Source organism: Schistocerca nitens, chromosome 1, assembly GCF_023898315.1.
Source record: "Schistocerca nitens isolate TAMUIC-IGC-003100 chromosome 1, iqSchNite1.1, whole genome shotgun sequence".
NCBI lineage: Eukaryota > Metazoa > Arthropoda > Insecta > Orthoptera > Acrididae > Schistocerca > Schistocerca nitens.
The window spans coordinates 956,990,139-957,566,854 of NC_064614.1; the positions used below are offsets into that span (position 1 = coordinate 956,990,139).

The 576,716-nt window shown below is 42.8% G+C and overlaps 2 protein-coding genes, 1 non-coding gene and 1 pseudogene across 3 annotated transcripts; 2 read left to right on the forward strand and 2 right to left on the reverse strand.

The window, feature by feature from the left end:
- Positions 1 to 44,457: 44,457 nt before the first annotated feature.
- On the reverse strand, positions 44,458 to 44,532 carry Trnas-cga (transfer RNA serine (anticodon CGA)). The gene has a single exon. It is a non-coding gene; the product is annotated as a tRNA-Ser (tRNA).
- A 49,673-nt stretch (positions 44,533 to 94,205) lies between these two features.
- LOC126194748 (syndecan) lies at positions 94,206 to 367,562 on the forward strand. The gene is made up of 5 exons (XM_049933021.1): positions 94,206 to 94,445; positions 360,516 to 360,681; positions 361,706 to 361,779; positions 364,120 to 364,309; positions 365,840 to 367,562. The coding sequence occupies exons 1-5, from the start codon at positions 94,389 to 94,391 to the stop codon at positions 366,007 to 366,009; spliced, it is 657 nt and encodes a 218-aa protein (XP_049788978.1). The 5' UTR covers positions 94,206 to 94,388; the 3' UTR covers positions 366,010 to 367,562.
- Positions 122,366 to 122,483, forward strand: LOC126211830 (5S ribosomal RNA; annotated as a pseudogene).
- A 76,657-nt stretch (positions 367,563 to 444,219) lies between the features above and the next one.
- LOC126194753 (probable ATP-dependent RNA helicase DDX47) lies at positions 444,220 to 510,677 on the reverse strand. The gene is made up of 9 exons (XM_049933034.1): positions 510,496 to 510,677; positions 509,882 to 509,975; positions 490,623 to 490,787; positions 479,137 to 479,303; positions 478,830 to 479,066; positions 477,896 to 478,119; positions 461,877 to 462,009; positions 444,585 to 444,713; positions 444,220 to 444,501 (listed from the first exon to the last, which is right to left on the reverse strand). The coding sequence occupies exons 1-9, from the start codon at positions 510,586 to 510,588 to the stop codon at positions 444,364 to 444,366; spliced, it is 1,380 nt and encodes a 459-aa protein (XP_049788991.1). The 5' UTR covers positions 510,589 to 510,677; the 3' UTR covers positions 444,220 to 444,363.
- Between the last annotated feature and the right edge of the window lie 66,039 nt (positions 510,678 to 576,716).

The window sequence follows — 576,716 nt, forward strand, 5'->3', positions numbered from 1 at the left end:
CACATTTAGGGTGCGGGTGTACACTACTCTCTCTCGTACTTTCTCCCAAGAAAACGGGGTACCCCAGGGCTCCGTGCTGAGAGTTGTACTGTTTGCCATTGCCATCAATCCAATTATGGATTGTCTCCTTCCTGATGTCTCGGGCTCCCTCTTTGTGGACGATTTTGCGATCTACTACAGCTCTCAACGGACCAGCTTTCTTGAACGACGTCTTAAAGGTTCTGTCGATCGCCTCTACTCTTGGAGCATCGAAACCGGCTTCCGTTTTTCTCCCAGTAAGACCGTTTGTGTTAATTTTTGGCGACGTAAGGAGTTTCTTCCACCCTCCTTACATCTAGGACCTGTCAACCTTCCGTTTTCGGACGTCGCTAAATTCTTGGGTCTTATGTTTGACAGAAAACTATCTTTCGGCTCGCTGTCTGCGATCCCTTAACACCCTCCGTGTCCTGAATGGTACCTCCTGGGGAGCGGACCGAGTGGCTCTTCTCCGCCTCTATCGCGCCTTAGTGCGCTCGAAATTGGACTATGGAAGCATAGTTTACTCCTCTGCTCGGCCTTCTATTCTTCGTCGTCTCGACTCTATCCACCACCGTGGATTACGTTTAGTGTCTGGAGCTTTTTACACCAGCCCTGTGGAAAGCCTTTATGCTGAGACTGCTGAACCTCCGCTGTCCAATCGGCGAGCAGTCCTTCTGAGTCGTTATGCTAGCCATCTGTCTTCCATGCCTGCTAATCCAGCCCATGACCTTTTTTTCGACGCCTCCTTTGATGTAGGGTATGCAGGCCGCTCCTCCTCCCTACTACCACCGGGAGTCCGCTTCCGTCAACTGCTCCATTCTCTTTCCTTCCGCTTTCCTAAAACCTTCTTGACAACTTGGGGTACAGCACCGCCTTGGCTCCGTCCCCGGATCTGCCTGCTCCGTGACCTTTGTCAATTTCCCAAGGATGGTACCCCTTCACTTGTTTATCGTCGGGCATTTGCTGCTGTATGTGCACAAATGAAGGAAGCCACATTTATTTACACTGATGGCTCGAAAACATCGTTAGGTGTAGGGAGTGCCTATATTGTTGGCGACACCCCAAATCAATTTCGGCTTCCCGACCAGTGTTCGGTTTATACTGCGGAGCTTTACGCTGTTCTCCAGGCTGTCCACTACATCCGCCGCCATCAGCGGATACAGTACGTTATCTGCTCAGATTCTCTCAGCTCTCTCCTCAGTCTCCAAGCTCTGTACCCTGTCCACCCTCTGGTCCACCGGATTCAAGACTGACTGCGCTTGCTCCACCTGGGGGGCGTCTCGGTGGCGTTCCTCTGGCTCCCGGGACACGTTGGTATCTGTGGAAATGAGGCGGCCGATATAGCGGCCAAGGCTGCAGACTCTCTTCTTCGGCCAGCTATTCAATCGATTCCCTTCACCGATCTACGGAGCGTTTTATGTCGTCGAGTTGTTCTTTTATGGCACGCACGTTGGTCGACACTTCCCCATAATAAATTGCGGGACGTGAAAGCTCTTCCTTGTGCTTTGACCTCTTCCTCCCGAACGCGTCGTCGGGAGGAGGTAATTTTAACTAGACTCCGGATAGGGCACTGTCTTTTTAGCAATCGACATCTTTTAAGTGGTGATCCTCCCCCACTCTGTCCCCACTGCTCTCAGCTGTGGACGGTAAGACACCTTTTACGTGAGTGCCCCTATTTTAATCCGTTACGCTCCCGTCTACAGCTATCGCCTGATATATCGTCGATTTTAGCAGATGACACGCGCTCAGCCGATCGCGTACTCGAGTTTATTAGTGCCAGTGAAATGACATCAGTCATTTGAAGCTTTTTTTGGGGACAACCAACCCCTTTCTGTAGTGGATTTTTAAGCCTTCCTTCTGCTTTTAGTTTCTCCAATTTTATGACTTTCGTTCCCATTTCTGCTGGTTTCCATTTTCGGTTCTTACTGTTTGCTAATTCACGGACCGGGCGCTAATGACCATTAGCAGTTTTGCGCCCTAAAACAAAAAAAAAGCTACTATAGGTTGAACAGAACATATTTCGATTATTTATATGAACTATATTTTAATAAATTACGGGAAAAAGAGCGTTGTACACTTGAAATTTAGGTACTATACCTCAGTCTGCCGCAAATTCGCCTGTAAAAATGTAGATTGCTGATAATGTTTTTCACCATATTTAATGAAATTACTTTTGACTAATCGCAATTGTAATCCACCATTATTGAGTCTGTTGCGCTTAAATCGCATGTTGGTTACCAAACATCCACGAGGAGTTTCTGAGAACTGTACCTCAACGTGTAGTGATGGGTAATTTTCAGCGCATTCATCGACATTACGTTATTTCGTAGTTCATTTACGTATATTGATGTGGTAGGATAACGATGTAAGTAAAAGGGAAGTAGCACCGTAACCGTTAATATACTGGTAGCAGTGTTTTTAACTGTGTTTTGTTACTGGCGAGGTTCCCAGAGTTTGTCAATACCTGCAGTGGACGGAGTTAAGTACGAAAAGCTTTTAGGCTTAACAGAACTGTTGCGAGCCCAGGCCATTAGTCGGTGCCTGTCTGGCGCTTTGGAGCCTCATTCCTGTGTTCTCTATGTACTCCGCCGAGCTGCCAGCCAAATGTCCCCGACGTTAAGTTTCATATTAACTACAAAATAGTGCTTGTGGTAAAAGCATATTATAACTCCAGCGCGCGGCTATTTTTCTGAAAGGCGAATATCTAAATTCACAGACGCCATAACGGTTGGCGAGGATGCCACCAAGGTGTGCAAGAACTGCGTAAGGAGCGTATCATCAGCGCACGTAGCGCGCCGGTCAAAGTTTTTACCGAACAGCATCCTGTTGTGGCCCAAGACCAATAGTGGAGTCTTCAGGCGCAGTGAGCAGCTGACACGACGGCGGGTCAGCTCTCGTCTCTGGGACCAGATCACTCACGTATGACGATCAGTGTATTACGCCGATCGACGTCCATGCCAGTAGAAATAACACGAAAGCCTCGAATTAGATGATGACCAGTAAACTTCTAAAGCCCGTCGCTCTGTTTAAATACTAAGAGCTTCCCATGAAATGGTACGATAATTTATCATATTGGGTTGAATTAGGCCTCGGGAATCCCCTACCATATATTGACCACTTCCAACTAGCCAACGGCTCCATGACATGGATACGACTCCTCTGCCTACCGATGGTGTGAACGGTCTTTAAACCGCAACATTCGTCTAGAAAATCGGAACATGACTAAGCAGGACTATTGTACGCCACGAGCGGGTACGGACCTTCAAATGCATATAGGCTTTCTATGTTGCAAAAGCAACCTTTTGCAAAGGACTAAAAACTCAAGACCTGAGAAGCCTTGAACACTTTCGAACACCACCTGCTCCCCTCAGAGGGCACACCACTCGCCTCCTATGTCCGCCAGGGCTGGCAACCGACTCCTCGACTAAACTATTTCGCGAGCTTCAAGCAGATCGTCAGCATTGTTTTACCTTCCAGTCGTTTACACGAATCAGCCTCTTTAGCGATATGCTGCTATTTTCATTTGTCCTTTTGTCCCCGCTAATAGAACTCTTCTTTTACGATATCATTTTTGGGCCGTGCCTGTATGTTCAAGTAGCTACTGTGTGCACAAGAGACAGTGGCCGAGAGAGGGGTGTGTTCCCAAGCTTGGAGATAACGGGCTGGTCTTTCCCTAATCCTCCTAAACAGGTTGTGGCCGGAGGCAACATTGCTGGCGTACAGGTTTTTAATTTTCCAGGATGGCTGCTGTTTTCCCGACACCGCTGCAGAGAAACTTATAGGAGCTCTATTAGTGGCAAAAGGAAGTGGCTATTGAAAATGCATACATCCTACTGCCTGGAATGCCTAAAGGTCGAATAATTTCGTGCAGCGCTTTGGGAACTCGGGAATTGGCGGAGTCGGCCGAGGCGCTTCGGAGACTGTACAAGGCAAGTTTTGTGCCTTCTTGGGTGGTGGTAGCGTCGCGGAGTGCACATTATGTCCACATAAAGTAAAAGGAACGTTAATACTTGTGGTTTGCGCCACCATGTCAAGTACCTCGAAAATTTTGTACAGAATACTAACACACATTTACGTGGTCTTCTTTCGCAATCCATAAAATGCCGAGGCGACATCTGTCTTAACCCAAGTGCGTCACAGACATTTTTGAGTTGGTGGAGGCTGTTGGGGCCACAGTTCTCCTCCCTAGATCGCCAAGTACACGTACAAGTGAGGCAGACGCAACATGTTTCACGTAATTCTGTAGGAAGAAATCTATACGTAGTTACAGCCAAATTTAGCGGTGGTCACTTCGTTGGTCAGTCACGTCATATCCATCGCTGTGGAAATGTTCGCTCCAGGAAGCCGCGACCAAGTAACTGCAGCGTGGCTGTGCTCCATCCTGCCGGAAGATCACATTTAACTGATGGGGGAAGTATCACATTTAGCTGAAGGGGAAGTAGCTGAGGCACAGCAGATTGCTCAAGCACGCTCAGATAAACGGTTACTGTTTGCTCGACGAAGGAAAATGATCCAACTATTCTGTCTCTCATCAGAGCACGCCACACGTTCAACTTTCCGCTGTCTTACATGTTCCGGAAAACTGTGGAGGTTTTCTGAAACTCAGATGCGAATATTGTGCCGATTAAGCTTCCCGCATGTGTGGAAGTTGCATCGACAGAGAGAACGAGATTTTCTAGATACATGGGTTTTGCCCGATCCGGTCCAACATCTCAGTAGCAAATCCGTGGTGAACTTGTCAGTCGTTTCGCTTCAGTGGTTGCACGATTTAAACTTAAGGCGAAGTCTTCTATGCAGCGCCTTGTGAGCTGCTTAACGAGGGATTTTTAACTCTCGTAATGAAGATAATAAATTCCGTTTTGCTCCAATGGAAGACTAAAGTGTGGAGGTCTTGGGTGCGTCCTTATCCTTTTTTACTCTAGACTTGGGTTCCACCGTAGCTTACAGAAGAGATGCGAGAAACCGGTTGGTGACGGTTTAGTGACTGACTGATCTTCGTTCTCCAGTGCAGTAATCGGATTTGTGAATTTTCAAATAGTATTTCGATTGCTACATCGCACTGACTAGTGGTGTAGAAGTAGTCACTAATTTAATCGTGTGTCGCGGAACAAAGCAAGGCTGGTGACACTTATTAGCTTGATAGCACAGCTGCAGCAACACATCGAAAGAATCCGGGTCCAGCACCAGTCGTTTCTGAGGAAGTATACGAAGCAGTACGTACCCTCCAAGGCGCTAAAAGTGCGTGGATTCTCGCCACGGCCGTAGACGAGGAGGGCTATGCAATGGGCGGCTTTTCGTAAAATACGTAGTAGTGATAGCGACTTGTGGACTTGGAAATTTGTTGGAAGGATTCTGGGATACGGTGCGTATCTGTAAAGGAAATAACGTCCTAGACACCTAGTACGACCAGTTGTTAGGAATTGCCTAAGCGTTTGGAGCCCTTATCAAAATAGATCTGACAACAGTCATGAACAGCCTCGATAAACTCAAAAGGCATGTTTCGTTTAAATAGCTACTTCGTTACGCACTGCTGGCCACTTACGATCTCTAGCTCATTTTCAAATGCACAAATGCCTCTTAGTCCTTAGATACTAAGTCACGTGCCATTACATGCGTGATTCATTCGAGGAGATGATACGTAATTTCGTTGGAAACCACGCCACGATTTTTGTGGCAATCGAAGAATACTATGAAGTATGTATCCAAGGTTTTCGGGTGTCCAGCCGGATCCGATCGTCGAACCTTGGATACAGCACATTCGCCCGGAAAGCCTCAGATCACATACTGTGAAGTATATTGATCTTCCATTTCTATAACTTTTTTTCACGTCTGTTAGCTGCGTTATCATTTGTGTGGATCCTGTTGTAAGATTTAAATTTTGTCTCTGATTGTTATTGTGGTCGTGAGAAAACATGATGGAAATTGGCATTAACATGTCATTTCGATGACATTGGCACACGTCATTCGTTCACAATTCGTTGTGCTTCTGGAAAAGGAAATGCAATATAAATGTAAAACTTTTACATTACCACATTAATCTTGAGATGATTTGCAAATTTTTGCAGTGCGGTTTGCCCCATACTGGGGAACGTTATTTCTGAACTCTGGTTTTTCCTCCAACGGTGATTGACGGGACACACTGCTACAAGGAAAGTCCCCAGTTCCTCGCAACAGACTTCAAATCCCAGGAGAGAATTTCAGCAGCTTGGTAGGACATCCTGAACATAATACCCTAGCAGCGGTCAGATATACTGCTGGTGGTCCTTCGCCCAGGCTCTTAGAACATAATGAGACAAAATTTATGCAAATGATTGTCTTGCTTTTGTAAGCATCACTTCACAACATGAGTGGCGACGATCGCGTTTATTGTCTGCCAGCTACGCAAAGAAAATTAACCGTAGTCTGAACAACGAATGCAAAACATCGAGCTAATTAACAAAGTGATCGAGACTGAATGGCGATATTCGCTTAAATCCTGCTAATAGACTGGAGTTCCATTCACCGTACTGAGCAACTCGATACTGGCATTCGAGGAAGTTACTGAAACGGCGATATAAAGGCAGTAGGCGATCACATCACAATTGATGCTGCACGAAATTTATACTGCCTGCCCCTTTTTTAAAAGCTTTCCATAAGTGGTGGTAGAGTTATTGCTAGCTGAAAGTACAGGGCTACACATTTTTTCTGAAGTTGGTAAAACTGTTTTTAAAGTCACTTGATTTTATTGCTTATTTCATTCCGTCATTACTTTCATGCTTCCACAGATGGTGGGCTCGTAAATATTGTTTAACCGTCGAATCCAAATTAATGAGAGCGGATTAATTTGCAATACACTTAGCACATTAAAACGAAATATCACGATGTAAAATACGATATTTTACTTGAAATAATTTTTATTATGATTGGAAGCGCTCGGAATATAATACTAAGCGAATTTATTGGGTCTGGTAAAAGACAAGACTGGTAAACCACGTACATTTCAACGAAATAGCAGAAGATTTTGCTAAATGGAATGAATGTTGGTAAGCCCTATTTTCCTAAGGGTTTCATTTAAGGAGATGCGACTAAGTTAATAATTATGAAGACCAGATGTAACGTAACCTCACGGCCACTTAGCGTGCTGCTGCAAGAAAGCGCAATTCTTTCGACCAGAAACTCTCATTTAAGGGATGCTAATCGCCTGATGAAGGTTCAACCGTCGAGATGCGTGGCGCATGAAATAAAATTCTTATGTCTGACGTAGAATTGTAAGTTTTTTGTAGCAGTATTATTTTGACAGGTGTCTTCAGTAGTAGTTTGGTAAAAATGGATAAGCGTCGAAGATTTATTGAGGGAAGGTTATGAGGATTCTGCTCCAGCGTTAAAGACCATTTATTAAATGGAAATGAGAGGAACGACGCAGATTTTGTGCTTTCAGGATGCCCGAGTCAGGTTCTTGCAAGGAGATGATCGGCCGCGTAGAGTGAATTAGTGTTTAGAAGAAGTCAGGCGGTTGGATGTCGCCTTTATGAATATTGCGCGATAAAACCTCTGATGAATGGCGTTACGAAGTGAATTTTGGAATAGTTGAACAGTATGAACAACATTTAACCGTCGTTACGTGACAAAAAGTGGGTCCGTCATTATAATCCGGAGACAGAACTTCAGTCAGAACAGTGCTTTGTCGAATGAGAAACAGCGAAAAAAAGAAAAAATCCAAAAAGTTTGGTCAGCGTAGAAATTGATGGAACCTGTATGTCGATATTTGAAGGCTATCATGATGATAATGTCTTTGAAACACTAAAAAATGCAGTTGCCGACACATTGGCCTCTGCGATGGAAACCATTCTCCAAATGTAAACTTACGTCCTTTGTTTTCCCTAATGTCAAGAACTGACTCGGAGGAAAGAAATTTTCGTTGAATTACGTGCTGTAAATGAGGATTACAATTGAAGCAATTGTATCTTCTTTGATGATAAAGAAAAATTGAGCCTCGGAGGACCACACAGATAAAATCCCATAGAGGTTATGTTGACAAAGAGTTTGAATTTTCGTAAAATAGTTATTGCCTATATATTTCACCAATCTTGCCAATGCACGCTCTGCTGCAGAAAAAACAACTCAAAAAGGAAATGAACGTTACATTTTAGCGTACCATAGACGACGAGGTTACTAGAGGTGAATGCAACAGGTGTGGAACTCTTTCATCGTTGTTCGCTCTCGCTGTCCACGGTCGTCTTTCGTGCTTACGTAAGCACTCAACGGTTCTCCTCATTGACATCGAGCACTGGCGAGCAGAATTAGTCATTGCCTATTTGTTTCTGGTTCCCATAAACAGAAAAGGACCGAACGGAGTGTGCGCGCCAGTCGATTGTTATATAATTGTTCTTTTTTGTGAGCCCGTACAAAGTACACAGGCAGCTGGGGATGGAACGAGCTAAAGCGTCCTTTTGTTTACGGATAACTTGGAGAGCTGTCCTGGAGTAATCGTTGTTTTGTCGTATTGTGAGCCCGTTCATTTCACCCACGCCCTGCTTGTTAAGACATGTTGGAAAACCATATACCTGTCTCGCAGTCAGCAGTACAATTTCGATAGGAGCGGTGTGGCGGACAAACATTTTCCTACAAGAGCAGCGCGTGGGTGGACGTCGGAAATGAACGCAGTTCCCGGAACTACCTCACCGGACAGTGATAGACTTGCACCCTGAGCACGTACTTCTTTAAGTTCTCAAATCTTCAACTGGTTTGACGCCGTTCTCCTGCTACGCTTCCCATCTTGTGCTAGCCTTCTCTTTTTATCCTTCCATCCATCTACTTAACACATCTTCGATAGTATATTTTTCCATATTCTAAGTTTTGTTTATCATTGCAAATTTGTTTCCTCTACAACTCATTTCAGTGTAAAGTAAGCTGTTCACGTACATCTTACCCGACGTTGCCCAAAAACCTCGCTTCTTCCAGTACGCTCTTTACTGTGATTTCGTGTATTATCTATCCTTCCCAGTGCTTTATCTGTCCCTTGATGTTCAATGCTTCTGCAGCACCATATTAAAAAATTTTCCACACAGCGCTTGTTCTTCTGTGGTTTTCGTGTGGCGCATGTTGGATTCCAGTATAACGCAGTACCCCTAAAGAAGGTTTCTGAAACGTTTTCCTCCAATTCTTTGGCTAAATTTGCTGATAATATAACACTTGTATTCGAATCACGCTGTGTTTCCATTTGGTAGAATGCTTCTCATTTTTTTCAGCCGTTGCTTATAGTACTATAGCGTGACTGAGATGACTGTAAGAAATAGTATATTGATGCTATACTCGTGTACAATGTCGTTCAAACGAAAGTACCATTGTTATGCTCGTAATATTTTGTTCAGCTGGAGAGCAGGCGTCTGTGACAATGCTATTGGATTGCTGTGAAAGGTTTGTCTTGGAATAATGCTGACGGTGATAAACGTTTGTGTGATTTTATGATAGTGGCTACGCTCAACAGCTAGATCAGTGTTTGGGAAAGGACGAATTCGCCGAGCATCTGGACAGAGGGAGAAATGTTCGCCGGGAAACACATGTTAAGCTAATAAACGATGCGGAAGTAATGGGCGAGCTAAAACAGGCGCCGTGTTATTGTGAAATAGAGGGGGTGGGCTAGGGAGGGGGATAGGGAGGGAGGGGAGGGGCGGTGGCAGCGCTGAGGCCGCTGTCTGGCGGTCTGCCAATCCGCGCCCGCCCCCGCAATTACGGGGGCGGCGCCTGGCTGCCGGTCACCGGGGGCGGCGCTGACTGACCAGCCGGGCTAGTACGATGGAAAGCTGCGGTTCCAGTAGCCAGTCCAGAATGCACGAGACAAACCCAGCGTGGCACGGACCACCCTTTAAATTAGGGTCTTTATGTTACTTTCGCGTGGAGCTTGTAAGGTGCCTCTTACATGAGGAAGACATTTTTACCAGTTTTAATAAATTGTCTCTCATTGATGTATTCACGATAGTTAGGAAATGCTGTAGTCCGTAGCCGGCCATGAGTCGGAGAGCATTTCCCACGCTGGCTGGCCAGGTGACGAAGAGATCATATGTCGCGCGTAGTGGGGTGGGGCTCGGCGCTGGACCGTAGCAACAAGCGTCAGCCTGGGAAATATACATGACGGGAAGTACCGCCATCTTGGCGCCAAAGTCACCGATTTTGTCTATTTATATTTAATAATTAAAGTCATTTATGACAACATGAATACTAGGAGAAGCCTCTAGATGTGTATAAAGCTATTTATCATAATTTTGCCTCGTTAAAATTCACACCCGTTCATTAACAAACGCATATCTTAGTAAGTACGAACTTGATCGGAAATCCACGAACTGTGACGAAACTAGTAAGAGATACGGACTGCGCGCCAAAGTCGGCAGTAGGCGTTAAGAGCTCCTCGTGTCTTGTTTGATGGTAGCCATGCTCTCGGTTAAGAGTAGTTTGTGACATGAGTGTTTCATTATTGATCTAGTAGGAATAAAAGTGATATTACGGCAGTCTGAATGTTAATTTCGAGTAAATAGATACCCCAAAGTTGATCGACAGCAATTTCAGATAATTAGCTTCCACCGACAGAGACATCCAATGCGCCAATGAAGAATCTGCACGGGACGACATTTACGAGAGCTGCACCGCGCACAGGTAGGAGGAAATCCGACGACACGACCCACGAAGGCGGATCAAGGAAGGTCCGACTTACACTCGCAAATTCCGGGTGGAAATGCTGACCAGTCATACTGTACGTCACATATACCACCCTCTACGGACTCGCGGCTATGCTGAGTAATAACAGTATCAGTTTAGAAGCGAGGGTATCTTGCAAGCTTCACGTGTTACTGTTCACAAGGGTCGTCTAAAAGACTCCTTGACTTGTATCAGAAAACAGAGAAACGAGAGGACACGAACAAAACCTCTTTAGTCGATTCCTGAATAATCTCCATTGGCCACAACAAACCTCTGACAAAGCTATAAACGACAGGGTATCTTTCATTTGAATTACTTTCTCTTTACTTCTACCCATAGTCGTGCAGTATTTCAGAAACATGTTTTGCCTCCACAATTGTTGGTACAGATCGTCGTTTGTTGCATTAAACGTATAATTTAAGTTTGTTTACGTCTGACTTTCAAGACATAAGTTGCTAAGTTCTCGCAAGTACTCTCTGCAGCTTAGACCATAGAGTAGTGTTGCCATAATTCGTCTGACAAAACGGGACATTTCTCTTAAACTGACTAAATATGGACGTTATTTGGGAAGCAGAAACCGGGACACTTTCCTCAGAATTCTTTCAGACGCTCCATTCGTGCTGTGTATATAGAGAAGTAATTGAAATGTTGACGTACGAATGTCTCCAAGTTAACACTCGTCACTTCGGCGGCTGCCTTTACGGCATCCTACGCGTGTGGGGCATCCCATTCCTACAAGACTTCGTTCACCTCTTTTGAGTTTAGCGAGCACATTCTTTGCACCAGACAGTTGTACTCCTCCAAAATTAGTGTTGGACATTGGCACAGCAAAAGGTTACGTACTTCCTTTTATCAATTTTATTGTCCTCTAAGGCAGTGATGCGAAACGTGCTAATTACAGAAGCAGTTTCATTTGGCAGGAAAGTTAATTTAAGTAATCTCAGTCGAACGCCATTTTTCGGTATAAAATCCTGAACAATTAATGGAAATATTTTCTTGGCTTTGTGATTACTAGCGTCTATAGCTGTACGAAAATAACGGACTGCTAATACTGATTCCACAGTTGCTGTTGATTTCGTTCTGCCCAACGGCAAATTTTTCGTGCTCCGCAATAATTAAAAAGTTGAAAATACGATAGCATGTAGCCAATCGCACCGCTGTCACTAATTTGCGCTGTTTAAACGATTTTGAAACAAAATAAATCAAATTTTTTTATGTGCTTGCAGAGTAAACGTTAGATCTATTCTTAACGTTAGCTAAATGAACCTTGATATCTGCTTTTCCCCATAATATAAATTACACGTTCTACTTTGTAGTCATTCATCCCTCGTTTTATGAAGAACTATTCTTCTAAAAAATTTTCCTGGAATTAACACTTCCTCTTCGGCATTTTGAGATCACATGAAACAATGGAACACTTTATAACAAATTAACAGGAGTACGATTCTCACAGAGAAACCAGAGAATCACTTTGCTCCAAAGCTCAGTCTAAACTGGGGTAAAGGATCATAACGGAAACTCCGATGAACTACTCAGCAATAATACGCGTTAAGCGACTCAGTCAGCTGCGATAGTAAAAACCTCGCTTATTTAGCATAACAGCCTGACTTGAAATATAGTCCCACTCAAGAATTTAGAGAAAAAAAGATGTTATGAGAATGTTTCCCCTGAAATAAAAAATCCGGTACTATCTGCCGTACCTGAAATATTCTTCGCGACACAGATGTCTTTAAGGTGTAACCGCGACATGTGGCAACCCTACGGTAGATACAAACTTAGATGCCGCGCACGGACCTGTGTCCGCCGTGTAACGTGACCCAGGCCAAAAACTCGAGTCTCTGTCATTACGCCGGCATTTGCAGCTTCTTCTCATTTACAGCTAAAATCAATCATTGGTTGAACGAACTGTAGTATTAGACTTGTGGTAGTACAGTTACCCTAATTTCTCCGACATTCCGAATATTAATGCGCCGGTTATCGTTTTTACATTTCTCCAGGTGAAACGGCAACAAACAGTTTGAAACATATTGCCAGTTTTTTCCTGTTTACAAGTGATGGAATTAAAGTTTTTCAGTGTACTCCGGTATTTGTTGTTCTGCTAGTCATTCAGTTCACCGTACCAAAAGAGAAGACGACAAAACACAAGTTTAACAGAAAGCATTTATTTATAATCACGTATGCTGTGGAATTCTCAATCACTGCTTTCGGATTGCTGCCATCATAAGGTCTATTACAAATATAAAAAAACAGGAAAACAATCACGTGACACAAAATCAGTACAACTGACTTTAGGCTAAATATATAGCAAATCGAGGAGTAATTAAAAAGGTAATATCCTACCAGCGTCCGCCCCTGGCGGCGGAGTGGTGAGCGCGACGGAATGTCATACCTAACGGCCCGGGTTCGATTTCCGGCTGGGTCGGAGATTTTCTCCGCTCAGGGACCGGGTGTTGTCTTGTCCTTATTATCGCCATTTCATCCCCATCGACACGCAAGTTACCGAAGTGGCGTCAGCTCGAAAGACTTGCACCAGGTGAACGGTCTACCCGACGGGGGCCCCTAGCCACACGGCATTTTCATTTTTATACCATCCACATACAGGATGATTTTTTTTTACCGTGTACAAACTCTAACGCTTGATCGATGAGAGGATACGAAACAAGAAGTCTAATGAACTTACGTCCGCAAATGGTTTCCATGCTAAAGACCATTTATTCAATCATACTTTGTTACAGAGACTGCGGTCTGATACGGGCATGCAGCCGCAGTTACAGCATGCATGGTTTCGTCCTAGAGGATGGAAATGTTCCTCATACGTCATACCCTAGCGCCCTCTCCTGCCATAGCCATTGACAATGTTGTGTCCGATTCTCGTCTCTTGCTGAGTCACCTGGTAATCGATGAGATGCAGCGTTGTACATAGTGGTTACGTATTCGAATCGAGAGGTTGCCGCTATGGTGTCTACTTACGGAAAGGCAAATGGCTACGGGTGACGGGCAGTGAGGTTGTATCAGGAGACCTATCCTCGCCGACAACCACCACAGCATTCAATGTTTGCAACGGTGTTTCGCCGTTTGACTGAGACAGGGTCGCTTCAGGAAGCGGGAAATCATGAAGGACGTACCCAAAATGGTTAAAATGGCTCTGAGCACTATGGGACTTAACTTCTAAGGTCATCAGTCCCCTAGAACTTACGTTAGTTAGGTTTAAGTATTTCTAAGGACATCACACACATCCATGACCGAGGCAGGATTCGAACCTGCGACCGTAGCGGTCGCGCGGTTTCAGATTGAAGCGCCTACAACCGCTCGGCCAGCCCGGCCGGAGACGTACCCGAAATGTTCGGACATTTATTTATTTCTCAAGTAAAAATCTGCTGCCTATTATTATATAGCAGGTCGTACACTGTGTGGCTTGATATATCATACAAATTGTTTTATTACTAGTACTTTTGTTGAAAATTTTACGAAAGGATAAATTAAAAAAAATAATACATATATTATTATTTCGTAAGTCATGTGTGGGATAGTATTTCTAACTACAAATGCATGTACACAATTTAAATTAAACTTGTTGCTAACTTAGGTAATGATCATAAACTAGCTGCATAATAGGTTGTGGATATATTTTAAATTATATTTAAAAGTGTATTTAATGGAAGGAACAAGAGATGGAAATTTGACTTAGATATGATGTGACTGTTCTTCCCTTTGTACTTTCTGCTTTTATAGTTTAGTTTGTTACGTATGTTGTCTTGACAGTGGTAATACTTAATGTATTCATTAGTTAGGTTATAATGTGTTTCCGAACGTTTGAAGAGCAGACGTGGAGGAAACTTTGATTAGCGCGGTGGAAGGCGACGGCTGTGTGAGTAATAGTAGTTGGCCCACCAGTACAAGGTAAGCCAGTTGACCGTGTGGAACGTTCTACATAACAGTTGTTACTGCCATTATCCGTTACAGCGTGTGTAGGGGTTACTAGCGACACACTTTCCACATCGGGAACAGTTTTGTCACAGGTTTCTTCACCACACAACCAAGATTCCGTGATTGTGTCATCCATCCTATTCACAGATGAACCCACCTTTACGCGGAGTGGTATCTTTGACTTCCGTAGCAGTCATCTGTGAGATAGTATGCAGAACCCCATGGGATGGTGACAGCGAATCATCAGCATCGATGCAGCCGGAATGTGTGGGCCGGGATAATTGTCGACAGTATTTCAGGACCAGTCTTCCTTCCACGTCGCCTAACAGTCCGGAACCATTGGCGATTCTTGTGGATGATTTTACCTCCCCTGCTGGAAGAAGTGCCACTGATGATTCGAAGGGTTATGTGGCTGCTACATGTTGGTGCTCCAGCCTACTTCGCCATTAATCTCCGGACACATCACACTCGTGTTTTCCCTCGTCGATGGATCGGACGAGAGGGTCCAGTTGCATGGCCCGCTCGTTCACCGGATCTTAACCTGTTCGATGTCTGGTTATGGAGTCATCTAAAAAGTAATGTGTATGCAGTGCCCATTTCAGATGTGGAGACACTGGAGCAGCGTATTCATGCTGCCTTTCGGATGCAGCCTGGCCGATGTGAACGTGTGAGGCAGAATACGCTACGGCGCGCTATTTTTAGCACATAATGGAACTGTGGCCGCAAGGTACAGCACGTATTAGGTCGCAGTCTCTTTCACAATGTATGACTGAATAAATGGTCTCTAGAGTGGAAACAATGCACTTCCGGATATAAGTTAATTGGACCTTTGTTGTTCCGTGTCCTCTCATCACCTCACATGGTGGTTATACCACTCTTTTATACCACACACACACACACACACACACACACACACACACACACACACACACACACACACACACACACACAAGTACTCTGATAAAAGTACAGTACTGTCGTCAATAGGTGCACTTACGTATATAACAGATGCTGTAGTAATGGCCGGGGGAATTTTTGTTACATTAGTGTTTTTTTACTATTTGTAACAGATCTGATGATGGCTGTAATCCGAAAGCGGTCATTATGGATTGAGTAGCATATTTGATCAAGGTGGACAATTATAAAGATAATACCAAACTTGATTGGGGCTGGTTTACAGACTTCACACCCTCAGTTAATGAAGGATTTAGTTTTCTGACGAATCCCCAAGAATAAGCGTGAAACTTTTTATTTCGCTTTTAAAATAAATGATACCGTTTCTATACATAATGTTCGTATTTTACACAAAATAAGCGTTTTAGAAGTTTGGCCTCATTCAGTGCAGGTTCAGAAACATTATCAAAATAAGAAGCATAATACAGCAGAAAACGTTGAGTATAGAGAGAACTGTTGTAGTGAGGTGGATATTAATATCCTGTCGTCTCAAGACCGTCGTCAGTTACAGTGTTTCAGGTCTGAGGACCAACATATTTTTACGAGAGACAGACATTTTGACCCTTATCATTAAGTTCATGTTACTTAGAAACATATAAAAAAGGCTTTCAAACAGAAGACTATTAGCGTCTGCTTGGTAACAGTATCATTCCATAGGTTCTGCATGTGAATTCACTAACTTAGTTTGGGTTTTTTAAAACTACTTCAGCTCTGGAAGGACTTTCTTTCACATACCTTTCGGTGCAACTGTACGCTGCACCAGGGTTTCATAGCCGTAGTAAAGAAACAGTTACTGGCATACTACAATTAAGAGAAGCTGAAAGCATTCCAGAAGTTTATCGCTTCAGTATGTCATACGCGATGTATAACTGCAGTCTGGAGGCAGCCACCACAGAACTTTGGTCACCGCGACTACAGAAAAGCTGTTTCAAGCATTCAATTCGTACTAAAAGCACGTAAAAAATGTGAGAAATTCACGTCTCTCTGTGAATGTCAAAAATCTGTTCTTCATTGTAATTGAGTGTCTTAAGACCAAAATTCGATGTCGGTAAACGGACCTACGATTGTTTATAGTGTTTAAAGTTAAAAACCGCACCTAAGATGCACAAGCAGCATGGCTCTGAGCACTGTGGGACTTCAGAGCTGAGGTCATCAGTCCCCTAGAACTTAGAACTACTTAAACCTGACTAACGTAAGGACGTTACCCACATCCATGCCCGAGGCAGGAATCGAACCTGCGACCGTAGCGGTCGCGCGGTTCCAGACTGAAGCTCCTAGAACCGCTCGGCCACAACGGCCGGCGCACAAGAAGCATGCTACAGCCTGGTGAAGAATAGATGGTGTCTCGTATAAGATACACTAGGATTCGGGTCTCTATCCACCCTCTCCTATTTCCCAGTCACATCACCATTTCTTTCAGATATTGCACATTTATTTATTTACTCGTATGGTCAGGGCCTCCCGTCGGGCAGACCTTTCGCCGTGTGCCGGTCTTTCAATTTAACGCCACTTCGTCGACCTGCAGTCAATGAGGATGATGATGAAGAAGAAAAGACAACACAACACCCAGTCCCTGGGCGGAGAAAATTCCCCGACCCAGCCGGGAATCAAACCCGGGCCCAGAGGATTGACAATCCGTCACGCTGACCATTCAGCTACCGGGGGCGGACAGATATTGCACATGAAGACCTATCGACGACTGTCCAGTATGGGCTGTGATATTTGATATTTAAACACTGCTGGCTCTGTGCGATACATGTATAGAGTGATTTAACTGCCCCTACCGCTGGGTTTATGCAACCTGCAATATCTTCACATACGACACGCGAGTTTTCAGCTTCTCTTTCTCTCTCTCTCTCTCTCTCTCTCTACGCCCAAAATATTTGGCTTACAGGACAGATGAATAGGATCTTTTTGTAGGGTATTTAATGTAGTTAAATTTTATACCGGGATACGTTTTCGCTCGAGGTCATAGTTTTCGGATTATTTTCGAAAAAGGTACAAAAGTGAACTTCTACCCCTTTATCTTGGGTAACTCGAATGCCGTGGCCTGTAGCGAAAACGTATCCCAGTGCAAAATTTAACAACGTTAAATTTCCTAGAAAAAGGTCATGTTCATTTTTACTATGGGACTAATAGTTTGTGCATAGCAAACAAGCGAATATTAAAATCTCAGCGTGGTTTCTGAAGGCGTGCGGGTTGCTTAGAAGGGACAGGTAGGGGCAGCTGTATGTTTAAATTCAGCAACTCCCATGAGCGCAGGTGGCTTGTTCGCGGCTTGCCTTGTGCCGTTACTTCCCGCTGCCCCGGCGGACGACAACCACCCCTCTGACAGGCGGTGGCTGACACCCGACACCGCAGCGCCGCGCCGGCAGTTCGGGTTTCGTCGCGGTCGGCTGCGGTCCACCTGCCCGCAGAGGTCTCCTCTGGCTCACACCACCGACACGAGCGAATTCCTTAAGCAGGTTTCACACCTGTAACCAGGGGACAAGCGGCTGACGTGGCCTCGCGAAAGGGCGTTAAGTCCATCGCTCGCTTACGCATGACGACGAATAGGTGACACTGACGCTGTGTTGTATCATTCGGTCGTTATTTCCGGAGCCTCTCACGCAGTTCCCGGAGAGCACCTTCGTGTACGCCGAAGGCTCTAGTAATGATCATGGTATGGGTTTGCGCCTTTGTTGTGATCGTAGAGGTTTTTAGATGTAGCAATTGCACCAATGGTTGGTACTTCACTCCAGAGCTGTTCGACGGTTATCGGGCCACTGTGTGTTTCTGTGAGACATGGAATCTCGAAATGTTTAGAGTGCTCTGATGTCCCTGGCGTTCTCCAGGTAGGGTTGCCGGGTACAGAAGTAGAAGAGCCGGACTCGGTGCTATGTTTAGCCGAACATTTTTACCCTAAGAACCGGAGTACAAATCTTAAAGAGAAATAGTCATTTCGGTAATTTCAGTAGTTTCTTATTAGTGAATTGCAGTGGCTCCAGATTAACCTTAAACGTGCTTTAACTAAAAAGAAAGTAAACAATATTACTATTTGTCAGTTAACGTAACAACTAACTGTTCCGTTCTAGGCACTTCAGTCCGGAACCGGGTGACTGCTACGGTCGCAGGTTCGAATCCTGCCTCGGGCATGGATGTGTGTGATGTCCTTAGGTTAGATAGGTTTAAGTAGTTCTAAGTTCTAGGGGACTGATTACCTCAGATGTTAAGTCCCGTAGTGCTCAGAGCCATTTTTTTAACTGTTCCGTCTTCTTCCTAAGAAAATCTTATATCGAAATAAACTAAATTTTCGTCATTAAACAAAATAAACAGTAATCTATTCTTCTTGGACGAAAAGCGGAAACATACGGAACAACTTCCGTCATTTAAATTACATCTATAAAGAAATAACAGCGGTCTAGTTAAGTATTAATCCATTTTATCAAGAACGTTATTTTTTCTTGGAAATCATTTCGTGGAACTTTTGACAGGATAATTCTAAATTCTGAACCAACAACATCGTCTCTGCCATTGTGTCGGTTTGCACTCCATTGCAGTCCTTTATCCATTGTATGTGTATGAAGAACGGCACAATTTTTCGCATTGGCATAAAAGGCCTGAAATTGCAAATTAATCTTCTGCGAATTTCAATAATTCCGAATAAAATTCTTCATAATGATGTGATTTAAAATAAGCTGCACTCCTTTCATGAGCCAGAAGCTTTCTGAGGGCTTTTTGTAGAATGGTACTGGTTGTTATATCTATGTATCCCTATGGTCCGGCTGTTCAAAAAGTCTCTCCGCAGCGCCGTATGATTGTTAGCCGCGCGTGCGTTACTTCCCTTCAACTGCACTCTCTCAACATTCCACTGTTTCCTTTATCTCGACCAACGTCAGTATTATCGTTGTTTTGTGTAGTTACGTGTTGACGTGATCGTTTGAGTTTAGTTCCTTTATATGTTTGTTTGTTTCGTTTTTCTCACTGTTAAAATGTTAACCATTAAAGAACGTGTGTTTTTAGTCAAACAAATGTTCAAAGCTGGCGGTAAATACAGAGTTTTGGTTCGTCAAACATTTAATTCGGTTTTCTCGGAGACAACACCCCCACATCGCGATACTGTGCGAGATTTGATCAACAAATTTCGAAGTGCGGGTTCAGTGACAGATGCAGCGAGAAGTGGTCGTCCGAACAAGTCAGAAAGAAAACTCGCCCAGGAAATCGATGTCATTGTCGCAACGGCCCACACAGCTGTGAGATAAAATTAGAATTTTTTCCTATACAAAGTGACAGTCGTGCAAGAACACAAAAATACTGATCATGGGAACAGACTGCATTATTGTCAGTGGTTCAAAATTTCGTTCAACGAAGTGGAAGGGATATTTTTAACGAAACGTTTTTCACTGACGAGTCATGGTTTCACAACCGTTGTCCATTATCGAAGTAATTTACGTTTGTTAAAGTTTATGAAGTAGAGCCGAGTTAATAATCTAAAGACGACTGCTGCTCCTGCTGCGAGAAAGCTATTACATAGATATCCTCACGTGCCACTAGAGTTAAATCTGACGGACCTGTAGAATTATACTTGAAGTTAAAACAATAGTGATGATTGTCGGTCGTCCTGCGAGAAGGAAAAAGGAAGTTTTTCTAGATATGACTTTTAATCAATATTGTATTAAAAATAATTAGTGAAATGTAAAAATGTAGACTTCACGCAGACGAACAGCTAGCCACGCTTGACAAGGCTGTGCATGGCCTACTGCCTCCTCTGCAGAGAAGAGGAGAGGCTGCTGGGCTAAGTGTGGTGTTGGGCGCGCGGCCAAAGCAAACATTGCGGCGACTGGGGCTGAGAAGAGCCCGCTGCTTGTAGGCGAGAGTGGAGCCTCGCTGGAGAGGCACAGGCGACTGGGCGCGGCCACACGTGTTTGTAACTGCAGAGTCCGGCCAGCGCAGAAATCATGTTGCTCCGGTATTCGCAAGGCAAGTTCGAGGCACAGGCGACATGAGAGGCCGTCTGGGGCGCCAGAGCCGTCCAAATGGAGCAATTTTTAAGACACAAAGGAATTACAGACATTGGCTGCAAATGTGCGTTGACGTGAATCAATGGGAAAAGTTGAAAATTTGTGCCGGACTGGGATTCGAACCAGGGTTTCCTGCTTACTAGGCAGTTGCTCCGACCACTAAGCTATCCGGACACAGTGGTTATCACCACAGCACGGCCTATGCCTCGGGCACGGATGTGTGTGATGTCTTTAGGTTAGTTAGGTTTAAGTAGTTCTAGCGGACTGATGACCTCAGATGTTAAGTCCCATAGTGCTTATAGCCATTTGAACCATTTGAATTTGCACGGCCTACTCTACCACGCCTCTCATCAAACCAAATTTCTCACCTTACCCACACTTCACGTATGTAGAGCCATTTGCCCGTTATTCTAATATCTCGCGACAGGAGCAGGAGACCCGTGTTCGAATCCCGAACCGGCAGAAATTTTTCAGCTTCCACCATTGATTTACGTCGACGCACATTCACAGCCAATGTATTCATTTGTGTCTTACTTCATGGTGGCTACTGGATCGAAAATGGTGTCTGTTCTTATCGTATATGTCCGAAATCACACACACGACATATATGGAACAGAGTGGAAAAGAAAATTGAGGGTCTATTAGATGACGATCAGTTTGGCAATGATATAGGTAAAGGGAGTTCCGACATTGCACGTTTGGTAACTGAAGCAAGCGTTAGGAAAAATCAGAACGTCTTCAGACGATTTGGCGGCATAAAAAGAGGTCGGCGGTGTAAAATAGTGCAAGATGTCAGAAAAGTAACAGTGGAGGACTACCAACAAAGTGCGGTGAATAGAAAGGATATAAGGCAGGATTGTAAATCCACTCTAAGACAAAAAAAATCAACGTGCCACCAAGGAAATATCAGACCAAAACGGAAATAGATAGATGTGATGCGCATTAGAAACAAATGATTACAATTTAAAAGAAAAATAATGGAGGAAGACAGTAATGCGTTTGTCCACGTCAGGCATTAATGCAAGTAGTTATGCGGCTTAGCATTGGCTGACAGAGTTGATGGATGCCCTCCTGAGGCATATCGTGCCACATTATGTCCAACTAGCGCGTTAGATTATCAAAAATCCTACACATAATGCGCTAAAAGTTCTCATTTCGGGAGCGATCCGGTGACCTTGTTGGCAAAAGTAGGGTTTGACAAGCGCGAACACAAGCAGTAGGAAGTCTCGATGTGTGCAGGGGTAGGCATTATCGTGCTGAAATGTAATTCCAGAATGGTTGCCATGTAGGGGGGGGGGGGGGGGGGGATGGCGTAGAATACCGTTGACGTACCGCTGAGCTGTAAGAGTGTCGCGGATGACAACCAAACGGTGCCTGCTACGAAACTAAGTGGCATCCGACACAGTGAATCCCGTGTGTCGGGCCACATGGTGGGGAAACAGTCAAGTTGCTACCACACTGATGTCCTGGCCGTCTGCAGACCCGTCTCCACTGGTCGTGTGTTCTGTTCAAAGCGGGACCATTCTACTCTGCTCAATGAGATTCCAGGCCGGAAAAGTGTCCGGAGACTCCGCAGACAGCAGACTTTCGCCCGCCGTACGGCTTGACGAAGATGGGATCCGTTCCTTGTCTCGCCCTTGATGGCAAGCCATTCTGGGCTTAAACTAGAGCAAGATAATGCCCGGCCGCACACAGCTAGTTCCTACTGCTTCTCTTCGTGCTTGGCCACCTTGGCCAGCAAGGTCACCGGATCTCTCCCCAATTGAGAACTTTTGGTGCATTGTGGGCAGGAATTTTGTCGATCTGACTCGTCAATTGGGCAATATTTGGCACAGTATCCCTCAGGCAGCCATCCAACAACTCTTGTCAACCAATGCCAAACCGCATAACTGCTTACATAAGGCCTGGCGTGGACTAACGCGTTATTGACGTATTAAACTTGTGAAGCTCTTTCTCTTGAATAAACAATCGATTTTTTCTGAAAATATAATTATTTATTTATTTGTCTGTCTGTACATGTACATCAAATCTACCCATTCCCGTCCAATCGAATAATTCCTTCGTGGTGCGTTGTAATTTTTAATTTTTTTTCTTAGAGCATAATTCGTGATATTTCCGCCACATTCCAAAGCTGCTCACGGACACCCACAATATCTAGTATGATACAAGAAAAAAATAAGTTAAATATATTTCAATTTTTTCAATTTTAATCTGTTCATACTAGAATGTCGTGTTCCCAGTTTGGCACAGCTTGGCCACAGGAAACACGAAAGCGGTCGAAGACGTCCCTCTTCTGGTCGGCCCCTGATCGTTGTCAGGAGGAGGCTAGTTTTTGATTACGCAAAGGCTTCTATTATTTGGAAAAGAACAAACCGGATCTCTTTACGTAATCAGTATGAATTTTATAGTTACCTAAGGGACCGTTAACAATGAACAAATGAAATCATTAATAAATGGGGCAGCTATGAGTTGTATAGAAGACAAGGAGCGGCCTTCTGTCTACGACCAGGATGCTACAGTATTCTCTGCTGTAGTTAAGGCTGTTTAACATTAATCAAAATAATATGACATGGAGGTTAAAAAAAATAAACGAAAACAATAGAATGAGAAATCTGGTAAACACTAAATATATTCAAACAATTCTCACAAGAAATTAGCGCTTATTTATAAACAGTATTACTTACATAAGTAATTTTCTAACTGGGTGGTGCGATCAGATTTCAGCCTGCCCTGTGCTAGCTTCTTGGTTCACGTTTTTGTGACAAATTACACTCATTACTTTTCTCCTACCTTCGAGACAATTCTTGCACCGTTCAACACCTTCACAACAATAACTTGCCGGTTTACAGTATCGAACATAAATTACTTGAATTTTATTAATTAATAACTGTTGTCTGCACGCTGGCAAGACCGCTCACTTTTATGGCTTAAAGACGACCTTTACGCTTTCGCATTACAAGCAGAAGTATAACAAAATCTGAAGATCTACAAAGGTTTTTACTGTCACCTTTTATGTAGACCGAAGCGGAACTTTCAGTTCAGATTCTGTTAAAATGGTTCTTTGACTGCGCAATCGATGTATTAGCGTCCGCGCTAGATGCGCATCTTTACAGTTACGTACATTATATAAAACAAATGTCTTTCCAAGAATAGGTCTCATCTCATACGTTGATCATTTAATATACAGCTAGGTGAATGCCTTTCCAAGGGTACTCACAGCTTTCATACGACGGAAATCCCAATAATGTTACAAATACTACACTCAATAATCAATGACACTCTGAAGAGTCGCTAAGCGACTTGAAAGGGTTCTTGGTACAATAAAAACTGAGCAATCACTAAAGGTTACGGGATGCACTTACTTCTGAAAACCTTTATTCGTCTTGGTCGCAATGTTCGCCACCGAAAATGGACAGAAGGTGTAATACTTCCATTTCTTGGTAACAAAAATTTCGATATACGCCTTTCGTAATATTTCCTAGCAGTCCGTCAGTAGGCGTACCATCGAAGGTGCCTCTTTTGTTTACCGCCCGTAGCATCACGGAGTGAACGCCGGCTAGTTACTTGCTGGTGTAGCCTGGCGCCTGCCTGGAAGCAAACGCTGCCGAAGTACGAGTGTGCACGCCGCCGCCGGCTATCTATGTGGCGCATCAGCCGGCGAGGCCGGCCCGCGGCTGCACACATCGATCCCCATGGCCCCTGCCAGCCAAACCACAGGCCGCTGCGCTGCGCGGTCTCGCCCACGTGGCTGTACCAACCTACGCTGGTGACGCTGTGATACCCAGAGGCACAGCTAGCGCGGCATCAGTCGCCTGTATGAAGACCGAGACTGTGAGCAGTTCCGCCGACAGTAACACACAAACGTCACGATACAGGACAGGGCTCCCCTGCGCCTGCAGCCTTGGCCATTACATTTAGCACAGTGACCTCCTGCTCTGAAAACGTTACAAAGCATCACGCGCGCCACAGAAAATGAATCTGACGGTAAGGTCAGATCAGGGTAAGGGGGAAGTCAATTACGTCAGCAGCTCTCTTCGGAATCGGAACCCTAGCCCACCGCCCTTGGTGAGACGCGGTGGCCACCTCCCCCCCCCTCCCCCCCTCGCGGTTCACCCCAAAATCAGGTAAAAAGACGTAAAAATTTATTTTTGTGTTCTAAGCATTAAAATACTAGTAAAACATTTTTGTAAGGTGTATTAATCAGTGTTTTAAAACGTTATTGGTCCGCAGCTCGTGGTCTCGCGGTAGCGTTCTCATTTCCCAAGCACGGGGTCCCGGGTTCGATTCCCGGCGGGGTCAGGGATTTTCACCTGCCTCGAGATGCGGGTCAGGGATTTTCACCTGCCTCGAGGTGACTGGGTGTTCTTGTGTCGTCTTCATCTTCATCATTCATCCCCATTACGGTCGGATGAAGGCAATGGCAAACCACCTCCACTAGAACCTTGCCTAGTACGGTGGTCCGGGTCTCCCGCATCGTTCCCCTACGATCTCTCAAGGAGTATGGGACTTCATCATCATTAACACGTTATTAAAAACACTTCATTTTAAATTTGACGGATCCCAAAATGTTTACATTTTATTGCTATATTATGTTCATTACATGTCGCTGAACCTTTACTTACTTTGCAGATGAAAGACAACGTTGTCTGTTCCTTTCTTTGAACCGTTTTAGGTAGCTTTTCAGTCTCTTGATTAGTATGATCACTAAGCGAATTCTCGTCGGTGAACTTCAGCTTAGCTTCCTTCCACAAATGATGAACTTACTGCTCGCACTTGCGTTTCGACTTACCGGTTTGCCGCTTAACTTACACTTTGTAATACTTCTGATACAAATTAATGCTGAACCAATATTATCTGCTTTATATTCGTCGCAGAGAACGCTCCTGACTCACGGATACGCAGTGATTTCAACCGGCGCGGCAGAGGACACACCAAATGAAATGTAACACTTACGCGGAACTTATTTCAAATTGGCGAATCCCAGGCATGCACACGTGTAAAGCATTCAGTTCCGTTCGGAGAGGCCGTAAAGATGGATAGCAAATGTAATACCGTCTATGTTCGTGATTAGCAATATAATTAAAAAACTGACGTGAGATTAACATTGTCCCCCGTACCTGTTAAATGAGATTTTGCCGGATTCCTCCCGCCCTCGCCCCCGTTTCCAGTTCACGTAATTAATGGACGTCGCCTAAGGAGACGACGATTGCAGCCAAATTTTCCAACTAACCAAAGGTCGGAAATGCACAGCTGTGGAGCTGCCAACATAAAACGGCAGCCAGTCAGTGGCAAGCGCTTGACAATGTCGGCATTTGACCAACTCGCGCCTGCTAGTACTTGTTATGTTGCTTAAGACCGTAGTTACGGCTTAGAGAAGTTCAAAGTAGTGGTTTAAGATGAACTTTCAGTTTGTGTAGTGTTTGATAGTGTATGAAGATCAGGAATGAAATTTTGTTGTAGATCGGTAACAGTAAGCTAACATACTGGTGAAAAAGGAAACTGTATGAAATTTTAATCGCTCATGTTTTCTCAAATCACATGTTTTTACTGCAGTAAACCCTCCGATTTTATGCCCTCAACCCATGTGCGTCGGTACCAGAGTGCTAAACCTCCAAACGTTTCATCCAAAGCTCTGGGGTTTCATCGCCAGTTAGGCTTGGAATTTTCATCTTCCACATGACGAGTTGCACCTCGATTCGGCGTGGACATTAAGCTGTTGGTCCTTCGATAATTGGCAGGGTAAGTCAGTTCAAATGTCAGAGTAAGATACGGGAATACCACCTCCAATAGGAGCGTCCCCAGTAAAATGTGTATCTTTAAATCATTCTTACCGGCTTAACATAGTTGCAAAAATGGCATTGAGAGTAAGTTATTGGCACACCCTCTCGATATTTTCTGACGTGTCGAGAACTATTGTTGTGGCCTCGAAACTTCTTGCGCCAGCTCTTCCCGGGTGTTGATTTCCAGGCTCTTGTCCGTGCCGTTTTATGGCCGCTGGCCAACGGTGGTGTTCTCGCCCTATGGTTGTTTGGCACATTCTGTTAGATTCGACCGGCCCGTACCTTGATGTAACCTTACCCTTTTTTTTTTTTTGTATAACCATGTATTACTGTCTTCACAATTTGAAGGCCTCTGCGATTTCGTTAAGAAAAAATACACGATTCCGCTTTCGCTTCGTTTATTTGAAAGTAGTAAACTAAGAGTACATTTGTAGTTTCACAGAATAAAAAGAACATAGAACAATGGGAACAGGAGAATAATGAAACAATTGTATGATACGTGCATAAGTGTTATTATTATTATTATTATTATTATTAATAATATAATAATAATAATAATAATTTTTCATTATTCTTCTGTTCCAGTTGTTCCATGTTTGTTTATGCTGTGAACCTACAAATGTACTCTGGAAGTTAGCTACTTTAAAATAAACGAAGCGAAAGCGGACAGCCAATAAAATATTGCTATAAAGTCTGAACAGTCCTCTAACAACTCGGGAACATGTTGTCTCTTAAAACAGTTAAACACGTACTACAGAACAAAAATTGGCATGACCAGGACTCAAACCCAGAACTCCTGGTACGATAAACTAAAGCTCTTCCGACATCTCCACGGGAGCTGCACACGACAGACGTTCACAGTAGTGGTTTTTCTGTGCTCCGTTGGTCGTGCCTTACTTATTACCTACCGTTACGCAAGTTTTCCTGGACGACAACACATACCTCAAACTGTATCAAAGTTTTGGTTGACACACTGTCGACTCACAACGTTTTGTACTGATCTGAGTGACTGATATCTGCAGGTTTGGGTGTACCTAACCTAACTTAGCGTAACCTGAGGTCTGAAGTCAAGACAGGTACTTACGTTTAAGGCAAACTAAATATCTTCGACCTCGACCTAAAATTTCTGCTGAATGTTTTGCAAAAATAACTCTTGTTACAACCTGAAGATTTTGAATAGTTACTCAGAGGAAATGTTGTGTGACATAGACAATGCAAACACGAGAACTTTGTGAGAGAGAATTAAATAAATACGTCATCGTGCATAAGCAAGTAAGTCATCCTGGGCTGAGTATACCTCTTCGTGCGTGTATTCCGTCGCGTGAATTTCAGTTTGAAATAGTAGTGTGACCCATGTTTCCAAGCCATCCATCCCCCCCCCCCCCTTCCACAAAACAGTGTGTTAACTGTAAGACGGCAGAGTTGTGTGAGGAGTGCGGGGAGAGGAGGAAGCAAACATTGGCTGGCGAGGGTAGGGCAGCCGTTCGGGAACGGGGGGGGGGGGGGGGGAGGAGAGACAAGGCACGCCTACCAGCTGCAGTGCTGGCACTACAAATTGCGCGTCATGCTTAGACGAAAGGCTTGGAAGTAAAACTCGCTTTAAATGTTGTTCGTAAACGAAACTGAAATCGTCATGTACATATATATATAATGTATGTTTGTCTGCTATGCGCTCACAAACCATTCATCCGATTGCAATGAAACTGTTTGAATCTTCCAATGCTACGCATGCTTTGTCCTGTGTATGTAGCAGTTCTCACTGAAGATTTGTAAATGGGGTGAAGCAATTTTTTCTGCTCCCTTTCCATTTCGCAGCATTGTCACACGCAATATAATTTTGCGAGCATCGCTACGTAATACTGGTTTCCTTCTAACCGGAGGCCTACTGGTAGGGGCTCCCGAGATGGGCCAGCAACTGCCTCTTCACTCATTTTGATAATGTTCAGCACAACTGCACAATAAAAACACGCAGAACAGTACAGCGCAAAACAATAACGAAGCAGACGACAATGGCTACCTTGCACAACACAGTCAGCTACTTAATGTTGGCAGCAGTCGAAACTGCGTGCCTACCGAAGCCTCCCGACGTTTACAGACTTCTGCCGATTCAGGACTAGGGAGAGGTCTGCCATCTAAAAGTTTACACACTGTACAGCCTTCAAAGTGTCGCCATGATGCTATACAGGGTGTTTCAGAAGTTACGATGAGTATTCAGGGATATGATAGGAATGATCATTCAAAACAGAAAAGTCAGGTAATCATGGGCTCTAAAACGCATACCTTAAGAGCTATGAGAAGTCCTTGATCTTCGATACCGGGAAACAAATCTGTTGTACTGCAAGCTCTTTGCTTTCCATATTTTGGGAAGCTGTGGTATGGGTAAAACAAGACAAAAAGTCCAGTATACATATGCTCTAAAGCGCACACCTTAAAAGTTATGAGCACGTGCGCATTAGAAGAGTTGTATCTGAAAATAGTGAAGATGAACACTAGCTCACAGCTCTTCAGGTATGCTTTTTAGAACACATGTTTACTGGACTTCCTTTGTTCTTGTTTTGGTCCATGCCACCACTTCGCAAAATATGGAAAGCAAAGAAGTTGTATTAGAAGAGATTGGTTTCACAGCATCGAAGATCAAGAATTGCTCATAGCATTTAAGATAGGCGTTTCAGGGCACAGGTTTACTTGACTTCTTTATTTCTAATGATTCTTCCTGTCATATCCGCGAATATTGACCATCACGTCTGAAACACCTTGTATTTATCTGAATCTCTAAATTGTTTAACTTCTGGTCATCAGTGTGGTACTGACGATATTGTGCCATTAAGATACTGCACAAATTTAAATATAACCACGAAATGGGAGTATACTAACGAAAGTTGGCATTTGCGATCAGCGACTCCCTGTCGTCAGCCGCTACGTAGGCCACCCGCGGGGCGGCGGGTGCTACTGGCAGTCGACGGTGCTGCCTCTTTCGCCGGAGGCCGCAATTAGGCGCCACCACTGCCGTGAACTGGCCCGGGCCCGATGCATTAAAGTCGTCCATTATTCATCGCCGCTAATCACAGCGCCTGCCGCGCCGCGCCGTGCCGAAACTTTTACGCGCTGCGCCGGGAAAAAACTGGATAAAAAAATCCTCCGTCACGCAAGAAGTGGCGGGATGTGTGTAAATGCCGCCGGGGCGGGCAGTTTTCAATTTAAAGCAACCTGCTCCCCGGAACGCCCTGATCAGGAAATTTGAATATTGATGGCCGTATCCCGTGGGGAGGGAGCAGTGTAGAGTCAGGGAAGCAGTGGTAGGAGACCCAGCGGTAAATCACCACACTTTTATTGGACCGCCTGCGTCCAGCACGCGTCACGGGTTTTTGTGGCCAATAGAATTGTAGGAACGGTAATCGTAACGTTTAATAACCTAGAAAAATGTTACGTAATTAATTTTTTTTTGTTTGTTTGTAAGTACATGTCTGCATTCCCGATACGCACTGCAATCTCGTTCCAGAGTACCACAGTACGCCACTAGAGGAGTCAAACCAAAGGAGCGCAGTCCATTGATAAAATACACACGCTATTTCACAATTCATGTTACACTCTTCTGGAGGTTTTAGAGATACTTAGTACATAAAGTTTTACATAGGAACGCTTTTCCAGAAATGTCATCCAACGACGCTACAGAGTTTCAAAATTATAGGCACTGGCGGCAGTAAATGTATGTGTAAACAGAGTAATTCCGTTCTGATGTTACAGCTTTCCTAGGATGACAGAGAAGGATAAATGCATCAGTTTGAGCAAGAGTCCCTGTACCGGAAACGAACGAGTCGAAATTGTATCCAATAACCGTTCTGATAACTCTCGCAGAGGATCACCTGTGCTGGTACTTGTTGTTGTTGTTGTTGTTGTTGTTGAGGTTTCAGGGTAGACCACTTTGAGAAGTGTTAGTGTGGACTAAAACAAGGAAAAAATGCCCAGTAAATATTGGCTCTAAAATCCATACTCCAGAAGCTATGACCACTTGGTCATCATCGCTACTGTCACACACATCTATTGAAAAAGTGCTCATAGCTTTTAAGACATCCATTCTACAACTCATGTTTACTGGACATTTTTTCTTGTCTTGGTCCATACTACCACCTCCGAAAGTTCTACCACCTCCGAAAGTTCCCTACCGTACAGTCTTAACAATAATAGTACCAGGACATTTATCCCACTGTCAGTGTGTCAGAACGGTTCTTCTCCATCATACTAGAAAGTTTCCAACATCATCACGGACTCATACTGTATGTACATGTATTTACAGCGCCGGCGCCTGTTCCTTTTGATGCCCTGTAGCGTCGTAGGATGAAGTTTCCGGACACGAGTTCCTATGTCAAGCTTGATCTACCAAGTCCCCTCCTCAGGTCCTAGAAGTGTGTAACGTGTATTGTGAAACTTCCTGTAGATGGACAGTGACATTCTGTTTCGGCTCCACCAGTGGCGCACTCTGGTACTTTAGCGTGGATTCTTAACTGTGTACGAGAACTGCAGACAGACAAAGAATTAATTACGTAACTCTCTCTCTCTCTTTTTTTATGAGGCGATGATTAAAACATCCACTACCCCCTGTACTTTAAGTCGTTTATAAACTACTGCTTTCGCAGCAAAAATGATCAGACTTTAGTGTCTCCAATGAACGCAGCTTGCAGTATGCGCACTTTGGAACTAATACTTAACAGAACGTTCTACGGTGCAGTGTATCCAAGTACGGATTTGGGATGCATTGCCGTGTTCTTACGGTAAATTTCTAGTGCTGGCGACTGCCTTTTGCGAGGGTAGGGATCAGAGTATGCGTTGTTGACGTAAATGGCTCTAAGCACTATGGGACTTAATATCTGAGGTCACCAGTCCCCTAGAACTTAGAACTACTTAAACCTATCTAACCTAAGGACATGACTCACATCCATGCCCGAGACAGGATTCGAACCTGCGACCGTAGCAGCAGCGCGGTTTCAGACTGAAGCGCCTAGAACCGCTCGGCCACAGGAGCCTGCGTTAACGTAGAGGTCATTAGTTTAATCACCAGCTGATGGGGAAAGAACTAGTGATGATGTTAGGAAAACTCTTCAAAATGCGAGTTCAGTGTGTCGACCATTGCACCATCTCGCACGATCCTGCTTCCCGGAAAAACGTAGCGACGTATAAATCGCCACGTCAAAAAAAAAAAGGCTAGTGGTAGGTGAAAGCAGACTAACTAGGTAGCTTTCCTGTCTAACAGATATTATTTAGCTGCTTCCAAGGTTGTTGGTTGTACTGCCGGATTCAGTCGTCGAAGATCCGCGATGTTTCGACGAATAATCGCTCCGCCGCCGTCAGATGGTGTTGATCTCAGCCTTCAACAACTGGATCCGGCAGTAGACCAGAGAACCTTGGAGGCAGCATATAAGCTGGGAAAGCCTCAGATCACATGTCATTTCGCTGCTTATTCGATGTATGATTGGATAGTCTAGATGAGTCAGATTATTACATGCGCATGTTAATGTTGGCTTTATGGATTAGTATGGGACGTATGAAATGAAAGTGAGTATCTAGCGACATCACACATTCTTACGAATTGTACCAACGGGCACACTGTTAATTATGATACACCCCACCTGACGGAACGGTCATTGTCAACTCCACACTTCAAAAGATATTACGGTGACCTTTTGATCTGAACTGGGGCGTTTGGTATTGAAATTGTAAGCTACCCCTGTTTGACGCCCTAATTTTTCGCGCTAAAAGCACACATTGGCTCAGACATGTGAATGTGGGAATTAGACTTCCCCAAGTGTTCCATTCTCATAGCACGAACCTGCATTGTTTATGCTTGCTTTTGTTATAAAATGAGAAATAATTAGGATTTTTTAAAAGCAGGTTGGTGTTATTCAGGATTCCAGTACAGCATATTATTCCCCACTCTTTTGACTATAGCACTATATTCAACATAATCTCCATTCAATGCGACGGCAGTACGTTGCCTTTCTGGGAGAGCCTGTATGCCCGCATGGTACCATGCTACCGGTCGACTTGGAGCATGAATAACCTTCCCGTCTTGGATCTTCATATTTTCGCGGTGCAAATACTGATCCATAAAATTTCGGGCGTGCAGCCGCATAAATTTGACTTCTTCTAATATTTCGGCTGCATAGCGTCCAGCCGTCTTCAGAGTGAGCCGAAGTGACTGACGCTCCAGCACTTGCTCCGTCCTTTTAAAGCTGTGGACCGTACCACTGCGGGTGCTGCCACAGATACACAAGGCGCCAGAGACTTCAATCGGCGGCAAAGACATATGCCATACGCATCGAAATAGATCGATGGCTGCGCAGTCGATCCACACGGTGATATCGATGTATCACTGCGAGCTGCACCGTCACGACGTCTTTGTGATCTTATTACAGAAATTGCCGGATTCCCAAGATTTGTCCAAGCTGAAGCCGCTATCTCTATTAATTAAATGCGTCGCCAAGCGAATTTCAATTGCTTCCTTCACTACTGAGTCCCAGAAGGATGAAGTCGAGGCTAAAGTTTTGACGTTATCGTACACCATAGGGTGCCCTGTGTCGATACAGTGTTCGGCCACCGCAGACTTATTAGGTTGTAAGAGCCGGGTGTACCTGCGGTGCTCTGTGCATCTCTCCGGGATAGTACATGTCGTCTGTCCGATGTATGAACGGCAGCACTCACAGGGTATCCTGTAAACCCCAGGCTTCCGAAGCACCAAATCATCTTTAACGGATTCCAGGAGTGCTGCTGTCTTGGGTGGAGGGCAAAAAATCACTTTCACTTCATGCTTACTGATAGACTGCCCACTTATGGCAGAAAAGCCATCGATTTAAAGCTTTTCTTGTCTTCTTCTGATTTTCTTATACCCACAGTTCGTTTCATTTGTAGCGCCTTATGTATCTGCTGTTGTGAGTACCCGTTGGCTTCAGAACCTCTTCTCAGGTGTAAAAGCTCGTCCTCCAGACTGCTCTCATCATCAGTGATATGTGCTCTGTGTACTAGAGTTCTGAGTACACTCATCGTCTGTGAAGAATGGTGGCAGCTATTTTTGCGTAAATATGAATCCGTATGGGTCGGTTTTCGATAAACCGCGTGTCCCAAGGTGCCATCATCTTTACGTCGTACCAGCACTTCCAAAAATAGAAGGCATCCATCTTTTTCGATTTCCATCGTGAACTGAATTTTTCTGTGGATGGAGGTCAGATGAATAAAAACTCATTTTAACTTGTCTTCACCATGGGGCCATACCACAAATGTGTCGTCAACATACCTCCAAAACACTGTGGGCTTCAAGCTTGCAGATTCCAGCGCCTTCTCCTCTAAGTCCTCCATAAAAAAGTTGAGCCACCAAAAGGCGACAAAGGACTACCCATGGCGACACCGTCAGTCAGTTCATAAAATTCGTTATTGAATAAAAAATATGTCGAGGTCAAGTGCTGGAGCGTCAGTCACCTGGGTTCGCCCTGAAGATGGCTGGAAGGTATTGAGCCGAAATATTGTACGAAGAAGTCAAATTTATGCTGCTGCACGCCCGAAATTTTATGGATCAACATCCCCGTCTTTCACGTACTGCATCCTGCGGCGTCGATCCTTCAGGACCAAACAGATACAAGTCGGAAGATGTGGCATGGAGGTGGTAGGGTGGATGAGGAAGAACGGTGGAGTTTGGTGAGGTTCTCTCGGGTGCGCAGCCCTGTGTGAGACCTCGCGTTGTCGTGGGGAAGGAAAAGTTCATTTGCATTTTTGTGGAGACCGACACGCTGAAGTCGTTCCTTCGGTTTCCTCAAGGCTACACAATACACTTCAGGGTTGATCGTTGCACTATGAGCACGCATATCAAACAGGACAACCCCTGCAGAGTCACAGAAGACTGTCGCCATGGCATTACCGGCTGAGGGTTCGGTTCCGAACTTTATCTTCGGAGGAGAGGTGGTGTGGCGCCGCTCCGTGGATTGCTGTTTGTTTCCAGCTCGAAGTGGTGAACCCGTGTTTCATCGCCTGTGATTATGTTCGACAAAAATTGTCACAATCAGTCAACAACGGCTCTTTACAGTGCATAAATTTAAAGAGAATAAGAAGTTAAACATGTGCTGTTAGCAATGTGAAATGAAGATAACTTCAGCTATCTTGAAGACGTTTGCTGCACAGTCCTAGTACAAAAATTCAAATGTGTGTGGAATCTTATGGGACTTAACTGCTAAGGTCATCAGTCCCTAAGCTTACACACTACTTAACCTAAATTACCCTAAGGACAAACACACCCATGCCCGAGGGAGGACTCGAACCTCCGCCGGGACCAGACGCACAGTCCAGGACTGCAGCGCCTTAGGCCGCACGGCTAATCCCGCGCGGCAGTCCTAGTACAGAACACTTCATCTGAACGTCATTGTCTGGCGAACTGGTTCCCCCCTAACTGCACGACTAGAAGCTGCTTTTATTGCGTCAATAAAAGCAACTACATCCCTGCATTTGCTACACCTAATTGTCTGACGTGATATTATTTGCAAATACAGCACTAAGACAAAAATTTCAATGTAAATGTGTGTCGTAACTGCTATGCCAGTTAGCTCGTAAGTGCCATCCGGCGAAGACTTCCTTAATCCTTCCGTCCGATCGACGCCGCTCCGCTTTCTCTCGAGGGATTGGAGAATTCCACTGCAGCTTCTTCAGTGGTTTTCTCTCTTCTTTGCTAACGTGGCCAGGTGAAGCCATTTTGTGGGAAGCTGTCCAGCGTGACAAAGCGGATTCGGCCCCATGTTTGCGCCTCCGGAGTGCTAGTCCGTATTTTTCCCCCTTTTTATTTCCCCCTTTTTATTCCCTCCCTCCCTTCCTTGGGCGCCAGCTCTGCCAGCTTTCGAAGATTACTGGCGTTCAGAGCAGCTTTTCTTGCACGACAGGGAGGAGCTGAAGGCTGGCCAGTGGCGACACAGCTGTGAAGTACTGTGTGTATTTCCCACACACCCAGTCAAATCTTAAGCAGTTCGTATATAGCGTGAAAGAGGCTAAAGGAACATTTACTAGGCAGTAGTATTGTAGGTTATAGCCTGTTAAGTCTTACTGATGTACCAGTAAAGCAACAATCTACCAAGCAGCGGAGAAGCAGTGTTTCAAATCTGGTGAAACCGTTGAAAAAATTTACTGACTATTCTGTCTTTCAACCAAACAATGTACTACGTTTCTATAATTTTTCTGTGACTTACCATTTTTTAAAGTTATTTTGCCGCGCTCATCATTATACAAATATTCTTTTTACCGAGTAAAGTTCAGCACACCTGTCAGAGTATTCTTCACCCGCGACTGTAACTTAGAATAATGGCAAATGGCTCTGAGCACTATGGGACTTAACTTCTGTGGTCATTAGTCCCCTAGAACTTAGAACTAGTTAAACCTAACTAACCTAAGGACATCACACACATCCATGCCCGAGGCAGGATTCGAACCTGCGACCGTAGCGGTCACGCGGTTCCAGACTGCAGCGCCTAGAACCGCACGGCCACTTCGGCCTGCTAACTTAGAATAATACTTATCGGCTCCCTTAATGGCATTGCACTTGATTTCCCATATATTGCTAGAAACAAAAAACATGGAAATTACTTGTTAAGGTTATCAGGAGAGTTTCTCAGTAATATACTCCTACTTCATTATTTCGAATATTTGCTTCTGCACTCCTCACAAAGCTTATAGGTGACAGCATAGGTGGGGGTGGGGGGATCACTCATGGGAAAATTCCGGTAGTTGTGGGTGTTAGAGCTGTACCTTTTTTAGATTGAAGTCAGCTGACAGGTATTCCTGCTTAAGGGAAGTCTCTCTAACAAAGAAACCACTTTCGACAAAGCTTAGGTATCCGATTAATGAGGGAATTAGTATATTTCATCAAAACATACAAGGCATTAGAGATAAAGTTAGTGAACTACTTATAGATGTCGACTCTGAAATTATTGGTATATCTGAACACTTCTTAAATAAGGAGATAATTCAGAGGCTTCCTTTACCAGGATACAGGTTGGCTGGCAGCTTTTCTAGGAGCTCTTTGCGGTGTGGAGGAGTAGCAATGTATGTGAAAAACGGTATCCCATTTGAGTCAATTGATGTTTCAAAGTACTGCACTGAAAAGGTGTTTGAATGTTGTGCAGGTGTGGTTAAATGTAGTGGATCTAAACTTACTGTTGTTATTTATAGATCCCCAGACTCCGATTTCACAATATTTTTGCTAAAGCTAGAGTAGGTTCTTGGTTCACTTTATAGGAAATACAAAAAGTTAGTTATATGTGGTGACTTCAATATAAATTGTATAAGTGATTGTGCAAGGAAAAGGATGCTGGTAGACCTCCTTAATTCATATAATCTTATGCAAACCGTATTCTTTCCAACGAGAGTGCAAGGGAACAGTAGAACAACCATAGACAATATTTTTGTTCATTCGTCATTACTAGAAGGGCATTCTGTTAGCAAAATGGTGAATGGCCTTTCAGATCATTCTGCACAAATTTTAAGTCTAAAAGATTTTTGTGCTGCAACACATGTTAAATATAGTTACCAACTTTTTAGGAAAGCTGATCCAGTTGCTGTAGAGACTTCTGTAAACCTTATCAAGGAACAAGAGTGGCAAGATGTTTATAGTGCTGATACAGTAGACGATAAATATAATGCTTTCCTCAATACTTTTCTCGTGCTCTTTGAAAGTTGCTTTCCGTTAGAACGTTCAAAACAGGGTACTAGCACAAACAGGCAGCCTGGATGGCTGACTAAAGGTATAAGAATATCTTGTAGAACAAAGTGGCAATTATATCAAAACGTTAGAAACAGTCACAATCTATTTGCAGTAGCCCATTACAAACAGTATTGTAAGGTGCTTAAGAAAGTTATTAGGAAAGCAAAAAGTATGTGGTATGCAGGTAGAATAGCTAAGTCTCAGGATAAAATTAAAACCATATGGTCAGTCGTAAAGGAAGTGGCTGGTCTGCAGAGACAGGTCGAGGATATAGAATCATTGCGTAGTGGGAATGTCCGTGTTACTGATAAGTCGCATATATGTACAGTATTTAATAATCACGTTCTGAATATAGCAGGTGAACTAAATAGAAACCTAGTCCCATCAGGGAATCATATAGCGCTCGTAGAAAAAAGTGTTCCGAGACTGTTACCTGAAATGCTCCTCCATGATACTGACAAGAGGGAGATTGAGTTAATAATTAAATCACTAAAGACCAAGAACTCTCATGGATATGACGGGGTATCTAGCAGAATACTGAAGTATTGTTCCATGTATGTTAGCCCAATACTTAGCCATATCTGTAACTTTTCCTTTAGGAGTGGTCGGTTTCCTGACCAATTAAAGTACTCGGTAGTGAAGCCACTTTATAAAAAGGGAGACAGGGATAATGTTGATAATTATAGACCTATTTCTATGCCATCGGTGTTTGCTAAAGTTATCGAGAGGGTTGTATATACAATGTTACTGGAGCATTTAAATTCACATAATTTGCTGTCAAATGTACAGTTTGGTTTTAGAAATGGCTTAACAACGTTGGGTGTTTTCTTTGATTTAACGAAGGCTTTTGTTGTGTTGACCACAAAATATTACTGCAGAAGTTGGAACATTATGGAGTAAGGGGAGTAGCTTACAATTGGTTCGCCTCTTACTTTAAGAACAGAAAGCAGAAGGTAATTCTCCGAAGTATTGAGAGTGGTAATGATGTTCAGTCCCAATGGGGCACTGTTAAATGGGGCGTTCCCCAAGAATCGGTGCTGGGGCCACTGCTGTTTCTTATTTATATAAATGATATGCCTTCTAGTATTACAGGTGATTCAAAAATATTTGTGTTTGCTGATGACACCAGCTTGGTAGTGAAGGATCTTGTGTGTAAATTGAAACATTATCAAATAATGTAGTTCATGAAATAAGTTCGTGGCTTGTGGAAAATAATTTCATGCTAAGTCACAGTAAGACTCAGTTTTTACAGTTTCTAACTCACAATTCAACAAGAATTGATATTTTAATCGGACAGAATGGGCATGTTATAAGCGGGACGGAACAGTTCAAGTTCGTAGGCGTACGGATAGATAGTAAGCTGTTGTGGAAAGCCCATGTTCAGGATCTTGTTCAGAAACTAAATGCCGCTTTATTTACCATTAGAACAGTATCTGAAATAAGTGACATTTCAACACGAAAAGTAGTCTACTTCGCATATTTTCATACGCTTATGTCATATGATATTATTTTTTGGGGTAATTCTTCTGATTCAAAAAGGGTATTTTTGGCTCAAAAACGGACTGTTCGAGCTATGTGTGGTGTAAGTTCGATAACCTCTTGTCGACCCCTACTCAATAGTCTGGGAATTCTGACATTGCCCTCACAGTATATATTTTCTTTAATGTCGTTTGCTGTTAGCAATATTAGCTTATTCCCAAGATTTAGCAGCTTTCACTCAGTTAATACTAGGCAGAAATCAAATCTGCATGTGGAATTCACTTCCTTGACTCTTCTGCAGAAAGGAGTGCAGTATTCTGCTGCATCCATTTTCAATAAGCTACCACAAGAACTCAAAAATATTAGCAGTTGCCCAAACTCTTTTAAGTCTAAACTGAAGAGTTTCCTGATGGCTCACTCCTTCTATTCTGTCGAGGAGCTCCTGGAAAAGCTAAAAAATTAAGCAAATTCCAGTGTTACATTCTTGATTTTCTTTATTTAAACTAACGACGTGACACCTGAATATGTTTCTTATATTTCATTTTATCTGTTTCTACAATCGTGTTATAATTTCATGTATTGACTCGTTCCATGACCATGGAGACTTCTCCTTAATGTGGTCCCACGGAACAATAAATAAATAAATAAATAAATCATGTGCACTGTGTTCTTAAAGGGTCACCTAGTACATGGAAACACAGGATGTCTTCATTCTTACAGAATTTTTGCACCCTCAAACGCATTGGCTTCCAAGTACAGAACAATGTCTTCCTTCCAGCTGTCATTGAATGTGTGTAAATGGAAGATAATACATATAAAAAATAAAATTATCTGATCACATGATTAGCGGTGAATATCTGCAGCGCGTCACATCGTATAATATGGAAGGATGATACTAATAAGGTATATGAACTGGACGAAGACGTAAAATCATTTTGGGTCTTAGGTCGCTTCTCTATGAAATCCTAAAACAACTAAACTACCGACTTTCAACCGAGTGGGCAGCGGTCCCCTTCACGGTCACTACTGCTGGATTCTGGTGGTGGTCTCCCCCCACATACTGTCTTATTTCGGTTGTGAGGTGACTATCGATGTCACATTCTGCGATGCCATCGGAGAAATTAAGACTGCTGCGGACGGGTGGTTATACGGTGGGCTACTGCCTGTACTACTGTGGCGGGTGACTGGGAGGCAATAGCGAATCGTCAGCTTGTACTCAGGGGGTAGTGTTTTCGCACAAAGAAACGTTGCTGCTGCACGGCAGTTGCTTGTTTACACTGTTGAACCCGGGACATACGTCCTCCTCGGTAGCTGCGTGGTCAGCACGGCGGACTGCGAACCTAGGAGACCCGGCTTCGGCTCCCTGCAGGGTCGGAAATTTTCTCCGCTAGGGGACTAGGTGTTTCGTTGTCCTTAATGTTCGTATCGTCGTAATTGGCAAGAAAATTTTCTCCAGCAATCTGTCGTATCGTCTTTCCACTAGTAACGTGGTTCAATGGGCACGAACCTAAAGCCAATAAAGTGAAGTAATTTTTTTTTTTTAAATTGGGAATTTATAGGTGCTGGCTGGCCCGCGGCCCGATGGACAGGGATCGCTGGCAGTCAGTCATCTCTGTTCATTCTGTTACGGCGGTTAGTATTTATGTACCAACTCCTACTTTTCATTGTTGCATTCGCGGCTGCCGAGCAAGCAAACGAGGTCTTTGAAAATAAATACTGGCCACAGGCCTGTTTGTGTATTGCCCCAGTAGCACAGGCAACAGACTACCGGAGAACTACTCCACCGTAGTAATCTTCACTTCGAACTGTTGAATGGCGCTCCAAAATATGACACCGGTTGCCACCTGACAACCGATATAAGACAGTAAATAGGGGAAGATCATTACCAGAATCCAGCACTAGTGGCCCTCGATATGGCCGCTGCAGAGTCGGCCGAAACGACAGCATTTTAGTTTTGTGTTTCATAGTGACGCGATCTAGTATCCAAAATTATGTTATTCAAATTTGACATTGGCAGTGAGAGCCAACGAATCAGTGGTAGGGAAGGTGAGTGGAAGACCTAGGTTTGTTGTAGCATTTCTGGGGAAGTGCAGGACATTGGTAAAACAGTTCTAGACTGCTGCTCCTGCGTGGGTTGTCCTTGTCGAGTAGACACGATAACAGGCATCGAATGGGTACAGAGAGGCGCTGCTAGGACCGTGAAGGTAACACATGCTCTAGATGTGAAGTGGGAATCTTCTGAAGAAAACCTATTTGGTAAATTTAGAGAACCGCTATTCGAGAGAAACCGTGATAATTCTACTGTGTTGATCATGTGTCTCGCGTAGTGATCATGAAAATGAGGTAAGAGATCAGGGCACGTATGGAGGCGTCATTTCTCCACCACTCAATACGCCAGTGTTATGTGACAGAGAATCTTCAACATTGGTGGGAAGTACCCTCTACCACGCAACGGGCAGTGGCTTTAAGCGTGTACTGGGTATCCCATTTATCTTGACCAACCCAAGTAACTGCTTCTCTAGAAGCAAAATTAAAAAAAAATGTATAAAACAAATGTTGCTTCTGTAGCAGAAGGACTTTAACCAGCATTATCACCTTTTGTATCTTTGTTCGTTACGAAGAACTGAGTCTTTTATTAAATGGAAAAATACGCACCAGTCATTGAGTCTATTGTCAGTAGCCCAAAATTCGTGAGAGTACAGTGTGAAAAACTATGAATGACTGTGCTGATAAACCTGTTACCTTATTTGATTTTCAAACAGCTGAGCAAAACTGAACGTACTCACACATTTCTCTCTTTACTTATTCTGATCATCACTAAACTGACACAATATTTTTAGCGCAACGCAATCTGACTTTCAATAATCCCTACAATAGAATGGCCGTGACTAACAGTAACCTATACCTTTCATGAATCACTTACCTTACAAAAATCTTAGTTACTCGAACTACTGCAATACAGCGAGCGCCAATACTACCAGCTAAATAAAAGATTCTAACTACTGAAGGCACTAACTACTGATAGGCATAGTTAGCAAATGAATGATTTTAATAGAGAACAAACAATGTATTTACCTTAATAATGTTCAAAAGTCATCATATATATAGCAATTCATGATATCCAGTATTACATATTTATTCTTTCTGATGGACACACGTCCAGATCGTCCGCTCTCAAAATTCTGCCATCTCTCTCCCCGCATCCACCACTGCTGGCGGCTCATCTCCAACTGCGCAACGCTACGCGCTGTTCACATCCAACTGCCCAACACTACAATAGCAAATATTCCAACAATGCAAATCAGCCACCGACTGCACACAGCACAGACAGTGATTTTCATACAGAGCGCTGCGTGGCGTTACCAACATAAAAACCTAAACAGCCCACTTACAAGTGTACACCAATGAAGAGACTGTAGAAATCCTAAATATCTGTGGGAAATCGAAGTTTGCAGTTATCATGTGTTTTCAATTGTTTACTCTAAACTGCGCAAAGTGGACGCGTTACGTCGACTCGCTTACCTGAACTGTGTGCTAGTTAGCACAGGTGAGTCAAAGTCTGTTTTGTGTTAACGTTTCGAATAATGCCATGCTAACGTGAACAGTACTCTGTGATAAGCTTTTAAACAATTCTTGAGGAGAGGCGCAGGATTAACGAACAAAAAATATAAAGAACTACTTAAAAAGGACGTACTGCTGTTCTTATCTTCGTAACAAAGCTACAAACAAGACATTCATGCCCGTTAATTCCTCCCTGGTAGCTAAACAACATTTGATCAGTACATTATTTTGCCTCTGGACAAAAAAGTTTTTGGGTTGGTTATGATAAATGGGACACATTCTACTTACAAGGGAACCTCCCCGTCGCACCCCCCTCAGATTTAGTTATAAGTTGGCGCAGTGGATAGGCCTTGAAAAACTGAACACAGATAAATCGAGAAAACAGGAAGAAGTTGTGTGGAACTATGAAAAAATAAGCAAAATATACAAGTTGAGTAGTCCATGAGCAAGATAAGCAACATCAAGGATAACGTAGGAACACGAGTGCCGTGGTCCCGTGGTTAGCGTGAGCAGCTGCGGAACGAGAGGTCCTTGGTTCAAGTTTTCCCTCGAGTAAAAAGTTAAATTCTTTATTTTCAGACAATTATCAAAGTTCGCTCTCCAAAATTCCAGGACATGTTCTGATTTGCTTGGACTTATGCAGGATTTGACAGTCTACACACGTAAAAATATGAAAACGTTAAAAACATATGTTTTGACAGAGCACAGGGAAAACTGTGCGACTGTGAAACTGTTGCATTCATTTGTTGCAGTTTGTGTGACAAACTCTTATGTTTTCATCACTTTTTGGGAGTGATTATCACATCCACAAGAAAATCGGGCAAGATAGAAGAATCTTTTTACCCATTCGCCAAGTGTACAAGTTTGGTGCGTCGGCAACATATTCCTGTCATGTGACGCACATGCCGTCACCAGTGTCGTATAGAATATATCGCACGTGTTTTCCTGTGGAGGAATCGGTTGACCTATGACCTTGCTATCAAATGTTTTCGTTTCCCATTGGAGAGGCACGTCCTTTCGTATACTAATCGCACGGTTTTGCGGTGTGGTCGCAAAACACAGACACTAAACTTATTACAGTGAACAGAGACGTCAATGAACGAATGGACAGATCATAACTTTGCGAAAATTTAAAAAATTTAAACTTTTCACCCGAGGGAAGACTTGGACCGAGGACCTCTCGTTCCGCAGCTGCTCAAGCTAACCACGGGACCACGGCGCTCTTGAGCCTACGCTCTCCTTGATGTTGCCTATCTTGCGCACGAACTACTCAGTTTGTATATTTTGCTTATTTTTTTTTTCATAGTTCCACACAATTTCTTCCTGTTTTCTCGATTGATCTGTGTTCAGTTTTTTAAGGCCTATCCACTGTGCCAACTTATAACTAAATCTGAGGAGAGTGCGATGGGGAGGTTCCCTTGTTAGATGCAAATAGACATGTAGGTACAGTTTGTGTTCAAGTACTTAGTAGCCCGAGGAAGCTAAATAGTTAGAGCGAACCGACTGTCACAGAATTGCCAATGTGGAGGGCGCTCTGTGGCCGCCACTTCTCCGACTACCCACTGGTGGGAACTATTCGTGACGTGGTGGGCAGCCGCCGTGAGCCAGCTGCGTGGGAGAGTGACGGGCAGCCGCGCCGTTGTGGGCTCTCTCGGTCCGTTATTCATTTTCGGCGGGCGGAAATGACGCCACCTGTTGATCAGGGTGGCGGGTCCTGCCCGCGCAGGGCGCTAATGCTACGACAGCTCGACACGGCGCCGTGATGGACGAGCACCGCGCAGGGGGTGCTCACCCCACCCCACCCCCCAACACTCACCCCACCCGGCGCTCATTATTTCCGTGCCATTAATGCGCAGTCGAAATGGAAGAGATCTGCCGCCGGCACCAGATTTAGCGTTGCATGTGCCTCTCATTCTGCTCCTAGCGAGTGTATTGCGCCCTAACGTGGCTATGGAGCCAATAGTCAGGGGTGACTGTTGCGGAGTGAGCTGGTGTTCTAGATCAACACCTTCGCGTCATTTTATGTGCGATGTCTTCAAGCCTATCACGGTACCGGAGAGGTCACGGGATGCAATTGTTGTAATATTATATCATTCCCATATTATTCACAAGCCATCACCTGTCTACCAGATTCGGAAGAGACAGGATTCTCTCTCTCTCTCTCTCTCTCTCTCTCTCTCTCTCTCTCTCTCTCTCTCTCTCTCTCTCCCCCCCCCCCCCCCCCGCTTCTTTTGCAGTGTCAGAGGCCATATGGAAGAAGTTGTTATAATCCAGGGACAACTAGTGTCCGACTTCTGTGATCTTAAGCAAATGGTGAAACTGTCTGGTAGATTAAAACTTTTTGCCGGACCGAGACTCGAACTCGGGACCTTTGCCTTTCGCGGGCAAGTGCTCTACCAACTGAGCTACCCAAGCACGACTCACGCCCCGTCCTCACAGCTTTACTTCTGCCACTACCTTGTCTTTAAGCAAATGGTAGTTCCTACACCTTAATAACAAAACAAAACAAAGGAAGCAGGTTACAGTACACTTGTTCGCCCACTGCTTGAATATTGCTCACCAGTGTGCGATCCGTAGCAGATAGGGTTGATAGAAGAGAGAGAGAAGATCCAACGGAGAGCAGCGCGCTTCTTTACAGGATCATTTAGTAATCGCGAAAGCGTTACGGAAACGATAGATAAACTCCAGTGGAAGACTCTGCAGGAGAGACGCTCAGTAGCTCGGTACGGGATTTTGTTGAAGATTCGAGAGCATACCTTCACCGAGGAGTCAAGCAGTATATTGTTCCCTCCTACGCATATCTCGCGAAGAGACCATGAGGATACAATCAGAGCGATTAGAGGCCACACAGAGGCATACCGATAATCTTTCTTTCCACGAACAATACGAGAGTGGAATAGAAGGGAGAACCGATAGAGGTACTCAAAGTACCCTCCGCCACACACCGTCAGGTGGCTTGCGGAGTATGGATGTAGATGTAGATAACATCTGGTGTGATAAAATTGAGAGAGATTGAGACATCAACAAAAGTAATCACTCATTCCGCTCGCCATCCATCAGTGTTACTTGAAGTAAAGAAGGCGTCGCCAGGTTGTCTAATTTGCTCTATTCTCCCTTCTTTGAAGCCAGCAAAACAGATCAACCTGGAGAGGCACTCTTGATGCCTTGTTTTCAGATCTTTACTTCAATCTCTTTTATCTTACAGTGCTTGTTCTTTAATTTTACTCTTCTGCTTACTTTTGCGTGTTTTTAAATGAATGGCAATTTGTCATGTACCAGCCTCCGTGAACTGGCTGTCATAACTGTACATTCTCTGGTCCGCTTTCTAATTAGAACAATGACTTCAAGTACATTATAAGCGACGCGAGAGACGGCCGCAGCTTGTGTTATCAAAACAGCAATAGTGCTGCTGCTCGTCACGAGCATCGGCGCATTGCTAGTGAGGTCTCTCTGTTACTCCGTTAACACATTTGGAGGGAACCGAATCATTCGTCGATCTTTCCAAAATGTGTGGCCAGCGAGAGAATGAGATTTCAACCGATGTGATTTCTGGCTGTACGGTTACCTGAAGGACAGGGTTCGTCAACGGGACGCTAACACTCGTTAGAGGTTGAAGACTAGCATAGCGAGCGAGGTAGCCAACATCCCACCTGAGATCCTTCGGGCAGCAATAGAGCAATGTATAGTGCGGTTCCACGCTATAGTGGATTTAGATTGGATGTAAGCTAGAAACGGCTGGTCCCGGCGGAGGTTAGAGTCCTCCCTCGGGCGTGTGTGTGTGTGTGTGTGTGTGTGTGTGTGTGTGTGTGTGTCCTTAGGATAATTTATGTTAAGCAGTGTGTAAGCTGAGGGACTGATGACCTTGGCAGTTAAGTCCCATAAGATTTCACACACATTTGAACATTTTTAAGCTAGAAAGTAAATATAACAGTTCCACTCAGGTTTCGGTGATAACTTATTCTGCAGTCCGGTCCACACGCCTCATGTCTTACAAAATGTATAATGAAATCACAATCACTCATAATAGTTAGCTTATGGTATCGAACCAAACCTAATACCAAAAAGGATTACAAAACGGATTATCTGCAACAGAATGCTCGCTCAAATACTCCACGCTTCGATCCCTTTGTACGTTCAGTTCTCGGTTCCGACTGGGGCATTATGCCACAGAGATTTTAGTTAATTCAGAAATCACAGTTCACCCATAAAAATTGGAATTCCGCATATTCGTCTTTCTCACTCGCCCACGATTACTGTGCGGCACTCCCCAGTCACCTTTGACTCATAGTTTCGCAAAATTATCACATTTAGTCAGAGCTCCTCATAGACTCATCCGAACGTGATCAAGGCTGAGCTCCGAAATTTCCTCAGACTGTAGAAAACAAGTTATCTTAGTTCACAAGGCACACACGGAAGAACTGTCCTCTGGTTGGCTGATGCACACTACAGCTAATCCGATACTAGCATTAAACTGCTCAAAACTGCCTCTTTTACATTGGACCAATGACGGGGCAATTCATAAAAAAAGTAAAACCCACAAATATCAAAATAACTCAGTCTTTAAATGACCGATTTCTCGTAAAATGATGGTGGACATATTGAACATTTCCTGTAAAGAACATCATATTTGCTTTGTCTTACTTTCTTATGCTAATTATTGCTACTCTGATCAGATGAAGCGCCATCTGTCCGCCATTTTTTGAACTTTTGTATTTTTTTGGTTCTAATAACCCCCCCCCCCCCCCCACACACACACACACAGACAGACAGAGAGAGAGAGAGAGAGAGAGAGAGAGAGAGAGAGAGAGTTCTCACTCTAACATATACTCGTTAACAGACATGACATGCCCGCCCGGTTAGCCGTGCGGTGTAACGCACGGCTTTCCGGACTGGGAAGGAGCGCCTGGTCCCCGGCACGAATCCACCCGGCGGACTTGTGTCGAGGTCCGGGTAGCTGGCTAGTCTGTGGATGGTTTTTAGGCGATTTTTCATCTGCCTCGGCGAATGCGGGCTGGTTCCCCTTTTTCCGCCTCAGCTACACTGTATCGGCGATTGCTGCGCAAACAAGTTCTCCACGTACGCGTACACCACCATTACTCTACCACGCAAACATAGGGGTTGTACTGGTGTGAGGCGTTCCCTGAGGGAGTCCACCAGCGGCCGAACCGCACAATAACCCTGGGTTCGGTGTGGGGCGGTGGAGGTGTGAAGTGGACTGCGGTAGTCGTCGTGGGGTTGTGGACCACTGCGGCTGCGGCGGGGACGGAGCCTCTCCGTCGTTTCTAGACCCCCGGTTAACATACAATACAAACAGACATGACAGTATTTTTTTTATTTCTTTCCATTAACGCCGCCATCCACACTGATAATTAAACGTATTAAGCCAACAATAATTGATAGAAGGCGTAATATTCACAGAAGATACAGTTTTGTACCCAGAATATATGGTGTTAACTATGTATGATTTAAGTCCGTAAGATGTTGACATCTTTCGAGCACAGCCGAAACTACTTAGAACTGCTGCTGTATCAGAGTGCACAACTGTCTCGAATGGAGCTGTTTGCTTGCTGCTGGTCCGACTTACATAGGCGCGGTAGAAGATGCTGCGCCAGAGTTTCTTGCGATGGTTTCTTCCTTATTTCTCACGTCCTTACAAAAGTTTCCACGTAGTTCCATTGTTCTGCGATCACTAGTTTTTCATGGGGTCCCTCCGAGTTTAATTATGATCCCCCCCTGTAATTCGTCAGCGGAGCAGTACGCTGGTGGGCGTTACCGTGAAAGAGGACGGTGGCGCTGGAACACCACCCACGCAGTTTGTTTTGAACAACGGGGCACGGTGAGTGGAGGATCTGACAGTAAGCCGCTGCATTCGTGGTCTCTCCTCTAGGTAAAAAGTCCTTTCGACTCCAAACATTGTGGCCATAATCTTTTTGGTGCAAATAATTTGTTCGGCTCTTTTTGATTTGTTGTGGATCATCGAACGATGCTGCTGCATTCACTGGCACTTTGTCTCTGGACTTACGTGTGAACACAGGTCTCGTCATCATTAGCAGCGTTGTTCGAAAACTCCTCGGTTCTCTGTAGCGAAGAGGAACGTCAGTGCATCTTCCATTTCCTCGCTCAAAAGTCGAGGAAGCTATCTAGCAGACACTTGAAGTTAGTCCAAATCGCCACTAAAAGTTTGGTAAAGAACAGGTCGTGGAACTTACGGCAAGCATAAGCTCAGTTCGCCAATAAGGAAAACATGTATCCTGTTGAACTTGTTTCTTAATCCTTGATCTGAGTTCCTGTCATAACTTGAGGTCAACGTGATAGTTTACTGTAAATATTGGTTCTTATGCCATTAAACATGATGCACCGTTTTCTAACTGAAGTGTCATTCTTCACATTTCCGTAAACTTCAGAAATTTGTGAATTTCTATAGGGCGAACTTCTTTTGCGTTCAGAAGCCGCATTACACTACGAACCTTTAACTTGACGGGATCGTTAATTTTTTTTTTCTTTCATCGGACAAATACACAGTAAACGACCGATCCTGCTATCTGTCAGTATGATACTGGTATCAACAAAGATTTGGAATGTCGATGCAGAGATTGATTCTTTCATTTAAAGTGAAACTAGTATTACGGAAGGTATCCCTTGGTTTCTTAAAATGTTTTAATGGCAATATGGTGCTGGATATTCGTTCACCAAGGAGACAGTATGTTGGTTCCACCACCCACCCCCATTCAAGGCGACACTGCGAATAAAACTAATTCTGACCTAAAACTGATCATTTAAATCACTCCGAATTCAAGTCGCTTACTCCTGGTAAGACAGTGTGTTCTACTTTCCGTTCAAATAACTGTACTTTCAACGTGGTAGAGCGCTAGTTCGTCGAAACGTTGAATCTGTTAATAAGATCTACACAAGTGGTTACCAAACTCGTACTTTATTTGCGGTAGGCAGGTCACCAGCTTCTACCCTGATCTCGAACGTATTTCCGTTTTTCAGAAAATGATTTCTGCTTGCATTGCACTCTTTGTACGCGGCATCTTTATGAAATGGGCGAGGAAGCCGTAAAATACGGAATCTGTTGCAAGAGAAACATACAAGAAACGAATCAACTATAACACGCCTGAGTACCGTTGCTACAACTGCATCCCAACAAATAATCAAATCGAATTCGGCATTTTGTCTATTAAAAATTGTTTTAAAATTATAAACTGTGTTCCCGCGTCCGGGTTCCCGGGTTCGATTCCCGGCGGGGTCAGAGATTTTCTCTGCCTCGTGATGACTGAGTGTTGTGTGATGTCCTTAGGTTAGTTAGGTTTAAGTAGTTCTAAGTTCTAGGGGACTGATGACCATAGATGTTAAGTCCCATAGTGCTCAGAGCGATTTGAACCATTTTTATAAACTGTGTTGGACAATGAATTTTCTGCAGCTATTTCTGAACAACTAGAAAACAAAATGCCTTTCAGTAGAACGAAAGAGAGTAGCATGAAAAGAAAGACATATTATGTAGTTAGAGATGTGTCGAAAAATATTAAGTCAGCAACGACGAAGGAGAGGGTATCCCTTTATGGCAGTAGATATCGCTTTGTTTATGCGTGTTCAGGTATTTGGAGATACATTGGTATACAATATTAGCAACTGTTCCACAACAAAACACAGAACAAAATTATGATGTCATTGTTGGCTCATGACCCAGATTTGCCGTGTCATCTTTGTAGTTCGTATCTGTAATAGCATCCATAGCAAACAACTGCTAGCGAATAACTGCCCATAGGTATGCTGTTCTCAGTGCGTCTGAAATTGAAAACTTGTATGTCTTCGGCCAAATATCTCGAAAGCGAGTTCCGAACGTGTCTTCTCTGGCGCCTCACACAGGAAGTTTTCCTACTCATACAGCTGTTGGCTGGTGATGCGGAGTGTGTGGCAAGCGCCACGCTATCGACCCAGCGTCAGCGCTGTAACCTTTGGTGGCCCCAGTAAACTTGAGGGGGGGAAGAAGCGAGCAGATTGTGTAAGTTCCATGTTTTCTTAGTTCATATTCCTGATTCAGTGAAAGTCCCATATCGATCAGGCGGTTTTGACTCATTTTGTTTGCGCGCGTTGCAGGATTGTTGCGACACGTATCGCGGGCATTGAGACGACTGGCTGCCGTTCTGTGAATTTACTCGGGGAAGAATGCCGTCGACATTTATCACTTTAATGAGGCATATGCGGCATGTTTAGTTTCAAACGTTCCAATGTCCATGTTACCGCATGGTACGTCGACAAAGGCCAAAATATGTAAAGCTCTCAAACGGATTTATTTTTGAACGGGACTTTTAACTCATAAAAGTATACTTGCGTTAGCGTGTCACCGTGAAGTGTGTACCAGAGGATACTTCTTATTGTACCCTGTCTTACGTTTTTTTGCTGTCCTCTTCACGGATGGACAATGCAGGGTGCAAAGTGCAGTGTGTTATTGGCTTGATTCGTGATCTCCAAACTGTTTATTTAACGGGCTTAACGGTATTCATAGCACGTGTCCTAAAAATCGGTTCTTGAAGCCTCCTCTGTAGGCGCGCCCGCAGTCAAAGAAGCCTTTGATCAAATAAATCCCCTGTCAGTCATACATAATATACGTCTCATACAGTTGACACTATGGACCACACAAAGGTTTATTATTCTCTACACACGTGAATGCTCTGACAAGACACCGTAAGCAGCAATTCACGGCTGCTTTCTGACGTCGCTGTGGTGTATGGAAGGGCGTCGTCGTTGAGTGATTGTGTGATGATTCAAGATTACATTGACAAAATTTATGGTTGGTGTTGAGAATGGGAGTTTGCTCTAAATGTAGAAAAATATAATGATGCGAATGAGTAGGAAAAACAATCCTGTAACGTTTGAATACGGAAGTAGTAGAGCGCTGCTTGACATAGTCACGTTAATTAAACATCAAGGCGTAACGTTGGAAAGCGATATTAAATGGAACTCGGTTTGGCAGTATGGACCGGGGAGTGGGTTCTCTTGGTTTCATTAGAAGAATTTTGGGTAGATGAAGCTCATCTGTAAAGGAAACGGTGTACAGAAAATCTGGTGCGACTTATTCCCGAGTACTGCTCGAGTGTTCGGTGTCCCCAGCAGGCAGGATTAAACCAAAACTTCGAAGTAGTTAAGATGCGTGCATCTAATTTGTTACCGGTAGGTTCGATCAGCACGCAGATTTTACGGACATGCTTCGTGAACTCTAAGTGGGAATATCTGGAGGGAAGAAAATGTTATTTGCACGAGGCAATATTAAGGAAAGTTGGAGAACAGGCATTTGAGGCCTACTGCCCACCATTATTACCTAACTAAACTTTAGATTGAAAAAGAATTTTGTTTGAACAGTTTCATTTTTAAACTAATGGAACATAAGTGATATTCAATTGTTGTTGGTGCTGTATGAAGCCACGAACTAATGAGTCAGTTACCCAGCTGGTATTGCTCATTTCTAATAACCTCTCTTACGGAATGATGATGCAGTTCTCAGTACATTGTTTAGTGATACATACAACTCCTCCTCACAAAGCAAAGCTAACTGCCCATATTGAGGATAGATACTTGATAAAAAATATTTTCTCCGCATCAAAAAAAATGGTTCAAATGGCTCTGAGCACTATGGGACTCAACTGCTGTGGTTATCAGTCCCCTAGAACTTAGAACTACTTACACCTAACTAACCTAAGGACATCACACACAGCCATGCCCGAGGCAGGATTCGAACCTGCGACCGTAGCAGTCGCGCGGTTCCGGACTGCGCGCCTAGAACCGCGAGACCACCGCGGCCGGCTCTCCGCATCACTCCTCTGCCTAATGACACTGGATTCACCTGCATCCACATCCCTGTTCAAAACGAACTAAATTAAAATGTGTTCACTGTACTTGGACCTACTGTTCGTAAATCATTTCATTACTGAACTGGCAGATATTGTAAGACTTCAGGCTGCCTGTGCGTTGTGTCCTGTCGCTTCTACATAATAATAGTAATAATAACGCAGTGCAGGTCCTACAGCAGTGTGGTAGTCATTACATACAAACTGTTGTGCTGTGCTCTTTGTAAATTTGTTTACTGTTGCGCATTCAATACTGAAGTAATTTTCGGTCTATTACTGGAACTACTTACAACTCGTAGAAGACAATTTCGTGAGTATTTAAACATATGTGATATGTGGCTCTCAATTTTCGTGTCATAGATATGTGGTACAAAGTATGTGTGTAGTGGATGCAGTATGTGAGAAAGATGGATACCACAGGTTCGGAACCACTGTTATAGACAAATCATTTTCCCAGTATTCTACCAATGTTTCGAAGCTTGCCATATGATTCACCTACAAAGAAACGTATCGGATTCGTCTCCTCCTCCTCCTCCTCATCCTCCTCCTCCTCCTCCTCCTCCTCTTCTTCGCCTTTCCTGGGAACTGTCAGATGGGTTCAAGCAATGTTAGTGGCAGTAGGTGTTCGCCGGCCATTTCTGACGTCCTCCCTGCACCGGGACGGAATCAGTCTACCACAATCTGACTTGCGTGTGGAGCACATCTATCACAACTGTTTGCGCAACATGTATCTGAGATAGGACGTGGAAACTAGCGCTATATTTACTTAGTTAGATGCAGAAAACGGCCTAAAACATAATCTAGGCTTAGCGCTCCATCAACCATAGTTTAATCCTTCGGACGAATTTGATCAGGGGCCGAATCCCGGTAGCTTCGGGTTAGTGCAATGTATGTGTCTGTTCCATTACATATCTTCAAACTTTTTTACTCGCAAACACTTTCATGATTCAACTGATTTACCACAAGTTCATATTTCCTCCCATTAAAAGCTAGTTCGTAGTCTTTTAGTATTAGACCGATGATTAATCGTGATGAACATGGCGATTTTATATATTACTGCAAAGTACGTTGGTTATGCTAAGGGACATGATTGTAACGACTTCGCGATTTAAAATCCGCTGTTCCAAAATTCATGAAGGAAAATCGAGAACAGGAACGAAAATTAGAATATCCAGAATGGATTACAGACCTCCCATTTTCAGTGAACTTGACTGTACACCGCCCACAGCAGGACACTGCAAGGTGAAAAATCAACTTATTTCTGGGTTGATGGGGATGCATTTGAAAGGAAAGTCGCATTGTGGAAGCGATAAATTCTGGTACCGTCCATTTCACTAAGTTCACTGGCGTTAAAGAAAACGTGAAGTTCGAAGAATTCATTGGCGATTAGAAAGAATTAAAACGATAGTTCCTTAACGTTTTGAGGACACTGCCAGTCTCACAAGTTTCCCAACTTTTCGAGATCCTTTGCCGTTTCAGTTTAAAGAGTGTGCGAGTAACACTGATTGATCAGCAGTGTAACTCCCGAGTAAAACACAAATTACTTTACGTTAAAACTGACCAGGAGGTCTACGTTCTTTTCCTCGGCAGGAGTATGCGAATCTCCGTAATGAGGCTGCAAACGTGGTAAAATATTTCGATCACCATATGTGTGTGAAGGGCTTTTTTTGGTTATGAAACTAAATAAGTCAGGATTATGCGGCAACCTGGGTCCGAAAAAACGTGAAATTGTCTGCGCAAGTCTACAGTTTGTGCCAGTCTTCAGTGCACCGAAAATAATAAAATGATACGGAAATTTAGTTTTGTTTGTGATCTGTCTCATGGAAAGAAACGAAATCTGAAACAAGGCGGTATGCAGTCAGACTGCGTTACTATCTGTATGCGGTGCGTCCGCAGTTCCCCCTTTTCCACCTCCTCGCACTCGCAAGGGGACCGCGCCTGTTCATCCATCACCAATTTCGTCCGATGTTACGGTATATGCCGGCCTTGGCCAGGAATGAAAGTGACAGAAGTGGGACTCCAGATGGCCTATTGTTTAGCAGTGGCGTAGCGTGGTTGTAAAGGTTGGGAGACTCTGCAGTCATTATAGGGAGACAAAATAGTACAATAAACAATAATTTAAACAAATGAAACAAAATTCATCAAATAAAATAACAGCTACTACCACTACCACCGCCACTGATGATAATAATAAACCCCGTGGAGGCCCGGGAAAAGAATAGGCCTCCGGTATGTTCTGCCAGTCGTAAAAGGCGACGAAAAGAACAAACCACTAATAGGGCTAACCCCCCTTTTAGTGTGATTACTTGGTTCAGGACAGAACTAAAGAAGCCTCGGACAAGCGCCGTCATGGTCGGGGACGGCGCTTGAACCCTATGCCCGCCCACAATGGTAATGACACTGCTAGCCAACTGGAAAATGATTTAAATCCAAATAGAGGTGTTTTGCAGGATATGCTTCCTGCAACCACCCTAGAAGGAAAACAAAGACAGAGGATGAGATGGTCACATGAAGTTAATCGACACCTCATGTTCTGTTATTACCAAGCAACAAACCTAGGAACCAACACAACTGGATACAGATCACAAGTATACACAACATTTATTACCAGATACCCAGAATTAAAATTTTTAACAGAACAACGTCTAGCTGATCAGATTCGTGTAATAATAAAAAATAACAGGATACCCCAGTCAGAATTAGAAAACATCAAACAACAAGTACAACAAATACTGGAACAAAATAATGTGCAATTAGAAGAAGAAGAAAATACAGTAATGGACTCAAACATCCCAGAGCAAACAAACAAAGAACAACACGCATCAATTAAACAATCAGAGGAAAATGAAATTTTAAGACAGCCACCAGCACAAGCACAAATAGAACACGAAGTGACACACATGTTAGATATAGAAGAAAAATTTCAGTTGACATATATAGAATACAAAGACACAAATACAGACATTACACCATTCTTGCATAGACCACCAAATAGCCCACAAGTCGAAACAACAATAAAAACTATCAACACAATCATACACAACAAAATAAATGAATACACAACTATGGAAGAGTTACAACTACTGGTTTATGTAGGAGCACTCACTACACTAAATATACACACTAGGCAGATATCAGAACCAACCAACACACAGAAGAAACCCACAAAACCAGCATGGCAACACAGGCTACAGATCAAAATAGAAAAACTGAGAAAAGACATCGGACAGTTAAAACAATTTATAAGAAATGAAATATCAGACAAAAAACGAAAAAGGTTAGGTAAAATCTCACAACAAGAAGGAATAGAGCAATTAGATGAAAAGAAGCAAAAATTACAAGCTTTGGCGAAACGACTTAGAAGATACAAAAAAAGTGAAAATAGAAGGAAACAAAACCAAACATTCAACACAAACCAAAAGAAATTTTACCAAACAATAGATAACACACACATAAAAATAGACAATCCACCAAACATAAGAGACATGGAACACTTCTGGAGCAGCATATGGTCAAACCCGGTACAACATAACAGGCATGCACGGTGGATACAAGCAGAAACAGATACATACAAGATGATACCACAAATGCCTGAAGTGATAATTTTGCAACATGAAGTCACCCGAGCAATTAATTCTACGCACAATTGGAAAGCCCCTGGAAATGATAAAATAGCAAATTTCTGGCTAAAGAAGTTCACCTCAACACATTCACATCTAACTAAATTATTTAACAGTTACATTGCAGACCCATACACATTCCCTGATACACTTACACATGGAATAACTTATCTGAAACCTAAAGATCAAGCAGACACAGCAAACCCAGCTAAATATCGCCCCATAACATGCCTGCCAACAATATACAAAATATTAACTTCAATCATTAAACAGAAATTGACACATACAACACAGAACAAAATTATAAATGAAGAACAAAAAGGCTGTTGCAAAGGAGCACGAGGATGTAAAGAGCAACTGATAATAGATGCAGAGGTGACATATCAAGCTAAAACTAAACAAAGGTCGCTACACTACGCATACATTGATTACCAAAAAGCTTTTGATAGTGTACCCCACTCATGGTTACTACAGATATTGGAAATATACAAAATAGATCCTGAATTGATACAGTTCCTAAACATAGTAATGAAAAATTGGAAAACCACACTTAATATCCAAACAAATTCAAATAATATCACATCACAGCCAATACAGATTAAGCGTGGAATATACCAAGGAGACTCATTAAGTCCTTTCTGGTTCTGCCTTGCTCTGAACCCACTATCCAACATGCTAAATAATACAAATTATGGATACAATATTACTGGAACATACCCACACAAAATCACACATTTGCTATACATGGATGATCTAAAACTACTGGCAGCAACAAATCAACAACTCAACCAATTACTAAAGATAACAGAAGTATTCAGCAATGATATAAGTATGGCTTTTGGAACAGACAAATGTAAGAAAAATAGTCAAGGGAAAACACACTAAACAAGAAGATTACATATTGGATAACCATAGCGACTGCATAGAAGCGATGGAAAAAACGGATGCCTGTAAATATCTAGGATACAGACAAAAAATAGGAATAGATAATACAAATATTAAAGAAGAACTAAAAGAAAAATATAGACAAAGACTAACAAAAATACTGAAAACAGAATTGACAGCAAGAAACAAGACAAAAGCTATAAATACATATGCCATACCAATATTGACCTACTCATTTGGAGTAGTGAAATGGAGTAACACAGACCTAGAAGCACTCAATACACTTACACGATCACAATGCCACAAATATAGAATACATCACATACATTCAGCAATAGAAAGATTCACATTAAGCAGAAAGGAAGGAGGAAGGGGATTTATCGATATAAAAAACCTACATTATGGACAGGTAGACAATTTAAGAAAATTCTTTATAGAACGAGCAGAAACTAGCAAAATACACAAAGCAATCACTCATATAAATACATCGGCTACACCACTACAATTTCATAACCACTTCTACAACCCTTTAGACCACATAACATCAACAGGTACGAAGAAAGTAAATTGGAAAAAGAAAACACTTCATGGCAAGCACACGTATCATCTAACACAGCCACACATCGATCAAGACGCATCCAACACATGGCTAAGAAAAGGCAATATATACAGTGAGACAGAAGGATTCATGATTGCAATACAGGATCAAACAATAAACACCAGGTATTACAGCAAGCATATTATTAAAGATCCCAATACCACAACAGATAAATGCAGACTTTGTAAACAACAAATAGAAACAGTAGATCACATCACAAGCGGATGTACAATACTAGCAAATACAGAATACCCCAGAAGACATGACAATGTCGCAAAAATAATACATCAACAGCTTGCCTTACAACATAAACTTTTAAAACAACTAGTTCCTACATACAAGTATGCACCACAAAATGTACTGGAGAATGATGAATACAAATTATACTGGAACAGAACCATTATAACAGATAAAACAACGCCACATAACAAACCTGACATCATACTCACCAATAAAAAGAAGAAAGTAACACAACTAATCGAAATATCCATACCCAATACAACAAATATACAAAAGAAAACAGGAGAAAAAATTGAAAAATACATCCAACTGGCTGAGGAAGTCAAAGACATGTGGCATCAGGATAAAGTTGACATCATACCAATTATACTATCAACTACAGGAGTCATACCACACAATATCCACCAGTACATCAATGCAATACAGCTACATCCAAACATATATATACAACTACAGAAATCCGTAATTATTGATACATGTTCAATTACCCGAAAGTTCCTAAATGCAATATAACACATACCGTACAGTTAATAGGAAGTGACGCTTGATCAAGGTCCGCGTCACTTTCCATTCTCAACCAGACTTAACGTCTGAGAAAGTAAACAAATAATAATAATAATAATAATAGCTAACCTGTTCAAGAAACGATGGCAAATTTGTAGAATTCCAGCAGCAAGAGGAGAAGCACTTACATTTTCTTGCACACAAGTGCAATGCGCCTGTCTTTTCTTTCCACGAATAAGCCTATAACTCGGTCTACAAAGATCTGATCAATGGATAGCTATCAAAGTAGTGTCTCTTCTATTGCTAATGTGCTCAAACAAGACAACCGGATGTTGGACATTGAATTCCTTAAATAATTCTTCACTCGTTTAAGAGCACTCATGCTTCGTTTACTGCTTGCTGTAGTTGCGGATAGGGTCAAAAACAAACGCAGGAACCTCGTTGTTTCTTCATAAACGGACTCCAAATCATTGTTGACAATGTACTTTAAGAGGATTCTTGGAGATACGTGTTTTTTCTCATCAGCGTTTATGTTACACAGTTCATTTTCAAGTTGTTCTTGTTTGAAAAAAGGGTACTGTTCTAATAATTGAAGCAATTTCAACTTTGGGAGTTCTTTTTGATAGTTCGGGAAACAATTTTCGTTCAAAAGTTCAACAAACTGAATTTGGCGAAAGTCTTCAAACCTTCTTTCCATCTGAACAATTTGCAAATCCAGTATCTCGTAAGTTAGTGGCCTGAGAGATGTCTTTTGACTGTCACAGAATGATAAGTTGCCATTCAAACACAAGCTGCATTTAATGCATTCATCAACGAATGTTTCCGTTCTTAACTGTCGTAAGTTTCTCAAAACCTTATTTCGTCGTGGCAAGCAGTTATACTGACAGATTTTGACTGAAAAACATTGGAGAGATGATCAAAGCACCCTCGGTAGAAGCAAAGCAAGTAGACGACGTAGGATCATCCATCCGTCGTTTCATTCCCACAGCACAGCGCGAAGATTCTGGATCCCACTGAGAGTCTGTATCATCAAATATATAATTGAAAACACTATATAGCCCTGAGAAATGACTAGCTGTTCTTGAAACTGCCTTGGAACCAAAGTTCCAGCTAGTGTTGCTTGCATGTGGCAGTTTAAATCCTTTCCCAGTTAGCAAAACAGTTCGTTTTGATGATCTGCTGAACAATGAATGGAATGCAGTAATATCACTTACAAACATGCGTAGTTGTGGTATGATTTTGGAGGCGTGTAACGGTACCGAACTCAGTTGGTGTGCGTAACAATGAATAAACAGCGCATACGGACAGAACTTCTTCACCAGTTATTGTAGTCCTCTTTCTCTGCCCGCCATTACTGAAGCGCCATCATATGTTTGATTAACCACTTTTCCTTCCACACTCCATTCTTTCAATACTGCATGAATAATGTTTGACAAACCTTCAGTAGTTTTATCTCCAGAAACATCGTAAAATCCAACGAATCTCCCCTCAAATTTGTCTGCCATACAGTACCTGAATATGATACTCATTTGACTCTTGCGTGACACGTCTAATTTTTCATCAGCCTGAATCTAAATGAAGTTGCAGTTCTGAATTTCAGATTTTATTTTCTTATTAACTACCAGAGTTATCATTTCTGTTACATCATTCAGTATATCTGGAGAAATTCCTAAGGTTGAAGATGATGACAGATGGATGGTCTCGGATTAACTGCTCTCCTTGAGCAAGTAAATCCAACAATTCCAGATAGTTAACTTTGTTGCTGGAGGATTCGTCTTCTCGATGGTCGCGAAAGGCTAGTTCTTGTTTACAAAGAAATACAATTGCCTGAATAAGACGAGCCAATACCCTCCTGCTGGATGCAACTTGTTTGTTGTATTTTATTGCTGTCAGACGAGTGGCTTCAGAAAGGGCGTGCTCAATTCTACTTTTGCCCAGTAACTGAAATGATTCTTTGTTCTGCAGGTGACGTTTTGATATCCGATGCTTTTGTGCTTTCTTGTCACCGTACTTTATTGTACAAATGCCCTCATTGCTTCATTCCTTTTCACCACCGAAAAGGAAAAATATATAACAATATAATCTGTTATTAACTGCATTCGCAGTCAGCCTAGCATACTTTACGTACCAGGCTGTCTGAAGAGTGCTTTTTTTGTTTGGCTTCACTTGAAACTACAGTGACAAGGGGAGACCGCCAATTGTGAAATTCAGATTCGATTCATACTGCGCATAATAAAAGCTCATTGCCAGAGGTGTAATGTGGCAAAGCACCAAGATGCACTTCTCAGCCGTTGTCGAGAAAATCGACAGTTAAAAGAAACCGTTGCGGTGAAATACTCTCTACGATTAATAATTTTTTACAGCGTCGCGGCGCAGCGGTAAGCGCTCTGGTTCGTAATCCGAAGGTCGCCGGATCGAATCTCGCGCCATGCAACTTTTTTTAGTATTTGTTTTTTGTAATTCATATATATATATATATATATATATATTCCCGGCAATCAGTTGCAAAAATTATGCATATAATAAGTTGTTGAAAGTCGTTTGTCGTGGAAAAACTGGCGACTTCGAACATCATTATGTTTTCCGCAAACAAAGTTCTATTTCACAAATGTTATTGTCTTCATAATGTTAACCACGTATAGTTAACGGAAGACGTAGAAACGAATACGTATAGCGTAAGTCAAACGTTCGAATTAGAATAGGGACCCCACGAACACAAATTTGCTGTGGCAGATATGAAATATAAACTACGTTACTCGCTCGTTACACTTGAAGGACAGATGTTGAATGGGCCGAAACGAGCCGCCGCATAACAGCGTAGTTACCTGCTAACTTCGAAAGAAGGCAGATACGGTCCCTAGCGCAACTTATAACATCGTCGAAAATCAGTGCGGCCGGGAGAGCTTTGGTACACCCTGTTAAAAAAACGGAAAAATGGAGGCGGTACAATTGGAGAGCGATCCGCCTTCACCAACATGCATAAGCAATTCATTAATATTTGAATTACAAAAAAACTAATAATAAAAAAATTGCATGGCGCGAGATTCGATCCGGCGACCTTCGGATTTCGAACCCGAGCGCTTACCGCTGCGCCACGACGCTATAGAAAATTATTAATAGTAGAGAGTATTTCACCGCAACGGTTTCTTTTAACTGTCGATTTTCTCGACAACGGCTGAGAAGTGCATCTTGGTGCTTTGCCACGTTACACCTCTGGCCATGAGCTTTTATTATGCGCAGTATGAATCGAATCTGAATTTCACAATTGGCGGCCTCCCCTTGTGAGCGTGGCAGTAGGTCGTTTGTCCTTCAATTCGTACTTTGCTTCGTGCGTTAATGTAGAAAAAGGCGTTTTTAATGAAAATTCTGTAAGGTTGGCGACACAACGAAAATATGCACAAAAATCTCACAAGAATGGCTATGAACACAAACCGCGCGACTGTTCACTTCCGTGTTAAAAGCCTGCATAGAAGCGGCAGAGACTAGTCTAGATACCTGCTAGCAAGTGCAGCGCACCGGCCTTCGTGGAAGAGGGGAAGTGGAGGGGAGCCGAGAATGCAACTAACACAGCCAGGTAAGGGTAGGGAGGCAGAGACTGAGAGCAGTCGAGTCTCAAGCAGGCAGGTACACCAATACTCAGGGTGCGGCGGCGTGGGCTACTAAACTGATGTCTTCGCACATTTAGTGCTCTTAGTAGAAAGTTGTTTATATTTTTGTTATGAATTACTGTTGCATCTTTTTTAAGCAGGAATACGGTGGAGACAAAGTCTCAAAGTCTCCCCTCACGCTACGCCACTGGTGTTTAGATAAAATGGCCTTTTTGACTGGAATCGGGAGAGGCGTGAGCCATTTAGTTTCTAGGCAGCGGTTGGCACAGCGGTAAGAGTACAGAATGGTAATCCGAGGGTCGTGGGTTCGAGTCTCAATAGAGAAACCTATACATATATTTTTTTTGTTCTCAGTTTGTACGTTACTTACACAGCAAATAAACCGAATTGATGCTTGCTTTGCCTTTTTTCATGGCTTCTATGAAAATCTTAATAAAACGAGTATAGTGAACAATATGTAGGTTTTAGATACAGTGGAAGTAATGAAAAAATTGAAAACAGAAATGAAGTTTCTGTACAGGGACTCGAACCCACGATCGCTCAGATTACAGTTCTGTACTATTACCATTGCACAAAACGCTACCTGGAAACTAGACTACCATAATGGCTCATTCCTCATCCGACTTGCGCAGAAAATGCTTTTTACCCCTATACGCTTAGCATCTGGAACTCCCCATTCAAACACTTTCATTACCAGCCAAGCACTGCGTATAGCATAACTTCTGACGAAATCGGTGATGAGCGGGTGCGGCTCGGTTGCCAGGCGGTCGGGCGTGGAAGTTGGGTAAGTGTGCAGACGGGCGACAGAGCTATGGCACACGAGTCGAGAATCGTGCTCTTGTGGCCAGTTTTTGGCCTTCCCTGATGTACATGTACTGAGAAAGAAAAATCTTGATATGACTGTCGGAGAAACAAGGTTTCATTGTACTTGAAATATGTAACGAGATGCAGGGTATCAAGAATGTGCCGTCCGCAGCTCGTGGCCTCGCGGTTGCGTTCTCAGTTCCCGAGCACGGGGTCCCGGGTTCGATTCCCGGCGGAGTCAGGGATTTTCACCTGCCTCGAGATGACTGGGTGTTTGTGTTGTCCTCATCATTTTCATCATCATCATCTAGGAAAGTGGCGGAATTGGGCTGAACAAAGGTTGGGGAATTGTACGGACGCTGATAACCGCGCAGTTGAGTGCCCCACAAACCAGTCATCATCATAATCATCATCATAATCATCATCATAATCATCATCATAATCATCATCATAATCATCATCATAATCATCATCATAATCATCATCATAATCATCATCATAATCATCATCATAATCATCATCCAGAGTGTGCCGAGATACCAAATTTTCAGGCATTACCTCTCACCCCGTGCAACGCAGTGGCCGACCGCATTCGCTTGGCGACAGAGAGCAGCAGCGTTTGTGGGGAGTTGTCAGTGCTAACAGACAAGCACCACTGTGTAAAATACCACAGAAATCAATCGTGGACGTACGACAAACACGAGCGTTTGGACAGTGCATCGAAATTTGGCGTTAATGGGCTGTTGATGGTCTATGGCAACAGACGACCGACGCGAGTGCCTTTGATAACAGCACAACATCGTCTGCAACGCCTCTCCTGGGCTCGTGACCGTATCGGTTGGACACTAAGAGTGGAGAACCGTGGCCTTCTCAAATGAGTCCCGATTTCAGTCGGTAAGACCTGGTGGGTTTCGAGTATGGCGCAGACCCATGAAGCCATGTTCTCAAGTTTCCAACAAGACACTTTGGAAGCTAATGATAATTAAATCACGACCCTACGCTGTCTACAGGCGTTGATACACATCAACGGGGACAGTTGAAAATGTGTGTCCCGACCGGGACTCGAACTCGGGATCTCCTGCTTACATGGCAGACGCTCTATCCATCTTAGCCATCGAGGTAACCGTGGATGGAGCGACTGCAGTGTCTTTATCCTTTGCACACTCCCCGTGAGACCCACATTCCCAACTTAATGTCCACACACTACATTCGTAGTGCTCCTGCCCATTACACTCAGTACTCGCGGCAGACAATCTTACCGAGTCCCGTAAGAGTTCGGGCAATACGTGTTCATCCGCACAGGAGGAGGTCAGTGGCCGGTAAGCCTGAACTATATATGAAGATGGTATGAGGTCTTTCGGACATGTCCGGAAGAACAGATACCATCTTCATATACTTTGGAAGCTGATGGCGACCCCATAATGGTTTTGGCTGTGTTTACATGGAACGGACTGGGTCCTCTGGTTCAACTGAACGGATCATTGACCGGAAATGGTTATGTTAGGCTACTTGGAGACCTTTTGCTGTCGTTAATGGGGTTTATGTTCCCAAAGAACGATGGAATTTTTATGTACGACACCGCGCCATATAAGCGGGCCACAATTGTTGGCGACTGATTTGAAGAACATTCTGGACAGTTCGAGCGAATGATTTTGCCACTTATATTGCCGACATGAATCCCATCGAACATACGTGGGACACAGTCGAGAGGTCAGACCGTACACAAAATCCTGCACTAGCAACACTTTCGGTCGGCTGCCGACGCATCATGGCTCAGTATTTCTGCAGGGACTTCCAACGACTTGAGTCCATGCCACGTCGTGTTGCTGCAGTACACCAGGCAAACGGATGTCGGACACGATATTACGAGCTATTCCATGGCTTTTGTCACGTAAGTGTATATACATGGTGTAACGGGTACAAGTGGAAATATTTCTATTGGTGACTGAGGACGCGGTGTTCTGAACAACATTACATCAGTATTTGTCATTCCATCGTCATCATCATTAGTGTTCCGCCAAAAGTCAGGTTTTCACGTGGTAGTTCTCCAGGCTGTCCGGTCTTCTGCCATCTTCTTCGGGTCTGCATTATTTCCTCTTCCTTTTATGTAGTCTATCATCTTGTATCTCCTTCTTCCTCTTGTCTTCTCCCACAAACCAATCCTTCCAAAGCATCTGCTAGCAAACACTCCCTTCTCAATGAATGTCCCAATTCTTTTTCCTTTCTCTTACAACCTTCAGCAGACATCTTCTCTCCCCAACCCTTTCCAATACTCTTTCATTACTCACTCTTTCCATCCAGCTTATTCTCTCCATTCTGCTCCAGATCCACATCTCAGATGTTTCTAAACTTTTTTCATCCTATCGTTTCTGCCCCATATAGTGCCACACTCCAGACAAAACATTTGCCAAGCCTTTTCCTTAGTCCTTTACCTAATTTGCCACATAATAGTCTCCTCTTTCTGTTGAATGCCTCCTTCGCTATGGCATTTCGAGTTTTCACCTCCTGGTGACATCTCAAGTCTTCAGTTATTGTGCTTCCAAGATATTTAAATGGTTCAAATGGCTTTGAGCACCATGGGACTTGACATCTGAGGTCATCAGTCCCCTAGAACTTAGAACTACTTACACCTAACTAACCTAGGGATATCGCACACATCCATGCCCGAGGCAGGATTCGAACCTGCGGCCGTAGCGTCGCGCGGTTCCAGATTGTAGCGCCTGGAACCGCTCGGCCACTCCGGCCGGCCAAGATATTTAAATACATTTACTTGGCTAATGGAAGATTGTCCTATTTTCATATTGGACAGTCTGCGTCTTGTACTGATGACCATACTCTTTGTTTTTGCTGTGTTTATTTGCGTCCCATACTCCACACAAGCTGGGTTCAGATCTTTCAGCATGTCATTCACTGTCCGCTCACTTACTGCCACTAATACCATGTCATCAGCAAATCTTATACATTCTATTCTCTTTCCACCAACACACATTCCTTATTTCCCATCTAAGCTTTTCGCAATAATCTCTTCAAGGTATACGTTAAACAACAGCGGGGAAAGGCAACAACCTTGTCTAACACCTCGTCCAATGCTGCTTCCTTCTGACATTTAATTTCCAATGCTTATCCTTACTTTCTGGTGTAAATATAGATTCTGTCATTTGCAGACTAATAATTATAGCTATTAGAAGTATTATGTTTTTTGGTTAGTTAGTACCTCCAAATACGTGGGGCAATGAGATTTTCACTCTGCAGCGGAGTGTGCGTTGATATGAAACTTCCTGTCAGATTAAAACTGTGTGCCGGGCCGAGACTCGAGCTCGGGACCTTTGCCTTTCGTGGGCAAGTGCTCTACCAACTGAGCTACCCAAGCACGACTCACGCCCCGTCCTCACAGCCTCACTTCTGCCAGTACCTCGTCTCCTACCTTCCAAACTTCACAGAAGCTCTCCTCCGAACCTGGTTCGCAGGAGAGCTTCTGTAAAGTTTGGAAGGTAGGAGGCGAGGTACTGGCAGAAGTAAAGCTGTGAGGACCGGGCGTGAGTCGTGCTTGGGTAGCTCAGTTCGTAGAGCACTTGCCCGCGAAAGGCAAAGGTCCCGAGTTCGAGTCTCGGCCCGGCACACAGTTTTAATCTGACAGAAAGTTTCACGTGGGGCAATGCTTATTTGCCCCCGGGCAGCATATCAGGTGGAAGCATGGAGTCAAAACGTTTAGTATACGGACGTACAGAATACATCAGGTCGTAAATTTTGTGATGTTTGTTGTACATAATTAGATATCTCATATAAAAATATCTGCACATGCAACAGTTAAACCCTCTATTGTTGTATATTTACACACAGGACAATAGCAACGCTTCAGTCTGTCCACAGGGCGTAGTCATTTGAGAACTTTGTGTACAGAGTGTGATGTTCCGCTGGCCTGCTTTTATGGTGGCATCTCCTCTGCGGCATGTGAACGCGGCCTCCTTGTTGTTTATGGTGGCGCGCCTTTCGGGACGGCCCGGTCAGAGAGACGGCCCGCTGTCACGCACGCTCTCCCCAACTTTCCGCGCAGAACAGCCCAGCTCTGCCCGCCGGCCGGCCGGCCGCTCAGCTATTGAATAATGCAGCAGGCGGCCGGCGGCCAGGCCCCTGGTCTAGCAGCGAGGCAAAACTTCCAGAATAATTCATCCCGGTACCACGGTACGGCAAGGGAGCGGCGATTATTCAGCCACCTAGTCTTCAGCGTGCGAACCCCAAATACCCCACTTGTACGTTCGCTGTCGGCCTAGTAGTCGATGGAACTAACTGTGACTCTATTTTACATGGGGCCCGTCTCTGCAGCTAAATCAAAGACATTCTTAGTGTTTCCCAAGCGCATTTAGCGAATTTCACTTCTGTAGTTCAGTTTTTTAAAGTTAGGAACAACTTCGGACTCGCTGTTTGAGAGACTTCCCCAACGTAATAGCTGCCTCAGTGGCTTACGGGCGTCGTCTTCGATAATGTTGTGGAAGCTGCACAGTATTTAAACGAGACAGCTGCTCGTCATCTTAAAGTGCTTACTGACGTGTTGCTGCAGCGGCTCGTCGATATATGCCTTGGCTCGCTTGTAATGCGCAGGCACCGAGGTGTGGGACTATGGATGTCGACGTACTCTACGATTCGTCTAGGATGACAGAATCGGCCACTGTCTTTGCATGCGTGACGCGGGAAAAGCGCGGCCGTAAGTCGCGGCCCAGCGCGCGCGAGGGCAGTCGGTTGGTGGATAGTTCAAGTGTCCCTGACTCTCAGTTCAAGTGTCCTGGCTCCGTGTTCACTCGTTGAATTCGTTCGTATTCTGCCGACGATGCCTTGTGCCGCGAGTGCTGATTCCCATGCCTTGCTAAGTTGAAATCCCAGTCTCTGGTAAACAGGTCGGTAGTTATACGTATTTCTACTGCTTCTTTAATGGAGTCCCATTACGTGCAAGTAGACGAAAGTCTGGTACCGCGCGCCGCGGAATTTGAATCCGCGCCAGACGCCATGGACGTCGAAGACCCTTAGAGGTCTCTACACCATCGCGCCGCAAGTTGTGGCGGCGCTCGCCTCCTGGCTCGCTTTTAGTGTGGGGGCGCCACCGTCGAACACGTGGTCCCAGCGGCCAATAGCGGCGCCCCCGAGAGCGTACCTAAGCGCCGGCCACTCGCTCAGCCAGTCAGTCTAATCTCGCTTACGTCTGTTTACACCTCGCTTGTGCTAGACTGCTTTCTTCCTGGTTCGTGTACGAGTTTGTTTCCTTGTGACTCTGTTGTTCGGTCTTGTCGTATTCGTTCTGTCCTACGTTGGTCGTGTCCGTCCTTTCCGTTGTGTTGTTGTTCGCGGGCCTCTCAGAGGGTCCCGCCGCGCCTTCCGTCAGTGCTACCCCGCGACCGTCCTGGTCGCCGTTACAACAGAAAGGATCTCTGTCTCTTCGTAGTTCATGCTATTTCCTGTGTCAGGACAATGTTCAGCAACAGCAGACTTCTCTGGCTAATCTAATCTGGTGTGGCTCCGAGGGTCATTGTATGTATCTCTTCAGTGCGACACCTGTGGCACGGGACGTTATACTGTGTATTCTTGGCCTCGTTAGACCTAGCCGTCTGGAATAGAACGCAGCATCGTTTGCACTCAAGATGTTGTTTGAATAGCCTGTCGATCTTAAACGACTCGCCACCAACGATAGGTAGGAAATAACATCTTCGTGGAGCTCTCCGTTTCTTCTGGCTGTTCCTGAGGTTTTATGCGTGCTGGTTGAAATGTATTTCAAATGTTTATCAGCGGGCCCGTTCTGGACAAGCACAGAGCGACGATGGCTAAGCTTTGCTGACAAGCTCCCTGGGTCTCAGATAAATCAAGCCCTATTGACTAGAGTCTGTAATACACCACTGCGATAGGATGGATGACTGCAGCTCATGGATATATGTCAGAGTGAGTTGGTGTACAGAACACATTGTGACCTAAGTAACCGCAGGAACGGTCGTCTTTTCTACGATCCATGATATTGAAAAACGTGAGGTTCTCATTTTTCTCCGGGGAGCAAATGCTCGGATGGAGCGAGTTACGGTGTTAATAGCGCTGCTGTCCCATGTGGCCATACCCTAAAAAAGTTGTCCACATATCTTGGGAATCATTCAGGCTTCAAAATAACCGACTGAAATGCTTTGTCCTCGAAGTCTGTCATAAAAAGGATAGTTATTATGGGAGACAAAGGGCTGCCGGTGGCCAGTCCGCCGCCTCAGCTGAGTGATCAGCGCGTTTGACTGCCATGGAGCGGGCCCGGGTTCGATTCCCGGGTCGGAGACTTTCTCCGTTCGGGGACTGGATGCTATATTGTCATCGTTTCATCATCATCGCCACGCAAGTTGCCCAATGTAGCGTCTACTGAAAGGACTTGTAACTCGGCGGCTGAACTTCCGCTAGTGGGAACTCCCGGCCATCATTACCATACGATCATTTCATTTCAATTTTTTCAAAACTTGTTGGCCTTCCGTTGCATTGGCATTTGTTTTTTTGCACGCCAACGCGGTCAGTCCCTCATTCGTCTCGATGCCTCTTTGATCCTAACAGCCTCGCCCTCATAGCTGTCAATTAGAGTTGCGCTCTACCAAAACTACAGTTCGGTAGTTTTGACACATTACAAAAATGCTCTAGTAAAAGGTAGGATTACCGGTATTATTGGTTGAGGAAAAAATAAATGAACGTGTAAGAGAAAAAGTGGGAGCCGCCATATCTCTCTCTCTCTCTCTCTCTCTCTCTCTCTCTCTCTCTCTCTCTCTCTCTCTCTCTCTCTCTCTCCCTCCCCGCCCCCCGCCTCCCACTTGATAAGATCCTATAAATTGCATTTTACAAGTAATAAAAAAATTGTTTGATCGCGTAATTATTATACAAGTCGTATGTAACCCCAAAACAGTTGCTTTTGATGTAAGCACAGTTCACAAGCGCAATTTTGTACTCGCTACAACGTTAATCATTATGATCAATGGCAACAGTTTCTTATTATTATTATTATTATTATTATTATTATTATTGATAAATGCAAAAGTTGTTTATGGATAACAGGTTCGACGAAATATTAAAGCAATGTTTGATATATTTGTCTTGTTGAGGAAATTGCGTTTTCACTTTACAAATCAATTTTCGAATAAAACCAGTATTAAATTTAAAAAATCTCGATTTTCCTATAAATAACCCCTATTTAGTTTAAAGTAACAGCCAGGAGGGTGACTATCTAGAACAAAAATGTTTCGTAGGTTACCTTGCCCTTCATATATCCTCACTCAGTTTGTAACGGTTCTCCGCTTCCTTCCTTTTTATTATTTTTTTACGGGAATCTAGCAAGACTCTGGTCGCATACGAAAAGAAAGCGATCGTTAAGAGGCAACACCCAATAGGTATGCAACACATCCAACGGACAAGTTACGTGGATACGATTTTAATTGACCGCAGCTACAAGGAAAACTACCGTATTCATTGCTTAGTTAAGTACTATATGGTAGCCTACGATAGCTTTACATCTGCATTGGCAATGTACAATCGAGCAGTGGGCTATCACGGTGATGCAATAGACTGTAAAGCCGGCCCGATTCGAGTTTTTTGAGTGTCGAGCGACCGCTAGGAACTCAACACGTAGCGCTTGTTCTCAATGTCGGTGTGCCTTACCTCATTTTGCATTATCCATGTGAGGATCTTCCGCGCGCTGATGGCTTAACGGGGCGTAAGATCGATCGTTAGCGAATGGGAGATGAAAGTGTAACAATTGAACAAAGAGTTCAGAAAAGATTGCTGCTACGGAAGATATTTTTCGTACTCAAACGTCAGACAATTTGCTGACGACTGATATGTTCCGCATAACTGGAAAACGTACTCTGAATGAACTACAAAGTGAATGATGAATAAACGTACTTATTGTATCTCTCATTTCTCTCCCAAAGGAACAAATTTCCTAGCCGCTTCACTGTGAAGACATGCGGAGAGACAAAAGTGGCATGCAGTTGTTACGTTGATTATCCCAAAATTAAAATGTCTTAATCATAGTGGTTTGCGATTCTGGTACTAAACCATTTTTATTACCTAACTGCGTGGTTGATCTTCACGACGTACTGTACCCGACTCCTTAACTCAACCTTATTTCGTTGATGCGACCATCAGTACGTAGAGATGCGTTTTGCGACATTTCAGGCAACATCGCCCGCAGCTAACCTTCCTCGAGACATTCGGCTGAAGATAAAGAGCGGACGTAAAAGATCGCCCAAAGCGAGGGAAAACAAATGTTGGCAGTGTAATTAAGAGTCGGTTGCCTGGCGACGAACTAAGTCCGACTGGAGCGCCCGTTAATCCTGTGAGACGTGCACGTCAGCCGCTGGTGGCTGCTGGTTGCCGGCCTTTGGACATTGTTCGTGGGACAAGCGCCTCCCACCGCCCGTCTGGCGCTTGCGTCGCAGACACCAAATAGGAGCAGGTCTCTGTCGAGATTAATTTTCTCCACCTTTATACGCGTAGCATCTGCTTTCAGAAATACATCTTATCCTCTACTTCCTATGGCAAAAATAGTACGAAGGTATTCTGTGGTCTTTAGCTTAATCAGTATTTATATTTTAGTTAGTATAGTAATTGATGACTTACTATTGTTGCACAGCGCCTCCGGGCACTGGCGCCTAGTGTGATCTGGAATTCTGGCCTGGTGATGGTTACAACCGAAACCGCTTGCCTCCAGTACAACGTAAATAAACTACCATTTAGACTATTAATTCTTAGTCTTAAAGTCTGTATCAATTAATCTATGCATTATATATTTTTGTAAATTATCATGCGGAACACGTAGGCCGTTTCCACATTCCTCGGGACATCTATAAAAAAGAGAGAGAGAGAGAGAGAGAGAGAGAGAGAGAGAAATGCACACGTCTTGGGGAATTCATTGTGCTTGCAGATGGACAAAGGTGTATTTCTTTGTACTCAGATGATTCAGGCTGGAAGATAGAACGAATTGGGGTGATTCAGTTAACAGTAACGGTGGCCGCATATCCGGTATAACATTACTGTGTTACAAAGCTGCAACCATTTCCATTCCTCGACATTCCGTTCGCGATTGTTACACGGGAAGAACAATTGTCTACAACTCTCTGTAAAATGGCCTAACGCTCACGGTAATCTTAACCGTTAGACAAAATATAAATCGGCAAAATATAAATTGGGGAATTAGTACCTTTCTCGACTCGTATTCGAACACGGGTGCTCAGAAGTTTGAGAGTAATCCTCTCAACAATCCACCACGCTTTTTGTAGCTCATTCCCACATGAGTGTTGTAATAAACCGTGTCAGGTTGGGAGTTCCAATGTTAGGCGGGTGATGGAGCCCCTTAGGAATATGGTAGCCAAGGACGGGAAGAAAGCCAATGTGCACTCCGTGTGCATACCGGTGGGAGTCATTCCAGACGTGGAAAGGGTCCTTCCGGATGCCAAGAAGGGTAAAGGGTGCAGCCAACTGCAGGTGGTAGCTCATGTCGGCACTAATGACGTGTGTCGCTATGGATCGGAAGAGATTATCTCTGGTTTCCGGCGGCTATCTGAGTTAGTGAAGACTGCCAGTCTTTCTAGCGAGATGAAGGCAGAGCTCACCATCCGCAGCATTGTCGACAGGACCGATTGCGAACCTTTGGTAGAGAGCCGAGTGGAGGGTCTGAATCAGGCTCAGACGGTTCTGCGACCGTGTAGGCTGCAGATTCCTCGACTTGCGCCATAGAGTCGTGGTGGGGTTTCGGGTCCGCAAAATAGGTCAGGTGTCGACTAGACACAGGACGCGGCTACACGGGTAGCAGGGGCTGTGTGGTGTGGACTGGGCGGTTTTTTAGGTTAGACAGTCTCGGGAAAATTGAAAAACGGCTCGTCTCAAAGGGTACAGGGCAAAGAAACGACAAGAATCGACCAAGCAACAGTCGGTATTGTAGTTGTAAATTGTCGTAGCTGTATTGGAAAAGTACCAGAGCTTCAAGCGCTGATAGATAGCACTGGAGCTGAACATAGGAACAGAAAGCTGGCTAAAGCCGGAGATAAATTCTGCCGAAATTTTTTACAGAGGCGCAAACAGTGTTCAGAAAGGATAGATTAAATAAAGTAGGTGGTGGTGTGTTTGTGTCTGTTGGTAGTAGTTTATCTTTTAGTGAAGTTGAAATATATAGTTCCTGCGAATTACAGTGGGTAGAGGTTATACTCAACAGCAGTACCAAAATAATAATTGGCTCATTTTACCGACACGCGGGCTGAGATGAAATAAAGCTGAACGGCTTCCAACAAAACTTGAATCTCATTACAAATAAGTACCCCACTCATACAGTTATAATTGGTGGGGACTTCAATCTACCCTCGATTTGTTGGCGAAAATACATGTTCAAAGCCAGTGGTAGACAGAAAACATCTTCCGAAATTGTACTAAATGCTTTCTCTGAGGATTACTTCGGACAATTAGTTAATGGTCCCAAACGAATTGTAAATGGTTGAGAAGACACACTTGACCTCTTAGCCACAAATAATCCTGATCCAACAGAGAGCGTCATGACGGATACAGGGATTAGTGAATACAAGGTCATTGTAGCAAGGCTCGAAATGATATCAACCAAAACCACTAAAAATAAACGCAAAATATATCTTTAAAACAGCAGATAAAAATTCGCTTGATACCTTCCTAAGAGAGTGAGTCTCCATTCCTTCCAAGCTAATTATGTAAGTGTAGACCAGATATGGCTCAAATTCAGAGATACAGTATCGACAGCAATAGATAGATTCATACCGCATAAGTTAATAAGAGACGGGGCTGATCCACCATGGTACACACAACGTCAGAACACTGTTGCAGAAGCAACGAAAAAAGCATGCCGAATTCAGAAGAACGCAAAATACCCAAGACTTGCTAAGTTTCACGGAAGCTCGAAATTTAGTGCGGACGTCAGTGCGAGATGCTTTTAATAGTTTCCACAATGAAACATAGTCTCAAAATATGGTAGAAAACCCAAAGAGATTCTGGTCGTATGTAAAGTACACCAGTGGGAAAAGAAAAAAAAAAGTCAATACAGTCACTGCGCGATAGCGATGGAAATGTTACCGATGATGGTGCCACTAAAGCGGAGATACTAAATACAGTTTTCCGTAATTCCTTCACGAAAGAAGGTGAAGTAAACATTCCAGAATTCGAAACCAGAACAGCTGTTAGCATGAGTGACATAAAAGTAGATATCTTAGGTGTTGCGAAACAACTCAAATTACTAAAAGTCCATCATACTCTGTAGAGATGATCATTCGGTGTAGTGCAGAACCGCGATTCATTGCTGGCCGAAATGAAACTCAATTCACCTGCAATCCATGCTTCCCGATTACAGCACCACTCCAAACGCAGACATGTGTGTTGTGGCGTAAACGGCAGTCTACGCACAGGACAGTAATTCCCAAGTCACAATACTGCTAGTTTCTGACAAACGGTACGGGATGACGCAGAATGTTGCAAGGAGTCCATTGCTTATTCTCGGGTGGCGGGCGCAGCTGTGAAGCAGTTAAAACGTACTTGTTGCCCAATATGGCGATCCTCCTTTGTAGTGGTTGCACGTGGTCGACCGGAACCTTGTAAACGAGTAGGGTTGCCCTCACATTCTTAGTAGTCCAGTACCAGGCCACTGTCGCATATGAATACTCCACAATTCTCGGTATTACAAGATTTGGCCACCCTGCCAAGTGGGGACCCACAGTGAGGTCCGTTTCAAACTGTCAGGTGCTGATAACGCGGTCTCTCACGGATACTCGCCGCTTCCGTATCCTTCAGTGATCGCTGAACAACACAAGCTGCTCACTCCCGTTACATACCGTACCGGGCCTGATAACAGTATTTAATGTGGACAACACTATTACACTCCGGTGTTCGCTCTACACAGAAAACTGTTGTTCTGATCCTTCACTTTACCCGCCGATGGTGTTTACATCTACGAAGTTAAGTGGACATCAGACCATTTAACTCGGTGCTTCACTTTTTTCTGCCAGGTCGTGCATTTCATGTCACAAGTCTCTTTCTTGTACATCGCCTCGTAGTTCCATCCTTGGAATTTTTTGACTGTAATAGATGTATGTCAACTGCTTTCTTATTTCTCTTTCCAAAAGTTGTATGCGTGTCTTCTCTAGTTTTTTTTCCCGCAGCATCAATATTTTCCTTCACTTTACCCGCCGATGGTGTTTACATCTACGAAGTTAAGTGGACATCAGACCATTTAACTCGGTGCTTCACTTTTTTCTGCCAGGTCGTGCATTTCATGTCACAAGTCTCTTTCTTGTACATCGCCTCGTAGTTCCATCCTTGGAATTTTTTGACTGTAATAGATGTATGTCAACTGCTTTCTTATTTCTCTTTCCAAAAGTTGTATGCGTGTCTTCTCTAGTTTTTTTTCCCGCAGCATCAATATTTTGTCTCATTACTGCGATTGTAGGTAGTAGAGAGCGCTGATCATCCTCGGGAGGTACTGGCCCTCTACCAAATTAACTAATTTGCGAACATGACTTTTCGCGGTTACATTCAAGAATAAATGCTTCAGCGAGTTCTTGCCTCGCCATATTTATCGGTCTCGAGATTAGACGACTTTAACCTGTACACCGGCTACACCTTTAGAGTTCATCAGTCACACACATCGACGTAATCTTTGGTGTCATAAGAAAATTCCATGACATAAACCCGACAAATAAAGGGCTTGCTGAAACATCTTCTGATGACGACAGAGGAAGTCGTCGAAAGCTCTAGACTGATAAATCTGACTTGGCAATAAATCTGTGAAGCATCTATTCAAACTAATTTCCGGCTGTCGTCGAAACACTTAATCTCGCTAAATCCCTGTGTCAACGAACACTAGCGCTATTCTAAATTCGAGCACCATATTTAGTCGAAATGCTAAGACTGCAGTACGTCACGAGAGGTCTGTTTCGAAATTTGGCTGTTAATTCTAGCACAATACCACTAGCCCTTGCAACATACGGACTAATGGTGAACTCTTTTTTTTTAATACTCTATAAATTGTACTATAATGTAGATTTGTTTGCCACTCGTAAATCTTTTGAGATGAGCACCCACAAAAGCCATGAGAGTGTTATAAGGTGCAAGGGAAGCACAGAGTGCATAATTCGTTTTCAAAAGAGAATGCATTCTCGTGATATGCTCTGCGAGAATTGTTAATGGTAACAGAATAGAGTATGAGCGATTTATTTGTTGTTCCTAATTCGCAAGCCTGAAAATAATAAACCATATTTACCTCAAAATAACAATACCTTCTGACAACTGTTGTGACAGCGGAATAAAAAATGGTTCAAATGGCTCTGAGCCCTAAGGGACTTAACTTCTGAGGTCATCATTCCCCTAGAACTTAGAACTACTTAAATCTAACTAACCTAAGGACGTCACATACATCCATGCCCGAGGCAGGATTCGAACCTGCGACCGTAGCGGTCGCGCGGTTCCAGACTGTAGCGCCTAGAACCGCTTGGCCACTTCGGCCGGCGACAGTAGAATAAAACGGAACATTAATGCAGTTGCGGGCACAGAGACAAAAGTTATGAGAAAGTGATTATCAGTTCGCATACCTGACGCCTAAGGATTCAATGGCAAAATGAGCTCAATGTACTCTGCAAGAATTCGAAGCTGTAGCATCTACAAGACACCCTCCTTACGACAAATCAAAATTAATGAATAGGCTAACGTCCAGTTTTTTTTGTATTGTTCCTATGTGTTAATACTCGTTTTATGGGCATTTAATATGGCATTATGAGGATAAACATGATACGTGGAAGAAGCAGCAACTTGAATACACTAGGTATGGCTGCGTTTACAATCCAAAGGTCACAAGAACCGAGATAACGCGAGGAGCCGAATACGAGATGAGATGATGTAGGCATGACCAGTCGTAAGACACTTTCGAGAATTCCCCAGATCGGTGCAAATATTCAATTGTATATGAATTCCTAAGGGATCAAACTGCTGAGGTCATCGGTTCCTAGACTTATGAACTACTTACGTTAACTTATTCTAAGAACAAAACACACACACACACACACACACACACACACACACACTCGTGCCTCCGCTGGAAGGGACCGCGCAATCCGAGACATGGCGCCTCTAACCCCGCGGCCATTCCGCGAGGCACCGTTGTAAACAGTTATACCTGTGAAACTTCCTGGCAGATTAAAACTGTGTGCCGGACCGAGACGGTTCCGAGTTCGAGTCTCGGTCCGGCACACAGTTTTAATCTGCCAGGAAGTTTCATATCAGCGCACACTCCGCTGCAGAGTGAAAATCTCATTCTGGAAGTTATAGTTGTAATACCGTCGCATTGGTCTCATTCTGGGTTTGGGTGCATTGTGCAGCAGTCGGAAAGAGCGTTTCTTGGAAACAGAGGCGCATGCTCATAGTCGAAAAAGAGCCCTGCGTAACGTTGGAAATACACGTAGACATTGCTGAAGTGATAAAAATAGGATTGCGGAGATACATAATATTATTCAAAATATTTGAAAGGTGGATCAAAGTCAAATATCTAAAGGACTCTTTCACATGGCTGACAAAACGGATCTACAAGGCTGCTTATAAGAAGTTGGGGAAATTTTTCGGTCATGTAATGAGGAATTCAGATTTGTGACGAAGCGTAGACTGGTCTTTTCTTGGTATATATCATACCAACATTTTTCTGGAATAATTCTTGACTGCTACTCGTGCAAACCGCAATATTTAGCGTGAGCTCAACGAGAGATAAGATCATATGTCTCGAATTTTAAAGCTGAACTTATCGAACCATTTATTTTCTCCTCCTTGAGTCATTATTTGTGTTGCAGTCTCGCTTCTCTCGCTGTCTCGCTATCTTCCTTCCATCTCTTCCTCTCCTTTCACTCTTCCTGCCGTCTTCTTTTATCGTTTGCATTTGTGCTTTAATGAAACTCGTGTAAATTGCCGTAAAAATTTACTTTTAGTTGTGTAGAATTACATTAGTGTTGGAAGCAAATTAACATATTAGTATTGTTATTAGCCTTAAGTTTCTCCAAAATCTGGTTCCCTGTGCGTGGTTTGGTATCTGACGTCGTAAAAATGACGAACAGAGGTGTGCGGGTTAGCGTACCAGTCATGACTTTTGCAGCGTTTATCAAACCGGAATTGTGTGGTCTCATTTGTGATCTGCTGTTCTGTAGTAGTTGTGTTGGTATACATTTGATTTATTGTGTTTACGTCGCCGGCGAGTTGTGACACAGTTTCCCCTTTGTGTTTCAGGTAAGTGTCGCCGCTCGCTGCATTTGGGCTGGTGGGTGGCTGACGCGCGGCCATTAGGTACGTACCCGGCCGCTCTGCAACGTGCGTGCCCGCCCTTTATCGGACCAGAGTACGTGACCAGCCGGCTGTACAGGCGGCTGGCTTGTGTGCAGCCCCCAATATCGGGCGCAGGGCCAACTGTTATTACATGGCGAGGGAAGGGCCCGGACTGGGCTGCTGGCTGCTGGTCCATACGTCCCCGCTTCCCTGCCCGCCCCTCACCACCCCTCCCCAATAGCCGTCTCACCCTGCCCCTCGTTCCCCTACTGCTGTACGTGGTTTGATACGACGACAGTGTCTTATCGTCTGCCTCCGTGACTGAGGGACGAAGGATCGAATTAAATGTGTCTTCTTGTTGTGCATACGTGTATTGAACAAGGATTGTTGGAATGGCCTACAGCCGCCAAACGCGAGACGAACTAACTAACTAACGTTGACGTGGTGCTCTACCAGTTCCCTACATCTAAATCTACGTAGATACTCCGTAAGCCACTATATGATGCGTGGCTGAGGTTACCCTGTACGACTAATAGTCCCTTTCCTTTCCTGCCCCACTCGTAAATAGAGCTAGGGAAAAACGGCGATCTATATGCTTTCGTTTGAGCCCTAATTTCTCGAAACTTATCTTCGTGGTCCTTACGCCCTGTGTATGTTGGTGGCAGTAGAATCGTTCGGCAGTCAGCTTCAAATGCTGGTTCTCTAAATTTTCTCAGGAATGTTTCTCGAAAAGGACGTCGCCTCCCCCTCCAGCGATTTCCATGAGAGTTTCTGAAACACAACCGTAAGACTTGCATATAGTAGTTTTGTGGTGTCACTTCCTGCTATTTTTCGTTCAGGAGCCGTTTTGTCACGAGAAACACAAATAACCTCTGCGATATTTCGGCAACGTGTTACGTAATGTAGAATCAGTAGGAAGCAAGAACGCTCCCTACGTCACAAGCAGAAAGCAAGACGCCATATTGTATTTGTCATGTTCAGTAGAAGCTCATATTAGGTGTGTTTTGCTCTATGAATAGAAGCTATTTCTAAACGCCAGCTCATGGAATGACTCCAAAACGAAACGTCGTTGGTACGATTTGCAGTAATACATTGACGGGAAGCGTCGTATTGGTACTTAAAGAATTTTCGTATTTAGTTACTTTCGCGTTGCAACTCGCGTATTAAGAGAGTAGGCCGTTTTAAGGCAACGACACAGTGAAGACTCGTGAAAACATGCCGTTCTTGTTATAATTAAATGTCAGTAATACTTCGGCGATTATAGTTAAGCCTTTAGAAAGTATAACAAAGTATGAGGTCGCTGGAAGTACAGTTTCAGCACAGCATAGTCGGTCGAGGCATTGTTACATAACTAAGGGGGCATAGATGGAGGGTTCATGTCCTGCTGCATATGATTGTTTCTTTGCACCTTCACGTTTTCTAAAAGGTTGTGGGAGTATCCTATGAAATTATTAGAAATAATTTCTGTAATATTTGATGTTATGTAAACACAATTGCACACTGTTGTTCGAATTCGTAAACTTTCAGAAGCTGGCATGTTTCTTATATATTTGTCTTATTACACATTCACGGATACTGAAGTTTTTATTTATGTATACCACAGACACGACAATATGACTAGCAAACGGTCAAGAAAGGAAATGTGTGTTATAATAGAGCTAAAGAAGTAATGGTTTACGAGCCAAATAAAGCCCACAGCTGCCGCTGGAGAGCGCTGAGACCGCGAAGTCACGTTAACCAGCTCGTGCCGCCTGCCGACGGCGTTGCCTCTCAAGACGTTGGACATCCCGGCTGTGCCCAGGTCAACGTTAGCTGCCTCCTCTTGTGTGTCGATCGCTTAACGGAGTTAAAGGAACCAATCGTATATACTGCGTCTCTTTCTGTTTTTAGGCCTCTCTTCCGCAGTCGCAGTTTTAAAAGTATTCCTTTATAAGTGAACCGAATGACGTGAAATAAGTCATAAATTTGTGATAGTTCTTGTATATTTGATGTTTGTTTGTTCGATTTGGTGAACTTTCATAAGCTGAAAACTTGGCGAAGAGTGTAATCTTCGTATTCTTCTTTTTCTCGTTTTCTTCGAGGGATAGGGGCAGAGCGTGGTGACAAGGCTGTATACAAATTACCCAATTAAAATTATCCAATTAATAAGCACTTTAGAACAAATAAAATCGTGTTTATAATAAGATAACATGAACAGTGAGTCTCTTAATCGTGATTATAAAGTTGGCTTCGTAAGATACTGGTACGAAAGTGGGCATCCATGAAGCCCTTTTGCCTAGTGATTGTCAAAGTCTCTTGTATACTAAAATTTACCACAAATAGTAAGTTTTAGCGCAAAATCGGCATGCAATGCTAGAAACCGGTTAAAAATCTGTTCTAACAATATCTGAATCGTCCCTGTAAGATTACAATGTCTCGAGAAAAAGGGATGTCGACTTCAGAAACAATATATGTGGTGTAGGAATATATACTGTGCAGTCTCTTTCGACTGTAACACAAGTCTTACGTAGACGAGATGCGCCGGTGTTGCGGACATGGTGCCGGCCGCTGCGACCGGAACCGCGCTGCTGCTACGGTCGCAGGTTCCAATCCTATGGTCACTACTAATGGGCTCATTCGCAAATAGATATACATTAAAATCATACAGTTGAGGGACCTTCAAATAATACTTTCAAATTTCGCGGCTACGCGTATGCTGCCACAGTAGAGCAGTCATATCTTGGGAACTACACAGTCTAGAAGGCTGTGAATGGCTTTGTTTTGTGCCTACTGCTACGTCTCAGAAGTTGGCATTACGAATAAACAAATCAGTCTTTTGTTTCTGATACTAGTTTTCGTTGAAAGTAGTGTGATTATCTGCTATTTTTGTAGTAAGCTAACTTCTATTGCTTTTTATACGTAAATAAAATGACTAAGCGTAAAAGTAGCTGTGACAATTTAGAGAAGATGAAAAGAGCTGTGTGAAGCACTTTCTTTCATCGAATATCAACTGATGAAGAGCCATGGCATGCTTTGTGTCCACCTCCACCACACACATGGTGTAAATATAGGCAAGTTGAATTTTCTGGCACCCTGCATGAATTTGCACATAAACATCGTCTTACTTTGTCAGTAATGGAGCCAATCAAACCTATTTACAGAGATTTGGCAAATCCTGAGATACTAAAGAGTTTACATGGGAAGACCTAGAATGTGAATGAGTCCTTCAATAATGTTGTGTGGTGCCGTGTGCCTAAAAATGTATTTGTTGTCCTTATGACTCTAAAGTTAAGTGTCTGATGCTGTAATAACTTTTAATGGTGGAAACTATGAAAGACTTACGGGGTCTGGAGATGTGGGGGTAGGAATTGGACAGAACACAGCCAAAGGACTGCAAGAACTGGACGAGCCTCGTCTACGTGAAGCAGAATTAGCTGCTCAGCAAATGAGAAAAGAAGCAAGAAAGAATTGGAGAAGGCAAGCACTGGGCTGTTTTGACACTGAAGAAGACACAGGCACGACACATGACAATTCTAGTGCATAAAAGGCGCAGAAATGTAAGTCTGTATAAGAATTTGTAATAAAAAAAGTTTTAAACCTCAGTAACTGTGAACTACATTTTTTGCAATAAATGACCCATTTCCTAAAAAAAATACTGATGGTATTTTCACAGCATGCCAAATGTGATAATTAAAATACCCGGAGTTTTTTGTTTTTATGTTCATTTGTTTACAGAATTCTGTCAAAAAATTGAGTGTTAGAAGAAAAAAAACATATCATGCCCTGCAATACAGTTTTAGTACTAATTCTAGTTTAGTGTATCTAGAACGGTGCATTCAATAATTATGGGAAACTGTAAGTTGGTGTGTTAAAAGTTTCCAAGATAATGGCTCACAAAATACGATAATTTAACATTGGCGGCGTAGGACATACAATGTCCCCTTAAGTTCTATTGCAGCCATTACATGTTGCTTTCCCAGTACGAAGTATGAATAAGTTTTGCGTCAGTAATTTATTCCATCGAAATGGTTCGTTCTGATATGGTTCTTTCGCCGAAGCCCTGCGGACTTGACGAGAAATTCTCCGCTACTGGTAACCCGTGCCACGGCACCACCGCTCCAAGAACTGCCTAATCGTGGCTGCTTACGACCGACTCATAGTGGGGGTAGGGTCTGTGCGCATGGCGGTCGCCTGGAATGCCGTTCACCAGTCTGTCGCTTCGGAGTGGTGTTGTACTTAAGAACGGATCCACGTTTAAAATTGTCTTCTAGCATATTGTCTCGGCATTACACATGTTTGACAACGAGAAGAAATAGTAGTTAGTGTGTACAATAAATAAATGTTCGCGACTTGGTTGTACAACTATTACACAGTTCTTACTCTGTATATATATTCCCCGCTTGTAAAACGTTGTTGCGTCTTGCTCACTCAAAATTGTTTCGGTAGAATGTTAATACTGCCAGTGAACTTCCTTCCTGAAAACATAGAAAAGTAAGGTGGTTTACAGTGACTGAACGTTGATCAGTGATTTTTCGTTCGCAAGCAGCTATGCAATATAGTATTGGATACCTTAAAAGTGTTTTTTATGTTCTGTTTCACTCCCACCTCTGACTTTTGGTTGTTTAATTTAACCTGCGCACGACGCATTTCTAAAGAGAATTGCCATTGTGAACTCTTAACATTGCAGCGCGTCAGCAATCGTGAATAATTTAATGATTATAAAGAAACCGCCTCGATCGAGGCGGATTCTTTATAATCATTAAATTGACATTGTCATGTTCGTTTTCACTATTTTTATCATCTTAAATTCAATTAACGCAGAGTAAAAATATTAGCAGCGAAAGAGTTTACAGTGTAATTACTCAAAATGCATTGTCTACCCTATATTTGAAATGGGTGGGAGATGAACTACAGGTAGAACATCATTTTTAGGATTTGTGATACCCGATTATCTGAATACTGAATCGGTTCTCATTTCTCCGAGGTACTGAGTAACGCTTTACGGACACTTACGGGGAGTTGGAACACCCTATCCCGACAATGTTAAATGTAGTGACTTGGCTTCCCTGTATTTCAGGAACCACTGTAGCCATTGACATGAAACTTTTACAGGACATTAAACTGTATGTTCTGCGTCTACTGAACTGCAAAAATTGCATTTCAGCCACTGTTTTCGGAAATACAATTTTTTAATTACACGGTTAAAATTTTGTGTACTTTTGTACGTTACCCTAAATACTTTTAATTATGCATAACATGTATGTTCTTCTTTTAGTTCAGTAGACTTATGATATGTATGTTATTACTCCCTGAAAATTAGAATACTCTACTCGAAGCGGTTTCTGAGATTTAGGGAAAAATGCAGCAGAAAATGTAAATTTTCAGAAATGGCTTCTAAAGTTTCAAAAGACTGTAACTCACTTAATATACGCTTAATTTTTTTTTATTTTTAGTCACTCGGAAGCGCACTGCAACATACTGTGTATAATCCTCTTGATATTTTTCCAAGTTTTCTCTTCTTTCTGGACTCCTTAGTGGCCAACTGTGCTGCATACCCTGCTTTATCAATGCGAATCTTCTCCATCCGTTCAAGTTCTCTGATGCAGTTTGCTCCAGGATTAATTCCCATATGCTGTAGCACTTTCACCCTATCAATGTTTCCATCATTAAAAGCAATAACAGCATCACTGACCCCCCCCCCCCACTTTAGTGTCTTCATTCCAACAAAAACATTTTTTGGTAAGCGAGTCCATATAAGATTATTGGAAGACTCATTGGAATTTTGAGTCTGACCATGCAGACACTTCTTCAGTAATTCAGGATTTTTCAGGTCTCTGTAAATAGGTTTTATGATATCCATGACTGCTGCTGGGATGGAATGTTTATGACTGTATGAACTGTTTGAGCACTGGGAATTGCGGTAATTGTTCCATGAATCAGGTCCAGGAGGGCTTACTGGTTTTTCATCGGTTGACAGTCTCTGGAAGAAGGTAGCCCATACTCTGCTTCATTTCCAACAAATAATCAGTATTATTTCTAATGGCCATTCCGTAATACTGCTGTAGTTCATCAATCATTTTGTCTGTCAGCCTGCCTCTTAAGGTTTTACCATAAGAAAGTTTCTTGTCTCTCAAACTTTGTTTCAACTTCCTCAGTCTGGTGCCCATCCTCCTCTGGACATGACCAACACTGTTAACCTTTATAACACAGCAATCTATAGCCTTCTATATAAAAAAAATTACCGATTTTATTAGATCTTGAAGTAATGCACGTAAAAATTTTAACGTTTCCAACTGGTGTAGATTGTATGAAAAAAAAAAAAATAGTCCCATCTGAGTTTATAAGTGATATAGATATAATCATTTTATTTGGAAAACTGCAAATTTTATAATGAGATGAAAATCCTAAAATGTGAAAAAAATTCCCGTTCTAACTGCCCTTAAGTTACAGAAACCGACGAAATAGTTATTCCCCCGATAAGAAAATACCTTCGTCCCCGAAACCACACAACTGAAGTTTACTGTGATCCCGATGTGCGGCTACAACGATAAACTTGGCATGTGGTCAGTTGCAGCAGAACTCTACAGATAGCACACGTTATCTGTAGTTAATCAAACCGAACTTCTTAAGAACGTCCATGTGTTAATTAAATGCAGAAAACATCGTAAATGACTTGTTTCTGCTACGGCAATTGCGTAGAATTTAAATCAATGGTGGTTAAATGCGCGTACTTCGCAAATTAACACGTTAGATACGAAAACAATGTACCACAGATTTAAATATCGCTGTTAGTAGGCGAATATCATCTTTAAGGAATGTGAAACAGTTGTCTAAACGACAGAATAAAACTGTGCACCGGACCGGTATTCGAACTTCGTATCTCGTACAGTTTTACTCTACCAGGATCCGGCCGCTGTGGCCGAGTGGTTCTAGGCGCTTCAGTCCGGAACCGCGCTGCTGCTACGGTCGCAGGTTTGAATCCTGCCTCGGGCATGGATGTGTGTGATGTTCTTAGGTTAGTTAGGTTTAAGTAGTTATAAGTTCTAGGGGACTGATGACCTCAGATGTGCTCAGAGCCATTTTAACAAATTTTGAAAAGGAATTTATCGTAAAATTAAACAGGAGTGTGTATAACAAAACTTTGTATTCTTTAGTATTCGAATTCACTGATGCTTCTGGGTGGCTGTTTCTCTCTTGATTTTGAACTGAATGCGTGATTCCTTCTAGTGGAGAATAGCAATGGGAAACTACGAAGGACCCGTTGTATTTGGTGTAGGAACTGTTAAGCGAAGTACGTTTTCCACTCCACTGGTTGGGTCTCGCAATCGTGATAGTAGTTGGATTACCATAGGGCTTGTTTGCTGATCATGCTGTGGTGTACGGGGAGGTGGCGAAGATTGGCGTCTATAGGATGATAAAAGATGACTTAGACAAAAGTTCTTGTTGGCTCTAAATGTGGAAAAATGTAAGTTAATGCGGATGACTGGGAAATAGCTTTAGCAGTGTTCTGTTTCACACAAGACTTCGGTTTGTTGGGAGAATTTTAGGGAAATGTGGTTCATCTGTAAAGGAGACCACGTATAGGACGCTAGTGGGGCTCGTTCTTGAGAAATGCTCGAGTGTTAGAGATCCGCAGGAGGATCTATTGAAGGAAGATATCGAAGCAATCCAGAAGCGGGCTGCTAGATTTGTTAACGATAGTTTCGAACTACATCCAAGTGTTACGGAGGTGTTTCGGGAACTCTAATCGGAATGCATGGAGGGAGGACGATGTTAGTTTGGAGGAACACTGTTGAGTAAATTTAGACAACCGGCATTTGAACCTGACTGCAAAACAATCGTACTGCCGCCGACGTACTTTCCGCGTGAGGATCACGAAGATGAGAAACGAGAAATTAGGGCTCATACGGAGGCGTGTGGACAGTCGTTTTTCCCTCGCTCAGTCTGCGGGTGGAACAGGAAAACAAATTATTAGTGGTCGCACAGGGTACCCTCCGCGACGCAACTTACGGTGGCTTCAGAAGTATGTAGACGTTAACTATTGGCTTTCAAATAGTCAAGTTGAACCCTGTCTGTCGGGTTAAAGGTCGGCGGGCGACCCTTATGTAAACAGATTTAGTGTGTACAGTAGTGCAGCCAGTTAACCCGGGTCCGCCAATAAACCTTTCAGACTACATCTGCGGACTAATACTTGCCGTAATTTGTCTCGCGCTCTGCTTGTCGCCAAAAAGGCGGGACCAGTTGGCTAATGCTGATAAGGAGCTCTATGGGTTTGTTACGTCAGTTCCGGCCGTTTCATGTTGAGGAGCCATTTCGTCACGTGAAACGCAAAATAAATGCTGCGATATTTCGGCAACGTGTCACGTAAAGTAGAATCAATACGAAGCAAGAACGCTCTCTGCTTTATAAGCAGAACTTGCGAGAGGCAAGTTCGTATTTAGCTGTTTTCGTCTTGAAATTCGTGTGGTAGGAAAGTACACCGTTCTGAGGCAATGGCACATACGAAGACGCATCAAAAACGTATCGTTCTTGGTAGGATTTAGAGTATTAGAATTAAATAGTAGTTAATAAAATATCTGCGAGTAAAGTCTCCAGAAGGCCGTAACATAAAATACCAGGTCGCTCATTGTAGAACTACAGCGTAGTGTAATTGGTAGGAGCTTGCAGCGAAGTGTAATTGGTAGGGGCTCGACATTACGAAACAGTGGGTGTAACACGCCCGGGGGTACAACTCTTTAACTGGTTGTCGCTTCTCGTTTCGTGACCGCGCGCCCTGTCCAAACCACGTACCTGATGATCCCGTGGCGGTCGTACTTTTTTGCTCCACACTGCTGCTGGCTTGCCTTAGGGCGGCCACTCAACGTTAAGCACAACATTGTCTGCGTCTAGTATGAACATCTATATTCTGAGACGATGAGAGATCACAGCTTGCACAGTTTATATTCTAAGTCATAACTGCTTATCCCAATTAACATTCTTGATGATTATCTGTCCACAATGTCACTTGGAGGAGTGTACGCGTAACCGAACAGGGCGCGGATGATTGTCAATGATGCGGAAGCCGAATGATCGAACGAAAGTTCTTACGCTCGTCACGCATACACAGATATTTGGTACCAGTCCTCCTTGACATTAGTAATGACATAACACTGTTCATAGAGGGAATTTTTCAGTTCCCGGTTCTCACTTGTTCGAGCGAGCGCGTAACCGTCGCGAGCGCGTCTGATTTTTGATGATGCGGAACGCGATGACGGAACGCACGTTCTCACGCTCACTAGAAGACACTGGCACTTGAATGCTCTCTTTCGTGGTAAACTATAATGGTGATCGACATTAGTTCATTCTGAGAGTCCAAACACGGCGCGGATGATTGATGTACGGTGCGACACACAAGGAGAGGATACACAAATACGTTATCGGCGGCATCGCTCATTGTTAATTACATCATTACGCACTTCACTGTAATACCACTTGTAGCAACACTTCAACTTCAATAACAACAATGTCTCTCACATGCAGAGCTACCCACAAGACAACAGTTCCTTGTCCCGTGCTCGAATCTGCAAAACGCGCTGCCCGCAATGATACTCCTCAACCGACCCAGCGATATGACAGTACGCTTACATGGGTAGCGGGTTCGCGTCCCGCTGTATCCAGATTCTTTCCCACTTTCGCGCTTTCTAAAAGATTGTGGGGCTTTCTTATTAAATAAATAGAAATAAGCTCTGTGGTATTACATGTTGCGTAAATATACATGTAAGTGCGGTCTCTGTTAGGAATGAATTTGTTCGATTTTATTAACTTGTAGAAGCTGATTTCCGTATTTTCCCTTTTTCATTGGGTGTTCGTGGATACTCAAGATTTTATTGATGCATACTACAGACAGAACATGAGTAACACACAGACTAGGGAGAAAATCGTGAGTTTGAATCGAGCTAACATAGGAATTTTACGCGCCTCCATTTTTGTACGCAAATTGGGTGGTTATCGAGCCAAACAAAGCCGACAATTGCCGATTGAGAGCGCATATTAGCGTTAACCATCTTGTGTCGCGTGCCGACGGCACTGTCTCTGGTGAAGTCGCATATCCTGTTCGCGTCCACTTGAACGGTAGCTGTCTCGTCCTCTGTGAGGACGACTTTCAGCTGTGATTATGGTGCGGCGGTTGTGTCGACGCAAGACTCGTGGCAGTACGCGTGCACCCAGTCATAGGCACTCAATTTGTAATGAAATATAGTGCAAGTTTCCAGTGGCGTGTCCGTAGTCGGCCGACTGCACGGACACCAGAACGGTGGGCGATTTGACTGCTTAGCACACGGCTGCATTCACTTCCATCAGAGAAGTGCAGGTTGACAGGCGCACGGGTACCGCCGTGCGGTTTGTGTCCACACGGCCGCGGCACTACGATCGAATCTTTAGATTCTGACCGCAGCCACAAGTGTGGTTTCGCGCGACGCTACGCAAGCTTCGAGAACAGACGAAAGGGCGATTTCAACCGGGCAGACGTAAGTACCCTTTGTACACTTCTGAGAATGATAGAAAGAAGAAACGCAAGACGGTGCACTCTGCTGGAACTAGAGCAGCAGATGTGGACGAGATGGGTGAGTCATCAGTCAGTGTCGACAGATGTGCTCTGGGCGCACTCGCATCGTTGACCGTTTCCCGACGGCTGCCACACGATATGTGCATATACGTTCAGTTCTCAAGACGCTACAACTCACTATCTAAAAACTTGCACATTTACAGGCTCTCGTCATTACGTTACAATACCTTAGATACTTCGTTGAATGCTATTCCAATTTGAAACAGCATTAGTTTCTTACAGCATGTATGTTTTGCCAACGCAAGATCGCGTGTGACTAATAGGACAGTTACTTAACGGTTGGTGAAATACTTTCATATTCAAACAAATCAGAGATCTACTTGGTGGCATCATATAATAAATTGTAAACGTAGGACTGCATGTAAGTGAAGGCAAGGCAACGTAAATACATGCATCAGTTAGTGACCGAGCAAGGCAAGTCTCCCTTGCCTGTAGTGAAATAATTTCTCAAATCAGTGGAGAAATGAAGAAATCCAGCAACGTGATTCACCGAACGCAAAAATTGCATTTCACTGTAAAGGAGGCTATACAAGTATTATGTTTTTGGTTTGCAAAGTGCAGTGAGATCGTCATGAAAACGAAAAAAAAAGTGGCTAAGTGTAATTTATGGCTCCGAAACATGAACAGTGAGGTTAATAGAAATAAACATGATATCTTCGAAAGGAATGCAGTGAGAAGCATCCTTGAAACAGTTAGAAGTGGAGAAGAATGGAAACAGCGAACAAACACCAGTTAAAGAACGGATAATTAAAAGCGTCGTGAAAACTAACAAGGGAAACTCCCCCAACGCACCCCTCTTCAGGTTTAGTGGTAAGATCACCAAGTGGATAGCTCGTGAAAAACTGTACACCGATCAAGCATGAAAACGGGAATGAGACATACTGAACTGTGGAAAAAAAGAAGAAAACTCGAAACAGTGAACGGTACAAGCTCAAGATGTGCAACATCGAGCGAACGCGAACAACTGCGGCGTCGTGATTATGTGCTCAGCGCGTTGGACTCCGGAGCAGGAAGTCCGTGTTCAAATCTCCCTGGCGTCCAATATTTTTTTCATAAAATTATGAACTGAACTGTCTGTCCGGTCCTTGACGTGTCTATTTGCTGTATTCAAATCGGTGTTTGTGTCGTGGTTTAATGTCCGTTTCCAACAGCGAGATGTAAGGAAGGGACCTACAGACATACGTACCTCCTCTTTCTTCTACGCAAGTCCCACACATTATGGATCTTGCGTTCCGTTTCGGAAGTTGTGACTCTTGAATTGCTTTGTTGTAACATAGTTCACATCCGATTATTTGATGTTTTCATTTCTGTGAGACGTCTAAGAGACATATCACCTACTCTCACTATTCATCACATCAACTTGCGATGGTAATATATTTTTACCACATGACTCATGTTGTAAAATCAGTGTGCGCTATGAGACTGGAGAAGGAGAACAGACACGTCGGTGACCGGATGGAAGTTCATAATATTGTGAAAAATATGGGGCATGAGCGAGATTTGAACACGAATCTCCGCTTCCCAGTCAAACACGGTGACCACACATCACAACGTCGTGATTCTTGCAGTGCGCTCGATGTTATCACACATATTGAACTTGAACCGTTCATTTTTTCTAGCTTTGCTTCTTTTCCAACAGTTCAGTACACCTTCTTCTTGTTTTTCGTGCTTGATCTGTGTCCAGTTTTTGGCGGGATATCCACTGGACCATTGCACCACTAAATCTGAGAGGTGGGGGCGGAGGTGAGATAGACAGTTTACCTTGTAAGCAGATGAAGAAGACATGTTATATGGGATGTCTAAGAAAGGCAGTATCAAAGCAGTGACAGAGAAAAGAATGGCATACGTATCCGACTGTCAGGCGCAGAATCCATGAGTTGATGAATTTGGAAAGAATTGAAAACTTAGCAGGGTGTTGCATGTGACTAGAAGCACGAGGAAGTCGATAGGTGTATCTGAAGACAAATTTTTCAGCCAGCGCGCGTTCTGTAGGGGGGGACTGATTTCTGGATAACAATGTTGTTGTGCTGCTCCTATAGCCTATGACTCAGGGATGACAGGGAGGTTTGTGCCACTTCCGTATGTAATCCGCAAGTCGGGTTAACACCCGTACACTGGTTTTCACGCTAGTCTAGCAGTAACCAAATTTGGCTGACAATGAGCATCGCAACCGTCATCCTAAACATAGAAACTGTTAATATCAATGCTGCTCGCCATATAGCGGTGATACTGAGTCGCAGATACGCGACATTGTTACATTCCATCCTGGATTTTCCATTGTTGAAACTATAAGATCAAAAATTAACATGATTAGCTGACAGTTCGCGTATGCGACTTTCCACCTCATCTTGCGTAGAAGTGGGGGCACTACAGAAGTGCGCCCATCATATGTGCACCCTAGCACAACAGGAGTGTCATCAAAGAAGAAACCGAGAGAACTGCCTTTTGTGTAAATATTAGTCGAATGTTGCTGTTATAACGGTTGTAGGCCACTCCACTGGATATAGCAAGATCAGTATCATCCCGGCCTACATAGATGACTGCTTTATCAGATTTTAGAACAATACGGACATTGCTGATGCGCTGATCAACACACCATTCGTGCAAACTGGTGATCTACACGCTGTGATTAAAATGATCCGGACGCCTGTCAGTCGATATTAATAAGGGACGTGTCCAGCCTTCGCCTTTATGACGGTTTGAACTTTGCTGGGGACAGTCTCAATGAAGTGTCTGAATGCATGTCGATAAATGACAGTCCATACTTCCTCAAGAGCAGGTAGTGGTGTTGATTGGTACGGTCTAGAGCGAGGCCGACGTTCTAACCCGTCCCAGTGGCGTTCTGGTCGGATCGCTGGACAGACCGATCCATTTCAGAAATGTTACAGTCCACAAACCATTCACTCACTGTCTTATGACAGGGTGCATTGTCATGCTGATGCGTTCATATCCTTCCGCATTTAACTTTTTCATAAGCGCAATGATGGGGACATACCCCAATCACGAAAAACATTCCCATACCGTAACACTACCTCCCCCGTACTTCACTGGTGGCGCTACACATGACGGCAGGTAACGTTTTCTAAGTATTGACCAAACTCAAACCCTTCCATCGGATTGCCACAGCGTATAGCGAGATTCGTCTCTCCAAATCACACTTATACAGTCCTCCACAAATCACTCTTTTTACAGTCATCCACTGTCCATGGCATCGCTATTTATACCACATCAAGCGTCGCGTAACGTTGACTACAGAAATGTATGGTTTGTGAGCAGCTGCTGTACCATTATTCCTGATTTTTTGCAACTCTCTACGCTCAGTCATTGTGCTGTGTGGGCTGCTGGTGACACTTTGGAACTCAAGAGTGATTCCTTCCGCGGATTCCGTGCGATTTTTTACAACCAGCCCCCTTAATCCTTCACAGTTCCCGTCCGTCATTTCACGAGGTCTGCTTGGTGTTGCTTTAGCCATGTTTGTTCCTTCGCGTTTCCATTTCGCAATCACATCACCAACAAAAAAATTGTTCAAATGTCTCTGAGCACTATGCGACTTAACATCTGAGGTCATCATTCGCCTAGAACTTAGAACTACTTAAACCTAACTAACCTAAGGACCTCACACACATCCATGCCCGAGGCAGATTCGAACCTGCGACCGTAGCGGTCTCGCGGTTCCCAACTGTAGCACCAAGAACCCCACGGCCACTCCGGCCGGCATCACCAACAGTCGACTTGGGCGGCTTTAGGAGGACTATAAGGACAGTGATGGATTTGTTACTCAGGTGACATCCAGTGATTAGTTCACGTTCAAAGTCACCTCATGTGACCGACCCATTCTGCTGTTATTTCCTTCCCCGCCTCCTTTTATACTCGTAACATCTAGTATTCATTTCCGCATAACGTACAGCTGGCCAGATACTTGGTCAGATAGTGTATATGATTTCTGGTTTTCCTTCTAATGAATAGCGTCACTGATACTGTTTCTAAGCCTGCAAGAAAATGATAGGGGGAACAAATGACGTGAATCAGCGTTATTTCTTCCATGACTAGGATTCGAAGCGGCTTAGCTTAGAGTCGGAGGTTCGGCCTGGTGTACTGTTGCCTACAAGGCAATACGTGGGACTTGTAATCACCATGTTGCCAAGCCGTCCTGCCGTTATTGCCAGTAGGTGAGTCATGATGAAGCCATTGCATCTTTATTCAAGCAGCTTGTCGCAAGGGCTGAATTGATCCCGTTCCAGACTCCCTACATCGGGTCTTTCCGCACCTAAAGCAGCCACGCTAACCGTTAGACTACGGAGACGAATAAATCCAAACGCCCGGAGGACGTCGATCAGTTCATGCGGACGAGGATGTACACCTCAGTTCTCCTTTATACACTACCGACCATTAAAATTGCTACACCACGAAGATGACGTGCTACAGACGCGAAATTTAACCGACAGGAAGAAGATGCTGTGATATGCAAATGATTAGCTTTTCAGAGCATTCACACAAGGTTGGCACCGGTGGCGACACCTACAACGTGCTGACGTGAGGAAAGTTTCCAACCGATTTCTCATACGCAAACAGCAGTTGACCGGCGTTGCGTGGAGAAACGTTGTTGTGATGCCTCGTGTAAGGAGGAGAAATGCGTACCATCACGTTTCCGACTTTGATAAATGTCCGATTGTAGCCTATCGCGATTACGGTTTATCGTATCGCGACATTGCTGCTTGCGTTGGTCGAGATCCAATGACTGTTAGCAGAAAATGGAATCGGTGGGTTCAGGAGCGTAATACGGAACGCCGTGCTGGATCCCAACGGCCTCGTATCACTACCAATCGAGGTGACAGGCATCTTATCTGCATGGCTGTAACGGATCGTGCAGTCACGTCTCGATCCCTGAGTCAACAGATGGGACGTTTGCAAGACAACAACGATCTGCAACACTTCGACGACGTTTGCAGCAGTTTGGAGTATCAGCTCGGAGACCATGGCTGCGGTTAACCTTGACGCTGCATCACAGACAGGAGCGCCTGCGATGGTGTACTCGACGACGAACGTGGGTGCACGAATGGCAAAACGTCAATTTTTCGGATGAATCCAGGCTCTGTTTACAGCATCGCGATGGTCGCATCCGTGTTTGGCGACATCGCGGTGAACGCACATAGGAAGCGTGTATTCGTCATCGCCATACTGGCGTATCACCCGGCGTGATGGTATGGGGTGCCATTGGTTACACGTCTCGGTCACCTCTTGTTCGCATTGACGGCACTTTGAACAGTGGACGTTGAATTTTAGATGTGTTACGACCCGTAGCTGTACCCTTCATTCGATCCCTGCGAAACCCTACATTTCAGTAGGATAATCCGCGACCGCATGTTGCAGTTCCTGTACGGGCCTTTCCGGATACAGAAAATGTCCGAATGCAACCCTGGCCAGCACATTCTCCAGGTCTTTCGCCAGTTGTAAACGTTTGGTCAATGGTGGCCGAGCAACTGGCTCGTCACAATACGCCAGTAACTACTATTGATGAACTGTGGTATCGTGTTGAGGCTATATGGGCAGCTGTACCTGTACACGACATAAAAGCTCTGTTTGACTCAATGCCCAGGCGTATCTAGGTCGTTATTACGGCCAGAGGTGGTTGTTCTGGGTTTTGATTTCTCAGGATCTATGCACCCAAATTGCGTGAAAATGTAATCACATGTCAGTTCTAGTATAATATATTTGTCCAATGAATACCCGTTTATCATCTGCATTTCTTCTTGGTGTAGCAGTTTTAATGGCCAGTAGTGAATGATTGCCCTGGCTCGTCCGGATAGCCACAAGTGCTCGTGACGTGCCAGTGATGCAGATTAGTATTACAGAGGCATCTCCTGTTGGGAGCGGACGGCCTGCCGACCGGACTGTGGAGCCGGAGCAGAGTCGCGGCCGTGGACACGTCAGCTGGCGGTGACGTATCGACCGCCTAGGTGGGGGGTGTCCGTGACGGCGGGATGACGGACGGGACAGCTGCGGCCCGGGTCAGCTGCGCAGCTGTGGCCCGTGGCCGCTAGGCGCGGCCGCGCTTCCCGGAGCTGCGCTACGCAGAACGTTATCTGGCAGGGGAGGGCCCTTCCTTTCCATGCTTGCGCTTCTTTCCGCGAGTGCGCGAGCGCCGATATCGCGCGCTTCCTGCCGACCGCGACCCCGGCCCCGGCCTGCCCGCTGAGGTCGTAACCAGTAGGCAGTAGCCGTCCAACCAGTCAGTGAGTGCGTCCCGCAGCCGCCAGCCGCCAGCGCCGCCGTCATGCTCGTCCGCTCCAAAGCCGTCCTCGCCGTCTGCTTGCTCGTCGCGCTGCTGCCGGTACGTCGCGCAGCGCCGCCACTGTGCGCCAGCCTCTGCGTACCAGTGCTGTGCTTCGATACGACTTTTGACTCAGCAGCTTACGTCGCATCTCCACAAGTCTCTTATTCTGCTCGATCTAGCGACTCGTTTTGGTACTACCTCTGCGACGTGCCTTACCGTTTCTAATTCAATATTGATTTTATTGACAAAAGTGACTGTGAAACACGGACTGCAATGTCTTCTACAGGGGAGGTCACACATAGCGACAGCTACTAATAAATAACTAAAACATAGTCACGAGGCAGCGACGTCTGTTGGTAATACATCTACGACGAGTCTTGCAGCTGTCATTCTCACGTTAGGAATTACAGTCAGTTTAGTGATATTTATTTCGTTTCAATATTGAATTTCCTTTCTCGTTTCATGTGAGTCTTGTTTACGCGTTGGTTAAAATGGCTTGGTTCAAATGGCCCTGAGCACTATGCGACTTAACTTCTGAGGTCATCAGACGCCTAGAACTTAGAACTACTTAAACCTAACCAACCTAAGGACATCACACACATCCATGCCCGAGGCAGGATTCGAACCTGCGACCGTAGCGGTCGCTCGGCTCCAGACAATAGCGCCTAGAACCGCACGGCCACTTCGGCCGGCCGTTGGTTAAATGATGATGCTAATCTCACCCGTTATTTAAGTATGCGAAAACGGATCGAAGCGATAACTTGCATCCCGCTCGCTAAATCATTACATTCTCTCTTTAACAAATAAAATATTGTAACTGGGGCCGATCAAGCAATACTTTTGAAGGAGAACGTTTTCGCCGTTAACTAATAGCCTTACCTAAAAATCAGAAAATTGTTTTGTTATTTCCATGCATACTGCTAGTGTATGGACTTCTGTTACAAATACAGCAAGAGTTTGTGTGATGCTAGGATTCAGTGCTACTTATTCCAGTGTTTGCAGAATGTCAAATACGAGGGTAGGAACTTTGATAGTGACAACTATTTATTTACAGCTCGTACAAAATAGATACGGGTTTCAAAGTTTTACTGACCTTCAAGGCAGTCACCAGCATTGTGTATAACCCGTTTCCAGCAATGTGGAAGTCGTAGGGCTTCAGTCCGGAGCCGCGCTGCTGCTACGGTCGCAGGTTCGAATCCTGTCTCGGGCATGCATGTGTGTGATGTCGTTAGGTTGGTTAGGTTTAAGTAGTTCTAAGTCTAGGGGACTGATGACGTCAGATGTTAAGTACCATAGTGCTCAGAGCCATTTGGACCATTTTGAAGTAGTAGGATACTCTTAGCAGTGGCAGTTGTGTTGACAGTTTGAGTGGCGCGGTCTATTGCCCGACAAATGTGTAGCGAATGAAGTGTTGCCTTCAGTTTAGAAATCGAGTTGAACTTACGAGGGCTTAGGTCAGTGGAGTGCAGTAGATGGTATAGCACTTTGCAGATCCATCAGTAAAACAAATCAGTAACAGCTTGCTCTGTACGTGCTTGAGCATTGTCCTACGAAATGATGGTCAGGTCTTGCAGAAAGTGTCATCACTTCTGTCTCTAAGCTGGTCGTAGGTTGTGTTCCAAAACTGAACAGCATAGAGACAGAAGTGGTGACACTTTCTGCAGGACCTGACCATCATTTTGCAGGACAATGGTCAGGCACGTACGGTGCAAGCTGTTACCGATTTGTTTGACTCATGGGGCCGCTAAGTGCTATACCACCTACTACACTCCCCTGACTTAAGCCGTCGTGACTTCAACTTTATTTCTAAACTGAAGGAAACACTTCGCGGCGTTCGCTTCAGAGCTGCTACAAATTCACCAGGCAATAGACAGCGCCGCTCCAACTGTCAACACAACTGGCACTGCTAAGAGTATTCTAAGACTTCCACATGTCTGGCAACGGGTTATACACGATGCTGGTGACTACTTTTGAAGGTCAGTAAAACTTTGAAACACGTATCTATTTTGTACGAGCTGTAAATAAGTAGTTGCCACTATTAAAGTTCCAACCCTCGTATTAAGGAGAGCTGTAGCTTCTTGTTGTGCCTAGTTCGTAGTTTCTCGGGTATCCACTGCACTCTCACCGCGCTAGCAGTCTCTATACGGTATCAAACGCATATGGGGAAATACCGTGCTCAATCGAACAAGAGTATCGTTCGGCCAGACCTGCTCCGTGCAAGAGTAAGCAGTAAACCCAACACGCGTGCGCTGTTCCACGAGTCCAGATATATAGGTCGACATGTTTGCTGTGTGGATTGTAACCGAACTCTAACGACAGTACACAAAGGAGGTGCCTTGTTAGTAGTAAGTGTCCACTTACAATTCTTCAGCTCACAACAGAGGCTGCTGAGTTGCGCATATGACGAGGGAAGAATGCGCGCAACAGAAATGTAGCGGCGAGTTGGGCCTGCATTGTGACGTAGTCTGCAGCAGAATACTAAGCGCCATTCTAGAAGCATTTTCGTGAGTGCAGTTATGTCAACACTGCGACTGTGACTGACATTAAGGGGTTCGAGCGACGCAAATATATTAGATCGTCTCATCTCTTCACTGAAGAATATGAAATAATATCTAAAATTCTCCGTTGAACTGTACTTGATGACTGCTGTGCAATAATTTATTAATACAGGTATTGCGTGTGCAACTGTTGAAGTGCGTTATTTCTTCACGATAAACGATTAATTTTATTCAGTTACTTCCTTGCTGACAATGTGGGTGTGATACATGAATGCAGATTTCACTAGAAGTTTCCTGGGTAATTCGATGATAGGTCAAGGTTTTGTTAAATCTGCAAAACTTCCTGTACCTTTGTGCGGTGGCAAATCAGCACAGTTAGCGTCATCAGATCTTCGCTGTATATTGTTCGTATTCAGGTCTCTGTATTTTGTTTTCATGCTAGTAAATCAGTGTAAATTGTACAAGCGTTACGTCCTCTACAACAGAATGACTCTTTTTCCTCACTGATTTTGTACATAAAAAATAAAAGAAACTGGTAGACTATAAATGGTCAACACGGGTGCAACAAGGTTGACGATGAAGTCAACTAACCAGACAATATGTTTTGGTCGGCCAGTAACGTCGACCGTACTCAGTCGCGGGGCGGAAGGAAGCGAGGTGTGACTCGTCCCCACTTCACCCCTTGCAGACACCTTCCGCAGATGCTCAATTTACAGCCACCATGTCCGCAGCTTGTGGTCTACTGACTAGCGTTGCTGCCTCTGGACCACGGGGTCCCGGGTTCGATTCCCGGCCGGGTTGGGGATTTTTCTCTACCCGGGGACTGGGTGTTTGTGTTGTCCTCATCATCATCATTTGTGACAGTGACTCAATTGGATTGTGGAAAAATGGACTGTATAAAAATTGGGACTTCGTACGGGTGCTGGTGATCGCGTAGTTGAGCAAGTAAGAAACTTTTTCCGACTGCGAGAATTATCAATTGAAAATATGTCGCGCTTGCCTTTGTTAAAATTAAGAACACGTTTGTGACACGCTTAGACACACTGCAGAAATCTGTACCATATATACATTTCAAATTTTTACTAGATTTTTGTAGGTGAATCGCACAGTAAAAATGGTTCAAATGGCTCTGAGCAGTATGGGACTTAACATCTGAGGTCATCAGTCCCCTAGAACTTAGAACTACTTAAACCTAACTAACCTAAGGACATGACACACATCCATGCCCGAGGCAGGAATCTAACCTGCGACCGTAGCAGTCGCGCGGTTACAGACTGAAGCGCCTACTCGGCCACAACGGCCGGCTCGCACACTGAAGTAATTTTCTATCTTCATCTAGAGCGTAGCGTTGTGGTGACTGCTCGCAGTCGGTACTTAGTCGCGACAACTTCAAGGCTTGGAATCTTACAGTCAGGCCATAAATCGGAGGTACTTGGTTCGATAACCAATGACATACTCAGGTTTCTGCGGTGGAGAGGTCTAGAACAGCAACCACTCGGCCTCGCTAGGTCAAAGAAGGAGCTATTGGATGAAATAAGTAACTTGCAGTGCAAACCGCCGAAGTGGTCCAAACAATAGGCTTTCTCGGAACAGCGTATCATTACTATTTATTAACTCGTTTGAATTGACGTTATATATCAAATAAAAAAGCTTTGCCAATGACTGATTGCATTTCCGGGGAAGGGGGAGGGGGGACTGTGTGGCTGTTGCGCAGCAAGCCACACTAGAGCCTCTGCAAGTTCCTGCGAAAGAGGCAACACAGCGAGAACCTGGCGCAGGAGGAAGAACTAACAGACTGACTGGCTGCTGGGCCCCTACTACTCGACTCGCAGAAACGTCAGTCACAAAGCTACTTCGATCAAATTGTAATCATCTGTCTTTATTACCAAACGCCTAACACAGTAATTCAAGTATTGCAGTTACAGAAGTATGTGTATCAATTCAATCAGCGTAACCCAGTGCGCAAACTACTCGCGCAGTATTCATCCAATATCTGAGAATGAGAGCACTTTGCGAACATCACCAAATTTTTCATATCCTTTGAAATTTTTTCGAAACTTTTTCTCGCTGACGTCCTCACAAAATGACGATAAGGAAAAGGTTTATCGCGTATACTACTGTTTCGTCCGTGCAGTAAAACTGCAGCTTCGGCCATGTCATATTCATTTATTACTGATGTACGACCAACTCTGTTTGGAACACATTTTGAAGACTATATCCACATATACAACTAAATGTGCCTGGAAAATTGCATCTTTGTACGAGACATAGCGCAGGAGATACGACGTTTTGTAAATAGCAATTCGATTCTTCAAATAAAAATGGTTCGAATGGCTCTGAGCACTATGGGATTTAACTTCTGAGGTCATCAGTCACCTAGACCTTAGAACTACTTAAACCTAACTAACCTAAGGACGTAACACACATCCATGCCCGAGGCAGGAATCTAACGTGCGACCGTAGCGGTCGCGCGGTTCCAGACTGTAGCGCCTAGAACCGCTCGGCCACTTTGGCTGGGCTCTTCAAATAATCTGAGGTGGGGATGGATAGTGGTAGATGCTATTTGTTATGCTGGAAACATTGGCATTATGTTCGGCAGTGACATATTGTTTATGGAAGTATATAAATTACTTATTCGCTTTGTACATTTAGTGCTGCAGAAATAGTGTTCCGAGCTGATCACTTAAGCTCGTGAACTGAAAAAAACAGGTAGAATCTTTAGTGACAATTGTACGAACGCAAAGAACGGGAGTGTTTCTCCTGTTGCTAGAGCTCGTAACTAAATCTACCGAGCTATTACAGTTAACTGTGGTCTGTAATGAAACTACATACTTCGCTTAACGTAATTCATCCGCTCTCTAGAAGACAAATGCAGAGATGCAGTCTGTTTAAGGTTTGCGTTGAAACTTTATTAAAAACAGAATGGGAACACGTTAAAACATGGAGGCAAAGAACGTGTGTAAAATACGGGTGCTGTCTCGTATCTGTATTTGCACAGCGATGGAGATGAGGATGCTTCCTACGGGCGCTCATTACTTCCTGGAATCGGTTATGAGCTATTAACAGCAGTTTAAGTCCATATTACCAGAGAATTAAATAACTCCGAAATACGTCGCGCGGTCGTTAAAAGAAATTTGATTGAAAGTGATACTCGTAAGTCTCGCTCGTTTACTTATTTACTCATCCAGCGATCACCGGCCCCGTGAGTCATGCTGTGCATTAATTAACAGTTAGTCGCCACCACTGCCACTGCCACTGCCGTCTGACTTTTTGCTCTTTCCGCCCAACTGACTACATTCACAGCTTCCTCTTCTCAATTAGATCTGCTAAAATATTCGCACCTTTTTTTTTCTCCAGTTTTGTGCGGCTTGATTGACCCATTGGTATTTGTTGGGTGCATATGAAAAGGTTTTTTTTTTCTCTCTGGAAAATTTTGTATTTTCGTGTGAATGATAAGTTGTGTTGTGGCTCGAAAAGTCAGCTGTACACAACGGACGTCCTTAGGACACAAGGTCGTGATTCTACTACAACGCCCGCAGTGTACTGTTATCGATCAGCAGACGGCCTTGCGCTCGCAAGCGAGATAGCAGCTTGGTTTTTACACTAAAGTCGCAGCGGTATAGCCCTTCCTTTGCCCGTATGCTTTTTCCACATCTACATGGTATGCGAGCGGATGTTGGTTTCATTTTCACTGCCCGGTTTTCAAGCAGGGCGTCATGCAGTTGCAAGGCTAGTTCGGTCATTTCTCCCAAGTGCATTACAAAACGTGCTTTGCGTCAGTGTCCCCCTCTACAACGAAGAGAGCTGGATTTCGACCCGGGGAAACAAGAGGGTGTCCAGCTTAAACAGAACCATGCCCGCCACAGCAGTGTACTGTTCAGACTAACTTTCGGCCGAGAGATCTTTACTATCCAAATATGTTAACTAGTGTGTGTTATTTTCAAATTGCTTGACTGGTAGTTGCCGTCGACTTGTTTATAAGCCGGTTTTAACCATAGGTGAATCTCGTTTGTCACTGACTCGAGGAGAGAGGAGGTAGTGGGTTTGAACCATACAGTATAAATACCTCTGGAGTAAGCATCCGGATGGGGAGAACTGATTTTGTGTCAACATACAATGCCAGCCCGGTCACGTGATCTCGGGAGACCGTAGGTTTGCCCATAAAACGCCTTGTACATTTGGAATGTCATCACACGGCTAGTACAGATAGATTCTGTTTGGAAGTGTCGTGGATTTGGTATAGACGTTTCTTAACCATCATAGCAATTTTTAGTTCATCCCTGGAATAAACCGGACTCTAAGCTTTGAAGAGCTGCTTTCCAACAAGTGTCACAGCTAGGATGCAGCCACTTGTTGGCAACTGGTTCAGCCACTGTTATTTTTCTATATTATACTACACTTAATTCTAATGCTAAGTCCGTCGTAGTAAATCTTTGCTGTTATATCATTGCAAAAAGACTTGATAGCAAGTTAGTGCAGTTACAAGTGTGCGAAAAAATTTCGGATTTGCCGCATACCCCTGCTGCTTCGTCGTTTTTTCTGCAGTTTCTGTATATTACTTTCTTCTTTCTTGTAGGCCAGCGCACAATTTTGCTTGCTGGTAACACTTCGACTTATTTATTTAGCACATGTTATATACATGCTAGCACTACAGTACAGACTAAGAAAGAATTGGAAAAAATCGATTGCCTATTAAATGTAGGTACTACAACGCCAGATGTATTCCATATATTAAATATTAAAAATATATCGTATATGAAACGTTCCATTCTCCTCTCCTTCTCCCCCCCCCCCCCCCCCCCTCCCGAACACACAAAAGGTTGCACGAACTTACAAAACAGTTGCCCGTGTAACATTTATTTCAACTCTTCGGTGTCACTTGTTGAGGCATACAACAGCATCAAGGGATGTAGTCAGTGACACGCATGAAGGAACATGATGCCATGTTATGTACTAATATCTTATGCTTGTTAATCAGTGGCCAAACACAATAAATGGAAGGTAAAACCCAAAAAAGCCGTTGAATTTGTACTTTACCAATACAAAAATGTCTGTCGCAAAATTTGGTCCTGCCCATATTTGTAGTAGTAAATGGACGTCAAAGATTTGCAATCTGGCAACACTGTAATCAGGTGTATGGTAACTCCTCTGTCAGGATATGGCAGTATTGTTGTGCTGTTGGTGCAGTGGATTGCGTTTTGGACTAGTTTTTTGCTAGAAGTAGTCAGAGTGGTACAAAATGTTACCGACATTTACAGTTACGGACTACGAACACAGAAATTGAAATACAATAGTTTCCATTGGTCAGCTTTTAAAGAAACCTTGTGCACGTGTTGGGCGCAAATTGTTTTGCACTACTGCATCCACAAGATACCAAACTTGTTATGTGTACGAGACCATCCTCCGTTGGTCCCACGTTCAGGTCCATTACATTTCGTTAGGGCCTTACGTCACCAATAGGACCAGAACGTACTTAGCAAATAATTTCGATGGGCCCATTCAGTGAGGTTATACAGAAAACAGGTTTGGAATCTTGTAGATGCAATGGCGCGAAACAGTTCACGTCCACGACGTACAAAAGGCTTCTTTAGAAGCCGACCAATGACAAAGATTGTACTTCCATTTCTGTGTTCGTAGTATGTAACTGGAAATGTTTTGTAGAAGATCCACTGTAATCGCTATATAATGATTAAGACGCCAGATATCGTACCACGCAGACTACTTTAGCAAATAAAAACGAATAAGCAACGACCCAGAATCGAACTCTCGATCTCCCGCAGCCTAACTCAAAACGCCATCAACTGCACAGCACTACTGCTATATCCTGACAGAGATGGTTACCGTACACTTGATTACAGTATTGGCAATCTTCAACGTACATTTACTGCTCGAAATATGCACAGGCTAAAATTCTGTGACAGACATTTTTGTATTGTTGGTGTGTGAGGAATCGCACTGTGAAGTCAGAGTGCACGAATTTTTTCTTCGCCCTGTATATATATATTCTTCCTTGTTCTGCTAAACACCTAATCCGACCAACGATCGGGAGTGGAATATTTCGAGAACATTTTGCTTTTGAATAAAACACGAGATCATTTCTTCATGTTACTTAAATGTGAAGTTTTTTTTCTGTTAAAACAAACAAACTGACCGTCAATTATGCAGGTACGAGCTATCAGAAATTGCTAAGGGGGAAACAAACCTGGTTTTTGCCAATCTATTTTGGGGTTCATCATTTTCAAAAGAAGTGGCCAGTTTCCGAGCGGTGGATTTCAGTTGCCTTTTATGTGTATGAATACCAAGAAATTACCGCTGCAGGTGACAAAGACTTTGCTCAGATATCGTAAATATTTTGCACACATAATAAAACATTCAGAACATTAATTCAGAATGCAACTAAAACAGCACAGTTCCTCAAAGTGCTCACAAAACACCGAACACAAACTTTGTCTCCTTCTATGTGTTTCTCTTTACACTCGTTGCAACAATATTTCACCGTTGCTGCTACGAATAGCCGGCCGGGGTGGCCGAGCGGTTCTAGGCGCTACAGTTTGGAACCGCACGACCGCTGCGGTCGCAGATTCGAATCCTGCCTTGGACATGGATGTGTGTTCGGTTAGTTAGGTTTAAGTAGTTCTAAGTTCTAGGGGACTGATGACTTCAGATGTTAAGTCCCATAGTGCTCAGAGCCATTTGAACCAATTGCTACGAATAAACAAATGGTGAAATCGGAACAAATGCATGTAATATAATACGTTTCGAAGTCTACGGAATCCACAAACAAACGGTATTCCTGTATCACGTGACAATCCCAGTTTAACATTGATAACATACGCTGAACGAATTCTCACACCAGGGATACTTCTACTAATGGTTCAAACGCCCTGTTCGGACAATGATATTAGTTTTAAATGTGCCGTTACTGTAGTTCAGCACGTGTGTCCAAATAAAGGTTGAATTGAGACGGTTCTGAGTCCTGAAATTGTTCGTTGCAGTACTGAAAAATGATGTTCATCTTGGATTAGGCGGCACACGCCTAGTGGACTGCGCTTCGGGACGCTGTGTAGTCGGTACGTCTACATAAAATCTGCACAGATGAGAGTGAATGGCAACGTGATGTGTATGACTCTGCGCCTATGTACCTTCCTTAATATCTCTAATCCCATCAATTATCGTGCTTTTTATTTCATAGTGAAGGCAACGATTTTCAGTTTATCCAGTGGGAAGTCGAATTGCATATACAACTAATGTACAACCTTTTTTCTTCCAGTGAAGATCGTCGCTACGACCGAAACCGGTAAAAAAATAAATAATAGAAGTCTTACAGCTGATGGCAGATATAGAATCCTTCAAATGTTTTATTCTGCTTCCAAGAAATTGTTAACATAGTATACATAATTCTACATAGAAAATAGATAATTGAATATTTACAGACCTGAAAGCACAATCCGCCATGTCTTCCGCAATAAATTTGTAACAAATAGCCGGATAAATGAACTAGACATATTTTGTTCTACACTCTCAAGGAAATTAATATAGCTGTATAAAGGTGAATGTCTTCAGTAAACAAACTAGAAGGCAATCTTTACGAGGAAAAGGTGAAAATAGCCAAATTAGTTCCATTAGTAATAATGTTTATTAAAATTCCATGACCTAGGTTTCGACGTCTTTTAAAGAGTTTTCAGAAGAATCAGTGATTCACACTGGTTGCATAATGTTGTGTAGATACGTTAAAATGGAAGCGTAAGTCACAAACGAAGACAAAATTCGCCTCCATAATACTAAAATCACAACAAACAGTGCTGAATGTGACAGGTACACACGTGAGAATGTTTCTTTCTCGGAGAGTTTTTCCGGGTGATACGCGTCGTGTAAACAGAGCCGAGATTCGGCTCACCGGCAGGCTCCGAGAGTGGAACAAGATACAGTCGCGCTCTGCAACTTTAGACCATCATGTAGCTGGCAGTTTGCATCCCTCGAGAATTATTCACCATAGCTCTCAAACCAGGAAAACTACCTGCATTGTGGGGTGAGCTGAGAGTACTTTGTGCCCTATTTCACAGGTCGTACACTGCCGCGTTTGGTAATATACAGTATTTTGCCGTACTCGTGCACACGTTAAATAAGCAGTTAGCCAGTTCTTGACGCAGTGCTACGTAACAAATTACGTATGAAAGCATAACAGATATGTTACATAGAATTAATAAGCGAAAATAAAAAAATGACGCCGAAGAGCCGGGATCTCACGATAATATAAGAATATTAATGAAAAAGTAGCGCAGTGCGCCCCATCAGCCTGTAACTAGCCGCTCTACAAACTTGTACTGCCATTGGTTGGTTTGTGGGATTAAAGGGACCAGACTGCTATGGTCATCGGTCCTGTACTGCCATTGTCGTGACGGATACGCACTGTGAGTGAATGTCAGCGATGTGTCGGCGAAACAAAAGTGATGAATATCGATATAGTTTTAACATCTCCACAGAAGAAACTTGCTACAATATCTACAACTGAAGTCATCAGGCAAAGAAGTTTTGTAACATAGGTTAATTAACAGAGAGAGGCAAGTGACGTTACGTTGGAAAGTAATCGTTTTGGAATTCGGAAAAGTGCCATTTAACTTCGGGTAATACATCGGTATCTATAATTTTATATGATGTGCATTTTTTGATTGTATTATTAAACTGGGTGTAGAAGAGATCTTAGGAATTTACGTGTGGTTTCTTCAGTGAATACATCCAAAAACGTTCAAATGAATGTGTGTGTCCGGAAACTCCAGATATCTGCCCTATTTGGCTTTTGAACGTCTGTGAATATCAAAATGAAATTTGTGTAATTTTTGCTTTACCAAATATTAAAGAGAATAAACGTAGCTGGTGCTAGAAGTATTAGTGTCACAAGCAGTTTGATTCTAACATTAATGGATTTACGCATAATAGTATGCAGAATGTCAGTTTTGGGTCCAGTTGTAAAGAATATTTCTTCCATCTCTATCGTTGCCATTCTTGTGAAGTTTCGATATTATCGTGGATTTCCCATCAAAAGCACGTACAATGAAATCTTGCATGCTCAGGAATCATCCCGCCGCCTAATCCGCTCGCTTATCCAGCACTAACACTGCCGTTAACGTTTATTCACTGCCACAAAAAGTATTAAAAATGCAACTGCAGCCCACGCTCTTCCATTACAACCTCTTCCTTCATGCACGGAATTACGACAGAAGGATGTCGCGGACAGTGATGTTGCAGCCATCACAGGCACTCCCACCATGCTGTTTGTGAACGCTACTGTATCGTAGCCCTTAGACAGCGCTTCGCAGCTGCGCCTAGTGAACTCACAAAGTGCTACTGTGAAGCACTTTCTAACGACAGTCAACACGATATGTTGTCATTTTATTTTTATGGAAGTGAATTTTATCGTCGTTTGTGCCTCGTGGCAACATCTTAACGCACCTCCTACAATCACTGATTCTTGTGAGGTGAGGTGGCGCAGTGGTTAGCACACTGGACTCGCATTCGGGAGGACGACGGTTCAATCCCGCGTCCGGCCATCCTGATTTAGGTTTTCCGTGATTTCCCTAAATCGCTCCAGGCAAATGCTGGGATGGTTCCTCTGAAAGGGCACGGCCGACTTCCTTCCCTGTCCTTCCCTAATCCGATGAGACCGATGACCTCGCTGTTTGGTCTCTTCCCCCAAAAAACAAACCAACCAACCAACCAACCATCTTGTGAAGATGTTGTTTTTAAAGACGTCGAAATCTAGGTCAACGGCTTTTAATAAACCTTTGTACCATTTCATATGATTTGCTGTTCTTCACCTTCTTCTCAGGAAGACTGGATTCCAAAGTTGCTGCTTCCAGGCATGTTGAAGATTTTAAAATATGAGACGATTCCGGTATGGTTTGCATAACCTTCTGACTTAGAATCGCATCCTAACTTTGATTTTATATACATGCAGATAAAAAGAGGAAAGGTTGAAGTGGAGTCGAATAGTGGCGGAATTCTTCGATCGATTCAAATTCTTCCTCGTATATCAAGGCATTTTAGAAATTTGAGGCAATGCCGCATGATACTAACCCTGCGTTTGTTGGGGCACTTTCCACATCTCTTCGTGTTGAGCTTGCTTCTCTAGCACGTCAAGTTCCTCATTATAGTGAATGCCTTCATGAGTGTGCGCCCTCAATAGATTGATTACCTGTCCCTTTCTGTTAGTGTTCCGCTTGTTATAAGACACATGAAGATTCTTTGTCAAATACAGGACTTGAAACATTCCGAAAGTCGCTTCGCGAAAAGAATACGATTCTTCAAAGGATTTCAGTGTAAGATCTCTCCAATACTTTCGCCGAGGCCAAGCGGACCAGTCACGAAATGAATTTTTACTCTGCAACGGAGTTTGCGCTGATCTGAAACTTTATGGTGCTGTATCGGCCGCTATCCAGTGGAGCCGTCTAAGGCGCTGCAGTCATGGACTGTGCGGCTGGTCCCGGCGGAGGTTAGAGTCCTCCCTCGGGCATGGGTGTGTGTGTTTGTCCTTAGGACTGATGATCTTAGCAGTTAAGTCCCGTAAGATTTCACGCACATTTTTGATTTTGCTATCCAATGGGCCGCACTTGTAAATAGGCTCGCCGCCAGTGACGCCGCCGCGTTTCTTACAGCCGCCAACACGGACCGGAGAGTGCCGTCACGAACAATTGCGACGCTGCAGATGAGATGCAAGCATCCTCTCTCCGGAGCTTCAGCGGCGGGTGTACTTTAAATTCACTCATTGGGCCCATTTTGGGTGTTTGCCAATTGAATAACATTCAAAGACTTTCATAGTGGCCAGGGCTCGTGATCTGCTGAATATTATTGTACTGAAAACTCACTTTTAAATCTGCAGGATCAGTACATGTTTGATACTGTTAGCAACTGACGCAGCATCTACAGCAGCAAAGTTATGTATCATTTTTACTGTTTGATATTAGATGTATAATAAATTGTCTGAATTCCCTGTTAATGAACAGCATCTGTTCCTCGTTCCTGTATCCATTAAAGAACCACACAGCTTAAAAGGATGTTAAAACAGGCTGGCAGATTAAAACTGTGTGTCAGACCAGCACTCGAACGTGGAATCTTACCCTTTCGTGTTTAAGAGCACTTTATGTAGAGTTGATAGCGACAAGCTACGTTTTTCACTGATAATGTGTTATAACAGTCCTGCAGTTATACAGTAAGGGATACTGTAAGGGTGGATGACTTGATAAGTCAATCTCACGTTTTGTAATCAATAATTTCTAACGTTCGCTGTGTCCCCGTGCATGAGATAGCTGCGTTCGCTCTTTTGTTTTGTTTTTAGGAATGATTCGTTCTTTATTTTTCATACACAGGGCATGTTTCCAAACAATTCCACTATCAACAGTCATCGTGAACAGAAAACGTCACTAAGTAAATAAATGAAAAACCATTTTGCAACCGAGACTGTTCATTCTTTCCTGAAAAACGTTATGCTGTTCCCCATGTACATGCTTTTGTCTGAAAACATAATTTTTTTATGATTGTTAATAATGAAATTGTTCAGGAACGTGTCCAGTGTATGAAAACTAAACCGCAAGTCACGGCTCAAAGGTAATAAACATGTTACTTTAACATCATCGCAGTTTCGAGGCATAATGCGTACAAAATATTCTCGCAGTTAATAAGAATCCATTCTACATCTACGTGATTACTCTGCTGTTCACAGTAAAGTGCGTGGCAGAGGGTAGAACGAAACACCTTCAAGCTGTCTCTCTACCGTTCAACTCTCGAACGGTGCACGGGAGAAACGAGCACTTAAATTTTTCTCTGATAGCCCTGATTTCGCCGTGAAAATTATTAAAAGCATCTCGCATTGAAGTACGAACTATATTTCGAACATCTGCAAACATTTGCCAGTCTTGGGGATTTTGCGTTCTTTTAAATTTGGCATGCTTTTTTACTAATACAAATTTTAGAGAATCCAAGAGACAGTTACGATATTTGGGAATTTTCTTCTGGAAGAAAGGACACTGTAGGATGTAATAACAGGAAGCTGTGGAATGCAGAATGCTGTAGTGGTAGTATCTGGAACGACCGCCATTGACGTGACATTCGAGGCGTAGGCCGCAACATAGTCCGTGATCGCAAATTCCTCTTTATCCCAGCACTGGGTGAAAAGACGCTCCAAATAACAGATGTATGCAGAACAACATTCCCGCTCTAACTAGATTACTCATCGCTTTAATTCGTTGAAATTGGGGATATGCAGATCTTGATGAGCACCCAGAACGAGAAATGCATAGTTTACGTATAAGCAAACACGTCAAACAGAGGTAATGCAAGTATGTAATTAAAATATATTTAAAATAATCGGTGACTGATTGTTAAATTATACGATGGAACGCAACAAAATAACTCGAAAATGTCTTGTTTTATGCGATTCAATACTGGTATGTTACTAAATGGAAGACCCATTGGCAAAGTGTGGACTACATGGATAAATCTGAGTAATTACAAATGGCCTGCGAAGGACATGGCTTGCGGAGAGAGGAGGTGCTAAGCACCGCACTTAGCTGCACTTGCAGAATGCCGAGGACTTGCCGGTAATCTACGAGGGAAACCACTGACAGTAGGCTGTTAGCGAACCATGGGGCCATGGTGTTTCATTGTTTATGTGGGAACCGTCCCAGTAAAGGATGGGCAGAGGGACTGACAAGATTGAGAGGTTAGTGGAGCGTTTCATGGACAGAAGGAGAAGGTAGGTCCTAACTGTTACACTACTGCCAGTTCTCGCGGTGTTTACATAGTTCCGATCAAATGGCTCTGAGCACTATGGGACTTAACATCTGAGGTCATCAGTCCCCTAGACATAGAACTACTTAAACCTAACTAATCTACGGACATCACACGAATCCATGCCCGAGGCAGGATTCGAACCTGCGACCGTAGCAGTCGCGCGGTTCCGGGCTGAAGCGCCTAGAACCGCTTCGTCACCGCGGCCGGCATATAGTTTCGTTCAACCCCTGTATTTACAATATCTAAATCAGAAGTACCCTGAAATCCATACGTAATGAGAAATTGGCCACAAGATCTCTCGGAAAGTGGACCTAACGCTACAGGAGGAGGCGGATTGTGCTATATCGTCAGTAGGGAAGCTGTAACAGCAAAGTGGCTGAGTCAGGAGAGCTCAGGGTCTTCGAACGTGGACTAGTCATTGGATGTCATCAGAGTAACAAATTCATCAGGAATATTTCAACCGTTCTAAAGTACGCAAAAGTCGGCTGTTGGTGATGTGATTGTGCAGGGGAAAGGCGAAGAAACAACCACGACTAAACGAAGACTAGGCAGACCTAGTGTACTGACGGACACAGACGGTCGAGGACTGCAGAGGGTGGTCGAAAAAATCCTCAGGAAATCGCCGGAAGAAATCAGTCCTGAGTTTCAAAAATGCTACCAACAGACCAAGTGGCACAGTGACTGTGCAGAGGGAGCTAAAAGAATGGGCTACAGTGGCTGAGCTTCTCCTCACAAGCCACACATCTGCGTGTAACTGGTGACGCTTGAGCTGATGTAAAGAGTGACGCCGCTGTATAGTGGGTGACTGTAAACGAGTGATTTTGAGTGATGAATCGCCCTGTACCCTGTAGCAATCCGATGGAAGGGTTTGGGTTTGATGAATGCCTAGAAGAACGTAAGTCCCATAGTGCTCAGAGCCATTTGAACCATTTGAAGTAGTTTGTGTTACTGTAGAGGCGACTGTATCCAACAGGTGTACGTCAACTTTCAAAACTTCTCGTTAGGTGTGGACTCTTTACACCTCCATATCTCCGGAGAAGTTTTAGAACTTGACGGAAAGCTGTTGTATATAGTCGCCTATACTGTAACACAAACGACTAGATGACATACCTAGAGTTGTGTATAGGAGCCTGAAGGTGATGCCGATGAGGCACCGAAACTGGTAGCTAAATAAAATTATTAAATAAAATCACAGCTGGCTGTTGGTATCCATTTTCTTAAAGTTCTCCGGTTTTGGCTCTTGAGGAAAATGAGCTGCCATTCCTCGACAAGTATTCAGACACGTCATTGAAAACGTAACCAGCAGCGTAGTTCAGGCCGTCATAAAAACGAAGGGTGGGTACACCCAATATTAATGTCCACTAGTACGTGTCCGGACACTTTTGATCAGATGGTGTGGTAGGCTGCATAGAGCGCAGCCACGGAATGAGGTGAGGTGGGGTGTAACATTTAGCACTGCGTCCACCGGCTGTGCTGCGTGTCTGCGGGCGGGCGGTGTGTCTGCGCTTCGGTGGCGCAGCTTACCGCTTGCCCGCGCCGTTCTTGCGCCGTCATGCGCCCCATTGTGGCTCCCAGTCCAGTTGCAGACCAGCCTGGCCGCACGTGCGCCTGTCGCTGTAGCTCTGTGCCTCTGCGTGCGCAGCCAGCGGCTCACGGGCGCAATTTCCCGCTCCGCAACGCAGGGCTGCGAACGCCCCGGGACCAGAACGCCGCGCCGCTGCACATTCAGAGCAGTCCAGTTCGGCTCTGCCGCCGCCGCCGCCGCCGCCGCGCGGGCCTTAATTGCCGCCCTGAGCTGGGGGCGCAACTGCGCGGAAATGGCCGCCAGCCCCGTTCCGGCAGTCGGCGTCGGATTACGTGCTTTGTGGGGGCAACAGTGCTCACTGCCGTAGGTTTAGAACACGGCTTCTGGCAGTGTCGACTGAGATACGTCGTTTGATATTCTGAAGGGATGAAACTAGAGGCAGCAGATTTCCAAAATCAAAATGTGGCATCCAAATTAGCCGTTGAAATGAATCTATATTTTGGGGAAACTTTATTAAAAAAAAACACACACACACAGTATTTTATAAAAATTAACACATGAATTAATTCTTCGTTATAATTATTTCCTTTATAGCTTCCACAATAAAACCACGCTTCTCATCAATCCATTAAGCATTTATGATAGAAAACATTCTTTCTAAAGCAGTGTTGGTGCCAGCTAGAGCCACTACAAACACAGTAATGTGGTGCTAACATTTTACAGCAGATATTTTGAAAGGCAACGTAGTTTACAATGACAGACCATTTTTCACTAAGACATTTAACAGTTCTTAAGTCGTGGTTTTTCACTACACTTAAGTTCTTCACACTTTTTTCTCGGAATATTTTCATCGAACTCTTCTATAGTTTTGTCGCTGAGGCGATTTCCAAGGAAGAGCATATCTGAGTTGAGCACAGTTGAAGAACCTCAAATATCATCTCTCTTTCAGATTGGTTTAATCAAAGTGTGTTTAAAAAAAAAAAAAAAATTCTTTATTATCAAAACCATTTATAATGATACATAAAACAACCCACTACCTTACTACATTAGTGGGTCCTAACATTAATACATTTGTATTAAAATGTTGCAGCTATATTAGTGTTAGTTGGTGAGCTACAGTTATATTTTATTAATAACAATGGGCATCTAATATCTACATGTACTATGTATTTCCTATTCTTATGACTAGTCTAATTTGTATATATATACTGCAGCATCACATGTGTGCCAGCAAAGATATAAACCTACTTGCTTTTGCCTTGCTCTTCGAGCTAAACCCGAAGAGCATGCCCCTGGCACTGGGCTGGCCTCGATGTTATTTTGCTGCAGTCCCTATCTTAATTTCCTATAACTAAATCCTACAAACTAACTAATCCTACGTCAAATCCGGTGTGTGTCACGTTCGGTGTTTATTCCCCACCCCCCCTGATCCTGCACGTGGCGGATTCCAACTTAGATGTAGTCGGCCGATCCACGCACAGGCGGTATGGGAGTAGGGCTCCTAGACGCAATTGGTAGTTATTGTATCTCGCCTAAATAGTCAATGAGAACTTTTCGAGATACCTCGTTAGCCAAGCTGTTTAAGGTCTGAAATGTTCCCTCTTGTCTGAGTAGTTGGTATGTGTCGCGGTTGGGTAGTCTGTCTCGTAGTGTGTTGGCAACATCATTGAAGAGTGGACATTCGTAAACTACATGCTCAGGTGTACCCTCCGGATCGCCACAGTCACACGCTGGTGTCGCCCTCTTCCCAAATCGACATAAATAAGTCGGGTAGGGTCCATGGCCAGTGAGAAAGTGGATCAACCCTCGCGTAGGCTCGAAGTACTTTAGTTCAAGACGTTCCCTGACATCAGGTAGGAACTGAAAGGTTCTTCGTCCCGTCTCTTCTGCCTCCCAAGTCTCCTGCCAGAGCTCCTCCCCTCTTTTCCTTATCTCTCGCTTATCCCCCACTCTAATACCCATTATGTCCGCAATCTTTTCATAGTTTCCTTTCTTGGCCCAATACCACGCCGCCTGCTCCCTTATCTTTATGTCCAGGGGGCAGAGCCCCATTATGGCTAATAGGGCCCCCCCCGGAGATGTTCTATAGGCACCTACTGCTCTTAGTACCATGTTTCTCTGGACCCTTCTCACGGCCATGGCAGGCACAACCCTCGTGAGCCTGTGCGCCCAGACTCCCGAGCCATATCCCACAACCGAGGTTAAAATACTATTGTGATAAAGTTTAATTAAGTGTGGAGGAAGATGAAATCTTTTGTGACCTATTGAAATGAGATTATTTAATATCTGAAGGGCTCTTTGGGAGACAGTATCAATGTGTTTTCCGAAGTTCCACTTCTCATCAATGATGATTCCCAGGTAACGTGTCTCTCGTCGTCGGAGAACTGGTGAACCGTCTATTCTTACTGTCGGGTTTCTGATGAGTTGTCCTTTTAGTAATAAGTAGGTTGATTTACTAGGTGAAATCATCATTTTAGTCGTGCGGCACCACTGTTGGAGTTTCTCTAAAGCTGTCTCTATTTTTGGTTCAATGTCTTCGCGGCTACGGCCACCGACCAACAGAAGGAGGTCATCCGCATAGGCTATCACATCTAGCACCTCATTACTTTGCTGTAATCTATCTAATAAAGGCTCCATGTGGATGTCCCAAAAAAGGGGTCCTAAGACAGAACCTTGGGGACATCCTTTCGTAATTACCTTCCCAACTCTTTCGCTAGATGATGATAACCAGACCTCTCGATCCTTACAATAGCTCCTCAGGCAACCATATAGCGGCCCTGGACACTCTTTCTCCCGCAAGCAGGAGAAGAGCGAAGGCCACCACAGGTTGTCAAAGGCGCCACTGATATCCACCATGATGCCGACCACGTATTTGTGAGGGGTCGAGCCACAGACCTCGGCCGCCAGAGCAATTGCATCAGATGCCGATCGCCCCGGCCTGAACCCGAACTGCCTGTCACTCATCCCACACAAAACCCGGTGTGCTGTCAGTCTGTCAGCTAGTAATTTCTCTAATACTTTGCCAAATACGTCCAACAGGCAAATCGGCCTGTATGATTTTACTTCTGCAGGGTCCTTTTCTGGTCCTTTCTTTATAATTACTACGTTCGCCATTTTCCATTTCTTCGGAAATCTTTTCTGTCTGACGCATTCGTTATATAGATGTGTTAGTGGCGCAATTAGCTGAGGCGCCAGAAACTGCACTACCTCCGCCACAATGCCGTCTGGCCCAGGTGCTTTCCCTTTTTTTAGTGATCTTATGTGGGTTGCCACCTCCTCCTCTGAGAAGGGGTAGACAGCCGTTTCATTAATATATTCCTCTTGATCTTCTTCTCTAAGTTGCTTCTGCCCCTCTGTCTCCCCATCCGCATTATCGTCAGGCAACAGGGACCGGAGAAGGACCCCCGCAGTCTCCTGCCAGGACTCCGTCATCCCATCCCCGTGCCTGACTGTTGATAGTTCCAGAGGAGAGCGGATTTTTTCCCTTACCAATTTGTACGGAAGCCCCCATGGGTCAGTGACTAGCTGGTTAAGCACGAAGTTTTCCCAGCTTCTCATCCTGACTTCGCGCAGTTCCTTTTGGAACTTCCGCTTTTCCTCTCTATATAGTATCTGCCACCTTTGTCGTTCCTGCCAGACGACACTGCGCTGGTAGTGCTTCCTCAGCCTTCTGACAGACTGACGCAGTTCCCCCAGTTCAGCAGTCCATGGTGACGGAGAGGCCGCCATGGCCCTCCTCCTTGTCGGTACGGCTGCTTTCACCGCTCTTGTCACTGCATTCACCAGTTCCTCAGCTCTCTGGTCCACGTCTATGTCCAGTTGTACGTCACCTTCTGGTAATGGAGGAATGTCACACTCCCTCGCTAGACGTTCCCAATTTGCTCTCTTGTAGTTCAGTTGCACCTCCCACCCCATGGCCCAGCGGCACTCTCTTTCTCCCAGGGTGAAACATATTAGATTGTGATCACTTGTGGTAGCGTTTTCTATGACTTTCCAGTTTTGGATAATGTTTGCCATATTTGGAGTTGCAAGGGTAACATCAATATTTGTGCCCTGTCCTCCCCCTGCAGCGTAGGTAGGAGGATTGCCGGCCTTATTTGCAACCACAAGTTGCGATGCCATTATGAATTCTTCGACTTTTTCACCGTTAGCGTCCCTTGTGCCGCTGTACCACAGGGGAGATTTGGCATTGATATCAGCTGTTATCACGAGCTTTCTCCCCTGTAACGCCGTGGTGACTCTCGCTAGATGGTCTAAGTGATGTTCTATGCTATCCCCATACTGGAAGTACATGTTTATGAGAGTCATGGTCCCCATAGGGGTTTGTAGCTCCACGACATTACAGTGGCTTGTTGTGAATTGCGAGAGCGTAGTGACTCTTAGGAGTCTATTTGCAATTATAATTGCTGCCTTCGGGTCGTCCCCTCTGCTGACTATTTGCCAGCCCGTGGCAGCGAAAGCTATTTTTCCGGCCAGGGAGTATGGCTCCTGCAGACAGAGTACATCTAGTCTCCTCTCCTCCACCTCCCTTCGGAGCTCTTGCATGACGAGTCTGCTGTTATGAGTATTAAGCTGTCCAATAGTTATTTTCGTCATGGGAAGTAAGTGTGTATTCGGTCATGTGGCCAAGTCTTGCTCCAGTCGAATGCAATCCGTCCGTGTGCTAAAACTGATTGTTCGTAAATGTCTTTTAGATTAAATGTCTCACCTCGTCTTTCAAAAACTTTCATGAGCAGATCTCGCAAGGCTCCGAAGTCGGTGGGAAGATTCACTGATTTTAGCTGGATCCTGTCAACAGCCTCCATAACCGAGAAGGTTATCTTTCTGCCTTCTTTATGCCCTACGCGGACCACATGTTTCCTTTATTCTTAGGGCGTGACCACATTTTAAAATGAAATCCTTCGGCTTTATGCTGTCAAAATATTATGGTCATGTCCGCAGCTCGCGGTCGTGTGGTAGCGTTCTCGCTTCCCACCCCCGGGTTCCCGGGTTCGATTCCCGGCGGGGTCAGAGATTTTCTCTGCCTCGTGATGACTGGGTGTTGTGTGCTGTCCTTAGGTTACTTAGGTTTAACTAGTTCTAAGTTCTAGGGGACTGATGACCTCAGATGTTAAGTCCCATAGTGCTTAGAGCCATTTGAACCATCTTGCAGTACAATGTCCCACATTTAAATGAGTAAGTCCACCAGAAACTTTAACAACTGGTTGGTCCTTGACGTTGATGTTGACTGCTTTAGGTGAAATCTGGAACTGGGGCAGAGCTCTCGCTGTCTCGACACTGTACTGACCTCAGCGCGAGGACGCCGCTGTGCTGAGAGGTGAGGCGTAGTTTGCAGCAGCGACTCCTGTACGTCGTTTTGGATTGCCGCGAGTCCTCGCTAGCGTCTGTGGTATCGATTCGCGTTGCCAATTTTGGTGTGGCAACACAGTTTCTGTAAGAAACCACCGCCAGAACGAACTGCAACTCAACGCATATGTCTCCAATGATTAGAATAAATGACAGCAAATGGATGCCTTCTCAATTCTGGTTGATTTTCTATTACATAACGATTGTGTGTTGAAGATACACACACACTTCCATTTTCTGTATACATAAGTAATGCACGCCAAACTGATGACAGGATTACAAAGAAGCGCGCTTCATTCTACCTTTAGACTCTGTAGTAATCATGATTAAAAGGATGACACCTGCACATAATGGGCCACTCCCTCCGGAGGTTCGAATCTTCCCTCGGGCATGGGTGTGTGTGTGTTGTTCTTAGCATAATTCAGTTTAAGTTGTTTTAAGTAGTGTGTAAGTTGACCTCAGCAGTTTGGTCCCTTAGGAATTCACACACATTTGAACATTTTGGTACATCGTGTTATTTTTGCTAATTAAATGTGGTGATCGTGATTTGAGTCATTGAAGTGTGTGTCCCGTGTTTCCCATTTAGCTGGAAGACAGGGTCTCACGTGCCAATTTGCTTGTGGCTTGGCGGCGGCTGCATAGGACTCCGTTTAGTCTAGCAGGGGTTTCTGACAGCTTAAAAGGACACGTACAGGAGGCAATGGGGGATTTGCACAGACCGTAAGGCAGACAGCTCTGGTAAAAATCTGAATATACTGTTTCAAAAACACATTCGAATGCGAAGTAGCTTGTTACAATATAAAAACGGTTACTCCACCGATAATTAAATAAAGTCCGGTATGAAAATGTCTTGCTGTAAGGCAAGACAAATAAAACAAGTAACTAAAACATAAAAAGTGTTTAGATGACTCGTCGAGCTCCTGTTGAGAGAAAGACTGACTGAGTGAGTGAGTGAGTGAGTGAGTGAGTGAGTTAGCTCACAATGATTGGTAGCCGGAAAAACGGGGATGACTGAAACACAGTTAGCAGCCGCACAAATTACGTATAGCGAATGCATGCTTAGTTCTCACGCCTTTCTTTCGGGATGTAACGGTTGCATCACTATGAAACAACAATGGAAATACTTCACCGATCAAAGCTGCAGTAACCAGAGTAGCGCGGTCGATGGGTGCTACCGGCCGCTGTGGCCGAGCGGTTGTAGAAACTTCAGTCCGGAATCGCGCTGCTGCTGCGGTCGCACGCACGAATCCTGCCTCGGACATGGCTGTGTGTGATGTCCTTAGGTTAGTTGGGTTTAGGTAGTTATAAGTCTAGGGGACTGAAGTTAAGTCCCATAGTGCTTAGAGACAAATATGGCTGCTACCAAGTGAAGGAAGCATGCACACAGATGTGGAAATGGCGGCAACTCCTGCGCTAGTGAGGATAATGACGTGCTCTAGTCAAGAACGATGATCCACAGAGATGGCGAGCTCCTGTGTCGACACGTTTGTTTGCGTGAACACCGCACCACAGCAGGCATCTGCCAGTAGAAAGACGATCGCATAATCAACCTAAGAAGGGTGGCTGTTAAGGTTTATTCCGGGAAGCGAAATCAGGCCTCATGGCTCAGACGTTTGGGCTACTGGAGTGGAGGCAATTCAGCTAAGGGCTGCATGGTGTAGTGTCTATCTCCCGCCAACTACCTGTGGCTTGAATTTCAAACTAACGGTTGCAGGAACAACTAAACCGTTGTTTCGGAGAATTACTCCTCCTGCAAGACGACCTTCTAACTAGGCAATCCTACGGCAGTCGGTAATTGCCAGGGAAAACTGGTTGCCAGCCTGAGTGGCCGAGCGGTTCTAGGCGCTTCAGTCTGGAACCGCGCGACCGCTGCTGTCGCAGGTTCGTATCCTGCTTCGGGCATGGATGTTTTGATGTCGTTAGGTTAGTTAGGCTTAAGTATTTCTAAGTTCTATGGGACTGATGACCTCAGATTTTAAGTCGCATAGTGCTGAGAGCCATTTGAAATTAATTCCACCAAGTTCTGAAATAATAATCATATCAACCCGTGACTTACGTCAGCCGATTCGTAATTTTAAGGACAATCCAAATTTGCAATCGGAAATGTGAATTAACTTTCTGTTAAATGAAACTATATAGCTCCAGAGACGGTTTCAAATCTCAAACATCTGTGATTGCTGCATGTATGCAGACTGAAGTGACGAATGAAAATTTGTACCAAGGCTGGGATTCGAACGTGGGTCGCACGCGCACTGGTCAGATGTGGTACCCACTACCCTACCCAAGCGTAGTGGCTGTGCTCGGCTGCACGGACTACACTAGCACACCTCCCTCCTCAGTCCAAATTCCCAGTCCCGTCTGAGTCGATTTTGTATCCCCACTTAACTCGAACTGCGTTGAAGACGCTCTCCAACTCTATTTCAATAGTACCTCAGCATCTAACGAAACGGGGAATCCTTCAGATATACATTATAAATGTCTGAGACTTAAAAAGATCTCTGGAACCATATAATATGTAGTTTCATTTGATCAAAAGCACCTTCGCATTGGTTTCACGCGGGATCCCACGTTTCCTTCGGTGCTGATTTGCTTTTTAAACGCAGCTGTAGTATCTCTGCAAAGTGGTAGATATCGAAATAGACGACAGAGGTATAGAGAAACAATTAAAATCGCTCAAAAGAGGAAAGGCCTCTGGACCTGATTGGATACCAGTTCGATTTTACACAGAGTACGCGAAGGAACTTGCCCCCCTTCTTGCAGCGGTGTACCGTAGACCTCTAAAAGAGTGTAGCGTTCCAAAGGATTAGAAAAGGGCACAGGTCATCCCCGTTTTCAAAATGGCTCTGAGCACTATGGGACTTAACATCTGAGGTCATCAGTCCCCTAGAACTTAGAACTACTTAAACCTAACTAATCTAAGGACATCACACACATCCATGCCCAAGGCAGGATTCGAACCTGCGACCGTAGCGGTCGCGCAGTTCCAGGCTGAAGCGCCTAGAACCGCTCGGCCACAGCGGCCGGCCCCGTTTTCAAGAAGGGACGTCGAACAGATGTGCACAACTATAGACCTATATCGCTAACGTCGATCAGTTGTAGAATTTTGGAACACGTATTATGTTCTAGTATAATGATTTTTCTGGACACTAGAAATCTACTCTGTAGGAATCAGCACGGATTTCGAAAAAGACGATCGTGTGAAACCCAGCTCGCGCTATTCGTCCACGAGACTCAGAGGGCCATAGACATGGTTTCCCAAGTAGATGCAGTGTTTCTTGACTTCCGCAAGGCGTTCGATACAGTTCCCCACACTCGTCTAATGAACAAAGTAAGAGCATATGGACTATCAGACCAATTGTGTCATTGGATTGAAGAGTTCCTACATAACAGAACGCAGCGTGTCATTCTCAATGGAGAGAAGTCTTCCGAAGTAAGAGTGATTTCAGGTGTGCCGCAGGGGAGTGTTGTAGGACCGTTGATATTCGCATTATATATAAATGACCTTGTGGATAACATCGGAAGTTCACTGAGGCTTTTTGCGGATGATGATGTGGTATATCGATAGGTTGTAGCAATGGAAAATTGTACTGAAATGCAGGAGGATCTGCAACGAATTGACCCATGGTGCAAGGAATGGCAATTGAATCTCAGTGTAGACAAGTGTAATGTGCTGTGAATACATAGAAAGATAGATCCCTTATCATTTAGTTACAATATAGCAGTTCAGCAACTGGAAGCAGTTAATTCCATAAATTATCTGGGAGTACGCATTAGGAGTGATATAAAATGCAAGGATCATATAAAGTTGATCGTCGGTAAAGCAGATGCCAGACTGAGATTCATTGGAAGAATCCTAAGGAAATGCAATCCGAAAACAAAGGAAGTAGGTTGCAGTACGCTTGTTCGCCCACTGCTTTAATACTGCTCAGCAGTGTGGGATCCGTACCAGATAGGGTTGATAGAAGAGATAGAGAAGATCCAACGGAGAGCAGCGCGCTTCGTTACAGGATCATTTAGTAATCGCGAAAGCGTTACGGAAATGATAGATAAACTCCAGTGGAAGACTCTGCAGGAGAGACGCTCAGTAGCTCGGTACGGGCTTTTCTGAAGTTTCGAGAACATACCTTCACCGAGGAGTCAAGCAGTATATTGCTCCCCTCCTACGTATATCTCGCGAAGAGACCATGAGGATAAAATCAGAGAGATTAGAGCCCACACAGAGGCATACCGACAATCTTTCTTTCCACGAACAATACGAAACTGGAATAGAAGGGAGAACCGATAGAGATACTCAAGGTACCCTCCGCCACGCACGGTCAGGTGGCTTACGGAGTATGGATGCAGATGTAGAGTTGGGGGATACCAAGTAGGCTGAGGTGTGACTGGGATTTTGGATTACGGAGTGAAGCGTGTTAGGATAGCACGTGCAGCGGGGCAAAATCTCTGTGCAGTGGTGGCGTAGTGAGCAGGAGATCCGGGTTCCAATCCCGGCCTTAGCACAAATTTTCATTCGTTGCTTCAGTCAGCATATATAAATTACCTTTTATTTGCTCACCCTCTCTTTGTTAGTAAGCTGGACAGTGATCCAGTCGGTTAAGCATGCCTTGTGGTAGGTTAGTGAAGAGTATCTGCTTTACACTCCCTTTCAACTTGGCCTGATATCTGACAGCGTTGTTTGAACCACCCTGCCTTCAGATTCCTTGACGTTAGTGAGGCATATGGAGGTTCGTCCATTAAATGGGGGACGGCAGCAGGTAAAATACTCGTACTATGCGTATTCAGGTTAATACCAGTCTAACAGCTCCGGGACATGGTAATAACCCGGTTAGACCGGTGCGTGTATGTGGGTGTGCAGCGTGGGCGGTGGCGCCGGCACGCACAGTGGAGGGCAGGTGGGGCGGTGCGTGGGAGTTTGGTGCCGCGTGCCGCCCGCCGGCCGGGGTCATCTGTTGGGGCGCCGCGCGGTCGTCATCGATCGCGCCCAGAGCCAGGCCGTGCCTGCCCGCCTGCCGCAGTCGCGACGCGCGGCGGATCTGGCGTCGTCTCCGCACCACGCTTACCTCCTATATTGCACTCTTAACGAATCATCGTACACCGTGTGTTAATTTTCATTGACGCGCCCGGTGTTCCTGTGGTTTCGTACTCACTGACCCTTGGGGGCATTCATAAAGTTTGCCACTGCTGCCAATAGAATGAAACAAGGCGAACACTGGAAGAACGCGGGTAAACTACTTTGCGAAGGCCAGCAGATGGCTTGAAGAATATGGCCGTGTTCACCAGTGGCAGACGTGTGGCAGCACCGACCGCTGCGAACACGTGGCAGGCGGCCGAAGCGCTGCATCGGCAGAACACATGGGGGCGCGCGCGCTCTCACACCCCCTACTCTGCAACGGCTTTACAGTAGCTGTTCGGTGAAAAAATGTGGTTCTTTCGTTTCTTATAGCATGAAGTACCAACTTCTTGATTAACTGCTTATCTTGTCGTTACTGGTTATAATTAATGCAATATTTCGGAATTACGTATCCCACCACACGAAATTCTAATAGTTTTCGACGAAAAATAAAGTCGCTATGAATTTACGTTTTGTACACATTAGATCATACATTGCTGCGTATGAAATATAGCTAACATCTATTAAAACTAGGGAGGAGTTCTATATCTATTTTAAATCTTGAGAAAAGTCGTGTCATGTAGCACACTTCTGCCCATGTGCAAACAATACGGGCTTTACTGAATTATTCATAACATTCATCAAATTTTTAAACTGTTCAAGATTTAGCTCACAAAGGGAGAACTGTTTTGGCATGTGGTTAATATGTGAAGGCAACGGCCTTGCCGCAGTGGATACACCGGTTCCCGTCAGATCACCGAAGTTAAGCGCTGTCGGGCGTGGTCGGCACTTGGATGGGTGACCATCCGGGCCGCCATGTGCTTTTTGCCATTTTTCGGGGTGCACTCAGCCTCGTGATGCCAACTGAGGAGCTCCTCGACCGAATAGTAGCAGCTCCGGTCAAAGAAAACCATCATAACGACCGGGAGAGCGGTGTGCTGACCACACGCCCCTCCTATCCGCATCCTCCACTGAGGATGACACGGCGGTCGGATGGTCCCGATGGGCCACTTGTGGCCTGAAGACGGAGTGCATTAATATGTGAAACTTTCAGAGGTACCGCAGTAGAAGGAACTGCAGATTGTATCCAGTGGAATAATTTCTTGAGTGCTATCGATAGCTGCTGAAGGAAGAAATTATGTGGGTGAGCGAAATCATAAATGGAGAGATTAGCCCTAGATGTTCATTTGTAGCCCGCATCTCGTGGTCGTGCGGTAGCGTTCTCGCTTCCCACGCCCGGGTTCCCGGGTTCGATTCCCGTTGTCTGCCTCGTGATGGCTGGGTGTTGTGTGCTGTCCTTAGGTTAGTTAGGTTTAAGTAGTTCTAAGTTCTAGGGGACTGATGACCATAGATGTTAAGTCCCATAGTGCTCAGAGCCATTTGAACCATTTGTTCATTTGTACACCGACAATGAAGTCGGTGTACAAATGAACATGTAGGGCTAATCTCTCCCTCAGTTGCGTGTTTAATAGTAGACTATAATTTAGGATTCTGTCGCAATTACAACGGTATTAACATGTTAGTGAAGTTCAGTTGTGTGAACTCCACTGTGTTCTTGCTAAAGAAGCAAAATTTAGTGTGATAGCAAGAGAGATATGTTACTCAGAGCTCGGCACTGGTGACACGGGCCTGAAGAAGAAAAATAAAAGAAAGGGCCGTGTGGTCACAAAAGTTTTAACAGTAGACGACACGTGATGCAAAGCGCCTCATTGACAGTCTCGGCGACTGAAGTTGGATGGGATATCTGTGACGCATTCGCGCTTACTACACGATCTTGAGACGAAATGCGTTACTCTTCTCTAGATCCTTTGTTTTCTGCACCAGTGATCAGCGGTACGGGTCTCAGACTGACAAGTAATACTCAAGTATCGGCGGAACGAGGATTTTGAAAGCTACGTCCCCGTGCGGAGTGGCCGTGCGGTTTGAGGCGCCCTATCGTAGACTGCGCGGCCCCTCCCGCCGGAGGTTCGAGCCCTCCCTCGGGCATGTGTGTGTCTGTGTGTGTGTGTACCGAGCGAGGTGGCGCAGTGGTTAGCACACTGGACTCGCATTCGGAAGGACGACGGTTCAATCCCGCGTCCGGCCATCCTGATTTAGGTTTTCCGTGATTTCCCTATATCACTTCAGGCAAATGCCGGGATGGTTCCTTTGAAAGGGCACGGCCGATTTCCTTCCCCATCCTTCCCTAACCCGAGCTTGTGCTCCGTCTCTAATGACCTCGTTGTCGATGGGACGTTAAACACTAATCTCCTCCTCCTCCTGTCTGTCTGTCTGTCTGTCTGTGTGTGTGTGTGTGTGTGTGTGTGTGTGTGTGTGTGTGTGTGTGTGTGTGTGTGTGTCTTGTTCTTAGTATATGTTAGTTTAAGTAGCGTGTAAGTCTATGGACCGATGACCTCAGTAGTTTGGTCTCTTAGGAATTCACTCACATTTGAACATTTGAAAGCTACGTCCTCCGTGAGTGAGCTACAGTTCCTTGCATTCTTCCAGTAAATCTGTCGAATATCTGCACTAACGTGCTATTAGTTTTATGCAATGCATGGGCGTTTATATTATCATTTTTTTTTTTGCCTCTTTGGAGGGTACGAACAACACGGCACATCTAAAACACATTTCCCTGCTCAAAGCCGGACACGAACCCACGACCTCGGCTTAGGTGTGAGGGACGCTATCCGGAGACATGGTATATTTCTGGCTTTAGCAGCATCGTGTATAATTCCAAGATTCTTTCCTCGGAGCGGCAAGAGTTACAACATTACTCATGTCACGTAATCAGTGGTGTGAGGTACCAGTAGCAAATGGTACCTTTGTCATGGGAAAGACCGCCGGAATGGTAGTCTATCCGTGTGATTGACTGAAACGTCCGGAGGCTGTGCGCCAAAATGTTAAGTGTCTTTCATTAATATTTTAATAATGGTGCATTAAACTTACTTAACATTATAGAATATTTATCTCTAAATGGCAAGATACCTCTTGCTTATTTCGCAAGTCAGAATTACACGCAAAACTAAGAACAAAAACTAAATAAAAAGGCAAGGAAGACGAAGCTCTTCGGGCGTCTTCCGGGCCTCGCCTAGACCGGGCTCCCAAGCGAGACTAGTTGCCTGGTGGCGTTGGTTAGATCTTAATTTTGTTGCGGGAGTAATGAGTCTAGAACAGTTTACGAATCCGTAGTATATAATTAGTTACTGGTCTCACAAAATAAAGATTGTAAATATTTTAATAATGTGGGACGTAAAACGCAGTAAAGAATGCCTATTACCAGCAGTTTCTCATGTTTTGCGAAAATAAATACTAGCGGCACTCCTTACAAAAAGAGTGAACTAATCATTTAATTACATAAAGTCAGTTCATCGCTAACAGTTCATCGCTAACAGTTCATCGCTAACAGTTCATTACAACGTCAAGAGAACAGATCTACGACCTGCATGCTGCTGTCTGTGCAGGAAACACCTTCAGAAAACTGCAGATTGATCAAATCTAACAGAACACTCTGGTTTTCACTCAGGGCGGTGAGAGGAACCAGGCATGTGGAGTGTAATGCTTTCCCAGAACAAATGGTTAAAATGGCTCTGAGCACTATGGGACTTAAACATCTGAGGTCATCAGTCCCCTAGAACTTAGAACTACTTAAACCTACCTAACCTAAGGACATCACGCACATCCATGCCCGAGGCAGGATTCGAACCTGCGACCGTAGCGGTCGCGCGGTTCCAGACTGAAGCGCCTAGAACCGCTCGGCCACCCCGGCCGGCTTTTCCCAGAACAAAGGGAATCATGAACACGTCATCTGTGGTAACACAAAGGAGGTTGATACAATACCGCCGTAACGGTTGCCAAGTGAACACTTTGCCCGCTGTGTAAGCCAGGAAGAGTCAGAGGCGTAGATGGGACGGCTGCTGCTCGGGAGAGGCTGTTGACACGCAGCGGGAGTGTGTCTGAGCAAAGCCGAGCCGCAGCCGCGAGAGTCAACACGGATTTCCTTCTGCAGCCGCCTCGTTGCTGGCTCGGCGCACAGCCTACAAAACGCACGGCCCGCCAGGCACTCTCTGCTGAAAGGCAGAGAAACGTTCGCAGTCGTGGCAATGGCTTTACCCTTAACGTGAAATGTACATAATCTTCAACGTAACCAATCACCTTCAGCAAGCGTAGCTTTCTCTCTTTGATAAGCGTGTTAAGATTTTCGTCGCACAATCAGTGTAATTGGACATGACTTTACGCCGCCGGCCTCTGTGGCGGAGCGGTTCTAGGCGCTTCAGTCCGGAACCGCTCTGCTGCTACTGTCGCAGGTTCGAATCCTACCTCGGGCATAGATGTCCTTAGGTTAGTTAGGTTTAAGTAGCTCTAACTCTTGGAGACAGATGACCTCAGATGTTCAGTTCCATAGTTCTTAGAGCCATTTGAACCATTTACGGACTTTGCATTCACCAACATCAGAATCTGTGGCACATTCAAATAATAAAATTTCCGTATGAAGTGAAGAGTGCGAATCGAAAATCATTAAAGTTGAAACGTTCCTTAAGTATGTGTTTCGCATCTTCCGTAGCATCGCGCGAATCACACTCGCGCCCTGGGCGCGTTGCGCGGGCGCTAGCAAATTACGCGAGGTACTGCCAACAGATAGCCAGGAGCGTTAATTAGCGGAACAGTATTCATATTCTGCACCACTACAAACATTAAATCAGTTCAGATAAGGATCGCCAGCCTCGCTTTTACCCGCGAGACAGGATTAAGCTTTTCACTGCTGCAAAGTCAATAATTAATTAACGCCCTTCAGCAGTCCAAATAGTGTCAGAAAAATTCCGAGAACCGACCGCTGCACTGCAAAACTTAATTCGCTAATAATTCATACACTGTCTCCAAGAGGCTTCCATCTACTCCCACCTATAATCTCTGTGACAGACACCTCACTTAAATTTCCTCGTGGACGATTATTATTAATCAGTTTCAGTGAAAACCTTGCCAATTGCGTCTAGTTCACTAAGCACCACCGTCCAGCTAGTCACGTGGCTCAACGACTTAAGTTGTGGTGGTCTCTGCCTGTTGAACGTATACACAGTTGCTAAACGGCAACATTCCGCTAGATAACCGGAATGTCTCAACCCGAAGTCCTCACCCGCTAAGGAAACGCATTTACGAGCCTCACAAATTTTCGAATTGCAACAAGTAACCCGGTTCATCACGAGAGGCCTACCCACCTCCTGATTTGTGAAGTGCAACGAAGACCACCAGCTCCAGAAATGGCTCGAAGCACTATGGGACTTAACATCTGAAGTCATCAGTCCCCTAGACTTAAAACTACTTAAACCTAACCAACCTAAGGACACCACACACATCCGTGCCCGAGGCAGTATTCGAACCTGCGACCGTAGCAGCAGCGCGGTTCCGGACTGAAGCGCCTAGAACCGCTCGGCCACAGCGGCCGGCGAACACCAGCTCCGCCCCAGACAGCACACAGATTCTACACACGACGAGGAATGCCGGCCGACTCCTCGATTTTACGAGCTCCAGTTCGCTGCACGAAACTACACTGCCAGAAAAAATTAGTGCATGCTTTCCAATTCTCTCAATATTTATTGATGCAACATTGCGTATGTAACACATGACATTATTACGTTTACAGATAGCACCAGCTGGTCTGAGGTACCAGGTATCGACCAATGCTGGAACAGTCATACTAAGAGTATGTGGTGTAGCCTGAACGGGCAGCCATGCACACGCCCACTCTGGCATCCAGTCGATCCAACTGGCGGCGAGTATTGTCCTGCGATACGTGACGCCACGCCTGCTCGACCTGTTCATGTAGTTCTGTAAGAGTTGTTCGCTGATGAGTCGTACGAGTCTCTCATCATCCCATCATATCCCACGCGTGTCCGATTGGAGACGAGTCCAGAGATAGTGCTGGCGAGGGAAGTCGCTTCACGTTTTGCAGAGCACTTAAGAGTTTCACAGGCAGTGTGTGGACGAATATTACCCTGTACGAAGAACGTATGGGATGGGGCCAGTGTGATTTGGACGAATGCGCTCTACGAGGCAGCGCTCACCAGATCTACTTCGTACGCAGAAACGACCATCACCTACGTGCTAGCAGAATCTGCTTACATCGCTGAAGACAATGGCGCGCCGTTCCATTTGCCAATTGATCCTCTGACTGAATCAGTCGAGCCGTGTATGCCGACGCTACGGTGTGCGTAGGTGTGCGTGTGCGTACCCAAAGCCCCACTGCTAATAACTGGTTCGCAACAGTTGGTGTTGACGCGTCCGTACCCACAAGCCCTCTTATTAGTGCTGTAGTAGATGTACGCTCTGCCATTGCCCCCTTACAATACAACGATCCTGGTGGGCGTCTGAGCTGTGTGGTCGACCAGAACCTCGTCCATGGGAGCGAGAATGTCCACATGACCACTGATGCTAGCGTCGTTGCACAACTGACGCAGCAAGCCCAACTTCTGCGGCAGTTCTCCGAAAGGACCATCCACACCACTCGGAAGGCCATAATTTAACGCCTTTCAATCTCGTTCAGTTGGCTGTAAGAAGCACGAGTGCGTCTCCGTGGCACAGTTGCCTGCTTGGTTCAAACGTTTTCACCACACAGAACCTTCTGTCTGTGAGCATTCCTTATTAAAGGGTATACATAGCTGGCACTCCGGCAGTTATTCCACTACGCCATGTGTGCGCGCACGACGTTGAAATCTGTTGTCAGTACATCCACTGTCCCGCAGGTGGCATATGCCGTCATCAGATCTTTCGATGTGTAACAATTTTTTTCGCGCAGCTTATTTAACATTTAGGCCTCTAGTCAATCAGAATCAAGAGCAAAATGCAGACATTATGATTGGCCATCTCTGTCTGCCACTGTTCGCGCTTTTGTAAGAGGATGCTTTCTGCGTGGACGTCTGGAAGGTTTTGTGCAAAGGATGCTGGGGAAAAAAAGACTGCCACTGTGAAGTAGTCTCTCGATCTGGATCCGACCTGTGATGCCCAGACCATTACCCATTTAGCGGGATTATAGACAGAGTGGTCCGTAACCTCGAGGCTTGAGAAAATGTCTCTCCCTGGTGTACAAAATCAGCAAACAGGCGCGGTCTCCAAATCATATCTTACAAAGTAAATGAACACAGTTAGGCGCATCTGCTTGGGGAAAGTGAGACATCAAGAAGTCCAGTCGCACGAGATGATACCATAGAGAATACAAATGTATTTAAAATATCCGGCCTGAATGGAGCAAAAGCTCTAATGACACACTAAAGTATTTATTGCTGTACGACTAATGTAGGATCACCCACTCCGTTGCTAAGACAGTATGTGGTGGATGATTATAATGAGAGATGTCAGGCAAGTAGATAGGGAACCGGGAAAACTGGTTGTCACATTGAACCAAATTAACTTAAATACCGTATGCAGTTCTTCGAAAACTACACAGGTGTGTAAAACTAAAGCAACAAACTGGAATTTTGAAAGATTGCATTATTTTGTCAAAAGAGACATAAACAGATGATATAAAAAAGAAACAGTGCAAAGAATACAGAATGTAAACAACGCAACATGTATAATGTTAGACAAGTGTTATAACTTAACGGATTTGCACACACTTTTCGACAACTTGTTCATGTGCTCAGTATGGGGTGTGACCACCTCTGGCAGCAATACAGGTCTGACAACGACAAGGTATGCTGTGAATGATGCCATCGATCTCATGATGAGGCAAGTTTTGAAGAGTGGTTGTTGGATGCTGACATAATGCAACTCGTCTCCCTAGTGCATCCCAGACACGGTCTATGGGACTGAAATCGGGAGAGCGAGCAGGACACGCCATGCGTGCAGTACCTTCCGTTTCCAAGAAAACTTCAACCGCCCGTGTTCCGAGGGATCGTTACTGTCCGTCAGTACGAAGTCTTGGCTTACAGCATCTCGCGACAACCGCACATGAGGTCCCAGCACCTCGTCACGATACGTGACAGTAGTTAAACGTAGCCGATTCACTCCTATAATTTCAAGAAGACATATTCGAGTGGTCAACTTAATCTTTGCCTACACCATTAGGGATCCTCCTCGATATCGGTCTTCTCTCGCCACGATATTTGGGCCCCGAAATGATATTCCACGTTCCCTCCAGATGCAAATCCGTCGCGAATCTCTCTCTAGAACAAATCGGGACTCGTCTGTGAAACTAGCATTGGCCCACTGTTCGACAGTCCAGGTAGCATGTTGACGATTTCACTCTACACGAATGCTCACATACAGCAGGTCTCCGACAGTGTAGACCGTTTGCCTCGCTACAACACGTCCATCGGATGCTACGAGGCCAGATGCCAGTCGCCGCGCAGTACTAAGGTGGTACCGTAGTGCCCTTACAGCCAAATAATGGTTCTCCCTTTCAGATATTACATGTGGTCAGCCCGGCCCTGGTCTTCGGGATGCAGTTTTGATCTCTACAAACTGTCGCCACATCCGATAAACAATTGAAAGATTCACACTAAGACCCCCCCGGCCATATCAGATTGCGACTGTCCTGCGTCCATTCCTCCCATGGCACTCCGACGCAGAGCGCCTGATAGGCGTTCTCTCTGTGCCATACTGCGCCGTCTGTGAGTGTGTACATAGCGATTTTGGATGTGGGACTACCCGGCAAACACTACCCTGTTTGATAGGTGCACTGACGTCAAATGGCCCTAAGCACTATGGCACTTAACATCAGAGGTCACCAGTCCTCTGGACTCAGAACTACGTAAACCTAACTAACCTAAGGACATCACACACATCCATGCTCGAGGCAGGATTCGAACCTGCGACCGTAGTAGCAGCGCGGTTCCGGACTGAAGCGCCTAGAACCGCTCGGCCAGCCCTAACGTCGTCTTTAGTGTGGTTGTCAATTGACCGAAATGCCATCTTCCGTGCAGAACACGATTGTACGGATCTCTGTTGACAGTTAGTTTGATTATACCATGAATTAGACACAGGACGGTTAAATAGCGATTTGTTGCTTTAATTTCGGACACTGAAGTATGTACCACATCGCGTTTCCAGCGGCTCGATGCGGCATAAAGCTGCGTGAAATGTCTTGTTCCTTGAATTACCTTACTCCATGCAAAAACAACAGGTATGTAGTTAATAACCCGCGGATAGTCGTTACAGTAGGTACTAGACTGGAAAAAGATTAAAGTGCCAAATTGCATTCACAATTGTTCTAAATTTCCCACACCCGCTTTAGAGAATAGTACTGGGGATTAATTTCTTTGTCACAGAAATTAACATGTACAATAATATATCACATTTTCCCCAGCTGCTGCATGAAAGGACGATAGTAATTTTGTGCTACATAGGTAACAATTACAGGTGTAAACAACTCCTGAAAGTGAGGACGTACCGAATGTTAGTTGTTGTAGAAGTGGAATATTGGGTTGTTCGTCAATAATATATTATCCTTCACTATTTACAACAGTCTTCTTTTCGATTCCGCGACTGTAGAAATCACGTGGTTTTGAGTTTTGAGACGAAGAACTCGTCGAACCATGTTCGGAGTGTGTGTGTGTGTGTGTGTGTGTGTGTGTGTGTGTGTGTGTGTGTGTGTGTGTGTGAGAGAGAGAGAGAGAGAGAGAGAGAGAGAGAGAGAGGGAGGAAAAGGTGAAAATATGAAAATATGAGGCCCTAAGAACAGGAACGCGGGTAAGCTACTACAAACAGCTTAGTGAACGCATTATTGTGGCCAAGATAGATACGAAGCCCACACCTACAGTAGTACAAGTTTATATGCCAACTAGCTCTGCAGATGACGAAGAAATTGAAGAAATGTATGATGAAATAAAAGAAATTATTGAGATAGTGAAGGGAGACGAAAATTTAATAGTCATGGGTGACTGGAATTCGAGTGTAGGAAAAGGGAGAGAAGGAAACGTAGTAGGTGAATATGGATTGGGGCTAAGAAATGAAAGAGGAAGCCGCCTGGTAGAATTTTGCACAGAGCACAACTTAATCATAGCTAACACTTGGTTTAAGAATCATGATAGAAGGTTGTATACATTGAAGAACCCTGGAGATACTAAAAGGTATCAGATAGATTATATAATGGTAAGACAGAGATTTAGGAACCAGGTTTTAAATTGTAAGACATTTCCAGGGGCAGATGTGGACTCTGACCACAATCTATTGGTTATGACCTGTAGATTAAAACTGAAGAAACTGCAAAAAGGTGGGAATTTAAGAAGATGGGACCTGGATAAACTGAAAGAACCAAAGGTTGTACAGAGTTTCAGGGAGAGCATAAGGGAACAATTGACAGGAATGGGGGAAAGAAATACAGTAGAAGAATGGGTAGCGCTGAGGGATGAAGTAGTGAAGGCAGCAGACGATCAAGTAGGTAAAAAGATGAGTGCTAGTAGAAATCCTTGGGTAACAGAAGAAATATTGAATTTAATTGATGAAAGGAGAAAATATAAAAATGCAGTAAATGAAGCAGGCAAAAAGGAATACAAACGTCTCAAAAATGAGATCGACAGGAAGTGCAAAATGGCTAAGCAGGGATGCCTAGAGGACAAATGTAAGGATGTAGAGGCTTGTCTCACTAGGGGTAAGATAGATACTGCCTACAGGAAAATTAAAGAGACCTTTGGAGAGAAGAAAACCACTTGTATGAATATCAAGAGCTCAGATGGCAACCCAGCTCTAAGCAAAGAAGGGAAGGCAGAAAGGTGGAAGGAGTATATAGAGGGTCTATACAAGGGCGATGTACTTGAGGACAATATTACGGAAATGGAAGAGGATGAAGATGAAATGGGAGATACGATACTGCGTGAAGAGTTTGACAGAGCACTGAAAGACCTGAGTCGAAACAAGGCCCCCGGAGTAGACAACATTCCATTGGAACTACTGACTGCCTTGGGAGAGCCAGTCCTGACAAAACTCTACCATCTGGTGAGCAAGATGTATGAAACAAGCGAAATACCCTCAGACTTCAAGAAGAATATAATAATTCCAATGCCAACGAAAGCAGGTGTTGACAGATGTGAGAATTACCGAACAATCAGTTTCATAAGCCACAGCTGCAAAATACTAACACGAATTCTTTACAGACGAATGGAAAAACTAGTAGAAGCCGACCTCGGGGAAGATCAGTTTGGATTGCGTAGAAATGTTGGAACACGTGAGGCAATACTGACCTTACGACTTATCTTAGAAGAAAGATTCAGGAAAGGCAAACCTACGTTTCTAGCATTTGTAGACTTAGAGAAAGCTTTTGACAATGTTGACTGGAATACTCTCTTTCAAATTCTAAAGGTGGCAGGGGTAAAATACAGGGAGCGAAAGGCTATTTACAATTTGTACAGAAACCAGACGGCAGTTATAAGAGTCGAAGAACATGTAAGGGAAGCAGTGGTTGGGAAGGGAGTGAGAGAGGATTGTAGCCTCTCTCCGATGTTATTCAATCTGTATATAGAGCAAGCAGTGAAGGAAACAAAAGAAAAATTCGGAGTAGGTATTAAAATCCACAGAGAAGAAATAAAAACTTTGAGGTTCGCCGATGACATTGTAGTTCTGTCAGAGACAGCAAAGGACTTAGAAGAGCAGCTGAACAGAATGGATAGTGTCTTGAAAGGAGGATATAAGATGACCATCAACAAAAGCAAAACGAGGATAATGGAATGTAGTCAAATTAGATCGGGTGATGCTGAGGGAATTAGATTAGGAAATGAGACACTTAAAGTAGTAAATGACTTTTGCTATTTGGGGGGCAAAATAACTGATGATGGTCGAAGTAGAGAGGATATAAAATGTAGACTGGCAATGGCAAGGAAAGCGTTTCTGAAGAAGAGAAATTTGTTAACATCGAGTATAGATTTAAGTGTCAGGAAGTCATTTCTGAAAGTATTTGTATAGAGTGTAGGCATGTATGGAAGTGAAACATAGACGGTAAATAGTTTGGACAAGAAGAGAATAGAAGCTTTCGAAATGTGGTGCTACAGAAGAATGCTGAAGATTAGATGGGTAGATCACATAACTAATGAGGAGGTACTGAATAGGATTGGGGAGAAGAGGAGTTTGTGGCACAACTTGACCAGAAGAAGGGATCGGTTGGTAGGACATGTTCTGAGCCATCAAGGGATCACCAATTTACTATTGGAGGGCAGCGTGGAGGGTAAAAATCGTAGGGGGAGACCAAGAGATGAATACACTAAGCAGATTCAGAAGGATGTAGGTTGCAGTAGGTACTGGGAGATGAAGAAGCTTGCACAGGATAGAGTAGCATGGAGAGCTGCATCAAACCAGTCTCAGGACTGAAGACCACAACAACAAGAACAAATGAATAAGGTGTGCGCGGAATGACTTCCCAACCAAACTCCTGTTTAGTGCTTTTTGTCAGTCTAGCAAAAAGTGGTCGGGTATTATCGTGGAGTAGCGTCACTTCTCGCAATCTTTCTGCTCGTTGTTCTTCGACTGCGTGTGCAAGACATCTCAGTTGCTGACAATAAATGTCAGTACTGATGGTTACACCTCGGGGAAGCCATTCGTAGTACACTGCACCGTCGCTGTTTTCTTTGTTCAGGCTCAACCATTCCTTTCTTCTACTTATGTTAGCATAAAGACACCATTTCTCGTCATCGGTTAGGATACAGGATAGGAATGGTCGGTGTTTTTTCACGAGCCACTGATGACGAGCAAGCAGATTGCACATAATGGCCGCCCGCTGATTTTGTGATTTTTGGCTTAGAGCATTCGGTACTCACACACCTGATTTTTGAACCTTCCCCATTGCCTGCAAGTGTCGGACTGTGGTGGAATGACCACAGTTGGTCACATTTGCCAGTTCTCGGCTACACTGACGTGGGTCACTCATTGTGCATGAATGCGTTTAAACAATGTTCATGAAAGCCCGAAGGTCTTCCTGAACATGGAGAGTCACTAATGTCAAAACGATCCTCCTCAAAACGAGAAAGCCATTTTCTTACTGTGTTCTGTCTAATGGCATTATCGTCACACACGACGACTGAAAAATCGCTCAACGCGGCAGAAGTGCAACGCTTCCGCAAATTGCTGCAGATTTCAGTGCTGGGCTATCAGCGAGCTTCAGCGTGCGAACAATTCAACGAAACGTGATGATCGATATGGGTTTTCGGAGTCGGCCCTTTCGTGTACCCTTGATGACTGCACGGCATAAAGCTTTGCGCCTCGCCTGGCCCCGTCAACACCGACACTGGACTGTTGATTACTGAAAACATGTTGCCTGGTCGGACGAGTCTCGTTTCAAATTTCATCGAGTGGATGTACGTCTGCGGGTATGGAGACAGCCTCATGAATCCATGGATCCTGCATGTCAGCAGAGGACTGTTAAAGCTGGTGGAGACTCTATAATGATGTGAGGCATGTGTAGTTGGATTGATATGGGACCCCTGATACGTCTAGATACGACTCTGCCAGGTGACACGTACGTAGCTTTCCTGTCTGATCACCTGCATCCATTCATGTCCATTGTTCATTCCGACGTTCTTTGGCAATTCCAGCAGGACAATCCGACAACTCACACGTCCAGAATTGCTACAGAGTGGCTGCAGGAACACTCTTCTGAGTTTAACACTTCCGCTGGCTACCAAACTCCCCAGACACGAACGTTATTGAGGATTATCTGGGATGCCTTGGAACGTGCTGTTCAGATGAGATCGAGACGCCCTCGTACTCTTACGGATTTATGGACAGCCTTGCAGGATTCATGGTGTCAGTTCCCTCCAGCACTACTTCAGACTTTAGTCGAGTCCATACCACGTCGTGTTGTGGCTCTTCTGCGTGCTCGTTATTAGGCAGGTGTACCAGTTTCTTTTTCTCTTCAGTGTATATAAGGTTCGGCAGACTCTCTTCTGTTTCAATCGAACTTCCTTTAAAAAGATTCAGATATCCGACAAGTGGACTGGAAAATGTGCAGTGGATACTAAAAAGTTCTGTTAATAATCTCCACAACAACAAAGAAGGAATACCTTCCAACGTCAACAAGGAAAAAGACACACAAAAAGACACACAAAACGTCACTCTCAAAATCCACGGTAACGAATGTAATCTGTTGCCTTCTATGAAAACCTCGTCAAGTCCGCCTCACTCACTAAAAAAGAAACAAGAGAAAACCACCACCGTCCAGTTAGTTACAGGCTGCGCGATCCGACGCAAGCGCTCCGCCTGCCGGGCCCACTTAAGCCGTCCTCGCACGAGACGAGGCAGCTAACGATGACGTGGACGCGGATGGGAAATCCGAACTCGCGAGACGTTGGTCAACGTGATTTGCGGACTCGGCGCTTTCCAGCGGGCGTTGCCAGCTTTATTTGGCTCGCAAAATTCTATACGAAAATGGACGCGCGTAAAATAGCAGCGTTATCTCAGCGATGGCCGAAGAAGACCGGAGAAAATCGCGAAGGTTCTGTACTAGTTGGTGGCTTGAACAGCGAACTGACTGTTACGGAACACTACTTAATGCTGTACACCGATCTGAGATACATATCAGTTTAACTCAATTCAGTTTTCACTCCATTTTCTGTCTTAAATTGAAAGTGGTTAAGGTACAGTGTCTGAAATTAGTTTGCGCGGGTATAATACCTTCTCGATGTTGGATTTACTACAAACACTATGAAATGAGTCACGTGAAGATTTCTGGCCACTGGAGGAACATTCCAGTCGTCGGCCTTAGCCGCAAGAAATGCAGCAAATACATTATTTATAATAAATAACATCGACTTTTGAGATAAGACTTCTATTAAATAATAATACCTGGAATATTTGAGGAAAAAAGGCGAAAAAATAAATTTGGCAGGAGATGGACGTGAATTTTCTACCATTCTCTTCACGGCTCCTGACGCTATCAGCTATGCTACAGCTTCGACATAGCAACGGGACCCCCTATATGGCATTGTTGTTGTTGTGGTCTTCACTCCTGAGACTGGTTTATTGCAGCTCTCCATGCTACTCTATCCTGTGCAAGCTTCATCTCCCAGTACCTACTGCAACCTACATCCTTCTGAATCTGCTTAGTGTATTCATCTCTTGGTCTCCCTCTACGAATTTTACCTTCCACGGTGCCCTCCAATGCTAAATTTGTGATCCCTTGATGCCTCAGAATATGTCCTACCAACCGGTCCCTTCTTCTCGTCAAGTTGTGCCACAAACTCCTCTTCTCCCCAATTCTATTCAATACCTGCTCATTAGTTATGTGATCTACCCATCTAATCTTCAGCATTCTTCTGTAGCACCACATTTCGAAAGCTTCTATTCTCCTCCTGTCCGAACTATTTATCGTCCATGTTTCACTTCCATACATGGCTACACTCCATACAAATACTTTCAGAAACGACTTCCTGACACTTAAATCTATACTCGATGTCAACAAATTTCTCTTCTTCAGAAACGATTTACTTGCCATTGCCAGTCTACATTTTATATTCTCTCTACTTCGACCATCATCAGTTATTTTACTCTCTAAATAGCAAAACTCTTTTACTACTTTGTGTCTCATTTCCTAATCTAATTCCCTCAGCATCACCAGATTTAATTTGACTACATTCCATTATCCTCGTTTTGCTTTTGTTGATGGTCATCTTATATCCTCCTTTCAAGACACTGTCCATTCCGTTCAACTGCTCTTCCAAGTCCTTTGCGGTCTCTGACAGAATTACAATGTCATCGGCGAACTTCAAAGTTTTTATTTCTTCTCCATGAATTTTAATACCTACTCCCAATTTTTCTTTTGTTTCCTTTACTGCTTGCTCAATATACAGATTAAATAACATCGGGGAGAGACTACAACCCTGTCTCACTCCTTTCCCAACCACTGCTTCCCTTTCATGCCCCTCGACTCTTATAACTGCCATCTGGTTCCTGTACAAATTGTAAATAGCCTTTCGCTCCCTGTATTTTACCCCTGCCACCTTCAGAATTTGAAAGAGAGTATTCCAGTTAACATTGTCAAAAGCTTTCTCTAAGTCTACAAATGCTAGAAACGTACGTTTGCCTTTCCTGAATCTTTCTTCTAAGATAAGTCGTAAGGTTAGTATTGCCTCACGTGTTCCAACATTTCTACGGAATCCAAACTGATCTTCCCCTAGGTCCGCTTGTACCAGTTTTTCCATTCGTCTGTAAAGAATTCGTGTTAGTATTTTGCAGCTGTGACTTATTAAACTGATAGTTCGGTAATTTTCACATCTGTCAACACCTGCTTTCTTTGGGATTGGAATTATTATATTCGTCTTGAAGTCTGACGGTATTTCGCCTGTCTCATACATCTTGCTCACCAGATGGTAGAGTTTTGTCAGGACTGGCTCTCCCAAGGCCATCAGTGGTTCTAATGGAATGTTGTCTAGTCCCGGGGCCTTGTTTCGACTCAGATCTTTCAGTGCTCTGTCAAACTCTTCACGCAGTATCTTATCTCCCATTTCGTCTTCATCTACATCCTCTTCCATTTCCATAATATTGTCCTCAAGTACATTGCCCTTGTATAAACCCTCTATATACTCCTTCCACCTTTCTGCCTTCCCTTCTTTGCTTAGAACTGGGTTGCCATCTGAGCTCTTGATATTCATACAAGTGGTTCTCTTTTCTCCAAAGGTCTCTTTAATTTTCCTGTAGACAGTATCTATCTTACCCCTAGTGAGATAAGCCTCTACATCCTTACATTTGTCCTCTAGCCATCCCTGCTTAGCCATTTTGCACTTCCTGTCAATCTCGTTTTTGAGACGTTTGTATTCCTTTTTGCCTGCTTCATTTACTGCATTTTTATATTTTCTTCTATCATCAATTAAATTCAATATTTCTTTTGTTACCCAAGTATTTCTACTAGACCTCGTCTTTTTACCTACTTGATCGTCTGCTGCCTTCACTACTTCATTCCTCAGAGCTACCCATTCTTCTTCTACTATATTTCTTGCCCCCATTCCTGTCAATTGTTCCCTTATGCTCTCCCTGAAACTCTCGACAACCTCTGGGTCTTTCAGTTTGTCCAGGTCCCATCTCCTTAAATTCCCACCTTTTTGCAGTTTCTTCAGTTTCAATCTGCAGTTCATAACCAATAGATTGTGGTCAGAATCCACATCTGCCCCAGGAAATGTCTTACAATTTAAAACCTGGTTCCTAAATCTCTGTCTTACCATTATATAATCTATCTTATACCTTTTAGTATCTCCAGGATTCTTCCAGGTATACAACCTTCTTTTATGATTCTTGAACCAAGTGTTAGTTACGATTAAGGTATGCTCTGTGCAAAATTCTACAAGGCGTCTTCCTCTTTCATTTCTTCCCCCCAATCCATATTCTCCTACTATGTTTTCCTCTCTCCCTTTTCCTACTGACGAATTCCAGTCACCCATGACTATTAAATTTTCGTCTCCCTTCACTACCTGAATAATTTCTTTTATCTCGTCATACATTTCATCTATTTCTTCATCATCTGCAGAGCTAGTTGGCATATAAACTTGTACTACTGTAGTAGGCATGGGCTTTGTGTCTATCTTGGTCACAATAATGCGTTCACTATGCTGTTTGTAGTAGCTAACCCGGACTCCTATTTTTTTTATTGATTATTAAACCTACTCCTGCATTACCCCTATTTGATTTTGTATTTATAACCCTGTAATCACCAGACCAAAAGTCTTGTTCCACCTACCACCGAACTTCACTAATTCCCACTATATCCAACTTAAACCTATCCATTTCTCTTTTTAAATTTTCTAACCTACCTACCCGATTAAGGGATCTGACATTCCACGCTCCGATCCGTAGAACGCCAGTTTTCTTTCTCCTGATAACGACGTCCTCCTGAGTATTCCCCGCCCGGAGATCCGAATGGGGGACTATTTTACCTCCGGAATATTTTAGCCAAGAGGACGCCATCATCATTTAATCATACAGTAAAGCTGCATGTCCTCGGGAAAAAATACGGCTGTAGTTTCCCCTTGCTTTCAGCCGTTCGCAGTACCAGCACAGCAAGGCCGTTTTGGTTAATGTTGCAAGGCCAGATCAGTCAATCATCCAGACTGTTGCCCCTGCAACTACTGAAAAGGCTGCTGCCCCTCTTCAGGAACCACATGTTTGTCTGGCCTCTCAACCGATACCCCTCCGTTGTGGTTGCACCTACGGTACGGCCATCTGTATCGCTGAGGCACGCAAGCCTCCCCACCAACGGCAAGGTCCGTGGTTCATGGGGGGCATATGATGTTCATAATACTCTGTCTATAAAACATTATTTAATATTTAGTGTAAAACTTTCATCAGACAGACGCGCTTTTGATGTATCATCATTGTGCCGATGCATTGCAACGGTATACTTTGGTAGTGCACAAGTCTTGACTCTAAAAACATCAAGTTAAGGTAACCTTTACCAACCGGTATGTTGTTTCCTGTTTCTTTGTTATAGCAAATCGTTGCTAAAATGACGCGTTTTCGAGAGATCCTCAAGTTGCTGGTGCATTTAAGAAGCTTATATTCATACCACGTACTTCCTGAGAAAGAACACCCACCAAGTACAATGTTTAACGCCGTACAATATGGCGGCTCTTATGTTCTGCTTGTGACGTAAAACGAAGTCGTCTCTAATTAGCGACGTTCCTCCCCGCGAGACAAAATCTTACATCCAGATTCTTTATTTCACGCCGCACGATGTGGTGGGAGGTGGAATTCCACGATGTGAAGTCAACAGTTCCTCGTCCACCTGCGTTTTCACGCCCCGCGAGAGGACGGCTTTAGGGCAACACTTGCGCAGCAGAATTAAACGTTGTCCTGCGTTAACTGACTTCGATTCTTGTATCCTTTCCGTACATGGAAAGAAGCTGGATTGAACGGCTTACGATCACCAACTACTGACTTCAGTAACACACTTTGGAACATTAGCTCTGCCCCACAGGGCACAAGAGACACCTATACCTACGAGGGCTGTTGACCGACTCATTGATTTCCCGAAGACCCAGAGAGCTGCACGGAATTATTTAATCAGAAGCGCAATGACGATATTTTCAGTGACAATTTCCTGCTCCCGCCAACAGCGCTTCGACTGCCATGGGGAAGTCACTCGACCCTGAGCCGGCTTGGTATGCTCAGACGACTATCCACTACCCATTTAAGACAGGGAAAGAACTGCCATTACACCCAGGCTGAAGGAAACATCTTTCTCTGGCGTCCTCAGCACTCCCAAGAAGGAACAAACGGGTGCGGTACGGAAATATTATTTTAAACTTTTGATTTGTCCCTAAACGTTGCACAATCCAATCATATTATTTAATTGGTGCACATGTAACAATAACCAACTTCACAGAAGAAGAGAAGGTGTAAAAACGGGCACAGGTATAAATCTGGGCATTCCTTCCCAGAGGGAGGGAGGTGCTGCAGACTGGTGGTCAGGACAGTAAACGCTACCACTTGTTGATAGAAGATCCCAGTGAACAAGTGGAAACTTTCTATCCAGTAGTGTGACTGCAACGTCGGTTATTGTCCGAATGTGGTATTTGTTCTGAGACTGCAGACCTTTCGTAGGCATTTTAAAACAGTTTGTTTTCATCGACCTTATGGTTGGTTTAAACTAGTTTCACAGTGATATCCGGAAAGCGGGATCCTAAGCTACTTTAAGATACACGTCTTTTGTCCGCCCAGTCTTCTGGGTATACGTCATACGGGCCATCTTGTATTAATGGGGTTGGTGTAATTATGGGCCGTCATTTAAACACCGCAATATTCCATGGGGACTTCAAGTGTAGTTCCGGTGCGAGAGACTGGCTTCAGGGGGGGGAGTGGGGAAACCAAAGGCCATCAGAAAAAGACAATTCCATCCAGAAAAACTATCTTATTCCTCGTCAGATCCGTGCGACGCTCTCTTTGTGAACAGTGAGAATGGTCTGGATATCAACGAAGGGGCTACACCAGACTTCAGCGTTGCAACCCTCACCGCTGGGGGTGAAAAGTTGATACAAGACGCTTTCGGAGAAGTGTCGGTTAAACGTCACGTGCCAAACGTGGGCATACTTAGATTGCGCCGGGGCTGAAGGAGCCATTTAAGTTTGCGCTTTTTGTAAATAATTTTTGATTCGATATCCAGTTAAAATGCTTAAACAGTCTGCTCTTCGTAGACTAGTTCACTGTTTCATACAGCCCTAGTAAAACATTGTAAGAGATTTTTTGACGTTTTTGGGTAGGGCCCATATTTGCACACGATTTTAGTGCTATTTTACAAGCTTTCTGCCAATTTTCATTTTCGAACAGACATAATTGATATTAAACAATTTTGGCCTCATATAATTTACTAAATTATTGTATAGTTATTTAAGGCGAAATATTTAGAACCTTCCGGAAGAAAAAACCTTTAAGTCAAAAACAAAACAGGGTGTCCATATTTACAGCTTTTCCTCTAGGTAGTGTAGTCGTCTCTGTCAAGACACCGGGCGTTTGCAATGTTTTATTTTACATGTTAGTTCGCTCAGCGTGCAGAAACAGTACGTTTGCGACATCAGGACTCTGTTCAAAATAAAACCCCCAACATATGTAACTGACTTCCGGAACACAATTTGAGGTGACTATTAAATATGTATTGGTGATGATTTGTAGTTATTCAGCACTCATGTTAAGCGTGTTACCAATGATACAGAAAATGAATTAATTGTGGTATTTTATTGACTAATAAAACCTCAAATATGTTATTGTCTTCTGAAAAGAGAAACACATTCAATCTGCTTTGCAGTATATGAAGAAGAGTTAACGAGAATTCAGTATCAATAGACTACATGAAAATGATTTCCTAAGCGACCCGCGTAACACAAAAAGAAAAAAAGGAGTTAAACACGTCCGAAACGTTCTTTCTACGGAAGTGAGACCATTTCGGTGGAAGCTTATTTATAGTACTAGATCGGTTTAGGGAACACAGGCGAGCTGACACTAATGCCTGCGTAAATATGGAAATATTGCATCGGTTGGTTGGGAGAAAAGAGAGGAGCAACAGTATGGATGGGCACTGATAAATCTTCGGCTTTATAATACAAAAGGAGGAAGGATTATCGGAAATTGTGTACTCTGTGTAATCGCTCCCAACCATCGGATATTTACGGCTTTGTTATTCGAACTTTTATAACTCCGCCAAGGGAAAAAAATCTTTTTCGGTGCTGTTGAGCGGTCATGGCTGCTTGAAGTAATGTTGCTAATGTTTAAAAGCACGTTATGTAAATGGATAAGTGGATATATTCGGAGTTTTTCAATTTTCCAATTTTTGTGGTACGTTCGTTGCATTTTGTAGAGTGGCAGCGTATCTGTTGAATAAGATTTCTTATAACGGTTGCCTCATTGCCTTGATACGCGAGTACATGATTGATTTGGCGAACTTGAGCTTCGCTACTTCCCTGTGACGGGATGTAATAGCAAGTGAGGTCGTCGTCGAGCGCGGTGGCTCTGTGACGGAGGTGGTAAAGCTCTTCATGTGCAGGGCTGACGTTATATGCTGTGTCCGGTCCCCTACGATCTGCATTTTCTCTGTACCGGTACTGCCAGCCATTTCAGGCACAGCTACTACCGGTTTTATCCTTCGTCCCGCTTCAATCCCTGAAACCGAAGTTTGAAGTTTGTTTCGTCGTCGCCAAACATAGAGAATGAGCTGGCTAAGGATATCGAATATTCTGTTAATGCTGATGAGACCTTTCGACGAGATTCTTTGTGTAAATGGTTTCCGGATAATCGTCGAAATGTTGCATCAGAATAAGTGTTTGATCAGTTGATAGACTGAAGAACATTTTTCCACAGCAGCTGGCCAAAAAATACGCATTTGCACAACCTTTAAGTATTTGTTACTTCTGTTTATTGCCTCAGAAGTTTAAATCTGTGAACATTGCTTTAATGTAACTTTCGTCTTTCGCAAATTGTTTTCCACGTGAAAAGCGGTGGTGCTGAAGGTTGACGTTGTACGGTAAAAGCTAGGTACGTTGTGGCGTTTATACCACATCGATCTTTTGTTGCTATGTTTTAATGCACCGTATATGAAGATTTGGTTACGTGAGGCTAGCGAGTAAGACAGGATCACGAGGCAGACTCATCAAACGACGCGCCAGATATTCACATAGCGTGAGAACGGCCGGGCGAGCAAGAGCAGTATCGCGCTGGAAAAAACACACACACACACACACACACACACACACACACACACACACACACACACACACAGAGAGAGAGAGAGAGAGAGAGAGAGAGAGAGAGAGAGAGAGAGAGAGAGAGTGGGGGGGGGGGGGAGATTCACCTACCACGCTGGGCGCCAAGAAGCGAATCTTTTTTTATTTATATTTACAGTTTAAAACGTAATACACAGCTCCAATCGTGCTGAGGACGTTATTTGCACTGAGAACTTATTAATAGTAATTTCAGTATCACTCAATTCATAGGGAAATGATAATTACAGATTTTAGTTACTGTCAGTGCTTATTGATGGAAAGGATGGAGCAGCTGCTGAGATAGCTCACTACTAGTCTACGATCGGTTTCCGAGGAGTTAACACATGAATCAAAGACGGAACAGTTCGTTGAAAAACTGCCTCGTGCGTTGTTATGTTAATCCAAGGCAGTCTACGGTCGGTTTTAGAGGTTGCAACATGCGAACAAGTGTGTGAAGTGCGACTCCACGCAAAGACGGAAATTATTGTTAAAGTTGCCTCGGAAAACATAATATTCGTATCATCTCATGTGGATTCTAAAATCATGTGAAGCCTTCTGTGGTTTTGCTGTGCTCGGAATCGAATGATTGACTGGGAACCTTGTTATGAATATTAACGACAGACGGTCTCTGGAAATCATTTTACTAATTTTGCGATTGGACAAATAAAGCAAAATTAGTTGGCACCGTAACATTTTACGATTGTTGTTATACATAGCATTTAAACCAAACCACTTGCCACATTACTATGCACTGTTTATTGTACAAGCGTTACAGCTCGCGACCAGCGGAGAAGAAACCAGTTGGGGCAACGTCTATGAGACGCTAGCTTTGCAAGTTGGCTACAATTCGGTTAAAAGACACATTGGATTTCCATATGTAAATCGCACGTAGCATCACTGTTTTGTGCACGTGTACATACTGTTGCCGACGATTCTCGAAGATTCGTTTCCTTGTCTGCTGTGATGGTGTTACAAAGCAAGTTGTTTGAGCAGGGTCGTGGATGTTCATTACATCCAGTGGCACCTTGGTCAGTAAAGTGTTTAGGGGTACATACCAACATTTGGATTTCTTTTTCACGTACTCCATAAATATTAAAGGAATTACATGAAACTTTGGTAGAATGATAGATCATTTCTTTAGACGTCGTTGGAAAACATTTTGGGTTTGACAGGGAACTGATTCAGATAAAAGGAGGATTCGTAATGTCCACGTTGAATGTTTCATTCTGGAATTCACACACATGAAGAAAAATCTGGATTTGGATCCAGCATGATTGGGGTTCAAATCCCGTACAGCCACTCAGGGTTAGGTCTTCAGTGGGTTCCCCAAAAACTGTTAAAGGAACGGATGAAATTGTTGGAATACTTAACATACTATTCTCCATCTCTGATGGTTTCGTTGACGACTGTATCTGGAACCTTAACCGTACCTCCTTATACACAATACTCATATTTTAGCAGTCTAAACGAGAGGCGTGACAGTTAACCGCTTGAGATGCATACCAGGTCAATACGTACGTGAAAATAGTCGAAGTAGCTGTACGAGTTGTCCGATAAGGCGTGCTTGCAGCCCGTTTTATAAAGCTGTCCACTGTGTTTGCGTGCTTGCAGGCGCAAAGTAATTCGGTACGACAGTGCGGAACAGATGATCCGCCAACCCTGCTCTGGACCCCCTGGTGCAGCTACGCCAAAGCGCGTATTACGAATCGAAACTCGGAGAAATGTTGTATGCACTGATTGCTGTCGTTTCTGTGCGTGTCTAGTAGTTTTAGGGCAGTCTTCTCCTGAAACCCAGAAGGTACTGAAGAATAACCCTGCACAACTTTTCAAAAGCCGCCCGTACCGAAAGTTGTACCACTTAACGTAAGTTTCTACCTGTTTCCGCCGACACTTCCGTTGCGGCGTAAGTGAATGAAAATAATGTTCTCTGCTACCTCGCGTATATTTGGTGGACACCTTATATATACCGGCAGTTAGAAGTTAATACTCTTGAGGACATCGTCGGTGACAACTGTCAAAAGATCGAAGCTCTGTTTCAGGTGTCACGGCTTGAAAACCGAGAACAAGTTATCAATAATCCTTTACTATTCCGCAAAACAAGTTTACAGTCCTCTCGTGTATAATCTGCGACCTTCCTTGCTCTTATTACTTGCCCCTCCTCCTTTATAAAGGCTTAAATTTCTCGTAAACGAGGATATGCCGTACGGGAAGGTAAAGTTGTACTGCCCCAGTGTGTGCGCTGGCGCTTGTCTATACAGGGTGGGCGAGGATCGACCCCGATTAAAAATTTATAAATTTTTAACACTTGCTCAATTTTCATGAAACAAAAAACATTTTGTTCCTTACAGTGGTGCAATTGTTATACATTGCCAAAATTCAACATAAGCACCACCATTCTCTATACGTTTCGGTAATCGGATGTGAGTGTTTGTGACAGACTGCTACATTTTCCGGACCAGTCTTCATACAAAGCAAGCGTCATCTCCCAAATTCCAACCGACGACCAGAGTCCTCCGACGATAATTCCTTTCAGTAATGCGATTTTTCAACTCTTTGTTCAGAACAGTTCGGATTGTGTGTCGGGCTAAACCAAGTTGGCGAGACGTCTGTCTTTGTGATTTCGGAGGACTTCGAGTGAACATTCCTTGAACCACTCCCACATTTTCTCCGTCCTGGATAATGATCGTCGACCGCTTCTCTTAACGTCTTATGATGCAGAGCATGTGTCCATTAGCTTGGAGTGATAATTGCTTGCATCTACCGAGGCAGGAAATACTTTCACACTCCGCCATCATGTCTGTACTTGTATCACGGATCGCCATACGTCGGATCAGGATACCATCGGAGACCGCTCACGCAAGGGTAGGCGTTGCGCCATGGTCCGTCGCTGATATGTGCAATAACATAAATGAGGTACAATGTAATAAATTCTACCATTGTAAGGAACAAAATGTTTTGTGTTTCATAAAAATTACTTATACAGGGTGAGGCAGCTAAGTCGTAACACACCTTGTATCTCCCCAACCGTAATAGATAAAAGGATGCCGTTTGGACAGTGAATTGTAGGGACAGGGGCTACTTCAATACATCAAATTTCGTATTTGTGCTTTGTTTTATTAAATAGATATGAGGCCATCTTTGTTTTTTTTTTAATGGAACACTATGTTAAATTTTAGCGTAGCACGATGGGCTTAAAAAGACGGTTTTCAATATGTGTGTGTGTGTGTGTGTGTGTGTGTGTGTGTGTGTGATAATATTTAGAGGAATAATTTTTGAGACACACATGTTCTCGTATCGTTTTCGTCCTTCGAAGCGGCTTTGTCCAGTGCGATCTTTCCTGTTGTGTAGAGTACATGGTAAATGTCTCGAGTCCGTCCTTACACAATAATTTCATGTCGTCATACCCGGGAACAAAACAGCGAGAGAAAGGAAATAATTCTTTGTTTATGTGAAGGAAGAAATCATTCTTGTTGTGAGGGTCATTTAATTTAGTGTTGGTGTACTGATGTGGTTGTTACTTGCTTCAATTTCCATTGCAGCCGTGGCTAAGGTTTTCACGGTAAATATCGAAACAATCGTTAATCATCTACATATGGCTATGTTTACTTCATCAGCTCCTCAGTGCACAAGCACCCCAATACCTTGCATCAGAGATTAAATATTCGTTACCTCATTATAATCGAAATACAGTCTCATTTATCTAGTGTCCGAGCGTCGCCAACTCTTTCTCCGTTACTGTCGTCCACATCTAGAACAGTCTACCCAGCCACCCTGCGCGTTATTAAATGCTATGTCGTTTTTACGAGGAAGCTGAAACTACTACTCCTGTCACGCTGATGCCGCTTCCCAAGGAGTTGACGCTTATGGCCAGTTTTCCCGCTGTCAAACATTAAATTCGGCCAGTTTCTCCCATTTACGGTTCTTGCTATTTTAATTTATCGACCAGCTGCGTCACTTTCCCCTTACCTCCATAATACTTTGTTCCATCACATCGCTCCCTCGCTCTTCCACGTCTTCTCTCGTGTCCATTAATACTAGCCCTCATAACTTAAAACTGTCTCCTTGCAACTGGTCTCCACTCATGAACAAATGTAAACTGTAACTTTTTTTTTGCACCATATAAAATTACTAAAAGTGTCGTAATTTTTGATACTATATGCAGTCGGCTAAATACATAAATAAAATCAATAAATACCGATAGACACTTCATGCCTGATAATAATGTAAAGGGCGAAGCAGACGGCAAGAATATGTAGGCACGCTGAAGTTCTCTGTTGAACAACCAGATTTCTCCCCCCCCCCCCCCCCATACTGTAGCAAGACCGCGGTCATTATCGATAACTCAGCGAGCTGTGACAACTGTAACCTTACACGTGGAATATGTGTAAAAAAAAAACTCTGCCATCAGGCCTAGACGACCATAAACTGCAGATGGACCCACTTCCATCTGTATCTAGGGCAGTACCGAAGCCAGATAGCCAGTCCGATTCCTTTGGCAGAAGTTGCCAGCGAAACATCCACTGAGGTCGAGTTCAAGCCGAAGAGATGAGGTAAAACTTAAATGTAAACGTCTTATGGCATTGTTCGCCGTGAAAGCCCATGGGGTAGGTTCAGGCAGTTGTCTAAGAGGGTGTTACTACTTCGCAAATCGCTCCTTTCTTTGCGGATATGAGGCTTTGTGTCGTGTGCCTATTTGTGGAGTCTAATGGAAGGGTTTATACATCGATGAGCCAAAACAACATGACCACCTGTTTAATAGCGTGTTGTTCTGCTTTTTAGACACAGTAAACAGAGATTCTGCTTGGCATGGGTTTTACAAATTCTTGACAGAATTTCTGAAGTTTATGGCACAAGATCTCTACGCACAGGTGTAGCAATTCCCGAAAAGTACAGGATGGTGGTTAACGGGCACGCAGCTGGCGCGCGATGTGTGTTCCAGTAGGTACAGATTAGGGACATTTGCTGACCAAGACATCAGTGTTAGTTCACTAAATGTCCCTCAAACCATGGTAGCACGATTCTGGCCTTGCAACATGGATCTGCTGGAAGATACCATCGCCTTAGCGGGAGACTTCAAGTATGAACCGCTGCAGGCGGACTGCAATAATTTTCATGTAGTTCACAACTGTCGTGATGCCTTCGACTACCACCGCAGCTCCCATGGAAGCGCAGTTCAATGTACCCCATAGCATAATTAGTCTACCCTCACCGGCCTGCATCTGTGGCGCAGTGCATGTTTCGTGCAGTCATTCGCCTGGACGACGGCGTGTAAGGACCCAGCCATCGACCTGGTGTAAAAAGAAATGCCATTCATTCGACAGGCGACACGTACCTATTGATCCACAATGAAAACTCAGTAATGCTGTGCCCACTTCACCCTTTACTGACGATATCGTTGGGCCAATACAGGAACACTTAGTGGTCGTGTGGTGTGGAGCTCCAAATCAACAATGACTTTTGAACTTAACAATGACTTTTGAACTTAACAATGACTTTTGAACTTAACAATGACTTTTGAACTTGACAATGACTTTTGAACTTGACAATGACTTTTGAACTTGACAATGACTTTTGAACTTGACAATGACTTTTGAACTTGACAATGACTTTTGAACTTGACAATGACTTTTGAACTTGACAATGACTTTTGAACTTGACAATGACTTTTGAACTTGACAATGACTTTTGAACTTGACAATGACGTTTGAACGATGTGCTCCGGAAGGCTTGTGCCTGCACCAGCATTGTACTCTGTCGACAGATCTGCCACAGATCGGTGCTCACCCTGGCTTACAGTGTTGGGGTTCTCCGACCTCTGCCTTTAGTGATGAAACGTGGCCGTCCAAAACCATACGGCCTACTCGTTATTTCACCATTCTCAAAGCACTTTCCATAGCTGCTCACGACATTAGTACTCCAATAGGCGACGAGCTTCGCCGTTTTAGAGATTCTCTTATCCAGCTGCAGCACGACAACAATGTGGCCTTTGTTGAAGCCACTTGCATCAGTGAATTTCCGCATTTGCGGCCCATATTTTCGCTTTAATGATGCCCATTTGTGTCTCTTCCGCACCGAGTGAGGTGGCGCAGTGGTTACCACACTGGACTCGCATTAGGGAGGACGACGGCTCAGTCCCGCGTCCGGCCATCCTGATTTAGGTTTTCCGTGATTTCCATAAATCGCCCCTGGCAAATGCCGTGTTGGTTCCTTCGAAAGGCCATGGCCGACTTCCTTCCCCGTCCGTCCATAGTCCCATGAGACCGATGACCTCACAGTTTGGTCTCTTCCCCCAAACAACCCAACCCCACCTCTCCCACTTCCGCTTACATTCTTTCCTTACTGCGTCACACGCCCGCAACATGGCCAGAAGGCATTCCTCACAGTAGGCAGTGGTCATAATGTTTTGGCTCATCAGTTTGGTGAAGTTTTACGTTCGTGTAGTTGTTTGTGGTGGTGGTGGTGGTGGTGGTGGTGGTGGTGGTGACGACGATACAAAGGAGGGAGTGAAAGCCGATGCCAGCACATAACCTACTCGGTTCGAACAGCATAAAGAGGGCCGCCGAGTTTAAAGTCTCCATCCGACGGTCGGATCATCATTCGGTATCAGATGCCTTCACTGCATGAGACACTGCGGAGAGGTTTGGGATTAAATCCAGGGTATTGGCGCAAAGGCGTGGTTCTGGGCTAAAAAAGGGAATACCGCGAAGATAGAAGATATATTAGGCACTGGGGTTGAGTATAAGGGTGAGATAAGGCGAAGGGGCGAGCAGTTGTGGCAAGAATTATGCGAAGCAGAAGAAACAGGTCGCAGAACATTTGAACTTCTTCCTAACGTCGGGGAACGACTGGGCATGAAATACTTGGAACCTACCCGAGGACTGATCCATTTTCTCACTGGTCATGGGCCACACCCGCGTGTGAATGTGGTGTATCAGAGGGTACTCCCGATCATGTTGTCTAAGATTTCAATGATGTAGCATCCACATTACGTGACCAATTACCTGACCATGACACATACCACATACTTAGACAAGAAGACACTTTTCAAACTCTTAACCAACTGGCGGATGAGGTATCACGAAAAGTGTTAAAAGAATACCCGAGGGACATAAATTAACAATTTGAGACACAGCAAACACTAGCTGAATGTAGCATCCTATTCCCATACCGCCTGTGCGTAGACAAGCCGACTTTCCTCACAGTCTGGAATCAGCCGCGTACAGGACTAAGGGCAGTGGGGTACAAGACCACCGATACAGGACAAAGCACCGGACTTGACTTCGATTAGAACTAGTTAGTAGGACTTAGATTAGGAAATTAGTTATGTAGGAACCTGCAGCGAATAACATCCTTGGCCTGCCCAGTGCCAGGGGCACGCTGATCGGGATTAGCTCGATGAGCGAGGCGCTAAACAGTAGGTTTATGAACTACTGTCGCAACTGTGACGCTGCAGGCAGTAGAGTTTAGTTAAGCATAGGTCATGTAAAGTTAACATTGATAATAATAAATTAGTTGCCCATTGTCATCTAGTTACAGCTGTAGCTCACTAACTAAATTTGTATTTAGCTGCCATTAATGTTGGATCACATTAGGACCCACTAATAATTTAAGGAAGTGGGTTAAGATTGTATAATTATTATAAAGTTGTAAATAAAGATTTTTTTTAAAAAAAAAGGCGGGTTGTCAGGAACCTTACGCCACCAACTCTTCTCCACTGCCGGCAAATACTGGCAGTGAAAATTTCACCCAGCACACTATTCGAACCGACGTACTGTAGAGTGGAGCGCCGCCGCATAGGCGTGAGTTAGCTACCTCGGCTGCGGAGACGGGTAATACATATGGGGACATGAGCGCCGCTAGAGCTGAGTAATCTACCTCCAGATAAGAGAGGCAGCAGCAGTGTTGGTGGTGGTACTCCGTCTGTGTTTGTGTAGCCGCGCTCCCGGTGGCAGCGCCTCCGCGGGCAGACGTTCCTCATTTGCATTGTAAAAGGGCGGGCGTGCCTCGCGATGTGAAGACATTCCATTTGCGCGACTCTCCTGCCTGCGCCTTTACTGCATTTGAAGGTCGCTTAGGTTGCTCGGCGCGACGCGAGGCTCGCACCGTAGCGGCGCTGCTGTTTTCGCCATTTGAGTGACTTTGCCGTCAGGGAGGAATTTTCCGCGCCTCCAAGGAAACTCGAGCTGCTGTATTCATTTTGACATAACGGCGGAGTCTTTATTAACTGGGCGCCCCATTACGTTGTAACGTAAACACAAATATTGTGAGCAAACGCTACTTTGGAGAGAATATTGACAACTCTCTGTTGTCAAAACAAACGCCAGGAAACGATTTCGGTGGTCTGGGTTCACAAACGACAGTCCCTAATGAATAATTTATGAAGGCTAGCTTACCTGTCTGTTACATCTGAGAAGCATCTAAGCCTGTGGAAGAAGATCTATTTATTTATTTATTTATTTATTGAACCTGATCAGATTATCTCTTACATCGGACCAGTGTTTCACACATGCAGCATTTCACACATCAGAGTTACATCATGACAATACTTTAAATAAGAAAAATAGATTACTCTAGTCACAATATGAATAAAGAGTAACGACTAAGACCTAATAAAGTAAGTAGTGGCAGTATTTTTACAACAGGTGCTCTACATACAAATTATGATAAAAGTAATAATAGTAACAGTAAAAAAAATCAAATAATAATGATAAACATGAGAAAAATTGGCAATAGTAATGAAGGTTTGTGCAGATGTACATTAATATCTTGGTGTGTAAAGTAGATGTTCACTAGTATAGCGAGTTTTGGGGAGGGAGACTTAAGGAGGGGGAAAGAGGGAAGTAATGAGGTGAACTGCATTCGTGTACAGAGGAAGGCATTACTGTTGCTTAAGTAGATACGTCATTAACTGTTTTTTGAAGCCGGACATATTTTTAAGTTCTCTAACATAACGAGGGAGGTATGTACTTAGTCTTCATCAAGAACATCAACGGACTGCTCTCCGTAAGAAGACGCATCGCTTATTACATCGCTTTTCCCACGTGGAATGTAGGACGGTTTGAGGTTTCTTTTCCTCTACAAATGTTGCCACAGTGTGCACGGAATTTTCTTCTTTAGTACTGCCGAGGAGAACACGGAAAGTGCCGCAACCCGATTGCCCAGAAACTTCGTTCGATGAAAGAGGAGTCAAAATAAGCGAACACGTGTCTCGGCTTATTAGTATATACTCAACAGTTTTTGAGAAAACAACGGTCAAAGTTTTCGAGGTACTTTACGTGCATTTCAGCGAGTAAACCGTTCAATCAAAGCGTCGGCTCAGTGGTTACCGCAGCCCCGTCTCACTTTCGCGTCCCGAGTTGGAAACCAGATTATTGTTTTTATTTATTTTACTTTGTCATTTATCTATTCATGTCCGTAGAAGGTACTACACGAATGTTCCGTATCAAGTTAGGAAATGCAAGGGTATTATATTCATATTCTGACATTTCATTATTATGCATACTCTTATGTTCTGGTGTTCTGTTATTACGCTTATCCTTCAGGAAGGTTTGGTACATTCCGTTGGTTGACACCGGTCGTAGAAACATTCGAAACAAACTCCGAACGTCACGAGCATCGCGTGAAGGCAGGTTTTCCACGGCGACATTTCTTCCTATCACTCTCATTAGGGAAAGGAGAGTCGTTAGCACTGCTAAAGATTTCACGCGTTGGGGAATAACTTCGCGGCAAACCAAGGATAACAAATCATTTTTCCGAAAACGGCGCTTTGAACTAATTATGATTCAAAATAAGCTACAGAAATTTTTTTCATTTTTTTTCCCACTTCATTCATGAGACATACAAGTAGTAGACGAATAACGACAAGGTTATCGCTGTAAACATTGGAGACATTCACTTGGTAATCTTCTCTACGGACATGAATAGATAATTGAAAACTAAAAATAATACTCTGGTTTCGAACACGGGACGCAGAAATGGGAAGTCACGACGGTAACCATTGTGCCGCCGCGGCAGTTCAACGATCTACTCACTAGAAGGCACGTAGAGTACCTTAAAAACTATGACCGTCGTTTTCTCAGAACCTGTCGAGTGTCTACATATAAGCTGAGACAGGTGTTTGCTTATTTTGACTCCTCTTCCGCCGGGCGAAGTTTCTGGGAAATCGTGTTACGTCACTTGCGATGTCCTCCTTGCGAGACTCCAGTCTACATGGGGACCACAGATGAAGTTAACCACATCGGAAAATATCGCGGACACCTGTAACTTGTGCTAACGTGGAGTCCTCAAGCGGAAGATAATCCCTATCTGTTAAAAGGTGCGCAACGAGTCGTAAATAACTGACAAGTAATTTGTCCGCATTGTTCGTGACTCCCAACAACGCACTAAGTTCTTTTCTTGTTTTACGAACGCTATGCTCAGATTATTTTACTAAGTGCATCTTAATGAGTCCACTGAAAGGGTCGCGCGGGATTAGCCATGGACTATGCGGCTGGTCCCGGCGGAGGTTCGAGTCCTCCCTCGGGCGTGTGTGTGTGTGTGTGTGTGTGTGTGTGTGTGTGTGTGTGTGTCCTTCGGATGATTTATGTTAAGTAGTGTGTTAGCTTAGGGACTGATGACCTTAACAGATAAGTCCCATAAGATTTCACACACACATTTTCCACTGAAAGGACTATTTACCTTTTTGTAACCTACACGTTGCATCTTTTCTTATTCACAAATAGAAATCAGTACTTCGCAGTTGACGCCAGCTGTCTGCTATAACTTGTAAGATGCTTCGGAACACAGTAAAATAGTCATGGCATGCAACAGCCAGAAATGTTACAAACTGCGGTGATTTATCTTTTCGGCAACATGTTTCATATGCGACATATAATTACAGAGTGCATAATTAATCAAGCTGCGACGCAAAGTACCGTACCTCCTGCAAGTACAGTTTGCACCAATTCCACTCATGACTGCGTCTCCACATCCAGATGGAGGTACAGGTTTTTTTTTATAGGTACTCTTCTGTCGAGTCGTCTACCTGAGTCGATTTTCGGAATGTAAATGTCTTGTTTAGTGTGCGACACCCAAGTCTCGTTGGACTCTTTACAATTATATTACCGGCCGCGGTGGTCTAGCGGTTCTAGGCGCTCAGTCAAGAACCGCGCGACAGCTACGGTCGCAGGTTCGAATCCTGCCTCAGGCATGGATGTGTGTGATGTCCTTAGGTTAGTTAGGTTTAAGTAGTTCTAAGTTCTAGGTGACTGATGACCACAGATGTTAAGTCCCATAGTGCTCAGAGCCATTTGAACATTTGTTTTGGTTTTAAGCAACATCGACATATAGACAACAGTAACTATTAAGGTTCAGAGTTAACATGAACTTTCGATTTAAGTAAACTAACAGTAGGCTCGGATTGTACATACTAAAATATACTAAATATAGTAAAATACTAAAGGAAATCGTTACAGTCATGATTACATAAAAATCTGTTGTTAGAATGGTTTCATGTGGAGCATCTTACTGAAGAAAGTTTAAATTTTCCTATACAAATATAAGTTTATAATTTAAACAAATATACGAAAGTACAACGCATTATTGCAACGACCGGGCTGTGTCCGTAATGTTACTTGAACCACGTGGACTGCAAAGTTTACACCTGCATATCCGCCTCTGTTACGTGTTCAAATGTGTGAAATCTTATGGGACTTAACTGCTAAGGTCATCAGTCCCTAAGCTTACACACTACTTAACCTAAAGTATCCTAAGGACAAACACACACACCCATGCCCTAGGGAGGACTCGAACCTCCGCCGGGACCAGCCGCACAGTCCATGACTGCAGCGCCTGAGACCTATTGGCTAATCCCGCGCGGCTGTGTTACGTGTTGCGCCATCAAATACGATTTATTTACATCGAATGTGTGAAAGGGGATAAAATTTTTTGTTGGTCAGCGAAAACACTTTGCAGTCAGCTTTATGTACAGCACTTCCTGTATTTTGTGGATACGAATATTATGATTCAGATTGGCCTAGCTGGACTCATCTGTCTACGGTATCTTGCCTGCAGGTTAGTTCAGTTTCCTGTGATTGGAGCTTGGATAATCATGATGGAGCGCTGTCTTCTGTTGATGTTACTGTATGAAATCTTTAAGGACGTAGCTGTCGAACGGGACGAAACTGAATAACGAACGCAGGTGATCGAGTCGTCATTCGAAGAGACTGACATCTGTCAAGCCGTCTTGGTGAGTCGTGAGAGCAGCCTATCGCCTGTCATTCAAGGCCAGTTCGTGCACTGTACAACAGAGACGCATGTTTGTGCTGCGTCCGTCGCTATCTTGGACGTGAGCTGCTTCTGATGGACTGTGTGGTGACATCAGCAGCGGTCACGAGCCGCCCTGCGTTGACATGTTGCTTCAGCCGTCAGATGCTGCGCCTAAGTGCGTCGCATGTTGGCTGTCGTCTCTTACGGCAATGATACGGCATTTAATTCTCCTGTAAACAGAACGTTACACATCTCGAGTACGCTGTATGCGATGCTCACCCACCGTCTACAGGAAAATAAGACTGATTTACTATCGCGTATGTGTCTTAAAGGCTCGCTCACACCTCACATATGCAGTTAGTGTGAGTGGCAGTGTGTAATGAGAGCGGTCCCACATGTCGTTTAGATTCTACTGCGTCAGGCTGTTGTGGCCGAGCAGTTCGAGGCGCTTCAGTCCGGAACCGCGCTGCTGCTACGGTCGCAGGTTCGAATCCTGCCTCGGGCATGGATGTGTGTGTTGTCCTTAGGTTAGTTAGGTTTAAGTAGTTCTAAGTCTAGGGCACTGATGACCTCAGATGTTACGTCCCATAGTGCTTAGAGCCATTAGAACCATTTGATTCTACTGCGTCCGTCCACACCGGCCGCTGCGTGAAGGGCACGAACACTCGGCGCGAAGCAGCACAGAACGACGCAAAAATGCGCAGAATGCAGCAGCGTGTTCGTAGAACCGCAGCATGGTACGATAGTGCGCGCGCACGTCAGTGAAAATTGAAGATCAAACTCTGAAAATTGCAAATGTTGCTTTCATAGCCCCCCCCCCCCTCTCTCTCTCTCTCTCTCTCTCTCTCTCTCTCTCTCTCTCAGCGTCAGCAGGGAGAAAAACGTAGAAGACTTTGTAGAGGGTGACATCAAAGCTGGAAATTCCAAAGATATTTGGCGTAAATAATTTTTTAATGAGGTAGTGATAGGCAGAATATCAATCCAACGTTTGTTGATGTGACTGCTATCGTTAATGAAAGAGACTATAACTTACAGGCGATATTGAGTAGAATGATCATTCTACTGATCGCAGAATATGACTGAGAATAAACAAAACAAAAGGGAAAATTATGAGTTGCAGAAATGAGGTTATTGGGAACTTGATAACAAGATTCAGATCCACGCAGTAGACGAAGTGAAGGAATTCTGCTATCTTGAAAGTTAAAATAACGTGGCGTTTGACACAGCCACTTTTTATCGTACTGTATGTGAAGAATTACACTGCTGTAAGATAGAGAGCCCGCAGTATGGATAAACCGGCCACCCTGTGGGTGACAGATGGTCGTGTAATGTGGGAGCGGTGGTGTGAGAGTATGTCGTGCGCTGCTGGAGCGTGCAGAGAGAGTGGGTGATTCAGCTGCCAGCCTTGGCGCCAAGTGTGTAACTTTATATTTTCTGTTCAAATTTTTGTACAGCCATCTGACAATGCTGAAGACCTTGCACGTGCTGACGGCTGTCCAATCATAATTAAAGCTCAGACATTAAATACAGATTTTATGTAATTGTGTAGTCCAAAGAAAACGGTTGTCTGCGTCAGTTGCTTCGTTATTTTGACAGTACAGACGGCTTCACCAACATCAGATACGTGAACAATTCTCCACCTGAAGATAGTGGGAACCATCAAAACCCACAGTGGCAAAATAAACAGGGGATTGACGCAGAAAATTGTTTTCTTTGTATTTTCCAACAGTCGCATCCTTATAACACCGTCTTTTATGGACGAAATATTCGTATTATAATAGATTGGCGGATCGAACCGGCCTATCATTAGCGGGCGGGCACGAAACAGCGTAACTCACGACTGTGTAGAACAAATGTTCAAGCAGTTTGTGACTAGCTTCCATGCTGACAGTAGGTGTGCCTTAAAAGTTAATGAAAGTTTAAAATAGCCACGGGAAACAGCATTGTTGTTGTTATGGTCTTCAGTCCTGAGACTGGTTTGATGCAGCTCTCCATGCTACTCTATCCTGTGCAAGCTTCATCTCCCAGTACCTACTGCAACCTACATCCTTCTGAATCTGCTTAGTGTATTAATCTCTTGGTCTCCCTCTACGATTTTTACCCTCCACGCTGCCCTCCAATGCTAAATTTGTGATCCCTTGATGCCTCAAAACATGTCCTACCAACCGATCCCTTCTTCTAGTCAAGTTGTGCCACAAACTTCTCTTCTCCCCAATCCTATTCAGTACCTCCTCATTAGTTATGTGATCTACCCACCTAATCTTCAGCATTCTTCTGTAGCACCACATTTCGAAAGCTTCTATTCTCTTCTTGTCCAAACTGGTTATCGTCCATGTTTCACTTCCATACATGGCTACACTCCATACAAATACTTTCAGAAACGACTTCCCGACACTTAAACCTATACTCGATGTTAACAAATTTCTCTTCTTGAGAAACTCTTTCCTTGCTATTGCCAGTCTACATTTTATATCCTCTCTACTTCGACCATCATCAGTTATTTTACTCCCTAAATAACAAAACTCCTTTACTACTTTAAGTGTCTCATTTCCTAATCTAATTCCCTCAGCATCACCCGACTTAATTTGACTACATTCCATTATCCTCGTTTTGCTTTTGTTGATGTTCATCTTATATCCTCCTTTCAAGACACTGTCCATTCCGTTCAACTGCTCTTCCAAGTCCTTTGCTGTCTCTGACAGAATTACAATGTCATCGGCGAACCTCAAAGTTTTTATTTCTTCCACATGGATTTTAATGCGTACTCCGAATTTTTCTTTTGTTTCCTTTACTGCTTGCTCAATATACAGATTGAATAACATCGGGGAGAGGCTACAACCCTGTCTCACTCCCTTCCCTACCACTGCTTGCCTTTCATGCCCCTCGACTCTTATAACTGCCATCTAGTTTCTGTACAAATTGTAAATAGCCTTTCGCTCCCTGTATTTTACCCCTGCCACCTTTAGAATTTGTAAGAGATTATTCCAGTTAACATTGTCAAAAGCTTTCTCTAAGTCTACAAATGCTAGAAACGTAGGTTTGCCTTTTCTTAATCTTTCTTCTAAGATAAGTCGTAAGGTTAGTATTGCCTCACGTGTTCCAACATTTCTACGGAATCCAAACTGATCTTCCCCGAGGTCGGCTTCTACCAGTTTTTCCATTCGTCTGTAAAGAATTCGTGTTAGTATTTTGCAGCTGTGGCTTATTAAACTGATTGTTCGGTAATTCTCACATCTGTCAACACCTGCTTTCTTTGGGATTGGAATTATTATATTCTTCTTGAAGTCTGAGGGTATTTCGCCTGTTTCATACATCTTGCTCACCAGATGGTAGAGTTTTGTCAGGACTGGCTCTCCCAAGGCCGTCAGTAGTTCCAATGGAATGTTGTCTACTCCTGGGGGCCTTGTTTCGACTCAGGTCTTTCAGTGCTCTGTCAAACTCTTCACGCAGTATCGTATCTCCCATTTCATCTTCAGCTACATCCTCTTCCATTTCCATAATATTGTCCTCAAGTACATCGCCCTTGTATAGAGCCTCTATATACTCCTTCCACCTTTCTGCCTTCCCTTCTTTGCTTAGAACTGGGTTTCCATCTGAGCTCTTGATATTCATACAAGTGGTTCTCTTCTCTCCAAAGGTCTCTTTAATTTTCCTGTAGGCAGTATCTATCTTACCCCTAGTGAGACAAGCCTCTACATCCTTACATTTGTCCCCTAGCCATCCCTGCTTAGCCATTTTGCACTTCCTGTCGATCTCATTTTTGAGACGTTTGTATTCCTTTTTGCCTGCTTCATTTATTGCATTTTTATATTTTCTCCTTTCATCAATTAAATTCAATATTTCTTCTGTTACCCAAGGATTTCTATTAGCCCTCGTCTTTTTACCTACTTGATCGTCTGCTGCCTTCACTACTTCATCCCTCAGAGCTACCCATTCTTCTTCTACTGTATTTCTTTCCCCCATTCCTGTCAGTTGTTCCCTTATGCTCTCCCTGAAACTCTCTACAACCTCTCGTTCTTTCAGTTTATCCAGGTCCCATCTCCTTAAATTCCCACCTTTTTGCAGTTTCTTCAGTTTCAATCTGCAGTTCATAACCAATAGATTGTGGTCAGAATCCACATCTGCCCCACCCCCCAGGGGATCCACAACTCCTTTGTGAATACGTGTGTAGCGAGCACGGGACCCCGAGCCGGTGATGGGGTAACGCGTAATTCCCCGCCCCGGGTAGACAGGTAGGACACGTACGTACCCCCTGGTAACGGCCAGGCCCAGGGAGGGGTGATTACCCGAGCTGATACCTTCCGAAAGTGCCGATTGGTCCCTCCGTCCGTTTGTCGGGAGGTGTGACCTGAGGTGTGAACAATCACCTAAGGCGGGAGTGCCCTCAGAGAGGGCCCCCACAAGGGAGGAGCGCGCCATCGGAGACGCCGGTAATCATGGGGGATTCTTCCGCAATGGTTTCCTCACCTTCCACTATGTCTGCTCACAAACGTAAGTTCACTGAGTCTCAGCCACAGTCAGTTCTTCCATCGTTGCCACAGTTCCTTGTTGTTTCTCGGTCTGACGAAGGTCACGACTTCTCCACGGTCAACCCTTTCATTATTCAGAAAGGTGTCGACGCAATTGCAGGTCCAGTAAAGTCTTGTTCCAGATTACGGAATGGCACCCTGTTGTTAGAAACAGTCAGTGCCCTCCAGGCACAAAAATTGCTGCGTACCTCACTACTACACACTTTCCCTGTCCGGGTGGAACCGCACCGCACTTTAAATTCCTCGCGTGGAGTCGTTCATACACGCTCCCTCGATGGACTGTCTGACGAAGAAATTCGGCACTACCTGTCTGACCAGGGCGTAACGGCTGTTCATAGAGTTATGAAAAGGGTTGACACGAACATCATTCCAATCCGCACTGTCTTCTTGACATTTGACAAAGTTCAACTCCCATCGAAAATCCAAGCAGGCTATGAGATAATTTCCGTTCGCCCTTATGTCCCAAACCCTACGCGTTGCTATCGGTGTCAGCGGTTCAATCACACCAGCCAGTCCTGTTCCAATCCGGCCAAATGTGTTACGTGTGGCAGGGATGCCCATGAGGGTGCTTGTCCACCTCCATCCCCTCGCTGCATCAACTGTATGGGTGACCACGCTGCTTCCTCTCGAGATTGTCCCGTTTTTAAGGACGAAAAGCTCATCCAGGACATTAGAGTAAAGGAAAAGGTGTCGACCTTTGCTGCTCGAAAATTATTCGCCAGTCGACAGCCCACCGTGCCTCAGAAAGGAAAATACAGCACTGTCCTTGCTTCTCATCGGCCAACAAAGGAGGCGGCCACGCAGACTTGCGACCTCACCTTTAGTGCCACGGTCGTCAGATCGGCCAGCGCAAAGATCGCCCGTTCAACCTCACCACTTTCGCCTGCCCACTCTCTGGCTCACCCTTCGTCGAGTTCTGCTAAATCTCGAGCCCAAAAGTCAGACACCGGATCTGAGAAAGACCTGTCTAAAGCTTAGTAGTCTCGTGGAGCTCATAACTGATAAAGAATGGAGTCGAGTCCCCAGGCATTTGTCGAGATTTCTTCATTTTTTGCTGGCTGTGGGTGTGAAAAAATAAAGTAGAGTTGAAAATAACACCCAGGTAGAGTACATCGGAAGACCATGTTACTCGGCGGCGTTGCATGTAGGCAGGTTGCACCCTCGGCCACCGTTTCCAGAAGTCATGTCTTTGTTCAGTTGACTTCATTAGATTTGCCGCAAGGGAAAAGCGTGTCCATCTTTCGTTGAACGAGCAGAACGTTTTCGGAATGCTGCCTCCCGCTAGTGAAGGAAGAGTGCCGTATCATCGGTAAATTGTAAGGACGACGTAGCAATTTCGGCCGCAAAGATGGAAAATCGACCAACGAAACTGCGTGTTCCTCTGGCAGATATTGTGAGATACGAAAGGTACGGAGCAGGTGGAAGCTTTACGATACAAATGGACTCGGGATTTTCGTTGCAGATGGTGATGCAACACGGAATGTTGGTGTTAGCTTCTGACAAGGTAACCTCCCCACCGCACCCCCCTCATATTTAGTTATAAGTTGACACAGTGGATAGGCCTTGAAAAACTGAACACAGATCAATCAAGTAAACAGGAAGAAGTTGTGTGGAACTATGAAACAAATAAGAAAAATATACAAACTGAGTAGTCCATGCGCAACATAGGCAACATCAAGGATAGTGTGAGCTCAGGAACTTCGTGGTCCCGTGGTTAGCGTGAGCAGCTACGGAACGAGAGGCCCTTGGTTAAAGTCTACTCTCGAGTGAAATATTTACTTTCTTTATTTTCGCAAAGTTATGATCTGTCCGTTCGTTCATTGACGTCTCTGTTCACTGTAATAAGTTTAGTGTCTGTGTTTTGAGACCGCACCGCAAAACCGTGCGATTAGTAGACGAAAGGACGTGCCTCTCCAATGGGAACCGAGAACATTTGATCGCAAGGTCATACATAGGTCAACCGATTCCTCCACAAGAAAACACGTCTGATATATTCTATATGACACTGGTGACGGCATGTGCGTCACATGACAGGAATATGTTGTCGACCCACCAAACTTGTACACTTGGCGAATGGGTAAAAAGATTCTTCTACCTTGCCCGGTTTAGGTTTTCTTGTGGATGTGATAATCACTCCCAAAAAAGTGATGAAAACATAAGAGTTTGTCACATAAACTGCAACCAATGAATGCAACAGTTCCACAGTCGCACAGTTTTCCCTGTGCTCTGTCAAAACATATGTTTTTAACTTTTTAAAATTTTTCCGTGTGTAGACCGTCAAATCCTGCATATGTCCAAACAAATCTGAACACGCTCTGGAATTTTGGAGAGCGAAGTTGATTATGTGTGAGTGCCTGAACTTTGATAATTGTCTGAAAATAAAAAATTGAACTTTTCACTCGAGGGAAGACTTGAACCAAGGACCTCTCGTTCCCCAGCTGCTCACGCTAACCACGGGACCACGGTGCTCCTGAGCTCACACTATCCTTGATATTGCCTATCTTGCGCAGTTTGTATATTTTGCTTATTTTTTTTTTTCATACTTCCACACAACTTCTTCCTGTTTTCTCGACTGATCTGTGTTCAGTATTTCAAGGCCTATCCACTGTGCCAACTTATAACTAAATCTGTGGGGGGGTGCGACGGGGAGGTTCCCTTGTGAGGAACGGGAGACACGCTCCCTCCGCCGTACCCTTCTCCCCCCCCCCCCCTGCCCCTGCCCCTGCCCCTGCCCCTGCCCCTGCCCCTGCCCCTGCCCCTGCCCCTGCCCCTGCCCCTGCCCCTGCCCCTGCCCCTACCTCTGCATACTCTGGTGACGGGACGCGGCGTTTGTTTGGGAGGTGCGCCGCCCGACAGCAGCCCCGTGGCTTGCGAGCCGCCCTGTCAGCGAGAGGAGCGGCCTTGTTTACGCGCTCTGTATTACGCAACTCGTACGCTCGGGGCTGGGCGCACGCGGGCCGGTCTCGAGAATGGGACACGTCCACATTATTTCACGGCACAGGACAGCCCAGCCGAGCGTTTGCAATTCAAATGAGGGACGACTCAGCTCCTCCATAGCAGGCGTGCCCGCATCCCAGCACTCGGCATCAGCACCGCGTCCGCTCGCTAGCCGGCGTCTTGTCCGGCTCTAGTGCGCTGAGCCGCAAGTAGTGTAACGCACAAGGCACTGTCCAGTGTCCCGGGTTCGATTACCGGCGAGGTCAGAGATTTTCTCTGCCTCGTGATGGCTGGGTGTTGTGTGCTGTCCTTAGGTTAGTTAGGTTTAAGTAGTTCTAAGTTCTAGGGGACTTATGACCACAGCAGTTGAGTCCCATAGTGCTCAGAGCCATTTGAACCATTTTTGAACTGTCCAGTGTGTGACACATGCCAGCGATGCCTTCGTTTTCTTCTGGCGCCGCGACGAAGAATAGAATCACACATTCGGTTACTCTGTATTACTACATAAAGACAAGGGGTTGTCGAACGTTGTTAACAAAAACCTTAAAAGTTCATCAATTCCTTGAAACAGTGTACAGGTTTCCTGTTTATTGACTGCGAGAAAAAAATGCTGCGCTGCGAAAATGTGCGGCTAACTTTCTTTCTTGTTGCCTGTTTCAACTACTGTGTCAGGGCATTGTAACCAGTAGAAAAACTGTTTGTCCTTTATACAAATTCTTCCTCCTTATATATAATTTTAAACAAAATTTGTATAGACAATAATGTCCAGATTCGCCTTCTTCCTCGCAGATGGTTTTAAAAGAAAACATGAAAGCTATATTTATAGCTTATGATTAGAATATTGCACGGAATGTGATTCTTCCGAAACTTTGTAATCTACACTTTTGCCGCTTAAAACCATGTGAAAATGTCATTGAGGCTACTACCCTCATAGATCCAGCAATTCGAGGAGTGTGTCTCATTTGCCACATACCAATGACCCCAACCGATTTACCCATTCATTTTAAGCGATTTCAGTACCCAATCAAGGTTTCCTCGGAACAACAGTAAACAAGACTCGAAGTCAGAGAGAGGGGGAAATAAGAAGTGGACAGAGATGGAGGAGTAAATGGACATAGTGAGGGGGAAGGAGGAGATGGACAAGTAGGAGTGCAGGAGAACGACAGAGAGAGGTAAAAGAAGCTGATGGATGGACGGGGGGGGGGAGGGGGAGGACGAGGAGGAGGAGAGTAGGACCTACATCCAATTCCTATACATATTCAACAATTCCGGAGGATTGTCAGGTTACAAATATGAAATAATGTCACTTGAGGTGTGACCAAGTGTTTTCTACATCTTGTCGTCGTTGTTGTCTTCAGTCCGGAGACAGGTTTCGTGCGGCTCTGCCCGCTGGTCTATACTGTGCAAGCCTCTCTACCTCTGCATAACTGCTACAACCTAAATCCATTTGAACCCGCTTACTGTACTCTCGGTAGTCCTACAGTTCCTACCATTTGCCCGCCTCACTCCCCCCCTCCCCCCCTCCCCCCTCACCCCCTTCCCCCTTCCCCCAAAAACACACACACACACACACACACACACACACACACACACACACACACAATTTGGTTAAGATGCTAGTGCGGCAATCTTAATTCAGATATTTCTAGTTTCGCCAAATTCTCTTCAAGTGAATAACTGTCTTGTCCTAAAAAGACCTCACAGCAGATTTCGCGTGTCGCCCTTCTCCACGCCGAGGCTTATTATGCATTATTTAATATTATTGTGTTTTTAAATAGTCATATGATTTCAGTTAACGGCGTCGGCGGTTCCACTCGAACTATCTTGTTATAGAGGACACTTTGTAATTCTAGCCAAAAGGAAAGGATTTTTTGAGGTGGGTTGGAGAAGACGGACGTAATTAACGATAGCGATTAGCATCGTTTGCAGTTGCTCTTAATCTTAACTGATACCAGAGATCGATTCAGCCACCTAAGACAGCGTGCTGAAAAGTAATGCCTCCAAATTTTTTATGTGAAGACTCTTAATGCTTCATTATACATCCTTATTCTTCATGTGTATATACTGTATTTATTTCTGAACACAGTAACCCTGGCGATGAACACATTTCTCTCAACGAGATACCGTTAGACACTGGACTCGCATTCGGGAGGACGACGGTTCAATCCCGCGTCCGGCCATCCAGATTTAGGTTTTCCGTGATTACCCTAAATCACTCCAGGTAAATGCCGGGATGGTTCCTCTGAAAGGGCACGGCCGACTTCCTTCCCCATCCTTCCCTAATCCGATGAGACCGATGACCACGCTGTCTGGTCTCCTTCCCCAAACCAACCAACCAACCATCAACGAGATACCAGTTTGTTGATACCGTTACTCTAGAATGTTTGACTTTGTTGACGGAGCAACCACCTGACCAATGGTTGCACCGCCTTACCACTATCAAAGTGAAGTCCCCGAAGGTGTTTAAATTTGGGAAACAGATGTAAATCGGATGGGACCCAATCGGGGCTGTGAGGAGAATGATCGAAGCCAGTGAACCTAAGGTGTCGGGCTGTTGCAGATGTCGGGCTGTTGCAGATGTCGAAAGACTCGTGTATGTTGTTTGGTACTGCCATGGTGGAAGAGACGGTGATATATGTGTGGACGAACGTTTTCCGCTGTTTCTCGCGCACCGACATAGTCATGTTACACACCGCCATGTTAGACGCTACAATTCGGAGTCCTCTTGCGGCTGAGGTTTGGAACTTCGGCCAGCGAAGCGTGAAAGTCGACCGAGTACTACGCACGTCATGTAATACCTCAACTGATACAGGGAACAGAACGAAAAATTTGGAAGCATTACTTTTCAGCACCCCCCTCGTACCTACATTCTACAACACGTGAGACTCCTGCGCGACTACCCACTAATGCGTTACGTCTCAGCTGCACCAAGCAAAGTGATAAGAGTACTGCTGACAGGTATATCTATACAAATTATAAATTAAAGGATCCCGCAGGCGCGAATTTTTGTCAATATATAAAGGCTAATCTCAGGAGTTACTGTAGAGATCTTGAGACGGTTTTCAGTAGAATTTATTGCCGCTACGCCATAAATGTCGTCGGGTCGTAGGCACTTAGTGCTACCTGTCCGAATTCGGGGCGGGTTGCTAGCTTCAGTATAAGTTATATGGACCACTAAAACAAATTTGTATGGCACCATTGGCTGGAACACAGAGGCGAGCTATTCTGCTACGTGACCTTACGGGCCTTTCGTACTTCACGTACAGCAGCAATTTCCGTGCGAAATAAGATTCATGTGTAGGAAGAGCAAAAGAAGAATAATTTTTACGGGGGTCATCGGAGATGGATCGTGACAAGGTATTGGAGACATAGTTACTTAAGAAAATTAAGGAAACTTTATCTCGATGTCCAGGCGGCGGTTCAAACCCCAAATGAGCATTGTGTGTCCGATGGCGCATCCTTTAACTGTAACTACAAAAGGGAGGGGACTGTGGTAAGTGCAGTTACAGGATCACGTTAGTCTCGGTGATTACGAGTGAGAGAGGACTAGAGAGAAAGAAATTTGTCGCTGGCACCATGGGAGAGCACCGAAGCTCATTGTCACCACACTAGTTTAACGTCTCCATTCGACTAATGGCAAAGAAGTTTTCACTCCACGATCCAGTTCAGAGATGCCGGAGCTCAACCCTGGACGTCGGCCGAAAAGCCGATCACAGGTGACGTTAATTTCCTAAGTAGCAGAGAGCAAATTGTAGACAGACTATAGAATTTAGCTTTTGATATTTCCTGACTAGAAATCTGCTCCATAAAATAATTTCTGAACAAGCAATGTGTATTTCTGTGGCTGAATAATATTTTAGATAGAAGGGGCGGGGGGCGGAGAAATTACAATTAGTTAAATGCTAATCACCATAAATGTAAAAAACCGTTGTCAGTTTTAGGTTGATATAAAATATTGTTGTATATACGGTCTGCATATGGCCTCATTCCTCACTGAGAAATTATGTTGCAGTTATGAAATATCTTACTAACTGTTGGCATATTTCAGCTTATTGCGTGCCATCCTTGGAAATTAGACTTGATTCGAGAATGATAATTTGCAGGAACCAGTTCGCCGTAGTTCAGTGCCTCCAGAGTCTGTTGGTGGTCGTGCATTTGAAGAGAGAGACTCTTCAAAGGAACCCGTATTCATTAGAACAGCCATTTAGTTCTCTCCGCATACAGTCAGCTTCGTTAGAGCGCTATTCAGAGTCCGCGATGCTTCCTTGTTATATTTAATCTGTGTTCGCAAGCTCTGCCGGTTAACCGCCCTGAATAATGGCGGCTGCTGAACACTAAGGAAGGCACTTAGCGGAAAAAAGGACAGACGTTGCGGATGATGCGAGGCAAGCGAGAGAACAAAGTGGAAAAGTTTTGCTAGCATCACTGGTTTGTTTTTTAGTTCCTTTTCTGTTCGTATATTCAGTGGCCAATGACCTCCTGCTTTCCTGCCTACGCTTCATTAAGTTCCTTAAAAACTGAATTATTCACAACGAGAATTCCGTGGAAGCTGTTGATAATTCAGCAACGGGCATTCAGAACCTGTCGCATCATGAATAAAAAAAGACCTTACAATATGTGTCCGTTTGTCAGGGCAGATAATGATTGACACATGTTGTGTTCGAGTATAATGACTTTTCTGGAGACTAGAAATCTACTCTGTAGGAGTCAGCATAGGTTTCGAAAAAGACGATCGTGTGAAACCCAGCTCGCGCTATTCGTCCACGAGACTCAGAGGGCCATAGACATGGGTTCCCAAGTAGATGCAGTGTTTCTTGACTTCCGCAAGGCGTTCGATACAGTTCCCCACACTCGTCTAATGAACAAAGTAAGAGCATATGGACTATCAGACCAATTGTGTCATTGGATTGAAGAGTTCCTACATAACAGAACGCAGCGTGTCATTCTCAATGGAGAGAAGTCTTCCGAAGTAAGAGTGATTTCAGGTGTGCCGCAGGGGAGTGTTGTAGGACCGTTGATATTCGCATTATATATAAATGACCTTGTGGATAACATCGGAAGTTCACTGAGGCTTTTTGCGGATGATGCTGTAGTATATCGAGAGGTTGTAACAATGGAAAATTGTACTGAAATGGAGGAGGATCTGCAACGAATTGACGCATGGTGCAGGGAATGGCAATTGAATATCAATGTGGACAAGTGTAATGTGCTGAGAATACACAGTAAGAGAGATCCTTTATCATTTAGCTACAATATAGCAGGTCAGCAACTGGAAGCAGTTAATTCCGTAAATTATCTTGGAGTAGGCATTAGGAGTGATTTTAAGTGGAATGACCATATAAAATTAATCGTTGGTAAAGCAGATGCCAGACTGAGATTCATTGGAAGAATCCTAAGGAAATGCAATCCGAAAACAAAGGAAGTAGGTTACAGTATACTACTTGTTCGCCCACTGCTTGAATACTGCTCACCGGTGTGGGATCCGTACCAGATAGGGTTGACAGAAGAGATAGAGAAGATCCAACGGACAGCAGCGCGCTTCGTTACAGGATCATTTAGTAATCGCGAAAGCGTTACGGAGATGATAAACTCCAGTGGAAGACTTTGCAAGAGAGACGCTCAGTAACTCGGTACGGGGTTTTGTTGAAGTATCGAGAACATACCTTCACCGAGGAGTCGAGCAGTATATTGCTCCCCTCCTACGGATGTCTCGCGAAGAGACCACGAGGATAAAATCAGAGAGATTAGAGCCCACACAAACGCGTACTGACAATCCTTCTTTCCACGAACAATACGAGACTGGAATAGAAGGGAGAATCGAGAGAGGTACCCTCCGCCACGCACAGTCAGGTGGCTTGCGGAGTATGTGATGTAGATGTAGATTCAGAAATCGATCAAAAACTGAAATAGCTCCGAAGGCGGAAATGCACGCAAAATATTTCTTTCCGAGTGCATATCGCTATCTCTGTTCATCAAATGAATGAACTTGAGGTAAACATCACGCCATGTATTCTTCCGCTTTTACTTGAATGTCATTGGATTTCGTTTCACGTGGAGCGGAAGCCAAGATGTGACGAGTACAGTCAAGCACGATCATAAGGATACGTTGTATGCTGTGTTACACGGACATAGACTAAGAGAGTGAGCGATAATGTGCGGGAAACGGCTTTACCGGCGCGTTAAACTTGGACAGCACTGGCCAGCCAGCGGCCCAACTAAGCTGCAGTGATGTGAGCAGTTGCAGTTCAGACGTAAAAAGAGACGTGCACAGAAACAATATAGCTTCGAATGTCATTTAATTTTTAAAGAGAACGAAATAATATTCGACGAAACTCCAGCAGTACCACGCCCTTCATGGTGGCCAGACGGAAAGCTTAAAATGCTCTCGTTCCCACTTCACATAGTATTCTAATTACAAAGAAGAGTGATGAAAATTCCTAACTCAAAACACAGGATAATTTTTCTGAGCGAGCTGTGTGTGACGTTAAAGCATACTGCAGCGATTCCACCTTACTGTTGAATACTGAAGCCACTGAAGCTATTAATTACAGTCATCGTGTGATAATCTCTAACTCCTTCCTTATCCGAATCCAAGAAATACATTTCAGTTCTGGAACTGTCATCTGCAACGTAGATAACGAGTCGATCAACAACAAAACCCACGAAACCACCCAGGCGCCACATTGTCTCCTTCTTTTATGACGTGCTGTTCTGTATCCCACCAGCGCTCGGCAGTGATGTGTGAAAAAGCTGGTGCGTTAGTTCCAGTACGTCTGGCAGCTTAACAGCCTTGTTATTTCTCGGATCAAATCCCTTAAATTGGCTCCAGATCATTTCTGTTGGGTTCATAATGTAATGGTACAGTGGGAAATATAAAAATGCAGCATTTGTATGGTGTGCTTTACGATGTATAAATGATTGTCTTTAATGTTTCTACGACGCTTACCTACATCTGTGGTATAAAACAATGGACAGAGTCCAAATAAAGAGTATTTGGTTTTTCATTTTCGCCTTAAAAATTAAATTGTTATGTTTTCTTAACTTAAGCAACCTTTATTATCAGTCTTTCCTAAAATATCGGTAATTAAGAATTTATATTTGAAACGAAAACAGGAATTTCGCGTGCAATACGTAATTAGAAACAAGATGACGTGCATTATTCACATAAATGATAATGAATTTTCAGTGTATGCATTTCAAATTGAACCGATTCCGCTATGCATTCATTAGGTGCTTGTGTCGAAACTGTATCTAATAAAGTCTCTCGAAAAACGTGAAAGCCGATTATCTCTGCAAATTTATGAAAGACGTTAAGAACTATCTATTTCTCGGCACTTTTTAACCGTGTTCCACAACGGAACAGGAAGCAGCCTCGGCCTTTTTCATATTGCGTATTAACAGCGCGACAATCAGAGCACAAGAGTGCAGAGGTTGTGACAGTGCAAGATTTTTTAAATAAAAACTACTTCGCTAAAGCGTGATTAAGAAAAACGTTGATAGCCGTTACCAGATTTGAATATCTTAAAGTTTCATTTAACGTAACGTAATAATAATAATAATAATAATAATAATAGTAATGATAATAGCCCGCGCCGTCTACCGCGCTCCTCCCCGAACGGGAAGGCGTGCCGATCCCCGGGACGAATCCGCCCGGCGATTAGTGTCGAGGTCCGGTGTGCCGGCCAGCCTGTGGATGGTTTTTAAGGCGGCTTAGCAACTGCCTCGGCGAATGCGGGCCCCTCATTCCGCCTCAGTTACACTATGTCGGCGATTGCTGCTCGAATACTTCTCCACGTACGCGTACGCCATACTTACCCTACCACGCAAACAATGGGGCTACACTCGTCTGGAATACGACGTTCCCGGGGAGGGGGAGGGGTCCACTGGGGGCCGAACTGCACAATAACCCTGGGTTCGTTGTGGGGCGGCGGTGGGGTGAGTGGACTGCTGTAACCTGTTGTGGGGTTGTGAACCACTGAGGGCTAGGTCCCCGGTTCAAATACACAATAGTAATAATACATCTAATACATTAGTAGGACCTACTTCCAAGATCGTAACATCAGCGGTGTACATGTGCTGCGGCTTCTGACCAATCATCGCGTTTGTGTTTGTTTACTTCAGATTTATTTTTATTTTATTTTTTTTTTAAATCTTATGGGACTTATGTGCTAAGGTCATCAGACCCTAAGCTTACACACTACTTAACCTAAATTATCCTAAGGACAAACACACACACACACACACACACACACACACACACACACACACACACACACACACACACACACACACACCCATGCACGAGGGAGGACTCGAACCTCCGCCGGGACCAGCCTCACAGTCCATAACTGGAGCGCCTAGACCGCTTGGCTAATCCCGCGCGGCATTTATTCTTATGATGAACGGAGTATAGCAGTTCTACCTGTACACAGATATCAGTCACTTCATGATGACCAATCAATACAGAGTTCTTTATATTGTGCCGTATGTTAAGGTTCATTCCCTTCTATTTACAAATGGTTACTGTTTACTTGTGCACAACCTGTTAAGACTTTTACCTTGCATCTTCCCGGTCTCCGTCTAAACAATGCGTTAAGAGTTCGAGGCCGTACGTTTTGCATTGAAAACGGCTTGTTCGAATTTTCTAAGTAGTTTTTAGTGAAATATTATGCGTCCTCTTCAGAGTGTCTGTCAGTTAAAATTTCGCAGCATTCCTGTCAGACTCTATGTAGAAGCAAATGAGCCTTCCCTTCATTGTACACAGCCAGTGTCCTCCAGGGAACGTGACGTGGTGTAGTCCTACATGCTACGCCCTACACACCTCGGCATTATGCACCTCTGGGCCTTACAGGAGTTTCGTAAGCATTTTGTTTTGTTAGCAATCTGTAGTTCTCAGTATGCTATAACTGAATCGAAGCCTGCCATTCAGTAACTACAACTGAGATTATGTAATTGTTTGTTTTTATGTCAGCGCACATCGTTGATACATTGTATTTATACCACATAACTGACATCAGATTTCAGTCTAGTCGACAACTACTAAGTGCTTACGTGTTGTCAAGTGCACAGCTTGAGATTTCTCTGCATGAAGAGCGAGTATCCTGGTACTTCGTCAGGATGTTTGTGAAATTTATATCGGGTAATACCGTTACTTCCTCGTAGATAAAGCGTCGTATGCGAGAAATTTGAGATAGTAGCTGACTCTTCCCGTGTGTTGTAGTGAACACTTCCATAATGCACAAAAAAGTTGTAGATTTACTGTTTTGCATTGAATTTCGCTTGTTAAAGACCATGGCATCCTAATCAGGCGAATCTTAATATCGAATGCGCTTAAGTGTTAACATGAATTGTTAATTCGTCAGACAGCGATAGATACGGAAGGTTGTATGTCGGCTAGTCCTAGCAGAGAAACAATTAGCGTTATTCTCAGCACTGAAAAATGCTTCTCACGTTTGAGCAAGTAACTTATATAAAATCTATAGTATCTGTGCTGGAACATTTTTTTTTTTTTTTTTTTTTTTTTTTTTTTTTTTTTTTGTGAGTTATCTAATCAGTCGCAGTCCTTCACAAACATTCCATTATGGACCAAATAAATTCTGTGCGGGACATCTTAAATCACTACATGAACAGTCATAAAATTTCAGTTATTTCAGTCGAATCTCGTTGATGTGGACTTGGTGCGACTGTTGGTCTGCCGGATAATCGGAAATCCGCATGATCAGGTAATTCATCAAACTTTGAATGAGACGGTTTGAATGCCGTAAAGACACACATTGAGTTTTATATCCTCAAATGATAAGTGATTCTTTTGACTTCTGACCCAAATAAGTGTGTCGTTCACTGCACCGCCCTCCTAATGAAGCATTTCCAGTATTAGCTTAGCTCAAGTTAATTTTCGCCTAGCATTCCATATAAATTACTATTTTATTCAGATGCTCAAATGGTTCAAATGGCTCTGAGCACTATGGGACTTAAGATCAGAGGTCATCAGTTCCCTAGAACTTAGAACTACTTAAACCTAACTAACCTAAGGACATCACACACACCCATGCCCGAGGCAGGATTCGAACCTGCGACCGTAGCGGTCGCGCGGTTCCTGACTGAAGCGCCTAGAACCGCTCGGCCACACCGGCCGGCTTATTTGCCTTTGTTGCCTTTGAATGTCTCAAGAAGTCTTCATATTAAGCACCAGCTTATGCGAACTATCATCATTGTCTACAGATGAGCAAGCGGCGATAATTTCGTCATAAGGAACAATGATTTTGAAACAAAATCTTCAATTTCCTTCCGGTTGTTCTTACAATGTAACACCAAATTTAGCAACAGAGATTTTGAAGTTTTTTTTTTTTCACCTGTACTACGTAGTGCATACAACTTCTTGTCCACGGGTGCAATCACCTTCTATCTCTTCGACGTCATTCTACAGTGGCAACATAAAGGACAACTCAGTGGTGTACAACACAGTGTTACCGTGCTACACTTCCTCCCAGGATCCATGCTTAGTGGTTGGCTGAATTTAAACAAAATCATCGTCGTTGTCGATTGTTGCGACATTACATAGTAACCATGGGACCCACGGAACACCACAGTATGGCTGCCCTGATCATCAGCGAACACGCGCATTGTTACTCTTAGGCGATAAACTCTGCCAGAAGTGGGGAAATAATTTAAAACAAGACTCATTCGACCAAATAACTTCATTCCATTGCTCCACAGGCCACGTTCTACGGTTCGGCATCATGTTTTCCTGTTATAGGCACATGCATCTGTGTTGGATTTCCAGCTCGCCCTGCAATTCGCTGCTTACGGCGATCTTTTCGTATTGTTTCGGTGCTGACAGGATTCGCGAGTGCGACATTCACTTTGCTGTGACTTTCGCAGCAGGTGTCCTGTTTTTTGCCACAATGCTCTCCAGTGACCGCCTGTCAAGTCTGCTCGGCACGCTCCATGCAGCTCGACCTTGTCGTTTTTCGCCATACTCAAGCTTCAGCAGCTTGAAATCAATTTCCAGTTCACCGAGAGACCAACTTTCACCCCAAGAGTCGGCCGCGGTGGGCAAGCAGTTCTAGGAGCGAAGTCCGGAACCGCGCGACTACTACGGTCGCAGGTTCGAATCCTGCCTCGGGCATGGATGTGTATGATGTCCTTAGGTTAGTTACGTTTAAGTAGTTTTAAGTTCTAGTGGACTGATGACCTCAGATGTTAAGTCTCATAGTGCTCAGAGCCATTTGAAACATTTCTCACCCCAACAGAGCAGTGTAGTAAAGAAGAGAAGCAAGAAGAGCCACCACCACCACCACCACCACCACCACCACCACCACCACCACCACCACCACCATAACAAAAACCATAGGATGAAACGGAGATCGAGGTTCACGATGGCCGGATAAACGAAGTTAAGGGACCTTGAAACTTGGCTATGGTGTCAGCCCTTCTCTTCAATGTGACACGTTTTTCCCAACGATAAATGAATTGGCAAAGACCTTGGTTGTAGAAGTCAACAGTGTGGCAGTTAAGGAAAGGTACCACTCGGAAAATTGGCTTGTTGTTATGAACAGGCCTGACATGAAATGATTTCTTCATCCAAGAGGAAAGAGGAAGAAATAATTCGGTACTGAGTCACGAGAGTTAAGGAGGTGAGACAGAATCTGATATCCCAAGGAAGTAGCAAGTGCGACTTGTGTCCTGTGCAGAATGACCTGGGGCATTGTAGAGCAAAAGCAGTCCTTTGGACAGCTTCCAGGACGCATCGTCCTGACAGCTTAATCAAGAGATTTCGGTATTACGCTCGTGTGACGGATTTTCTTTTACTAGCATAATCTGTTCTCACCACACCATGGCAATCGCAGAAACAAGACCCCACCCGGTGACTCTTGGGTCTCATCTTCGGTGGTGGTGAATCCACATGTTTCCTCTGCTTGTGTTGCTGTCTCGCCTCGGGATAATAGTGACCGCTCAGCACTCGTACTAGTAAACGGCTAACCCGTGGGTACGGTCCCAGTTGCAGGTTACCTGTGTAACGGTTTCCAGGGATAACAAAAGTATGAGTTTCAGTATTTCATATAATTATTGTCAGAAATTCAAAATTGAGTATGCTGTCAGAATCTGCTCATTAAGAGGTATAATCTTGCGTTAGAGATTTAACAAGTCAAGCATTTAAGTTAGAAACTGTGTACACATCTTGAGGCAGCAGCAAGATTCGTCGCTGGTACATTTAGCCGTCGCGAGAGCGTTACAACTCTCATAGACCGTTTGAAGTGGGACACACTCGCAGATAGGCGACGCGCTAAACGGAGGGGGCTCCTCACTAAATTCCAAAATCCGATCTTCGCCGAGGATGTAGAGCATATATTTTTACCACCACCTTTCATATCGCGCAGTGATCACCATTCAAAGATAAGGGAAATTAGAGAAATTAGAGCACGTACTGAGACGTTCAGACAGTCGCTTTTCCCTCGCGCGATCCGCGAATGGAACAGAGGGGCGAAATATGACTTCGGCGCGAACAGTGCTCTCCGCCACACACCGCTTGGTGGCTAGCGGAGTATATAATTATGTAGATGTAGATGTTGGTGTAGAACTCTCTGCGCTCAAATCGCCGAGAGCATATCATCCAGTATTTGAGAATGAGAGAGCTTGACGACTTCTAACACACTTTGAACATAATTTCAGATCCTTTTTTGAACTTTCTCTCGCTTATATGCTTAAAATCAAATAATGAACACATTGACCGATGTGTAAATTAATTTGATATTTGGAGATGTTGCATACGTTGCAGTTATATTCTGTATATATATATATAATCTCCGGGGAGGGGAAAGGCGAGAGTTTACTGGTTGTAACTGAGAGAGTGTATAAAAGTCATCTTGGTTGGCATGACACAGCTACGACATTTGTACAGCTGCCACTCACTATTCGGCGGGCTTATCCAGTGGGTGGTGACCGTGGTCGCGTTCAAAATGAGCGAGAAGTTGAAAACTGATCCGTGACTGACTGTCACCTTTCCCACCACGGCAAATCAAGCCAAACATCCGCTTGGCGAGTGGAGCTGGGGCGCTCCCCGCATTGCAGGCGGCGGTGCCTGGAGCTTGTGTACCTGCCACTACAGGGCCGCCAGGAATAGTGTCGGTCTGTACACAGATCTGTGGCGCCGGGTTCGCGCCCCGAGGTGGCGCGCGGCGGCCGAGGCAAATATACACAGCGTGGAGCTGCGCCGCGGCGAGATGAAAGCGCTAGGCAGGGGGGGGGGGGGGGGGGGGCGGCGGCCGCCGTGAAATGGAAGCCCCTGGCCAGCGGCCCGCACCTGGGACGCCATCGGCGTGGACACACTCCTGTTCTGCCGTCACCAGCTCCTGGTCTCCAGAAAAACTCCTCTGTCAAATCAACCAACAAAAATACAGCATTATTAAAATCTTCTCGGTGTATAAATTCCGCCTCTGTGACTAAATAAAACGCTGTTTGTTTGGTTGTCAGAAACGTTTCGCTTCTTTCATTTCCGAAGCATCTTCAGGGGCGCTCTTTTGTGCTCCTTTATTCACGTAAGCTATTTACCGCTTTGAAAATGTGTTTGATAGTTCTGTACAGTTCAGTCTTACTATTGCGTGCTCATTAGGGCTATAAAACTAGCGATTAAATTTTGTACTTTATGTTTTCGATATTGTTGAGCCATGTACTTATTTCAAAGTATTTGTTACTCTCGTCGCTCGTCACTGAACGTCATTACTGACGTAGTCATTACACCGACCTTTCTGTTGGTAATTTACGAAGTTGTCAGTGTAACCCATGCGCGTGAATGCCTCGTTTCAGTGAGATGCGAAGTCTCTTTCCACATAAGATATTTCGCTTCTACTTAGTGATGAACAATCACTATCGCTGCACTGGCATTAACTGTAACAACTGAAGTTTCAAAAGGTTAACTCGTATCAAAAGAATTCCAAATTGAATCGCCATGCAACTGCCTCACATAGGCCACAACGGGCACTCGCAGCAATTCAGCTGTACGACAGACGGCCTATGCAGTCCGAGGCACAAACGCGTAGCGACATACTGTGCGTTCGCCACACGGTGGCAGCTGTGTTAAAGCAACTTGCCGCAGCCCTATTGAAACCCCCTTTTAATGCTGTGAGCTGTCGAAACACCGGCGATTTGCTGTACAGCAGGAGCTGTAGTGTGTGAGAACAATGATTTGGAGCATTACGAATACTGCAGACTCCATCCGAGACTGACACGAATTGCTTTCCGGCAAATAAAACACTGCGAGTGGCAAAATGTATTTGGTACTCCGGGTACTTAACAACATTGTTCGCTGAGAATAAGGAATTCCGGGAATACGAAGACTATTGATTAGGCACGAACGTGCAAGTAAAAGTCAGGTCAGTAACAAAATGTATTGGTTGCTCAGTTTTAAAAAATTGGAGGAGTACGAAAACTTCCAACTTCGCCCGAGTCGGGCTCGAACTGCGTACGAGAAGGGAAATATGCGAGTGACGAAATGTGTCAGACAGTGACGGTTTGCTACCTCGAGTTTCGTTAACAGTAACTATTAATAATAATAATAATAATAATAATAATAATCACTGTGTTCTGTCAGTCGTAAAAGGCGACGAAAAGAACAAACCACTAATAGAGCTAACCCCCCTTTTAGTGTGATTAGTTGGTTCAGGACAGAACTAAAGAAGCCTCGGACAAGCGCCGTCATGGTCGGGAACGACGCTTGAACTCTATGCCCGCCCACAATGGTAACGACACTGCTAGCCAACTGGAAAATGATTCAAATCCAAATAGAGGTGTTTTGCAGGATATGCTTCCTGCAACCACCCTAGAAGGAAAACAAAGGCAGAGGATGAGATGGTCAGATGAAGTTAATCGACACCTCATGTTCTGTTATTACCAAGCAACAAACCTAGGAACCAACACAACTGGATACAGATCACAAGTATACACAACATTTATTACCAGATACCCAGAATTAAAATTTTTAACAGAACAACGACTAGCTGATCAGATCCGTGTAATAATCAAAAATAACAGGATACCCCAGTCAGAATTAGAAAACATCAAACAACAAGTATAACAAATACTGGAACAAAATAATGTGCAATTAGAAGAAGAAGAAAATACAGAATGGACTCAAACATCCCAGAGCAAACAAACAAAGAACAACACGCATCAATTAAACAATCAGAGGAAAACGAAATCTTAAGACAGCCACCAGAACAAGCACAAATAGAACACGAAGTGACACACATGTTAGATATAGAAGAAAAATTTCAGTTGACATATATAGAATACAAAGACACAAATACAGACATTAGACCATTCTTGCATAGACCGCCAAATAACCCACAAGTCGAAACAACAATAAAAACTATCAACACAGTCATACACAACAAAATAAATGAAAACACAACTATGGAAGAGTTACAACTACTGGTTTATATAGGAGCACTCACTACACTAAATATACACACTAGGCAGAGATCAGAACCAACCAACACACTGAAGAAACCCACAAAACCAGCATGGCAACACAGACTACAGATCAGAATAGAAAAACTGAGAAAAGACATCGGACAGCTAACACAATTTATAAGAAATGAAATGTCAGAAAAAAACGAAAAAGGTTAGGTAAAATCTCACAACAAGAAGCGATAGAGCAATTAGATGAAAAGAAGCAGAAATTACAAGCATTGGCCAAACGACTTAGAAGATACAAAAAAAGTGAAAATAAAAGGAAACAAAACCAAACATTCAACACAAACCAAAAGAAAATTTATCAGACAACAGATAACACACACATTAAAATAGACAATCCACCAAACATAACAGACATGGAACACTTCTGGAGCAACATATGGTCAAACCCAGTACAACATAACAGGCATGCACGGTGGATACAAGCAGAAACACACATATACAAGATGATACCACAAATGCCTGAAGTGATAATTTTGCAACATGAAGTCACCAAAGCAATTAAATCTACTCACAATTGGAAAGCCCCTGGAAAAGATAAAATAGCAAATTTCCGGCTAAAGAAGTTCACCTCAACACATTCACATCCAACTAAATTATTTAACAGTTACATTGCAGACCCATACACATTCCCTGATACACTTACACAAGGAATAATTTATCTGAAACCTAAAGATCAAGCAAACACAGCAAACCCAGCTAAATATCGCCCCATAACATGCCTACCAACAATATACAAAATATTAACTTCAGTCATTACACAGAAATTAATGACACATACAACACAGAACAAAATTATAAATGAAGAACAAAAAGGCTGTTGCAAAGGAGCACGAGGATGTAAAGAGCAACTGATAATAGATGCAGAGGTGACATATCAAGCTAAAACTAAACAAAGGTCGCTACACTACGCATACATTGATTACCAAAAAGCTTTTGATAGTGTACCCCACTCATGGTTAATACAAATATTGGAAATATACAAAGTAGATCCTAAATTGATACAGATCCTAAACATAGTAATGAAAAATTGGAAAACCACACTTAATATCGAAACAAATTCAAATAATATCTCATCACAGCCAATACAGATTAAGCGTGGAATATACCAAGGAGACTCATTAAGTCCTTTCTGGTTCTGCCTTGCTCTGAACCCACTATCCAACATGCTAAATAATACAAATTATGGATACAATATTACTGGAACATACCCACACAAAATCACACATTTGCTATACATGGATGATCTAAAACTACTGGCAGCAACAAATCAACAACTCAACCAATTACTGAGGATAACAGAAGTATTCAGCAATGATATAAATATGGCTTTTGGAACAGACAAATGTAAGAAAAATAGCATAGTCAAGGGAAAACACACTAAAGAAGAAGATTACATATTGGATAACCACAGCGACTGCATAGAAGCGATGGAAAAAACAGATGCCTATAAATATCTAGGATACAGACAAAAAACAGCAATAGATAATACAAATATTAAAGATGAACTAAAAGAAAAATATAGACAAAGACTAACAAAAATACTGAAAACAGAATTGACAGCAGGAAACAAGACAAAAGCTATAAATACTTACGCTATACCAGTATTGACCTACTCATTTGGAGTAGTGAAATGGAGTAACACAGACCTAGAAGCACTCAATACACTTACACGATCACAATGCCACAAATATAGAATACATCACATACATTCAGCAACAGAAAGATTCACATTAAGCAGAAAGGAAGGAGGAATGGGATTTATCGATATAAAAAACCTACATTATGGACAGGTAGAGAATTTAAGAAAATTCTTTATAGAACGAGCAGAAACTAGCAAAATACACAAAGAAATCACTCATATAAATACATCGGCTACACCACTAAAATTTCATAACCACTTCTACAACCCTTTAGATCACATAACATAAACAGATACGAAGAAAGTAAATTGGAAAAAGAAAACACTACATGGCAACCACCCGTATCATCTAACACAGCCACACATCGATCAAGACGCATCCAACACATGGCTAAGAAAAGGCAATATATACAGTGAGACGGAAGGATTCATGATTGCAATACAGGATCAAACTATAAACACCAGATATTACAGCAAGCATATTATTAAATATCCCAATACCACAACAGATAAATGCAGACTTTGTAAACAACAAATAGAAACAGTAGATCACATCACAAGCGGATGTACAATACTAGCAAATACAGAATACCCCAGAAGACATGACAATGTAGCAAAAATAATACATCAACAGCTTGCCTTACAACATAAACTTACAAAACAACACGTTCCCACATACAAGTATGCACCACAAAATGCACTGGAGAATGATGAATACAAGTTATTCTGGAACAGAACCATTATAACAGATAAAACAACACCACATAACAAACCTGACATCATACTCACCAATAAAAAGAAGAAATTAACACAACTAATCGAAATATCCATACCCAATACAACGAATATACAAAAGAAAACAGGAGAAAAAATTGAAAAATACACCCAACTGGCTGAGGAAGTCAAGGACATGTGGCATCAGGATAAAGTTTACATTATACCAATTATAGTATCAACTACAGGAGTCATACCACACAATATCGACCAGTACATCAATGCAATATAACATATACCGTACAGTTAAAAGGAAGTCACGCTTGATCAAGGTCCGCATCACTGTCCATTTTTGACCAGACATAACGTCTGAGAGAAGAAAGAAATAATGATAATAATAATTTCGTGTGGCTCAATGGCCTTGTGCCTTCAGTTAGACTCCATTTAGGCAATTTGCTGTCCCTAACCTGTCCTGTTATCCAACAGGCAGTAGGGGAACTACAGTTTTGCGTGAAATCGGTACCACGCGTCATTTCTGACATATCTCCACATCATGGAGAAGTGAATGCTATGTTAAAGGCAGACTAAAAAAAAGTCAACGACCAACGACCGGACCAGCATTCAGCCACAGGCTTTACCGCTAGACGACCAGGCACGAATATATATGACAGGCAACAATAGCTCTAGTGCTCATTTCACTGCATATAAAGAACATGGCGTAATCACAATTCCGCGTCTTGTTAGAGTGAAATCACAACGCAGATTGCAACAGTAGGATATTCTTTAATGCACGGGACGGCTAAGCGTTTCTTTGTCGGCACATGATTTCTGTGAATAAAGGACACAGGAAATAGCCACTGACAGTGCTTCGAAAACAGAAGAAGCGAGACATCTCTCCGATTGAAAATAACTTTCTCCCCTGCAGATCCTCAAACTATGTTGTTAAAACTTAATACGAAACTTGAACATCCGTAATGTTTCGAGAACTGCTAATGGAACCAAAACAAGAAATCCGTATTCGAAAGGGGGCCATGATTTTTATGTATAATTAATACTCGTAATTTCATAGGTCCATGTACAGCCATAATGATCCAACAATGCAATTTCGGAATAGACCAAGTAGCTCTTCAGCGGAACTCAGTCTCTTCGAAAGACTGTCGCACAACATTTGTCAATGTTCGCTGTGAATCTCGGTGCGAGAGTGGCCAGGAAATACTTTATAATTCTACTGACATAGCGCATTTTCACCTTCACTGCCATACAAACATTACGTGCTGGGCCTCGGTCACTGTATTCGAATTGAACGATATGCTCTCCCCTTTGCGTATCATCGCTTGCTCTCGTATTTTTAACTTCTTTTGAAATATCAGTAATGAGCACGCTAGATCGATTGGTCTGCTTAGTCGATCCACGCTTTGCTGTTATCACCACCGGTACACTTAACGAGAATTCCGTTACTTACTATTGCGATTGACTTTAGCAACTATTGATTCCCCATTCCTGCTAAAACATGGTCTTTTGGCGACCTGTTCTGGCTGTCGACAAATAGCAGATACACTCACTGAGTCAGAGATTAATGTTCTGCACGAGTCATTCGAGTCACATTATAACAGGAACATAGCCTGGAGAAGAGAGCCAGTTTCAAATATCGCCACGGACTGAACAGCAGAGAATTATCAGTTAATTACAGTAACCTCTCATTTCACTTTTCCACCATTGAAATGGTCAACGTCTCATGCCACAATTTTCGTAGTCAGAAGAGTACACCGCCGTAAGTAATGCTTATACGGCATTTGCAAGTTCGTACATGTTAGTCGAAGTGTCGCCAAATCTGATGTGAATCAGAACTCACCGTGATGCTCATTCGTTTTATTAGAGTGCAGCAGTGACGTACTCCACCAGGTAACCGTTTAGCTTGGTTGTACATGGTTTTTTGTGTCAGAGTTCGTCCACTGAGATGCCGCAGTAGCAGAGACTTTGACTTATACTCGAGAGCAAGAGCGTTCACACCCCGGGTATTCGGGCATAGGTTTCCGTTGGTTTCCTTAAAACTGCTTACGGCGAATGCGGGGGTGAGTGCTTCTGTAAATGGCGTCACTTGTTTCCCTACCTATATTTTTTTCCCCCCCAGATGAGCCGCCTTTACACTCTAGTTCGACCACATTCATGTAGGTTCATTCTTTGTAGCACGTCAAATGCCGAGTTAAAGTGGCACAGGAAAGACAGGAAAAGCATATACTGGTCAGAAAACGGCTGAAAGGTGAGGTGTAAATGTGACTGTAATTAAAATGAGGTGCAAGTTAGCGGGACGTGCAGCCAGGCGAATAAGAGGAAGAGTGCTCTGGCGGTTTCCCTGTCATCTCTTGGGATACAGCAAAGATCGGAACGACGATCTATTGGAAGATGGGTGGATGATGATGAAAAGCATGCAGGAGCAGTGTGGATTACTATCGGTGACGACCATAATGCCTGGAAGAGTTCTAGAGTGCGGTGATTGAAGATCTCGACTGATCTGCTGCTCAGTCTCTTAATGATCTCGATACCGAAGGGACGTTAGTATCAGTTTTCGTTCCATATTGTCATTTTAATTGAAGCGCAAACACCTCTCCGCCGTGAAATGAGTACTGGTGTTAAGTGGAAGCTTCTCTGTATTATTTAAAAAAAAAAAGCCTGCGAAACCTGTTTCCTCTATCTATTAGTTTTTAAACTTCACTTTTGGATGTCGAGAATTGAACATCCCTTGATGTCTCACCGCTGCATCAAACAGTGTTGCGCATTGTTATTGTAAATTGCCAGAAATCTCGCGGGTGAACTGAGACAATTGGCAGTCAGCCAAAAGGCCCCCCCCCCCTCGTAGTAGGTAGTAAACAGTGGTATACAGATCTCATTCAGTTACACCTACAATATTTCATTATATCTTCAAGATGTCGGAACCACGTTTTGGACAAGTCGTATTACACAAATTAGTGGTAAATTATTGTGAAGGCAACAGATAGTTATTGAAGTGAGGAGTACTTCAGCGTAACTCTTCTTAATGTCTGCAGCGACACTCCGCTAAAACAGTCGGGAGAGTAACTATTTGTGAATAATTACAATTCAGCGCAGTTCCCACCAAGTTATCCTGTGTTTACGTGGCGAAGTACATAGATGGAATGGGCTACCCAGACTGGGTGAGCCTTCACATGAAGTCCTTTTCCACCTGTTTTAGAGATTCGTTGCGAAGCAAATATTTTACTTCTGCACTCATCTTGAAAAGCAGTCCTGGACGCATGTTAATATAATAAGAGGGGGAGATTTGAGTTTTAAATAAAACATGGTTTTCTTAAGCAAACCATGGTAATATTTACTGGTTTATAATGTCGGCGTTTCAGAAATTTTATGGAATAACACAACCTCTAAAAGGCCTCCATGGATTTTGTGGAATACGCGTAGTATTCTGGAGAAATTTTCAATAACCGTTTTACATAAATGTTGTATTTCGGTAATAAATCGTTCAATTTTGGCCTTCAATGCGTGGGTGCTCTTAGTATTGTTGGCGAAAAACTGAGAGTCCGAAAACCCTACAGACAAAAGTTCGTAGATTTCCAGAATGAATTTTCAATCTGCAGCGGGGTGTGTGCTGATGTGAAACATGCTGGCAGATGAAAACTGTGTGCCAGACCGGGATTCGAACACATGACATGACCTTTGCCTTTCGTGGACAAGTGCTGTACCAACTGTGGTATTCGAGCACTAGCCAAGACGTATCCTCATTGCTTTATTTCCGCAGTATCTAGTTTCCTACCTATCAGCGCATACTCCGTTGCAGAGTGAAAATTCTTTCTGGAAACCATTCTCCAAGTTGTGGCTAAGCCATGTCTCCGCAATACCCTTTCTTCCAGAAGTTTTGGTCCCGCTAGTTGAGCAGAGATTTCTCTGAAGTCTGGAAGGTAGGAGATGAAGTACTGTAAGAAGTACAACAGCGAGGACAGGTCGTGAGTCGTGCTCGGGTAACTCAGTTGATAGAGCACTTACACGGCAAATGCAAAGGTGCCTGGTTCGACTCCAAGACCGGCGCAAAATTCTAACCTACCGGTAAGTTTTAAGTCCATAGGTTTTACATCGCAAATTCGTGGCTGTCAATTACGGTCACGGAAAAGGGAGATAACACGACCGAGAAAAAGACTCCTGCTAGACCGTCAGTGTTTCCCGGGCTTTATGGCAAGTTACACTGTCCTGATGAAATCACTTATCTTAAAGAGCAATATCTTCCAGCTGGGGATAGAACTGAGTTATCATGTAACGATAACGTTCGTCATTTATGATTGCCTGGTTTTCAAAGGAATACGGTCCAGTCATTCCTCCAGGCTACAATGCACACCAAACACCGACATATTGTGTTTGCATTCTTGCTCCTCGAACTCCTCCCTGTCTCACATCGACTGTCAGAATTATTGAGTATTAACCATCACCGCAAAATACTGGTCCCTTTTCTGAACCTTTGAAATATTCTTTTCGTCCTTGCGTCGGATGTTGCCTAAGGTCTGACACCGCCCCTCCCCCCGCCACCCCACCCCCCACCCCCACCACGTTACAGTCGCGACCAGAACGTGGGCACCTTTGGCGACGTGTGGCGCGCGAGTCGACTTACGACTCACTGCCTCCTGAATTCAATCGAAAACGTTAGCTGGCGAACCACGGTTAACGGTCTGCACTGCATACATTACCAGATCAGTACAAATATGGGTCATCAGCGTCGCTTTAACTTAACAGCTCAAATAAATACTTAAAAGTCCGGAGGTACGAGTACTTGCACGAAACATTCCTAGATCCGACTGCGAGGATGGCGGTTGCCAATGATAATTACCATAACAACAAAATAAGAAAAATGTTCAAATGTGTGTGAAATCTTATGGGACTTAACTGCTAAGGTCATCAGTCCCTAAGCTTACACACTACTTAACCTAAAGTATGCTAAGGACAAACACACACACCCATGCCCGAGGGAGGACTCGAACCTCCGCCGGAACCAGCCGCACAGTCCATGACTGCAGCGCCTGAGACCGCTCGACTAATCCCGCGCGGTGACAACAACAAAATAAGATCCCAGTTCAGTGTCTACTTGCAAAAGGGTCACTGAAAAATACCACGTTCAAAATTTGCATAGAAACAAATCAGTTAATTGGTGTCACTTAATCCTGTCCGAGTCTTTCACTTCATCCAACTCCATCGCGAGCTAGCTAATGGCTCCACGATCAACTCAGAGACCTGTCTTCTCCGAACGTGTCGACGCCCAACAGTGGCCGAGAAATGTACGGAAATGTGCGCGAGAACGGACTTTCGAATACTTTGTACCGTGAAAGTAATCTCTTTGGTCACAGAGAATGACAATCTCAAGAACTCTGAAATGCGAACTACATTCAAACACAAATTCCGCCCTAGAGGGTACACTTCAACCCTACGAGGACCGGCCGAATGCTCGATTTCGCAATTTTCAGCCTGCTCCAAGAAATCGTTTATATTATAGGCCTTTCAGTAAGTAAGGTCGGAAGCGGAACGCACGCATTCTCATTGGCCAGTTCGTGCTCCTGGTTACAGCGCTTCTGTGCGGTGCTGCCTTCTGCAGGTGGATTGAAAAAAGCAGCCGCCCTGGGCAGTGATTAGTCGATGAGGAACCAGCCTCGTATGCTCTGACCATACCAGTTAGTGAACAACCACAGATGTCCAGGTGGAACACACTGCTTGCGTTCGTTGACAGTCGTGAGTATGATACAATTCGCCACTGCTGTTTCAGACAAATTTTAATTAGGTTGCGTCTTCTATCCGGAACGTGGTCCGACGAGTTAGCAGTGTAGTTGTCACCACCGCTGGAGCTTTGTACTTAGACAAGGTGGTCGCCAGACGAAAGCCGCAGCCGGTATCAGTGTGCGGTAACGGAGAGGGAAGCCGACGAGACAGCTGCCGAGAGGAAGGGCAGGCATCAAAGAAGAGCTCGGTTAGTGCGGCGGCGCTGGGTAGTATTTTTAACCGTGCCGTAACTCTGTGGCGCGCCCTATCTCGAAAGGCCACTCGCAAACAAGCGGCGCCGATTCCCGGCTAATTTATGGAGCGGCGCCATCAAAGCACTGCCCGTACGTCCGGCTGGCTGGCTGGCTGGCTACTCGCTGCTCAGCAAACTCTGTCGCGGCTTACGTGTTTGCGAGGTTCGTTCCCAACTTCGGCGCTGTGTATCTCCTGCTGCCTGTTCAAACTAATATCAGGGCAGTGTCCGCTCTTGGGGTTCCGACCAGGGCTCGCCGTCTCGGAAAACTCAATCCAGGGACGAAGGATGTCGGAGGCGTAAACGCGAGCTAATAGGATAGAGCGTTTCAGGCAATTTTTTTGTTACCCTTGAGAGATGATTTCTTGCGAGGCTGTCGAGCGAGCTGACATAGTTATTTCGTGACATTTTCTGATGGGTTACAACTGTGTTTGCCGGATTGAGACTCCGGCCCCTTGCCGGGCACGATTCACGAATCACCCTCTTAGCCCTTACTCTACCCTTTTCTCCTGATTTCCATACTTCTCAGAAATTCTCCAGCATAATTTGTTGCACTAGCGCGCATCTAAAAAAGAATATTGCAGAGGAACATGTTAGTCACTCACAATGTTGTTTCTAGAATGAAGCTTTCACTCTGCGCGCGAAATATTAGGTATTCTCGAAATATCTTTAAATAAATTAGACTTGGCCCGTATTCCGTAGAAACTGGGTTCAAATCTCCTTTTGGCCACGCAGACGCACGTCTTATGCAGTAACTCAAAATCGCTTCATGCGAATTCTGAAATGTGTTTTTAAGGAAAACAAAAAGGATTTGGCCAATTGTGTTCTTCATTCTTGTTCCATCGAAGCTGGTGCTACAACGTTAAACACGGATGTTTCTCACCTTTTCCGCGTATCCCCTTCTATCTACACACACACACACACACACACACACACACACACACACACACACACACACACACACACACACACGGGGAGTTGGGGTAAAGCGGCCAATCTCAGACATATCGTATTGTCGCCGACAGTGGTTATCGATAGAAGTTGCGGCTTACACATTTTGAACCTATATATTATAATGTGTCGCAGTCAGCATTAAGTGAAAAAGGAAATAATACACTCTAAGACAAGAAAAACTACGCACCACGAGGGACGGAAATCGGTAGATGTCATGTACATGTTCAGACAAACAAATGACGACAATTTCAGAAAAATTGCATGATTTATTAATGAGAAAGAGGTTCATAAACTGAGCAAATCTATAATGCGTTGGTCCACATCTGGCTCTTATGCAAGCTGTTAGTCGGTTTAGCATTGATTGATAACAGTTGTTGGATGTCTTGCTGAGCGTTATAGTGCCAAATCCCGTCCAGCTGGTACGTTAGCTAATCAGAATTTGGAAATGGTCGGAGCGCTCTGCCCATAATGCTCCAAACGTTCTCAACTGGGGAGAGTTTCGGCGTCCCTGCTGTTCAAGGTAGAGTTCGACAAGCACGAAGACGAGCAGTAGGAACTCTCGCAGTGTGCGGGCAGACTTGCTGCATTGTAAGCCGCGGATGGGTTGCCCGAAGACAAAAACGGGGCGCAGAATATCGCCAATTTATCGCCGTGCTGTACTGGTGCCGCGGATGATAACAGGAGGGGGTCCCACAGCCAGCCACAGATACTTCTTAAAGGTTTTATTTTTGTGCCGTAACCAGTTACTGGCTACCATGCCACTCATCAGACGGCTAATATTTTCAGTTACGTAAACGTTTTGAGCAACAGCTTGTCGCTGAATATTCTTCTGTGGTGTAGGAGCAGACGACATCCTGTTTAACAAAACTTCTATGTAATGGAAAATATTAGCCACCTGCAGACGGACATGGTAGCCCGAAACCCGTTATGAGACAAAAGTAAAACATTGAAAAAGTATTTTTAGCTCACGGCGTAGTTAACAAAATCCAACGTGGATGAAATAACAATAACAGAATTATACCCCTGTTGATGTTTAGTACGATTAGGCTCAGGTGGCAGCCCCTGCCCCAACCCTAGACCATCTGCAGGTCCTGCCCCAACCCTAGACCATCTGCAGGTGTTTCCTACATTTCGATAATGTCTTCTGGCGTTGCAACCTTCTATACAGAGCTGCATCTTCCCCGAATACGGCTGCTCACATGTCGGCATTTTTGTAACGAAATCATTACACTCGGGTGGAGCGATCTGTCGTAATGGTTAAAACTCTGGACTTGGTTTCGAGAGAAGCGAAGTTCAGATCTTCGTCTGACAATCCAGATTTAATTTCTACGGTTTCCCGAAATATTTCAGTAGAATGCTGGAATGGTTTCTTCTTATAAGTCATTGATGCTTTCTGTTCTTACGTTTCCCCCCTCCCTCCCTCCCCCCTTCCCTCCCCCCCTCCGTCCTTGTCCAGTCAGAATGAATGTGTTGTTAACGGAAAATAAAACTCAAAGCTTGTCTCTGTCTTCATAACCAACGTATCGTGTAAATTTCTGTAAGTAATGTATAAGGACCGTTTCTTTTGTTCCATACTTGCGATTACAACAGTGGATTATCATTTTCTCTGCATTTTCTTTCAAAATGTTTTTCTTGTAGCCCTCGAACTGATGTGGGAGGGGCTATATGGTGTTGTAATAATAGTTAAGGTTCGCGCTGCCTAGAAAGCAAAACAGCTTTTTCCTAATACGCTATAATGAAGAGACACAGACAGGCGTCATAGAAGATAAATAACACGATTCCGCTACTGCATCGGCTCGATGACACCGCTCTGCGGTTCTGGCGCTCAGTCCGGAACCGCGCGACTGCTACGGTCGCAGGTTCGAATCCTGCCTCGGGCATGGATGTGTGTGATGTCCTTAGGTTAGTTAGGTTTAAGTAGTTCTAAGTTCTAGGGGACTGATGACCACAGATGTTAAGTCCCATAGTGCTCAGAGCCATTTGAACACCGCTCTGTCTTTCCCATGCCAAAAGGGAACGATACTGTTTGTACGTGTTTCATCACAGACCTAGAGATCGAACTCTGCTAACAGTTATAAATTGCTGCTGTCGGGCCTCTCCGCTTGACACGTATGCAGAGACCGTAGAAGGCGAGGCGGCTCTGATGCCTTGGCTGCACCGACTCACCGACCAGTGTTCTTCTGTCCCAGTCACGTTCACCTCCGCACTTTGCTTGGATGACGTGTTCGGCTGGTGCCCAGGTGACTCGTCTCCATTGTGCTGAACGCGCACGATTAGTGATGAGCGTGGGAGGGACGCAACAATGTCCTTGACTAGCAGCCAGTTGACGTGGTTGCAGAAAACCTTTTCTCTGCGTTTCTGCCTACTTGCATCCTCTTCATGTTAGGGGTAAGTGGAGAAAATTCACTACTGGATCATTAAAGATCAGAACAAGTTTCGATTATAAAAATATCGAGAAGACTGGAAGGCTTCAAGCCACATTTAGTTGGTCGTATAGCATCTATTAATCGAGAAATGAATGCCTACATACTACAAGTTGTTCCGGTAGGAAGATTTTTCATTTTTCTGTTTTTTTCATAAGGTCCAATTTTGTCCCTAGCACGACGTATAAGCAGATGAATATTACACACGTTTATTATGAGACATTTGTACGTTCTCTCATCAGTTACAGCTATGCAAATGCCAGCATTATTAAATTATTGTGAAAGGAGAATAATAAAGTTTATAACAACATGTCTTTGTATGATATTCGATGATTGGTATGTTAAACTATGTCAGCAAGTACACTCAGCCTTAAATCACTATACACTGACGAGCCAAAACATTATGACGACTGCCCACCGCGAGCGTGAATGTCTTCTGGTGGTGTTGCGGGCACGTGACGCAGTAAGGAAAGAACGTAAGCGGTAGAGAGACGAATGGGCGGTCATTACGACAAAGATGATGTTATTGTGGTCTTCAGTCCAGAGACTGGTTTGATGCAGCTCTCCATGCTACTCTATCCTGTGCAAGCTTCATCATCTCCCAGTACCTACTACAGCCTACATCCTTCTGAATCTGCTTAGTGTATTCATCTCCCTCTATGATTTTTACCCTCCACGCTGACCTCCAGTACTAAATTGGTGATCCCTTGATGCCTCAGAATATGCCCTACCAATCGATCCCTTCTTCTAGTCAAGTTGTGTCACAAATTTCTCTTCTCCCCAGTTCTATTCACTATCTCCTCGTTAGTTACGTGATCTAACCATCTAATCTTCAGCAGTCTTCTGTAGCACCACATTTCGAAAGCTTCTATTCTCTTCTTGTCTAAACTATTTATCGTCCATATTTCACTTCCATACATGGCTACACTCCATACAAATACTTTCAGAAACGACTTCCTGACACTTAAATCCATGCTTGATGTTAACAAATTCCTCTTCTTCAGAAACGCTTTCCTCTCCATTGCCAGTCTACATTTTATATCCTCTCTACTTCGACCATCACCACTTGTTTTGCTCCCCAAATAGCAAAAGTCATTTACTACTTTAAGCGCCTCATTTCCTAATCTAATTCCCGCAGCATCACCCGATTTAATTCGACTACATTCCATTATCCTCGTTATGCTTTTGTTGATGTTCATCTTATATCCTCCTTTCAAGATACGGGCCGCAAATGCGGAAATCCACTGATGCAAGCGGTTTCAATAAAGGCCATATTGTTGTGGTGCTACGGCTGGAAACGAGAATCACTGAAGCGACGAAGCTGGTCGCTTGTTGGCGTGCTACTGTCGTGAGAAACTATGGAAAGTGGTTGAGGGATGGTGAAATAACGAGTAGGCTGTATGGTATTGGACGACTTCGTCTCATCACGAAAGGTAGAGATCGAAGGATCGCCACTGTGTAATCCAGGATAGGCAGCGATCTGTGGCAGATCCGTCGACAGAGTACAAAGCTGGTGCGGGCACAAGCTTTCCGGAGCACATCGTTCGATCTCCATTGTTGAACGTGGAGCTCCACATCACACGACCCCCATGTGTACCTGCGTTGACCCAACAACGTCGTCAGCTGAGGTTGAAGTGAGCACAGCGTCACTGAGTTTTCGCCGTGGATCGATAGAAACGTGTCACCTGTCGAATGAATCGCATATCTTGTTACACCAGGTCGATGTGTGGGTCCTTAAACGCTAGGCGAATGGCCGCACGAAACATGCACTGCGCCACAGATGCAGGCCGCTGGGAGCAGAATCATACTGTAGAGTCCATTGAGTGGTGCTTCCATGGGATCTGCGGTGATAATCTGAGGCATCACGTCAGTGGTGATCGACGTGAAAATTTTGCAGTCCACCTGCATTGCTTCATGCTTGAAGTCTCCCGCTAAGGCGATGATGTCTTCCAGCTGGATAACAGTCCATGTTGCAAGGTCGGGATCGTACTATAGTGGTTTGAAAAGCATTGTAGTGCACTCACATTGATGTCTTGGCCAGCAAACCTCCCTAATCTGTGCCCACTAGAACACAAATCGGACGCCAGATGCGTGCCCGTTAACCACCATCCCTGACTTCGCGGGAATTGCTACACCTGTGCGTAGACACCTGACGCCACATGCTTCTGGACTTCTGTCAAGGACTCGTAGAATTCATGGCAAGCCGTACCTCTGTCGTACTGTGTTTGAAAAGTGGAACAACACGCTATTAAACAGGCGGTCATAATGCTTTGGCTTATCTGTGTTTTTTGGTTGTTCAATTGAAGTGTTTCGCAGTAATAACGCCATTTTAAAGATATCTATATCATCCCTTTCGATTTTTTACTAAGTTATGAAAACGAAAGATTATTAACATCTCGGCTATTCCACAGATGCGAGAAAGATTAACGAGCTGAAGAGTTAAAAACATTCTGACTTTTACCTTCATTTTCACGGTTACTTGGTTGCTGTAGAATAAAAGAACCAAATGTGTGGCCGAGCGTTTCTAGGCGCTACAGTCTGGAACCGCGCGACCGCTACGGTCGCAGGTTCGAATCCTGCCTCGGGCATGGTTGTGTGTGTGTTGTCCTTAGGTTAGTTAGGTTTAAGTAGTTCTAAGTTCTAAGTTCTAGGGGACTTATGACCTCAGCAGTTGAGTCCCATAGTGCTCAGAGCCATTTGAACCATTTTGAACCACATGTGATGAAAGTAAAACTCAGAATGTTGTGTTTTTAATTTTCTCGTCTTTGGGTTTTCAGGTTTTGTACAGTACGTCGTAAACTCACGTTTCAATAGATGCAACATGAAAAACAGAGGCTAACGAACAAATAATGGCTTGTAAACAGAGTAATGACTCTGAAACGAATAGGACTTTATTAATGAAAGTATAAAAATATATTTCCTGACAAACGAGTACTTGAGCTTTGAGGTAACGTGTACCTATTAAAATAAAATGCTAATTAATAACATTTTTAACAAACGTAAACAAATTTGAAACAATTAGTGACCGTTATGTTGATGGCAGGAGTGCTTTGTGAGAGAGATTATATGCCGTACTTTCGCAGCTATTCGGTATTTTTTGCTGGAGAGCAATTGAGAGCAGAGTCAGTGTGTTAGAAAGAAAGAGAGAGAGAGAGAGAGAGAGAGAGAGAGAGAGAGAGAGAGAGAGATTGGGGGTGGCTAAGGGCGGGCAATAACCAGACCAAAAGATACAAGCACAAGTCTACCGCGAATCAACAGTAAAACGCTGAGTCTGGACGCTTTCGTAATTATTGTACTCCTATCCTTGTTGTTATAGCTACGCAAAGTTAACTTGCGTAATCGATAGTGCGAAAGCCACGGTCTACCATCTTATCCGTGTCTCTGGCCCTATTCTGCAACGGGAAACCATGTGTGTTCCTTTGGAATTTACAGGTAGAAAAAAGCCAGTGAAAATTCGAGTTAGATCTGGAGGTGCCTGGGTAAAGCGTCTGCTCGCAGAAAGAAGGAAACCCAGGTTAGAGTCCTTGTCTGACATAAGTTTCCGTTAGTGGCCATATGTTTTTAACATATGGCCACTAACGGAAACTTATGTCAGAGGTGTGGATAGAAAAAAACCGGACTAGTACTGGTGAAACAATAAAACGAATGCAATAAGGCTGAAAGTCGCGTGGCCTGTCACGTGACTCTCGCTCCGCCTACTGCTCGAGTTTCATCTGCCTCCTGCACTCAGTCTGCCCGTCGCGTCTGTTTTAAGTAGTTGACGTTTTGTCTGTGCGTCGGAAAATGTTGACTGTACAGAAAGACCAGCGTGTTAACATCAAATTTTGTTTCAAACTAGGAAAATCTGCAAGTGAAACGTTTGTAATGTTACAACAAGTGTACGGCGATGATTGTTTACCGCGAACACAAGTGTTTGAGTGGTTTAAACGATTTAAAGATGGCCGCGAAGACACCAGTGATGACACTCGCACTGGCAGACCATTGTCAGCAAAAACTGATGCAAACATTGAAAAAATCGGTAAACATGTTCGACAAGATCGCCGTTTAACAATCAGAGCAGTGTCTGAGTTAACAGGAGTTGACAAGGAAAGTGTTAGGCAGATTCTTCATGAAAGTTTCAACATGAACAAAGTGTGTTCAAAAATGGTTCCAAAGTGTCTCACAATTGAACAGAAGGAACGCCGAAGAATGGTTTGTTCTGACATCCTGGAAAACATTGAAAGTTATCCCACCTTCTTACAAAATGTTATTACTTGCGATGAATCGTGGTTTTTTACTTACGATCCCGAAACTAAACGCCAATCGATGCATTGGAAAACTCCTGGCTCTCCACGACAAAAAAAAAGCACGAATGTGAAAATAGAAATTCAAGGCAATGATGATTGTTTCTTTTTTTTTTTACATCAAAGGGATTGGGCACATTGATTGGGTACCAGAGGGACAAACAGTGAATCAGCATTACTACATTAGCGTCCTGGCTACCCTACGTGAGCGAGTACGGAGAAAACGGAACGATTTGTGGAGAAAAAAGTCATGGATCCTTCACCAAGACAATGCCCCAGCTCACAGTGCGTTGTCAGTGAAGACGTTTTTGGCAAAACACAACATTCCCATCTTAGATCATCCACCCTACTCACCTGATTTGGCCCCCTGTGACTTTTTTCTTTTCCCTAAAGTCAAGTCAGCTTTGAAAGGAACTAGATTTGAGACTGTTGAAGCAGTAAAAGAAAAAGCGACGGAAGTAATGTATGGACTTACCGAAAATGATCTGCAGCATTGCTAAGAACAGTGGAAAATTCGTATGGAGGGGTGTAGAGACCGAGGAGGAGAGTACATTGAAGGAGATAACATGAAATTGTAAATAATTGTTTTTTCCAGCATCAGTCCGTTTTTTTTCTAGCCGCACCTTGTGTTTACGGTGGAAGTAAATGGTGACGAGGTAAAACAATTTCCATTTGTTTGACATGTATTGGCTCGCATATATTATTAAGCCCCAGGAAGGAAGCGATGAAGCAGATTGAGAACTGATGCACGATGTGGTTTTTGTTGTCGACCGAGATTAGCTGGTTGCGTATGTGAGTAACTCTTGAGCAATACTGAGGACACGGCCTCTGAGCTTGTAAACAAGTGTGGGGGCCCGCGGGCAGCCGCCGGCCGTATTGCTTGCTTCCCGCCGCGTCGTTTTGCTGGAAAACGAAGTAGTGCAGGTGACAGCTTCATTATACTTGCATCGGCTTTCAAAGTTCACGCTGAAGTAAACTCTCAAAGGAGGCATTGCTGTGCAGAGCACCTGCAGCTGACGTTTCGGAGTACTCTAAGGCTCGTGCCTGCGAAACGCAAATTCTTCCTGCAGGTGACAATTCAGCCTTGTAACCGTACAGAGCAGCGCAGCCTCAAAGGTGAGAAAACCTGAGAAAACAAGGAAAACGTTGAAACTATTGTAAGCACATTCTGATACACTTAAAAGTAATTGTAATTAGTGAACCTCCACGAAACCGGAATATGCTGAGAACCATTTCCAGTCATCGAATTACATACAAACAGCAACAGACATTAAGTACAGCTATTTGATAAGGTGCATAAGCGGCTAGGAATGGGCAATGGATCAGCATCAGCTGTTATTGTCAGTTTGCGACACCAGAGTGCGAATGTGATAGTTCTGCACAGTATCCATCCACAGCTACCGTAATCCGCTCATTAGATTTCAAATTTTTCCCCGCAAGAAATTTCTTTAATTGTGAAAGTACATAGAAGTCAAAGCATGCCAAATCGAGTGAAAAGATGGATCCCTCCCTTTTTCCCATTACCAAGGACCCATTGCGAGCACAGGTTGGGTTGGGTTGTTTTGGGGAAGGAGACCAGACAGCGAGGTCATCGGTCTCATCGGATTAGAGAAGGATGGGGAAGGAAGTCGGCCGCGCCCTTTCAAACCACCCCGGCATTTACCTGGAACGATTTAGGGAAATCACGGAAAACCTAAATCAGGATGGCCGGACGCGGGATTGAACCGTCGTCCTCCCGAATGCGAGTCCAGTGTCTAACCACTGCGCCACCTCGCTCGGTGCGAGCACAGGTTTCTGTCCTGGGTCTTTTCCTTTTGTTGAGATTATATATATAATCTGAGGTCAAATACGAGAGAAGACATAAAAAGAAAGTTCTTTGCAGATGAACCAAGGGTTTTTGTGAGAGACGTAGGACATAATATAAAAGATGTTAACAGAGTAGACAGTAACATCTGTACGTGGCTCTCAAAGAGCAGGTTAACTCTTAACTGCAACAAAACGAAATGCATACTGTTTCTGTCACGGACTCCGTGTAAAAGCGAAATTTTATTGTTCTAAGGGCAAACAGTCACTGAAGTAGACCAATTTTAAATTTGTTACACGTGGTAGACGGACGTTCGCGTTTTTGAAACTGAATGCCGCTATTGTTACTGTACACGGTGATTCAGTTGCCCATGTCTCCGTCATTCAGTGTAACCCGCAGTGTTATGTCTGGCGTTCAGAACGACACACCGCATTTTCATACTATCTCTCTCACTCGCTACGCGCAAACTATTAGTTCTGCAGAAAAAATGGACATTATCCTTCTTTTGTAGGAAATTTAATGGTGTTATATTGTGCCGGGATAAGTTTCTGCTACGGGCCGTAGTTACTCGAGAGAAACGTACGAAAGTGAATCTTCAAACATACACCCACTCCCACGCTCAGCCCCCATCGGCCAGCATTTCTAGTGTTGTTGATCATGGCACTTCCTCCTACCACGGTGCAAAAAAATTTGTGACTGCACAAATTATTTCCCACATTCCACCTTTATAAGTCTTCATCGACTGGCCTTATTACATACACCATCGGCTAACTCGAACACTTACATAATTTTTAATTTGACGTCTGTAAATTTTACCTAGCAATTTGGGAATTTTAACAGCATAAAATAAAGTAATATCGTTGTATTCGTCAGAACTTTAGACCACGAAACTACTGTGCTTGTGAGGGTTAAGTTTGTATGTGATTATCAACGTAATTAGTTTTAGCGTAACGTTTACAAAAGTCGTTTTTAATTCATTGTCCTCACGGCCACTTTTAAACTGATAATGTTAACCAATTAGTAGACTATGTTGGTGGTATAACAGCGCAATCAATAGACGCCCAAATAGGTCGAATATCGGGAATAGTTCGTGTAGTTGGAAATCTTTATGCAGTGCTGGGGGTGCCACGAACAACGTACTACAAATTCTGGCTGGTGACGGAAGACTGTGGGGGTGGAGCAGCGTCTCCGGGTCACATTTGTTGCAAGTTTTCCTTGAACTGCTCGGAAACCGTAGCCTCAGCGAAAATGTATTAGAGTACAAAATTTAACTACATTAAATTTCCTATAGGAAAGGTCCGGTTCGTTTTTTCCTGTAGGGCTAATAGTTTACATGTATCGAATGAGATAATATGAAAATCTTCGTGGTGTTTGAAGGCCAGCTGAAACATTGCCGGTTGCATCAAACGACAGCGTTGGGGGCAGCTGAATCACATTGTACAAATGATCTCCACTGTGTTGTCACTAAAGCCGAAGGCCTGTTTAGTTTGCCCTCTTCAGTTCTGTTATCTCGTACACTGTTATGTATTGTGGGGAAACTCCGTCCACTCACCAAGAACGCTCTTGGTCCAGTAAGGTGCTTTCAGACTGATACGCGGCGTCAGTTCGCGAACTTCCTGTATAAAGGCTGTTGTTTATATGCCCCTAAAATCGTAACTCTTCCTCCCCCTGCCCCCCGCCTTTCACCATGGGATTTGTTGTTGCCAATATTGACTCATTCAGAAGAAACTGCAACATTCATTCAGCGAACACTATACAGATGGCTCCATACGTCCTTTGATAACGCCTCCTTAAGAATCGTATCAAAAGACTTCTACTATTCGGCTAATTTCATTTTCAGTAGGCTTCAAGCAGAGTTGGAAAAAAAAATGACAAGCCCTAAAGAGTTACTTTTTTGGAGGAACAATATATTTTCATTTACGCTTGTAAAGAACTATTCTCCTGTGCATGTTGTTTTTTTTTTTCTTTAATTCTGCAGAAGGAAGAAGAAAAATCTCGCACAATCTCTAGTTATTCAATGAAATGTATCAATGATTACTGTAGTTTGTGACTCCGTAATGAATATTTGTCGATGATCAGCTATATTGAAATGATCTGTTACTGAAACAGAACAGAACAGGGAAAACTTTTCTCATATTTTTGTGTAATAGCGCGAGCTCATTCGATCTTTCATGACTTCCACTGGTAGTCTTCCGTAGCGAGCAGACGTGTTGTCTAATTTCTGTTTAAATTGTTATTCTTGCAGGCTTAAACTAATGAAATGTGGTATCCGTTTAGAACTTTTGTAATTACTTTAAATCTATCTACTCGCTGTGTGGATAATTGCATGATTTTTTTGCATATGGATAATTCGTTACAGACAGGATCCAATGAAGTCGGCAGATCATTCTGAAGAGAAATGACAAAAAGCGTAGTGCGTCCATTAATTTGTCTTTACTCATAGTAATCAGCGACTCTTGAGATAGAAGGCCGATCATTTTTTATGTATCTTGCATTCATTTCACGCAAGAGATGTGCGAATGATTTGGTTATTCGTCTCCGAACCATGTTGCTGTCGGTCTTTCCCCGTGTCAGATACCGGCCCATGTTTCATAATTATATGGTATACCATGATGTGTTACCCTCCTTTGAAATTAAACAGTGAAGTAAAAGTATACTAAACTGAGAGGAACAATGCGTCAACTCCAAGTAATCAAATCCCATCTGAAATGTTTCTTTTTGGCACATCCCTATCCTTCAGCAGTTTCGTCTTAATTCCTTAATTATTTCGTTCAAAAATTTTTCAGTCACCATTCTATATACTGACTAGTTGCAAGACCAAGTTGTGTAGGCTCTCATGTTACCTGATACAATCGATGACGATTTACCGTGAGGTTTTAGCTCCAGCGATAGCACAGTCTCTACGACATCAAAAAGCAAATTCTTCATGGTGGTGCGTACTCGGTAAACAGAACTTACACTACCTCAGCCCGTCGTAAAAGTTTTTCCACTCCTTGGCGACTACTACTTCGTAGAATGGGGAAGAGGAAAACGGTCTTAGTTGCCGAGCTGAAATTGCTGTTCATTTATTCATCAATGACGCACGTTTTGCTGAATTCTTCATATTGACCTATAAATGTTGATATCCCGATTATGGATATCGATGATCTACATCTATACGCTAAGTCTACAATTCACAGTTAGTGTCTGGCAGGGGGTTCATCTAACCAGCTTCAAGCTATTTTTCTACCGTTCCAATTTCGAAGAATGCACGAGAAAACGAACACTTAAATCTTTTTATGCCAACATTGATTTCAAAATGGTTCAAATGGCTCTGAGCACTATGGGACTCAACTGCTGAGGTCATTAGTCCCCTAGAACTTAGAACTAGTTAAACCTAACTAACCTAAGGACATCACAAACATCCATGCCCGAGGCAGGATTCGAACCTGCGACCGTAGCGGTCTTGCAACATTGATTTCTCTTATTCATCATCAACATACCTCCCAATGTAGATGAATGCCAGCAAAATATTTTATCACTCTGAGGTGAAGTTACTGGTCGAAATTTCTTGATCATCCTGCTGCAGTGAAAAACGCCTTCGTTTTAATGATTGCCACTGCGATTCACTTACCATATCCGTGGCTTTCTCTTCCCTATTCAGCGATAGTATAAAAAGTGCTGCCCTTCTTTGCATTATTTCGTAGTTATCCATCGATCTTGTCTGATACGGGTCCCATGCCGCACAGCAGTATTTCAGAGAGGACATACAAGCGTAATGTCGGCAGTCTCATTAGTAGACCTGTTGAATTTTCTCTGTGATGTACCAATAAGTCGTAGTATTCGGTATCCAATACCTACAACATTATCAATGTGGTCGTTCCAGTTAAAGTTGTTCGCAATTGTAATCTCTAAGTATTTAGTTGAGTTTACAGTAGCCGCGCCTGATTAGCCGAGCGGTCTAGGTCGTTGCAGTCATGGACTGTGCGGCTGATCCCGGCGGAGGTTCGAGTCCTCCCTCGGGCATGTGTGTGTGTGTGTGTGTGTGTGTGTGTGTGTGTGTGTGTGTGTGTGTTCGTCCTTAGGATAATTTAGGTTAAGTAGTGTGTAAGCTTAGGGACTGATGACCTTAGCAGTTAAGTCCCATAAGATTTCACACACGTTAGACAATTTTTTTTTTAATTTACAGCCTTTAGAGTATTCCATTTAGTATTAATGTTGATGACTTCACACTTTACATTATTTAGATTAATTTCCGACTTTACCCACCATGATGAAACATTTGCAAAGATAAATTGTCCTCGTCATGCGCAAGGAAGATAATCGAGGCAAACACATGTTCTCGTCATGTATTAAATGCATAACTTCCGATGACCTTGCAGGGACGCAAAATGTCTTCTAGTGATTCACAAGGCATGATCAGCCCTGTACAATCTGCCAAATGGTAAACATGCTGGAAGCGTCGTTCTACATCCTTCGATCACATACACAATACTGAGCCAGTTGAAGTGCTGTGTATGTGGTCGCAGGACGTAGAAAGACGGTTCCACCATGTTAACCATTTGGCAGATTGGACAGGCCTAAACCTGCCTTGTATTCACGGGATCACATTACGCGTCTCGGCAAGTTCATCGGATGTTAGCTTTTAATACATAACAGGAGCATATACAGGATGTTACAAAAAGGTAAGGCCAAACTTTCAGGAAACATTCCTCACACACAAATAAAGAAAAGATGGTTATATGGACATGTGTCCGGAAACGCTTAATTTCCATGTTAGAGCTCATTTTAGTTTCGTCAGTATGTACTGTACTTCCTCGATTCACCGCCAGTTGGCCCAATTGAAGGAAGGTAATGTTGATTTCGGTGCTTGTGTTGACATGCGACTCATTGCTCTACAGTACTAGCATCAAGCACATCAGTACGTAGCATCAACAGGTTAGTGTTCATCACAAACGTGGTTTTGCAGTCAGTGCACTGTTTACAAATACGGAGTTGGCAGATGCCCATTTGATGTATGGATTAACTCGGGGCAATAGCCGTGGCGCGGTACGTTTGTATCGAGACAGATTTCCAGAACGAAGGTGTCCCGACAGGAAGACGTTCGAAGCAATTGATCGGCGTCTTAGGGAGCACGGAACATTCCAGCCTATGACTCGCGACTGGGGAAGACCTAGAACGACGAGGACACCTGCAATGGACGAGGCAATTCTTCGTGCAGTTGACGATAATCCTAATGTCAGCGTCAGAGAAGTTGCTGCTGTACAAGATAACGTTGACCACGTCACTGTATGGAGAGTGCTACGGGAGAACCAGTTGTTTCCGTACCATGTACAGCGCGTGCAGGCACTATCAGCAGCTGATTGGCCTCCACGGGTACACTTCTGCGAATGTTTCATCCAACAATGTGTCAATCCTCATTTCAGTGCAAATGTTCTCTTTACGGATGAGGCTTCTTTCCAACGCGGTCAAATTGTAAATTTTCACAAACAACATGTGTGGGCTGACGAGAATCCGCACGCAATTGTGCAATCACGTCATCAACACAGATTTTCTGTGAACGTTTGGGCAGGCATTGTTGGTGATGTCTTGATTGGGCCCTATGTTCTTCCACCTACGCTCAATGGAGCACGTTATCATGATTTCATACGGGATACTCTACCTGTGCTGCTAGAACATGTGCCTTTACAAGTACGACACAACATGTGGTTCATGTGCACGATGGAGCTCCTGCACATTTCAGTCGAAGTGTTCGTACGCTTCTCAGCAACAGATTCGGTGACCGATGGATTGGTAGAGGCGGACCAATTCCATGGCCTCCACGCTCTCCTGACCTCAGCCCTCTTGACTTTCATTTATGGGGGCATTTGAAAGCTCTTTTCTACGCAACCACGGTACCAAATGTAGAGACTCTTCGTGCTCGTATTGTGGACGGCTGTGATACAATACGCCATTCTCCAGGGCTGCATCAGCGCATCAGGGATTCCATGCGACGGAGGGTGGATGCATGTATCCTCGCTAACGGAGGACATTTTGAACATTTCCTGTAACAAAGTGTTTGAAGGCACGCTGGTAAGTTCTGTTGCTGTGCGTTTCCATTCCATGATTAATGTGATTTGAAGGGAAGTAAGCGTTTCCGGACACATGTCCAAATAACATATTTTCTTTCTTTGTGTGTGAGCAATGTTTCCTGAAAGTTTGGCCGTACCTTTTTGTAACACCCTGTATTTGTATAGATTATTTTCCTTGCACATAACAAGGACGGTTTATTTTTTGCGAATGATTGTCGGCCAATCTGAAGATGTCTTGAATTAGGCGAAATGCGCGTCATTGGTGTGTAAATAAACAGCAATTTTAGCATGGCAGCCGTTATTGTTTTTCTCTCCTTATCTCAGGCTGTGTAGGGCGGTGCCCCTGCCTCGTTACTGTGTTAGGTCTAGTAGGATTTGCGCTGCAGATGGCGCAGCCACGTGCGACGCGCGGTCCGCTCCTGCGGCCGCCAGCCCTTCAGCCCTCACAGGAATGGCGCTCCTCGCCGGCAGCCAGAATCTTGTTACGGACTGCGGCCGTCTTTTTGTACGGCGTGCCGGTGCCGCCCCGACTAAATTACCTATTCACGGCGTTTTCAGGACTCGCCGCGCGAGGCTAATGGTTTGACCTAATTTTGTAGTAAAGGCGCACAGAAGGAAAGGCGTAGTCTTCACCGCGGCAACTTCCGGATTGCTGCAAAGGGAGAAAAAAAAAGTTAATATCAATTATGTCTTCGTCAGACAAAGCGCTTTTTGGTCCGTACACGAGCCGGGCAACATGTCCTGCACCTCGGCAAACGAGCGAACACTTCCAGTTCCTCCGCGGCGGGAGAGCTGCTCGCTTGGAGGCGAGGGAAGGGGCTCAGGGACTGATTAAAACTTATCTAGTTTCGTAATTACTGCAATGTTTTTTCGATATAAATTACACGCTAAGTTCGGCGTGTAATGTCCCTCGAATGGACTTGTAAGACATGGGAAGCTGAGTAATTGTGTTTGTTAATTGATCCGGACCCAGGGAGGGTGCGGAGGACAAGGGGGAAGTGGGAGGGGGTGCCCGACTCGAGAGCATCCTGGGAGCTCCCCTAAATTGCCTTCTGCCTCCCCAGGTCATTATTTACGAGCCTGGAATCTCATAGCCCCGCCCCATGCAGTGCCCTCTTCTTGTTTCTTCAGCGCCAAATGCATTATTCGCAGATTCATTCTTCTTATGGTGTTGTGGAACGCAACACTGAAATTAGTCTGCTGGAGATCACGGTAATGCAAACGTAAATAATTATCAAATATTTTGAAAATGCTTATCAACCGTGGCATACAGTGATTAAGACACTGGACAGCGACGTTCTGTGAATGTAACTAGACGACAGTGATCAGGCTCAATGAACCAATAATTATATATTCTTGAATGCAAAATTTAAGGACGGAAGTAACTTTCGCATGATGTGTCGTGATACAAATAGAAATGACACCTTTATTTAAAGGCAATAATTACGCAGGAGTCACCGCGATTTACGATTGTCCCCTCGCAATTACAGAAGGTGGAACATGGTTCTTCATACGGTATGTCACCAAGAACAGCAGTGCAACGTGCTCCCGTACTGGCCGCAAGGTCGGCAACGTGTTTTTGTGGTAGCGCATTTGATTCCTTGTTCAAAATGTTTCAAATGGCTCTGAGGACTGGGACTTGACATCTGAGATCATCAGTCCCCTAGAACTTAGAACAACTTAAACCTAACTAACCTAAGGACATCACACTCATCCATGCCCCAGGTAGGATTCGAACCTGCGACCGTAGAGGTCGCGCGGTTCCAGACTGAAGCGCCTAGAACCGCTCGGTCACAGAGGCCGGCATTTGATTCCTCCAGCAGCGCGGTTGACAAAATGGTCGTTGCACATGAATAGTCGAACACATTCCACATGTGCTGGATGTTATTTACATCGGGGGAACGGGCAGGGCTTGACGAATATTCTCTCGTTCCAAAAGCTCCGCTATGTGCGTAGTTCGATGCGGTCGCGCATTGTCATGTACGAAAATGAAGTCTGTGCTGATTGCAACCATGAAAAGGCGCACATACACAAGTACTGTTTCACAATAACATTGATGGAGAGTGTATTGTGTCCATGGAGTTTGGAGGTCAGCACGCCAAAGCACCATTATTCCCTTAACATAGTAACATCTTAACACCTGGACCACAAAAGTGATCATTTTCTACATTGTTCCTGGGTGCATTACACGGTCCCACTTCTCCCCGTATGAAGGTGCGCAATGCACCTAGAAACACTGGCGAACACGGTCGTATCTCTGGTCCACGTGTTACTGGTTGGGGGATGGCGAAAGGGATATAATGTTTCATGGGCATACTGACCTCCAAACCCTTGAGCACGGTACATTCACTGGTCAACGTTAATGTGACACTGTACTTGTTGCACATGCGCGTGTTTTCAGGGGTGCATTCGGCCCTGATTTCCATTTTTATGGGTGACAACAGTGCAAATGGAAGATCTCTTGCGACGAGAGGATATTCGGGGAATGGACTGCCCTGCACGTACTCCTGAATTAAATCCCGTCGAGCACGTGTGGGATGCGTTCGGGAGACGTATTCATTTTCGTCCACATGCGCCAACAACCATCCAGCAGGTGTCAAGCCGTGCTGGTGGATGAATGGAACGCCCCACCACAAGAACTTGTTGCTAACCGTGGGTCCTTCATGGGAGAACGTTGTAGAGCATGCACTGCCCTCCATGGTGATCACACACACCTACAAATAACAACGTCCCACCATTTCTAATGTCCAGGGGACCCATCATAAATCGCGATGACTCCAGTGTAATTATTGTCTTCGAATAAAAGGGCCATTTCCGTTCGTCTCATTGCGTACTTCTTTCTGTTACCTTTCCGACTATACCGTAGCAGTTGTTCTATGTATGGCCCCTGTTTCATCGAGGTATGTTATTTGGCAGTAATACAACCATCGTGGCGAAGGTACCTTCGGCCTGAAGTTTTGCACATCGATATATGTAGACGAAAATAGCAACTAATTATTAAGAGGCAACAAAAATATCTATAAAAATATTCCCATACACGGTTCGACGGGTTGGACGCAAGAAGAAAATTAGTTACGGAGAGAAATTTGTTCTTGGAAAGAGACTTCATGTGGTTTACGAACTGAAGTGGCAAACACGAGATTTAACTAAAATTAACGTGTAATATACGACTTAACAGGCAAATATTTTGCAGATAAAGGTAGCACTCTTCGAGAATACCGTTAGTACTGTAGACTCGTATCAAGGTAAAAAAGTATTTCCGGAAAACTTGTCAGAAGGGAAAGTGAAATTAAGACGTCACAGTGGGAACTAAAATGTCCGTACAATAGCAGAGCAACGAAATTCTTAACCGGAGAATGGTGGAGGACACAGTCCGTCGGCCCGCAAGATACCTGAAACTACTTAATGTCCCATTATCCCATACCAAAACTGAATTACCCGGAATGTAAGCCCAAAAGTGCTATTCTTACAACACACAGGTACACAACATTTTTGTCATTAACGAGTATGTAAGACATTCTCTCTCTCTCTCTCTCTCTCTCTCTCTCTCTCCCTCCCTCCCTCCCTCCCCCCCTGTCTCCCTCCCCCTTCCGCCCCCCTCCCACCCACCCGAACGACAGCCGCTGACGCTGCTGCCAAGGCTGCAGTCCTCCTACCTGGCCCGCTAGCTCCTTTCCCACCGATGATCTCTGTGTTCCCGTCTGTCAGCAGGTGGTGTCACTTTGGCGTCACCACTGCTCTTCCATTCATGGGAACAAGCTAAGTGGAATTAAACCTCTCTCAATGGCTTGGCCGACCTCCTCTCAGCCCTCTCGCCGCGATGAGATCGTTTTAGCTGGGTTGCGTATTGGGCACTGACGTTCAGCCATCACCATTTGTTAAGTGGTGATGCCCCACCACTTTGTGCTCATTGTCATCAAACTCTGACCGGTTTGCCATTTCCTGATAGAATGGCCTTTATTTTTTTTAACCACTCACGGTTTAATTTATGTTTGCCATCTACCGGTTCGCCAGTTCCCGATGTAATGTTTTTTTTTTTTTTTTTTTTCACCACTCACGATCTAATTACTGTTTGCCTTCTGAGTTATCAGCCGTTTTAGCGGTCTGTCGACCGCGTTTTACTTTTTATTCGTCACAGCAATATGGTGGAGGACATTTAATCTTTAGTTCAGGATTTCTGTTGCCTCTACGACGTATTTTATGGAACTTTCTACAAAAGAAAGTCCCTGTTTTTAGCTGTTTTTCCTGCTGTCGATTGGGCTTAACGTGTAGTCGCTTTTCACTCCTTTTCGTCTTCGTGTTCAAAATACGGTTCTGACATGGGCGCGCGTAACCTTAGTTGTTCTTGTGCCCTAAAACAAAACAAACGCGTTACTACAGAAACGGCGAGCACACGGACGTAATTGGGTACAAAACTATCAGATGATGAGTCTTTGTCCCCGAAGAGCACAGTAGCAATTAAAAATGAAATTTGATATTGTGACTGGAAGAGTAAAAAGATTTTTTTAATACGCGAATGATTCGTTATGCCACGTTAAGCGACTTCATAATTTCTCACCACGTGCTTTATTTATTTATTTATTTATTTATTGTTTTTTTGCACGACTTGGCTCGCATTCGACCTCTGCGTAAGAATTAATCCGTTGTCGCCCTGTAAAGCCGCCCCGTTTTGCAAGTCAGAGAGGAACGAAGTTCATTCAATATTGAACGCCCGGTGCTGCCGACTACACCTGCTGTGCTGGTTTTGCTGTTGGCTAAATCATTTTTGGCGGAAACATTTGCATAATTATTCCGTAGCCAAGGTGCTTGCCGCGGGAACTTCAGATATTAAAATGCCCCGCTGAGTCACATGCTCTGCGATGCAATTTCGGAACTTGGATGTCCTCCGGGATACAGGAAACGCGCGTAATAATGGTGCAGAAATTTCCTGCGGCTGATGTGGGTAGTTGGCGGGGCCGCCAGAGTTGTGTATGCGCAGCTCCGTTCCATTTATTAGGCCGGAGCTTAGAGCGCTCCTCGCGGAAAGCACAGTTTGACACTGGTGGGGCGCCCGCGCGCGTTCATACACACACACACACACACACACACACACACACACATTCATCCTGCATTCGTAGTGATTCGCAACTTGCTTCCGCATAATTCACACACCGTAAGCTCCGTCAAAATCCCCAGCCAGTGAACAATGCAGCTTACAAACAATGCAACGCCGTGAAAGCCGTCACAATCAACTGCCATTAAAATGAGCTGGTGCTGTTCGCCACAGTACGAACATTTTAATTTCTTCATTCGAGAGATTTAGAAATAGGCTTTACCTTCTCTTTATCCTTAACTCCTAGGAGTAAAATTATTAACCCAGTGAGTGTGGCATATGGAGATTCATTTCCGCATTCACACAACTTATATACATACTAATATGACCATCATTAATTTCTATAGAGCAACCGAGTTAATATTTACTTTACGGGCATATAAGAAACAGCGAATCCCACACCATAACAGCACCCGGATATATATATAATATATATATCTGTGTGTGTGTGTGTGTGTGTAAAAGAGAAAGATACTTTTTTTCATATTTAGCAGGTTCTGAATGATGTTAGCAGACCAGGTAAAAAGACAGAGTAACAGGACATACTCCTTGGAACAAAATGCTCTTGGGCATTCGTCAGTCAAATCCTCTAATTCATACTCTGTCCTCTTGACAGCAGTTGCAAACCATATCATAATTCGGAAGGGGTTACCGTATACATGGTCCTGAAGGTATTGTGATATACCATGTGGCTACTGAGAAGTGTGCACGATAAATTAAAACTGAGTTTCTGGAAAATTCTCATAAATATGCAGCTTTTTAAGTGTAATTAATCGAACGAATAATCGAAGAAGGAGCGCTCAACATCTTGATTGGTTTTATCGTCGGATATGCACACATCTACACTGCATGACCAAAAATATCCGGACACCCCCATTGTGCTGTAACTTACTACCAGGTACTCCATATCAGCGACCTCAGTAGTCAATAGACATCGTGAGAGAGCAGAATGGGGCGCTCCGCGTAACTCACGGACTTCGAACGTAGTGAGGTGACGGGGTGTCACTTGTGTCATACGTCGGTACGCGAGATTTCCACACTCCTAAACACCCCTGGGGCCACTGTTTCCTATGTGATATTGAAGTGGAAATCTGAAAGGACACGTACAGCACCAACGCGCACGGGCCGACCTCGTCTGTTGACAGACAGAGACCGCCGACAGTTGAAGAGGGTCGTAATGTTTAGTAGGCAGACATCTATCCAGACCATCACACAGGAATTCCAAACTGCATCACGATCCACTGCAATTACTATGACAGTTAGGCGGGAGCTGAGAAAACTTGGATTTCTTGGTCGAACGGGTGCTCATAAGCCACACATCACGCCGGTATATACCAGACGACGCCTCGCTTGGTGTAAGGAGCGAAAATATTGGACGATTTAACAGTGGAAAAACATTGTGTGGAGTGACGAATCATGGTACACAATGTGGCGATCCGATGCCCGGTGAACGTCATCTGCCAGCGTGTGTAGTGCCAACAGTAAAATTCGGAGGCGGTGGTGTTACGGTGTGGTCGTGTTTTTCGTGGAGGGGGGGCTTGCATCTCTTGTTGTTTTGCGTGGTACTATCACAGCACAGGCCGACATTGATGTTTTAAGCATCTTCTTGCTTCCCGTTGTTGAAGAGCAATTCGGGGATGGCGATTGTCTTTCAACACGATCGAGCATCTATTCATAACGCTCGGCCTGTGGCGGAGTGGTTACACGAGAATAACATCCCTGTAATGGGCTGGTTTGCACAGAGAACTGACCTGAATCCTATAGAACACCATTGGGATGTTTTGGAATGCCGACTGCGTGCCAGGCCTCATCCTCCGTACAGCACTCCTCAGTGCGTGCAGCACTCGGTTAAGTATGGGCTGCCATTCCCCAAGAAACCTACCACCACCTGACTGAACTCATGCTTGCGAGAGAGGAAGCTGTCATCAAGCCTATGGGTGGGCCAACACGATATTGAATTCCAGCATTAACGATGGAGGGCGCCCCGAGCTTGTAAGTCTTTTTCAGCCAGGTGTCCGGATACTTTTGTTCACATAGTGTATTACACTACACCAGTACTAGGAAATCCATACGATCCTTCCGACATATGACTATTAATATCAGCTGAATCGGACCAATGAAATATTGGCAATATTAACTTATCTAGCTCTGAAACATCCCCTTAGAAACATTTATAAGTGACAGTGTTGGAAAACCTCTACGTTATATGATTTTCAAACAGCTGAGCAAAACTGAACGTACTCAGACATTACTCTCTTTACTTAGTCTGATCAGCACTAAACTGACACACAATATTGTTGGCGCAACGCGATCTGACTTTCAGAAATCCCCACAAAAGAATGGCCCTGACTAACAATAACCTATACTTTTCATGAATCACTTACCTCACAAAAATCTTCGTTACTCGAACTACTGCAATACAGCGAGCGCCAATACTGCCAGATAAATAAAAGATTCTAACTACTGAAGGCACTAACTACTGATAGGCATAGTTAGCAAATGAAAGATTTTGATGGTGAACAAACAATGTATTTACCTTAATAGTGTTCAAAAGTCATTATATATATAATCAGTTCATGACATCCAGTCTTAAAAATTTCCTTTCTCTGACGGACACACGTCCAGATTATCCGCTCTCAAAAAACTGCCGTCTCTCCCCCCACATTAACTACTGCTGGCGGCTCACCAACTGAGCAACGCTATGCGCTGTTCAAATCCAACTGCCCAACACTACAATAGCAAATATTCCAACAATGCAAACCAGCCACAGACTGCACACAGCACAGTCAGTGATTTTCATACAGAGCGCTACGTGATGTTACCAACATAAAAACCTACTTAAAGCTCACTGGGTAAGGTGAGTAAAACACTGGTGCAATGCAGTTTACAGTATGGTGTCAATACGCAACAGTCGCGTGTTCATACGAGCTCTACACTACTCGAAGACAAAATGGTGGGTTACCTATGTATCATTTTTTTTTCATTTATTTCATAATGGAACGAGGGGGAAAAAGGAGGCTGACAGATATTGAAATCCCGCCCGCGCCCAGTGTTTTTGGATTATTACCATAGCTACGGCAGAGATTGTAACTACAGCAGACTTCGAGATTTAATGTTAGTGATGTGCAAGCATGTTGTACCTACTTCAAAATGCTGGTATATGCCGTTGTATTTGATTGCTCCTCGTATAGAAGCACTGCTACGACGCTGTTTCCCTTCTTTGGGAGACTATGTTTGGAGGCGCGAGAGAGGGAAAGGGACCGGACACGAATCAAATGGCAGTAAAATTTCACAGGCAAAATGCAGTGGTTTAACGCCTATTTAGGTTTGTACATTTTTCCATGAGCGGCCGAAAACTTCATCTGTATATTTACCACGATTACCGACTATTTTTGCGAAATTCCCTTAATACGCTATAAGTTCGTATGTAATTCAGTTCAGAAAAATCTTAACTGATCGTGTGTATATATGTCGTATAAAGTAGGGCCAAGAGGAAATGTGTCTTACGTTATTAGCGTTCTCGTGCCTTCATGTCGCACACCAGCCGCACTTCGTACAGTTCATAACGCAGTTGCATCTTCTGGTCACCGTCTCGCTGAATTTAAGTAATTTGTCCGATACTTTTGCTAAATTTCCAATGCCAACGTTGTTGTTAGGGGAGTTAGAGGGGAAGGGGAGGAGGGTCCAGTCCGAAGACTTGTCTAATGCAATTCTTCATGCTAATGTGTCTGTGCAAACCTTTTCGTCTCTACGTGATCACTGCTACCTACATCAGTTTGTCTTCTTGACATACTGAAGCTTTGATCTTCATCTACCATCCCCCCTTCCCCTCCCATTCACATCCATCACCAGACTGACGAATGATTGATGCATTAGTGTGTGTCCCATCAACGGATCCTTTCTGTTAGTCAAGCTGTGCCATAGACTTTTTTTCCTTCTTTAACTCCTTCAGTTGCGCCTCGTCAGTTACGTGATCTACCCATTGTCTTTTCGGCATTCTTCTATAGCACCACATTTCAGTATCTTCTTCTCTTGCTTGACCTGTTTATGGTCACGTGTCACTTCCGTACAAAGGAAAAGTCTGTACATAAGGCGAGTTGGGCAAGGTCGCAGACGCGTTACAACTTAACGTGAAGACCGACATCTAGCCATCTCTGCGTTCCAACCTCGTACGGATACCGCCACAGCATTGCAAGGCGATCTCAGAAGGACCACTGGAGCTGCAGTATTCGATCAGATGGTAATGAACAGGTTACGAGAAAGGACGTTACGATCCTGACGTCTTGTTAGAGTACCCCGCTCTACATGACAACATACAGCAGCTCGCCTTCAGTTCTTCTATTCCCATGTCAACTGGCAAAATGTGTTACTCACAGACGAGTTCAGATTGTCTCTGACGTAAGGTGATGGCCCCGATTCGGCCAAGGTTCTACGATGTTGTGAGAAGACTCTGGTTTTGACATCAATACTATCTTTTCGTCGTCCATGGATGCCTTACTGCCAGACAGTACATCGAGCCGATACTGTCAGACCGTGTGGAGGGTGCTGCATATGGTGGTGGTTCTGGATTTTTTCTAGTGCAGGGCCTGTGTGGCGGGCGTCAGCAGGGATGCCTTGCGAAGCCTACACACTGAAGTAACGGAATGGTCGGCGGTCAGTCCCGACGTAAACCCATCGTGCAGAGGGTGACTTCCGTAGGCTTATATGCAGTATGGCATGTAAATGTCAGGTAGTGATGAAAGCTCACGGTGGGCATACACGTCATTGAAACACTCAAAGTTCAATGAAAAACACCCGGGATGACTCACTGTTTAGAATTAGATTTCGACACCTGTAGGACATTTCAATTTCTGTTTTCTAACCTATCCTGGATGTTCGATGTTTCGTTGCGCTGTTCATTTGTGAAAGATATAGGTATAATTTCGTAACATACTTAGTCGTCAATTATTGTTTGAAACTTCTTAATATAATTTCTTACTTAAACTGAAATAACTGAGACGGTGAAACTTCTTAATTTAATTCTGAAACTGTTGATGTTGTGGTCTTCAGTCCTGAGACTGGTTTGATGCAGCTCTCCATGCTACTCTATCCAGTGCAAGCTTCATCATCTCCCAGTACCTACTGCAGCCTACAGCCTTCTGAATCTGCTTAGTGTATTCATCTCTTGGTCTCCCTCTACGATTTTTACCCTCCAAGCTGCCCTCCAGTACTAAATTGGTGATCCCTTGATGCCTCAGAACATGTCCTACCAACCGATTCCTTCTTCTAGTTAAGTTGTGCCACAAACTCCTCTTCTCCCCAATTCTATTCAATACCTCCTTATTAGTTATGTGATCTACCCATCTAATCTTCAGCATTCTTCTGTAGCACCACATTTCGAAAGCTTCTATTCTCTTCTTGCCTAAACTATTTATCGTCCACGTTTCACTTCCATACATGGCTACACTCCATACAAATACTTTCAGAAACGACTTCCTGACACTTAAATCAATACTCGATGTTAACAAATTTCTCTTCTTCAGTAACGCTTTCCTTGCCATTGCCGGTCTACATTTTATATCCTCTCTACTTCGAGCATCATCAGTTATTTTGCTCCCCAAATAGCAAAACTCCTTTACTATTTTAAGTGTCTCATTTCCTAATCTAATTCCCTCAGCATCACCCGACTTAATTCGACTACATTCCATTAATCTTGTTTTGCTTTTGTTGATGTTCATCTTATACCCTCCTTTCAAGACACTGTCCATTCCGTTCAACTGCTCTTCCAAGTCCTTTGCTGTCTCTGACAGAATGACAATGTCATCGCCGAACCTCAAAGTTTTTATTTCTTCTCCATGTATTTTAATACCTACTCCGAACTTTTCTTTTGTTTCCTTTACTGCTTGCTCAATATACAGATTGAATAACATCGGGGCCGGCCGGAGTGGCCGTGCGGTTCTAAGCGCTACAGTCTGGAACTGAGCGGTCGCTACGGTCGCAGGTTCGAATCCTGCCTCGGGCATGGATTTGTGTGATGTCCTTAGGTTAGTTAGGTTTAATTAGTTCTAAGTTCTAGGCGACTGATGACCTCAGAAGTTAAGTCGCATAGTGCTCAGAGCCATTTGAACCATTTTTGAATAACATCGGGGAGAGGCTACAACCCTGTCTCACTCCCTTCCCAACCACTGCTTCCCTTTCATGTCCCTCGACTCTTATAACTGCTATCTGCTTTCTGTACAAATTGTAAATAGCCTTTCGCTCCCTGTGTTTTATCCCTGCCACCTTCAGAATTTGAAAGAGAGTATTCCAGTCAACATTGTCAAAAGCTTTCTCTAAGTCAGAAAGGCACGTTTGCCTTTCCTTAATCTTTCTTGTAACATAAGTTGTAGATTCTGAAACTGCTGAGTGAAATTGATTGCAGGTGAACCTGCTTGAACTGCTAAGTGAAACTGAACGTACTGTCACTTTGCTCTATTTTTATCGTTTCATTGCTGACCTACAGAATTATCCCCTGACGAATACCGCTCAAACTTCCTCATTTATTTATTTATTTATTTTTATTTTTTTTAACTATGGGACTTAACATCTTAGGTCATCAGCCCCCTAGAACTTAGAACTACTTAAACCTAACTAACCTAAGGACATCACACACATCCAGGCCCGAGGCAGGATTCGAACCTGCGACCGTAGCAGTCCCGCGCTTCCGGACTGCAGCGCCTAGAACCGCACGGCCTCCTCATTTATTACCCACAATATAAAAGGATAACGCAAACTGTTACTTTGCACAAAATAATGTCCCTCAATTAAAATAAATCCTAACTGTAACCCATACATTTCATAAGTCACTTACCTCACAGAAAATCTTGATTACACGAACTACAGCGAAATAGAAAGCACCAATACAGCCAGCTAAATATAAGATTCTAACTTCTGTAGTCTATAACTACTAATAGGCATGTGGTTAGCAAAGGAAAGACTTTGTTGCATAGCAAACAATGCATTGAGGAAATTTTACCTAAATCATGATGCACCCAGTTCAAAAATTAGACAATCATCCGTGACATCCAGTTCCAAAACTTGTATAATCGTCTACAATATTACATCTCCATGAAGGACACATATACCGACCGTCCGCTCTCGCTAACACTTCAGACCTCTTACGTCCATCACTGCTAGCTATTAACTTCAGATCTCCATCACTGCTGGCTATTCGCCTCTTAACTGCGAGTCCGACCAGCCACAGAGTCTCTTACAGAGAGCGCACAGTGCTGTGGGAGTTTGTAATGCAGACCACCGTGCTGCCAACGTACAAACATATAAACAGGCTACTTTCATGTTAAATGCATCCCCCTTACTTTCCTCTGTCCACTCCCGGCAACGGTCATCCTGCCAGGTGGCCCTTGCTGAGGCTGGGTGGCGCCCGTGGGGAGAGCCCCTGGTCGGAGTGGGTGGTATCGGGGCGGACGTTTCGCAGATGAAACGTCAACATGTATCAGGTCGCTCTGCGGCCGAGTCTTTTAAAAAGAAAGGTACTGTCTCTGGTTCTGGTTCTCCTGCCCTTTCCCCCTTGGCCATTCCCTGGGAGGAGGGACAGGCCCGCCGGTTTGGGGCGAAGTACTTCCCCCGCTATTTGGTCTGTTCTGGGACCGATGGGGGGACGTTCGCCACCTCCAAGCCCATGTTCTTTGTCCAGCACATCGAGAACATCTTCGGGGAAATCGAGGCTCTCAGTACAATGCGTTCAGGGTCCGTTCTTATAAAGACCGCCTCCGCCACACAGTCGGCGGCGCTCCAGGCGTTCGACCGACTAGGGGACATCCCAGTGTCCATTGTCCCGCATCTGGCACTGAATAGGACGCAGGGGGTTATTTTTCATCAGGACCTCCTGCTGCAATCTGATGAGGAGTTCAGGGCCAACCTGGAGCGCCGAGGCGTGCATTTCGTCCGGAGAGTTCAGCGCGGCCCCAAAGACCGTCGGATCGACACCGGAGCCTTTATCCTCGCCTTCGAGGGGGACGTTCTCCCGGAGAAGGTAAAGGTGATGTGCTACCGGTGCGACGTGCGACCTTACGTCCCGCCTCCTATGCGCTGCTTTCGGTGTTTGCGCTTTGGGCAAATGTCTTCACAGTGTGAGGCTGAGCCCCTTTGTGGCGATTGTGGACGTCCTCTTCGTGAGGAACATACATGCACCCCACCACCTCGGTGCGTCAATTGTCCTGGCATCCACTCGCCTAGATCTTTAGACTGCCCCGCATACCAGGAGGAGAAGAAGATTCAAGAATTAAAAACTTTGGATCGTCTCTCTTATTCTGAGGCCAGGAAGAAGTATGAACGCCTCCATCCCGTGACGTTGACAACTTCGTTTGCCTCAGTCGTGTCCACTCCTTCCGCAGTATCCTCACCCCTCTCCTGTCCCCCCTCCACCTCCTCCCCCCATCCGGGGTCTATGCCTCCGCCTCCCAAATCCCTCCCTTCCAAATCCTCCTCCCTCGCGGCCCCTGCCCCCTCTGCCCCAGGGGCCACCCTTCCCCCTCCTCCCCGTCCGCCGCCTGAGAAGCGATCCTCTGCTCAGGCGTCCATTGGGGAAATGTTCCGGACCCCGGCTTCCGAGGTCCGGCGTTCCAACACGGACCCCGCGCGTGAGGACCTTCTTCGGGTCCAGCCCACCATCCCCGTGCCTCATCGGACTTCCAAGAAGGCCTCCAAGAAGAAATCTTTATCCCCCTCTCCACCCCGGCGCGTTTCGTCTGACGCTCCATCCATGAGTCGCTGCTCCCGGCCGTCCTCAGTTTCGCCGGGACGCTCTGCTGCCAGGCGCTCAGCTGGCCTCTCGTCGGTGAACGATGCTGCCCTTCCTACGCAACCCGGGAAAGCGGCCGCAGCTGGCGACGACTAGATGGAACAGGATCCGCCTCCCGCCGATTGTAGCGTTGTTCCCTCGACACCTGGCCCTCCGCGGCCGTCGAGGTGACCAGCTCTTCACCCGTTTCGTTCCCCCTCTTTTCTGACTAGCGATCGCTTTGTTACATTAGAACATAAGAGGTATTCGATCTAATCGGGAGGAATTACAACTGCTCCTCCGCCTGCACTGTCCGCTCGTCCTTGGTCTCCAGGAAACCAAGTTGCGCCCGACTGACCGTATTGCCTTTACCCACTATACCTCGGAGCGATATGACCTCACCCCTGTGGACGGTATCCCAGCTCATGGTGGGGTCATGTTGCTCGTTCGGGACGATGTCTATTACCATCCCCTCCCATTGACCACCCGTCTCCAAGCAATAGCTGTCCGTATTACTCTTTCTGCCTTTACTTTTTCTGTTTGTACCGTCTACACTCCATCGTCATCCGCAGTTAGTCGGGCTGACATGATGCACCTGATTGTTCAGCTTCCTCCCCCGTTTTTATTGTTTGGCGACTTCAGTACCCATCATCCCCTTTGGGGCTCTCCTGCATCCTGCCAGAGAGGCTCCCTCTTGGCGGATGTCTTAAGGGGATACGGAATCACCTATCCCCGCAATGTTAATATATGCCTACTATAGGGAACATTTTCTCACAAACTACTGGAGACAGAGAGGTAAAAATTTTACTGTATGTGCATTCATATGTTACAACAATACTGAAACAACAGTTTATTGTCAAAGTATTTTCTTACAGAGATATTGTACATTTATTTTTAAGTAAATTTTTTCCATCGCTTTTTACTAGACTATCACCCCTAAGTCTTTTGTAAATCAAGTAATTAAAAAATCGTTGTTTCAGTATGTAATAGGGACCTATGTCACTACGTCATAAAAATTTCAGACTTCTAGGTTGACCAGTACCTGAGATAATGTTCCTAGATGAAGTAAAAAGCAAACTTACGGGAAACGGAGAAAGAAGATTAAAACATTCCTGATCCGTAGCTAATACCCCCTTCACAGTCTTCATAATCATCTTCAAGTCTTCTTTTGGCACCCCTCTGCACCTGTCTTGCTTTTTTCACTAATGTCTTGATTATATTATCATCATGCCTTAGTCTGTGCTGATCTAAAAAGAACATAGCACGTACCGTACGGGAACCAACACACATACCCAACTTTTGAAGGACCTGGCATTTAGTTATATTTCCAAGATTGAAGGTTGCCACAGCATCATACACACCAAAATGTAGTGTATTAATTCCGACAAACACTGTTTTTGGGAGACGATGCCATATCACACTATTCAAGCACTCGTTGGGGTTCTGCGTTTTTCCGTGAAGACATTTCATCAGAAGACTTCTGTCAGCCAGATCTCTGAAAATGGGCTTTATTTCTGCCATGATGGCTGATGGTAGACTGTGGTGGTGAATGTATTTCTCTCCTGTTGTTAGTCCCCTATTGTATTTACACCAGCTGTTTTCACCTTTGGGGCACAAACCATGTTGTGGATGCTCATCCGTGGATGCGGTGTGGAAATATAAAGCCCATATAGCTCTCCTCATTTCTTCAAGATTGCCTGCATTTTGCCTGATTGCAAGGCCATAGCAGTTCTGAATGTGGTCTGTTATGGAATCAGTCAATCTTCCTCTGCCATCCAAGGTTTTCCCATCATCTAGTTTTTTCCCTTTCATAACTGATTTTAACCTTCTCAGCCTGGCACCCATTCTCTTCTGCACATGTCCTATACATTCAAGTTTGCTTATATTTACACTGTTCCCATATGGTTTGCTTTCCAAAACTTCTTTGAATGCTTTAGAGTCACCATCTCCCAGATATTTGACATAGCGAACATTATACCACTGTGAAGAGCGATGAAAAATTTTCTTCACCCCAGCAACCTCCATGCCACCACTACTACCATAATAATTAGCAATACAGTCATCACTGTGTTCATTTTTCAGCCTGCCTGTGCACCTACAGTATTTAGACATTATTGCAACATCAATAACCTTGCCAGTATCAACACTAGTTGCTGTTACAACACCATTGTTGGAGGTGTGGCCCCTTTTCTGCCACGTGCCATCAAACGCCACTGTGAGGTCACGACTGCCGTCATTTTCTTCCACTGCTTCTTCCACAGCAACCTGCATTGACTTCTGTGCTACATCTTCAACTGCAGATCCTAGTACATAATTGTAAGCTTCAAACTTTGAAGGTGCACTTGGAAGATTTAGAACACCACATAGCATATCACCAGCTGCTTTGCCCTTACCAATTGCTCGCAATCCATAAACTAACCTAATATTTACACTATAAAGTTCAGTTTTCTTGTATCCATTATTTACAGTTACTGAAACCGAACTTGGAAACTTACAGCTGTATTTACAAACACTGCATATTAAATTAAACTGGGCAGCCAGGCCAACATGGGATTCTACTTTCAGAGAAACGTTTCCATGACATTTTTTGCAGCACAAACTGTTTTCAAGAGCTTCACACAATATATTCGTATCAATGAGTTCAAAAACTTCATTCCCTCTATCAAGTAAATTATATTTCTCTTCCAAATCTCTTAGTTTTTTATGAGAAGCACTGTTTTCATTTGGTGTAAGTTCGTTCGGCAAATCAGTAATAAGTGGATTCACATTTTCCAACAGTGATGATGATGAATTGCTTTGCTTTGCTAATGAATCATTATTTCTTTTCTTTTGCCAGTTCACACGCTTTTTAAATACTTTTGCTTTAGCTCTAGGCATTTTTACTGCGAAAAATGAAGCACTAAATACGAAATAACTCAACAACAACTACTTTCTTATATCACACTGTTTACAAAACAGTCCCGCCACAAAGTCAAAGAGTAACTTGAGGAAACCAGAGAGAAACATTTTCGGGCAACTAGTGTATAAATAGTCGCTGGAAACCGGGATATTTGAATTCATGTCACTTTAAAGGTACTGCCAAAAAGTTCATGGTCAGCCACGAGAGACGTGTATAACTAAAGCGCAATACCCGATCTCACAAATATATAAAAATAAAATAGTTATAATTGTAGTAGAGCTATGTATGATACGTCATTTTAAAGAGGAAACATGGCAGAATATAATACGCCAATAAAAAAAAATTCGATTTTTTAACCCAAAATCCGATTCCGTATCCCCTTAAACCATCTCAATCTTGTCTGCCTCAATACTGGCGCCCCGACTTTCCTCTCGGACTCTACTCACACCTACTCCCACTTGGACCTCTCGATCTGTTCTACCACTCTTGCCCGTCGGTTCGATTGGTATGTTATTTCTGACACGTATTCGAGCGACCATTTCTCCTGTGTCGTTCGTCTCCTGCACCACACACCATACCCACGTCCCTCGAGCTGGAACATACCGAAATCTGACTGGGGACTATACTCCTCCCTGGCGACCTTTCCGGACCAAGATTTTCTCAGCTGTGACAGTCAGGTCGAATACCTCACGGCTGTTATCATCAATGCTGCTGAACGTTCCATTCCTCGTACTGCCTCTTCTTCACGTCGCGTTTCCGTCCCCTGGTGGAATGAGGCTTGTCGAGACGCTATCAGTGCTCGACGACGTGCTTTACGCACCTTTCGCCGCCATCCTACGTTGGCGAATTGTATTGGATACAAACGACTCCGAGCGCAATGCCGTAGAGTCATCAAAGACAGGAAAAAAGCTTGTTGGGCCTCTTTCACCAGCTCCTTTAACAGTTTTACTCCCTCTTCTGTCGTCTGGGGTGGCCTGCGCCGGCTGTCTGGCATTAAGGCCCACTCCTCGGTACCTGGCCTGACTTCAGGTAATGAGGTCCTTGTTGATCCTGTGGATATCTCCAACGCCTTCGGCCGGTTTTTCGCGGAGGTTTCAAGCTCCGCCCATTACCACCCTGCCTTCCTTCCCAGGAAAGAGGCAGAAGAGGCTCGGCGACCTTCCTTCCACTCGCTGAATCTGGAAGATTATAATGCCCCCTTTACCATGTGGGAACTCGAACGTGCACTTGCACTGTCGCATGCCTCTGCTCCGGGGTCTGATCCCATTCACGTTCAGATGCTGGCACACCTTTCTCCGGCAGGCAAAAGCTTCCTTCTTCGTACCTACAATCGCGTCTGGACCGAAGGTCAAGTCCCCATGCGTTGGCGTGACGCCGTCGTTGTTCCTATACCCAAACCCGGGAAGGATACACACTTTCCTTCTAGTTACTGCCCCATTTCTCTTACAAGCTGTGTCTGTAAGGTGATGGAGCGCATGGTTAACGCTCGGTTAGTTTGGATTCTTGAATCTCGACGGCTACTTATCAATGTTCAATGCGGCTTTCGTCGCCGCCGCTCCGCTGTTGACCACCTTGTGCCCTTGTCGACATTCATCATGAACAACTTTTTGCGAAAGCGCCAAACGGTCGCCGTGTTCTTCGATTTGGAGAAGGCTTATGATACCTGTTGGAGAGGCGGTATCCTCCACACTATGCACAGGTGGGGTCTACGCGGTCGCCTGCCTCTTTTTATTGATTCCTTTTTAACAGATCGACAGTTTAGGGTACGTGTGGGTTCTGTATTGTCCGACGTCTTCCTCCAGGAGAACGGAGTGCCTCAGGGCTCCGTCTTGAGCGTAGCCCTTTTTGCCATAGCGATCAATCCAATTATGGCTTGCATTCCACCTAATGTCTCAGGCTCTCTTTTTGTCGATGACTTCGCAATCTACTGCAGTGCCCAGCGAACATGCCTCCTGGAGCGCTGCCTTCAGCGTTGCCTAGACAGCCTATACTCATGGAGTGTGGCAAATGGCTTCCGGTTCTCTGAAGAGAAGACGGTTTGCATCAACGTTTAGCGATATAAAGCGTTCCTTCCGCCATCCTTACATCTCGGTCCCGTTGTTCTCCCATTCGTGGAAACAACTAAGTTTCTAGGGCTCACACTGGACGGGAAACTTTGTTGGTCTCCGCACGTCTCTTATTTGGCTGCCCGTTGTACACGTTCCCTTAATGTCCTCAGAGTTCTTACTAGTTCATCTTGGGGAGCGGATCGCACTGTCCTGCTTCGCTTGTATCAGTCCATAGTCCGATCAAAGCTGGATTATGGGAGCCTCGTCTACTCGTCTGCTCGGCCATCCCTCTTACGCCGTCTCAACTTCATCCACCATAGGGGGTTACGTCTTGCGACCGAAGCTTTCTACACTAGTCCCGTCGAGAGTCTTTATGCTTAAGCTGCCGAATTACCATTGACCTACCGGCGCGACGTAGTGCTTTGTCGGTATGCCTGCCGGCTGTTGTCAATCCCCGACCACCCCTCTTATCAGTCCTTCTTCGCCGATTCTCTGCCGGCCGGAGTGGCCGTGCGGTCGAGGCGCTACAGTCTGGAACCGCGTGACCGCTACGGTCGCAGGTTCGAATCCTGCCTCGGGCATGGATGTGTGTGATGTCCTTAGGTTAGTTAGGTTTAAGTAGTTCTAAGTTCTAGGGGACTGATGACCACAGCAGTTAAGTCCCATAGCGCTCAGAGCCATTTGAACCATTTGAGCCGATTCTCTCGACCGTCAGTATGGGTTGTATGTGGCTGCCCTGGTGCCCCCTGGAGTCCGCTTTCGTCGCCTGCTTCGACAATTGGATTTTGCCCTCCCTACCATCTTCAGAGAGGGTGAGAGCCCGATACCACCGTGGCTCCAGGCTCCGGTTCATATTTATCTCGACCTCAGCTCGCTCCCGAAGGAGGGTACTCGGGCTGCAGTGTATTGCTCACGGTTTGTCGAACTTCGTGCGCGACTTGCCAGTCACACCTTTATTTACACTTATGGCTCCAAAACTGACGATGGTGTCGGCTGTGCCTTTGTCGTCGGGGCTGGCACCTTTAAATACCGGCTCCTTGACCAGAGTTCCAGCTTTACTGCCGAGCTTTTTGCTCTCCATCAGGCCGTTCAGTATGCCCGCCGCCACCGCCATTCATCGTATGTACTCTGCTCTGATTCACTCAGTGCTCTTCAGAGCCTTGGAGCTCCATATCCGGTCCATCCCTTGGTGCAACCGATCCAGCAGTCCCTCCATTCTTTTGCTGAGGGTGGCTCTCCTGTCAGCTTTCTGTGGGTTCCCGGCCATGTAGGAGTGCCTGGGAATGAGGCTGCTGATGCTGCAGCCAAGGCTGCAGTCCTCCTGCCTCGGCCAGCGTCCCATTGTGTCCCGTCATCTGACATAAGTGGGGTTGTTTGTCAGAGGCTTGTGTCATTGTGGTGGGTTACTTGGTCATCACTTCAAGAAAACAAGCTCCGAGCAGTAAAACCGTTCCCAACTGCTTGGACAACCTCCTCCCGACCATCTCGGCGAGAAGAGGTCCTTCTGACCAGGTTGCGGATTGGGCATTGCCGGTTTAGCCACCGCTACCTGCTCTCCGGTGACCCAGCCCCGCAGTGCCCTTGTGGTCATGCCTTGACAGTGCGCCATGTTTTTTTGTCGTGTCCCCGTTTTAGTCAATCTCGTGTTGTCCTGTCTCTGCCATCTACATTACAGGATATTTTAGCTGATGACGCTCGAGCAGCTGCTCGTGTTCTTCGTTTCATTACTTTGACTGGATTGTCCAAAGACATCTAACTCTTTCACTTATTTTATCTGCATCTTTGTAAGAACTTTCTGCTGTCCCCCCCCCTTGAGTTTTACTAGATTCTATGTGCTCTAACAATTGTGATTGGGCGCTAATGACCTCAGTAGTTGAGCGCCCTTAAACCCCACACAAAAAAAAAGAAATTTCCTCTGTCCTTTTCCCCCGGACCCCCCTTCCCCCCACTTCTATCCTTTTTTCCCCCCCACCTACCCTCTCTCTACCTCCCTTCTCTCCCCTGGGTCCTTTTTGCTTACCCCTCCACTGCCTTTTCCACTCCTTCTCGCGTCCTCCCAGCCCCCCCCCTTTGACTAAGTCCCCTCAGTCAGTCAGCTCCCCCCTTTTTTCTTTTCCTCTCCTCCCCCCTTTTTTCTTTTCCTCTCCTCCCCCCTTTTTTCTTTTCCTCTCCTCCCCCCTTTTTTCTTTTCCTCTCCTCCCCCCTTTTTCTTTTCCTCTCCTTCCCCCTTTTTTCTTTTCCTCTCCTCCCCCCTTTTTTCTTTTCCTCTCCTCCCCCCTTTTTTCTTTTCCTCTCCTCCCCCTTTTTTTCTTTTCCTCTCCTCCCCCTTTTTTTCTTTTCCTCTCCTCCCCCTTTTTTTCTTTTCCTCTCCTCCCCCTTTTTTTCTTTTCCTCTCCTCCCCCCTTTTTTTCTTTTCCTCTCCTCCCCCCTTTTTTTCTTTTCCTCTCCTCCCCCCTTTTTTTCTTTTCCTCTCCTCCCCCCTTTTTTTCTTTTCCTCTCCTCCCCCCTTTTTTTCTTTTCCTCTCCTCCCCCCTTTTTTTCTTTTCCTCTCCTCCCCCCTTTTTTTCTTTTCCTCTCCTCCCCCCTTTTTTTCTTTTCCTCTCCTCCCCCCTTTTTTTCTTTTCCTCTCCTCCCCCCTTTCTTTCTTTTCCTCTCCTCCCCCCTTTTTTTCTTTTCCTCTCCTCCCCCCTTTTTCCTTTTCCTCACCTCCACCCACCTTTTTTCTTTTTTTCCTCACCTCCACCCACCGTTTTTCTTTTTTTCCTCTGCTCCACCCACCTTTTTTCTTTTTTTCCTTTGCTCCACCCACCTTTTTTCTTTTTTTCCTCTGCTCCACCCACCTTTTTTCTTTTTTTCCACTGCTCCACCCACCTTTTTTGTTCTTTTCTTGTCTCTGCTCCACCCACCTTTTTTTTTCTTTTCTTTTCTCTGCTCCACCCACCTTTTTTCTTTTTTTCCTGCTCCACCCACCTTTTTTTCTTTTATTTTCTCTGCTCCACTCACCTTTTTTCTTTTTTTCCTCTCCACCCACCTTTTTTCTTTTTTCCTCTCCACCCACCTTTTTTCTTTTTTTCCTCTCCACCCACCTTTTTTTCCTCTTTTTCCTCCCCTCTTCTCCCCCTCGTAGGTGCGGGTCCCCCCCCCCCCCCCCCATCTGCCACCGTATCACCTGTATAGTGCTGTTATAAGTCAATGTTCAGTGTTGTGTGTCCTCTGTCAGTGTTGTAAACAGTAGCCATACTGTCGCTAGTTGTGTTTTACTATCTCATGCGAACAGAAACCAGACTGTCGCCGTATTTTTTAATTGTGCCTCTCTCCTTTATGTGTATCTTCATCCGCATCTTCACCGCAGTTTTTTTTAATATTTTAAATTCCACAATTTTCCGCCATTTTACAGTTTTTTACAATGTCACCGTTTTATCGCCTGTTTTTCTTGTTTGTTTGTTTATATTCTCATTATGTTTTTTAACTTTGCTGTAGGCTGTATAGCAGCATATTACGCTGCTGCCAGCCCGCCCCAATCCAATAAAGAAAAAAGAAGTTGACTAGAGTATGGCAGACGTCCAAAGTCATGTTCCCTTAATTCTTTTGAGCAATTTAGATACACAATGTACCTGTATTAAGAGACACTGACGTAAGTGTAAAAACAGTTTTTTTTCCACTCTGTTCTTCAGCGCTGGAGGATGCTGTCTCTGCACAACAGTCCTCACACAGCGTACAGCAGCACACTGTAGGAATTAGGTACAGCCAAGAAGGGCGCATTAAGGGCCCCGTTCCGGAATGTGATCAGGGCGGACTGTGTACGTGAGGCCCCGGCATGACGCGCCTGCTGCAGTATGCATGGCAGGCGCCGCCCAAGTTGCCTGCTAACCTAACGCTGCCTCAGAGCAGAGCAGAGCGGAGCGGAGCAGAGCACGTCCCTTGTTTCCTGGGACGCCCTACCACCCCACCCCACCCCACCGTGACCCACTCCGCCCACCTACGCTGCACCCTCTGTACGTTTCGGGAGGACGAGGGGGAGAAGCAAACACAATCTCCTCTTCGGTCGCCGCTGTCATCTTCCGCAGCACGGAACACAGGGATTCCCGGAACCCTTGCGGCTTCTGCCCTGCGCTGCTCGCTTGCGTTTAACCGCAGGGCTGACCGCGCCTCCTCCAGCTTCTGTTGCGAAACTCTAATAATACCTCATCCGTCTTCGCGGTAAGCAGTAATTGAGATATTGTTGGACCAGGCTGAAAGAATGTGAGATCTACAGTACTTGCAAGAAGAGCTGGATCATTTAGGAAAAACAAAATCGGCCAGGTGGGAGTACAACTTGCACACTGAGGGGTCCGTACAAAATAATGTATACATACAGTTCAACCATTTCGGGAATAGACGATCTTGACGATTTTTGCTTGTTATCGACATTGATAATAACAACAACATGCTGGCCCCAGATGTTAAGACTTTCTACAATGTTTTAATTCAAGTTTAAAGTCGGATAATAAATAGCAAAAGAAATATAATTACGAATTAAAAATTTTCTGATTTTTTTTTTTCCTTTACTTGTACTGTGAAAACCTTTCTACTAGCCAGATTTCGTGATTTTACGTTAAGGGGGGGGAAACGCTATAGGTTTTAATGAATGAGTCTGATTATCCAGATGTGTGACAAATTACCATACCTTTCGATTGCACTGACTTAGAAGCTTAACGTTTTTACACTACCAAACGATTATTAAACCTCAGTATGTGACAAAATTTAACTTGATACTTTTCTTACCTGCCTTGAGAAAAAGAGGTCTTAACAGATGGACGGACAGTCGGGAAAGAACTGCCAAATGCTTTTCGTTATATAAATACAAATTCATTTTCAGATTTTTTCCTTACGTTGTACTCTGAAGCCATGTTTCTTGGCGAATTTCGTGATTCTAGGTCAACGGGAAGCACTCTCTAGGTTTTGATGAGTGAGTTTGAGGGTATAAAAATATGTGACGTAAATGGCTGTATACTTAGAGTGCATTGACGTAGAAGCTGCAATTTTTATTTTTACGTCACTAAAGGACTGTAGATCTCAAAATGTCACAGAAGTTTTAACGTGGTAAGTCTACACGTTTCTGAGAAAAAGACTTTTGAAAAGTCAGACAGACAAACAGACAGACACACACGGACAGCAAAGCGATGATAAAAGGGTTCTGTTTTAACTGATTGAAGTACGGAACCAGAGATAAATACGGCACCACTACATCGCTAAAGATCTGGAGCAGAAGCTTTCCAAATTGGCATTGACTCTGAAATGTCGGGTAGTTGCATCTAGGACCTGAAAAACTATTAATAAAATAATACAAAATTGCTTCTCTTGGTTTATTGTAACCACAAGTCATGTGTAGAACGAGTGATTGATACGTTCAGTTTGACTATTTTGTGCGTGTAACTGTTAGAATGATAAATAATACGAACAGCAGGCTTCTGTGTAGGTACATGATGAAAGACCCCAGGATATCGTAAAGTTAGTATTTATTAAAAAACAAAATGTGAAACACCGATCGACCAGACGAGTTGGCAAAGACGTTAGTTATGAATGCGCGGTGAGGCGCAGACAAACGAAAAAACATTCATTCATTTATTTGTACAGTTTTTTGTTTTTACACTCTCCCTCGTATGTAGAGGGACGGTGAAGATGTGCTATTTTAAATATGAAGTATTAAAAGTTTCATGTATCATGTGTGTGCATGAATAATAGTATCTTGAACAACAGTATCAAGTATTTTTTTTATTTATTGAAGTGAAGTGAAAACCGTAACGGAGGGTTTTCGCGATTATGACTATCGCCGGTGTTCTCGGAGTCCGCTGCCTGCAACTACAATTGAAATGTAAGCGAAATCCGATAGCCAAGAAAAATTCAAAAAAGCACAGAGCATTTCTAATAACGCAATCGTATTATACCCTACAAAAATGTGTGTTCGTATGAATATTCGATAATATTTAGTAATAATAATATTATATTTTGTATTTATTTTTTAGTATTACAACACACTTCTAAAGTCAAGACCTTTTCGCACAAATACGTGAGGAGCTAGGAAAACAGCTTTGTATGCACCTACTTCATCCGCTGGCTATCCACAGGGAGCACACTTAGTCGTGTGCGTAAACTTAAGGATGAAATGCTGCAGTTACTCGAGCAAGCGCGCTGTAAAACTTAAGTACCTAGGGTCACATTTATGCAGCTTCCGGATTCCTATTCAGCAAGATAAACCTCACCAGAGTGAAAGAGCGCTCGTCGTTTCATGCAGTTTTCTACAACATATTCGTGTGAAAGTGCATATTCTATTATGGCGAATATAAAAACAGTTCAACATTGAAGTTTATGCGGGAATGTGTGTGAATTTGTCTTACGTGCGAGGTTATATATGACAAATTTGTAATGCTCTTCAAGCCCACGTGAGTCATTGAATTCATAAAACTATCGAAAAGTCTTGAATCTGTGAAAAGGCGTTTAATATATATTTATAATCTACTTAGAAATGAAATAGGAAGATGAATATTTTTTTAAAGTATCATTTGTTACGATAGAATCCCTTCCATTGGTATTAGCGATAAGGTCTCTCGGGAAACTGTGCGTCTTAGAAGGGTGTCTCCCTCTGGAGGAAAAGTTTGGCAAGCTCTTATCTTGAGCTCTCGCCGAAGAAGAACCAGCTAAATGGGAAGTTTTTCTACCATTCATGTAAACTCTTACAGATCACAACAGGTGACCGCTAAGAAGGCATGGCATTGACAGTGTTTAAACTGACAAGAAAGGTTTCTGAAAATTTGAATACTGCGAAGGAGTTACTTCCAATGCTTGCCATGGTAGTATATACAAAATTTCTTCCACATTCAGTCATGTGGTACATAGTGATTTTTAAAATAAACAACATCTCCAGTTTTAAAGAACACGAAACCTGTTGTCTTGGTAACATGGATAAATCGGCAATAGCGGATCATACACTGGTGTAAGAGCGGTTGCCACATTGCCTCACTTGTCTGGTAAAATGTGGAAGGGCTACGGCAGGCTGGAAGTACATTGCAGTCCACGTGCCCAAATGAACGTCATCAAAGTGTTTAACAAACGATTTTCTAAAAAATTAAAAAAATAAATAATGCAAGTATTCCTGCCTATAAGCACACATGCGTACTACTAGCCCAATAACAAATGTACATTAAATGTGTTCCATCACGGAAACCATTGGGAATAGGGCATATGACGATATTAAGCTTATACTTCAAATGAGCGTTCCTGTCACATCCGTGAATGTCGACCATTCCTCCTGTTTCAAGTTACAGAGTCCCTTGATTAATATAAAAGTTACCTTCTCCTCGAGGATTCCGTTTCCCTTGGGGCTTTCACTATGTCCATTACAAGTGGATCAGTTTTTTTTTTTCTCTTTGCAGTCTCTTAACACGGTCATATTAGTATTGCGTTAAAGCAATCATTTGGGTGCACGCAAAATTTGCATAAAAAATGGTCAGTAGTAACATGAAGAGCCTCACGTCTTTGTTTCCTGATCATTCGCATATTTGGCACGGAAAGAAAAATACCCCGTGCGTTAGGTTGGTTGACTCGGGGGAGGGGAGCAAACGGCGAAGTCATCGGTCCCAACGGATAAGGGAAGGATGGGGGAGGAAGTAATCCGTGTCCTTTCAAAGAAACCATCCCAGCATTTGCAAAGGTCCCGAGTTCGAGTCTCGGTCCGGCACACAGTTTTAATGTGCCAGGAAGTTTCAGTATTGTGTATGTCCCATACTTCCGTATATTGGAATGTATTGCTACTGATTTCTTGCAGACATCATCTCCGATGTGTAGGTGCAGAGCTAGAGTAGTTGAATGTATCGAGTGTGTTTAGAGTTCAATTTTATATTGCTGACCATGATTCTAGAAGCAATCTTTATCGATTAACTGAATAAAGGAAATGTTTTGTGGTTGCACTGTTCTAAATTAAGTAATTACGTGATCGTATTTCGTTTCGGAGTACTCTTTGTTCGGATGTTATTTGCTTAGCCTTTCCTTTTTATTGTGGTATTGTAATTACCATATCGCAGGACCGCGCCGTGCAAATTGTTTCGATTAGCACGAGTTACTAGCGAAAAAACCGTGAAATACATGGACATAGTCTTTATTTTGTATTATATATTGGACCTGAATTTTCTGGATTGTATGGTGGCAGTTCTGATCGGAATAATACGTGTTGCTAGTCGGGTTAGAACTCAGAATCGCAAAAACGAAACCAAGGGTAGTGACTGTGTGCAATGGACAACATAAATACAGTTTCATGGCACTGCCGACAGTGTTGGATTCGTGTTATGACAAAATTAAGATTTTACTGCAGCCAGCTTTAGGTTTATAGAGATTGTAACATTTTGTAAATCAACTCTATTTTTTATTCATTATATCTAATTCTTGTCTCTCTTTCTGTTTTAGGTAAGTGTTTGCTGTACCTAACACCTACAAGTATATACAGCAGCGTGTAGGTATGTACTATTTTGTGTGTGTCATGGAAAGCAGTCACTTCTCCAGTAATAGCGATCGTTTTTTTAATGCAGTGTGACAGTAATCAGTCAGCATTCTTTACTTTTTTTTTTAATCTTCAGAACTGTACGTATTATTGTATACACACGATCTGTACGTATTCTGCGTTTTTCATATTTACAGGTATGAGCTAAGGCAAATAGTGTTTTGTACCAAGGTTGACCGACAAAGTCTGCGTCTCGATCTGTGTAAGACTGTCTTCGTCCATTCAGATACCAAGTCTAAGGGAAATGACCGCTTAAGTTGTTGTGGTCCTACGTCAAAAAATCCTTAAGCAGCAGTATGCGGCAGTGAGTATGGGGTGGTGGGATGAGGGTGAGGAGCTGAAACATAATACTACGCTCAGTTCTCTTTGCTATTTACGTTACCGCTGCCAAGCGAAATAGTTTCTTCTGCGACGTGCACTAAATGAAGCTGCACAGCATTTGAGACACTGTATTCTTATCCATGAGGAACAAGGTTCAATCCCTTCTACAGACATCCTGACTTTTGCTTCCGTGGCTCCCCCTGTTCCATTCGTGAATGGCGCGTGGGAGAAAATGACTGTCGGGAAACCCCGGTAGTAGTTCTAATTTATCGGATTTTCACGTTGTGGTCTTTTCGCGAGATGTTTGTGGGAGGAAGTAATTCGTTACGTCAGTCTTTCAAGAACGTAGTCTCTATTGACGCATGTGCCACCGGTGTGTGTTGAGCATTTAAGTAACCCTCTCGCCCCAACTAAACGATCGCATTGCAACAGTATCCTTCCGAACTCGACGTGTCAAAACATCCTAACATCGTAAGTTGTTTCTTACGGAAATCTGTGTATGGTGAGCTACATTAAATAAACAGCGACAAGAAGTCCTGGTAATGTGGTCTCGGTGGTTCGCTGAAGAATAGAACAGAGATTTGCTTACAACACATCTTCCAAAGTTTTCTCTGACCCACAGGTTTATCCCTCTGTAGTTAGCAGCTTCTGGTCTGCAAAAATTAACACTGACAGTAAGAGTGGCGTCTGTGATTGCCACTAATGTTTAAAAACATATTTTCACACGTAATTTAATATAGTATGGGATACCAGCCTATTATTTCTATTGGTCCTCCAGGAAATTAAACATATAATCGAAGTTGGAATAACTTTAACACCGTAAGAGAGTCAGGAAGTTCCACAAGTAAACATACATCCTGTGATCGCGATTTCTAATCACAAATCCAAGCAGTGCTCCTAAATTAGTCATTTCGATGCCGAAAGTCACTTAGTATCACATGAATAATTACATGAGGCACTTTCAACATATTGCATAAATTCTTGAAAGAAAAATTCTAACATGTTCAACGACGATTCTTCACATACTTAGTACAGTGATCGCCGAGCTACGCTGCCTAACGAATACTCTTGCGTCTTCGTCTGATGTTAATGTCGTTCTGTTGTATATTTTCAGGATAAGGTCTTGTCAAAACGAATACCAGTTAGCAAAAATCATCCAGAATGGTTAGTACAGCTATTCTTTTCGTGTCTAAACTGGTTTCGTCATGTTTCACTTTCGTGCACACAGACAAATACTCAGAAATGACTTCCTAACACTTCAGATTTACATTAGATGTCAGCAGTTTCCTCTTTTTCCAGAACCGATTATCTTGTCATTGCGAATCTGCATTTCTGTACTTCGGCCATCATCAGTTATTTTGCTGCCCATATATCAAAACTAATATATCACTTTTCTGTCTTACTTCCTAATCTGGTTCCCTCAGCATCGCCTGATTCAATTTGTCCACATTCCCTTACCATTGTTTGTGTTGTTGACGATCATCTTATAACCTCTTTTTCAGGACACTACATTTCCAGTCATCTGCTCCTGCTAGTCCCCTGCAGTCTCTGACAGAATAGCAATGTCATCGGCAAAGCTCTTAAGTTTTTATTTCATCTTCCTCTTGTTTAATTCCCTTTGCGAATTTCTCCTTGGTGTGTCAGACGGCTTGCTTAGTATTCGGACTGAATAACATCGGCGATAGGCTACTACGCTGCCTCACTCGCTTCCCAACTGTGGCTTCTACATCTACATCTACATCCATACTCCGCAAGCCACCTGACGGTGTGTGGCGGAGGGTACCTTGAGTACCTCTCTCGGTTCTCCCGTCTATTCCAGTCTCGTATTGTTCGTGGAAAGAAGGATTGTTGGTATGCCTCTGTGTGGGCTCTAATATCTCTGATTTTATCCTCAAGGTCTCTTCGCGATATATACGTAGGAGGGAGCAATATACTGCTTGACTCCTCGGTGAAGGTATGTTCTCGAAACTTCAACAAAAGCCCGAGCTACTGAGCGTCTCTCTTGCAGAGTCTTCCACTGGAGTTTATCTATCATTTCTGCAACGCTTTCGCGATTACTAAACGATCCTGTAACGAAGCGCGCTGCTCTCCGTTGGATCTTGTCTATCTGTTCTATCAACCGTATCTGGTACGGATCCCACACTGCTGAGCAGTATTCAAGCAGTGGGCGAACAAGTATACTGTAACCTACTTCCTTTGTTTTCGGATTGCATTTCTTTGGGATTCTTCCAATGAATCTGTCTGGCATCTGCTTTACCGACGATCAACTTTTTTTGATCATTCCGGTTTAAATCACTCCTAATGCGTACTCCCAGATAATTTATGGAATTAACTGCTTCCAGTTGCTGAACTGCTATATTGTAGCTAAATGATAAGGGATCTTTCTTTCTGTGTATTCGCAGCACATTACACTTGTCTACATTGAGATTCAATTGCCATTCCCTGCACCATGCGTCAATTCGCTGCAGATCCTCCTGCATTTCAGTACAATTTTCCATTGTTACAACCTCTCGATATACCACAGCATCATCCGCAAAAAGCCTCAGTGAAGTTCCGATGTCATCCACAAGGTCATTTATTTATATTGTAAATAGAAACGGTCCTACGACACTCCCCTGCGGCACACCTGAAATCACTCTTACTTCGGAAGACTTCTCTCCATTGAGAATGACATGCTGCGTTCTGTTATCTAGGAACTCTTCAATCCAATCACACAATTGGTCTGATAGTCCATATGCTCTTACTTTGTTCATTAAACGACTGTGGGGAACTGCTTCGATGTTTATAACAACAGACTGGTTTCTGTAAAAGTTGTAAATGATTTTTCGGCTCATGAATTTTAAACGAACCATCTTCGACATTTCAGAGAGTTTATTCCTGCAGTCAGTGTCGTCAAAAGCTTTCTCTAGATTTACAGGTGCTATTAACAGATTTGCCTTCTTCAACAAATATTCTAGGATAAGCCGTAGGGTCAGTATTGCCTCGCGTGTTTATACATTTCTCCGGAACCCAAACTGATCTTCAGCAATGTCGGCCTCTGTCAGTGTTTTCATTCTTCTGTAAATCATTCGTGTCATTGTTGTGGAACCATGACTTAACGAAGTGATGGTGTGGACCTGCAAAGTGACATAAACGCCAGACGGTGACCAAACACGCCTGGTTCGTGGGGTCTCTCTCTCTCTCTCTCTCTCTCTCTCTCTCTCTCTCTCTCTCTCTCTCTCTCTCACACACACACACACACACACACACACACACACACTCATTAGTTCTACCTGGTAAGGGTCCCAGACTGATGAGAAATATATAGTTAAAATTTTTTGTGTTAGCAGAAGAGCCAACACCGTGTTACGAATGGAGGCCGAAATGCACGCGTTGTAGCTCACGCAGGCTAGCGCGAGGAGGGAAGAACTATACCGACGTGAGGTCTGGAACATGACAAGGAATGAGAATTCAGAAAGCGGACGTAATTAGTTTGATACTTAACTTTAATCCATTAATGATGAACGTCGCTCTTGACGGCACATGATTCACAATATTATCTGTTCAGAATACATTCTTGAAGATAGTCATTATAGTAACTGAATATGGCGCATTGCTAGGTCGTAGCAAGTGACGAAGCTGAAGGCTATACTAAACTGTCGTCTCTGCAAATGAGAGCGTATGTAGACAATGAAACATCGCTAGCAAAGTCGGCTGTGCAACTGGGGCGAGTGCTAGGGAGTCTCTCTAGACTAGACCTGCCGTGTGGCGGCGCTCGGTCTGCAATCACTGATAGTGGCGACACGCGGGTGCGACGTATACTAACGGACCGCAGCCGATTTAAAGGCTACCACCTAGCAAGTGTGGTGTCTGGCGGTGACACCACAAAAATCGTTCGAGCAAGTGATTTGTAAGCCCGTTCTACTTCGGTTGATAAAACTGGATGTTCGCCAATACAGCCGTGTTGTGCATTTGTACTTGCGCTTCGAGCAATAGAAACCTTCGTACGGAAACTGTGCTGTGTAGTTGGCTTCGTCGGCGCTTGCATTAGCACATCCTCCCGTCCCGTGATTCATCTGCTGACCAGGGTCACGATATATATATGTGTGTGTGTGTGTGTGTGTGTGTGTGTGTGTCGCGGATGCGGGCGACCACGGTGGATGCGTGCTCGGGCGGCGGCGGCAGCGGCAGCGGCAGCCAGGCAGTCCCGTAACCGGAACGAGTGCAGCGGCCGCGGCGTCACCCACAGGCCTGCTGACCGCACATCACGTCCCGCTTTAAAGCTCCGCACCGCATCTGCCACCGGCCACCGGCTGTGGCCGCGGCCGTGTCCGCTTCTGCTGCTGATGCTACGCGGGACGAGCTCACTGGCTGCCACTGGCCGCTATTCTGCACGGTCTGACTCCAGGGCAATCTGCTCTGCTCGGGAAGGCCTCGTCCTTCTTTCTGACCCGACCTTCAACCGCTAAACTGAGAGGCCTTCTTCTCTCTCTCTCTCTCTCTCTCTCTCTCTCTTTCTCTTTCTCCCCCTCTCCCCTTACACATTACGACTCTCTTCAACTGACGGCGTTCTCTGTCAGTCAATAGATGAGGTTGGCGTGTCCCTTCGCGTTTCCACTTCGCTATCACATAGGAAACAGTGGACCCAGGGATGTTTAGAAGTGTGGAAATCTCGCGTACAGACGTACGACACAAGTGACACCCAATCACCTGACCACATTCGAAGTCCGAAAGTTCTGCGGAGTGCGCCATTCTGCTCTCTCACGATGAATGACTACTGAGGTCGCTGATATGGAGTGCCTCACAGTAGGTGGCAGCGCATTGCACCTGATATCAAAAACATGTTTTTGGGGGCGTTGGAAACTTTTGATAACATAGTGTTTGTTGCAACGGATGTCTAAGCACAAATAATTAATTGCCGTAAATTACGGACCGATGATTTATGTACCTGGTGAAGGCGCCTTATAGCGACCCAGATAGGTTCCATCGGGTTCACATCAGGCAAGTTTGGTGGCCAAGACATCAAGGTCAGTTCACTATGATGCTCCTCAAACCACTGCTGCACTAGTCTGGCTTTGAGACACGGACAATTATACTGTCCAAAGATGACATCGCCGTCGGGGAAAACATCAAGGATAAAGGGCTGCAGGTGATGCGCAGCTGTCAGCGTCACTTCGGGTACTGCCACACTGGAAATCTCCAACCAGGCCGGGAATCGGACGTGGACCTGCTACATGGTAGGCAAACACGTTACCACCCACCTGAGCAGGCGAATATATCTGTGGTATATTTAATGCGTAGCGACGCATCTATGACACAAATAAAAGAAAAGTCAAAAATTGTGTAGATAAAAGTGTTGTATATGTCTTGATCACAGGGGTAACATCGAAGTGATAACCCATTTCATGCCATACATTCATTCGGAACGAATTCAAAAGTAATAGCAGTATACATGGCTACAACACTAGGAGAAAGGATGATCTTCACTACTCAAGGTTAAATCTAACTTTGGCTCGGAAGGGGGTAAATTATGCTGTCACAAAAGTCTTTGGTCACTTACCTAATAGCATCAAAAGTCGGACAGATAGCCATATAGCATTTAAAAGGAAGTTAAAAGAATTTCTTAATGGCAACTCCTTCTACTCATTAGATGAATTTTTGGATATAGTAAGTGGGTAATTTCCCCAACCCCCACAAAAAAATTAAAAATATTGTCATGTAATATTTTGTGTAATGTAATATCTTGTATAGACACCTTTTATTAACCTCGCACATTCCACATCATTACGAAGTGTCGTATTCAATATCTATGGAACAAGTACTAATCTAATCTAATCATTTATAGACTGACCAACGGGAGCGCATTGGAAATGAGCGTTTTGAGTTTTGGATTGTTTTCGGCAACGCAGTCACATACACAATGCCTTTCACATAAACCGATAACAAAAATCTGTGAGTTTCAGGTGCGGAGCTATAGGTAGTCGAGAGCTGAAGACAGTATTGTCATGCCCAGTACGATCGACCAAACGATCTGGAAGACATATTTTAAAAATATGTCAATCTCCATGACGACTTCTGATTCACTGCACTAATTCAGCGATCGATTTTTGATCTTCTTTTGCATCTGTGTCTTTTGTATCTTTTCGATGTATGGCTATGCATTAAAAAGTTATAGCCGTTGCCCCGATCATGTATTTGTAATTGGAAAAGCTTACACTGCTTCCAGACAAGATAGATAAAAGGTGGAATTTTCCCTCGTCAGAACAAAAGGTGCAAAACTTCAACTAACACTGTAGTGTGACGCTGGCCCTGTTCCAGACCATCATAATAAAATTTTAAAAATAAATCCTATTCAGTGAAAGCAGACTTTTCGTCAGCACCGAGTTTGTGAGTAAAGTGATTGTTTTCTGAAAACGCAGTTGAGTACAGGAAATTATCTTCGTAGAATAAGTGACAGGAAATTGAGAACGGCAGTGGAGAAAAAAGCCATGGTGCAGTGAATGACAGCTTGTCTTTAACGTGGATGAATGTGTCATGCCGCACATGCGTAGCGGCAAGGAATCCATTCACGTCTGATTAGGAATTACTCCGGCTCGAAAGGCTAAAACCATCCATGAATGTAAAGGAATGATGGAAGCACACGTCGCAGCAGAAACAACACCGTGTAAGAAGTCAGTTATGACCAGCAGAATGACAACAGCTAAAAGCTAAACGTGTGATTGAAACGATGTATATTAACTCGTCCAGTACCTGCACAATCACATTTCCCAAGTTACACATTGCTGCGGTGTACTTTCTTCCTTTATTAATCACCGGAGTACAAATGTGGAGTTCCAGTGAAGTGACTGAAACGCAGACGAACGGAAGTTCACAAGGTCTGCATGTGTAAATACTGCATCATTTTCGTATATCCACACTGCAGTAGTATGATATACGGCATAACAAAATCGATAATCACAATATCCAGATCTTTGCCAAGAACAGCGTTCAGATTACTCCCGATCACTTTAGTGATCCAAATGATACGCATATGATACGTGCATTTTAGTAACTGCATGAACTTTGCGATAATTGATAAAAGTATCACACACTTTATCTCGAGAAAGGCATTTCTCCGTCAGATACTTTAAATATCAGTATCAGCGGTTAAGACGTAAAATTGTTAGGGTACGATTTTTGTAAATTTCCATTGCTGCCGAAGCGAAAGGCGTGTCCTCGCGTAAATTATACAAAAAATTCTCGCAACGCGGTATTTTTGCTAGTTGTTGTTCCTGGTGCGTGCTTTAGTACAGCACGGGCTGTTTGCTAGCTCCCCTCATAACTAATGAAGCAAGTGAAATTTACGTGCACGTGTGGGGCATTTAGTTGAGTGGAACAGCGCCACTTAATTCATGGCATGCTCAACTCTTTTATGACCCTGCTCATCACGTCCTGTGTACTGTGCGCTTTGTTGGAGAGTTTAATTTTACGTCCTGTGTCTCTAAAAATGTTGTTAATTTTATTACAATTGTACCTAGTCAATGAGAACTCACTGGCAAAGCAAACAATCACTATTCGTTACGTTAATATTAAACCGGAAGGCATTTCGGGAAAAACTGTTTCTTCCTGTGTGCGCAACGTCTTAGAAAGAACTTCATTCTAATACGCTATGTTTCTAAATAACCGTTATCACTACTAACCGACTTTCAGCAACCGTTATTTCTATAAATGTTATGATTTTTTTTCTTTCGTTGTGTCCAATATGCAATTTCACGATTACAATTAATTACGTATTCCGGCAATAGGTTCATTTGAACAATTTAGGAATATTACAGGATGGTGGGTGAATGTATCTCCAGTTGCGTCGACAAACCGGAAATCATGATTCACCTGTACCATGACATAATACAGCTACTTTGGTTCCTTATTACAAATAACAGATGCTCCTCTCAACCAAAGAACTTAAAAGGGAAACTCCCCATTGAGACCCTCAGATTTGGTGGTAAGATAGCCCAGTGGATAGCCCGTCAAATAATGGTCACAGATCAAGCGTGAAAACAGGAAAGAAGTGAACTGTGAAAAAAAAGCAAAACAGAAACACTGAACAGTGTAAGCTTAACAAGTGCAGTTTCGAGCGCATGTCAACAGCCGCGGCGTCGTGGTTTAGTGGTCATGGTGGTGGACTGTAAACCGGACAAGCCGTATTGAAAAACTCACTCGACCCATTTTTTTTTCACAACATTATAAACTGTCTGTCCGGTCATTGAAATGTATGTTCTCTTTCTGTAGTCTTGGCAGTTGTCATACTATACATTGGTCATGTATGTAAGAATACGTTACTGTCGCCAGTAAATGTGATGAATAGGGAGAGCAGGCGAGACACCACATAGACGTCTCACATAAATGAAAACTACAAATAAACGGGTGTGCACTACGTAACAACAAAGAAATTCGAGAGTCAAACATTCTAAAACTAAACGCAACTCCAAAACCGTTAAGAACACATGTTTTGACAGAGCACAGAGAAACTGTTTGATTGTGAAACTGTTGCGTTCTTTTGTTTCAGCTTCTGTGATAAACTGTTACGTTTTCATTATTTCCATCTACATCTACGTGATTACTCTGCTATTCACAATAAAGTGCCTGGCAGAGGGTTCAATGAACCACCTTAATGCTGTCTCTCTACCGTTCCACTCTCGAATGGCACGCGGGAAAAACGAGCACTTAAATTTTTCCGTGCGAGCCCTGATTTCTTTTATTTTATCGAGATGATCATTTCTCCCTATGTAGGTGGGTGCTAACAGAATGTTTTCGCAAACGGAGGAGAAAACTGGTGATTGAAATTTCATGAGAAGATCCCGTTGCAACGAAAACGCCTTTGTTTTAATGATTGCCACTCCAATTCAGGTATCATGTCTGTGATACAATCTCCCCTATTTCGCGATAATACAAAACGAGCTGCCCTTTCTTTGTACTTTTTCCATGTCATCCGTCAGTCCCACCTGATGCGGATCCCACACCGCACAGCAGTGGGAGTGATCACATTCATACGAACACCCGAATCGGACAAGCAGGCGTATCTCTCACCAGGCGTTTAAATTAATGTGCGTCGACAAGGCATTCCTGTCGTATGGCACACGTACTGTCACAAATGCCGTGTGTGACACACCAGACGTGTTTTCCGGTGTAGGATTCGGTTGACTTGTCCCCTTGTCATCAAACGTGTGCGGTTCCCAATGGAAAGCCACTTCCTTCCGGCTGCTACTAGAGTAGTTTTGCTGAATCAACCGTCATTATACGTCCATTCCTTACACCTCGCTGTTGCAAACGGACGTTACACCATGACACAGAGAGAAATTTGAATACAGCGAGAAGCGAAAAGGAGGAGGGAAAAAAAAAAATGGCACGAGGTAGATTTGAACACGGCTCGCCCACTTTGCAGTCACACCGTGACCTCTTAACCACGACGACGCAGCCATTTTAGCGTGATCTATATTGCCCTTCTTGTTTTGGACCGTTTTGTCTCTCTCTCTCTCTCTCTCTCTCTCTCTCTCTCTCTCTCTCTGTCTCTCTCTCCACAGTTCAGTACACCTTCTTCCTGTTTTCATGCTTGATCTGTGTTCAGTTTTTGACGAGCTGTCCACTGGACCATCTTACCACTAAATCTGAAGGGGGTGCGTTGGGGAGTTTCCCGTGTTAGCGTTTAATGCTTGCAAGCACTCAACTTCATCGCATGCTATCAAAATACCTAGCGTTTTATCACAGACAATTAAGAGATATTCAGCTGAGCCATGTAAATAAAGTTAATCACGCTGGATCTGATCACATTACAACTGACGCGTTTCCGGTCAATAAATATCCATCTTCAGACACACACCATCAAAATATCTCAGCAAATTAAAGCACAGATCTGTTCATAAATAAATAATAAAATTTTCAATCATATTTGTCTTCGTTTATTTCCGTTGGCAGTCAGTCGTCTTGTCGGTCTCTAGCTCCGTTGTGACCACAAAGTATATTAAACTGTATCGCATCCTAGTTCAGTAGCACTAGATATGGATGAAATTGAAACGCTCAGATAGCATAAATTGCGAGTATATTGCCGTCGAACTACTATGAAATAATTACTTCCCATTTTTGAGTCAACGTGCGACTTTCATTTGTCCGTATCCGGCCGTTTACAGATATTCTTAAGACTTTTTGGTGTGTCTGTACCCTTGGTATGCTTGACATTCACTTGATCAAGTGATGTGTGTGCCTCATTAAGCGTCTGAACTTATCAGGAACTGCAGAGATTATAAACGCAGTTACTGCATCTTTTTTAACGAGCTTCCTACATCGACAGAGGTACTACGCGACTATGTAATAAACACAACTTCTGTGTCAACTTTGTTTCGCCATTCTGGCACCAAAACTTATCCCTTCTTTTTGAATCATCATACAAAATTGACCATTCTTGTAGATTTCACATCTGAATGAAAGATGGAGCGGAGAGTTGAGAACATTGTAGTCAATGTTGTCATATATACTGGAAGGCGGTGGAAGGACCAGATAAATTTTTAGAAGAAAACACTTATTAAACACTTATTGCTCATTATTGGTGTTTATTTATTGCTACATGTTTGGCGCAACGGCATTCCTTCAGAAAAGTATGTGCTACGTCAATATTCGTTGTCCATAATGGTTACATTCTCATTTTATGCAGAATTTTTCCAATAAAGCTAAATTTTCAACTAGGAGTACAGAACGATGTAACGTGCAGCTAGATTTGGATTAAAGCGTGAGTGAGGAACCGGTTTGAAATTCAGATCAAACATTTTTGAAACCATCTCTTTGCGTCTCTGCAGCGCACCCTCACCGGCTGCCGCCAGTGGTTTGGATTGCTGATGGAACACTGGTGTGTACAGTAATGGGTGTACGTTTCTCAGGCATTCTGCATTAAATGGCTTACGGACTGCTTCTGAACATTGCCAAGCACTGAGGCGAAACCACCACCTGTTTGCTGTTTTGCTAAAATCAGCAATCCGCGGCAGCCACTTTTTCGTAAAGGATAGTGTGTATGCATTCAGTAAGGATTATCTATAGCTTCCGCACCGACGCACGCTTCTCACCCTAAGGTCTTTCGTTGCGATACCATGAACTTCTTTCAGTGACCTCCGTAGCGGTAATCTCAGTCGGGAGGTTTGTCTTCACTTCCATTGTTTCCAGATCCGCGTATAAACTCATTATCTAGATGGAAATTGAAATGTTCCATGGGAACTGCTGCAACGATAATTGTCAACAGTTAAAACTCTGGAGCTGGAAAAAGCACCTCTGCAAGTCGCAGAGAAAGGGACATAGTAGTGGAGACTAGGAAAGGGGGGAGTGGCGAGGGAGGGGGAAGGGAGAGCTGTCTTACAATGCAAGACCAGGAACAGTCTAAAAAGCACAGTAACAACGATCTGGTTGTCATTTCACGAGCTATGTTGGGCAGTCCTTCGTTCAGGTACCTCGGATCCTGACGCTGTCAGCCCTTTCCATACAGTGTGTTTCAGCTGCCCCTACCTCTGGGTTTCTTGCAGACCGCAACACCTTCATATATTACGCACAAGGTTTTCATATTCGCTCGCTTGCTATGCGCAAACTATTAGTCCTATAGAAAAAAAATGAAAAAGACTTTTTGTAGGAAATTTAATGTAGTTAAATTTTGTACTCTAATATGTTTTCGCTAGAGGCCGTAATTTTCGAATCACTCAAGAAAAACGTACAAAAATGACCTTGCGACCTTCAAATGCGTTTTCCTTGAATAACCCGAAAACTGTGGTCTCCAGCGAAAACATGTCTCAGTACAGAATTTAACTATACTTAATTTTCTACAAAAAGGTCCTGTTCATTTTTTCTGTGGGCCTAATTGTTTGAACATAGCAAGCGAGAGGATATAAACATCCTGTGCATGATATTTGAAGGCGTTGAGGACTGCACAAAACACAGCAGTGTCGACTTTTAAAATTGCAGCGCTGACAATGATCGCTACTTTCGTCTACGCAAATTGCCCATACGATTTCTTGGAACACGAATATCTTCATTCAGTCTAAACTTACACGTTGATTGGCCTGGTGCTGAGTCAGCAAACAAGCTGTGGGACAATTAGATGACTATGTCTCCACATTAATATTTTTCATAAGAAAAAAGAAAAACCACAGAAAAAATAAAGACTATTGGAAAAACACAAACATATCTAGTCCTATTTGGAGCCGCTGCTTTCCACACTATAATTATATATCGATGATTGTGTTACGCACACACGTGTCTACGCTAAGAATATATTCAAAAAAGAAAGCAAAAAAAATCTCCAGGATGCAGTCTTGTATTCTATCAAATTGCCAAGTCTGGCTCCCTTTTCATAAACCAAGGAGCGTATTTTAACGCTACACAAACACTGTACTGTAAGAATAGCGGTAGTCGTCGTTCTTCGGCCGGAGTTTTTGGGCGCAACATCTTTAGTCCAGGTTATCTCTGAAGGTGGTTTTGCTATCGCCGCGTCTCCTTCACGCGTCCTACACCTAACAGAATAATTACAAATGCCATTAACATATGTTATATAGCGGCTTGAAATTCTGAGTGGTGGAACTGTAGTAGTACCACCCACTGAGATCAGGCTTACGAGGCAGTACTCAAAAGAAACCTAACTTATTTTTTGAACTTATTTATTCACATTTTAAGGACATACCTTCAATCCCCTTCAAAGTACTCTGAACTTGCACTCATACACTTGTCTAATCTTTTATTGTATTTTTCGAAACATTGTGAAAATTCATCTTTCGTGATGCCTGACAGCACCTCCGTCTTTTTTTCCCCCACTTCATCAGCAAAACGCTTTCCTTCCAAGTCTCTTTTCATTCTAGGAAACAAAATAAAGTCGCATGGGGCATGTTAGGGTGCATATGGGGTGTGAGGAACAGGGGTCATTCCACTTTTTGTCAAGAACTGTAGTACAAGAAGGGCTGTGTGAGCAGGGGCGTTGTCATGATGGAGAGAAACCAGTCAACCAACTGCCACAAATCAGGCCGTTTCCGCTGCACACTGTTGAGCAGACTTTCCAAAACTTCCAAGTAGAAAGCCCGGGTAACTGTCTGACCGTGTCGAACAGACTCTGAATGGGCGACTCCCCTCAAATCGACAAAAGAAATCAGCGTTGTCTTAATCTCTGCTTTCACCTGGCGAGCTTTCTTTGCGTGAGGCGAACTTGAAGTCTTCCACTGCTTTGACAGTTACTTTGATTCAGAATCGTAAGCATAGCACCAAATTTCGTCCCGTGTGATTATTTTTGAAAAATGTTTGGACCATTTCGGGACTCTTCTTTCAAAGCACAGCACGCTTCCACGTAGTGGTGTAAAATGCCTGGGCTTTTATTATAAGTTGGGGCATTTGCCTGAGCAAGCCTTCAGGTAGTATTTTTACTTATGCCATACTTCTGCAAAAATTCGAGTAAAAAAAAAGTTTATCCATAATTACTTTAATTAGGGATGTGTCATCTCCCGATTCCCAGAATCGCCGATTCTCTAGGAACTGACCAGTATAGGAATCGAACGATTTCAGTGCCTTGGACATCGATTCGTTGTAATTAAATCTTTTTATGTTAGTGTTCTCTTTATCTTCACAGTAATGCAGTTGCACGAAAGTAGATAAACAAAGGAGCAGAATATGAAACTATAGATTGTCTCAAATGCCACTACATCTGACAATAAAGCTTTCTTTCTTTCTTTCTTTTTCCCACTGGAAAGAGTTTAAGATTTATCATCAAGAAACGCATGCATTCAGTAATAATTGTGCTATTAATAATCATTCTTCAATAATATTCAGATATTTGACACGGAGTATAAATTGTGTTATATGACAAAGCGATGATCTACGACCGGCTTATTACTACACAGCTGTTCAGCGGTGTGTGTGTGTGGGGGGGGGGGGGGGGGGGGGGGGCGAGGTGTGCGTGCGTGCGCCTTCCACGCTATCTAGTTTAGTTCAGCAGTCAGCAGTCGTGGCACGAATTTGGCAGCCTCCTTCATCCCCAAATCTTCTGTCACGTATCGCTGCACTGAACTCCAAGTCACGCCCGATAGCTCCGCAGTTTCTTCAGTGATCCGTCGTGGATCTTCGTTGACGACTGCACGAATTTTTTCAACATTTTCATATGTTAGGGCAGTTGAAGAACGACCAGAATGAAGTTTGTCGTCAGTTGACATTTCACCGGGAAAATCATTCGGACACTTGAGTTTTCCTCATAGGATCGTTCTCCTACGCCGTTTTTAACATTTCAAGAGTTCCTGCTCCAGTTTTTTTTTTTTTTTTCGAACAAAGAGCAGAACTTCACGAAAATCAGCTATTGAAAAAATGACAATCTCACAAAACAGTTGTCAATATAAAATCGGCCGAAACTAGCACTGGCTTTATTCAACGACGGCACTCGGCTTACTGACTCTGGTATGTTCGCTCTATACGCTCCTAGCGACAAAACGCGGAACTACTAAAGCTCTGCCCACCTAAAGACTATTCGGTTTCTTTCGGGTACCCCCACCGAACAAAGTGGTGTCTCCCGCTTTATACAACAGTGTCCGCACCAACGTGCATTTGATCTGATGACTTCGTGTCACTATTCTGCCATCTGCCTCGGTGAGAATCCTCAGGAAAAGAATGGAAAAATTTGTGGTGATGTCCTCACTAGTAGAGGACAAATCATAAGGAAGTTGCTAGTTTCTGGCACTCGATGTAACGCGCTGAAGTACCGCATCGTCCGGAGCTTTCCTCCCGTAGCATTGGTGATGCTCGTCACGGAAAGGAAGGCGCCGGCGAGCATCGTTGTATCTCCTGGGGGGAACGGAACCAGAGAAGGGGAAGGGGCTCTGTGCGTTGCCGCATAAATCAGGGCGGTGCTTATTACAAAGCGCGGCCCCTGCCTCCAGACGTTTAAAATTAATCCTGCCTCCCCGCTAGCTCGCTCTCTGTCTCTCTCTCTGTCTGTCTGTCTCCGCCTCCGGAGGCAGCGCCAATTTTTGAGCAGTCCTTTGTTGTTGCGGCAGCTGCGGAATAGCCGCTCTCCCAACACTCTACAGGTACAGTGGCTGGTTCTTTCTGGCCAGCTGCTCGTCGTTCCGGAGGGACGTCCTTTAGCGCAAGCAGTAACTACATTTAATTCCATGCTATGCAAATTACAGTAAGGTACACGGTAGAAATTATTTTTATTCTGCCGTGCAGGTTGTCACAAAAAACACAGCCATAAATTCAGGAAAAATTCCATTACATAGAAGGAGAAAATGTGTTCTTCGGGCAAGGATTCCGAAACACTTGTGCAACATAGAGGTCATTCTCTGGAACACGTATTTAATCTACATCTACATCTGCATAGACACTCAAGAAGCCACCATACGGTGCATGGCGAAGGGTACTCTGTGCCACTGTTAGTCATTTCCTTTCCTGTTCCACTCGCAAATAGAGCGAGGAAAAAACGATTGTCTATAAGAGTGCGTATGCGCCCCAATTTGTCGTATCTTAACTTTGTGGTCCTTTCGCTATATGTACACTATGTGATCAAAAGTATCCGGACACCCCAAAAAATACGTTTTTCATATTAGATGCACTGTACTGCCACCTACTGCCAGGCACTCCATATCAGCGACCTCAGTAGTCATTAGACATCGTGAGAGAGCAGAATGGCCTGCTCCGCGAAACTCGAGGGTTCGAACGTAGTCAGGTGATTGGGTGTCACTTCTGTCATTCATCTGTACGCGAGATTTCCACACTCCTAAACATCCCTAGGTCCACTGTTTACGATTTGATAGTGAAGTGGAAACGTGAAGGGAGACGTACAGCACAAAAGCGTACAGGCCGACCTCGTCTGTTAACTGACAGAGATCGCTGACTGTTGAAGAGGGCCGTAATGTGTAATAGCCAGACATCTATCCAGACCATCACACAGGAATTCCTAACTGCATGAGGATCCACTGCAAGTACTATGACAGTTAGGCGGGAGGTCGAGCGGCTTGGATTTCATGGTCGAGCGGCTGCTCATAAGCCACACATCACGACGGTAAATGCCGAAAGACGCCTCGCTTGATGAAGGAGCGTACACATTGGACGTTTGAACAGTGGAAAAACGTTGTGTGGAGTGACGAATCACGGTACAAACTTTTTTTTTTGGTGATCCGATGTCGGGTGTGGGTATGGCGAATGCCCGGTGAACGTCATCTGCCAGCGTGTGTAGTGCCAACAGTAAAATTCGGAGGCAGTGGTGTTGTGGTCGTGTTCTTCGCGGAGGGGGGCTTGCACCCCTTGTTTTTTTCTGTGGCACTAACACAGCAGAGGCATACACTGATGTTTTAAGCACCTTCTTGCTTCCCGCTGTTGAAGAGCAGTTCGGGGATGGCGCTTGCATATTTCAACACGATCGAGCACCTGTTCATAACGCGCGGCCTGCGGCGGAGTGGTTACACGACAATAACATAGCTGTAATGGACTGGCATGCTCAGAGTCCTGACCTGAATCCTACAGAACACCTTTGGAATGCTTTGGAACGCCGACCTCATGCCAGGCCTCACCGACCGACATCGATACCTCTCCTCAGTGCAACACTTCGTGAAGAATGGGCTGCCATTCCCAAAGAAACCTTCCAGCATGTGACTGAACGTATACCTGCGGGAGTGGAATCTGTTATCAAGGTTAAGGTTGGGCCAACACGATACTGAATTCCAACATTACCGATGGAGGGCGCCACGAACTTGTAAGTAATTTTCAGCCACGTGTCCGGATACTTTTGGTCACATAGTGTATGTTGGAGGCATTAGTGTACCTTGAAAATAACGCCGTCTTCCTTCCAGGCATTCCCATTTGAGTTCCCGACTCATGTCTGTAACATTTGCGTTTGGTTCGAGCTTATGGTAGCAAATGTAGGAGCCCGCATGTGAATTGCTTAGATGGCTTCCTTTCATCCGACCTGATGGAGGACACTCGAACAGTACTCACGAACAGGAAATTTTAGTCGATTTCTTTAATGGCCACGTTTTGTTGTGACAACTCTTGTATAGATTGTTATATGCATTCAAACCCTGATCGAGAACTACTTCTTGAAGCTTCATGTGCTAGTTCACCTGGCAATAATTTGTTTACTCTCGTTCTTCCTAGTCGGTCGATATTAATATCCACATCATTGCATTCTTTTGTGCCAAAAGAAACACCATTGTCTATAATTGCAGTTCATTCGTCACCAACTACTCACTTAGGGCTTTTAATCTGCCATGACCTTTCCCCAGTGATTTAACAAGTCATATTTGGAGACTAGATGTTCAGGTTCAATTCCATTAGGAATAGCTGTACTCAGTGACTGCGAAATGATTACAATCGGAGATGGAAACAACAAACAGTCGCATATCACTCGATATTCTGTTGCAGATCTAACTGTATTTCAACTACAGTGTAGCAATAATCAGTGCGTTTAATAGTCCTACAGATGCATATTGTTAAAACAAACATAAACTGAGCCGGCCGGAGTGGCCGTGCGGTTCTAGTCTGGAGCCGAGCGACCGCTACGGCCGCAGGTTCGAATCCTGCCTCGGGCATGGATTTGTGTGATGTCCTTAGGTTAGTTAGGTTTAATTAGTTCTAAGTTGTAGGCGACTGATGACCTCAGAAGTTAAGTCGCATAGTGCTCAGAGCCATTTGAACCATTTTTTGAAACATAAACTGTTCCTAGCTCAATCTTGTGTGAACTGAGCTGTCAGCAGTTTATGGACATTGATGTATCTCAAATGTAAGTAGATGTGCAATGAAATATAGATACGCGACTGTTTGCTGTGTTCTTCTCCGATTATAATACCGTAGATATTGTTGGACTAAATTTGCTTTCTCCGTTATCGTGTGCCAAAAGTTCATGTAGGTGAAAATCACATATAGCAGGAAACGGTAAGCTTGCTGGAGATAACGTATCACGGTTTGCTTTGGATGGATCTTGCATGTGTTCCACAGCGCTCAAATATGTTTCCACGTTTTACGTTTTTGCTTTTACTGAACATTAATGAACACTCCAGCGGGTATATGTCGAAAACAGGGAGATGAATAAGACTTAAATAGACAATGAAATTTTCACTGTGCAGCAGTGTGTCCGCTGATACGAAACTTCCTGGCAGATTAAAATTTTTGGACCGAGATTCAAACTCGAGACTTTTGTCTGTCGCGGACAAGTGTTCTAACAACAGTTTTAATCTACCAGGAGTCCGCCCCTGGTAGCTGAATGGACAGCGCGACGGTATGTCATACCTCACGGCCTGGGTCCGATTCCCGGCTGGGTCGGAGATTTTCTCCGCTCAGGGACTTGGTGTTGTGTTGTACTTATCATCATTTCATCCCCATCGACACGCAAGTCGCCGAAGTGGCGTCAACTCGAAAGACTTGCACCTGGCGGTCTACCCGACGGGAGGCCCTAACCACACAGCATTTCCGTTTCTATCTGCAGGAAGTTTCATATCAGTGCACACTCCGATGCAAAGTGAAAATTTCGTTATGGAACCCCCGCCCCCAGGCTGTGGCAATATCCTTTGTTCTAAGAGTGTTGGACTCGCAAGTTCCGCAGGACAACTTCTATAAAGTTTGAAAGGTAGGAGACGAGGTGCTGGTGGAAGTAAAGCTGTCAGGACGAGAGTCGTGCTTGGGTAGTGTGGCATGCGAGTATTGTGGTTTGATTGCGTGTTGTACAATTTCGGCAAGATTACAATAAAACTAGTTACGTATTATCAATGAAACATGAGGTTTTGTTTAAACGCTGCTAATAATCGTTATTTTGCTAAAGAAATCTCCACCTGGGAACGTGTAGCAATGTTGTCTATCAAGCAGTGTAAATGGCACGAAGTTACAGATCGTTTATCGATTTTAACGCTACTGTTATTCGAGGTGGCAGCACTTTTCTTTAAGCAAAATGAACAGTTTTTGTCACACAGTACCGCACGCACACAACACTAATGTATTTTTCCTGTCAGAATATTTCATAAAAGTAGTTACGAAATAACCAGGCTCCATACATCAGCAGATAAGAATTTATATCACGTAAGTTGTTATTTGCACTATATTTAAAGATTATTCATTATGTAAGTCGAATTTACTTCCTCAAAGTGGGTTCTGGGCTACCAATACACAATTATTATCGCAATTAAGACCAACAACATTTATGTCCGTATAGAAAATCTATTTAAAACTGCCGCTGCAATATTTCACTAACATGTCGGCAAACATAAGGCAATCACTTATCGATTCTGCTTCAGGCCCTGTTTTACTACTAACAAATAATACATATTAAATCTTTTTGTACCTTTACTATATGCATTAACATTTGAAAATATTTTTCAATGTTAATCGCTGATTGGTCAGCATTTACCAATAAACCGCTCCTCTGTAGCTGAGCAGAAAAATTAACATTTATATAGGACTAGAATTACAATAAAATAAGTTTAACCAAAGAAAATTCATTTCAATCACATAGAAACTCTAATTTTCAGATATTAATTAACAACGTAATACTGTTTTTTTATACATACCTTTGTGTTATGAGACATCAATCACGCCCTATCATTACAACAGTTCGAACAAGAAAAAAGGATTATTCTAGAGGAATCGTAGATAACAAAACATGAAGATTTCCATTTTTTCCCATGAGTATTGTCTGAAATATTATTTTCACAGAAAATCAAATTATGTCACTGACAATAATTATTTATTATAATTTTAGTATCGATGAAGTCCTTTTTTATTAATATCACGAGAATGTTGGTATTACAGTAGCTCAATCGGTACAGCACTTGCCCGCGAAAGGCAAAGTACTGAGTTCGAGTCTCGGTGCGACACTCAGTTTTAATCTGCCAGGAAGTTTCAACTTCTATACAGTTTGAAATCAGGTGACGCTAGAGACAATACAAGATCCACGAACTTCAAAAAGATTTAAGAAATGATTAACTCAGGGACTGATTGTAGCGTCTGGATTGAAAAGAAAAGGGTTCTCGAACTTCCATAGTGTTGTTTTCTATATGGCCGTGTCTGTTGTTTGGCTTCTTTGGTCAGTACCACTTCCATTGGGAGAAGTGTCAAAAATTATTCGGTAATGTTCAGCCTTTTATATAACTGCATAATTTTTTTTCCTATCGTGTTCACCGAAAGTAAAAATAAATTCATTTTCCATTCCTTTCGAAGAAATAAGAAGGTACTCCCTTTGACATACCAACAGACTCGTCAAGTTTTAAACAATGGTCTTTCAATACTGCATTCGCCATCAATTGAACCAGTTCTAATAAATGCCCTCTGTTTTCCTATGTAACGTCTTCACGATGACCTCTCAAAGCAAGGTTCTGCTGAGCTAAAACCGCCGTAATATCTAAAAGGCGATGTACAATGTTTTTCCATTTCTTGGTCTTATTAACTTACGCGCGTGTTTTTAAACTGTATTTATAGTACACTTGTGTAGATGGGATAGGTATCAAAAATCGTTTCCTGCAAGAGTTTATGCTTCTGCCAGACAACTGGTTATCGTTGTACAGTTTTTAAGCTCAATGCATCGTTTCACAAAAAAAATCTAAACACACCCGCAGACAGTTGCCATGACCTGATAATAGATATATAGGTACCCATGTTTATATTTATTATACGTATGCGGCCTCCAACTTTAAACTGCGTCTTACCTTCTGAACAGATTTTGCTCTTGTTTGGAATTAGATAAAAAATCGTCTGGTCCAGGGAGACCTCCAGATCTCGAGGCCCTAAAGATTTGGAGGTCCCCCAGGAAATCGAACTTTGTCAAATTGTTGGTGTTCGTATGGTGGGCGCTTCCGTAACCAAGGTAGTCAAAGTGTTAGGTTTTTCAATAGGCACCGTATCGAAGATTTGTACGGCACACAGGGAAAGCAGAAAAACATCATCCACGAAGCCACAACGCGCACTGAAGTGTGTGCTGAGTTATCGTGACAGACGGTCTTTGAAGAGGATTGTGACGAAAAATTACAGATCAACAGCTACAAAGGTCACTGCAGTACTGAATGTCGCACTCGCGAACGCTGTCAGCAGGGAAAAAAAAAAAAAAAAAAAAAAAACACGAACTGAGCTCCATTAAGTTGGGAATTGCAGAGCGACTGAGTGTTTACGAATTTCATCCCCTTACCTGGTGCACAGCGATGTTAGGCAGAGGTACAACACGGAGTTACATTTGGAATGTCCTGTGTTCAGATCGCAGGCGTTATTGGTTGTCACCGAATTCTCCAAATAATTGCGGGCGCATTCCATAGTCTTTGCCTACCATATTCATTTGGGTTCAACTGGTATATTGCACAGTCATGGTATCGACAGGGTGTTACCCTCAATGAAAGAAATAGTTTCTTTTCTTTGCAGTATTTGATGTCACAGACAAGAAAACATGAAAATTCCATTAATTTCCGGAATGTCTGTTGCAGATTAACAATGTGTGTAGTATTTTCGTGAATGAGTGAAGAGTCAATAATCTTCAGTGTTTTCATATTAAATGGTCACCCAGAACGCCTGGCAACTCAGAACAGAATGCAGTGATAATCACCTCTCAATTACAAAATAGGACGCAGAGGCACGGCATGTTTTACGCAGTTCAGTACTTCATACGCCACGGTAAACAGTTACACACAAGCCGCCGATGATGTCACCACCGCAAATGGTCATCGGCATGCGTCCAACTCGAGGCAGCATCTGGACAAGGAGAAACGTGTGCTGAAACAGCTACCCACGCGAGAGTTGAGCTAACTGTTCTTCCTGGCTAGCAACCACGTGCTATTTAGAACAACCGCGACAGTGTCATGCGAGGAGAAGTCCGTATGTGGGGTGGCTGTTTCCTGGAATTGCAGTGTCTTCTTCAGCTGGCGTATGGCAATGAACCTAGTGTGCAACTATATAAGGAAGGACTGGCTCAAGTGCAAAGCTTACTTAATGTCACTTTCGTGGAAAAAAAAAAGAACTGGCGAGAATAGCTTTTCCGCCAGTTTCTGTAGGACAGTGCAAGGAAACAAGCTGCGTATAACTGTTATTCAGCAGCTGGTGAGCCAATGGGAGCACAGAGAAAGAGCTGAGGGAAGCTCGCACATGAAACCTAGGACTAGCGTTCATAACACACTCTGAGTCTTCTAACAGGCAGCATAGATAGATCACTTTCTTCCTACACTTACTTAATATGCATCTGCGCACCGACGACTCTATATGAAATTGTCAGTCGCACTTGTGAAAATATAAAAATTAATTACAGAAAATATGTTTCGATTTTGTATCATTTCTGTTCTAAGTGGGTCAGCCGAACTAACGTAGAGCTCAAGCCTGCTGTAGCCATAGATTATTTTTATTGGTTTTGGGTACAGTTTACATATACGTTGGTGACCTTTGAGTCATCCTGTCATTTTTTTAATATTTGTGAAAAAACAGTGGACCTTCCACGAGCGCACTATGTCATCAAATTCATATCGCCGAAGACGTCTCGCAGTAGTTAAGTCTCGAAAGGTACGATGGAAAACAAAATACGCTATTTTAGGACAGTCGACGGATTTGCTGTTTATCTTATTTATCTAACTGTCGCAGGTTGCCTAGAAAAACAATATCTTTATATCAAAAACAGATAGAAGCTTGCACTTAGTTGGCTGAACTACTGTTCGGGGTTCGCAGCGCGCGGACCGATACAAACACAGCTGGTGAGCACTTCTTCACCGGGAATGGGCAGTGCCTTCTTAGAATTATGCTTACCTGACTAACAAATGGAAATGATTGGCAGGCGTGGTGTAAGACATTCGGGGGTCCGTTAGCGCTCGGTCTTGTAACAGTTAAATTTTAATGAAGCCTCGGTTTATTTATGAATGTCTAGTAACACTTGAAGGTTGGTCAGTAAGATGGCACAGTGGAATCACAGTTGGAGGAGCAGGTTTTAAGTCACTGTCCTGCCTTCCCCTCCCCTCATGATTTAAATGTATCGTTATTCATCTAAATCTCGTCGGCAGAATGTACTGGGATGGTTTATTCGGAAAGGCCGCAGCAAACTTTTTGCCCCAGCTTTCTTCGGTTGTGCCTGTCATGTTCTCACAGCCAACAAAGCATGTAAATCCAATAGCACCTACTTTGTATTTACATTTTCAGATAAACTTGTGTTGGTAGTGCCATGTGTTAACGGTCATTGGCCGTTCACAGTGGAAAGAGTAGTAGATATTGTGGGGTAGAGGATTAGCCGTTCTTGTTGGGACGTTTCGGTGCTGCTTCACAGCAACACACATTGCCATCACCCCCGAATGGTGACCGTAGCCTTACCAAAATGCCAAGGGTTTTCGGTGTCTAATGGATAATATTTTGACGAGCGATACTGTCGCCATCATAAAGTTGTAGCGTCTCCCCTCTTGATATGGGCAGTAGTTCCTGCCACGACGCATTACTACGTCGGACACGCTATAGCTTGCGGAAGGCTGCTCGTGGAGGACTACGTCGAACGCATCACGAAGGTAAATGCTAGAAGCTGCACCTCATTCTTTCCTAGATAATAAAGTATTTAAGCCTCCTCTTAAGCTGTTTCGATGTCCCCCTGTAAATCTCTTCTCCATAGGCCACGACTTGAGGAAAGTGTGAATTTTGGAGTGGCTTTCGCGATATTACCACAATACTGCAATAAAGACTCGATCCGTGGGATGCTACCTCATTTACTAATTCAAACGAACATGAAAATGCGTTTCCAGAATCAGCCCTAAACGAGAGCCAGTCTGTTCTCGTTAATCACAGTAACAATCGCGGATTCTGATTATAAGCATTCGAGCATATAATATTCACAAAACATTGCACCATGTCTGTTTCCATGTTTCTTCAGTTCTGATCGTTGCACTGTTCAGAATAAAATTTGGGCTACTTTCGTAAGCGAAATGTACCACTCATCATCTATACGTGTTTACAATCGGGCTGTCAGTACTAGAATGGATACAAACGTTTCCCGAAGCAAAGTAACTCACTTATAGTTAACACGAAAAAGTCATCGTATTGTACACGTGCTGCCTGTATGAAGGCTAGACGTAAAAAGATCCCGTCCTGTCCTAACTCATCACTTCACTGCATGCCAGCCAGAGCAGGGCGCACGTTCATAATTGCTTGGTTAAGTCCACCAATCATATGTAACATTAAATTAATTCTCTTTTTAATATCTGCAGGTCGATTTGTAATCATCAAACTGGCAGTTACGTAGAAATTAGAGTGGTAAAGTATCCAGCAATCTCCGGTCGATTTCTTGATCGTGTAACATAATGCAACTTGGTGGTGCCAAACCTGATACGGTATTGTGTGCTATCTGTGGTCGCACGAGGCCAATTCAGCCTATTGTCACAGCTCTCCCACACTCCCGGTGTATACGGCACGACCATCTGTCACTTGCGCAGCGGGTAACCTATCTTTCCTACCGGCTCGCTTAGCTACACCAGCGATTTTTGGTACAATACGTAAATCATGACCCACAACGTGGCGTAAGCATCCTATTAGCACACTTCGTCATGGATTGCGACAGGATAGATTAGTGCCAGTAAGTACACGTATTGATTATTTTGTTACGAAGTACTCTGCGAGAAAGTGAAGGACCAGAAAATATCGTTTGTACATCTAGATTTGCATTCCTCAAGCCATCGTACGGTACGTGGCGGAGGGTAGCGTAGATGGTACGGGGGAAGAAAGACAGTCGCCATCTTTCTACATGAACCCGAAGTTTTCTAATTTAAGCCTCTGGATATTACATGAGATGTATGTTGAAGCAATTACTATGCTTCATGACTCTTGTGGAACGCGCGCTCTCTGCCCGCAGTGCACGACTTCTTGAAGAGTCTCCTGCTGCAGTTTGCCCTGCATGTGAGTAGCACTCACACATTCGCTAAGCAAAACTGTTGAATCGTCCATTTTTTCTGTGCTGCTGTTCTACATATTTCTGTTAACTGAAACGTTGTTATCAACCATCAACTCACCTCCGACTCCTGGTGACATGGTGAACGAGGTCCATCCATGAGTTCTTGGACGTTGGTTTGGTCCTCAGTTTTTCCAGTGTCATTCGGTGCCTTCTTTTAAGTCTTCTGTCCACCTCCTATTCGGTTTTCTTCTATGTCTTTGACCTGTTCTTCCGAACATTACAGATTTTTTTTCTAGTGAGTTTCCTGCTCTCATGATGCGCAGAAAGTAACTTAATTCAGCCGGCCGCGGTGGCCGAGTGGTTCTAGGCGCTTCAGTGCGGAGCCGCGTGACTGCTACGGTTGCAGGTTCGAATCCTGCCTCGGACATGGATGTGTGTTATGTCCTTAAGTTGGTTAGGTTTAGGTAGTTCTAAGTTCTAGGGGACTGATGACCTCAGAAGTTAAGTCCCATAGTGCTCAGAGCTATTTGAACCAATTAACTTAATTCATCTGCAGTATTTGGGCCGCCAAGGATGTATTTCGCTTTACTTTTTGCAGGGCTGTTTCATGTTTTAATTTGTAGCACACGAATCTTTGATTCATCTTCAAACCTACATTTCAGAAGAACTGATTTTCTTGCGATCCATTTTTTCACTGTTCAATGATTGTCATTCGTACGAAGCTGTGAGCTAGACCTAAGTTTCTGTCATTTTTGTGTTGCTGGGGAGTGTCATTTGCGTTTCCTTTCGCAACTTCATTAATTTAATTGTAGTGGTTTTTCGTACTTGTTTTCATCATCTTATTTCCCCAGTACTGCCGTCGACACTAAAATACATATTTTTATCGACTTCCTGAATGATTTCTGGGTCTCTCACCACATCAGTCTTATTCCAGTCCTCAAAATTTTTGATACCTTCGTGTATGAAGTTCAGCCAACTTTAACTTCTTCAGTTTCGGTTCGTATTTTTTTTTTTTTCCACCACACTTCTTATGTCTTCTTTACTGCCTGATGTATGTGTTGTATGATCCGTATATCTTAGTGTACATTAAATGAAGGGCTCATTTCAGTAATGGTAAAAGTCCATTTTGTTCAGTGTGAGATACAAAGTCCTAAAGTTAAATGAGCGCTGAAAAATCTGCAGTTGAGATACCAGAAATGTCCAAGCATATCGCTTCTTCCTAGAGGTGAACCTTTCCTTCTGTTTCTTTGGATCACTAATTTCAGAAGCATTATAGGCAGAAAAGTGGCGGTAATGGACTTGTAGCGCTATTGAAATAAGCCCTTCAAATGCTCTTCCATCGCCTCCCCCCCCCCCTCCCCCCCCCCCCAAATTTTAATTACAGTTTCCATATGTGCTAGACTTGCAGCTCGCAGTGCGTAGAGATTTACTGTAACAAATTTTAATTTGGAAAAATCCAGAAAAATTCTACATGGGAGAGGATTGGAACCGGGGTGATGCAAAAGAAACCTAATGGTTGTACTCTTTAGCTCATCATTTCGGGGATTAATCGTTAAGTTGTAACCATCACCTACAGAAAATAAAGTTATGTAATTATTTTTTTATTCTTTTTTTGTTTTTCAGATACGTCCTTCAACCGTGCTAAACATTAAAATCGCAGCGCCACAGTGCCCTAGCACGCCGTTGGCAGAGACAAAGCGAAGTTGCGCCATTTTATTTTGGCTCCCCTAACGGCGTGCTACGGCACTTTTTAAAAACTTTAGCCGTTTGTTCACAAGCGGTCTTACGTACGTACTCACACACACACACACACACACACACACACACACACACACACACACACACACACACTACATATTAGACACTTATTCTTCCGATTGTCATCGCCTATGCGGGGAAAATATATTGTTGCTGGCCGGTATCTAAAAGTTCGGTGGTTTGCTGGGTGGAGCAGCGGGTCGGGTCGGCACGCACGGCACGTGGCCGTTGCAGAGGGCAGGACGGCGCGGCGCGGCCGCATGGCATTGACGTATGGTTCCGGCTCTCGCCCGTTTGTTTGCCGTGGCGCGGGCCGCCCCGGATGTACCACAAACTCCGCTCCGTCCTCGACATGTACGAACTGTCTCCTCTCCGGGCTTTGTGGAGCTAACTAACATTGTTCTCAGAATCAGGAGCACACGAGGCATTGCAAAACTTAGGAATCGTCTAAAATGGCCTTTAACGCGTGGAACACACGACGAGATAACAACAACACTATGTATACTTACAAGGAGACGGCACGATCGTGGGGTCCGGGACTAGTCCGAAATTTTGTGTGTGAAAGAGGACGCCTAACACCTCACGTGGTTAAAATATTAGGACGCACTACTCGGAAAATCCCGAGGAAAATCGATCCAAAGTTTCTTAGGTGCCTTATGAGTATAAAATGTTAGTCCGTTGCCGAGCCGCCGTCTGGCCTACATGGTTAGCGCTCGGACCCTTATCCTAGAGGTCTCGGGTTCAATTCCTCCTCCGTCACTTATTTTTTCTTCTGTTCCTTGCAAAATTGCAGCGCATTGTTACAGGGGAATCGTGAAATTAATTCCCGAGAAGACTGTATAAAAATTCATTCTATAGTTCACCATCAGTTATCGTCACCAATATTCCTTGTTTGCCTCAAAATTATCAGAAACTCAAAACATTTTCGTAAATGGTAATGGGGCACATTTTTGTACAGATTTATTGCAAACGTCCTGTGATTGTAAAAAATCCGCTTTTATACGTTGCGCAAGATGTAGCAAAAATTATTGCTTTGTTTGTTTTTACGATAATTACCACTGCGGTTCTTGTTCATAATTATTATATGTATAAAAATTGAATGTTTCCCAATCGAATTTGTTATTCTGATTAAAAACCCAATGATTCTCCATGTATATTTTACAATGAAAAATGGAAAACTCACCGCCATGAATTGTGTTGTTGGACAAAAAGAATATAATTTTTATTCAATAATGTAACTAATTTGTTAAAGATAATGTAGGTTTGGAAAATTTTCTGAATAATTGGTGGAATAACAAAAGAAAATGAAATAGAAGAAAAGAAAGTGTCAGAGCCCTAAACTTCTAGGCCAGACGGCGGCTCGGCCAGGGACTAACATTTCATACTCATAAGGCACTTAAGAAACTTTGGATCGATTTTTCCCGGGATTTTCCTGGTAGTGCGTCCTAATATTTTAACCACGTGAGGTGTTAGGCATCCTCTTTCACCACACAAAATTTCGGACAATCTCCGACCCCACGCTCGTGCCGTCTCCTTGTTAGTGAACATCGACTAGAGTCTTTAAAGACTCGACCTCCCGTGTATAAAACAGCTTCAAACTTGCAAATGGTGTAATTTTAAATTTATCCATGTTATATGGATGGTGTTTGAGGTCTGCGACTGTATTATAAGATTATGTGGAATAATTTATACTGCTGCAGTCACTTTTTACTTATATTTTGTTAGCACAATGAAATATTACTAAAAAGTGACTGCAGCAGTATAAATTATTCCACATAATAAACAGTTTTATCAGGTTACCTTCCATTCAGAAGGCTGTTGCACGCAGCGACTGTTATATTGTCATGTAAATAATAGCCGGCCGATGTGGCCGAGTGGTTCTAGGCGCTTCAGTCTGGAACCGCGCGACCGCTACGGTCGCAGATTCGAATCCTGCCTCGGGCATGGATGTGTGTGATGTCCTTAGGTTAGTTAGGTTTAAGTAATTCTAAGTTCTAGAGGACTGATGACCTCAGATGTTAAGTCCCATGGTGCTCAGAACCATTTGTAAATAATAGATTTCAGCTATCAGTGTCGTCCTTTCTCAATTTTATTGGCAGATGTAGATTTCAGCCAGAAACTAGCCATTCTCAATGCACTATCATTTTTGATCAATGCATGTAATGCCTGTAGGTCGGGCTTCATCCACAGTTCAGTTTACATGCATGGATCAAAAATGATAGTGCATTGAGAATGCCTAGTTTCTAGCCGAAATCTAGATCTGCCAATAAAATTTAAAAAGGACGACTGATAGTTGAAATCTATTATTTACAAGTCCAATGATTTAATGTCTTCAGCATTTGACTCGAAGCTTGTAAGCAAGAAAAAGTTCAGGAAAGATTTGAAGTGATGCTTTAAGTTCGTTTGGAATTCGCGAAGTGCTCTCATTCTCAAACATTGTATGAATCAAGTTCAGGTATCTACACGCCGTCAGTTACGGTGCCTCAAGACACAGTTTCTAATTTTATTACTTACCTTACTGTCCGTCCCCTGGTAGCTGAGTGGTCAGCGAGACGGAATATCATACCTAACGGCCCTGGTTCGATTCCAGGCTGGGTCGGGGATTTTCCCCACTCAGGGACTGGGTGTTGTGTTGTTCTCATCATCATTTCATCCCCATCGACACGAAATTCGCCGAAGTGGCGTCAACTCGAAAGACTTGCATCAGGCGACCGGTCTACCCGACGGGAGGCTCTAGCCAAAAAAAAAAAAAAAACCTTGCCTTACTGTGTCACGCTGTAAATTATTACGTTAAATATTGGAAACCAAATTTTTGTTGGCACTGGACGCCGTTATATAGGCAATCTGCAAGTGTTACTTCGTTCAGGAATAGCGAACTAGTAACATACGAGGGGCGTTCAGTAAGAAGTGCAACACTTTTTTTTATGCAAGCACGTTGGTTTTTTCATGACTCCAAAACACCATACTATTTCCCACTCTTTTTGGTTAAAAAGCCCTATTTTTCAACATAATCTGCCTTACGGGGAGGGGCGTGTATGCCCGCATGGTACCACCCTAATGGTCGATGTCGGACCCAACGTCTTGCTGCGTTAATAACCTCCACACCAACCATGTACTCCGGCGCAGTGCATCCTTTATTGGGCCAAACAGTTGTAAGTCGGAATGTGCGAGATCCAGGTTGTACGGTGGATGACAAGTAAGAATCCAATGAAGTTTTCTGAGCTCCTTTAGGATGCGCGTACTTTAGTGAGGCTGTCAGTTGTAATGGAGAAGAAAAGTCAGTTTCCAGTTTTGTGGCGACGAACACGCTGAAGTCATTTCTTCATTTCCTGACGGTTGCTCAGTATACCTCAGAGTTCATCATTGCACCATGAGGAAGGACATCAGACAAAATAACCAACGCTGTAACTTGACTGGCTGAGGGTGCAGCTTTGAACTTTTGTCAGTGCACGAGTTACAGCTTTGTGCGGCCGGCCGCCACACGGGAGATCGGACAGGTTTGCACGACCTTGTTGCGATGATGAAACAACGCGTCGCCCAACGACTCACCTTGCTTCTGTTCACTGCCAGTTCACCGTAGACACTCTGCAAGCACCTATGTATGTCTGCGATTCTCAGGTTTTCCGCCAGAAGAAATTCAGTGACAGCTCTCTGCTTGCTAAGCACCACCGTTACAGGCGCCATGTTGAAGGCTACGTACAGCGCCGCTACCTATCGACATTTCATGGAACTACGGGGGCTGAAGCGGGAATATTCCGCGATGTTCACGACAAATTCAGTCTTTCAACCGAAATTAGCCGAGAAAGAAAACTATTGCATTATTTATTGAACTCCCCTCTTAGACCCGCAATGTGGTGACCAGAGTGTTGCAACTCTAATTAATCATTGGAGAGTATTCCATTTTTTCTTCCCAATCCCTCCATTCTCAGACGAGAACGTTCTACGACATAAATTTTAATTCTGTCGTCATGCATGCCTCTCTGGCCGCAGTTACACAGGGGTTTCACCTAGAGGTTTGACTGCGCATTCACAGAGATGAAAATAATTTCTGTGTTGCGATTTAGACCAAAAGTCCTATGGCATACCGTTAGTAATAGCTAGTGTTCTGTGGATCTATTGCACGAGGGACTATCGATGTAGATCAGACCTCTTAATAAAGTAAAACGAAAATGGTGAGCGATCTACTGGTATATTGTCCTTACTGTTCTTTTAAGTTCATATGGCTCTGAGCACTATGGGACTTAACTCCTGAGGTCATCAGTCCCCTAGAACTTAGAAAAACTAAAACCAAACTAACCTAAGGACATCACACACACCGTAGCCGTCGCGCGGTTCCAGACTGAAGCGCCCAGAACCGCTCGGCCACTCCGGCCGGCGTTCTTTTAAGTATCATGTTCACCCTAACCGCACTTTCTGGGCATTATAGTCCTCCAGTGGTGAATCCCTTGTAACTAGATAAAACTTTTATTGATTTTACCAATAAAGATTGGCGTGTAAGGCTTGTGTGCGCTGTTCCTATCAGTTTTGCGTGTCCAATATTAAGTTCTGTAATCAGGAGACTGATTCAGGTGTTGGAAGAGATTGTTTTACGGATCAGGAACTAACGTAAACCATCTACCACGAAGGTCGAAGTTGGTGTGTCGAGAAAAATCATAAACATCCCCATTAACAAAATAAGAAAATCAGTGTTAGTCATAGGCGTAGGCTAGGATTGGACACAAATGAGGAAAGAAAGCGGTTGTGCGTTTCTCAACGAAATTATTCCAGTATTTGTCTCAGTCGATTCCAGAGAAATTCTTGTGGCCGGATTGGGATGTAAACTCGGCTCCTCTGTAATGAGGGACAGCGTCTTAATTACTGCGCAACCTCAATTAGTCCATGACACTATGATATCGTCCAGGAAAGAAGACAGCAATACGCTTCAGATTCAACTGAGGGAAAAAAGTTGCGCACGAAAATCACACCCGAAATTCCAAGGAAAAAATATAATTTATTATTGGTTTCTGTCAAACTTCAGCAAGTTTGTCACTTTCACTAAAGCACCACCGTCCAGCTGCCTTGTGGCTCAGCGATTTCATGAAAGGCCTCGCCGTAAAGCGAACACGGCACCTGTAGGTTCACTTAAGGGCAACACACGCCCAGAAAACCGGAAACTGCCTAAAATCGGCCTCTCAAGGGACGTTTAAACGTTCGTCGACGACGAGCTTGGCTACGTCACAGCGTGGAATTCCACGTTCCACTACATTACGAACAGTGAAAGGAAGAATCTGCGGCGTCAGATTTTTGCCTCGTGTAGAGAAACGTGGCCAATGAGATTGATACAGCGTCGGGTTTGTCACAAGCAGAACTTTGGAGTCGACGTATTGCATTAAAGTAATATGGATTTGAACTGCGTGTTTAGTGTTCTTACATTATAGCGTACGTGGTACAAATATAAACTGTTTCGAAGCAGCAGCATAGTAAGTTTATGTCGAAAACGCGTCAGTTTAAGTACGAGTTGTTATAATGAAATGACAGGAAACTACATATCGGTAGTTAAAGATTTCTCGTATTGGACACTTTTGTGCTATAACTTGCGTGCTATGAAAGTGAAACGCCTAAGTGCTACTGCACAATGCTGTATCAAATGAGCGTTGTCTTGGTACAATCTGTCATACTTAAATTATCAGTGTTTAAACTCAGTAGGGTGTTCCTGGAGCCAGTCTGTAGCAGTTCTGGACATGTGGGGTGTCGCATTGTCCTGTTGAAATTGCCGAAGTCCGGAACGTACCATGTATATGAATGGATGCAGGTGATCAGACGTACGCGTCACCTGTCAGAGTCGTATCTAGACGTATCAGGGGTCCCATATCACTTCGCTTGCATATGCCCTTCACCATTACAGAGCCCCCACCAGCTTGAACAGTCTCCTGCTGACATCCAGCGTCCATGGACTCATGAGGTTGTCTCCATACCTGTACACGTCCATCCGCTCGATATAATTTGAAACGAGACTCGTTCAACCAGGCAACATGTTTCCAGTCATCAACAGTCCCGTGTCGGTGTTAACGGGTACAGGCCCAGGTGTAAAGCTTTGTGTCGTTGAGTCGTCAAGGGTAGACGAGTGGGCCTTCGTTGAATGGTTCGCGCGGTGGCACTTGTTGGCCCAGCATTGAAATCTGGAGCAATTTGCAGAAGGGCTGCACTTGCGCCACATTGAGCGATTCTCTTCAGCCGTCGTTTGTCCCGTTCTTGCAGGATCTTTTTCCGGCCACAGCGATGTTCGAGACTTGCTGTTTTACCGGATTCCTAATATGCAAGCTACCCTCGTGAAACGGTCGTACGGGAAAATCCCGACTCCATCGCTGTCTCTGAGATGCTGTGTCCCATCGCTCGTGCGCCGACTATAACACCACGTTCAGACTCACTTAAATCTTGATAACCTGCCATTGTAGCAGCAGTAGCCGAGCTAACAACTGCCCCAGACACTTGTCTTATATATGCATTGCCGACCGCAGCGCCGTATTCTGCCTGTTTACATACCTCTGTAGTATTTGAATACGCGTACCTATACCAGTTTGTTTGGCGCTCCAGTGTGTAACGAAGATGGTGCTTTATTGTGTGAAAGATTCCTTAGACTGCACCTGGTAACTGGCCCTTGCGAGCACCATTAGGTTCAGGACTACTGAACATTCACGGACCGGAAATAACATGTTACATATACTAGATTTCAGTGAGTGGTTTATGTTCATCATTTTAATTACGTCATGGGTCACAGCAGACGGTTGGTTCGGCAGGTTTATTATTTTTGGTATTTAGTTGAATCTGTTCAACGAGGTCTGTGATCTGTATCTATCCAAAACACTGTGCAGTGCCTGATGTGCAGCTGGTTCGCTGTGGTTTTAATACCCATTGTCGTCCTCGCGGCTAGGAAGTACAATGGACAAATTCTGTTGTGGTACCTGACCGTGTAAGCGACGGCAATTTTCGTGGCGTAATTGACGCCACGCAGATGGCGGTCCTCTAAATTAGCCACCACGTCCAGCAATCATCCACATCTACGGTATACTCCGCATTCCACCTTGCATTGTGTGGCGGCAGGTACTTTGCGCACCAATCATTTCCTCCTCTTCTCGTTCCAGTTGTGTTTGCTTTGCGGCAAGAATGATTGCTGGTAAAAGCCTCGATGTGGACTAGGATATCTCTAATTTTTTCGCCTTGGCCTTTTCGCGAGGTATACATTGGAGGCTGAAATATATTACTTGACGCTTCTAGGAATGTACGCTCTTGGAATTTTAACAGTAGACCATATAGTGATGCAGAACGCTTCTTGCAGTGTCTGTCACCGGAATTGGCCGAGGGTTTTCGTGACGCTTTCGCGTTACTAAATGAACCTATAACGAATCATGCTTCCCTTTTGTGTGTCTTAACTATTTCCTCTTTCAATTCTGTCTAGTGCCAGTCCCAGACTGGTGAACAGTATTCAAGTATTGGTCGAACGAGTTTTTTTGCAAGCTACTCCTAGATATTTTATGGAAGTAACGGCCTTCAGTGACCGTATAAGAGGTGCGACAGTGAAGTAATGAGATTGATTTGAAAAAAAATGTTGCTTGCAGTTTTAGTCAAGTTTAGTGTTGCCTCCTTCAAAGTAGTTCCTTTTCCAGCGCTTCTGCCATTGATGGTAAAATTTCTGGAACTCATCTTCTGTAATATTCTCCAAGACCCTCGTCACAGCTTTTTGGACATCTTGTGTTGTTTGAAAATGGTGTCCCTTGACCGCCGTTTTGACTCTTGGAAATAGATCAAAGTCGCACGGGGCGATATCTGGTGGATAAGGTGGCTGTGGTAGTACTGAAAATTGTTTTGAGGTTAAAAATTGCTGTACTGACAGGACAGTATGGGATGGCGCATTTCTCATACCAAGATCTTCAGTTGTTATTAGACGAACCGTTTCTCGATTGATGTTCAGTTCTTCTGCAATCATTTTCACGGATTATCTTCCATCAGATCGTACGAGTTCACGCACCCTGGCCAAGTGAACATCCGTCCGTGAGGTTGATTATCGTCCACTGCAGGCTTCATCGTTAACATTTCAACATTCGTTCTGCCTTCACTAAACATTTTATGCCGACGAAAAACTTGAGTTCTTGACATAATCACCTCTCTAAACTGAAACTTAACGTAAGTTGTCGTCGCGTTTTCACCCAATTTAACGCAAAAAGAAATGGCATACCGTTGTGCAATATTATGCGGTTCTATTTCCGTGACGAGAGACACAAACACATTGTAACCTCCCAACAGAAAAGTTCAGAAACCTCCCAACAGTAAAAAATATAATTATTTGTGCGCAACCTCCCAATAAATGAATTCCGTAATCTACCAATAATACAATGTGACTAATTTCTCAATAAAATTGTGGATCACTTATAACCTTTCAATAATTGACTGTGAATTTAAACTGGTAAATTTTGGACGTCAGCTGCGCTGCCTCATGGCCCTGAAAGATCATTCTGAATTAAAATGAAAATTCTTACCTCAATAAGGTCGCCGGATAACGCGTAAATATATCTGCTCCTATAAGAAATTTTTCTGGCACAGCTCAGTGCAATGCTGGCCAATAGATTTGTCATGTATAAAAAGAAACAACTGATTTGTCTTTACAATAATCAGGATGACCATGAATTGGAGAAATTAGTAAAATCTGTAAATTGAGGTGAATGATTGTCAAAACTTAATTGTTATAAGAAAGATTAGTATTAAGAGATTTATTTTTAAAACCATTTACATGGGACTTGATATAACAATGCCACATATGCGCGAGGCTGCTTTTACCTTATACTACAACGCTCAGGCACCGCCCTCGCTCCACACGACCGGCCCAGCCAACACGATACACCAGACTGCTCGCTACCTACTTCTTACTCCTACTGACACTGCTCTTACTGCATACAACACTGCTCTTTGGTCTGAGATTATCTTATAGCTTACATATCGCAGGCAGCGCGTGAGCAATCCATCGAAATTACATCTGCTCGAGTGCGGTAGCAACAAATTCCTTAATCATGGACCTCTTACAACGTGTTAACTTATTACAGCACAACTCACGACTGAGCTGTTGCATCGATGTGCCGCTTGGACTAGAAGCAGCTTATAGACCAAGGTCAAAGATATTGTGCCTCCTGCAGGGTTGCCACATCTTGCAAAGAAAATAAGTCTCATTACTTTATTGTCGCACCTCGTATATTCGCAATCCTTACTTTTTTTGTATTGAGCGTCAGTTGTCAGTTTATCGAATCCGAAACCAGAATAGTTTATGGAAGCTAACATCAATACTGAAAGAACTAATACACAAAGCACAGACAGACTTGTCGGACACTGTTATTTGTATGCAGTACTCAACATTCCAGAATCACACAGGGAACATATTGTTAACGGTGTAGACCAAAATATTTCAGAACCTGTACACTGGCCAAAGTATTTCAGAACCGGTACGTATTAAAAATAGAAATGCTCGGTCACCACACGCTGTGATAACCTGTCAAAAGCCTGAAGAACCACCTTTTGCAGCGCGGACGTGCGGGAAGAGTGTCAGTGATTTCTGTAACGTACTTGTGCGGGTCCACTGTGCCTTCTAGAATGGCGAGAGCACTCAGGAATGCCACGCAAACATTCCCTAGACTTCAACGCTTCCTCTTCCAGCCTGGACCATTCCGACAATTGTTGCAGAGCCGCATACGCCGACAGCCAACTGTCTGATGGAACACAAAACGTGATTCATATGGAAAAGTCACCTCTCTCCAATCAATGGACGGCCAGTTGCAGTTTGGCATGCATTTGCCAACCTTCGTCGCCGACGAACAGCAATCAGCATGGGTGCACGAACCAGGAGCCTGGTGCGGAGGTCCATACGCAGCATCCTTCGCTGAACGGTTGTTGAGGGGACACTGTTGGTAGCCCGTTGGTTCATCTGGGCAGTCAGCCACTCAATAGTTGCCCGTCTATTGGCCCGTCCACATCTCTTCAGGCATCTTTCCCCTCTGTCATCCATGGCCCGTGGTGCATCACGTTTACCTCAGTACCGGTTTTTGAATAGCGCCTTTTGATCATGCACGGTATTCTTTAACCGCGTCGACATGGGAATAGTTTACAAACTTAGCCGTTTCGGAAATGCCTCTACCGCCCGAAAGCCAATGACTATGCTCTTTTTGAGTCAGATAAATCCGCTTTACGACAACAGCAGCACTGTTTCCTGCGTCCCCCCGATACGCTTTACATAACCTCCACTGTTAGTGCTGCTATCTGCCGTCTGTGACTAATTATTGTACGTTGACGTCGAACGTAGGTCGTGGTCACATTGTGACTGGACCATGCACATGCAGGGACGGGGAACTGAACGTGGAATCTGTGCATAGCCATCCAGCGATTCCAACTTTGAACCATGCAGACGCACAGCCTGCTGAAATAAACAACTCCGATGTAATGGGTACCTTATGAATAGCTAATCGGCGTTTGTTGCCGTAATTAAAATGCCGGATTTATTGACGTAGCTGACGTGTTTGCTATAATAATACGATCGGTCAGATTAACTACAATGTTGTTTTTGTGGTCTTCAGTCCAGAGACTGGTTTGATGCAGCTTTCCATGCTACTCTATCCTTTGCGAGCTTCTTCATCTCTCAGTACCTACTGCAACCTACATCGTTCTGAATCTGCTTAGTGTATTCATCTCGTGGTCTCCCTCTACGATTTTTACCCTCCACGCTGCCCTCCAATACTAAATTGGTGATCCCATGATGCCTCAGAATATGTCCTACCAACCGGTCCCTTCTAGTCAAGTTGTGCCTCAAACTCCTCTTCTCCCCAATTCTATTCAATACCTCCTCATTAGTTATGTGATATACGCATCTAATCTTGAGCATTCTTCTGTAGCACCACATTTCGAAAGCTTCTATCCTCTTTTTGTCTAAACTATTTATCGTCCACGTTTCACTTCCATACATGGCTACACTGCATACAAATACTTTCAGAAGAGAGTTCCTGGCACTGATATCAATACTCGATGTTAACAAATTTCTCTTCTTCAGAAATGCTTTCCTTGCCATTGCCAGTCTACATTTTATATCCTCTCTACTTCGACCATCATTAGTTATTTTGCTCCCCAAATAGCAAAACTCCTTTACTACTTTGAGCGTCTCATTTCCTGATCTAATTCCCGCAGCATCACCCGATTTAATTCCACTACATTCAATTATCCTCGTTTTGCTTTTGTTGATGTTCATCTTATATCCTCCTTTCAAGACACTGTCCATTTTGTTCAGCTGTTCTTCCAGGTCCTTCCATGTCTCTGACAAAATGACAATGTCATCGGCGAACCTCAAAGTTTTTATTTCTTCTCCATGGATTTTAATTCCTACTCCAAAATTTACTTTTGTATCCTTTACTGCTTACTCAATATACAGATTAAATAACGTCGGGGATAGGCTACAATCCTGTCTCACTCTCTTCCCAACCACTGCTTCCCTTTAATGCCCCTCGACTCTTATAACTGCCACCTGGTTTCTGTACAATGTAGCATCGGTAAAAAGATTTCTTCAAAAGATTTCTTCAAAAGATTTCTTCATCGTGGTCGGCATTTCTTTTCATTTCACTTGGCGATGCGTTGGCTGCGGTGAGGGACAAATCTAGTGTGCAGGTTCTTTGGCCGGGGCGCCGGTTTCCCTCGCCTGAGACGCGGCTGCATCGGTCAGCGAGTCGGCGCCCGGCGGCCCTCGGCAGCCTTTGATCTGTGGCGGCCGTGCAGCTGCGGCTGACGTCTATTGGACGGCCCAAAAATGAAGGCGGCTCGCTCCACCGTACCCCTCTCCGTCCAATTTTTAAATTTCAGCTGGCAGTCCACTATGCTTTTTGCCAACAGCTTTTTCCCGAGTCTAACAGCAACATTATCATACATTGCGTCAACGACTAGTAAGCTACGGCGTTGAGTATCGAATCCGATGAATGCGATTAGTGCAGTTTATATCGATTTGTCACAGGTTTTATGCAGACGGGAGCGTATGCATACTATAAATTGCAGCAATAACGCAAGAAGATACCACGTTTGTCATTCTTTCAGTTTCCTAACTGTCCTGAGAGGTTTGAAACGTCACAAAAAAGGACTGTTTAGTTAACATTTGATACCGCACATTTATACAATGAACATTAATAAATTTTTTCTTTTGCAGAATGATTTAAGGAATGTCGTAGACGTGTTTAAAAAGGGTCCACTTACATACTTTAAAATAAACTTTTATCACCTTGCATATCTGCGAAACTGCGTGTACACGGTCACATTCATCCACATAGCCAAACATAAATGTAAACAAGTAGAAACCTCATAACACTAAACAAAACATATAAAAAAGACAAGAAATAAAAATGCAGATAGCTTTCAATAATGTGTTCCCACAGGACAAATTACTGCACTTCAGTGGAATGAACAGAAGCGGTGTTTACCTTTATTCAAGCACAATTTCACTTTACGTTTCTCACGAATCATACAGCCTTTGCAGGTGACAAGATTACAAATGGTTCAAATGGCTCTAAGCACTATGGGACTTAACATCTGAGGTCATCAATCCCCTAGACTTAGATCTACTTAAACCTAACTAAACTAGGACATCACACACATCCATGCCCCAGGCAGGATTCGAACCTGCGACCGTATCAGCAGCGCGGTTCCGGACTGAAGCGCGTAGAACCGCTCGGCCACAGCGGCCGACGACAAGTTTACATGTTGTACTGCTCTTCCTCCAAATTGGTCAGTACTTACTTCTCAGCAGAATTACTACTGACTACAAAGGTGAAAGCACCGTAAATACTCGAACACGAAAATAATGTATAATTTTGCATCTTCTCATTCACATCATCAAATTATCGCCCTAAATTGAGGGCATCATGCGCCAGAATAGCGCAAGTACGTACAGGGACGCCTGTCACGATTGTGACTGTCACGATTGTGACTGTCACGATTGTGACTGTCACGATTGTGACTGTCACGATTGTGACTGTCACGATTGTGAAGTCTAAATAGCGCCGTCTAGGGGCCAGTTCCTTTTTCCCGTGTACAGCCACATCAATTCAGATACGCAAAGCAAGCGGCAATGCCAGCCAGACTGTGACAGCAGAAAAAATCATGTTGAATTTCTGTCTTGCATATGTGCAAAGACTTAATATGTTACAGTGAATGTTAATGTTGCCAAGGTTGTTTCAAGTACGCTGCAGAAGTTTAGCTGGAAAGCTCTTGTGCATTGTGCATGCCGTCGCGATCTCTTCCGCTGCGATTTCCATATTTTTGGTGCCGTGAAGGAGAACGTTCGTGGCCACCAGTTTTGTTCGGACGAGGTCGTGTACGCCCGCGTAAAACCATGTTTACGTAGGCAACCGCTAACATTTTCCCGTTAAGGCACTGACCGTCGTGTCTGACAGTGAGATAAATAACTATTACGGCGATTACTTTTCAAATAATAAGCAGTTTGGCTCAAATGGCTCTGAGCACTATGGGAGTCAACTTCTGAGGTCATTAGTCCCCTAGAACTTAGAACTAGCTAAACCTAACTAACCTAAGGACATCACAAACATCCATGCCCGAGGCAGGATTCGAACCTGCGACCGTAGCGGTCTTGCGGTTCCAGACTGCAGCGCCTTTAACCGCACGGCCACTTCGGCCGGCTATAAGCAGTTTACTTGCTTTCTTATCCATCTGTGTCGTTTACCTTTGACGCCTTCCACAGTCACTCCCACATGAAAGTGTACGCTGTTATCTGTGCAACTATCGAGATAGAGGTCACCAATGATTCACGCAAATCGATTAGACAGGCGCCGAGATGGTTTTTGATCGATTATTTCTCCCTCCCGTGTTTGAATGAGCTGTTGGTCTCCAACTGTCTACCTGTTACAGGGTGTTACACTATAGTAACGAAACAGATAATTGCGGTACTGCCGTTTCCATGATTATGCGGATGGTAAGAATGGAGATACTATGTATTGTTAGGGACATCTTGTGGCTATCGTTTTACAATTAATAAAGACAGATACGATGATTGCTATCAACTTTTGAAGGATTTCAGAATAAAATCTGTGCGTAAGTGAATTTTGTCCCTGTGTATGTTGGGGCTTGGGGAAATACGTAGCTAGGCCTACAGTGTAGAAGTGAACGTCTGCCTTCATGTAGGTCCTCGGCGCTGAGGCGCTGCCTCTTGGGCCGGAAGTGGCTGTGTGTGTGTGTGTGTGTGTGTGTGTGTGTGTGTGTGTGTGTGTGTGTGTGTGTGTACACACGTACGCATAGACTTCTGTCGACGGCATGTCCGTCGCGGCTGCGCTGAGCTGACCCGGTCTGAAGACACGTTCTCGTCTCTTTACATCCTGTGCGGCGCGAGGAACACTGAACTTGCGTCCGTGTGTTTGGCTTATTCTGGTAGGACTGCGGTGAACTGGCCACCTAAACCTGTGCTAGTGTTTCATTGCTACATCCTTTTGGCAAGCGTAGTCAGTATGAGGGAAAAGTGGGAACAGAAAAAAGTGAGAGATAATTAAAAATGAGTACTTCTGTACTTCTGTGCGTGTGTGTGGGTCAAAGATAAAACAAGCCGTCTTACACCCATAAAACGGGGTCCTGGCAGATAACAAATTGTTCTGTAACCCTTCCAACAATCTGTTCCGGGTATATGTATCCCTGCTGTCGTGTGTTGATTACATGTGAGCTTCACCATCAGTTTTATGTTGCGAATATTTTAATTTTATATTCGCGTTTTAAAAGTTATCGGCTTCATACAATTATGTAGTTGTGCATGACCTACAGTTCCGACATTCGGAAAGCAGATATGTTGACATCGTGAACGCCACTCCTGATCTGGCCAGCTTTACTTTGACCGCTTCCTGTGAAGAGCTCGCGCAAAATAACGCGACCCAGGAGCAGAAGCACCTTCAGATCGTGAGCGCTGACAGATTTCCCTCACCACCACCACCACCACCACCACCCCCCCCACCCCCCCCACCCCCCACACCCCGGTGTTCCGAAGGGGCGCCCGTCTCACTCGACTGTCATCTGCCGACGTGCGCACTTCCGCCGTTCTCACTGTAGATAGCTTCTACAATCCATCGTTGTGGACGGTTGGTGGCTTTCTTTTCTAAGGAGGGGTTGTAGGAAGCACTAACGACGCACTAAGAAATACTTCGCCACTAAAAAACCTTTCGTAGAAATAATTAGTATCAATTGCGTCATTGACTAATTAGTTTGTAGTTTAGTAAAGCACATAGAGAAACTATGAACTAAAGGTTTTTTATCTTTGGTCATTTTAAAAATAAGTTTTGATTGAAAATTCTTGTTAATTTTAAACTTCAGTTAGGCACTAATATTGACGGTTGTGGGAGGATACTCAGTTTGTAACTGACGGCACTTACGCGTAATGGTCTCAGAAACACTGGGAACCACAGAGGAAATTGTATATAGAGAAGGGCAGCACGAATGGTCACAGGTTTGTTTGATTCGTGGGACAGTAACAGAGATATTGGAGAAACTGAACTGGAATACTCTTTGAGTACAAACGTAAACTGTCCCGAGGAAGTCTGTTAACAAACTTTCGAGAACCGGCTTTAAATGATGACTCTAGCAATATAATACAAGCCTCTACGTATCACTCACATAGGGATCGTGAATGTAAGATCAGAATAATTACTGCATATCCCGTCTTTTTACTTCTCTCCTTTTCCGCTATGCCCCCCCCCCCCCTGCATCTCACTTCTCGCCTGCCCACCGTCTAACCTGCAGCACTTCACTGTCCTCCACCCCTAAATTACTATCCCTTCCCCTCCTTGCTCCGCCGGCCGGAGTGGCCGTGCGGTTCTAGGCGCTACAGTCTGGAACCGAGCGACCGATACGGTTGCAGGTTCGAATCCTGCCTCGGGCATGGATGTGTGTGATGTCCTTAGGTTAGTTAGGTTTAATTAGTTCTAAGTTCTAGGCGACTGATGACCTCAGAAGTTACGTCGCATAGTGCTCAGAGCCATTTGAACCATTTGAACGTGTGTGTGTGTGTGTGTGTGTGTGTGTGTGTGTGTGGAACAGGAATAAACCCTAATAACTGGTACAATGGGACGAGCCCTCTCCCATGCACTTTATGCTGTTTTGCAGAGTGTAGATGTAGATGTGCAAATGTGGATGGTTGCTTGATTAGGGAAGCTACTGAGAGGAATTAACACCGGTTCTCATCAGATGATCGAAGTTAAGCGCTGTCGTTCTGGGCTAGCGCGTGGACGGGTGACCATGCGGTCCGCCGAGCGTTGTTGGCAAGCGGGGTGCACTCAGCCGTTGTGGGGCAAACTGAGGAGCTACTTGATTGAGAAGTAGCGGCTCCGGTCTCGTTAACTGAGGCAGGGCCGGGAGAGCGGCGTGCTGACCACATGCCACTCCATATCCGCATCCAGTGACGCCTCTGGACTGATGATGACACGGCGGCCGGTCGGTACCGTTGGGCCTTGCAAGGCCTGTTCTGACGGAGTTAAGTATAGTTTTTACTGGGAGAAATAAAGGGAAAATTGCTGTCTGATGGAAAATCTGTCTGGCCGTGACACCACCTTCAAAGTTATTGTGAACTGACCATTAGACGAAATGCTCCTCTGAATGACGTTACGGCTGTGTCTATGGGGCCACTTAATTTCGTAAGTGGTCCGCATATGGCCACCCCATTCATGGACTATAACCAGAAGAAGCAGATTCTTGTTGTAGTTACCGAAAAGTAATAGAAAGTGATCAATGATGTCATGATAAGTATTCCCTTCTTGAGGATTTAATGTATGAAATAAAACCAGTTTCTAAAGACCCGAGGGATCCATTTTTGCTGAGTAAATATGCTTATGGATGAACTCATTACCTACATGAAAATTTTAACCGTTGCATCTGGAAAAAGAGTACCAATGATCGTGTTTGTAGGACTGAATATATTGAAGGTTGGTATACCAGATGCAGCGATATGTTTCAATTATTTTTCAGGAATGTTCTGAGGCACAATTTATTACGGCTCGTATCTTTGTTCGCAATTTCCCTAAAGTTGTATTTTGAAGAATTTAGATACACATACCTCCTTAACTTTACAAAGCATTGCATTGTTTTTTGTAACTTGTAACTGTCTATACCTCTGTAGTAGACTTAAGCTATGATACATTTTCAACAAAATTATGGGGAAATAGAAGTTTTAACCAGGAAAAACCTGCAAACATTAAAAAATTTTTCTAGGTAATATACGTAATGTTCGGCATTAAACAGTCTCAGCAATAATATGATACATACACGGCAAAAGCTTGGTCTCCTTCACATATGTATTGTGGGAATAAATCGTACCTGAATATGAGGAAATAAATTAGAAAACCTTGTGCCTGAGTTTTGTTGTCGTTGCTTTTATAAACATCAATGTATAAACTGTCCAAAAGCATGGAAACAAAGTATTCTGTATTAACTGCGATAAACTAGAAAACTGTATACCGTATACAAAAGAAGTAGTGCATGGAAAAAAAAACATTTTTTTGATTTTCACATAATATGGAACCGATGTAGTACCTAGTGCCCTTATTCATCCTAGTAAATTTGTTTCCGTGCAGATTTGAGCATGATGATTTTTTGTGACTCCCAATTCACTTCGAACGTTGCGATCATCGGCCGGAGTTGTTACTAGCCAGTTGGAGGTGGAAACTGAACAGTTTGCGGTGAACAGAACCCACTCCACTGCTCGGACCTCGGAATCCTTCCCGAAAGTAGTCGGTTAGCTACGGGCTTTCAGTTATAGACTTCGGCGTTCTCAGAAGTTTAACCCTGTCTCGCTGTTCAATGCGAGGCCGGCGGCCCTTATTAAGGCTGATTTTTACACGTTTAGCACTGTAAAGAATTAACCCAGGGCCATCAGTAAACGTTTGCGATTAATCTCCGCGGAAGTATGGTGCATAGTTTCTCATGTGCGGCTAGAGTGCGTGGAATGTGGACGACGACGACGACGCCGCCGATTGTTATTTTGCGCGACGCTATGGAAGCTCCGACCAACGGTGGAAAGGGACGGTCCAAACAGGCGTCGTCTTTCCTCCAGTTTACCTGCTAAATGGTAGTTTCCAAAGAGTTGGTTCTGCAGAGCCTCATTGTATAAACGATAAAAAAGGTTGCACGGTATGTGTAGTTGGCGGTATGACTCGTCCCCGCCAGAAGGCGCCCTTGCTGGCGACGCCCCATCTCCACTGGCTGCCGGCGTTTGGCTTGCGCCTTGCGGACCCTGGCGGCTATGGCGGGGTGGTCGCCGGAGCGAGCTAATCGCGGCTCCTACGTCACACCGCGCCCTGACGCGCATTTCGCAGCTCGTTGGGGGCGCCACCGGAGCGGCAAGCGCCGGCAAAACAGCCGAGGAGGAGGCCCTGCTGCCGGAACGTGCCAGCAGTCCTCCCCGTCGCTTCCCAAATAATGGGCGTACGGAAAGAAAACGGTATAGTTCCAACAAGAAAGAACACCGCACAACTATTTGCCTCAGAAAGAACGCGCCACACACACAACACACACACACACACACACACACACACACACACACACCACATTACGTATACTATCCGATCAAAAGTATTCGCCCCCCCTCCCCCCCATTCCCATTTGATAAAGAATTGTACGAGTAGATGTCTACGAGCTCTACAGCTAACACAATAACTGTACGTAGCAAGTTAAAGAGTTGGGGTACAGTAGTTGGGCAGCTACTCATAAGCCACACATTTCAATAGTCAGTGCTAAGCGACGGCTGAGGTGTTGTAAGTAGCGACGCCACTATGTAGTGGAAGACGGGAAATGAATGATTCGGAGTGATGAGTCGCACTGTATCCCAGTTAATCCTACGGGAGGGTTTGACGTATGCCGGGAGAAAGTTATCTCCCACCGTGTGTTGTGCCAACAGTGAAGGACGGAGGAGGTGGTTCTATGGTATGGGCGCTTTTTTTTTATGCTCAGGGCATCGTTTCCTTATTGCGCTTGAGAAAACACTAAATTCGGAAGGATATGAACACATTTTGCAGCGTTCTGAACTACGTAGAGTAGCGGACCACTTCGGGGACTGTTTATATCAGCATGGCAGTGCACCCTGTCATGATACAGCATCTGTCAGTTAATGGTTTGTCGTCAGTAACGTACCTGAAATGGACGGGTGTGCCCAGAAGCCTGACTTTGAACCCAATGGAACATGTCTGGAATGAACTGAAAACGTCGATTTCGCTTCACACCCCAGTGTCCAATATCACTACCTTATCTGGTTTCGGCTCTTGAGGAAGAAAGGGGTGTCATTCCTCCACAGACATTGAGACCTTTTTGAAAGTGTCACCAGCAGAGTCCAACTCGTCATATTAATGTTCATTAGCAGGCCGCCGGATGTTTTTCATGAGATTGTGTAATTTGCATTCCACAAATTACTTTTACAGTGTTTTGCGATGTTCAGATGTGTGTGAAATCTTTTGGGACTCAACTGCTAAGGTCATCAGTCCCTAAGCTTACACACTACTCAACCTAAATTATACTAAGGACAAACACACACCCATGCCCGAGGGAGGACTCGAACCTCCGCCGGGACCTACAGTCTTTCCCTAGGTCAAAACAGTGTATTGTATATTGGAATACTTACACATTAAAAACTGTGTACTCAGTGGATATGTGTGTGTGCCACTGTGCAGTGCTTCACACAGAGGTGTCCGCTGCTCATGGTCTAGTGGTTAACGTTGCTGCCTCCATATAACGGGGTCCTGGGTTCGACTCTCGGCGGAATCGGGGGTTTCCTCCGCCCGTAGACCTGGTGCCTGCGTTGTCCTCATCATTTCATCCACACTCCGGAAAATGGTGAGACTGGACAGTGTAAAGATGGGGAGTTTTACGGGAGCTAATAACCACGTCGTTGAGCGCCCCACAAACCAAAATATAATAATAATAAATAATAATAATAATAATTAAAAATAATAATAATATTATTATCACCACACAGAGGTCTGTGAGTCTCTGTCATCCTTGACATTTAGCAGAGCGTCTCAGGATGTTTGCTTCGAAAGGCTTCCAACACTTGTGTGCAATTCTTCATTAGTCTGATATCGACGTTGAGTCGCTTGCGATTTGATTATTACGTATGAGTTGTCTGACGTGGTATGGTCTGAGTTTCATGATGGCCATATGAGTGGGGCTGCAAATGTTGCTGAGCCACGACCAATCCAGAGGCCTCGAAATCATTTGTCAGGGAACTGACGCACCCGAATAGCAAACTGGAAACCCTCTTCTTAGAACTGAGGTATTAATCACGTTCACAACCGCCGCGCGGGATTAGCCGAGCGGTCTGAGGCGCTGCAGTCATGGACTGTGCGGCTGATCCCGGCGCCCTCGGCATGTGTGTGTGTTTGTCCTTAGGATAATTTAGGTTAAATAGTGTGTAAGCGTAGGTACTGATGACCTTAGCAGTGAAGTCCCAAAAGATTTCACACACACACACACACACACACACACACACACACACACACACCCCAACCAACGTTTACAACGTGTCCAAATAAGAATTTACGTTCGCATACACCAAAACAGGCCACTGATCACCTCAGATATTAAGTCACATAGTGCTTAGAGCCATTTGAACACTAAAACATATGGTCCGAAGAGATAACGCCATGACGTCCCGCCTGGCCCTTAGTACAACATGAGGTGTGATCCTTTCCAACTCTTTACAGATAGTGGGGATTGCCCGTCGAGTAAAAAACCATATTTACCTTGTGTAAACTAAGAGACCATTCATTCACAGACATAGATCTAAATTGTTTCGCTGTGAAATCGTATCAATACTGTTGTGCATTGTTTACCGCCGTTCTTGAAGCTGTTCTTTTCCGAATGTATTTTATTGGAGACTACTGAATTGATTGAACGATAGTGAGCCCACGTTCCATGTTGAGTTTTCTTACGTCCACTGCCCAGCTTGCGTTTGACACAGCCTGAAAAAAAGCATATTTGTCAAGCAGGGTTGCTTCACGAGGTGGGGCCTTGCCAAAGCGATGTCTGAACTTTAACACTCTCGTTATCCTCTTAACATTTCTCCTCCCCGTCTGTCAGAATCCCCCCTTACCCGACACACACGCGTCGCTGATTGCTCTCCACAACGCAACCATGTCCGCTCGCATCAGCTATGGCTACAGAAACGAAACGATCCTGCATTAATCAAACCAATACAGTTTTGGCTTCAAAGCAGGGGTACCAATAAAACAAGTTATTATTTTCCCTTATTGCGCATAGTCGAGTAACTACGGTGAGGTATGGTGTCACTTCTTTACCTGTGTCTCACTGTTGAACTGTGATACCCTCAACACACGAGAAATTGTTTTGTGAGTCCCAGTACTCATAACAGCGATTGCTGTTTGAACTCAATCCTAATTTCAAGAAAGAATGTGAACAGTACACGAAAAGTTGGCAGTGCACAGACAAAAAAAAAAAAAAAAAAAAAACAGTACTGCATATGAAACTTTACACACTGGAGTTGCTGGCGACAATGAGAGTGACTGTACTGATTTGGGCCCTGCAATTCTGTCCGATGTGGAGGATTATTTTCCAATCACTTACTTTCTTAGGATGAATTCGTCATCTGTCAGGAACGGGCAACTGGCACATTTGGAACACCGACTGTTTGATGTGGCTATGAAGCTTGTGCAGCTTATTATTATTATTATTATTATTATTACGATTATCGTTGATGTTTAAAGTTCCGGAAACGTACGTTCCTAGAAGAAACGACTAGTTATTACTTGCTCGTTCGTATATCTCGCAAAAAGACCGTGATGTTCTTCCCGTGGACTATGTCAAAATGGCTCTGAGCACCACGCGACATAACTTCTGAGGTCATCAGTCGCCTAGAACTTACAACTAATTAAACCTAACTAACCTAAGGACATCACACACATCCATGTCCGAGGCAGGATTCGAACCTGCGACCGTAGCGGTCGTTCGGCTCCAGACTGTAGCGCCTAGAACCGCACGGCCACTCCATGGACTACGTCAACCGGAACAGGGGAGTGACAGTGGTACAAAAAAATACCCTGTGCCATATGCAACAAGGCGGCTTTTGGATTCTCGAGGTGGATATAGTAGTTTTGTGACCGTACCTTAGTCACTGCCGGCCGGAGTGACCGAGCGGTTCTAGGCGCTACAGTCTGGAACCGCGCGACCGCTACGGTCGCAGGTTCGAATCCTGCCTCGGGCATGGATGTGTGTGATGTCCTTAGGTTAGTTAGGTTTAAGTAGTTCTGAGAAGTTAAGTCCCATACTGCTCAGAGCCATTTGAACCTCTAAGCATTTATGTTTCTCTCTTTCCGAGCTACTGTAATTTTGTACAGGTCCGAACATCATATCTTGCTCGCGTCAGTGCATCGCGTGCAAAAAGAAAAGTGTCAGTGTAGTATAGTGTGTCCGCAGCTTTATGGGAAGCGAGCGCTCTGGCGGAGCGTCTCCCCTATGTACCTGTTCGCTTCCGCAACGCACCGCCAGGCTTTCTACTTCAGGTGCGGCACGGAGTGCTCTTGAGCCTTCAACAGGCCCGCTACAAAGCCGAGGGCTTTCTTCCGGCGACGACGCCGCTCTTCCCGGTAAGCAGCCTCCCAGGAGGAATAGAGGTGACGACGAGCTGTTAACACTGTGTGTGCGATATCGATGGATGGGAAAGGTCACAAACAAAATGTCACCATCGGCGTGTTTAGTTGTAGGACGGCGGAACCGCTGCTATTCTCGTTCTACAGAGACGCTGCAGCTAATAATATCGGTAACGCTTTTAGATATTTCATCGGCGACCTTGTAGATTATCGTGAGGACACACTGCAGAATAACACGAAGTGCGGAACATCATTACCTTGTACGGTGCTGATGACTGATTTGATACTTTATTATTTTTCGTATGGTTAGGTATGATTGTTTCAGTGTGAGTGATTGTGATGAAAGGGTCCAATAGTCCAATAAATTACGTAGTATCTCATCTGCCGTTGGCGATGGGGGCGGGGAGAGAGAGAGAGAGAGAGAGAGAGAGAGAGAGAGAGAGAGAGAGAGAGTTATTGGGACATAGAATACTCCTGTAGAAGCTGGCCGGAGTGGCCGAGCGGTTCTAGGCGCTACAGTCTGGAACCGCGCGACCGCTCAGGTCGTAGGTTCGAATCCCGCTTCGGGCATGGATGTGTGTGATGTCCTTAGGTTAGTTAGGTTAAAGTAGTTCTACGTTGTAGGGAACTGATGACCTGTGCAGTTAAGTCCTATAGTGTTCAGTGCCATTTGAACTCCTGTAGAATAGCACCAAGGAGGATGCTGAGCGTAAATCCGCATCTCCACCAACAATGTTACACACGCAAAATCTCGTTACGTGGGAGACTGTGCGGAGTTTTGGAGTTTAATCTAGCGATCACATCTACTTCGTCAGCTCTCCTTCTGTTGTTGCCGTATACTGGCGATAAAACTCCTCTACCGCCTATAAGTTTCGAACCGGCTGACATGGCAGGACGATCGCTCTTCAGCTACTTCGTCTATGAAAAATGGTATTTTTGTTTTACTAGCGAACCCGGCAATGGCTAAATTAGTATGGCAATTGGATATACATTCTAAACCCCCCCCCCCTCTCTCTCTCTCTCTCTCTCTCTCTCTCTCTCTCTCTCTCTCTCTCTCTCTCTCTCTCCCTCCCCCTCCCCCAATATCTCTCTCTCTCTCTCTCTCTCTCTCTCTCTCTCTCTCTCTCTCTCCCCCTCCCCCAATCTCTCTCTCTCTCTCTCTCTCTCTCTGCTCATCTCCTCTACCCCCTCCCTGTTTGCTGCTCTCCCCTTCTCTTCCTCCTCCCCCTCCTCCCCCCTCCTTTAATCTCTCTGTGCATCGACTCGTCCCCTCTATCTGTCCATGGCCCCCTGCTCCCTTCTATGTCGATTTCATCTTCCCCTCTCTGTGCCTCGACTCGTCTGCCGTGTCTGGCCTTGAGCCTTGCTTGTAAACGAAACCTTGGCTGGGAATTAAAATAGTTTAAAATGAGTGAGGACATCGATTGGGATCCTGAGTATACCAGGTACAAGAGATAAATTAAACTGCTAGATCTGTGAGGACAGTAGCTTCAGCGACAGTATTTTGCATAGTTTTAATCTGTAGATCGGTAGGATTACAAAGTTTCGAACGATCCAGGTGCCGTCGTAGTATTCTAATTATAAGCCATAAGTACGCATTTCCGATATTCTGTAAAACAGGAAAAAACAGAACATTGTTATGTATTCAATTTTTGTTTTGAAGTATACATAAGCAGAAAGAATAACCATCTCAGAAACAATTTTTGTCTAGTGGTTTACATGTTGCCGTATAGTAGTTGAAACTGGCTGCAAGAATAAAAACGAAACGTCACACTTTTACAGCATAGCATTTCCTTTCTCACTGTCACCTGTGCATTGTCGTTTGAAAAAAAATTATAGTGTATGTACATAAAAAATTTGAACTAAATTGGTAAACTACTTACCGCGATTTTTGGTAACAACGTTAACGAACAACTTGTGTTTACGTAGTAGTAAAGAAGACTGCAGCATCAACAATAAACACATCCAAATACCGTGATGTAATCGCACAGTAATGTAACGTGTGATAGACGCGTGTAGCACACAATGGAAAAGCTAGCTGGCTTCAGTTCAATTGGAGAATGATGATAGGGTTTAGTTTCTCAAAAAAAGGGGTCACGGATAAAATTCTGCTTCGACCTGGTTTGCAGTATTGTTCTAACTTCTCTTTGCGGAGAGGGAGTTATTAGAGTATAGCGGGTTCTTGAAGTAGCTCACAGGCTGACTAATTAATTAACTAGGATGCGATGCGGAGTGTTATTGTGTGACACATTATTACAACTGACATGATGACAGCACAATTTTTTTGCGAATTGTTGCACGTGTAGGGCTACACTGACCAATCCGAAAGAGGTGGTCCAGCGCACCAGCAACTTCCTCTAATTCACCATTAAGCCTCATGTGTTTAAAGTTGTCTCGATGTGCCAATTGGTCTTCTACGCCTGTTGTGGGTCCGAACATGCGTACAGTCAACTGTGAATGATGGAATGGCAAGTGGGAAAGTCTCAACGCTACTTTAATAGAAGTTACAGAATAAGTGGATGCCACCTTTATTTTCAATAAAAATATGAAAAAAACAGTCTTTAGACTTAGTCTGATGGCGATACTTGAATCAAAGTTCGCAGAGAGTAATCTTCGCCATCGCAAGTTCATAGAATTATTTTCACACGAACTTAATGACAGTTTAAAGTTGCACACTCGTGAATTCGTGTGTAAACGTGCACTGGGGCACTTTTAATCACTAATTACCTTTACCTACAAAGCTATTCAGTCCACTGAACGTACGTGGTGCTTCTCCACAAAATAGTCGAAGACTAGGTAGTGAGCTATACTGCTAGAGCTAGCTAGGTTCAGCGATTCGCGTTTGCCTGCACAGGGCGCATTTCTGATTGGTTGGTTTGCTCAGTCCGTGTTTGACAGTACTGCATAAAATTTAAATTAAATGAAGTTATATAAGATGCATATTTTATAAAATTCTAATAAGAATATTACTTGATTCTGGGGTTACTGAAATCACGATTACGAAGCTTTCAGTGTGGGTGACTTCGTCAATCTAGTTAGTCGTCTGTAAACATTCATACAGTTCAAATAAAGTTACGCATTTGTGCCAGGCCTCGCAGTGTGAGTCGCTGCTTTCTTTTCACGCTCCAGTACAACACGGGTTCTGTACGCACCCCAGTCCTCACGCTCCGTGACCATTGTTGTTTTATAGGCTGGAATTGCTACCGATTCTGACAGCTTGCTGGCTTACAGCAACGTAAGTCTCTCTCCACTGTATGGTGAAATCTAATAAAATTGAAGGCTAAACGCCACAGTAGTACACGAGCTAAGATGATAAAGGATGGAAGTCGTGCGCTATTTTAAGGAACTGTGCTGGCGTCGTAATTGATATACGGAAACTACGGAAGATCTAGATCAGTTTTGAACATGACCACGATAGACAGGTCTGTCCCGTGACTAGCTTCATAATAACGTTTTATACACAGAAAAATGCCCTAACCACTTACTTGCCGTGTGTTGTTCGCCACACATTTCAGTGATGGACATGATGCGAGAGACAAGAATTGAACGGACTTGGCAGAGAACACCACAGATGAGCTAACAGAAAATGTGCCACTTCAAGGTGGAGACTTCTCCAGGAGAATTAGTAGTGAATCTTAATAGTGTGTGTTTACGGGCGTTTCTTTGTGTAGAAAAGTCAACACATCTACATTATGATGGGCGGACCGCGCTCTGAAGTCATTTCGTTGAGTAAGTCAGTTACAGGTTGGAGAAAGGCAAGGGCACACCATATCCAGTAGGACCTAAGTTACCCAGCCGTAAGTATAAAATGAAAAGCCTCTGCAGCTGCTATCGGTTTACAGTCTCATCCCTGTTTCACTTCATCTCTGTTCTGCTCAGTTAGGTAATAAAAAAAAATCGTTTCCCGCCTGTGGTCTAAACCACTAACCTGAAGCTTCAGCGCACGCTACTGCTCCTTTCGTTCGTAGAAAAGCTGGAATGTTCCAACAAAGTGTTCCCAAGGCAGAGACGTGCGTCAGAGGACAATGGCCTATGCGAAGACGAGTTAACAGGACCTCATCCCATCTTCATGGCCGAAATGAGTTACGCCAAGACTGCGTAGTGAGCTTTACTAGACGAGCTTACTATCAGTCACTTCCAGCCACTGTTCCTGTCACCTACGCATAACTCTCTACCTCAACAGCGAGGTGGTAACATGCAGGGAGATTGCAAACTGGAATAACTTGAGGATTGCTACACGCCTCTTTGGCTGCTACACCCGCTCTTTCATTCCCCGCAGTATCTGTGTGTCCTGGTACTCAGTACAAAGACACCTCAGCCGGTGTAGCTGAAGGAGGGCGTGCTGGATACCTTGTTCTGAAAACTTTTTTCGCAGGGCTGCGCTGTTCACAATTAGTCACTTTCGCAGCTAAACCGTGTAAATTTATTGATAGCTTTCTTGTCAGCATCATAAACTTCTTCGAAATGTGATGACCAGTTTGATTCAGAGTAACGGAGTGATGAATTCACTGTCAGCGTACAATAGACACTAACGTATCTTCACAATTAATTCTCATGATGCAGTTGTTACGCGACCTCTTTTCCCAGACTGCCCCTAACTGACGTAAAATCTTAATTGGAAAAATCAAGTCGTAATAACTAATTTCCGCCGATAAATGAAAAGTGTCGGTACCGGTGATTGCTAGTACTTCAGTAACACGATTACATTTTCGTACTAAATTGTATGTTCACTTAAATAAGGAGCCTCCATGGAAGTAAGTTGTCCTTAGCGGTGAGCGAGCAGATGCTGCAGGTCCATAAAAGCTGGGGAGGAAAACAGCCCTCCGCCGAATTCGCAGAACGGCTGCAAACTCAAGGGCGAGGCTGCTCCCCGGGCAGTCAGACTGGCCAGCTTTGAGGAGCTACTCTGGAAGCCGGACGCTGAATGTCACAGTGCAGATTGTATCTCCAGGTGTGCCGGGACTGCTTTGAACGAGCTGTTTATGGAAGGGGTATGTGTGCAGTTTTCGGCAGCATCCCGAAAGAGCGCTTTTGTGAACAGATCGGTAGATAGTGAGGTTTAGTCGAAATACACGGACCGCTAAAGGTAACGTCTGGTAGTGGAGTGGGCTAAAGGGAAGCTAGGAGGCCTTTGAAGAGCGTGGCACACGGCCACCGAGCCCAGATCGTGCACGACAAAATGTTTCAAAGCAACGCGACAAGTGCTGCGATTGGAAGTGCGAGGAGAAACATGGCTGTGCTCTCTGAGGTCCATCTTCATTGATCATGGACAGAGAAAGAAAGAGATTGGGACACGATTTTTCAGGGCCAAGTCTCAGGAACCTTGCTACTGGTTAATCGCCTGAAATGAGAGTAAGGGGAGGAGGCTAGCAACTTTTAAGACAGCTTTTCATTGGTCGGTGCTCAGAATATTATCGTCCAGCCAATCAAAACGCATGGACACGAGTCTTCCTTGTAGGAAGCACTCGCCTCGAAATTATTGAGCAACTGAGCGTCTGCAGGCAGTGGCTATCACGGAACGATTCTTCGTATGAGCGCCTCCCCACCGAGGCGCCTCTCCGGGCAGAGTTGATTACCAGGCGACTTAGTCATTTTTCTGGCTGATTTGAACTTAGACACAGATGCAAGTTGTTGGTTCGTAACCAGTAATTGATTATGCACCCACTTCAGCTCCCCACCTGCCGTTACGCTGATGATACCTAGCCCCAACACAAGACGAACCACAGGGACATTAGAGTCATTTTTACCGAAATTCAGTAATTTCAACCTTATTCCGAATACTTGCCTGCAGCTAAAAGTTCAGTGCGCTTTCAAATCCGGTCATAAATGCAAAAGCATACTCTCCTGTAGCGCTTTCCGTCTTCGAACACTAACTCGACGGAAGAGTTAAACGAATACAACGTTTTCGAGTATTCCCGTTACAAACGTCTTGAATAGGAAGCCATGTCCGGAAACGTACAGTGTCCTTTCTACGAAGGTTTCGATTCAGATGTTTACCTCATCCACTTCTGCTTGAGGAATTGAATTAGGCGTGACGCAGTAGAATTATTAGATACCAATTGGAAAGGAAACATAACAAAACATCCATTTTTCATTTAAGCACATTTGTTTGTACAACACTAACACATCACATGTTTACATTATTTGAAAACAAGAAATAACGCAGCTTACTGTGCGTACAGGAAAACACTGACGCATTACAACAGTGGCTCGATGTGGCGAGCCGTCCGCTGTGGCCGAGCGGTTGTAGGCGCTTCAGTCCGGAACCGTGCTGCTGCTACGGTCGCAGGTTCGAATCCTGCCTCTGGCACGGATGTGTGTGATGTCCTTAGGTTAGTTAGGTTTAAGTAGTTCTAAGTCTAGGGGACTGTTGACCTCAGATGTTAAGTCTCATAGTGATTAGAGCCATTTGAACCATTTGAATCGATGTGGCGACCACCAACGTTGTCACAGTCATTGTACCTACGAAGCATTTTCTGATACACTCTCTCCATCCCACCTGGTCTCTCCTCAATTTCTAGTGCAGCTGCCAGAATTCGTGCCAGTAGACCTTCCTCTGTCTATACAGGAGTCTCATAAATTTAACTTCGCATGCGACCCCATACGAAGCAGTCCATAGGAGTTAAAAACCGGCGTTCGCGGGCGTCCACGCGGCTGGACCACCTCGGCCAATCCGTCTTTCTCCGTTTCGTCTGCTGAGATGTCTCCGAACACACGTGATCTTTCTGAGACCACATTTCCTGGCGGACATTCAGTGGCACGGCTTCCAAGAACGAGTTCAATACATTTTGTAGGAAGATCCAGTGTGCAGGACCAGTTAGCCTGAGTGGAAGGAGGTGTGTCGCAACCATGTGGATGTCCAGAATGCACACACGTTAATACCAAACCGGTGCTGAAAGTGCTGAAATCCTTTAACATGCATGGCCCGATGGTTTTCGTCCGCCCAGACATGGCCGTTTCCCGAATTCAGAACACAGTTCCTAGTGAACTCGGCGTGGAAACCGGCCTGTATCGATGCAGCGTTGCAGGAACCACGTGCAGTAAGCAACGCAGTTGGAAAAATCGGCTAGACCCATAGCTTGTGGCCTTGGTAAGCGGTACGGATGTAGCTGTAGATAGTTCCAGACGTTACTGTGTCTGACACACTTGCACACACAATTGTTGGAGTACTCAGTGACGTGTTCTTTTCAACGCGATGCAATACATTATCTTAAAATTCGGATGTGTGATGTTGCCATGGAGCACCGCACTCCTGCTTCCTCACAGTGAAGGTACTTGTTTCTCGGAGGCGCTGCATAACTTGGACAAAAAGGTTGTGCGATGGTGTGCTACGTTGCGGAGAAGTTCCTTGCTACAGCCGACTAGCAGCTCTTCCACTACCTCGAGCTTTGCCGTACAGAAGGAGAATGTACGTGTATTCCGAAAACTTGTTCCGAACCATGTTTACTGTATCGGAGACGCGCAGGCTTTGAATAGGCCTCGCAGCAAGGTAGACGTTAAGTGACATACGGTAACCGTCTGACGTGGTACACGTCGGCCTGTCTAATCTACTGCACACCAGGACAAGCACCTATGAATCTTTTCCCTTTCCCTCGGGAGACGTGGACGCGTTAGACATCCGAATTGAAACCATCGTGGAACGAAAAAGCTACGTTTCCGGACGTGGGTTCCCATTCAAAATACCATGTACTCACTCCCCTCTACAAGTCCTAGAAGTTTGGTACGAGAATTTTCGAACACTCTGTTTATCCAGTTACGCGTTAATTGAATCACGTTCCATATCCCTTGTCCAGACTTGCCAAGGCATTAGCTTATGGTTGTCAACATTTGCCAAACAATTTATCATGAAGTCATCAGAAGGTCAAAACAAACTGCAAAACGATTTAGAAAAAAATATCTGAATGGTGCGAAAAGTGGCAGTTGATCGTAAATAACGAAAAGTGTGAGGTCATCCACATGAGTGATAAAAGGAATTCTGGCCGTGCGGTTCTAGGCGCTGCAGTCTGGAACCGCGAGACCGCTACGGTCGCAGGTTCGAATCCTGCCTCGGGCATGGATGTGTGTGATGTCCTTAGGTTAGTTAGGTTTAACTAGTTCTAAGTTCTAGGGGACTAATGACCTCAGAAGTTGAGTCCCATAGTGCTCAGAGCCATTTGATAAAAGGAATTCGATAAACTAGGGTTACACGATAAATCAGTCTGATATAAAAGCCGTGAATTCAACTAAATACCTACGTATTACAATTGCGAACAACTTAAACTGGAAAGAATACATAGGAAATGTTGTGGGGAAGGCTAACCAAAGACAGCGTTTTATTGGCAGGACACTTAGAAAATGTAGCAGACCTACTAAGGAGACTGCCTACACTACGCTTGTCCATCCTCTTTTAGAATACTGCTGCGCGGTGTGGGATCCTTACGAGATAGGACTGACGGAGTACATCGAAAAAGTTCAAAGAAAGGCAGCGCGTTTTGTATTATCGCGAAATATGGGAGACAGTGTCACAGAAATGATACAGGATTTGGGCTGGAAATCGTTAAAAGAAAGGCGTTTTTCGTTGCGATGGAATCTTCTCACGAAATTCCAATCACCAAATTTCTCCTCCGAATTCGAAAGTATTTTGTTGACACAGACCTACATAGGGAGGAAGTATCACCACGAAAAAATGAGGGAAATCAGAGCTCGTACGGATAGATATAGGTGTTTATTCTTTCCGCGCACTATACGAGCTTGGAATAGTAGAGAATTGTGAAGGTGGTTCGATGAACCCTCTGCCAGGTACTTAAATGTGATTTGCAGAGTATCCATGTAGATGTAATGTAAGGAACTGACGTGATTGTTTAATTTCGTAAGGTAGCGAATACCTTGATCGTTATTTTGGAAGGTAACTATTTAATGTCAGAGACATAGGGCCGCTTTTGTACATCTAATTAACAAAAACAGCATCATTCCATCGACTGTTCACACACGTCTCTCCACACGGTCAAATGCAGCAAACCGTGCCGCCAACGTCGACAACGGAACAACATATAAGATCCACATCATTATATGAAGATGGTATCTGTTCTTTCGGACATCTTCATGTAGTTAAGGGCTAACTGGCCATTGACCTTCCTTCTTCCGTGCGGATGCACACGTATTCCCCGAACTCTTACGGAACTCGGTAAGATTGTCTGCCGCGAGTAATGAGTGTAATGGGCAGGGGCACTACGAATGTAGTTAGTGGACATTAAGTTGGGAATGCCGGCACGGTAGCTCAGCGTGTTCGGTCAGAGGGTTAGCTACCCTCTGTAATAAGAAACTGAGTGTACTGATCAACGAAGAACCTGAACACGGGTGTCGATATATATCAACGCCTGTCGACAGCGTAGGGTCTAGATTTAATTATCATTTCACCCACATCATTGTTCTGCAATGTGTTTATGAACTGTTTATGAACTGTTTCTCTACTAACATGAGCATGAACGAATGCTATTTTTTTTCTTTTTTACGCACACAATGGAAGAACTTCATTACGAGGTGCGAAATAATTAACAGTGAATACGGGTGGGAAAAGCAGCGACTCGCGTGTTCACCGATCAAAAGTGCGCCCGAGGCCTTGCCGGCGAGCGAGGGGAAATAATATTTCACGGGCGGCGGACTATGCAAGCGGCCGTGAAATGAAATGACGCGCGTTGCAAACACGGCCGATTCAGCTGAAGCGGCCATTTTCCACTTAGCGGCTGATCAGTAGCCGACGGCGCGACCGCTGTCCACAGCTGCAAACACGGCGGCCCGGCGGGAGCTGTGTGGCGGCCGGCGGCGGCGCGTGTTTGTTCACCGGGGAGCGGCCGCTCCGCGCTTCCCTTCCCACCCGCCGTCCCTGCCGCCATTGTCACTCTCACGCACCGAGCATTCATACGGTTGACCTGATGAGTCGACGGATGTGGCAGAATAATCGGAATCCAGACCCACTTCCATAAATTTATGGAATAAATACTGTTTTTATAACAGATTGTAAAATTCGGAAAGAATGGCGTACTTTCCATAAAGATTAAATGACTGGTTATACTAGTATTTTTTTCATACTGCGTGTTTCACAAAGAATATGGGGGTTATAAAGCTTTGTGGAATTTATTACATTCAACTTACAATTAAAAATAATACGTCAAATAAAGACACCAACTCAATGGTTTTTCATTTTGTTGTTATGGTCTTCAGTTCTGTGCAAGCCTCTTCATTTCCGAATAATTACTGCTACCTAAATCCTTCTGAATCTGCCTCTACGATTTTTACCCCCCCCCCCTCACACACACACACACACACACACACACACACACACACACACACACATACACATATATAAACACTTCCCTCCAGTACTCAATTGGTGATCCCTCGATGTCTCAGATGTGTCCTATCAACCGAACCCTTCTTTTGGTCAAATTGTGCCACACATTTCTTGTCTCCCCAGTTCTATTCAATACCTCCTCATTAATTACGTGATATACCCATTTAATCTTCAGCATTCTTCTGTAGCACCACATTTCGAAAGCTTCTATTCTCTTTTCGTCAAAACTGTTTATCGCTTATGTTTCACTTTCATACATGGCTACACTTTCAGACAAATACCTCTACAAAAGGCATCCTAACACTTAAACATATATTAGACGTCAACAGTTCTCTTTCCTTCAGAAATGCTTTTGTTACCAATGTCTGTCTTTATATTATATCTTCACAACTTCGGCCATCATCACTTACTGTGCTGCCCAAATAGCAACACTCGTCTACTACTCTTTAAGTGTCTCGTTTACTAATCCATTTCCCATATCATCACCTGATTTTATTTGATTACGTTCCATTATCCTCACTTTGCTTTTGTTGCTGTTGTTACTTTTGTTGTTGTTGTTACTTTTGTTGTTGTTGTTACTTTTGTTGTTGTTGTTACTTTTGTTGTTGTTGTTACTTTTGTTGTTGTTGTTGTTACTTTTGTTGTTGTTGTTGTTACTTTTGTTGTTGTTGTTAATTTTTTGTTGTTGTTACTTTTTTGTTGTTGTTACTTTTTTGTTGTTGTTACTTTTTTGTTGTTGTTGTTACTTTTTTGTTGTTGTTGTTACTTTTTTGTTGTTGTTGTTACTTTTTTGTTGTTGTTGTTACTTTTTTGTTGTTGTTGTTACTTTTTTGTTGTTGTTGTTACTTTTTTGTTGTTGTTGTTACTTTTTTGTTGTTGTTTCTTTGTTGTTACGTTGTTGTTGTTATTACTTTGTTGTTGTTGTTGTTGTTGTTGTTGTTACTTTGTTGTTGTTGTTGTTGTTACTTTGTTGTTGTTGTTGTTGTTACTTTGTTGTTGGTGTTGTTGTTACTTTTTTGTTGGTGTTGTTGTTTCTGTTGTTCATCTTACATCCTTCTTTCAGGACACTGTCTATTCGGTTCCACTACTCATCGAAGTTCTTTGCTGCTCTGAAAAAAAAAGGTTCTAATGGCTCTGAGCACTAAGGGACTTAACATCTGAGGTCATCAGTCCCCTAGACTTACATCTACTTAAACCTAACTAACCTAAGGACAATAAACACAGCCATTCCCGAGGCAGGAGTCGAACCTTCGGCCGTAGCGGTCGCGCGGTTCCGGACTGAAGCTCCTAGAACCGCTCTGCCAAAGCGGCCGGCGACACAATTACAGTGATATTGGCAAACCTCAACAATCTTATTTCTTCTCCCTGTACTTTAATGCCTACTCCTAATTTTTCTGTGGTTTTCTTTACTGTTTGATCAGTGTACAGAGTAAATAACATCGGAGATAGGCTACAACCCCGCCTCACTCCCTTTTTAACCACTGCCTTCCTTTGATGCCCCACAGATCTTGCAATTTCTGCCTGGTTCCTGTACAGGTCGTAAAAAGCCTTTCGCTCCGTCTATTTCACCCCTGCTACCTTTGAAATTCCAAGGAGAATATTCCCATTACCATGACCAAAGGCTTCCTCTAAGTCTAGAATTACTATAAACTTAGATTAGTTTTTCCTTAACCTATCTTATAAGTTGTAGGATCAGCATTGTTTCGCGTGTTTCTGCGTTTCTCCAGAAACCAAACTGCTGTTCCCTGACGTCAGAGTCCACCAGTTTTTCCATCCTTCTGTATAAAATTCGTGTTAGTATTTTGCAGCCATGACTTATTAAACTGACAGTTGGGTAATTTTCACATCTGTCACCAACTGGTTTCTTTGAGATTGGAATTACTACATTCTTCGCGAAATCTGAGGGTGCTTCTTCTGTCTCAGACATCTTGCACAATAGATGGAAGAGTTTTGTCATAGCTGGCTCTCGCAAGGCTATCAGCAGTTCTGACTGAGTATCGCCCATCGCCGGGGCCTTGTTTCGACTTAAGGTCTTTCGAAACTGGGTCGCATTCTTCTCGCAGTATCATATCTCCCGCTACTTCGATTTCCCTTTCTATAATACTGCATTCAAGTTCATCTTCCTTGTATAAACCCTCTATATACTCCTACCACCTCCCAGCTTCCCCTTCTTTGCTTGCAACTAGTTTTCCGTCTGAGCTCTTCACATTCGTGCAGCTGCTTCTGTTCTCCAAAGGTCTTTTAATTTTCCTATAGGCGGAATCTATCTTTCCTTCAATGAAATACGCTTCTAAATCCTTACAGCTTTTCAGTGAGAGCACCGTTCGTCACATGGCACACAGCGAGTCGATATGCTAGTTCTTCGCAAACCTTGATCAACGTGTCAGGAGTAATTGCTGCAGCAACTGAGTCAGCCCCATTTCTTACCGCTGGAGCCACACAGCTGTGTTGCGGGCGACCAGGTTTGGTGCCTGCCCCCGTCGTAAATGACCTCACAATGCGGTTATTGGGATCATTTGGTGTGTTAGTGCAAATAATATCGCAAATTCCTGATTGGATACCAGAGAAACACTTTGAAAGAGTTATGCTTGAAGATTTAGCAACTAGTGATACCGATACATGTCATAAGGAGTTCAGTGAATTGGAAAGTAGTGAAGTAGATAATATTCTCAGTGATCAAAGAGGAGATGATGATTTTGCCACAGATCAGCAGATGAAGACGAAGACATGTCTAAAAATGTTCAGATGTGTTTCAAATCTTATGGGACTTAACTGCGAAGGTCATCAGTCCCTAAGCTTACACACTACTTAATCTAAATTATCCTAAGGACAAACACACCCATGCCCGAGGGAGGACTCGAATCTCCGCCGGGAGCAGCCGCACAGTCCATGACTGCAGCGCCTTAGACTGCTCGGCTAGAAGTCTAAAAGAAAAGTTACTTATGGAAGAAATGGGTATAAGTGGTATACCAAATCATTCCACTTGAAGAACACAGGCTGAGAATATGTCCTGACTGTGAAGAAGAGAAAATGTAAATTTATTCAGAAGTGCTAAAACAGTTTAATAAATATATGTTCAAATGCAGCTAAAACGGTTTTTTTAAGCAGTAGGTGGTAAGTTACGTTTTGAACTGTTAAACTAAGTAAAGCCAGATTTTTTTTAGTACTTTACTTTGGCTATGAATAAACCCTTCTAAATCCTTTACTTTATCTGTCATATTAATCATACCTTTTCACCTATGAAATAAGGTGATAAATGCTCGCCTTTATAGGGAACTGTTCTTAAAAATTAATGTAAAGTGTAAATATGGTGCTTTATTTTTTGGGTCGTGGGCAGCCCTCTCTGAAAAAATATCAGTGTGGTTCCAGGGTTAAGTCGGGTAGACCAGCTGTCAGCGGAAACACACACACACACACACACACACACACACACACACACACACACACACACACGTGATCCTGTATGAACTCTCAAAGATAAAATCGCATGGCATAAGACCCGGTGAACGCTGATGCCATGCGAAACAAGCTCTTGTCATTCGGCCCCTTCGGCCAATCCAGCTGTCAGGTACAATCAGTTCTAGCGTATCTTCACCGAAAATGAAAGGCCAAGAAGCTTTCCGCCGAAATGTGGCACAAAAGACATTCGATGTACTGGAGTCTTGTTTTCTCCGGTACAATCTCGTGGGCATTTGCTTACCTCCAGGTCCGCACATTATGTGAGTTTAGATTTTCACTTAGGTGAAACGTAGATTTGTCACTGAAGATAACCTAGGAAATCTTCATCGTCATACAGCAACATTTCATTTGTTTTGACATGTAAACCGTACTGTGGCTTTAGAGCTTGCAACAGATCCGTACGTTAAGGACCTAGTCGTAACCGTGTCCTTACAAGTCTCCACACAGACGTCAGTGAGATTCCTAATTCACGAATAACCTGAGCTGATTTCTTGGGGTTACGCGTGAGACACACTCTGACTTGTTCAACACATTCTTCAGTCACACTTGGTATACAAACAAAACCGTGTGACCTGCTCTTCATTTCACGTATCACTTACAGCTGTTAGCTGCAGACACAATTTTCTTCGAATCGACAATGTAGTTTACGAAAGGTTTTACATTGTATGTAAGCTCTATACATTGCACTTGCATCGATGAAAAGCTCATATATATACAAAATGTGAAACCTTTTGCAGACTATGTAATCACAAAATTTTAGGACATAAATATGAAACTTGCCAAGAAAGCAACGCTACTGTCTAATGATGGGCTGGGGCTCGAAGTTAGTATCGATACAATAAAATAATTTCTGCAAAAAGCTTTCCTTCAGCGTAATTTACGAAAACAGCTGAGATGTTCTCTAACCATAATGGCTAAAATAAAATTGTAAGTTGGATATAGTCCTACGATACTTTGAATCCCCGATATTAATTTTAAAACCCGGTATTTTTCCGGCACAATCATAGTATTTTTACGACACATTCATATGAGTATTCCACAACGCATTGTGATACGCTCATTTGGTTACGTGAAGAAATAAAGATAAGTAAAAGAACAGATGGGAAAACTTCAGCACCAGTTCTTTCTACTCCACGAACTCGACTAAACGGCTCTAACGAAATTAGCTTGTAGCTCCCATTAATAACGGATGGGTATTTGTTTCTTGATTTACTTCAGTTTTTCCTCGGCACCAGAGCCAGATGTTCTGTAAATATTTATAAACAGCCCTTTACCCTTCCAACCCATTTCAGCTCGTTGAACGAGAGGGCTCAGTGGTTCAAAGCACTGGATTTGCAGTTGTACGTGGTTAAGGTTTTTCATGATCTCCTTAAAGCACTTAACAGGGATGGCGGGGCGCTGCTTTCAACGAGACCAGGATCGGTTTCCTACCTCAGCCTTTTCCATTTCGAACTTATGATGTAATAACTTAGTCGTAAAAGAGACATTTGACTCCACTATTCCATTTCTGTTATCTTTTGTTACGTCACACTTGCTACAACTCGATCCAACCTCTGTGAGGCGTAACAACGCGCAGCTCAGCAATGCGTTTCACGCTTGCTTGTTTTTGTTGGCATCCCAGCCAGGCAGTTACTGTAGATGCTTTAGATGTGGTCGGCCTGCGAACTCCAGGTTGGAGGGAAAAAAAAAGTGGTGGTGGTAGTAGTAGTAGTAGTAGTAGTAGTAGTAGTAGTAGTATATTGACTTTTACAGTGTCGTGTTGGAAGCATATTGGCAGTTATTTGCAATTTTTTGGTGCGTTCTCGTTTTTCAACACTTTCGTGCGATGTTTACCTTGAAGTATTTCTTCTCCGTCATAGTTTTTTTGCATGACATAATTGACATTGGATACTTAGCAGTTAACAGTGTACATTCCACTATGGCAGTCTTTTCCCTTGTGTTCCCCACACTGAGTAGTTTCCGCTTTAAATGTACTTGTCATATGTTTCTAAAGGTAATCTTATAGAATGTGGAATGTATCTGCTAAATAATTTATGCTGTATAATGCCGCCAAAAGACGCTCGGAGTGGCAGTGATCTTGCTATGTCATGTATTCTTTAATTCAGTGTTCGTACCTGTGTCATTTTCTCCACTAGTATTGTTAATAGCATTTGAAATATTTCCTGCCTTCTTCCATTTAAATATGACGAATCTTCAAACTTCTTGAACCAATTTAATAACACCCAAAATATTGAAGTGATACCCGGCCAGAGTGGCCGAACGGCTCTAGGCGCTACAGTCTGAAACCGCGCCACCGCTACGGTCGCAGGTTCGAATCCTTCCTCGGACATGGATGTGTGTGATGTCCTTAGGTTAATTAGTTTTAAGTAGCTCTAAGTTATAGGGGACTGATGACCTCAGATGTTAAGTCCCATAGTGCTCAGAGCCATATTTATTGAAGTGATAACCTTTGTTTTCTTGAGTGTTGCTGTAGCCTTGAGCAGTTCTGTTCAAACAGGAGCCGGCGACATTTCAGCTCCACATTTGATTTGGTTAAATACATATAACCTTATATTAGATTATTAGATAGGTCTCAATGTAGAATCAGTCTCTTTCATTGTGATTTTGCCCATCATTTTTGATTTTATCTGTTTATAGATGCCAGTAAAATATGTAGGTAATGGGTAATTTTTTATGTATCGAGTGGTTATAATTAAAGTACGCTTATTAACAGAGGTCCAGTATGGGCCGTAACTATCGTATGACAGCGAATCTTGGTCATTTTCTAATGCGTTAATGCGGCACAGATTCCCCTGGGGGGGGGGGGGGAGTTCAGATTTTAACAAATATGGCGCTGTTAATGCAAGAAAAATGGATAGATGTGTGTCCATAAGTAATGGGTTAGGAACAGGATCTGGGCAGAAAAGTTTAAACAAGTGAGATAAGCATAATATTGGTTTTATTATTACCGTTACGGCTTGTCAAATGACAGTGTAGATGTCATACAGTGTTCAGCGCCAGATTTGCATCTGGTGGCCAAAATGAGAACTATTTTTTCCGGCGTAAATCGGTTCCACATTAACGCATTAGCATATCTATCATGTTTCGTTGCTGTTCGATAATTACAGCCCACACTGCACCTCCATGGTGGCTGCACTTCTAATTATAACCACCTGATATGAACTCAAGTAGTGGAAAAGCTATGCACAATTTTTATGGAGACAGGACACGAATTTTCATCCAAATCTGAATATAATTCAGCTACACAATATTCAGAAATCATTTTCCCCAGAGAAAACAAATAACCTATCAAATAATTTAACAGAACTTTCCTAAATAAAATCGATATTGCAACACTTGTATAAAAGTTTGTTGTAATGTTCAAAATTTAAAATTGTTTACAAGCACGGGCATTATTTTGTAAAATGAAAACCAGCTCGTAGGTACAAAAGAACATGCATAATTCTTTTCCTTTTCATTGTTAAATTCCAATTTGCTATGCTGCGAAGAACTCCGTTACAATAAGACGCGTCCATAGGGTTGCCATGCTTTCCGGTTAATTGGAAGTCCCGGTTTACCACTCTTTGTCTCGGTGTCCCCAATTAAGAGGCTAAATGTCCTGATTTTCGAGAAGGAGAATCGAAGATTTATATTCTACTGACTCACTGTTTCGATATGTGTTAATTTGTAACATCTGAGAAGCCGTCAGCGGCTTACTCTCATACTGTATCTTATTATTTGACTGCAGCTGGCAACGCTGTATATCAACCTTTATTCAGTTGTTGCCATTGTTGAGTATCTTGAGTTCCATAAATGTGTTTACGCAGTGTGTGTGTGTGTGTGTGTGTGTGTGTGTGTGTGTGTGTGTGTGTGTTCTCATTGTTTTGTGATGCCAGAAGAGAAATGTACATGCTCTTTCAGTGAGAGATATACAGAAAAATGGCCTTTCAAATATACAAGTATTTATGACTCTGAGCACTATGGGACTTAACTTCTGAGGTCATCAGTCCCCTAGAACTACTTAAACCTAACTAACCTAAGGACATCACACATATCCATGCCCAAGGCAGGATTCGAACCTGCGACCGTAGCGGTCGCGCAGCTCCAGACTGTAGCGCCTAGAGCCACTCGGCCACTCCGGCCGGCTACAAGCATTATTCTCAGTAGTGACACACAGGTAAATTTTTACAGGTATTGAAGTCCGTCCACCCTGTACTTAGGTTCGGATTTCTGTGTATTTTGGCAAGATGTCAGTACCATCATTTATGGCAACCCTACGGGTACAGCTTGACGCGATACGCCCATTGCACAACGCCGTGTGAATAACTGCCCCACTCTCGTTGCATAATGGACAACTTGCAGACTTGTTGTATGCGATACTAATCTCACTGGCGACAGGTGCACATGTAAATGACAGTGATTACTCGTTTCTCAAGGGAACAATAGGCCCTTACGTTACAGTAGTTTTACGTGCTCACATTAAATTTAACGGCGAGCTGTCCACACAAACACAATAAATACGCAAGGATCCAAGGTCACTTCTGGTGGGGAGTATACAATAGCTGCAGAAGTTGGTATACATTACTCGATATATGTTGTTGGCTTGTGTTAATCTTGTTGGGTAATCTACACGCACGGTATTTGGACAAGAAACAGGGAAGCGCAGTGGAGCTTGCTTACCTCATGGTCGGTATGGAAGTACACATTAAATAATTGGGAGAGGGGGATATATATATATATATATATATATATATATATATATATATATATATATATATATATGCTTTTATTAAAGTTTTTCAAAAGTTGTATTATAATTCTGCTACAATCAAGGTAGCTGTAGAGTTGCCTTTGGAGTCGCATACTACATTACGTGACCTTAACAACATTGTACAAAATAAATTAAAAGGACAGCTGAAAAGCTACTGGGCAGTTGTCACGTTGGCTCCAGTGAAGACAACGATAACATAGAATTAATTGGACCTTTCGTCTAGTACTGGTAACGGAAAAAGAAAAATCTGAAGATACGTAGCTTTCGTGAACCTACAGAATACAGTAAAAATGTAACGTGAAATAAACTGCTCTAAATGCTGAGAAAAAGAGAGTTCCACACTGCGTCCAGTTACGTCTGTAAGATACACAGCGTGAGTCGCAAAAGACGGAACATCCGAAATGTGGCGTGAAAGGTTCAAGTTACCGAAACAAGATTTACAGCAAGTGACTGTTACGCAGAGGAAGTACGTAATGTTGCTCCGTAGTATAAGTGTTCAACTGTTCTATCGAGATTTCGAAGCTAATACGGTTATTGAAAATGGGATGACGTACTTTTTAACGACATTCCACCACAATTGATAAGACTAGTACAGTAATATAACGGCTGTTAATGTCAGCTTCGAAAAAATTCGCAAAAATGTCCAAGAAACAAGCTTCCGGCAAATCTCTACCACTAACATTGCCAAATGGAGATTAACATGCCGACCCCGTGGAAACACAGGATAACTCTATCCGAACAGGCCTCGGAAGGCCCAATGATACAGACCGACCGCCGTGTCATCCTCAGACGATAGACGTCAACGCATGCGAATATGGAGGAGCATGTGCTCAGCCTACCGGTCTCCCTGCCGTTGTCATTTTTCGTGGCCGTAGCCGCTACTTCTCAATCAAGTAGCTGCTCAATTTACCTCACAAGGGCTGAGTGCACCCCGCTTGCCAGCAGCGCTTGGTAGAGACGGACAGTGCTTAACTTGTGGTCTGACAGGAGACCGTGTTACCACTGCGGCAAGTTCGTGGTTTAGGACGCGGGATAAAGGCCGCGAAAAAGAAGAGAACCTCAGAACAAAATTAAGCAGCTTTCTGCTTACTATCATTTGCCAAAAATCTGGTTTTGGTATCTTGAACCGTTTACAAAATAAAAAGGGTGTGTTATCTTATGCTGCAGCATATACCCAAGTTCCTACCATATATCGAGTGTAAACCGTTATGACAAACAGCACTTTACGCGTGGTTTCTTAATAACATCTCTCTGCAGCTCCTAATCGCTTGCCTGTGGTACGCTACATTTCTCGAATCTGTACTGCTGTAACTGTTAAGAGCTCTTATTTTTTGTGGCATTTGATACCCATATCCACTCTTCAGTATATTTACATTTGAGAATGGCTTTTTAAGCAGGGACTAGTAATATACAGGGTGATTCAAAAAGAATACCACAACTTTAAAAATGTGTATTTAATGAAAGAAACATAATATAACCTTCTGTTGTACATCATTACAAAGAGTATTTAAAAAGGTTTTTTTTTCACTCAGAAACAAGTTCAGAGATGTTCAATATGGCCCCCTCCAGACACTCGAGCAATATCAACCCGATACTCCAACTCGTTCCACACTCTCTGTAGCATATCAGGCGTAACAGTTTGGATAGCTGCTGTTATTTCTCGTTTCAAATCATCAATGGTGGCTGGGAGAGGTGGCCGAAACACCATATCCTTAACATACCCCCATAAGAAAAAATCGCAGGGGGTAAGATCAGGGCTTCTTGGAGGCCAGTGATGAAGTGCTCTGTCACGGGCTGCCTGGCGGCCGATCCATCGCCTCGGGTAGTTGACGTTCAGGTTTCATAACTAACCTTTTTCGTAGGACTCTCCACACAGTTGATTGTGGAATTTGCAGCTCTCTGCTAGCTCTGCGAGTCGATTTTCCTGGGCTGCGAACAAATGCTTGCTGGATGCGTGCTACATTTTCATCACTCGTTCTCGGCCGTCCAGAACTTTTCCCTTTGCACAAACACCCATTCTCTGTAAACTGTTTATACCAACGTTTAATACACCACCTATCAGGAGGTTTAACACCATACTTCGTTCGAAATGCACGCTGAACAACTGTCGTCGATTCACTTCTGCCGTACTCAATAACACAAAAAGCTTTCTGTTGAGCGGTCGCCATCTTAGCATCAACTGACGCTGACGCCTAGTCAACAGCTCCTCAAGCGAACAAATGTACAACTAAATGAAACTTTATAGCTCCCTTAATTCGCCGACAGATAGTGCTTAGCTCTGCCTTTTGTCGTTGCAGAGTTTTAAATTCCTAAAGTTGTGGTATTCTTTTTGAATCACCCTGTATAATACGTGACTCCTATACAGCTGTGGTGGAACGATATTGCTTTCCTTTAATAAATGTGTGCGTGTGGCCTCAGTGAGGAGGAGGAGGAGGCGGCGGCGGCTGCATGTGTTTTTTAGCGTCAGAGGTGCGATATAGTGACGTCATAATCCGAGCGTTCACTTGGCTGCGGTAGCAGTTGCACCGACATCAAGGGATTCCGCCGACGACAGACATCGGCCGAAGACGGCCGATCGTTTCAAACCAGCATACTACCATGTGTACGGTCTTGATGCAATCGGTCTCAACGTCTGAAAGTACAGGCTTCGGAAACGGACGGGGAAAATTAGATTTTTTTCCGCTCGAGACCGCCGACGTTCCCACACACAAAACATGGGTTGTGAGGAAATTTTATGTTCAGTACAAGAGTAAAGGATTTTGTGACACACTGAAAGTAATAAATATAACAACAGCGATATGTTTCGGACTCTGTGGTCTGAAATCGCTATATTTCTTGGAAACCACAGATTCGGAATAACTTAAAAACTTAATACTAACTTAGTGAAGTTTATTGTACATTACATGATGCATGTTCTGCGGCTGTGTAGCCATTTCACCCTCTTGTCTGTGCTTAGTGCAGCATGTGTTCTGTAACAAAGGCAAAATCTGAATCAGAAATTTCGGTCCTAGCTCGTAAACCTCAAGAAATTGTTCTCGAGTGCATGTCCATTTTGATGATAACAGTTCCTGTAGTGGATTTTTTTTTGGGGGGGGGGGGAGGTGTTGTGGTAAATAGGCATTACCTGTCCAGGAGACTTTATCAATGCTTACTGGACTTTTTGTGCTAGTTGGGTGGTGATTACGTTGTTCAAATTCAAATGGCTCTAAGCACTATGGGACTTAACATCTGAGGTCATCAGTCCCCTAGACTTAGAACTACTAAACCTAACTAACCTAAGGACATCACACACATCCATACCCGAGGTAGGATTCGAACCTGCGATCGTAGCAGCAGCGCGGTTCCGGACTGAAGCGCCTAGAACAGCTCGGTCACAGCGGCCGGCTATTACGTTGTATGAGGTGGTTTGCAAATGTAGGACGTGTGTTTCTACTTTTCAGTGCTTTGTTCAGGGTATCTTATTCTAAAATTTGTTTGTTTGTTCACACATTTAATGAACAGCGATCAGTGAAGGCTAATTGATATACATCTGTTTCGCTGAACAGTGTTTGTAATCTTGCTTTTCATATTCACTACGAGTTATGTGTAGATGTAATAGAATTTCTCTCATTTCAAATGAAGTGATCGTAAAACTTTTCTAGTTATTCCAACAACTGAAGAATGAGTGTACAGTACCACTCGGCGTTAGAGCAAAGCCAAAACCTGTTGGAGAATACAGGACGCACTGTGACAAACCTGCAGGTGATCGACTTGGGCGACCCTTGGTGGCCGTTGTCGTTGGCACAGTGATCATATGTAGTGTCAGACATACGAGACAAGATTTTCTTGTCTCGTTCAGCACGTGGTCAGTGCAGACAGTTCCCTGCCGGGGTACGTGCGGTAGCAACGTCCCAGGGCGTGTGTGTCGGACAAAGCGCGGAAGAGCCGGGACGCTCGCGAAATTCGCGGTCACACGGGCGGGGTTTGTGGCCCAACGGGACCCGCGCGGCCCGTGCTAACTTTTCGGTAATTGCATTTCATAGCTGTCCGCTGCTCTGTTCTACACCGCTGCACGTATATCCGAAACGATATTCGATATCGATGCCGTTGTATTGCAAGGCATTGAATGTTAATTTCGTATGTTTTTAATATTCTCTTCAGCACAGCAGGATCTCGTGTAATGTATTCGCAGTTGCGAATATGGACGTCGTTGAGCTGTATAGTGGAATGATAACATTGGAAAATAGTGCCGGACTGGGATTCGAACCCTGATTTCCCGCTTGTCGCGACAAGCGATTGAGCGAAATCTCAGATACTGGCGAGGATAGCTGGTGTGCAGTGGAACGTAGTTTTACACAGTCTTCTCGGGATGTGGCGACTTTTTCTCTATCGATGAAATACGAGTAGTTTTGAAGCATTTTGACAAACACTTTATCTAACGATAAAAATAGTGCATTTTGGAGGGCGTAGTTTAATACTGGACAATGGCAATACCTCACCATCATCAGAAATCTCCTGTTATAATTGTAGATTTGTTTGTTCCCCTGAGGAGTCATTTACCAGAAGAAATTTTTTTCTCCTTCACATCAGTCAAATTTGTGTGTAATGCTGTTGCAAGTTACCCACATTTTAATAAAGTAATGACGACAGTCCTATATTTTGCCGTGTACACAATCCACATATTTTTAAATCTCGGTCTTAAAAAAGCCCGTATCCTCTTTGTGGCATACGTAGACTGTAAGCATTAATTTTCCAGAAAGGGTTTTAACAAATGGCTCTGAGCACTATGGGACTTAACATCTGTGGTCATCAGTCCCCTAGAACTTAGAACTACTTAAACCTAACTAACCTAAGGACATCACACACATCCATGCCCGAGGCAGGATTCGAACCTGCGACTGTAGCAGTCGCGCGGTTCCGAACTGAGCGCCCGGAACCGCTAGACCACCGCGGCCGGCAAAGGGTTTTAACATACGTGTTGTATACCGTACGAGTAGGTTCCTTTGTTCATATCCTGTCATTTCACGAGAACTACGTTTTCCCCTCGAAAGTGTAGCGTTCAGTTACAATTTGCTTCTTACTGAAAAGAGAACATAGGAAATAAGTATTTTATTACACTTGGCGTTAAAAAGAGTATTTCGATTGACGTTGACGAATGGAAATTCTCGACTTACCTGTTAGATCCGACGCTTTAATTACAGTACTCGCATGGAAGTGTATTCGCAGTCCCAAATTCTCCATTGTCATTTAGCCTAGACAAATGGTAGTTTACTTGTAATAAAATTGCATAAGTTTTTTCTCAACGGTTCTGTGTGCTTATTGCGCTGCTGAATACGAATTTCATGTTTCCCGCATCGGATTCACAACGAAAAATGTAACAAAACCTCAAACGTTTCGCACTTCGTTCAGTTTTTCACTTGCATCTCGACGAGTATGCGTCTTTCGAAGATGACCACTCTATACGACAAAATTTCCGAAAAATACCCTTGTCATGTTTGGTTTTCTGATGAGCAAACGGGCGCTAGAAAGTGCTGAAAAGCAGCAATTTTTGGTCCTTGTGCGAAAACGCGAAAAGCTCACACTCCCAACCACTAAAACTCCAAAAACATAATATTTTATAAAAAAAAACCCTCCACCACGTGAAAGTACATTAAACGTCCTACAGAAGTCGTCTGTAACGTTCAATTTTCTCATAATGGGGGAGGGAGCGAAGTGAAAATCATGAAAAGTGTCCTACAGCCAAACGACACCTCCCAAGTGTCTTACCTCCCATTGGAGCTGTACTTTCGGTGTATTGCTCTTAAAAGAAGTTGTTTGGAATGGATGTATCGGAAAGCCTGCATGATTAAAACACTAACAAATTATATTTACAACATATTGCGTAGATGACACTGAATATGAAATCTGTATGTAGTAATGTACTTGTCATGAAATAAGTGAGTGTTGAGCCCAGAATTGGGTCATCACTTTGGTCGACCTCCATAAGCGCTCCACTGACTTTGTACCCTTCTGCCCGTCTGAGTACCCATCGAATAGGAAATCAAAAGTGACTAGTGTGTTTTTAGGAATTTTGTCGCATAGAGTGGTTATCGTCAAAAGATGTATACTTTCCGAGATATAAGCGAAAAACTGAACAAAGTGCGAAACGTTTGAGAATTTTTGTCCGCTTTCCGTCATGAAGTCGACCTCCGACAAGGTAGCAAACGTGACATTCGGATTCAGCACCCCAAAAAGCTTACGGAACTGATAAGAAAAAACTTCCGTAATTTTGTTACGGATACGCCTGTTTTGAGTACTAGTTGACTGGACTATTTCCTTTTCATGCATTTAATGACAATATTAATAAACACAATAATACTGAGCATTATTTCAGTTTATTTGTAGTGTACGCCAAACGTTGTCTGGAATCGACGCTAACATAAATGGCTCATGTGTAGCCTGACCCGCGCCGAATAAGATATTTTTCCAAACGCTAGGAAATTTGGAGCTCCAAGTTAACGGCATTTTCATTTCTGACCAAGCCCACAAATTTGATGGTGAGTAGGCGTGGTCCCCTTGTCAGGTTGGCCAACGGTGGTTCGTCCTGTGCACGTTCCTTTCTCAGAAGCAAGCGTTCAACACATCCTATTCAAACAAGCCTCTAACATAATCAGCACTTCCCTTAAGCCGGCCGCAAGATGAGACGCAGGTCCGTGACGTGACGCAGGGTGGCTCACGCCAAATTTCTCACGGCGGCGTGAGTCACGGCGACAATCACCGCAAGTTGGATCGCAGTTTCAATACGCAGTTTGCTGCGGAACTTCGGCTCTGGCAGAGATGGCGACTACTTCTGCTATGTTAATAGATTTAAGTTCAGAATCGGATTCCGATTCTGAGTTCGAATTCGAAACAGTGTGTTACATCGCTTTGATGAAACAAAAAGCAGAAAAAAGTGCATACATGAAAAGAAGACTAAGTCATGGGGAATTCGCTTTAACTAAGGAATTTGATGATGAAAAATTCACGAACTATTTTAGATTAAATCGTGATCAATTCCAAGAAGTGCATGGTCTCATCAAGAATGAAATTGACAGAGAGGGATGCAACGCTACAAGGCCGATTGGAACCGAGGAGAAACTAGCTGTGTTTTTAAGGTAAGCTATTATGATTAACCTATATCTATATCTCTATAGTGCGTTTAAAATTACTTGCGACGTTTGACGGATTCTTTGTCGCCCCGTGCTGCCGCTACACCAGCTGATGCTAACCACGCCGCAACAACGGCGGTTCCTTTGAAGTAACAATGTGAGTTATGCGGACCACGCCGCCACAGTGGCGGATCCTTTGAAGCAACAATGTTTCCTAAGACCGACAACCCCTCCACTCGCTCAACGCCGACCTGTCAAAAGTCGCAAGTAATTTTAAACGCACTATAAAATTAAAAATTTGAGTTGGTTTGTGTATAGCCATTAATGTGCGAAACACTTTATTGAATGAACGCTTTATTGAATAAACATAAATAATATTGAAATGGCCAAAATGTTCTGTAATAGCACATAAATTCACTCTGTACATCAAATGTGAATAGCAAAGTTTTTACTAAAAATCAGTTTTCAGAGAAATTATTAATAAATGTGAGCAAATTGCTTTGTTGAAACTCACAATTATCTTCTGTTGTAAGCGAGGGACTGTTGGATTGTAAGGACTGGGATGGAGTTGAACTAGTGTAGGATGGACTGAGGGTTTGGTTACTGTACGGTGATGATGGCCGCTGAACTGTGTTGGACTGTGGAGATCTCACGGGAATGTTCAGCAACGAGGCCTCCATTTCTGTAACCACACGGAAAATGTCATTTCTGACGACATACTGAGATGACGGTGGCATGCGTCTGGTCATCTGGTACATTGACATGAAGAAGTGGTACAGAGGATCACTTGGAGCACTCGTTTGTGCCAACAGATTTCTTCTTTCCTCTGATCTCGATTTTCTTCGTTCTTCATGTTGTTCAATGCTTCGTTTGAGTAATCCAGCAATAGTGTCTTTCTTAATTTTTTTTGCTGATGTCGGTTCTTCTGGCGGGGGTGAAATTTCAGGAAGTGCCCGTGACTGAAGATCGTCCCGAGCACTTGTGATTCCCTGCTGCATGTTCAGTGATTCCTCACCCTCGTCGACTACATCAGTTGGACTATCAGTGGCAAAAGTTTGTGGTGTTGTTTCACTATCGTCATTGCATTCGATAAGGTTCCCCTCTCGTGCTTTATTGGCCATATATGGTTGTAGAAAACCCATCTGCTTTTGAAATTTCCATTCTTTAACCGATTCAGCCGGTGCCCCACTTTTCATGGATTTTTGCTGTCTTCTGAGAGCATCTCTCAGCGAATGTCTCAATTTCTCCCACAACGCCTTCGCTTCAACACCTGCAACAACCGCGTCAAATGAGAATTTCGCTATGTCAATTATTCACTTTTTAATTACAAACGTAAAAAAATACAGCTACAAATTTATCATTCCTTTTTTAATTTTTTTCTTTTACGTTCTAGGTATTTGGCGACAGGAAACACATACAGAACTATTGCTTACAGCTACAGAATGGGAGAACGAACGGTCTCTAACATCGTATCAGAAGTATCTCAAGCTGTATGGAAAGTAATGCAACCAATATTTATGCCAGAACCCACAAAAGAACAGTGGGAATCAATCGCAGCTGGTTTCCAACGAAGATGGCAATTCCCACACTGTATAGGCGCCATCGATGGGAAACATGTAGTAATAAGAAAACCTCGTAAAACTGGATCCTCCTATTTCAATTATAAACACACTTTCTCCATCGTGCTAATGGCTACCGTAGACTACGAGTATAAATTCACTACAGTTGATGTTGGGTCACAAGGGAGGTTCAGTGATGGAAGCGTTTTCAACACAAGCGTTTTGGCGAAAAGAATGGTGAAACGCACTTTACAGCTTCCGTCACCTGCAGCACTACCACAAATACAGGAGGCAATCCCTTTCGTATTTGTAGGAGATGAGGCGTTCCCTTTATGTGAGCATTTGATGCGGCCTTATCCTAAACGAAGCGTCACTGACAATTATGAAAACAAAGTGTTCAACTATAGACTGTCAAGAGCACGCCAAACGGTAGAGTGCGCTTTTGGTATACTTGCTTCGCGTTTTCGAGTTTTTCGAGTACCATTTGAAATTAAAGTAGAAAGTGTTATCAGTGTTGTCAAAGCAGCTTGTGTGTTGCACAACTATTTAATTACTTCTAAAGCTGAAATATGTGGAGACGACACTATGGAAGATATGCCAGAGGATCAAATGCGACCATTATTACAATCAAATGTAACACGATGTTCACAGAAAGCTTTCACAATTCGACAGAACTTCACTACATACTTCAACACTACAGGAATGGTTCCTTGGCAAAGGGAAAGTGTTTTTAAAGGAAAGTACTGAGAAACTAAGAATATCTATACAGTTACAGTGCTACGACATAATGTTTCAAATATATAAATAAATATATAAATTAATTCATAACATTTATGTCATCCTTCTATTTTGTGAAACAATACCTTGGTACATGTTAATTGTAGTAAAAGTCTTTGTGATGGGCTCTATGTTCATGTAAAATGTTAACAATGAATTACAATGCAACTTACCACTTCGTATGTCCGTTTCCTTGGCCACTTCCTCCCACTTCTCAGCTTTCAGCTTCGTTTTCAAATAATCTTCATGGCTTGTATCATACAGTACTTTGCGAACACGTACGGCTTCAATTAGCTTCTCCTCCATTCCGAACTACGAAACGCTGAACGCGAACAGCCAGAATCACCGTGAGCCTCGCAGGAAACTGCGTACAGGAAACTGCGCTCCGCAGGGTCACCACGCGCAGGAACTGCGCCACGTCACGCTGCGCTCTAACGTGCGCTGCCCCATTCAACTGTGTGGTTCGCAGAAACTCACCGTGAGCCACCCTGCGTCACGTCACGGACCTGCGTCTCATCTTGCGGCCGGCCTTAGAGTATGTATAACTATGTACACCTCTAAACGTATACTCAAAAAGTCACGGCAATGTGTGTGGTAAAACGGAATTTTGGGAATGACACTAAGCATTATATTCGCAAATGAAGAGGGGGGGGGGATAAGATAGTTCATGCCTTACGTATTAGTCCAGGCTGATTATCATGACCTGTAACATGTGACAGTCTTACATCCCTCACTGAAAACTAATTCTGCAAATTTTCTGATAAGTTTCAGACAATAATCGTCGTTACTGCATCTACCATTTAAAATCTTTCAGAGTTTCTCTGGCAGCTTTGGTATCGTTTTACACAAACATGATGAGCAGATAATACGCCCGATTTGCCCATGGCTTTCCCGTTGACTGACATACTCATTGGTATGTTTACGACACACTGTCTTCAGTAAATGCAATTAAAAGAAAAGAGAAAAAAAAGTTCAAATGTATGTGACTTCCTAAAGGACCAAACTACTGAGGTCATCGGTCCCTAGAATTACGCACTACTAAAACTAACTTATGCTAAGAACAACAAACACACACAGACACCCATCCCCGAACCTTCCGGCGGGAGGGTCCGCGCAATCTGTGACATGGCGCCTCTAACCGCTCGGCCACTCAGCGCGGCTAAACACAATTTAAAACTGTAGTTATGGACTATTACAATTTTACGAACTTCGCAATTCTACATTACAATAATTTTGCTTCTGTTATCTATATATTGTCCTCTTGACTACATGCAAAACAGGAAAACTGATGTATACCGTATGGCGTGAGAAACATTTGGAAAACTCTCCTAGTTGCCACGATCGTTGCAGAACATCTTGACGCAAGATCATTGTTCGGTTTTCAAGTAATATGAGCGGGTAATGGTCTGTGACAGAGTAACCTGTTTCTCATGAAGGCCCGCATCGTTAAGACCATTATTGTGCAGTTCCGCGTGATAGCGACATACGAAAAAATAGCGGCTTCTGACGGCGGCTCGGGGGGGGGGATACGGGAAAAAAAGTCGTAGACACCACAACAGTGGGACACTTTCTTTTCCGATCAAAGAGTTGCTGTCGCAAAACTGAGGATACACATTTTTCTCCTCGATTGCTTTCCTGAAAAGAGGCAGCAGCCATTTTCGCCATTGCGGAGGCGCAGCGGAACAGCTGCGAACGACGGGAACATGGGAAGAGTGGTGGAGGGTGCGAATGGCGCGGCGCGGCTGGAACTCGACGGGGGCTGAACTGCAGCAGGACGCGGCGCCGCGGAAGGGGAAATTGATCGCCAGAAAGGGAAATTGATCGCCGTGAGAGGAGGAAGCGGAAACGATTGCCCATTTCCTTCGCAGGAGCAGTTCTGCTACATGCACCCCCCACGATGGTTGCAGAACTTGGCGACGGAAATGAAACCAAAATGCATGCTCGCTTCGTGTTTATGCAGCGCCTACTTCATAGATCTGTAAGCTCTGTACTCCTTTAGCTTCTGCAGATTAACATAAAATAGGTAGAAGCTGCGGATCTGAATATAACGGAAAGTAATACCCCTACTTAAGAGGTAGCTTTGTAACACAGCGGAAATGATCGATCTGTAAGGGGCAGTCAAATGAAAACGAGGCACATGGGGAAAACATAATTTCAAAAGTAGCAGCCATAACTGTTAGTACAGTGAGATCACTGTGAGGCAAGACGGTCAATGTCTTCATCGAAAAATGATTGCTGTTGTCTACGGAACTATGATTGTGTACCCTGGTGTCCGAAGCAATTCAAAGGCCACCAATATTTTTCAGGGCTTCAAAAATTGGAAATCGAATGGGGAAAGATAGGGAATGTCTGGAGGATGTGTAAAAAAAAAAAAAAAAAAAAAAGCTTCCCAGGGAAACTTCTACAGCGAAGTCGAAACACGTTGCCAAAATCGTTCAGAATACGCTGCAAAAGATTCGCTGGGACAGTCCCGATCTTTCCCGACGCGATTTTCGCATTTTTAGAGCACTAATGAAAGATATTCGCGGTCGTCTTATTTGGTTCTGACACGGAGGTGCATGTCTGGGTACAATCATGGTTCCGTAGGCAACCGCAAATATTTTTCCACCAAGGCGTTGACCGTTTTGTATCACATTAGGATAAATGTATTTACAGTTATGACGACTACTTTTGAAACATTTAACAGTTTTCTTACTTTTTTTGCATCAACTCGTTTTCGTATGACTGCATGCAAAAAAAAAAAAAAAGGTTCAAATGGCTCTAAGCACTATGGGACTTAACATCTGAGGTCATTAGTCCCCTAGACTTAGAACTACTTAAGCCTAACTAACCTAAGGACATCACACACATCCATGCCCGAGGCAGGATTCGAACCTGCGACCGCAGCAGCAGCGCGGTTCCGGACTGAAGCGCCTAGAACCGCTCCGCCACAGCGGCCGGCTGACTGCATGCATTCGAGAAGTGTAAATAACCAAGTAATCAAGTGGGAACCTGATCTCGTTATATTTCACTGAACGGGCTTACGTTTGTTAGTTAATACTGATTAATGCCACGTGGGCGATTCTGAGTAAAAAGAATCGTATTACATTTATTATGCAACTCAGAAGCAACAAAAGTGTAGTCATGTACGCGCCGTGTACCTTTATTCAGACATGCAAAAATCAGGCTCAAGAAGATAAACATTTTGTGGGATGTAGTGTCAGTTTTTATGAATAATAACTATACTCGTATATGCACCCAGTTCTTCAAAATACACTGACGCGCCCATCCCATGCAACTCGCGTAGTATTGTAAGCAAACCAGCCCCAAGCATATGTACATCAGCTGTCAGATTCGAATAGGTCTGCGTTATCGGCCAGTGGGAACGTAGCACACTTAGGGTAGGTATGCCCGCACGCAGTATAACGCACGTCACAAATCAGTTCGTATTCTACATTTATTTATTTATTATCTGAGAAATAAGACTCTTCGAATCTTTGCAGTTACACTGAAGGAATGGGAGCTGGTGTGATACTGTGTACTCACAGCAGCAAATTTTAGGGGGGGAGGTGGAGCAAGCACAGGGGGTGCAGATACGTCCCCGGTCTTCTAAAGAGAAAATACTGTTATGGGTTTGAAAACATTTACTCGACATATACCTCCTTGAGCTCAACACGTTTATGGCATCTTTGTTCCAGTTTCTTTAACCCATAAAAAATAAATTTCGATTGTAGTGCAAACCACTCATATGCAGCCTTCCTGACATTTTCATTGTTCAGAAATCGTGTTCCCACGAGATGTTTCTTGAGGGTTGGGGACCGATAATAATCTGAGAGGGCCAAGTCAGGTCAGTAGGGTGGATGTTTGACTATTTCAAAGTGACAACCTGCCTATTGTTGCGACTTGATGGCCGCCGCCGTGTGAGGAGAGGTATGGTCTTGCAGAAACAAGATTCCTCAGTTTCACTTGGCATTTGGAGACCAGCTGTTGCTTCAGTTGGTCGAGAAGTTCATCGTAGTACTATGTCGCGTTGGTTTCACCATGTTCCAAGTAGTCAATAAGTAGGATTCCATCTTTATCCCAAAAGACGGATGAGAGCAACTTGTCTGCTAATCTTTGTGTCTGGATCTTCTTTGGACATGGAGAACTAGGACGTCTCCATTGTTTGGACTGTTCTTCGGTCTCTGGATCATAACTGTATATCCATGTTTCACCCATGGTGACGAGACGATCCAAAAATCCCACAAGATCCGGGCGATATTGTACCAAAATGGACTGTGAACCAACCAAACTTCCACGGTTTTCGTCTGGACTGCGACATTTGGGAACCAATTTTGCAGAAAGCTTTGTCATCCAGAATGTCATGAATAATATGACTCTCGCGCTATCTTGATACGCCCAGAGTCTGTATCTTTTTGGTAGTTATCCTGCGATAATCCAGGATCAGGAACGAGCAACATCCGCATTTTCCTGACAGTGACTCGAGTTGGTCTTCCACGACGCTTTTAATTTTCAGAGCTGAAATACCCTGTTTTGAATGCATCAGCCCAGTTCGTGATAGTGGAGTAGGAGGAGGAGTTACCACTCAATGTACTACATTTATGAAAACAAATTTGCTTGGCCGTGTTTCTTTAAATGATACTTAAGCACAGCACGGCTCTTTCATTGTGAATTCTCTATTTTTTCGCACCATCTTTGCTGAAATCGGCGCAGAAAAAAGAAAACCAAAGTTCTCAATTACTATCGCATATAATACAAAGAATATGATTTAATGCGGAGACATGAAAATTATTCTACATTCATTTTATCTAGGAAAAGCCAAGGACTTATCAACACCCTCGCTTATATTTTGGTACTGTTACAGTGACAGTTTTGTCGTAGGTCGACAAATTACATAATCATGTCAGGAACATTTTATTTTAAAGAGAAAACAGGTACGGCATTACTTTTGAAATGAGAGCCTGATCTACTTTCACAGTTTTTATCCGAAGTTACCGCGTTTGGTTGCGCTTCACCTCGTTTCAGGATTCCGAGATATTTCGGTAACACTGAATGACTTGCGATAGTGCAATTAGGCGATTCTAGGTTGAAAATGTCTTTCAATCGGTTATACACCTCTTGCCGGTAATGCAGGACTCCGGTATTGTCGCAGCTGTCTTGCTGCAGTAGAATTGTAGTTCCAAAGTGGGCACAATTTGAATTACGTGCCACTGACATACTTGCGGAGTATATTTGTCTATACAGTGTCATACTCACGTGTCACTCGCGAAACAGTTTCAGATCGCTGGTTAATACGACGCAGTTTAAGGCTGATTCACCTTGAAGCACAGTCCTCGAAATGTACAGACTGATACGGTGCACACACATTCTCTCAGTGACACGCCAATATGCGACACTGCATACGCGAAAACTATCGGGAGTTCATCCATGCATAAAGCAGAGCGCACAGTGTACTCAGTATCAGACACTGTCTTTCTGCAGTTCACACGTTACGATACTGATACTCAGTCTGTACACGCGTAAATCCACGCCACTAGACAAGAACTAGCGTTTCTCTCGCCACAGCCCTACAACACGTTATTGTTTAGTTTAGATAGTCGAAAACAAGCTCTCTTTCAACAGAGGTACATACAGATACATTGAAGAATTTATGTTCTTGTAATATATGAATGCATTTACATTTATTGTTAAACGTAATGAATAAAACGAAGTAATAAAGGAAAAAAATATGTAACCCCGTAGAGCGAAACGTTTACATCTTGTTAGTCTCCTCCTCTTCTTCTGCACATCTTGATTACTTTCGTCCGTTACAAAGATGTCATACCATCCACCCCGGAATCGGCGCCCTGCAGCCATATCCCAGTCTTCAGTCTTCTGGCCGGTTGGTTAGACCGTATGTAACCCGCGACGAACTCCTCTTTTGTGCCAAGCACTTCATCTCAGGGTGGCACTTCGATCCTACGCTCTCGGCTGTATGGCAAATGTATTCCAGTCTATGTCTACCCCTACAGATTTTACTGTCTTCGGCTCGTTCTAGTAACATGGATGTTGCCACGTGATGTTTTAACACGTGTCCTATCATCTTGTCCCTTCTTTTTGTCAATATTTTCCGTATGTTACTTCTCGTCAATTCTGCGCAGGGAAACCTCATTTCTTATCAGTGCGTTTAATTTTCAACATCCTTGTACAGCATCACATCTCAAACGTTTCGGTTCTCTTCTTTTCCGATTTTCCCACAGTATGTGTGTGATTCACTGGCATGCAAGCTTGTGCTCCAAACATAAATTCTCAGATTAAGGTTGATGTTAGATACTAGCAGACCTCTCTTGGCAAAGGATGCCCTCTATGCCTCTGCTGATACGCTTTACATGTCCTTCTTGCTTCGTCATTCATATATTATTTTGCTTCCAAGGTAGCAGAATTCCTTAACACAAAAAAACCACGAAGTTTCTCGCTTCTCTCATATCTGCTGCTTCTCATTACTTTAGTCTTTGTCCAGGTACTCTCAATCCTCCGTACCCATTACACTGTTCATTCCATTCAACACGTCCTGTAATTCTTCATTACTTTTACTGAGGACAGCAATGTCGTTAGCGAATTCTATCATTGATCTCTGTTACTTATACTAACGCGAATTCTTTACAGACTAATGGAAAAACAGGTAGAAGCCGACCTCGGGGAAGATCAGTTTGCATTCCGTAGAAATATTGGAACACGTGAGGCAATACTGACCCTACGACTTATCTTAGAAGATAGATTAAGGAAGGGCAAACCTATGTTTATAGCATTTGTAGACTTAGAGAAAGCTTTTGACAATTTTGACAGGAATACTCTCTTTCAAATTCTGAAGGTGGCATGGGGTAAAATACAGGGAGCGAAAGGCTATTTACAATTTGTACAGAAACCAGATGGCAGTTATAAGAGTCAAGGGGTATGAAAGGGAAGCAGTGGTTGGGAAGGGAGTGAGACAGGGTTGTAGCCTATCCCCTATGTTATTCAATCTGTATATTGAGCAAGCAGTAAAGGAAACAAAAGAAAAATTCGGAGTAGGTATTAAAATCGACGGAGAAGAAATAAAAACTTTGAGGTTCGCCGATGATATTGTAATTCTGTCAGAGACAGCAAAGGACTTGGAAGAGCAGTTGAACGGAATGGACAGTGTCTTGAAAGGAGGATATAAGATGAACACCAACAAAACGAGGATAATGGAATATAGTCGAATTAAATCGGGTGACGCCGAGGGAATTAAATTAGGAAATGAAGCACTTAAAGTAGTAAAGGAGTTTTGCTATTTTGGGAGCAACATAACTGATGATGGTCAAAGTAGAGAGGATATAAAATATAGACTGGCAATGGCAAGGAAAGCGTTTCCGAAGAAGAGAAGAGAAATTTGTTAACATTGAGTGTAGATTTAAGTGTAAGGAAGTCGTTTCTGAAAGTATTTGTATGGAGTGTAGCCATGTATGGAAGTGAAACATGGACGATAGATAGTTTGGACAAAAAGAGGATAGAAGCTTTCGAAATGTGGTGCTACAGAAGAATGCTGAAGATTAGATGGGTAGATCACATAACTAATGAGGTATTGAACAGAATTGGGGAGAAGAGGAGTTTGTGGCACAACTTGACTAGAAGAAGGGATCGGTTGGTAGGACATGTTCTGAGGCATCAAGGGATCTCCAATTTAGTATTGGAGGACAGCGTGGAGAGTAAAAATCGTAGACCAAGAGATGAATACACTAAGCAGATTCAGAAGGATGTTGGTTGCAGTAGGTGCTGGGAGATGAAGCAGCTTGCACAGGATAGAGTAGCATGGAGAACTGCATCAAACCAGTCTCTGGACTGAAGACCACAACAACAACACGAGTTTTCTACCGAGCCGTTACGATCCTAGCCGCAGGTATGTTCGATGCCTCCTACCTTGCGTCTTCTTCATCTTGTTCTTGTTGATCAACCATTGCATTTGTTGGCAGCTCTCCAACTGGATCTGTTATAACTAGTTTCTTCATGGCTGCGTAATTAGAGACTCCTGCATTATGTATAGCTTGTTTTAATAGTACCAGGCACTTTCCTGCTCGGGCTGTCCTTGCTTCTAATGTTCCTTTTAGGACATTCATAAGGAATTAGTTGTGTTGTATTACGTGACCAATCCACACATGTCTTCCTCGTTCTAATGGTGCATTAAATTAACTTCCTTCGCCAATTCTTTGCAGGACTTCCTGGTTGTTGGTTTTGTGTGTCCACTCTATTTTTAACAGGCGTCTCCAGCACCATACCTCAGATGCTTCAAAAGACTTCGGTTCATTCTTGCTTATTGTCCATGTTCAAAGCCATACATTGTTACGCTCCAAATGTAGATCTTAATTCAGTATTTGTATTGTGTGAAAAAAGCAGTCTTCTTTTATTCATGAACATTGCTTTTGCTTCTCTTATTATTTGTTTTACGTCTACTTCCCTTATTCTGTCTTGAATTATCTTACTTCCTAAATGTTTGTATGATACGGTCTCCAAACGTTGGAGATTCTACATGAAATATTCATCCAATTCGTTTGGAAAAGTTGTAAGATGGTAGCCAGAATTTTGGTATGCAATAGTATACCCTCGACTGCTTATACAATGAGGTGACAAGTCATGAGAGATACACCTATACATACGGCGGTAGTATCATGTACACAAGTTATGAAAGGGGACTGCACGGGCGGATCTGTTATTTGTTCTCAGGTGATTCACGTGGAAAGGTTTCCGACGTGATTACGGCCGCACAGCGGCAATTAACACACTTTGTATGCGGAATGCTAGTTGGAGCTACAGGCGTGGGCCACCACGCTTTAGAAATCGTTGGGGAATTCAGTATTCCGAGATCCACAGCGTTAGTAGTGAGCCGAGAATACCATAGTTCAGGCATTACGCCGCACAATAGACCCCACACTGGCCAACCGTCTTCACTTAACGACGGAGAACAGAGGCAGAGTTCTCAATGCTAATAGACAAGCACACTGCGTAAAATTAACCCAAAGATCAGTGTGGGGTGGCTAGCGTTGCTACGTCTGGATCTCGGGTTCGATTCCCGGCCGGGTTGGGGATTTTTCGCTGCCCCGGGACTGGGTGTTTGGGTTGTGCTCAGCATATCATCATCATCCTCATCATTCGTGTCAGAGACTAGAATGGTCTGTGAAAAAATTGGGACTTTGTATGGGCGGTGATGACCGCCCCAAAAACCAATCATCTTCAATGTGGGATATACGATAAACGTATCTGTTAGCACAGTGCGGCGAAATTTGGCGTTAACGTGCTGTGGCAGCAGACGACTGACGCGAATGCCTTTGCTAACAGCACGATATCGTCTGCAGCGCCTCTCCTGGGCTCGTGATCATATTGATTGGATCCAAGACGACTGGAAAACGGTGCTCTGGTCAAACGAGTCCCGATTTCAGTTGGTAAGAGCTGATGGTAGGGTTGGAGTGTGGCGCAGATCCCACGAAGCCATCGTCCCAAGTTGTCAATATGACTCTGTGAAAGCTGGTGGCGGTTCTGTAGTCGTGTGGGCTGTGTTCACATGAAACGGACTGGGTCCTCTGGTCCAATTGAACCGGTCATTGACTGGAATGGGTTATGTTCGGCTACTTGGAGACAATTGGCAGCCATTCATGGATTTCATGTTCCCAAACGACGACTGAATTGTCTTGGTTGACTGTGCGCTATGTCACTGTACTACAGTTTGAAACGTCCCCTTAGAAAAATTATAAAATGACTGTGCTTAACGTGACACACAATATTTTTAGCGCAACACAATCTGACTTTCAAAAATCCCTACAAAAGAATGGCCCTGACTAACAATAACCTATACCTTTCATGAATCACTTACCTCACAAAAATCTTCGTTACTCTAACTACTGCACTACAGCGAGCACCACTACTGCCAGCTAAATAAAAGATTCTAACTACTGATAGGCATAGTTAGCAAATGAAAGATTTTGATTAAGAGCAAAAAATGTATTTACCTTAACAGTGTTCAAGTCATTTTATATATATATAATCAGTTCATGACATCCAGTCTTACAAATTTACTGTCTCTGATGGACACACGTGCAGATCATCCGCTTTCAAAACTCCGCCATCTCTCTCCCCACATCCAACTGCGCAAGACTTCGCGCTGTTAACATCCAGCTGCCCAACACTACAATAGCAAACAACAATGCAAACCAGCCACAGACTGCACACAGCACAGCCAGTGATTTTCATACAGAGCGCTACGTGGCGTTACCAATAAAAAAAACCTAAACAGCCTACTTACAAGTTGTTCGCGATTGGTTTGAAGAACATTCCGGACGATTCCAGCGAATGATCTGGCCATCCGTATCGTTCGACATGAATGTCATCGATTATGTATGAGACCTAATCGAGAGGTTAGTTCGTGCACAATATCCTGTACCGGCACCCAACCCTTTCGAAATTGTGGACGGTTACAGAGGCATGGACTTCCAAAGACTTGTTGGGTCCATGCCACGTTGGGATGCTGCACTACGCTGGCCAAAAGGAGGTCCGACACGATATTAGGAGGTATCCCTTGTCACCCCAGTCTATGAGGTCTCCTACCGGTAGAAAACTCACCCAAGTGTCTGCGTGTTTTCTTGGCTAACCTCTGGCGTTTCTCCAGTAGCAGGCCTTGTCTGGCCTAGACAGGTGCGGGTGATTAGTGGTGGACAGGTGGCGGCAGGGGCCAGACGCTGTTGGAGATAAGCTGGATCGCGTGACGCGGCTGCCTGGAGCCGGCGGGTGACGCACCGCGCCGCTCCGTGTTTGGAGGGGGCGCCTGCTCTGCAGTAGGCTGGCTGGCTGCCTGCCTCTCTCCGCACTGACTCACGCCAGCTGTTGCCATACCGCAGGCAGTGCAATGGCGTGGCGCCGCTGTGGGATTGTGATGCAGAGGCTGTGGTGGATAATAGTGAACGTTGTTTTCTGGACGGTTTCTTCTGAGTAGTTGCAGTACTGTTCATCTCTAATTCAGAGGCAACAGGATTGGTACATTTCTCAATACTCACCTGTATGTAATATGCTGGATAAAAATGTATAACTTGCAAGATGCTTACTATTTTATTTTTTTGTGAAAGGAAAGATATAACAGTAAAGTAATTTTTAAAAAAAGGCAGGGCAACGCAGGGTAATATCTGGAATCGGACGCACGACCAAGAAACTAGTGGTGGGCTAAACCGTGACTTCCGGCATCGGTGATTTCTGTGAACACCAGTTTTCGGTAACTGCAATTTTTAGTTGTGCTTTCTCATTGTTTAAAATCGCACTTAACGAATTTACGATTTCTTACCCCTCCATAACAAGAAAAAAGGGATTTCTGCGAAGTGATTGGTCGCGAATGCCGGCTACGATGATAAACGGCAGAAATCGCATTTTAACGTTGCAGAAAGATGATAAAGTATATCTGCTAACCGGTATTTATAGGCACGTGAACCGTCGTAGCAACGGAAGTGATGTATTTTCTCATGTAAAGTGTGCAAATATTTCAAAAGTGTAGCGTTGTACTCATTATGCGACTTGAAAGCGTTGGTAACTAAATCTGAATTGCACTATGAGTGAATAATTAAAATTAATTTCTACCTTTGCTAAAGCCGTCCTGTACTCCGTAAACTTTGTGCCATGTACCGAGTGATCAAAAAGCCAGTATAAATTTGAAAACTTAATAAACCACGAAATAATGTAGAGAGGTAAAAATTGATACACATGCTTAGAATGACGTGGGGTTTTAGTAGAACCACCCCATATTGCTAGACGCGTGAAAGATCTCTTGCCCGCGTCGTTTGGTGATGATCGTGTGCTCAGCCTCCACTTTCGTCATGCTTGGTCTCCCAGGTCCCCTGACCTCTCAGTCCGTGCGATTATTGGCTTTGCGGTTGCCTGAAGTCGCAAGTGTATCGTGATCGACCGACATCTCTAGGGATGCTGAAAGCCAACATCCGACGCCAATGCCTCACCATAACTCCGGACATGCTTTACAGTGCTGTTCACAACATTATTCCTCGACTGCAGCTATTGTTGAGGAATGATGGACATATCGAGCATTTCCTGTAAAGAACATCATCTTTGCTTTGTCTTACTTTGTTATCCTAATTGTTGCTATTCTGATCAGATGAAGCGCCATCTGTCGGAGATTTTTTGAACTTCTGTATTTTTTTGTTCTAATAAAACCCCATGTCATTCCAAGCATGTGTGTCAATTTTTACCTCTCTATCTATATTATTCCTTGACTTATTCAGTTTTCAAATTTATACTGACTTTTTGATCACCCGGTACTTATGGATTGGTCATGTGTTTTAAGGTTGATGACATGCAAGTGAAAAGAGTGGGTAGTAAGGACGTTCCAGTTCAAAGTTGACATCGGGAATAGTTTAAGTGCAATGCTTGAAGATACATTCGTAGGTTTACCTGTGAATTGTAGTGCTGAGAATAAACATTAGTCTTTAAATATACTACCAGTACTGCTAAACTTTCGGTACATAGAGGACACCGTGCACCCTTGCATTTTCCGTTGTTTATGTACCTACGATGTGCGGGTGCAGTAGGCATCAACATAATTTTATCCATATTATGCAGCCGTGTGCTTGTATACAATACAAAGGTAGTTCGAATAAAAGCGTCTTCAGCCTTCTCGTGTTCTATTAAATTGCACGATGTATTTCGGATCCTACGGGTCCATCTTCTTATGCACATAATTTACATATTTTGTTCTTCAGTTAGGCAAAATGCATTTTCCTGCTATGGGAAAGTTAATGTTAGGTTTCGTATTTCGTGAATCGAGTGCGGAAATATGTGAAAAACAATAAAAAACTAAAAACTTACCCAAAAAACAACGAAGAACATTTTTAACTTTCTGAGGACAGCATACGTTGGTTTAATCACACTGTCGACGCATATTACGCCACTCAAGGTGCACCTTTGTTTATAACTGTTTAAAAATATTTCACAGATTTAGTTTTTAACGTGATGTGATCCAAGCTGAAGTTTATCATATAGTGTTAGTTTTAAGAAGTTGATAAATGCGAGGAATAAATTTAAAATAAGCCCATAAAATTACTAAAATAACTAGGGCCAACGAAATCTGTTCATTTAATATAGATTGAGGCTCTTTGATTCTGTGGAGGTATATTTCCAGTTTTTCTAACAGATTTGTGGTCCTCCCATTGGTTTCATTGTGTAGTACTACTAAATTTCTTTCTATCTTGTTAGTAAGCTGTTTGGTTTCCAGCATATGTTGTGCAACAACTGATTTTTCAAAATGGTTGAGTGACGTTATGTACGGCGACAGTACGAATAAATCAATGTTTGCTGTCCTCAAAAGGTTAAAAATGTCCTTTCGTTTTCATTTGGTAAGTTTTTTTCCACTGTTCCTACACATTTCCGTACTCCATCCACGGTAAAACGACGAATTAGCTTGTTGGTTCAGTTCGTCGATCATAGGTAGGTTATAAAGCCATAGCGTGAGGCGTAAGGTTCTTGGAACAAGTTACGAATGCCTGTGAACAGACGGCACATAACTTTGAACGTCAACTACTGCTTTTAAGTGCTGCTTGCGACCTGTAATAGAAACTTCTCACAGATATCGCAGCCAGACTCGATGGCGTGACACAAGGCTCTCAGAAAGAAGTACGACCTTCAGTCAACTGATGACACACAGCGTTAACTGTTAATGCTACTTTTAGTTGCTATTTGCTACTTGTGACTGAAATCGCAAGCAGATACCGTGAAGTAGTTGTGGAAACTGCGACTTACGGCTTCATTTATAAGAGATACGTGATTTCTCGTCCACTCCTATCACAAAGCACGAAGCGCTCAGCGTACTACACGGGACAAGCCATGTACCAAATTCCTAATGAGTTTATATAGACAAAAGTCAGAACTCAGCAGAACATGCGTCGCAGGATAAAGGGTTGTTTAAAAAAATCTTTATGGGTAGAAGGTAACTATCACTAACAAGACAATTATGTACCATCTTTGATATAACGAGAACTGTATTCCGAGTAGTACAGTAATCCTTTCAGAATTGATTTAAATAGCACGGGAACACAGTTAAGAAAGAGTTTTATCCACCTGAAAAATTATTAGACGTGGTATATTTTATTTACGCTGAGAATGATAGAATTAGAACAAAACTCCAGCTCTCTCTTCGCCTTCATTAGAACTGCAGCAGTTCCACGCTGACGATGTAGTTTGTAGAAGTAAAATTTATATTTAAAGAAGAAGATCGTCGAACACCTTGTAGTGCTCACTAAAACTGAGTTAAATATTTTTACACGCATCTAACTATTTTATCACCAAGTGCAACAGAATAAATTTTCCCACCCCTTGCTAAAAGTTGAGGTTCAAATGGTTCTGAGCACTATAGGACTCAACTGCTGAGGTCATTAGTCCCCTAGAACTTAGAACTAGTTAAACCTAACTAACCTAAGGACATCACAAACATCCATGCCCGAGGCAGGATTCGAACCTGCGACCGTAGCGGTCTTGCGGTTCCAGACTGCAGCGCCTTTAACCGCACGGCCACTTCGGCCGGCCTTAAAAGTTGAGGAAAATGGAAGAAATACATGTTACAACCTAGCGTGACACAACATGACTCAAACATGGTTCTGGAAATATCATCTTAAACAATGTCGGCTACTAATGTCTTCTACGGAAATGTGGTTTTTCAGGGAGAAACAAGTATGGTGCACAGTAGCAGCATTTACTTACTTAGATATGCATGAAGACGACACACGAACTGATTAAGACATCGCTTTCTGTTAAACAGATGACTCACGTGCACGGCAGAAGTATTCTCCATGACGGAAAAAAGCAACCAAGCCTTACGATGGCACTAATCATCGAAACTCGTAGTTAGCTTTTAAAAAAAAAGTGCAAGTTGATGAACAGTAAATTGATGGTTTTGTGTTGTAATTTAAATTGTTCTGATACCTCTGACAATGGACCGCTTCTGCTGCAAGCTCTTTGCTTCCGAGATTTTGGGAAGTCGTAGTATGGCCCAAACAAGAAGTAGAAGAGATGCGTTTCGCAGTAGCGGACATGAAAAAGTGCTCATCGCTCTTTCGGTATGCTCTTTAGAGTCCATGTTTGCTGAACTTTTTTCCTTATTTTGCCCTCTCAAAATATGGAAAACAAAGAGCTTTGCGCAGAGGTCCACTATCAGAGGTATCAGAACGGTATTTCAAAATTGTTCAGGCTTTCGTGGCCACTTGTTGACAAACTGCCTATTGGCTTCTTTCTCGGGTTCTTCGGCCGACGTTCATCTAATGATTTTTCTGACGTTTCGCCAGCACGAGTGGCTGGCATTGTCAAAGCTTCACCCTCCATTGCCGGTGATGGAGGGTGAAGCTTTGACAATGCCAGCCACTCGTGCTGGCGAAACGTCAGAAAAATCATTAGATGAACGTCGGCCGAAGAACCCGAGACAGAAGCCAATAGGCAGAACGGTATTTGCTTATAAATTGCGATTCGGTCTTTTCCAGACCATAGTCCCTTTACTGAAATTGGCTCATTTACTCTTCTCTATCATCCCTGAAAGTTTGTAACATCACGGTATCACCTAGTATCTTCTTCTGTTCCTGTACGCAATGAATAAAAAATCTAAATATTTTTTCGCTCCAGTTGTGCCGTCGTTATTTCGTTTCTTTTATTTGTAAAACTACAAGTTTACATAAATGTTTGCACGGACTTTTGCTATGAAGGACTGTTTCTGTTCGTATACACTAGTTCATTTAAAAACTACAGGCAATATAAACATCCTAGCTTCTATTATGCCTCTTCTGATATTTTCTTATACATCCAAAATACTTCACATGTTTTGTCCACGTGCTGTTCTTATAAAAAAATATGTTTATGGTATTTAGGAAAATGACCCGTAACTGACGTACATGCGTACCACGTTACAGTTTTTATTATTGCAAGAAACAATGTTTGCTGCTTCTTACAGTGAAAAACGTCATCCATTTATTGTCGTTCAGTCCCTCGTGTTTCGAATCATTCCTGGGAAACTAATGGAAATAAAAAAGACAAACGTGAAAAAACGGGTTCCAAAATGAATTCGGAGACCGAATACTCTGGTACAGTAAAAATGAAGGTCGGATTTCTAAGCACAATAAAATAGTAAAATAGGCAAGAAAAACAGCGAAAATGAGCACCAAAATAAGCAAAGGTGAATACACACGTATGTGGTAGCTTCACAGAAGTCACCTTATTGAAGGCTGCTACAGTACACGGAGGTCATCCTGAGATCTTCCTGCGTAACACTCTTGCGTCTTTCAGTGAAGATGTTCTTTCGACGTCGCATGTCACAGGTGCATGTAAAAAGCACCATATTTATTCTTCAGTTTATTCCTCTTCATTATTTGTTTCTTCACCACAAAGCTTTAAAAAAAAAATGACTTAGTGTTTTGTAACTGGAATTTTTCCCGAGCACCTGATTCACTTTCTCGAACGCAAGTTTTGCAGCCCCGTGTGGCTCTGACGACAATATTATTAAAACTTCGCCTATCAGAGAAAGTGTGTGTTCCAAGGAATTACTTAGAGTTTCCAGCTGCTGTAAAAGACAGGTATCTTTCCTTGGGTGCCGCTTTTAGGAAAACATTCTCGGACTGCAGCAACACTGATTGCGTTTTCTGCATTTAGGAAATTCGAAACACCTTTCATACTGAAATGTTTCGAGTAATATCACAGCCTGTAAGCACGTTTCCTACAGACCCAAAACTGGCTTGAACAGGTAAAGCCAAATTTGGAAGGAGTTCAATCTAGGAGTTTGTGACTTGACAGACGATATCTTCACACTAGAAACGAGAAGAACCAGGTCTTTATACCGACTTCTGACACGATGTAAACCGTGAGCATGGCGTAGCGCAAAAAACCTTCAGTACAGTTTCCGCGTCAACGGTGGAATGTTTCGCTTGGTCAAGTATTTGTATAGGAAGAAATTGTCTGTTCCATGCTTTTATATTAACAACTACAGCACTGTTAAGTTTTCGTGCTTTAGTGTATTCCGATCATTACGAATTACTTCTTGAAAATACTGTGGAATGTTTTTTTTTACACTGTTGATTCCTCCAGTATCCTTAATTTTGTATATTTTCAAAAAGTACACGAAGATGCACATTATTCAGTTTACACAACGGAATGTCGAAACCTACTAATGCAAAAACAAGTCTTTGAAAAATTTATCTCTGTAACTCGATTGTTCCCCAACATTGCTTTTCATCAATTGCTGGTTTACCTTAAAGTTATTCTTAAACCTCTCCCAATGCCGCGTGGTATTAACGCGCAGCACAATGTCTCAGTTTTTTCTTCGCCGTTACACTCTTTTCACGCACGAAACAGACACTGCCGTCTTCACGAAAATATTTCTACCAGACTCGTTTACGCATTTGCGTTAGAGTGCTGATTGAGAGGTTTCTGTGGGTGCATTCCCTAATTACAACAGCGAGCACCCGTGCGCTAAACGAGCGTTGCACAACATACTGCAGTAGGAATTCGGGAATTCACCGTCCATGCCAATGACATCATTCCGATGCGATAACTGATTCATGAATGATGATTCATCTGCCCAATCGCAGCAAGTTTTTCTCCTTACAGTATTATTTCACAACATCCTGGCTATACCTTCGCAATGCTTTCTTGCGCGTTCATTCGAAGTTAATTTTTATAAGTCGATAAAAAAGAGAATTACTGGTTGTTAAATGAGGGCTAGGCGTGAAATATGCGCTTTCAAAACGACAGTTTTCGGTAATATATACTGTTTCAATTAAAAATGATGCAGTAAGTAAGCAAACACATGATTTTGAAAAATTAGCATAAATAAGCACCAACAAAGTCTAAAACTGTGGCTAACGAAGTGTAGTCTTTGTGGTTATCTATAAAAGTGTGGGAAAAACTATGAGTTTAGCGCACACATAGAAATCCGGCTTTTACGTGTATCTGCGTTCTTTATTGACCGTGTGTGTGAATAAGCTAGTTTCATCTGCGCCCTATTTTGGCGCTCAGCCTCATGTGAAAAGCATTACCGTAGCTGTTCACCTGTTAGACTAGCACCGGAGGAAGCTGGCCGGTAATCGCCAACACATGGACGGCCAGTGTAACAAGATGCCCCTCACGTGATGTGCACACACATCCTGGCGGGACGTTTGGGCCGCGCGTTTTCTGTGCGCCCCAGTTCTCGCGTGTGCTTTGGTTTGGCTAATTACAGCCGAAAAGATAGATAAGCCGAAAGGAAAGATAAGCAAGCGAGCGTTGTAATTTTTTTTACTCTCGTGATGCCGAGGTCATGGAGGCAACTGCGACACCATAGACTTCAGCTTTGTGAATTTCGCATAGAAGACTGAGAACGGTGGAAGTAGGAAAAGACGGGATGGGGCAACCAGTTCTTATTGATTACCAGGCATTTGACTTGTACATCTGTAGTGATGCTTGATACCGTATTAATTTCACCCGCAATTTAACTCCTTGGATGTTCTCATTTCATGTCTGCATATGTTGCAACTCCCGTATATTATTTCAGTACCGTAAACGATTTCTTTTACAAAAATCAGAAGCTGTGAGTTATAGTCGTCATCTTTAGTTGACGGCACTGCTTAATCTTTGCTATATACATATTTATATTCACTCGGATATTGAGTTCTCGTCTGACTGTCATTCGTGTTTTCTTTTTGGCTTTTGGCCTGCAGGCCACTGCCATGTATTAATGGTTACGCGAATAATAGATCAGCTGAAGCATTAGATACCGCTTCGCCAATGACTGCTATCTTTCAGCTTAACCTAGATCTCAGCAACGCTAAACATCAGTATGCCAGCACAACATGGATTTCTTATTCACGTTCGTTGCCTTAGCCAGTTCACAACGAAACTGTCTTCCAACATAATCTAGACGTGGGGGAGCGGCACAGATCTGCCTGACACCACAGGCTACATTCAGAACACTAATTTAGATAAAATAGAGATACTGACAGTGTTCTGTTGTCTTTCTTTCTGCGCACATATGTGACGGTACACACCATATCATCATTACGTTACGGGACGGAATCGACATCCATTATCGGTAGGTTCAGCAGACCTCAAATGATTTCTGATTAAAGTAGAATGAGTGGTACAAAAGAGCCACTGTCTTAAAATTCCTGTCTGGCGTTTTCCTTTTTTCTTGGGCGGCGCCACTTGTCTTTTCTTTCGTTGGCAAATCGTACAGCAATTGATTTTATCCTGTCATTGAGCGGTATGTTTTACACGACATGGGCACACAGAAAAGTACTTCATACCATTCCAGTATTGCTTTGTCATTTTCAGAAATGGATAAAGTGATGAATTCAGATCTACCGTGTACATAAGTGGCGGCCTCCATGTTGGTTTTGTACTTTTTTCACTCTCAACCGAATTTTTTTTTTCGCAACTGTGTAACGACAAACTCTCGCAGTAGTCAGACTTTGCCGTAGTTCATTATTATTGTCTGTGGGAAGGCATTACAAAAACAAGCAATAAGCTATAGGCGCGCGTAACGTATGTTTGTCACCACATAGTTCGAATAGCTTCGTTTTACCTAACCTGTTCACTAACCGCATTGAACAAACTGGCACGTGCTGAAACGCCTCTCTAAGGCGTTTGCAAATTCAGGCATTCGTACCACGTACGTGAGGCCTCGCCGCCTTGAGCGTCGATCGCCATAATTTTTGTACTTTCTTCCCTCGTATGGGCGTCCACGAAATTGCATGGCTTCCGTTTTATCCGTTGTGAAATGAATGGGCCATTGTTGGTGCACCGCCTTAGAGACATTCGGGAAATTCACACGTTCTAATTCCTCATGACTTTCCCTCTATATGGAAGCTACGTTAGAAAAGTGTTCTGCTGCTCTTGATTAGCATGAAATGCTGTCTGAACCCATTACCATGTTAGTTATAGCGGACAGCTGTTGTGCGAGCAGAACGAGGCCCTGCAGTCATATTGAGGAGGAGTAGGACAAAATTCTCGTACGATCATTATAAGATAGGTTTTTCATGATTTCTCTGAAGTTTTTAAACCACTCCAGGTCAATGCCGGGTGATTCCTTCAACAAGCCAAGGCATTTCCTGCGCAGTCCTTTGTGACAATGACCACAATTTCAGCGAGCCTTAGAACACAAACCTTCCTGCTTAGAGATGACGTTACTTGATAATCACATCCAGTGTTGTGTAAAAATTTAAATAATCGTAAGAATCGTCGCTTCTAATTGTTCTGCATCTTCATTTAACACTGGGATATCATCAGTAAATCCAGTGTTTATATTCGTACCATGGGTTGTAATTATTTCTATTCGTCGTAGTTTCTCCGACTTCGCCTGTTGCCATCTGACAGCAAGACAGGAGGGAATAAGCACCCCTGTCTACATTATGCGTAATAGTTGCTTCTTCTCGATTTTCTCCATATTTTAAGACAACCACCTCTTCTCTATACAGCTTCTACACTGCTCTCCTCGCATACCTTATGCCACTCTCAGATATTAAAAAGCCGTCTGCAGTCTATTCTGTCAAATGCTTTTTCTAAGTCGTCGAAGGCAATAAATGTCTACTGCACCTTCTTCAGTGTTTCCTCAAGAATTATTCGTAAGTATTGTTTCTCTAGTGCCCACACCTGTTCAAACGCCAGACTGGTCGCCCGTGATCACTGCATCTAACCTGTCTTCTATGCTTCTCAGAGCAATAGACGTAAAGATCTTGGCAGGCACTATATACTTTACATTTGTTTGCAGTTATTTTCTTTGGGACTGGCACTACAACTCATTTGTCTGAATTCTATTGCGAGCTCCACAGTTCCGTATATACGTTTTCGGAGATGGAACATTTCTTCATGTAGCTGTTCTCTAGGGGCTTTCCCAGACTAGCTGCCTGAATGTAAGGTCGTACTCGTCGAGTCATTGTCTGGAAAGACTTCATGAAAGGAAACTTCTAAATTGAAGGATCATCCAGGTCGTGTAGTACGCGCAGACGCGCGCGCACACACACACACACACACACACACACACACACACACACACACACACACCCTCTTCTGTCCATCTGAAGTCTGTTGCCATATCTCTGAGGCCCAAGTGAGCGATGATCTGCCATATGCGTGTAGCAGCGGCACTCTCGTTCGCAGAAAGTTATACAATTCGTTGTGAGGCGGGGTATGTTACTCCTGTGATACATCACATTCCTGCCAAGCTGTAGTTTCGCTCCCTTGTGTTCGCCACAGCTCATCGTGCTATTTCAGTGGCCGTGGACATCGGCCGTCTGATCTCAGTGCCTGCTCGTCTGTGACTCGTTCATAACGCGTTACACACACTATATGTCGGTGCGTTTAACAACTGTCAGTAAGGCTCTGAGCACTGTGGGACTTAACTGCTGAGGTCATCAGTCCCCTAGAACTTAGAACTACTTAAACCTAACTAAGCTAAGGACATCACACACATCCATGCCCGAGGCAGGATTCGAACCTGCCACCGTAGCGGTCGCGCGGTTCCAGACTGTAGCGCCTAGAACCGCTTGGTCACCCCGGCCGGCAGTGAGTAAGGCAGAGATATGTTATTTCACACTAGATTTCCAGGTCCCAGATATCTGTTAAAGATCAACATCGCATCGATCTTGAAGTTTAGCCCCCAACAACAGACGCAAATCAGAAGATGCGCCAGCACTTCATCTTGGAGTTGTTGATCATTTAAAGGTTATGGTTTAACATGAAAGATGTATTTGTATAGTCACTTGATTACCTGCTGTCGAAAGCTTGATACAGTTACTACTGTAATCTATTTATACATAACAATCGTTAGTTTAAAATTTAGCGCTCTGAGGCATACGTATGAGCTTGAGCAACAATACGTATTGTTGCCTTAGTATTAAGTTTAATAGACAGGCATTAGTGTTGTTGTCTTGTGTCACTAATGCACTTCTATTATCTAGACACATCTGTAGTTTGGTTGCAGAGGATGGGCAATACGCTTTTTGTAATACCTGCTTAAGTTTTTCTCGATATGACCACATCGCAACCATACCGAAAACTTCATTTCCGTACATACGAAAAACGTATTCACACTGTCTGTAGGTTGTTGTTTTCGCAGAAGTAGAGTTCTACAGTAACTCCACTTACAGCGATCTGAACGACTGATGCTTGCCTATTTAACTTAATATTAAGGCAAGAACACGTAATGAATCAGAAAGCAAATTGTTATAATAAAATGTTTGAGCTGTGCCAGAACATGGTCCATGTATATAACAGAAAGCAGTAGCAACTTAACACAGTTTTTGGGAGCAATTGATGGTGTAGCTGGATAAACGTGTTTCACGAAACATACTGCAGCTCTGGAGCACCACTCTGTAAAAATATTTTATAGTTTACCGACTTCAAGCTCATAAACATGAAAGTGTAAGCAATTGGCCGTATCCTTGTTGAAGTACTCACCGTGACATTCACTGGAGGTAATCAGGGGGGGGGGGGGGGGGGGAAAGAAACTAAATCAGGGTACCTGGGCGATTTGTGATGAAACACATTCTGTAAGCATTGCCTTTGTAAACTAAATCGCCAGATCCTGGAAATATTTGTCGAGCAGCACTTTGCACACTGCAAGTTGCTCCGAAGTGAGCTGATCCATGTTACCAGACCAAACTCGCAATATACGTCGGACCAAACTCATTTCGTTGGTGGCATATGTACAATGTGAACTTCGCATGACGTCAGTCATGTAAGCAGTAATAAATTTTTAGTAAAGTGTATGTACATATTCTAAGTGGGTGAGTCAAGTAGTAAGATGTCACTAATCCCTATGGCTCTCAGATTGCTTGGGTTGCTTGAATATCCCACCAACGACTACACCAATAACTTTTCTGTCGCTTAGAAAATGACTTAAATAATAAACAAGCGTGAATCGGACGGACATAATTTGATAACTGCTTGATAATTTTCATCGACCGATCACTGCCACAACTCAGTTTTGTCGAAAAGCGATTTGGTGATGTATGCGGACTAATTCAGCATTTTTCGTGCAAAGCGTGCACATTGCCGTTCACGAATAACTGAGCTGACGTCAGACGCATTCGCCCTGTGTATCAAGAAAATGCACTGAGGGGACTAGAGTGAGGTTGTGCCTGTTGGAACTTGATCCCGTTTCATGAGGGCATGCTGTTTTTGTGATAGGTCGTTAAACAATATGCCGAATAGGGACCAACTGCGTGGGCTACACGTCGACCCACTGCCCAAGAAATCCAAAACAACTCCATCAAAAAGGAAAGTTACGGCGGCAATCTTTCGGCGAAGAGTTCACTGCCGCCGTCGTCGTGTTTCGTTCTGACCGCGTTTCTACTTCTGCTTGACTCGCGGTATAACTGAAACTTTCGCCGTTGAAGAACGACGAAAATAAAACTCCCCAGGAAATATTCGACAAATAATCACATTACCGACATTCGTGGCAGAGGCCGATATCGCTCACTGTTGCTAGCGCGGCGACGCCCCAGCCATATCTTAGAATCCCGGTGGTGGAAGATGCCTCCAACGTTAGTATCTGGCTGAGAAGCGGTAAAGAGGTAATGGCGTATCACCCATAATCGCTACAGAATGCGCTTGTTTCACGTATGTAATCCGAGACCTCTCCGCAAGGTCTCTTAGAGTGAGCCGATGTAACAGTGATGATGGTGATCCGATCGCCGAATCTAGGCGTTCAGTTCGGCGGATCCTTTCTGCAGTTCGAGAAGACTAATCTGTCTATCTGTGCCAGGTTCCACTTTCTCCTAGCCTTTCATTGAGTAGTAACTAATAAAAACACAAACGAAACACTGCAAAAGCCCTCATCAGTCATCCACGAGACATCCATACACCCTTAATACTTGGAAACAAAAGTGGAAAGTGATAGATTGGTGTCTTAACATCCCGTCGACGACGAGGTCGTTAAAGAAGGAGCGCGAACTCGGATTGGAGAAAGATTTGGAAGGAAATCGGTCGTGTTATTTCCTATGGGTCCATCTCAGTGTTTACTGTAAAATGTTTAGTGAAATCACGAGAAGCCTAAATCCAGATGAACGAAAGGGGATTTGAACCACTGTCTTCCGGAATGCGACGCCGTTGTCTTACTATCTCGCCCCGTCCTTACAACGCGTCAAGGATAGGAACGATGAAACAAACGACAGCAGTGCGAGACCCTCGCATGGTTGTCAGTGGTCACCGCGCGAGTCAAGTCTCATTCAGCAGCGCAGAAAAGCAATCCACTGCCACAGTATTCACATATAGAGCTCTACCTCTCATAATTATTGATTTACTGTATGTAGTCTTTCACAATACGTTACAGAATGTCGATTTCCATACTATTTTATTATGAACTATTTGTCTTTATTTGTTTACATTAATTATGATTGTTTACAATATATTGTAACTACTGAAACATTAGGCATTGCGAACTTCTCGTTGTAAAATTTAACCTTCCAGCCGAAATATTTAAGCATCTACATAATGCTCAACATTGTCTGCAGCTTCAAAGTTAAAAAACATGTTGAATTTTAGTTACTCTCGCGAAATACAAATTTCTTCACAAGCGATCAACGCTTCTATAAAATGACAAACGGTTTTCAATGTAACAATGTAACAAAACTGATTGTTATTTTAGATCAGTGTTACGTCCAATTACAGTAAAGTACTCTTATTTTCTTAAACATTTTTTTGCTGTAGGGGACAAGGCCCTGAAGGCACTTCCGCCAGAGTGAATAACAACGAAAATCACACACACAGCTAAGGCTAAATGCAACATTATACATGAACAACCACCAGAGGATGAATATATCGGTTGCAAATCGCCAACAACGTTTTAACAAATTGCTTGCTTTCTTTACTTTTTCGTAAGGACTAACCTGTGTTTTTACGCATCCACGATCTCATTGACAGTTTCGTACAAAACAGTGTGAAGAATGAAATAGGTTGAATACAATTTCCAGCCACTACCGGTACCGGTTCGAGAGGCGGTTTGGCGCGGGTTTAGTTTTAGAACTTGCTGTGCTGCTGACTCGTAAGTTTCGTTATGTAAACTTCTGTTCCAAGTACAACAAAAAAGGCAAATAGTGAAACGGTGTATTCAATGAGACTTGGTTTAACCCTCGAGCGGGCACGCGGCGTACTTTGTACACACGTAAAGTACAGCTGTCTTTGTGTTACCAAGGTAAAAATGCATGACCAGTCACAGTTTAATATTAGTTTAATTAAGCAATTATAAAATAAACTTATATTACATGAGTAAAACGACTGTTTAATTAAACAACAAAAAATAAACTTTAATCGTGTCACTCTGTTGTCGCGTGCAAGTTCAAAAATGGCTCTGACCTCTATGGGACTTTACATCTGAGGTCATCAGTCCCCTAGAACATACAACTACTTAAACAAACCTAACTAACCTAAGGACATCACACACATCCATGCCCGAGGCAGGATTCGAACCTGCGACCGCAGCAATCGCGCGGTTACGGATTGAAGCGCCTAGAAGCGCGTACAAATATCACCCCTCAGTAATGACCCACTCGGAGCATTGGACAGCGCAGTTGTATCGGATCCCAGGCAAATGCTTATTCGATTACCAATTATCTCGTCGACAACCGCCTCATTGAGCTTGTGCAACTAGCTTGGAATCTGGGGCATTTACTTGCACGGATCGTTATATTTTTTTTTTCTCACCTAACTTGATGTTTATTTTATTGCTGCCCACTTGGACATGCGACAGCACAATTTGTTACAGTGTTAACTGAAGCAGTAATGAAGGAACAGGTAAGGACCTATAGTTATAAAACAGCAATGGAACGGTACAAGACATTGTTATATTTGGTTGGCCCACTTCATACATAAGCGCGCCCGCCCGAGTATTAATTGAACTCTCGGGATTCTGATAGATTGATTCCTCTCTTCGCTTGGCTGAGTGCAAATAATCATTGCATGAGTGTGACATCAAAGGGACAAAAGTCAGACCCATCGAATGATAATTTGTTTGTAGACAAGTCTACTCGGCGTAGCTGACACATTACATTGGTGTGTTGCTGACGTAGAATGTTTTTGATCTGTGCCACGCTGTACTCGTAAATCCTGTTGAAGCTGCAGGAGAGCGCTCGGCAGACGTGCCGCGTTTTAATCTCGCGTCTCCGGCTCGAGAGACATGCGGGCCCGTCCCGAGGAACTGGCGCAGTTCGCTGAGCCGCCGATGCCCGTCGCGTCGCGACGCGTCGCGTCGAGGCGGAGAGAGGGTCCGAAAATTGGGCGGCCTGGTAATGGACGCAGTCGATCGCCGACGCTGTGCACGGACGCCGGGCAAGGCGAGGGTCGTAACGACGTCGATTGTCGCGCCCGGTCGATACCTGTGGGTCCTGCTGCGAAGAGGAGGGGAGGGGGGATATAGCGACCCCTGCTGTGTAGACGTCCCGCCTGCACAGTGCACTACACTCCACGTAGCGATTGTTCCGCGCCGGGCGCTACCCTCCATTACACGTCGCAACTGCAGCGCGTGGCTGCACTACGAGAACGGTCAGGATCACTCGTCCAACGAAGAGAAATGAGGGCAAAGAAATACCGCTTGTGGCCAAGGAGCTGGCTGTCTAAAGCGTCTGTCGCACGACCGACATTCTTCTATCAACGGATTTCTCGTGGCTAGTGTGTCCACAGCACCGCTCGTGGTGTATTGTGCTTGTGCCGAGACTTGCTTGTGACGAGTGGTAATTTCTGTTATAACGAAAGCGAATCTTATTGACAAAGGTCTTATAAAAATTCTCACGCCGCTGAGAATTCAAAGAATCAGACAAGTGTCGTCAAAACATTTATTTGCTTGCGAAAATACACACGCGCGGGCTTTTTCTTCTTGAGTGGCAAATTCTAAAATTATTAGTCTCGTTCGGTGGATCCGACTTTGTCGCTGTTGACTAGCTTTCAGTGCACAGTTTATGCAATTCCGTTGTCCAGATGTTATAAAATATAAATATCTCTTTACTTTCAGACATTTGCCATCTTTAGTGGGGGAATAATAGAATGAAAAAATCAAGCCTTCGTGCAACCTTCGCAATGTGTCACGAAAACAAAACAAACAACACGGTGACAGTGGTTTGTACAATACATCCATCCTAATGCCGTATCGAACAGGCAGATATGGTTCAAATGGCTCTGAGCACTAAGGGACTTAACATCTGAGGTCATCAGTCCCCTAGACTTAGAACTACTTAAGGGGCTCCGGAAAGGCTCAAAATCATGAAAAGTTCAATTTTTTACTTTTTTGCGTTTTCTGAATCTGCAGACTATTACCTTTTAATAGATGTATAATTTATTCAATTCCGAAGACTACAACTATTTTTAAATTTTTTTTGAAATGTGTTCTACATGGGCGTGACCCACTGTGGCGCTGTTAAACTGCTGTCAAATGGTGTTATTTTTAACGTCCATGTTCATCAGGTACATTTTAGTGATGTGAGATAAAGTATGTGTTGTGGCTAACCTGTGATGGTTCAATATATATCGCTGGTGTGATTGTCGATTGTTTCATGTTTATTTACTCTGTCGTTATCTCGAAAATATTCGTAATTAATTCTGTTTCTTGAGTCTCTGTTTTGTTGAAGTATAATGAGTAAAAGTAAAGTTATTAGAAATCCTCTGAAGGCTTTTAAGAAAAGGAGAAATGTTGGAAAGCCAAAGGTATGTGTTATTGGTTGGTTGGTTTTGGGGAAGGAGACCAGACAGCGTGGTCATCGGTCTCATCGGATTAGGGAAGAATGGGGAAGGAAGTCGGCCGTGCCCTTTCAGAGGAACCATCCCGGCATTTGCCTGGAGTGATTTAGGGAAATCACGGAAAACCTAAATCAGGATGGCCGGACGCGGGATTGAACCGTCGTCCTCCCGAATGCGTATGTGTTATTCCTGTAAACAATAAAGACGATGAAAATCCCCAACATAGCTTGTGTCCCAAAGAAGAAGACAGTTGGTGTAAATATAACAAAGGATTGCTAACTGGTGAAGTGTACACTCATAAGCATAGTCTGCCTCATGCAATAATGGAGGTGATAAAACCTATTTTCAGAGACTTAGCAGCACCTGAACTGTTGAAAAAGTGTATTCACGGAAAAACTCAAAACCCCAATGAAAGTGTAAATAGTGTGATATGGTCGAGAATCCCCAAGACTGTATTTGTTGGAATAGAAACACTTCACTTTGGTGTGTATGATGCTGTTGCGACTTTCAATGAAGGCAACATTGTAAGGTGCAAGGTATTTAGAAATATGGGAATGAAGATAGGTTCTAACATGGTACGAGCGATGCTTGCTTTAGACAAGGAACGCCTTCGGGCTGCAGACAGGGCTGTAAAGAGTCTAGAAATACAAGCAAGAGTAAACAGGAGGAGGAACAAGAGGAAGCTGGAGGAGGAGTTTGCAGAGGATGAAGATAATCCATCCTATGGACCTGGAATGCACTAAAAAGTTAATCCAATCTTTGTCGCTCGATTCCCAAAACTTTTATTTTCTCATACTAATTACATGTTTTCTAAGGATCTTCCAAACACATTTGTTTCAAACTTTCAGTAAATGTTACACAGTACCTTCTGCATAATTTAACACAGCCTTTTTCCAAAAAACTGTATATTTTTGAATATATAAATAAAAAATTGCAAAATTGAAGCGCCTCGAACCGCTCGGCCACACCGGCCGGCGAACAAGCAGATACCTGTGGCAAGATGACGTAGGGCTGCATAGCACGAAGTCCAAAAGTGCTCGCAAATTTTAAGCACTTCACCATATCAAAAATGCCTCAAATAATTACATTTTTTTAATAACGTACAGTTCATGTCGACAGTTAAGCTGATGCAGAAGTAATTGTTAGAAAAGTGACTAGCAGAGAAAACAAAATCAAGGCAGTTCCATTACAGACTAATTCCATCAATAGGTGCTTTAATTTGTAGACATTAAATGTTTTATGACAATTCCCGTAGCACAGTTATTGTGATAATTTTTGAATAATGTATATGTTGCTAACAATGAAGCAGTTCCTTGATTATTCCCTGGAATTGTCACAGAAATGCGAAGTTCCTGTTGAATGGCGAAAAGAAACATTTTCCGTATATCGAGCACACCTGATAAAAGAAAAAATTAATGCATTCAGCAACTTAGCAGTAATTAATAGTTTTATTTACACAGAACAGTAATGGAGTAAGAAATGGCCGTGACCGTGTTGCATCTTGTGCTACATACCAGACATGTCTGATCACATTCGTAAAATGTGGTGATGCAGACAGGCAATGAAGAAATCACTGAATTGTAACGATACTGTTCCGTTAATAAACCTGAAAGACAGAGAGCTATCGTAAATTGTGTTGTGCGACAATTTTCTGGAAAACCCTTTAGACTCCTGAAATTTTTTTTATCGTGAGGATGATTTACACTATTGATTCCGTTTGGAATCCGAATTACGTGAACTGTGTATTCTCGTGCTCGTAAATACAGATGTGCCGTTATGTCCAGGTCAAGAATCCAGCAAAAGCAAAGAATTATTTTCTGTAAATGATGTATCATATGATGTTTCGGATGTAACGTTGAAAATTATTTCCCGATTTTACTGCGTCGACTACAAATCAGTCTTTTATGTTTGATCCTAATTTGCATTGATGTTTCTGAGGATAGACATACTGCTGCCTTATCTACCGATACTTATGACTGACTTTGTTGTGTAAGAGTGTGTCGCAGAACTCATCGACTGCACAAGCAAGGTTTGCACGAAAGCTGAGGGGCTTTTTTCATCTCACTTGCAATACAGAGCGCACATTTTCGTAGACCACCTTTGGTAAAGGTGTATTGACTCTCACGAGCAGTTTTAAATCATTCTAATAGTTCTTCTTTCACACTCCTGTGAGTTTAATTGTGGCGCGTATTTCGTACCTCGGGTAAATTTTTCTTCCATTTATAAAATTCACTTTCAGATTTTACGAAACGAAGTCGGCTTTGCAGACAGCTTAACGTCAATCCTTTTCTCCCTTCTTCGTTCAACTAAAAAAATGTACAGCCTTTTCTTTCCCACTGAAAGCTATTACTGTGTGTTTTTTTGTTTTTTTTTTAATTGGAAAGTACTCTGTTTTTGTTTTGGACTTCAATTAACACAACAATCATCGTTCGAATCACAATCCACAAAATCTATTAAGTTGTTTGCTGTTTCCTCTAATTATTCCACAATTTCGAACGAAATGTCGACATCATTCGAATGAATGTCCAAGAAATTAACTAATAAATAACGTATGTAGGTCTTCAAGCTAAGTAGGGGATTTCGATTGTATACTACATTCTTCGTATTTCATCTTAGCAAGTTCGAAAACGTCAACTGAATTCTACGTTACAGTGAAACTGGAACCTGCACAAAGACAGATGCTGTTAGCAATCATATACGAAGAAATCACAAAGAAAATTAATTCAGCTTTATCTCCATTGTTAACACTTAGCGATACCGCAAAGGCAACTGCTAATTATTATAGATATTAAATGTGTTGCACATTCGAACGAATAGTAACTGTGAACAATTACGTCAAAGGAAGTATAAAGGGAAACTGAAGTTTTCTAAGCAAATAACGTTCGGTTTATGTCGTATATCTGTTTACCGACTTGCCGTCAACAAAGGATATGTGCCTGCCGTGTTGTGCATGTGCTGTGTGTGTTACAGCTGCGGCAGCGGTATAAATTTCTCTAGCCGCATGGCGAGCTACGTATTTGGCAGATTTCAACATTTAAAAGAAATACTTGCAGTGTGTCTTAGCGTCTAAAATTCTGACATTGTGTTTCTTTCGGTGTATTCTTGACTTATAAAAACATTCAGGACAGGTTTCGACATGGATTAGACAGTTCCCTAGTAAGACTGTGAACATAGGTCTGAAAACTACTGCAGTGCGAGCTTGTAAATGAGGCGAATGCTGTTTCTTTCAGTCGTTTCCACCTACGTTCGGAAAGTCAGTTGGTTGGTTGGTTTGGGGGAAGGGACCAAACAGTCAGGTCATCGGTCCCATCGGATGAGTGACCAATGGAGAAGGAAGTCGGCCGTGCCCTTTCAAAGGAACCGTTGTGACATCTGCCTGAAGCGATTTAGGAAAATCACGGAAAACCTAAATCAGGATGGCCGGACGCGAATTTGAACCGTCGTCCTCCCGAATGCGAGTCCAGTGTACTAACCATTGCGCGCCCCATCTCTCGGTGGGACTATTTTATTTATTTATTTTATTTTTTATTTTTATTTATTTTTTTTTTTTTTAAGTGGAGGGTCTTTAACTTACGAGTTTCCCGTGATTTTGTCAGTACTACCCGTGGACTTGGAAACCCTCTCGGTTGTTAGTTGCGTCTTTACGTGGAGACAAGGTATTATCGGATAGGTTGTAAGCCATACACATGGGAAGGCTTTCACACAAGCTACTGAAAACTATCGTATGTTAAATGAGACTTGCAGTTTATACACTAAAGCGCCAAAGAGACTGGTGTAGGCATGTCCGAAAGAACAGTCACCATATCCATACAAGTATATAGTTTTGGCAATACCGACCATGATGTGTGCCCTCGGTGGCTCAGAGCGTCTGCCATGAAAGCAGGAGATCCCAGGGTCGAGTCCGGGTCGGGGCACACATTTTTATCTGTCCCCGTTGATATATATCAACGCCCGTCAGCAGCTGAAGGTATTGATATATAATTCTAATTACTTCAGATATTAGTCGAGTCCATGCCACGTCGTGTTGCAGCACTGCAATTCTGCGTGCTCGCGGGGGCCGTACACGATGTTAGGTAGGTGTACCAGTTTTTTTTTTTTCCAGTGTGGAATTCCTTGACGATTGTGAGATCCTTGGTTTTGATGCTATGTTACTCCCGAAAAGTTAACTCTGAAGTTTGGAATCTGATATACGTAAAAATAAGGACGCTTCTACTGCGACACATTTTTTTGGAGGGGGCGCCACACAGCCCCGCAGGCTCTCGCGCCTTACCCTCGCCCCCTAGCTCACACGGAACTTGTCATTGGCCTGTAACAAATATTAGTGGCGACGGTAAAACGTAGGCTCGCAGTAAATGCAGATTTGACCCCACAAGCTACACGGTGGGTGGTTGTTGCTGTTGTGGTTTTCAGTCCTGAGACTGGTTTGATGCAGCTCTCCATGCTACTCTATCCTGTGCAAGCTTCTTCATCTCCCAGTACTTACTGCAACCTACATCCTTCTGAATCTGCTTAGTGTATTCATGTCTTGGTCTCTCTCTACGATTTTTATCCTCCACGCTGCCCTCCAATACTAAATTTGTGATCCCTCGATGTCTCAGAAAATGTCCTACCAACCGATCCCTTCTTCTAGTCAAGTTGTGCCACAAACTCCTCTTCTCCCCAATTCTATTAAATACCTCCTCATTAGTTATGTGATCTACCCATCTAATCTTCAGCATTCTTCTGTAGCACCACATTTCGAAAGCTTCTATTCTCTTCTTGTCCAAACTGGTTATCGTCCATGTTTCACTTCCATACATGGCTGCACTCCATACAAATAATTTCAGAAACGACTTCCTGACACTTAAATCTATACTCGATGTTAACAAATTTCTCTTCTTCAGAAACGATTTCCTTGCCATTGCCAGTCTACATTTTATATCCTCTCTACTTCGACCATCATCAGTTATTTTACTCCCTAAATAACAAAACTCCTTTACTACTTTAAGTGTCTCATTTCCTAATCTAATTCCCTCAGCATCACCCGACTTAATTCGACTACATTCCATTATCCTCGTTTTGCTTTTGTTGATGTTCATCTTATATCCTCCCTTCAATACACCATCCATTCCGTTCAACTGCTCTTCCAAGTCCTTTGCTGTCTCTGACAGAATTACAATGTCATCGGCGAACCTCAAAGTTTTTACTTCTTCTCCATGGATTTTAATACCTACTCCGAATTATTCTTTTGATTCCTTTACTGCTAGCTCAATATACAGATTGAATAACATCGGGGAGAGGCTACAACCCTGTCTCACTCCCTTCCCAACCACTGCTTCCCTTTCATGCCCCTCGACTCTTATAACTGCCATCTGGTTTCTGTACAAATTGCAAATAGCCTTTCGCTCCCTGTATTTTACCGCTGCCACCTTTAGAATTTGAAAGAGAGTATTCAAGTCAACATTGTCAAAAGCTTTCTCTAAGTCTACAAATGCTAGAAACGTAGGTTTGCCTTTCCTTAATCTTTCTTCTAAGATAAGTCGTAAGGTCAGTATTGCCTCACGTGTTCCAGTATTTCTACGGAATTCAAACTGATCTTCCCCGAGGTCGGCTTCTACCAGTTTTTCCATTCGTCTGTAAAGAATTCGCGTTAGTATTTTGCAGCTGTGACTTATTAAACTTATAGTTCGGTAATTTTCACATCTGTCAACACCTGCTTTCTTTGGGATTGGAATTATTATATTCTTCTTGAAGTCTGAGGGTATTTCGCCTGTCACAGTAAATGAAATTACCCTCCTTAAAGATGTGCCGGGATTAACAAGCATAGTTGGTTTCAGCAAGAAATGTTAACAATCATTTTCCCTAGCGCAACCTGTGGCAGTTTGCTTACCTCACGTCGTCTGAATATGTCCCGTAGCCGTTATCGCGCTTAGTTTCTTCTCTGTCGGACGCGAGCTCTAACGCCTGTGCCATAAACTATGTGTAATAACGCGACAAGAGGATAGATAGGTTTAAATGCTAAGAATAATGAGAATCGTAAATTGTTAGAATTCCAACTAATTTTGCATTATTTGTCTAAAGATAAAATTAGTGGAATGGTTTCTAGAGCCAGTCTGTCGTTAATATTCATAACAATATTCCCGGTCATTAACCATTAGTTCCCGAGCACCGCATGAGTCACGAAAATGCTTCACGTGATCTTAGAATCAACCTGAGATCGCACAAATACGTCTTCCGAGGGCCCTTTATCGATTATTCATACACAGAATCATTTATTACCTCCTCGGAAACCGATCATGGGGTGGTTGTGAGCTACCTCAACAGTTAAGCGCCTCCCCTTTCAGGACACACTTCTGATTGGTCCATCCTTTCCATTACTAAGCGCTGACAGTAACTAAAACTTGTAATTACTATTTCCTGACGAATTGAGTGATACTGAAATCATTAGTGCAAGGAACGTCATCAGTACGGTTGGATTTGTATATTAATATTTAAACATTAAATAGTAAAAGATCCGCTTGTTGGTGCTGAGCGTTGTAGGTGGATCCCCACTGTCCTTATCTGCTCCAGTACCATACGGCTCTTGGTCACACAGCCGTTCACACGCTATGCGACCGTCTGGCGATTCGTTCGCTGTCTTTCTTCTGATCCTACCTACTCGCTAGCCTCCTGTAACGAAGTCTTCCTATAATGTGCGTTAAGACATAACAATAATATGTAATAAATATGAACCGATATGTGACGTAAACGCCATAAGCTCTCAAAGCTCTCCCTACGTCAACGCTATCCGCGTACACTTGTTCTCGGGCATATACACTACTGGTCATTAAAATTGCTACACCAAGAAGAAATGCAGATGATAAACGGGTATTCATTTATACTAGAACTAACATGCGATTACATTTTCACGCAATTTGGGTGCATAGACCCTGAGAAATCAGTACCCAGAACAACCACCTCTGGCCATAATACCGGCCTCGATACGCCTGGGCATTGAGTCTAACATAGCTTGGATGGCGTGTACAGGTACAGCTGCCCATGGATCTTCAACACGATACCACAGTTCATGAAGAGTAGTGACTGGCGTATTGTGGCGAGCCAGTTGCTCGGCCACCATTGACTAGACGTTTTCAGTTGGTGAGAGATCTGGAGAATATGCTGGCCAGGCCAGCAGTTGAACATTTTCTGTATCGAGAAAAGCCCGTACAGGACGTGCAACATGCGGTCGTGCTTTATACTGCTGAAATGTAGGGTTTCGCAGGGATCGAATGAAGGGTAGAGCCACGGGTCGTAACACATCTGAAATGTAACGTCCACTGTTCAAAGTGCCGTCAATGGGAACAAGAGGTGACCTAGACGTGTAACCAATGGCACCCCATACCATCACGCCGAGTGATAAGCCAGTATGGCGATGACGAATACACGCTTCCAATGTGCGTTCACCGCGATGTCGCCAAACACGGTTGCGACCATCATGATGCTGTAAACAGAACCTGGATTCATCCGAAAAAATGATGTTTTGTCATTCGTGCACCCAGGTTCGTCGTTGAGTACACCATCGCAGGCGCTCCTGTCTGTGACGCAGCGTCAAGGGCAACCGCAGCCATGGTCTCCGAGCTGATAGTCCACGCTGCTGCAAACGTCGTCGAACTGTCCGTGCAGATGGTTGTAGTCTTGCAAACGTCCCCATCTGTTGACTCAGGGATCGAGACGTGGCTGCACGATCCGTTACAGCCATGCGGATACGATGACTGTGATCTCGACTGCTAGTGATACGAGGCCGTGGGGGTCCAGCTCGGCGTTCCGTATTACCCCCTGAACCCACCGATTCCATAATCTGCTAACAGTCATTGGATCTCGACCAACGCGAGCAGCAATGTCGCGATACGATAAACCGTAATCGCGATAGGCTACAATCCGACCTTTATCAAAGTCGGAAACGTGATGGTACGCATTTCTACTCCTTACACGAGGCATCACAACAACGTTTCTCCACGCAACGCCGGTCAACTGCTGTTTGCGTATGAGAAATCGGTTGGAAACTTTCCTCATGTCAGCACGTTGTAGGCGTCGCCACCGGCGCCAACCTTGTGTGAATGCTCTGAAAAGCTAATCATTTGCATATCACAGTGTCTTCTTCCTGTCGGTTAAATTTCGCGTCTGTAGCACGTCATCTTCGTGGTGTAGCAATTGTAATCGCCAGTAGTGTAGATAGCTTGTCATCGACTTCGAGGGGTTAATATGTAAAAGGATTCCGTTCTTCTTTGTATACAATCTGCACCGCAGTTGTTAGAGATAGGTCAAAGGAGAAGTGATGGTAAAGCTGTAGATTCTTATGGAAGACACAAGAGAAGTAGAGACAGTAACAGAGCGCAGCAGCGGCGTCATGCACATCACAGAACTCGCAGAGTGGCGGCAGCATACAGCGAGTAAACAGCAGCGGCGCCGCGTTCCCAGAAGGACGGCACGGTTTCTCACTTGTGTAGAATCCACCGCCCGCCCCCCCCCCCCCTCTCCCCCTCCTCGGCCATTGTGGGAGGGTCCAGGCGAGACTGCAGTGGCGCCAGCTGCCGGTTCCCTGAGGAATGCGCCCTCCCTTTGTGTCCGGCCGCAGCGCCGCCGGCCTTGGGCTGCAAAGAAAGCAGAGTGCTGTGCCTGTCCTAATAAGGCACGCCTACCATAATCATTGGGCACGCACGTCCACCAGCTGTGTGCAACTACTAGTGTTATTTTCTGCTGGTGGTTGTTGGGCACAAAAAAGACGTACGGTGAAGGAATTATCTGAATGGGATGAAAAGCGGTAGATATGTGCCAAATGCAAATGATGGCAATTTCAGAAACATTTTACGATTTATTCCAGAAAAATGAGCTTTACAAATTGAGAAAGTCAATAAGACGTTGATCCACCTCCGGCCCCTATGCAAGCAGTTATTCGGCTCTCGTCTGCAATGCCGACAACCGAGGCTGACGGTCTGGGATTGCAAATTCGGTTCATAGCAGGACTCGTTTGGTTGCATCCGTGGCACTCATACGGCACAGCGGTATATCGACGATATTCTACACCCCGCTTTTTGTAGCCCTTCACGACAAGCCATCCGGGGCTTACATTTCAGCACGATAATGCGCCGCCCGCACACGGCGAGAGTTTCTACTGCAAGTCTTCCTTCTTGCCAAAACCCACTCTGGGCAACAACGCAGCCGGATGTGTCGCAAATTGAGAACGTTTGGAGTATTATGAGCAGGACCCTCCAACCATCTTGGGATTTTGACGATCCAAGGCGTCAACTGAACGGAATTCGGCACGATATCCGTCAGGAGGACTTTCAACAATTCTATCAATCAATTGCAAGCCACTACCTGCTTGCTTAAAGAAGTAGACCACCCTTTATTGACTTGCTCAGTAGGTCTTTCTCTTGAATAAATAAAGTTTTTTTTGAAACTGCAATCATTTTTTGCTGTACACGTCTACCGATTTGCGTTCCATTCGGATAATTCCTCGGTGATGCATCGTTTTTTGTCTTAGAATTGGCTGCATGGTTAAAAACTTTTTATACGGTTTATCACGTTTCTGTTTGGGTAATTCCCGAAAAAATTACAGAAATTTCAACAACATTGACCGGGAAAGCCATCGGCGAGAACAGTAGCGTGCTGTACAATTAAAGATCCAGTTTATACATGTCGTTAATGCGTGATGTACGTATTTTTGATTCTTACGTACTGAAGATGCCCGACGTTCACTTTTGGATTGTAATTTCGTCATTGGTGGGCAGCTGGGACTTACAGATATGCCAGATAGTCGGGACCTAAAAGATGTATTCAGATATTACAATAGCATGATCGGTACATATTAGAAATAAGATGCGATTTTAATCTGGACTTTGGCCGTAGTATTGAAATTTTAGTGTTAATGATGCTGGCTTTATCGCCTGCAAGCGGTCGTTAGTTTTGAAACCGCTACACACGAGTGATTACCAAACATTTTCATCCAGTATTTTCGACCGCCACTCACGATAAAATCTACCGTGGAAAACGAACTATGTTTAGCAGCGGTAGCAGTATCTCTTTGTCTGGCGATACTTGCAAAAAATACATTACAAACGCGAATTGCAATAATTAAATTTGTTTTGAAGCGTTGGTCCTGGGAAATACAGGCCATGCTAAAGAACACATCACTCTTTAAATTGAAGCCAAGTGTGTTGTGCATGTGGTTCCAGTCTGTACCTCACAAATCTTTGTTAGTTGTCAATTCCTTTTTAGATATTCGTCTTTTAGTTTGTGTTCAAGTATTTACACAGCGCTTCTGAAACATCGTTGTTGTAAACTGTACGAGGGAGACTTTAGATCGTATGAAATGAAAACGCACCTCAATACAGTTGTAGAATAGGAATGACCAAACATTTAGATTAAAATGTCCACGTAATTTTATCTTGATTCTGTTTAGAAGTTAAAAACCATAATAATGCTTACAGATATTTCTCAAGTAACTAGGATATCACCAGATGGAGTCCCGTATGTCGGACCTGTAGCTATGAACGTCCCACGATTATCTATTTTTCTACGTCACAATCTTCAAATTGCTAATCACTAAAGGTATCAACGTGTGTATAATATAAATGGCAATTTAGGCTTCAACTTCACTTTTCCGACTGGTTTGTGCTCCGAGAATAGCCATAAATATTAACGTAAAAGTTCTCAAAAAAAAAAAAAAAAAAAAAAAATGGTTCAAATGGCTCTGAGCATTATGGGACTTAACATCTATGGTCATCAGTCCCCTAGAACTTAGAACTACTTAAACCTAACTAACCTAAGGACATCACACAACACCCAGTCATATTAACGTAAAAGTTCTCACTCTTCGCTTTCTCACAGCGAAATGAAACACATTTACCGCATCCATCAGTTTGCTTGAGATTTCCCAGAGATCGGCGATCGATCGCTGCAATCAGCGATTTGTCCATGCAGGTGCGGTCTGCGAAAGGATCACGCGACTTGGCGACGAATTGCTGCCATGAGAGAGAGAGAGAGAGAGAGAGAGAGAGAGAGAGAACCTCTACCGCATCAACTTTGTATTGTAGAGCGCATGCGCTCCGACTACCGTCGAAAAGCGAAGTGCGCGCCATCTACCAGCGTTTGAGAGTACTAAGCAACACTCTTTTGACTCTTAAGAGGGTGCTCGATTCGTCGCTCTGTCGAACCAAAATGTAACGATATACATACGTTTGTGTTTATATGTCTTCATATGCAATTCATAATTTGGGCGGAGAGCCGTGGCTTTTAAAAATAAACGTACTTTTCTGGTAAAAGGTTTGTCTAAAACATACATATAAATTTATGGGATAAGCCAGCTTCTCTAGGGCAACGTGACAGAATCCTTGTTAAATACATGTTATGAAAACGTTTTAGTTTTCAGTAACTGAACATAGAAATAAATGCATGTTACACTAATTCTCCAGGGAAACATACGGTACGTCAGTAATATACAAAAGCCAGATACTGCGAATCAACAGTTACTAAGGTCATGTACAGTTTTCATCTCATCTTATCTGACTTACTGACCGCCTGCATTTATAACATCGTAGCTATTGTCATAAAGTCACTTATTACCAGTGGTTCTGTATTCCGTAATTTAGCACCCTAATAGTCAAACTTTTCGGTCTATAACATCCACTTCAATGATCGTTAAAAAATGGCCGCATTTGCACTGTAACGTTATTTACTCATCCAGTTACATTGATAGTTAAATTCAGAAGCTAAAAAACGGCAAAGTCAGAATAAAAGAATGGGTCTTCTCATCATTAAAGATTATAAGTAGTACAGGGTGTCACAAGTGGCACAAGAATTAGAAATAAAAACACATATTAACATAAAAACTTGCCGTGATTAATTGGAGGTTGTTACAGCAGAGTACAGTGTCATAGTTTCTTGCATCAGCATCTCATGTATTTCTCAGCTTTTTTTTTTTCTTTTTTAGCCATCTCTCGACATTTGAAAAGCCGAACAAGAAGGGTAATTTGAATGTCCCATTTTTAGTCTCAGCAGTTAAATAATGTGTTTGTTTTTTGTAAGTGATATATTGGGGAACTGCAATTTTCAATTTTTTTAAAGTACACTTTTCCTGTTACGCTTTCTCTTGCAAGAGAGCCACTCAAAATGTTCAGTTTAATATTTGCCTTATATTTGCAAATTTGTATATTGTTTAGGTACTTCATACAAAAGTAAAATTTTTCTAAAAGACACAAAAAGAGTGAACCTCAGAATTCAATCATTTCCTATATTCACTGGCTTAATATGAAAAATACTGACATTCACTTTTTTGTAAGGCCATCATAGTTAACATCAAGCATGTGATTACTATCTAGTACACTAAACCTCTCTCTCTGTGATCACTACATCTGTTTGGGCAACAGTGGTGCTGTAATTGTTGTTCATACGCAGGAGTGTACAAGGTATCTGAGTGGGAGTACTAGTTTCACAGAATAGGAATGGATGGAGGAATAGAACACAATTTCTTAAAAACAACTTTTGAAAAGCTTGGTTTATGTTAATCACCACAGTTACTAATGGAACCCCTTTATGATAGGTACTGACTAAATGAAAAAAAATATGGTGTGGGTGAGATTTGTACACATTATTTTGCTGTGAAGCAGGAATTTTTTTGGGGGACTACAGAAATGAGCCATTCGCAACATAAATACGTATCATTCCCTTCCATGACTATGCCACAATAACACATCTCAAAGAAAATGATAGTTATAAGTTTTTTATCCATAACATAGAAGCAAAAGCTAAGAAACACTTTCTATGTTGAAAGTGCACTCAGTTTTTTTATGAATTGAAATAGCTAAAGCTTAAGTTAGGTTGTGTTGTTGTTGTGGTCTTCACTCTGACACGGCCCTCCATGCTAGTCTAACCACTCTGAGTACCTACTGCAACCTACATCCTTCTGAATCTGCTTATTTTAGTCATCTCTTGGTGTCCCTCTACTATTTTTACCCCCCACGATTCCCTCCAGTATTAAACTGGTGATCCTTTGATGTCTCAGATTGTGTCCTATTAACCGATCCCTTCTTTTGGTCAAATTGTGATACAACTTCCTTGTCTCCCGAATTCAGTTCAGTACCTCCTCGTTAGTTACATGATCTACCCATCTAATCTTCAGCATTCTTCTCTAGCACCACATTCCAAAAGCTTCTATTCTCTTTTTGGCTAAACTGTTTATCATCCATTTTTCACTTGCATACATGGCTACACTCCATTCAGATACTTTCAGAAAGATTTCCTGACACACAAATCTGGGCTTGATGTCAACAAATTTCACTTCTTCAGAAACGCTTTCCTTGCCATTGCCAGTCTACATTTTATCTCTCTCCGCTTCGACCAACATCAGTTACTTTTCTGCCCAAATAGCAAAACTCATCTACGACTTTGTGTCACATTTCCTAATCTACCTCCCTCAGCATCACCTGATTTAATTTGACTACATTCCATTTTCCCCTTTTGCTTTTGTTGATGTTCATATTATGTCCTCCTCTCAAGACACTGTTGATTCTGTTCAATTGCTCTTCCAGGTCCTTTGCTGTTTCCGACAGAGTTACGATGTCATTGGCAAACCTCCAAGTTTTTATTTCTTCCCTCAGGACTTCAAATTTTTCTTTTGTTTCGTTTACTGTATGGTCAATGTACAGACATCAGGGATAGGCTACAACCCTGTCTCACTCCCTTCTCAACCACTGCTTCCCTTTTTATGCCCCTTGCTTTTTATAACTATCATCTGGTTTTTACACAATTTTTAAATAGCCTTTTGCTCCCTGTGCTTCACCCGTACCACCTTTTGAATTTCAAAGAATGTTCAAGTCAACACTGTCAAAAGCTTTCTTTAAGTCTACGAATTCTATCAGCATAGATTTGTCTTTCCTTAACCTGTCTTTTGTGAGAAGACGCAGGGTCAGTATTTCCTCCTGTGTTCCTGCATTTCTCTTAAATACAAACAGTTCTTCCTTGAGGTCAGCTTCTGCCAGTTTTTTCCGTTCTTCTGTAAAGGATGCATGTTAGTATTTTGCACCTGTTACTTATTATACTGGCAATGTCCTTGCCGCATTGGATACACCGGTTCCCGTGAGATCACCGAAGTTAAGCGCTGTTGGGAGTGGGCGGTACTTGGATGGGTAACCATCCAGCCGCCATGCGTTGTTGCCATTTTTCAGGGTGCACTCAGCCTCGTGATGCCAATTGAGGAGCTACTCGACCGAATAGTAGCGGCTTTGGTCAAGAATACCATCATTACTTCCGGGAGAGCGGTGTGCTGACCCCACGCCCCTCCTACCCGCATCCTCCCCTGAGGATGACACGGCGGTCGGATGGTCCCGGTAGGCCACTCGTGGCCTGAAGACGGAGTGCTTATTTACTTATTAAACTGATAGTTTGGTAGTTTTAACACCTGTCAGCACCTGCTTTCTTTGGAATTATTATATTCTTCTTGAAGTCTGGGGGTATTTTGCCTGTCTCGTACATCTTGTACACCAGATGGAAGAGTTTTGTCTTGGTTGGCTCTCCCAAGGCTATCGGTGGCTCTGATGGACTGGTGTCCACTCCTGGGGCCTTGTTTAGACTTAGGTCTTTCAGTGCTCTCTCAAATTCTTCACACGGTGTCATATCTCCCATCTCATTTTCATCTACGGCCTCCCTCATTTCCATAATATTGCCCTCAAGCACATCTTCCTTGAATAGATCCTCTGTATACTCCTTCCACCTTTCTGCTTTCCCTTCTTTGCTTAGAACTGGTTTTCTATGTGAGACTTCTATTTCCTCCAAAGGTCTCTTCAATTTTCCTGTAGACAGCGTCTGTCTTTCCCCTAGTGATAAATGTTTCTAAATCCTTACATTTATAACAAAGAAAACAATCAGTTATTGACAAAATTATTTAATTGTATAGATAAAATATTCTTCAGGTTTATCCATCCAATTAAATAAATCCTTCCATTGCCCTGTAGACATTTGTGCTTAGCCAATTTTTTTTTTTTTACTTCATATTCCCTTTCACCTGCTTAATTTACTGCATTTTTATATTTTCTCCTTTCATCAGTTAAATTGAATACCTCTTCTATTACACAAGGATTTATACTAGCCCTCATTGTTTTACCTACTTGAGGCTCTGCTGCCTTCACTATTTAATCTCTTGAAGTTACCTATTCTTCTTCTATTGTTTTCCTTTCCCCTGCTACTGTCAATTGTTCCCTAATGCTCCCTCTGAAACTCTCTACAACCTCTGGTTCATTCAGCTTACCAGGACCCATCTCCTTAAATTCCTACCTTTTTGCAGTTTCCTCAGGTTCAGTCTACAGTTCATAACAAATAGATTGTGGTCAGAGTCCACATCTGCCCCTGGAAATGTGTTACAATTTAAAATCTGGTTCCGAAATCTCTGGCTTACCATTATATAATCAATCGGAAACCTTCCATTTTCTCCATGTCTCTTCCATGTATACAGCCTTCTTTCATGATTCTTAAACCAAGTGTCAGCTATGATAAAATTATGCTCTGTGCAAAATTCTACCAAGCAGCGTCCTCGTTCATTCCTTCCCTTTCGTTTCCTACCTCAAATTCCAGTCCCCCATCACAATCAAATTTTTGTCTCCTCTATCCTATCTGAAAAATTTCTTTTATCTCGTCATACACTTCTTCAATTTCTTCATCTGCAAAGCTATCTGGGGGACTGATGACCTTCGCTGTTTAGTCCCCCTTAAACATCCCAACAACCACCACCACCAAAGCTATCTATCATATAAACTTGTACTACTGTTGTGATGTGGGCATCGTCTCTCTCTTGGCTACAATAATGCATTCACTATGCTGTTCATAGTAGCTTATCCACATTCCTAGTTTTTATTCATTATTAGGTATAAGCCTGCATTACTCATATTTGATTTTGTATTTACAACCCTGTATTCACCTGGCTAGAAAGCCTATTCCTCGTGCCACCAAACTGCCCTAATTCGCACTATATATAACTTTAACCTATCCATTTCATTTTTTTAAATTTTTCATAGAACACTGGTTTTGTTTCTCCTGATAACAATATCCTCCAGAGTAGTCACCATCTGGAGATCTGAATGGGGTTCTATTTTACGTCCAGAATATTTTACCCAAGAGGATTCCATCATTATTTAATCATACGGCAAGACCATTTTCATTGATGTTACGAGGCCAGGTTAGTCAATTATCCAGGCTGCTGCCCCCCCTCTTCAGGAGCCACATGTTTCTCTCAACAGATACCCATTCGTTATGGTTGCATCTACAGTATGGCTGTCCATATTACTGAGGCACAAAAGCTTCCCGACAAATGGCGAGGTCCATGGTTAATGGATGGGGGGGGGGGGGGGGAGAATAGATTAATTTATTTAAAATGTTTAAAACATTGCTTCGAAATTTCTTTTTCGGTTTTCTTTTGGTCAACATTTAACATTTGGATTATAGATCTTGAACTAATCTTATTTGTTACTGCAAAATGGACATTACTCATCCAACTGAGTCATAGGTATTAATTATTTTATTTATGTTTAACCTCTGATTATACAATACTCCTCATTTGACCACTATGACACTTCACTTGTAATGGTATTCCAGTCTTATAAATTTGAACAAAAAAAAAGTTCACGGTGACTACTTTAAAAAGGCTTTGACATCTACGTTTCCACTTTATCGATTCCATCTTAAACTGGTCATGATTGATTTGATCCATGTTGCTTCAGTTCTCCCTCTTGCCCTCAAACTGGGCCTCCATCAGTGGTTTTCGTATTTTTCTATCTTTTATTTTCTTTGGATGTCTAAAACCTACTCTTCTCAATTCTGTCATTCAGCTTTTATACTTCAGTTTCCTTCCAAACATCTTTATTTCTCTCTCTGTCTCCCCTGGTCGTCTTAGGAGTTTCATGCTACTGGCTTGGATTCTACTGTCCCCTCTCATTGTCATTGGCGAGGCCTCTGAAGCATATGTCAGTATCGGTGTAAAGTACATCTTGCACAGCACTTCCTTACACTCCATTGACATCTCCCTTCCTCAAACTAAGTCCCTGACACACTGATAAAATGCATTGCTCTGATGTACTCTTTTGTTAATTTCTATCTTCATCCTTGCATTTGCATTAGCTCAAATTGTAGATACTTAAAGTAGTCCATATCTCTCTCTCTCTCTCTCTCTCTCTCTCTCTCTCTCTCTCTGTGTGTGTGTGTGTGTGTGTGTGTGTGTGTGTGTGTGTGTGTGTGTGTGTGTTCCCCATCAGTTCTTCAAATGTGGGTCTGTGCAGGTCTGTGCATAACTGAAGCTTTTGTCATACATCACTTAAACAGTTTAGGTTGTTTATTTTCCAACTATCTGTCACTCCGAGATTGCCTGTGGACAATAACATATCCTTTCACTAAGTCAAGAAATGTTGCCACTTGATGTTCCCATACTCCCAATGCCTTTTTATCAATTGTCTTATAGTACAGACTGGGCCCACTTTTGATCTGCATTGTCAGAAACCATACTGCTTCTCTTCTAACTCATCTTTCACTTTTTCCTTCACCCTTCTTTCTAGTACCTTCTTCATTATTTTTGTTATATGTGATGTGAGTGTGATCGCTCGATAGTTGCCACATACTTTCATCTCCCTTCTAGAGGAATGGAATTATTATACCTTTTTACTTCTCTTCTGGCACACGTTTCTGAGTCCATCTGTGTCTTAGCAGCCTATATGATGTGTGTATCCCAGTAGATCCAGATGCCTTTATCATCTTCACACTAATTTCATCAATCCCAGTTGCATTTCCTGTTTTCATTCTTCTAACTGCTAGGTACCCTTCTAACATTGTGATTTTTCTTTTTCCAGGTCCACGTCCCCTATCTTTTTATTCTTCCAGGTCCAGGTTCCCCTGCCATACTTCTGTTCACTTCCCATTGCTATTTTTTACTATTTTATCAGTTTGTCAAAGTACTCCGTATACGTTTTCCTTATCTCGTCTGGTTGTATCATGGCTCTTACCTTCTCCCTTTATCAGCTTTGTGTAAGTGATTTCCTTCTGTCCATTCCTTGTAATTCCATACAGCATCCTTTTACCTCCATTAACATCCTTTTCCAACTCTTGTGTGAATTCCAACTTTTCCACTTCCTCCGCTACCACTTTCTTACCTTTCTATTTGCTTTCCTGTTGTTTCCTTTTCCTATCTTCCTTTTAGCCTCTGTTACATTCTACTCATGATTTTTTTCTTTTCTTTTACTGCTTCTTTCACCTGCTTACCATCATGTCTCTGTATCCTTCACCCTTCCAGACATTCTGCCGCAGATGTTCTCTGTAGAGCTTACAAATTCATCTTTGAACTTACCTCATTTCTCTTTCATACTTCCACATTCAGTGTTAGGGATATTATTCTTAAGGAAACTTTCTGAACTTTTCTTGTACCTTCATATCTTCTAGTTTTAACATTTTCCATTTTCTTTTCCCTTTCTGCTCTCCATTTGACCTGTCCTCATCTTTGCCACCACAAATCGATAGTCGTCATTAAGAACTTCTCTTGGGGTGCAATTACACCCATTAGTTGTCTGATTTTTGTTTTCTTCATCCTTCTCAACAATAACTTGTTACCTTTTGGCTATTTTTCTTCCTGAAGCATGTGTTGTCAACAACCAGATAATTTTTTTGCCAAAAATCAGCTAATTCTCTCTTTTCTCATTTTTCTCCATCTCCGTGAGGACTAATTATCTCTTCTTTCCTTAGTGTTTCATTTCCCACCTGAGCATTTGAGTCACCCATTGCTATCGCTTCCACATCTCTAATTTCATTCTCTAATTTCTCTAGTAATTCCTTGATGTTTCCTTCTTTATTTCTTGGTGTACATACCTTGATGTAGTCCTTCACTCCATTACTTGTCCTTGCCCTTGTCATCGTGTCACTTGTTTATTCCAATGCTTCCTTCTTGGTTTTACTATTATACCTAGAACATTTTTTCACCACTAGTCTACCACTCCAGTAAAGTATGTATACTTTCCTCATTACCCTTCTGCATTTTCCCTTCCACCTGACCTCACTAAACTCAAACATTTCTACATTCTCCTTCTTCATGAAGTCATTCATCTCTTCTGCCTTCCCAGTTAGAATTATCACATTAACGATACCCACCACAAATGTTACAATAGGTATGCAAACAAAATTATTCTATAGCTGAAACTGCAACTTTACTTACATTGTTGTGCTTAATGCACCAACATGGCAATCACAAAATTGCATTGATACTAACACTGTCTCAGGGCCAAGAGAAATTTTCACCTTACCATAATATAGCTGAAACTAGTATGGATGTAACTAGAAAGACTGAATTTACAGAAGAGGCCAAAAACTGTTAGTGAAGAGAATTTTAATAACACTTTTTGGAACTTCCATATGTATGTAAATGCCTGACTTATGTTAGGTGATTCTGGTTAGCCTTGCAAAGTCAGTGACTGATATTTTTGTGTGTTTGGCAGCTCCTTACCAGCTGCTCATGGTAGAAACGCAAATGTTTGTTTTCATAACATGAAAATATGAACTGTGTGCATAATTGGCTTTTTATTGCCTTAACCAGGTTTGACATTAAAGGTTTACTACTACTACTACTACTACTACTCCCCCCCCATGAACCATGGACCTTGCCGTTGGTGGGGAGGCTTGCGTGCCTCAGCGATACAGATGGCCGTACCGTAGGTGCAACCACAACGGAGGGGTATCTGTTGAGAGGCCAGACAAACATGTGGTTCCTGAAGAGGGGCAGCAGCCTTTTCAGTAGTTGCAGGGGCAACAGTCTGGATGATTGACTGATCTGGCCTTGTAACATTAACCAAAACGGCCTTGCTGTGCTGGTACTGCGAACGGCTGAAAGCAAGGGGAAACTACAGCCGTATTTTTTCCCGAGGACATGCAGCTTTACTGTATGATTAAATGATGATGGCGTCCTCTTGGCTAAAATATTCCGGAGGTAAAATAGTCCCCCATTCGGATCTCCGGGCGGGGACTACTCAAGAGGACGTCGTTATCAGGAGAAAGGAAACTGGCGTTCTACGGATTGGAGCGTGGAATGTCAGATCCATTAATCGGGCAGGTAGGTTAGAAAATTTAAAAAGGGAAATGGATAGGTTAAAGTTAGATATAGTGGGAATTAGTGAAGTTCGGTGGCAGGAGGAACAAGACTTTTGGTCAGGTGATTACAGGGTTATAAATACAAAATCAAATAGGGGTAATGCAGGAGTAGGTTTAATAATGAATAAAAAAATAGGAGTGCGGGTTAGCTACTACAAACAGCATAGTGAACGCATTATTGTGGCCAAGATAGACACAAAGCCCATGCCTACTACAGTAGTACAAGTTTATATGCCAACTAGCTCTGTAGATGATGAAGAAATTGATGAAATGTATGACGAGATAAAAGAAATTATTCAGATAGTGAAGGGAGACGAAAATTTAATAGTCATGGGTGACTGGAATTCGTCAGTAGGAAAAGGGAGAGAAGGAAACATAGTAGGTGAATATGGATTGGGGGGAAGAAATGAAAGAGGAAGCTGCCTTGTAGAATTTTGCACAGAGCATAACTTAATCATAGCTAACACTTGGTTCAAGAATCATTAAAGAAGGTTGTATACCTGGAAGAATCCTGGAGATACTAAAAGGTATCAGATAGATCATATAATGGTAAGACAGAGATTTAGGAATCAGGTTTTAAATTGTAAGACATTTCCAGGGGCAGATATGGATTCTGACCACAATCTCTTGGTTATGAACTGCAGATTGAATCTGAAGAAACTGCAAAAAGGTGGGAATTTAAGGAGATGGGACCTGGATAAACTGAAAGAAGGAGAGGTTGTAGAGTGTTTCAGGGAGAGCATAAGGGAACAATTGACAGGAATGGGGGAAAGAAATACAGTAGAAGAAGAATGGGTAGCTCTGAGGGATGAAGTAGTGAAGGCAGCAGAGGATCAAGTAGGTAAAAAGACGAGGGCTAATAGAAATCCTTGGGTAACAGAAGAAATATTGAATTTAATTGATGAAAGGAGAAAATATAAAAATGCAGTAAATGAAGCAGGTAAAAAGGAATACAAACGTCTCAAAAATGAGATCGACAGGAAGTGCAAAATGGCTAAGCAGGGATGGCTAGAGGACAAATGTAAGGATGTAGAGGCTTGTCTCACTAGGGGTAAGATAGATACTGCCTACAGTAAAATTAAAGAGACCTTTGGAGAGAAGAGAACCACTTGTATGAATATCAAGAGCTCAGATGGCAACCCAGTTCTAAGCAAAGAAGGGAAGGCAGAAAGGTGGAAGGAGTATATAGAGGGTTTATACAAGGGCAATGTACTTGAGGACAATATTATGGAAATGGAAGAGGATGTAGATGAAGATGAAATGGGAGATACGATACTGCGTGAAGAGTTTGACAGAGCACTGAAAGACCTGAGTCGAAACAAGGCCCCGGGACTAGACAACATTCCATTAGAACTACTGATGGCCTTGGGAGAGCCAATCCTGACAAAACTCTACCATCTGGTGAGCAAAATGTATGAGACAGGTGAAATACCCTCAGACTTCAAGAAGAATATAATAATTCCAATCCCAAAGAAAGCAGGTGTTGACAGATGTGAAAATTACCGAACTATCAGTTTAATAAGTCACAGCTGCAAAATACTAACGCGAATTCTTTACAGACGAATGGAAAAACTGGTAGAAGCGGACCTCGGGGAAGATCAGTTTGGATTCCGTAGAAATGTTGGAACACGTGAGGCAATACTAACCTTACGACTTATCTTAGAAGAAAGATTAAGAAAAGGCAAACCTACGTTTCTAGCATTTGTAGACTTAGAGAAAGCTTTTGACAATGTTGACTGGAATACTCTCTTTCAAATTCTGAAGGTGGCAGGGGTAAAATACAGGGAACGAAAGGCTATTTACAATTTGTACAGAAACCAGATGGCAGTTATAAGAGTCGAGGGGCATGAAAGGGAAGCAGTGGTTGGGAAAGGAGTGAGACAGGGTTGTAGCATCTCCCCGATGTTATTCAATCTGTATATTGAGCAAGCAGTAAAGGAAAAAAAAGAAAAATTCAGAGTAGGTATTAAAATTCATGGAGAAGAAGTAAAAACTTTGAGGTTCGCCGATGACATTGTAATTCTGTCAGAGACAGCAAAGGACTTGGAAGAGCAGTTGAACGGAATGGACGGTGTCTTGAAAGGAGGATATAAGATGAACATCAACAAAAGCAAAACGAGGATAATGGAAAGTAGTCGAATTAAATCGGGTGATGCTGAGGGAATTAGAGTAGGAAATGAGACACTTAAAGTAGTAAAGGAGTTTTGTTATTTAGGGAGTAAAATAACTGATGATGGTCGAAGTAGAGAGGGTATAAAATGTAGACTGGCAATGGCAAGGAAATCGTTTCAGAAGAAGAGAAACTTGTTAACATCGAGTATAGATTTAAGTGTCAGGAAGTCGTTTCTGAAAGTATTTGTATGGAGTGTAGCCATGTAGGGAAGTGAAACATGGACGATAACCAGTTTGGACAAGAAGAGAATAGAAGCTTTCGAAATGTGGTGCTACAGAAGAATGCTGAAGATAAGGTGGGTAGATCACGTAACTAATGAGGAGGTATTGAATAGGATTGAGGAGAAGAGAAGTTTGTGGCACAACTTGACTAGAAGAAGGGATCGGTTGGTAGGACATGTTTTGAGGCATCAAACACCGTTGGGTGGCTTGCGGAGTATGAATGTAGATGTAGATGTAGATCAAGGGATTACAAATTTAGCATTGGAGGGCAGCGTGGAGGGTAAAAATCGTAGAGGGAGAACAAGAGATCAATACACTAAGCAGATTCAGAATGATGTAGGTTGCAGTAGGTACTGGGAGATAAAGAAGCTTGCACAGGATAGAGTAGCATGGAGAGCTGCATCAAACCAGTCTCAGGACTGAAGACCACAGCAGCAGCAGCACTACTACTACTACTACTACTACTATTTTATGACTCTCAGAATTCGATGATGGCTTATTCTACATGAAAGGCCAGTATAGCTGATTTTCTAAACACAATTATTCAATCTTTGATAAGCAAACCTTTTATGTTTTTTCCTAATGGAACCATACTGAGCTTTATTTTCCATATTCTTTGCCTTTGAACTGCAGCTGCCTCCCAGCTGCCCCTCTCCCCCTTTCTAATCAAATAGTAGTTTCAAAAGTGGTGGTGGTGGTGGTGGTGGTGGTGGTGAGGAAGATGAGGGAACTGTGTGAATATGAATTCTTTGTTTTAGAAATAATTGGTTGTTTACCATTCTTTCCTCATACTCAACAATGTAGGAAAAGGTAGTGCTACTTCACATAAAGATGATATGTTATGTTGCAGACAGGCACAATTAAAAGAAACTTACACACAAGCTTTCGGCCACAGCCTTCATCAGAAAAAGAAAGAGAAACACACACCATTAATTCACACAAGCAAGCACATCTCACGCACCCAACCGCCAACTCTGGCAGCTCGGACCAAAATTTCCTCATATTCCATTATTTTAAGAATAATAGAATTGTTATGCTTACAAAAAACTCTGCACCTGTTTCTGCACATACTATGAGATTAGACTTGGCGTACGGTAATTGAACACATCACAATATCTGCTTCTATAACAAGAATGTAGATCTATTTTAATCACAATGTGCTAAGTGAACAGGAATGAGCAGGCACTATAAAAAGTCATTATGTATTTGTTTGGATTACAATTAGAATAAAAATAATGGTAAAAATAATGTTATAAATGAAACACAGGGCGAAAAATAAAAATTAAGGTATTGGAATTGCACCAAACAGTTGTGCTTAGTTTTCAGCACTTGTTTACAAACTGGAAATGTCACATTTTCTGGTACACTTAATTATGGATGCTGTTGTAAGTGGTATTGACCTCACTTCACTTCTGTTACCAAAATTTAGAATTTCCAAAAATGTAAAATATATTGAGGTTTAAAAGACAAATGAAAATTTATTTTTACATGGTCAGATGTGTGACACTGTGTGGAGAAGTAATTATTTTATTATGAAATTCTTGCCACTGAATGTTTTGAAAATGAATTTAGTTTGTCACCCTTATCAGAAGTATCATGCTAATTGAAATGTACATAAAATAAACATTAGGTAGGAAATTTCCGGAAATTACATTTACTGTAAATGTGTGCCTTTGAAGACAACAACAACAACAAAAACAACAGGTAGGGAATTTCCGGAAATGACATTTACTGTAAATTCTACTCAGATGGTATTTGTGAAAAATCAGCTATTTCTTGTGAAATTACTGTTCAAAATTTTTTCTGGATTTTTTTTGCTACAATTTTTTAATTTTATTTATTTATTTTTTATTTTAGTTTCTGTTTTTTAAAAAGGCAGGATCTTGAAGTATTTCCAGTTAAATAACATTTTGCAAAGACAGTGATTTTTTTTTTCTCTCAATCTAAGAAGGCAAGAAAATCTTAACATATAATTCTTTATAGTGTTTTAGTTGTTTTTAAATGCTAAAAATAGTTTGCCATTTTGAATTGTAAGTATGAGAGTGCACTGCAAGCTGTCAGCAACGTGCAGATGCAGGGAGCTTTAGGTGGGAGTGGTGGCTACCCTGCTGCTGCAGCAGCAGTATTGATTGATTGTGTTCCATTGAGGCTGCTCCAGAAGCTTGGAGGCTGGCCAGCTGTAGCATCTCATCTGCCTGCTGGATGCTTCGTGGAGCTCTTGTTTTCAGCTGATAGACTTTTGAGCCTCTAATGATGTATTTGTAATTAAAGAATATAAGAGAGTACTAGCTAATGCAGTTAATTGTTGTTACCACTCAGATAGATTACTGTAAGTACAAAGCATATTAAAGCACTGTTCTTTGTTAAAGTAATCAGCTTCTTAAAAATGGACTATTGCTTGGTATAAAATAATACATAATGGAAGCATTTATCATAATATATGTTAAAACATTTGCTTTTCATCATATACACAGACGGATCTGTCTCAGCTTGAATTGGATTCCTTATGTCTTTTTTAAATTTTTGCATTGCTTTATTTTTCAGGAAAATGTAAGTGATGTGCCTTTTATTTTTGTTTCAGAGTGGCAATTTTTTAAATCCCAAAGATGACATATACATTGATGATGATACACTGGAAGGTTCTGGAGGAGGAAATGATGAGGTCAAAGATGATCTGGAATCAAGTGGGTCTGGAATGGGAGATGATGATGAAGATACCACCGAGGGATCAGGTGGTAGACCTCCTAGTGAGTTCAGAATGCAGCAGTTTTTGTTTTCCTTTTTTTTCCATCCATATGTTTCATATTTTCTCTACCAATCTTGATAGTTCACTTTGTAATATTGGTTGTCATTCATAGACAGTCTATAATACTTGTCTCAGAATTACTTCATTATGAAACTGTCCTTTGCTGTTTCACTGTAAGATTCGTGTTATATTCTAGACTATTCCAAGAGTAATTTTTTGAATGAGTGGTAAACCAACTGATGACTTTCTCTTGTATATGTTTGAAAATCTCATTCATTAAAAAAAATGTACTGGTTCTCCATAGAAGTTGTGACCATATTTACAAGAAATTAAGAGAGAGTTATTTGACTTTTTGTAACAGTTAATACTGAATGGACCACTTATTTGAAAATTTTTGTTACTTTACTCAAGATTTCTGTAAATGATCAGTTGGTAATTAATTCCGGTAGTCAAATGTGCCTTTTGAAACATGGCTGATAAGAAATGTTTCAAAACACAAAACATATAGATGTGGATGTAAATGTAGAGTTTCCCCTGTGGATAAAAAGTGAGTATACTTTTTGAAACTGAATATAAAAAAGTTGTGTAGACATAGGATTCATAATAATGACTAATTTTGCTTGTGTTGTATTTATGGTAATCTCGCTTTGTAGTCCTTAATAATATACTTTTTTGACACCAACTGGTCCCTGTTTCTCATTCCACTGGAAAACCCTCTTAATTTGATCATGAGTAAAATAGTTGTCTTCAGAATTCAAAGTTCCGCAATACACACAATAACTTCATGTGGTAAGGAATGCTACAGATAAAATAAACTCAAATCTTTCTTTATTTACTCTTAATTCTCCTTGTTTAGATAACAGTAGCACAACATAATTTGTGTATGTGCATGATTAGTCAAATGATAAATTATGAATCTGTTCTTCAAATCATTAACATTTACTGCCTTCAGTTTCCAAAATCTGACTTTGGTTAGCATAAAAATGCACAAAATCATAATTAACTGATCTGTCTTTTTCTTTCAGTTGTAGGTACTCCACAGATACCTCAAGTACCTTCAAAACCAGTTGAAGAAAACATAGCCACCGTGACAAAAGTGGTAGGTTTCTTTTATGTAACTTACTTTTTGGTTCCTTGGTAAGACATTTAGCTAATAAAATCAATGAGTTTACAACAAAGGATGTAGAAGTCTTTTAGAACATAAAATTGCAGGCACTCCTACAGTAACAAAATAGTCTCTAATATTGTGCACTTCAACACACATTCAGTATCAAATGAGACTCCAGCATTTATACTTGTAGTCTTATCACAACTATATCTTTTTATGTAATCTTTTGACAGATTCAATCTTTACATTCATATGCGTGCAGTATCGTGCATTGTTTGATGTAAGCTATGCAGAACCATTTGTAGAACAGTACAGGAAAGGTGTCGTCCAGATATTAGAAAACATAAACAAACATTCAATAACTTCAAAGAATATACAGCAATGTACAAACACATGAAACAATTTTTAGAAGGCAATACATATAGGCTTTTTTACTTCATCCTTTTTTTTTTCTTTTGTTCCTAAATACTAAATTAAGTCAGAAATCACTGAATTGTTGTTCTTCAGTAGAGCTGTCTTTTTCACCATTAGAAAGGGTTTTTGAATAAAAATTTGTCTAGTTATCATCTTATTTACGATTGGTGCAGGCTTTTTATTTATTCGGGTGCAGTAAAACTTTAGTTCCCTTTCTCGTGTTTAGCATCTTCTGGGGAAGAACATATACCAAAGCCCTCGTGCAATCTCAAAACAAACAATAAAAATAAAAACACAAATGCAGAGAATCCATTACTTTAACAAGTTTGAATGGGCAAGGATAATTTTATCAGATGCCCTCATCCTCGTCAGCATAAAAACTTACGTTTTGAGAATCCTTGATGTTGACGTTCCATTCCATCCCATTCTGTTGATAACCTGTGTGGGTGTTTTGATCATTTGTTTTATGGTGTCCAGTGTTAATCAACTTTTAGTCTCCTTACACTAATCTGCTTTCACTGCACGAAGTCAATGGCAGTTGTTTACCTGTTGTTACAGATATCACCCTGATGATGGCTCAAGTGGACACAAAACACTGTAATGACCTTATTTTAACATCTTGGACCATTTCTCTCAGTTTGATAATGATAGTAGGCACCATTATGTTTGGAAAAGTACACATCTGTTACATGATTGCGGGAGTCACTATAATGCAAATTAATTATGTGAATCTTTGTGTATAATTTCATTTTGTGAAAACAGTATGTCACTGGCAGATTCAGAGTGATAATTCTAGTACAAACAGCATAACTCCAATATTTTCTAAAGTTCAAGAAGCATCTTTCATAGGTTTCATGGCAGAGCAAGCCCTATTGAAACTCTTACATTTATGAATTGAACTTATATTTAATGTTCCTTACACACAGACATCCGTACATACTACAGCAAACCTCATCGGCACATTTGTCAGCCATGTGGGCAATGGAATTTTTGTGTCTCCCATGTGTGCTGCCCTTTTTTAAGGGCATGATGCTGCTATCTTCTGTAGTGTGAGAAAAAGCTTCACTCATTTATGTTAATAACTGACAAGAAAATAACTGGCCAGAAAAGAAAAGTAAATAAGAATAATTATACAGCAGCAGAGCTGCATGTGGTTGGCATTGCTTGCTCCCATCTGTCAAGTCAAATCAGGTAGCATTAAACAACTGTAATCTGTTTAAAATTAGATTATATCTGATGTTTTCATGACATGTATTGTCTGCAGTGAATCTCTCAATGCTCTGCTCTCCACTGTGATAGTAAGTGGTGTTAAAGTCTCTTACAAAAATCACATAAAAATTTGAAATTCGTATATGGTAATGAGGCTAGAATGTCTCCCTGCATGTCAAAGATATGTTCTTTATTATAATTTGGGCCATAGTTACAGTGATATTTTTGAAACAAGTGAAAAAGTGAAATTTTACCATCTGCAAACAACTCCAAAATTATGTCTTGTCTCAAAAATGATGGAAAATGCTCTCTCTCTCTCTCTCTCTCTCTCTCTCTCTCTCTCTCTCTCTCAATGATCATGAACACTTTCCAGAGGCCTCTCTGATACTTGTTCATAAGTGTAGATAGAAATCGGCATTTGGCATATTACATTGTTTTGTTGTTAATATGCACGTCTCATCTATTTAAAAATGCCATAGCAAACCAAATGATTAGTCAGTTATGTGAAAAGTATTGTCACAGAGTTTCTATATCTTCAGGCCTCCAGATATTTTCATTGCTTTGTTAAATAGCATTCATTAGGTCTATTTTCACAGTTACCAATACATTATAAGAGCTCCTTGGTTCCTTTGTATCAGTGCTTGGTTGTCACAGGGCCAGTCTAAAATTATAAAAGAATAGTAATTAATTAATTCTCTGTCACTTCAGAAACCTGTCGACACTCCGCCACAGAGTCCTGTAGAGGTCACTGGAGTTGGAAACGAGCCTCCTGAAAGCCCAGAAGAAGACAAGGAAGTACGAACTGAAATTGATGTGCACAAAGATCCGACGGTAGTCATGAACCCTAAGCAGGAAGACAGAGCAACATCCTTCTTTGCCCAACCGGGTATTTTAGCAGGTAAGTTCATCCATGTGTCTCTGTTATATGTAACAGATAGAAATACAGCACTTGTTGCAAAGGAAAACTTAACAGACGTTAAGACTAAAACATGGCAAGTAATTGTTATAGATTTAATGAAAGGAGATGTAAGCAACGGAAAATGTAAATGTACTGTTGAATTGCCATTACAATATGTACTTCACTTAACATTTATACTTCTTGCCAGTACTTTCTCATTCAGCAACATTACCATTGCTGTATCTTTGACGTTATGTTTTTGGTAACTATGTCTGAACATTGCATTTTGTAAGCCAGCTGATTCAGTAACAGATAAAAATACTATTTTATCAAAGAAAAGTCAATCTTTCCATTATTGTTAATTAATCTTTCCCCTGTATTATTATTCTCTAAAGTTTCTTCGCAGACATGACACACCTTTAGTCACTTCCATTTAGTAATCTATAAACTACAGAAGTCTCAAAAATGATTTGCAAAAAAGTTGTGTTAATCTGGCAGAGTAATACACACAAAATTAGGTTTCTTCTATCTTTTTTTTTTTTTTTTTTCATGTGTATCGGCCTGCTACCCTACAGTAAGTAGATGTAGACAATCGGATAAAAAGTATCTGGCAACTTGTTGTGGGACATTAATATGGGATATGTCCACCCTTCACTTTTATGATGCCTTGAACTCTTCTGGGGACACTACACGATGTTGTAAAATGTGTTCATATTCTTCCATATGTACCATTTTCTCAAGGACTCTTGTCCTAACCATGAAAAATGACCCCATACTGTAATGTCATCTCCTGTGTACTTCAGTATTGTCACTGCTTGTAATGTTATCCAGGAATTTGTTTCCAGTCATCCACTGTCCAGTGGATTACACCACTTGAGTGTTGCTTGGCATCAACTACAGGAATGTGTAGCTTATGAGGCGCTTGTCGACCATTGTACCCCATTCTTTTTAACTAATATACGCCCTGTCATTGTGCTAGTGGCACCACTGGTAGCAGTTTGGAATTCATGCGCGATTTTTTTCTGTTAATTGTGTGCAATTTTTACAACCACCCTCCATAATGCTTGATAGTCCTTCTCCATCAGTTCATGAGGTATACCTGGTTTATTTTAGTTGTGATTGTTTAGGACTTCCCATTTCCACTTTACAATCACATCCCCAACAGTCAACTTGGACTTGGAAGGAACGAAGTTTTCCTGATGGATTTGTCAGTGAGGTAACATCCAATGACTAGTCCACGTTTGAAGTCACTGAGCTCTCCTAAGTGACTCATCCTGTTGGTACTACTTTTCTACTGGTAATGCAAAGCTCCCTACCATCTTTTGTACTGGTGGATCAGCCTCTGTTGACATTTAGTGGTCGCATTGCATGGGGATGTTGGGATACATTTGATCAGATAGTGTACATTCAAGAATCTGTATTGTTTTCATGTCATTTAAAGGCATTAATATTGTATTTTGTTAATTAAATGGTTCATAATTCTGTAGTTTTGATTCAGTAATTAATTTTGTTTTTAATTTCTTCCCACAGCGGTGATTGGAGGTGCTGTTGTTGGTTTGCTGTGTGCTATACTTGTTGTGATGTTCATCGTGTACAGAATGCGGAAGAAGGATGAAGGTTCGTACGCTTTAGATGAGCCGAAGCGTTCACCAACTGTCAATTCGTACACAAAAAATTCCAACAGAGAATTTTATGCTTGAAGTGAATTTTAAATGACCATACTGGAAAGGCATTGTTCCATAAAATTGATGGAATTGGTCTAATTCCATGAACCCAAATTTTTGGGGGGCGTATGAAGTTTAATGCATTTCCAAAGAAAAGAGCAAGAACTGCATTTATGGAAAGTGTTGAATGCAATTGCCAGTCACAACAGGACCATATGGAAATTACAGCCAACACAATTTTTGAAATGATAGACTGAAGAAAGGTTTTGTGTAAATGAGTTTCTTTTAATATTATTTCAGGAGGTGGTAAAATTGAGGAAATGGCACTGTTATTTTTGGTAAAAGTTATGTTTAGAATTAATTGATAAAACCTTTTATTTTGTCTTGAGTGATACTTACATTATAAAAGTGTGCTGCTCTCTTTTTTACACCAACACAATTTGTCACATTATTAAAGGAACATATCATTTTATAATAATGCACACAGTATCAGTGTGAGAATTTTGTTGGTATATCCTACACTAATATTGAAGCGTATTTATTTTTATCTTATATAATGCCATTACCTCCTTTTACCAACTGCTGCAAGAAAATTTTCATAATGAAATGAATGCATCTCAGAATTGTACACAGTTCTGGCTTCAGGATGACCCAGTGGCTCTTTCCTATGTCTACATGAAATGTAGAAGAGACATTGCATTTTCATGTTGCAACATACCGTTTCTACTATGAATGTTAACTTATCTAGTGTTTTACAGCCTTTACAATTCAAGCACTGGGAATATATGTATATATTTTGTAAGCTGTTTGTGTAAAGGTTATCAAGTTTTAATGCTCACCAAAAAGGCCACTTACTGTGTTGTCATATAACATGCTGTTTCTATTCCTCTCATGCCGCAAATTGATATCCTATTCGATGTTTCATTTTGTACAACTGCACTCAGATTGATGCATTATTTAATTGTATGGTGTAGTAGTCTACTGTTCTGAAGACGTCCAGATGGGATTTGCATTCCAGAAGTTTTCTAGTAGGCAGTTCATATCTAAAATTGGAATACACATTTTATATGTAAAATGCTTAATCACCCATAATGTAAGTGTGCATGCATTTTGTAAATGAGAGGTTTTAGCACACCACTCTGATGGAAAAGTCAGGTCAAAAAATGCCCTTCAGTGCTAAAAAAACTAAATTAAATTATATTAATTGATCTATTACTGCCAGCAGTTTTAAAGATATTCTGAAACTTATTCTGCAAGCATATCTGGGAAGTTCACTTGTGGACCATGTTTCTAAAAGCACAACATTGTATTAGTCTTTACTTCTTGTATTTCACACAGGATTAGAACTACTGAAATGTGACAAATTAAGAACACCAATTGTTGAAATTATGATCTAGCACCATAGTATGCATAAATACACATTTGAGTTTTCAGAGCTGGAGGTTTTTCTCACACTTTGATATGCTGAACCACAAAAGGGCAGCAGAGATCTGATAAAGAAAGCAGCACAGGGAAAGGTTAATGGTTTAAGACCTCTGTGTGTGTGTGTGTGTGTGTGTGTGTGTGTGTGTGTGTGTGTGTGTGTGTGTGTACACAAGAAAGGGAGCAGTCAGTATGCCACTAGTGTCTATTCTAGTGTGTCTGGTGCCACTTTCGTCTTGTTGACTGATGAGTTGGAGTGAATTAACCTTCCCATGTCTTCTTCATATTCTAAAGAAGAAGCTTTTGGTTTCTGAAACTCAAAATCAAGCACATGCTTTGTTTCCTGTTGGCTGGATCCCAAGTTCAACTTCTGGTGATTAAAAACTTCTTAATCTGTCTGTATTCAGTTTTGAACAAAATTTTATCATTTGTGTTTTCATTATTATTATTATTATTATTATTATTATTATTATTATTATTATTACTACTACTTTTATATTTTGAACTTTAGACTACTGTCATATGTTGTTACTGGGCATTGAAAATAAGAAATAAAAATGGCACCTGTATAAAGCCTTAGAGTTAGATATTTTTAACATTATTTTGCTTGTTTAATTACCATAGTTCAAGACTCGGACATTACAAACATAGAGATATATATGTTTATTACTAGTTTATTTCAAAATTAATTTTTTTGGAACATCACGTCGCTGATAATGTGTGTTCTTTTTGAAATAACATTGTGATCTGTATGTATATTTGTATGAATGTGTCTGCGTAAATACACATGATGAATTACAGTATGGCCATACCAGTCAGTTTGCATCTTTCAAAAATCCTCGGCTATGTTATCTGGTTTACCTTATGGAAAAGTGGGTATGAATATTTCTGTCCCTATTATTAGACCTCTACAAGATAAAGACATGAAAGCATAACAGTACCCATGTTATGCAAATTTGAAATCTCACAAAATCCTCCAGACTTTTATTGTTTGAAAGAATGTATTTTCAGTGTCAAATGTTTGCCTGGTGTGATATGAATGATGCATTTATAATGTGATTTGTGTTGATTCCTAATACCTGCTGTTATACTGTAATGGCGATTTGGGTCCATTACTCAGTCTGAGTTCGAGATTATCATAAATAACAAGCACATTGTGCACTCTGTAATGTAAAATAATTTGGTTTAGTGTATGTTTTGAGATGAAAGTGGCTGTCAGTTTTAGGAGTCACTTTCAGTTTAAATAACTCTGGATACTGCCTTCTTTTTACCAATGAAAAAGTCTTCAGCATTACAAATTAAGGTTTTGAGCTCATTAATTTTCATAAAACTTTTTACTATGAGAAATGTGTTGCTTCTTTTAAAAATATTTCTTTTTTGTTTTGTTCTTGTTTTCCAAATCGGACAAAATAAGTTAAAAGTAGGAAATTTTGTTCTGAATACTGTTATCATTTATATGCTGTGAGTAACACAAAGAAATGTACTATACTGTATAAATAATGTATTTATACTGTATAAATAAATTTTGATTTAAATTAAGGATTTTTCATCAGTATTTTTGCGACATGGGTGTTAATTCTGCATATATGAAAACTATTGGGAAAGACTGATTTACTGGGAAGAAGCCGTTACTTTGAAAGTTTGTTTCATGCAGTTGTGCTAAAGATTATTTAACAGTGGCAACAGTGAACTCGGTATCAACTGATCATCTTGACGTAGACTGACTCATTACACTTCAAAACATACTTAATCTTTTTCTGCTAAGCAAGTACCTTTGACAAATAACAGAAAGTGCATGTGTCTAACAATACCAAATTATTAATGGACATTCCTGGAAGCACTTCCATCAAAGCAGTATCTCAGTGGTATGTATATTTCATCTCGCTTGCTTAGCTTTAGAGGTTTTCTCACAGTAGGAGATGGACAACATAACTTGTGAATAGAAGAAATACGAGTAATGGGTAACAGTGATTATGTATATGTATGTTGGGAAGAGAGGGCAAGAGGAGCAGGACTATGTTAAATTACTAGTAGATGGAAATTTGAAGAAGAAAGGAATGCTTGCAGCTAAGAAATATGAAAGAGGAAGAGGTAAAACCAATACAAATACTTTTTCCATGTGGATTAAAATGCTCAAATGAAAATGCCATTTATACATTCACTCTTGAAATATTACAATTCTTAATTAATAAAACATCATGAGTTAGTATTTTCTGTCATCTGTCTAAATCAATCTGTTGTGTAGGTAATTATGTTCTCTTAGGAAAATTACATTTTATGATTGCAGTTCAAGTAATAATTAACAAAAAGAATACAAAAACTGGTGATGAATAATTCAAACATTTCTGGAAGGGGGAAGAATAGTAGTGAGTGGAGGGGGGCTACAGTTTTAGATCCATACTCTTTCCTTATACATGGAAACGACCTATCACTTTATGTACATCAAGCGCACACACATTTTCAAGTGTCACAATTGCTCTGGTTCAGAAGACAGTAATGGAAACACTTGCAGAATAATCAAAGTAACAAAAAATAACCCTGTCAAAGTAATCATCGATAATTTTTCACTTGTTTCTCTCATTTGTTGGCCATTAGTGATAGTTGGTTTTGTGTTCCATAGATCATTTTCATGATAAATGTGGAATGTTCCTGTTGAACAAAACATTGCATAAGCAGTTTAAAAATATATGTATTTACAGGATTGTAATTGATAATCTTTTTCTATTAAAATGGTATAGAGTTATTTGCTAAGCAGAAATTACTTTAACCATTTCTACTACTTGCCAGACATTTCGTTTCCATGATCAGACAGTTGAAGGAATGTCATAGTTCTGTATTTAATTCCTGTCTGTGCCGTCATTAAGATTTCTCTGAGGTAAGTGCAATTTTTTTCCCATTATAATATTGTATTTGTGAATGCCTACACTAATCTCAAGCTGCAGTGGACCGTTAATGACAAATTTCATGAATGAATAGGAAAGGGGAGGTGAGGAGAGGAGAGGTGAAAGGGGTGCCTCACCCCTGGCTTCTGGTCCGGGGGAGGGGGGGGACTGCAAATCTAGAGGCCCTCAGTATTTGGAGGCTCTCCAGGATCAAACCACTGTAAATAAATTCCCAGACAAGGCCAAAATATGTTATGTAAATAAGAGGCAGTTGAAAGTGCAAGGACCTGTGCGTGTGCAAATTATAAACATGGGTACATTCTTACCTAACATCAGGCCATGACTACTGTCAGTGGGTGTGTTCTGAAGTTTTAGAATTTTTGTAAAACATTACATGCGGCTTTAAAACTGTAGAATGATAACCAGTTTTCTGCTTGATGCTGCTATTCTACATGGATACTTATGCCATCAACTAGGTGTACTAAAAATACATGCAAAGGTGCAGTGAAAAGCAGCATACCAGAGGGTTGTTTTTTTTTTAACTAAAGAATTACATTCTAAAAATTACTTTTTTAAAGGTTAGGCATAATTATCATATAGTTTATTTTATGAACATTAAAATCCAACTAGATGCACTAGAGCAGAGTTATCTAAATTTAAGCATAAATTTTTACCAACTGTAGACATAAAGATTGACACCAGAGTTTCTAGACTTCATGCACCAGGACTGACCATAGGAAAAATGTTTCATGATGGTTTTCTGCTGAGCGCACCCAATATCTAGTTACAGTCAGCAACTTCAAAGGTTGCTCTATTGTGGTTTCGGAGTGATGAATAAAAAAAAGCACCTGAACAACAGAGAAATTGTGAAATGATTTCATCCAGAACAGGAACGACATATGTATTAAAGACATTTGGGCAAAAGGAATCATACCCAGTGACTGTAAACAAGCATTGATCCACCCTCTCCATAAAAAAGGAGATAAAACAGACACCAACAACTACAGGGGCATATCCTTGTTACCAGTGACATACAAAATACTTTCTAAAGCACTTTTAAGTAGAATAGAGGAACAAGCAGGACCTAATATAGGAGATTATCAAGCAGGATTTAGAAAAGGTAGATCATGTGCAGAACAGATTCTTAATTTAAAAACAGTTTTGAGAGTGAGAGCTATTCAAAATAAAAATACAGTAGTTAGTTTCGTAGACTTCAAGAAGGCCTACGACTCAGTTGACAAACACTATTCCAGATACTTTATGAATCAGGGATAGATGAAAACACCAGAAGACTTGTTGAACAAACGCTCACAGATACAACATCAAGAATTAAGTTTCAAGGCGAAAATTCTGAACCATGCAAAAATAAAAACAGGATTTCGACAAGGTCACGGACTGGGAAAACACATTAAAAAACAGAGGCACAAAGGGTATAAGCATGGGCCAAGGAAAGAACAAATTTGAAGTAAAATGTTTAGCCTTTGCGGATGATATGGCATTGATAACTGAAAACCGAACAGACGCAACAGTTATGCTTGATATGTTAAACGAGATTGCTGAAAAGACTGGGCTAAAAAAATCCTACGAAAACACCGAGTATATAGAACACAAACATAATACAGAAAAGTTTATGAAAACAAAGTATGGAAAAATTAAAAGAGTTGATAGATTCAAATACCTGGGGGAGTGGAACCAAGCCAATGGGCTAGATAACACAACAAATAAAGAAAGAATAAAAAAGTTGGAATTTGCATGTATATTAACACAAAACTACTACAATAAGAAATCAATATCCATACAAGCAAAGATTAAACATTATAATTCAGTTATTAGGACACAAGCAACATATGGATCAGAGTGCCTAACATTGAATAAGAAAGGCGAATTAAGAGAACTAGAAAAAAGAGAGAGAAAAATATTAAGAAAAATTCTAGGTCCTGAGAAAAACAAGGAAAATAGGTGGATTAAAAGGAGAAATGAAGACCTATACAAAAATACAGAAAAGATCACAGATACAATGAGGAAGAGACGGCTAAAATTTTATGGACATTTAAAAAGAATGGAAGAAACACGGATTACAAAGAAAATTTTTAATTACGTTAGTAAGCTGAAAAAAACTGTAGGATGGATAGAAGCAGTAAAGAAAGACACCAACAAAATAGGTGTTACAGAAGAAATAATACGTGACAGTAATAACTTTAGGCTACTTATATAAAACGCAAACTACGAAGAAGATGCGCGAAAACCTCGACCCAAGAGAGTGTGGACAGATGAGCAGAGATGAGCAGTTGGCGAGAAAATGAAGTAGTACTGGGAAGAACGGAAGAAAAAGAAACACCATAAGTCTTAAGTTGTATGCCGTCCATAGCTGGCCAAATTCATAAATAAAAAAAAAGATAGTAATGAAGGCAACCACGTTGAACCTTACTGTCATAAAATAATGATATACTTTATAAATTGTTATAAGACCAAATGAAGATAGTAGCTGCAGTGGGTGTTTGACTTCCCTTGGAAATTCTGTGAGGATATCTGTCAGAAAAGAGAAAACCCAAACAGTCGGCTCCCAAATAGGGTGACCATAGGTCCCGAGTAATCGGGATTGTCCCATTTTTTGAGGCTCAAAAATTTGTCCCGACTTTTTTTTTTTTTTAAACAAGCAATTTGTCCCGCTTTTCAAGGATTATTTTCAGACATTTACAAAGTGGTTAAAATATTTTCTGAGTGTTGATTGTATAAACTATCAATTGAAACTGACATTCCATATGTTGGTACCCCCTGATAATGTACAGCTTAAGCACTATAATTGTTGCGTACTCTTATTTTCTTTGCTTTTGCTTGCCATTGTTGTCAGCACTTAGTATCAGTTTTGTGAAGTGCTAGCATGTCGTGGCGATGCCGAAACGAAAATCAAAGTTTTCGGAAGAGCTTCAGAGGAAATTTCCTTGCTTCACTGCTATGGACAATGACTGTTCAGCAAAATGTAACATATGTAACTGTGCTGTATCCGTGTCTCATGGTGGTGCTGCAGATCTCAATCATCATATAGAATCAGAGAAACACAGGAAAAATTTCGAACGGCAGGTTCCTCGCAGAAAATGACGAGATATTTTGTAACTTCAAATACACAGGAACAGAAAAACGTAGCTGCAGCAGGAGGAACCCTGTCATTCCATGTTGTTAAACACCACCAAAGCTATCATTCTAATGACTGCAGTGTTCAACTAAACAAAAAAAAAATTCCTGATTCTAAGATTGGAGAAAATGTTTCATGTGGAAGAACAAAGTGTGAAGCAATGCAATTATCAACAATGTTATAGCTCCGCATTCCCAGAAACAGGTAATAGCTGCTGTAAACAGTGCAAAATACTTTCCAATATCTGGTAATGCTAGCAATCATGGGCATCAGAAAATTTTTCCTGTGATAGTTCAGTATTTTTCTGTAAGTGAGGGTGGACTGCAGACGAAATTGCTTGATCTTGATGAATTGCAGAATGAAAAGTCTGAAACAATTTCCAATTATCTTTCTCATGTTGTACAGTCATTCAGTATCATCTTAAAGTGTGTTGCATTTGGTGCAGACAATACTAACTGTAATTTTGGGGGGGTTAATGAAAAAAGAGGGTAATAATGTTTTCACACATCTGGAAGAAAAAATTAAAAAACTCTAACATTGTTGGCATAGGTTGTCCGGCACATGTTGTTCATAACACACTTCAAAGTGCTTGTGATGTTTTACTTGTTGACATTGACTGCATTGTCATGAAGTTGTACAACCATTTTCATATTTTTTCTATTCGTGTTGCAGAACTCACTGAATTCTGTGAATTTGTTGGTGTCACAAAAATTTACTTTCCTTTTCCAAAACAAGGTGGCTTTCATTGTTGCCAGCCATAAAAAGGATCTTGAAAATGTATGAACCTTTGAAATCTTACTTTTTGTCACAGTCTAACTCAAAGTGCCCTGCAAAAAGAGTTTTTTAAGTGATCCTATAAATGAATATTATTTACTTTTTGTACATTCACAAATGAGTGTTTTCCAACAATCCATTCTGAGCATTGAGAAACAGAATAATTCCATATGTGAAGTATTAGCAGTCTTAAATAAAGCTTTGACAAGTCTAAATTCAAGGAAACATGAACATTTTGTACCACTAAGTGTAAAAAAACTGCTGAATGATTGTGATGATCAGTCTGTTAAGAAATTTGACATAGCAGTATCAAAGTTTTATGATGCTTCAGTAGACTATTTATCCTCATGGTTACAGGGAAGAGCTGAGTTTTCTATATTCTCATGGATGATGCTCACAGAACCACCAGAATGGTCAGTAGTTGAAAATACTTTAATGTGGCTAAATGAAAAGGGCATTCTAAGAAATGACAGCCTCTTATTTGATGAAATAGTTCATATACAGTCATTTGTAAAACAACAAGTGGAAACAGACAGTGAACAATGGAATCAATTGATGGCACATGAAAAATGGTGTAGGTTTTTCAGATCTTGCCAGTGTAATGAACAGTTCAGAGAATCGCTTAATACAGCGTAATACTTCTTTTCACTCCCTGCCCACAATGCAAATGTTGAAAGAGTTTTCAGCTTACTGTTGTCACAGTGGACAGATGAGAGGAATAGATTTACGGTGAGGAGCGTTAAGTGTATTTTACTGACCTGTTTAAACTTAAGTAAATACAGTTGCACTGACTTCTATTCATACCTATTAGGCAAACCTGAGTTGCTGAATGAAATTTCATCTTCAAAGAAATATGATTGCAGTGTGGGATCCACAATCCTTGTATTCACTAAGAACTTTTTTTGTAGTGATTGTTACTGTATGTCTTTCTACATTTGTGTTATAAATGTTACATTTTTTAATAAGTAAATTTCTGAAAACTTGAAAGGTATTTCTTTCCAGTCTTTCCATTCTTTGTTTGGTTTTGTACACACACACACACACACACACACAAACACACACACACAACACACACACACACACACACACACACACACACACACACACACACACAGAGAGAGAGAGAGAGAGAGAGAGAGAGAGAGAGAGAGAGAGAGAGAGAGAGAGAGAGAGGGAGAGTGAGAGGAAGAAGAGATGTTAGCATTAAAAGTGATATTTAACGAGAAATAAAAATTGTCCCACCTTTTGGCCAAGAAAATGTATGAAAGTCCCACTTTTATCCAAAGAAAATATGGTCACCCTACTCCCAAAGCACTCTAGAATAACATGAGTTTCATGTTAACTTAATATAATTTCATTTCATTCATTCTAAAGCTGAATTAGGAATACTGTGTAATTAATGTAATGTTTCCTTTGGCTTTCATTGTGGCACATTCAGTTACAATCCATTATGGATGTGGAACACTGCGACTGTGATGAATAAAGTTTCTCACAAATTACTGCAACGAGTTGCCTTAAGTTGTATTATTTAACTTCCATTTTCCGTTGCTGATTTCAAATTGCCTAGCTATTCATCATCAGATGGAACATATTCACTGCACATTTGCAGCACTATGGTGATCATGTATATATGGCAAAAATGTATAAATGAAACATGTAAGCACTTAATATGGCAAGAAATAGCCAGATCATGAGATTGATTTAATTGCATTACTTACAGTATCAGTTGATTTTGTTTCTTGGTGCACACATTAGTTTGGAAAACATACTGTATTTTTTCCAATGACATTAATTTTAGACCACTTCACAAATATAACCACAGGTAACAACTTCTATATGCTTTACAAGACTTAAATAAACCAAAGAGCATGATTAAAGTTAGGTTCTGAGAGTTTGAGTTGGAGCAGTGTGTGGCTTTGTCCAGTACTTGCATTGCATGTTCATGACAGTAATTATATATCTATTTATATTAAATTCATTATTGCAAAATAATTTATATTTACATTACAAACTTGACATGTGCTATTTACAAAATTTTTAAAACTTTGCGTTTGGACGATATTATATCTGCAGTATTAGTGCTGACATTAGATTTGACATTTATCTTGATGTTTAGACCACATTCATCATTACTTAAGAAATAAACATAGAGCTCTGCATGAAGAGTGTGTGCATGCATGGAGAGTGAGAGTGAGAGGGTGTGTGTGAAGGGCGGGGGTTATTATTATTATTATTATTATTATTATTATTATTATTATTATTTTGGTCCCTGGTGGTTTAGTTTTTCAGGTTCTTTGCATTTTGAAAAAAATGGATTAATTGCTAAGCCAGTTTGTTCATTTAAGATGGTGTGTGGTAATTTATTATTATGGGTGAAAATCTCTAATTGCTCCATGAGACTCATCTTTATTCCTTTGTCTACATTGTGTAGAATATGTAGGTTTGTTTTGGTGTCTGTAATTAAATGACTATTTCATGCTAAATGGGCTGCACCACTTGATTTATTTAAATTTTTTAAGCTGGGTCTGTCTGTCTGTGCTCTTTGTATTGAATCACAAAATTTCTTCCTATTTGCCTCATGTAGTAGCAGAACTTGTTGCAGGTTAATTTATATATACCAGATTTGCGAAATGGAAGGGTTGGCTGTTCTAGTGTTGTGAGCTATTTGGTTTGTATTTTGTTGTTTGTGTGGAAATTTACTTTCACTTTGTGTGGTTTAAACAGATTAGAAAGTTGATATGAGATCTTACTGGGGAAAGACATGGAGTTATATATATGAGTATCTTCTGCTATTGGAAAAAATGAAATGATTGTATGGCATTGTTGGCCAGGAGGCCCCGTGCGGGGTTGTTCAGCCGCCACTTCGGCGACTTGCAAGTCAGTGATCATGAAATGATGACGAAGAACACACAGCACCCAGTCATCACGAGACAGAGAAAATCCCTGAACCCGCCGAGAATCGAACCCAGGTCCCCTTGCGCGGGAAGCGAGAACGCTACCACAAGACCACGAGCTGCGGACTGCTATTTGAAACTTGTTGTTGATGGTGTTCGGCTGGTTTTTATTTTTTCATCTAATTTGTTGGCTATGGATGGGTCATAAGCATTGTTGTGGGCTATTGTTTTTAAATTGTGTTGTTCTTTGCTTTTTACATCAGATTCAGATTGAATTTTGTTTCTACAGTTGAGTGCTGATCTAAAAAAGGCTAATTTGTATTTGTTGGACTGATAAGTTATTTTTAATGATATCTAATGTAGTGGGTTTCCTATAAATTTGGAATTTGTTTGTTGTTGTGGCAAGTTACAGTTAGGTCAAGAAAATTAATTCCATGTTGTGTTAGGTGTTAAACAGTAAAATGTTCTTTGGGATCCGTATTATTAAGTTTCTCAGCTAATCTTTCTATTTCAGTGATTGTCCCTTTGTACAGTATCAAGGTATCATCAATGTAAAGTTTATAGTTAGTGATTTTGCCATTTTCTGTTTTGTTTGCTTTAAAATAATTGATTTCTAGATTATTAATTTAGCTGTCAGCTAGTAGGCCAGCTAACTCACTTCCCATTGCTAAAACATCATTCTGAATATAGATTTTGTTATTAAAGGAAAAGTAATTTGAGATAGCACCAACTCAAGCAGATCCATTAATTGGTAGATTTCTACATTACTGTACTTTTTGTGATTCAATAAGTTAAGTTTGATCATTCAAAGTACTTCTGTTATGGGTATGTTGATGTAGACCTTAAGGGTATGCTGGTGTAGATGTTAAGTATGTCGAGGGATGTAAACTTCGCTGTACTGGGTGTAGTGACATCTTTGACACTGTCAGTCAATTCATAGTCAGTTCAGAGTTGTTTTTTATAGGGTAGCTGATTGTAAATATGATGGGTTTACTAAGAATTTCATGAAGTTTTTTAGTTATTTTGTATCTAGGACTGATCACTGAGTTGACTTGGGTGAACTGCACTATGAATTTGGTGCTGTGATCTGAGCTTTGTAGCTGTAAGGTTCATTATTATGCAGTATTTGGCTTCAGTGGATGTTAGGAGGAAACTGCAGCTCTTAATCAGTTTTTTCCCTTGGTATTTGGGGGTAGCATCAGGCTCTGATTCAGTTATGTTGTTATTTTCGAAAAATTATAAATTTTTGTTACTATGTCCTGATTTATACATTTTTCTAACTGCAGGGCTTCTGTCTGCCTTAACAACAAGGGCATTGTTGTTAATTAGTTTTTTATTGATTTGCTTCAGTGTTGTAGCTTCTTTGTGTGTGGTCATGGGGAATTTTTCTGTTTCTAAATTTTTCTTTAATTTTGTTTGCTTCATGTGCTAGAGCATTTTTTGCATTTTGACTTAATTTTGCTGATAGACAGGCTACCTAAGTGTTAGTAACAGTGTTTTCCTCAAGTTTGGCGGCAATATTATTTTTAAGCCCTTTATATAGAAAATTTAGCTCTGTGTTGTAGAAGTTAATGCTTGTTGTGTTCCATACCGTGTCAGAGAATTTTTATTGTTCAGCAGGTGAATTAGAATGGGAGTTGGTGGATCTTTTTAGCTGTTAGGACAGAGAGCTTTTTCTTTTATTTGAATGACATTTTTAGCATTTCTTTATCCACAGATTGTTGAACCATGTCTAAGAATTGTGCAAGTTAGGATAGCAGGAGATAGTTGCTTAATGTTAGGTGCAGCCTGTACATGTCTTTGTTGAGTAATTTTTCATGTTTATAATGAGACATAATTTCATTTATGATCTGATGATGAATTGCTAGATGATTTTAAATGTGTAATACAAAATAAAAATTATGTAATAAAACAAAAGGGTGAATGTATTCTTGTGTATCCAAGAAAGTAAATACCTGCATTTCTAATTAGGTTATTACTGTCCCAAAATTTTCTTCTACATATTATCAGGATTAGAAAACCTGTAATCTTTTGCAAACATTAGTTTCTTATTTTTACACTGTTTTATTGCAAGCAAAACTCTGGCGTCATATAGAAATGTTACATATTGTAGAATCAGGATGTTTAGCAAACAAATAATGGTTTATTGACTAGTAAAATAAAAATAATGTTCTTATCCATTTAAAAAATTGTCTTTATTGTCAGCTGCAATATAAACGATACATACAACATTCATCTTTAAAGACTGTGAATTTATGATCATGATAGCACCTATCTACTCTGTATTGTATCCTACAAGCTATACAGAAACAAATTACTGTTAATGAATATGTAGGCACAATCTGTCACATTAATATAACCTTGTAATTCCCCCCCCCCCCCCCTTTCAGTGAAAAGAATTCACCCATCTGGCTCTTAGAAAAGGAAATGAAGAAAAGCAAAGACTAAAGAGGCTAAATTACTCACTGGATATTTATCCAAACACCTACCTCCTTATGGAAAAAATAAAGATGGTGAAGGAAAGAGTAATCAAAATGTGGAATTTGGCTCTGGCATTCAGATAAACTACTGTTATTGAGGCTATAGACACAGGTGAAAAGAGTACTGTAACTGGGAGGACGATGGTTGAATCCCGCGTCCGGCCATCCTGATTTAGATTTTCCATGATTTCCCTAAATCGCTCCAGGCAAATGCTGGGATGGTTCCTTTGAAAGGGCATGGCCTGCTTCCTTCCCCGTCCTTCCCTAATCTGACGAGACCGATGACCTCGCTGTCTGGTCTCCTTCTCCAAATAACCCCCTACTGTAGGTGGTTTTAATGAAGACATTGACATAAGTGACAATGATAAAAGTGATAAAGATAGTAATGGCAAGAATGATAATATTTCTGTTTCATCTAACTTCGACTCCTCCTCATTCAGTGATACTGCAAGCTGGCCAATACCTGTTCTGGAGCATATCAGAACTGTAATTATTGAAAATGGTAGTGAAGTACATCAAAACTAGGAGACAGTTTTTTGAATCTATAGACAGACCAAGTGAGTATTCTAAAGGAAAAAACTGATATGTAACTTTGTCATGGTTTTACTAACATTTGAATGGAACTAAATCATTAAGGAAATGGATGCTACACTCGTCACCAACAAAGAAACTGCAGTGTTTTTCCTGCCAATTGTATGTCTCTGACGGAGATACCAACAAAAATAAATTTGATTCTGGCTTCTGTCAGTGTTGGAGAAACATTTTACACTGCCTTTTAGATGTTAAATTATTCTTGGTCCAGCAAAATATTATTTTCCATGGTCATTGTGAAGATGTTTCAGCAAAAAAAAAAAAAGGGGGGGGGCAAATTTCTTAAGAGTTGGTCCTGTTGTGGCAAAATATGATCCAGTGTTGAAAGAACTAATTTATTGCGCGCGCGCGTACACACACACACACACACACACACACACACACACACACACAGACACAAGGTGTACACGATCAAAGGCAGAGCCATGTGTGAAAGCACCCACGTGATTTACCAACTGACCTGCCTACACTGTGATGCATTCTATGTGGGAATGACCAGCAACAAACTGTCCATTCACACGAATGGACACAGGCAGACAGTGTTTGTTGGTAATGAGGATCACCTTGTGGCTAAACATGCCTTGGTGCACGGCCAGCACATCTTGGCACAGTGTTACACCATCCGAGTTATCTGGATACTTCCCACTAACACCAACCTATCCGAACTCCGGAGATGGGAACTTGCTCTTCAATATATCCTCTCTTCCTGTTACCCACCAGGCCTCAATCTCCGCTAATTTCAAGTTGCTGCCACTCATACCTCACCTGTCATTCAACAACATCTTTGCCTTTGCACTTCCGCCTCGACTGACATCTCTGCCCAAACTGTTTGTCTTTGAATATGTCTGCTTGTGTCTGTATATGTGTGGATGGATATGTGCGTGTGTGCGCGCGAGTGTATACCCGTCCTTTTTTCCCCCTAAGGTAAGTCTTTCCGCTCCCAGGATTGGAATGACTCCTTACCCTCTCCCTTAAAACCCACATCCTTTCGTCTTTCCCTCTCCTTCCCTCTTTCCTGATGAAGCAACTGTTGGCTGCGAAAGCTAGAATTTTGTGTGTATGTTTGTGTGTCTATCGACCTACCAGCGCTTTCGTTTGGTAAGTCACATCATCTTGGCTAAATATTACAGAACAATTTTTGTCAGCACTCTCGATGAAAGCAGAACTGACCAAATGAGTCAAACAATTAGATACCCCCAAGGGGAAGACAACATTGTTGAAGTTCAGGAATCATTCTTAAGTTTTTTTAATGATGGGAAAGACTGCAGAAAAATGTCAAAAGATATTCAAAAGGAGCTAGAAAAAGATGGGTTGGATATCGTGTTGTGCAGGGCTCAAGATTATGATGTGTCACATTAATTCAAGTGTACATAGAGGAATACAATAAAAAATTTGATTAGTCAATTTAAAATCTCTGTTATGTTCGTGTGTTAAACATTGCGGAGTGATTTAATCTTTGTGGAGTTCATTGCATTCTCATGTGTTCCTCTAGTGTCACATGTTTTAGAACTGTAGAAAGCCTGCTGTTTCCAACTGGATGTAATATTACATTTTTGCCCTACATCAGCTTTTGGCTCATGATACTGAAGGAGGTAGATTTATTTCAGCAATATCTACAGTCTCCAAAAATGGCTTTGGATAAAGGACTTGCCAAATTAAAAATGAGTTTTCAGTGATGGAGTGAACTACACTTACAGACTTCTGGGAGAGGTACGTTGAGGGTTGTAGTATATTCCTAGATTCTCTATTTAAAGCTGGTTCTTGAAACATTATAACTAGTCTTTCATAGGAGACTGGTATTTATCTTCAAGCATCTGCCAGTCCAGTTCTTATAGCATTTTCATGACTCTCCTTTGGGTGAAATCAACCTGTGACCATTTGCGCTGCCCTTTTTTGTATACATTTAATATCCCCCGGTAGCTCTGTGTTGTAAGTGTCCCACTCTCTTGAGCAATATTCTGTTGTATATAACCATCCTTTGTAGACTCATTGCATTTCCCCAATGAAGCCCAGTCTGCACTGTGTGTGTGTGTGTGTGTGTGTGTGTGTGTGTGTGTGTGTGAGAGAGAGAGAGAGAGAGGAGAAGTTGACTCATTAACTGATTACCAAGGTAACCCAAGGGTCTGGGTCTGGTGCTATTGAGTCAGCACAAGATACCATCATACCCAGAAGAATTACCACTTTTTTTGCGATATAGTGATTTTTATTTCCTCTGATGTCTAATGGTGGAGTATGCATTGATTGTCTACATAAGTTTATTGAATTTGCTGTCCATGGACCATTGTTTATCCCAAATATTTTGAATCTCTATTGAATCCTCCACAGACAATCACTTGCTAGTTATTTCCACTATGGCTTTCTAGTACCCCTGTAATTGCTCAATAAAGTTTAAAACATTGCTGCTTGGGGGCCTATGTAGAGTCATAGATAATCATTGATATGTGAAGACAGGTTATACTTTTTTTTTCTTGTTGGATTATGTGAAGTACCATCCTGGATAGAGAGGACCTCAACTAGACTGCTAGAAATGCTATCCTGTATGTTTCCAAGTCTATTACTGAAGTATGTCACTCGCATAGTTGTTTTATGCCACATCCTATGAGGTCTCCACCCTGCAACATTATTCAGCTTTTTGCGTATATAGCTACTTCCGCCTTTCCTCACATTACACATGCAGTAAATGATAATATCCTGCAGATGCAGTAGTTCAATTTCTGTGACTTCCAGATGATCTTCCATCGTGCATAGAAAATCTGTCAAAGTCTTCAGATTTGTCAGTATCTCGTATTGACATGAGATACTCATTTTCCTTATTGAACAAGCTTCATATATATTTTGATGGAATAGTCGAAATCCGTTGTGATCATTAACCTAGTTAATATCAAATTTGCCCTTTATTGTTTCTCTATTTATTTGTTATGTAGGATGTGATTTTTTCCATTAGAAACAACATGTTCTTGTCCGATCATTTTTATTAAATCTGGCCTTGAGAGATATTAAGACATGAAAAGTATTGTAGTTGGGTTGGGACTTACTTAGATAGCGAAAGTATTAATTGAATTCTTCCACTTTAGACAGTTCAGCCTCTACTATACATGCAAATAAAGTCAGACAAAGAATATTGTATGCTATTTTGGTGCTGTAATGATGCTGATTCCATGTATCATGTGAGTGTTCATAGATACTGAATTGCTTTCACCACTACAAACAATGCTGAACAAAAGTATGAAATATAAAAGTGTTCCATACAATATATGGGAGAATACGTGCCTATTCTTCCAGAGTCACTATCATACACAGTTCGAAAGTCAAACACATCACAAACCTACAAGACAGACTACTCATGGTCAGTGGCGAGAAACAGTGAAACACTACAGCTTCAGCAGAAATTGCCGACAGGTACATGAAGTACTACAGGCTGCCTTGTGCTTCCATACATCTACCAGTGGAGAATAAGTAATGTGTTAAGGGATGATAGGAGCAACATGTAATCCTGGTAGGTACTAGTAACCTTATTGGATACAATATCTGAACAATGACAGAATAGTACCAGTAACGTTGCAAGCCTTCTTTTGAAACTTTTTACCTTAAAGAAGGCCTAGCAAAAATCACAGGGACTCAACTGACAGTGTTCTGGTCACAAAGAACACTTTTGGAAATTATTCGTGCTAGTAATGTCTTACGGGAATCAGATGTAGAATGTGCCACATATTATGTGATCATGACTGGTGACACATCAGTCTCATCCATGCACGAGTGCCCCATAACACACTGCACTTGGATGATCGATCGAACATTTCATGCAGGGCTTCTGACGTTGGTCAAAGAGGGACTTAATCTTCACATTTGTGTGTGGTGAATTCCCAGCAATGTGTTTGATGTCATCCTGAATTGCGTAGTTGAAGTTCTCTATGAAAGTTGGTTGCTTCACTACACCCAAGTAGCCAGTCTTCACACTGTCAGTCATTCATCACTGCTCTACAGCAGGTTCCACATGTGTCCATTATGATAATATTTTCTATGCAAAATATGTTGATTTCTATGTCCTCAAAATTGGCAGTTATTGTGTGGCAAAATAGCTGAATTTAAAAATTTTTTCTAGTTTAAGTTTTTTCTTTTTTTTCCCACTGTAGTAATGGAGGTTTGAGGATATTTTTGAGAGCTGGATGAGCTGTATTTTGCAACGTTTAAAACTGGATCTTCTGTCCGAAATCAATAAATAACCTTAACAGAAAATATCATTTATTATTGTTCCTGTTGTGTTTTTTCACTTGGCTCAACAATAATGCTTATATTAGCTGTACAAAGGACAAATTCTGCTTCATGATTCAAATGAAACATTTTATCATTAACCTGTAGGAATAACAGTAACTGGCCCGTGATTAAGCCCTGCAAAATCCCTCTTTGTATTATTTAAACATGATTGTTCTTAACTTATTGCATACTATGCCAATCTACAATGTTTTTACCATAGTATGACATTGCGACCCTGACTGTATCCCAGGTATTTGAATTTTGATGGTTTGTGCTATGTAAATTATCTTTTCACTCTTTGGACTAAAAAATCAGCTGTTTTATATTCTGGCTTTTAACTTTGTTACACCTGGTATGTATTTCAGATTGCAAAATAAAAGGATGTTTCAATCCAGCCAGTGCAGATGACTGTTATCATTCAGAAAATTTGTTTTGGCTGCAGAACTTATTGCAACTAAATATTGGATACAAACTTAAGTAATATCTTAATTTGAGAGGTGTCATTGTGCTCATTGTAAATTTCACCTTAGTCAACTTTTTAAGCTTTTAAGGAAAGCTTACATTGTTTTGTCATTAATCAAAGTCATTGTTTTGTTGAGGTCCTCTGGACTGCACATGCAATCAAATTGTGTAATCTGACTAGCAAGCATTAGCCTTGGTGGAGACCACAGACTATTGGTAGAGACACTGAAGAAATTCGGAACAAGTACATATGGGCAATTATCAAGTGCAGGAAACTGAAAAATAGAGAAACCGAGAGATATACAGGGACAATTAAGAGACAGCTTCTGAAAGGTGGGAGGAAGGATGTAGAGGAAGGATGTAGAGGAAGAGCGGAGGAGGTTTGAACAGGGTCTAGTCAAGGCAGCTGAAGAAGCATGTCGAAGGATATCAAGAAAAGTCAGACACAAAGCAACTCCATGATGGAATGAGTGATTTGCAGAAGCAGTCAAGAAGAGAGAATGGTTCAAAAACAGAACAGAACAGAACAGAACAGAACATAATAGAGACCAATGAAAATGACCAAGCAGAGCAATGAGGAAAATGATATTGTCACAGAAGAAGCTGAGTAGCACAATCACCATAGTGTAGTGGTTATCGATACTAGGCTGTTGCATGGGGGGTCATGAGTTCAAAACTCACCTGAATTGTGAAATTTTAATTTCTATATTCAGTTAGAGTACATTCTAGAACTATCCACAAATGGCAATAATCATTGTACTGGAATGTTCTGTAGCTGTATATATACCATATGTGTTCTGGCCGGAGGCGGTTCGTTCTGTGCTCTTGTATGTGCAAGTGCTGAATAAACCTTCATTAAGTAGAGTTAGTGTTCTTCATTCATCTACTCTCCCCTTCTTCTATGTGACATTATTCTGGTGGAGACACTGGGTATTGGAACTTGTGATACCACACATTATCGACGACACAGTGGCTCCCATCAGGCCACGACACAGCCGCCGTTTATGTGACGAAAAACCTGAGTTCAAGCCATATTCAACAGATCACAATCTATCAGAGACAGAAGAAGAAGAAGAGGATGTTATGATGAAAGCAACTGTGTGCCACCACATGAGACATCCTTCTGGGTTCTCTGGCGACGATGGCCAAGATCCAGACAAGTAGCTGAAAGTATATGAGCATATAGCCAAATTTAACAAATAGGATGACACCGTGTGTTTGGCTAAGGTATTTTTCTAATTGGAGGGCACTGCCAAGCAATGGTATGAGAACAATGAGGAGAAGTTCACAAGCTTGGAAGTATTCCAGGCGGAAGTATCCTGGCGACACACGACGACTAAAGTGCAAGGCTGAAGATAAATTAAAGTGCAGGACACAGTGTCCAGGAGAAACATCATCATCCTACATTCAAGACGTTCTGGAGCTGTGTAAAATAGTGGATCCTAGAATGAAGGAGGAAGGTAAGTTTGCACATCTCATGAAGGGTGTTGCTGAGGACATATATCAAGCCCTACTCATGAAGGAAGTTTTGACAGCTGATAACTTCATAAAATGGTGCCAGTATATCGAGACAATGCATCAAAAAAGAATTATGCGCAAGAAGTTTGAAGGGCTTCCAAACATTCTATCGATGTTGTGATGGAGAAAGAAACTGGTCTAACAAGTGCTCATCAGATAATGAGAAAGGAAGTTAAGAAGGCACTTGCATTGCACGGTGAGCAAGAAACCGAGACACTTCAAGAGGTCATAAGGGAGGAAGTGGAATAGACATTGAATCCAATCTCTCGTCCTTCATTTCCCTTTAAAACGGTAAAAAAGTCGAGACTCAGGCAAAGCTACGTTCCTACAATGCTGCATGAGGAACCTGTTTGGGCACCTAGGAAGACTGACGTCTGCAAGACCCAGGATATCCAACCAGTATGTTTCCACTTTGGACGACAGGGACATGTGGTGCGCTATTCGAGAAAGGCGGTGGATATTTGATGACGCCCACGCCAGAAGACAGCAGACCAATCTTAGCCGACGCCAACTCCGGGACAACAAAGATGAACGAGAAGATGTGGGTGCAGGATGACATAGGTCACCATCGCAGCAAGCTAGCTGCTGGAGAGGACACTCCCCAACACGCCGATCAAGGTCTCCATCACTGTTTAGAAGCTCCAGCCGATTACCTAGCCGCCGCAACGTGGAAAACTAAAGGGTGCGACCTTTCTTTGAGGTGAGGCCACCAATCACTGGACAGAGTTGTAAACCATCGTACAATATGCATTAGATGAGTATGTGCCAAGCAAGATCATAAGAGATGGAAGAGAGCCACCGTGGTACAACAACCGAGTTAGAAAACTGCTATGAAAGCAAAGGGAACTTCATAGCAAACATAAACATAGCCAAAGCCTTGCAGACAAACAAAAACTACACGAAGCGAAATGTAGTGTGAGGAGGGCTATGCGAGAGGCATTCAACAAATTCTAAAGTAAAGTTCTATGTACTGACTTGGCAGAAAATCCTAAGAAATTTTGGTCTTATGTCAAAGCGGTAGGTGGATCTTAACAAACTGTCCAGAGACTCTGTGATCAAAATGGTACTGAAACAGAGGATTACAGACTAAAGGCCGAAATACTAAATGTCTTTTTCCAAAGCTGTTTCACAGAGGAAGACTGCAGTGTAGTTCCTTCTCTAGATTGTCGCACGGATGACAAAATGGTAGATATCAAAATAGATGACAGAGGGATGGAAAAACAATTAAAATTGCTCAAAAGAGAAAAGGCCGCTAGACCTGATGGGATACCAGTTCGATCTCACACAGAGGACACGAAAGAAATTGCCCCCCCTTCTTGCAGTGGTGTACCGTAGGTCTCTAGAAGAATGTAGCATTCCAAAATATTGGAAAAGGACACATGTCATCCCCGTTTTCAAGAAGGGACGTTGAACAGATGTGCAGAACTATAGTTGTAGAATTTTTGGAACACGTATTATGTTCGAGTATAATGACTTTTCTGGAGACTAGAAATCTACTCTGTAGGAATCAGCATGGGTTTCGAAAAAGGCGGTCATATGAAACCCAGCTCGCCCAGGCTATTCGTCCACTAGACTCAGAGGGCCATAGACACGGGTTCCCAGGTAGAGGGCATGCTTCTTGACTTCCGCAAGGCGTTTGACACAGTTCCCCGCAGTTGTTTAATGAACAAAGTAAGAGCATATGGACTATCAGACCAATAGTGTGATTGGATTGAAGAATTTCTAGATAGCAGAACGCAGCATGTCATTCTCAACTGAGAGAAGTCTTCCGAAGTAAGAGTGGTTTCAGGTGTGCCGCAGGGGAGTGTTGTAGGACTGTTGCTATTCACAATATATATAAATGACCTTGTGGATAACTTCGGAAGTTCACTGAGGCTTTTTGTGGATGATGCTGTAGTATATCGAGAGGTTGTAACAATGGAAAATTGTACTGAAATGCAGGAGGACCTGCAATGAATTGACGCACGATGCAGGGAATAGCAATTGAATCTCAGTGTAGACTAGTGTAATGTGCTGCAAATACATACAAAGTAAGATCCTTTATTATTTAGCTACGATATAGCAGGTCAGCAACTGGAAGCAGTTAATCCCATAAATTATCTGGGAGTAGGCAATAGGAGTGATTTAAAATGGAATGACCATATAAAATTAATCATCGGTAAAGCAGATGCCAGACTGACATTCATTGGAAGAATCCTAAGGAAATGCAGTCCGAACAAAGGAATTAGGTTACAGTATACTTGTTCGCCCACTGTTCACCGGTGTGGGATCCATACCAGATAGGGTTGATACATGACTGGCCATTAAAATTCCTACACCACGGAGACGACATGCTACAGACGCGAAATTTAACCGACAGAAAGAAGATGCTGTGATATGCAAATGATTAGCTTTTCAGATCATTCACACAAGGTTGGCACCGGTGGCAATATCTACAACGCGCTGACATGAGGAAAATTTCCAACCGATTTCTCATACACAAACAGCAGTTGACTGGCGTTGCCTGGTGAATGTTGTTGTGATGCCTCGTGTAAGTAGGAGAAATACGTACCATCATGTTTCCGACTTTGATAAAGGTCAGATTGTAGCCTATCGTGATTGCGGTTTGTCGTATCGTGACACTGCTGCTCACATTGGTTGAGATCCAATGACTGTTAGCAGAATATGGAATCGGTGGGTTCAGGAGGATAATACGGAACGCCGTGCTGGATCCCAACGGCTTCGTATCACTAACAGTCTCGATCCCTGAGTCAACAGATGGGGACATTTGCAAGACAACAACCATCTGCACGAACAGTTCAACGACGTTTGCAGCAGCATGGACTATCAGCTCGGAGACCATGGCTGCGGTTACCCTTGACGCTGCATCACAGACAGGAGGGCCTGCAATGGTGTACTCAACGACGAACCTGGGTGCACGAATGGCAAAACGTCATTTTTTCGGATGAATCAAGGTTCTGTTTACAGCATCATGATGGTCGCATCCGTGTTTCGCGACATCACGGTGAACCCACATTGGAAGCGTGTATTCGTCATCGCCATACTGGCTTATCACCTGGCGTAATGGTATAGGGTGCCATTGGTTACACGTCTCGGTGATCTCTTGTTCGCATTGTCAGCGCTTTGAACAGTGGACATGTTATGACCCGTGGCTCTACCCTTCATTCGATCCCTGCAAAACCCTACATTTCAGCAGGATAATTCACAACCGCATGTTGCAGGTCCTGTGCAGGCCTTTGTGGATACAGAAAATGTTAGACTGCTGCCCTGACCAACACATTCTCCATATCTCTCACCAATTGAAAAGTCTGGTCAATGGTGGCCGGTTAGCTGGCTCATCAAAATACACGTCACTACTCTTGATGAACTGTGGTATCGTGTTGAAGCTGCATGGACAGCTGTACCTGTACATGCCATCCAAACACTGTTTGACACAATGCCCAGGTGTCTCAAGGCCGTTATTACGGCCAGACGTGGTTGTTCTAGGTACTGATTTCTCAGGATCTATGCACCCAAATTGTATGAAAATGTAATCACATGTCAGTTCTAGTATAATATATTTGTCCAATGAATACCCATTTATCATCTGCATTTCTTCTTGGTGTAGCAATTTTAACCGCCAGTAGTGTAGAACAGAGAGAGAAGATCCAACAGAGAGCAGCGTGCTTCGTTACAGGATCATTTAGTAATCACGAAAGCATTACAGAGGTGATAGATAAACCCCAATAGAAGACTCTGCAAGAGAGATGCTCTGTAGCTTGGTATGGGCTTTTGTTGAAGTTTCGAGGACATACCATCACCGAGGAGTCAAGCAGTATATTGGTCCCTCCTACGTATATCTCGCTAAGAGACCATGAGGATAAAATCACAGAGATTAGAGCCCACACAGAGGCATACTGACAATCTTTCTTTCCACAAACAATACGAGACTGGAACAGAAGGGAGAACTGATAGAGGTACTCAAGGTACCCTCCGCCACACACCGGCAGGTGGCTTGTGGAGTATGGATGTAGATGTAGAAGGGAGAAATCCTCCACCGTCGATCACTACAAAAAGGTAGGAAACTACATCGACATCCTCATGGATGGCTGACCAGCCCAAGCTCTTGTGGACTCTGGGGCATCATATTCAGTCATTTTAGAGAAGTACTGTCGCCAGTTGCAGAAAACCGTATTCATCGACAACAAAACATCTCTGCTGAGGGTGGCTAATGGGGAATATGTAAAACCTACAGGAAGATGTGTCATTCGTGTGGGTATAAGTGCCCATACACAGCCCTTAGAATTCGTCGTCTTAGAAGAGTGTAGTCATGTCATTCTCAGATGGGTCTTTTTGAAAGCTTCTCAGGCAATTATAGATTGTGGTCACTCAAAGATTATGCTGGACGAGATGAGATACTGTGGACAGGAAGATGTGAATCCGTGTGCTGGATGAAGTGATCATTCCTGCAGTCAGCGCTAGAAAGGTAACTGTCATGTGTCGTGCCATGCATCACCCCATGGATCTTGTAGTGGAATGTAAGAGAAGCATACCACTGAAGAATAACTTGGTCATCCCAGCCTCTGTTGTCTCGTTTCAGAACGGATATGGTGAATTGTGGATAGTTGTTAACTGTCGCCGAGAACCACAGATCCTTCAAAGACGCATGTGCATAGCAAATGCTGAGTCGTTAATTGCAGAACAGCTGAGCATCATAGAAACCTCCCATGCCGAGTCTGTGGACAAAATTAGCACTACCACTACGAGACAAGATCTTCTAGCTTGGCTATCACCAGATCTCACTAAGGAACAACAGAAGAAGCTACTTGCCATTCTTCAAGAGTTCTCTGAATGCTTCAATCCATAGGTTAAGAGCAAATTAGACAAATCGATGGTGAAGCACCGGATTAGCACTGGAGACCATAACATGTGTCAGCAATGGAACATCGAATAATTCGCAATGAGGTAGAGAAAATGATGAAGAATGACATCATTCAGGCTTCGCAGAGCCCATGGTCATCACCAGTGGTTCTTGTCAGGAAGAAGGATGGCAGTTGGCACTTTTTGTGTTGATTATAGGAAGCTTAATAAGACATTTACCCTCTTCCATGAATTGACAATACACTTGATTGTCTGAAGGGGGCAAAGTTTTTCTCAACAATTGACATGTGCTCGGGATACTAGCAAATTGAAGTAGAAAGTGAGAAAACTGCATTCATCACCCCTGAGGGCCTGTGTGAGTTTAAGGTAATGCTGTTTGTTTTCTGTAATGCACCAGTAACTTTTGAACGGATGATGGATAATCTTCTAAGTCACCTGAAGTGGACAATGTGTCTTTGTTATTTGGATGACATTATGGTGTTCTCAGAGACATTTGATGAACACACAAAAAGACTGAGGGCCGTTCTTAACTGTCTCCAACAAGGTGGACTGAAACTTAATCCAAGAAAGTCTCTCTTTGGAGCAGAAGAAATCAAAATATGGTTCAAATGGCTCTGAGCACTATGGGACTCAACTGCTGAGGTCATTAGTCCCCTAGAACTTAGAACTAGTTAAACCTAACTAACCTAAGGACATCACACACATCCATGCCCGAAGCAGGATTCGAACCTGCGACCGTAGCGGTCTCGCGGTTCCAGACTGCAGCGCCAGAACCGCGCGGCCACTTCGGCCGGCTAAATCAAAATACTTGGACACCTTGTGTCAAACGAAGGTGTGCGGCCAGACCCAGAAAAGGTGAGAGCTATAATGGAATTTCCTAATCCTAAAAGATGTGAGAAGCTTCCTGGGATTATTTTCTTATTACCATTGTTTCATCAAAGACCGTTGTATCAAAGCCAGGGCACTCCAAGAGTTGTTAAAAGTTGGTGCTAAATTTATCTGGGGTGGTGCACAACAAGATTCTTTTGATGTGCTGCGAAAAGCTCTGATGACTGGCCCTGTACTTGGTCTGTATGATGAGAGAGCACCTACAGAGCTACACACAGATGCCAGAGGGTATGGGATCAGTGCTGTTCTGGTGCAAATTTTGGATAGAAAGGAGAAGGTTACAGCCTATGCTTCTGGGGCACTTACTCTCTGTCTGTAGTTCAGTAGATTCTCTTGGCTTTTGTATCTTGTGGTGATCTGGACCATGTACAAATTTCGACAGTATCTCTATGGAAGGCCATTCATAGTTGTTACAGACCATCATTCACTTTGTTGGTTGACAGGTCTTAAGGATCCAACAGGACGACTCGCCAGGTGGGCACTATGTCTCCAAGAGTATGCCATTACCATAGTGTACAAAAGTGGAAGAAAACACCAAGATGCCGACTGTCTCTCAAGAAACCCTGTGCAAGACCATCAAGACTTAGACGAAGATAGTGACTGTCTCACTGCACTCCAGGATCTATCTGCTGAGCAGAAGAAAGACACAAAGATATCTCAAACTATGCTTGCCTTAATGATTAATGGAAACCCAAGCCACCTTCCTGGATGTTGACCTTCATCTTGTTGAAGCTCACATCCACACCTCTGTCCATATCAAACCCACAAACAAACAACAGTACCTTCACTTTGATAGCTGCCATCCATTCCACATCAAACGTCCCCTTCCCTACAGCCTAGGTATTCGTGGCAAACGTATCTGCTCCAGTGATGAATCCCTCAACAATTACACCAATAACCTGACCAGTGCTTTCCTCTCCCGCAACTATCCTGCAGACCTTGTCCACAAACAGATCTCCCAAGCAATACATTCCTCCCCGTCCAACAACAATGTTCCTACCCCCAGACCACACAGAAGCATCCCCCTTGTCACCCAATATTATCCTGGCCTCGAATACATCAACAAATTACTCCGCCAGGGATATGACTTTCTCAAGTCAACCCCTGAAATGAAATCATCCCTTGACAAAATTCTCCCCACACCACCCAGAGTTTCCTTTCGTCGCTCCCCTAACCTCCGTAACGTCCTCGTTAAACCCTACAATATTCCCAGACTACCTTCTCTACCCAGCGGTTCCTACCCCTGTAACCGACCCCGCTGCAAAACCTGCCCCATGCATCCCCCCACAACCACATACTCCAGCCCCGCTACTGGTAAAGCATACACAATTCAAGGCAGGGCCACGTGTGAAACTACACATGTCATTTATCAGCTGACATGCCTGCACTGCACAGCCTTTTACATCGGTATGACAACAACTAAACTGGCTGAGCGCATGAACGGACACAGACGAACTGTCCGCCTAGGAGATGTCCAATACCCAGTAGCGGAGCATGCCCTCCAGCATAATTCTAGGGACCTAGGAACCTGCTACACCGTATGTGCCATTTGGCTTCTCCCACCCAACACCAGTCCCTCTGAACTGCGGAGATGGGAACTTGCACTCCAACACATCCTTTCATCCCGCCATCCCCCTGGACTGAACCTACGTTAAACAGCCTCACTCCCATTTACTCTTCAGTCTTCTCCTCTTTCCCTTTCCTCTTTAGCCATTCACGCATCTTTTCATCCTACATAGTTGTGTTTATCTTTATACTGTATACCTCTTTACTTCTGTATGCATCCTCTGTGGTTTGAAGCTGGCACAGTACTTACAGTAGAATATCTTTGGCTTCCCTCTGACAACCATGCCTCCATCCTTGCTACCCTCCCTGTTTTCCTTTCCCTGTTGCTTCATGACCTGGGTTATGAGTAACTGAATCCACTTTCCCTTCTTCCCTATCTTTCCCCTCTCTCCTCCCTGATGAAGGAACATTTGTTCTGAAAGCTAGGAACGTAAATTTTCGGTTCTGTTTTTTGTGTATCTATCGGCTGTACTGAGCTGAGGTAAGTACTGGCCAGCCCCTCTATCTCTTTGTTAGTATATGCTTGCCTTAAATCAGTCAGAGGATGTGAAAGGACAATTTAAGGTAGTTAACGGATTACTTTGCAAGAAAAACTTTGATCGGTTTGGAAAGAGGTGGCTATTAGTGATTCCTAAACACATGTGCTTAGCTGTTCTACAGAAATCCATGACACATGTGAGGCCGGACATTTGGGATTTATTAATACATATGATAGGATTTAAAAGAGATTTTTCTGGCCAGGTTCATTTATAGTAGTGTCTGTCAATATGTGTCACACTGTCGAGAGTGCCAGAGGAGAAAGGCAGTTCCTCAGAAACCACCTGGCCAACTCATACCAATTCCACCAGCCGAAACGCCTTTCGAGCATGTTGGGATTGACCTCCTCTGATGATTTCCAACGTATGCTAGTGGAAATAGATGAATTATTGTTTGCACTGATTATCTGGCACGCTATGCCATTACAACAGCTGTGAAAACAGCCGAAGCATTCAAGGTAGCCAAATTCATCGTAGAAGACATTGTCGTTAGTTAGGGATTGAGGGAAAGTTTTGTGCAACATTACACATCACATGATGACTGCCTACAATCTGCAAACTAACGGTCTTACTGAATGCCTTAATAAGACCTTTATCGACATGCTATCAATGTTCGTCAATGTTGAGCAGAGCAACTGGGAGGAGGTGATACCTTTCGTGATGTTTGCCTACAACACTGCCAAACAAGACACCACAGGACGTACGCCATTTTTCCTGGTTCATGGGCATGAGGTGACAACGACAATGGACACTGAGTTTCCGTTACATCCCAATGACGTGGACAACAACTAAACCGGCCAGGTGTTAACCAGAACTGAGGAAGCTCGGCAGTTAGCTCGACCCCGCATGCTGCAAGCTCAAGAAAATGATCGCCGAAGGTATGATGCGAGCCACCGCCCTGTTGTCTACCAACAAAAGATCAGAGATATGGTCCACATCCTTCGAATGTAGCCCTATAAGGATTCTGCAACCAGGGTAAATTCAAAGCTACAGCAACAGGCAACAAGCGGAAAGCTGACGAAAAATGTAGCGGCAAGGGAAGTTCTAAGAAGATCACCACCAGGGCAAACATCAGTGATCGGGAGTTGGAGTATGCAGGACCGATGACTTGTTCCCAGACTAGGGGGACAAGTATACACAAACCGCAAGAATCATTGTACTGGAATGTTCTGTAGCTGTATATATACTGTAAACAAAGATGATGTGACTTACCAAATGAAAGCGCTGGCACGTAGATAGACACACAAACAAACACAAACATACACACAAAATTCGAGCTTTCGCAACAAACGGTTGGCTCATCAGGAAAGAGGGAAGGAGAGGGAAAGACGAAAGGATGTGGGTTTTAAGGGAGAGGGTAAGGAGTCATTCCAATCCCGGGAACGGAAAGACTTACCTTAGGGGGAAAAAAGGACAGGTATACACTCGTGCACACACACACATATCCACATGTGATGAGCCAGAGGAAGAAGAAAAAATGCCACCATCACAGAGGAAATAGAAAATCTGCAAATGTTGAATATAGAGAAAGCTGTATTAGAAATGAAAAATGACAGAACTCCTGGAGTAGATGGCATCACAGTGGAACTAATCAAAGCCGGTGGACCTACTAGAATTCAGTGACCGTATATAATACTGAGGCACACATGGAAAAATTCCTGATGATTATACCTACTATGAAGAAGGCTAACAAGATGCTCTGTGAGAATTATGGAGGATTAGCACTACCATGCCACTGCATGAAGATTTATGAAAAGATAATTTTACAGAAAATCAGGAACACAATTAAGAGAAGAGTAACAACAATTCTTACATGGAAGATCAAGTATAGATGCCTTATTTACAGCCAGAAAGGTTTTAGAAAAAAATATGGGAATGGCATCACAATTGCATTCACAGATATAAAAAGGGTCCATGATGCTGTTAGAAGGCAAGAGCTATGACTTGGAATTGTAAAAGGAATGCAAATGAGAATCAGAAACATGAGCAAAAAATGTCTGAATTGCACTGTAATAGATGGCAAAAAATCAGAAAGGTTTAGAATGGACAGAGGGATCTGACAAAAAAAATGTGCTCCCATCAGTGATTAATAATATATTGACAGACAACATCATAAGAAAAGTTCACCATGGTTCAACAGCAGGTGATATGGAAATCATAGCATATGTAGATTATGTGATGATTTGTGAGGAAAATAGCAGAAATTGGAAGAACAACTAAATACCTGGCAAAGAGTAACTGAAGAAGCAGGCATGGAAATAAACTTAACAAAAAGTGAAGGATGTAAGTTGCAGGAAAAAACATCAATGAAATAGATACCTCTGAGTATCTAGGAAGTAAATTAATCAAGACTGGAAGTGCCAATGATCAAATTTCATAGAGAATAGAAAATTGTTCAAAATTTTATGATTGTATATTGGGCATGGTTAGAAATTGGAAAACACCTGCCAAAGCAAAGATCATGATGTACAAGTCATATTATCTTCCAGTTTTGACCTATGCATCAGGATGATGGATTTGGACAAAGATCTGGCTAAGACAAGAAGGGCCAGGATATGGAGTGAAACAATATGAAAGCCCTAAAAGAAACTATGGAGAGCAAAAGGCTTAAATATTTTGGTCACTTTTAAAGAATGGGACCAGAAAGGCTTCCAAGAAAAGCTCTAAGATGGACAGAATTGGAAGACCACAAACAAGATGGAGAGATCAGGTGAAGGATGATGTGAACAGGAGAGGACTGCAATGGGAGGAGATGCTAAATGATAAATTGTGGGGCAAAAGAGAATCTTGAAAGAGGCTCTGTGAATTATCTGCATAAGCAGAAATGTTTTAGGAAGAAGGGAAAAAGAATTGCCCAAAATAAAAGGTACATCTGAAAAGTTTTGTCAATGGTTTCAGAAAATAAATGAAATAAGAGTAACAAACAAAATACCTTTACTGGCCTTCAAAGTGATCCCCATTAGCTACAACACACTTCTGGCATTAGTTGTAAAGCTGTCATTAAACTCTTGTAGAATTGCTCAAAGCACCATGCTCATGAATTGTTGGGTATCCACAACACCTGCATGATCAACCTTGCTAGACAAATGTTCATCAGACACTCCTTATTCCCAAGATTTGGTACTAGGGGTGCTTCTTTTTGTTTCCTGCCTTAAATTGGCCATGAAAGGCTTGTACTTCACAGACTTTTGTGGTGCTTCAAGTAATTTGACAAGAAGTGTTGCTGAAAGTTTCCAAGAGCATTATGACCAATGTCAAAAATGTGTTGTAGGTAATGGAGATTACTTTTAAGATATTTTGTTTCTAAGCCCTGTATTATTTACTTTCTTACACCATTCAATGAACTTTTTAGGCACACCTTGTACCTTATCACCACACTGGACTGTTCCCATACACATAAAAAAAAGTTTACAGCCAATTAGACAAAAACTAAAGACCAGTAATGACACAATAAGGAAATTTGCAGGAACAGCCTGGAACTTGCAAGCAGGTATCCTATGACCACTGCAACAGACAAAACACACCAACAATGCCTACACAAGAAAATAAATGAAATAAGAGTAACAAACAAAATACCTTTATTGGCCTTCAAACCCACTAGCAATGCCTACACAAGATCTTATCAGGCAATGTCAGAACTAGAGCAATCCTACACAGATGGGGAATCAGTGCCAACCATGAAAGTGAATGTGGAGCAATTCCAAATTTATATAAAAATTTTGAACTACTACTACTACTACTTCTCTCTAGTCTCATGCTTGAAAAACTGGAGCATGTGAATGAAATGTGAAACTATTTCCTAAAACAAAACTTTTTGCTTGTAATAGGTGTAATAGGCATTACCATTTGTGCCAAAAAAAGTCTCGCTTATTTGGTGCAAGGCGAAACACACCAGCAACGCCTGCACAAGATCTTATCAGGCAACGTCAGAACTAGAGAAACCCTACACAGATGGGGAATTGGTGCCAACCATGAAAGTGAATATGGAGCACACTAATCATCCAACACTGCTTCAAGAGAAGATACCCTTGCTGATGAAGTGATGTCCAAGGCACTACAGCTGAAGCAAATATGCAACACTGAAACTGATTTGTGAATACAGAAAACTATGTGAAAGGTATTTTGTGACAGAAATTCTAGACCTTACTTTGACACACAATAACTGTATTACTACTACTCCTGCTGCTGCAGATGATGATGATAATAATAATAATAATAATAATAATACCTCGAAATATTATCTGTACTTGTTATAGGTATTAACAGTTGAAAATATGGATGCAACAATATCATCACTTATGTAAGTGTGATATCCAATTAGAAACCTGAGTAGCTTACATGGCAGCTTGTTTAATTACGCCATCAAGGTGGAAAACTGAAGGTGTATCCTTAAAATTCTAGTAGTAGTAGTATTTTACCTAACACTCTACAGTTTTTTTCTTTTCACAAACCTTGGGTATGAGGTAAGTCATACGACCATGATCTAAATTTTCTCAAAAAAAACTATACCCATCCACACTTACTTACTAGGCTAATTAGGATACTGAAGAGAGGGAAGTGCCTATAACATGCATGTGTTCCACAGCAGGTAAAAAAGTATCATATACAAATCAATCTTCACATGGTAAACTTAATCGGTTCATTCTTTTATAACACTGAACTGTAACAGAGATTTTTGATGTTGTTTCATAATACTCGTTTTTGTACTGACTGTTACACTAAGCAGTCAATTAAATTTTACTTGTCACAACAATACTGATGCCTGCATCACATATCTCTCCAGGCCTGGGTACCTACCATCCAGTGCATGTTTGTCTATTGATTATTCATATGATTTTGAAACACATCTGTGTTGGGTTTTGAACATCTGAACACATTATAAGCTGATTTCTGAACGGATCATAAGCTGATTTTTGAATTCTTGCATAGCGTACATTTGTCTCTGCCAGGGGAAGTCCCACTGCATCAGGAAATAAAAAACTTTCCCGCAAAAAAAAGTGGTGAGGCTATACAAGCTGAGCCGAATAAACTCGAAAGAGTGAATACCAATCACTCTTTGTTTATGTGGTTGATTGATTGTGCGAATGATAAACATTGTTATAATTATTAGTGAGATCCGGAGTTTCACGCTACCAGAGTGGAAATAAACAACTAGTAGGAATAACAGGTAAGAAAGATTACATATTATCTTCTCGATGTATCCAAGTATATGAAATTTTGACAGAAAATTTTTGCCGATCGCTACACTACTAAGGACCAGTTGTAAAGACCCTGGTTAGCAGCCGCTTAAGTTATATTCTCGGAATAGCATGGAAAACGTGTTGTATAAATACATGTTAATGCCTGACTGGAGAATAAATGTGGGATAAATAAACCGGTGATTGTGGCAGGGTTAGTGAAGTTAAGTGGAGAATAAGTTTTGACAATGGCCAGAATAGTTACAGAATTAGTAATAGCAAAATTGTTTGTTAGAATGAAGAAGGAGAAGAAACTGGGACATTACAAAATTAATGGAAGAATACAACAATTCCAAATTTATATAAAAGTTTCGTGCTACTACTACTTTTTAATCTCATGCTTGAAAAATTGGAGCATGTGAATGAAATGTGAAACTATTTCCTAAAACAAAACTTTTTGCTTGTAATAGGCATTTGATATTGGTACTTCATGACTTATATTATGCTGTGTTATTTATGTAAATGAGATAGATAGAAATGACCATTTGTGCCAAAATAGTCTCGCTTATTTGGTGCTTGTTGCTATAATATTAGAAAGGCCTATTTTATTTTATGTAGCAGACAGTGACAAAATTGATGTAATAAAATTGAGAAACCACATCAGTCTTGAGTACTGCTTGTATTAACAGCTTTCTTGGTATCAGACAGTGATATTTTTATTTTTTCATGTAGCCAAATGTTTGACAGACTTTGATGAGGTAGTAGAGTGTTTCACAGAAAGGAAAGCATGCCTTGTAATGCGCTGTAGCAAGATTAGAGAGGAAAAAAATGCTAGGACCTAAGAACTGAAGAAATATGTACTGTCTTGCTTGCCTCTTGTCTTTACTGGTTTTACGTTTCCTGTATTTAATTTTATGTCACACAAAAGAGAAAGTTATTAGCTAATAGGAAATAAAGAGTGCAAATTTTATCCTGGTCACAAATAATCCCACACAGTATTAATTGTGAGGGTTTTTTTTTTTTAAAAAAAAAAAAGGGGTGTTAAGATGTAAAACCAGCTGACTGGGAGTAGGAGAGGCACCACAGGACATTTTCAATTCCACTGTCCTGAATATAGGTATGATGGCTTCCATTACAAAATACACATGTTTGAATTCCACAGAGTGAAATACAGTGACATGTGGCAGAAAAATGCTATGTGAAAAGGAATGGCACTGCACTTAGGCACACATAACACCAAATAACATGTCTTACATTTCCTCAAACATAAATGTTTTTTATATCAAACTTTTCAGAAAGATCTTCACTACAAAATGAACATATTGTTGAAAAATTGATTTTTTAAATTATTATTATTATTATTATTATTATTATTATTATTTAAATATATTCTTGATGTCCTATCACAAATGCTCGAGGGGGAGGGATGGGGCGCCACTGTCAAATTTTTGTCTCGGGTCGGAAATATCGTACATCCGAGGTTGTACCTCTCTAATCAATCATGGGTAGCATAAATGACTGATACAACACACACACTCTTTTATATGATGGAAAGTAATGTTACCTATCTCTTGGGGCTGCATCCTAGATGTTATGCTAATTTGTCTCTTGATGTGGCAAACTGGACACAGATTGATGGACACAGTACACAACACTGTACGTAGCTGTACAGACAACTGTTTATAATATGAGACATGACAGACTGCAAAGAACTCTGAGATGGCTTAAGTGGATCACCACTCGCCTACACACAACTCTGACGTTTAGTGGGTGTGATGTTGGAGCTTGGTGAGAGTGGCATAACCTACATGCTTCTGTCAGATTCACTAGCACAGTAGTATTGTGACATCACAAATGGTTTTGGCAGTTAGCACAAAGACAATCATCATGATATACATTTTCACGCAAGGACTGTAAATCACTAAGCTACATCGAACTGCAATACACCTGATTAAACAGGTCAATGAGGTGGTTATTTTGATGTATACATTGACTATGGGAGTGAAGTATTTAATTAATTCATAAGTGGAAGAGGATCTGGTAACAGCTTTTAGCAATAACTATAATAAGATTTAAACTAATTAAGTAACTGGAAAGATCTATTTGCCAAATGAAAGTGCTTGTTTATGCACTTAATGAGAGAAGTGCATAAATTAAGTAATTAATTAAGTAGGTGTAACTAGTTACACAAAACAGATAAACAAACAGCATTTAGATTGGAAGTTTTCAGTGTTAAATTGTAATTTTTGATTGATTAATTAATTAGATCTTTGCATAGTTTTACCCATAATTTAAATTCTACAAGAGCTACATCAATAATTAGGATGACATCAGCAGAAAGAGCAGCTCATATCCTATAAGACTGATGTGCCACATACATATAGGCTGTAAATGCTAGAGCACAATTCACTAAGGCTAAACAATGTTCTAATTGTGTGAAAATTGCTGTCACTAGACTTATGACCAGGGCAGAACTATTCATCCAAAAATTTATTAGAGCAAACATTTTAATGATGTCCGCATGCATTGTTTGGCATCTTTAATTTTAAAATAGCACACATAACAATGAAGATTTGTAATTCAGACTGGTGATTGACATTATGGGTTGTTTGTCACAATTAATGAGAAACATAAGTACCATCTATAAAGGGAGTCCCATACTGACCTGTGGGGTAATCTGCAGGAAGCATTTGAAAAGGCGAGATCTGTGTCACTGTGGATGGCAATTTAGACACTTGAGTATGCGCGTATGCTCACGTGTGCGTGCGCAGCTGGTCTGCACTTTGAATTAATTTGCAATTCATATTGATGGGACTCTGCCTCTCCTACCAACAATATCATACTGGGTATACATATCAGTGGAACATGGTTTAAATATTTGCTGAGAGGGCCAGACAGTGGCCAGTATGAATGACCCCTATGATGCAGACCAACCACAAACTTTGTTCAGTGATAATGCTTTAGATTTTTACTGTAGAGTTACAAATATCTTGCTTCTGATAGGCTTAGTTTTCTAGCTCAGCTATTCTAGATAGGGAAGTGGAATCGACCAGATCTTTCATGATGGCATTGTCCCAAAAACCTATCTGAAGTGATTTATGGAAATCAAATTTAGCATGACTGTACAGGAATGCTGCAGAGAAGAAACAGATATGAAGGACATCTTTTAGTTGATAGACCAAATGTTGAGTTTCTAGGACTGATAATCTAACTGTACCCTATTTATGAAAGAGGAAATCAAGAAAACCACATGACACTCAAAAACTAAGAAAGCAACAAGACCTGATGAAATTCTGGTGGAACTCCTTAAACTTTTTCATGCAGAAGTTATCAGTCTTATATAAGCTTTGTTACAAAATTTATGATACAGTGGCTATTAACAACTTTCATCCCCTTATCAGAAAGGAACGATATGAGAAAATCATAGTCTCAGTGGTCTTATGAGTCATTGCTTGAAAATATTTTTGGAAGTAATCCATCAAATATCATCTGAAAAATTTGAGAAATTCATTGGTGGGGTACAATTTAGATTTAGGAAAGGTTTAGGTGCAAAAATGCATTAATTCATTGCAAGTCCTAATGCAAAACTGTTATGATGAGGATAAGATTGTAGGCATTTCTTTTATCGATTACCAGCCTTTTACCCATTGCTTCACCCATGTATGTGTTTGGTGGAACACACCTACTCCTACTGTTCTCTGTGTCCAACTATTTCTCCCAGCTCAATCTGTTTATCTCCTCTTCCCCCATCTCTCTCTGTCTCTTCATCTCTTTCCCCATTTCCACCCACCTCCCCTCTTCTGACAATATCTTCCCTCCGACCACATCCTCCTCTACCTCTCTCTTTCCATCTCCATCTGCCCACTACACCTCTACATCTCCCTCTTGCACTGTCCATCCCCTTCTTTATCCATCTCAACCTGTCCTAAGCCATGCTCACTGGCATGTGCAGTCTTGCAATACAGTCCAATAAAGTAGGCCGATACTACTACTTCAACACACCTCTCATGCACGACAGGCTATACATCAGGGCTTGAAAATCATTTATTTGACCCTGAGGTAATGGCACCATGCAAACCAGGTTGATACCTCTCCAACACAACACGCCTGTCGTTCAGGGCAGCCTACATGTTGGGGCCCAGAAAACAGTTTCTTTTTCATGCAGGGCAGCCTGTACACCAGGGGCCAGAAAAATACGTTTTTGCCCATATCTCTGCTCCTATGGTAGCACCCCACAGTGCTGATACCCCTAAGGCCTGTTGTTTCAATGCCAAATTTAGTTGAAATTGATCCAGGGATTTGGATCCCCGCATGGGGGAATTCCAAGGGCCTGTCGCAAGACCTTTCAGTTGACGCCACATTGGGCAACTTGAATGTTGATGATGAAATGGTGCTAAGGACAGCATAACACCCAGACCTGGCCGGGAATCGAACCTGGCCCTCTGCATGGCAGTCTGATACGCTGACCACTCAGCGAAAGGAAGGGGGATGATGCTGTATAGAGAAATGATATTGGAATCAGACACCACACATTAAGTTTCATAATGAAGCCACTGTCTTGATTAATATCTATAGAGTAGTCCAACTAGGATGAGTTCTGTCACTTCCATTATTACATTTGTACTTGGAAAGTATTGGTGGTACAGAGTAAGGCAGAGAGGCTGATGGAATCTTCATCAACAACATTCGCTATGGACACAATACAGTATTGAGAGCTGATAATTTAGATACTGTCAACATGGTAGCAAGGGTGCCCATAAAATATTTTATTTTTATTTTTATTTTATTTTTTTTATTTTTTATTTTTTTGCAGGGGGGGGGGAGGAGGGAGGGAGGGAGGGAGGGGTCGCTAGATCTGAGGGTATGGTGTGTCTTTAATATTTTGGAAGATCAAAGTATTGGTATTGAAGAGAATAGACAAACAGCAAGAAATGTTAGCAATATTTAAAAGAAGAAAAACTGTATATCTAGGACATACCTTGTAAGTGTACCATTGTCAATACCTTTACTAAATAATTGATTATAACCAGCTACTTCCAGTGAATACGATATTACTGCCCTTCTGGAAAGTTCCAGAAAGGAACAACAGGCAAGGAGCCCCCACCCCATCAGATCATGCACATGTGGGCAGAGACGGGGGAAGTAGTTCAGCCTGGAATATGTAGCCACATCAGATGGGAAAAATTGGGTTTTAATTATTCTGAGATGTTGTGGCGTAACAAGACAGGCACGCCACTCGGAAGTAGCCGAAAGGCACGCGTTAACTCACGCAGGCTAGTAGATAGGTCTGAAACAGGATACGTAATGAATGCTATAAAGAAAAGTACGTAGCTCCTGCAATACTTAACTTTAATCCATCCTTGTGGTACATCGCTCTTGACGATACAAGTGAGACTCTTTAGATACAAGCTATGTAAGGCTAATGGCGCCTTGCTAGGTCGTAGCCATTGACTTAGCTGAAGGCTATTCTAACTATCTGCTCTGCAAATGAGCGAGGCTTCGTCAGTGTGCATCGCTAGCTACGTCGTCCGTACAACTGGGGCGAGTGCTAGTGAGTCTCTCGAGACCTGCCGTGTGGTGGCGCTCGGTCTGCGATCACTGACAGTGGCGACACGAAGGTCCGACATGTACTAATGGACCGCGGCCGATTTAAAGCTACCACCTAGCAAGTGTGGTGTCTGGCGGTGACACCACATGAGACCCAAAAACCACATAAAAAGCAACATAACATTAGTTTTTAACTGTCCTGGGGCAAAAAACTGCATAAAAAAGTAAAATGACATTGGTTTTTAATTGTCATGAGACTGGCATAAGCCATGTTCAATATACTGTCCACTGTTTTCTGCCCCAAGTTGAAAATAAGAAACAGCATCTTCTACAACAGATTTGAGTGTCTGTCTCAGGTGGTCACAATCAGAATGTGTTGTGCAATGCATGCCTTCAATTCAGCCATTTCCAAAATGCCTCTGCAGCAGCCACTTAAATGACCATGGAATGTGCAGAGGAGTGTCATCTTGCATAACAATGATCCTACCCACACATCCATGCTGCTGAAGGGCTGGACTGACAGTATGCAGAAGAGACTCATAGCATCTACCAGCAACAATACAGGTAACAGGACCCATAGGAGTCATGTCCTCAAAAAAATACAGGCCTATGATAAACAATGCCACCAAACTGCACCACACAGTCATCTTTGCAGAATGAATGGTACCAGCTGATGTGTGTGTGGATTTTCCGTTGCCCATATTCTGCATATTGATATATATTTGGAGATGGAAATGGCCTTTCTCTGTCCACAGAATGTTCCATGGCCAATGGACATTTGCTGGGAACTATCACCTGAGGAAGAACTTTCAGAGCGAACATTTGTCTTGCTGGCAGGTCAGCAGGAAGCAACACGAGTCCAGATTGTATACCAGTCAGGTTCCTATCAGAGTATGCTGATACAATAGCCTCATATTTAGCAATTATATACAACCACTTGCTCACAGAAACATCCGTTACCTACAGACTGGAAAATTTGCTCAAGTCACACCAATGCCCAAAAAGGGAAGTAGGAGTAATCTGCTGAATTACAGGCCCATATCACTAACATCGATTTGCAGTAGGGTTTTGGAGCATATATTGCATTCGAACATTATGAAGTACCTTGAAGAAAAAGATTTATTGACACACAGTCAGTGCCGATTCAGAAAATATCATTCTTGCAGAACACAACTAGCTCTTTATACTCATGAAGTAATGAGTGCTATTGACGGGGGATGTCAAATTGATTCTATATTTTCAGATTTCCAGAAGGCTTTCGACACTGTTGCTCACAAGCATCTTCTAACCAAACTGCATGCCTATGGAATACCACCTCAATTGTGCGACTGGATTCGTAATTTTCTGTCAGAAAGATCACAGTTTGTAGTAATAGATGGAAAGTCATCGAGTAAATCAGAAGTAATATCCGGCATTCCCCTGATCTATATTAATGACATAGGAGACAATCTGAGTAGCCATCTTAGATTGTTTGCAGTTGACGCTGTCATTTACTGCCTTGTAAAGTCATCAGATGACCAAAATGAATTGCAAAATGATTTATATAAGATATCTGTATGGTGTGAAAAATGGCAATTGACCCTGAATAAAGAAAAGTGTGAAGTTATTCACATGAGCACTAAAAGAAGTCTGCTAAATTTTGATTACACAAGAAGTCACACAAATCTGAAGGCTGTAAATTCAACTAAATACTTAGGGATTACAATTACAAACAACCTAAATTGGAACAATCACATAGATAATGTGGGTAGAGCCAACCAAAGACTGTGATTCATTGGCACTTAGAAGGTGCAACAGATCTCCTAAAGAGACTGCTTTTACTACACTTGTCCGTACTACTCTGAAGTATTGCTGTGTGGTGGGGGATCTGCATCAGGTGAGACTGACGGGTGGCATTGAAAAAGTACAAAGAAGGGCAGCTCATTTTGTTTTATCATGAAATAGGGGAGGTAGTGCCACAGACATGATACGTGAATTGGGGAGGCCATCATTAAAACAAAGGCTTTTTCATTGTGACAGGGTCTTCTCATGAAATTTCAATCACCAGTTTTCTCCTCCAATTGTGAAAACATTCTGTTGGCACCCACCTGTACAGGGATAAATGATCATCACAATAAAATAAGAGAAATCAGGGCTCGCACAGAAAAATTTAAGTGCTAATATTTCCTGTGTGCTGTTAGAGAGTGGAACGGTAGAGATAAAGGTTGAAGGTGGTTCACTGAATCCTCTGCCAGGCACTTTATTGTGAATAGCAGAGTAATGACGTAGATGTAGATGTAGAGTGATTTTGTATGGGTAGCAACACAGGATGTATGATCAGATTTCATGCACCATGCTTGTAGTCATGTCCAATATTCGGGCAATTTGCTCTGCACTGCATGTTTGCACACCACTGCTCAACCCCTCCTTTAACATTGTGGTCTCATCTTTGGCAAATGTTTGATCAACTGCTTTCCTCCTCCTGTCACGTTGCACTTCAAAAGAACTTGTCTTTCTGAATTTTGTAATCATTTTCTCCAGACACCTAGCAGACATCACACTAATCTCTTTTTTCATACTGTTGAGTGTCCAGAACTTCTGGAGGCCCACACCACAGTCACTGTTATTGTAAAAGAGCTTTACCAGCAGCACAGATCCTTCATGGAGACAGCCATGTTGGGCATATTCTAATGCTTACAGTGCCATCTATTGGTCAAATTTTCGTTCACAGTTTCATTCTGAGCAGTGGTTTACTTTCTACAGCATTTTGAAACTTGGATTTTACTTATGGACACCCTATATTTTTCTTGTAACTGTAATAACATAGTTACGTGAATACAGTAACATTCGCTTAAAGTCACTTTTTTGCTAAACATAAAAACAAAGCATAAATCTCTTTGTTATTTTATTAATTTTAATTCATAATAGGATCTGGAATATTTCAAAGTATGTGCCACTCTTCTGAGACTGTAGCCACCACTAGTTCCATCTGTTAGTAGTGGAAGGAACTACTTGCAAAAATTTTGACATTTCTATCTAAGCACTTTAGTATTTGTGGAGAACATTTTTTTTTTTTGTAATGAATTATTTCAAAAGTTAAACTAAACTTAAAAGTAGAATAAGTTTTATAAAGAAATGAAGTATGTAAAACATTTGTTGTCCTTGTATAAAAACTGAACAAGTTAGCCAGAGACTTCCTCTACCATAGCAACTGCAAGCACAGTAGGCTGTGGCAATCTGTTAGTCATAGTAACAGTGTGTGCTCTGTGTGTAGCTGGGAGCATTCTGTTAAGATCGATGAAATACATTTGGAGTAATATTTATAATGTGGCTGTGTACAGAGGTACTGTGAGAAGAAATGTGCCAATATGTAATAATTAATGTAACATGGCAGTAAAAGAAGTGAGGAAGGGTGTGGATATTATTTATCTGCCACTGAACCCTGTCTGTATATGTGTGGATGGATATATGCGCGTGTGTGTGTATACCCGTCCTTTTTTCCCCCTAAGGTAAGTCTTTCCGCTCCCGGGATTGGAATGACTCCTTACCCTCTCCCTTAAAACCCACATCCTTTAGTCTTTCCCTCTCCTTCCCTCTTTCCTGATGAGGCAACAGTTTGTTGCGAAAGCTTGAATTTTGTGTGTATGTTTGTGTTTGTTTGTGTGTCTGTCGACCTGCCAGCACTTTCATTTGGTAAGTCACATCATCTTTGTTTTTAGATATGTTTAAATAGTTATATTGATTAGTCTGTCAGTAGTATTTTAATGTGTTGTATGATGGTGTGAATGATTATTGTCATTATTATGTTGCTATATGCGATTCAGTGATGTAACGTAACTTGCCATTATCTCCTCAATGTCAATCTTTCATTTGTCATTGCTGTTTTATTTCATTTTATTTACAAAAGTAGAATATTATTAGTATGCACACTGATAATTTTGTTATAACATGGAACTAGGTGGTCTGATGACCTCACTGTCATATTTTCAAGTACCATAAATAACATTTTTTTTTTATAGTAAATCCTGACAGCCATGTTCTACATGGTGACTGTGACAGGACAACAATTAACTTTGTCCCGAACCTTGTATTCAAAGATTAAATAATTGGAAGTGTTGTCTGGAGGCAGAAAATTTGAATTGGTAGCGATAATAGTGTCTAGCATTCTAACAATGGAGGTAGCATAGCGTAGCAGGAACAGGATGGCTAGATGGAGATGACATATTAAGAAATACTGATATGGAGCTGGAAATGTTTATTGAAACAGAAAATTGTAATGAGCTAAATTATGAAGCAAGTGTGTTTGCAGACATAAAAGAGAAGCAGGAGATACACTATTTTGATAAAGAAGAAATAAGTGTTTCAGTGATGGATCAGAATTGTGAAGTTAATGTAAAGACAGGCTGGAAAAAAGTCAAAACAGTGAGATCAGTGAAGTGATAAATGTTATGTTAGCAGTAAGATCTGAAATAAAAACACAGTGATCAGAAATCAACAAACAACTAGTTAATAACAAACATAAAATTCGTACATGGGGATATAGGTATGTTACAGGAAGATATGAAAACAACAGATGAAAAAGTGGACTCGTTAGACAACATTGTTGATCACAAATTGAAAGCTGTGGATACACAACTAAAAACAGAGAAAACTGAAGTTCTTACAGTGCTTGTTCACTCAGTAAACAAACTCCAGAAGCAGACTGAGCTGACAGAAAATAATACCAAAGAAATGCAGAATTTAGAAACATGAGTTAACAAAAAGATGGATAGTAATGTATCTGAAGTTAGAAGAGATGTTGATTGAAGAAATAAATCATTGGAAGTTTCCATCAACAAGCAACTTTCTGAACTGAATGTACAACATATGGTGAAATTAAAAACCATTATTTCAAAAAATTCAGAGAAAGTAGGACTATCATCAAGTGACCAACATTCTCCCATTTAGAGGGGGCATGTTTTGGGACTATAGGAATCAATACGGAAAAATCTGTGGCAATTTTTGTGGAAAATCAGAATTGCAGAACAGAGGCCTCCAGGAGAGATGCAAAGTTGGGCGATTAAAGCTGTTGTAGAATGTAATACTTCAGAAGAATTTTTTGAAAAACTTTTAGAAAAACGTTGGTCACAGAGTATGCAATGGAATTGTATAATGAGTCTTTAGACACACCTCCATAGAAATTTGGGGATAAAAAGGTAAATGAAAGTGTATTGTGAAGACCTGTACAGGAAATTATGGCATTAACATTCGTTAATGACTATGCATAAGAAATTGCCATGGGATGTGAGAAGATATATTAATGTGGGAAATTGTAATTTGGAAACTTTTTTGAGAAAAGTGAGGGACGCCGATAACTGGCACTGAGATGGTGGTAGAAATTTTCATGGTAATTCTGGAAGGTAAAAACAAAAATGTAATGTACAGATGACAGGAGTGGATAGAGGGAAAAGAGGAGCAAGAGGTACAGGACCCTTGAGGGTCACAAATAGACAGTTTTATTATGGAGGTAATGGGGAAAGCACTAGCCCCTAGCAATAAGGGGCCCAACTGGAACAGGTTATGATCACAGGTCCAGTGGTTACAGATAAGGTCAGTTAACTGCTAACAGCAAGACCATTCAAATAAATAATAAATATGTGGGAAACAACTGGAATAGGGATAGATGTTGTCAGTTTTGGAATAATAATAATAATAAAAGCTTTTGATAGTGTACCCCACTCATGGTTACTACAAATATTGGAAATATACAAAGTAGATCCTAAATTGATACAGTTCCTAAACATAGTAATGAAAAATTGGAAAACCACACTTAATATCCAAACAAATTCAAGTAATATCACATCACAGCCAATACAGATTAAGCGTGGAATATACCAAGGAGACTCATTAAGTCCTTTCTGGTTCTGCCTTGCTCTGAATCCACTATCCAACATGCTAAATAATACAAATTATGGATACAATATTACTGGAACATACTCACACAAAATCACACATTTGCTATAAATGGATAATCTAAAACTACTGGCAGCAACAAATCAACAACTCAACCAATTACTAAAGATAACAGAAGTATTCAGCAATGATATAAGTATGGCTTTTGGAACAGACAAATGTAAGAAAAATAGCATAGTCAAGGGAAAACACACTAAACAAGAAGCTTACATATTGGATAACCACAGCGACTGCATAGAAGCGATGGAAAAAACGGATGCCTATAAATATCTAGGATACAGACAAAAAATAGGAATAGATAATACAAATATTAAAGAAGAACTAAAAGAAAAATATAGACAAAGACTAACAAAAATACTGAAAACAGAATTGACAGCAAGAAACAAGACAAAAGCTATAAATACTTATGCCATACCAATATTGACCTACTCATTTGGAGTAGTGAAATGGAGTAACACAGACCTAGAAGCACTCAATACACTTACACGATCACAATGCCAAAAATATAGAATACATCACATACATTCAGCAACAGAAAGATTCACATTAAGCAGAAAGGAAGGAGGAAGGGGATTTATTGACATAAAAAACCTACATTATGGACAGGTAGACAATTTAAGAAAATTCTTTCTAGAACGAGCAGAAACTAGCAAAATACACAAGGCAATCACTCATATAAATACATCGGCTACACCACTGCAATTTCATAACCACTTCTACAACCCTTTAGATCACATAACATCAACAGATACGAAGAAAGTAAATTGGAAAAAGAAAACACTTCATGGCAAGCACCCGTATCATCTAACACAGCCACACATCTATCAAGACGCATCCAACACATGGCTAAGAAAAGGCAATATATACAGTGAGACAGAAGGATTCATGATTGCAATACAGGATCAAATAATAAACACCAGGTATTACAGCAAGCATATTATTAAAGATCCCAATACCACAACAGATAAATGCAGACTTTGTAAACAACAAATAGAAACAGTAGATCACATGACAAGCGGATGTACAATACTAGCAAATACAGTATACCCCAGAAGACATGACAATGTCACAAAAATAATACATCAACAGCTTGCCTTACAACATAAACTTTTAAAACAACAAGTTCCTACATACAAGTATGCACCACAAAATGTACTGGAGAATGATGAATACAAATTATACTGGAACAGAACCATTATAACAGATAAAACAACGCCACATAACAAACCTGACATCATAGTCACCAATAAAAAGAAGAAATTAACACAACTAATCGAAATATCCATACCCAATACAACAAATATACAGAAGAAAACAGGAGAAAAAATTGAAAAATACATCCAACTGGCTGAGGAAGTCAAAGACATGTGGCATCAGGATAAAGTTGACATCATACCAATTATACTATCAACTACAGGAGTCATACCACACAATATCCACCAGTACATCAATGCAATACAGCTACATCCAAACATATATATACAACTACAGAAATCCGTAATTATTGATACATGTTCAATTACCCGAAAGTTCCTAAATGCAATATAACATATACCGTACAGTTAAAAGGAAGTGACGCTTGATAAAGGTCCGCGTCACTCCATTCTTAACCAGACTTAACGTCTGAGAAAGTAAAGATAATAATAATAATAAACAAAAGTGGATAAGAAACAGAAGAATTGTTGTTTGAAGAGGGAAGTTGAAAATGAAAGAAGCAAATAGATCATATATTATGGACAGAGGCTGCCAATTTGATGAGAGAGTTAATCTGCAGGAAGATGATAATAGGTAGAATGGATTGATCTACAGCACTAGAGAAAGTGAGAATAAAGGTGTAAATACTTGTAACTTGGATGAGAGAAATAGTGATTGTGACAAAAATGTTTGTAATACCAGTGCAAATATTTCCTCTTATGATATGATGTATAAATGAATATGTGGAAGAGAGAAATAGGTCATAATGCTCATAAAGAATATACAGAAGAGAACAGGGAAGTAGCAAAAGAAGGTTGGAACAGTGTGTAGTGGACAATAGTGAAGCTAATGAAGAGGTTAATGTAGGATAAAGTAGAATATAGTAGTGAACATAGCGAATTCAACATCAGAAAATGATGTTGAAGAGGATGGTAGGGAGGACAGTCAAGTGAGAGGTTATGTTGGCACTGGTAAGCGTAATGAGGAACAGAATACAGTAGATACAGAAATAATTCAGGTTACAAATAATGAACAGGATGCTGAAATCAGTCTATTACAAGTCAAGAAGAGAACAGATCAGTTGGGCACAAAGGATTGTCGGTGTATAATATCTGTGGATAAGAAGAAAAGGGCAGGTGAACTAAGACAAAGGGAAGGTAAAGATAGCTTACAGGAAATGAAATGTCATGTGGCTAGGGCCTCCCGTCGGGTAGACTGTTCGCCTGGTGCAGGTCTTTCGAGTTGACGCCTTTCGGCAACCTGCGCGTCGATGGGGATGAAATTATGATGATTAGGACAACACAACACCCAGTCCCTGAGCGGAGAAAATTTCCGTCCCAGCCGGGAATCAAACCCGGGCCCTTAGGATTGACAGTCTGTCACGCTGACCACTCAGCTACCGGGGACGGACAGCTCACAGGAAAATGTAAATAACACTGTGGAAATTAATAGTTTAATGAAATCTGATTGGACAGTAGAGGCTATTGAACAGGACTGACTATTGGAGGAAAATAAAGGTGAACTGTATAACAAAGGGCAACCCATGATAATGATTAACATTTATGGTTTAAAACAAAGGGTTTTGCTGAACATTGAGAGTTAAATCAAATCTTTTGTCACAAGCATTATAGGAACATGTAAATAAAAATTATAAAATTGTACAGGTGCCATATGTGGAATGAGAGTGACTGGTGCCACAGGAAGGTTGACTAAAGCAATAGAGAGATGTTTACCTGACATTTGAGATTGGGGTATATGAAGTAGAGCATGAATTTTTTTGTACCTTATTTATGTTTAAGTGTAATTTTGGGAATGGACTTTATGAGTAGATTTAATGTCGAATTTGATTAAAAAAAGAATGATTAATTTTGTGTGGAGTGGTGTTCAAGTGTTGGTAGGGTTTAATGAATGAGTGATGGATGAAGATCACATCTGTAGCAGCGAAAGGGTTCAGACACCTGTACTGATAGAATTATTACATAAAAAAAAGGCTTGGTTTTGGATGCCAAAAGGCCACAAGAGTTTTGGAACGTTGAAGGCTGCACTAGTTGAGGGTAGGATTGTAAGTCGCCCTCATCTGAGCCGACCCTTTCATATGAGCATGGATAGCAGTGTGTATGGCACTGGATGTTAATTCTTCTGACTGGTAGGAACTGAAAAAGTTGAAGAGCACAGAACCATAGATTTTGCAAGTAGAACATTAGGGAAATGTAAAAAAAATTATTGCATTTAGAAAAAAAAAGAGGCACTTGCTTTTATATAGGAATTTAATTTTTTTTAAATATTCTTTGTGGATATAAGGTGATTATTTTTCCAGATCATAAGGTTTTTGCCCTATCTCACCAAGTGTAAACTGTTGCATAGCAGACTTGACTCATTGTCTATTTTATTTACAACAATTCAACTTTGAAATCAGATATATATTCTTGGAAGGAAGATATAGTGTCAGATGCCTTGTCTAGGTTGCCTTGGAGTATGAAAGAGAATTATGGGGATGCAGTTATGGAAGAAAAATAGAAAATGGTTTACACATCATATCTGGACAGGAGGAGATAAAAAGTACGAGGGCAGTTCAATAAGTAATGCAACACATTTTTTTTCTGAAACAGGGGTTGTTTTATTCAGCATTGAAATACACCAGGTTATTCCCCAATCTTTTAGCTACACAACACTATTTTTCAACGTAATCTCCATTCAATGCTACGGCCTTACGCCACCTTGAAATGAGGGCCTGTATGCCTGCACGGTACCATTCCACTGGTCGATGTCTGAGCCAATGTCGTACTGCATCAATAACTTCTTCATCATCCGCGTAGTGCGTCCCACGGATTGTGTCCTTCATTGGGCCAAACATATGGAAATCTGATGGTGTGAGATCGGGGCTGTAGTGTGCATGAGGAAGAACAGTCCACTGAAGTTTTGTGAGCTCCTCTCGGGTGCGAAGACTTGTGTGAGGTCTTGCGTTGTCATGAAGACGGAGAAGTTTGTTCTGATTTTTGTGCCTACGAACACGCTGAAGTCGTTTCTTCAATTTCTGAAGAGTAGCACAATACACTTCAGAGTTGATCGTTTGACCATGGGGAAGGACATCGAACAGAATAACCCCTTCAGCGTCCCAGAAGACTGTAACCATGACTTTACCGGCTGAGGGTATGGCTTTAAACTTTTTCTTGGTAGGGGAGTGGGTGTGGCGCCACTCGATTGATTGCCGTTTTGTTTCAGGTTCTAAGTGATGAACCCATGTTTCATCGCCTGTAACAATCTTTGACAAGAAATTGTCACCCTCAGCCACATGACGAGCAAGCAATTCCACACAGATGGTTCTCCTTTGCTCTTTATGGTGTTCGGTTAGACAACGAGGGACCCAGTGGGAACAAACCTTTGAATATCCCAACTGGTGAACAATTGTGACAGCACTACCAACAGAGATGTCAAGTTGAGCACTGAGTTGTTTGATGGTGATCCGTCGATCATCTCGAACGAGTGTGTTCGTATGCTCCGCCATTGCAGGAGTCACAGCTGTGCACGGCCGGCCCGCACGCAGGAGATCAGACAGTCTTGCTTGACCTTGCGGCGATGATGACACACGCTTTGCCCAACGACTCACCGTGCTTTTTTCCACTGCCAGATCACCGTAGACATTCTGCAAGCGCCTATGAATATCTGAGATGCCCTGGTTTTCCGCCAAAAGAAACTCGATCACTGCCAGTTGTTTGCAACGCACATCCGTTACAGACGCCATTTTAACAGCTCCGTACAGCGCTGCCACCTGTCGGAAGTCAATGAAACTATATGAGACGAAGCGGGAATGTTTGAAAATATTCCACAAGAAATTTCCGGTTTTTTCAACCAAAATTGGCCGAGAAAAAAAATGTGTTGCATTACTTATTGAACTGCCCTCGTACATGTAGAAACTTGTGTGGAGACCAATATAATGATGAAAATTTGAAAGTGGTGAGCAGAGAACTGAGGAAACCAAGGGATAATAAATTTCCTAAACACTATCATGCTTTTTAAGGGACACTGCTTAGGCGAAGACAGGAACATTTGGACATCTGGAAGTTGTGCTGGCCAGAAAAATATGTGCAAGTACTTATTGACTGCATATAGTTGGCATATGGTCATTATGGAGCTAAAAAGTATCTGGGAAAATTCATAGAGGTGGTTGTTTTTAATAATGTAGCTAGGAAGGTGATTGAGCATATAAGTACATGTGACAAGTATCAAAAAATAAAGGACCAATACACTCTGTTTTACTTAATGGATTATTGGAGTTGGTTGTTGTTAACTTGTTTGGTCCACTACCAAAGACTGTGGGGGGATTTGTTTATATTTTGATTGCAGTAGACATTTTTTCAAAATATATTGAGTTGTACCCTTTACGAAAAGCCACTGGCAAGGCTGCTTTGTGCAGGCAGGCAAACATAAAGCCATCTTATCAGACAACAGATCTCAATTTATTTCGAAAGTATGAAAAAATTGAATGGTGGAATCTGGAGTTGAATTAACTTACATAATGCTTGTCACCTGCCCAGCAATCTGGCACACCGGATAGTTGTGGAGATTCTGCAGGACACATTGTAACCAAGAGCATAATTCTTGGGGAATTTTTCTGAAAGACTTTCAGAGTATAATGAACTGTTTAACCCTTTAACATAGTGATGTTTTTATAAATTATGCTCCAAAAAATAGTACTTTTTATTCATAATGAATGGCACTACATGTAGAAACGTAATATCTTTTGGAGCTCAAAATAATGAGTTACAAATTTTCAAAAATCACCATTAATAAAATACCAATTACATTTGAACACTGGTCTTCGACCAAAAGATCTTAACACTTAGAGAAACTTTTTGGTTTTCACGTATATAGAAAGTTGAACGATGTATTTTACAATAGTTTTCTGTGAGTGGAAATCTTTGAGGAGCTGGGTGGACTACAGTGGGTGTATTTATCTTGTATCATTGGCGAGGACCTGTCAGTCATCGAACAAACTGTCATCACTTTTACCCTCTACTGAAGTAACATAACATTATTCTTCACTTTCTGAGCAGCTAAATTCAGTGTCAAGCTCAGAATCATTATAGCCACCCATTTTCGGAATACTGTCTAAACAATAATACAGGAGAAAGCCTGAAAGTGCACATTTTCTTGTCAGTGTCCAAAGGCGCACACAGTGAAGACAATATGTAGTGACAACCACCAGAACCAAACACAACAGCCAGGCTACAAATGTAGAAACAAATGCTCTGCAGTGGCCAAACACTTTAATTTTAGTGCTGAAACAGATATAAGTGAGGTTTTATTTTTTTCAAAGGTCTATTCTTAAGTTGCTCAAGTATACTCAAGATCTTAAATTTCTGACAGAATAATAAGACCATGATAACCTGGGACTATATAATGGTATTAAACCGGAGGAAATTATGAGGAGAGAAAGTACAAAGAACTTTATCAAAGAAATCATTGAGTGTCTGCCCAAGCAGGAAATAAGCTTTCAAGAGAAAAGAAAAATGGTAAAGGAATGTACGGAAAAATAGACACCAGCTAGGAAAAGGAGAGACCATATGAAAGTCGTAGATACTAAGGTTAAGTTAGTAAAGACCATGAGAAATCTAAGCAGATAACATCTGAGCTCTCAAAATTCTTTCACATATATCATGGACTGTGTGAAGCAGCAGACGTACACCACATTAATGCATTTTATCTAATTTTTCCAAAATCTATGGACATATTCGGTATAAGAAATAATGTAGGCATAAAACTGTACAAATAGCGGGTTCGCTTGGGTAGTTGACTTCAAGCGATTTCACACACTTTGTGAATCATATGCTTGGCAATTGCAGGGCTCTGAACCAAGCAGGCCTATTTCCAGTTTCTTTTTCTGTGCTACATTTTTTCTACTAGCCTATCAATCTGTTGAAAATACAATTTACTACCATTACTATCTCTCCTGTAAATAAATTTTGATGTGAATATATGATTACTCAAGCAGATGGCGTTTTTACTGTGTTGCCACTATGTGACAGACGTCTTATGTGTCACTGAGCTTCTCATGTGGTGGAAATTTGTCTGTGGAAAGTAGTATTAATTTTAATTTTGTTATTGCATATAGCTCAGGATGAGGGATGTGATTTATTCCTAAATATACATTTAAGTATGCATATTAGTTACACATGGAAGTGTTCATTCACTTGGAAATAAATGATTTAAAATGGAGTACATGATGTAAAAAAATAAAGGCCAAGAGTGGTGAAGGAAGCTTAATCATTAATTGCACACAAATTACTTGTGCCGTAAATATAATTAGATGCTTTACCAGTAAACTGTAGGAAAGAATAAGGCTGTGCAAATAAAGGAACAGTTAATGTGGACTGACTATGTCAATACCGATATGTTGTACTTTATGAATATGATTATGCTAAGGAGCATTAACAAACAATAATTATTCATTATTTGAGAAAGTGATTAATTTTCTGGTAAATACCTGGGAATGAGTAAAGTATGAATGTTAGTGACAGTGAGAACTAGTATTAGTTGTATCATTTACAACAGTGTAAAACAGTATTTGAAACTAAAGAGGTCTAATGTTGATGACTGCAATGGCTATTGAAAGTAGAATTAGCAATTGAAGCACCAAATACATAACTACTAGAAGTTATAGCAATTTGTATCAGCATAGGCTGATAAAAGTTTGTTTCAGATGTGACGATGTATTAATTGAAACTGTTAACATGCAAAAAGAACATTTTACAGCAAAGGACAAAGTGACAGAAAACAGTAAAAGGGAAGGGCTCAGAGAAGCCATGGGCATGAAGCATGCTCCACTGAAGTAGTAGTAGCAGCAGCTTTATTCATCTGTAGATCTCTTTTTTAGAAAGATGTAGGACATGTCAAAGTATTTAAAAGTTAGACCAATTTTAAATAAGAGAACCAGTGTTGAGCTTGTGTTTCATGTTGAGCAATTATACCAAAGATTATGTGAAGATATGGAGGATAAATAAACTGGAAGCAGTCTTGATCGCATAAATTTTTTAATGTGGTGACTGGTTTCGATCTTGTTATAAGATCATCTTCAGACCATATATGTCCGCCAGAGGCGGAGGCACATGGCAACACTCTTGCTGGTGGTGTACTGCCATAAGCAAGAGGGTTGCCATGTGCCACTGCCTCTGGCAGACATCTATGGTCTGAAGATGATCTTATAATAAGATTGAAACCGGTCACCACATTAAAAAAAAATTATGCGATCAAGACTACTTCCAGTTTATTTATAATAATTGTAGATTGCTGTTTCCTATAATAAGAACTATGTTCTTTAAAATGTTATATGGAGGATAACTTCAGTTACCTCTACATGAGAGTGGTTGCATTGCCTTTACAAATGTCTGCTTGTGTCTGTGTATATGCGGATGGATATGCGTGTGTGTGCGAGTGTGTACCTGTCCTTTTTTCCCCCTAAGGTAAGTCTTTCCGCTCCCGGGATTGGAATGACTCCTTACCCTCTCCCTTAAAACCCACATCCTTTCGTCTCTCCCTCTCCTTCCCTCTTTCCTGATGAAGCAACCGTTTGTTGCGAAAGCTTGAATTTTGTGTGTGTGTGTTTGTGTTTGTTTGTTTGTATGTCTATTGACCTGCCAGCGCTTTTGTTTGGTAAGTCTCATCATCTTTGTTTTTAGGTATATTTTTCACTACTATGTTTTTTAGACATGAAAGGGCTAAAAATTGTACAACCTTGAGAATAGTGCAGTTGAAAAATATAATTCCAAGTCGTTTGCCTTCAAACTGCTGTTATATGATATACTCTTCATTGTCCTGCACATCTACAGCATAAGTGACAATGTGGTGCACAAACTTTCTGATGTCATGTCCTTTTTTTTAACTGGTAGAAGAGAAATAAACGTCATCAAAATAAACGCATAATGTAGATTAATGTAAAATAGAAAAACATGAAATAACTGATTATTCTCATGACTTATATTCAATATATGTCTTAACATCACAATTCAGTTCCTATTTAACAAAACTTAAATACAAGAGCAGAATAAGTGAAGGCTGTTTTCCCTCCAATAAAGATGTGGCTGTTGTTACATTACATTACTCATTTTTAATGACTGTATCTCCCTCACATTTACCTTTATAAAATCCTCAGCAGTTTTGCATATGGCACTAAATACTTCAGGAATTATTTGGGAAATGAATGCACTTGATGTACGAAATAGATGTTTGAGGCTAGCGTTACTGTCACCTGTTACTAATAATCACAGCATTAGCGCTTGCCCCTCTTCTGATGATATGGGCTGTCAATAATCTGTCTCTTACTTCGATGCAATTGCAGCTAGAAGAAGGTGAAAACATCCTGTAAGTTTTCTATCGATGCTGACAAATTCCACGGATAGAAGTAACCAACATTTACAGTCAAATACACTTTATTCAGAATCACATGAGAAGTAGCACAGCATCCAAAAACAATAAAAGTGTCAATGTTTTCCAAAGCTCACTCTATCAGGCAATAGTGCACTGTTCATTCCAGACACGTCGGCAATTAATGGTCACCACAGGGCCTGCCCCCATCTCCCCCTGGGAATGCAAGCTCTGGGGGAGAGGAAAAGGGAGTTGTTGAATACAGGGGTGTTGTAGATCGCTCGATGGGTGTTGATAGACTGTGCAAGGTAGCATGACCACCCATGGCTTGGCTGGTCCAAATAGAAGGCATGGCTGAACCATTTCTTGTGGAGTCAGAGATCCCTACAAGGTGGACTAGAGAAGGTATAGTCCACCACACATTAAGGAGGACAGACCGGTCGACCGGCATGGGAGATGGCAGTGTCAGAGATGTGGCGGGAGGGGATGCATATCTTGAGCATTCCTTTGGCACTGAGTATCACTGTTATTCCAGCTACATCCCCCAAATCTGAAACGGGGATTGTGCACATGATGGTTACATATGAAGTGGATGTGCTTCATGCGAAGTGTCCCTCACACAGAGGATGAAGAGTTACCCATCCTGGAGCTGTAAGAAACGCTCGTTGCTTGAACACCCAGAAGTGTTGATAAAAAAGCAAATCTTGTTGCTGTTAATGGTAGTTGTAGGGGGCACTGTGGGAGAAGGGAGGGTGGATATTGTACCTCAGGAGAAACCCTAGAATAAACTTGGGGAACAGCAAGTGACAGCACTTGTGATAATGTAATGTCAAACATAATATGTGGTTGAACGTGAGGCGGCGGATAGTCACTCGCGGAGTCTGAGTGAGGCAAGGGAGAGGGACCATCACACACAACCATAGGCTCAGTGCACAACAGATCTGGTTAGCAAACAGCCAGAGGGATGGTACGTGTGGGTTCGAGGTCATAGTATGATGACGGAGAAGTGCAAGCTCTGATTTCTCTTATTTTATGATGATGATCATTTCTCCCTGTGTAGGTGGGTGCCAACAATGTTTTCGCAATTGTCGGTGAAAACTGGTGATTGAAATTTCATGAGAATATCCTGTCACAACGAAAATGCCTCCAATTCACATATCATGTCTGTGGCACTATCTCCCCTATTTTGCAATAATAAAAAACGAGCTGCCCTTCTTTGTAATTTTTCAATGTCATCCGTCAGTCTCACCTGATGCACCTTCTAAGTGTTCTTCCAATGAATCACAGTCTTTGATTTGCTCTACCCACAACATTATCTATGTGATCGTTCCAATATAGGTTGAAGTTGAATTTACAGTCTTCATATTAATCAAAATTTAGCAGACTTCTTTTAGTACTCATGTGAATAACTTCACACTTTTCTTTATTCAGGTTCAATTGCCATTTTTCACACCATACAGATATCTTGTCTAAATCATTTTGCAATTCATTTTAGTCATCGGATGACTTTACAAGGCAGTAAATGACAGCATCACCTGCAAACAATCTAAGATGGCTACTCAGATTGTCTCCTATGTCATTAATATAGATCAGGAACAATAGAGGGCCTATAACACTTCCTTGGGGAATGCTGGATATTACTTCTGATTTACTCGATGATTTTCTGTCTATTACTACGAACTGTGACCTTTGACAGGAAATCGTGAATCCAGTTGCACAACTGAGGTGATATTCCATAGGCATGCAGTTTGGTTAGAAGATGCTTGGGAGGAACGATGTCCAAAGCCTTCTGGAAATCTAAAAATATGGAATCAATTTGACATCCCCTGTTGATAGCACTCATTACTTCATGAGTATAAAGTGCTAGCTGTGTTTCGCAAGAACGATATTTTCTGAATCTGTGCTGACTGTGTGTCAATAAATTGTTTTCTTCGAGGTACTTCATAATATTCGAATGCAGTATATGTTCCAAAACCCTACTGCAAATTGATGTTAGTGATATGGGCCTGTAATTCAGATTACTCCTACTTCCCTTTTTGGGTACTGGTGTGACTTGAGCAATTTTTCCAGTCTTTGGGAACTGATCTTTCTGAGAGCGAGAGGTTGTATATAATTACTAAATATGGAGCTATTTTATCAGCTTTTTCTGAGAGCAGCCTGACCGGTATACAATATGGGGGATCAGTACCATCACTTATTAATTTATGTGGTATATATCTCTCAACTGCTATTGATACTATCTCTTTGAAAACATTCCACAACTTTTCTACACTTACATGATCAGATCGGAAGGAGTGAAGACTGTCTCTTAAAAAGGCATTAAGAGCATTTTTATCAGCTTTTTTAAATAGATATACTTCGCGTTTCTTTTTTATGGTTGTAGGTGTTACAGTATTCTGCCTTGTGGTCGCTAATCCCTGTATTCGTCACGACTCACACTATTTGTCCAAGATTATTTGTTGCTAAGAGGTCAGGTATGCTTTTGCAACCATTTACGTTTCAAGTGGGCTCATGAAATAATTGTTCAAAATAATTTTCTGAGACAGCATTCAGTACAACTTCTGAACACGTTTTATGCCTGCCGCCGGCTTTAAATGTATAATTTTTCCAGCATATCGAGGGTACGCTAGAGTTGCCACTGACTATAATTGTACGAGTCGGGTACCTATTTGCACTGAAGTGAAACTGTCTGATGCTGGCTATTGATGAGGATGTCCAAGGTGTTAGCCATGCATATCAATACCTGATGCAGGACAGAGTAAGGCAATTGTAGTGCTGATTTGACTGTGTCATCTTGTAACATAATCAACTCACATCATTGCAGCATTGTTGATGAACTCAGCCCTACAGGACCACGGCATGCAATGCCTGGAGATCTGCATAATAAGCCATGCTGATTGCTTTCATGATCCAGGGAAGGGCATCAAACCACTCGCCACTGTGACAAATTAGTGCCAATTTCAGTCCTGCACCAATGCTCGATGGGCCAACAGCTCCGAGTGTGGTACACTATAATGCAAAATTTATCCACACCATAGAGCATGCAGAGTTTGTTAAATTCAGTGATTCAAACTGCCTACCCTGATGGGTGGTTATGGACGTATGACACTCAAATCTAGCTATCCAGGGAGATACAAATGCTTGTGCAGCATAATCCACTGGAATGTCTGCGAGAGGGATCGGCTCCACCCACCATGAGACATGGTCGATGATGGACAAGATATATTTGAAGCCATCAGATGTGGGTAAGAGCCTGACAAGGTCTAGGTGCACATGTCCGAAACGGCCTCTTTGGTTGTCAAATTTACCTAGAGGGGGCTGCAAATGTGTGCTGACTTTGTTATGCTGACACAGTACACATTCATGAGCCCACACATGGCAGTCCTTGATTGATTGAGGGGGTTATGGGGCTAAACATCTGTCCTGCAATTCCAAAGTTAGTTGCAGAAGAGAGAGGATCCACTATAAGTGGACGGATCCAGTCAGAGGGGTCAAACTATAAAATGAGCAAGTTAAAATACACACAGTGGGAGTCAAAAAAGGGTAGACCAAATCTAAAAACTGGAAGAACAGAAGGATAAAAGAGTGGTCGTTGCAAGAGGAAGTAGTCATGGATCCCAGACCAAGAAAACGTGAAGAGAATCCCAACCACAACCACAACCACAACCACCCTATCCGTGCTCCAGGAGTGAAGCAAAACCTTACATCTGAAAATAAAACCCATGGAGGAAACTGAGGACCAGTTCAACAATCCATGAATCGTCTGCTAATGTTAAAGATAAGGAATCTGGAAGTCTATAGTTAGTATGAGGCGCCAAGAGAAGGGGACATTCTACCAATATAAGGGATACCATCAGCCACATTGTGGAGGTGGCACTTTAAGTAAGAGAAAATAGTGGGTGAGACTGGTATGAGTAATGTGTACATGGCCTAAGACATTGGACTCCTTCCAAGAGGAGCAGAAGAAAAACACCAAACTGCAGTGGTCTCCTTGATTGTGTGGGATTTATTACTGACAGCAGTAGCACACTATATGTCATTCCACCTTTGGACAAAGGGAGAGTCGATGCAGATATCTGCAGCTGGAACCATAAAAAGGAATAGGGGGTAAATATCTGCTGCTCTAGCCTAATGGTCAGCCAGTTCATTCCCTGTGATGCCCATATGACTTGGGGCCCAGAGAAAGACAACTGAACATGCGTCGTGACCAAGTGCAGAGAGAATGTCATAGATAGCAGGGATCAAAGGGTGACAAGAGTAGCATCAGTCAATAGCCTGCAGGCTGCTCATTTAGTCAGTATATACATTGTGGAGGGGGGCCTGAGAAACAAAACTGAGGACCCTGTTAATGGCCAGCAGCTTTGCTATGAACACACTACATGATCCCAGCAATAAATGGCGTTCTAAGCCAGTAGGAGACGTGAAAGCGTATCCTGCCTTATCTATTGTCTTAGAGCCATCAGTTTAGAAAATGGAACCACCCTGGAACTCTGCAAGGATGGAATGTACAAGACACTGGAACACCACAGGAGCAACCTTAGGACCCTGAAATAATTCAGTCCTAATCCATTGCCTAGGCACCATAAAAGGTGGTGGGGATGTAGGAGGAAATACACAGGTACATGCCAGCGAGTGGAGACAGAGATCCCGACAGGAGGAAGTGAGATGCACGCCAACCAGCAATCCCACCTGGGAGCGGATATCAGGAGGGAGACATCCCTCATTTGCAAAGAAGACAGGATATATGGGATGGCCAAGGATTTGGCGAATGGCAGTTGTGTAAGAAATCAAGAGTTGATTCTGTTGTTCTTGTAGAGGGGAAATCTCCGCTTCTGCGAGGACTAGTGCAAGGGCACCAATAGCCAGACACACCCCACAATAGTGAAGAGTGTCAAGTACTTTTTAGTGTGGAAGGAGCCATAGACCTGACTGCCATAATCTAGCCTGGACAAAACCAGAGCACGGCAAAGATGGAGAAGAATAGCACAGTCAACACCAAGATGTGTGGACAAGGAGATCTGCTTTTTTGTTTTTTCGAAAATAAGGCCCAAGAAACGAGACTGTGGTACAATATCTTTACAATGGTCGCCTAAATAAACTTTTGAATTGGGGTGTACTGTGGCTCAACAGCAAAAGTGCATAAAACGCATTTTGGAGGGAGAAAACTGGAACTGGGAGAGGGCCCATGTAGAGGCCTTTCGGATAGTGCCTTGGAGCTGGCACTCAGCAGATGCCATTGGGTGGGAGCTGCACCAGATGCAAAAATTGTCGACATACAATGCTGGTTTAACCAGATGCCCAACAGAGATTACAAGCTGATTGACGGTGATGAGGAAGAGTGTAACACTTTGCACGGAACCCTGTTGGATACCGTTCTCCTGAACCCAATGGGTGCTGAGGGAAGCACCAATGCGAACTTGGAAGAGATGGTGGGATAAGAACTCACAGATAAAAATCAGAAGGGGGTTGTGAAAGCCCTAGTCATGGAGGGTAACTAAAATGTAATGGTGCCAAGCTGTATCGTATGCCTTATGTAGGTCAAAGAAGACCATGACAAGGTACCAGCAGTTAATAAAATCCTGTCAGATTGCTGTATCCAATCTGAGTTAATGCAGTTGAAGAGCATCCTTCCCAGAAGCCACAGTGATTTGGAGACAAAAGGCCTTAAGATTTGAGCACCCAACGTAATCAGAAGCTAACCATCCTCTCAAGCAGTTTACAAAGTATATTCGTCAGTCTAATCAGGCGGTAGCTATCTAGAGACATCTTTCTGGGCCTAAGGATGAGGATGACTATGTTGTCTCACCATTGTGAGGGGAAGGCACCTGTGAGCCAAATTCAGCTGAAGACCCTGAGGGAATGTACTGGTCTACAATGATGTGGGCCTCTAGATAGGGGGATAGCAGTGCCAGCAGAGACGTCTTGCACGACTGCATCAATGCAATCTGAGAGAGAGGTGTGAAAGTTCACATCAGACACATATAAAGGCCAACAGGTTATGCAGGGGCTTGTCGGTGGCAGGGGAACGATAGAATCATCAGAAAGTAGTCACTGTCACAAAGATCATCAAGTGGTGAAAAATGTAGGGAAAATTCGAGAGCAGGGGAGGAGACTGTGAGATCAATAGCAGAAAATGTGCTGTGAGCAGCACTGAAGTGGGTAGGGGGTACCTTCACTGAGGAGACACAAACTGAAGTCTAGTAAGTCAGTCAATTAGAAGGCCCTATTTGTTGCAGTGACACTCCCCCAAAGGGGGGTGGTGTGCATTGAAGTAACCAAGTAGGAGGTATGGGGGCAGTAGTTGGTGTATTAAGGCAGGCAGATCAACATAAAGAAGTGGCCTGCCGAGAGGGAGCGTTGCAAATGATGATTGCTGGGGTCATTTGCACTATTACCATTATTGCTTCTAGGTTGGTGTGAAGGGGGGGATCCAGTCACTAATGACATTGGTGCAAACAAAAGAGCAGATCCCCTTCAGATGCTATGCCAGGGCCAGCACAGTTCTGACAGAATGCCCAATAAGCATGAAAAGTTTGAGAGTGGTTATCATGGAGGGCATTTCCTGAGGAGCAAGAAAGAATGCAGAAAAAAGGAAATCAGTTGTTGAATTTCCAGTAGGTGACAATAGTATTCATTGCAGTTCCACTGGGTTATTGTGTGGCTGAGGGTAGGTATGTCACTGGGTCTGTGGATATCACCAATGAGGAGGAGTGACGTCCATAAAAACTGACTCGAATTCAGGATGAGGAGGAGGAGGGGGCAAAGACCTGGGAAGCCTCGTGCATTGGCTTGTGCTGCTGCTTCTCCTTCCCCTTTGGAGGGAGGGAGGAGGCAGTATCAATAAGGGGACAGCTGGCAGCGATGTTGAGATCGGACAGAGAGTGAGTGGCTTTGGGGCCCCTCAGAGTGTTGGTCCCTACCCCTAGCAGGAGACAGAGAAGAGGATGTCTTCCCTGGCTGAGGAGGAGTTCCTTGAGGGGAAGGTATGGAAGCTGCCGAGGGTAAGGAAAGGAAAGGAAAGGAAAGGGGGGCAGGAGGAGGAGGAGGAGGAGGAGGGAGGAAGACAAGACATAACTGAGGCACAGGTAGAAGAGAGATTGACAGGGTGGAGTCTGACAAACTTCTTCTGGGCCCCAAAGTAGCAAAGATGGTCAAGGATATTTATTTCCTGAATTCTTTTTTTTCCTTGATATACAGTGGACACTCCAGTGAGCAGGGAGAGTGGAGACCAGAGCAGTTTACACAGTTAGGCAGTGATGTGCAAGGGCTCCCCACATGAAGAGGGTGGCATTGCGTTGCGTTGCAAGGACATGTGGCCAAAGTTGAGGCAATTGAAGCAACACGTGGGAGATGGAATTTATGGTTTCACATTACATCTATATTCTATTACTTTGACCTATTCCGGCAGGGTACCCCCTCAAATGCCAAAACAGAAGTGCCAGTGTCTACATGATGGTCCTTGGGGCCTCTATGGATACGCTAGGCAAAATGAATGCCACAACATTCCAGATTAACCCTAAGTTCATCATCAGACTGGAGGAGTAGGTCCCTATGGAAAATTACACCCTGTGTCATTTTGTGTGACTTGTGAGGAGTGACAGTTACGGGGATGTCTCCAGATGGGTGCAGGCACAGAGGGAGGCTGGCTGACTGACTGACTCTTTATAAGGAGACAAATAGATCTCATTTCGTTTAATGACTTAACTTCACCAAACTTGACCTCAATATATTCGACAAAGAAAAGGGGTTTGGTGGTGGCAAAAGTCTTCCTGTCAGTCCTGGTACAGACCAGGAACTGTGGAAAGAGTTTCACCCCAAGCCAGTAGGCTTGGCCCTCCTCCCAGGGGGTAACCAAGGAGAGTAAGAGTGAGAAGGCAGAAGCAGGAACTCAGAACTATTTCTAGGAAAAGACACAACCGAAGAAGAGTGGCCGGAGAGTTTAACACATTTCATGTGCCAAATGTCCACCCTGGTACCTCCCACTCAGAACAGTTGCTCGCCTCTTAGGTGCCACCCGGCCATAGTAATGGCCGCCTGGCAGGACTGTTGTTGCTGGGAGTTCCGATGCCCCGAAAAGATGGGGAACCACTCCCAGGCTTGCACAAGGCATTCACAGTGTGGGTACCAGTAGTGTGACCCCTGTGGTGTCAGGGGGCTTAGCCAGATGGGTATGTAACAGCCCCACCACATAGACTGGCTACCGAGCTGGTGGCGAAAGGGCTATGGCGGGCGGAGTTGAGGGGGGGGGGGGTAAAGGAGGAGGAGGAGGAACAAATGCCAGACACTACGGAGGGAGTTCTTCCCCATCTGGCTCACACCACAAATTTTAAATTTAGAGATGGAGGTCAAACTCCTGAGGGGGACCAAAAAATGAGAAAGCCAAAAAGGAGGAGGTAAGGCAAACCACTCAAAACAGCAAGATGAGGTAAGGCAAACCACTCAAAACAGCAAGATGAAGCAAAGTCAGGAGGATAGATGAGCTGACATAACGAAGAACACAAGAGAGAGAGCAAGGAAGGGGTAAAGGGAAAGAAAGGAGGACATGGAAGGAGAACAAAGGGGAAGGTAAAGCAGCCCAGGAAAGCTGCGATAGCTCAGGGACCCATGTGCACCACATACATACCCACAAAGGAGCTGTGGGCCCCCTGGGTGGGTGGTAGTCCTCCTTCACACCTGGCCAAACAAAATGTTTCATGATGAGACGCGAAGTAGTCTACACGCCAGGGTGTGAAAGATTATCCAAAGCACCAAAAACTTTGTGACTTAATGCAGCTGGGACAATAGGCTGAGTGACACCCATGGACATATCATGCAATCATGGCCTAATAGTCTGGTAGGCTGCAAGAAACTATCTGTTGGGAGGTGGAAGAGGCCTGATGTAGGTTTTGAAGTTTGATACAGCTGTCCTGTAAGTGGGTCAGTTTGCTGAAATTTATAGTAGACAAAATGGCATTAACACACGACAGATTAGCAGCCACCACATTTTCTGTGCTACAGATATATCAGATGTCCATTGTGTACTGGCAAATGAGATCCATCTGCTGAAATCTGCATGGAGAAAGGTCAATGGCAGGATTGCAAATAGTATCCACGAGCAAACAATGATCTATGAAAACTTATGTTCTTTCCTACGATGTCTGGGTGGAAGTATTTGATGGCCTCGTACCCTGCAAGAAGTTCCCAGTCAAAAGCCAACCATTTACCTTGAGCCATAGATAACGTTTTGGAAAAGAAAAAAAAAAAAAAAAGAAGAGTGGCTGGGTTGTGTCACCAATGCGCTGTTTCAGAACTGCACCTATTGTGAAATTACTTGCGTCTGCTGTAATAGAGATGTAAGAATCTGGCAATGGGTGGGCAAGAGTGATAGCACATTCTACAGATGTTTTGGTGATTATTGAAAGTTAGTTTGCTAGTAATTCCTCAGTAAGAGTGGGCTTCAATAGCTGATGCCATTGGCAGATTATGTCTGTAAAAACTGATGGTCACCACAAACCAGGGAGGAAGGGGGAGAGCTCTGTGACAGTTATCAACTGCCAATGACGCTCGAATGAGGCGTGCTCTATCTTCTGATTCAGTGAGCTTTGCTAAACGGTGGAACTTCTGTTGTTTTCATGTAATTGTGCATGAATAACGTTTATTTGACTAAATGTTGGTCATTTTCACCCATGAAATTCATCAGCATCAATAGCCACACTAGTGATTCTGAATTGCACAAATATGTTTTTATTTGTGCATTACTTATTACAGGTGTCACAGGGTGCAGCACACATCTGCATCGATGTCTGCTACTAGATTATTCTCTGTCAGGAAGTTTCTTCTGCACGAAATTCTGGCTTGCTCTCGCCGGAGTTTCTACCTCACTCCACTGTGGACCACTTGGCTGTACAACTTTAGGGTCCACACGCACAGCTACCCTCTTCCCAGCGAGGTCTGCCATTGCACGTGTCGCTCACCTTTGATGCAAACATTCTCACTGATTACACTCTGCATTTAATGTGCCCACATCTGCATTGGGCAATGGGACACTTGAGTCAACCACACTTGGATATCCGTGCATCTATCCGACCTACCATGCCACGCAAACCCTGGGGGATGTATCCACCATTTAATCACGATTTCACGTCTTCCTTCACGAACACATTCGTGTTGGTTGTCAATGCTTCTGCGGTTCACTCATGATCAAGTGCTGCTCCCTCCTAAACAGACCACAGACATCTTCAAGCAGCCCACCTTGGCACCTGCTTTCGTTTCACCCATCTCTAGGCCTCATGATTTTTTTCGCGCTGGCCATGCCATGCCATGCCATGCCATGCCATGCCATGCCATGTTCATATTGTGAACACAACCTGTCAGTGCTGGGCAGCATATCATGCTAACAAGAGCCGGCTGCCATCAGAACATTGCACACTCACCATTTTAGTCAACGCCAGTGGATACTACTTCTCTGAACACTAACACAGCCTGCACCCTACTGACTCTGCCATAAGCTCTGTCTCCAGGTCATTTACCAAAGCTGCTGCCAATACAAATGGACAACCCTATGATGTTGTTACCTCAGTAAACAACCTGTTGAACATACACAGTATCGTAGATGACAGCACTTTTTTTTTTTTTGCTTCGTGAACCATTTGCATCGGTGACTTGTTAAGCCCCCATTGGTCAGAAGGTTGTGTGTTCATATCACATTAGGGTCAACAATGTGGGTTTTCTATCGATGCTGACGAATTCCATGGATAGAAATAACCAATATTTTTCACACACAATCACACGAAAAGACTGTAATTTCTTTGTGGATAACTTTGCGTAATTTTGTAACTATTTCATAAGTTGAACTATACTTGAAAGTAGAATGTTTTTTTAAAAAGGAATTGTCTTTGTATGAGAGCTGCACTAGTTCGGCTGATACTTTATTGTAACAACTTTAAGAGTAGGTCTGTTCATAGAGTTAATGATGTGTGGCCTGTGAGCATTCTGTGGTGTGCTCTGTGATGGAATACATATAGACGAATTATTTATAATGTGGGCATATAAGGAGATTCTATAAGGTGTGCCACAATGTAATAATTATTGTAACATTACAGTAAAAGGAACGAAGAAGGATATGGAAATTATTTACCTGCGACTCAATCTTGGCCTCGCAGCACTAATTCAGCTAAGTGGCATTTACTTGTCAAGTGCAGTTTCTCACTAACAGTTGACATTCACATATTGAAACTCAAGAATTAAAGACAGTATATTACTTGACAACAATATTATTGCACCTGGGAGTGAGGTGGCTTTGGTCAGCTTATCATGAGTCTGATCATAATTGGGGTTGAGAGTATACCCACAACTTACCTGAAAGCATTGACAGTGTGATGCCTTTTCTGGTACTTTTTTTACTGTATCACAGCATGTTTCTGGTAAAGGCTAAGTGTGATAATATCATGGTTGAGTAGTAGACAACTGATTTCTTTTATTAACTATTTTCACAATGTTATATTACAAAATATTCTGGCACTCAAATATGAAGTTTCATTACGATCATGTTATCTCTGCCATTGCAGTGAATTATTCAGTTTAGCAGTTGCGCTGCATTACCTGTTTAAATAAGAGGCTAATTCCATAAGTCATGGTAATTGTGGTGTATCCTGCAACAACATGGGGATTCCACCATGCACATTGAACCAGTAAGGCAGTGTATCTGATTGCGAAGTGCCTCCTATGCAATAGTTTCTTCAGTTATGTCATGAAGTTGATTTTGCATGGACTGAGTTCTGGTGGAATGACCCTTGTAGTTTTATTGATTAGTCCATGAACAGTATTCCAGTATGCATGTATGATGGTGTGAATGATTATTGTACTTATTATGTTATTAACTCTTTTTATAGTCCATATCAATCTTCCATTCGTCAGAGCAGTTTTGTTTCATTGTAATTATAAACTGCCAGTAGAATAACACACAAGTGGGTTAGTTTTACATTGCATAGTGAAAATTTTGTTGTAACACTGCATTAGATGGTGCAGTGCCTGCATGGTCATATTTTCCTAATTAATATCTTTTATAGTAAATCCTGCAATGAATATTTATAGCCTCAGTGTACAACATATCATTTGTTTAACTTTCACACGCTGGCTTGCTAAGAAGTTAATACTAAGGGAATGTTATAATGCTTTACCAGCTTACAAGCATTTCTATGTTAGGTTTTAAATTATATAGCCACAGGTTTACTTTCCTCACAGGTAGACAACTTGTAAATATGTACTGTGATTCCTCACATGCTTTTGCACTGGTACTCTCCATTTACTGAGACCGAAGCCTGCATGCAACCAACTTACCTTGTTTGCGCAATCTCGCAGCCAGCTTCACCTCCAAAATACTGGACAGTACACTGAATTGCTGCTACGCCATAGGTCCATCATAAACTTATAACAAAATTCTGTAACTTTTGTTAGCACATTTTAATCTAAAATATAGGTTGACACTTTTATTAGTAGTTGAGTCCTTTTATCCAACATCCAATTTCTTTTTTCTTTTATAATAAATCTAAGATACAACCCGCCAGATTAGCTGAGAGCGCTAATGTGTCGCTTCCTGGACTCAGGTAGGCGCGCCGGCCCCGGATCGAATCCACCTGGTGGATTCACAGCAAAGGGCCGGTGTGTTGGTGAGCCTGGATGTGGTTTTCCACATCCTACTAGGTGAATATCAGGCTAGTCCCCACATTCTGCCTCAGTTACACGACTCGCAGACATTTGCAACACGTTCGCACTCTTTTCACGGTTTACACTAGACGCAGACAGCTGGGGTACACTTCTTCCATCCCAGGGGGTATGGGGCAGCGATAGAAAGGGCATACTGCCACACACTGCAACTAACATTGCCGGACTCCATAACAACAACCCAGACCCAGCAGTAGCTAGAGTGGGATCGGGATCAGGATATAGAGAGATAGATCTAAGATGTACATTTTACATGCTTTTACAGTGTTCCTTATTGCTGGCACCCCTACTTTACTCTGTTTGTAAGCATGACTAATTAATTACCTGTCCATGATTGCACCTATTGCATAACCGTGTACACACTTTGTTAGGAGTCATGTTTATACAGTTCATTAATGAAGGTATGTATGTTTTGAATGAATTATTGTACATCAGATAATTTTCAACAAACATTTTAATCTGTTTTTACTTTATATCTTTGCAGGACATCTTAACTGCCTGACACAATATAGACAGGCAGACGTCGAAACAATACATCTGTACGCCAGTAATGAATGAGTTGCTTTTATTTTACATACAATTATGGCCATGTTGAAAAGATTTGTATTTTCCTAAGCTTTTTGAACAAATAGCTAATAATAATCTGGCTCTTATGGAGCAAAGAGCTAAGCAACTCCCAGAGCAAATAAATGGTAATAATTTAACTTTGAAGTTAGAGGTCTTGGAGCAGATATCAGAAGTTAGCACTCAACTCCAGATTCATATTGATAAATCTCAAGCTGAGAAGGAACAGACATGCAACAAAATACAGAAACTAGTGGAGGACTTTTCTAGCTTAAAATTAAATTTGCTCAGCAATCTCAAAAAGGATAAGGGTGATCTACCTAGTGAAGTAAATGCCACTATAAGTTCAGATAGAAAAGTATTTATAGAAACTATTAACCAAGTAGAACTTGCTTTAGATAAGAAACAAGAATTACCCAATTTAAAAGCAAAGATTGGCAGAGAAAGAGCTGAATTAGATTTAATAAAGAGACAGGTAGAAATAGATTCTAGAATAACTGCAGTGTTAAAATGAGGTCACAGAAGTACGGAGTCTAGAGATGACCTGGAGGTAAATAACAGTGACAGATGTAACACGAATCAACTAGAGAGGGGTCAGGTCCAAATTTTTGTATAAAGTAAGGTTCCTATGAATTTAGAAATCCGTATGCCATCCATTAGGATACAGGATGAGCACTCATCTGACTCTAGAGTCAGTAAGGCAGATACAATTGTTGGAAAGATAGGTTCTAATATTATTAAACCTAACAATAGGGATTGTAGTAGAATTAATGAATTGGTAACGGAACGTGAAGTTCTTCCAACAGGACTGGTGAGAAGAATTTTGGTTAGGGAATAGCAGTCATTTGACACATTGCTTTCACACATTTAAACCTGATGGAGCAGTACATCCTATCATTTTTCTGAGAACATTTGTAGATGCATTACTATCTTCATGGGAAAGTAAGAAGAAGGTAATCTTTAGCATAATACATTTGGATGGCGAAGCTGCAGAATGGGGATGCTGCATGCTAAAGATTTCAAGAATTGGGAAGACTTTAGCAGACAGTTTAAGGAAGTCTATGTCTGAGAGCGAACAACAAAAATTAACAATGGAATTGATAGATCCCAATCCTTGTAACACAAGCTGAGGACATTTAACAAAGTATCTTGGGTGGCACTTAATTAGAATGAAATTCTGATGAATCTATTAGTGAGAGTCATTTAATTAAGGTAATGATTAGTCATGTGCTAGACTGCATTCAAGAGAATGATTGGCAGAGAATGGAGCAAAGTTATCACTGTATGAATTATCTTGAGCAATTAAGATATTTTAAACAAAACTAGAGAAGATGAAAAATCTAGATTTGGTAAGGACCATCATAGGAAAGGTAATAAACACTGTGAAAAGCAAGAAGAAGTAAGTAATGTCAACTTAAGAGACAAAAAGATAGTAACAGACGCACCAACAATTTAATGGAAAGTTAGGTAGATTTCAAAGTAAATCTTTCTCAGAACACTGGAATGATTTGAGTCTTTAGGTAGGAGCAGCACTGAGAGATCAATAAATATTAATCATGGCCCAAATACTTAGCTTAGAAGATGAATACTTATTACAGGATGATCTATTGGAAGAAAAAACTTGTAACTAACAAATCCAATAATTTGAAACCCATAGTGCTAGGAAAAGTTTTTGGGAAAAAGGTTCACATTATTGTTGACCCAGGAAGCAATGCGTGTGTTGTAGACCAAGACATTTTTGAAAACAAGAGAGAAGTATGGAAGTGTCCAGTGTTACCTGTTACTGGAGTTCAAACAGCTGGCATGATTGGGAACAGAAGAAAGAATGTAAAGGAATAAGTCAGAGTCATTCTTTTTGGGCAATTTAAGATTTAATCACAGTTTTTAGTAGTAGCAAATATGAATGTATCCTTATTGTCAGGATTAGACTGGCTGTCTCATCTTGGAATCACTTTGGATTCAAAAGTCAAACTACGTTACGTCAAGTGTTAGTACAAAATGTATGCATTCCTTTCGTAAATATGGACTGCAGTGAAGCACATTAAGAAGAACAGGTTTAAATATGTGTTACCTCGTGAATAGTGTGTGATAAAATCACAATGATCAAAGAGAGAGCAGAAGGGGATCAATTTACTACTAAACTGAGTGAAAATGATCAACTGACCATGAAGAAAAAGGGAGATTTGCTTGAATTATTAATTAGATATATTCTTGGATAAACCAGGATGCAATGCAAAATAAAGATTAGGGGGCACTAAACCTTCATTAAAAAAATTTATCCTACACCCATAACAGTCAAACCAGCTGTGCTCTGTTAGAAACCTATTTTTAAAAAAAAGGGCATGATTGAAAATCTCAGAGTGCATATAATAATCCTCTTTCAGTAGTGCAAAAATCCAATGGTGGGGTGTGCTTAGTTTTAATTGCTAGAAATTTTAAATCAAATCACAAAACTGGACCTTCACTATTGGAGTAAGATTTAGTAGCATAGATCTAACAATAGGCTACTTGCAGGTGGCCCTTATCCACAATCACACCCTTATACAGCTTTTCACTCTGAAGGACTGTCTTTTCAATTCAAAGTTTTGCTGTTTGTTCTTAACAGGACAGTATCCATATTTGTGTGGGCAGAAGGTCTAGCTTGTATGTTGATGAACTGCTCATTATGGACTGAGGACAAAAAATTGTTGGAGGAAGTTTTTAATAACTTTAAATGAAAGGGGATTACTACAAAATTTATTAGATATGAAGGAGGTAAATTTTCTAGGGCATATTGTGGATGCTAGAGGGATTACCCAACTCACAATGGGTAGAAGCTCTCACTAAAAGTCTTTACCTCTGAACAAAAAACTGTTTAAAATTTATTTCTATGTGAGATAAACATTTCTAACAGAAGACCATGTAATGAATCCTGTTATTACACGACAATTGAAATAACAGTCATTGGCAGTGGGGTGAGACACAGAAATTAGTTTTTGATAAAATTAAAGAGAACTTGTTAGAAGAACCTTTACTGTAACACTGAAGTTTGAATGAGGTATTGATGTTATCAATGGACATCTCTGATTATCGTGTGACTTGTAAGGTACTGCAGGGAGATTTATCTATGGAAAGAGGTAGTCATCACAGTATAGCTTTTGCTAGTGTAATTCTAAATAAGCATAAGAGAAATTATTGTATCAAAGAAAATTAAGCATTACCTACAGTATGAAATTTTAAAACCACAATGTGTGCTGATCATAGTAGTAAGTTAATATCACAGTTTACTAGTAAGTTATCATGACAGACTTATGACGGGTTTTGTTTCTTCAAGAATTTAATTTTGAAACATGATACACAGGAGGACTAGAAAATATAATACCCGATACAGTATGAAAATTACCTGTAGAGCTGTAAGAGAATCAAGGTATATATGAGCCAAATAACATGTTTTGAATTTACTTTATCAAAAAAGAACAACATACTAAGGTGTGATGAAATTAGCCCCACTGATAATGGTGGCACAGGATTTAGATATCAAGTCAATAATAATAGGAGGTGGAAGTTAGATAAAATGAGTGTGTGAAGATAAATGCAGATGTGGTACTATGTCTCTGATGGGAAATAATTAAGAGAGTGCCAATGTTACATGTCATGGGTATTGTTTACTAAAGGAGATTAATTATACACTTAGAGACAACTTAGCCAGAGGTTAACAAAAGGATTACCACTCACCTCTACTAAGATTAGTTCCTATTTTCCTATGTCACAGTACTCTGAATATTGCATGAAGGCAAATCCCCAGTGACCTTACCTGAAGAGTAATACTGACACATGGACCAGAGTGGTCATTTAGAAAAATGGTAGCATTAATTCAAACAATGACCCAAGCCGCTTGTTAGGGCTGGTATAGGAAAGTAAGAATAAGTAACCCACATTTTATATCAATGATACCATTACAATAGATAGTAAAAAGGCAATTGGTCAGAGGCATAGAACAAATCAACACCTCCAAAATAGTACTCAATAAAATATTTAATACAAGTAAACCTAGTGAACCCAGATTGTTCAGTCATGGGAAGCACCTTTAAAGTTTCGCAGGTCAATCCTCAATTAAAATGAAGAAAATAAACAGTAAGAAATGTAATGGTTACTACATAGTAACTAATGCTGGGAGAAAGCCAGGTGTACATAATAAACAGTTACTCATACCTCTAGGGCATATCAGCAAAGTAATTAATTTAAAGAAACTTTACCCCAAGATTGGCAATTCTAAGGAAAATAAAAATGAACTTGATGGCAAAAGGAATGAAAAGCTAGCACCACAGCAGAAAACCTGACAATGTAAGTAGCATTAAACCACTCATATGATGAAATACTACCACTATCCAATAGGAAAGTAGATGAATTAATGCTAAAAACAGTAAATAATACTATGAGGATGAAATACCATAGCTTCTACTCCTTACTGTTCAAGGTATTTTAAATGTAACGAGTCAGTTGTAAAAAGTACAACAAATCCAAATAGCCACAAGAAATTTTGACATATTCTCTAACAATAACATATTTATGAAGGCACTGTCCTTCCAAGATATAATATGATAAAACCAATGTTGATGATAGTTAAGGAAAAATAAAAAGTCATTATAGACACTATGCCAAGGAATTTTAGTTATTAAATGAGAAAATAGCTCCCCATTATTCAGCACCTAACTCAAATAATGCTATAGTATGGATGACACTACAGACATTCTTTATGTCATATTTTAATAATTTTAGTATGTGAAATCACATGGTCTATAAAATGAAGCAACTAGTGAGTAACACGCGGAATTTAAAAGATAACTAATATTAAAAACCCTTACTTTCGGATTCAGTAAAATGTCATTTCATGAGACAGATCTATCTAAATTGCAGTACTAAAAGAATAATAATATACAAAGGTAATCCTCAGAAAGAGGGGAATCAATTTCGTTAAAGAATGAATAAAAGCTTTGTTCGTAAAGTATAACAAGAGATATGTATTTAAAGTCCACTGATGAACTTGTAAATGTTGTAAAATCAATCCTGAGATCGCTGAGCTCAGGGTGAGGATGTGTCGTGCACCAGATTTTAGTGAGCAGCATTATCATTTTCTGCTTGAGTGTCCTCAGGTAAGCAACAATAATATGATTTAATTACGTACTTTTATTTGAAGAACGCCAATGATCAGCAAGACAAGAACATTGGGTCGTCATTGTCAGCATCACCCCTGTATATTGTTAAAAACTGATGTCTGCAAGAATGTTTTGAGCTTGTATGTCCATTGTGTATCATGTCAATGTACTCTAAAAAAAGTGTGTTATTTAAATGTGTAAAGCAAGACTAAGGATGTTGCATCTGGACTTATTTCAAGAGACAAGGTTCAAAAGCCAAAGACTACAGCAACTAGTTGCAGGACAGGTCTTCTATTTTAAGCTTTTGCTGAATAATGATGCTACTGTGCTGAATCATTAGAAAGTAATAACTTAACTTCCTGGAAGTGATTAACTGTGACCAACACAATGGCATAGTTTCATTTTATTGCTACAGTGAAAACTTTATCTTGGTGGCAATTCAAAAGTAATCACTGTACAATATGGCTACGAGAATTTTACATTCTGTAATGAAATCTGTTAAGCTTACCTATTAACAGCTTCTGATGTTTGACAGTAAAGGAAACATAAGAACTTCGAAGAGTAACCATTCTTACATTCTCATCTTAGATGTTGAGCAACTTTTGAGAACAAACCATTTTAAAGTGATATATTTCGATTTTATGCAGCTAAAAAATATCTGTGTCCAATTGTATTTTATCACGTCGATGTCACTGTTTTAGTGAAATAGAAAAGCAATTCTTCTCAACTACGTAGAAAATTTACAAAGAAATTTTTGTACGAAATCTGGTCCTGCTGATGTACATGCTCATTTATATTAATGGTGTGGTTCTGCTGATTAACATGGTCATTTATATTACTGGAAACAATATTCGAAGAATATTAATTAAATCCTAGTACACCTTAAGGAAGAGTACAAAGTTTTATCATATTCTGAATACACTGGGTGGGCTCTATGGGTTATTGAAGGCAGTTCATCATCCAGACTATATTAAAGGAGAAAGTACACAACCAGTGGAAAACAGCATCACAGTTTGTACAGGTACAGGACAGCTCAGTAAAAACATAATCCTCATAGATTTGACTGACACACAGGAAAATGGACATACTGAGAACAGAGAATGAAGTAAGTCATTTGTTTCTATTGTGGATGTACACTCTTGTAACGAAAGAACAAGTGTTTGACTACTGCATGATGCCAAATAATGAACAGTTCTTTGCATGCTAGGCAACCGCAGATGATTAAAGCCACATGTGGCATAGCGGCAGTCATTCTTTGTCGCCATACACTGGTCAAGCTATCGAAGTCAGGAAAATTAAACGGGGTGACTGTTTAGTGAGGTGAAGCCACTGCTGAAGACCCTAAATAAGCAACAGTTGTCTATATGTCAGAAAGGCATACAGATAAATAATACTATTTTCCAAGATTCAAAAGCTATTGTGCTGATAGTTGCAAATGGAAAATGCGTCTGGCCAACAGGAACCTATGTTGTGAGAATATCTGTCAACAACAGAACAGGGCCCATCAAACTCACACATTTTACCAGAATGAAGACATAATGCTTTTATACATTCAGTCTGAGGAAGAAAAACTCCTGCTCCTTTGCCAAGATTCAAATTACATCAAATTATGAACAGAGATGCCTTTCAAAGACATTTCAAGTCAAATCTGAAGAATACTACAAGTTTTGAAACTGAGTAAAGTAAGCAATCATAATGCCAAAATGAAGTATGCTCATTTCATGGTATGCATTCTATGGAAAAATCTCTATAGCATTGGTGTAGGAAAGACCAAATCAGAAAATGTTTTTCAGATCTCAGCTGATAAATTGAATTTTTTTTAAGCATCAGACAGCTTTCCATGCTGCAAGGAACTATTACCCACTAGACTATATTACCTTCACATATTCCACCTAAAACGTCACAAAAATATGCAAAAGTCAATAATGAGAAGCTCTCTGAAGCAATAGGCAATGACAATAATAACATCATCGTGCTGTGGATAACTTAGTACCAATCTTGAAGGACTTATTTTTCCCCCCTCATTAATGGAATATATGCCACTCAAAGGAAAAGAAGTATAATCTAACCTATTCTTAAAACTGAAAACATGCAATCACCTTGACATTACTGCCCAATTAACATTTTACCTGCTATATCCAACACTCTGGAGTATATTTTTCTGAACAAAATTACTGAATACCTACATAAATTCAGCTTACAAGAGAAATATCAGTTCAGATTTCGTTAACATCACAATTCTAACACTGCACTACAGTACCTAATGATCTGCTATAGACAATCTTTAGTACACAACATTGATGCCACCAAAATCCAACAAATAATTTTCCTGCAGTTTGACAAGTGGAAGTACAATTTGCTGGTACACCTCAGTGATGTACTATACGGTATTACAATGCTTACCCTGTACAACAATATATAGATAAAAAAATACATTTTGAAATCAGAAATTCCTTCTACATAAGCTAACAGCAGTGAAGAATAAAACCAAGTGATAATTTTGGTACACAATATACAGAAAAGCAACTTTTTATGTATTTCTGGAAAAAAATGTGGTATTTAGAATTATTGGACTGTGCACTGGAATAGTTTGAGAGCTACTTGAGTAGTAGACAGACAGCAGCATGTTAGTGGGAATGAAAAGTCTTCCTGCATGCGTGTTCTCTCAAGCATGCCATAGGTGTCATTCATGGGTCCACCAATGTTCTCCTTGCATATGAACGACAGTTCGTTGACTTTGTTGTCCTTCAATTGCAATTTCTATGCCAATGACCATCGCGGTTTAATTACCAGACCTGAGGTTACCAATACTGGCATCTTCCAGATAAATGACAGTCTGACTTCAATGATTGCCTCAAATTCTTTCAGATGGTATTCCAACATTATATTGGAAAATGGTGAAGGGTATAACTGTGGCTGAGCAGACGTGATATCTCGGGTTTTCTGGGAATGTCTGATTACTTGTGTACTTCTGGGTGTTCAGCCAAGTTGTTATTTCCATAAGTGAACAGTATTTCAATGGCTGACTCAGTACCTGGAGAAGACAACTGAGTTGGCCACCAAAATATTGTTCACAAAAAGAAACAATATGGCTGAGCACTTGGAAATGCATCATTTGGATAAGCACTTCAAATGGGTAGAAAATAGTGTTGCCACATGCAGAAAGACTTCCACATGCCTTTACACACTCCACAAATTTCAGAATATATTTCTACAGCATGTTACATGTATACCTGTGCCGCCACTAGTTGCGCCAAACCACCACTATTTCGATTTAATCCAACAGTGCAGAAGTAAAGAAAACTTTCGAGTGTTAGAACCAAACATGAATTCACGTTTGCATTTGTGTCTCGTATAGCCACTTAGGATGCCTGTGGCCAGAAAAGTTATGAATTACCACATGCTATGTCAACTTCAATGGCTCCTTAAGATAAGTTCACACTGCAGCCAAATTGCCAGCACATCACTGCTCACCAGGAGCCACGTTACATTTATGCTGCAGCCTCACTACTGGCACATTGTTGATCATGCAGGCATCTCACTTTTCACTGGGATCTTTTACACTGTGACAGCTTCTCACATTGATAGTGGATTACTGGCAGAGTGGGAAGCAAAAGCAATATTCTCTACATCATCTGATGACTGGAAGAAAGCAATGGCAAACCACCTCCACTAGGACCTTGCCTAGTCGGCGGTGCAGCTCTCCTGCATCGTCCCCTACTCTCCTCGGAGTGTGGGACATCATCATCATCATCATCATCATCTTCACCACCACCACCACATCATCATCATCATCATCATCATCATCATCATCATCATCATCTGAAGACAGTAATAGTGGTTCAATTCACATAAAAAGGAGAAAGAAGAGGCATAGATGGATGTTTGGAATGTAGGCTGTCCAAGCTCAGATACTTTCACCAGTTCTAACACAGTCACAAAAATTATCCACAAAAATTTTTCCAACAGTGACAAATGTTGCCACAAATTTTCCAATTAATTTTAAATATTACTGAGCCAGAAGCAGTTAAACCTATGAAGATTCCGTCTGCAACACTGTTAATGCAATCTGTCTGAAGAGCAATTGATACGACTACCCACATTGAGATAACATTTTGTCAGTGTCTATCCACATCTACTTCATGTAGTACATCTGTCTATTTTAAATTTTCGTCCTGATATATCAAAAAATAGAAAATGATAAATCAGATTAACTAATTTTCAAAAATTATAACCCTTCATGAAACCTGTGTGATGGTCTCTTGTCTCCGTTCCCAGACTGCTTTGTGTCCAAAATGATTTATCTATAATGGTCACTTGTAGTCCTCACACCTTCAATTATCTTGTAAGCACACAAAAGACATTACTGTCTATGTACTGTGGTTTCATTGGTAAAATACAGGAAAATGTCACCTACAAACATGATCGCTTGGAAAACACTCCTGCAGCCCATCATAGAATAGAATATTGCTCTTGTGTGTGGGATTCATACCAAACAGGACTAACAACAGATACAGAATGCATAAAAAGAAGGGCATCACTAGTGATCACATTTGTTTATCGTGCAGGTAAATCACAGAAATGCAAAAATCGTAAACTGGCAAATGCTTGAAGACTGGAACAAAACACCCCGAGAAAACACTATTTACAAGTTTCAAGGGAGAGGCTCTATACTGTATCCCCATAGAAGTTGCTATTGCAGGGATTGTGAAGACGAAATGAAAGTAATTTCAGATGGTACGGACACGTTTAAACAGCTATTTTCCCCCAGACTCAATAGGCAAATGAAATGGGAAGAAACATTAATGTGTGATAAAATGGAAAGTGACCTCTGTTCTATTATTTCACACTGGTTTGCTCAGTATGTGTGTCAAGGACCATGTAGACGTAGATGCAAGGGAAGCTGTGTGACTAGGCGCACTTCTCTACACAACTGTATTGCTACATGTTAAGTGTTCACTTTTCAGTTTGCTCTGAGACAGTAACCCAGCAACAAAATGTGTTCTGTACTCTGTGTCAACAATTAAGTGTCTTCAATATCTCTGCGAGATTCTCATGGGTAGTGTGGTATTGTGATTCCCACTGCTTTAGCATTTGTTGGCACAGATGAATCCACACATTGATTATTTATACAAAACAGACCACAAGTCATCCAACTGTTCCTGATTAATATTTTGAATACATAAAGCGCTCTCTCTCTCTCTCTCTCTCTCTCTCCCTCATAACACAGTTCTCCCTTAGAGTGTCTGACTGAAATATGAACCCTATACAATTGTGTGGCATGTTTAAAGTAATACTTGTTACTTACCCAACTAAATTCTGTCTAACGTGTCTTACAGGAACACGCTGTATTGAAGTTCATAATAATACAACAATTTTAGATTTGAAGATGTTACATTTCATTTAACAGTGAATAAATATCAAATTCTCCACATTACTTTTTTATAAATTAGTACCAAGATAACAGTAACATGTGAACAGCACTTAAGTAATAAAAAAGGTCATTTGTTCACAATGTGTCATCTGTGTTTCCTCATCTTCTTCCCTTTCAATCTTTTCCTAACTCCTTGTGCTTCTTCCGTGTCGTCGTCGTCATCAACAGCACCTTTCCTTTTCTTGTTCTTGCCACCCTTCTTCTCTTCTAGGTCCTTTAATTGCTGTCACAGGAAAAGAAACAATTAAAAACAAAATGGTAAAGGATGTGATATATGCTTTTACACAAAAAGAAATCATTATTTACCATTTTTGCCATCCTCTGGGCTTCTGCCACTCTTTCTTGCAACAACATTACTTCATCTTCCTGTAGCTTGAATAATGGAAGCTGCTTGCCAATCAAATGTTCAATACGCTGGTACAGTTCAACATCATACTAGAAAGCATTAAAATCAAAGAATTTTATTCCAACAGGCTTGCTTACCTAATGTGACAACATAAAAACTAAATATCTTTTGGTGCCAGATATTTCTTCTGCAAAAGCCAACAGTGACAAAGAGCAAAGGCAACTGGTAATTTTGAGATGTGATATACAGAAAAGCAAAGAAGTAGAACACAAGAATTATTATAGCACTGTGGAAGGAATATGGAGAAAGAGACTATCACACAATCAAAATTATGGAGCAGCAGTGCTACACAAAAGTATGACACTTATTAATATGGTTAAAACATGCATGTCTTTTTGTTATTAGGAAAAAACACTGATGGAACAATGTCCTGACCAAAGACAATGAATAACACTTCTGTGGAGGTACAGGAAATGAGAAGGCCAACGTAAGATGGACTACTTTTACGAAATTAATGACCTGGCTACCACAACATTTCTGTACATATAGAGCACACTACGCTGCAGCACCATCGTGGAGGAACAGCTTTATGATAGTTATCCGATAATTTGGGCAACGTGTCTGAAGCAAGTAGAGTATTGGCATATTGTCTTTAATAAGGGTGGTTTACAAGGTGAAGAGAAAGCTTTACTGGTGCATGGGGATTTTTCCTGCACAGATCTTTTAATCACTGTAATTCTATTCTGCATCTCTTATGAATCTTAGCTCATCTACGAATAGCAGAAAACTTCCAGTAAACGTTATCACCATGCCAGAAACATATTTAAGAAGAAGTTGTAGATGCAGGAAAATCCTGAGGTGATATATAGGGTGATTATAATTAAAGTTAAACTATCAAAATGCTGTAGAAATAACACCACTGGTTGGAATGAAATCAAATTGCAACATAATATTATCGGAGAAGGGGGAAACAGTATGGCAGAAGAAGAAGAAGAGAGAGGGGAAAAAAAAGTGTGAAAATTGATCAATAGATGACGTTGTATGTGTCAGAATACATAAATGGAAACACCTGTCATGCGCACGACCCACTGAAATTGGTATAAACATGCTGAGTACACAGCTTTTTCCAACTTTCGCATCTGTGACGTTCACCATGACTATCTCAATGCAGGGTTACGTTCTGCTTGTAAAGCTGTATTACAAGGATGATGACAGTGCACACACCGCTCTGCAGAAGTTCTGGACACTGAAGGGTTTGAAAAAAAAGGTGTTGGTCAGATGACTGCCTGGGTCTGGAGAAAATGATTTGGAAATTCGAAAAGACGGGTTCTTTTGGTGTGCAATCTGGTAGAAGGAGGAAACAAACTGATTCGATGTCAGAGGAAGCAGTGGCCACAGCAATGCGGGAGGAGACGAGTGGTGGTGTGCAAAGGTGTAGTGCACAGAGAATTGCCCGGACATTCGACATACCTGTGAGCATGCTGCGTAAAATCCTACGAAACATCCTTCTTTGCTATCCATTCACAATTACCCATGTGCACAAGTTCCTTCCTGTTGACCTGCCAGCAAGGGAGACCTCTGCTTCAGAATTTCTAGCTTGAATAGAAGTGGACAATGATTGACTGTGGAAGATTCAGTAGACAGACGAAGCTCTCTTCCATCTGACAGGATATGTCAATATACAGAATTGTCGAATATGGCCAACAGAAAATCCATACGCAAATCAACACGTACCACTTCGTCCTGAAAAGCTCACTGTGTAATGCGGGTTTACGGCATCATTTATCATAGGGCCATATATTTTTTTGGAAGAGACAAGTGATTCCAGTCCTGTTACCTGTACCGCAACCGGTAAGCGCTATGAGTGACTTTTGCACAACCATATCATTCTAGCTCACTAACAGAGTGGATGGGATCATTTTTATGCAAGATGGTGTACATCCGCACACTGCAAATCCAGTTAAGCAGCTTCTGCAGCACCATTTTGGAAATGCTAGAATTATCAGATGCCATTTCCCTACAGCCTGGCCATCGCGATCACCTGATCTTAATCTACATGACTTCTGGCTGTGGGGCTATCTGAAAGATGTTGTGTTCTGTGTTCCAAATGCAAACTTAGCTGCACTGAAGGTACATATTGCACAACACATTCTGAACGTGATCCCAGAAACACTTTGATCAGTTGTGGAACATGCTGTTTTTGATTTCAACTTGTTGCAGAAAATGGTGAACAGCATATTGGATATGTTTTGTGGCAGTCACACGGAAATTGATAATCCAATTTGATTTTGATTGATGCTTTTTATGCAGTTTTTGGCCTCAGGACATTTAAAACCCGACGTGAGTGATGCTTTTTATGTGGTTTTTGGCCTCAAAACAATTGAAAACCGATTTTTCCCAGCTGATGTAATATGACCTTGCCGTAGTGGTTGGTGGGTTGGTTTATAGGAGGGGGAAAGGGACCAGACTGCTTGGTCATCGGCCCCTTGTTCCTGTTAAAATAATCATACAGGAGAAAGAAGAAAACAAACGAGAGGTAGAGCACAACACCGAAAGGAAGGGAATACGACAAGAATGACAGAAAGGCAGCAAACACTTCAAAGAACAAAAGAGGACAAGAGAACCACAGAGAGATGCAAGAAAGAGGTAGAATAGATTAAAACAAGAAGGCAGATTACCATGGCTGGCTGACCGTGAGAATAAAAAGGAGAAGCCAGCCACTCTGCAACACATTAAAACCTCCACCCTAAAAGCACAAGGGCGGAGGACACACAGGGACAAAGGACATGCGCTAAAACTTAGATCAAATGATAAAACACGCCCTCACAAAAAAAACGTAAAACTAAAGCTGCTATTGAGGCATTGTCGCCCAGCACCGAAGGTAGGGTGCTGGAAAAGTTAAAAGTCTGCCGCAGAGCAGCTGAAAGTGGGCAGTCCAGCAAGAGGTGGACGACTGTCATTTGTGTGCCACAGTGACACACCTTACGACTGAGGAGGTAACAACATGTTAGCCACATATGGCTAATGCTGAGCAGACACAGTACACCTGATTTCCTGCGAGAAGCCCGCAGGGAAGACTTGTGCACATTCACAGTCTCCTTAATGACACACAGTTTGTTGTGCGTACTGTTATGCCACTCCGTCTCCCAAAGCCGAAAAACCTTGTGGCGTAAGACAGAACGCAGGTCAGTTTCAGAGATGCCCATCTCCAAAAGCGGCTTCCGTGTAGCCTATATGGCCAGCCTGTCAGCAAGTTCATTGCCTGGGATTCCGACGTGTCCTGGGGTCCACACAAACCACTGAACGACTGGACCGTTCCAGGGCAGAGATGGACCCCTGGATAGTCACTACCAAAGGATGGTGAGGATAGCACTGGTCGACAGCTTGTAAGCTGCTCAGGGAGTCAGAAAAGAGAAGAAACATCTCACCAGAATGGGAATGGATGTACTGAAGTGCACGAGATATGGCCACAAGCTCTGCAGTGAAGACACTGCAGCCAGTGGGCAAGGAATGCTGTTCGATATGGCCTCTGTGGACGTATGCGAAGCAAACATTATCATCAGCCATCAAGCCATCGGTATAAACAATTTCAGAGCCCCGGAACACGTCAAGAATTGAGAGGAAATGACAGCGGAGAGCGGCGTGGTTAACGGAGTCCTTAGGCCCATGTAAAAGGTCCAGACGAAGTTTCGACCGAGGTGTACACCATAGACGTTTATGTGAATGGACCTCAAAAGCAGAGGTGGTAAAGGGAAGGACTCCAGTTCAGACAGAAGGGACCACAAGCGAACCGCAATCTTAGCGATGACTGGGACCGCCGATGTGGGAGATGAACTACCACGGGTGGGAAAAGGAGACGGTAACTCTGATGCTCGGCAGAATTACTAATGTGTGCAACGTAACTGGTGAGCAGTTGTGCACGCTGGATCTGCAATGGAGGGACTCCAGCCTCCACCAGGACACTGGTCACCAGACTCATTCTAAAAGCTCCTGTTGTCAGGCGAACGCCACAGTGGTGCACTGGGTCCAGTAAACGCAACGCTGAGGGCGTTGCCGAACCATAAACCACACTTCCATAGTCAAGGTGAGATTGAACAAGGGCTCTGTAGAGCTGCAGCAGCATAGAGCAAACTGCACCTCAGTTGGTGTTGCTCAGGCAGTGGAGGGCATTGAGGTGCTGCCAGCACTTCTGCTTAAGTTGATGATGATGAGGTACCCAAGTCAACAGGGTGTCAAAAACCAGTCCTAAGAATTGATATGTCTCACTACAGTGAGTGGATCGTCATTAAGGTAAAGTTCAGGTTCCAGATGAACAGTATGATGTCGACAGAAGTGCATGACACACAACTTCGCAGCTGAAATGGCTCCCAGGCGCTGCTCAGCGACACCAGTACTGGACGAGCAGTATGAAATGCAGAAGTCATCTGCATAAAGAGAAGGTGAGACCGATGGCCCTACAGCTGCTGCTAGACCGTTAATGGCCACTAAAAATAGACACACACTCAATAAGAAGCCCTGCAGAACACCATTCTCCTGAATACGGTGGATGGGGGAGAGGGGGGGGGAGGAGGTATGAGAGGCACCAACTAGGATATGGAAAGTATGGAGCAACAGGAAATTTTGGATAAAAATTGGGAGCGGGCCCCGGAGATCCCACTCATCCAATGTGGTAAGGATATGATGTCGCCAAGTCATGTAGTATGCTTTACGTAAGTCAAAAAAGATGGCAACCAGACGTTAGCATCTAGAAAAGGCTGTTCAGATGGCAGACTTGAGGGACACAAGGTTATCAGTGGTAGAGCAACCCTGGCGGAAGATGTCCTGACATGGAGCCAGTAGGCTATGTGACTCCAGGACCCAACCAAACCGCCAACACACCATACGTTCCAGCAGCAAACAAAGAACGTTGGTGAGGTTGATAGCTAGCCACATCAAGCAGGTTTTTACCGGGTTTGAGCACCTGAATGATGATGCTCTCCCGCCATTGCTGGAAAGAGGCCACGCACCATATCGGTTGAAGATGATGATGAGATATCGCCTGTAGTCAGACGAGTGATGTTTAATCATCTGACTGTGGATTCGATCCGGCCCAGGCGCTGAGGAGCTCCCAATCTGTAAATGGGGTGTTATAGGGTTCACTATGGCTTGTGAACGAGAGGGCTTTCCTTTCCAACCTCTGTTTGTTCGGCAATCATGTTTGAGTTGGTAGATAACACACCATTGATGTTAACACCAGGGACACCTGTTGGTGTCTGGTACCCAAAAAGACGTCTGATCTTCGACCAGACTTGGGAAGGTGACACATGGCACCCAATGGTCAACACATACCTCTTCCAACACTCTTGTTTCCGTCATTTTATAAGCTGGCGAATGCGGGTACGGAGCCGCTAAAAGGCTATTAGGTGCTCTAGGGAAGGGTACCACTTATATCGCTGTAGAGCTCGCCGACAATCTTTAATAGCCTCAGCGACTTCCAGCGACCACCAAGGGACAGTCTTTCAAAGGGGGCACCCTAAAGAACAAGAGAAATGCAGAAACGATCGTTGTAGTGACTTGCTCAACCACAACACTGATGGTACAATGTGGGGGAGATTCAACGGTGACAGCAGAGGCGAATGCTACCCAGTCTGCCTTGTTTAAAGCCCATCTGGGTAGGCGTCCATGGGCATGACGCCGGGGGAGTGACAGGAAGATGGGGAAGTGGTCACTACCACACAGGTCATCATGTGCTCTCCAGTGGATAGATAGGAGAAGGCAAACCAAGAGATCAATGGCTGAGTATGTGCCATGTGCCACACTGAAATGTGTGGGGACACCTGTATTTAAGAGGCAGAGGTCGAGTTGTGACAGTAAATTTTCGACATCTCTACCTTGGCCAGTAAGCTCAGTGCCATCCCACAAGGGATTATGGGCGTTAAAATCTCCCTGAAGTAGGAAAGGTTTAGCGTGTTGCTCAATCAGTGCAGCCAATACGTTCAGGGATACTGCACCATCTTGAGGGAGATATATGTTGCAGACAGTTATTTCATGCATTGTCTGTTGTCTGTATCCTGACAGCCACAGCTTCAAGAGGAGTTTGAAGGGGCACAAGTTCACTACATACCCAGTTCAGGACATAGATGCAAACTCCACCTGACACTCTATTATATTCACTACGGGTCTTGTAATATCCCCTGTAGCCATGAAGGTCAGGGATCTGCATTACCAGGAACCAGGTTTCCTGCAGGGCAATGCAGAAAGCAGGTGTTAAGCTTTACAGCTGACATAGCTCTGCCGGGTGGTGGAAAAAACTGCCACAATTCCACTGGAGAATGATGTGATCGTGTAACTGGGAAGGCATAAAACACTCAATGAGGCAGTCTACACCTCAGAGTCACCTGTTGCCACTGGATGAGTACCTGTGCAATCAACATCCATTGTGTCTTAGGGCCCAGCGAGATGCCAGAATCTCCATTTCATCCTCAGACGCAGAGCTTGTAGATGACGATGGTGTGGGGGCCACCACAGTGCCTTGGTTCTTGGGGGTTTTTATCTTTTTTGGTTTCTCTTGCTGCTCCTTAGGTGTGTCCAGCTGGGAGGGCTTCACGGATTCAGTCTCAGCGACTGATGAGCACCATGAAGTCCTACGACCCGCTATCTGTGGTTGCTTCAGCCACTGGTGGATGTCAGCTTTGCCACTGGTAAGAACCTGGGAAGGGAGTGACCCAAGGGACCCCTTCCTAGTGAGAGGAGCCGAAGAAGACGTACGCTTATCCAGCTGAGAAGTGGGGACTGACGTCCCTGATAGTTGGGAGGGTGTTGCTCCTGAAGTAGGTGGTAGAGGAGTAACAGGGAGGGAAGTGGCCCCCCCCACCATCAAGGGAGCACGTGGAGTCTGATGGCTCTGAGAGCCAAATGTCAATGGCAGAACAGAAGATGGTAGAACCGTTGTCGTAGCGGCAGCATAGGTTGACGCCATACACACAGGATGCAGCCCCTCATATTTTCTTTCAGCCTCAGTGTAGGTCAGTCGGTATCTCATTATTTTCCTTTCTTTCTGGAGAATCCTGCAGTCTGGCGAACAAGGCAAATGATGCTCCCTGCAGTTGATGGAGTACTGGGATGTGAAGGATGTCCACAATCCTGACAGGTGATGTTGGAAGGACAGCGGGAAGACGTGACCAAACTTCCAGCACATAAATTACCTCACTGGGGGAGGGATATATGGCTTCACATCACAGCAGTAGATCATCACCTTTACCTTCTCAGGTAATGTGTCACCCTTTAAGGCCAACATGAAGGCACCGGTGGCAACCTGATTATCCCTCAGACCCCAGTGGATGCGTCGGATGAAATGAACACCTTGCTGCTCTAAATTAGCGTGCAGCTCATAAACAGACAACAAAAGAAGGTCCCTGTGAAATACAGGGTGTCCCACCCAAACCTCCCTGATTTCAAAGACCCAGGAAAGAAAAACCACCGTAGATACGACAATGAAAAATGCATCACATTGTAGAGCATCTCAAGGAGTTCATTTATCATCAATACACTTCTACATGTGAACCATGAATATTGAGTCTATATTCAATTTCTTGTGAAGTTCTTTGTAACATTTCCTCTGTTATTGTTGCAATCGCATTAGTGATACGATGTCGCAACGTAGGGATATCATCCACTTTGGTTGCATACAAGCGGTCCTTCACAAATCCCCACATGAAGAAATCAAGCGGCGTAATATTGGATGAACATGGTGGCCAGGCAATGGATCCTCCACATCCGAATCAACAACTGGGAAATTTCCGATCCAGGAACTTGCGAACAGCTGCTGACCAATGCATTGGAGCTCCATCTTTTTGAAAAATGATGATGTGTTGAAAGTCTTTTATCTGAGGATAAACAAACTGCTCCAACATGTCCAGATACACTGACTCATTCACTGTTTATTCTGCAAAGAAGAACACAGCAACAATCCTGTCGTGCATTAGCCCGAACCAGATGTTTAGTTTAGGGCTATCACAAGCATGTTCAATGACAACATGCGGATTTTGCAAACTCCGAATCCGAACTATATTCCTATTAACCTGTCCTGATAGATCAAAGGTTGCCTCATCTGAGAATAAACATCTTTTCAGGAAGCTGGCATCCATAATAATATGCTGCAGCATATCTGCAGCAAATTGTTGTCGGCGTAGTTTGTCATTCGACATCAGATGTTGCAGAATTTGCACTTTGTAAGCGCACATACGAAGACGCTGGTGAACTACAAGATGCAATGTTGATCGAGGTACATCAAGTTGCCTAGATGCTTGACAAATTGACTGACGTGAGCTTTTGAGAAATGTTTGTCTGATGTCCTCCACTGTTTCTTATGAAACTCTGTGACGTGCAACGCCAGAATGTTTCAGAACACTTCCTGTTGCCAGATATTTCCTATACCATTCCTTAATTGTTTACACATCAGGTGGCTCACATTCATACACACGACGATAGTTTCTTTGCACAGTAATCAGCGATTTTGTTTCTGCAAACCACATTACTGCTTGCGCGCGCTGCTGTGGAGTCGCCATTTTTCACTTCATGCAACCATGTTGCACTCTGGCGATGATACTTGGCACTTCTGAAGTGGGAATATAAATTCTTTGAGATGCTCTACAATGTGGTGCATTTTTCATTGTCATATCTACTGTGGTTTTCTCTCCTAGGCCCTTGAAATCAGGGAGGTTTGAGTGGGACACATTGTATGGCACCCTGGACCATATTTAAGCTCTTATGGGGCATGATGGAAATAGAAACATCCCCCACCTTGTCACAAGCGAGTAGTGCTTGTGACTGGGCAGAGGATGCTGTTTTGATTAAGACCGACCCAGATCGCCTTTTGGACAATTCCTTCACCTTCCTTCCAAACTTGTCCTCTAAATGCTCAACAAAAAACTGAGGCTTCATAGTCATGAAAGATTCCCCATCGGCTCTCGAACATACAAGGTACCGGGGCGAATAAGATGCGCTGCCATCCTTAGCCTGGTGTTCCTCCCTTGGTGTGGCCGGGGGGGGGGGGGGGGCCTCGCGATTTGGGGTCGTACTTCCATGCACTGAATTGAGCCTGTGAATGCTTGGAGACTGCTGGTGTTTGACCACCAGCAAGACATGATGTACTACGCTTAATCACGGGTCATCCATCCTGATGCCACCCACTCCCACCAGAGGCCCACCCCCTCCCCCACGGGCGCCACCCAGCTGCAGCAGAGGCCACCTGGCAGGATGGCCATTGCTGGTAGTCCTTTTAGTCTCAGGGGGATGGGCGTCTACTCCTTGGCATAGGTGGGGAGTTAACAGCACAGGCATCAGCAGAGCGATCCCTGTGTAGTCAGGGGGCTACAACCAACAGGGTACATGGTGGCCCACCACAACGGACTGGCTACCGTGCTGGATATCAGGTGCAAATGAGCTAAGAAGTCCATTATCATTGTCAATGCAGAAAGCGATACAGCATAGCGGATGGAGGAAAATGCACCCAGGAGGCTGACCTCACCCAACAGCTGGAGAATGAGTGGAAGTGCAGATCCACGTCAAAGGATGCGAGAGGTCTCAGCGCATGATGGACACGATGCACCATGTAAGGCACCCTTCCCCAATTGGCTCGCAGTACGGGAAAGTTTAGAAGGATGGAGGTCAAACCCTACAGGGGACCATCACATAAAGGTTGAAATGTGTGAGACTCCTTTTAGTTGCCTCTTATGATAGGCAGGAATACCTCGGGCCTATTCTAACCCCCGGACCCGAAGGGGGGGTGCTGTAGTGGATGGGCTTATGTAACTAACAGTATCACACCTGCACACCCATGCACACTGAGTAGTACAGTTTCTTTAACATAAAACGTATTGTTGTACGGTTCATTTGTAGTCGACCACTATTAAATTATGATGGTTACAGCACCATCTATAGCTACATTTTGTAACTATTTATTTTTCTTCTTTCCCCTTCTCTGATAATATTCCGTTGTAATTTGACATCACTCTGACCAGTGGTGTTATTCTTACAGCGGTTTGAAAGGTTAACTTTAATCACCCTGTAATATGGCGCGATTCCTCGTGTACCAACAACACAAAAACATCTCTCACAAACTTTAGTCTTGCACATATTTCCAGCAGTAAATGAACATTCGAGATTGGCAGTCTGGCAACACTGGAATCACATGTATGGTAACAACCTCTGTCAGCATATGGTAGTACTGTGCAGTTGGTGCACTGCATCGTGTTTTGGGTTAGCATGCAGAAGGTCAAAGGTTCGATTTTGGGACGAGGCGTATTTGTTTTTGTTTGTTAAATAAGTCTGTATGGTACAGTATTTGGTGTCTTCATCATTATACAGCGATTATAGTGAGTCTTTTACAAAACGTTTGGACTTGATGCTACGAACACAGAAACGGAAGTAAAAGTTTTTCATTGGTCAGCCTTTAAAGAAGCCTATTGCATGTCGTGGACATGAATTCTTCCACATAACTGCATCCACTAGATCCCAAACATGTTTCTTGTGTACCCTCCCCCAGTGGCCTCATCGATTACTACCACCCATTATTCTTGCCACTTTCAGGCCCATTACACTTCGTTAGGGGCTTATGTAACCAGGACTAGCAATGTGCTTTGCAAATAATTTCCAAACTCCATTACCATTTGCACGTATTATCACCAGGGAACCATTAATTATGTCTTTCAACATTGAGTCTGATACGCACACACTGTTTAGCATCCCCCATGCATTACATTATCATCATAATATTATTATTATTGACATATATGTGGAAACATCACTTTCACTGGTAGGCAAAAGCGTAATTTAAAAAAATAACATTTCACAAGCAGCATTTCCAGGGAAATGGGTGCGACTGGGGAGAGGTCCATTTGTATGGCCTCCGCATTCGCCTGACCTAAATCATTTGGATTTCTTCCTGTGGGAACATCTGAAGGAGTACATGTATTGTACGCCAGTCATGTAAAAATATTGATGGTGCATGTTTATGATGCTCTTGTATCTGTGGATGCAGCAACACTGCGAAGAGTCGAGAGCTGTACGACTCAGTGGGCTGCACAATGTTTGGAGGTGCAGGAAAATGACTTGTCTGACCACATTTTTGTTATGTTTACCATTACAAAACAATGTACTATGTAAATATCAGATACATGTGGCTTAAGAAATGATTATACTACCGTGTTATATGGCAGAATGAAATTGCAAACTAATGGAAAATACACCTCTACCCAGACTCGAACCCTCGGCCTCCTGCGTGCTAATGCGAAACACTATCACTGCTTCTATCAGCACAGCACTACCCTTATATGGTGAAAGAGGTAGTTACCATGCATGTGGTTCCAGTGTTGCCAGATTGCCCATTTTTAACTTTCATTTATTGCCAGCAATGTGCCCAAGACAAAATTTTGCGAGACACATTTTTTCATCGTTAGTATGTGAGGAATCGTGCTGCGAGGTCCAAGTGAGCAAATTTGTCTTCACTCTGTGTATGTGTAAGAGATAGCAAGGATCTTCTTGCAGATGGCTTCAGAAACTGTGTGTGAGAAATACCAATGAGTGTTAACTTCAGCTTTTTGAGTGGCGGAATCTAGAATACTTCCTCCACTGATGTTAGTGATATTTCAGGTCTATTCTCTTTTTTCAAAGTATATATGTTGAACTTCTATGATCACATGGCACAGACAAAATATCTGAAAGTTCTCTGATCTGCCATGTGAAGCACTTTATCCCTTAGGGTTTGAAATAACAGCAAGTAGCTATTTGCTTTGATTACATCTCTCACTGTGCTTAATTAATATTCAAACTATCATTGCTGTTATTTTCAGTTCCCCTGTGTCCACAGTCCTTCAGTATTTTAGAAATGATATTTTTCACATGAACTGTTGTGAAACATATTTATTCACAATTGTGATTTTGGCTATTGTGGACAACTGTTACAATATAAACTGCTTTAAGACCAGCTCAACTTTACACACATACTGTTCTCAAAATCTAGCATGTTCTCATTTTAATAAACTGTTACATCCTTTCACATACATGATGAACAAACTTATCTTAGATGCAAATGAAATATGTAAACATGGTTACCACAAGGGCAGTGTCCTCATAAAATGAACTATTAAGCCCTGATGTACTTCATTGTGAGGATAGAAGGGGTATAATTTTTTTAATAATTTGGATTTTACAAATTTTTTGAGAACATACTGTATTCCTAGAGCTGAGTTGGTTCTTAAGCAATTTATGTTGTTACAGTGCTAACTTGAGAATAACCAAAATCACAGTTGTAAATAAATACATTTAATGATCATTTGTGCAACTGGCTGCAGCATTAAAGACACTTTTTGTTTGCACACCTTATACAAGTTTACACTTTTTAATATTATTAACTGTCTTATCATCTCGTTTCTTGTAGGCCACTAAGGACCACAACTTTCAACTATTGTATTCTGGAGCAGGTTTTGATGTTTGCCAAGTCGTCGTGCATCCTCTGACTGTATTGTGCCTTCCTCTTCTTTGTCCGTAGGACACCTGTCTTCTTTCTTGGTGGACTGTCCACAAACATAACTTGCTTAAGTATTCTCCTAGAGATGTCTGGTCTTTTAAGTCTCTCTTTACCTCCCAGTTCCTGCAGGTCTTTTTATCACTTCCATCATGGTGACTTGGCTTCCCTCTTTTTGCTAGTATGCAAGAAGTTAGCTGGTCACCCTTAAGGGATGCATCCCACAGGCCAAACCCCTCTTCTCAGCCACACTTTTTATATTTGTTACCTTCCTTCACTGGTCCCAGTGCCTTCCTCATTATCTTTCTCAAATTTGTCTGAGACATTTTCCTGTTGTGTACTAGACACCTGAAACATGCAGGGCTTCAAGGCAGGTAACTGTCTGGCAATGTTTCATTTTTGTGTTACGAGACAGACACTTTTTGTTACAGGTGAGCTTCATCGGATGTTGCGCCAGCTACAGCTTGTTTACTCACATTATAAAGCTGGTATTTTGCAAAGATTGGGTATCAGACATTCTCCTAAGAGTTTAAACCTATTGGTTTTCTTGATTTCTCCCAGTTCCAGGTGCAGGTGCAGTGTGCAAGGAGAATCACTGATGTTCATAATGGATTGCCTTTTTACAAATGATACATTTAGTAAACTTACTCTGCTTGCTGCCTGCGAACCATGAGGTGTTCCATTGAAACGGATAGAAATACGAATCACAAAACATTAATCCCATTGCAGCCATGCTCCAATGAGTTAGCATTTGGAAATTCCTGTCTAGCTAACTCCTTTCTACACTCTTATTACCTTTTCCAGTGCAAAATTAATGAGGAGAGGGACCATCTACCTTTCTTACTCCTGTCGCGATTTAAAAACTTCTCGAAAGTGTTCCTCTGTACTGTACTTGCTATCTGGTGCTTTTTTAGTTCCTCCAAAGTTTTCCTGATAGTACATATATGTCAATCGAGTCATATGCCTTCAAAGATACACCAACAATGATGAAGATGTATTTCTTACCAGCCATCTTCACTTGTCATAGCACTAACTTCATGTATCCGTTCAATACAAGTGCATCCTTTTCCGAATCTAACAGTATTCTCTAGTTGAGATTCAGTTCTGTTCAGTACAGTCTTGGTGAAAACTTGTATGCAACAGGCATCAGTAAGGTTCCTAAACAACTCAAGTCTCCTTTCTTGTGACAGGAATGAATCAAACCAGAAGTCCAGTCTCTAAGTAATGATTCAGGCTCCCATTTAACATGCTCACAGTCCTATCTCCAATTAATTCCATCATTCAGCTACTATTGAACCTTCTCTACACGTATTATTGTTTTTCAAGCACTGAATGATTTCTATCGCTTTTTGGTCAGTGGTTGAGAGTTTGGTTACTTCATATTCTCTTGCCAAGTAAAAAATGTATTAGGTTGTTCAGAGTTTGAGGTGAAGGTTCAGTGGGCTACAGTGACTGGGTTTGTTTAAAGTGTCTGTAAAAAAGTTCTGGTATTGTTGTTCTTAACGTTTTCTTCACCTTGGTGTGACATAATAATCATAGGAAATAAATATTACTTCTGATGTTGCATCTTACTGACTGGGTGGATTAGAGTAGCCACAGATGTAGTATTAGCATTATAAGGAAATAAAAAAATAACTTACAAATTGAACACTTTTGGACTTCGGTTAAAATACTCTTTTATTTTAGGGAATCATTCACAAAATTTTGAACATCTCTATGGTGTTGTCCGTAAAAATTCGTTCAGTATTGTGTACATGATGAAGAATTTCTGGGAGATTAAAATTGTGTGCCATACGAGGACTCAAACCCAGTACCTTGTCTTTCACAAATAATTAGGCTTACCACATTTTTTTGGGTCCAACCCAGGACATATTTTTGAATTTACAGAGTACTGGAACACCATGTTTTATTTACTGTGTTATATTTTTCAACGGACATTACTTTTACAGACATGCTTTGTTTTAATTACAACAAAAATTTCACAACAAAGAAGTTCTGAATTACTTTCAACTTTCAGTAGATGTTTAAGACAGAAGACACTGAAAGTCTACCCCTTTCTGCAGACAAAACATTGCACATAATTTTAAAAAATCTCTGTACTGGAGCAGATGTCCCAGAGACGTACATTGCAAACAACCATTTTACAAATGTTGAAAACATGAAATATAAGTATTTTAAAACACCTTAAAAATTCCAGCCCGAGATGCTGTGTTGGTGGTCGTGTGTGTAAGGTGTGCTTGCTTTTTTTGTGTGTGTGTGTGTGTGTGTGTGTGTGTGTGTGTGTGTGTGTGTGTGTGTGTGTGTGTGGAGGGGGGGGGGTTGTAGCAAGTGAATTTTGTGACTGGATTGAGGAGGACATTTTGGTAGGATGGATGCTGCTGCACGTTATATTAGATGGCGAGTCACTGTCAGATGTGAAAGTAACTACAGATGTGCTCCAGAGAATGTGTTGGGACCCTTGCTATTCATGTTGTATGTTAATTACCTTGCAAACAATATTAATAATAACCTTAAGCTTTTTGCAGGTGATGCAGTTATCTATAATGAAGTACTGTCAGAAAGAAGCTCCATAAATATTCAGTCAGATCATGATACAATTTCAAAATGATGCAAAGACTGGTTTAAATGTTCGAAAATGTAAATTTGTGCGCTTCTCAAAATTAAGAAAACTTAATATCCTATGACTATAATATCAGTGAGTAGCTGCTGGAATTGACAGCTCATACAAATATATGGGTGTAACACTTTGTAGGGATATGAAATGGAATGATTACATAGGCTCAGTTATGGATAAGGCAGGTGGTAGACTTTGGTTTATTGGTAGAATATTGGGGAAGTGTGATCAATCCACTAAAGAGATTGGTTACAAATCACTTGTGTGAGCAGTTCTAGAACATTTCTCAAGTGTGTAGGACTCGTACCAGAAAGGCCTAATACGGGATACTGAACATATAGAGAACAGCAGCAGGAATGGTCACAGGTTTGTTTCATCCAAGAGAATGTGTGACACACACTGATATTGAGGGCACTGAACTGGAAGACTCTTGATTACAGATGTAAACTATCCTGAGACAGTCCATTAGCAAAATTTCAAGAATCGGCTTTAAATGATTACTCTAGGAAAATACTACAACCCCCTATGTATCGCTCACATAGGGACCATGAGGATACGTTTAGAACAACAACAGCAGGCACAGAGGCATTAAAACAATCCTTTTTCCTGCACTACATATTTGAATGGTACAGGAAGGAACACTAATAAATGGTACAATAGGCCATACCCTCTGATATGCACCCCACAGTGGTTTACAGGGTATAGACGTAGATAGTTATTTTGAAAACCTTGCAGGTCTATTAGGATCTTGTGGAGTGATGGTTCAGTACTCCTGGAGGAAAAGATATTGTTGACAACTGGCTGAAACACAGCCTCTAGGATACCGTTTTCAGTAAACTGACAGAACTAAAGCTGTGAGGGCAGGCTGTGAGTCATGACTGGGTAAGTAAGTTGGTACAGAAAGCAACATTCTAGGCTCACATGTTGGTCCAGCACACAGTTTTAATATGCCAGCAAGTTTCATAATGGTGCACACACTGCTGCAAGATGAAAGATTCATTATGGTGAAAATTATTTCATTGCAACAAAATTGTGATATTTTGGCTCTTCTAGTACGTGAGTTTTGCGAACTAGTCACTTGCCTGCTTCATTTCTATCAGTGTTATTTTGTTTCTGCTACTTGGTTGTGTATACTATGGAATGCCGAATGAAGCAAATGGAAATGCAACTTACACATAAAATGGTTCACACAAAAATGTGATGCTTAAGTCCTTGAAGAAACTCTGAGAATAAATGTAGAGTTTTAGAGATAACTTAGAAATAAAATGGTGTAGCTAACCAGTGGAGAACCTGAAACAGAGACACAATGAGTGGACAGCAGAATATAAATAATTACCTATTTTCTCAATGAGTAAAGACAGCATGTACCATAAATTTGTACCACAATAAGCAGGCATTAATAGAGTGCTCTCATAAATCTAACCATTTTCATGATAGGCCAACTGCCAGCCGCAGTCCACCTCATGTCACACAGAACTTTATCAATATGTTGATCACATTCATAGCAATGGAAGTCTTGGTGGGATGAAAATAATTTAAAAAATTAGGTGACAGTTAAACAAATATTAGAAGCACTTAGTCGTCAAAAGGCTCTTAAATAAGACAGAGCTTTACTACATTTCAGAAATCCTTTTTCCAGTGCTATAGACACACATATGAATGGCTACGCTGTTCTGGCAGGTAGGTAGGTAGGTAGGTATTTTTGTGTGTGTGTGTGTGTGTGTGTGTGTGTGTGTGTGTGTGTGTGTGTGTGTGTGTGAGTACTCTCCAGCTCTGAAAAAAGATCTGAAAGGTAGTAAAGTTTCAAGGACTCAGCACCTGTATTATTCTGTGAATTGTTGCCTGTAATCCTTACATTATTTGTTCAGTGTGTGTGTTAATATACTGACATCTCAATTTGAAGGTAGGAACTTCAAATGTCAACTAATTTCTGAAAATGAATGTTGATAAATTTTCCTGCTATGATAGCTAAGGGATCGGCAGCGTAAAAATCGTGAGCTACTGCAAAACAAGTCTCCGAACAGTACTTTGAAAAGTATTACTAACTATTGAGCTCAGTATGTGGTGATACAAGGAACTACCCTGATGATCACAAACAGTAAAAGCTCTAAAAAGTATTTAATTTCACATTACCTGTGTTACAAAGGTTATAGCTTTTCCAGCACGACCAGCACGTGCTGTTCTACCAACTCTGTGGATGTAGTCTTTGCTGTGTGTTGGTATGTCAAAATTGACAACAACATCTACGTGAGGGATGTCCAAACCCCTGAAAATTCACACACATACAGATTCTTGAATTAAAAAAAAGTTATCTACTTACAAGGAACAAAAAAGTTAATAATCTTTTTACTTAAAAAAAATTAACATCCTAGGAAAGGTGTCTTTTTTAAATTTTCTTTCGCTGTTCATGTCTAATTGTTTGTGGTGGGATGTTGGAGCAGCTCCAGGTTAAATCCACAATTCTTGAAATTTCATTGGCAAAGGCTATGAGAAATTCCCTTTCCATTCGCAAATGGTGTGCAAGGATAATGACTGTTGGTAAGGGATGACACGACCTCTAATTTCCCTGTTATGGTCATTTCACTGTTATATCGAAGTAATATGTTGACTGATTCGTCTTGGAATGTATATTTACGTAACTCCGACAGTAAACCTCTTTGGAATGCACGATGTCTGTCTTTTATTGTTTAATACAGTAGTTTGGAGAACATCTCTGAAATTCTCACACTTGCTCCGATATTCCATAAACTTATATTTTATTCACTAACAGGAAGCTTGATATTTTACTGTATGCCTTTCAGAAGTCGGGGAAAAAACATAGATCACCTAACTGTCATTATTAATACCTTTTCGATATCATGGGCAAACAGAGATTGCTATTTGTGAAATCCATGTTTATTCCTTCACTGTAGATTTTCATTCTTTACAAATAGACTTTCACAATATGCAAACATATAAAACAGTCCGTAATTGTGCACAGATTGCAGTCACTGATACAGGCGTGTAATTATGTGCATCTGTCCAATGACTACTCTGTGGAATGATTGTGCCTTTTCTCAAATTATTAGATTAGTTTGATCCTCCAGCAACCTGTTAAAAACTGTAGCCACAACAGCAGCAAGTTCCTTTGCTTTCCTCTGTCGAGTTATTTCAGTTAATTTTCTATCTATATCATTCCTGCAACTAAAAGGACGAAATGTAGTAGTATGGTCTTCCACAGTGGAAGACAGAATTCAGAATATTAGGCTCCTCTCTGTAATTTTCTGTTTAGGTGCTAGAATGTTCACTGGGTGAATGAATAATTAATTTCGATCTGTTACTGACTTCATCTATGACCACAACATAGAATGTTTTTGTGAGATCAGACAGCAAAGATTTACTTTCATTCAGTTTTTGTTTATTAACAAGGCTTTGACTTTATTTAGACCTGTGATGAACTTTTCTTTGCATTTGCAGCAATGTTCAAATATATTTGTTGAACTACAGTGTTTGTTTTGTTTTAGGGTGCAAAAAACACCTGGGGTCATATGTGCCCTAGTCAAAACTAGGGAACACAAACACAGAGACGAGGGAAATGACTATGTCAGTCCCAATAGACAGAATAGGAGACAGCTAAAAAAGGCACGTGTAAAAAGGGATAAAAAAACACCATACAAAAATGGAGGTCCAGAAACTAAAAATTAAATGGCCTTTGCCGTATTGCTTCGGCAGATAAAAAGTAAAATCCGGTCGACAGCCCCTGCGTCATTCGCTAAAACAGCTGATAAATCAGATGGAAAACCCAAGCTGGAACGTAAATTGGTTCCAAAAGGGCATTCCAGCAGGAAGTGCGGACAGTTACAAGCTGGGCGCAATGCATATAAAGTGGTGGGGCAGTGCCACTGAGCAAATGACGATGGCTAAAAAGACAGTGCCCAATACGCAGCCGAGTTAAAACAATCTCTTCCTGGCAGGAGTGCCGAGAGGTGATCGTCCAAGGCACCTGGAGAGGCTTAATAAGCCAAAGCTTATTCCCGTGAAGGGAGGACCATTGGCGATGCCAAAGGAACACCACCTCCTGACAGACGGCAATGCAGAGATCACCAGAGGGAATATACATACTTGCGGGCTGAGGTACAAGGACTGCAGCCTTGGCAACAGCAGCAGCAGCAGCCTTGTTTCCTGGCAGACCAACATGACCAGGGACCCACAGAAACACAACATTGGCTCCACCAAGAGTGAGCAATTGACAGTTTTCCTGGACCCGCTGCACAAAGGGATGAGCAGTGTACAGTGCAGAGAGACTTTGGAGGGCGCTGAGTGAGTCTGAACACAGGAAACAATTGGGAAGCTTGTGTTGCCGGATGTACTCTGTGGCCTGATACAAGGCAAAAAGCTCAGCTGTAAATACTGAGGAGTGTGCTGGAAGCCGATATCGAAATGCACGGATGCCAATGACAAAGGCACATCTGACCCCCGGTCAGTCCAAGAGCCATCAGTGTATACAAAGGTACTATCACTAAGTTCCAAGCAAAGGTCGTGAAACTGAAGGCGATAGACCAAGGCTGGAAGCAAATGAAGGCCACGATTAAAACTGACCACTTCATGAAGCCAAGGTAGTGAAGGGTTCACACCCGCTGGGAAAGTTGCAGGTCACGTGAAGTTAAGCCGCCATAGCAAGTGGCAAAAGCAGACTCCAGGAGGTAACAGAGAAGATGGACGAGCCCCATACTGACGATCTAAGGAATATCAAAGATGGAGGCATAGGAGGGGTGGCCACGCATGCCAGACAAATGGCATGCCTACCTGCTGAGAAGAAAGTCATGGCAGTAGGACAGTGGTAGTTCAGCAGCTTCAGCATACAGATTCAACTGGACTGGTGCAAAAGGCCCCCATGACCAAACTGACGCCATGATGATGGATTGTGTTGAGACGGTGTTAAAGGGATGCGTGCAGATGCATAAACCAAGCACCCATAGTCTAGTTTCGAATGGACAAGGGACCAGTACAAACGGAGGAGGATGGTTCAATTGGCACCCCAAGAAGTACCACTGAGGACACGTAGGACATTGAGGGACTGTGTACAGTGGGCTGACAGGCAAGAGACATGGGAGGACCAAGAGTGTTTCCTATTGAGCATGAGCCCCAGGAATTTCGTAGAGTCAACGAATAGAAGGACAACAGGCCCAAAGTGTAGAGATGGTGGGAGGAACCATTTGCACCACCAGAAATTCATACAGACGGTTTTATCAGTGGAACAGCTAAAGCCATTGGCGATGCTCAAGGAGCGAAGATGATCAAGACAGCACTGAAGGTGTCGCTCAGTTAGACAGGTCTGTGGAGAACTGCAATAGATGGCAAAAATCATTGACAAAAAGAGTGCCAGAGATGCCCGGTGGGGGACAAACCACTATAGGGTTAATGGCGATAGCAAAGAGGATGACGTTCAGGGTGGAACACTGAGGCACACAATTTTCCTGAATAAAGGTGTCCGACAAGGCAGAACCCACACGCACCTTGAAAACTCAGTTTTGTAAAAATGCCCGAAGAAAACAGGGTGCAGGTGCCCACGGAAGCCCCACGTGTAGAGAGTATGGAGGATACCAGTTCTCCAGCAGATGTCGTAGGCCTTCTCCAAATCGAAAAACACGGCCTCAATCTGGGATTTCCGCAGAAAACCATTCATGACATGGGTGGACAAATTAATGGGATGGTCAACTGCGGAATGCTGCATTCTAAATCCACACTGTGCATTCGTGAGTAAATGGCGAGGCTCAAGCCACCACACCAGCCGGGCATGAATCATATGTTCCATCACTTTGCAAATGCAGCTGGTAAGAGAGATGGGGCGGTAGCTAGAAGGAAGGTTTTTGTCCTTACCTGGCTTAGGTATGTGTATGACTTCACGCCAGCATCCAGGAAATGTGTCCTCAGCGCAGATGCAGTTGTATGTGTTAAGCAGAAAGAGCTTGCCCGCAAGAGAGGTGCTGCAACATCTGAATGTGGGTAGCATTTGGCCCAGGGGCAGAGAAACAGGATGAACTGAGAGCATGAGCCCTCATAGTGAAGGTGGTATTGTAGCACTCACGATTCGGAGAAGAGAAGGGTATCGCCCGAGCCGCCTCCATTCGTTTCCGATGGATGAAGGCAGGGTAATAGTGGGAAGAGCTTGAAACTTTCGCAAAATGGCGGCCCAAGGTGTTGGATGTAGCAACAGGATCCATGATGACATCGGCACTACTGTCAGGCCAGAAATGGGGAAATGGATCTTGGTTCCAGAGAGCCATAAGAGGTTGGCCCACACGACACAGGAAGGTGTGGAACTGTTAAAAGAACTAGTGAATGAAATCCAACTAGCTCTTTTGCTATCCCGAAGAACTCTACGACACTTTGCACTCATCTGATTATAATGAATGCAGTTTTCCAGCGTAGGGTAACGGTTAAAAACGCGGAGAACATGTGTCTGTGCGCGAATTGCATCAAGGCATGCCTCAGTCCATCAAGGGACTGGGCCATGACATGTTAAAGAGGAAGGGCGAGGAATGGAATGTTCTGCAGCAGTACAGATATCATCAGTGAGATAGTCCACCTGGTCATCACAACTGAGGAAATCTTGTTCTACGAAGGTCGCCAGGGAGGAGTAAAGCTGCCAGCCAGCCTTAGTAAGCTGCCATTTGGGCATGCATATGGATGGGGTAGGAGTCAGCAGATGGAGAGCACACAGAAATGGTCACTCGAGCAGGCATCAGAAAGAACGGACCACTCAAGATGATGGGCAAGCTGGGCAGTGCAAAAGGATAGGTCCAAATGGGAATAGGTGTGCGAAGAGTCGGAAAGGGAAGGGGGAGCTCCAGTGTTAAGGCAGAAGAGGTTGAGTTGGTTAAGAAGGTCAGACAAGAGGGCACACCTCTGGTAGGTCCTGGGAGAACCCCAAAGAGGATGATGGGCATTAAAATCACCGAGTAGCAAAAACGAGGGAGGTAGCTGCCCAATAAGCTGAAGGAATTCTGCTCTGGTGACATTGAAGGATGGAGGTACATAAATGGTACGAGGGAGAAAGTCAGGTGGAGAAGGGAAAAGCGAACTGCAAAAGCCTGAAGACGAGTCATCAGGGAAATGGGTTGACTATGGTCATCCCGTATGAGCAGCATGACGCCCCCATGAGATGGGATGCCAACCTCAGGGGGGAGGTCAAAACAAATCAGTACGTAATGTGAAAGTTCAAAGTGGTCTTGAGGGCACAATTTTGTTTCCTGAAGGCAGAGTACAAGGGGATGCTGCGATGCTAGAAGCAGCTGTAAATCCTTTCTGAGGGATCGATGGCCGTGAACGTTCCATTGGAGGACAGTCATGAGGAGGAAGAGATGTAGGGGTGTCAACTTGGTGGCCACCGAGGGACAGCTGGTGGAGAGTCACTACTACAGGGTACAGAAGCAAGAGGATCCTGCCCCATGGGGTTCACAGAAGTGTCAGCATGCTTGTGAGGTCGGTCTGTGGAGACCAATGCAGAAAAACAGTTGGTGGAGTGCACCAGCAAGACAGAGGCCGGTCGGGCTAAGTGATCATGTGGCGACACCGTCGAGCAGTATCTTCGAGTTGGTGAAGGAGAAGACCGTTTGTCTTTAGCAGATTTCTTCGAGCCCTTCTGGTTAGAGGAAGACTTGGGTGTTGTCTGACTGGAGGGACAGAGGAAGTCTTCTCGGGAGTACTCCTTCTGTCCTTTCCTGCCTGCCAGTTGTGTGGGGGGTAGCTTTGCCCTCTTAGGTGAGAGTTTGACGGTTTATTGCACAGCAGGATGGGGGGACAGCAATTCTACATTGACACTGGGCGACTTCACAACCTCAGAGCCAAATCTGAGGTCGCATGTCTGCGTGGCCATGTCCTTCATGGAGCGAGGGGTAACAAGAACTGAACTCTAGGTGCCAGATAGGAGAACACAGGGTTTGCGACTAGCCAGTAACTTGCGAGCTACTGGGTAAGGCACTTTTTCCTTTACCCGAATCTCTTGAACAGCTCGCTCATCTAGATACACGGGACAATCCCGGGAGGAGGCGGCATGGCTGCCATTGCAGTTGATACTGCGGGGAGAAGAAGGCGGACATTCGCCCTTGTGTGCATCCCTGCCACAGGTTACGTATTTGACCGGGTGTCGACAAGATGTTTGAGTGTGGTTGAAACAATGACACTGGTAGCAGCACCCTGGATTCAGAATGTACAGCCAGATTGTGATGATTTCATATCCTGCTTTAATCTTGGACAGCAGCACCACCCTATCAAAGGTGAGGAAAAGAGTGAGGGTGGGCACTAAGAAAGAATCGACAGTTTTCAGCACGTGATGGACGGCAATGACCCCCCTGATCAGAGAGGTAAGATTGTATTTCAGTCTCGGTTAGACCGTCAAGCAGTCTGGTGTAAATTACGCCACAGGAAGAATTCAAAGTTCTATGTGCCTCGACACGAACAGGGTAGCCATGGAGAAGCCAGGCAACAAGTAGCTGTTGTGCTTGAGAATCAGAAGCCATCCCCAAAAGCAAAGTGCCATTCCGTAAACAAGAGCAGGATTTCACAGTGCTAGCAATGACCTCAATACCTTTCTGAATAATAAACAGATTGACTGTGGTGAAGGACTGACCGTCTTCAGCACGATACCACAAGGAATCGCAGTGCAGCGGGAAGGGTCTTCAAATCAGTAGCATCATTACATTTACGTTTCGTCGACGTCGATGGAGAGGATGAGTGACTCATCGCGAGGAAATCCCCCATGATTGCCAGCGTCTCTGATGGCATGCTCCTTCCAACTGCGGGCCCCCCTTCACAAAAGGGCGTACTCGCCTTAGGTGATTGTTCACACCTCAGGTCACACCTCCCAAACACCTGACAGAGGGACCAATCGGCTATTTGGGAAGGTTACAGATCAGGCAATCGCTCCTCCCAGAGCCTGGCCTGTACCAGGGGGTACGTGCGAACCCTACCTGTCGACCTTGGGCTGGGAATTACGCGTTATATGCGTTACCCAGTCACCTTTTACACACTGGGCACGTGTGCCGGCCTTCAGGAGCACACAGGGAGGAAGAAGAAAAAATAGGATCCTCAAATGCCAAAGTGAAGGAATGAGAGGAGAAGGGAAACAGAGAAAGGAAAAGGGAGCCAAAATGAAAGTTGAGACTGTTCGCAGGTCAGCGGCAATGCAGAACATTCCCAATAATACTCCAGACATGTTCCCCAAGGGAGGGGAAAAAGAATAGCAAGAGGCCAGACATACAGCATGGAAGGGGAAAAGTGGTGCAAAGGCTGGGGCCCCGCGGTAACCAAGCACAAACCCGTCAAAGAGTGGCGAGCCCCCTGGGGGAGAATTACATTGTCTTTCACACATATGCTTCGAATATACAAGGCTAAAGCATTCTGTACGGTGCTTTTAAGTTCTGTTCATTGATAATATATTCATCCCTGGTGCTGAATGTTTGATGTGGAATTCACTGGTAATCAGTTACTTGTTTTGTTTCACACCTATTAATAAATACTTTGCAAAATGCCTTTATACATTTGGAGTAATTATCAGTACAACAGCTCCCCTGTATTAACTGGACTAAATGTATGTGTTCTTTATTTACTAGGAGGTTTCAGGTGTTACCCTCTTGAGATGGTTCTCTAAATACTCAGGATGATTTTCAGAACAATCTCATATATATCCCATATATCCTGTCCTTGGCATCTGTCTACAATCAGCATGTTGTAATTCTATTTGGATACTAATGAAGAACATTACGTGAAAAAAAAAATGAGTCCATTAAACAAAAAAGTTTTAAGGATACAGGGTACTTTTCCACCTCAATATTACGTAAAAAATCAACACCTACTTCTTTCAGGCACTGTTTATAATGTACCGGGTGATCAAAAAGTCAGTATAAATTTCAAAACTTAATAAACCATGGAATAATGTAGATAGAGAAGTAAAAATTGACACACAGGCTTGGAATGGCATGAGGTTTTATTAGAACAAAAAAACCCACATCAAAGTTCACAAAATGTCCGTCAGATGGCGCTGGACAGCAAAACGTCAGTGACTGCACATGACAATCGTGTATAAAAGGAGTTGTAATGAGAGAGAGAGAAACAGATACGCCAGCAGTCGCAGCATGTTGACGTTACTTGAAAAGGCACTTTTAGTGAAGCTGTATTATCAGAATGGGGAATGTGCTAGTTCAGAATTACGATCCTATCGCCATAGGAAGGGGGTTTGAACGGGTAAAGGTCTGCAGACAAATGCAACTGTGGCGAGAATGATTTCGAAGTTCAAAGTCATGGGTTGTTTAGATGATAGACCTTGTAGTGGCCGACGGAGCTGCTGAGACAGTTCAGGATGAAATGGAGACTGTAGCAGGTTCGTCTATGCATGGGGAAGTCAGCGCTCGTGCAGTCGTACGTCGCACTGGCATTCCATACACTACTGTTTGGTTGGCACTTAGGCGTAACCCTCCGATGCTATCCGCACAAAATCCATCGGCATCTTGAACTGCTACCTGGCGATTTAGTGAAGCAGAGGGCATTTGCGGTGTGGGCGTTTCAAAAGATGGCAGAAGATACCGATTGGTTGAGTAACACAGTGTGGACCGACAAAGCTCATTTCAAGCTCCGAGGGTCTGTCAACGCCCACAACTGCAGAATTTAGGCTATCAAAAATCTTAGAACTGTCGTGGAAACTCCATTGCACAACGAGAAAGTCACGGTATGGGTTGGATTTACCATATCTACTGTTATTGGGCCTTTTTTTCTTAGAGGAAATGTGTGGTTCTGGTTTTGTAACTGCTACCGTGACGGGTGAGAGGTACGCCGATATGTTACAGAATCACATCATTCCCAGCCTGGCTGATAAACACCTACTGGAACGTATGATGTTTATGCAGAATGGCGATCAACCCCATATTGCTAGATGTGTGAAAGATCTATTGCGCACGTCGTTTGGTGATGTTCGTGTGCTCAGCTGCCACTTTCGTCATGCTTGGCCTCCGAAGTCCCCAGACCTCAGTCCGTGCGATTATTGGCTTTGGGGTTACCTGAAGTCGCAAGTGTATCGTGATCGACCGACATCTCTAGGGATGCTGAAAGACAACATCAGACACCAATTCCTCACCATAACTTCGGACATGCTTTACAGTGCTGTTCCCAACATTATTCCTCGACTACAGCTATTACTGAGGAATGATGGTGGACATATTGAGCATTTCCTGTGATGATCATCATCTTTGCTTTGCCTTACTCTGTTATGCTAATTATTACTATTCTGATCAGATGAAGTGCCATCTGTCGGACATTTTTTGAACTTTTGTATTTTTTTGGTTGTAATAAAACCCCATGTCATTCCAAGCATGTGTGTCAATTTGTACCTCTCTATCTACATTATTCCGTGATTTATTCAGTTTTCAAATTTATACTGAGTTTTTAATCACCTGGTATATATTTTACAGATTTTTTTTGTTGATATCAGGTAATGTAGCACACTTTCTAAACAAATTAGAAGTATTTTGAATACTTTTGAACCTGCTTAGGGTTATTAAAAAATTACTAAGAACTTTATGCAATTTTTTTGCCAAAATGCTTCCTCAAATGGAGGTACCATTTAATCCATTCGAAGGAGACCAAAGTTTTACCGGATATGCATGACATGATGGCTGAGGTACTAGACCTATTTAATTCCAACTATTATGTATATTACAAGGATAAAAAAATATATCTTACATTTTTATTTTTATAATTTTTTTGTAATAAAATCATTATTTTTTTCTATAATTTACTTGATTCTGCAATAAAGCTTAGGTCTACAACATAAGTATGGACTACTGCAAGTTATAGAAAAGAAATTAGAGCAATGCTTTATAAACTTTAGGAAATATTTGTACCTGAATTCTGAGAAATACAACTTGCAGGAACTTGCAAATGAAGATAATAAAGAGTCCAATTAAACTGTGCCTCAGAACATTCATGAAGCATAGTCTTCATCCTGCAGCATTTCTTCGTCTTCAAGCTTCCTCTTGGCAGTCCTTTTAGCACTTCCTGCTTCTTTGGTAACTTGAAGAGCGTATCTTTCAGCTTCATGCACTAGTTGTCTGTCACACGCAAGCAATTGATCTTCCATATTAGAGCCACATTTTATGCCTAAATTTCTCAGGACTTCCAACCTCCCTATCACTCCATCATTGAAATATATCACTGCATCTAGTGTACCAACTTTTAATGCATTTAGTCCTACAAAAACATTCTTGGGTAATCTTTCCCATATGCAATGGTTGAAACTTTCATTGTATTCTGAGTGCCCCTATGAAAACATTTACTAAGCAAAACAGGGTCACTCAGGTCTCTAAAAACTGGTTTTATTTAATTCATAACAGGCTCAGGAAGAGAATGCTTATGATGGTATATTTGACCACTTTCTTTTGCTTTTTGGTAACCACACCACGAATCTGCTCCTTTTGGGCAAAGTCCGTGAACAGGGTGGTCATCTGTGGACAACTTATGAAAGTAGGTGGCCTATACAGCTTTTCGCATTGCTGTAACATCATTCAGAGGTACAGTTCATCCAATGGCCAGTCCATAATAACTCTGAAGGAGGTCTATTTCAGTTTCTGTCAATCTGCTTCAGCCAGACAGCAATTTTCCATCAGTTAGCAACTTTCCTTTCATTTCTCTTCGTAGCTTAATTGGTCTAGCACCCATCCTCTTTGCACATGCACACAATACTCCAATTTTGTTACCAAGGTATCACCATAAACATTTCACTCATTAATTTTATCGAAAGCTTTAGAGTCCCCATCGCCTAGGTACTTCGTATGGCTCTGAGCACTATGGGACTTAACTTCTGAGGTCATCAGTCCCCTAGAACTTGAACCACTTAAACCTAACTAACCTAAGGACATCACACACATCCATACCCGAGGCAGGATTCAAACCTGCGACCATAGCAGTCGCGCGGTTCCAGACTGTAGTGCCTAGAACCGCTCGGCCACCTCGGCCGGCATACTTCGTATATCTAACATTACAAACAGGTACCGACCTCTGAAATATTTTTAGAGCTCCATCACACTCCTTACCTCCACTGTAACCATCATAATTCTTAGAACACTGATGTTCAATATGTCCTTCGGTGTTACCATGGCAGGTATGGCAGTATTTAGATAAGCACTCAATATCAACAACTTTTCCATTTTAAAGAGAAATAGCACTTACTACGCCATTCAAGGAACGATGTCCTCGATGTTGCCATGTCCCATCAAGTGCAACAGCAGTGTCCCTGGTTCCACTAATATTTACAGTTTCTTCTACTGTATATTTCATAGATGCTTTACACACAACCGTCAAGGCACTTAAAAGTATTTTTATGTACTTGCTGAACCCACTGGCAGGAGGAGGACCCTGAACCTACTGGGAGGAGAAGGAAGGTCCACCAAACCACAAAACATTTGAGCAGCTTTTTTTCCTTTTCCTACTGCACGCATTGCATACACTAACTTCAAATTCACATTATATGAATTATGCACATTGTTCGAAGTCATTTTCAAGGTAGATTTATTGCAGGATCTACACAGAACAACTAATTTTGACACTAAACCCTTCCAGCTACTTTGTTGTTCAGTTATTTCCAGACAGCCTACACCATCACATTGTTTACATTTTGGCAATTCCTTTATCACAGAAGATACAATACCCACAACAACAACAAATCTTCTACAAACAGCGTCACTGTTAACAAAAAAATTTGAATCACCAGGAAGCAAGCCATGTGGGAGTTCTTCCCTGAAGAACTGATACATAGGTTACTTCCAACAGTGTGGTTAGCTTTGTTTGTGAACTGGTTACCACAAAATTTCCTTTTATTGAATTTCTTGATGCATGGCATAGTTCGTATTTATTTTACACTAAAGGATATGCACTTCCACAAATATATGTAGTGCTTGGGCAGCAAACATTCAGTAACGTGTGAACAAACTGCTTCAGTGAAACAAAAGTAAATGCTAGCAAAGATAATCATTTACAGACACTAGAAACCCGCACTGCTACCAATAAATACAATGTATCATACATATAATCGCTGGAAACAGAAATACAGGGGGCGTGGCTGCATACATGACCATAACTTTAAAATTTGGTACATATAGATCATTTTTCATTTGAAACCCTATAGTGTACATATCAATGTAATCAGGAAACACTATAGCATTTAATAAAGTCATAAAAATTTTTGATTTTTCCACCATTTATACATACCCTGTATCCTTAAGTTTCATGTAGATTCTTTCATGTAATTTACCTGTGATTATTTAATTGTTAGGGCTGCAAAAAACATGCTTTTTGCGATAAATGCAAGAACAGATGCAAATTCTGCATCAACATACAGAAACATGACATTACCCAATATATGGTATTTTAAAATGAACTTTATTCAGATAAAACTATTCTATCACACATGGTTTAAAACAGCTTTATTTTCTGCTTATAAATGTAAAAAAGTAACCAGTTTTCAGTTACTGGTACTGCACGTCATCCGGCGAAGCCCAGTTTGGGAGATCATGGGCCTAAGAATGTTTTTGCGAAATACAGAAGTGCACACACACACAAAGCTGTACCAGTGCATTATTTTCTCTGGTGCCACACCAGTTGTGAGTGGCAGAATGGTTTGTATATGATACACACTGCATAATGCAAATTAGTACTCAGCTGTGGGACCTAGCATCCAAGAGCAAAGAAACACGTATTTGTCTTTTGTCCGCTTGCTAAAGATAAAACGTTGATACAATGTGGAAACTTTTAGCAGGCCTGAGTTATCTTGTTCACAACATACCACTAACACCAGCAAGCAACTGTGGGTTAGCCATCCCCTTGCTCGTTGGTTTCTTTCCTTATTTTGAAATGAGTGAATCCTGGACCACCACGGATTTTGATTACAGCCCTCACAACACCAGAAAGGATTGGTGGTTCCTGTGACCATGTGTCAGTTTTGCTTTCGCAGATATGCAGAACATGGGTGTAGGTATTGCCTTGCAGGAGGAGGCGGTGCTCGTTTCCCCACACAGCTCTTCTCCCCTCTGGTGGTCAAAATTCTAGTTTGTTTATACTCATAGCCATCTGCCAGTACATGCTATTCACACACTGAACTGCAGCAACTAGAAAACAAAACTTGTCAGTGTATTTCAACCGCACTGAAATTCTTCCCCTAATGCGTGAATAGAGTTATCTTTGATTCTACTTCTCTGCCAAATGCCTTATCAGTTCTGTCTAATGTTGTAAAGTATGTAACAATGAAAGCAATCAGTTTTTGAAAAAATAATTTAATTGGATAGATAAAAAATCTGCTCACCAAGTGGCGGCAGAACACAGACATAAAAGAAGGTTGTAAATAGGCAAGCTTTCCTTAAGCAGAAGGGGAAGGAAGAAGGGTGAAAAAGAAGGAATGGAGTGGTGTAGGAAAAGGGGTAGATTTTGGGAAAGTCACCCAGAACCGCGGGTCACGGGAGACTTACCATACAGGATGAGAAGGAAAGACTGATTGTTGGGGACTGCATCGGGTGAGATTTGAAAGCCTGAGAGCTTGAAGGTGGAAGACACAGTTATATGCAAGACAGACATTACTGCTTATACATCATGCACTAGTTAATAAGAATGGAGAGCTAAGTGCATTGTACATAACAGAGGTGGGCAGTGAGGAGTAGGTAGGTAAGACAATGAAAGATGTAGAAAACTAAAAAGGAGTGAAGAAAAGAGTAGTTACTGCGAAAAAATGCTGAGATGGAAGAAATTAATGTTAATTGAGGCCACGTGGGTGGCAAGAATTATGGACATGTAGCACCAGTTCTCAACTGCAGAGTTCTGAGAAAGTGGTGTCTGGGAGGAGAATCGAGATGGCGCATGAGGTGAAACAGCCACCAAAGTCACGACTGTCACATTGTAGAGCATGCTCTGCAACAGAACACTGCATATTGCCAGTATACCCTGCTACCACCACCTATAGCAGCCCTGTAAATGGAAAAACATACACTAATACACTAAGAAAGGGAGAGCTACCTGTGAAATGAATTGGGTCATATACCAGCTGTTATAAAAACACTGATTGCCTTTTACATCAGCATGACTACCACCAAATTATCGATTGGATGAAAGAGCATAGGCAGAAAGTATATACTGGCAATATGCAATATACTGTTGTAGAGCATCCTCCATAAAATGACAGTTGTGACCTCGGTGCCTGTATCACTACACACGCCATCTAGGTACACCCCCCCCCCCCTCCCCACACCAGTTTCTGACAAATCCGCAGGTGGGAAGTAGCGCTACAACATGTCCTTGGTTCTCACCACCCAACTGGCCTCAGTTTACATTAATTTATTCCATCTCAGCATTTCTTCACAGTGACTACTCTTTTTGTCACTCCTTTTCAGTTTTCTACATCTTTCATTGTCTTATCCATCTATTTCTCACTGCCGCCTCCCACCTCTGTTACATACTTTTTCATTCTTATAAACTCATGCATGATGTTTACACAGTAATCTCTGCCTTCCATCTTTAAACTCTCAGGTTTTCAAATCTCGTCCATTGCAATCCCCAACAATCAGTCTTTCCTTCTCATCCCATGCGTAAGTCTCCCCTGACCTACAGTTCTGGGTGACTTTCCTGAAATCTATCCGTTTTCCTAGACCTCTCCAGTCCTTTTCCTTCACCCTTCTTCCTTCCCCTTCAAAGCCTTCTGCCTAAAGGAGCCATTGACTCCGAAAGCTTGCCTAATTACAGCCTTCTTTTATGTGTGTGTTCCACTGCCCCTTAGTGCATAGATATTTTATCCATCCAATTAAATTATTTCATTGTAAAGTATGTGTATCATAGCTATGAATGTCCATGAAAGGTCGAAAATCTGTAGATTCTGTAATTATTGAATTTGGCAGGTGAAGATAGATAATTTTAACAAACACCTCAAATCAGAGACTGATCCAGTTCACCAAATGCCGAAGTTTTAATAAAAGCAAATGTTCCAGCAAGAAACTTCGCTGTTCACCTCTTTTTAATTAACAGTTGATTTCAAGCCACTAAAGCTTTGTCTTCAGGCAAGTGTAATCACTACCTTTTACATTTGTTCATTTAATTGTTAAAAAAAAATTAAAAAAAAATAAAAAAAGCAAATTTTGCTAAAAATACATATTGCATTTTCCGGTCCCTAGCAATAGTTGTAACTAGCAGTAACTAACATTCTTAACAGAAGTATGCTATGAAGGCATTTTTATATCAAGCTGTGTCATGTAATGTACAGCCCAGGTTGGAATATCAACAATATTATGAAAAGGACAAATTGCTACTTACTGTAAAGGTGACACATTAAATTGCAGAAAGGCACAATGAAAAGACTGCTACACATTCAGCTTTCGACTAAAACTTTCTTCTGGGGTTTTAAAAAAGCAACATGCACACACATATCAACACTATCTCCGGCTCCTCCAGAGATGGTGGTCATGTGTGGATGAGGTGTCCTTGCTTGATTGAATGTTTCCTTTCTGAAGGAGTCTTTGCTGAAAGCTCAAAGTGTAACAGTCTTTCTGGTGTGTGTGTGTGTGTGTGTGTGTGTGTGTGTGTGTGTGTGTGTGTAACTCAGCATGTCATCTTTACCGTGAGTAGCAATCTATCCTTTCCACAACATTGTTATATTATGTAATGATCTGCAGATTAGCCTTAAATGAGGTGAGAAAGTACAGATCACTAGTTGTACATGACAGATGAAATGATACAACAAAACTGAAAACCATCTCAATACAACAACACAAGCTTCATTAAAGACATATCAGTTGTTCTGGAAAGTAAAGCAGGGAAATTAACATGCAAATGTTGTCTTCTTTTACTCACAGTGTACTCTCATTTCATGTTAATTATATTTTAACATTTTTACTAGGTTTTTATAATTTCTTTTGAAAATGTTTCTGCATACAATAATCAAATAAAGAAAGGTAAATGACTTCTGACATAGCAGTGTTAATGGCAGAAAGTGACAAATAATAGCAATGAGAGATAACATAATACAAAATTAGGACACAGAGGGGTGGAGGGGGGGAAGGGGGGAGAGGGAGGGGGAGAGGGAGGAAGGGGGGGGGGGGAGGGGAGAGAACATATGGATAAGAAGAGCATATCACAAACAATCTTACCGACTGGCTACATCCGTAGATATCAAAATGGAGCGGTTCTTTGCCTTAAATTTATTTAGAGCAGCAAGGCGTTTATTTTGCGACATCTGTCCATGTAGAGGCACAGCAGTAAATCCCAGGCTCCGAAGCAGTAAAGCTGTACGAACTGTATTGTTGCAGGTTGAGCAAAATATCATGAAGGTATTACCAGCTAGCTCATTTAGTATGTGGACTAAATAAACATCCTGAAACAAAACTGCTGCTTGAGTTTTGCAATAAAGACTACAACCATTTTTTCAGTTTCAAGGATATTCATGAATTAATAATAAGCTATGATAAAAATAAAAATGATATCAGCCAAAAAAAGAAAGAGGTCTGATACTGTACGTCACTTAGGTAGAAACTTTACCACTGGCAAACAATAACACCCTAAATTGTGATTCCCTAAAAATAAATCTGTATTATACCACCGATAACAACAAAAGTGTAAAGATTGGGAGTGTAGTTCCAAATGTGCAGTGAATACTGAAGAACACAAACAAATCTCATATCTATCATAGAAACATCCCACTTCTGCAAGACACACACAGTCCAAAAAACGAAGTGTGTTTTCAGGAACAAGGAACAAGCACTCTAAGAGGCAGTGTTTGATACAAAGATGGATTTTAAACTAAAAACTGCTTTGTCCTATAAGACTGTCCTAAGACTTTCTTGAAAAATTTCATTGATGAAACCTTCTCAAGTTGTCGGTCGAGACGTGGCGTCGTCTTGCTGCAATGTTTTGACAAGACAGTACCATGATATGACTGATAACCTGAGAAGATTTCACCACTATCATGCCTTCCTGTACAATCAAGTTCCTGCAAGTGTTTAACAGTTGCACATTTGTATGAAACAACTTTGAACATACTCTTTACACTTCACTAAAATGGCTTATTTTCAACTATATTAGTACCTTGAATTTCACTGGAATAAATATATAATACTGTTGCAGTTTCTCGACAGTCTGGTATTTTGTTGATACTTCTACTTTAACTGGATCCTGCAGTGAAGCTCTTTGAAGTTTCTGGACTTTCTTTGTCATTGTGGCTGAAAAGAGAAAGGTCCTTCGTTCACGTGGAATAACTTTCAATATTTTATCCACTTCTACTTCAAAATCCATATTCAATATGCGATCAGCTTCGTCCATTACCTGAAATATAAAACACCTATGAGCAAACTGAAAACTTGGGCACATATTTAGATAGCAGTGCAAAACATACCAAGTATTTGAGTGCTCTTAGACTGAACCCTTTGGTGTTTTCAAGGTGATCAACAAGACGTCCTGGAGTTGCTATAAGAACATGTGGCTTCTTTGCAAGCATTAAGGCTTGAGCCATCATATCCATACCACCAACAATCACAGCACACTTGACTCCTATACTGGAACCTATAATCAAAGCAAAGGCGTAAGGTAGGAATTAAAAACAACAGCTGTTGAGACCTCTACTTCACATTTTTTGAACATCACTCCAATGTCAACACCATCCAGATGCCAGTCCAAATGTTGTGCTGACATCAGGAAATTGTAAAAAGAGAGAGAGAGAGAGAGAGAGAGAGAGAGAGAGAGAGAATTTGATAGAAGGAAATTTAAGTGCAAGACTGGTGAACTATTTTGAATTTAAGAGTATACATAATGCTTGTTCTGTAAAATCATAGTGAAGGTCTTCAAGGAGGTTGTAGATGACAAAAAAAAGACAAGAATACATCATGCATATTAAAACAACTGTGCTACATTCCTTCCACAGATTCTAAGTAAAATCTTTCTCATGGATGTGGAAGAAGTAAAAAGAATCTGAAACAGTTTTCATTTATAAGGTAACACTACATTTATGTCATTTACAGGGATATACACTGAGGTGCGCAAGATAATTCTTAGGCCATTGTAACCAAATGTCACCAAACAGAATGTGGTATACAAACTTATTTTGACTGATAACTTTACTGCACTGAAGACAATCAGAAATCAGACTTTAAGCAAAACTTATATTATTTTGTATCATTGATGATATATACATCTGCTAAGAAGTTTATCAACAGAGTAAAAAAGACTGTCCACAATAAATACTTTTGGTCCTCTTAAATCAAGTAGATGAACATTTCACAGCTACCATCAAGTTACTGAAAATGTGTTGCGGAATAATTGGCACCTTTTGTAACAAAGTAAATGATTTTATGCAATCTGTTCTTATTTCAAGTGCAGATTCCATGAACAGAGCTACTGGTTTGGGTAAGATACATATGACTAATTTCATTAAGGAATAAGTATGCTATGATGCAGTAGTTAGCATCCCCAGTTCCTCGAACTGGCCTCTGCCGGATGTTCTAGAGTTCACATCCCAAATAAATGATATAATCTTTTGCACTCTAAACATTTTATCTCAGCTTTAATAGCTAAATCATTATGGAATGCAAGCAAGTGAAATATACTAGCTTTTTATTTTTATTTCACCTACAATTGACAACAGCCACACTGGAAATAAAAGATTTGTTTAGGTGCTTCCGCAGTTCTATGCTGAATTTTTTTCAATTAGTAATCCCATTAATTTAACACTGAAAAACTCTTCTACTGGCTTGGCATGATATTCAAGACGTATAATGAGAGAAAATCTCTTCCAAGTTCTGAAATGCATACAGTGTTTCTTTTCAAAGCTTAGCAACAAAGAACTGGCAAGGTGGCTTGTTGAATATGTATGTCAATGGAAAGCAGTTTTCAAATCAGGTAAGAGTTTTATTAACAAATTGTTTTATTTTTTTACTATACCTGGGAGATCCAGGAGTAGCCGGATATAAGTGCACGCATCGGTACCCACTAAAGGAACATCAAAACACCTGAAACCACAAGGTGGGAGGGCTGCCTGCAGATGAGAATATGACAAGCGATAGCTGAGCTACACACAGCTGACTGACAGTGGACAGGACACAGACAAAGACAAGACCAAAGCAACCTATGTAAACAATGAAGCACAAGCGGAAACCTTTGCCACAACAATGCCAACAGGCGAAGAGCACAGAGACACGCAATCTGAAGCATGACCAGATAAAACACCAAGTGCCTAGGAAAGTGGTTACCAACAGTCCATTGTACAGATATGAGTGAAGAACTGTCTGACCATTCACATGTATTTATATTGGCCTTAAGGGATATTGCTAGGTGGCGCAGTCACAAGGCGAGACAAGTGGCACACTGACAGTGCTAGCGAAGCACTTTGGCGATACTATGCCCTCTAACAGCCATTTAGATCCATTTTCTCTGGCAGCCATTAAACTTCCGCAGATCCGAATACCAGATCACCTCCCAAAAGAAGTGCATATGGGCAGAAAAAACCTGGTGACATGGGGGCTGGAAAGGACGCATGGGCAAAGATCCTGTTTCATCGACCGCTGGCTGTGGGGAAGGTAGGGGTTCAGTGGTATCCATCCAGTCGTTGCTGGTGGTGGGCATGGCAGGGAGTTTTACCAATCCACATGGATGCAGAACTGACTGTCAGTGCAACAGTCAGAAGCAGCCACCAGGGGTTCTGACCGGAGCATGACATTGTCAGCATCCAAGCCTCAGTATCCCTATAGGAATGTGACCACACACCTGAGCCAGATATGCAGCACCGGGAGTGATGAGAGTGAAGCTCCAAAGGGGGTGATGTCATAAGATGAAGCACAGTGCACAGTTGCCACCCATAGAGGAACTAAGATGCACTACGATTGTTAATCAGCATGGGGTAATAACTGCTCAAAAACAGGGTGAGGGCCATCATAGTGGCAGAATAGTCAACAGGTTTGTTTCATTTGCTGTTTAAAGAGTCAAATGAAACATTCCACTTCACCATTTGAGGAATGATGAAATAGAGGGCTCCAACTAAGTTTGATGCCAATGGTATTGCACAAATCTTTTAAGGCAGATACCGTGAACTGTGGTCCACTATTTGAATTCAATGCGCGAAGTAACCCTTCAATGGCCAAAAACTGAGTCAAGGCAGTGAGGATGGCATCAGTTGTCGTGGACATCATGCATACAACATATGGATAAAAATGGTTCAAATGGCTTTGAGCACTATGGGACTTAACTACTGTGGTCATCAGTCCCATAGAACTTAGAACTACTTAAACCTAACTAACCTAAGGACAGACAAACATCCATGCCCGAGGCAGGATTCGAACCTGCGACCGTAGCAGTCGCGCGGTTCCGGACTGCGCACCTAGAACCTCTATACCACCGCGATCGGCACGTATGGATACTTTAAGTGTCCGTAATGAGTAATCACATTGAACACAGAAACAGGCCTGGATGACCACCTGATGAACGTCTGCCTCAGTTTCCAAAAGAATGAAGTCATCAACAGCTGAAAGCCTTTCAGAAATATGTTTCCAAGAGCTGAACTCGGTTGCCAGTCGGCAAGTGAGAAGATGGGCATCCACAGGTGATGTAGTGGAGGACCTGTCACAAGGTGGGATCCCAGTGCATGATAGTAACAACACGAGCTGCAGCAATGGGGAAACCACCCAACATATGTTGCTGCTCGGCATTGATATTGCAGAAGCCTATGCTGGAGGCATGGGATTATTCATTCTGGGAGACTGCAGTGCAGCTCAAATAATGCCACCAAATGCTTGCGATCCATAATTAGGCAGAATTGTGTCCCAAATGGGTAGATATGAATTTTTTAAATTGTGAACACTACTGCCAATGCCTCCTTTTCAATCTGGAAATAGTTGCACTGTGCATGGTTCATGTCTCTGGTGCATATGCTACAGGATGTACGGAGCCATACCCATTCCTGTGCGGTAAGACTGCCCGGATGCCATAAGTGGATGTGTCGGCTGTCATAACCAGCAGGTTATTGGGAGAGAATGGCATGAGACAAGAGGTGGATTTCAACATGGTTTTCAATTTGGTAAAAGCCTGGTTGCAGGCAGGGGTCCAGTTGTAGGGCACAACCTTTTTATGCAAATGATTGAGGGTTTTGTGATATGTGCGCAGGGGGTAAAATCGTGGAACAATTCCATGTTTACGCAAATCTAACATGCAATATTTTTTACCACGTGAGTTCAAAATTGGTTTGTGCATTACTTTAGAACACACTTGATTCTGTTCTACACCGGCAACATCATTGAAAGTTAGGTATCGTTCCTTACAGCACAATGCATTGTCATAATTCTCAACTTCATTACATTATTGTTGGCCGATTAGTGTGTTGCGTGTTTGCATTAGGTAGTCATGAAACTGAAAGCAAGAAGGAACACTGTGATTCTAATTTCAGGGTAAAGTAATTCTTGATTCTGGAAACTATGGTAGCAGGGTGGGACGAAAGTTCAATATAGCTGACAGTACTGTTCATCTATGGAAGAAACAGAAATTGGCTATATTTGCAACTACTGCTACAAAAAAAGAAATTCACTGGCCCTCACAAAGGAAAGCATCCCGATGTTTAAGTAAAAATTTTGGAAGTCATCCATGAAAAGAGGAAGATGGGCAACCTGTGACTAGTGGCACCATAAGAAACAAAGCAAAAGATATGACTGCCCTTCTTAATGTACTGAAGCAGGAGTTTAAGGCCAGCCATGGATGGGTTGATCACTTTATGAAATGGTGTTACTTATCTTTACAATGCCTTACAGCAGTATGCCAAAAGCTTCCACAGGATTTTGAGAACAAATTTCAAGAATTTCTGCAGTATGTCATTACACTTCAGGAAAAGAGGAATTTTTCAATGGGCCAAATAGGCAATGTTGATGAGATGCCAGTTTGATTTGATATGCCACATAATTAAACGATTGATAAGAAGGGGACAAAAGAAGATACTACAAAAACATCAGACACTGGTGTGTGAAAACTAGCGCAAAACTATAATGCTAGCAATCACAGCAAATTTCTTAATCTTCAAGCAGAAAACAAACCCCAACACCCCTACAAATGAAAAGCAGTTTCCTGATGACATCACTGTTCAAAGGAGAGGATGGATGACAAACTTTAATGCTTGACTGACACTAAAATGTATGTGTACTTTGTCCTGGTGGGCTTTCCTAATAACTATAAATGCTTTGTCTTGATGCATTTTGTGGTCATCCCACTGATGATGTAGAAAAGAAGATTCACAGCCTAGCCAGTGACCTTGTTATTATTCCTCGAGGAATGATTTCCGTGTTACAACCCATGGACATTAATATAAAGATACATTCCATGTTCAGCAACAATATGAAACACAGTTTTGTGAACCAGACCATGAACTAACTCAGATAGGAAAAATTAAGCATGTTGCACCACACATTATTACAACTGGGTTTTGGCTGCCTGGAAAATTGTGATCATAAAATCATTCATGAAATGCTGTTTCAAATACTCAGATGGCATTGGTGATATATGTACTCCAGAATGACACTAAGGGTGATGAGGAAACTGGAAATGAGTCTGTTTCTGATGTATACTCCTCCAAGGATACCGGTAATAGTGACAGTAGTAAATAATGATGAGTAATGGCTGTAAATTATGATCTGTTTGTTTGCATGTCATGTAAGCAATCAAGTTAGGCGTTATTTTCCAATAATGACATTTACACTTAACAATAGGTCACTTAAAATTGTTGATATTTTGACAGTTCCTATATACACCCATTGTTGTGTTAAATAAATTTAGCCTACCACTGATGCATTAACGAATTCTCTTTGTTATGTTTGTAATTTTTAAAATTTAGGTATGCAACACATTCGATTTTGCATTACATTCATGTAAAAATGGTGGCTGATTTTGCCAAGAAACACCTTCAATTCAGATAAGTTTGTCGGGTGTGGTCAGAAGTCTACTGCAGCACCATTTCAATCAGTAGGCCTGATTCCCTCTTTGGGGAGGTAACGTCCAGAATACTCCACTTCTGGCTGAAATGATAATGTAGGCCTGCATCCCACAGTGTTATAAAAGATAACGAGATTTTGCAAATGCTCCTGGCGGGAAGGGCCTATGACAATGAGATCATCCGGGTAATTCATGGAAGCTGGCATGTTGTGTCCGTTGTTCCAGAAACATTTAGAAAATTGCGAGGGCTTCAGGAATGCCAAATGGGAAATGCTTGTACTTGTACAATCCAAAAGGCATATTAATGACAGTGATGTTCTGCACTTCCTCATCTAAGGGTGACCAGAGATACGCAGCAGGGAGCTCGACCTTTCTGTAGCCTTCCTCTACAGCAAGTTTGGTGAGGCGGTCTTTCGGCTGGGTAATAGGATAAGTTTCCACCTTTGGTTGAGCATTGATTGTAGCCTTGAAATCACCACACAACTCGAGAGAACCATTGGGCTTTCTGATGATGAGTAGAGGGGTGGCTCATGAGGTAAGTTTCACTGGCTTGATAACTCCAGCAGCCTGCAGACGATTTAACTCTAGCTTTACGGCAGCATGTAAGGTAACAGAATTGGTCTGGCATGGTAAAAATGAGGTGTGGCATCCGGCCAGAGTGTCTGGAAGCCTGAGGTACATCCCAAATCTGGTTGAAATAGAGATGTGGACACTGTGTAGAGATTATCCAGTTCCTGCAAAGGAAATGCAGTTGATACCACCCTGACTTCACCAGAAGTAGAAAACGCAAACAACGTAAAGATGTCGAGGACGAAAATCTTCGTAGCAGAGGGATGGCCAATAACAAACAACGAGATGGGCTATAATGATCGAGGACTGCCCATGTATTGGAATAGAACTGATACCGTAGGCCACCAAATAACTGCGATAGCAGTGACAACTCAGGCAAGCCCAGCTGTGCATAGGTCACCTGATGTATCAAAGAAACTGCAGTTCCTGTGTCCATCTAGAAATGAATGTTCTGGAGAGAAATGAGAAGTATGAGAAACAATTTCTGCATGAAGGGGTCACCTGGAGGAACCACAGACTGCAGCACATGTACAGTACTCTGGTGGGATGAGAACTGGTGCATGGCTTCGACACAATGAGCGGAGATGCCACTCTGTCACAGTGCATGCAGGACTCCCAGCAATCCAGACAGTCTACTCAGGAATGAGCAGAAAAGAAATGCTGGTATGAAGCGAGCAGTCCTAGTGACTGTCGATGAGGAGCAACAGGAGGCTCTGATGCCATAGAGACGGAAAATAACATATCACAATACTGCTGCAACCTGGGGGTCACTATACACCTGCAATGTGGGGATGGAACACATGGTGGCATGTTAACTGCTGCAACTTGTGGCCTTGCCATGCATAATTTATTAGGAGACTGCGCAATTTTGAACGAGTGTGCGATAAGCGTAATGTCCTCCAATGATGGGTTATCCAGTTTTGATGCCACTGTGTGGAGTTCAGGATTGAGTGCCACCTGAACCTGAACCACAACATCATGAGTCAAGGAATCTGCATATGAAGTCTTGCAGCCTGAATTTATGAAAGAGAAACTGCATTTGCGGCTGAGACCTCGCAAGTCAGTGACATAGGACCGGTATGATTGTGAAGGCAGTTTATGGTATTTGTGAGGTGTGAGGCTTGAGCCTGGAGGCAACCACATGATATCATGAGTAATAATTGGTCAACAGAGTGCATATCTCCTGAAAGGTCTGAAGACAGACGTGCCAATTTGCGGAGCAGAAAAAACATGTTCAATGATGCCCAAGGCAGAAATAATGTTTGCTGCAATGAATCATCTATGATTTGATATGCCATGAAATGTTGCTTCACTCAATGCAAATGTGTGTCCCAGTCCTCTGTAGCATCGCTGAAAGGCGGAAGCGACAGAGGACAGATGGGGATGTCGAGTGCCGGGGGCGCTGAGGCCTGTAGCAAAGTGGTCTCATGCACTCAAAGTCTGCTTGCCTGAATCTGAAGTGACTTTTGTAAAAAATCTATCTCAAGCTGCTGCTGTTGCTTCAAAAGGCAAACCAATTTAGCATCCATGCTATTGAACAACTTCCTTTCTCCTTGTTACCAATGCTATAGCCATTTGTAGCCACATATAAGAGCACACGCAAGAACGCAGGACAGGAACACCTGAAGCCTCAAGGCAAAAGGGTTGCCTGCAGAAGACAACGTGACACGAAGTGGTAACCAAGGTAAACACAGCTGACTGACAGTGGACAAAGCACAGACAAGGACAAGATCAATGCAACCTAAGTAAACAATGAAGGGCAAAGTTGAAACCTTCACTACAATAATATCATCAGGCTGAAAGCAAAGAGATACAGAATCCGAATCCCAACTACAGAGAAAGACCAAGTGTTAAGTGAGGCTGTTATCAAATAGTCTGTAGCACAGCAATGATAATAACTAACAATATCAGAAATGAGTACAGAACTGATTGGCCAGTTGCTGGGCAGCTGTATTTATATCAGCTGCAAGGAGCATTATTGGTTGGTGTATTTACATGGTGAGATGAGTGACACACTCATGCTGTGTGCACAGCACTGCAGCCCTCTAATGACCATCTACATCATTTCCTCTGGAGAGTATTAGACTAAGTGAAGTTGGGTGCTAAATTTTTCATTCTTGTCAGGTACTGTATATTCACTCCAGTTCACATTTTTAAAGAGTTTCCTAAAATAATCAATTTTTGATTCACTGATTATCTTTCAGAGCTCAGATTGTGGCCAAGAGCAAAGTGGACATCTTATGGCACAACATGCAGCTGAACATAATGTGCTGGATATCAATGGCAGCTTCACAACCAGACATCTGTATCCTACCTTCCACCATAAGTTTGAACTGCACAGATACAAGTTATCCTTTTAACACATTCTCTGGTCCAGACATCATCCTGACCTCAACCTACAGCAACCTACTGTCCCCACACCCTCTGTCCAACAGTTTCTGGCCCCTCTGTCCTATCACGTCCTCCCGATTAATGTCATCTCACCCTCATTGTGCGCTGATCTCTGCCAGTGCTCCCATCAGTCTTTACCACTTCTTGCTCTTCTCCTTTTCCATCCCCCACCCCCCTCCATCCTCCTCTCCCCAGACTCCGAAAATTGCACCTTGCAGCCTTGTTCTGCAACTATCTAGTCCCTGACTGACTTCTCTTCACTATCTATACCCTGATATCCCTCCCCCTGCTGCATCCCACTCCACAATGCTGCTTCCTATCGATTCGAAACACCTCTTTCCGGCCAGAGATAGCAGTCATGTGTGCGTGAAGTGTGCTTGCTTGTGTGAATGTGTTTGTTTTTTTGTTTCTGAAGAAGACTGGCTGAAAGCTCAATTGGTAAAAGCCTTTTCATTGTGTGTCTGCAACTCAACGTGTCATCTTATAAGTGAGTAGCAATCTATCTTTTTCATAAATTTGCTCATATTCCAACCTGGATTTCCATTGTTTACCATAAGGAACTACCTGTCATGGTCTGAGAGGCCACTGACGTTGCCTTAGTAATTTAATTTTGTTCATTACAGGTTTCAATAAATGGAGGTTTTTGAGGAATCAGCTACTACTAATGCTGCTCACTGCAATAGATTCTTATTGGAAGAGTCATTGCAGACACCCATATTAAAATTACAAACAATGTCTTTCTTCCCTGTGCATTAAGTCAATAGAGCTTCAAGGTAGTTTATGAACAGATTACTTTTCTCTGAAGGTGCTCAGGACGTACACTGTCTTGTCACATTAATGTGACTAGCTGTCGAAAGCCAGAAAAAATAACTTTTGAAGCACAAACACTGTGAGACATGCAGGAAGAGAATCAATGAGGTTCTGGAAGGTACTGGCAGGTTTGTGCTGCGGTCAGCTACACTGCCTGATTGAGGAGGTCCCACAGATTCTCGATTAGGTTTAAGTTTAGGGAGCGTGATGGCCAAAGGGGGGAAGAGTAAACTCATCTTAGTGCTCTTCAAATCATGCATGTACTCTAGAAGTTGTATGGCATTGTACTGCTTGTAAATGCCATTGTGCTCAGAAAAAACAAGCTGCATGCAGGGGTGGACATGGTCTGTAAGAACAGATGCATAGTTATGTTGATCCAATGTGCCTTCCAGACTTGAGATCACCAAGGTAATGCCATGAAAACATTCCCGAGACCATAAGGTATGCAGGGTTTTTGGTTTCAGACGTTTCACACCGTACATGCCGACTGTCACCTCTCTAAAAGAGCATACAATGTGATTCATCTGAAAAGAAAACCTGTTGCCACTCAGTGGACGTCCCTCTGTGATGCTGACATGCAAATTCCAGCCTTTGTCATCGATGCATGGGCGCATGAACCAGGCACCTGCTGCTAAGGTCTGTATGAACCAATGCTCACTCAACAGTCATTGAAGAGACACTGTTGGTAGCCTCTTGATTCATCTGTGTGGTCAGCTGCTCTATTGTTCCATGTTTATTTGCCCATATACATCTCCACAGCCATCATTCACCCCTGTCATCTACGGCCTGTGGTGCACCACAACTGTCTCATTGCCAGTTTTGGATAGCACCATGCATGATACACTTTAACCATGGCAACAAACTAATGCACCACAAACTTAGTGTTTCGATAATGCTTCCACCCTTGGCTTGAAAGCCAATGATCATGCGTTTTGGACATCACATAAATTGCTCCGTTTCTGCATTACGATAATGACTGCATTTTTTTATGTGTACCCCATCACGCTTTATATATCCTCCATTGCAAGTACTGCCACCTGCCATCTGTGAGTGGTTATTGCACGATAATGATGAACACAGGCAGTAGCCACACTAATGTTACTGAACCGTGTATACTGCTCTATGCAATGTGTAATAATATCTTTATCCTTAATGTACGACTATCCCTGGTGAATGTGGCAACTTTCCCACCTCAATTTCTGTTCTGCTGAAGTGAGATGTGATCCTAAATCCTGCAAACTTAACATAACTATACCATTGGTCACATGATGTTCAGAGAGAGACACTATAGCAACTGGGTTTGATTACTAGTTAATCAATGAAATAAGAAGTGCATTAATTTTATTCCTTAGTCCTTTGGAGACTGTAATGCAGTGAGGACAGCCAGTAATTGCCAGGAAATTTTCAGTAGCTGTTTCTACGCACACAGCATGCAAGAATGACTTATTTGTAATGCTTACATACATCACAGTGAGGTTAACAGTCTTCCCAGTGCTCAATTAGGTAAGTAAACAGGAGTAACGTGCCAAAAACCAATACTATCATGTAGGAGCAAGCCAATCATCTGACTACTTTGCAGCCTTAAACAGAAGAAGAAATATTTGTGTTGATGAAGGTGACAAGCTGTAAAAATGTATATCCCTACTGTACTGCTGATGAAAGACAATAACTAGTTGTGGAACATTATCTTTATACTGTGTTGCTTTATTATTACTAAAAATTGTTATTGGAATGTTAATTTCATAATATACTTGGGCATTCTACAGTTTCTACCAAACTAGTGCAGATACTTTAGCTACATACTCACATACAAACTAAAAGTGTTGTTAATGTTTATAGAGCTAATTTTAAATCTATGAACAGTTCTAAAACTGTTACTATTTGGCAACAGTTTCAGTCAGTAAAATAAGGACTAATGTGCTAAACCATACATGGGTTAAAGGAAATATATGGGTGAAAGGAAATTCAATTTACAGTTCCAGCTAAAAGTGGAATTTTGATCTCAATTTCTCTTCGCAAGTATGTAAATCGAAAGAACAATAACATATGAAAAAAGTTTACAAATACTTCTAGTAATTTGAACTGAGCTAACTGATTGCAACATCTCCAAAAAAGAAAGCAATGATGGCATCAGATTCTCATATGTCTTACCAAGTGCTTCGAACTGTTCCGATATTTGGAAGGCTAATTCCCTTGTTGGAGTAAGTACGAGAGCAAAATACCTCTGTGGATTCTGCAAAAGGGCCTGCAGTATTGGAAGTGCAAATGCACCAGTTTTCCCTGAGCCTGTTTCTGCAAGCCCAATGACATCTTTCCCTGGAACATAAAAAGAGACACAACAGTTAAAAAAAACAAGAAATATTCTGGGCAACTCTAACAATGTCATAATGAAACAACTTGATAGGTACTACGTTAGAATCTGAAACCAGAAGTACACAAGAAACAGACTACCTCCTTGGGAAACTAGGCAAGCTTAAAGTCTCACTGACATAATTAAGCTAGAGTATTAACTTAATCGGGAGAGGCAGAGGGAGAGGGAGGAGGGAAGTTTAACATGTTATGACTGTTGAGGTGATTAAAAAATGGAGCAGCTAATCAGAGGAAGGAAACTAGCAAGAGCTCTTCACTAGTTGGTAATCAACGAGAAGACTGACAACAAGGAAGCGGTCACTCTTTCATAGAATGTCATTAATACACTGGTGTTGCAACAAAAGGAAATCTTACAAAGTTGCATTCATTTTGTCACAAAACAGTGTAAAAATGTGATGATAAAGTATAAATAATGTAAAGAACACAGACGATTGCAACATGCATAATGGTAGATAAAAATTTTCTTCGTTTTTCCAACTTAACTGATTTCCACACACATTCAGGTAACTGGTTAACACACTCAGTATAGGGTATGACCACCTCTGACTGCAATACAGGCCTGACAACGACGGAGCATGCTGTGAATGATGTCATCATTCTCATGTTGAGGCAGTAACACCCATTCTTCCTGCAGAGCTGCTTGCAGTCTTGGAGAGTGATTATATGAAGATGGTATCTGTTCTTTTGGACATGTCAGAAACCGGGACCTCCTACTTACATGACAGATGCTCTATCCATCTGAGCCACCGAGGGCACAGAGAACAGTTTGACTGCAGGGATTTATCCCTTGGAGGCTCACTGTGAGACCCACATTCTTAACTTAAATGTCCACACACTACATTCGTAGTGCCCCTGCCCATTACACTCATTACTTGCAGTAGACAATCTTACAGAGTCCCGTAAGAGTTCGGACAATGCATGTGCATCTGCACAGAAGAAAGTTAATGGCCGGTTAGCCTTAACTTTATGAAGATGGGATCTGTCCTTTCGGACATGTCTGAAAGAACATGTCAGACATGTCCGAAAGAACAGATACCATCTTCATATAGTTAAAGCTAACCGGCCATTGACCTCCTCCTGTGCGGATGTACACACATTGCCTGAACTCTTACGGGACTTGGTAAGGTTGTCTGCCATGAGTAATGAGTGTAATGGGCAGGGGCACTACGAATGTAGTGTGTGGACATTAAGCAGAGAATGTGGGTCTCACGGGGAGCGTGCAAGGGATAAATCCCAGCAGTCACACTATTCTTTGTGCCCTTGGTGGCTCAGATGGATAGAGCGTCTGCCTTGTAAGCAGGAGATGCCGGGTTTGAGTACCATTCGGGGCACACATTTTCAACTGTTGCTGTGGATGTATATCTTCACCTGTCAGCAGCTTAAGGTCTTGATTTAATTATCATTTCATTTGAGAGTGATTGGTAGATGCTGACATGATGCAAGCTATTCCCCAGTGCATACCAGAAATGCCCTATGGGATTCAAATCAGGAGAGTGAGCAGGCCACACCATGTGTGCAGTATTTTCCACTTCCAAGAAAACATCAACCACCCATGCTTTATGAGGTCAAGGATTATCATTCATCAATATGACATCTGCACCCACAGCACGTCGCAACAACTGTAGATGATATCCCGAGATCTCATCATGATACCTGACAGCACTTAAACCTTGCTGATTCACCCACATAATTTCATGAAGAGAGGTTCAAGTGGTAAACACAATCCCTGCACACACCACTAGGGATCCTCTTCGATCTCTGTCCCTTTCTACAATGTTTCGGCCCTGAAATTGTGATCCATGTTCCCTCCAGATTCGAAACCATTGAGGATCACACTCCAGACTAAATAGGCACTGATCTGTGAAAATGCTCGTCCACTGTTGAACTGCCCAGGTGGTATGTTGATGAATACTCCATAGACATTTTCTTCTGTGAAGAACCATCAGAGGTAGACATACAGCAGATCTCTGACAATAAAGGGCACTCTGCCAAGCATTCTGCACTGCCTTGATACACCACGTCCAGTGGATGCTGCGAGCTCATGTGCCCCTTGCCAAGCAATACTAAGGTAGTAAGGTCATGCCCTTACAGCCAAATATAGGTTCCCTCTTCTGAAATCACCCATGGTCGGCCCTGCCCTGGTCTTCAGGATACAGTTTTGGTCTCTATAAACTGTCGCCACATTTAGGAAACAACAGAATGATTTACATTAAGCCACCGGGCCAAATCAGTTTGCGAATGCCCTGCTTCCTTTCTATGGCCCTCCACTGCAGACAGTCTGGTAGGTATCTCTTTCGTGCCATACTGCACTGTCTGCGGCATGTACACAGTGATTGTGCATGGGGTCTACCTGGCAAACACTACCTCATTTCATGGGGGCCTGACGTCATCGTTGGCACAGTTGTCAATTGAGCAGAATGCTATATTCCGTGCAGAACACAATTGTATGGACATCTGGTTGGCAGTTTTTATGATTATATAGTGAATTAGACACAGGAAGGGGAAACAGCAGTTTGTTGCTTTAATTTTGGACGCCAGTGTATTAACAGGATTGCAAGATTGAGAACTACACTAAAAATGTGTGTGTCTAAGCCAGAATACATAATGAGTCCTACACAGAAGTGACTTGGTTCACCAGTCAGCTAATTTAGGGGGCATAAATGGAATCACACTATGATGTGGAGCATGTCAATTACTTTTTCTTGGTGAAAATATGGCTAAATACAACCATGTCTATGACTGGCTTTTCCACTATTATTAATCTACATTTTTTTAAAAAATAGACAGATCCATATGTATGTGTTTGAAGGGGAGAGGGAGGTGGTTTGATTTTGTTTTGTTTTAGGGTGCAAAAACAACTAAGGTCATATGAGCCCCTGTCAGAACCTTAGAAAACGAATATGAAAAAGGGGTTAAAAGCAACTACACATTATGCCCAATCGATGGAATGAGAGAAAGCTAAGGACAAAGGCTTCCTCTTGGAGAAAGGTCCAGAAAATGTGCCGTAGAGACAATGGGGGTCCCAAACCAAAGATTAAATGTCCTTCCCCATATTCTATGACAGATACAAAGTAAAAGGTGTTCAATAGCCTGCGTGTAGTTTGCTAAAATAGCTGATAACTCAGACGGCAAAAAGATGTTCAGTCAGGAAATGGCAAACCGTCAAAGGTTGATGACAACGAGCACAAAGTGGTGGGGGATCACCATTTGACAAACGGCAATGGCTGAAACAACAATGGCCAATATGCAACCTAGCTAAAATTAACTCCTCATGGTGAGAGAGCCGAGAGGAGGATGGCCAAGCCACTGGGAGAGGTTTAATTCCATGAAGCTTGTTACCATGAAGGGAAGACCAGTGGCGATGCCAAAGAGAGACCACCTGCAACACGGAAATCAGAAGGAATGGAAGAACTAGTGGGCCGAAGTAGAAGGACTGCAGCCTTGTTCCCAGTCAGACTGATGTGACCAGGAACCCACATAACCACCACCATTGCTCCCTCACAAGTGAGCAATGGAAGCTTTCTTGGACCCACTGCACTAAGGGATGGACCACGTACAGTGCACAGAGGCTCTGAAGGGCACAGAGAGAATTGGAGCAGATGACAATTGAAAAGCCTGAGTCGTTGGATGTACTGCGTGGCCTGATACAAGGTGAAGAGCTCTGCTGTAAATACTGATCAAGGCTCACCCGACACAAAGGTCAGTCCAACAGCCATCACAGCCATCAGTGTACACCAAGGTACTGTTGCTAAGTTCCATGTGAAGGTCATGACATTTACAGAGACAGATCAAATCTGGAGTGGTTTCCTTGGGAAGTGAATGAAGTCCAAGGTGAACGTAGGCCACCGCGTGAAGCCTAGGCAGTGAAAGGTACACACCCACTGGGAAAGTTACAAGTAGCATGAAGTCAAGCTGCCAGAGTAACAGACAAAAGCTGACTCCAGGAGGTAGCAAGAAGAGGGACGCACATCACACTGGCGGCCAAAGGAGTCATCGAAGAAGGAGACGTACAATGGGGTGCCAGGCATGGCAGACAAATGGTATGCATATCCGCCGAGGAGAACATCATGCCGGCACGACAGCGGCAGTTTGACAGCTTCTGCATGGAGACTCTCAAATGGGCTATTGTAAAAGGCGCCAATGGCCAAATGGCTTCCACAACGGTGGGTTGCATTCAGACAGCATAAGATGGCTGGACATGCAGGTGCGTAAGCGAAACACCCATAGTCTAGTTTCTAACGGACAAGGGATCAGTACAAACATGGGAGGACTGTCTGATCCGCTCCCCAGGAAGTACTGCTTAGGGCACGTAGGACACTGAGGAACTGGGTGCATCAGGCGGCCACACATGACACGTGGAAGGACCAAGAAAATTTCCTATCAAGCATTTGTAGTTTCAGCGAATGGATGAGCAACAGGCCCAAGACGTAAAGTGGTGGAAACACCTATTGTGCCGCCAGAAGTTCATACAAATGGTTTAGTCAGTGGAAAAGCAAAGGCGACTGTCGATGCTCCACGAGTGAAGATGGTCGAGACATCGTTGAAGATACCATTCAAAGAGAGAAGTCTGTCGAGAACTGCAATATATTGCAAAATCATACACAAAAAGGAGCCAGAGATGTCTGGCAGGAGACAGGCCATTATAGGGTTAATGGCTATGGTAAAGATGACAACATTCAGGATGGAGCACTGAGGCACCTCGTTTTCCTGGACAAAGGTGTCCGGCAAGGCAGAACCCACATGTACCCTCAAAACTCTGTCTTTTTTAAAATTCGTGAAAGAAATGATGCAAGTGGCATTGGAAGCCCCACATGTAGAGACTACGGAGCGCACATTCCCACAGCACATGTCATAGACTGTTTTTACATGGCCAAAGACTGTTTTTACATGGCCACAGTCTGGTATTTATACAGAGAAACATTCATGTCATGGGTTGAAAAGTGACAAGATGATGAACTGCAGAATGCCATGTTTGAAATCCACACTGAGCAGTGGTTAGTAAATTGCTGGGCATGAATCATATCTATCATGACCTTGCAAACACAGCTAGCAAGAGAAATGGGGTGGTAGTTGGAAGGAAGGTGTTTGTCCTTACTGGACTTATGTATGGGTATGACAGTGGCTTCTTGCCACCAGCTAAATGAGATTGTATGTATGAAGCAGAAAGTGTATGCCCACAAGAGAGAGGTGCTGCAACATCTGAATGTGAACATAATTCGGCCCTGGGGCAGAGGATTGGGATGAAGTGAGAGCATGATCCAGCTTCCTTGTAGGAATGGCAGCATTGTAGCATTCACAATTCTGAGAGGAGAAGGGTATCACCCTAGTCTCCTCCACTCGTTTCCAATAGAGGAAGGCAGGGCGATAGTGGGTGGAGCTCAAAATCTCCACAAAATAGCAGCCTAAGATGTTGGAGATAGCAATGGGGTCCAGAATGATATCGTCTGCTTCGGTTAGGTCGGAAATTTTGGAATGGACCTTGATCCCAGAGAGCAGTCAGAGGTTGGCCCACATGAGGGAGGACAGAGTGGGACTGTTAAAGGAACTAGTAAATGAAATCCAGCTAGCTTTTTTGCTATCCCAAAGAATGCAACGACACTGCACACACAATGGTTTATAACGGATACAGTTTGCTATCATAGGATGATGGTTAAAAATGCAGAGTGCCCATCTCTGCGTGCAAATTGCATCATGGCATGTCTCAGTCCACCAAGGGACCAGGTCACGGCACGGTAAATATGAAGTGCAAGATATGGAATGTTCTGCTGTGGTAAGGAGAATGTTTGTAAGGTACTCTACCTGGTCATCACAACTGGGGAGATGTTCGTCGAAGGTCACCACAGAGGAGTAAAGCCTCCAGTCAGCCTTAGGAAGGAATGTGGGTGCTCCAGTGTTAAGGCAGAAGAGATTGAGTTGATTGAGATGGTCAGGCAAAAAGGCTCCTCTGACAGGTTCTGAAGAGCCTCAAAGGGGATGGTGTGCATTAAAGTCACTCAGCAACAAAAAGGTGTGAGGGAGTTGACCCATAAGCCGGAGGAAGTCTGCCCTGGTGACACAGAACGACGGAGGAATGTAGATGTTACACAGAGAAAAAGTGAAGCGAGCAAGGAGAAATGTGGACTGCAACAGCTTGCAGCCAGGTGTTCAGGTAGAGGGTTTGACTATGATCATCATCGCAGATGAGCAGCATCAATCCCCCATGACATGGAATGCCATCCTCAGGGGGGAAGGTCAAAGCCGACCAGAAAGAAAGGAATGCAACGGGTCGCAATAACGCAATGTAGTTGCCTGGAGGCAGAAAACAATGGGACACTGGGATTCCAAGAGCCGCTGTCATTCCTCCTCCTTGGACTGAATGCTGCAAACATTCCACTGGAGGAAAGTCATAATGGGGAAAAAAATGGAGGGTTGTCACTTCGGTGGCTACTGAGTGCCAGCCTTTGAAGACACTCTGCTACAGGGTGCAGAGCCCGGAGGATCCTGTTCCACGAGATCTACAGAGGTATCGGCAGTCTCTCTGGGTTGGCCTCCCAATTCCAGGACAGAAAAACAGTTGGCAATGTGCACCAGTGAAATGGATGTCAGCTGGGTGAGGCTATCACACGGCAACACCACGGAAGAGGATTTTTGAGTCAGTGAAGAAGAACACCGCTTGTCTTTATTTGATTTCTTGGAGCCTTTGCAGGTGGCAGATTATTTCTTTTGTCCTTTCTGGCCTGCCAGTTGTGTAGCAGGTGATTTTGCTACTGGAGGCAAATTGGTGGCTTGCTGCACAGGCTATTTTGGAGGAGGGGACCAAATAGTGAGGTCATTGGTCCCATCCAATTAGGGAAGGATATGGAAGGAAGTCGGCCATACCCTTTCAAAGGAAGCGATTTAGGGAAATTACGGAAACCTAAATCAGGATGGTCGGAAGCAGGTTTAAACCATTGTCATCCCCAATGCGAGTCCAACATGCTAACCACTGAGTCACCTTGCTCAGTGAGAAGGAGATGGAGATGCTATCATGACACTGTGTGATTTGACAAATGCAGTGCTGAATTTGAGGTCACAAGTCTGTGTAGCCATGTCCTCCTTGGAGCAAGGTGTAACAAAAACAGTACTATAGGTGCCAGATGGTAAAACTTAGGGCTTTCAACTAGCGATCAACTTGCAAGCCACATGATAAGGTACTTCTTCCTTCACCCAGATCTGCAGGAGGGCCTGCTCATAGAGATACATGGGACATTCTCAGGATGAAGCTGCATGGTCAGTATTGCAATTTATACAGTGGGAAGGGGAGGGGGTGGCCGTATTTCGACAGGACATTTGAGTGTGGTTGTAACAAGGACACTGGTAACAGCACATTGGGTTTGGAATGTATGACTAGACCGTGATAACCTCACAGCCGGGTTTGATCTTTGATGGAAGCACTTTTCTATCAAACGTGAGAAAAAAAGAGTGCATGTAGGTGCTGAGGTTACATCAACCTTTTTCATTACTCGATGGACTGCAGTGATGCCCTGATCAGAGAAGTAAGTTCAGATTTCGCCCTCTGTCAGACCATTGAGCAGCCTACTGTATGCAAAAAATTCAGCATTCGATGGACCTTGACACGAACAGGAGGAGCGAAGATGCAAGCAGCTGTTCGGCTTGAAACTCACAACTGCTCTCCAAAATCAAAGTGCCATTATGTAGACAAGAGCAGAATTTCAATGGGCCTGTAGTTGCATCAGCACCTTTCTGAATAATAAATGGAATAACCATAGCAAAAACTGACATTCTCCAGTATTTGACTCCTGAGGAAAATGGAAATGAGCGTTTGGCGTAATTGGCCAGGAGGCCCCTTATGGGGCAGCTCCGGCCACCTTGGTTCAGGTCTTGTTACATTTGATGCCACATTGGGCGACCTGCGAGCTGGATGGGGATGAAATGATGATGAAGGCAACACAACACCCAGTCCTGAGCGGAGAAAAATCTCCGACCCAGCCGGGATCTGAGCTGCAACTGGGAGATTCCCGGTGTAGCGTTCTGAGGTTGACAGAAAAGAACCAACGGTCATGTTTGAGCACACTTTATTATAACTAAAGTGCCTTCATGGCATGCACTAATTTCCAAACACAAGAACAAAAAGAAGCACAACAATTCTTGTGGTGGCAAAAACTAAATAAGAGTAAAAGACAATGAAAAGAAAGTAATAAAAATACTACTCTACACAATTACAAAGATACAATTTTCAACTGAATGCTACAGCGAGTGTCGACTATGCTAGAGCCAGCATAGGTATTGCTCGGAGCTGTCCTAGCTGTAGATACACACTGCCAGTCTGACTCTGCTGGCGCGCTTATAACACCAATTTGGCAGAGTGCTACACATAGTCACATTAGTTCTAATTGGTTAATTTCTGTCACATGACTTTTCACGAAGTAGTTCTAAGTTTATGCAGAAAGTCTGTTGTTTACATCCAGTAGTAATGTTTTGATCTGAGCTCTTGAAGGGAGGTCGCGAGCCCGCGTAGCTTGTCTGTTGTGCGGGCCCTTTAACTGATAAGGGCTGCTACGACATTTCTCCCTCTGCAAACATCCTGTGGTGTCACCGCCAGACACCACACTTGCTAGGTGGTAGCTTTAAATCGGCCGCGCATTAGTACATGTCGGACCCGCGTGTCGCCACTGACAGTGATAGCAGACCGAGCGCCACCACATGGCAGGTCTCGAGAGACTTACTAGCACTCGTCCCAGTTGTACGGACGACGTAGCTAGCGATGCACACTGACGAAGCCTCGCTCATTTGCAGAGCCGATAGTTAGAATAGCCTTCAGCTAAGTCAATGGCTACGACCTAGCAAGGCACCATTAGCATTACATAGCTTGTATCTAAAGAGTCTCACTTGTATCGTCAAGAGCGATGTACCACAAGGATGGATTAAAGTTAAGTATTCCAGGAGCTACGTACTTTTCTTTATAGCATTCATTACGTATCCTGTTTCAGACCTATCTACTAGCCTGCGTGAGTTAACGCGTGCCTTTCGGCTACTTCCGAGTGGCGTGGCTGTCTTGTTACGCCACAACACATCCATATGGGTAGGGGCGTCCTGGTCGACAACCATTGGTTTGTGGCCGACGGGCAGGAGGCAGCGACGCAACAGGCTGAGGTGGAAACGGAAGCAGAGGTTCCGTCACAGGGCGGCCAGTGACAGGCACTGACAGCTCCCCTGGGGCGTCGTCGTCCACCAGACGGGGGTGGAGCTAGTTGAGGTGCCAGTGGGCGGCGAAAGCATCGGTCCACTGGAGGGACGCCATTGTCGGGCTGCAGAGCTTGACAATGACAGCAGGTGCCCTGTGCGCCCGTGTATGAGAGAAGATCCATGCCCAGACCTCCTGCCCAACATGGAAGGTGTACGCATGAGTGCGGGTGGGAGGGTGAGAAGGCTCAGGAATAACAACAGATAGGGAGAGCGGAATGGTTGACCATGAAGTATTTCCACAGGACTTACCGGCATGGGGGGGCAGCGCAGTATGCAAAGCACGGTCTCCTCCAACAGGTGATGGCTCAGCAGCGTATCGAGCTGGGTCTTGAACGTCCACACAAAACATTCTGCCCAGCCGTTTGATGCAGGGTGAAATGGGGCAGTATGGATGAGGGAAATTCCATGGCAGTACAGAATTGCTTAGACTCGTTCGAAGTAAACTGTGGACCGTTATCTGTAACGATCATTTTAGGGAGTCCCATGACAGCAAATAGGTGCCGGAGAATTTTGATAGTCTCAGCAGAAGTGGAGTTCATCATGCGGGATATGTAAATGTATCCCGACCTGGAGTATATCAAGATGAGCCACTGAGAACCATGAAACGGCCCTGCGAAATCCAAGTGGAAATGCTCCCACGGAGCAGTTGCATCTGGCCAAGAAAAATACTGGTGTGGGAGGATGCTGTCTGACGTGTTTGGCACATGGTGCAGGCCAACATGAGGGAGGCAATGTATTTATCCAAACCATGCCAATAAAGGTGTCGGTGGGTCAGCTGTTTGGTGAGGATGATTCCCAATGGCCAGCGTCGAGGAGGTCAGAATGCATGTGGTATGACCACCTGGGGAACACCCAAATCACTATGCAAAAGAATGATGCCACAGCGGAAAATAAGACTGTGCCAATGATTCCAAAAATGCTGGACCCCCGAATTGCGGACACTACAACGGCTGGTCGGCCAAACCACAGCAATTTGGTGGCAGAGAGCTTGCAGTGTGTAATCCTGAGTGGTGTCCTGCCGGATCTCATCGGCATCCAACAGAAGCACGTAAAGAGCTGTGTCCATATCCCGTTCTACATGGAAACAAACCCACGGGGAGGCATCAAACTCACGGTCCAAACTGGCAGGCAGCTGGGACAGAAAATCGGCATTCCTGTGCTGTTCAGAGGTATGATATACAATATCATAGTCTAACATCTCCAGGAAGAGCGCATAACACTGGAGGCGGCATGCCGTTCAGGTGGGCACTGTGGCATCCGGGTGAAACAAAGACCCCAAAGGTTTGTGGTCAGTCTGCAGAGTGAAATGATGGCCATACACGATATCGTAAAATTTCATCAGGGAGAAAACCAGCACCAAAGCTTCCTTTTCAATTTGACTATATTTAGTTTGAGCGTCAGTCAATTTTTTGGATGCGAAAGCCACCAGCCTATCAATGCCGTCGACCACTTGAGGCCGCGGGCATCAATCGTGAAACCAAGATAACTGACCATGCACGCAAAAAATTCACACTTTTTTCTGGCAACCCAGGTTAGCCACAGAAAAAATCTGAAACTGCCTATCCAGCTTCTGCGCGAAATCCACCGTGGATGAACTACTGACAATGACATCATCCAGATAATTTGTCGCACCAGGCACTTGACTTGTGAGATGTTCCAAATAAAATTGGAAAATGGTAAGGGCACTGGCAATGCCAAATGGGAGGCGGCAGTACCGAAGAAAGCCACACAGGGTATTGATTACTAGCATCTGTTGCGATTCCTCGTCCAACGGCAGCTGCAAATAAGCATTGCACAAATCAATTTTGGCAAAAACAGTGAGCCCACAACACGTGTAAGTATGTCATCCACCGATGGGACAGGATATGCATCGATGATGGACTGAGAATTTACCGTGACCTTAAAATCATCAGAGATGCGTAAAGCACCATTCGGCTTCTTGACTAAGACGATAGGCATCGTCCAGCGACTGTACGCACACAGGAGAAAAGATGCCTTCGTCTTGTAAGTGGCAATGTTCCACTTGGAGCCTGTCTCTCAGAGCAAAGGGGACCAGGTAGAAGCTGAATATACATGAGGAAACCCTTCACACCTGGTGTGGAGAATGAGAACATGGTTTCATGTTTGCTGAGCAGCAGGGCGAGGAGGGTATCTGAGGAGGGGATCGAAACCGCCTGAACCTTGTCCTGCACTGACAAACCCAGACAAAAAATGTCCACACCGAAAAGGTTAGTAGCACCAGGAGAGCCGACCACCAAACACTGAGTGGTGAAGGAATGACTGTTGTAGGAAATTTGTGTCCAAAAACGCCTTCAACTGATATAGGGTGATTACTGAAACTACACAAGGCGCAAGTGTGCGGAGGCAAAGATGATGAGCCCAAGCATTGGTACGTGGTACCATCCACAACAGAAACGGATGATGCCGTGTCAATTTGGAAGACCACTGGAATATGCGCGACCTCCAAAGTAAGGAGACACAGGTTCCCGACTGAGGAATGATGGAGAATACTTGTCCGTCAATGGAATGCAAGGCTCCCATGTTTGAGGGGACGACTTATGATGAGCCTGTGTTTCTGCAGAAAGCATTGCATCTATGTGATGTTTCTGCAAAGCCTGACACACAATGGCGATATGTCCCGTTCGGCTGCAGGTCACACACCTTGCTCGCCGATGGAGGCTCTCCAACCATTTGAGAGTCTGGAAACAGTCCGAATATGATGGAAAATGGACGAAAGACTCTCTGTCATTGGATGTACCAACGGACCGACCAGACTGCCGCTCGGCACTAGGCAACTGGCGAGACACGAAAACAACCTTATCAAGATGCGGCAGTTGTAGACGGTGAAACTGTTCAAATGCACTAATTATTGGTGCACAGATGTCGAGGGACGGGTCCTGTAACTTCAAAATATCAGCCTGAAGCCCCTTGTCTAGTGTGTGAACCACCACTATATTGCGAATCAACAAAGAGGCACAAGACTGTTTGCAGGCAACATCTACACATTGGAATTTGCAATGGCAGGAGGGACCCTGGAGAGTCATAATCCATTCCCAATATGTTTGGCCTGGGGTTTCGACAAGAAAAAGTCTGACTGACAGAGGTGACGTGTATTTGTGCATCTAAGTACTCAGAAAGGCAGCTCTTAATATGGGTAAACAGAGATCACGAGGGGAAACAAAGCCCAACTTCGATTTTCATCATAAATCCCATGTGCCAGTAAATGATGTTTCAACTGTTTGACATAATTTGATTATGGTTCGACAGACCTATCAAAAGCCAGAGTCATTGGTGGAGCCACATGCAAAGTGTTAAATTTACCTGTGATGGAATATACTAACCTCTTGCAACGATGGAGAGTGAGGGAAATGTTCTGACCTTGTGAGTGCTGCCTCAATATGCTGTAGAGTTTCCACCAAGGACCGAAGAAATTCCTCTGACAAGGCCATTTCATTCGAACGATTAAGTCTGAATACACTTTATTATAACTAATTCGCCTTCCTGGCGTGCACTAATTTCCAAACACGAGGACAACAAGAAGCACAACAATTCTTGTGGTGGCAAAAAACAGATAAGAGTACAAGACAATGAAAAGAAAATAATAACCAAAATACTACTCTACACAATTACAAAGAAACAATTTTCAACTTAATGCTACGGTGAGTGTCTACTATGCTAGAGCCGGCATAGGTATTGTCCGAAGCTGCCGTAGCTGTACATACACAATGCCGGTCTGACTCTGCTGTTGTGCTTATAAGGCCGATTCAGTGGAGTGCTACATGTAGTCACATTAGTTCCAATTGGTGGATCTCTGTCACATGGCTTTTCACAAAGTAGTTCCATGTTTATGCGGGAAGTCTGCTGTTGTTTACATCCAGTCGCGATGTTTCGATCCGAGCTCCTGAAGGGAGGTCACTTGCCCACCTTGCTTGTCTTTTGTGCGGGCCCTCTAACTGGGAAGCAGCTGCTACGGTACCTGGAATATTCAGCCTCATTCCATTTAAGTTTGGTAGATGTAGTTGGAGATGGTGACTGGCTCATTACAAGAAAATTCAGCACAATTGCCACCATCTGCGATGGCGCACTCCTTCCAACTGGTGGCCCCCATCTCAAAGCGTTGGGAGATTCTTCACGCCTCGGGTCACCTCCCCCCCCCCCTCCCGAAACTCTGACAGAGGGGCCAATTGGCAATTTGCGAAATGTAACAGCTCAGGCAATCACCCCTCTCTGAGCGTAGCCTGTACCAGGGGGTACGTGCGAACCCAACCTGTTGACCTGGGGCTGGGAATCACGTGGTACAGTCACCTGTTACATATCAGAGGGCTGGCCATCAGGTGCGCATAGGAAGAAGAAACAAAAACGAATTTCAAATGTCGAATCAGAGGAATGACAGGAGATGGTGAATGAAGAAAGAAAGAAAGAAAGAAAGAAAAAGCAGTGTAAGGACTGTTCCGATGTCAGACTACTGAAACATCAGAACATATTCCTTAAATATTCCAGACATGTTCCCCAAGAGTGAGGAAAAATAACAGGAGTAGGATAGACATGCAGCATGGAAAGGGAAAGGTGCTGTAAAGCTTTGGGCCCGTCATAGCCAAGCACGAACTCACCACAGAGTGGGAAGTGGGGGGGGGTGCTTTCACCTCTACAGTGAAAACATGTATTGAGTCCAGTACCCTGTTGGTAAATTAAATGATCCCAACTAGACTGACTTTTACAATGGCTGTTGTGCAATGGTGAGGCGGGCTGGAGCAGATGTTTTATTTAGCAAAGTTTCTGCTGACAGTACCAGGCTCAACAGAAAGTAATAATTTCAGCCCATCAAAACACCATAGCAGCATTTAACCACAAAAGTTTGTAGTTTCGGTGGCATTCATGGATATCAGTAAAGAGACACCACTCAATAGATTCCCACGATTCTGCAATTGTATATTATGTTGAAAGTGTCTTGTACTGTCAAGTGCAACATCTATAGAAATCAAATGTTTAGGTGAAAGTAGGTCACAGTACTGTTGCTCTGATGAAAAGTGATTAAAAATACTGTGTATGTAAGCAATGCAGTCTTGTCCAGAGATGATAGTGTTAATAAAGGGACACGACCTGCTTTCAACAAATTTTCTGGCAGTAGGGAAATGTGAGCTTCCAGTGGCTGCCACAATACCATAATATTCTTTTACATAGGTCTAGTTCTGAATAACTGTATATGAATAATAAAAGTTAGACACTGTTACGGGAACAGCTGTAATAATATAACCAGCAACCACAGTGAGGCTGTGTGAGAGCGACACATGCAATTGCAAAAACAGTATTGTAATGTCACAAGTTGATGCGCATTCTTTCATGATGGTGCACAGGGAAAAAAGGACAAGTTTCCCTGGCTGTAACAATAAAGCAATAAATGGCTCTGAATAATTGTAAACTTGTACGGAAGGGTGTGTTTTTGACTCAACATGTTAAGAACTAGCCCCAAGACTAGGACTACTTATAGGGATGGCACGAGTTTCCCAAAGTGAAATTCCTTTATATTTTCCTGGTTTCCAGACACGTTTTTTTTTTTTCCCCCAACAAATTTTAAGATTTCAAGGGGAAGTAAAGACGTAAGTTGACAAAAAATGTAAGGAGTTCTGTATTTCTAACCATGTTGGCGAAATTCTTAAGTAGGACTAACATCAACATCTTTTGTAATGAACTATTTTTAGAAGGAGGAAGCAAGCAAAATGGTATGCGTTTCATTAAGAACACTGATTTTATTTTATTTAAATAAAACAAAACATTTTTGGTGATAAAAACACGCATTTCATTGGAGTCAGACGACAGATTTAAAATACCTTCACTGATTTCTGAAATAACCTGTGAAAAAAGTAGGCCTCTTGAAAGAAGAGTGTAAGGCACGTAAGAGTTGTGTAAACCAACACTGTAGGTGACCGCCAATAAAAGTTTGGTTCTACTATGTTCATTATTGTCAATTATTACCCACTGTGTTGTGTGTACTATTTTACACATACTGTGTACTTTTTCTTTCAAGAAATACACAAGTACATTGTGTACAAACTACCAGCGACTGCCATAATTTTCCTTTTCTGATTGTGCGTACTTTTTAATAGATAAATTACTTCCGAAGTGCCAAAACATACTAGAATAAATTAAATGTCTATAAAACACCACACTGTACAATGTACTTGCAGTGAGACAGTCACAATTCCTGAAATCCGTCACCCGCGGCCTCTGGCCTTCCGAAGAGCACTGCAGTCCTGGGTCCATGGATAGACCACAAAAATCCACTGCATTATGACACACACAAACAGACCTTGCCTAAGGGCAGATTGGTGAGACCAGATCCGAAGGCTACGGCCCATACATTAGTGGGAAACAATGGGCTTCAGACTGTCACGCCTGGCCCGTTACAGATATCCTGAAAAATGGTCTGCAGTTTCGGTCTGTCATGGAAGTCCACTCATGTGGAGGAGGAGGACATTAATGTTTAACGTCCCGTCAACAACGAGGTCATTAGAGACGGAGTACAAACTCTAATTAGGGAAGGGTGGGGAAGGGATTCGGCCGGGCCCTTTCAAAGGAACCATCCCAACATTTGCCTGGAGTGATCTAGGGAAATCACGGAAAACCTAAATCAGGATTGCCGGACGCGGGATTGAACCGTCGTCCTCCCGAATGCGTCCACTCATGTCGCCAGCAATTCCCACAGACATTATCAAACAAGACTGTGGTGATCAATCCATGCAACAGATAACTTGCGCGGATACTCTGAGAATCAGTACTAATGAGGATAGGTAGCAACTCACTGTAAAGATGATTGATGAGCCGCAGACAGGCACACAGAAAAGACAATCACACTCTCACAACTAAATTTTTTACCACAGCCTTTATCAGAAAATGAGGGCACACACACATTCACACAATCACCCAGGCGCAACTCGAGCACATGTGACCTCCAAGCACATGCGACCATCTCCTATTGCTGCGTCAACAGTCTCTGAGAATCAGATCCAAACAAACAATCCTCACACCGCTCTGCTTTTTGTCAGCAGCTGCTAGGCTAGCAGCAAGAAGTGGTGGCAGCACTGACTGCAAGTTGAGGGGAGTGGCCGAAAGAGAAGAAGCAGTAAGAATGAGGGAGCAGGGAAGTGGCGCATGTACTCAGCTATCACCAGCCAGCGACGGTGCACATCATCTCAGTAAACAAAGGATTTCATCTACTGAGAAAAAAATGTTATTTTTCCAGTGTTGTTTTTTTTTTTTTTTTTTTTTTTTTTCCCTGACAGGTTTGAAATCCCCTGATTTCCAAAACTTGTGGCAACCCTCACTTATGTCTTTTATCTGGTACGTGTTCCTCAGAGCACCAGCATAGTTCGATAACAACAAAGGATGGAGTCATTGGTATTTTCCTGCTGTCTCCGTCTGACACATGGATGAATGTGTCTTCTCCTTGAAGTGAAACAGTCAAAAGATTGTGCAGGCTGCCATTTCAGATTGTACACTCACATCAGGATGAGATTTATGAGGTGCACCAACATGAACCGATATTTTTTCATCCCTACAGATGCAAGCGCAAAGTGAGAAGTTCTCCACCAAGTGGAGAGCCGGTCACATCTTATAATGATTGGTTTATGGCCAACAAAAATTCACTAATAATTGGTGAAGGTTGATAACTTTACCATTTTCAACTGTTAAAATATACATAGCAGAATTCAAATATGCCACATACTTCTGAAGATGAACCATATAATGATATTCCAATACTGCAACCACTGGTGAAAATATTGACATAAGTGTACCAATTTGTTACTGCAGACAAGATGTAAATGTACAAAGTCATGTCAGAAATGAAACTTCAATCAAAGCACTAACTGGAAGCCAGTGCAAGTGAACAAAAGAAAAACAAAAAATAACGGAATATTATCCAAATCTTGTAAACCAAAGCAATAAAAAACTTGATATATGAGACCTGCTTCCAAAAAGATAAAAAAATAGTTCCTCACTGGGACAATATATCTCCCTAACAAGCTGGGAAACATGAGGTATTTGAAGCAAGAGTTTTTTGAACATCCACTCTATTTAGCAAAGTTGATATTCTCATAATTAACTCTTAGTCCGTCTTGTATAGGAATTTATGATTGAAAAACTGATTCTAACAACTAAATTATTATTGTCATAGAGAGATATTTGACATACCTTCTAGTGGGGTCAACGGAAGCGTTCGATTTCACTTGTCTGCATTGACCCACGACGTAAGAATATTGTGGTGTGTGACGTCATTATGGCGCAGAGTTTATGAGTTGGTTGTGTTTGTAGGTGTCGTCTTGTTGTGTTTTCTGGGTCTATTTTTCTCAAATTGTAATGTTTTGTGTATTGAATGTGTTTTAATTTATGTAGGGATGTTTGAGTTTTTAATTTTTGAGGTGTTGTGGTTTTGTTTTTCGTAGTTGTAGGTGTTGGTAGTTATAGTTGACCTATATGAGTCAAGGGAAATGACCGATTCCAATTTTCGTATTTTTATATGTGGGTATATGTGTTTTGGTAATGTCAGCTGTGGTCAAGGGAAATGTCTGATTCCAATTTCTGTAGTTTGTGCTGTAGGTGTTGTTCTGATATCATCAGATGCCGTTGACCTATATAGGTCAAGGGAAGTGTCTGATTCCAGTAGATTTTTTAATTTCTTTTTTGTTTGTCATCTTGTCTCTTGTGTGTTTAAGGGTCGTGGTGTTTTTCTGTTATATTTAGCTTGTCCCCTCCCTAAAACCCCCAATTTCTTGTGGTTGTCCCGTTAGATTTTTGGAGGGAGATGTTATTGCCTTATTTGTACGTATTTTCATGTTTGTTGCTGTGTGTATGTAGTGATATCATAGGCGCCATACTGTAGGCACTTAGAATAGCTATTTCCGCCATGCTGATGACGTCATGAGTGGAATCTGACACATCCGTATTCCCCTTCTAGTGTTTGTAATTTAGAGATAAAATTGCTCACTGGTAAAATTGTGGACAAAGCACATTGGGCTGGGATGTGACCACATTGAATAATGCAGATTTTATCTAAATAAGACAGTCTTTCTGAGAACTTGTCACCTAGCTCTTTATTGGCTGACAGCTCTTGAACCACAAACACTCACAAAGCATCCCATACGTCGAAAGACACAAAGCACCAAATGAAAACTTCGTTTGCTGCCGTAGATAAACGCAATCTGATGCAATATTTGTTTTGCAATGGCAAATGCTTGACGGAAGTTTACACTTGACGTTGACATTCGCTCTATAAGCATCAGCCAGCAACTGTAACTGATACCTAACAACACCTATTGCCAGTAGGCCTGCTCCTAGTGCTTCATAGTGCATTCCTACCCTGGTTGACAGCAATATGGAGGGTAAATGATAACTCCTCCAAAGAAACCAAATTGCTATTGTAACAAATTTTTGAAGCAAATCTTTGATATCACTGGTGAAGAATGCACACGCCTTTTATAAGTGCACGATGTAAAATGTTCTCTGCCAAATGTATGGCATTCCATTACATTTTTCATATGAAGAACTGAAAGAAATTTATTACTTTTGAACAACTATAAACATAAAAAGGGCCACTGTATAATAGTAAAACTGCAAATAAATTAGGTCTGATTTGTGCACAGATGTTCTTGCATTCTTAAGCAATATATTCTAACATAGTTATATGGTTTTTGAACAACTACAATGAGACATTGGATTACTGTCACTTAAGAACCTTGATTGGGGGAAATAACAGCGACACCAGCATTAGCACTGAGGAAACTGTCTTCACATTTTATCTCAAAATGAAGAGTACATACCTTGGAGGGCTAGAGGTATAGCTTCCCTCTGAATTTTTGTAGGTGATTTCCACTTAAGTTGTTCACATGCTTCACACAACACGTCAACTACACCCTGAAACAATAAATAAAAATCTCACTACAGCAATCAGTAAACATTCAATTTTGATTTAAACTTTTACATATTTTTATTTCACTTAACGGTGGTAACTTGTATTGAAGTTTCTACACGCAAACTGAAGATCTAACTTAAAACCAATTTCAATTACAAATTGTTTGGCTCATTTATATTTAATGACCAGAGCTGATGCCAAGAAATGTTACAATCGGCCATCCGTTAAAATAATTTAAGTTCGGTCTGTGGTCTTTACGTTATATGGTAGAGTCCCAAGAGGTAATATTTGATCTGCAATTATGGCTTATTGTCACACGTGTTAGCCTCATGAGAAACATGACAATTTAATTGGAATTTAACGATTGATCTTAATACGTCAGGTCATGAAATCAGTAAACAATATCGCAAATAGTTTGACAGGCTCTCATCTTGTTTACAAGTAATATGCACATAAACTTTCAATGCACACTTCCAAATTTAGTTATCAGGAAAATAATGTTATAGACCGAAAGCACACTACCAAGTCCTTAAATGTAACTTCTTTCTCGGAGTCCTCTTCAACGATGCTATCCAAGATTTCCTCACTTCCAGATTCCGCATTATCTCTCGCCATTGCTCAAGCACAGCAACAATAACACTGCAACGTGCTCCGAATGAGCTGTAGCAAAGATACAATGTTTACATCGTCATCTATCTTTGGCTTATTAAAGCCTACAGGCCTATACTTTCGGGACTGGAATCTTCGACCATAGATACTATTTATGGTCGAAGACTGGAATATAATAGGAGTAGCTCTTTCGTTAGCAACCGAGTCAACATGATTGCAGTAGTTAATTTCCTAATACAAAAAAGTATGGCAAAACGCGATTAGGGCATAAGCAACTTAAATGTGGTAGTTACATAAGTCAGGAACAAAATTTTGCACAATCTGAACAAATTTAATTTCAAAATGAAAGTAGTTGTTTTTTTTCTATTCCATTGTAAATACAAAATCTTTGTAAGTAAAAGTATTTAAATACTAACTGCAAAACAATATTTTCAAAATACCTTTATTCAAATTAAATACCTTGACTTAGTGAACATTCTACATGCCATTTATTTAATTGATTTTTACACCAATAATGGTTCAAATCTTTCATGTTCCACCTATGTGACTTCATTATCATCTCAAAAAAAGAAAATTATTGTTCAACAGAAGCAGAGCTTGGTAAACAAGTATTTCATTTAAGAAATTTTTTTTACAGTTGTATATATGTTCAATGAATCTAAATTATTGTCACCATCTCTTAAATCTTAATAGTTTTTCCTGATCTATTGTAGCGTGAGCACTATCACTGGCTAATGAAGGGTCACAATACTCAATGATCACATACTAAGATTCAACGATTTCTTTCTTTATCTGAGGATTGCAAGTTCCTCCCATTTCCTTTTTCTTGTGTCATCTGCTGCACTTCTGAAATAAACAGTTCATTAAGGTATTCTTTGCTAACCTTGGGTTGTTGTTGTTGTGGTCTTCAGTCTGGAGACTGGTTTGATGCAGCTCTCCATGCTACTCTATCCTGTGCAAGCTTCTTCATCTCCAAGTAACTTCTACACCCTACATCCTTCTGAATCTGCTGAGCATACCTTGGGTACCCATTTCATTTCGAAAAAAGGGTAAGATATGGCTGCTAATATGCCGTCCTTTACCTTTGGTCCTCTAATTTACAGAAACCCTCAAAAAGCCTATTAAGCCTTACTACAATACCTTCTATTAGCACACCACAGTACATGGGGTTCCCAATTTGTAAGCTGCTTAACCTTCTTTGAATTCTCATTATTTCTGGCAGAAGACATCCATAGTAGGCATGTTTGTCCCCTTCTAAACTTCTGATGCCGTTAGCAATAGATTTTCAGCACTTGTGCATTCCTTAACAAATTCTGTTTCAATTTGTTTAAAAGCTGCCAATCCAAGTTTCCTTAAACTTTCATTTAGAATATCCATGACTTGAGTAGCTCTTCACTAGAATTATAGTATGAATTCCATTGAGTTGGACATGGATATGTAGGGAATTTTCCAGTCGATTCTAAATAAGTTTCACAGCCTTTAGGAGACCTTGAACATAGCTTCTAAAATGCTTGACTTTTTGACATTGGTGCATCATAAGGTTTTCGTGTGAATTACTTAGAAATTAGACCTTATCACTATCTCTTTGTGTATCCAATGTAATTTATGAGTGGCACACCTCTCAAAATTAGGCCGATACTTCAAAACCCACAAATTATCTTGGTCTAAGCATATAATCATCATTACCATCATCATAATCATCATCATCATTACCACTTAGAACTTCAATGTTTTGAATATGAGCTGAATATCTTTCATTTATTCATGTATCTGGGTCTTTTCCATGTGTTTTAAAACCTTTGAGCATATTTGATCCTTTGTCGATAATAGTATTCACGATTTTTGTCAGCATTAAAATCAAATTGAGAATGTATGTCCACAATCTGGTTCTTTATTGTAACTGTGTGTTCCCTTAAACCTGCTGCAAGCCAGATCTAAACTTTTCTCTTCAAATATTTCACAATCAACCCAATGAGCTGTTGCACCCAAATAGTTTCTCTTGGATGATGACCAAATGTCTGCAGTGGTGCATACAAAACCAACTTTTTCAAAGCTCCCTTTTTATTTTCTGCATATTTTGTGTAGGTTTCTGCATTTTTATTACATGTTTTCTGGCACATGATTTTTTATGAGGCAGATAACTGTGTGTATCTTTGACATCTTAAAGGAGCAATTTTCTAAAACGGATGTAGGTGACAAGCTATCACTTAGGAACCAAACAATTACCATGGTCAAATCGCTGTCTACGTTTACAATTTAGAGTTAGATAAACAATTTTAGTAGAACAGTCCTATCAAAATTACCAATGACCGACAAAAACTATTGATAGAAATATTAATGACGAGCAGAAAAAACTGTTTTTCAAGTACTCCATAGTTGCAGACATCGTTTTAAAAGGTATAGCCATCTGTGTCACCTAGAATGAACTCTCTTAGTGTAGTCTATGAGTGAACTTGCCACACACCATCACAGAAAAATGTGGTATTGGCCTCACTCCCTCCTTCCTTCACTTTCTTTTGACATCACCAGGCATTATCTGACGATTTCAGTACGTTTTACATTAAGTAAGCAATAATAGTAAACATACGATGTGAACTCAAGTTTTACTGTCTTCCCAAATAATTAAGATCATGCACACGACAAGTATTCCTGTATCTATTGAGGAACTATTTTTGTTTAAACAAATGGCTCATTAAAAGAAAGAAAACTAGAAAATATGCTATAAAAAATTCAAGAGAAGCATTTTGTATTTTATAAATACAAAATATGTACATTTTATTTATTTCAAATAAAACATAAAATGGCTTTTGAAAAAAAGTATTTCAGATTTAAAATAAAAGTAAGTATTGGGCATTTCGTATTTGCCTTTCAAATACACATATTTCACATAATTCACACTCAGAAAGCCACTCATACAAAAAGAACTTTGTGAGCCAGAAAGATTTTGATAGTTTACTTATGTGAAAATGATATATCGCAAAACTAAGTTTACACCTCAGGCTAGGCTTTATACACACAAAAATTTAGCACATGCTTCCTAGAAGCATTCTGATGATAATGGAGACATTTTACAGCATATTTCTTCATCCTACATCACTTTGATATCGGGATCTTAGGGACAACATATCTTAAAACGTTCAGCAATTTTTTCTGCATGGGCGTCTTGGAATCTGCAGTAAGGTTTTGGTACGAAACAATGGCAGAAACATCCTTTTTGTGGTTTTCTAAGGAACCGCCCATGAATAAATTAAGATTTTTGAAAACAGGAAGATGACACTTTTAGATAAAATCCTAGAGAATACACTGTAAAAATGTGAAGCGATTTGCAGTCACTTTTTATTGTTTAGATTTCACTTCATACTGGATTTTATGTGCATATTTTACATGTAGAAATAGAGTAACTTTGAAGCTCTGTATCTTGGAAATGGATAAAGATATGGGGAAAATTTTCAAGGTTATTCGAGATTGGAATGTTGGAAATATATCGTAAAAATTTCAGCCATTTGCTATACATAACTGTCTTGAACACATGGCTTGTTTTTGGTACAAAAAATGGTGAAAACCCTTTCTTGGGATTTTAAGGACCCACCTATGAATTAATGGTGCCTGCATAAACCTTTTAAGGCCCACTGTAGACCATTTCAAAAGCAAAAAGAACCAACCGCTTTGCTCTGTTTGACTAAGCAGGAGGAAGTGCATGAAAAATGTTCAAATGTGTGCCAAATCTTATGGGACTCAACTGCTAATGTCATCATTCACTAAGCTTACACACTATTAAATCTAAATTATCCTAAGGACAAACACGCACACCCGTGCCCGAGGGAGGACTCGAACCCTCGCCAGGACCAGCGGCACACTCCATGACTGCAGCGCCTTAGACTGCTTGGCTAATAGGAAGTGCATAATATTCATACTTCGACCCTGTACTGTAAGGCAGAGGGACTAAGACGATCATTCTGTTTGCTACACAAATTGTCCCTAGCCCAAGGGCTATTCAAACCACTTGAATCTGCCTTTATATCACCAACAGAAACCTAGATATGAGCCCTGGATGAATCTCATTTTTATGTCGAGTGTTTTGGAACATATCAGGTTGCACATGCTGTCCCTTGTATCAATATGTAATCAAACTGCTCCATTAAATGTACTTAAACAGTCAATTACTTTCATTTGTCTCCTGTACCGTGTTCAAATTCATATGGAGTCCATGTATCAGTTTTTTATATGTCTGCAAATCAGCTTGTCACAGCTGGAACTGTTGTGTATTGCACAATATCATCATTGCATGGTACAATGCATGATACTGAGCTAGTATTAATAGTTTAAAAGCTCCAGAGTGTACTATAATTACCATGGAAAAGCATCAGTGCAACTCTCAGATTCATTTAATCTCCTTATTTGCCAGTTAATAATATAGATGTAGTCAATTCAGAGCAAGTGCTAGTTACAATAAAACTTATTATATTTAGGTTGTTTACAAACTAACATACAAATGCAATTGACTTACATCAGTACATGTAAATAATTTTACTTTTTCATATTCAGATAATAGAGTAGCTACGTATTTTTAAAATTCTCTTAACTCTGCTTGGAATTTATGGAATTCTTTGATCTTCGTTACTGTATCAGGCAATGGACTAAAATGTATTTTGGGTTGATAATGTACACTATTTGGTAAAGAACTTTTTTAAAGGTATCACCTCTGTTTCTCATTTAGCAGCTATGAACCTGATGCTTAACGACGAAAATTCCTGGCGAATTTTCGGAAAGTACACACATTCATAAACTTATAGAGTAGGCTATGTCATTATTTTAAGTTCTTTAAATATTTCCCTCCAAGACACTCTATTTGGAACTCCTATTATCACTCTGATTGCCCTTTTTTGAAGTTTGAAAGAGCTTTTGTCATATTTCTATTTTTCCAGATGATCAGCTGTTCATGTAAACAATAATGACTCAGTGATGATGATGATGTTTGGATTGTGGGGCGCTCAACTATGCGGTCATCAGTGCCTGAACACATTCCCATTCCTTACTCAGTCCAATATAGCCACTTCCATGAATGATGATGGAATGATGGGGGCATCACAAACACTCAAATGTTCAAATGTGTGTGAAATCTTATGGGACTTAACTGCTAAGGTCATCAGTCCCTAAGCTTACACACTACTTAACCTGAATCATCCTAAGGACAAACACACACACCCATGCCCGAGGGAGGAATCGAACCTCTGCCGGGATCAGCCACACAGTCCATGAGTACAGCGTCTTACACCGCTTGGCTAATGCCGTGCAGCTGACAAACACTCAGTCCCTGGGTATAGTTAGTCAGTGCTGCAGCAGCACCAAAGTATTCTTGGCATGTGGCAGTATTTACTTAGCTTTTTATCAAAAATTTCTAGAAGTTTCTCCCATCTCAAGTGCTCATTCATCCATACAACTATAAATTTTATTAACGGAGCTTATGTAATAGCGTGGTTCCCTAACTCAGCTGTTATGAATTCTTTCATACCTTCTTTAGGGTTCCATGACATCATCTGCAACAACGGAACCCTTGTAGAATAGCTTTGTTGTCCACCTGTTTGTCTGTCTGTCTCACTGTTAAGAACCCTGTCTTCTCAGGAACAGCTGTATATATCAAGTTCAAATTACATCGCATATTAAGGTCTATAATCACTTGGCAGTGAAAACATTGAACCTTCTAAGTCAGTGCAGTCGAAAGATATGGTCATTTATGACACATATTTTGATACTCGAAAAGTCACTCATCAAAACATATAGGGTGCGTCCCGTTGACCTAGAATTATGAAATTTTGTAAGAAGTAAGGTTTCAAACTACAATTAAAGGAAAAAATCCGAAACTTTCTGCTGTGTAATTATATAATACGAAAAGAATATTTTTTATCGCTTTTCATCTCTCGCTGTGTCTGTCTACTAGCACCCCTTTTTCACTGGAACAGGTTGGTGTATCATTTTCAAATTTATGTCCCATAATAAAGGCTATGATCCTTGGCAGTATAAAACATTTAAGCTTCTACGTCAATTCAATCAAAAGATCAACCATTTATGTCACATATTTTGAAATTTGAAAATTTAGTCATCAAAACCAATAGGGTGCTTCCTGTTGACCTGGAATCGTGAAATATGTAATACACAATGTTTTGCAGTACAGGTAAAGGAAAAATTCCGTAAATTGTTAGTATATAATCAAATAAAACGAAAAAATATTTTTTGCCTTATTTTATCCATTTATCTTTTTGTATGTCCATCTGTTAAGCCCTATTTTTCTCGTGAGATCTATAGTCCCTTGGCGCTGTAAAAAATTTAAATTTATAAGCAAATGTAATCGAAAAATTGACCATTTATGTCACATATTTTATGTTGCAAAGTCACTCATCAAATAGAGCTTTTCGTAGGTGATGGTCTATAGCTGTGAGGTAATTTGAAACATGAATTTTTTGTTCTCCTGTGAAGATGACTGTAATAACTGAAACCAGTGGAGAATAAATATACAACAGTACATCTGATGGCGCAAATATGTTTTCTGTTTTAAATCACTTATCAAAAGCGATAGGGTAATTCCCATTAATAAGAAGGAAACTTTCATGATGCAAGTAAAGTAAAAAACCAGAAAATTGTTAAATTTTAATTATATCATAAAAAAATATCTTTGTGCCATTAGAACGTACATTCATTCATCTTTCGAAAGCATAATGGACTAAAATTACTGCATACAAACATAAAATTAAGTTGTAATGAGCTTTAGTAAGTAAATAAAAAATTATTAAAAGTCTTGTATCTACAGATATAAACTGAAGCCTCCTGCTCGCTTTTTTTGTACGTCTGAGCTAGTTTGAGAAACTCCTTTACAGATTCTCACAAGGTCTTCGAATTCTGGAACCGATAAGTTGCTGGTATCGATATCGAAAACAGGCAAAAATCGTTTAGATTCTCGAGTTTCTATGGAACCCTACTCGCACTTGGCCTTTTTTTTATTTATGGCAAAAGCATGATCCCTTACCAGTTTTCCTGCCTCATTAATTGTTTTAGTGACATTCTGCCATAGATCATCCTGAGTGCATCTTTTTATAGAGATATCTCTCTCTTTGGCAAATGATTCTGCATCTTCTGCCATCAAATGCTTTGGCAAATGATACCGTTTGACTGCAGCAGAGACCAAATATATATACCAGGAACAACAGAGAGCCTAACACAAAACTCTGGTGCACTGAATAGCTACTTTTGTTTTCGCTAATCTGAAATGTATTCCTCGCCTTCATGACATATTTGTACCCTCTGTTGTTTACAAGAGAGATAGGACATGAGCCAATTGAAGGCCGGTCCCTGGACCCCAAAACCATCAACACTGTGCAACACAAGTAAAGGATAACTTTTTTTGGAACGCCATAATTGTCCCCCATTGCGACACATATGTCTGAAATTCGGCTCGAAGGTGCCTCCCCATTCCTCTGTAATGGTGCAAAAGTGTAGCGCCCTGCGACGTGACCCTCGGTCTGGGGACTCTTCGAATAATAAGATGTCGATATATGCCAAAAAAAGGCCGGAGCTGGAAGTTCATATGAAATGTAAGGTTAGTTAATGCTGTCACATTGACAGTATATTTCGCCACAGTTATGTGCAACTCTACTGTGGACGTTTCACACGATGGGAAGCACGTCATATCACCTTTTACCCACATTTCGCAACTTCTACTGACGCCTCTGCGATGGAGGTCAGAACTGTGACGCCTAGCGTTGAAATTCTGTGGTTTTCTCATGGGCGGCCTAGGAAACCATTCCAGGCACACCACCGCTCAGAACAGACACGGATAGCCTTACGGGTTGGCATAAAGGGCGTCAATGAAACTACCCTTATCTACCCTTCGGTTATGATTTCCACACACTTCTTGTTCGAAAACTACAGCTAGCATTGAATGAGTAACAGGACGATGTAATTTTCGATCTTTTGCAATGCTGACGCCACTCCGGACGATTCAACCCTTCTCTAAGGACATCATGGCCAACAACCCCATGAACGTGATCATGTACCTTTGGAAAGCAGTGCTGCTCTGGTGTACAGGGTAGAACCATAGGGACCGTTGAAAACTATTCGACAAAATTTGACTTTGCAGTATTACCTGAGTGAAAGCTATTAATTCGTAGGAAAAAGCTCATATTGTTAACTGCAAACAGCATCTCAGGAAATATGCATTCATTCTGAAATACCAGTCTTACCAAACTTGGGTATTGAAATGAATTCAGTGGCAACAAGTGAAAATTTGTGACAGATCGGGACTCCAACGCGAATTCCTCTATTTATGCTGACAACTTGCCCCAGGTGCTGAGCCACCTACACATGGTCTTCAGGAATATGGCTATAACGTTCATCAAATAAATGTAGTGATTTCAAGCAAAGTATCACAATAAGCCAACTGACAAATGAGGAAAAGGAAAAGAAATTTGCTTCTTTGCCATCCTGTGGCTGTGTGTCAGACAAGGTAAGCTGCCTGCTGAAATAACACAAGGTCAAATCAATCTTCAGGCCTCTGAAAAAAATCCATCAGTTACTAAGAACCGTTAAAGATGCAGCAGGTTTCAGAATACCTGCAGTTAGCAAGATACCTTCAAACCCTAGCCAGTCTTAAGTTGTACAAAAAATATGCAATGTGAACAACGCAGGAAGGAACACGAGAAGTTTTACCTTTTTTGAAAAGGACAATTTGTCTCGTGAAAGAGAAATAAGAATATATTGGTTACTATTCCCCCTTACCCCATATCCAAATGCACATCAACTAATTCAATTGAATTCTTTCTTGTTTTTCTGATGGAGCTTATGGTTCACATTTTTATGTGATCAGCAGTTGTTGAAATTATGTGCAATGTCCATTTTTATGTAGTGAAAATAAATGGTGTTGATTAATGTAACATCTTTGGTTCAAGTACTAGCGCCATTATCCTTGTAATCAGTATGTTATGAGTGCAGATGCAAAGAAGTACTACACTTAAATTCATGTAAGTCAGATGCGTTACTGAGAAGTACCAAATTTAATTCATGTAAACCAGATGCGTTATTAGTAATAGTTAGAACAAGAGTAATTTGTGATAAATACCGAAATTTAAATTGAGCATCAAATGGTCGGATTCATACCTTTAGAAGCAGTTGCCAGATCTTTGCACAGGTGTACCAGATATTCAACTTGAGGGGAGTCAGAGGATAGTAAAGTAATAACTCCAACTGGTATTTCACATACAAAAATGGTCCTACCTGGATACGAAATTTCGTGGTTCCCCTGTGGAGGAGCCATTAAACAAATTTAACCTTGGATGTGCATTTAAAATTTTTTACAGATAGTAGTTGGGTGATATCAGTAGTATAGCGCTGGCACATTTTATAAACACTTGTTGTATTTTCAGCTTGGTTTTGCGCGTTCTGCCCTACTACATCTTGCCATTGTATTCGGCGTTGTACTTTGTCATTGAGAACACAGAGACGTTTCGTGATGGACGAATTAATTTGTATCAGGACTGTGTGTTGCTCAGGAGATATAATTTTTTATCATCTTCGTCAGATTTGTTGTAGAAGTAAATGTTAACTAAGAGCAGAGCTCATAGCCAAAAAGAGTATCAAATCGATAGTGCAGCTAATAACATGGAGCAATTGCAGAAAAATTCTCAGATTGAAATCCCAGAGATAGGAATACTTGTACCAGCAAAACAGCGAAATCCTAACGGTTTCGAAATGGAACATCTGGTGTTGAAATAATGAAACCAAGCATCGCAAATTCTGTGGACTATTACAGGTCGGAAAATGCAATTCCACGGCACTTAGAGGCAGTTGAAACTATTCAAAATTTTGATGGCAATGAGGAAGAGATGCCAAGCTCTCCACCTCTTACCCACGAAAATGTCCAGATGAACACTCGTGTGTCGTCATCAAACAGAAAGACAGATAACGTAACAGAAGAGAAAGGTAAATTGGACATATTGTTTGATTTTATGAATAGTTCCGTAGAATAACTCAGTGAACAAAACAAATGTATCACAGACCATACTGATCACGTGAACGAGAGAACGGTAAAGCAGCTAGAAGAGAAACTGGAACGAGTTGAGGGCAAGTGAAATAAAATCGATGAAATAAAAGTAATTCAGAAACAAATGCGAAAAGACTTCGATGCGCGGATTAAAAAAAAAACACAGTAGCAAAATGCCACACCAATATTAACAGTATTGCAGGCTTAACAGTTTGTTGTCTGCCTTGAAACTGCTAGCAGAACAGGTTCCTGTGGTGCGAAATTCAGTTAGCAAGTCCCATAAAGGGCATTAGAATCGAGAACAGTGTATTAAAGGCTAAGAGGATAAAATTAACCAAGCTGAACAACACGTTGGTGAGGCTACCGAACATTTGTCCAGAAGCAATCGAAATGCAAAGGGTGGTTATAATTAAACTTTCCCTCTTTAACACGTTATAACACGGAAACTAATTACCACATGAGAACCAAACTTGGTAGCATTAATGCGGAAGAGAAATAATGCAGAATCAATTCAACTGAAACACTTTTAATGTACTACTACAGTACACTATACCATTGCATACTGGTACCATTACTGCTACAAAAGGAGTTCAATATGGAGCCCATTAGTGTCCAGAAGAGTCTGAAAGAGGGGGATTGTATGTCTGTATATATGCTGGCTATATCTCTTGATATGCTGCCTTCAGATCAGCACATATGTGGATGTTCCCCTGGTAAACCCTGTCCTTCAGGTAGCCCCACAACCAGAAATAACAGGGAGTGAGATGATCAGATGATCGTGTCGGCCAAGTATTTGGAAACGATAGGCTGATAATTCTATCGTTCCAAATGTGTTTCGGAGGAGCAGGTGAACTTCATGAGCGATGTGTGGTGGGGCCCCACCTTGCACGAAAACTGTTGAGTTCAATGTGTTTCTCTCCTGTAGGGCGGGTATGACATTCTGGCGAAGCAAATCGCAATAACATTGGCCAGTCATACTGCACGTCTTTGGTCCTCGAGCTCCAACCTGTTCAAAAAAGAATGCGGCAAAGATGAATGTAGCCTTGAAGCCACGCCATACAGTGCCATGTTCACCATTCAGAGGAACTTCAGGCACAGTGACTGGAGATGAAGATCCCCACACTCGGAAATTCTGTGTTCACCTCGCCCATCAGAGAAAAATGAGTTTTGTCTGTCCATAGGATGGTCCAGGACCAATGAAGACCGAATTTAACACATCATTGTGCGTCCTGTGGTGGACGTTGCTGTATGATATGGATCTTGTATGGATACCATTTGAGAATGTTTAAAAGCACCTTCTCTACAGTGAACTATGAGATGTTCAACTGCCATGACACAGCATGCACACTGCCTGACGATCGGGAATTGCGCCCATCGTTATCTGCCATAGCAACAGCAATTTCATCAATCACCTGTGGTGCAACCAGTCGTCAGGCTTTTCCCAGAGCGACGCACAACTGTCCAGTTGATTCGAACTTCTTCATCATGCTATGCATAGCAGGTGGGGGAAGAAGACCCTTCTGTAATCCTTCAGCCAGTGATATTCTCGAAGTGCAGCGGCAGCATTACTGTTGTTTTGATAACAGAGCTTCACCAATAATGTCCTGTTCCTTTTGTCCAATCTCATGTTGACACGATAACTAGTACACTGTGACTGTACAGGTGTTTCAGACTATGAATCCGATGACTGATCATGGCACCTGGTGGTCATAGTTGGTACTGGATAGTGGCGCTGTGACGTATTAAAATCATGCACTCCATATTCTGGACATGAATGCCATTACGTTTGGTACTCATACAGTAATTGCACACAACAAATGGTTCAAATGGCTCTGAGCACTATGGGACTTAACATCTGAGGTCATCAGTCCCCTAGAACTTAGAACTACTTAAACCTAACTAACCTAAGGACATCACATACATCCATGCCCGAGGCAGGATTCGAGCCTGCGACCGTAGCAGTCGCGCGGTTCCAGACTGTAGAGCCTAAAACCGCTCGGTCACAGCGGCCGGCGTTCCATTACAATGCCTAAATCGTTTAAAAATGAAATTTATTAATATGTGGTAATTAACTCATACTTAAGCATCATTTTTTCAAGAAGAATGCAAGTCTTCTGGTTTCTAATTACATATCACATGCACAATTTTGGTTTTCATTGTAAATACACATTCTTAATTATCGACATGTTATAAAAGAGTGTTACAGGTTTTGAAGTTAAGAAAACATTACATGATTAAATTTTTTGGAGAAAAATGAAAAATCAGAGACTCTTTGTTTGAATATGCCCACTGTTTTACAGGACAGATGTGATCTGACATGAGCCAGAGTGATAAAGAGTCGTACAAACATGGAAAACAATTATCACGGCATCGAGCACACTGTACAAACGCTGCATTTTTTCAGTTCTCACCATACCAATGCTATCTGAATCCAATAGAATTGATCTGGAGGCAATTTAAGGGTTTTGTAGGGGGAAATAACAAGACATTTAAGCTGCCAAACTTACTGGAACAAATGCACGAAGCTTTGTGACATGGCACTGCCGAATGATGGTGAAATGCAGACAGCACGTTATAAAAGAGGAGGAGGAGGAAATGTGACTTTTTGGTGGCTTGGGATTTTGTTGTTGATCGCCTGCTACCAGCGTAGCAGTACTGTTTTGTACCGCTTCCCTCGGAGTCCGATATTAAAGAAGTTCAGAGATTAGCAGTGGCTTCAATATTTAACTACATTGTGAAATCACAGCAGTGCGTTTTTATGCCGCACATAGCTCATGCGAAAAGAATTACCCTTCTTAAAGCGAGGAATTTTCATCACTCTCGTTTTTAATTACAGTACTATGTTAGCTGAGATTGTGAGCGCGTTTTCCTTCAGATCATCAACGGAGTCAATGAAGTTGTATTGCGTTGTCAGTTCTCATTGCCGCAAATTGGTAATACAACCCCCGCAAAAGCACATATTTTGCCTGTGCACTGTAGGCCTCAGTACTACATGTAAAAACAAAGTTGACACTCGGCGCGCTGGCTGATGGCTCCCATAAGCCACCAAGCTGAGTGTCAACTTTGTTTGCACGAATAATATAAACAATCTTTAAGGGAGTCACAATATGACATACCACTCGGTATTTATATTGTGTTGCTAATTCAAAATACCTGCATGATTAAGCATGGAAATTCACAGTTCTGCCTTTGGTTTACTTATACTCTTGAAGTGGTTGCATAATGTTTATGCACGTAACTCATATACTGGTATGCATAAAGATCATGCCTTCACATTAACTACGATCACTGGCAGCAATGCTACAACTTACACAACTCGTATCTCTAATCTGGCCACTAAAGAAATGTATAAATAGTTATCATGTATGTCTTCCCCCTTTCCTAAATAATATACTATACCAAACGCCAGTTATCAATTTCACGCTAAAGAACGGTTAATTGTCAGCTGACTGCAATAACAACATCCGTGGTAAATTTTGAATTCAGATATATCGCGATCGTTGAAATATCGTAAAATTATATTCTTTATTTTCTTTCATAACTCTTAAATTTTCTTCCTGCACGTATCTCTTTGCCTTTAAAGGCCAACGTTCAATTAGTACCTGACTGCTATTAACGTAAATGAAAATGAAACATTTTCTGAATCTCGGCTCTAAATGAGAGAGTAATTTTATCATTTTATCGCACCTTTTCTTTGTTCTTTAACACAGAGTTTTGATTTTAGATAACAGCTGTATTTATTTTGTTAATTTTTTAATATTATTTTTTATTTTTTTATTTCTCTTAAAGGTCATGAGGATCTATTAATACATCCAGTAACAACTAAATAACTAATACATAACTAGGTCATAATTTACTCTTTTTAACACTTCAGTGATAATTCGGTTTATTTCTTAGATAATATCAGGTATGTTGCTAAAATCGAGCTCCCAATTTTTGTTACGTAAGTGGTTGGATACTCGATTCGAATTCCCATAAAGTGACCAGTAGAACTGAATGCTGTCGCCTTTAATGGTTTCATACAACAATCGAATTTGTAATGCAATAAATAGACTTCCTCAGTTCAGGGCAAATATGTCTTCCTAAAACTTTTTTGTTACAAAACTGGTTAGATACTCGATTTGGCTTCCCATAAAGTGGCCAGTAGAACTGAACGCTGTCACGTTTCATACTTCCCTACCACAATGGAATTTGTAATGTGATAAGTAGACTTCGTAAGTTCAGGGCAAATAAAGCTTCCTAAAACTCGAGTTCCAGTAATAATAAGGTAGTTCCAACTGCAACAACAAATCAGATCGTGGGTAACACATACATACTCAAAGCAACTCAACACATCCTTCGCAAACCTCTAATCAGAAACCACTCACGTTTGAGATGGTTATGTGCAGGACCACTACTACATGGTGAAGCTAATCGGAACTTTGCCGACTCAGATAATATTCTCACACAACAATCAAATTAAATTCGAGTTGTTGTTAACAAATGATCGGATTACAACCATTAGAAGGCATCACTAACCTAACATTCTTGTAATATAGTACCCTTGAACTAACCAATATCTCAATTTCCGTTCCTTATCCAACAGTTAATGAACAATATACACTAATACCCACAGAAATCCACAAAAATTCTGTTTAGAATCTCGTTATAAATCAACCTGATGCTCTTTCAATAATGTCCAATAGCCCATTGCTCAAGCTGGCTTACCAAACATCAATCTGACAACTCAACTATGCCGAGATCAAAAGTGATAACTTGCCCAGATCAAAAGCACACTATTACAAGACCCATACTTCAGTAACCATTAAAACTTTACAAACGAGCAGCGCATCAATGCATTGTATCTGATGTCTGTCAGTGTATCTTTCAGCAGTACGCTGCTGGCTCATTTTATACGCTTTGCCGCCACTGAGTTTTTGGCGTATGTGGATACCCTCGACACTAACAGCTGGCTGCATCTTTCTCCCACCCTTCCATCAAAAACAATTTAATCAAGAAATAATAAAGAAATTACATGAACATTTAGTTCATATTCGTATATTGTTTCTTCCTTACTGTTGGTTAGTGAATAAGTCTGGGTGACATCCATTTCCTTTTCTTATGACAAACGCCACATTAATTTTGGCGGTAGTCTATTGAGCACCTTCAACACACATTGATGCCAGTGGTGTTTAAAGCTTCTCTGATACATTTACAGAAAATCTTACTCCATCGCCACCAAGGCTCAAGTTTAAAAAGGTGAAATCTATGTTGTCACAGAATTAGTCACCAGTTCAGAAGTTCCACTCACCTCAAGTCCAGATCTATTTCTGCAGCATTGCTGCAGACTGTAATCATTGTTGAAATTCTACAAGCAATCTCTGTCATTTCAGCCTTCTCTATTAGTCACTAGAAACAACAAAACATGACCTTAGAACACAGAGGTCAGGCATTGTTTGTTCCAATGTGGACCACAATTTGCTTACTGATACTTTATGTTCCATGAATTCCTGCTGGTGGGAATATCCTAACTACAATACCACTGAAGCGTGAAGTAAACATATTTTAATTCGCTGAGCATCACAATACCACTGGCACTCACAGAAAAGGTTCACAATGACACCAAGTGCCCGCCTGTGGCCACATGTTGCAGTTTCAGTCCCTTTATTGCAGGATGTAGTTCAGCACTGTGCATTAATTTGTATTTCTTGATTGAGCTGCTGCCAGTGTACAAAAACTGCGTACAATATCACCATTTTGAACTTCGTTTTTTACAACTTCACACACCATGTAAAGATATACTGTACTAAACAGAGCAGATTGAGTGTGTGGCCACTGATGGCACATTGCATTATTCGTGAATCTCTGCAGTGACTGCCAACAGCCTCATGGCATTCACTTCATTAAACATCATGACTTGATCAATTACAGACCTGATTACAAGCATCATGTAATCATATGACTGATCATTAATAAGAAGAGGAATCTTAAAGATTTCCCTTTATGAGTATTTGTTCTATTTCCAAACCAATTCAGTTTGTAGAGAGATGCTTCTCAAGAAACCACACTAAATTTTAAGGAAAGATGAACAGCTTGTAATTTCTAAGGCTTAATAAAACAAAGCATATTGCAGACTAGTTAGTTGGCAAAATAATAGAAAAATGCGGTCAGTATACAAAAAAGACTGTTTACAAAACACCTGCAAGACACATACATGTAGTTTGCTTAACTGTGATGGGCTGGTGGGGATACTGAATGTACACAAAAACGAGCAACATGAAGATCATATGTTTGTTTAGCTCATGGAAGAGTGCATAGAAACACTGAAATCCTTGAATGAGTAGATGCCCGAAAATAGATATCATCTACCCCACTACGGACTACTTACAGAGTTTTCAAAAACCAATACTAAGCAAGGAATCAAGGAATGTACTACAGCCTCCTATATATTGCTCACTTAGGGACGATGAAGACAAAATTGAACTAATTACTGAAATGTTGTCATCAGTGTTAAAATGCAGCAAGTGAATTTCATTGATGTGTTGGGTTGGGTTGGGTTGTTTGGGGAAGGAGACCAGACAGCGAGGTCATCGGTCTCATCGGATTAGGGAAGGACGGAGAAGGAAGTCAGCCGTGCCCTTTCAAAGGAACCATACCGGCATTTGCCTGGAGCGATTTAGGGAAATCACAGAAAACCTAAATCAGGATGGCCGGATGCGGGATTGAACCGTCGTCCTCCCGAATGTGAGTCCAGTGTGCTAGCCACTGCGCCACCTCGCTCGGTCATTGATGTGTTACGAATGCACACTACTAGTAATGGAAACAGAGCAATGTGTGGACAACGCAAAGGTATTCTAAGCAAGGATGACAACTGGTTCATTCCAGTTCTTGTATCATGGAGCATCGTATCAATACCTTGCTGGGAATAAATCTAATACAAGGATATTTCTTAGTAACTGAATAACCAAAGGCAGACACAAGAACAGAAAATTTCAACACATGTTATCGTCAAATCTCTGCATCATCCATTGTTTTCATCTTCATGTATATCAAAATAAATGAATATATCCGAGGTGAGATGGGCAGTTTTTATTCTGCTTTTGCAGAATGGAAGTGCACACAGAGGTGATTGACATAGTGCTTGTAACATCTGTGGGTAAATGTTTAAAAGCACCACGTGTTTATTTCTTAAATTGAACATAGTGTATTTTATTACAGAGTTGACAGAGTAAGTCAAGTGAACTCTTAAAAAATAGGATTCTGGTACAATTCATCCAGCAGAGCTGATATATGACTGCTTTCACAGATCGTCCTGCCTTTGATAAGATAGGATATGCCTGTGATAGGACTGGAATAAGATGTGCTGGGTGGGTGTATATGACATGTCTTCCACCTGGTTCTTCCACAGGAGGTTGACTCATGTGGTAAGGGACTGGACAGCAGAACACCACTTTGCAAATTATGAGGACTGTGGGTTGGATGTTCCTTATTTTTTGGAACACCTTTTGTAGATAAGAGAAATTACATAGAGGCTCTTGTATATTTACTCGTTCTGATATAAAATATGAAATAAGAAATGATTTTAATCATTTAAATGAAGAGTGTATATTTGAAAGCTGCTGTATCGAGTTGGGGGACCTAAATGTCATAGAAGTTTTTATTTGTAGAGTATTAGAGAAAGCTTTCTCTGGTACTCTATAAATAGAAACTACTGTAACATTTAGGTCCCTCAAATCAATACAACATTGACGCCTTTCTGGTGAAATTTCACTGCCTGCTTGAAAAACTCAATAAAGAAAAAAGGAAAAAGATAATAATAGCTGCTGACTTCAATATTAATATCCTAGTTGAAAGCAATGATTTGTCCAAATATACTGACTCATTAAAAAACTTTGGCTTCAAAATAAACTTCACGCAGCGCACTAGAGTAAATGCACAGTCTGTATTGATAATATTTTAACAAATTATGTATTTGAAGATATTTATAAATTTTGCATGGATTTAGGAATCTCTGAGACTCTACATTATTCATTGAACCACCAAAAATTAACAAAGAAATTTCATGTAACAAAAGATATATGAATTCGAATTTCAATGAAAAAATTCAGTTATATTTAGAAATAAGTTAAGACAGGTTGAATGGCCTTAAAACAGCTGTATTTCGTGTAATAGTAACTTTAACAATTTTTAAGCAACCTTCTTGAAATATTTAATGAAACTTTTCCTCTTAGAACTACATGCGACAAAATGATTAAATCGCTTACATGGATAACCCAGGGTATAAAATTTTCTAGTACCAGGAAGAGGAAACTCCACAATGAACTGAAATACAACAAAAAAAGACATTTTAATGAGTATGTTTGTCATTATAAAGCTATATTTAAAAAAGTTGTGAAGGCAGCCAACAAATGGCAAACAAGAAGTTCATTACACAACATAAAAATAAAACCGATTCAGTGTGGTGTGTTGTCAAATCAGAGTTAGGTGTCAGAGTTAGTAGTAATGAAATATTTAAAATTAAAGTAGATGATATCTTTATTGTAAACCCAGCTCAAATATCAAAGTGTAAATGAATTGTTCATAAATGTGGCATAGTCAGATGTTGATGTAGCAGAGTATCAGAGTAAAGTAAATCCCTTTGGAATCCACCAAGAAGCTGAGTACCTTACGGATATAAAAAAAGTCACAATAAAGGATATGGAAAATATTATTTTATTATTAAGAAATAAAAAGTCTGATGGGTGGGATGGGATTAAAACAGCTTGTGGCACAATAGCACCTCGCCTAACTAAAATATTCAGCGTATCTTTTGAACATGGATGCTTTCATGATGTTTTGAAGTATGCCAAAGTCACACCTCTGTTGAAGAAATGGTCGAGGGAAGGCATGGGAAACCATCAGCCTATTTCTATTCTTCCAGTCCTATCCAAAGTGCTAGAGAAAGTAGCTGCAAACCAACCAAAAAATTTACTGTCAAAAATGATATTATTTTAAGTAACCAATTTGGATCTCAACCAGAAAATAAACATTCTGGGTGCAGTGAGTAACTGTATTGGAAAGATAGACAAATCATTGGATCAGAGGAGTGAAGTTGCAGGTGTTTTCTGTGATCTCACGAAAGGATTTGACTCAGTGACCCATAACTTACTTATCTACAAGTTAGACAAATATGGGATTAAGGACAATGCTTTAAATTGGTTAACATTGTACTTACACAACAGAAAACAAAGGATAGCTATCACCTCAGATGCAGTGAATTATTATTCTAATGGTGGCATAATAACACCTCCTTTAACTGAAGTATTCAACCTATCTTTTGAACATAGATGCTTTGCCGATGTTTTGAAGTATGCTGAATTCACACCTCTGTTCAAGAAAGGGTCAAGGGAAAACGTGGGGAACTATTGGCCTATTTCTCTTCTTCCAGTTCTGTCAAAAGAGTTAGAGAAAGTAGCTGCAGACCAGATCAAAAACTTTATTGTAAAAAGTGATATTATTATAAGTAACCAATCTGGATTTCAACCACGAAAAGACACTCTGGATGTAGTGGGTAACTTTATTAAAAAGATAGCCAAATCATTGGATCAGAGGAGTAAAGTTGCAGGTATCTTCTGTGATCTCACAAAAGCATTTGACTCCGTGAACCATGACTTGCTTATCTATGTGTTAGAAAAGTATGGGATTAAAGAGAATGCTCTAAATTGACTAACACCATACTTACACAACACAAAACAGCCGCAGTGAATTATTATTCTAAATGGAGTACTGTATCAAAGGTGTGTCTCAAGGCTCCATTTTGGGACCAATCCTGTTCCTATTCTACGTAAATGACTTACCCATAAATATAAATACTCTATGAGCTATGTTTGCAGATGATACTTCTGTTTTAATTGAAGGTGACAATGCAGAAAAAATTCTGAGCTCCATTGTAAACAAACTGGATACCTTAGAAAACTGGTGCCAGTTAAATGGGTTGAGACTGTACATTGCAAAAACCGATACGGTACGTTTCAAAACCAAACATTCAAAATGTGTGGAACTTAAAATACAACATAACAATCAATCTATGAAAGAAATTGGCACGATCAAATTCCTAGGACTAAATGTGGACAAGAACTTAAGCTTCCTATCAAATAAACTAGCTTAGTTTATTTGAATGAAATTTTCACTCTGCAGTGGAGTGTGCGCTGATATGTAACTTTCTGGCAGATTAAAATTGTGTGATGGACCAAGACTCGAGCTCGGTAGTGTACACAAGAAGTGTATCTCAAATACTGAAGCTGCAAAACAAATTGTCCGATACATTTGTACTGCACAGCAAACAGTCTTGTCGCCCATTATTTCGGAAACTGCAGATCCTAACTGTTCCCTCCATATACATTTATGAAATTATAATCTCCCTATACAGCAGACAAAAATTACTTGAGGAGAATAATTTAAACACACATATAACACAATAAAAATGATTTTATGCTACCCATACACAAGTTGAAATTATATACATGGACTTCCCAGTATAGGGTTATGACAATATATAACAAGTTAATGGGCAAAAATATATTTAATATGAAGCTAGAAATTTTAAAAACAATGCTACAGCAGTCTCTGTGGGATAAATGCTGCTATTCAACTGAAGAATCCATAGAGGATGAAATGATAATTTGAGCAAGGGGTAATTAAGTGTCAGATTTTATTGTCTGTATATACAACAAAATAGTATTGTGATTATGATGCTGTTTATGAACATCAACTGTTCTTTGTTTACAGAAAAATTCTACCACAATTTGACATGCCTCCTGTGCCTGAATCAAATGATTTAGATTATGTATGTTATGAGACAAATGAACCACAATTTAAAAAGGAAAAAAAGAACAATAGTAAGTAGTTGAAAATCTGGCAAAAGTTATGGTTAAGTTGTCTGAGTCTGGGGTGACACTGGGTAATAAGTGATAGCCCATGTTGTAATCAATGCAATTCCTCTTAACCTCTACCACCCTAAACATAAACGTTTTCTTGTCTAGATGCTACATTTCCTTTTACATTCATTTCAGATCTTCCAACCCAGATCTCTCACACTCACACACACACACACACACACAAACTTAATCTTTGAAAATGTATCTTCATGGCACATGCATCCGTAACTCACTTCTGTTTCCTCTGCAAGATATTGTTAGTGTACAACTCCAGTTAACTTCTCCTCGTCTCTCAAAATGAAACCATTGCCCTCCAAGAACAGGAAGAACAGCCGAAGCATCGCTTCCAAAAGTATTCCGATTTACTGACAACAGATTCACACTGCCAAAGACTACCTAGCGTACACCAATGAATCCCCCCCCCCAGTTAATCACAGCATTTAGATCCTGTCTTGCCAACTATTTCCATCTGTCTCACCTCCAAAAACTCCTTACCAGTGTCTCACAACATACAGCACACAAATAATCCCAAAAAACAGATATCAGTCTATCTAACAAAACCCCCAATCCCACAGGTTTCAGACCTACACGAAGGCCTCACCTTCAGTTCCACATTGAAGTTCAATGATGTTAGACTTATCAAAGACTGATCCTCTCCTACTTCTGTCCAACCATGTCCTGGTTACCTTCCAGGGATTCTTTACCTCCAACCTGACTGTATCCCCCTTTATAGGTCCTTTCTCAATAACATAGACCTTTCAGTGGATGAAAGGATAAGCTCACTCACAACCAGATAGGCCATGATTTGATCATCTTCTGTACGGAAAAAGGCTCCAACAACTGTCCGATTCTTCCGCCCACATGTGCTACCATAGTGATCCACCCTATAAGTTCCACACAACCTCCAGTCTCTACTCAGATAGTTAGGCTCATCCCAGAATCTCTCCCCGAATCTTCCGAAAATCCATAAATCTAACTGTCCTGGGCTCTCCTTTGTAGCTGGTTACTGAACTCACACCTGTTGATCAAAACCTCCAGTTCATTGCCCACAGCTTAGGATCCTATATCGAAGGCACAAATCACTTCCGTCATTGTCTCCCAACAATACCCAACCCATTACCACTTGCATTCACACTTGTCACTGTTGATGTCACCTTTGTATATACACTCCTGGAAATGGAAAAAAGAACACATTGACACCGGTGTGTCAGACCCACCATACTTGCTCCGGACACTGCGAGAGGGCTGTACAAGCAATGATCACACGCACGGCACAGCGGACACACCAGGAACCGCGGTGTTGGCCGTCGAATGGCGCTAGCTGCGCAGCATTTGTGCACCGCCGCCGTCAGTGTCAGCCAGTTTGCCGTGGCATACGGAGCTCCATCGCAGTCTTTAACACTGGTAGCATGCCGCGACAGTGTGGACGTGAACCGTATGTGCAGTTGACGGACTTTGAGCGAGGGCGTATAGTGGGCATGCGGGAGGCCGGGTGGACGTACCGCCGAATTGCTCAACACGTGGGGCGTGAGGTCTCCACAGTACATCGATGTTGTCGCCAGTGGTCGGCGGAAGGTGCACGTGCCCGTCGACCTGGGACCGGACCGCAGCGACGCATGGATGCACGCCAAGACCGTAGGATCCTACGCAGTGCCGTAGGGGACCGCACCGCCACTTCCCAGCAAATTAGGGACACTGTTGCTTCTGGGGTATCGGCGAGGACCATTCGCAACCGTCTCCATGAAGCTGGGCTACGGTCCCGCACACCGTTAGGCCGTCTTCCGCTCACGCCCCAACATCGTGCAGCCCGCCTCCAGTGGTGTCGCGACAGGCGTGAATGGAGGGACGAATGGAGACGTGTCGTCTTCAGCGATGAGAGTCACTTCTGCCTTGGTGGCAATGATGGTCGTATGCGTGTTTGGCGCCATGCAGGTGAGCGCCACAATCAGGACTGCATACGACCGAGGCACACAGGGCCAACACCCGGCATCATGGTGTGGGGAGCAATCTCCTACACTGGCCGTACACCACTGGTGATCGTCGAGGGGACACTGAATAGTTCACGGTACATCCAAACCGTCATCGAACCCATCGTTCTACCATTCCTAGACCGGCAAGGGAACTTGCTGTTCCAACAGGACAATGCACGTCCGCATGTATCCCGTGCCACCCAACGTGCTCTAGAAGGTGTAAGTCAACTACCCTGGCCAGCAAGATCTCCGGATCTGTCCCCCATTGAGCATGTTTGGGACTGGATGAAGCGTCGTCTCACGTGGTCTGCACGTCCAGCACGAACGCTGGTCCAACTGAGGCGCCAGGTGGAAATGGCATGGCAAGCCGTTCCACAGGACTACATCCAGCATCTCTACGATCGTCTCCATGGGAGAATAGCAGCCTGCATTGCTGCGAAAGGTGGATATACACTGTACTAGTGCCGACATTGTGCATGCTCTGTTGCCTGTGTCTATGTGCCTGTGGTTCTGTCAGTGTGATCATGTGATGTATCTGACCCCAGGAATGTGTCAATAAAGTTTCCCCTTCCTGGGACAATGAATTCACGGTGTTCTTATTTCAATTTCCAGGAGTGTATATCAACTTCCCCCATAGCCATGGTGTTACCACTGTTCTCCAATACTTTCCTACTGTCCCATCAACTCCAGACGTACCTCCCCATACCGCACATGCCTGAATAAATCATAGAAGGAGGAAACATACTGTATACATTTGTTTGTCAATAGGCACATAAAGAAGACAGTATGTCGCTAGCTTTTGACGAACACATCCTCAGTACTAGAGAGTACACAAGCACCAAATACACAAGCACACAAGTACCTGAACATTTACATTGTTCTGGCTGACTACAATGTGCCGGCAATACTGCTTGACTGGGTAAGGTGTTCTGTTGGGTGGACTGGGAGAGGGAGAAAGGACACAGGAGGTGGCAGGTAAGGTTGGGGAATAATGGCTGCGGCCTGAAGGGAGAGGCAGCAGGTGTACAGCACAGGAATGTGGCATTGGTTCAATGAACTCTTTTCGGTTGCAGGCAGAAGGATATCCACACCTCATGCCTTTGCCTCCCAGCAGTAAGTCAATCTACCATATACCTCCCCCATCCCCATCCCATGCTCTCTAGCTTCTTCCTCTCCTCACCTAGTCCACTCAGGACAGCCCTCCTCTTAGTCAAGCTGCAGGGATGGCACAAAGCAGTCAGCTGGGAGACAGTAGCAGTGCTGGTGTATCTGTACTCTATAGCTCTGAAGAAGGATTTGTCTGAAATGTACATATTCAGCCTTTTTTAAGAGCCAATCAACAACCCAGTGCCTGAAGTATACAGTGAGTTGTTACATTTTTTTTCCTTCCACTGTTTATATTTCACCAAGGACCTCCCATTACCACATTTATATACTAAATCTATAGTCATAGCTACTTCTGCAAATGGAAGATAACAAACAAATCTATATCAGAGTGATGGACAGCCACACGGTACAGTCTGGTGCCAATCTATTTGTGGGCCATCTAGAGGAAACATTCCTAGCCACCCAAGAACCCAAACTAGTTGTCTGGCATATCTGCAGTGATAAGCAAACCCTGGCCGAGCATGGTGAAGATCTTACCACAGCCTTCACATACAGGCATTATCCTGCAAACCTAGGCTACAAACAGATCTCTTGTGCCATATTCACATGTGCCCTAACACATTTCACCATCCCTATGAACAAAATGTATAGAAGCATCCCCCCCTTTCCCCCTCATAACCCGATATCATCTTGGACTGAAGCAACTTAACTATATTCCTTGACTTGGCTTTGATTACTTCCTGTCATACCCACAAATGAGGAACGTCTTACCAAGTACTGACAATTCTTCACAACCTTCCCATAGTGGTATCCTATCAATCACACATTCGTTCTAAGAAATCTTCTTATGCCAAAAATGCTCACAACCCTTTGCTACATGTGGCATACTTCTGCGAAAAAGCCAGGTGCAAGACCTGCCCTATATACCAACCCAGCACATCCTATTCCAGTTATGTCACTGGCATATTCTATCCTGTCAGAGACAAGGTCACATGTGAAAGCAGAACTATCATGTAACAGCTCTGCTGTAACATTTGCAAAGCCTTTTATATGAATCTCGCAATCAATCGTCTATCCATCAGAATGAATGGCTACTGTCATCATGTGGCTGGCCTATAGCTGAGATGATCACCCAGTGGCAGCACATGCTGCTGATCCCTACATTCTCAATTTCAATGGTTGTTTCAAAACCCATGCAATGAATACTGACTCCCCTCCCCTTCCCCTTTCACTGAATTACATAAATGATGGAACTATCCTTACAACACATCCTTTGATTCTCCAGCCCTTCTGGCCTCATTTTCTGCTATCCCCTGGCCCAAAAAAACTCTACCCCCCTCACCATGCCCATCTCTTATTATTCTACACTCTCACCCATTTTTCCAGCCTCCCTTTTCCTCTGTTTCATTTTCCCCTTCTAGTTAGTCCTTCAAATTGTTGGGCACCACACACAGCTTTGGGCACCACACATAGCTCTCCCTGAGTGAGCTCAATGGTGTCATTCCTATCATCTGATCGCTGCCTCCCCTTCGAAGCTATGACCTATCCTTTCCTCCCTTCCTGCCTCTTTTCTCTCCTACTCCATTCTACCCAATACAATCTCTTGCCCTTCACCTGAGCCCCCGTTGAGCTGCAGTGCTCTACAATGAATTTTGTCAGGGCAACATAGCTTATTTTGCATTAGCTAGCCCTGAAGGAGAGCATCATTTGTGAGCTTAGAATTGCTCTCAGTCTTGTTTAAATACCTATTGACTACTCAACACCTCAACTATACAATAAGTTGTTATTTTTACTTCTTCCATTAAGGACATCGAATACCTAATGTAGTGTCTTCCACATTTTGGGACAGATTTTGTTACAATCAAGGACTATCATCTGCCTGATAGCTACTTAGCTGACGTAAAAAGGCACTGTGACCTGGTCAACCTATTCCAGTATGACATCACTGCCCGCCCCTACCAGCTGAGTGGTCAGCGTGAACAATACGGGTTCGATTCCCGGCTGGGTTGGAGATTTTCTCCGCTCAGGTACTGGGTGTTGTGTTGCCCTAATCATCATCATTTCACCCCATCGACGCGCAAGTCGCCGAAGTGGCGTCAAATCGAAAGACTTGCACCTGGGGAGCAGTCTACGTGACAGGAGGCCTTAATCACACGACATTTATGATACCATTAATTTTTGTTCTGTACAGAGAGCTAAAAGATGGAGTTTAGACTGGCATACAGGCACTTGAAATGAAACACAAGGTTAAATTGGGCTGTGAGGATATTTACTATAAAATATACTCAATGTGAACTATTGCTGGATTGAGTACGATATCTTATGAACTGTTTAAACCAAAACTCAGTGTAACAGTCTACTTTGTAATTCAATCCACTTACGTTATCACTTTTTAGGATGGCATGGGCACTGCTTTGGGTAGTAAATGTACAGTCTTAGAAATAAAATCTTACCACCTCCGGCCGGCCGCCACAGAGATTAAGTCCGAGTGGATCACTTAAGGTGGCCAATAAAACCTACCGCCTCTCACAATGCTAAGTCCCACCATCTGCACAATCTGGCAAAGGTTGTAAGATGCGGAAATTTCAGGAGGAAGTGTTGTATAGTTACGAAATATTGTGGGGTTGTGTTGGCCAGTGGTCTAGTGCTAATCGTCATCCATTCTAAACTTATAATCGCGTGTTCGCGTCTAACCGTATCTCTCTTTTTTACCACATTTCGGCCCGTGTCTTAAGTTATGAATCTCATTGAACATCGAAGATCATTCGCTTCACATTCTACCCACTAGCAATAACAAGTACTTCCAGAAACAATTCCGCAGGACAGCTCGTGGTTGCGTCGAGATCAGTGCAGTTTACGCTCGAGCGTTTCCTCGGGCTGCAGCGGCCACCGGCCAGACGCCACCAGCCGACTGAAATCGGGCGCCGCCCACGTGAACGCGGCGCGATGCTGTAAACGTATTTTGCATACTTGAAAATAATGAACTAAGCGTTGTAAAATTGGGTCGCAAGTGGAAAAAGGTGTAACATCTGCAACATAGTATTTACTTTTGGTATAACAGAGGGGTGAATGTAGAGGAGGCAGCTCGAAAGATTTGAAGTATGTGCCAAGCTAGGGCTTTTGGGAAATATACGTCACCAAAAGATATTCTTGTTTCAACAAAGGTCTTTATAGCATGAATGATTTTCCACGTTAAGAAAGTCTCGGCTACTGATATAAGTGATGGATTACCATTTAACCATCATGCGACATTTACATTCAACAGGCAAGGTTCAGAATTGTGGTGTAGGAGTCCTGCATGCTCTAATTCGAAACAACAAAAATCACCAGAGTGACTATTATTGCAGCTTTGCTGGAACATCATCAGGTCGCTCATTGAGCATTCCTATTCAATACTTTCACTGGTGACGATTTACGATGCATTTATCGTTAACTTCCTAACAAGAAATGAAAGGCTGAGCCCACCAAAAGACGTAGACTCGAGAAAAGAGTAGTGTGAACATAGTATTTTCCATCTGATAGCTCCAAAAGTGTGTTTTGCACTACGAATGCTTCCCCAAGGGAGTGTTCATCACAGCTGGAATTTGTTGCCAGGAATTGAGACACCTTTTGATTGCAGTGCAAGAAAATCAACCGACAAAAATATATCACGTGTGCTAATGCATGATAACGCACACTGTTGTTATAAGATACAAAACTATCCAGGAGATTGACAGGAATGCCATATCTCAGGCACTTGTATTGATAGGGAAGTCATTTATCAGGCACTTGTCCCTCTGATGTTATACTCGTAAAATTTTACCTTTCCCGCTGTTGATCGATCAACCGTCAAGGCAATTCATTTCTAGACGGAAATGCTCTTCATACTACACTGGTTTAATGACATTTTGTTGGAGCGTTGTCTTACGATTTCCTTATTGCGTTTCTATCTGCCTACTTGTAGCTCTGACACAAAAGAATTAAAAATATGGCTTTCAGCAAGTCTCGAAAGGCGAACGAAAGCAGCTACTAACCGGCAGGCATGCACGTTATCTCTTTTTTTTTTTTTTTTCATTTTGTTCGTTGTTGATCGTTGTGTTTGGTGGTTGCGGACGTCACATGACATCCGTTCAAGTTCGTTTGTTGATCCTTCCACTTTCCACTCTTCTGAGATGTGGTATTGTCCTGTTCCGCAGAACAATGAAGAACTAAAATAGATAGTACTGCGGAGTAGGTGGATGGTCTTCTTCCTTCCGCAGTTGCAACTCGGCTGCACGTACCTTGACAAAAACATATTCCTCTTAAAAAATTAGTCTTCTGCCTCATGATGAATGTCATCCAATCCCCTCAGCTTTTTATTGCAGAGGCCAACCGGCCCTTTCACCGAACGGGTGAGTTACTGTGCCGGCAGGCATGTGAGAGTTACTTATAGGCCCAGTAACCACTATGACAGATAAATCGCAAAATAAGAGACGAGAGTAGTTGTATTTCCCGTTTGGAACGACTTTCGTTGACTTAAAAACATTAACTGACAGCCGACCGGAGTGGCCGAGCGGTTCTAGGCGCTTCAGTCTGCCTTGGGCATGGATGTGTGTGACGTCCTTAGGTTAGTTAGGTTTAAGTAGTTCTAAGTTCTAGGGGACTGATGACCTCAGAAGTTAAGTCCCATAGTGCTCAGAGCCATTTAAACCATTAACTGATATCACTTCTCAAGAGAAAATCACTTACATTATTCAATTCAAATGACACCAAAATATCAAGTGAATTTAGCAGTATAGTTCTGCGCCATCAAGGAAGTAACTCGTCGGTCACAGAGTTGCCAAAAATATTCTGCACTGTTGCCAAGTTTCAGTTATACTTCCAGGAAGGATACCAGCTGATGTGTCCTGTGAGTGACATCGGAGGTGACTATACCTTCGTCTGAAAGTTGTGGCTGGCAAGGGCCGGGATATCATCATTATATTTCAGTGAGTCTTATTCGAATTTCTGTAGCTAGGTTTAGGGGCTAGAGTGTAATTACTTGTAAAACATTGATGCACTGAGTGCAAACGGAACGTCATAAATTTATAACTGCTACGATTATTTGTGTTTTACTGTCTTAATCGGACTGAAACTTTGAAAGAGTATTCACCAGTCGCGATTCACAATTTTGGAGCTTCTCCAGTGGTTGAGTTGGCAACGTATCTTTGCTATACAATATTATTATTGAGGTCACTGTCATTGACACACGTGCCAGAAGATAGGCATGACCTGGCTTCTTCTTTTCAGCTTTTCTGACGGATATTCTGCCGTTGCTCGAAACGTGAAGACTTAAGGTGAATTCGAATATTCCATTCGGCGAAAATCTGATGTTTCTATTCTTCCAGCTCTAACATTCAAAAAAACAGTTGCAATGAGTGGCAGGAAAGCGTCTGTGAACCAACAATTAATAATGCAGTCATAATTAGTGGAATCTGACAAACTCCATCTGTCATCTGATAATTGTGAAACAGCACCACAGTATGAACTCATGGGTTTCGTAGGATTCCTGTACTTAATTTCGTTGTGATCGTTTTCAATGACAGTAGAGGAGGAGCAAAATATACAACGGGATTGGAACCTTTGGCCACAGTATCAGTAGCACATAGAGTGAGGTATCAAGAATGTGAGCGATCACTAATTGCTGTAGTATAGGCTAGGACAGAAAGAAGCAGATTTCCCACAAAGTAAACGATGAGAGACACTGTCGCTGCCACTTATTAAACATAAATGGGTCGGAAAATTACAACTATATCTAGTGAAATGAGTAGGTTAATGCAGCTCCAGTCCGTCACTATCACTGAGTTGCCAAACATTTTCCGAAATGTGTGTGTGTGTTCTTTCGGATATGTCCGAAAGAACAGACACCACACATATATGCATATTCAGGGTGCTTCGGAGGAATAGTAGATATTTTAGCGGTTGGTAGTATAGACGAATTGCATAAAAAATTCCCTATAAATGTGTCCACTTTTTATAGAGTACAGAGATACAACTGTTAGTACGTAACCCCAACAAACTCAAAGCAAAGGCAAATGAGGACGTTCAAAGTTAATTTTCATAAATTCCCCCACCAACTTCAATCCACTTTTGCCTTCTCTTGATAATACCACGTGTAGCTCTTCTGAGGTCGTCTTTGCGTTCTTTTATGAGGGCTGCACTATTCAAATCGACTCTTGAGTTTACTTTTTCTTTGTAGATTTCGCTTTTCAACCATCCCCACAGGCAGGGACCTCGTTGGCCAAGAAAAGTGCGCATACCTACTGATCGATCGTCCAGGAAATGTTAGGTTCGGACGATGTGTCTCCTGACGACTAGACTGCATGAGCCGCGTCATGCTGGAGGAACTTACGCATTCTTGTAGCAAAAGGAATCTCTTCCAGTAATGCTGAAATCTCATTTTCAAGAAAGTGTAGACAACGGGGTCCTGTAAGGACCAACAAACAAATGCATTGAACCCAGCTGTATGTGCTCAATAAATATTGGACACATGTTATATGGCATTTTTCTGCAATTTATCTGTACTACTACCTCCTATACAGAGGGTTTATACAAGGGCGATGTACTTGAGGACAATATTATGGAAATGGAAGGGGATGTAGATGAAGATGAAATGGGAGATAAGATACTGCGTGAAGAGTTTGACAGAGCACTGAAAGACCTGAGTCGAAACAAGGCCTCGGGAGTAGACAACATTCCGTTAGAACTATTGATGGCCTTGGGAGAGCCAGTCATGACAAAACTCTACCATCTGGTGAGCAAGATGTATGAGACAGGCGAAATACCCACAGACTTCAAGAAGAATATAATAATTCCAATCCCAAAGAAAGCAGGTGTTGACAGATGTGAAAATTACCGAACTATCAGTTTAATAAGTCACAGCTGCAAAATACTAACGCGAATTCTTTACAGACGAATGGAAAAACTGGTAGAAGCGGACCTCGGGGAAGATCAGTTTGGATTCCGTAGAAATGTTGGAACACGTGAGGCAATACTAACCTTACGACTTATCTTAGAAGAAAGATTAAGAAAAGGCAAACCTACGTTTCTAGCATTTGTAGACTTAGAGAAAGCTTTTGACAACGTTAACTGGAATACTCTCTTTCAAATTCTGAAGGTGGCAGGGGTAAAATACAGGGAGCGAAAGGCTATTTACAATTTGTACAGAAACCAGATGGCAGTTGTAAGAGTCGAGGGGCATGAAAGGGAAGCAGTGGTTGGGAAAGGAGTGAGACAGGGTTGTAGCCTCTCCCCGATATTATTCAATCTGTATATTGAGCAAGCAGTAAAGGAAAAAAAAGAAAAATTCGGAGTAGGTATTAAAATTCATGGAGAAGAAGTAAAAACTTTGAGGTTCGCCGATGACATTGTAATTCTGTCAGAGACAGCAAAGGACTTGGAAGAGCAGTTGAACGGAATGGACAGTGTCTTGAAAGGAGGATATAAGATGAACATCAACAAAAGCAAAACGAGGATAATGGGATGTAGTCAAATTAAATCGGGTGATGCTGAGGGGATTAGATTAGGAAATGAGACACTTAAAGTAGTAAAGGAGTTTTGCTATTTAGGGAGTAAAATAACTGATGATGGTCGAAGTAGAGAGGATATAAAATGTAGACTGGCAATGGCAAGGAAATCGTTTCTGAAGAAGAGAAATTTGTTAACATCGAGTATAGATTTAAGTGTCAGGAAGTCGTTTCTGAAAGTATTTGTATGGAGTGTAGCCATGTATGGAAGTGAAACATGGACGATAACCAGTTTGGACAAGAAGAGAATAGAAGCTTTCGAAATGTGGTGCTACAGAAGAATGCTGAAGATAAGGTGGGTAGATCACGTAACTAATGAGGAGGTATTGAATAGGATTGGGGAGAAGAGAAGTTTGTGGCACAACTTGACTAGAAGAAGGGATCGGTTGGTAGGACATGTTTTGAGGCATCAAGGGATCACAAATTTAGCATTGGAGGGCAGCGTGGAGGATAAAAATCGTGGAGGGAGACCAAGAGATGAATACACTAAGCAGATTCAGAAGGATGTAGGGTGCAGTAGGTACTGGGAGATGAAGAAGCTTGCACAGGATAGAGTAGCATGGAGAGCTGCATCAAACCAGTCTCAGGACTGAAGACCACAACAACAACAACAACAACTACCTCCTACAATATTTACTATTCTCCTGAAACATCCTGTATAATTATTCAGGTCTCGACGGGCCATCTAAAGTTTTCAGAGCTAGACGCACGTCATCGTCCGAACCCTCGCCGGAATACAGTGTGGCTGCGAGCGAGTGGAATAATAGGGGGGAGGGGGGGGGGGGGGGAAGGTACCGGTTATGTGGTATGCAGCAAAGACGGGAATTTTCGTCTGACGAGTAGCATGTATAGATAGGTCCTGCAGGCAGCTTGGACGTTGTGTCACGATAGCGCAGCCGGCACGGTAGCTCAGCGTGTTCGGTCAGAGAGCCGGTTGGCCTCTGTAATAAAAAAAACTGAGTGGAAGGATCAACAAACGAACTTGATCAGATGAAATTTTTTTTTTTTTTAGTTAAGACAGGTGATTTGCGAACATTCGTCTTGCCAACAATGTAACGGGATGTTTCCAGAATGAGATTTTCACTCTGCAGCGGAGTGTGCGCTGATATGAAACTTCCTGGCAGATTAAAACTGTGTGCCCGACTGAGACTCGAACTCGGGACCTTTGCCTTTCGCGGGCAAGCGCTCTACCATCTGAGCTACCGAAGCACGACTAACGCCCGGTACTCACAGCTTTACTTCTGCCAGTATCTCGTCTCCTACCTTCCAAACTTTACAGAAGTTCTCCTGCGAACCTTGCAGAACTAGCACTCCTGAAAGAAAGGATATAGCGGAGACATGGCTGGACTTCAAGGGCATCCATTCCTTAGTCACTGCTTTGTGATGGCGCTAACCGATGTCATATACATACGAATCAGACTGCAGCGCATATTTAGTCACGTAATGAATGGTCAGTATACAAGCATTTACGAACAGTAGAAGCAGGAAGTAGCCGATCACTTAACCAAATGCAACATAGAGTACCTGTGTAGTGAGTCATTTCAGCTGCATAGCTGATGGTAATATTTGTCAAGCAATTCACTGTAGAATTAATGTAATAGCTGCAGGATTATCTCTGTAGTCATACTGTATATTAGCAGTTTGTGAATGGCGTACTATGTTTGTTAAATCAGATTACTCGTGCTGATGCCAAATGAAGAGAAGTGACGACGCCACCACATTATATTTACGTAGGTAGTCAGCGCCAGATAGTGTGCCCCACCATTGACGTTACTGTAAACAGTCTGACAACATAACACCACCATATCAACTGCAACACGAATCATTATCATCACGCAGTTGTTGCTGGCAGTGATTACAAGTTGCTGATGTTTGTCAAGAATAGCGGAAAGCGCCTCATGAATGTGAAGTTATATTTGCATTACCTCTAGGACAGAGAGAATCCTAAATAACAGTAAGAGGTTAGCCAAAGAAGGGAAGAGTCCACGTATTATCTCAAGTTGTTGCAGTTTGATATTAATGTAGTTCCCTGTGTTTTCACACTAACCGGTTCTTTTGCCTATGGGAATACTCAAACGGAAATTATCAAAGTGTAATTCCTAGAACGCTCAACTACCTTAATAACATCTAATTTTGGATTGAATATGACTAGAAAAGCGACTTTAATTTTACGTTTCCGTCCGTCTCCTGACGAATGAAGTCTGAAGTGCACTCACAGTTGTGTCGCCTGCATGAATTCTGTGAAGTATTGTGGCAGCTTGCAGTCATTGCTGAATACAGACATGTACAAGTACCTTCACTGCTCTAGGGCAACTCGTCTTTGTTGCAATTTTTTCCATGCTGTAATAGCACAGTAACATAAGGCTCATTCTGCTCAAGAACTTGATGCCCGCAAGTCGTTATATAAGAATCTGCGAGCGGTAGTAATGCATGAAAGGAAACAGACTTTTGGACAAAAGAATGGAGAGCTCCCTGCTTTTTGCGTTTTCGATAGGGCCTACGATAAGAATCGGGTGTCATATTATGCTTCATAAACCTTCATACTAAAACAAAAGCTATGATATGAGAAGAGGAAATGACTTATATGCTTCTCAGAAACTTTAGTTTTTTGTATTTATTTTCTCATTTCATACTAAAACAAGGGCGTTGATATGAGAGGAGGAAATGAAACATACGCTTCCAAGACATAATATTTCCTTGTGCGATACTACTACGTTCGTGATGGCTCGGCCAGTTAATTTTTGTGTGTTGGATAAATTTTGATATCACCTCACATTACTTTGTGAGAAGGTTCCTATTTTCTTGGGATTCAAATAGAGTGGAGATTTCATCACTGGTTAATATTCTGATGACTAATGACATGGTACCCGTTCCAATTGCTCCATTGCACCTGTGAGTAGAGTCTCACGTTGGTTACTATAAGAACACGCAGTGACGTCCGCTCACTGCAGTCAGAGCCAAGGTGATTTCTTTCTGTTCATGACGAAGCGTCTGCTGCAGTGTCCACGCTCAGCCAACATAAACAAATCGCGGTGGCACTGGGCACTGCTAATCGCTGCACTTTTCGCGAGCCGCTACAACAAGAATGCACTGTCTCTACTAACGATGTTATGGAGTTAATACATCTTAGTTACTTAACGCAATATGTAAGTCTTGGTTGCGTAAAAATTCAGTTTGTAGTAACTAGCCACTGCATTCAAATACTTTACTGTTATATTTGACGCAACATTTAATGTTGCTTGTCTCTCTAATTTTAATAGTATTTATTCAGATTGTGCGTGAACACAAAACACACACACACACACACACACACACACACACACATACACAGTCATTGATTCTAGTGACAGTGACGAGTGCTGTCTTTTGAACAACACATGCGCCAACCAATTCCTCAGTTTGTGTCGAGTGAATGAGTTTTTTCAGTTGCCTTGCATTGCAAGAATTGTGTGGAGGAGATCGACTTGCACTCTAAAGAGCTGCGACAAAGCAAATCTTTCCGGATTATCGGATAATTGTCCACATGGGTTTTGTGGTCTAGTATACTTTTAGTAACCAACCCACACCCCATCATTACGTAAGATTTCTAGAAGGCGTCGGGGAATTGAGTCCACTAAGGTTCTCGATAGTGTAGCGTGATGGTTTACTTCTCACCATACGTTTTCTACATTCGTCCAAAGATTGCTTGCATTTGTAGGTCCACATGGCAATGACCTCGTTACCTCTGTCCACATATTCACTATCGGCTTGATCGTGGAACAAACGGCAACAGCCTTATCCTCTCTTGGCCCTGAAATCAATCTTGCACTGCTCTTCTCTGTGGTCCTGTAAATAAACTGTTATCTCTTTACTTCATAGATTTATATTTAAATAAGATACATAAGCACATTGTATTAGTATTTTCCATAGAGTTTAAGACTACAGGCCCTGTCATAGATAAGTGATCTAGATTCAAAAATCCCATTAGGAATGTGGTTTACCGAGTCGTAGTCGGAAATCCACATTAAGACTGACTGGCCGAATCCGATTAGAACGATCTGGTATCAAACTGAAATTACAGAAATCAGATAGTTTGAACGTCTGTATTGCAACAATGCTGTGCACATAAATTCCTTTGTTAGAGTAACAGGTAGCAACTGTCTAAGAAAAAGTGGGAAATATGTCTGCTAACAGCAATGTAACGTAAATATAACGTCTATTTATGTGATGCAAAATTGAATCGAGCAATACACATCTATTTCAGTGGTAGGAAAATACACCATATCGAATTTGCTAATGACATAATAATAATAATAATAATAATCCCGTGTGATGTTGTTAGACCCTCCATCAAATGGCTCTGAGCACTATGGGACTCAACTGCTGAGGTCATTAGTCCCCTAGAACTTAGAACTAGTGAAACCTAACTAACCTAAGGACATCACAAACATCCATGCCCGAGGCAGGATTCGAACCTGCGACCGTAGCGGTCTTGCGGTTCCAGAGTGCTGCGCCTTTTAACCGCACGGCCACTTCGGCCGGCAGACCCTCCATCGGGCGCCTGCCCAGGTGGCAGATAGGGGAAAGCCTCCCAGATATGGGTGGTACCAAGGAAATCAAATACTTGGAGTGGGTCAAATACTAACACAATCCTCAACAGATATTCAACCCATTGAACCCAAAATCCAGACACGTCTGAGTGAAAATCACCGGTACTCTGGTCACCGTCTCTTAGCACAATGAGCTTGGTTGAAAATATTTGGTTCCAAGGGCTTCAACACAAGCAAACATGGACTGTGCAAGTAAATTCAACTTTACTCTTGGTGGTGCACAACCCGCCCGTCGACAGACGGCAACTGAACTTTCGGATTCTGAGGTGTGCAGGTTAACACGGAAGAGAATATCGGAGATCTCTGGTGAACTTCCCTACAAGCAGAAAACATTCATTGGAACACTAAATATCAATACATTGATCCAAACAGTAAAAAACAATCCCACATAAGAATTCGACCGACAAAAAATTCTCGTCCTTACTCTTCAAGAAACGTGACTAACTGATAATGAAACCTTGCATTACAGAAACTATCGCATCTTCAAGATCAAAACACAACAAAAGGTAACAAAAGGCGCACCAACCTTAGGCATGGCATTTCTCGTACACAGATCCATCATCAACTCTGTCAAAGAAATCACACCCATAAACAATCGACTTATCGCTATGCGCATCCAGAGCGCCAATAAATAACACTCATCAATTCACATGCCCCCCCCTCCCCCCCCCCCCCCCCGACATCGAAAATAAGACACACCCCGAAAATGGTGAAAAATTCTGGAACACGCTCGAAAAAACCATGAACAAAATTCACCAAGAAGAACGTGAAAATGCTAATGGGAGACTTCAACGCGCAATTTGCGACAGAAAAAAACTTATAGAAAAATCATTGGTAAAAATTCTACACACTGAAACACTAAAACCAATGGCACACCTGTGATTGACATTTGCTAACAATTCAAACTCAAAGTGATGTCTACCCACTTTAGGAAAAACCAGCTCCGAGGTAACATGCTTGCCTACCAGTTGCAAGCTGTTTTCGTTCGCCTTTCGAGACTTGCTGAAAGCCATATTTTTAATTCTTTTGTACCAGAGCTACAAGCAGGCAGATAGAAATTCAACAAAGGAATCATAAGACAATGCTCTAGCAAAATGTCATTAAACCAGTGTAGTATGAAGAGCATTTCCGTCGAGAAATGAATTGCCTTGACGGTTGATCGATCAACAGCGGGAAAGGTAAAATTTTAAAACATCAGAGGGACGAGTGCCTGAGAAATGACTTCCCTATCAATACAAGTGCCTGAGAAATGGCTTCCCTATCGATCTCATGGACAGTTTTGTATCTCATATCAACAGTGTGCATTATCATGCATTAGCATACGAGATGTATTTTTGTCGGTCGATTTTCTTGCACTGCAATCAAAAGGTGTCTCAATTCCTGGCAACAAATTCCAGCTGCGATGAACACTCCCTTGGGGAAGCATTCGTAGTGCAAAACACACTTTTGGAGCTATCAGATGGAAAATACTATGTTCACACTACTCTTTTCTCGAGTCTACGTCTTTTGGTGGGCTCAGCCTTTCATTTCTTAATAGGAAGTTAATGATAAAGGCATCGTAACTCGTCACCAGTAAAATTATTGAATAGGAATGCTCAAAGAGCGACCTGATGATGTTCCAGCAAAGCTGCAATAATAGTCACTCTGGTGATTTTTGTTGTTTCGAATTAGAGCATGCAGGACTCCTACACCACACTTCTGAACCTTGCCTGTTGAATGCAAATGTCGCATGATGGTTAAGCGGTAATCCTTCACTCATATCAGTAGTCGAGACTTTCTTAATGTGGAAAATCATTCATACTATAAAGATCTTTGTTGAAACAAGGATATCTTTTGGTGACGTATGTTTCCCAAAAGCACCCGCTCTACACACAGTTCAAATCTTTCGAGCTGCCTCCTCTACATTCAGCCCTCTGTTATACCAAAAGTAAATACTATGTTGCAGATGTTACACCTTTTTCCACTTGCGACCCAATTTTACAACGCTTAGTTCATGATTTTCAAGTATGCAAAATACACCGACAGCATCGCGCCGCGTTCACGTGGGCGGCGCCCGATTTCAGTCGGCTGGAGGCGTGTAGCCGGTAGCCCCTGCAGCGCGAGGAAACGCTCGAGCGTAAACTGCACTGATCGCGACGCAACCACGAGCTGTCCTGCGGAATTGTTTCTGGAAGTACTTGTTATTACTAGTGGGTAGAATGTGAAGCGAATGATCTTCGATGTTCAATGAGACTCATAACTTTAGACGAGGGCCGAAATGTGGTAAAAAAGAAAGAGAGATACGGTTAGACGCGAACACGCGACTATAAGTTTAGAATGGATAACGGTTACCACTAGACAACAGGCTAACACAACCCCACAATATTTCGTAACAGTACAACACTTCCTCCTGAAATCTCCGCATCTTACAGCGTTGCCAGATTGTGCAGATGGCAGGAATTAGCATTGTGGGAGGCGGTCGGTTTTATTGGCAACCTTAGGTGAACAACTCAGACTTAGTCTCTATGGCGGCCAGCTGGCGGTCAGTTTTTATGTCTAAGACTGTACATTGACTGATATTGGGTAAATTACGGTATCTGTCATAGATGAACTGCCATATTAGGATAAGAATAATTGCTATCCACCATAAAGATGACTGTTGAGTTGCAGACCGGCACAATGAAAATACTATTACACATAAAGCTTTCAGCCAAAGCCTTCTTCAGAAAAGAAAAGACACACACTTTTATGCAAGTGAGCACACCTCACCTTACACACTTTCACTACTTGATCCTGTGTAGTCAGGAAACTATTTACCATATTGGTACCAAACATCATAGAAATGATATTTGAACTGTGTGCCACAAGATGTGTTGTTAGTTGTGTTAATGTCATGAGTTGCTGTTAGGTACCAGCACTATTACAGTGACACGGAGTTGAAACATATACATGTGTGTGGAATACAGTTCCAGACAAGTCAACATGGGCCTGGACAAGGTGAGCAGGGCTTTACCCGTGAAGCCGTTTTATCAAAACAACAGCAATAGTGCTGCTGCTCATTATGAGTATTGACGCATTAAAAGGAATATGGAGAGGTCCTCCTCCTGCACCTGGGTTGTAGAACATGATTCTGAAGTTTGAATTCAGTAGTAATTTGGGAATTACTCCTAGTAGAGCCCAATGGTTAATTCTGTTACAAACTTTTGAGGAATTTTGTGTTGCCGTGGCTATGAAGGCTTGATGTAATGTGCAATCTTCAAGCAGTGCACAAGCTATGTCAACTGTTCCAAAAGTGCTGTGAACAATTGTGATATGGTATCTCTAGTGTGGTTCCAGGCTGACGTGGATGCAGACGGTTGTCGGACTGAGCAATGTTTGTAACCTGGAACATAAATATTGTACGTGATGAACAATTTTGTTACTGTCTCGTGTGGAAATTAAAATGTATTTCTTTCAATTATTTATTCGTCATTTCTCTTCTGCATGTCTTTACAAATGTTTCCACAGAGTTTCAGTGCCCTACCACAACTCGGTTTTCATAGGGACACACACAAGTAGCAAAAGTTTAATTATAACCACCTTGTTCAATAAACTATTTGCAAAGAGGGAAACTTTGTGAAGAGAGATTCAGAAAAAATCTGTACACAACAGCAACAGCACTTGATGGTGTATGTTGCCAAATGTCAGTTTGATCTGCAGAATAGTTACACAACTTTTTAGAACAACCATCATGTAGAATAAACTGAAATCTCATGCTGACAGTTCATCCAGAGTTGTTGAAGATTTGTAAGGAATGTGATCCTTCAAAACTTAATAATTTGATGGCTGAATTCAGATGCGGTCATACTTCACTTAAAGAGGATGTGCATCAAATAAATCTCAAAACTACAACAGCAGATGAAATGAAATACGAAGAAAATGTATAACATTGTATTGAATGATTAGTACTGAAAGGTACAGTATTAACTGTGAGAAAGCTTGTGTAACTTTATGAATGGTGACCAAAGGTAAATGTGAAAACAATTTTCTCAGCCATTTGGACCATTTTAAAAATAGTTCAGTTGATTTTGTGTGGCTCTTCATTACTGTGGAGGTAACATGGTGATATATCCCATGCTGATGGAGGTACAGTGAGAACACAGTGCAGGTAAACAACGCAAAACAAGTTTATTAGAAAGCACATAAACAAAAGCTCTTTCTTGGAGTAAGTTATTTACAAGAATTTTTTGTATTAGTTGAGGGTGATCACTAATTTTACTTAAGTTGGTAAGAAGGTAGATGGCCCCAACAATGGACAGAGCTGAAAGCTGAGTTCACTCTGAACTGGACAGTTACAATGTACGATAATGGGAATGGCCAATATCAAAGTCCTCTGCAATCTCAAGTGTAATGGCAACTTCCTGGTGATGCCTGAAGTAGTCACTGGCGGCTCCAGTGGTGATTGGCGGCAGCATCGCATTTACGGTTCTGATTTTTTTTTTTCTTTAGCAAGAGCTCTGATGATGGACCACTACTGTGGTCAGCGCCTGAGCCAGAAATCTCTAAGGAAAAGACTGGTTCAATAGCCCAGACTTAACTGTCGTTGTGCATCGGCATAAATACTAATCAAAATATCCACGGGTGTGCTGCCGGTCAATAGTGTCCAACGGGCACAATATTTCGGCGATCATACATGTCGCCATCATCAGGTGAACTGACGGACTGAGCTCCTGTGAACGTGCCGGCACGGAGATCCGTACGCTATGGCTACTCAGAGGGAACTGGGTTCGGTCGCCGCTGCAGCTTCTTAAGCGAGGTTCTTGGGCACCTCGGTGTTTGAGAAGTGTTTGCATTGCTGCATTTCCTTCTGACATTGTTGCTGGGTTGAGAAATTCAGTGACAGTGTGGTCAATTTTGGTGTATTTGCTGCTGCTTTTATATCTACATGTACTGCAAGTAGCAGCAGTCTGTTTGGAATCATTGATTGTTGAAGTACGGTTTTTTTTTTAAAGATGGAGCAGTCAGAGTATATTTGATAGATAGAGTGGGATAGTTAGAGATATGCATACATGTCTATATAGTAATGTTAGGTGTAAGCTATGGGGATGAAACTTAAGAGCTAGTGATGATGCTGGCATTTGTCCTGACGACAATTTTGCGCTGTGTAAGGCTGGTGGACACAGACAGCCTGGTGTTGATGGGGATGAGTTATCGACATGTTGACAGTGCATGTTGACTTACATACTATGGTGCTATGGGGGTGTTCTTAATTCTAGTGATGATGGGGATGAGTGGTGCCCTTTACAATTTTGCTTCTGAGGCAGACGTGTGGGCGTTCGACCGTCTGGTTGGTGGGGCCTGGATTTTATTATTTGCATGGGTGTTCTTATTTACTAAGTTGGTATGGGTGCGTTCTTAAATCTAGGGATATGATAGGGGGGTGGTTGCTTAGATGCTAGTCTGTGGGGCCTGGGTCTTATCGCTAGTGGAGGGAACTGGGTTGGTGGCGTGTTACACTGGAGGTGAGCAGCTATGTTGATTGGCTGCGTGGTAGCTAATCCTAAGGGAGGGGTGTTGTTGGTATCTGACGTGATTCCAGGGCTTATGAGTTAGTGGAGGAATTGTTGTTGGGATCGGATGCTTTATGGGTGGGCAGCCGGTTGGCTGGCTGCTTAGTATTTCATCCTAAGGGGGGGGGGGTTGGTTATTTGGACAGGCTTGAGCCAGTTAGGTCTGGGCATTGGGCCTGGTTATATCTGTATTACCACATTCATACACTCATTCATACGGTGACTTGATGCCTCCTTTTTCATTCACGCAGGAGATCCGGCCATCTGGTCGTGGCCAGTCGGTGGACCCGCTGTCCTAGTTGCTGGATGAGCGGGTTTGGCGAGTCCCTCGTTTTCTCGTAGAATATGGTCGCGGTCTGCCGAATCCTGGTGGTGAGTAGCTGCACGTCTGCCATCTGGTGCACCTCTGCTGTGGAAAACCGGTGTGGGAGGTGCAGCGCTCTCTTCAGGGCGCGGCTCTGAACAGTCTGTAGTTTCTTGAGGTGTGTGGGAGCAGCGTTACCCCACACAACTGCGGCGTACTCCAGTATAGGCCGCACCTGTGCGAGGTAGATGATGACCCCCAGTCGTGGCGGCAGCGTTGAGGTCTCGTTAAATATTGGGTAAAGGGCTTGTAGTCGACCGAGTGTCCACTATATGCGGTTTCCAGGTGAGGTATCGATCCAACGTTACCCCCAGATATTTCGCCGTCCTGGGCCATGGTACTGGGGTGCCCCTTACTTCTATTTGTTGGTAATTTCTGGGAATATGCCTGCGGCATATTGTGATGGCCTGTGTTTTTGCCGCATTGAACAAGAGGCGCCATTTTGTGGCCCATGACGTTAGTTCGTCACAGGCATTCTGTAGTCTTCTTTGTAGGTGTCCTGCGTTGGTGCTGCGTGAGTAGAGGGCAGTGTCGTCTGCATACAAGGCTAGGTGGACTCGGTCTATCGTTGGGGTGTCGGCTGTGTATAGTATTTATAGCAGAGGCCCCAGGACACTGCCCTGCGGTACTCCAGCGTTGATGGGTCGTATGGTGGAGGTCCCCTCCTGCGCCCTTACGTGGAAGGTTATTCCCTCGATGTAGCTCTTCAGCAGTGTGACGTGTGACACGAGTACCCCCTGCGTGAGCAACTTGTACAAGAGGCCCTCGTGCCAAACTGTGTCGAAGGCTGCCGCGACATCGAGGAATATCGCTGCGAAGTATTCTCGTCTCTCCCTGGCATCGAGGGCTTCCTCGACAAGTCGTAGTAATTGTTGGGTGGTGGAGTGGCCGCTTCTAAACCCGAACTGGGCGTCTGGCAGGATTCTCTCATCTTGTACATGTTTTAGCAGTCTTTTAGCATATATTTTTTCGAATATTTTGGACACTGCGGGCAACAGGCTGATTGGCCTGTAGCTTTCTGGCTGCTTGTGGTCTTTCCCTGGTTTTGGGATCGCTATGATCTCAGCATGCTTCCAGGCCTTCGGGTAGCTTCCTGTGTTTATTATGTTGTTGAAGGCTGCTGTCAGTAGTGGAATGGCTGACGGTGGCATTTGCTTAATTAACATATTTGTGAGGAGGTCGGGTCCACTTGTTTTCTTTGTGTTGATCCAGCGTATTTGTGCTGCGACTTCCTCTTCCGATATGCCCTCTATGTGGTCTAGTTCGTCTCGGTGGGCTAGGAAGGCCGGCAGTCGTTGGGCTACTGTTTCTATGTGTGCCTGGTCGACTGGTTGGTCGATGGGCCGGAATTTACTTGCGAACACGTCCTCCAGTGCGTTCGCCTTAGCGTCCGGTTCGCAGATTGTATCGTTCCCGATTGTGAGGGGTGGTATGCGGTTCGTGTGGTTTAGGATGTGTTTCACTGTCTTCCAGGCTGACTGGTCCTGGAGGTTTAGCGTTGCTACTTTGTCTGCCCACTCCTTGTTTCTGTGGTGTTGTACTGCTGCCTTGATTTCTCTTTGGAGTCTATTCACTTCCCGCTTGGTGGCGGGGAGTCTTGTTGCATGCCATTCCCTGTTCAGCCTGTTTTTCCTTGTGATCAGTGTTAGCACTTCCTGCGGTAACTGCCTGTGGTTGTCTCTTGGTCGCTGCTGTCTCTGTGGGATTGCTGCCGCTGCTGCTTCCAGTGCGTGCGTCGTGATGTGCATTAGTGTGGCCTCCGTTCCTGCCGTTTCTGGGTCTGGAACCGTACCCAGAGTCTCTTCCAGGGTCTCTCGGTATGTGTCCCAGTTAATCCCGCTGATGTTTATACCCCTGTGCTGCTTTTCTGTTCCGTGCAGGTCAATGTCAAACACGACGGGAACATGGTCGGAGGAAAGTGCGCAGAGTGGAGTGGCTGATGCGTTTAACTGTAGACCCTTCACTACAGCGAAGTCTATGACGTCTGGTTGCCCTCTGCTTCTTGGGTAGATAGTGGGTTCAAAGGGGGCGATCACGTTGGCGTTGTTTCGGATCACGGTTCTGTGCAGTCTTCTTCCACTCACGTTTTTTAGGCGACTGTTCCAGCTGACGTGCTTCGCGTTAAAATCTCCCGCGAGGAACACATTCCCCGGGATCGTGAGGAGCTCGTCGAAGTCCTGCGGGTCAAGGTTTCCCGCGGGTGGTCTGTATAGCGATATAAAGTTTATTGTCCCTCGTGTTGTCTTGACAGCTACTCCGGTGGCTTCTGTTGTTGTCAGTTGCGGAAGGTTGATGGGGTGTTGTTGTAGTGATGTTCTCACGTACACTGCGGTTCCCCCTCCAGCAGTCTGCCTGTCGGTGCGATAGCAATTGAAGTTTGCCGCTCTAACGTTGATTCCAGGTTTCAGGCTGGTTTCCTGCACTAGGCAGATGTCCACTCTCCTCATGCAGGAATTGCCTGAATTCCCCCTGCTGGTCAAACAGCTTGTGCCCAGCATTCCAGGCGACGACGGTTAGTCCTTGGCGTTGTGCAGCCATTATATTCTGTTGGGGGCATTGGTCAATGCCCCAAGGGCGGCTTGAACTGCGGTGTTCACCTGGCTGGCTATGTTCTTGGTCATAACCTCCATGGCGGATGCAACTGCGGCTGCGACTGCTTCTTTGAGCATGCGCGTGGTGACTGGGCTGTTGTCTTCTGGTGGTGTCGGTTGAACTGTTGTCTGCATGTGGGTTGCCTTGGTTGTCGTCGGGGGGGGGAGGGGGGGGAGGGGTGGGTGGTGCAAATGTGAGCCTTTACGAATTCACACCCCATGTAGTTTGCGGGGAGTTGCTTGTGACAGCGGGCACATGTGGGCGGTGCGTCTTTTTCCTTTTGGCATTCTGTGGCTGGGTGGTTTCCTGCACACTTGGGGCATTTTACCTGCATTGTGCAGTGCCTGGCTATATGTTCCAGGCCTTGGCATCTGTAGCACCTGTGTGGACCCTTCCGTCTTCTTGGTTTCTCCATGGTGACGTCAGTGTTGGCAAGGGAGGTGAGGTTTCGTAGACGTCTGTTGTCAGGGGTGTCAGCTGCCACAATCTCCAGTAGTGGTGTATCTTCCCCAGTCTTGGGTGACTTGACTCGCGTGATGGAGCGAGTAGTGATCTGAATCTTCTCCAGTTCTGCTTTCACCTTAGCGATAGATGTTCGGAATGGCAGGCCGCTCATGACAAGGTTTATGTTGCTGTCTTTAACTGTGGAATACGTGTAGAAGCCCCAGTTCCTTTTTTTCAGTTCTTCAGTCGTCTTTTCGAAGTCTTCGAGCGTCTGGATGTGTAGTCAGTATACATCCTTCCCAGCTGTTTTGAACTGGAAAATCGATGTTGCGACTGCTCTGATGGCTTCTAGCAGTTCGTCATACATTTCTTTGCACTGTATGATGATTGGAGGGAGTTTCGTGCTTGGTCTCGGGGCTGGGACCGGCTGGTCCCTTCCGTCGGCGGTTTCTAGCGCCTGGAATGCATTTGCTGTGGCTGCCGGTGCGGCGGTTTGTAGGTGCCTAGGTGGCACTGTGCGGATGGCCCCTATGAAGCCGTCCTCATCTGTGGTGCCTTTTGCACGTTTGTCCCTAGTTGTGGGAGCGGTGGAGGTGGAGGCGGTTGGAGAGTCGGCCTTCTTCCTCTTCCTTGACTCCTCCTCGAAGTCCATCTGCTGCTGGGGTTCTGGATCTTCGGGTGCTGACTCTGCATCGGTTGTCCTTGCGGCTGCAGGCGCTGCTGCAAGCGTGAGGTCGGCTGCTGTGGTTTGCGGCATGTCTCTTAGACTGCCGCGGCTGGTAGACCTCCTGCTTGCGGTTGTGGATGCTGTGTCTCTCAGCGCCACCTGGAATTCCGCCTGGTCTTCCAGGTAGTCGCGGGAAGAAGGTGGCGGTGGCCCCTGGCGGGAGTTTGGCGTTGGTGTGCGTGGGCCCCTACTCATTTTCGGGGCGTGTCAGAAGTGGGGAGAAAGATGACAGATTGCTAAACGAGTGAGCGCGGGCTTGTCCCACACGAAGGGGGCCCTGACTCACGAAATGCCCTAGCGGTCCCTAGGCGCAATAGCGATTGATTCTGATCAATCCCTATTGCAGGCCGGAAGAGAGTTTGTGTGAGCTGTGAGTCTGTTGACTCTTGCACGACAATTTTGCTCTTTTGTCTCCGCTGTAGCGGGTAGACGGTGTCTTCTGTTCGCCTGTTCTCGAAGTTCTCGGCGATCTTCGGTCTTCTGGCGGCGAACGTCTCGAAGTCGATCATCGAGTATCCCGGCGGGAGATTCTTCCGCTTGCTAGGCCTGGAAGCTGCTAGTGAGCAGCAGTCACCGAAGTGACCGCTACCGCTGCTGGCTTGCTTCTGGAGTGCGGCGTTTTTTTAAACTAGAGATGGGGCCCCTCCACGCCCGCACCAACGTGGTGACCAAACCAAAAGTTCTACTGTCACCTCCGTAAAACATGTTAGTTATCTAGTAAGTGGATCACAGGATGCTGGGCTGTGATGTTGTCCGTGCGTCTGGGTAGGACTACGCATTAACACGGTCCATCAGGTGATAGATAGTGGACGAAACGCGAGTGCGGGTAGCGATTTGAAGAGCAGAGGGAAAAAAGTGCCATGGCTCGTGCCGTGGGAAAAAAAACCTCTGCGACAGCGGGATGGGTAGTAAGAGCAGTAGTGGCTTACTAGCTGCGATAGCTCATGCAAGGTTGGACTTGTTAGTATAGGTATCATGCATCATTACCGTGACAAGCGATGGCGATGTGTCCCAGTTGCTGCAGCTGCTACATTCCTGGAACAATCAAGATCGTTATACAGTAGTGGGAGATCGGCCATAGATCATCTCACTGTGTGGGGGATGTGTGGAGCTTGTTTGCATGCAGTGTACGGTACGGCTTCCCTGTGTGGTGCCAGTTATTCGGCAGTGTATTTCAGCTGGATATCCAGTAATGGCGTCTGATTAACAGGGGCTCGCCTGTGCCGTTATGTTTGCGTATGCTTGGCCATAGATGTTATGTCCTTACAAGTATGTCTTTTGGTCTTTTATGTTTCCATCTATGGTTGTGGTCGTAGTTCCCCAGATTCTGAATATACGGGTTCTGCGAATGTCTGGAGTTTCTGTATAGTCTTGTGGTGAGTTTGTGGATTACCTCCGTGAGAGTCTCAAGTCGGTATTCCCGGTGAAGGTCCGCGATGCGTGTGTATCGTGGAGCATTGCTTATGATTTTGAGTACTTTGTTTTGTATGAGCTGCAGACGGCGCAGGCGTGTAGGCGCAGCGTATCCCCAAACAGGAGCTGCGTACGTCATCAGGGGTCGGATAAGTGTCATGTACATGGACCTCGACACCCTTCTGTTCAGTGTGCTACGCCTGTTGAGCATAGGATAGAGCTGTTTGAGCCTCGCGCAAGCTCGGTTGGTCATGTGTTGTATGTGGTCCCCCCAGAGTAATTTCCGGTCCAGCCAGACACCGAAGTATTTGACTTTCTCGCGGAAACGTATTGGACGTGCATGTAGAGTTATTGGTCTGCAGTAGCGGTGTTTGCGCAGTTGCTTCGGTCTTCTAGTGAACAGAATGGCTTCGCACTTGTAGACGTTTACTCTAACACGCCATTTCTCCAACCAAGGCTCGGCCACTCTGAGTGCAGTCTGTAGGCGTGACGTAATGTTTGATGGTTTCCAATCTTGCGCAAGGATGGCTGTATCATCTGCGTAGATTGCCATCATTGTGTTGTGTGTGGTTGGGAGATCGTTTATGTAGGGGTTAAACAGTATGGGCCCTAGGATGCTTCCCTGGGGTACTCCCGCGTTTATACCGTGTCGTGTTGATTGTTTTCCCTGCACGTCAGTGTTGAAACTCCTGTCTGTGAGGTATGAGTGTATTAGACGCAGCAGACCGTCGGGGAATCCCGCGTCGCTGAGTTTGCGGATGAGGCCGTTGTGCCATAGACGGTCGAAAGCCTTTTCGATGTCCAGGAACACTGCCCCAGTAGCTTTGTTTATGTTGAAGCCATGTGTTATATGTTCAACGACCCATAGGAGTTGTTGTGTTGTGGAGTGGTGATTCCTGAAGCCGAATTGCTCCGGTCTCAGGATGTCATTTGTTATGCAGTGCCTAGTGATGCGTTTGAGAATCACCTTCTCAACAATCTTACTGAGCGAGCTCAGAAGGCTGATGGGTCTGTAATTTTGTGGGAGGCTGTGGTCTTTCGCCGGCTTCCTGAACATCAGGACCTTGGCCGTCTTCCAAAAGGCGGGGAAGTGTTGGTGTTTTAGTATGGCATTCGTTGTGTGTGTTAGGTACTCAGTTGCTTTATCCGTGAACTCCTGGAGGACACGGTTTTGAATGCCATCATGACCAGGGGCTTTCCTAGCAGCGGAATGCATTATAGTCCAGGAGACTTCGGCTGTGCTAGCATGTCGAATGTCGTCGCGCGATGGTTGGGCTAGAATGCGTGTAACCTCTTGGTCAGTAGCAAGTGTGAACGCTGGTTCTGATGGTACCAGGTTCGGTGTGAATGACGCTGCGAGTGTTCGGGCCATTAGTTCTGCTTTCTCTTCCGCTGAGTATGCAGGTCCGTCAGGCCCTTGAAGCGTTGGGGTGTATATTTTCTCCCTGGTGAAGTGTCGGGCTAGATGCCACACGCCAGGTCGTGCGGTGTCCAGCCCTTCGAGTTTTTGGTTCCACTGTTGTGTCCTATGTGTTTGTATTTTATCGTGTATGATGCCCTGTAGTCTGTTAATGTGCCGTTTGAAGTACGGACGCCTGGTGCGCTGCCATTGTCTCCTGAGGCTATTCCTCATTGAGATTAGGCCCAAGATTTCCTGGGCCAGGGCCGCACTGCGTTGTTGTGAGGTGCGATCAGGTATGGTGCCTGCCATTGCGTCCTGGACGGCGTTAGTGAGGGTTTCTACTGCCTCGTCAATTTGTGCTGTTTCATTAATTTCGTGTATAGGCGGGATGTGGCTATCGAGCCTTTGCTTGAACAATGTCCAATTCGCACGCCCGTAGTCCAACATCTTGCGTTGTTCCATGTGCTGCAGTGTTTCCTCAATGTATAGTATTACAGGTTGGTGGTTTGAGGGCAGATCGTTTTCAACGGCAACGTTGAGTGTCGCTGTAATGCCCTTGATGAGGGCCATGTCTATCACGTCTGGCCTGCCCCCCCTCTGATAGGGAATGTGCGTCGGTTCAGTCGGCGCTAGTATAATGTAGTTTCTGCCTAGTGAATGTTCGTACAGTTTTTTGCCGTTGGGATGTCGTATGCGTGAATTACATTCTGGGTGTTTTGCGTTCAGATCTCCAGCGACTATTACTCGCGGTGAAATGTTGTGTAATGTGCTGATATCGCGTGTTGAAATGCCTACAGGGCTGTTGTATACCGATATCAGTGTGGTGTAGGCTCAGTTGAACTTGCTGCTGCTGCTGCTCACATCTATTACTTTCCCCTCTTTGGGGAAGTGTGAGGGGGAGTTTGTAGCCTTTCGGCTTTTACTCCCCTGTGAACGTGTGTGTGTGATTTTTCTATAGTTTTTTTGGTGTCTGTGACTTGTGATGTTTGTTATGAGTGAGTCTGGTACTTGCCTGAGGTAGGCGAAGAGATTGATGTTATATGGGAAGGAACTGGATTAGGGATTGGGTATTGGGATTTTCCCTTCGACTTAATCGTCGAAGATCGTCATAGGGCGCTTATGCTTATCGCGGGACATGTCATACCGACCTAGGGAGTGGATGAGTGCGTTTCCGGATCTGGAAGAACCCTCGTAGAAGGCCCTTGCCAGATCCTGGAAACGCTCTCTCAGGAGTGGGATTTCGGCTGCGGCGTGCAAGTCGTCCGTGGGGAATCCGAGAGGTAGGTGCAGTGCCCTTCTGAGGGCACGGTTCTGCAGCCTCTGGAGTTTGTCCAAGTGCTGCTTTGCCGCGTATCCCCAGACAGGGCACGCATGCTCCATTACTGGCCGGATCAGGGCCTGGTAAACATTTACTGCTACTGGGCAGGGAAGGGAGCTGGTTGTGTTCAGGATAGGGTATAGGATGGACATTCTGGCGCAGGCCTTCCTGTGGACCTCGTCTATGTGGGGTTTCCACGTAAGACGAGAGTCCAAGGTTACACCAAGGTACTTGGCGGTTCTGCGCCAGGGGAGTTGGATTCCGTTTAGGTGAAGGTGGAGGGGGGACGTTGAGGAGGTTCGCGCCTTCCGAGCCTGCGGGTAATCAGCATTGCCTGCGTCTTCTCAGAGTTGATGGTGATGCGCCAGCGACGGGCCCATGTTTCCGTGTCATCTAAAACCTTTTGTAGCCTACGGATGACCAGGTCCTTATTCGCGTTTCTCGTGTAGAAGGCTGTATCGTCGGCGTACTGTGCAGTGTGCACCAGGGGGGCCGTTGGTGTGTCCGCAGTGTACAAACTGTACAATACGGGCCCCAGGACCAATCCCTGTGGCACCCCAGCACGAATACGCCTTCTGGTGGAGGTGGCAGTATCCACTTTGACGGAGAAAGTCCTATTTGTGAGATAGCTCTTGATCAGCTGAACTATGCTCCCGGGAAACCCTTGTGTATACAACTTGTAGAGTAGCCCTCTATGCCATACTGAATCAAAGGCTTTGGCTACGTCTAGTAGCACTATCCCGCAGTAGCCTCTGTGGTTGAAGCCCTCTGTGGCTGCTTCAACCATTCTCATGACCTGTTGTGGGGCAGAGTGGTTCTGCCGGAACGCAAATTGGAAATCCGGCAGAATTTGCTCTCTGGTAATATGTTCTTGTATGGGTCTTAGCAGGAGGCGCTCATAGATCTTGCTGAGAGTTGGCAAGAGGCTAATCGGCCTGTAGTGCTGCGGAAATAGAGGGTCTTTCCCTGGTTTGTGTATCGCGACCACTTCCGCATGTTTCCGTTGAACTTGACTGGCGGCGGGGTACTTATACCCACGTCTCGGCGCAGCGTCGGCGGCGGGGCGGTGAGTGCCTGAGTGGTGGGGGGCGCGGCAGCCAATCAGCGCGCGGCGCTGGACCCCTACTGCGGCGTGGTGCGGAGCGTTGGCGCATCGGGTGCTGCGACTGGCGGAGACGTCCTGTCAGCACAACAGCTACACTCGAAGTGTGTGTGTGTCTGGGTTCGGTCGCGGCGACGGCCGATTTAAATACCCTCCGCCCGCGTGCGCTCCCTCCGCCGTCCGCGCCCCGCGCCAAGGTCGCGCGGTGGAACAGATTGCGACGGCGTCTGAGATGACGTCAGTGTGATGGCTCTGTCCGCCGTGGTCGTCACAACTATACGTTTGCTCGATTTACTCTTGATTAACCCAATCGCTGGTTCCCAAGCCTTGCTAAGATTATAGCCACAGTCATTGGTGAGAATTTCGATGACCTCTCTAACAACGCTGTCCCAGTATCTCGACGTCTGTACCATAATCCTCGTGCGGTCATACTCCATAGCGTGATTTTCCGACAAACAATGTTCAGCGACCGCCGACTTGCTCGGATACATCAGTCGAGTGTGCCTCTGGTGTTCACGGCATCGATCCTCGACGGTACGCATCGTCTGACCAATATACGACTTGCCACATTGACACGGAATCTGGTACATCCCGGCCTTCCTCAAACCGAGGTCATTTTGGCGCTCCCCACCAGTGCACGGGTTTTATTCGGAGGACAAAACACAGTTCCGACCCGGTGTTTCTTCAGAATGCAGGCGATTTTCCCCGAGAGTGCGCCTGTGTATGGAATAAATGAGTGCCTACGTCCTCCCTCGTGACTTCATCCATCTCAACAGGTTGTGCTGCAGTGGTTGTGACGACCACGACGGACAGAGCCATCACACTGACGTCATCTCAGACCCCGTCGTAATCTGTTCCACCGCGCGACCGTGGCGCGGGGCGCGGACGGCGGAGGGAGCGCGCCGCGGGCGGAGGGTATTTAAATCGGCCGCCGCCGCGACCGAACCCTTTAGAGCGGCCTGAGCTGGCGAGGTGAGCGCATCGCTGGCGTTGCGCGCTTCGCTTAGTCGGCCGTTGAGAGCTCGTGAAGAGGTTTTCTGTGCTGTGGGCGCCGCGGAGAGCAAATTGTCGTGTTCCGCGCCTCGCAGCATGGGGAAGAAGTGTGCGCAGAGGAAACCTGCCGCTACGAAGGGTCCGTCGGTTGTGCAACTCACTGAGTCTGCCGACCGTGCAAGGAACTCCAGAGAAGACGAGTCGCGGCCTGTTCCCCCTTTGTACGTCGAGTGCAAAGGCAGGTGGACAGCGCTGTTCGACACCATGACGAACTGCGCTCGGAACGAGGTGGTCTACGAGTCTGTCGATACAGACTCGCTGATCTGCGTTCGAGCCGCAAACGTGGCCGACCACAGGGTGATCAAGGTCGCAGTGGCCGACCACATCGTCGACGCGCCGCCGGCGCGTGAGAAGGCACCTTCCGTAGGAAGGATGAAGACGACTAAGGCACTCCTCAGGGGGTTGCCTTGGTGCTGTGATGAGGGAAGGGCTGCTGCGAGCCGGGTTTGGTAATGCAGCCGCAAGGTTGCATAACTGGACCAACAGGAAGAGGGCGCCGCTCTATGCCGTGACCGTGCAAACGGTCGAGGGCGGGAGCGACATCTTCGACCTGCGGAAGTTGCTGGGCTTCCCGGTTACGACGGAGGCTCTCCCGACCGCCATGGATCCTCAGCCCCAGTGCTTCAGGTGTCAGGGCGAGGGCCATGTTGCGAAGTATTGCCGCAACGCGGCGCGGTGCGTCAAGTGCTCAGGTGAGCACGACAGCCGCGCCTGCGACCGCGGCAGCAACGCTCTGCCGACTTGTGTCCGGTGTGGCGGCCCGCACGTCGCCAGTTGGCGCTTTTGTGTGGCTTTCTCAAGCCGCAGCCGTGCCGGGGCCGGCGACGCGGCAGCGGCCGCACCGACGCAGCAGCAGAAGAGAAGACGACGTCGGAAACGGCGTAGGGCGCAGAACAGCCCGGCGCAGCTGAGGGACGGCGCAGCAGCAGATCCACCTGCCAGGGACAGGGACGACCGCTCGGCAACGGGCAGCCAGGACGCAACTCGCTCTCCCGTGAAGAGATGTGACCTCGAACTCGGCACCGCCGTGAAGGAGGCCACAGCAGCCCTCAAAGCCGTCATGGCGGCGGAGAGGGCTGCCTTCGCAGCCGCCGTGGCTGCAGAGAAGGAAGAGGCCTTGAGGCAACTGCGAGCAGTCTTCACCCAAGGCCCCAGCGCAGTCGTACCTGCGAACACTCCTGCGCCCTCGCAGAAGGACGTTCGCACGCCTATCCCAGCGGTTGTCCCAGCAGCACCACAGGTGAGAGGCGCAAAGAAGACAACCGCCGCCCCAGCGGAACCGGTGGCAACGCAACGCCGACTGCTGCGGGACCGGGCCCCGCAAGGGATCGAGAAGCCAAAAGGGCGGCCTTCATCGCACAAGCGCGAGCGAACGGTAACACCTTTTCCTCCGACGCTGAATTGGCGCAGCTCTCTGAACAAGCGGAGCTCATGGAAGCTACATTACGGAAGGGCTGCTGCGTCCAGTATAGGAGGACGCTGAACCGTAGCCGACCGCCGCCGTTCTGCACCAGCCTGATGAAGCTGCACTAAGTCACTGACGACAAGGCGCAGCAGTGGGCCTAACAGCAACACATGCGTTGCCGCGCCAAACTCTTATGTTACAGGGAGGAAGCCACTGCGGCCGGCCCAGGAGACTACAAGCGAGCCCAGCCGCAGCACCGGACTGACCCAGCTAACGACCACGCAGCACATAGGTAACGATGCACGATACCTCACGCTAACCTTCTCACCCTGCATGCTCTGTCGCAGGTAGCAAGCCGCTACTGCCCTTATTACCCGTCCTACTGTCGCAGAGGTTTTTTTCCCTTGGCGCTGGCCTTGGCACTTTTTTCCTCTGCCCTTACAACCGCTACCCTTCAATCGTTTTCGACCACTTCTATCTCCTGATGGACCATGTTAATGAGTAATCTTACCCAGACGCATGGATAACATCACAGCCCGCATCCTGTGACGCCTGATTCAAAAACTAACATGTTTACGGAGGTGACAGTAGAACTTTTGGTTTGGTCACCACGCTGGTGTGGGCGACCGAACCCAGTTCCCTCTGAGCAGCCATAGCGTACGGATCTCCGTGCCGGCACGTTAACAGGAGCTCAGTCCGTCAGTTCACCTGATGATGTCGACATGTATGATCGCCGAAATATAGTGCCCATTGGACACTATAGACCGGCAGCACACCCGTGGATATTTTGATTATCAAATACGCCGGGAGAAACTCAAGAATCACATCATACACCTTTACGGGGAGGAGATGTATCGCAGCATGAAGAAATTTGAAAAGTTGCGCCACCGTAGATGTTGTTTGTTAAGTACTCTTGCCTTTCTAAAGAGATGTCGTTCCGAGAATGTTGTTCCAAATTTTGCTAAGGTTATGCATCACATCGATTCTGCAGCAGCTAAGAGAATCAAGAAACGAGCCAGCCTCGCATTGGTACGTGAGAGAGTGCAATTCACCCGCCGGAGCCTTGAGTTTATCTCACAGGAATTACTCAAACTACATTTGCAACTGGCTCGTAAGTTCACTTCTTTTTCCTGGGATTGGATTGATGGTGTCACCTGGGTGTCAGTTGATTCCGCCCATAAGAAGGCTACGGGACGTCATACAGCTAGGTTCTCACGTCTCCTTGACAAACCATCTCTGCAAGTTCCGTGCAAGACTGTCATCAATTTGAGTGGCATGGTGTTGAGTGATGATGCGGTCTCGGTTTTGCAGAAAGGTGTCAACTTCGCTCCCACCCCCAAGTTCACTCCGGTCGCAGAAATTGTTAGTGCTGTTGAACAGGTTGCAGCTCGAATTCCGCCAGAATCAGCCGAGGAAATACGTCGTGAAACTTGTCGTGCGTTGACGAAATCCAAGCCGATGAAGTCAAATATCAGCAGTAAAGAGAGGGCGGCCATTCGTGATCTGAGGGAGCGCTCTGAAATTGTTGTCTTACCGGCTGACAAAGGCAATGCTACAGTTGTTGTCTCCCATAAGGACTACACTGATAAGATGCACAGCCTGCTAAATGACGATTCTTACCGGAAGATCAGCGTTGACCCTACAAAGAAGGTGGAGAACAAGACGAGGGCGCTTCTCAAGGACGCAGATTTACCGGAGGGTGACGCTAAGAAATTGTTACCCCAAGGTCCGGTACCGCCTAGACTATATGGACTCCCGAAGGTTCACAAAGAGGGGGTATCATTATGCCCCATTGTCAGCAACATCAGGGCACCTACATATTTGTTGGCCAAATACCTGACGGGAATATTAAGTCCTTATGTGGGTAAATGCCCTCATCACATCCGTAATTCCGTGGATTTTGTTAAACGCCTTGATAGCTTCAAGTTAGATGAGTCAGATATCATGGTGAGTTTTGACGTCGTTTCCTTGTTTAACGAGGGTACCCCTGCGAGAGTCACTAGAATTGATTAGTCAGAAGTTTGACGAGAAGACCACTGAACTTTTTAGGCATGTCTTGACTTCCACGTATTTTCTTTCTAATGGAGAATACTACGAACAAACGGAGGGAGTCGCCATGGGTAGCCCACTCTCACCGGTGGTAGCGAATTTGTACATGGAGAACGTCGAGGAGGAAGCCCTGTCGTCATCCGTATGGAAACCTACTTGCTTTTTCCGTTACGTGGACGACACGTTCGTCATCTGGCCACATGGTATGGATAAACTCCTTGACTTCCTTACACATCTAAACTCCATACATCCCAACATCAAATTCACTACGGAGACTGAAACGGAGGGTAAATTACCTTTCCTTGACGTCTTGGTCAAGAGAAGGGCTGACGGCACCCTAGGTCATGGGGTGTATCGGAAGACAACGCACACTGATCTGTATTTGCACGCAGACAGCTGCCACCACCCTTCACAGAGGAATGGGGTACTTAAAACTCTAGTATATAGGGCGCGCACTATCTCTGACGCAGAGAGTCTACCCCAGGAATTGGAACATCTGAGAACTGTATTTTGAAAAAATGGGTACTCAGAGTGGCAGATTCAACGTGCTCTCCGCGCAACCACTGCAGCACAACCTGTTGAGATGGATGAAGTCACGAGGGAGGAGGTAGGCACTCATTTATTCCATACACAGGCGCACTCTCGGGGAAAATCGCCCGCATTCTGAAGAAACACCGTGTCGGAACTGTATTTTGTCCTCCGAATAAAACCCGTGCACTGGTGGGGAGCGCCAAAGATGACCTCGGTTTGAGGAAGGCCGGAGTGTACCAGATTCCGTGTCAATGTGGCAAGTCGTATATTGGTCAGACGATGCGTACCGTCGAGGATCGATGCCGTGAACACCAGAGGCACACTCGACTGATGTATCCGAGCAAGTCGGCGGTCGCTGAACATTGTTTGTCGGAAAATCACGTTATGGAGTATGACCGCACGAGGATTCTGGTACAGACGTCGAGATACTGGGACAGCGTTGTTAGAGAGGCCATCGAAATTCGCACCAATGACGACCTCATAAACCGTGACTGTGGCTATAATCTTAGCAAGGCTTGGGAACCAGCGATTGGGTTAATCAAGAGTAAATCGAGCAAACGTATAGTTGTGACGACCACGGCGAACACAGCCATCACACTGACGTCATCTCAGACGCCGTCGCAATCTGTTCCACCGCGCGACCTTGGCGCGGGGCGCGGACGGCGGAGGGAGCGCGCCGCGGGCGGAGGGTATTTAAATCGGCCGCCGCCGCGACTGAACCCAGTTCCCTCTGAGCAGCCATAACGTACGGATCTCCGTGCCGGCACGTTCACAGGAGCTCAGTCCGTCAGTTCACCTGATGATGACGACATGTATGATCGCCGAAATATTGTGCCCGTTGGACACTATAGACCGGCAGCACACCCATGGATATTTTGATTATCAAATACGCCGGGAGAAACTCAAGAATCACGGCATAAATACTGTTGCTGTGCTCAGATACAGCACAATCTGCTAATGGGCGCCTCTTGTTGTTGTCTGGAATGTGTACGAACACATGAGGTGAGTGTGAGCAAGTATCTGACTTGCATGCACTTGTGCCTATTGTGGCAGACAATGCCTGAAGTGTGGCCATCAGCAGAGTGTGAGTGTGTAGTTGGTCACAGGTTGCTGCCTTGCAGGAGGAACGTAGCATCTCTTTTTCCAGAGAAGAGATAGCAAAGTTATCTTGGTGGGGAGTAATGATTGGGCCTCTTCCCCCCTTCCACGCACAAAACGATGGCGGCATCATTGAGAGAAGCAGGGCAAGGAGCCACTGCAGCATCTGCCTCGAGGAAGTGGCATCACAGATGTCCGGCAGCTCAGGCCATATATGGGTATCCTGATCCCACTGTGAGGATGGAGTGGGTGGACCTGAAATGGCCAGTAAGACTGACAGCAGCCGAGGAGCGAGATGTCTGGAGCGAATCTACAAGGATGCCAAACATGGCAGTAGACATACTGTAGGGTGGAGTGAGAGCACCATGGAATGAATGCAGTAAAAGTGCACCTGGAGGGCAGATGAGTGCAAGAGCACCTGAGAGATATAAAAGATTTACCTGGAGGGAGTATGCTATGCAAAAGCAGCAGCACAGATGAATGCAGGAGCACTTGAGAAGTAGAATTATTGTGTCTGGGGAGCACAGACCGGAGTGGGAGTGGCAGGAATATAAAATTATTGTGCACAGAGGACATAGTTGGGTGCAGTAGGACTGGAGAAAGAAGTGCACATATTAGGACAGAAAGGATATTTATAAAATGTGTGCATCGGTTAGCCACATAAAAGATTATAAGGAAGTGCTTGTGAGAAATAAGCACAGATTGGGCCAGGTGAAAGGGAAGATGCTCAAGCACCGAGGTTCACTGTTGAGAGTTACTGTAAGGTCCATGCGTGAGATAGTATTGTGATGAGGGTTCTGGTGCAGTGCCAGAAGCAGGAAGCTGCAGAAATACTCTCCAGAGGTGGCTGACACTAGAGGTGCATTGGGGATGGTGGCTGGGTACCTCTGGAGTCATGATAATGCTGACCAGCTTTACCAAAATGCCTCTCTGTGTCTGCTGCACATTGTGTAACAAAGATAGGACTTGGGGAGTTGCTTCTGTATTGGGGACAAACATACTTGTCACTAGTTGATGGGATGAAACTTTCAGCAGTGGTGCTGGAGTCGGTGCCGGCACTGGAACTGGCGAAAAATTCTTTATCCTCGGCATCAGTTGATATGTCCTGCACCAGTGGAGGTGCAAGAACACAACCCTGGTGAACAATGCAGAACACGTTTATTAAAAAGCATATAAACAAAATTTCATTATTTACAAGAATTGTTTGTGGTAGTTAATGGTAATCACTGATTTTACACAAGCTCGTAAGTGTCCCAATACCAAAGTCAAAGCCCGAGTTCACTCAGACATGGAACAGTTACAATTTAAGATAACAGTGATAGCCAACACAAATGACTTCTGTAGCCTCTGGTTTAGAGACCACTTCCTTGTGGTGCCTGAATTAGCTCCACATTTGGCAGTGACTGGAGGTAGCATGCCATTTATGGTTCTGAGGTGTTTCCTTAGTGAGAGTTATGATTGATTGATGCTACTGAGGTTGGCACCTGACCAAGAGTACTTAAAGGAAATGACTGGTTTGGTGGCTGAGACCGAACTGCCATTCTGATGCACTGCATAAATAGTGTCACTGTGCATGATGTGCTAGAGGCCATGTGACATGGTGTAGGAAAATAATGCCCACAATTGTACCACCATGCTCACAGAAACACACTCTGCATCAGCAAAGTGGCACCCCAAGTAGATTTTTTTTCCTTCCTCCCCCCCTTCCGAAATGTGTACCAGCATGTTTGGCGAGTACTCAATGATCTTGCATTTAAATATGTAAAATCAATTTTATCTGATAGAAAGTTTATAAGTAGCGTTTTCTGCAGCGTAAAAGGGATTCCTCTAATTGATTATCCAGCGAAGTACAAAACGTTAAATGGTAAATACCCAAGTCATCTGTATGCTCTGATGTAGATGTCACTTCCTTGCAATGCCTCATATATATGGAAGTCACACAGGGGCAAAACTGATGGATCTGAATTAAGAATTGTTCAGAAACTTCAGCATCCTCTGACTCTCATCTATCCACACATTTTAAGAAATTTATTGCTGGGAAACGTTTAAGAGTCCACTGATAAAGAGTTATGACAACTACATGTGAGTATTTTGTAGACCTCCAGAATTCATGTCAAGGATGGAGCCTACTTGGTGGAAAATTGTTGGATTTCTTTCTCTCTCTCTCTTTCTTTCTATCTTTCTTTTTTTTTTTTTTTTTTTTTTAAAGAAGCACACAAAATATAGTCCCTTACTGTTGGGCTGTGGGGCGGCGGGTGGAATAACTGAATATATGTTTTGTATTTATGCTGTTTGCCGTTCTCAACACTGGCTCTCTAACTACAATATTGGCAACCAGAATGTGATTAGCAAAACGTGAAGCCTGTAATTAGAATTCCTAGTGCCCACTTCACCTGAGAAATACATTTATAGCTACAGCTTATAGCTCTGAGGAATTAGGAGATTGTCTGGGATTCATAATCAAAAACCATTATCTCTAAAATGTTCACTATATTCTGAAAGTCACAGACCAAAAAGAATCCACACATTCCAACTACCAGAGCAGTTCAGAGTCTAATGCGCTGATGCCACTATAACTGTTCAAATAAAATGTTTAAGTGAATGCTCGCCATAATTTGATGATAATGTTCATCAAACGCCACGCTAAATAATGGTAGAATGTCTGTCCTGCGGCGGCACGTGAAAATACGACATACGCAAACTAAAGATAGATCATTAAACTCATCCCAAAATTAACACTTCACTCGAAAATGATTTCATGGTTATACGTATCCCGAGTAACTTATTAAGGCATCCGAGGCTGTTTATATCAACGATACCGATGCGACCCGACTCCCGGCACAGGTGGTGCGCTAATCAGCGTCTGGAGAGAACTGGGGCCTTCTTCCTTTCACGCAGCTTTCTTACATATAAAGCCGCGGTGCAGACGGCTAAGGGAATACCTGATAAAATCTGCTCTCCTGACTAGCCGCTGGGCTGGTAATGCACCAGTTTAAGTTATCGAATAAATCATTGCTTCCTTTGCTGATGGCCGATGAAGCTCTCAATTTAATTGTGCAATCAGCACACAGGTAAGTAATCATAATAAAAGTCTGACATGGCTAAGTCAAATATTTTGGGCGAGAGAATTAATTTAATTACACTACACGCAGTAGACGAGCTCTGAACTAGCTCTTTGGAGATACGCTATAGCTATAGTTTTATAGTTATTCAGTTGAAACTTCTCACATTTTTATGATTATAGCGGATCTCCCTTCTACTTACATTTAAACATCCTAGCTTTATTTATTCGCCTACTTAATCTATCTTGCTTCCTTAATTTCTAAGATAAAAACCAGAAAATCATGAATTTCAACTAAAATTTTAATTTGTGAGATCCAGAATACTGTTTCTACTAAATTATTATGCAAAAGAAATCTAAATATAAATTTTTAAGTTTCTAGCTCTTTTCTGTTGCGCCAATGATTTTTACAGAAAAATGTCCAAATTTCGAAAATGGTTAAAGTTATTGAACTGATATTCAACACATATTGATTTAGTATTACTCCTGACATGCTAGAAACGTTTCAGGTTATTTACTTGATTTTTAAAGTATTGCGCAACATTTATGATGTCAGAGCTAGTTACAGCGAACTGGCTGGCACACAATGGAAAGACTGATGTGAATTTATAAGGCGTGAGTAGGCTGCTTCCCTACAGGGCCGACAGCTTTTCACCTTGCATTTGTACTTACAATCTTTTAGGATTGGTGTTAAAAAGAACAGATGAAGCATTGATACATATGTGTGCAGCAAAAGTTTTGTTTAGGTGAGTGCTTGGACTGGGTGACTGGCAATTGTCAACAGATACAGTGCTGACGATCCAATACCATAGTTGTCAATCAGACAATACACTCATGACAACGGAGAGGAGGAGATTAGTGTTTAACGTCCTGTTGACAACGAGGTCATTAGAGACGGAGCACAAGCTCAGATTAGGGAAGGATGGGGAAGGAAATCGGCTGTGCCCTTTCGAAGGAACCATCCCGGCATTTGCCTGAAGTGATCTACACTCATGACAACTATCTTCTGCACATGTGAATTTATTGGCTATTTGCAAATTATTGTATATTATGTTTATACAAAACTAGCTGAGTATCCAGCATTGTCCGGGTATGTATTTATTCCAGTCTTCTATTAGGCTGTCTCCTCCTTCCCCCTCTCACTGTCCATCTGCTCCTTCTCCTCTCCCTTCTCTGTGTCCATTCCCCCTCCATTCTCTCTGTCCATCTCATAATTTCCCCTCTCTGTCTGCAGCATCTCTTACTCCTCCTCTCTCCACATTATCACCACCCCCTCCCTATAAGAGGTTGCTGTTTCTCACACTCACTGCATTTCTTTCTAGACAGTGTGTAATAGATGTGCCAATTATTGCTGAAATTGATCTGGGGGTTTAGTAAAAACTTTGTATCCCTGGCTTTGCCCACATACACACATTACACATAATAAAATATTTCACCTTTAGGTCTAGTAAATTTCGCCTGTAGTTTAATTTTCACTCAGCTCAATGACATCATATTCCCTGAACTATACAATGATATAATTTTGCAGGTACATCCAGTGGTATATGTGGATGCGTTGCAAACAGAGCTAGTAGTAAAAAAGCAATAAATTAAAAGGGCATTCCCGAAGTGACAGCTTTATACTGCATGTACAGTGAAATTGTAATAAGTGATAAACTTCAGTCTTTTTTTTGTAGAGGGTGTCAGCAAGAAAAATGCTCATAAATTTTTGAAATTGTGGGTAGAACTGGTTGCAAGTCACTAAGTGTTGTCATTCTCAAATATTGGTTGATTGTAGTCTGGTTATATGTGGCAATGGCCTTGCCGCAGTGGATACACTGGTTCCCGTGAGATCACAGAAGCTATGCGTTGTCGGGTGTGGTTGGCACTTGGCTGGGTGACCATCCAGGCTGCCATACACTGTTGCCATTTTTCAGGGTGCACTCAGCCTCGTGATGCCAATTGAGGAGCTATTCAACAGAATAGTAGTGGCTTCGGTCAAGAATACCATCATAACAACCGGGAGAGCGGTGTGCTGACCCCACGCCCCTCCTATCCGCATACTCCACTGAGGATGACACAGCGATCAGATGGTCCTGGTAGGCCACTCGTGGCCTGAAAATGGAGTGCTATGATCCTTTTTCGTAACCCCCCCCCCCTTTTGAGAGGTACATGGTTCTTATATCCACAGTGATTCTTTCCTGTCAATCAGTGATATTTAACCACTTTTGTTGAAATTGGTCCTGTGATATTGGAGGAGATCCAAAACATACATACATTTTCATAATGCATGTGGATTAAAGACATCATGTCAGTTTTCTTGGTTTTTGACATTCCCACAGTAGGGTATATTCCTCCCTCCCCCCCCCCCCCTCCCCTCCCCTTCTGTGCACATTTGAGTCAACTGCATCCTTTTTTTTTTTAGGCTATAGTATTCGATTATTCTGATGACAAAAAAGTAATTATGTGATGATCAGCCAGAAGTTGCAACAATAACCAGCAATGAAATGTTCCTGAGCATTAATGTTGTCAATAACCTAGGCTACATTTGTTCAAAACAAATCATTTTTGCTTTTGGGATTCTCACTTGATTTTTTTCCTTTCATTACAACCCTCACTTATACTACTACAATTACTTAGCACAAACTCGTAAGAACCAAGAGTGCCATGGCATTTAAAAATAAATATTATACGGACACGTTAGATGAAGGCAAGGCTAAATCAGCCCGCTCGGGTAGCAGTGCAGTCTAACGTACTGCTTTCCAGGTGGGAAGGCGTGCCAGTCCCCACTACGAATCTACCCAGCGGATTAGTGGCGAGATCTGGTGTGCCGGCCAGTTTGTGGATGGTTTTTAGGGCTGTTTTCCATTTGCCTCCTTGAATGCGGGTTGGTTCCCCTTATTCCGCCTCAGTTACACTATGTCAGCGATTGCTGCACAAACACTTCCTCCACGTATGCGTACATCATAATTACTCTACCACCCCAACATTGGGGTGACACTCGTCTAGTGTGAGATGTTCCTGGGGGAGGGGGGTGACCACTGGAGGCCAAACTGCACAATAACCCTGGGTTCAGTGTGGGGCGGCGGTGGGGTTAGTGGACTGCTGTAGTCTGTTGTGGGGTTGCGTACCACTGCGGGCTAAGGCAGGGACAAAGCCTCTCTGTTGTTTTTAGGTCCCCGTTCCATACATTACAAGTTAAATCACCTCAATTAGCACTTTGCTGATTATATATATATATATATATATATAAAATTGAATCCAGGAGGAGTTTCCCAAGTTGAATTAACTGTAATGATTAATATTTCACTAACCAGCCCATAATGTTTACAGCAAAATGGGTTAACAACCTGTTAGTCTAAGGATGCACTTCAATTATGGTTGCATGTACTATAGATCAGTACCAGACAAAAAGACTCAGAGGGCCATAGACACGGGTTCACAGGTAGATGCCGTGTTTCTTGACTTCCGCAAGGCGTTCGATACAGTTCCCCACAGTCGTTTAATGAACAAAGTAAGAGCATATGGACTATCAGACCAATTGTGTGATTGGATTGAGGAGTTCCTAGATAACAGAACGCAGCATGTCATTCTCAATGGAGAGAAGTCTTCCGAAGTGAGAGTGATTTCAGGTGTGCCGCAGGGGAGTGTCATAGGACTGTTGCTATTCACAATATACATAAATGACCTTGTGGATGACATCGGAAGTTCACTGAGGCTTTTTGCAGATGATGCTGTGGTGTATCGAGAGGTTGTAACAATGGAAAATTGTACTGAAATGCAAGAGGATCTGCAGCGAATTGACGCATGGTGCAGGGAATGGCAATTGAATCTCAATGTAGAAAAGTGTAATGTGCTGTGAATACATAGAAAGATAGATCCCTTATCATTTAGCTACAAAATAGCAGGTCAGCAACTGGAAGCAGTTAATTCCATAAATTATCTGGGAGTACGCATTAGGAATGATTTAAAATGGAATGATCATATAAAGTTGATCGTCGGTAAAGCAGATGCCAGACTGAGATTCTTTGGAAGAATCCTAAGGAAATGCAATCTGAAAACAAAGGAAGTAGGTTACAGTACGCTTGTTTGCCCACTGCTTGAATACCGCTCAGCGGTGTTGGATCCGTACCAGATAGGGTTGATAGAAGAGATAGAGAAGATCCAACGGAGAGCAGCGTGCTTCGTTACAGGATCATTTAGTAATCGCGAAAGCGTTGCGGAGATGATAGATAAACTCCAGTGGAAGACTCTGCAGGAGAGACGCTCAGTAGCTCGGTACGGGCTTTTGTTAAAGTTTCGAGAACATACCTTCACCGAAGAGTCCAGCAGTATATTGCTCCCTCCTATGTATATCTCGCGAAGAGACCATGAGGATAAAATCAGAGAGATTAGAGCCCACACAGAAGCATACAGACAATCCTTCTTTCCACGAACAATACGAGACTGGAATAGAAGGGAGAACCGATGGAGGTACTTTAGGGTACCCTCCGCCACACACCGTCAGGTGGCTTGCAGAGTATGGATGTAGATGTAGATGTAGATAAGCTCAGCACTATGTAATAAGATTCTTGCATACAGTTACAGGGGCTATTACGCCAACTCCAAGCAACATATTGCAAGCTGAAGCACGACACGCTCCATGAAAGCACCACAGAACATCTGGTACAAGAAATTCCTTCTAGAGCTCCATTTCAATGAGTACCCTATGTACCTGGATGATAAAATTTAAGGATTCATGTCTTAGTGTATGTTTGGAAGATATTAAATAAATAAACAACTTCTACAAGAAGTGATCAAATAGAAGGGGAAGCAGAAATTAAGAAATATGTTTTGAAGACACCACTCGTACTAAGCTATAACAAGACATACAGAACAATAACTCAGCAAATTGGTGTTAGGATGAGCTTAAAAGTTTCAAAACCATGTTCACAACAACACAAAGAAAAGGTATTCATCCACTACTATAGTGGAACGTATGTAATATACCCCGATGTGCTACATGAAGTGATGGTTCGGGACTGTTGGTCTCAGTTAAAAAAAGAACATGCAAATAACGACAGGCAAAAATTGTTGGAATCTTTGTGTACGTAAAAATATTGGTACATGAAGCATGTAACAACTACCACAGTCATACCTTAGCAAAAGCTCTTCCTGACAAAATTCTGGTCCTAAGAGTCACTAAGCAGTTAAAAGGCCCCTATCAAGTCATTCATCGATCTGTCTTGTGTGGCAACAGAATACAGCGAAAGGAGAACTGAAGCTTTAAATTCCGCAGAAGTATTGCACAAACATACTGCCCTTTAACCATCGCACAGACTCCTTCATGGACGAAATTGAAATAGGCGTCCCTGGCATAGAGAAGCAACTGACAGAGTTGAAAACAAAGAAGTCATCAGATCTGCATGGAATCCCAATTTGGTTTCATGGAAAGTACTCTACAGCACTGGCCCATTACTTATCTTGCACTTATTACAAATCTCTCGCTCAGTGCAAAGTTCCAAGCAACTGGAAAAAAGTGTAGGTGACTAGAAGGGTAAAAGAACAGACCTGCAAAATTACAGACCAATATCCTTAACATTGGTTTACTGCAGAATTCTTGAAGATTTGAGTATAGTAAATAAGACAGAAAAGCTTCTGTCCACAAATCAGCATGGACCTAGCTTTCCATTTTCTCACACAATATCCTGTGACCATAGATGAAGGCCAATTGGCAGATTCCATGTTCCTAGATTTCCAGATAGTGTTCCAAATGGTGCCCCCCCCCCCCCCCCCCCCTCTGCAGACTGTTAATGAAGGTTGGAGGAAATGGAATAGATTCACAGAAATGTGAGCGGCTTGAAGACTTCTTAAGTAATAGAACCCAGTACATTATCCTCAATGGCAAGTGTTCATCAGAGACAATGATATTGTCAAGAGATCCCCAGGGAAGAATGGTAGGACGGCTATTGTTC

Excerpts from the sequence above, each read along its gene's own strand:
- LOC126194753 (XM_049933034.1), bottom strand. The coding sequence starts at position 510,588 with ATGGCGAGAGATAATGCGGAATCTGGAAGTGAGGAAATCTTGGATAGC. Across the intron at positions 490,788-509,881 it reads TATACCTCTAGCCCTCCAAG|GGAAAGATGTCATTGGGCTT; the intron begins GTATGTACTCTT and ends TTTATGTTCCAG. Across the intron at positions 479,304-490,622 it reads GGAACAGTTCGAAGCACTTG|GTTCCAGTATAGGAGTCAAG; the intron begins GTAAGACATATG and ends CTTTGATTATAG.
- LOC126194748 (XM_049933021.1), top strand. The coding sequence starts at position 94,389 with ATGCTCGTCCGCTCCAAAGCCGTCCTCGCCGTCTGCTTGCTCGTCGCG. Across the intron at positions 360,682-361,705 it reads ATCAGGTGGTAGACCTCCTA|TTGTAGGTACTCCACAGATA; the intron begins GTGAGTTCAGAA and ends TTTTTCTTTCAG. Across the intron at positions 361,780-364,119 it reads TAGCCACCGTGACAAAAGTG|AAACCTGTCGACACTCCGCC; the intron begins GTAGGTTTCTTT and ends CTGTCACTTCAG.